The following is a 519002-nucleotide window of genomic DNA, read 5'->3' as shown; positions in this document are numbered from 1 at the left end:
CATTAAATTCAATACTTTATGTGATGATTAACCATTGAAGAGATTTTAGTGGTGGACTGATGTCCCCAAGATTTTCAGCGAATAGATGAGTCAGGCTAGAACATGTAGTCTCCTTTGTTGCTTACATGAGATTTTGCCTGAGAATCCTCCCACATACTCACTGCAGTACTTGATGCTTGAGAGGGCCCCTGCTGTGGGCACGGGGATTAGGCCTTTTGTTTCAAGAAGTGAGCTGATCACTTGAGGGGATGTTAGGATGTTTTGATTTATCTTTTTTATTTTGGTTTCCTCACACAATAATTTGTTTCAGTAAATATTGTTTGGTTTAAAGGCCCAATTGTTGTGAAAGACTTCGCTTTAAAAAGTTCTTTTCGTTTTGATAGGTGGCCATTTGTTTTGAAATGTCTTGGTTGTTTATTTAGTTTCAGTAATGTTTTTGTTTAAGCGTTATTATTTGGATTACTTTGTTCATATTACCAGACAAGGTTTTGGTTTTATAGGAATTGTTTATGTAAGCGCCATCTTACTTAAAATCAACCCAGATCCAACTACCTATATGATGTGTGAATTGCAACATAGCAAGAGAGAGAATTGACACAGGTGGACATGACCAGCTGACATCTTATGAGGGCTGCAGTGAGCTTGGGGAGAGAGATAGCTGCTGCGTGCAGATGGCACATTCTATGCTCTCTCTCTATATATATATATTTATATATATGTATATATATATCAATCCAACGCTGAACACTTTACCCAAACAGCATATTGTGGACTCAAAAATCTTTGCAGAAAGTGATTTATTCACACTGGTGTCTCTGACAAACTCTACGCGTTTCGGGGACAATCCCCTTGATCATTGCTTATAACTTTGGCGTCGTTTGATGAATCTTCGTGAAATTTTCCAAACAAATTCTTTGTTCATATCAGCTTCTATGTGGGAAGTTTGGGGGTGATTCTTCAAGGGGGGCAGAGAAAAGAGGGGGGTCCCAAAACATGTTTTCTCCATGTTAATTTCCATAGGAAACTTTAGACAAGGCTACAAGTCGAACGGGTGAAGAGAATTGCCCCAAATTTGGCAGGGAGAAGGGTCTTGGTCTAGAAAGCACGCTTTTGTTTATTTGGTGTAAATCCGTTCAGTAGTTTTGGAGAAATATCGAAATTTACAGATATCGATATTTGGAAATTCTGCCATCTGATTGGCTGAGGCGTTACAGGCACGAGCTTGCTGCTTATTGGCTGTGAGCGGTTGCAACTAGGAAGTGTTGGCCGCCATTTTGTGACTCCGTTGAAACGAGTAAGGAGGAAAAAGGGCGAAAAAAGTAGGGGAGGGTAGGAGCGCTGTAACGTCAGTGGGGTGTTTAGGGTGTGCTATACAGGGAGTGTGAAGCGAAGTATTTAGTCCTACCGGTGTGAAAGTGCTGTTTTGACGAGGGTGGTGAGGTGAGGTGCCGGTACACTCGGCGATGAAAGCGTGTGCCTTAACCATGAGCTGAGTGCTGTAAACTGATGTGCTGAAGTATTTATCTCTACCGGTGTGAAAGTGCTTTCTTGCGCAGAGTGAGATGGTGCTGAGGTGAGGTGCCGGTACACTCGGGGAAGAAGGCGTGTGCCTAAACCGTGAGCTGAGTGGTGTAAACTGATGTGGTCTGGGTGCTGTATCATACTGGCTGCTGTAGGATAGCTGTGCAGGTGGTGTTGGTATGCGTTTAGAGTATAGCGGGAGTGGGAAGCAAACTACTCACTGGTACTGGTCTGAAGACTGGGATGAAACCGTGAGCGTAAGCCATGAGCTGATTGGTGTAAAGTGATGTGTGTGGGCGCCGTAAAATACTGGCCACTTTAGCATATCTGTGTAAGTAGTGTTATTATGCGTTTATACTATACAGGGATTGGGAAGCGAACTACTCACCTCTACTTTCTGAAGATTCGAATGCAGTGTTTTAGGAAGCAGGAGTAAAGAAATAATCCTAAAGAATATAATGCAGAATGTTGCAGTGCCACAGAAGAGCAATAGTGAAATCAGGTGTGTCTAAGAAAGTGGCTGTGTGTAATAAAGCGATGGAGTCTGAAAGTTATATAAAGAGTGTCTTTATTTAAGTGCCATAAATGGATCCACTGGTGCAAGAGGTAAGGCATTCAGTTGAGGCAAATTCCAACCGCTTCTGCTGTATTCAAACCTAAGCTCCTGCATCAGTGAATTCCACATTACATGTTACAGTTCCATGTGACATAAACAATACCTATTACACTTGAATGACTCGAAATTCTATAATGAAAATAAAGGTAGGATACGATTAGCACATGTATCCTTTAAGAAAAGAAACAACAACAAAGAATTGCATAGTGTAATCATCAAACTTCTTCGGTACCCTGGTACTCCTTTGTTGTAACACAAAATTATCAACAGTAGAACAGTCAGCAATCTCTTGTACGGTAGATTCAATCTGGTGCGTGTCAGAATTGGTGATAGTTGTAGTCACATCAGAACTTTGAGGAGGAACACAAAATTGTGCTTCTGAGAAGCACATTAGGTACCCTTCTCGTCAAACCATACATTATTGTCTTCAGCTCTTTCAAAATAAAATTCTTGTGCAAAGAGCTAAGGCACCGTGCTGAAGCAAAGTCCAACCGATTCTGTTATATTCAAATCTGAAACTGCTGCATTAGTGAATTCCACATTACATGTAACAGTTCCATGTGACATAAACAATAGCTATTAGACATGAATGACATAATTCTATAATGAAAATAAAGGTAGGATACGATAAGCACACTGTGCCAACCAGTTCCTAAACAATTTTTTTGATGTTGATCGCCAGTTCATGAGTAGAGGCTGAGGATGAGTACATTTGTGTGAAAGGGCTTCGTGGATAACAGGCAGGCAGAGAGACGTGTGCACAAAGAATAGAGATGGTTTCAAAATGGATGTCGGGTTTAGGCTAATTTAGGAAGTAAATAGCGTATTTGGATAGGCCATACATCACCCATCCCTGGTTAGACTGGAGACGTAAGGGGCAATAATGTAAACAGAGTTCAAATGCCTGAGCATACTTAGAAAGTTATTATATGAAAATAGTTCAATTGAAGTGTATTAAAAAAAATTGGAAGGAAAAAGTCAAAAAAGTTGGTAAAAATCAATCCAAGAAGAAAGCGAATTTCTTGCAAGTCTTGAAGATTGCAGTCCGGAAGTTCTTCAGCAGCTTGAGATGCGTAATGTTCCAAGAGGTCATTGTTGACATCGTGTGAGAAAAGGGAAGCGATCCAATTCATATCTTCGAAGGGATAGTAATGTTCCTCGAATGTTGGAGCGGCAATTTGAATTGGCAGGCAATCCGCGATGTTGTCAAAGGTCGTACGTTGCAGTAGATCTTTCACGGCTGCCCAGAAATCCCATTCCGACACAATACCTTTTTGCGTTGCATCCGCTATTGCTCCACTGCCTGAACAATCGAGTTCATGGTTTTCAAAATACTCCATTACCTGCTGGATATTGGGAGCGATTGTTGGGATGTTGGCAAGGCATACATCCATTTGCCAGTCGAATGGGCAAGTTTTGCGATAGAAAGATGGTTGGACGCACATTGGATATGTGTAAATAAATGTCATGTTGTAGCTGGCTTCGATTAATAGATGGAGGCAGGTAGCTGAAAAGTAGTTCCATTTTTCACGGTATTGATGTAGCTTCGCGTAGAGGCGTATTCTGTCAGAGATTCTTGTTACCACAGGGAGCGCAGCCATTTTTAACAAGCAAAAATAGTAGTAGGATGGCCGCAAAGAGAGCGAGAATGTTGGGCACTGTTCCTGTTATTCCAGAGATGATCGGATGAATGAAGTGTGGTATTATACCAAAAACAGTTTGAAAGGCTGTGAGAAGGCCGGAGGAGACCGTATTAAAAAAGTGTGCCAGACCTTGAGTGTGAGATGTGTTGAAAATTGGGTAACAATTCACAAAGTGTAATGGGAGGTTCGAATTTAAAAGGGACTGTATTTTACTGGAAGTTTGTGCTATCTGCAGGCGATAAATTTATTTTGCAGAAGTGAGGGACACTTCTGAAGAAAAGCGCTTTAGTTTGGTTAGTTTAATGAAATCTGTTTGCAAAGTAGGGATTCAAGGCCAAGTTGAAGTTTGGGAGTTAGTTCGTGTGGGTGGAAATAGACATTGACACAGGAAGTTACTCGGTTTGAAATAATAAGGACATACGGTATGCCAGCTCACATTCTGTAGCAGTCCATGTTATTAAGAACCACCAGATAACTGCTGTTAGAAAGCTGTGTGAATGTTGGTGTGATTGCTGGAGTTGGTGTGCTTTCAAGAAAGCACGCAAGATTGGGGGCTGTAAGGTTAGAAGCGTCATGCAGTTGGACATTCTTGCATAGTAATGAATGACTGCCATTGTGGTCACAGTTTGCAAAACTTTTGTATGCTCTTTAAGACAACGATATGTAAATGGGAGAAACCACTGCTCGTGATTAAACATGCTACCTTATATAATCGCATACAACATGACAAACAACATGTACACCTAACAGACACAACGACACTACGTACTGTGGGAAACGTGGCTAGCCATGTACACAAAGCAAACATGGCATAGCACCTCTGTTACACAATGCAGAATGCGGGGAGGGATGGGAGAAAAGTATGTGCGAAGGTGGCAAGTGATTCTTGATTATAAAAGTATACAATGGAAAGTGTTGAGGGGATGTTGCGGACAGACTTGAGTATGCAGAGCACACACATGTACATGTGAACATACACTGATGGTCTATTGAGTGAAGTAGATAATGGACGGAACCATAATAGTACAGTCAGTAGGGAAGATTTCGAAAACATAGCGCGTACATGCCCTTTATCCAGTATTAGGGTATCTTTCATAGATTCACATGCCTGAATCATTCCCCGTCGTCGGGAATGGGAGTCGCCGGTAAATAACAAAGTAATGTCCAGAAGACATAAGACAGCCATAGGCCTCAGAGGCCTTAGCTTAGTAAGCTATCCACGTCCTTATGTAAAAAGGACCAAATTTTGGCCAGAGCCAATCAGCTAACACCACCCTCTAGAACCTTCCTGGTAGGAGCTCTAGTCCCTCAGATTTTCTACCGCACGTCGTGCTAAGGGAGTCTCCACTGAGCTCTGCTCATTTCTTTGGATTTGACAGTATTTCTTCTCAACTTTCTGGATTTTCAGCATGGCTGATACACCTAAGAAGGGTTTATTCAGGCCCTGCGCCTCTTGCGGAAAGAAGAGGCTACATATCGACGACCAACACAAGGACTGCTTGTATTGCCTCTATCCCAGTCATAGTTCTAAGGACTGCAAGGTATGTCGGACTTTCTCTTCTAAGACCTTGAAAGACCGAGAGGGGCGCCTTTTAATCTGGCTGCAAAGGCTAAAGGACAAGGATGTGGTGTCCTCTGAGGAGAGTGAGAGTTCCTCAGTTGCGTCTCACTCCTCATCTAAAAGACCAAGGGTGGCATCGCCGGGCCCTTCGTCGCAGCCACCTCAAAAGAAGACGCAGAAAAAGTCTTCAGAGGTCCAGGATTCGCCTGTTCCAGGGAGCTTGTCTCCTAAGGTGATGCCCCACACCTTCAAAAAGCCTATTGCCACCTCGTCGACGACAATGTCGACAGTAGCGTCGACGAGAAAGTCTCCTTCGACAGCGATTTCAGTTACATCGTCGACGACGACTCTATCGACGATGACATCCCATTCCATGTCCTCGACGACGACAACTCCATCGTCGACGGCAGGCAAGACAATTCCGTCGACGTTAGCCATAAAAAAGTCGTCGTCGAGTAAGCTGTCGACGGGAGGGTCGACGACGACACCGTCGACGAGAGCTTCATCAACATCATCATCGTCGACGACAACATCGTCGATGAAGACACCGACGACGAAGACACCGTCGACGACGAGGGTACCGTCGACGAGAATATCACCGTCGACGTCATCGTCGGCGTCATCGTCGACGAGGAGACCGTCTTCATCATCCTCGTCATTGACGACGACCCCGACGACGATCTCGTCGACTGCATTGATACCTGTAACGTCGGTTACAGCTATACCATCGAGCCCCTTGAGGGGTATGGACACGGACGACCAGGGTACATTTGTGCATGTACAAATAACCAAGCGTGCATTAACTCCGGCCCTCACTTCGCCCAGTAAGGTCTCAACCTTGCCTCCCACTCGCCTCTTTGAAGAGGAGGATTCGGATGACGCTAGTCTCTTTCCTGCGGCGACTAGTCCATCACAGCTCCATGTAAAGTACCAGGATGTCTCGGATTACGAAGACAATCCCCAGGACTATGAGGAGGTTCCTCATCAAGAATACATGCCGCCTCCACCTTCCATGGTGTGTCTACCGGCAGCCTTGGTCACAGACCTTCAGCTCTTAATAACGGACTATAAGCAGCGTTTTCCGACTCCGGCACCTCCACCGATGCCTGCGGGGCCTTCCACTCCACGGCCACGACCGCCTCCACTGCTTTTGGAGAGGACGGCACCTCCGCCTCGGCCCACCACGGACGACGAGGAGGAGGAGGAGGAACCTGAGGAAGGAGAACTCCAGGACGTCCAATCCCAACAAGATGAATGGGACGATTACATCCTTCCGGCTCCTGTTTCGCCTGTCCCTACCACAGCCGACTCACCGCCCGACGACATCGGCGGTTTCCACAACATCATTGAAAGAGCGGCCCAGCGCTTCCAGATCCCGATGCCTTCGCATCAACAAGACTGTTTCTTATATGACTTTAAGGAACCCTTCAAGAAGTCCGTCCGGGCAATTCCGATAATTGATTATATTTGGGACCAGGGCATAAAGATAATGCAGAACCCTTCATCAGTGCCACCGGTTCTACCACGCCTGGACAAGAAATATAAAGCTCCGGACACGGCTCCGGTTTGTCTTACAGGCCATCCAAAGCCGGACTCGGTTATCACTCAGGCTGCGCAGAGGAGGGCAAACAACCCAGCTGCGCTGTTGACAGCTCCGCCGGATAAAGAAGGGCGACGTATGGATAACATAGGGAAACGTTTCTCCTCTATGTCAGCCTTGACAGTGCGTGCCTCCAACGCTACTGCACTATTGGGACGGTACAACCGACAAATGTGGGCGGACATTGCCCCATATCTAGCGGATTTGCCTTCTGACTTAAAAGAAGAGGCAAGGAAGATTCTGTTGGAGGGTGAACGATCTGCCACGGAACTGATAGACTGTGCAATGGATATTGCTTCCACAGGTTTTAGACAGCTGGCTGGTGCGGCTGTTCTCCGGCGCCAGGGTTGGCTCAAGGCAACTTCTTTCAGGCCGGAGGTCCAGACAAAAGTCCTGGACATGCCTTATGATGGCCAGCTTCTATTCGGTCCTCTTATTGACGAGGCATTGCAAGGTATCAAAAAAGATACAGATACTGCCAGAGCCCTGGGGTCTCTGCAATCTCGGAACCCTTCCTTTCGTGGGTCCAGAGGAAGAGGTCAGACTTCCTCCAGAGGAGACTTTCAACATCGTTCCTCTTTCTCCTCTTCCCAGCAGTACCGTCCACAATCTCAGCAGCGACAACAGTCGTCTTACCACAAAACTTCCTTTCGTAACAGAGGAGGAAGACAAAAGGGTGCCGCGCGGCGGCAATGACTTCCAGATGCAGCCGGTCACAAACTTGTCTCCATCCTACAAAATTGGCGGAAAAATCTCCCATTTTCTCAAAAATTGGCAAACGATAACTACGGACCGATGGGTCCTCCAATTAATACAATTCGGCCATTCCCTGGAATTCATACAAATTCCTCCTCAAACTCCTCCCCGCCAAAGGGCTCACAAAAACCTGCGCCCATTACTCCAAGAAATAAAGATTATGCTTCTAAAGGGAGCTATAGAGAAAGTTCCCCTAAGCCAACGAGGGAGAGGGTTCTACTCCCATTTCTTTCTCATCCGAAAGAAAGAGAAAAAATGGAGACCCATATTGGACCTCAGAAATCTCAACAAATTTCTGAAAAAACAGTCGTTTCGAATGATTACCATACAGGAGGTTTTGCATTTACTCAACGCAAACGACTACATGGTGTCGGTGGACCTTCAGGACGCCTATTTTCATGTCCCAATACACCGCAACCACAAGAAGTTCCTGCGTTTCATGGTGGCGGGCAGGCATTACCAGTTTCGGGTTCTGCCTTTTGGGCTCAAATCGGCGCCACGCATTTTCACCAAATGCCTAGCACCAGTGGCGGCGTACCTACGCCGTTCCCACCACCAAGTCTTCCCGTATTTAGACGACTGGCTTATCAAGTCCCCATCACAAGAAGGCGTGATAAGATCTTCCAACGCTTGTCTGACACTCTTCGAGTCACTGGGGCTCACTCTCAACCACGACAAATCTGTCCTGCAACCATCCCAATGCATGCAATTTTTGGGAGCCACACTAGACACCATCCACAGGAAAGCATTCCCGTCACAGGAACGCCAGGACAAACTTCAATCTCTGGCACTCCAGGTAATGACAAGAAAGACACTCTCGGTGCGCCTCTTCAAATCCCTCCTCGGGATGATGTCCTCCTGCATTCTATTAATCCCACATTGCCGCTTACGGATGCGACCCCTACAAGAGGCTCTGTCGAACCAGTGGATCCAGTGTACAGGGTCTTTCGACGACGTCATCCAAGTAACCCCGGCGATCAAACAGGCTCTGCAATGGTGGGTTCGCCCCAAGAACCTTTCGCAAGGCTTTCCTTTCTTGCTTCCTGCTACTCCTCATATAATCACCACGGACGCCTCCTTGGAAGGCTGGGGAGCTTTCCTTCAGGAGCTACAGATAAGCGGAAAGTGGTCCCTTTCGGAGAAAATGCTTCATATCAACCTTTTAGAGCTCCGAGCAGTCTACCTAGCTCTAGTGGCTTTCCTCCCGAGGATAAAGAACTCAGTAGTGCTTGTCCGGACAGACAACACCACGACAATGCACTACCTGAACAAGCAGGGAGGGACTCGTTCACTGACACTTTCGCGCGAATCGCAGAAAATCTGGAACTGGCTGCTCCGCCACAACATCTCTCTCCGAGCAGATTATGTTCCAGGCACCCACAATGTGTTGGCAGATTATCTAAGCAGGAGGCAGGCAGCGTGCCACGAGTGGGAACTGGATCAGCAGGTCCTCAACAATATCTTCGCCCAATGGGGCACACCTCAGCTGGACCTATTCGCCACCCAACGCAACGCCAAATGCCAATACTTTGCAAGCTGGCATCCCCAACCAGGATCCCTGGGGAATGCCTTTTCGATAGCATGGTGCAACGTCTTTGCATACGCCTTTCCGCCATTTCCCCTGATCCCCAGGGTACTACGGAAGATGAAGGCGGAACCTTGCACTTTGATATTGATAGCCCCAGCTTGGCCACGCCAACACTGGTTCTCGGAACTTCACCTCCTCTCCCAGGAACCTCCGATCAGGCTGAAAACGTTTCCATCTCTTCTGACGCTCAGCGATCAGCAGATTCAACATCCGGATCTAGCCTCTCTCAGGTTATCAGCTTGGCTCCTGAGTTCAGAGAGTTTCGGGGCCTAGACATTCCTCCAGACTGCAGACGAATTCTAGCTCGGGCTCGAGCAGATAGTACCAACAAGACCTACTCACTCAAGTGGAAAAGATTCTGTATCTGGTGTAAGACGAATAAGTTGCATCCTTTCTCTTCCACCCCAGGACAAGTCTTACCCTACCTTTTACATCTGGCAGAATCTGGTCTTGCTCATGCCTCCATTAAAGTTCACCTAGCTGCAATCTCACGTTTCAGAAGATCTTCTTCCGGCCCCTCTTTATGGTCTCATAGACTCATAAAGCAATTCATGAAAGGACTGTTTCGCACATTCCCTCCAGTAAAGCCTGTTCCACCGGCCTGGCACCTTAACATAGTTCTAGCTCAATTAATGAAGCACCCGTTTGAGCCCATCCACAGAGCTGACCTTAAATTTGTTTCCTGGAAGGTGGCACTTCTACTAGCTCTCACCTCGGCAAGGCGAGTGGGAGAGCTCCAAGCATTCTCTATCCAGGACCCATTCCTGCAATTCAAAAAGGATAGAGTCCTTCTCCGCACAAATCCAGCTTTCATTCCCAAGGTTCCATCTCACTTCCACCTCAACGAACCTATTGTTTTACAATCATTCTTCCCAAATCCACAAACAGTGGCGGAACGAACTCTACATTCACTAGACATTCAGCGTTGCTTGAAATTTTACATTGAGAGAACGAAATCTTTTCGTAAATCAAATCAGCTATTCATAGCCTACAGCAGACCTCGAAGAGGGCTTCCGCTCACAAAACAGAGCATTTCCCGCTGGATTTCTTCGGCCATTTCTTTCTGTCACCAACAGGCAGGACGTCCGTTGAGAACAACGGTCCGTGCCCACTCCACAAGGGCCATGTCTACTTCCATGGCTCTTTTTGCTGGGGTGCCCATTGTGGACATTTGTAGAGCGGCCACATGGAAGACGCCGCATACCTTCACCAAGCATTACTGCCTGGATGCGGAGATCATGAAGGATGCGTCAGTGGGCCAAGCGGTACTACGTCATCTTTTTAAATAGAGGTGAGCCCTTTCTTTCATCCCACCATCCTGAGTTTATGCACATTTCGCACTATAATGTATGCATTACTTATTCATTGCTTTACAGTAGCACTGTTGTTTATCTCAGATAGATGTGGTTATCTAATACCTGTATGTTATCCATATCTTTCGAAATGTGCTTTTTTCACTGCTTGCTACTCTGATTCAGGCATGTGAATCTATGAAAGATACCCTAATACTGGATAAGGAACGCGTTACTTACCTGTAACTGCGGTTATCCAGTATTGGTATCTTTCATAGATTCACATGCAACCCTCCCGCCTCCCCTGGAAGGGCTCTCTCGGATCTCTCAGTATACAGCTGCTTAGCACTGTGCTCACGAAAATCTGAGGGACTAGAGCTCCTACCAGGAAGGTTCTAGAGGGTGGTGTTAGCTGATTGGCTCTGGCCAAAATTTGGTCCTTTTTACATAAGGACGTGGATAGCTTACTAAGCTAAGGCCTCTGAGGCCTATGGCTGTCTTATGTCTTCTGGACATTACTTTGTTATTTACTGGCGACTCCCATTCCCGACGACGGGGAATGATTCAGGCATGTGAATCTATGAAAGATACCAATACTGGATAACCGCAGTTACAGGTAAGTAACGCGTTCCTTCCCCCCCCCCCCCCCAAATCTTTAGCGTAGTGGGCTGGCTCGGCGTACGCAAGGCTAGCGTAGGGGTATGAATAAAACGCACATTTCTCTGGGTGTGGTTCTCTTCTGGAATGCCGAACGTGTCTGCCAGGTCTGCGCAGCTTACACTGCCACGAGGTTGACCTCGTAAGTGAAGGTGGCTGCGTGAATGATGCTCTCAGCCTGCTGGTACTCAGAAACCGTAGTGGCCGCTGCGACACACATATGCCCCACAGTTCACCTTTCGCTACCGCATTATGTGCAAGAGGGCCCACCACGTGCCGGTGGAAGCTCCTGGGGCGAGGTCTGCTAGGTAGGAAGGTTCCTCAGATCAACGCTGGCTACCGCGACACAGGCACACAGCGTTCAGTTTGAGGCCCAGCAGCGTGGAGTGCTCTGTATACTACTAACACAGTAGTCGAACAGGTACCAACAGTGGAACGGTGTCTTCATCCCACAATGGAGGGTGTTAAAACTGCATCTGAGAGTGAAGATGAAGGTACTCCCTTGGAGCAGGTCCAACCAACTCTAGGTCACAATAGTGGAACAGTGTATTGATTCCAGAATGGATGATGTCCGTTATTACTTGCAAGTGGGTTTTCACATTACTCCTTCTGTTCACGTGCATCAGACTCTGTGCTTCCGTAGGTAATTGCTGCACATGATTATTGAGCTGGGCTGACTGCAGTGGCTGGAGTACACCGCGCTATGGAAAGGTCCGAACAGTGGAACGGGGTCTTGATCCCAGAATGGACGATGTTAGAACTGCATCCGAGAGTGCAGATGAAGGTACTCCCTTCGACCAGGTGTAACCAACTCTAGGTCACACAGTGGAAAGGTGTTTTGATCCCAGAATGGACGATGCCCGATATTACCTGCTGCTGGGTTTTCAGAGAACTCCCTCCGTTGAGGTGCATCAGACTCTGTGCTTCCGTAGCTTTCTGCTGCACATGATTATTTGGCTTGGCTGACTGTAGTGGCTGGAGTACACCGCGGAACAGCAGGTCCGAACAGTGAAACAGGGTCCTGATCCAACAATGGAGGATGTAAGAACCGCATCTGAGAGTGGAGATAAAGGTACTCCCGTCGACCAGGTGCTACCAACTCCAGGTCCCAACAGTGGAACGGTGTCTTGATCCCACAATGGACTATGTTAGAACTGCATCTTAGAGTGGAGATGAAGGTACTCCCTCCCATCAGGTGCAACCAACTCTTGGTCCCAACAGTGGAACGGTGTCTTGATCCCACAGTGGACGATGTTAGAACTGCATCTGAGAGCGGAGATGAAGGTACTCCCTTCGAACAGGTGCAATCAACTCTAGGTCCTAAAAGTGGAATGGTGTCTAAAAGTGGAATGATCCCACAATGGACGATGTTAGAACTGCATCTGAGAGTGGAGATGAAGGTACTCCCTTCAACCAAATGCAACAAACTCTAGGTCCCAACAGTGGAACGGTGTCTTGATCCCACAATGGACAATGATAGAACTGCATCTGAGAGTGGAGATAAAGGTACTCCCTTTGACCAGGTGCTACCAACTCTAGGTCCCAACAGTGGAATGGTGTCTTGATCCCACAATGTACGATGTTAGAACTGCATCTGAGAGTGCAGATGAAGGTACTCCCTTCAACCAAATGCAACCAACTCTAGGTCCCAACAGTGGAACGGTGTCTTGATCCCACAATGGACGATGATAGAACTGCATCTGAGAGTGGAGATAAAGGTACTCCCTTTGACCAGGTGCTACCAACTCTAGGTCCCAACAGTGGAACGGTGTCTTGATCCCACAATGGACGGTGTCCGATATTAACTGCTGTTTGCTTTTCACAGAACTGTTTCCGTTGAGGTGCATCAGTGTCTGTGCTTCCGTAGTTAACTGCTGCACATGAATATTGGGCTTGGTTGACTGTAGTCGGAGGACGACACTGCGGTACAGAAGGTCCGAACAGTGAAACGGGGTCTTGATTATATGATTGAGGATGTCAGAAGTTAGTCTGTGATAATTTCTGTGTACCCCCTACGACCAGGTGCAACCAACTCCGTGCATCCGAATCCAAGGGCACGTGGCTGTGAGGTGTTAATGACTACTGCCTCTGGCTTGCACTGCTTTCAGAAGGGCTCACAATTCAGCTAGAGTGGTGATTGTGTAATTACAGAATTCAGTAGGCAACTAACTACAACGTCTTGAAATATACAGAATATTTGTTTAGTATATTTATGATTAGTTGATGTGCTGATATGCTCTGATATATATATATATATATATATATATATATATATATATACACACACACATCTGTTTTTGTATGATAGATATATATAATTAATTGATGATACTCACCCGGATTTTCCTCCATACTAAACAAATCGTTTTCAGGCAATTGGGTTGGTTCTTTGATTTTGTACTGTCCAGCTGCACCAGTACATGCTAGCCCTGCAGCCCGGGCGAGGACAGCCGCAGAGCCCCGATCACTTCAGACAGTTGCCTCTACTTCAATTACATCCAACCCTCATCCTAGGTCACTAGGTCTCCGATGCTATGTCCCACAGGGTAACTCCCCAGCCAGGTTCACAGGCATGCTTGGTCACAAACAAAGGGACCCCTGCATGGTGCTAGAGTCCCCTGGGCTAAGAGAAAGGATCAAACCACTCACTGCAGCTGCATGCTAACAGCCAGAGACCTGAATCTGGGCCGTGAAATCATGAGGTGCTCCGACTCATGACAGATCTTAGGGGGCTGTGGATACACACGTGGGTGCTGCTTGCCCATTTCTTTGATGACATAATGTGTAAATGTGCCTAAAAGTGGGCACACTGGTGCAGGGTCACCCTCTCGTCCACAGGTCCAGAGACCAACAAAATAGAGATCAGCACTGGAGTTGGAATAAATAACAAGTTTATTAATCACTCATGAGCGGGATCACGCCCATACAACACTTTCAAGTGTTGCAGGAGGTAGTACACTGAAGTCACAGAACACAGGTCTTTTATACAGGTTTTCTGCAATGTAAGCATGTGAACAGAAATGGGAAGAACACGTTTTAGGAATAGCTATCCGCAAACAAGGGCAGATGAATAATAATAGCCATGTGGTCAGAAAAGTGGGAGGGGGAGCAGGAATGCTTATGGCAGCAATAAATGGTCAACAGTTAACATCTGAGACCAGATGCACTGACAACCATAAACCCTCAGCACGCACATTGCTTTAGCTGAGTCAGGAAGTCAACAAAAATAGAAAATGCAAGCAGAGTGAAAAGACGAAATAATTACGAAGGAAAGTTAAATGGACACCGTAGCCAAAATGGCTGTTGCTTATGCTAAGTAAAATATTACACGTTTTCCACAATAACCTGTCATTTATGTTCTGTGACCAATAGTCAATGGATCATATACAAAGTACTTCCTATATGACCCACAACCTCTGGCCTTTAACAAACTGAGAAAATATAATGTATGTAAGGGCACTTGCATTACAATGGTGGTGTTTATTTATGATGTTTGCATATATTTACTGATGCATGAAAATGGAAGTCCTCATCCTCGGATCCACCCCTGCCGCATGGGACTACACTTGGTGGCCCACTGCCCTCGACAACCCCCCCACACACCAAAAGACCAAAACTGCAACCTCAGCTTCGTTCTTGACTCCTCCCTCACCATGAACCAACAGATCAATGCCGTATCTTCAATGTACTTCAATACCCTCCGTATCCTCCGCAAGACCTTCAAATGGATCCCCCCTGAATCCAGAAAAACCATGACCCACGCACTCCAGTAGACTGGACTACAGGAACGCCCTCTATGCCGGAATAAACAAATCTCTACTCCTCAAACTCCAGACTATCCAGAACGCCTCATCTACACTTGTCCTCGGCATCCCAGGACAACATCACATCACCCAACACCTATGAGAACTCCACTGGCTCCCTGTCAAAAAGAGAGTGACCTTCAATCTCCTAACCCATGCCTAAAAATCCCTCTACAACATCAGACACCAATACCTCAACGAAAGAATCTCCTTATATGCACCCAAGAGAAGCCTCCGATCTGCCGATCTGGCCCTGGCCAAAATCCCTTGCATTCGGAGAGCCAGGGGATGAGCCTTCTCCTACACCACAGCCAAGACGTGGAACGTACTCCCTCTCAGCTTTAGACGATCCACCACACTGCAAGCTTTCAGGAAGAGCCTCAAGACCTGGCTCTTCGGATGAGACAAAGCTGCACCAAACCCCCCACCCCCTTCCCAGCACCTTGAGACCCGCACGGGTGAATAGTGCGCTTCACAAATCCCTGATTAATTGATTGATTGATGCATACTTGGTACATACTACATATCGTATTGAACGAATCCTGCTCCTCCTTCATTTTTTGCATGGAAGTATTCTCCTATAGGTCAAGGGAACAAGAAATGTCAAATGCTTTTGCTTGTGTGAACTAATACAAAATGTCATGTTATCCTGCTCACAGCAGAGAGGAGGAGCTTCAGCCAGGAATTGATCAGAAGGCGATTTGCTTCAGAGAAGCAGGTGATTCATGGACGTCCCTGGGCTGCATTCAGCCTCATAAGAGCAGGCGGGCCTGATATTACACTTTTCTTAAACCGGTTCCATGTTAGGTCATATCTGAACGAACTATGTTTGGTGTGTTCACTTAGGTTACTTTTCTAAAGTCTGTCTTTGCTGAAGCTTTAATCTGTATAATCATGCTGCATATGTTTTGCATCAGAGTAGTGCATAAGAGTATCTATACATTCAAGATTGTGTCTGTACTGACATTGAGGATGATGGAGAGCTCGCCTACAGTTTCCCTGCCGGGTCTCTCACAGGGATGATTGTGCATCTCAGTACTGACTGTCTCTGCTAAGCTTGTGGGATACCTCGTGAGACCCCTGTCTGTTCTCTCATCTCTGCAGGGCCCATAAGGTTATTGCCTTGGGAGCCAAGTGAGATCTACCGGGTGCTACCAAAGTCCAGGCATACGTCAATGGCGCCCAATGTTTTGCTCCAGTATGAGCATAGGGCCTCAACACTTACATTATTAACATATGATACTAAAATAAAGATGTCTTTTACCTGCTTGTAAAATTGACTCCTTTCGATAGGAATGGTGGGGTCTATTTACTCAGATTTTATGCCATGTTTGTGACACAAATTGATGCAAAACCTTTTTTACCTATTTACTTTCCAGCTCTAAACTTGTTTAGTGCTGGAAAATCATTTGAAAGTAACATAAAGCCCCCTAGTGATATGAACCTAAGATGGGTGAGAGGTCACATTTGTAGTATCTGCGAGTCAATTATATTCTATCGAAATTTATTTTCTTATGTTCATGAGCAACTTTTGATGCTGCAGAAGGGAACACAGAACATTCTAAAGAATGCATGTCAAATAATAGTCCTGCTTTATATGCTCCCTGTCAATAGTTGAAGGTACCATATGCAGTTGTTTTACACGTATTGGGTCCTGGTCAAATAGGTTGGTTGATCTTCCAGGGACAAACCCTGCTGGTTCTGGAGGGGTTCACCGTTCACCAAGACTGGATGTAGGATATTCCCGTAAAAAATGCAGGAATGGATTGATATCTATAGGCAATACGGCTAACAGACTGTAGTTATAGGTACCCAAGCTGCCAATCCTCGGACACCACCCATTTCAGCTATTAATCCACAGACTATGAATGCGGATGGGGTAAAAATGCCCAATTCAACAGGATGAGATCTCTTTTTGGGTCTTTCATCGGATCTCCAAATCTACAACCTGTCTGTTATTTTGGCCATAGGTCTACCGAGTCAAAACAAGCATCCCCGATCTTCCCTGGCTCTGCTTTGGAGGCATGTGGCTCTCTGTGTACTTACAACACTGCAAGAACACTCATTTGAAAGTCTGTGGCATGGTCCACATTTGCAATTGTGTGTGGTGTGCTTGTTTGTTTGAACAAGACATGACTGACACTTAAGGTCCTGGTACGAAATCATCTACAAATACAGGGTCCCAGGACGAAGAACATTGAGGTGCCATAAACACTAGAGGCCCCATATTATGTTCAGAAAGGGATAGGTTGGTGACCTTGAATAGGCACTTTATCAATGATGCAGCTTTTTCAAGGGACTTTCTAGATCATTTGATATGTAGCTCATTGGTACTTGCAATAAAGTGTCACTCAAATTGTCACACATAAAGCAAAACGTTCTAGCCCAGCATCTCTGCGCGCCGGGGGGCGGTACCATGCGACTCCGCCCCGGCGTCTTCCGCGGGAGTGATGTCAACTAGGTCACATAAGTGCCCCACCGGGGCACGCTGACGTCCGTTTTCTTCTTTTCCGCGTGCAACGCGGATCCGGATCGTGTTCCTGGCCTGTTTTCAGGCCTTCTTTTTACACTTTGCATTTTCTTGAGAATAGTGTGCGAATGCCTTCGGGCTTCAAGACGTGCTCGTCTTGCGCACGCCAGATGTCGGTGACGGACCCTAACCCCATTTGTATGTGGTGTTTGGGGGAGCACCACAACTCCATGGACTGCGAGGCTTGTCAGCAGATGAAGCTGAAGTCCCGGAGGGAGCGCTGGATGAAACTCCTCTCGGCTCGCTTGTCCAGGTCGGCATTGTCGCCGCATCCGTCCCCGCGGAAGTGTTCAAGAACCGCCACTTCCGTCCCCGACATCGTCCCTCTCCGAGGCCGCAAGGGCATCGCTCACCTGTTGGTAAGTGTCGCAGTTTGTCCCCGAGGCCCGGTCCCCGCCCTGTGGGGTGCGCGGGTTCTCCACGGGTTGTGCGGCCCAGCGTGTCACCACCCTACCTGCCGTTCCGCGGCACGGGGGCGACCAGAGCCCAAATTGAGGCCAATGCGGTGGCCTTGCAGGGCTCTTTGGCTCTTCCTCCTCCTTATCTTCCTGGGACGTCTGCGGATCCCTTGCCATGTACATGGCCTTCTGCGGCGTCGCCGGCAGCTCCGGCCCCTGAGTCGACAGGTTCAGCTTCAGGTTCTGGGAATGTGGTGTCGTCGGGGTGTGGCCCTACAGGGTTCCCTCCTTCGGACCACGGCGCCTCTGCCTCGCCGCAAACCCCCGTGGGGGTCCCTGTGGTGTCACGGGCAGTTGCCAGGCCTCGGGGCTCGTCCTCGAGTCCCCCTTGGTCCTCTGGGCAGGCGGTGGCTTTGTCCGACCTGACGCCGCTCAGGCGCTGGCGGCTGCTGGTCCTGGCGGTGCCGCAGGGGCTGGCTGGGGCCGGGGCGTGTCCCGCAGACCCCCTCATATCTCCCCGCAGGCGGCTGCCTCGTCCGCCCCGGCTCTGCCCCCGCCCCGTTCTCCTGCTGAGAGAGTCGTGGCAGAGGTCGTCTCGGCGTCCCCTTCGGCGCAGGGCGACGTTGAGCTGACGCCAGTGGCAGACTCCACAGCGCCGTGCCGGTGCCGGGTCGTTGATTCGTCTTCGGACGCCCCAACTTCTCTGGAGGTTCGGCAACTGTCTGTTTCTTCTTCTCCGGAGACAGGATGCCGCGTCGTGGCCTTTCCCCCGGCGTCTTCCAAGGACGGCTCTTCGCTGTCCCCGCGCCTGCAGTCTTCCCCAGAGGCGCCTCAGGTTTCCCACTCATCGGTCAACCTTCCCCCATTCCGAGCTTGGCCTTTCCTTCCTCCGGTTGGGCTGGAGGACGGCCGGCTTAGCTTACAGCCATCGCCCACGAAGGAATTGCTCTCCCCACCGCGTTGCCCTACGGAGGCGAGTGCTGCCTTCGCCCAGGCTGTCTCCACGGCTGCGGGGATTTTGCGCATTGGCAACCCGGCTGCCCATTTCCCCGCGGATCATTTGCTGGAGGTTCCCCATCAGGGCTCTGGTGGACGGGAGCTGCTTCTCCCCTTCGAGGCTTCGCTCCATAATTCTCTCTTGGGGACCTGGGGGCATCCTGCCACGGGGGACCCGGTGCCCCATCCGCTTCTGCTCTGCCACTTTCCTGCTCCGCATGATCCTGTCTGCCTTTCCTTCCACCCTTCTACCAAGGACCCTCTTTTACAGACTGCCTTTCCCTCCTTGCCATCGGTGTTGTCTCTCCCATCACGGGAGGCCCGGTGGTTAGATTCCTGGGGGCGCAACATCTTCGCCTCCTCCAGTGCTGCCTTGCGGGCGCTTAATATGCTTTGTGTGTTGGCCAGAGCCACTTCTTGCTTGTGGGATTCGGCGGAGTCCCATCTGTCTTCCGCTTCTCAGGAGTGTGCCTGCGCTGATCTGCGGCACCATGTGTTGGATGGTCGGGAGCTGGCGGCGTTTATTCTTCGCTCGGCTCTGGACGTTTGAGGTGCTTGGTCGCACCATGGCTTCTTCAGTGGCCCTTTGTCGCCATGCTTGGCTGAGGGATAGTGTTTTCCCTGAGAACGTTAGGGAGCAGCTGGTTGACCTTCCCTTCAATGGCACTCTTTTGAGCCACACCCCTGCGGATTCTGCCATTCAGAGGTTCCTTGCGGGGCTTCGTCCTCCTCCTCCTCCTCCTCCTTCTTCTCCTCCTCCTACCCCTCCTCCACCTCCTCCTCCTCCTTCTCCCCCTTCTCCTCAGTGACCTGGATGTCGGTCTGTGTTCTGGGAGGTGTTCTCCTGTTGTTTTCTGGGGCCTTGTAAAGAGTAGCCCTGGTTGTGTGTTCTGTGTGGTTGGTGTGCCTTCAGGGTCCTTCCGTAGGCCCTTTGGTGCTGTTGGCTGCTGGTCCGGCCCTTTTTTGATTTGTGGTTTTGGCTGTTGGTAAGCCCGTGTAGGTCCTGAGATTAGGCCTTCTGTGTCTTCTTTATTGGCTGAAATATTTTCCTAAGAGGTGTTCCCATGTTTCTTGGGACGTAACATACCCTATGTGGGGTAATTGTAGCTATTACATAGCTCTGTCATGTGCTGGGGAGGTGTGGTCGCCCCTTTCGGGCTCCTTGCTCTCCGTGGCATCACGGTATGTCGCAGGTGTGATCTTCTTGCCGATTGTCTTGTACCAGCTTGTGTTGCGCCCGGGTCCGTCCTTCTCCTTGTTCGCTACATCGCTAGACCAGTCTGGCCTGATGTCTGCGGCATCGTGTTGTGGCGGTTTCGCACTTCTGTCCGGTGTTTCGGCTTGGTCTTCTGTCTGGTGTTCCGGGCGTCTGGCTTTCCTTGGCTGCTGTGTTCTGGTGGACGGCTTGGTCCGGTCTCTGTCTCTCTCTCTTTCTTTTCTGCCTGGTTCCCCTTCTTTCGTGGGTCAGTGTGTGTGTGTTTCTGGACCGGCCCCTCCTTTGGGGTGTGTCCTGGCCCTTCCTGGCCTCTGCCTTCGGCTGGCGTCTGGCTTGTCCTGGGTGCGCCGTTCCGTGGTGTTGCCTGCTGCTGGCTGCGTATGCCCGTGCAGGCCTGCTTGTTCTGATCCACCTTTGTGGCTTTGCGCAACTGTGCCTTTCTTCTTCCGTCTGCGCTTTTGGCGGTGGAGCCGTTCCTGCTTTGTCCGCTGCTTGCGGCTGCGGTGTGTTCAGCTATTTTCTGTCACTGTGTATGTGTTTCTTACTATTGGCCCTGCCTCCGGTTCTACCTCTTCTCCCTGAGGTTTGAGGTGGTCCTTGTGTTCCTTGGGGCTTTTCGGGTGGCTCTCTCACAGGCCCTCCTCCCTTCTGGGTACGGCTAGGGTATCTATTCTACGTTAAGGAATCTGCGGCTAGTAGTCTCTATAAGATGTACAAGTTACTTACCTTTGGTAACGATATATCTGGTAGAGACGATTCTAGCCGCAGATTCCTTCACGACCCGCCCTTCCTCCCCGTTCTGCGAGGACCCTCTGCTTGGGTTTCTGCAGTCGCCTCCCTCTAGGTGGCTTGTCTTTTGTGGGCGTCCTCTTCGTTTTTTTTACAGTCAGGCATCCCTCCAGCTAGTTTCTCTCCAGTGTAACGGCCTACTTTCCTTTGACCTCCCACTCCTTTCAGGGGTTATGGCCATCCTTGGAAGTGTAGTCTGGGGATGGATTGCTGTTGCTCCTCTGTTCCGGGCTTGTGGCCTTTCACTCTGTGGTTGTAGTTGCAGACCCTCTCTCTTTCTGTCACAGCGCTTTCACATGCTTGTGCCTCCGGGATGGCTCTCGCCTTGGCTTGCACGGTGGTTCCACGGTGTGGTGCTTTGCGCTTTTCTTGCTATGGCTTCTCTGCTCTGGCCTTATGGTGCTTTAGTGCCACCTGGTGCTATCGCCTTGGCTTGCACAGTTGTTCCTAAGAGTGGTGCTCTGCTCTTTTCCTCCTCTGGCCTTGCTGTTGTAGCCTTCTGGTGCCTTGGTGCCAACCGGTGCTGTTCCCCACCCTTTGTTTCTCTCTATTTTGTTTCTCTGGTTTTTTCGCACACTGTTTCCATGTTCTCCTCAGTTTTGTTGTGATGGCTCCGCGTTGTGGCGCGGAAAAGTTCTCCGAAGCAAACTGACGTCAGCGCACCGGGGTGGGGCTTATGTGACCTCGCTGACGTCACGCCTGCGGAAGACATTGGGGCGGAGTCGCGTGGTACCACCCCCCAGCGCGCAGAGATGCTGGGCAAGAAAGTTTTCCAGGTCCAGTCTGACACCTGGGGATAATTCTACGTTAAGGGATCTGCGGCTAGAATCGTTTCTACCAGATACATCGTTACCGAAGGTAAGTAACTTGTACGTCACACACAAGTAGCTTACTGTGTCTGTTTTAGGAGGTTATTTCTGGCACGGGATCTGATGCACCCTTTATCACAGACTGGCACAGGCAAAGCTAATATTTTACCCAGAGAAACCAGTGTGTTGCACCTGGTGCAAATACTTTCCCAGCAATGGGTATGCAGACATATACTACTGTGTCTGTGCCAGGGAGTTCTAGCATACTAGACATCAGCTTTCTCACAGCCAGGAGTATGCAGGGGGTACCTTTCACCACCTGGCAGGTGCATAGCCTACATGTACCACTGCCTCCTGGGGATGTAATGTGTGTGCTGTGGGCCCCTTCTTTTGCGTGGACATCATAGAGCATTTGTCGTCGTGCCCCTAACCAGTGCATGCTAAGTGCTGCTCTTCTTTCAGTCCTGAATGGATCCTATGTTCAGACATTCTAAGCTGCTTGTAACTTGTGTGCCCTATGTGTTACTCCAGGTCACGCCCGATATGAATTCATCCACATTGACTGCAACAAGTGTACACCGTAAGGGGCTCCTCTGTTGCTTCGGAAGAATATATTGGGCATTTAACCCTGGTTACAGTAACTGGTTTATGCCACATGTGACTTCGGTTGCTACTTAGCGGCAGCTCCTCCGCTAAGGCGGAGGAACGTAGCCCCACTGCTTTTCAGCAGTGAAAAATAAAAAATACAATTATAATAACAAAGGTTATTATCAGTTTATTTTTCCTCACTCACTTCCCGCAGCCGAGTGCAGGATGGGCTAGGCCGTCCATTCTGACATGACACCGTTGGAGGAAAGAGGAGGACTGGTGGCTAAGGCCGGCCAAACCGTCATGCACACTTTGATCTCTCCATCCGAGCTGTGAGAGCAAGCACGGGGTTGAAGTCCTTTAGTGAGCGCCAAACTAGGGTGCTCCCATCAACCACAGTATAGCTTTCATGCTTGGTAATACTAGCATGAGACTAGTGTCTAGATTGGCATAGAGGAGCCTATGGCATGCCGGGAGTCGAGGCACGGAGGCCAGACGAGCACCGACACTGCAGATTAACATTTTTTAAAATTCTTTACCCCGTGCCGCCTGCCCTGTGCTGCCTCACAATTCTAATGCCCCAGCAGCAGCCACTGTGCTCCAAGGAGAACCCCAATTTAATTTATTCTGGCTGCCTGCAACCATGCTCCTGTGTGGACCCTGCAGATAAACACCTCCAGTTGACAAAGGGGCCACTGTGAGTTACAAGGTGGATATTAGACCTTTGGCAGAATTTCAGACTTCCCACACTGGTTTGTCTGGTTTTGTTTCTTTCTTTGGTAATGCCGCTCACATGTTTGGGAGCATTATTATAATAGCTGCCTGTGGTTAGTGCATGCCTCTGCATTTCTCTCCATCACTTTTGAGTAGATTCTAAAGATTTACCATAGCAGCATTTCACCTGTCTATGTCTGTTGGTAAACTTTGGCACTCTGCATCCAGTGCAAGTCATGGGTTGGTCATCTGTCTCTCCAGGATGGACCCAATATGGGATTTATCAGGGCTTCTTCTTACCAGTGCTTACCCACACTTTTCTCTTCACTCCTTCCTAGGTGTACTCTAGAGTTTTTCTTCTGCCCCCTGTAACTAGTGCACTCCTTCAGGTCACTTTGCTTTCACCTGTGTAGTGATTAAAGAGCATTTCTATGGCTACGTCTCTCTCCGGTGGAGCCCTGCGAGTTACTCATCACCGCCTCAGCATGATCTCTAATACTAAGAACACCTACCATTGCTGGGTGTATACAGTGTATGCTTAGGGGTTGCTTGAGTGGTGCTCTAAGGCGACTAGATAGAGAATCCGCACAACTGCCTGCCTTATCCAGGACATGCCATGGGCTGCTCCTTTACAGCACCTGGATGGGTCCCACAGAGACCCCTAAAACAGAGGGAATAGAAAATGGAGTTAAAGGACATGCATTCAGTTTTTCTTCCTGCTATTGCAGCATCCTAAGACAAGACATGAGAACCACTGTTGTCACTCACGCATGACACTTCCCGCAAAGACCATTCTGCAATTAAGCAATCTTCCAATCAAGCACTCTCCCATTAAATAGCATGATTCCTAACTGCTGATGGGCCCAAGATCTCATCAGGAATAAAATGCTATTAAAAGCAATGCCATTCTCGATGCATCAACTACAAATTGAATAGCTTCAAAGGGTTGTACTTCTAACCTCTTCAGTAATATCAGCTTGTTAAAGAGCACTAAAACTACGCAACTGCTTGTAACAACAATACATTTATCTAAGTGAAAATTTGCAATGTCTGCACATAACAAATTGAACAACTAATGGACTGATAATTTGTTTGACAAAGAACATGAAAATTATGTGACAACTCTGGCTTTCTTTATCCTTGATTATATCACTCATGTTGTTATGCATCACATATAACTCAGACAACATGACAAATTGCAACATCCAAAAGTGCCGAAAACTGCATGAAATAATGTCATGGTGACCTTAAGCACGACAAAGGGCCTGATTATGAGTTTGGCAGATGGGATACTCCGTCACAAATGTGACCGATATCCCGTCCGCCATATTACGAGTTCCAGTGGCTATAATGGAATAGTAATTTGGAGCATCTGTCTCGTCTGTAACGGAGTAACCCTGTCTGCCAAACTCATAATCTGGCCCAAAAGCCACTAATGTGGGCTCCTACAGAGGAGCATGCTAATCATTTATTAATTTTACAAAGTGCTTCACCGCCTCTTCCAGGAATATAAGTACTATATACATATCACTATCATACCATTTAATTCCACTCCAAGCACTATATAATCTGTAGTGGTGCCTTAAAGGTGTAGGTTGTGCAGTTTCAATGTAGTGACAATGCAGATCTTTGTAGGCACGTCACATAAAGGAGAAGCAAAGACTGTATACAGAGCACACCTCACCTTTTAAGTATTTGAGTATCCTTGGAGCGTACTATACAGTAGCTATCAAATGTAAGCCGAAGGAGATATAGAAGAGTTTGAAGGGTGAGGAAGGTTTAAAGATGGTCAATCCCATTGATGTCCATGTGAGACATCTCACTTATCTGAAGGTGAGAATGAGTCCAGAGAGGGTGACTATCCAAATGAGAATGAGGTGAGTGGGCTGCTCTTCACCAAGTCATGTTATGGCTTCTTGTCTGAATCTCACACCTGCTGAATCTTGATAGAATATAGTTTGCTACCAGCAATAATATTTATTGTATGCTACACCAGTTAACTCTGTTAATGCCTCTACATTTGTCAGCAGAAATCCTACAATCCAGAAGATGATTTTAATAAGACAATGGAGGCTGCAATACTGGCTGCAACTTTATCAAAAATCAAAATTATCTAGCATCTTGAAAGGAAAGTAGGATTGAGGCTTCATCTTCTTTAAAAGGTTAGGCTAACACAAAGTCAACTATTTTGTCAAAAATTATGAGATGTCAAAAAATATTTCAGGACAAAATTTGTTTTAGGGTATGTTTTTGATTTGGTAATATAGTTTAAGGTTTTTTAATTTTAGTTGAACTTTTTTACTGGGGTCTTTGGTTTATAGGAAATGGGGAGTTTTGTTTTTAAATATATATTTTTTTATTTAAAAGTTTTAATTTCTTAGTTTGATTATGTAAAGTATGTGTTTTTAATAATCTAATTATTTAGAAAATATGGGTGTTATTTATTGTAATTGGTTGATTAGATAATTGATTTTGGCAATTATTTAATCAAATAATTGTACAGTATTATTTTTTTAAATTGTGTATTTTTATTTTTTATTTCCGTTACTAATTTAATTTTAGGGTAATACAGTGGGGTGCTACATTTATTTGTATACTTTTTTAATTCATATAATTTTTTAATATAATGTTTTGTTTACTTTTATGCTAATTTAATTTGTTTCATTTTTAATTACCTATATTAATTATACAATGTTAAAACCAATATTTAGTATACATTTGTGGAAATATATATTCTAGGTTTCCTAATTTTATGTATAAGCATTTCCTTTTCCATTAATTTAGGATTGGGAGAAATGAATCTTAGTTTTTTAAAGTTTACCGTGTTCCCAAAGAATAGTCAATCTGACTTCTCCAAAGTCCAACACTTTCCCTACTATTGTTCAGGTTAAGTGGGACTAGCAAAGCTGACCCCTTATAAGTCCAATACTTTCCCTACAGTGCGAAAAGTAAATCTAACCCCACCAAAGTGGTACTCATCAAAAGCAAAACATATCACACACACCAGCACAACAAAATCTCACCATCTCAAGCTACAGACACCCACCTTTCAAATTACACAAATGAACAAACTCCAATACCAAGCTTTCTCTCTTTAACCACACCACACCCAACACATATATAGCATCACAGCAACTCTCTTTTAATCGCCTCTTATCCATTGGACAATTTAGAACCTTGCTACATAACCCACATGCCGCACCGTCACCCCTAACTCGTACACCTTCCGCCCTAAACAGACGCAAACAAAATAAGCAATGTGCCACACCTCACAACTTCGCTTCTCCATGTCTACTGCACAACAAGGTTACACTACAAATACAACACAGCACACCAACTCACTCTCAAACACCGTCTCCACCACCTACTTACGCAGACCCATCAAAATGCCTTCTTAGCCTGCTGAACGAAGAACAAGATACAGAAAAGCTACACAATTGCTATCCTCATATACCTAATACCAACACTAAGGACACACCAGCTGCAAGCCCCAAAAAACTGCTCACTCCTCTACAAAACAAAGTCACACTATCTCCAAAGCACATTCTTTAAACTGTCTACTAATAAATGCTCGATCGCTATCTAAAAACAAATATCACACCCACAACCTTCTCACTGACGCTGAACCAGACATACTAATTAGAACTGAATCATGGTTGGAGATAATATGGCCCCAGTCCTGCATGAAGCCGTTCCTCTAGGCTATCAAACAATCACCCACACTCATATAGGCAAAAAAGGAGGGGCCTAGCTGTTGTGTTCAGACAAACATTACATATTACTAAAGTTGATGATGTCTCTATAAAGAATTGTGAGGCCCTTTACACCAGATGCAATCCTACAACATCTTCCTCCTGTAACTTCCTGCTCAGTTACAGACCTCAACCTGGCAAGGCAACATTCTCAGACGCACTTCTAGGTTTCAAACCTGATAATACTACACTCCAACCTATGCATTCTGGGGGACCTCAACATTTGATTTGACAAACCAAATATGCCCCATCCAAAAACGATCATCACTGGCTTAGAAGCACTGAACATGCATCAGATCGTCCACGGACCCACACACATCGCTGGGCACATCCTAGATTTAATCTTTGCTAATACAGAACTCGTTACCTTTCAAACGATGAATCCGGTCACATGGTCAGACAACCATTTGCTTACCTTCCAATATAATACAGCACTCAGCGACGTACCTAAAACCACCTTAGGTGCATCCACCCATCGACCATGGAACAAACTCAATTTGCAACACTTAGAAAGAAACACAACTAACATCCAGCAGAGATCCAGAAACAAAAAATTCTGTTAAAAAACTAAATGAGTGGCTACAGGAAGCTTTTGATATCCTAATACCACTAAAAAACCCACAAGAGAACAAAAGAAAAAAGCTCCTTGGAGAAATACAGAGATATAAGAATTTAACAAGAAATTAAAAAGCTGCAATGTGCCTGGCTTAAAACAAACGGCAACCAAGACAAACATCGCCTACAGAAAATTAACAGATTATACAAGTCAGCTATCAAAAAAGCAAAGAAAAAATACTATTGAGACAGAATTCAAAATGCTAAATGTGCAAATAAAGAATTCTATACAATTCTCAATGAATTCCGTAAACCAAATTGCTTAGAAGCAGCTCATCCTGTTACTCAAGTTTTCACAGACAAACTGGCAAATCATTACACGGACAAAGCAGACACTTTGGACTCATACTTAAAACGGAGACAAAGCATCAGCACTAACCCTTTTACAAAGCTACAATACAAGAATACTCTAACCCAGCCTCTCCGTTCCTTCCAACACATTTCACACGATGAATTTATGAATCTGGTCAAAGCAAGCAGGCCTGCGGTAGCCCTTCTGACCTGTGTCCACCGCAAACCTTCAAGACAATTCTTCTGACAAACTCTGATGCCACTCCAGTAAGGAAAATCATCAACAACTCCTTAACTACCGGAACATTTCCAGAAGAACTTAAAAAGTCATACATACCCCCATTAGTCAAGAAAACAAATTTGGACCCGCTGCACCCTGACAACTAGAGACTGATTTCAAATGGACCTTTTCTGGGCAAACTGATAGAAAGAGCAGCTTTCGCCCAGATGTCACAATTCATTGAAGAGAATGCCATACTTTCAGACTTCCAAACGGGATTCCGTCCAGGAAGAGGCACATAATCTGCCCTCCTTGCCACCTGGGATGACCTGAAGAACACCGGTGACTGCAACGGGGTTGCTGTACTACTTTTCTTGGACCTCTCGGCTGCCTTTACTAGGTTGACCATGACACTCTGATACAAAGTCTCTACAAAACCGGCATAGAGGGGACTGCTATAGATTGGGTCGCGGCCTACCTTCGCAACAGAACTAATGCCATCCATATCCCACCTTTCTCGTCTAAACCATACTTCACAAAAGCAGGGGTCCTTCAAGGCTCTATTATCTCGCCAATGCTTTTCAACATCTACATGAAGTCATTACCTGCACTGATGTATCAATTTCACCTCACGTGCTATACCTATGCAGATGACACGTAAATGCACCTTCAACTGCAATGCCCCAAAGACATTGTAAACTCGCCAATTTTCAGTTGTATCAGACCCGTGGATCAATCTCAAATTGAATGCTTCCAAAACAGAAATACTCACGTGTGGTGATTGGAAACATTGTGACCCTCTCACCGCGTGGCCTGATGACCTGGGAACACTGCCTAAAATATCTAAGGAAGTAAAAAACCTCGGAATGACCATGGACTCCAAGCTATCGATGAATGCACAAGTGGACAAACTAGCAAGATCAAGCTTTGCTACTATAAAAACTGCGACAAATCTATCCCCCATTTGGGAGTTCCACACAAGGTCCAGACTATCATCTCACTTTTTTTGTCCAAACTTGATTACGCCAATATACTCTACCACAAATCACCTTTAACGACCATGAAAAGACTTCAACAGATTCAGAACTCGGCTACCTGACTACTCTTACTTATAAAACCGCAAGACCACATCTCTCCTGCCTTGAAAGCCCTGCATTGGTTACTGGTTGCCAGAAGATGTACCCTTAAGCTGCTTTGTATCACCCACAAAGCGATACATGGAACGGGACCGCTCTTCACCAGGAATAAAATCGTCAAATACATTCATCAAAGGAACCTCCACTCTATAGTGGCTCCTCACCTCAAAATCAGAAGATACAAGACAAAAACAATGGGTGGCACATCGTTCTTTGTTCAAGCAGCCAAACTATGGAACTCTTTACCCCCCAACATAAGATTCACAGATAACTACCTTATCTTCAAGAATTGTCTCTTACCGACATTACTACTATACGCAAACAGATAGAAATATATAGCATATCTCTCTATATATAAGCATTTATTTGTGCCATATATATATTTCCTATATATGTGTATTGCTTTGTATAAACATGTAGAATAATTATGTTTAAAAACATATATTATATATATAGATATTTATTAGCTCTGCTTAAGACATGTGCATATTACGGATAGTTACATTATTCTGTGTTTTTAGATGTATATAATTGACTGCATAAATAAAAAATCCTTTTATCATTACTATCTACAATTGCTTCACTATTGAGCTACAAATATATATATATATATACATATATAAATAAATGAAAGTAATTTAACGTACAACAACACTTAAAAGCCAAAGTTTATTTAATGCATCTTTTTGAAAACATATTTTATTCAGTTTGTATAGTACCACTTGGGCATTTGCCCGACATAAACCATTTTGAGGCATGTTAATGACAAAGAACCAAGCATAGAAACATCATTGGGTACAGTTTGCATATATAACAACAATGAAAACCAAAACTTTGCGCTATTTAATGCATCTTTAATCTACATATACTACTTTCCTTTACGCATCTATATACCTTCCATGTACGCATGGATCTATATCTTTATTACTTTTGGATCTATATATTTATTACTGCTACTTATTTATTACTTTTCTTCTAATTCAGCATATCCAATGCACTACCCTATTTTTCACCCTATACCGCTATTAATATATCCTCTACCTAAACTCTCCGATTCATTTCAAACCTCTTTCTACTACTCTTTCCAATGCACTCCACTATTTCTCACCCTATACCTGTATTAATATAATATATCCATTACCTCCAATATCTCATTCATCCCAAACCCCATACTGCTACTATGATCCCCAAAATAACCTTTTCGAGGCTCTTTCCTCCTCCACCCTTACTTGCATCATCTCATACCTCTTTTTACTATTCCGTTCCCCCAAAACAAGCCTTTCTAAACCATCGCTCTGACTCTTCCCCCTTCCATCTCCCTTTTACTCATCCCCCTCCACCTCCCTTTTACGCATCCTAAGCCTCCTACTGCATTGAGCTCCAAAACAAGCAAACAAAAACAAAATCTAAATCCTTCCCTTCTATCCATCCACTATCCTTTTCAATCCAAATAACAGACTATGATATCCCCCACAGAAATTAATTTCATATTTCACTATACTAATTCACCACTAATCCATTATGGGTTCCGAAGTAGCGTGCTACTCACCGACAAAATGCTTCAACAACCCATCAAGGGTAGCAAGCGCTATTTAAATACAAACATTTTTCCTCTTCTATCCCTCCACTATCCTTCTCAATCCAAATAACTGACTAACCTATCCACCACTCAGATTACTTTCATACACTAATTCATCACTGATCCTTTATGAGTTCTTGAGAAGCGTGCCACTTGCCAAAAAAGCGCTTAGATGCCTCGTCAGGGGTAGTAAGCGCTGTATAAATGCAATTACAATATAATACAATACATTGGAGTGGAAAAGCAAGTCTGACACTTGTTTCTTAATTTTATGTATCCGTTTTTCACTTTGTATTATTTTAGGATTGACAAAAGTAAATCTGAGCTTTCCAAAGTCCAACTCTTTCCCACTGTTACTTATGTTGGAGTGGAAATTTTAAATCTAACCCCTCCTGAGTCCAACATGTTCCCTGCTATTGCTTATGTTGTAGTGAGAATAGTAAATACTGTGGTAAATAATTTAATTACCGGGACTTAATTTGATACAGAAACATAATAAAATAGCTCAGTAAATAAGAGGCAGAATCCGTGGTATTAGAGGTTCGGAATGGGCTTTATTCCAATGGTCGATTATAATCGGTTGCTCCAGGTTCCATCACCACGAAGGTTCAGGAAGTGAAGTACATACATTATTGACAATCAATTACTTTTATACAATAGGCATTACAGTGAAGCAAATACAAGAGGCGTAACAATTGATAGTGGTGATAATATATTCGTACGTAGCAAAAATAGGCGTAACTGGGAGTGATTTAAAGAACGTCATCAGATGTGATGTCATAAGAGGGTGGTTACATGAAAGAATTTCGCAATGTCAGCAGAAATACTTGGCAGATATGCGCGCGCAGCAGTATGACGTGTGATTGTCGTGCGACTAGGGGGTGAAGGGGACTTGACATTTAGCTCTACATGTGGCGACAGAAGTCTGGAGGGTCAAGTCAACCTAATCCCAAATCATATCTAACATCCTATGTTTAAAGAACTATGTTATCCAAAAGAGAGGTCTCTTAGAGTAGAATCTTATTCTATACTGACTATACTGACTGTTAGTGCGTGTACAAGCGTCTAAGTGTCTACACTAGATGCGTGGGTAGAAATCTTCCATAGTAATAGGGCTATGAATTACTTGTATAAAGACAGAGAAGCCGGGCCTTTGCTCGGTAACTGTAAGAATGTTTACTTAAACTACTAGACAGGAATGCATCGGGCAGGGAACGGAGCAGATAATTTCGAAGGTGAAATACAGTTTTTGGCAGACAGCAGGCTGATGTCAGGCTTCGTGAGCCGCGCAGAGAATGAAACAAAGTTCATGGTCACAGATGCAGGCTCAGACTGGAGCTTTCAGAGGCAGAAGGCAAGAAGAGTTCGATGACAGAATCAGGGCCTACTTGCCTGGACTGTAAAATGGCATAAGTGAACCATATAAAGCCGGTGGCCTTTCATACTTAGGAATGGAATATCCGGCCTATTCATGGCGGATCTGAAAGAGGACAGGTTGACGGTGGACGCACATGGGTTTGCGTCTTCATAACTGGAACTGGAGGGAGCATACATGTACTTGTGATTCATACATGAAACCGTTGGGGTCCAAGATAGGGGACATAACTGATCAGAAAAATCCATATTTCCACATTCCCTCCTTGTCCCCTACTTGCCCGTCAAGAGATATCAATCTTCATCAATCCGTTGATCTGTTCATATAGCATCATTTGTTCTTCTTTTTTCTTCTGGGACGAATGAAATCTTGGTGATGGGACACACGATGTGGCACACAGACCACAAATCGCTGGTCCACATTGTAGACATAGACAGCAACTGAATAGTATGAGAAGGCCAATACCTAGGAAAGATAGGACCTTCCATCCAAAGGTAGATAATACACTCCAAAACCAACCGGACCAAGTCCAGGTGCCTGGGTTCTGGTGTATCTGGCTTACAATCTTATGAAGGCGAGTTATGGCTTTATATACAGATGGCGAATTTTCTGGTATGAAAATGCAACAACTTGATCCGATGACCCTACAAGCTCCGCCCCTATCGGCCAGGATGACGTCAAGGACAAGACGATTTTGAAGCACAACAATCCGCATAGCAGACTGTTCTTCTGTTAAATTGCCTAAGGCGGAAATAGTTTCGTTCACTACTGCTTCAAGGGTTCTGGTTAATCTACGTATCAGCTTACTATTAGTAACTGTACTTATATAGGGAAAGAGACCTTTATTGAAATCTGTGTATTTTTCCCATGCTGTTTCAGTGTAATCGACTATCGGGAGATCTTTCCTTACTCTAGTATATACTAAATGAGTATTTCTGTGATAATCAGGAGGAGCTAGAAAAACAGGCGGCAAAAGAAATCCAATGTAGCAGGTACCATCCCAATCTAGAGGCAAACGTACATATGCCGTCTGACCACATATGAAATAGGAATGGCGGGAAGCTCTAAATGTAGACTTGCCTTGATCACTAAATTCTACTACAGTGGTGCATCTACTATGGCCCATATGTATGGAACCATTCTTTCTTACACATAATTCACCTTTTACTGGAAATATTGCCATAGCGGGCAAAATTGGAGTAGCTTCGGATTCGACATTTAGGATCATAAGATTAAGCGTAAAATTACCTAATCCATACACTTCATTTTCGAGATCAGTTCCTGTTCTCTGGGGAAATCCCTCCTTGTTAGGATAGCAGACCTTAAGTAAAACTAAATTCAAATTTCCCCATACCCAGTTATCTTGATAAACTGCAGAATTCGAATCTAGGGAATTGATTAAGCTAAACCATGCTCCACAGGAGCCGTTGTGTGTGAACGGGTATGGAAAGAGAGGTAGAATTCCTTTATAATTCTGATAGGGAGGGAGTCGGCCACATATCCAACAATTTGTAGCATTGCTAACCTGATGGGAATGATGTAACATATTAATAAACGTGTTATTGCGCAGCGCAAATCTATAAGACAACTCAAGCGGAGGTAATTCACTAAAAGAATGTTCGGCAGTAACATTGTAAACATGTCTAGAAATAGGATAATATATGTGCAACAATATACTTGCAGTAATTATTAAAAGACTTAAGAAAAACAAAATTATTAATGTCACTATGCAATGACTACGCAGTGATTTACAGTACGCCTGTCGTTTCAAAATTTTTCGGGTGTTTTTTCTATTCAGGTCCAAGGGATACATGTCAGAGACAATTCAACCGCTTCACCTTGGAGAGGACTTAAACAATCAAATTGCTCGACTGATTGGACCTGAGTTTCAGTTTATAATGTTCAGAATTACTCCTTTCAACAAGAGGGAGTTTTGAGTCAATGGGTGAAGACACACGAGGTGTGGTATTCACATCTGCTGGTAGTCCATGAAATTTCTTGATATGACTTGAATGAATCCAGCCTTTTCTGCCCTCGATCTTCACGGCTGTCCTTGTGGTGAGCAACACCAGCTGAGGCAACTTCCACCTAGGTTCCAGCTGAGTCTTTCGATCAAAGTTCCTCACGAGGACCAAGTCTCCCGGAACTACGTCATGGGGTTTCACCTCAGTGTTGTCAGGAAAAACTGCAGCTACCTGTGAACGACAAGATTGTAGTGCAGACATCAAGGAAGCCAAGTAATCTGTCAGCATATTACAGTCAATATCAGTTATTTTGCGTGGTATGGGCGTCCCCCACATATTTGGTGGTCTACCGAAGATCACTTCATACGGGGATAGCCCTGTTCGAGAGTGTGCTACCATTCTCATGTAAAAGAGTGCAACTGGTAATGCTACTACCCAGTCGACACCTTTCTCTCTGCATATTTTGGACAATCTTATTTTCAGGATCTGATTATGTCTTTCTACGAGACCTGCTGCCTCGGGGTGTCGGACACAGTGGAATTTCCACTGATAGCCTAACAAGAGCGAAACGTGTTTCATTAATTCGGACGAGAACGGCTGGCCGTTATCTGAGTGAACAACACGTGGTAAACCGTATCGTGGGAAGAATTCTCGAACCAACTGTTTGGCAGTAGTCGGGGCAGTGTAATCTGAAACCGGGTATGCCTCCGTCCAACGGGAAAGAGCGCAAACAACTACGAGAACATATTTGAATCCTCTACATCGTTCCATCTGGATATAATCCATCTGGAGGACTTCAAAAGGATGATCAGGAGGATGAAATCCACCCTGTTCTACGGGAACGCTTTTTCCTGGGTTGAACTGACAACAGATCATACAGGTACGAACTTTTTGTTTGGCTGCAGCTCGTAAATGTTTATTGAACCAAATGTGTTGAATGCTGTCTAGCATAGCTTTTTCTCCTAGATGTGCTGGACTATGTACAGTGTTAATTATAACCTGGACCATTGAATCAGGAAGGAACCACACAGACTTTTCCTTCATCAACCATCCTTGATCCGTTTGGATCCCTCCTAATTCAGTCCATTTCTTTATTTCTTCTGGTGTAGCATGTGTCTGTATATCAATTACGTCAAGAGTAGGATCTTTAACCGTCATACAATGTGTTGGCGTCGGGACTATTGTCTTTGTCATGTCGGATGTTTGAGTTTGAGCAGTCTGTTTAGCTGTTCTGTCAGCTAAATCATTGCCTTGAGAAATGATATCAGTAACTTTCGTATGAGCTTTACATTTCATAATTGATATTGCAGTGGGTAGATGTATTGCATCTAATAAAGCATGAATGAGGGGTCCGTGCTGAATGTGGGCACCGTGAGAAGTTAAATAACCTCTCTCTCGCCACAGCACGCCGAAGTCATGTACAACTCCGAATGCATAACGTGAATCAGTGTATATGTTGACTTTTTTATTTGTGGCTTGAATACAGGCTTGTGTCAGAGCGACGAGCTCTGCTGCTTGAGCGGACAAGGTATTTATGCAATTTGTTTCAATGACTTCAGTGTCTGTTGTGACTGCGTAAGCGGCCACTAGTTCTCCTGTACCTTTTCTCATACATGAACCATCTACATACAACGTCAGGTCTGGGTCTGACAATGGGACATCTGTCAAGTCTTGTCTGGGTTTCGTCGTGATTGTAATAACATCAATACAGTCATGAGCTAGTGGGTCTGTTCCATTTACAGGTAAAAGTGTGGCAGGATTCAATGTGTTACAACGTCTGATTTCTATATGTGGCTGAAACAGTGTTAGTTCGTACCCTGTAAGTCTTGCTATAGTCAAATGTTGTGTTTGCGTTCGATTCACAAGAACCTCCACTGCATGTGGTACTTGTACTGTCAATGGATGTCCTAACACTATGGCATCGCTTTGTCTGATTGCTAAAGCTGTCGCTGCCACTGATTTCAGGCACGCAGGCAGAGCCTGAGCTACGGGATCTAATGTACTAGAAAAATAAGCACACGGTTTGTGTGATCCTGCTTGTTCCTGTGTGAGTACTGACAAAGCAGTGCCTTCTCGTTCTGTAACAAAGAGTGTAAAATGTTTTCTGTAACATGGTGTTGCTAAAACAGGTGCTTGGCATAGAGCTTTCTTTAAGCTTTCAAAAGCTTGTGTATGTTCCTGAGTCCAAGGGAGAACAGTCGATGTGGCTGCCTCCTGTGTTGTCAACTGAATGAGTGGTTTTGCTAGAAATGCATACTGAGGGATCCACTGCCTACAATATGAAGTGAGGCCTATAAAAGCCCGCACCTCCTTTTGTGTCTTGGGTATTGGCATGTTAGCTATTAACTGAATGCGGTCGGGTGTAAGCTGCCTTCCCTCCTTGGACAGCGAGTGTCCAAGATAAACAACTCGCTGGACACAGAATTGCAGCTTAGAAGGGGACACCTTGTGCCCCTTTTCGGCTAGAAATCGTAAAACTGTCAGTGATGCTTTCTCACATTCGGGTTCGCTTCTAGCGGTGATCAGCAGATCATCGACATACTGAAGCAAGGCAGTGTTAACTGGCATGTGGATACTGTCGAGTTCTCGTTTCAGTGCTTGGCTATAGATGCTGGGGCTTTCTGTAAATCCTTGAGGTGCGCGTGAGAATTTGAAGCTACGTCCATTTAAACTAAATCCGAACAAATATTGGCTTTCCGGATCTATTGGGACGCTGAAAAAGGCATTTTTGAGATCAATTACAGTAAAGAATGTTGCTTCGGAATCAATAGCTGTCAGTAATGACGAGATATCTGGGACCACAGGGAATTGTGGCACAATGCATTTGTTCAATTCGCGCAAATCAATAACCAATCGATATACTGGCGAGGCCTTCGGATCTGTTCGTTTAAGAATCGGAATTATCGGTGAATTACATACATTGGAGTCTGTTTCTACAACCACTCCTTGGGCAATGAGCTCGTCAATGATTTGTAGTAAAGCCACTACAGCATCTGGTGGTAACTTGTATTGTCGCATTCGTGGTAGTACCACTCCTGCCTTTAGTGTAACTCGATATGGTGTAATATTCATGCAACCAACATCAGTAGGGCCTTGTGCCCATAGATGTGTAGGTAAAGTCTGCAGTCGGGGATCCATGTCTCTAGACACATAGTGACCTTTGAAATCACGTAAAAACAATCTTACTCCTTCCGGAGAACAACATATTATAGCTCCTAGAGCTTTCAGTGTTTTTATACCTAACAAGTTTTCTGGACAGGATTTAGTGAGCAATAAATCTGTAGTTCGGGTCAAAGGTCCTATCGTAAGTGGAAGAGGCTGTGATACTTCATTAACAATAGGTTTTCCTGAAAAACCAAGGGAAATATTCTGTGAGCCTGAGAGGGGTGCCCCTGGAACTTCACTACGTTTTATGGTTGTTCGACTTGCCCCTGTATCAAGTAAAAATTTTCTATCTTGACCTAATAATTCACTATGTACATAAGGTCCTTCTTGGTCTACAGGGACCTCGATAAGGGGTAAGTCAACTTCCTTCTCTAGGCTGTTTCATGCATATCGTTGGTAATCAGGATAGTCATACTGTGCGGTCTGGTACAGCTGTCGTGTCGTGGTTTGCGTGGCAGCAACAGGCAGCGCAGGTGCAGCTGGCACAAACTGTATAGACTGTTGTGGAGCTGGCATGGACTGTGCATGCTGCAAGGCTCCTTGTTCATTCTGATCCTGTCTAAGTGGCCGTGGTCTTTCTTTTGTAATACCTGTGGCGATATTACGCTTCAGGACTGGACAATCGTGTACATAATGACCTGGTTGTTTACAATAGTTGCATGTCCCTTTTACAGGTCCTGCTGAATCACCGGAATGTGTCGTACCCTTTTTATGTCCTTCAGCTGGAACTGTCTGGGAGACTAGCATTTTCATTTTCGTGTCTTTCATGTGTCTTTGTTCATGATCTTGTTCCTCTCTAATTCTATTGTGATGATACTGTAACATTTGTAACATTTGTGATGGGGTGTTACCTTGCCAGGTACTCTCGAATTTTAATACTCTATTCTTCACTTGGGGCAAGGAATTTTCAACTAATTTTGTCACAAACAGATGTGGGTATGATTCGCTACTTGCTTTTATGCCACTATTTATACCAAAACATTTTTCAAATCGTGCATAGAAATCACTAGTGTCTTCATCTTGCTTTTGTTTACAGGCTGAAATTGCACCCCAGTCTTCCTTTTTCGTGGTTAATAAACGTGGCAGTACCTGTACTAGTAAACCTGGTAGTGCTTTAGTTTTGTCCCCAAGCCCCGAACCTGGACCTCGGGCCTTTTCTTCATTTTCTAATGCTGTCCAGTCTATCTTTTGGTCTCCCACCTCCCACTCTTTTTCCTTGCGTTTTTCATAAATGCCAGCAGGCATCAATACCTTTAATATGGTCATAATGTCGGGATAGGTATACTCTCCCATGAGTAACATGTCTTTAATTTCTCGGTGGAAACCCGCTGGGTCTTTGTCATGACTGGGTACTACTTTCTTCATTTCTAACAATTCTATTTTCGATATGGGCGTATATACAAATACACGTTTAAACTCATTGTCCTCGCCTTTTATTGGGTGTACTTCTCGTAAGGGATTCTGTCTGTCCATGTAATACGTGGTTCTTTCCTTGATGGGCAGCGAGACATGTTCTGGGCATACAAAAAGAATGTACTGCTTTCTTGATTCTAGTATTTCTTTAATTAACTTAGTACCTGAACCTCTCCATCTATTCGTGAGTAATTCAGTCAATATATCAGGTAAGGGACCAGGATCTGAATGTTGGCTTTTATATAGTATAAGAAGTTGTTGAATCATATAAATCCCAGCTAAACGCTGTTCATCTGGGGTGAGATTCAAAAATGTGTGTGCTACTGTATCATCATCATACTTTCCGGGACTGTCAACCCAACGAACGGCTGACCTGGCTAATTCTTGTTCATCCATAGAATCGAGAAAATGATAACCCCTTCGTTCTCGCAGTAATTTGTCAGCGGCTTGGAACGAATGCTCGGGGGACCTTATATTTATTATAGGTGTTTGAAAATTCCTGTTATTTTCTAGACATATCGGACGTATCGGATCAGTAAGACATCTAGTACTATTACAAGATCTTCCTCTACCTACATAGGCTATAGTTTCTGACTGTCCTGTGGGCAGTCCTGATCCTTCCTCCTCCTCATTTTGTTCAAACTGGTCTACCGCTAATCTTTCTTCGTGTAGGCGTTCTATTTCTTTACGGATCTTTCGGCACATGGCTATTATACAGTTTTGCTTATCATGTCTCCCTTCTGATATATTCTGGCTCCATCTGGTAAGAATTTGCATTGCTTCCGGGTCTACCCCCGGTCGGTCTTGATTTCTGATCACACAATTTATGAGGAAACGTAACAGTTCCCCCTGTATTTCCACTTTCTGGTATTCCATAGCTCTGTTAATACATTCAGAATCTCGCCCTGTTTGGACAAAATGGTATATATTATCTAGATGCATAGTCATTCCTGGTAACTTCCCTAAATACACCGCGGCTCGTCTGATACGTAATGATGCCAGGGTCATTTCGTCCTCTTTTCCGGGCACAGGGTCATATCTACAATCTATAAGAAGTTCCTTAAGCGTACGGGCATTTATGAGTTTGGGGGTACGTGAATGTGCAGATTCTTGAAAAGTACGTTTATTTATTCTGGGTGGCGTAGAAAAAATGTTGGTAGCACCTCCCGTAGCCCCATCTGGGGTATCGGGCGTGAAAGGATTCGTTGAACGCGATACAGCAACTATAGGTGTGGACACAGCTATGGAAGTAGCTGTAGGAACAGATGTGGAAACAGATGTGCTTGCCGGAACTTGTGTCAGGATTTGGTGCTGTAGAGATACAGATACAGGATCTTGGCGTTGAACCTCCCCGGCCAACGGTCTATGTGGGGCGGGGTTAGCATACTCGGGAGCTGCGTCATCTAAATATGAGGAAAGAAAAACATCTTCTGCGGTTCTAGGATGTCCCTTGGGATGTATCTTTATTGGAAATAATGGGGGTGGCAAGTCTTTTGGTATCCCTGGAGTAGCCTTAGGTAATCCTTCGGCCAGAAGGGGATACATACCCTTCATAAGGGCATGTCTTTGTCTGTCTACTTGTTCTGATTTCACTCGTGCACCTTCTTCAATTAATAGATTTTCTCGGACTTCATTTGAATTCTCTTTACTCTTCTCTTCCTGTCTACGTGCTTTTTCTGTACGTCTATACGATTCTTTACGCCATAATTCAATGGCGTCTTTCTGTGATTGTCTAGCTTTCTTTTTCCATAATTCTTCCTCTACTTTCACGATGCACTCTGCATCCCAGGTCCCAGCCGCGGGCCACCTCTGACTTTCTGGTAATTCCTTAGTGTAGTCTACCCATAAATCAAGAAATAATATAGCGTCTAAGCCGTGTTTATGATACATGAAGTACCCTGGAGTGTCCCTAGGAGGAATAGGAACAGCTTCTTCGAGTACCCCTTTTCTAGTTGTGATCTGTCTTAATTTCGAAAAGAGCGGCATATTGAGAACTGATCTGATACTTGATCTTGAACAAACTTAATACAGTAATCACAATAATGAACAGTCATTCATACCACAATATGCAGAACGTACTAAAAACATTTAACATTTAACATTTAACTGAGCAACAATGATGATGACGATCTAAGGAAAACTTAATCACTAAACATAATACTCGACTTGAACTGAATTATTCTGAATTTATATACTTGATATACTAGATATACTGCTAAACAGTACAGATACACTGCTGAAACAGTGCAGACCGGATTTGTGTACCCAAACCCGTCTGGACCGGCACAACTTATGTGCACGCCAGAACGCCTCCCCAGTAATGGTACTCACCGGGTAGCTCGGAACGGAAGGCCTCGGAAACTGAACTGAACTTGAACCGGACTGGACTCGACTCGAACACTTCGGAAACTGGACTCGACTCAGGACTTCGGAAACTGGTGGGCCTCTGTATACCTCGGATCTTGCTCTCTCTGCTAGGCTCTGGTCGGGATACTTCGCACTTCTCACCGCCTCGTCTGGGTGTTGATCGCAGCCTCAGTCGCCCCCGCTTGACCGGAGGGAGATACAGGAAATCCTGCTGGTACGCGTTGTTGTCCGTCCAGCTGTGGCAGGAGACCGGGCCTGCAACGCACCGCCGGCGCGTGAGATGAGAAAGTGTCCCTGTTCGGGCGCCATTCATGTGGTAAATAATTTAATTACCGGGACTTAATTTGATACAGAAACATAATAAAATAGCTCAGTAAATAAGAGGCAGAATCCGTGGTATTAGAGGTTCGGAATGGGCTTTATTCCAATGGTCGATTATAATCGGTTGCTCCAGGTTCCATCACCACGAAGGTTCAGGAAGTGAAGTACATACATTATTGACAATCAATTACTTTTATACAATAGGCATTACAGTGAAGCAAATACAAGAGGCGTAACAATTGATAGTGGTGATAATATATTCGTACGTAGCAAAAATAGGCGTAACTGGGAGTGATTTAAAGAACGTCATCAGATGTGATGTCATAAGAGGGTGGTTACATGAAAGAATTTCGCAATGTCAGCAGAAATACTTGGCAGATATGCGCGCGCAGCAGTATGACGTGTGATTGTCGTGCGACTAGGGGGTGAAGGGGACTTGACATTTAGCTCTACATGTGGCGACAGAAGTCTGGAGGGTCAAGTCAACCTAATCCCAAATCATATCTAACATCCTATGTTTAAAGAACTATGTTATCCAAAAGAGAGGTCTCTTAGAGTAGAATCTTATTCTATACTGACTATACTGACTGTTAGTGCGTGTACAAGCGTCTAAGTGTCTACACTAGATGCGTGGGTAGAAATCTTCCATAGTAATAGGGCTATGAATTACTTGTATAAAGACAGAGAAGCCGGGCCTTTGCTCGGTAACTGTAAGAATGTTTACTTAAACTACTAGACAGGAATGCATCGGGCAGGGAACGGAGCAGATAATTTCGAAGGTGAAATACAGTTTTTGGCAGACAGCAGGCTGATGTCAGGCTTCGTGAGCCGCGCAGAGAATGAAACAAAGTTCATGGTCACAGATGCAGGCTCAGACTGGAGCTTTCAGAGGCAGAAGGCAAGAAGAGTTCGATGACAGAATCAGGGCCTACTTGCCTGGACTGTAAAATGGCATAAGTGAACCATATAAAGCCGGTGGCCTTTCATACTTAGGAATGGAATATCCGGCCTATTCATGGCGGATCTGAAAGAGGACAGGTTGACGGTGGACGCACATGGGTTTGCGTCTTCATAACTGGAACTGGAGGGAGCATACATGTACTTGTGATTCATACATGAAACCGTTGGGGTCCAAGATAGGGGACATAACTGATCAGAAAAATCCATATTTCCACAATACGACCACACCAAAGTCAAACACTTTCCCTATTGTTGGTCAGGGAGAGTAATGAGCTTGACCTCTCAAAGTCTAATATTTGTATTCAGATTTTTTTTAAACTGTTTTAGTATATATTTTTGATTTAGTTTTAAAGGTTAGTTGAATGTTAATTATTTTTCATTACATTTTATAGTAACTGTATTTTTAGTAATTCATTTTTTTATATTATTATTGTAATTGTATACATTTTGATACTTAGGACCTCTTTACAATGTGGGAAAGCAAACTGACCGACTCCTTGTTGGAATCGGTTCCGACCGACTCGTGTTCGGCGAGTCCGACCGATTACGATGCTTCCGAACGCTGTTCGGAAGGTCTCCCATTGACTGCAAAGGGATCCTGTGTTCCGATCAATAACACAGGCTCCCATTGCAAAAAGGGGTGGTTGAGGAACACCCTGCAACCTGTGGCGGGCACCCAATGGTGCCTGCCACACTCTGTATGGTTGTAAAGAGGGGTCCGTTGGGTACCCCTACGGCCCCCAACCGGAGGAAGGGGGGCCTACTACGGGCCCCCAAAGTCATTTTCTGACAGCCTTTCCATGTTAAACAGACCGATTTGGAAAGGCTGTCCAAATCCGACATCGCAATATGTCGGTCAAAAATGCAGTTCGTAGAGGTGTACAATTCAGCTTTGACCAACAGAGTTTCCGAATGCCGGTAGGAACCAATTTGGACCTTCGGAACGGTTTGCTTTCGGAGCGAGAACATCGTAATTGGTCGGAAATGATTCCGACCGAGTCGGAAACATGGGTTCCTATACGGTTTCAACTAATCCGACTGCCATTCGGATCCTTTCTGACCAACATCGTAATGAGGCCCTAAGTGTTTATAATTATAACTGTTTCAGTATTATTCTCTCACTTTTGTTGAAAAATTAATTTTGATGTTAAAAATAATTGCAATAAAAATAAACAATATTATGAGTATATATTTGTTTCAAATTATAATTTTTTTGATATGTTTAATACAATTATATTCTTTTAATGTAATATATATTTTTTTAATGTTGCTGTTTCTTATGATATCAGATGTGCCAGGGGAAAATATGTTGCAAATGTCTACATGTCCCCAAAAAAGGTTTTATGTAGACACTGCTGTGTTTTATTTTATTGTTTCTACAGGAAAGAGCAATTCTTGATACATTTCTCTGTCCCATCTCTTAATGCTGAATCTAGACATCAGGATTTGATTTCCTTAACAGCTCAGAGTTTTCTGATAGACAACTGACAAATTGGCAGAACCATGGCATTGTTTAAGATAACCGATTTTGCCATGGACACGGTATGGAAGCATTGCTCTGCGATGGAGGAGACGTTCCTAAATATGATAAGAAGGCTTTGGTGGTCATTTACTAAAATAATATCATATCTCCCACTTATTGAACATAAGTCCATCCGTGCAGCAGGAGAGCTGCTATACTACTTAATAGAAACTGCTTAAGAGCTGAGCGTGGGAAAATAGTACAAACTCTTATCAGGAAATACGCTTCTAAACACATTTCTTAAAATCGCTCTAAGATGGGCAAAAGAAGTAAAAATCACTTTACCCCCTGAATCATGGAGCAGGATCAGCCAATAGAATGTTGTCGATATTTATGGGTGAATTTTTGACATTCAATTTTACACCAAATAGCTTATTTACAGAACGCCTTATTTATGCCCAATATCGACAAAAGAATTGTCAGATTGTTTCAGATTTTCTAAACCGGCTGTTTGTATTTGTGTAACTATGTTAAAAGTTTGGGAAGAAACTTTGGATACATACAATCTAAATTGCAGGTTTCTAGCCATTGTGATAGAAGTTAACACTTTTCTTCTACTCATATCTCATGGAAAGTATTCCCACAGCTTCAAGCAGTTAGTCTTTGTTTCTGTGACAATGGCAAGATCTTTAATTACATTTAATTGGAATTCAAAGTGCATGCCTCAGTGTTCAGAATGCTTTAGCAAAATTATAAAGGCTTACAATGGAGAAAAGATGTATGTGGCTAAAAGAGGTGCAAGTAAGAGTTTCGGATTATTATGAGATGAATTTCTAGATTAATTTAAGTGATGTCTTTTTTCTATTTAAAAAAACAAAAACATTTGGCAGAAGTGACTTTGTTAAATGATGTTTGGGTACTAGAAATCAGAATGCAGGCCCCATATAAGCGTAAGGAATCAACTATGGACCAAATTCACTTTTGTGACACAAACCTAACGCAAAGTGTTGATTTTTGGATTTACTTTTAAATGCAAAACATGTTTTGCACAAGACAGTAGTCCCAAAGTATTCCCAAGTGATGCTTTGAGGTATTTTGCATCCAGATGGTGTACCAAGAGTGGTACAGGCTATTCCCATGCAAACATCCAAGGTTTTTAACTCAAATCTCTATGTACTAAAAAAAAATGTAGACCAGAATAGGGATCAAAAATTGTGCCTTCTCGAAGCAAAGTGCCAGAAAGGTTTTTCTAAAAAAAAAAAAGTAAGTTTGCATGTGTGCTGTATTCTACAGCACACATACACGGGTAGCAATTTTTGTAACCAATTCTAAGCACAGTATTTTGTTTGATAGTATCATCCCCTTACAGTACAAAATGTATGCTTGACATCACCCACACACCCTTACACCATGCCTCAGGGGGTTTGTTTGGTGGCACAAGGCTGTCTAAATTTCAGAAGCAGAACTGGGAGAAAGAAAAACAGCACCGTAGCTTAGTAGATGTAGCGCTATTCAGTGAACTGCAAAGAGTGAAATCTATGTAGATTTACCCTTACAAGTTTACAAATCTTGCAGGAATTTACACAACTGACATAGAATGGAGCATTGTGTCTAATAAAGTATGAAAACCATTTTATGAATAAAGCATGAAATTGGGTTCAGGTTGCACGAGTGCCAGGCCCTTGCACAAAACAGGATTATCCATCGCTCACAAAGAAAAATAGTGTAAAATTATACAGGCCCTATTGCCAAGAGCAGCTTCATACCTTCTGTAAGCTGATGCCGAAAGCTTCTAGGCCACGTGACATCTGAGGTCCTTACACAAGAACCGGCAAATTCGTGACCACCTGTGCCTCTTTGGTAAATATTTATAATACAAGATAATCTTGATGACATATTTGTAGCCCAGTGGGGCAGTCAAATGCTATAGGAGGGTCATATGCGTCAAATCCTCAACTATGTGACAGATCCTTTTCCCTCTTTGTTTATGTAGTTGCTTATGTCATATCTGTATTAGTGCTTGATGCTCGATATTCTATGTGATTTTAACTTGCTGCATTGTTCTCCCCTATGTTGTTGCTATTTTCTTCTTCTTTTTTTCCTCTTTCTTTTTGTTTTTCTTTTTTGGTATTAATGAATATGTATACTGCTATCACTGATAATGTGATACTTGAAACTATATGTTGTTTATATTTTTGTACAGATTATACTTAAATGCAAATAAATAAAATGTATTAAAAAAACATTATACAGGCCCAGTCAACTGTGCTTTTGATTTACAGGAAAGCTGACACTTGATATTGACTTGGTCAGTGTCAGTAGCATTGCATGTGACGCTACATGTGGTATCTTTGCTCTTATTCTCTTGTGCTTTTTTTATGCTTTTAACTAAATGTGCAGTGTTATGGGCATTTTTTAAATTTACTCACTTTAAGTCGTTCTCCTCCCCGGTCCACCGCAACTTGTGTTGATTGTGTGGCGGGAGTTTGTGGTGATTCCTTTCCCCGTTTCCCTCGCTTCCGGTGGCACAAACAGTGGGGGCCATTTTGGAAGGGGTGGACTAGTCTTTCTCTGGGCAGTGCTCTCTCACAGCATAAAAATAGACCCAAGGCACCGCCGCGCCGGCAGCGCACCGAATGCGCGCCAAAGGCAAGTCGTCTGCGCCCGTCCGCGCCAGTCCGACGCCAGACATGCTGCCGGTTTTGAGAGGGACAAGGTAACCTATACATGGGAGGATCTGTGGAAATGTGGGAATTTGGGGAGTGATTGTGAGCAGGTTGGGGGGCTCGCTATTGAGGGCCCTTTTAGTTGTCGACAATGTGGTTTTCAAGCTACACTTACTCCTCCCTCCTGCCACCACCTTCTCAGATCCAGTAAGCTCACTAGCATATTGAGCCTCAACTGTCGATCTTCAGCTAAACATCATGCTGATGTCTTTGACCTGCTAGAGAAGGCTTCCCCAGATGTTCTCTTTCTTACTGAGACGTAGCTTTCTGATACCATGACTGCTGAACCTTGCCTTGCACTCCTGGCGGGCTATAGCATTCTTTCGCTCAATAGAGCAACTAGAGGTGGGGGTATAGTAATTATTTTTAAATCATGCTACCTATGCTCTTTTGCTAAACAGACGGTTACCGGTTGTGAGAGCGCCCACTTTAAGGTCACTTTGAGCCCGAATTACACTATGTCTGTGCTCCTAGTATATCGGCCCCCAGGGCCTTCCCTAGGTTTCAGGGAAGCCCTTGTAGACGTGGTCAGTATATTAGCAGTTAATACCACCAACTTCACAATTCTGGGGGATTTGAACCTCCATTTAGGCAATTTGGAGGACACTGATATGGCAAATTTCATGGCCGACCTTGCATCCTGCCAACTGGTGCAGCTGGTCTCAGGCCCCACCCATATTGCAGGGCAGTTTTTACTAACATACCTCAAATCACAATGCATGCAACGACTAGTATGGGATGGACGGATCATTTTTGGGTCTCAATGTCCCTACACTGTGTCATTTCTGCTTTGACTAAGGGTCAGTCGACCTCTCTGAAACAGCCGTGGTATAAATTGAACTGGTATCACCTGGATGCTTGCCTCTTGGCTACTCGCCCTAATTTGCCAAAGGACTCTGACGAGGCACACAGGGTATTCTCTGAGTGGATAGAGCATCCACTGGACAGCTTAATCCCTATGAAACGGTCAGTCAATCGTAAAACCAAAACACGTCCATGGTTTAAGAATGAACTAGAGCGGACATGGAGAAGAGACTTCAGTCTGACTGCTAAAGTTATCTATCGGGCAGCTATTAAAAGGTATCATAAGGCCTTATATCAGGCATGTGCAGTTTTTATTTCCAACCAAATCCGCAAGAGCACTAATCCCTCTAAGAGCACATTTTCTATACTTGCCAGTTTGCAATCTCAGCAAATCATGGCCGGGCCGACCATTAAGTCTAATAAACAGTGCGAGGACCTGGCCATCTTTTTTGTGAAAAAGGTGGATGACATCTACAGGTCCTTCCTGATCGCACAGAGTAACGTGCCAGTGGCACGCTGCTGTCCACAGGCTAATGGTCTTCATACCTTTCTGCCGATCCCGGTTGATCAACTGATAGCTCTTTGCAGCAGGATCAAGTCGGGATCCCCCGTTGACCCACTTAAACCTGACCAATTCAAGAAAGTGCTGTCGACAATTTTACCTTCCTTGAATCAGGTGATAAATGTGTCCCTCAGTACTGCTACTGTGCCCAGGGCCTGGAAACAGGCTAAAGTAATTCCATTACTTAAGAAACCTGCGCTCGACCCAGCCAAACCAGAAAACTATTGCCCTATTTCTTTGCTTCCCTGGGCGGCAAAGATCACAAAGGCTTCTGTGAACTCCCTTCTGTTGGATTTCCTGGCCGCGAATAACATACTGGACCCCTCCCAGAATGGCTTCAGGCCGGGACACAGCATGGAGTCAGCTCTCCTAGCTGTTACAGAACATCTCTGGTCAGCAATGGATGAGGGTCAAACGTCGGCGCTAATCTTGTTAGATCTAAGCGCAGTGTTTGATACTGTGTCTCATGATATACTGCTGAGGCACCTCGCGGAGATGGGAATTATGGGCCTGGCTCTGGAGTGGCTTGCTTGATTTCTCCATGAGAGGTCATTTACGGTAACTGCCCCCCCCGTTTGTGTCTGGCGAATATCCAGTGAAACAAGGGGTGCCACAGGGCTCCTCCCTCAGTCCCCTGTTATTTAATATCTATGTTCAACCTTTAGCGGCAGTAGCCAGCAGCAGGGGTCTGACCATGGTCTCCTACGTTGACGATACTCAGTTGGTGGTGGCACTCTCTAATAACACAGAGCGGGACGCCCTTAAGTTTCAGGGCGACCTTGCGGCAGTGGCCGAGTGGATGAACAACAACTGACTCCAACTGAATTCCAACAAGTCAGAGGTACTGTTAGTAGGTAAGGACCATGGTCGGTGGAGTGAGCTCTGGTGGCCAGCCAGCCTAGGTACACCCCCTTCCCCAAACAGGCAGTAAAAAACTTAGGGGTTTGGTTGGACTCTTCTTTAAACTATCGAGTCCCCCCCAAAAAATGGCAGGGACCTGTTTTGGCCTCTTACGGGGGCTTAGACCCTTTCTGGGTTTTGTTTGAAGCATCTACGCGTCAGGTCATCATTCATGCGACGGTTACGTCGAGACTCAAATATGCCTGTTCCCTCTATCTAGGGTCCAACAAAGCGGAGATCTCGAGGTTGCAAAGGGCATAGAATGTAGCAGCAACAACACTCTTTGGTCTGCGCAAATCTTGCTCTGTGTCAAACGCCATCCGCCGTCTTCACTGGCTACCTGTGGCCAGACGCATTGAATTCAAAACTCTATGCATCTCTTTCAAGATTTTGAAACTGGCCACTCCTCCCATCCTGGACGATCTTCTGCTGCCATACGCCCCTACACGGCTTCTCCGCTCACAGGGTCAGCACCTGGTGGTGGTTCCCCGGACACGTAGAGTTAGGGCCGGTGGCCGCTCTTTTCGTTACAGAGCCGCCACTCTCTGGAACTCACTCCCTGGGCAGATCTGTGGCCTTGATAATTATTTAGCATTCAGAAAGGCCATTGAGACTTATCTTTTCTCTGCATCTTAGTCCTTACCTGCTTCTTTTGCTCTGTCAGTCTTTCCTGCAATAGCGCCGGGACGCCCCTTCGCTGGGGCAGCCGTCGCGCTTCATAAGACACCATAACATAACATAACATCGGTGCAGCCCTAATTAGTACTGCATTTGCACATTTGGGGGCGATTAAGATACGGCCCGGGCTGCAGGGATAAACAGCACCTCCTTTTTAGGTTGAGGACCGTCCGGTCTGCCGAAGGCAGAACCGGAAGTCCGGAGATCTTATGTTTCTGAGAGTGGCTCTTTAGCCCGCCTCTCTTTTTGCCTCTCCTCCATTGGCTGGCTTCCTAAACGGAGGCCAGCCATTGGAGGAGAGAGCCGTCCCTCCAAATAGGTTCCGTCTTTTTCAGATTCGGGGGCGTGTTCCGTGCTGTTCTGTCCACTTTTTAGCCACGCCCTTTTTAGAACAGCAGGAACACGCCCTCGAAGTCGAAAAAGTTTTGCAGGCAGCTTCCATCCGCCATTTTTTAGCTATCGTCTGGCCAACATCACATATCCAAGTCTCTATGCGCTCGTCTTTCTCCGGTACAGCCACGTGCAGTCGTCTGAGGCTGATCAGCCTAGCGAGCTCTACAAACACCTGCAGAAACCCTACTCTGTTTCCACTATTGAATGCTGCAGTGACCGGCAGTCCTTCCCTTCCCTGGCGCTTTATGTGTCGGCAACTCTTCGCTGAGGTTCGTGAAGGACGGTTGGTATGCCCCTGCCAGTCGGCGCATGTTCCCGGATGCCCTCGTGGGTAGTGGGATAAGGTGCGTATTTAATATATACAAAGCAACCACCACCCCTACCCGTCCCGCCTCTTCTACGCACACATCAAGCTCAACATCCCTGTTACCTCCTGGGGCCAGGTCCAGCCTGTCTGACCGGTCTGCGCACCACAAGGCGGGCATGAAGGCAGGCCTCCGTGTCAGGATGCGGTTCGTCATACGCCAGTCGCCCGGACCTTCTCTCTCTGAAACGTAAACACGCAGACGGGGACGGAAGGGCCTTCTTTGAGCGCGCGCTGCGACTGTTCGTGTCTGGGATACGGGCAGGAAATGAAAGGGAAAAAAACATGCGTGTTAAAACTTATGAAAATATTTTTATTGGCTTAATAGGACACTTTAAAGGTATTGTGCCAACAGTCCATAAGGATACCCTTATCAGCTAGATTCTTTGCGTGTGCACATGACACACTGCAACTGAATAGCCTGGATATTATTTTCCTTGTTTCAGGAGCTTTAAGTACACGTGGGGGATTTAACTCTATATATTGAAGGGCCCTTCACCATCACTAGCTGCCTGGACAAGGCTATAAGAAAATAGAGAGCTATACTGGAAGCGTGAGCTTATTAGACAGGCCGATGGAATAATTAATTTACCCCCAAAAAATATGAGCGTGGTTCGGACTGGCCTGCAGGGCAATCAGGCAGCGCTCGACATGGTTGGGCTGACAGGTCAGTGTGTGGGTCGGTTCTTGGCTGTTTGTGGGGCTGGTTTTATGGTCTGCAGGGCCGGTTTCTACTGTCAATTTTCTGTTCCAGCCCATCCCTGGCTTGCGTGCATGATGTTTTCAATAGGAGTCGATGCCAGAACCCTCGAAAGGCTGGTTAACTGAATACCACCTGGTTTTGATTACACTGCATGCCTCTTTCTCCCACCACCCTTCACCCCCTTCTTCTTAACTTCTGCAGGTTCTTCTTTACACCTGCCTTCTCTCTTTGTCACTGCTGTCCTGCATGTAAATGATGCAACAAACTTCGTATAAAAATGTCATAAACTATAGTACATCAGATTATATTAATAAATTGATGGGCATTTATTAAAAGTTGTAGTTTTGAAACATGTACTTAGACATATTCATGTTCCCCACCCTGACGACAATGCCACTGGTTCACTATGAGGCAAATCACTTGTCATTTGCACTCTACGTGAGTCCCAGATTCTTATTATCATGCAGCATCACTATAGTGTAATAAATCAAGCACAAGAGGTTTTCATAGGCTGCACATCCCAAGGTGCTCTCATAAGCAACATCATCACTGCACACTACATCACTCTCTCACTACCTCACAACTTCACTCTCTTTCTAACTCACTAATTCACTCTCTCTATCTCACTACCTCACTCTCTCTCTCAAATACACTGTCACTTACACTCACTCTTTCACTACCTCACTCTATCTCACTACTTCACTACATCACTCTCTGTTTCTATCTTAATACCTCACAACATCCCTCACTACCTCACTCTCTCTTTCACTACCTCAATCTTTCTCTATCTCACTACCTCACAACATCACTAACTGTTTCTATCTCACTACGTCAGAAAATACCTCTCACTCACTAACTCACTCTTTCACTACCTCACTCTCTCTCACTACATAACTCTATACATCACTACTCCCCTCTATATCACTACCTCACTATCTCACTACTTCTCTCTCTAAAAAGATCACTACCTCTCTCTCACTACCTCACTCTCTATATCACAACTTCACTCTCTCTAACTCACTACATCACTCACTCTCTATCTCTCTACCTCACTCTTTCTATCTCACTAACTCACTTTCACTGTCTCTTTCACTACCTCTCTCTATCTCACTACATCACAACACCACTCTGCTTACATCTCACTACCTCACAACATCCCTCTCCCTGACTACATCACTGTTTCACTACCTCACTCTCTCACTACATAACTCTCTATACATCACTACTCCCCTCGATATCACTACCTCACTATCTCACTACTTCTCTCTCTAAAAAGATCACTACCTCACTCTCTCACTACCTCACTCTCTATATAACCCCACTTCACTCTCTCTCTAACTCACTACATCACTCACTCTCTATCTCTCTACCTCACTCTTTCTATCTCACTAACTCACTTTCACTGTCTTTCACTGCCTCTCTCTAGCTCACTACATCACAACACCACTCTGCTTACATCTCACTACCACACAACATCCCTCTCCCTCACTACATCACTGTTTCACTACCTCACTCTCTCTCACTACATAACTCTCTCTACCTCACTACTCCACTCTATCTCACTACCTCACTATCTCACAACTTCTCTCTCTCAAAACATCACTACCTCACTCTCTAGCTCACAATCTCACAACTTCACTCTCTCTCACTCACTACCTCAATCACTCTCTATCTCACTACCTCACTTTCTATCTCACTAACTCACTTTCACTCTCTCTTTCACTACCTCTCTCTATCTCACTACATCACAACAACACTCTATGCTTATATATCACTACCTCACAACATCCCTCTCCCCCACTACCTCACTCTTTCACTCCCTCACTCTCTCTATCTCACTACCTCACTCTCTATCTACCTCACTCTCTATCTCACTACCTCACTCTCTCTCTGCTAATGCAATAGGTATCACATATGCAAAAAAAAAAAGCTAATGCTAATAGAAATGACAATGCCATTTATTTAGGGATACAAAAATGATAAAAAAAATAATGAGCAATACCAATAGCTCTACCTATAATATTGCCGAGACCATTGCATTGTAAATGCTTGTTCTCAATGGGACCTTGTGTTACGGCCGGTTTATGCCAAGTTCCCATTGAGAAAAGTTGAAAGCGACCGAACTGTGTCCGGTCACAGTATAATAGGGCGGACGAGACCGCAGACCGGGTGTCAGTCGGTCCCATGACCGTGTTGGTGTGGGGCGGAAGAAATTCCACCCAACATCAAAATAACCCCCTTGGTATCTTCTGTGTCTTGGTTTTCAATTCTACATCACTGTGAAATGCAATAATACAGTTTCTGTCAAGCACTCACCACACTGCTACTGCAGGTTTTATTTGGCCCTATCCATTTTTTTCAGTCAGGTTTGTGCATCATTTAAAAGAGGATTTCCTGATCAATATTGTCTACCGTGGACCTCACACACACATTGGGCACCAATTCACAAAACTACTTCTACAAAGAAGTTCACTTATACATTTGAAAGGTCTTTTTTACCAGTGTAAATTTACATTTGTGGTTTTCAAAAAGTAGTTTTAGACTTTTAAGAAGACTTTGGGCCAGATGTAGGAGTTCACAGACAGTCCGATTCGCTAAATTGGGTCTTTTGCAAATTCAAAAAGGCATTTTGCTATATACTAAAGGCATTTGCTTCACAGTTGTTGCATATCAAACATTTACCAAATCTGTAAAATTATGACTTCAAATTGGGAATCGCATTCACAAATTGTGACAAGTTATAAAATGCTCATTTTGCATGTGCAATTTACCACCAACTCAAAACAGGTGGTAACCAAGGGCAACCTATATAAACAGCCCCAGAATGCATCTGTGTTTTCCACAATCGCAGCCCTGAACATGATGGTGAGGAGGATACTGGCTGGTTTGCAGTGAAGAAGGTGACAGGAGCGCATAATTAGAGTAACTCTTTTGACCAGACAGAGGATGAGATATTTGACAAGTACAGGCTGAGTAGTGTGCTGCACTTATATTAGATTGAATAGATGAAATTACATAGCCGCTTGAGCAAAACGCTCACAGGAGCAATTTAGTCTCCACCCTGTTCAGGTATTATGCTCACTGCACCTCATAGCTTGTGACCGCTGCAGCAGGTGAGGTTTCGCAAAGTGCACTCACATTTTTCTGAGAATTTCTGTATGCAACTCTAAAATAAATGATTGCATTACATTTCCTAGCACAGCACAGGAATTGCATTTAACCAAATTAAATTTTAAGCAGATAGCTCAATTTCCTCTAATCATTTGCTGCATTGATGGGCCTCATGTTCAAATATGCCCTCCATCTGGGAATGAGTTCATTTTTAGAAATTGTAAAAATACTCATTCATTAAACATTCTAGTTGCAATGCTACGAAAATGATTACAGATTCCCAGAGGTACACAATCCTTTTATTTTTCAGCATTGTCGGATTTATGAATGCCTTCTTGGTGGAGAAATTGGTGAAGGAAATTTACTTGGTAAATATTGACATATTTGCATAATTATATACTGAAGATGTGCATTTACTCTGTTCCTTCCTAGAATATTTTGTTAATAATGCTTTGTAGGAGACAGTGCTTTTGCTTTGTGCTCCTGGATGTTAAGCCCATATCGCAACCCAACTTCAATAAATTAGTGCCTTTATAATTCCCATAAGTCTAACAGAGGTGTCAGTTTTGATGTCTTCTTAAGAGCTGTGGGGCTCTCCAATACAGACCAAACAAAAATATACAAGAAACCGTATAGCAACATGTGCTCTAGTGCACATCACCACATGAAGGGAAACACCGATCCAGACTCCGATGACGATGAACTGCCAATGCTACAGCATCACTCTCAGATTGGCTCAAGGGCAGGAGAAGGCATAGATCGTGTTGATATCACAAGAAATTATTTTTAATGTAAGCATCACATTAAAAGTTAAGCAGGCACCACACACATCAATACTTACTTAACAATACTATTTTGTTACCTTTGTTTCTGCATTTAAAAAAAGTTTTAATTCAAACAAAATCAAATACACTTTGGAGTGCAGCAATCCTGGGACTGCAGTACTCGCAGTTGCGATCCGACCACCACCGCCACAGCAGGTCCGCCCTCCGTATTACAATGGTGGCAGTGGGACCGCCTCAAGATCGCCGCCTCTGCCGGAATCCAGGATCGCACGGCGGTGACGTTGTGGAAAAGGGCAGTAAATGTTGGCAGTGCCAATGCTGGCACCGCTGAGCATAGTATGACCTGCTTTTCCACCGCCCTTTTTATGGCAGGAGCCAACCATGAAAATGGTGGGGTAAATGCAGGTAAGGGGGCCCTAACAGGGCCCCTGGGTGCTTCTGGCCATGGGTGTGTGTGCGGGGGCACATGTCGTGCCCCCCCTGTAATTGCTCCTTCGTTCGTGCACGGTGTGGCATGCACAGCATGGTGCATGCCACACCGTGCAAACGTGCTGCAGGCGCTCTCATGGCGGCGGTTTGCTGTTTTGGCTCTCCTATGAGCCTAACATACCCGCCACTCTGAGACTGCTGCCGCACCACCTGCCCTGGAATAAACTCATAATCTGGCGGTCGGGTTCTCCATGGGCACCAAAATGTACAAAATCAAGTATGTCAATCTCAACATTAGAAATTGTTTTAAATAATTCAATCAGTAATTGCTGTCACATGTTGCGACTACTTCTTTCTACCTTTCACTGCACTTGCCTTTTCTGCGTACTCAACATTGTGAGTTTGGAGACTTCTGTGGCTGCACTTTGCCTGTGACGTAGACTCATCGTTTCTCTGGCTGAAATGGTAAATCGTGCCAGCGCTTTTTTTCATTTCTTCGATGGTCTGCTGTGCCTCTTCCACAGCACTTATTTTGCCCAGACTTTCCATTTTTGGCTATCTGGTACTTAAAAAGAGTTTTTACCAAATAGTTCATGGTGATGTGTCACACATTCTTCAGTGAGCACCTCCAGCTCCTTCTCATGGAACTTGTTTTCTTTTGCATCCTCCTGAATCCTTCTCATTATCTTCTATTCACCACAAAACTATCCAGTTAGCTCCAAACACACAGAGTCACCTTACACTGCCTGCCCTCCTCGCAATCTCTGTTCTTTATAGAGGATTGTGGAACCACTTCCTCATTGCGAGTCATCAAGCTGTTCCCAAATGCAACGTTCACAATTTGCTATTTCCAGATAGCGATTCTCTATTTACCGAATCACCACTAGCGAATCTCAAAAAAGCAATGTTATAATTGAGATTCGGATAAAATTGCAATTTCGAAATCACTATTCGAAAGCTTCGTACATCTGGTCATTACTCCGTTTGTTGCGAGTAAATTCTCAGGTTAGGGCATAGGTGATCAAGCCAGGGCCCAAGTCGAGGGTTCATGTGGGTAGACGAAGTCCACCCTTTATTTTCACAGAGTGGACCCCATCGTCTCTTTCCAGTGAAACATTTAGGGGCATATAATCAAGAACTGCGTTAAAACTATCGCTGCTTTAACGGCAGGACACTGCCGCTAAAGCGGCGATAATGGGCTTGGTAATATGCCCTTGTGAATTCCCATAGAAGCCCATGTTCTGGTTTCAACCTGGGCTTCTATTGGAATTCTCTGCGGCATATTATCAAGCCCATTATCGCCGCTATAGCAGCAGTTTTATGCCACTAAAGCGGCGATCATTTTAACGCCGTTCTTGATAATAGGCCCCTAAATCCTTTGGTGATCTCAGTGCCCAGAGCCTCATGATATGGGGCCCATCCATGTGTGAACCTGCATCAGGCTCTGAAACTGAGCCCACTAAATATCTTGAGCAAACATCTTTTCATTATTCCCTCCTGCCCACTCCAGACTGATGGAAAAAGTGACGTTGTGGTGGCGATCGGGGCGTGTACATATTCCACTGTGTTAAGAAACATGGGGCATATTATCAAGCACGGCGTTAAAATTATCGCCGCTTTAGCGGCAGAAAACTGCCGCTAATGCGGCGATTATGGGCTTGATAATATGCCGCAGAGAATTCCAATAGAAGCCCATGTTGACACCAGAACATGGGCTTCTATTGGAATTCCCAAAGGCATATTATCAAGCCCATTATCGCCGATTTAGCGGCAGTTTCCTGCCGTTAAAGCAACAATAGTTTTAACGCCGTGCTTGATAATATGCCCCTTAATTTTCCGACCCTGACACACATTCAGCAGTGCCTGCACGTTACCTGCTTTCTGTTCTGACAGCAACAGGCGTGCGAGCTTTATTAGCCTAATCTTCAGCTGAGCCAAAGACAATGCCTAGCTTAAAGGGCCATCAGCACTCATTTATTTCCAGTGCAATCTTGTCTGGGAGCTATTTGAAGACTCACACCTAGATACCAAAGCAATTGGGTGGAACAAAGGCATACAACTTATCACTTTACCAGTACTTAAGAAAAAGTACAATTTGGAGGCAGGTATTAAACTTTGTTCAATCCCTGTAAATAACAGATATGCATGCACTGTAAGAATGTCAGATTATATTGTCCATACAAGTATTTACATAAATACCACACCTTTTTTCATTTCTTTTATAGAGCTACTTACCCAAGGTAGAGTGTCAGCACGCTTTACAACACTTGCACACAATATACATGAACAATAAATCATACAGGTGTTTAAATCAACGTGTAGGATTGTTACATAAGAAAATGAGGGTTACAAGGTGTAGACATCACATATTGTCCCGCATAGCTCGCTGCTTTATATTAGAAGGATTGCAATTTATGAACTCCAAGGAACAAAATGATCTATGTGATAACAGTAGCAATCCATTTACCAATCTACATTAAATAAAAATCTGGCATCTGCATGTTACACAAGGTACTTTGCAGCAGACACATTAGCCCTGTGTGCAAAACTATGACTAGGCAAAACAAAGATCTCTCCAGCAAACGCAGTAGCCACAAGAGCTATCTTCCATTATTGTTATTCCCTGAGATTTACTGGCACCCACAGCTCTCTGGGGCAGGTGCCTCAACCCCATATTATATTTTAAAATGCAACCAATTAAGCTTTAACAGATTTACGGTCACATTTCTCCTTGTTGCCAGTTTCTGAGTACTAGTTGTGAAAACATAAATGTATACGTTGAGGCGCAGATTTTCTTTCATTTTGCGTTTTGCCATTTTTTTGTTGCTGCCCTAAGCAAACCTGTATAGGGATTTGCAAAACAACGCATATTGGGATTTTCATGGCTTTGTGAAAAATGTAACGCAACGCAGCAAATAGCGCTGTCTTGCATGTCCATGTGGCAGGTAGGCATTGCATGAATGGTGCATGGGCATTCCCCCGCATACATCCATGTATTTTGAAGCAAACGCATACTTATAAAGACTTGAAAACATTGGTTCGTTCCACAATGGTGTACCTACCTCAGGCAGGCATAACAAAGGGAAATATCTTTATTTGAACTCTGAGTCGTAATGCCACTTCATATGATACCACGTGTGATGTCACACGCCGCAGTGTCTTTCGCTCGATGTGACTTGCATTCTGTCTAACGTGGTTAGTCCCACCCCCCCTCCCCCACTTTTTTTTTTATTAGGACCTGTGCTCTGGTTCTAGCGCAAGAATACCCAGGAAAAGAATGTACTTCATTGGGTGCATTCACTAACATTTCAACAGACTGCTCCTTTTCTTCAAACATTTGGATATTTTCAACTCTCAACCGCTGCAGTAAATCTGTTTCGAAAGTGAGAATGAAAGAAACACCCCAGAAGATGGTGGGGATTTAAGATAATGGATATCGCCAAGCATTTCAATATTTTCATAGCAGAGGAAAGAGAAGGTAAGCGTGCCAGTGCATTCATGCAAAATATTTTTGCATGGATAAATGAACACTGCAAATGTTTTTCCAGAAGTAATCTTCGGTGCCTACGACTATCAAAGCTGAACAGGTGTACTCCCCAAAAATCAAAGATGTAGTAGGGACCCAACAAGATTATATTCTGAAATATTATTTCTGCGTGCAGGCCCTATGCATCAGACAACCTCAAACGAGGCCTTCATACTGGAGTCTGTTGAGATATTCTTCAGAATTTAAGAAAGCATATTGTTATAACCTGTCCCTGTTCCTCTCCCATTTTTCCCCCCCCCCGCCCTTTTCCCCCTTTTGGGTTCGCCCATGCATGGAATGTTGGCGTGAAGCTCAGATTAGAATGTTGGGTCAGTGGCTAGCGAAGGCCGGAGGATTCACCTGTAATAAACTTGTTCTCCACCTCACTTTGCTTGGAGACTTTTATTTACAACAGAAATTTGGCGACGATCTACTCACTGTGCTGGGGACAGTCTGGATCCTTCCCCCAGTTCTGTTCTGCCTTCAGTGAAACCTGACCACCGATCTTTTCTCCTGAAGTACATCGTTTCACTTATGCCACAGCGTCATGTCAGCGACTTAAGCGACGATTGTTCCTGTCCTTGTAAATGTTCCATGGTGCAGCTCAGGAGTTCCAGTAAGCCTTGCGGTCCGCGCTCTTCAAGGAGCGTTCCTTCTGACACCGTCGACGCACCAGCGAATTAAGGGACTTGTGTTCCTGTCCTCGCAGCTGTTCCAGGGTGCAGCTCCGGAGTTCCAGTCAGCCTGGTGGTCCGCGCACTTCAAGGAGCGTTCTTTCTGTCACCGTCGACGCTCTTCACCTTCAGTGTTCCTGTTGAGCTGGACCGCTGGGGTGAGCTTGTCTGCGTTTTAACCCTGCTTCTAGCGCGCTTCGAGTGTCTGCCTGCTGTTCCGTGTGAGCGCTTCGTATGATTACTCTGCCTGCAATCCAGTTCGTCAGACGGTGACTAACTTTCCTCACAGAAGACGCTCACGTGACTCCTTTCCTCACCAACTTTTACCTCATCAGTTCCACCTGCTGGCCATTCGTGATTTGGCAGTTATTTTTCTTCAGTGCCTTTTTTCTCCAGCTCCATTATCTATTGTGAATAATTTGTAGTATTTTGGGCTGTGCTTCTGGTTAATGCGGCACATTGTCTTTTGGCTTACATTTCACTCATATTTCCACCTTTGCCTTTTCTTGTCCACTACTTTAATTTACTAACTCTCACACTATTTTTCTCTTCGTTCTCCCCTCTGGTTTCTCTCCTTCACTCTTTTCTGGTTTTCACCTTCCTTCTTCCTTTGCTTTTAATTATGTCGGCATTCGCAATGTCGCAACCTCCACCATTTCTTGAGGAAGGGGATGATCCACCGGTTCCATGGAAGAAATGGGTAAAATTATTCGAATCAAACCTTATTGCTATTGGTGGGGACAGGTTTTCAGCAGTACGCAAACAACATGTCTTACTACATAATTTGGGCAAACAAGGGAGAGATACTTTTGAAGACTTACCTGATGACATTGTTGAAAATGTAAATGTAGACATTGGGGGTGAGGGTGATGTACAGCATGATGTGTATCAGCTGACGTTATTGAAATTGGAGGCACAATTTGGGGACAAAATCAATATTGTTTTAGAACGTCACAAATTTTTCTTGCGCATTCAAGGGAAAAGTGAAAAAGTAATAAATTACGTAGCTGCATTGAGAGGGTTAGCCTCTACATGTGATTTTGGATTGTTAACTGAGTCTTTAGTCAGAGATCAGTTAGTGAGATGCACTAGTAATAAGAAAATTCAGGAAAGACTTCTAGCAGAAGCCCCAGATTTGAAACGTGCCATTGATATCGCTAAAAGCATTGAACATACTGCGTATTGCATGAATGAAATGAAGGAAGCTGTTGATGCTAAACAAAGTACAGAGGGAAGTGTTCATAGAATAGTTAGCAAAGATGTCAAGCATAAACTCCCACCTCCTAGTCCAGAAGTACATGCTGCAACGGGAAATAAACCCAAATGTTACAGGTGTGGGAATCCCAATCATATGGCCAACAGCATGAATTGTCCTGCAAGGGGTGTTGTATGTAGCAAGTGCAAGAAGAGGGGTCACTTTTCCAAAGTCTGCCACAGTGAAAAAACTAGTGTCACCCATATGATTGGTAGTGATTTAGAACCACCGTTAGAACCACAACAATTTAGTGAAGAGATAATTTTTCAAATAGCCAACTCCTCAGAAGGTAATAGCACTGAATACCCTAAATGTGTAATTTTGTTAGACAGTATAAAGTACGAAGTTTACGCTGATTCTTGTTCCCCGTACACTCTTGTAAATGAAGCTACTTTCCAAGCTAATTCAGGTACACGTGCATACAAACTCCTACCCCCTGACATCAAACCCGGGGGGTACAATCAAGATCCTATACCATTGGTGGGGATGCTACTTATGAACATTGATTTCAAGGACAGATCCACTGTGGGAAAAGTCTACATTACAAAAACCGGTTCAAACCTACTAGGATGGAAACACCAAAAAGATTTGGGGATCAAGTTAGACCCCAATGCACCTGAACCTGTGTATTTGATCGACAGATCTAAGGTGGGGAGAGAAATATGCAACAAGTTTCCTGAGGTGTTTACGGACGGAGTAGGACTTCTAAAGGGTTTCCTTCACAAAATAAAACTAAAGCCTAATGCGAAACCTATAGTTCACAAACCAAGATCCATCCCACTTCTAACAAGAGAGCCACTAAAGAAAGAACTGGATAGATTGGAAAAGTGCAAGATTATAGAGAGAATTGAAAGTTCGGAATGGTTGGCGCCCATCGTAGTAGCAGCTAAAGGGGGAAACAAAGGGATTCGTCTATGTGTGGACCTTAGGGATCTAAACTCTAATATTTGGGTGGACAGACACCCTCTTCCCAACATAAATGAAATGTTATCTGCAATCCACGAGGCAAAAGTTTTTTCGGTGTTAGACCTATCTTCAGCATACCACCAGGTCGCCCTCCATCCGGAGTCCAAACCTCTCACCTCATTCATAACCCCACTGGGAGCGTATCAATTCGCCAGGTTACCCTTTGGATTGGCGTCGGCGGCAGCTGTATTCCAACGTATCATGCAACATATCCTGCAAGGCTTGGAAAAAGTTCTTTGCTTCCAAGATGATATCTTGATCCATGGTTCATCCGTTGAAGAGCATAATAAAAATTTGGAAGCAGTACTGACCCGACTCAGCCAAGCAGGTTTTACCACCCAAAGGGACAAGTGCAAAATAGGAGTGGATTCGGTGGTCTATTTGGGTCACAACATATCTAGCGAAGGAATCAAACCCAAATCAAGTTTGGTTGATGCCGTCAAACAAGCTCCAGAGCCCACCAACAAAGAAGAGCTCAAGTCATTTCTGGGTCTTGCAGAGTATATGGCCAAGTTCGTGAAAAACTTTGCAGACCAGGTGCAGCCTCTCAGAGAGTTGCTTAAGAAGTGTTCCAAATTTGAATGGAATCAACAGCATCAATCAGCTTTCAGTCTCATCAAGAAGGCTATTGCGGATGCTCCTATTCTAGGGGCGTTTGATCCCAATGCCAAGACCACACTCACCACGGACGCTAGCACAAAGGGGCTAGGAGCAGCACTAACTCAAAAAAAAAACGGACAGGAAGTTGTGGTAGCGTTCGCATCCAGAACGTTGAGAGACGCTGAATTCAACTACTCAACGGTGGAAAAAGAGGCTTTAGCCTGTTACTGGGCCATCATCCACTTTAAGTATTTTCTGTGGGGTATCCCATTTGTGTTAAGGACGGATCATAAACCGTTATTACCGTTATTCTCCACCAAAAGGTTGGAAGGTACTACTCCTAGAATAGCAAAGTGGGTGCTGTGTCTTCAAGGGTTCAACTATTCCATGGTATACGTCCCTGGAAGTGATAACAGGATAGCAGACTGTCTTTCACGGCTTCCTGTGAACGGGGGTGATCCCATGCAAAACCCACCGGAAGAGACGGTCTTATGGGTGGAGATTCCTGCCATCAACCGCAAAGAGTGGGAAGAATCCTTAAAGGAGGATAGCATGATGATCATACTGAAGAACATGATTCGCACAGGATGGCCGGATAACAAGTCCGAGGTACCGGAGACTATCCATCAATTCTGGCCGGTACGTGATGAACTATCCATTGTGAGTGAACACGTCTGCAGAGGAAGTAAAATTGTTCCTCCTAAGAACATGTACGAAAGGATAATCCAGATTGCACATGAAGGTCACCCTGGTAGAAGTATGACCAAAAGTAAAATCAGACAACACTACTGGTTCCCAGGGATGGATTCCAGTGTGGAGGAGAAGGTGAAGAATTGCATGGCATGTGGTACCAGCGACAAAACCAAAGTGATTCGCAAGTTTCCCCTTGTTCCAGTTGAAGTCCCCACTACACCATGGGCTAAATTGGGGTTGGACATAATCGGTCCTCTCAACCTACTTAACCAATCTCAGAAGTTCATGTTCGTTTTAATTGACTATCACTCTCATTGGATTGAGACAAGACTGGTCTCCTCTATCACAACGGCAGTGTTGTTGAGTTTCCTTAGAGATACCTTCGCCAAAGAGGGCATACCAGAAGTCTTAATAACGGACAACGGAGTTCAATTCGTTTCGGAGGAAATGAAGCTGTTTTTGACCACACTGGCTATCACACACATCAAGGCACCACTCTACTGTCCCAAGGCCAATGGGCTAGTAGAAAGAACAAACAGGATGATTAAGAACACCATTCAGCTTGCACTGGGTTCTCGAGTATCAGTGGAGGAGGCCATCAGGAAGATGCTGTGGTCATACCATACAACTCCCAATGCGGTCTCAGGTGTGTCACCGTTTGTTTCACTTAAAGGGAGGAACCCAGGCTCTAAACTCACGCCCAACTGGCTAAATGGAGGAACCCCCGTATGGGTGGACAGAGATCATGTGGCTGAGAAGACGCGGAAACATCAAGAAGAGTACAAACTATGGTACGATAACCGATGGGGTGCGTCTACAAAAAAGTGGAAAGAAGGCCAATGGGTGGTGGTTAAGAAGCCCTCCCTATCCAAATCCAAGGTTTCTTCATTTTCTAAACCACTGAGGATAACGAAGGTCTACAACAATGCTGTAGTACTAGAAGATGGGGGCACATGGAGCATGGACAACATTGCGGGGTGCCCCAGCACAGTTGGTACCCAACCTACATGTGAGAGTAATCATAACACGGGTAGGCTGGGCAGAGAGGAACACAAAATTACCAGAGCACGTAGACCCCCAAGTTGGCAAGCAGACTACAAAATGGGACCGTGACTGGACTTAGGTTTCTTTTAGTTCAAGAGTAACCTTAGTCATTTTCCTTGCACAGTTTTCAAATTGTATTGGTCTATGTAACCTGCAATAGATGTGTCTGTTCATTGCTGTGTTCCGCAGGGAGATGTGTTATAACCTGTCCCTGTTCCTCTCCCATTTTCCCCCCCCCGCCCTTTTCCCCCTTTTGGGTTCGCCCATGCATGGAATGTTGGCGTGAAGCTCAGATTAGAATGTTGGGTCAGTGGCTAGCGAAGGCTGGAGGATTCACCTGTAATAAACTTGTTCTCCACCTCACTTTGCTTGGAGACTTTTATTTACAACACATATCCTGCCTGACTACAGCTTGTTCGGATAGAGGTCTGTCCCCTGGGCAGATTGGGAGGGTGGTGAAATCCATCCACTTGTATGTGAGGCAGGAACGCCTTTCCCTTAGATGTGTGCACGTTCAAATTGAAACCTCTTGTTGATAAGCAAATAACTTCAATGCGAGTCCTCATACATTTTGTTAATCTTCACCATTTATTTTATACTTCAATTTCCTTCTTAAATAAAGAACTTTTCTTTTTCAGCATCTTATATTCTCAGATGCAAAAACATTCAATTGCAATTCCATTTCCACCCAATGCATTTCGGGTCATGTACGACCCATCTTCAGGGGTCTGAAAACAAATACATGAATAGCACAGATCAAACATTGTATATAAATCAAAATCAAAACAGACCTGATTATAAACTTCACTCTTATCATCAAGAAATACAGTCTACTGAGTTTAACCAGAATATTAAGGTAGGAAACAGTTCTCATTAGCTTGGACAGGTGAGCGAATAAGAATCTTGCTGCGTTTCAAAAATGATTCGTGGTTTATTGTGGTTTACTAGTCTGTGCAATAAACTAAACAAGCGCGAAAGGCCGTACGGTTGTATTTAATTTAGCATGCGATGTTTAGGAAAGCTGTGGGAAATAGCTTAATGCTTTCACGATTTTAAAAAACAGGAATGTAAAACATCTCGGTTACATTGTTTCACCGTTTCGCTAATCCACTTACTTTAAGGAATGCTGCTACTTTTGCGGGGGAGCGCGAGAAAGTCTTCCGATCGCGGCTGCTCTCGCGATGTCCTGACGTGTTACGTGGATTCCCTCTCTCAAGTGTGACGATATTTAAAGTGTCCACACCCACGATAACTAATAATACTCTCTTAACCATAAGCCTCTGTTTTAATCCAGTGATAGTATGTCATAGCAACTCTCTGCATCATTAAGAGTTTGCAGTAGAAAAAAACCTCTGCACCCAGGCGGTTATTTATCGCGCGTCACATATATATTTATATGATGCCTCGTAGAGGTGCCGATCCTAAAGACTCTGTTACCCATAAATCTCTGTTCTTATACTAAAGTTAATGCACTCTATCTTACCTGTACAGCTTGAATCATTGGCATCTAATATATCAATACAATACCTCGTGGAGGTGCTGATCTTAAGGACTCCGTTAACCATAAGTCTCTATTCTAGTGCTAAAGTGAGTGCGCTCTATTTTATCTGTACAGCTTGAATCATTGGCGTACTTAACATAACAATTCCCTCATTTCACGCGCTATATTACTTAAAACATTCAACTGACCGCTTTTCGTGCTTAGTGATCTGTGTATACACGATTAACCCCTTCGCTGCTAGGCCTTTTCCCCTCCTGTGCTAAGCCTTTTTTGGGCTATTTGGGGTAGTGCGCGCTTAGGCCCCTGTAACTTTTTGACCACATTAGGTATCCACGCCAAATTTGCGTCCTTTTCTTCCAACATCATGCGGATTCTAAAGGTACCCAGGGTTTGTGGATTCTCCTAGAGGGTTCACAGAAATTAGTCAAAATACAGCAAAATTTTGTTTTTTTTGTGAAAAATGGGGAAAAGTGGCTGCAAATGAAAGCGTCTGGGTTCTTCTCTGCAAATGATATCAAAAAAGGGTTTATGGGGCAGAAATCACCATTTCTCCAGCTTTTAGGAAATGACAGATTTTTGTCAGAAATCCAACTTTTTTTACACAGTTTTGACATTTTTCTGGGACATCCCCTATTTTTGCAATTTTTTGTGCTTTCAACTTCCAGATAATGGTAGAAATGGGTAAAAAAGCAATAATGGATCTTGGAAAGCTATACATTTTTGAAAAGTAGACAACATTCTGAATTCAGCAAGGGGTCATTTGTGTAGATCCATCAAGGTTTCTTTATAGAAACTAACAGTTAAATATAGGAAAAATTAAAAAATTAGTTGAAAAAAGCAGCCTTTTGTGTCAACGTTTTCACCTGTAACTTTTCTAATTATGACCTCTCTTAGAAAGCAATGTACCGTTACATCCGCTGGACCTTCCTGGTTGTGGGGATATATAGGACTTGTAGGTTCACCAAGAGCCCAACGAACCCAGAGTAAAAAACTGAGCAGCATTTTGTAATTTTTTTTTTTTTTAGTTCCGGGTATATAGCAATTATAGTGTGAAAATGTATACATGGAAAAATTGGTATGAAAGACACCTATGTATTTCTGAAATGGGAACAAATTAGAGTTTAGAAACAGTGCATATTTGCACATTTTCGAAATTGGGAATACTCATACTTGCATGACAATTATTGGTCATTTTTCAAAATGACTTTTTTTTTACACAATGTCTTTCATTTGGAAGGGAGAAATGCATCAAAAATCAATAGGTAATAACAGTTGCTTTACAAATCTGAACTACCCTAAGTCTCCCGATAAAAATGGTACCTCACTTGTGTGGGTAGGCATAGTGCCCACGACAGAAAGTGGCTCAAAACCTAAGGTGAACACACCACATTTTCGCACTGAAAATGTACACATTTTTTGCGAAGAGTCTAGCTGTAGTTTTTGAACCCTAGCTCTGCCGGCACCTAGGGTAACCTAGCAAACCTATACATTTTTGAAAACTAGACACCCAGGGGAATCCAGGATGGGGTGACTTGAGTGCCTCCCACCATGGTCTGTTACCCAGAATCCCTTGCAAACGTAAAAAATTGACAAAAAAAAACACATTTTCCCCACATTTCTGTGATGGAAGGTTCTGGAATCTGCGTGGATCCACAAATTTCCACCCACCCCGCGTTCCCCAAAGTCCTACGAGAAAAATGGTACCTCACTTTTGCGGGTCGGCCTAGTGCCCGCGACAGGAAACGGCGCAAAACGCAACGTGGTCACACCTCAATTTTGCAGTGAAAAATGACCCTTTTTTGGCAAAGTGACTAGCTGTAGTTTTTTAACCCTAGCCCTGCCGGCACCTAGGGAAACCTAGCAAACCTATACATTTTTGAAAACTAGACACCCAGGGGAATGCAGGATGGGGTGACTTGAGTGCCTCCCTCCATGGTCTGTTACCCAGAATCCCTTGCAAACGTAAAAAATTGACAAAAAAAACACATTTTCCCCACATTTCTGTGATGGAAAGTTCTGGAATCTGCATGGATCCACAAATTTCCACCCACCCCGCGTTCCCCAAAGTCCTACGAGAAAAATGGTACCTCACTTGTGCGGGTCGGCCTAGTGCCCGCGACAGGAAACGGCGCAAAACGCAACGTGGTCACACCTCAATTTTGCAGTGAAAAATTACCCTTTTTTGGCAAAGTGACTAGCTGTAGTTTTTGAACCCTCGCCCTGCCTGCACCTAGGGAAACCTAGCAAACCTATACGTTTTTGAAAACTAGACACCCAGGGGAATCCAGGAAGGGGTGACTTGAGTGCCTCCCACCATGGTCTGTTACCCAGAATCCCTTGCAAACGTAAACAATTGACAAAAAAACACATTTTCCCCACATTTCTGTGATGGAAAGTTCCGGAATGTGCGTGGATCCACAAATTTCCACCCACCCCGCGTTCCCCAAAGTCCTACGAGAAAAATGGTACCTCACTTGTGCGGGTCGGCCTAGTGCCCGCGACAGGAAACAGCGCAAAACGCAACGTGGTCACACCTCAATTTTGCAGTGAAAAATGACCCTTTTTTGGCAAAGTGACTAGCTGTAGTTTTTGAACCCTAGATCTGCCGGCACATAGGGAAACCTACCAAACCCACACATTTCTGAAAACTAGACACCCGGCGGCTTCCAGGGAGGTATGGCTTGCGTGGATCCCCCAACGTTTCCTTACCCAGAATTCCCATGCAAACCTCAATTTTAGCTGAAAAAATCACTTTTTTCACACATTTTGGTGTGGGAAAGTTGTGGCATCACCGGGCTCACACAAATTTACCACCACCCAGCGTTCCCCCAGGTCTCCCGGTAAAAATGGTGCCTCACTTGTGTGTTTAAAAGCAAATGTGATTCTCTCATCATACAAGTTTTGTAGTTCAGGGTCATTTCGTATTAGAATCCAATGTTTATTCATGATGCTTTTTACCTTATTTTTTTGTGTCGAATATTTTAATGTGCAAATTGTTGTTTTCTTTTTATTATTGCTCGATCCGATGAGTAAGGTTTCTCTATTCATAGAGTTTGCTGACTTCATTGATTCTTCTATGATGTCTTTAGGGTAACCTCTTTGGGTATATTTTTCACCAAATATTTTTTTGGTTTCTGTTGCATCTTCTGGATTGGATATGATGTGTTTTAATCTGATAAATTGTGAAAGTGGTAAGTGATTTTTCAGGGATTTTTGATGAAAACTCCGATAGTGGAGACAATTGTTTCTGTCCGTGGTTTTAGTGAACACGTTTGTTTTTATGGTGTTGTTTTCAATTGTGATTAAAACATCCAAAAATGCTATCTGTTTTTTAGCTATGTTTTGAGTAAATTTGATGTGCTCATTGCAGGAATTTAATTGCGTTATGTTTGCTTCTGGTAAATGGTATTCTCCTTTCCAAATGATGAATATGTCATCAATGTCACTCTTAAATTTTATGGGCCTCATTTATGAGAAGTGACGCATCCCTGCGTGAAAGCAGCGATGCGTCACTTCTCAGTGTGCCCTCCTTGCGACATCAATGATGCGTCATATTTACAATATGACGCATCATGTCGCAAGGAAGGACAGATACGTCAGTATAACTGATGTATCTGTGCAAAAAGTGGCGCATTGCTGGAGTTATGTCGGAAGCCTGACGCAACTCCAGCAATGTTCCTTTCACATGGGGCAAGCCCCATGTGAAAGGGCCTGCGTCACTCTTACGCCTGCCATGAGGCAGGCGCAAGGTTGTGACGCATTGGCGTCCTAGTAGTGGCGCAGCGAAATCTCATAGATTTCGCTGCGCCACTCATACGACCCTTTCTTGCGGGGATGCGCCCACCCTGCATACATTATACCTGGCGCAGGTATGATGTAGCACAGGGATTTACGAAGTGACGCATCCACCTAGATGCGTCACTTCGTAAATATGGCGCGACATGGCGCATGTTTTACGCCACTGGTGCGTCACAAAAAGTGACGCACCAGTGGCGCAAAAGTGACGCAGGGGCTCATAAATGAGCCCCTATGAGTCTTTCACTCCAACTCAGATTCTGTAGGATGTTATCATATTCAAATTTCGCCATATAGGTATTTGCGTAGGACGGCGTCCCCGCAAAACCCATAGAAGTACCGTTACATTGAGCATAAAAGGTGTTTTTCAATTGAAAGTAGCTGTGATATAGAGCGTAGTTCATCAATTCTAATAGAAAAACTTTATTGGAACCTTCACAGTCATTTCTTAATAAACTCCATTCCAAAGCTTCTAATCCTTCATTGTTGGGAATTGATGTGTACAGGGCGGTCACGTCTACTGTACATAGCCACCAGACATCCAGTTTTCTGCCGCTAAAGCTGCGATAATTTTAACGCCGTTTCTTGATAATATTCCCCTTACTTCTTCCAGTTTGTAGTCTATAGTATTTCAGCGATACTTTCTGATATTTTTCTCATGTGTTTCTTTAGCATATTTCTCAAGTTTTGTATTAATGTCATCAAGAATATCTTTTAAATCTTCATGTTGCTGTAGTTCTCTTTTTATCACTGATAATTCTTCTTCTAAGGTTTTCAAGATGTTTGCTAGCTCTTCTACTATTAATAAAATGAGGTCCAATGAGCACTTATTTAATATTTGGTACCATTTGCCAAAAATGTTTTGTTATTCCTGCATAGTATAGGTTTTAATGCAATCCTTAAACCTTTTGGGATGCGTAGTGTTTTATGATAATGAATGAGAGTAGTCGCATGCAACCGTTGATTTATTTCATGTTTACTGACATATTCGAATTGTTTGAAAAGTTGAGCTACTGTGTTTACTTGTGGACTGTATGATCTGGCCAATGTTTCAGCTTTTTTAGTGGTAATTTGTGCGATTTCTTCAAAACATGTTTTCCGGTTGGTGCACTTTGAAAATAGTAGACAATTCTGTATAATTATAACAAAGTTTCTCAGTGCACTCGAGTATTCCTGAATATTCTACTTTAAGATAATTTGTGTTGTGCTACAACATCTGTCGCACTGTGTCTGGCAGTGCCCTTGAACATCCAATTGTATGTGGGGCAGGAACGCCTTTCCCTTAGATGTGTGCACGTTTAAATTGAAACAAAATGTTTCTCCTCTTGTTGATAATCAAATAACTTCAATGTGAGACCTCATACATTTTGTTAATCTTCATCATTTATTTTATACTTCAATTTCCTTCTTAAATAAAGAGCTTTTCTTTTTTAGCATCTTATATTCTCAGATGCAAAAACATTCAATTGCAATTCCATTTCCACCCAATGCATTTCGGGTCATGTACGACCCTTCTTCAGGGGTCTGAAAACAAATATATGAACAGCTCAGATCAAACATTGTATATAAATCAAAATCAAAACAGACCTGATTATAAACTTCACTCTTATCATCAAGAAACACAGTCTACTGAGTTTAACCAGAATATTAAGGTAGAAAATCCATCCATCCACTGCCATTTTGTTTTGGGCTACATATGTACCCCAATATTATTTAAGGGGAAAATAGGGGCTCCCTGCCACTATTTTAGGGTCAGGTGACTGGTGGCTGGAAGTGCCTGGTTACTTTTGTTTATTAGTGCTTTAAGTGCAGCATACACTTTAGTAAGGAATACTGCATACTGTGGCCACAGCAATGAGTGCCTGGTTACTTTTGTTTATTAGTGCTTTAAGTGCAGCATACACTTTAGTAAGGAATACTGCATACTGTGGCCACAGCAATACTGGAAGTCATGGCATTAGGCCATTGGGACGCTTATGGCTATGGAGCAAGAAACAGCAGCCTTCCCATGCACTCTGCACGTGTATGAGGCCGCTGGGAGCAAGGCTTTTATGAAGCGGGTGGTGTCAGATGAGCTGCCCGCTTCCTCTGATGGAGGGGGTGGCACACGCCAAGGCGAGCGGCCTCAGCTGAGCAGCTCGTGTTGGAAATGAAGGCTGCAAGCATGAGACTGTGGGAGGAGGGAGGGGGCTAAGCCATGATGGCTTTGTGCTGGCGAGGAAAGGCCAGTAATTAAACAGCAGGCGGTGAGGTCTGCCTGCTGAGTCACAGCATGTACAAAATGAGAGTGACAGGAGGAAGGTATTATTAGCCCTGTCACAGACAGGGATGTAGCAGACGGGGGAGCCTCAACATCTTTAGCCACTGGAAGGTGAGGGTAAGGGGGAGGGACAGGATTGCTCAGCTGGAGGCTTATTTGGGAAAGGGTGGGTCCCTGCAGTGAAATGATCAAGGGCCCAAGCCAGAGGTGCTGCAGGGGACCTTGGGAGAGGGGGAGCTGGTTCCCAGAGCAGTGGGGGAGATACCTTAGGGGCAGGGACGGGCCCGTATCTGCAATTGTAGAGGCCATGTTAGAATGGATCGGGAAAGAGGATGTCTGAGACTGTGAGCTCCTGGAAGGGGACGTCCTTTTAGATACGGACAGGCAGCAGTCACGGGGGGATTGAGGGTACCATGGACAGCCTGGCATGGGAGATAAGTCAAGCGGGCTGGGTGGGGGCCATAAGGGATTCAGGAGACCTGTTAGGGCAGGCACAAGGTGCCAGCACACAGGCCTGTCATCTTTTTTACAGGTATAAGACCTACGCAGGTATCTGGATTTGGCAGAGCTGGGGGCGGCACAACAACATAGAGGGGAAGAGAGGGCTGGGCACTGCATGGTTCACCTGAAACTGGTGGGGGATCCCCACGTGGCTGACATAAGTAGGTCCAGCACAACTGGGTTGGCCCCAGCTGCTGGTAGGTCTAGGCCATCCTCTGGTGCGTGCATGGCAGACGGCAGGAGAGTAGCATCTGCGGAGCGGCAGGGACTGGTTGGCTCAGCACCTCTGGATGCCGCATGTCCCACTACGGCTGCTATTTATAAGGCAGTTCCTAAGTTGTGATGTGTGTGCAGGCCCCAGTTGGGGCGAGTTGGAGGACCCGCTATGGGTCACAGCTTTGGATTATGAAGAGGAAGGCAAAGTGAGGGACGAAGAGCCTAGGAGTCTGAGGGGGGGTAAACAAATCAGATGTCCATTGTTTTAGAGGATCGCACGGGAGTGGCTGATTAGGGTGTCAGAAACAGAGAGGCCACTAGCAAGGCGTACTGCATGGGCACGACCTTGGGGCCAAGGAACTAACAGGAGTGCCAAAGATGGTATCCACAGGTGTGGATGCTGGAGTCATAGCAGGATGGGGGAGGGAACATTTGCACAAAGGCCGTGCTAGATATGGGTGTGGGCACGGATGAAAAAGATGGTACCCAGGGTAAGCAAAGCAGAAAAAACAAAACAGGAAGAGGGGGCACAGGGACGGGTAATGGGTAGGGGAGAAGAAGGATGGTTCAGAAAGTAAGGAGATAAAGGTAAAGAGGTTGCCACACATGGGTGTCACTAAGCCATTGGGGGCTCATCTCATGCTAGCTACGAAAGAGCGTATTTATAAGAAGGGATATGTGGAGATTCTTAAACTCCTACATAGAGAGGTGCGCTCCAAGGGAGGTTCGAGGGAAGAAGAATATGAGATGGCAAAGCAGCCCAAGGTACCTCTCACAATAGAGAATTGAACCGCAGCATTTTGAACTTTTACAAGCGTATATTGCGAAAAATATCCAGAGTTCTACCTAGCCATGTTTAGGTACTTAGGTGTAATTCGAAAGGTGAAAATCACAGGGGCCAATATGCATGGGCCCAATATGATGGAGAATTCAGGGTGCTCTTGGCCTGGGATCCCGAGGCAAAGTGGGGGGGAACTGGATTCTGATCTCTGGCAGCACAAGATGGGGGCTGCGAAACTGGGCAAGACAACATTTACAGCCAGCAGTCTGCCAATTATATATCGCCCCTTTTAGGGCTGTTCCACCTGGGAAGGGGTGGGGATGGGAGCAGAAACTCAGCCAGGATCAGAGGGCACCTGTGGGGATGTCAGTAAGGGATTGTGCACTCTGGACTATTGTAAATTCTGCCGTGAGTGCTCACAATGCATGGGCCGCCACCCCTCGGGAGTTGCTTTGGAATGGGTAGTGACTACCAGCAGGGCAGTGGCAACAGCATGGGGTAGGGCAAGCAGCACAACGGCAATTCTCGGGTGCCCGGGGCTGGAGGGGAGCTCCTGGGTCTGGGACAAAAGGATTGTACTCTGGTTAACCTGGACAGGTTGGAGTATTGGCTGGGCTTTTACGGGCATCCAGAAGAGGCATCAATGTTATGGAAGGGGTTTGTTGGGGGTTTTGTTTGAGGTGCGAGGTTCCTTGGGTTTGGAGATGGATAGATAATTTGCCTCATTACCATGTTAGGCTTTCATCCGGGATCAATGATGACCTTAGAATGTGGTGTTTCTTCTAGCGGTTATTCAACTGCATTCCTCTGGCTCGGCAGGATGCCTTGGACTGGGATGTTCAGACAGGTTTTGGTCTATACTGGTAGGGTAGATGGTGCGCAGAGCTGAGGAAGCAGCACACAGGAGGATGCTTTTTCGAGTTGACAATATGTCAGTGGTGAAGGAAGTGAATCGACAATCTGCCAGGGACGCTCAGGTACTGAAGCTAATGCAGGTTTTTGTGTTGCAATGCCTGCAATATAATATCTCTTTCAAGGCGCATTATGTTCCAGGTGTGGACAATGATATTGCAGACGCTTTGTCTCGTTCACAGTGGCAGAGATTCTGTGGGTTGGCCAAGTATGCAGACAGAGACCCGACACCCATGCCAACAAAGTTGTGGTCCGCAGGCAATACCAGATAGTGCAACTGGTGGTAGGGTCTCTCGCTGCATTAACACGGTTAGCATGGAAGGAGTTTCTAGGTTCAGGGGCCCACCACCGGGAAGAAGCATGGTTCAGGGCCCAACACATGATTCAGTACATTCTGGACTTAATAGAACATGGTCTGTCCCGGGTCACCATTACAGGAAAATGGTCAGGAATCGCTTCTATGGGTAAATTGTTATGGGGCTATTTGCCATCATCTGGCGAAGTGGGCCACATGATATTGGAGCGTTGGGTGCAGGGGCAGTGGGGCGGGTTAAGAAACAGATATCATGGAGTTTACTCTGCAGGATGCTGCTTCAGTTACAGAGGGTGTGCAGAAACACGTAGGAGACTTGCTGGTTCTCCACCCATATGACCTGGATGTTTTTTGGGGCCTTTCAAGTGTCTGAATTGCTGGGAAGGAGGGGTCAGGGGGAATCCAGTGGGAGGATGTATCCAGAACGGAAGGTAGATTGGAGATATGGCTTACCCTCTCCAAAACTGATCAAAGAGCACATGGAAGAGTTTCACATTGCATGCGATAGGCTTGGCAGGCCCATGCCTGGTTTCAATAGCTAAACACTGGGCAATGTGCTGTGGGATGGCTACGGGGTTCGTTTTTCATGACAGGCCTGGGGAGAAAGCAATGGCATATCAGCTGCTGGTATTGTTGTGCAAGGCTTTGGTTCAATTGCAAGTGCACGCAGCAGAGTATGGCACACACTCCTTTTGCATTGGTGCTGCGTTGGAAGCAGAAAATAGAGGCTAGGTGCGCCAGTATATTATGCAGCTGGGCTGCTGGTCATCTGGGGTTTCAGGTAATATGTGTGGGGTTTGGGAGGTGAGGGGCACATGGTGGGTCCTGCCATGTGAAAACCAGACTGCTTGTTTATTTCCAGGTTCGGTAGCAGATTCAGCGGCAGAGGAGGTGGCCATCTGTGTGGTGGGCCACTTTTCATCAAGTGGGCAGCCATTCAGGTGGGTCAAAGGGATTTGGGTCCAATTTGGGATTTAACAACCATCTTTTTCCTTTTATATGATAAGGAAAGGGAGGCATGTGTTGGAGAGAACTGTTGCAGGCCTTCAATGGTATGATGGTGGGAGATAAGTGTCCAAATGTGTTGATCCTACATCTTGGGAAGAATGACCTGGTTAGGGAGAAAGGGGGAAGTGTTGATGAGGAACATGAAAAGAGATTTGTCGATCATTAAGGAAAATTAGGCGGGATGCTTTGTATTGTGGATTGAGTTTGTGCCGTGGAGAAGTTGGAAAGGAGCAGCTAGGCCTGCTGCTATTTATAGAGAAAGGCAGAAACTGAATAGAGAGATGTCCCATTTTTGTAGGGATCCTGGTTTTGGACAGATTTGCCACTCGGATATTAAGTTTGAGGCCAGAGAGTTTTTTCGCGGAGACATGGTACATTCGTCCAGGATTAGGATAGACCTCTATCTGTTAGACTGAGAGAAGTGTTGGCCAGAACTTTATATATCATGTGTTAGGAATTGAACTACCAAGGACATTAAGGGAGTGGGGGTGCAGAAAAAGGCAGTGGTCCTTCCCCCTCTTCTAGGTGGCAGGGGCATGAAACGTTTGCCTGGAGTTAGCAGACATTTGGTTGGCATTGCCAGTTGGTGAGCCATGGGTAGGGTAGGCAGGGAGTTCAAGATTCAGTTTAGGACATTTGTTTACTTACAGGTTTATACAGGCAGTCTTGGGATGTAGGGTCAAAAGAAAGTTGTTAATGTTGAAATGGAACATATTTAAAGGAGTTAGCTGCAGGGTGGGTATGTGGGGGGAACCAAAGGGGTGGGGACATTATTTAGTTCACTTCATGTGTAGCAATGTTTTAGTTTTGTAAGGCAGTTTGCCAGGAACTTTTGTGATGTGCACCTGTTTCAATAAAGCTGACTTTTTCACACCATTCAAGTGGTCAGTTGTTATGTGCTGTGCCCCTCCATCCCAATCTGGAGCCCCATGAAGTGCAGTCCCAAGAGGCCCATGCACACATCACCAACCTTTCATGAAAGCGAGTGTGCGTAACTGGTCAAAACTTAGCACCTCATGGCTGATGGAGATGGGTGAAGGGGCTGGAGTTTATGTATTACCCACCATTTCAGGTCTAGTGGAGTGGTCCCGCGATCACGTGGGTACTGGCTAATAAAGCTGTGCATGACCAGGTGGGGGTCAGTGACGACACCTAAGCCGAGGCCCGAGTACAAGCAATCATGGTGTCCTGAGTTTTATTGTAGCCCTCTAACTCACTCTGCCAATCACCTGTCGACGAGCCGCTGCCTCCTGTTGCGGCTCCAAAACATCCAGCACGGTCTCTGCAATAACACCTACACCACCGGATATACATCAGATCCTCTCAGTCTTAAGCTTTCATACAGGGACGACGATCGGGCATTTCTGCCGGCCGTGGTGAAACGCATTGGCTGTCAGATACTGGTCGGACACTTCTTACTTTTAAAAACACAATTAATTCAATAAAAAACTAAATGTTTCCAAATCTTATTCCACGCTCAATGGGGTTTTATTGATTGCAGCATTCAGTTCAATAACCAGAGTAGAATTTTGACTAAAGTTCAGAAGTGAATTTCATAAGTATTCCTTCAACTTGCACAATTATAACATTTTCCACTCAAATAAAGCACACACATGTATGAAACAAGGACCACATACCGCAGGACTTTCCCTGAAACTGAGAGGTAGCCACAAAACCTAAAAAAAATGGGGTTGTCAGTTAGTCCCAGCAAGCACCTTCCGCCTGTAACCTGAACTCCATCATGTTGCCCTGTATCCCACAATTTTTGCACAGTGCTCTGCTACTTAGTAGCTATGTTCATACTATGTGTATATATACATACATACATAAATACAGACCTACACGTAGGAGACAAAAGGCTAATGTGGTAAGGCCAATAAGGTACTGGTTTAAAGAGGATAGGGACTCAAAATTTGAACATTTGTTTCTAAATTACAAGGCTTGCCTCTTAACACCAACCCATCCCACAGGTTGGAAATGTGAAGACGACAATGGGTAATTCAAAGACTGTGCCTTACCTTGCATATGAGAGATACGCCAATCCTTCTGGGTGCACACTTAGAACACAGCCATATAAAGTCATACCCTTAAAATAGGTGTTTATTTTGTGTGTCACTATTCTATCTGCCTTTATCATACTGAAGATAGAGTTAAAAATGTTTGTGAACACGTACCCTTCTGGCCAACCAGCAGCACAGATGCTTCAGTTTAAAGCTATGGCTTTAAAACAAATATTATAATGCCCACTGTATATTCAGTTAAGCTTCTTAGAGGATTATGCTTCAATTTTCAGAAATAAGTGACATTGACTTACACCTCTATAGGAACTAAGTGCAGCAGATGTGATGACATTTTTAGGTTTCAGTGAGAACATTTATCGGGGTTCGACCTCTTTACTGAAAGGGATTTTTTATGTGAAACACAACAGGGTCTAATTACACCGTAAAGTACCATAAGGTTTGGCTATCATGTTCTACTTCTCAAAGTCTAATCAGAGGTAGGTCCAGTAAAGTCATTCAAACAATTGCAAGTCTCAGATCAGTGCAAATGGACTTTGGACCATTGAATAAAACTAAAGTGCTTCTAAACATGTCCGAGCACAAGCCAGATCGGCATCTCATTCTATACTTCAAAATGGACCATCTTCAAACAATAATCGGTCAGCAATTGATGATAAAGTAAAAAGGAGAGTAGACCAATTTCACATCTTGATAATCTTTCAGGGGTTTCTGGAAAACATCCTCCAAGTAAAAGCTTGAATACAATGGTTCCATGTTCATTTGTTCGCCTGCGACAAAACAAAACACAACATTATAAGGGTTATTATTGCAGGATAATTTATGAAAAGGAGATCTTGGTGTCAAAAGTTCACTAGGATATTGATTATAGTAATGAAGGTTTCAGGGTTTTGGTTGCAGTCTTTCCATCTAACAGCATGAGCAAATAACCACCAAGTTACTGGTGGAAAAACTACCTTGTTAAACTAAGAGAAGGGGGAGGTTGATGTCATCCTTCACATGTCCATCCAAAACTTTAATACTGTAACAAATAGAGTGAACTTCCGGATAGTTTCCACACCTACATTAAAAGTTGAGAACTTAATCATGCAGTTTTGTATCTTATTCCAATGGTACTGGGAATATCTTATTTAGGATGCAGTGGCCCTCACCCATCCTGGTAGAAGGCGTCATCATTGGGGCCTACTGCACGCTCGGCAGGAGGTGCAATGTCCAGCACACACCTCATGCATGAGCACTTTGTTGGACATCTTTTTCATTCCCTTTTTGAGAGTAAGTGAGGTGGACGTGATAGTGGGTGTGCTAAGAGGTAATATTACCTGTAGAAAATGAGGTGACTATGCCATGATTAAAAACGAAGGGACCAATTGAAATGTAGCTGGTCCACATATTGCATGCCTATCTGCCTGTCCAAGTCAAGTGACATTTCTTCAGGACTAAAATTAGAGTAATCTCAACCTGAGTTGTCATCAATCTAATGATAAAAACATGGGTACAATCACCCCACTGAGTGTCCCACACATAAGGGAACTCACGTGGTCTGGTATTTGTATACCTGTGGGAGTAAGAGACAAAACGGCATAGATATGTAACCAATGGCAAAAAACGTGTATATTGTCGTGGCAAATTGCCATTTGTTGAACCACTCTGGTCAACTATGCAACATCACCACTTTGTGATTAAGTGTGAGCAAACTCATTCAATACAGCATGCAACTCTTCAGTGGAAACTGCGTAACGTGATTATCATCCTGTATGCTGTAAAATAATGTTGATGATAATGCGAGGCTATAGCATTATGCATTGAAGTAAACATAACAATAATGATCCATTGGAATAAGAAACAAAACAATGTGATTACGTTTTTAACTCTCAATGTAGGTGTAGGAACTATCAGGAAGATCACACTATTTGGATATAAGAAAATCTACCATATGTAGTGTTAGGCCAGAGTAGATGAAAGGACCCAGTCTGGGGAGGAAGCGATGGCAGAAAACCCACAAATTCCCGTCACTGCTGGTGGAATGCTCACCACCAGATGTGGGTAATGGAAATGCACCATAAACGTTTTTTTTTTTTTTTTTTTTTTTATCATTTTATTTTTCAAAAGAAAATTTACAACCAATAAAAACAGAGCATAGACACAATCCAACCATACACCGCCTTCTGCAGCAAATCCTATATAAACATACCAAGCATATGCCGTAGGATAAATCAAGCAATATTCAGAAAGAGGATGTAGAAGGAAAACAGAAAAGCAATCATCAACTAAACATGCCATAGCACCCTATCCTGCGCATCGTTGTGTGAAATAGGAAGAGGAAGAGGGGGGGTAGGGGGACAAGGGAAAACCATACCTAGCAGAGATAGTACAGTTCCACTAGATCCCAAGAAGTGGGGGTGGCCCCCTACGGGGACGTGGCCTCTCCCTGCCAGCGCATGAGGCGATTTCTGGGCTAAATATAGGGCTCAAAAATTTTTAGGCCTGTTGCGGGGCGGCAATAATTCGCTGTAAATTTCGGTTTGTGTACAACAGTAAAGCATGTCTCTAGTCCACTGAGTCAGAGTCGGCGTTGGGCCGCGAAGCCAACAGACCGCTACACATCTCCTCGCAAGCAGCAGCGCCATATCAACAAGGCGCCTATGTGTCTTGGGCAGTGGTAGTGAATAGCCTAGTAGAGCGAGGAGCGGGTCAGGGGACAGGGACAAGTCTGTAATGCGGTTAATCTTCAAGAATACATCACACCAGAAGTGGGCGATCCCCGGGCAGGTCCAAGCCACATGGAAAAAATCAGCTGTAGGCTCTCCGCATCTGTCACATTGGGGGCTGTCACGTAGGCCAAAACGGTGTAGCCTCTCCGGTGTGTGGTAGACCCGGTTGAGGAATTTAAAGTGAACCAGTCTATGGCGCCCATTGAGTGAGATTTGTTTAGTACTCAGGCAACAGTAACTCCACTTATCATCGGTCAAATCTATCTGCAGGTCTCGTTGCCATGCCAGCCGTGGCTTAACGTATGCGCTGTCTCTGGCATTTAGCGTGGAGTGGTAAATTCTTGAGACCAGCTTAGCCGGTGACTGAGCTTTAATAATGGTGGTCAATATCGGGATCTCTGGGGGTTCCGCCATATCGTCTCCCAATAGGTCCTGAAGAGCGTGTCTAACTCTATGAAATTGAAAAAGTGTGAGGGGAGTGCCGACTGTATCCCCCTCAGTGACATCCTTCAGGGAACGGGCAGTACCGTTCTCAAATAGGTCCCCCATGGTATATAGATGAAGGGACTGCAGTGCGAGGAGGACACCTCTGTCCCTACAGGGCGCCAGCCAGCTGCACCAGTCCAAGCGGGCTAATGGGGCATACAGAATGTTACCGGCGTGGGCGGCCAGTATAGAGTGCCAGGCGTGTACAACCGAGTTAAGGGAGTCCATTATGCCCGTGCGCCTGTCGCAAGCCGAGAACAGCAAGGCCGGCAGAGGCCTGGGATCGGCAACGATAGTCTCAATTAACAAGTGAGGTATATCCGAGGGACCATGTATCCAATAATGTGCGTGTGAGGATTGGGCAGCTCTGTAGTACAGTTCCAATTCGGGGGCACTAAGGCCTCCCATCGCATATGGTAGCGTCAGTATCCTCCAGGCAACGCGTGGCTGCCCGCCCCTCCATGCCAGACGCACCAAAAGAGAGCGAAGGCGGCTGAAGAATGCCATGGACAGGACCATGGGAATGTTCAAGAATAGGAAAAGGAAACGCGGTAGAACTATAATTTTCATAAGTGCCACTCTGCCCATCAAAGAGAGCGGGAGGGCAATCCATCTGTCCACATCATCCTCCAGCTTGGATTTGGCAACGCCATAATTTTCCCGCAGAACAACCTCCGAGTCAGTATGGAGCCGGATACCCAGGTATCGTACTGCCTCCGTGGACCATAAAAGGGGGTATTCCGGCTCAAAGCGAGCCGTGGCTGGCGTTAGAGGAAACATTGTGGACTTGTTCCAATTAACCCCTATTCCCGAAAGGGATCCGAAGAGGACCACCTCCCTTAATACCGGAGAAAGGTGGGTCTCAGGCTCCCGTACGTAGAGTAGCGTGTCGTCCGCATACGTCGATACAATTAGATGATAGTTTGGCAAGCGAATGCCTCTGTGGCCATGATACTCCCGGAGCGCACAAGCCAGGGGTTCCGCTGTCAGGGCATACAGTATGGGTGAAAGAGGGCATCCCTGCCGCGTGCCTCTATAAATCTGTATGGGATCAGTGACTAAGGATCCGATCCGAACGCGTGCCGTAGGCGAGTAGTAGAGTGCTGCAAGTAGTTGCAGAAAAACCGGCCCCACCCCCATACGACTCAGGACATGCCGCATGAAAGGCCACTCAACAGAGTCGAAGGCCTTCTCCATGTCCAAGAATACCGCTACCGCCGGGACCTCCGAGCGGGTATGTTGCAGAGCAGCGAAGACAGTACGCAGGTTATAGGTTAGATTACGGCTGGGAACAAAGCCAGCCTGCTCAGGCGCCACCAGGGTGGTGACCAGCGGGCTAAGGCGGTTGGCCAGTATCTTTGCGAAGATCTTCGCGTCAACATTCATGAGGGACAACGGACGGTACGAAGCACACTCCTCAGGTCGCTTCCCAGGTTTAAGTATGGCCACCAGAATTGCCTCTTGCATAGTTGGTGGCATACTGCCTGAAGTACATATATCCCCAAACAGTGTGAGCAAGTAAGGAAGTAGGAGATCCTGGAACGCCTTATAGAAGGCCACCGTAAGACCGTCACTTCCCGGGGCACTACCAGCCCTCATCTCCTAGAGGGCCAGCGTCACCTCTTCACGTTCAATTGGCCTCATCAGAAACTCACGGTGCCAGTCAGACAACCAGGGGAGTTTGATATGCGACAGATAGTCCTCTATGAGCTCATCCGAGCAGTGACCGCGTGAAGAGTATAGACCAGGATAGTATTCCCGAAATTGCTCCGCCACCTGTTCCTCCGCAAGCGGGGGATCACCTTGCTGTAGCCTAATATCGGGAATAGTGGTTCTGGCCCTCCGCTGCTGCAGAATCCTTGCCAGAACCCTACCGGGCCTCTCCCCTTCGCCATAGCTACGGTCAGTGGCATATTTCCCGAGATGTTTAATCTCAGCATCAGCTTCCTTATGATAGTCCCGTAGAGTTTGCGCCAGGCCCCGGTCAAGGTCCTCACTATGAAGCTGTCCTCGAGAGGATTCAAGGTCCTTCAATTTTCGCTCTAAGGCAGTCAGCCTAGTGCGTATCGCCTTAAGAACCCCCGTTTGTTTGGATATGGTCACCCCCCTAATATACGCCTTGAAGGATTCCCAAACAGTCAGGAAGGAGTCCACCGAACCTATGTTCGTCGCGAAAAAGGCTTCGATGGACGTTGCGATCTCCTCCTTAAAAACAGGATCAAGAAGGGAGAATAGGGGAAACCGCCACGCAAATAGTGGGATACGTTTCTTTGGGGACGCCATCGTGAGGAGAAATGGAGAATGATCGAGGTAGGATCGTGCACGCCCGGATCTGATAGGACAATTGTTTCGAGGCAAACCAGTATTCTATTCTAGTATGTATGTTGTGGGGTGCAGAATAATGCGTGTAGCCACCCTGTTGGGCGTGTCTATGGCGCCATACATCGTGCATGTCCAGCTGTGTCAGGGACGTCTCTACTAGTCTGGCAGATGCCGACGGGCATCTATCCGGGCCATCGGACCTATCCAGAGCAGGGTGTATGACAAAATTAAAATCCCCGCCCCACAGGAGATTGTCTAGAGCATATGGTGAGGACATTGCCGTTAAGTTAGCGTAAAAGTCGGGATTATCATAGTTAGGGCCGGAGACGTTGAAAATGAAAAATTCGAGCCCCTTACCACAGCATTTAGACAAAACAAACCTACCCTCACTGTCCGTGTCCAGGGGCGTCAATGAGATTGCAGCCCTCTGATTCACCCACGTCATGACCCCCCCTGGCGTGTGATGTGAAACCCGCAGCATGGATGTTACCCATCAATCCTCTGGTACGTAGTATGGGGCACCCAAAGCCAACCATCCAATAACATCCCAGGTGTACTACACGCGGGGGGGGATGTAGCCCGCTCAAAGGGAAAAAAGGGTGTGTGATCAATTGGACCACCGCTCCGTACCCCGCCATAAAGGAAACTTGCAGCCGTGATTAAGTGCGAAAGGGCGCATTTCCCCCAGGGTCCAAAGAGGAGCAAGATAAGCAAAACGCACATCCACTACCATCCTAGCAACAAACACATAGCAATGAATACAAAGGAGAAAAGTCATGGCCCCCAACAAAAAGGAAGGAGCAGCGGACTAAAACAAAGTAATGAAGGAAAGCAGCAGCCCTACCTCCCCAAGCCGCGGAGGCAAGGGCCGCCCCCCCCACAGCCACAAGTGTGTAATGTCCCAGCAGTATGCAAACCGGCAGACACACCGGCCCAGGCGAGCCCCAGCACAGGCCCACCAACATGGGGGAGGGGGGCGGGCAACACCAATCAACAGATGGCAACAGTTCCAGGCGCCAGGAGCAGGTCAGCCCTGCTCATCCAGGGGACCCCCAGTCGCTTCATCCAAGAGCTGGCGATCCGGCGGCGCCCGCCCCTCCCTCGCCCAATCCCTCAGAGCTTTTTGCAGAACCTTCGGATCAGTAAATATATGAGAGTGGCCCTGTCGATTCACTCTCAGCTTAGCAGGATATAACATGACATAGTCAGCACCTAGCTCCCGGAGCTGTCTCTTCATGGGAGCAAACAGGCGCCTCGCTTCCTGAACTTTAGCGGTAAAGTCGGGAAAGAGTGAAATCGTTGACCCCTCGAATTGAAGCGGTTGTTTCTCGCGGGCAAGCTTAAGAGTGACATCACGGTCCCTATAGTTCAGGAGTTTAGCTATGATTGGCCTGGGAGGGGCGCCCCTGCACAGGTCTGGGGCCAAGAGAGCGATGCGCCCTCTCAACCACGAACATGTTAGAAAAGGAGGAATCACCCAATAGTGTTTTCAGAAGCTTTTCTATGAAGAGTTCCATATTCCCAGTGGGTGCCGACTCCGGCAGGCCCGTGATGCGGAGATTGCAGCGCCGAGAGCGGGCCTCCAAATCCTCCGTCTTGTCCTGGAGGAGCTGCATCACCCTGCCCAGTTGTTTGTGCCCCGCATCCAGGGCGGTCTGCGCCTCCTCAGTCTCCATCAGTCTGCGTTCCGAGCTGTCCAATCGCTCCGCATGTTTGTCCTATCGTTCAGCCATGCGGTCCATTCTGTAAGTGAGCGCGTCCATTTTGGCGCCTAAAGAGGTTATCCCACCCTGGAGATTCTTTTCCATGGATAGCAAGAGGTCGCGAATATCCTGGTGCTGGTCGTCTGAATGCTGGACTCGATCAGCGACATCTCCCTCCGCCGCGGATCCGCCAGGCTTGGGTCGCCGAGGGTCAAACGACAGTTTGGATTGCGATTTGTCCATGCGACCCATCGTATTGTCGTGCAGGGTCCAGCGCCCGGAGGAGTACCAACCAAAGCAAGGCGTCAGGAGCAGCGATCTGGACACAACCGCCAAGCCCCTCACCGCCCCCCGCTGGCCCTCAGTATCTACCTAGGCAAGGGCACGCCACAGCTGCAATCCAGTCATTGCCCCAGGATACCAGCATCGCACCGGGTCCGCAGCATGCGTGTCACACGAGAGCCGGCGCCAACCACCTCCACCAGTAGAGCCAGCTGTCAGAGCCAAACAGGGGGGCGAAGGGCAGCCTACAGCAGAACCGCTCCACGCAGCAGAGGTCCGGGCGCAAAGGAATGTCGCAGCCCAGTCAGCATCTCGCAGTCAGCCATCGTCAAGAGCCCCTGGGGCACCGCGGGGGAGAACTACGCACTCCAGTGCAGCGACCAGATGGCAAGAACAGGCCTCTCCCCCAGGAGCCAGCCGCTCGTCCACAGCAGGGGGCCCAGGCAAGATGATCCCCGAGCGTACGAGAACAGGCCAGTCGCAGGTGCCGGCCGAACTGCCAGAACGCCGATCAGCTGAGGTCGCCAGGGCACCACAAGCAACAGAGGCACGTTCATGCGGCCAGGTCCAGAGTCAAGTCATCAGGGTCCCCCCGGGCGCTCCACAGCACCAGCAGGCGATTGTATTGAGCTCCACAGCCCCACGAAAGCTCAGCAAGTAGACAAAACCCAGAAGGGGGCAGAGCGCAGGCCAGATCAGTCAGCCCCCAACGACAAGGGGGAATGGGGAGCAGGCAGCAGTCCCTCTTCCGTGCAAACAGCGGCCTCCTCTCAATCAGACCGTCGGGCAGCCCTCAACCACTAGCAGGGCAGGCAAGCGCCAGACGGAAATAAGGCGCAGGGTAGGCGAGTGTCCATGCATCTGAATCCCAGCACCTCCAGGGCAGCGCGCGTGTGTCCGCGCAACCAGGGGGGAAGCACCAAGCACTCCGGGCCTCCATGCTCCAGGCGTCCCCACACTCACCGGGCGCTGAGACGGATCCACCGCACCAAGTGCACAAGGCGCGTCAGCTCCCCGCACGCCGTGGGAGGCCAGGGTCCACGAGTCCAGGAGCCTCTGCCTCCAGGAGGCCGCGCAGGCCAAGGGCTACAGCAGCGCCGGGACCCAGCCGACGGAATCCCCAAGAGCCGGGCCTCAGGTCCGGTCGAGCAGATCCCCCGTCAGCTAGCCTCACGAAGTCGAGGGATCCAGGCGCCGCCTCCGCAGTAGCTGCCGCATCACCGCGGGATCTCCCAGTGCTCGCCTCAGTGCGGCCCCGGCACCCAGGCCCAGCACCGCCCAGCGCCGATGGAGGTCCGCTCTCCGCACAGGGGGCAGCTCGAAAGTCAGCGAACCCCGCCGCCTTCACCGCGCGGCTCCGGGAGTCAGAGGAACCAAGTATAGCGCTGTATAGAGTTCACAGTTGCAGGATAAATGACGGATAGGAAGACGGTTTATCGGAGCTCTCGGCTCAAGCGGCCATCTTGGTCGCGAGCTAGCTCCTTCCCCCATGCACCATAAACGTTTGGATGAATTTTCAGTGGGCTGCTTTTTTACCCCTCATGTTATGCACACCAAGCCTACCTTTTCATGAAGATGTCCCATAATTTCCATGGCAATCTTTGAAGAAGTTAATGCTGGAAGAAATGATGGTAGACCAATCTCCCTATAATGTAGCAGAGATACAGGTGAAACTTATAGAAGTCCATTGATGATGAGGCTGGAGGAGTCTTCTTCCAAAGGCTTGTCCATCACATGGGGTGCATTGCTTAGTGTAGTTACTCTGCCATTGGTGCAGACAGAGAATCTGCCCTTTTGATACAGTCTAGGTTAGCATCTTTCTGTAATGTATGTCCTTATTCTTTTAGCCTGTATCCCTTAAGAAATGAACCTTTGCATCTGTGATCCTACTGATTGAGAGGAACAAAAACTGACTGAAGTGATGAAAAACACATTAGCATTCAAAATATCCTTTTTGAAAGTGGAGTTTTCAATGAGATACATAAATCTCCCAGATTTGTCTTAGTTGTTATTGGTCTCTTAAAAGTAGAATATCTCATGAGCTGGGGGTTCTGAGAGAATCTGGGTAAGCCACTCTTCACTCAGATGGGACCAACCTAATTACTGAAAGGAGTGAACAGCAGTCCCGTCCACTGGGTCACAAGTGCTTGATCTCTACAGAAGGGGTGGTGTCAAAGCGCAAACAATTTAAAAAGGTGGTTCAGAGTGGGTGTCTGTTCACCAGGAAGATCCTACTTGACCCTAAATGTGTTGTGTGAGCCCACAGGTCTGGTACTTAATGTATATTAATTGAACATACTAAAAAGTGTGGAAAGGAATACACCCACAGTGTAAAATTACAAAAAGATGTTGTTTTTACTGAGCAGGCAAAATTATGAATAAACCCAATTTTTATAAATGTTGATCCACACTCCAGCAGTTCCACCCAACTGTTGATCCTGCATTTATCATGTGGCAGAAGGTCAAAACACTTACAATATTTAGGGCGCGGAGGAGATGGAGGGCCAAGAAACCGCTCCAGGACTGTCGACTGGATGGCCTTACCCGGAGGCACCCCCACAGCACCAACTCAAGTCATTGACCCCGGTTCACCCCAGAGGTGGAGCTCTGCCAGTGTCCACAAAGACTGCAAAGCCTCCAGTCCATTAAAACCAATGCAACCTCCTCCTTTAATACACAGCCCCTGCTAGAAGGAACTTTCTTGGAGCAGAAGCTTCAGGTGCATTGTTCAGGGCAGAAGAGGTGGACTCAAAGAATTGAATAGCTGGTTAAAAATCCATTCCCTGCTCGACGAGTTTCAAAAAAAGATCAAACTTTAGTTTTTACTTCAATGATATTCCAATTTATACTACTACGAATGTAACGGAAAATTCAACTTCACAGTCACTTAGGTATAAAAGCTCACTGGGACATTAACTGATGAACATTTATTTGCCTGCTTCCGGAGGGCTGGGCATCCTTTTCAACCATAAGCATTCTCATTGTTACACTTGGGCTGGGATACTATGCACACATTGGCCCAGTGCTTGGAAAATTGAATGGGTAACGTGGGTACGGTAATACGCCATCCTTACCCTACTTTGTATTTCACATACCACAGGTAAGGCAGCATGAGTATTACCATTCAATAAACACTTAAAAGTGAAGTAAAACTTTACCTGCATCTGTAAGTAAATCCAGTCCACAAACAGGGTTATGTTCCCATACACACCAGGCTTATTGCGAGCAGCACAGCCAGTTCCCCAGCTTGTGTCACCAACCAACCACCACAGTGAGTTCATGTATGTGACCAAAGGACCTCCACTGTCACCCTGTGCACCAAAAAACACAGAACAGTAATATAGTGAACATTTTGGATGAAATAAACAAGATACATCTCTATCATCATGTAGGGAACACCAAACCACATGGATAAATGGATTTTAAATGTACTATTCATTAAATCTATTGACGAGCACTTATTATCAGTACACAATGCTCCAATGCATCCTTAGGGTAATGTACAATAATACAATGCACAACTTACGGAACCACAAGGAGGCAGATAAATTGATCGAGGACATTAGGAAGGGTAACCTGCTGTCAAGGTAAATGTTTTCTCACACATTTCTTTCACTTATATACTCTGGCCCATAGTTATCCTAGTGTTGTGTTGCCCTTGTGCCATACAAGGGGGTGCAAGAGCGATGCACCACCAAAGTCAGATTTATCAAGCCACACAAGGCGATCTAGAGTGGCCCTGCATGGCTTGATAAATCTGTAGTAAAGCAAGACAGCACAGATCGCTACCTTGCGTTACCCCTGGAACCCCTGCCCCAGGGAGGGGTTCCATGGATGGAGCGCTGGTGTTCCCACCCATCCATTCATGCATTTTGGCACATTCCCAGATTTACCATGAATATCACACCTGGGAATGTGTCAAAATGCTACACCTCTCCAGGGAAGGCGTACCAGGATAAATATCTTTATTTCTCCTTGTTGTTTGCTCTTTCTATGTGTGCTGCATTCTACAGCACACATAGAAAGAGGAAAATGCCTCTAAGGATTGCCTTTGTGGAGTAAGGTGTCTCTTCCTGCACAAAAACAATCCTGCCTACCACGTAGGCACCCTTGGAACTCGATGCAAGGGTGCCTGCCTTGGCACAAGGCAGCACAAGCGACAGCGCAAGTTAAGGACCGGAATGCGTCATATAATGTTAAATGCGGTGCATTCCTGCCCTTTCACGCAGCACAGCAAGATGGCTTGCTGCGTGAAAGTATGAGAAATGTTGGCCTCTGTGCCTATATAAGCGATTTAGCCAGATAAAGAGTCCAACTGTATGCAAATGTTTAGTTTTATTAGTTTGGTTGCATCCCAATGAGCACTCAAAGGGAGGGTTCTCCAAAAGGACGGGAGGGAAAGGCGGGGAGAGGAATAAGTGGGGAGCTCATGGGAAAAAATTGGAGAAAAAAATCCTTGGGAGCCTCGGGCAACACCAATAGTTTACCAGACCACTGTTTTGTCTAATAGCATAATAGGATGCACATGGGTTCTAGAGTTAGGGGCAAGGTAGTGCCAGTGCAAATTACTCCTGGAATGTTAATGAGCTTCCTACAAAAATGCGACGAGCAAGAATAATATTACACCAAGGGAGTGGCTATCCTAATGAAAAGACAGGTGGAGGCTACTATGAAAGTGTGTGTGACAGATAAGTCAGGTAAGTGGGTAATTGCCACCTGACAGAAGGTATACCTAAGAGGGGAATAATGGCCCTAATGTGGAGGACATTGAACCCCCTAAAGAAGATCTTTGTAAATGTATTTGATTTCTTCTCTCCAATTATTATGACTGGTGATTTTAATACTACTATTATGGATAACAACCTGGATAGATCCATTAATAGTAGGCCTGGTACGTCCCCAAAAATGCAATCATATATTAACAGCAGGATAAGACAGCTGGGATTGTGTGACATATGGGGGATAAGGGCCAGGAAGGATTGGGGTTACACAATCAATAGTAAAAAGTATGGGCATTCATCAAGGATCGACTGACTTTTAGTTGACTAGTCTATAATTGACGATATCAATGAGATTAAGCATGCAACAGTTCACCCCATGCGGCTGTAATTATAGAAATGAAACTTATTGCTATGTTTGAATCAAGAGGTGGACCCTGGGCTGTACTCTTCTGTCAGATCAGGAGCTTGTTGATAGTTTGAGGTTAGAGACAGAGGAATTTATTAAATTAAATATAGCGCCAGCTCTTTAAATATCGTCTAGGACGCTTTTAAGACCTTTCAGAGATGGAAGATAATTAGTTTATCATCCCAGAAGCGCAGGACATATAGAAGGGAGATTGAGTGACCATAGTCTGAAATGGAATGCCTGTTACCCAATAAGAAAGTAACATCTGAAAGAGAATTATAAGAGCAGAGGAAGCAGCTTATTTTGTTAATGGAGGAGCAAGGTGTGAGGCGAGTTAGATGGACCACTTCGAATATGGGGCGAATGCTGTGAAACTGCTGGCCTGGAAAATTCAAACAGACCAAGTTTACAAATAGCTAGGATATTGAAAAAGCTTTTCCTAAATTCTTTGGAGACCCGTATACACAGAATTTGGTAACCATTGAGGATAAGGTCAACACATGGCTAGGAGATGATTTACTAGATAAGCTTGAAAATGTTAAAAATACATGTTTGGATCAGGATATTGTGCATGGTGAAGTTTGGCAGGCAGTCAAATTTAGTAAGAGAGGGAAAGCAGTAGGCCTGTCCAGTGCTTAATTTGAGCTGGTGGTTTCCGGTGCTCAGCACCGGCACTTAATTGCTTTCTGGTGCTCGGCACCTGCATTTAATTGTCAACACTGCCCTTAGGACAGTCTGCCACTTGGTGGCGCTGCTCATCTAAATTAGAGATTGAGCAGAACAACGATTGTTTATATATACAATATACATTTAAAAATACTAATACCTGCCTCCCCAGTCACTTCTTTAGGTTTGGGGACATGGAATAATCTGAACTGGCACACTTGCAGGCAAGAGAGATGGTTAGTAGTTGTTTTAGCAGTGATGACAGCGGCGAAGGGTGGTGCAAGCTGCAGTGGCCTCCTGGTCAGGCCCTGGCACTTATTATTTTACACATTTAGCACTGTGTGTGGCCTTCTAAATGAACTGTATAAGGTGTTAGAAGGATCAATTATATTGTTCATCAAGGCTGTTTGGGGAAATTTCAGGGAAAGGGGCCCCTTGGCCACATTCTTGGAGGAAGAAGCTATAGTCACCATAATCTTGAAACCAGATAAAACTCCCAGCTCCTGCGAGTCACATAGACCTATATCACTGTTGAATATTGACTACAAAATCTATGCTAACATTTTAGCTAAGAGGCTGAGTAAGGTGGCGAGGGTTCTAATACATGAGGATCAAAAGGTTACATGAGGGGAAGATATTTACATGAGTTGACTCATGGGTTAATTGGTTCAATATATCTTGCCACTACTTTGAAGGTTCAACTTGCTGTCCTGACTTTTGATCCTTCTAAAGCATTCAACTGGGTTAACTGGTTCCATTTGAATACAGTCTTAAAACACACATTCTTCAGGGTAGTTAACATCAGAGTTTAAAATAACAAGGGGAATGAGGCAAGGTTGCCCACAATCCCTACTTTCATGTAAATTATATATTGAACCATAGGCACGTAATCTAAAAAGGGGAGTGCAGTAAGTCGTTTTAGATATGACATTTGGGGAAAAAAGTCTGTATATGCTGACGACTTGATGATCTATACTACAGATTTACAAAAAGCCCTCCCAGCAATTGAGCAGATGATAGCAGATTTTGGTGTTTGGATGTATGTAGCAAATCCTTAAAAAACTGAAATAATATTTCAGAATTTAGAGGGAAAAATCTGCAAATAAAAATAGACATGAAGTACTCTAGGAATTAAAGGCACACAAGATCTAGATAGGATGACAGAATCCAATTTTAAAAAGGTGTTTGCAGAGACAAATACATTGTTAATCAGTTGGTCACACCTACCACTAACAATCTTTGGTATTGCCAATTTGATAAAGATGACCATCTTGCCGATCTGTTGTTGACCATTGTCCCCCGTTTTAAAAAGTCCAGGCTAGGTGGTAAGTCTCTCTCTTTCCTGGGGCCCTTCCACTGGAACAAAATGCCTCTTCATCTGAGAAGCATCGAATCCACTCCCTTGTTTTGGAAAAAAAACTTAAAACATGGCTTTTCTCCTTCCCCTAAGTTTCCTTCTTCCATTCTGCTTCCGTTCAGCTTAGCGCCAGGACACTCTTTGGAGTAACAGTGCGCTCTATAAATATCCCCACATAGACATCTTTCCAAAATGTACTTTCCTGTTCAACACAATACTACTGCATTATAAGAAAGAGTGGTTAAAAAAACTGCAAGGGAAAGTCAATACTTTAATTTGGCTGTCGAAGGGATCTCCTGGAAGAAGCTCCGTAGGAGATGGAATAAGAGAGGGATCTCAATGTCGGACTTTCAGCTTTATCCATGGGCTATCCAGCTAAACAAACTGTAGGAGCTTACTCAAAAACCCAGATGGTCCAGGAATTGGCTGCCTGTTTAGGGCAATGTTGAAAGATGTAAGAGGGGGTGAAACGCACTTCTTGAATGAGTTTGATGACGTAAAAGAAGTGAGATTAAAAGTCTTGCAGGCGATGGCCTTCTTCTGGTCTCAGATAAAACAGGCCGCAAAGGTCCCGTATTACAGAAGATTTGCGCCGGTCTTGGAATCTCTGGGTACTGCAGAGTGTTTGGGGGATAAGTTAGCAACTCCAATCAAGGCAACAGGCATATAATGTTGTAGCCAGTTGTTACAGGACTGCAAGCTTCTCCCCTAGAGTGTCTTACAGTGGGTGGCCAGGGTAACTTATCCAGCTTAAAGTTTCTCCAACTAAAAAGCTGGTAACGATTCTTGACTGTTAAGGATGGAACTACTAACAAGCTAGAAGAGCAATTGCTAAAAGTGAACTAAAGGAAGAAAGAGGTCTCGCTGCGGGATCGGCTGATACTGGATTTCATGGATTGGGACTTTGAACTGTCTGAGGATTTATAGGGAAGGAACTTGCCGAACCTTCAGATCAAAGAACCATGGCAAGTATCAATGTATACACTTTACAGCATGGGAAAACCTGCATATTTAAGAAGAAACCATCTTTTCTCCCTTCACAGAGTGTTTTTAGCACCTAAAAAGATTTCAAAGCTGATGAAAAAAAGACTCTTGTGGTATCCTGCTCCTATTGCTATATATTTTTTCCTCTGTATTCTGTGCTTTCCGTGGTCAGCCATAGTATATGTGATGTCATTGAATGTTCATGTGTGCTTTGTGGAGTGCATGTCAGTTGGAGCGTGTGGGCTGAGCAGCTGGAGTGCTGCCCCCGGTGGGGCTGGTACCTTACTATTTACAATACCTGTAACCCATTACTCCTACTTGAAACTGAAAAATAAAGTTTCATCTTGTTTCATCATCTACGCTGGGTACCCTCTTCTTACCATGCTACACTGGTGACGAGCGGAAAATGGACCTAATGAGGAGAAAAGGCCATTGCTGAAACAGGGAAGGAGAGATGATTGAACATGGAGTGTAACTATATCCAAGATTCTAAGAAGAAATCAAGAGGTTTACTAATAAAATCTTATTTAACTTGTCAAATAAATGCGCCTAGCAGCCCCACCGATGTCTTTCTCACCAGACAGCCTAAAGGCCAGGGAAGTTGAACAGGTATACAGTGGATTGAAGGTACTGCTTTTTCATTTTAAATCTTACTGAGCTCTGAACCGATGACATGTTAGTGTCAGATCTGTTTGGGTTGAAACCTACGTTATTCTACTGACTGGACTTGTCAACCGTGCCTGGTGTGTCAAAGATCTATGGTGGATTCAGATTTATTTGGAGTTTCATTTTGCGGTCTACAATGTGCCTACGTATAGACCTGATGAACTTGCTGTGTATTCAGTTTGAACTCTGAAGCGTGTGATGTTGCCACTGTTTGACAGTGCTTTACCTTTGTGAACAGTGTTTCGCCTGTTTGACTAGCCTGCTCCTGGCATCTTCAAACAAAGAAGCAGATGGACTGCCCACAAACTAAAGAAGTGCAGGGCATTTCATCTCTTTAACTCAGTGTACGGGCAGTGCTGATGAGAAGAGATAAGAGCAAGACCCCTGACCGCCTGGTCAGGAAACTGCTCTCCCCTCGTGCAGCTCCGGCGTAGAGTCTCTGCCCCCTGCGCTGCTTCAGGTTGGTGTTCGAGGCCCTCCTGAGCTGCTCTTCTTGCTTTGCAGTCCTTCTCTGGTTCGTGTTTCAGGCTCTGCTTTTCCTCCTGCCTGGCTCCTGCATCCTTGCCCTTGCCACTCTTGCCTTATTTCTTGCCTTTCTTGCCCTTTTGTCACTCTTGCCTTATTTGCCCTATTTTTGCCTTTTTCCTTTGCTTTTCTTGCTCCCTTTCTGCAGTTTCCTTTTCCCTACTTTCTGCCACCCGCCGCTGCTGCTCCCACAACCTCTCCTCTACCGCAAGTTCCCGCTCTCGCCTCCTAGCTGCTCTCCCTCTCCCGACCCCTACTTAATGGCGGCCGCTGCATGACAGGGTGAGCAAGACCCCTGACCACTTGGTCGGGAAACTGCTCTCTCCTCATACAGCTCTGTTGTGGAGTCAGTGCCCCCTGCGCTGCTTCAGGTTGGTGTTCAATGCCCTCCTGGAGATGCTCTTCTTGCTGTGCGGTCCTGCTCTGCTTCGTGTTTCAGGCTCTGCTTTTCCTTCTGTCTGGCTCCTGCATTCTTGCCCGTGCCACTCTTGCCTTAGTTGCCTTATTTCTTGCCTTTCTTGCCCTTTTGTCAATATTGCCTTATTTGCCTTATTTTTGCCTTTTGCCTTTTCCCTTAGCTTTCCTTGCTCCCCTTTCTGCCGTTTCCTTTTCCCTCTGCTGCTGCTCCCACGGCCCCTCCCCATCCCGCGTGTTCCCACCCCGGCCTCTCAGCTGCTCTCCCTCCCCCAACCCCTAATTAATGGCAGCCCAGCCAAAGGCAAGCCCGTCTGCACCGTCTGCGACCCGACAGCAACCAGCACCAGAGACCCTGGTCCTCCAAGCACCCACCGCTACGACTCACCACCCTCCACGCACTCAACTCCGGAAGAAACGACAACTGCCAGCAGTGGACGCCGAACACCACCAAAGGCTAGTTCTCCTGCCAACACTGCCGCTGCACCATCACCCACCTCATGTTGCGTGCGTGGTCCGTGGGGGTGGGCAGGCTTCCGAGGGCGGGGGGCCACCAGGTGTCGTTCCAGGCATTGGGGTTTGGGCCCATGATGAGTACTTCTGTTTTGTTGTTTAGTTGTAGGCAGCTGTTTTTTATCCATTTGTTGACGGCTTCCATGCCTTCTCGAAAGTTGTGTCTGGCAGTGTTGTGTTCGTTGGATAGGGAGAGGATGAGTTGGGTGTCGTCTGCGTATGACACAATGTTGAGTCCGTAGGTTCTGATGATGAGGGCGAGCGGAGCCATGTAGACGTTGAAGAGCTTAGGGCTGAGGGAGGACCCCTGGGGGACTCCGCAGGTGGTTGGTGTATGGTCCGAGAGGAAAGGGGGGAGTCTGACCGCTGCGTTCTGCCAGAGAGGAAGGAGCGGATCCAGTCGAGGGCCTTGTCCTGGATCTCTGCATCGTGGAGTCTGCGTATTAGGGTGCGGTGAGAGACTGTGTTGAACACCGCTGAGAGGTCGAGGATGATTAGGGCTACTGTTTCTCCTTTGTCCAGTAGGGTGCGGATGTCGTTTGTTGCAGCGAGGAGGGCGGTTTCCGTACTGTGTTTTTTTCTGAAGCCGGATTGCGAGGAGTCGAGGATGTTGTGCTCTTCGATGAATGTGGCGAGTTGGCTGTTGATGGCTTTCTCAATGTCTTTCGCTGGGAACGGGAGCAGGGAGATGGGCCTGTAGTTTTTGAGGTCGGTGGAGTCCACCGAGGGTTTCTTCAGGAGGGGGTTGACCTTGGCGTGTTTCCAGTCGTCGGGGAACGAGGCGGTCCCCAGGGAGCGGTTGATGGTGTGGCAGAGCATGAATGCGATGGTGTTGGCGGCTCTGTTGAAGATGTGGTGGGGCAGGGGCCCGTGGGGGCCCTGGAGTGGATTGACTTTATCGTCGTCAGTGTGTCTTCGGTGGTGAGGGCTGTCCAGTTGTCAAACGCTGGCTGGTGGTTGTGGGGTTTCAGTGTGTTGGTTGTCTTCGGCGAAGTTGTTGTAGATGCTCTTGATTTTGTGGTGAAAGAAGGTGCTGAGTTTGTCGTAGAGGTCTTGTGAGGGAGGCATGTCAGTCGACTCGCTGGTGGGTTGGGCGAACTCCTTGATGATGTTGAAAAGTTCTTTGCTGCTGTGTGCGTGTGTGGAGATTCTGTCTTCAATCGCTTTTTTCTTTGTTTTTCTGATGAGTTGGTGGTGGGTGTTGGTCGCGGCTCTGAAGTTGTTGTGTGCTTCTGTGTATTTGGTGTTCCTCCAGGCCTTTTTGAGGTGGCGGCAAGTGTGTCTGGACTCTGAAATTCAGTGGTAAACCATCTGGCTTTCTTGGTGTGGGTGTTGTTGTTTTTCTTGAGGGGGGTCTATCTCTGCTTGTTCGGAACCCCAATTGCACGTATTCCACACATATGGAAAATGAGATCCGGCAGTCAGGCCTTCTCCTACATTGCTCCTAAAGTGTGGAACAACGTGCCCCTAGACATAAAGCCTCCTCCTCAATGCTTGAATTCTGCAAGAAGCTGAAGAACTGGCTTTTATAGTAGTCCCATTAAGTCCCAGGTTTGGCTAGACTCTCACTTGCTCAGCGCTAGGATACTGTGGGTGATAGTGTGCTCTACAGATCTGCATAACAACATAACAGGTTAAAGGAGCAGGAAAGAGGCTGGTGTGGGTGTATGATGTTCCCAGCCTGGGTTGGGGAGCACAGGTCTGATGCATGGGATTTCAGGCTAGATTTCACCATGTTCTTTTAAAGAATTCTACACAATTAATCAGCAGGGCCTTCACACAGTTGCCTGAGTCCTCCTGCTAATCAGTTATTCCAAGGAAAACACAATAAAGCATTATAAGTCTGCTGACCCCAAAGCTATCTAGCTTTTCGACGTACTCAGAGAAGCAGACCTTTGCAGTATTTGTAAAGAACTATGTCAGACTGTCCTGGAAAGGTGTGCAAGGGTTTAGCTTTAGATGGTATGTGGGTGTGCTTTATACCCTAATTAAGACCTTCTTGGATTGCTAGTTGGGTTCAACAGCAATCAGAAGCAAGCACTCACAGCACAAATGTGTATCCTTCTGAACTATTAATGTGTCTAGAGCGCCCCTCTCACACATCATGGCAGGGCAAACAAAGAGGGTACTTACCGTGCATGGAGAGCGAATGTCTTGGTATCCACCTGATGCACATAAGCCTTTAATATTTTATAATGTAGACTCTCGTAGTTTCTATATGGTGAGAATTTGTTTACGCCTGTATATTTTTTATCTATTATTTGGAGGGAGGCTAACAGACAAAATGCCAAAGTACCTTTTTCTCTCATGGGAAAAGGGGAGAGAAGAATAAAATTCATTGTTTCCCTGTCTGACAGCTCTTTTGTTTATTGTGAAGGGTGGGAAGGGGAAAAGGAGAGCAACACGAAAGTACACCACTTATAAATATATGTGAAAGTGATATTGGACTGCCTATTAATGTTAGAAGATCATCACATAAACGGTGGCCGCACCCCATCAAACCCACCGTAATAATGTACAGGTGTAATTTGTGGCTTTAATAGCTCTGCTTAAAATGTGCTTATTTACTTAGCAGTTAACCATCTATTTCATAGTCACACCCTCTTCTTTGCTTAGTGGCCCATATACTCAGACCCAAAGCATTATGGTCACTGTACTTGGTCATGTGGTAACCTATTTCCTCAAACTGATCCAGGAAAGGTGTGGGTCTGTTAAGACACTCACAACAAAAAAAACAGAAAAGCCATATGCCATTTGGTGTAGACTATCGGGGCTGACTTCACGCCAAATAGAAAGGCTTTTAACTGGTAATGCTGCCTGACCAAGGAAAATCTTAGTCATTGCATGTGGTTCTGATAGATGAGGGGTTGTGACATCCTTTAAGTGGGAGAAATCTCACTAGTTGACGCGGACCCTGTGCAGTCAGGGACTGCACACAGTCTGGGACTGTTCTCTGTCTAATATAAATGCTTCAAAATCCTCCTTTTTTCTGAGTCTACAAATAGGTAATTAGGTTGTCTGGCACTTTAATTGTAGAGCATTGAATGAAGCTTAGTAGCATGTTCACAGACAATGGGATGGAAAAATATAAACAATCCACAATTCCTGTTATGAGCAGTACCATAGGCGGTACCAGAACCAGCTGTCCCGTTAACTAGATTTTTGGTTACATTTTCAAAAAATCAAGCATTGACATTTTTTAATTCAAGACATCCTAGCAATTTTTAAGAACTGTGACAATCCAAATTTGTCAAAAACTCTACTTAATTTTAAGAATGGCATTACAATTCAATAAAAATAAAAGACCCAATATCGAAAAGCTATTTTTTGAGTAATAACATTTATGAACTCAATCTGTCTTTTGAAACTTAAACTGAGCAGTGTAAGGGCAAAACCTGTGGGACCACTGCCTGCTCTTAAAAAACATTTTCATCAGCATTCCCAAAGGAGAAAGGGTCCCTGGAGGACCCCTAACTCATTTGTGAATGGGTTACCACCTACTTGAAGTAGGTGGTAAAATGTGAATGCTTTGTGACCGCATTTCAGTCGCAAAACATTCAGACAGACTGCTGCAATTTGGTATTAGGAAGGGACGCCCTAAATATGTCCCTTCCTAATACCGAATCGGTATGTATTCGTAATTCCAAATTGCGATTCAGTAACATGTTACCGAATCGCAAATTGAAATTTATAAATACTAAAATGCGATTTACCAGTCGCAAATGCCCGATTCTGTGAATCGGACCATTTGCGACCAGTAAAATGCACGATACATGTGGCCCTAGATGTGTGGACGAAATTTCAGAGTTATTGTGGCCACTAGGAGTAAGAGTACATTCACATCTTTGGTAAAGTTTGGGTGCTGATTTAATTATGGGAATCTATGAAAGATCAAACCCTGGAGAAATATGTTGCTGTTTACAATGCTCAGCTATTTGGGTAACAATAGAAATCTCTTATTCAGCGACAAGATATCCTCCTTGAGTGAACGTACAGTTTACTAATACACGTTATATTGTATTATACTAAACTGCGTTATGTCATGCTACGTCAAGTACATAAATAAATATATAAATATACAACAGTGCCAATTACATGATTATTTTAGTCGTATAATTATGTAATGTAACCTATTGTTTTTTCTGCATTTATTATTGAGTAAAAAATGGTTGACATTGTACATGCGATAAAAGGGAAATTAATACATATATTTTGAGACCTTGGACAAAATTGTCTTAAAGAAGTTGTCTAATAACGACTAAACTAAATAGAAACAATATAAAAACCTATTTCCTCTTTTTGTTTCTACATGTGAAGTAAACCGTTTAAAAAAAAATTATAAATAAAAACATATAGATCAGTGGTTCCCAAACTCTTGACTCCTGAGGACCCCCACTGAATCACTACTGGAGTCCGGGGACCCCCAAGCAATTTTTACAATTTAAATGTCAAAAAATTAAAACAGGCCGGCTTTAGTGCTGGTGGCGCCCTGTGCGACAATGTTTGTTGGCGCCCCCCCAATGACCACCTCCACCAGGGAGTCTCTCACTAGCACCCTTTAACAGTGACGAAGTCTCCATAACCACACTCTCTCAGATGCATTGAATTAGTTATATAGCGCCACTCATACCAGTGCAGGGTGTTCGAGCACTTTGCATCACACACACATTACACAGAGACAATCAATCATACGTGTGTAAATCAGTGTATAGGAAATGTTACATAAGCCAAAAGACTAAAAGTGTAGGAGTCACATGTCATCCATACTGGTAGGCAGTATAGTTTAAGAGTACTTGGTGTGGAGAAGCCCAAACTCAGAGTCGAAAAATAAACTGCATAGTTGGGAGTTCTCTTTAATAATAAGAATCGATTTCTGCCAAATTAATCCTTTTTGCAACATTAATCAATTTTCTAATAATGTATTCTTTGCAGTGTGTATGCAGTTCTGGGATGAAAGTCAATAGCTCACTATTCTATATTAGGAATTTAAGTTATAAATTGCAAGTAACAAAAGGAGGTTTCTTTTGAAAGCAGTAACCTGCTGATCTGTACATACGTAATCACTTGGTACACGTTCTTTGCAGAAGGCATATTAACCCTCTGCACTAACTTCACATAAGTCAAAACCTCAACTATGCAAAATGCTGATCTGTCTCGGACGATAATTAATCACAGGAGTTATTGTGACATTTATGTGAGCCTGGTAATTGCCGGGGGAAAGAAACGCTGCAGCAGGTGCTTCAAAAGCGTAATAAACGTTCAAGCACGGCGCCCCCAGAAAGGTGGCACCGGTGGCACCGCCCTAAAGCCGGCCCTGGCGCTCCATGCTTCTTAAAGTTATAAATTGCAAGTAATAAAAGGAGGTTTCTTTTGAAAGCAGTAACCTGCTGATCTGTACATACGCACTCTGTAATCACTTGGCACACGTTCTTTGCAGCAGGCATATTAACCCTCTGCACTAACTTCACAGAAGTCAAAACCTCAACTACACAAAATGCTGATCTCTCTCCAGGAAGATAATTAATCACAGGAGCTATCTTGACATTTATGTGAGGCCTGGTAATTGCCGGCGGAAAGAAACGCTGCAGCAGGTGCTTCTAATCTAAAAAGCATAATAAACTTTCAAACACGGACCCAGGAAGCCAGCGGCCGGTGCGGTGGCACCGGTCGCACCGCCCTAAAGCCCACCGGCCGCTGGCTTCCTGGGTCCGTATTTGAAAGTTTTTTTATGCTTTTTAGATTAGAAGCACCTGCTGCAGCGTTTCTTTCCGCCGGCAATTACCAGGCCTCACATAAATGTCGCGCAACACCCATTGTACTCCCGTTGTGTGTGTCGGCCCTCAGCCCGGAATGAGACTTCACCCGAGCACTTCAGAGGTATTTAAAAGCCCATTTGCACGTTATTGATGCCTTACTGTTTCACCCCTTCTAAGAGCCCTGCGCAGCTGCTGGGCACTTAGAAGGGGTGAAACAGTAAGGCCACAATAACGTGCAAATGGGCTTTTAAATACCTCTGAAGTGCTCGGGTGAAGTCTCATTCCGGGCTGAGAGCCGACACACACAACGGGAGTACAATGGGTGTTGCGCGACTGGTACACCCGGCCTACACACGACGACCTAATTCCCCTGGCCTTGCCCAACAGGTGTAAATGTAACATTTTTAAAATTAATGATAAAGAAATAAACACTCACGTGCTCTAGTAGTGGTCCGAGGTGCCGGAATGCAGGTATTTAGCGAGGCGAAGCGGAGACAGGGCATTGGGCGGCAAAATGCTCCTGGGCTGGCTGCAGACGCGAGGGAAGACGCACTGCCGTGGGAGCGTGCGCGTCTATGAAAAAATAAGCCAATCACCCTTCAGCTTCCCCGGCCTAAGCTGAAATGGTGATTGGCCCGATTTTTTTTGGTCCCGCCGCCCCTGCGCTGTCATTCACAGTGCTTGTATGCTTAAATGCTTCGTAATATTTAAAAATAGCTGACTCGAAGGCACTCCAGTTCGCGGACCCCCTGGGAATGTGTCACGGACCCCTGGGGGTCCGCGGACCACAGTTTGGGAAACGCTGATATAGATTGCTTAAATTGAAATAGGAACATTCACAATGCACTTCAACAGTAATTACAATAGTCATACCACACACAAAGTGAATTCGTTTTGACTGACAAGTAAAACTAATTACCTGGCATGAATCAATTTGGCCAGCCAGGTACCCAGCACAAATCATGGAAGGTGTGATTGCGCCATTGTATACGCTTCCCTGATTGCACGTATAGGAGTCAATCAAGTTTACTGTGGCAGCTCGCAAACTGCTGGTTGCCTGACCTGGGGGAAAAGAGCACAATCGCCAATAAACTGGATGCTCAGAGACGTCAAAGACTGAAACAAACCAAAGCACTTTTCTAAGGGATATCACATAAAATAGGATAGGGAGTTAGAAGGAAAACCGAGTAATACTTGTTCCTTTTATTGATAGCAGACTATATGGTGCTTCCCATCATACCTTCCAAGGGCATATGCAGAGCACCTTCAATTCTAAAGTTCTGATGAAATTGGAAAGGTATATTAGAAGGATAAAGATTTAATTTAAGGCTTTTTTCCAACCAGTCACAGCATTTAACCATTTATTTGAAGTAGAGTGCGTGAAATATAACTTCAAAACAAGGAATACAATAGGAAATTGAATTATACAAATCCCATAACTATCCAGAAAGTTACTTGATCAATGTTTTATGTGCATACTTTTAAGACATTCAATAAATAAAGAATAGAGTAAAACTCGCGCAACAAACAGAAATAAAACAAACAGTATTATGACTATGGGCACCTATCTGCAGCTCTCAGATCCCCTTAAAAAATGAAATTACTCTACAATAAAGATGAACCATTCAGGAAAAGCAGACCTGCATCTTTTCATGAACTCTAAACCTGGATAATGGCTAAGAAGAGATTTTAAGGCAAGACATAGAGTAAACAAATGGTCAAGTGGCCACTAACGCATCTTCCATAGCTGCCAAGCAGTCCTGTGTCTGATATTTCCATAAGTCCTAGCTTTAGAGTCAAGGTCATTTTGCATGCTGGGATTTGAAGACACTATCTGCAAGTCCCATAATGCAACATGTTGTAAATTAAAGGTGAGTAAAGGCTAAAGGTGCCATATATATGATACTGGGGTATTTGCAACAGTAGTTTCCAAGGAAATAAATGGTATTGCAGAGAGAATAATGCTGATTAATACCTCAAAATAAAGTAATTGAACGGATTTACTAAGCATTTTTTCATTTACCGCTCTAAAACTAAAAAAACGAAGCATTTTTTAAGGAAGCTGCCAGCAACAGCTATAATGTTGAATTTTTTTCAGAACGTTTATCATTGGTTTGGGTTGAAATGTGCTGTAGCATTCTGCTCCTTCCGCATTTCATGTGCCGCAGCTTCATTTGTTCTTCTGCTCAAGTGGAGGAAGAGAGCTCACACCTTCCTACAGAGTTTGCAAGAGAAGATAGTAAACAGACACCCTATAACAGTCTCTGTGCTTAGGAAGAGATCCTAGATTGTTTTTTAGGTCGAGCCTAGCAGCTCATGCGCTGCAGCAAGACCTGCTGTAATCAGTGGCGTAACGAAACTTGAGGGGGCCCCCTGCAAAGAATATGGAGGGGGCCCCCCACGCTCACGGATTCAGTCAGGAGCTCTCAGGTCAGGGGCCAGCCGCCCATGCACCAGTGGCGGCTGGTGGATCCTAAAAGTGGTGTAACGAAAAGCTGAGAACCAAGTTGAAGGAGCAAGTGAGTACAGCAAGCACACCAAAGTGAAAGAGGTGTGTTCGGGGTTGGCCTTCCCAAGTGGGCCCTTTAACCACTCAAATTTCAGCTTTAAATAAATTCAGTCATTTGTCTCCAAAATATCAGCTTGTCAGTTTATGAAAGCAGACACGTTTTGCTATTAAATACCAGCTTTGCCTTCTTGAAAAATAATTAAAATTCCCTAAATAAAGAAGTTATCTTTTTTGTGAAAACGTTCAATTATTGTATGAACCACTAAAACACATGATAGATTCCGCCTTGAATATCTATGTGTCATAGTTGCATGTCATATGCGCCAATCTTATGCCAAGAATTACCGCCATTATGCCGAAGCAAGCATGAGGGCTGTGCACCACGCAATCAGACAGTAATTACCACTATTATGCCAGTGCCCGCATTTTAAGCAGTTTGGGCTCCATTATACCATGGGTGAGCACATTGGGCCGATATGTGCCACCATTATAGCAGGGCCAACATTATGTCAGGTTATTTTATTTATTAAGTACACAATCATGGAACATTGCTGGTGTTGAAATGGGGTAGCTCTGTAGAATCTCACTAGTGGCCGTGACAAGCTCCCCTCTTTACCTAGTGATTGTTTTTTCTACACAAAGGCAACTATGGAAAAGAGAGAACAAGATATTAACGGCTTCCTTGTTTGTCTCTTTAACAGTCCACCCACTCTCGTCACAGCCTTTCCCACAGTACACAAGGACACCCATCTGTCCCGTGTACCCTTCCACAGGTCAAATGCATATCAACCATCCTGGAATGGTTACTTATTTAGGAAAGTATGGGGAGAAATTTTAGAGACTAAAAATAGCTTGACCTTTATGGGTGATGCGGGGTCTGTAATTGGCTATGGGGAACTGGCGTACAGTTCTCTGCAGGACAGCTGCGGGTCACAACTTCAGAGCCCACTGTGTTTACTCCCTGCTCTGTCTTCATTCATGGTCTATGTCGTGCAACCTTATTTACACCCTGTAGTATTTCATTGTCTTATTCACCACTGTCCACCTACTGTATTTACACCCTGTAGTATTTCATTGTCTCTCATTCACCACTGTCCACCTACTGTATTTACACCCTGTAGTATTTCATTGTCTCTCATACACAACTGTCCACCCGCTGAATTTACACCCTGTAGTATTTCATTGTCTCTCATTCACCACTGTCCACCTACTGTATTTACGCCCTGTAGTATTTCATTGTCCTATTCACCACTGTCCACCTTCTGTATTTACACCCAGAATTTCATTGTCTCTTATTCACCGCTGTCCAGCTACTGTATTTACACCCTGTAGTATTTCATTGTCTCTCATTCACCACTGTCCACCTACTGTACTTACACCCTTTAGTATTTAATGGTCTCTCATTCACCACTGTCCACCTACTGTATTTACACCCTGTAGTATTTCATTGTCTTATTCACCACTGTCCACCTACTGTATTTACAGCCTGTAGTATTTCATTGTCTCTCATTCACCACTGTCCACCTACTGTATTTACACCCTGTAGTATTTCATTGTCTCTCATACACAACTGTCCACCCGCTGTATTTACACCCTGTAGTATTTCATTGTCTCTCATACACAACTGTCCACCCGCTGTATTTACACCCTGTAGTATTTCATTGTCTCTCATTCACCACTGTTCACCTACTGTATTTACACCCTGTAATTCATTGTCTCTCATACACCGCTGTCGCACCCACTGTATTTACACCCTGTATTTCATTGTCATTCATACACTGCTGTCCACCCACTGTATTTACACCCTTTAGTATTTAATTTGTTCTCATTCACCACTGTCCACCCACTGTATTTACACCCTGTATTTCATTGTCTCTCATACACCGCTGTCCACCCATTTTATTTACACCCTGTAATATTTCATTGTCTCTCATACACCACTGTCCACCCACTGTATTTACACCCTGTATTTCATTGTCTCTCATACACCGCTGTCCACCCACTGAATTTACACCCTGTATTTCATTGTCTCTTATTCACCACTGTCCACTTACAGTATTTACACCCTTTCGTATTTCAATGATTTCTTCATGTCTTTCTTCTCTCAGCATCCATTAGCCATCTTGGAACAATAAAGTCATAATAAACTACATCAAAAGAAACATACATTGGTACAGCCAATAGTCCTGCAACCAACGTCAGACCTATTAGCTTTGCCAATACTTATTAGATATGACATTTTACATGGATTCTCCCCTTCCACCCATAATGTCCTTCCCTTCTTATGTGTGTCCTACTCTCTCCCATATGACTGGCAATTGTTTGCTACACTCCAGTCCCATTTATTTACCTGAATATATCTCTATTAGTTTTAGCATTTCGTTGCTGTTCTGGGCTCGTTCTATGTTTCATTAGACTTTAAGTATCAATTTATAACCTGCTCTTTATTGGATTGTTCAATAAAAAAATATTACCAATGTGAATAGCAAGAAATAGAAATCATAGGAAAACAAACATACAATAAAAAGTGCACAGCATGGGCGGAAACTGAATACCTAAAATGTATTTAAAAAAAGAAAATGAAGGTTCTGTGCTGTGGAACCTGGGAATGACTTTCCCCAACTCTATAGTACTCCAGAGGCCCCTAAAATGTGAGTTTTTCAGTTAAGCTGGAGTCAGTTGCGTAGCACGAGCCTCACGCGCCCTCCTTTAAGGAGGTGAAAGTGCCCCCTGGCTGGGTACTGAAAGACAGCTGTAGTCAGTGTGCCCCTCCCATTCCTAGGCCCGATGCCACTGCACATGCGGCACCATTGGTACGTACGCCCATGGCCAGAGTCTAAAAGTACATAAAAGGGCTGATGATAAAGCGAGTCAATAATACTAGGCAGGTGCCGAGGGTGCCAGCACCAGACAGTGCCAAATTGACACCAAAAGCATCAAATATTACCAAATAATTCCAAGGAGGGAGCAAAAAACAGAAAAAATAGAATTTTGCTGAAGGCTCCAGATAGTTTTGCACTTGGTCTCAAATGTCGCTCAAAAATGTGCAACAACCACAGACATGTTCTCCCTTCCTTTGCAACTGGGAAGACCACTGACACAAATGGAATGTGGCATAACAGCCAGAGATGCTGGCTTTGTAACTGGGGGATCATGCTCGAGTCTCAGCGTTGGTTCAACATCCTGTGATTCTGGGCAAATCACTTAAAATCCCCGTGCTTAAAAATAAGTGTGGCCTTGTGTAATGTAACTGGTGCTCGTGTAAAGCGCTCCAATACCTTGGGGACGAGCTTGCGCTATATTGAACTATTAAAAAAAGTACTCTCTGTCATTTTGTACACGTACATCCATTTTCAAACATTCTTGAGCCATTGTTTTTTTTAATCTCTTCTGTGGAAATCTGGGAACGTTTCCATGTTCACTATCCGCATCGGGGACACTGCAGGCCACCGAGGAAACACTCCGTGCCATCCAGGGAGACTGCGAAGCCAATTGCATTTCCAGTGCTTGCTTACCTACCAATGCTCCCAGCAGAGTCCTGTTCCTGGAGCTGCAGTCCTTCTCCTGGCCCTGTCAGCTCTGTGCTGCCTCCTCCCTTCTCAGAGGCTGTGCCTTGTGGGGAATGCTCTCTCTGGGGCCCCCATCCCTTTTCCGGGCTGGCTCATTGCTCTGGCTGAAGAGAAACAATGTAACTTGTTACTTTGTTTCTCTTCAGTTCAGTCCTGCCCTGGGTCAGCGCGAGGAGCTCAGAGCCGGCTGCAGACTGCACCTGCTTTCTACAGCAAGCCTTTCTCTCCCAGCTCTTTACCGAAGAGCTGAGGGGGCCCCCTTCACCTGGGGGCCCCCCCGCACTGCGGGGGCTGCGGGGGTGTTTGTTACGCCCCTGGCTGTAATCAGTAAAACCACTCTATTCCCACCCCCTGCTTACCATTGGATCGCTCCAGTGTCGCTCTTCATTGCAGCCTCCTGTCTCATCCTGCAGCCGATATCTCACTTCCTTTCAAGGCTCAGGAGCACCAGTAAAGTACAATCTACTTACACATAACTTTATCTCCCTGTTTGTGAGAACTTCTTTTTTATTGATGCCTTCATCCCATTTGTTTTTCCCCACACTTTAATGTAGGTTTGTTTTGATGTCGTTATACATTTTTTTTTTGGGCCCACCTCGGGTTTCTCTTTTATTTATCGTCTTAATTAATGTTTTATCATCTTAATTAATGGCGGCCGCGCTTTTCCAGTTGTTTTGCCGTATGCTTTAATGTAGGTTCCCCTTTTTTTTTGTTGCAGATTTATATAGCGTGAACTGGACCCGAAGGTATTGGAGCGCTTTACATGAGCAACAGTTACGTTACACAAGGACACATTCACTATTTGGTAGAAGTGGGGAGATTGTGTGATTTGCCCAGAATCACAGGATGCTGAGCTGATGCCGAGGCTCTAACCCGGTTCCCCAGTTCCAAAGTCGGCAGCTCTAGCCATAAGGCTACATCCTCTCCCCTTGAGATAGTTTAAATTTTTTTTCCGCCCACCACGGGTTTCTCTTTTATTTACTGTCTTAATTAATGTTTTACCGTCTTAATTAATGGCGGTGTGCTTTCTTGTTTAAACGGGTGACCGGTCCCGCCAATCGTTAGGACTGCTATTTTTGTTGTTGTTGTTTTTTTTATTGAAATCCAGTGCCCATGCTGCTGCTGCCTACCTCCTGTTGCCCCATGGTGCCTGCGCTTGTCTTTTCATGCTTTCTCATCTGCAGGCACACTAATGCAAACAGGCAGGCACACTAATGCACACAGGCAGGCTCACTCGTAAGTAACACTTGCCACTCCTGCCTCACAGCGTCCCACCTTCCCCTTGCCCGGCTAAACTCATTAATTTCACATACTGCTTATTTTCTGCTGCATTTTGGTATACTTCTAAATATATTTAATCCGAGTGGAAAAACATTGAAATTTCAGGCCATTTGATTTTACTACCTGGGAGAGGATGCATAATTTAATCACATACAAGGACGATGACAGACAATGCTGCCAGAACATGTGATCGTGTTGACAGACTACAGCCACAACTGAAACCAAAATTAACATGCAATCACTGGCTTCCTCTCAGCCGACCATTCATTAGGATAACTATGTGACTTTTTTCACATCTCACTTGGGTATTGTATCATATTTACTAGTTTTCAACTTGCTGGGTTTGGCAGTGAGCAGTGTCTGATGAGCCGAAGTGCCATCTCGAGCACTCTCGTCCGTTTACTGAAAGCGGCCAAGCATGCTTGGTTACTGAAATGTTGTCTTATGTAATGCTGTTTTGGTATAGCACATCTATGACGGTTGCATTCTCACTTGGTGCTGTTAAATGGCGTGGTGTGTGGACTTGTGCATGTTTTCCATGGTGTAGGATCTGAAGACGTCCTGCAAACTCCTCCCTCCCAAACAACTTACCAGATGACATTGGCTGGGTTGCTAATTGTTGTGTTCGAGGAGGGTGTGTTCAGTCAATTAGGTTTGCAGCTTTGGTAAGCAAGCTCTTTGCTAGATTGTTTACTGCCCGATACCAGCACCTAAAAAACTTGTGTATAGCGTCTTGTTACCTACAGGAGGCGGGATAGGAAGGCTCAAGGTGGCCACACTTTTTTTAAATTTAAGGGTAACAGTTACCCTACTTTCTGTAAAAACATAATTGTCCTGGTATGGTTACGCTTACTTGCCCCTCCCCCATTGTGCACAGCATTATAGCTCCCTTACTTTTTAGGTCTCGCTGAGCCAAAGGCTCGAAGAGACATTTTGTATGTGGGCTTTTCAAAGTGCTGCTGGCTGGCCTAACGCTTGCGTTCACGCGATCGTGCACGCGCGCAGACGGCCGCCAGCAGCACTTTGAAAACTCGTGCGTCATCGCGATCTCGATCACTTTAGCTTTCAGAGCGATCACGATGACGCACGCGCACACACAACTCCCGCTTCTCCCCCCACCACATATTGCGTCTCCAGCCCAGTGCTAATAAAACGGTGTTTCTGTACTTCGATTAACGACAAAATTATTCTGTGTGGACGAAGGGAAACCATTTTGTACCGTACTACCGATGTGTGTTAAAATACCAAAATCGCTAGATATTATTTATGCTACAATGTGCCTATAAGCTGTTTTTATGTGCATAACACATCACATATTTTGGCTGGTTTACCGCGTGATTTTTTGTTTCCTTGCTGCATAATTTTCTGCATCTATGCATGCTAGCTATGCATGCTAGACAGCGCTTTGTCTTACCACGGTTTCGTTTAAACTACTATCGAACTCTCAAAAGATCTAATTGTTAATCACTCCAACAAATATCCCCTTTTCAATAAATAGCGAGAGATAATAACCGAAAAAATATTAGACCGGATACATAAATATACCAATGCAGCCTGTGGCCAGCTGGCGCCCTTTGCACAGTAATCCCGCGCCTGCCGCCCTGGCTCTGCTGCTCCGGGCCTCCTGTACCCCCTGGCAGCCTTGTTCTGTGCAGGGCCCCTGTTACTCGGTGCACTCAGTTGCCTTGAGAGGTCGCGTTATAGGGTGAACAGAAATCCTGCGCCCGCCGCCCTGACTCTGCTGCTCCGGGCCTCCTGTACCCCCTGGCAGCCTTGTTCTGTGCATGGCCCCTGTTACTCGGTGCACTCCGCTGCCTTGAGAGGTCGCGTTATAGGGTGAACAGATTTTCGAAACCAAAAACCGAGACATTCCATCGAGACAGACGTAGATTCTTATAGCCCTCTTCGGCATAGGCCCTGCGCATGAATTAGGCGGAGTGACATCACCTCACGCTTTTATTTGGCTCCACCATATTATACATTGTTTGGTTTTTCCCAGCCACTTTTACTCGGTGTGGGAGAGCTAAATATGAGGTTTTTGGTCAGTAAATGATGCACAACACTTTGGTGGCAGCAGCAAAGCTTCACTACACTTTTTTGCTGCTAGAAAAAAAGCTTCCTTTCTTCAAGACTCCCCTCAACTTCTCCCTCAAAGGCCCGCACAGGCCTTCACCTTCACTCCTCGCTCCAGGATACTCGTCATTGACGATATGGTGCAAAATGGCCGCTTGGTAACAGTAAAACCACATGTGATGTAATCCTTATCCCAGTACTATGTATGCAACTTGTATATTCAGGCCGTTTTCTACAATAACACAGAAGCAGAGACGATTGAACATACCTATGACGATTCTACTAATAGTGATACACATTACACAGGTACTCACAGAGGTCACTAAATGCAAATGTTGTGACCTATGGTAAATGCCCATTTACGGCATAAAGACATGGTCTTGACTACGTCATGACAAGTTTAGCCCTGTAAAGGTTCTTGTTCTTTTATTTTTTTAGTCACACCAGATTTGCAGGTCACTACAAACCGCTTTTCAAATGGCACATGACGTAAAACTCAGGCATGCTGTGTGGCATGTGACATACATGTGGCAGCAAACCCTTCTCTCAGAATGAAGTTGGCAGAAGGGTGCGCTTGTTTCGGGGAAAAGCGATGCTCATCTTTCGAAGGCGCTATAAGACCAATCACAAAAGAAGGTCTGATTTATTTGCTTTTCAAGTGCAAAACCGGGACATGTGTTTACTTTGGAGAAAGCTATCGAGACACCGGAATATGTGTCCAAACACTGGGCCTGTCAGGTAAAATACTGGCCCGCCTATTGCATTATAAATAAGGCTCCCTAATTTACGTTTTTATTGATTTTTACAGATAAATACAGACAGAAAAACATTTATTTTTCTGTCTGTATTTAATTATAAATGTAAAAGGGAAATTGGGTTGTTTCTGTGTGATTCTAAATGCCGTCAATCACAACTACCAGGCCAATAGCAGCGCGGATTGAAATGTAAGGTGATTAGGAAAAAAGCAACTTTAGCAAAGAGTCTTTGACAACAGCGCATGTGCACAAGCTTCATACTAAAATTTGCATGTCTTCCTACAAGTGCATATTTTATCATCTGAGTGTGTTTATCACTGAAACGTGCAAGGCCAGGCATGAGTGCATATTTATTGGTTAAATAAAGGTAGATGTATACTCATTTGAGCTTCATTTGTTCACAAAATCGAAAATAAATATTGCTAAATACAGCTAAAATGATCAAAAAATAAATACAGCTGAATACAGACGGAAATGTCAAAAAAATAAATACCATAGAACCGGGAGCTCTAATTATAAAGAGAACAGATGTAAGACTACAGATTATCGCCTGACAAATACCGTGTCCTAAGTATAATTTGTAAAAACATTGCCCCATAGTAGTTAAGAACAGAGAATCGATCGTCCAGTGGGTCATATTTTTCTACAAGATATTTAGGACACACTATTTAGGCCATGTCGGAATACCACGTCCTGACACACATGTGAAGCCACGACTTTATTTGTATTCGTTTTTGCAGACCGGGAACGTCATTACATAATTGTGTCTCACAAGAGGCTCACACAGACATTGATGTGTTGTGCACACAGGTACATGCTTAGGGGGCGGGGCATTCAGAGTGACATCCTTAGGGGCGCGGCATTCAGAGTGACATGCTTAGGGGCGGGGCATTCAGAGTGACATGCTTAGGGGCGGGGCATTCAGAGTGACATGCTGTGCTGACCTGCATTGGAAGAAGGTCGAGGTGCTTCGGCAGAGCCGTCAGTGAAGACAGGAGACGAGTCATGGTTGAGCAGTCTAGGGCCAGCCCCCCCCCCCCACACCCGCCACCCGTGAATGCCCCAAGTGTCCGCTAATTAAAAGAGGAGAAGCCCACCACTTGCTGTCCAGCCGACATGTCCTTTGAACCCTGGGCTGAGACGAATGAAAGACCCCAACAGGAAACACCCATTCACAGAATCAACATTTACCAAGTGAGCTGGAAAAGCCCCCTCGTCCCCCTGGGGGGCTAAACTGCACTCCCACCCCCAAATCCTTCATGGCCTGCACTAAGCGTGTCAACAGACAGCCCCTCGCATAAGCCGAGGCAGGGCAGGCGCAGCGTTATAAACCTGCATGCTCAGCCATGGGCGTCATTTCACCCGTGGCCCACCGGAACGATGCCTCCCTGGTCGGTAACAGTGGCAGATTAGCAATGAGGAACAACCGGGGAATCTGATGCCCTGTGTTATTCCTCATTCCTACCCAAGGATCTCTAACAGACAGTGTCCCTGGGTGAACCCGTGCGGTGTCCACTGTTCTCGTATCGCGTCACTACCCCGAGTTAAGAGTCTTTCTCTGGTAGACCCTGGAAGGATGAAATAATGTGTTGGCATGGCAGGGGGTGTTAGTATGAGGTGCTCACACTCCTAAACTGTCGCCCTCTCTTACCATTTAAACGATTAATTTATCCATCGGGTGTAATTTCTTTCCTCCTGTGTTTTTAGGGTGTCTGCTGTCAGGAAAGCATTTGTCGACAAGCGGGTTCTGAGCTCGGGGGGCCGGGGGAGGGGGGGAGGTATGCCTGGCATGAACAGCTCTCCGTCCCTTTCCCAACATGCGGTGTTTATGACACGAAGTTTTGTTATCAGTCCGGGAACTGTTCATTTTGTTTCATATTTTTTTCTTGACAGAGCCTTTTCCTTATAAGGACCTTTTTAGAGATACACACTTAGGGCTTTATCTCCCAGGAAAATCTTTCTGTTTTATGGCAAACAGGCATAGCCAATAGGTCTCGCCTTTGGGACCTTATAAGTGTTTAGCCATGCAACACTTGATGTTGTTGCACCAAGGATATTGTGCTGGATAACTAAACACTTACAAAGACCAAAAGGCGAGACCTATTGGCTATGCCAATGCTTGTTTAATGTGCTGCTAGCTGCTTCTCTGGTCCCAGTGGTAATTCCTCATTCTTAGTCCTCTAGATAGTGCTGCAGCGGTTTCTCTGGTCCCAGTGGTAATTCCTCATTCTAAGTCCTTTAGGCAGTGCTGTAGCTGTGTCTCTGTTCCCAGTGGTAATTCCTCATTCTAAGTCCTCCAAACAGTGCTGCTTCTCTGGTCTCATCGGTAATTCCCACATTGTCTAATGTCTATGTACATCTACTTTGATTGACCCACAGATGAATCTCTGTCTATTCTGATCACAATTGAAGCATACTGTTTTGATGTTCCCAACACCTTTATATTTTAATTTTCTCTATTTCTTACTCATCCTGAATGGAACTCTTATAATAATGCTCATCTTGTTTGAGTCTGTTTTAGCCTAGATCTTGTGGAGTTGATATTTCTGTGAATAAAAACTCATACCCAGGATGGTTTTGAAAGCCCTTTGCACCATTTCAAGCCAAGCCAATGATTTTTATCCAGACCTATGTAAGCTGCTGAAATACTAAAGGATAGCTGCTTCGACTCTTTATGGTATGGCTGGAATCCCAAGTTCCAGGTACGTTGTGGATTGGAGATTCACTGATTAACATTAAATATTTTTGTTAATAGATTATATTTTATACGATCTATCAGTTGCACACTTATCAACACAAAATTAGGGGGGTCAATATTGCAGCATAATTGCGATTTTTGCCTTTCAAACCTTCAATAGGTGGCCCCATGAACCTTCCTTTACCTGTGTATATCAAACAAGATGGCGGAAGAGTAGGAGTAGTGCCACGGAGCTCCTTGGCATTTACCTTATCTTAAGTTGTCCGTTACTATCTCAGTTCCCACTGCCCACTACCTTTTGGCACTGGCTTTTACCCCTGCTGGGAGTTGGAGTGTTGGAGTGGTCAGGGCATAGTTGACATTGTGCTCATGGCCACTCCTTTTTGCTAGAGTTACCTCTTACCTAGCTCTCCTGTCTGGAGAACTTGATATGGATGGTGATGGAGTGGGTGTGCTTGATGTCTCACTGCGTGGCACCATGCAGATCCCGTCTAGGTTGGCAAGCTTCTAGGGCGGCAACTTGTCTTTGAGTATGGAGCTGCGGGGGTCTTAGAACAAAGAAGAATCCCTGTGCTTGGCCCTACCGGGTAGTGTGCTGTTGTGACAATGGGTGAGGGGCCTCTTGATGTACTTTCTCAGGCATGACAGGCTGCTGCTATGGGGCCCATTCCTCCATGCTGAGAACCATGGGCACTTTTGAGTATGTGGCTATATTGTGTCTTCCCTTCAACATAACACCAGAGGCTGCAATGCTGTGGCATAATACAAGGACAACAACTAGACTGCATCCCACATTTTTCACTTGACGGTAAACTCCAGGGATTTTTGTAATGAATGAATGAAAGGATTTGTACAGCACACAGATGCACAATAGCATCCCGGCGCTAGGCCATAGCCAGTAGAAAGGGTCAGTAGGCATCTTATCCCTTAGTCAGGTGGGTTTTCAATTGTTTGCGGAATAATGCGAGAAGGGTTTGAGTTTAATTTATATCTACCAGGAAATTAAACAAAATGTGTAAGAGCACTGTTTTTTTGGGCGATCAATACCATACTACCTGCATAGGCCATGATAGAAATAGGAATTCTTCCTAGCTTATCCGATAGGGGTTGGCATTTAAAAGGTGCAAAGTCACCTCAGCTCTATAGAGATTAAAAAGAGTAAGCACTAATATACAGCCGTGTTCTAGACAATTTGTTGTATGGCTAATTGGTGTTAGCTTAGCATGCCCCTAGCATTAAGTTGGACCTTCTCCCTGTTTCCACAGGTAATGTTCAAATTAAATGAAACAGGTTCGTATCCATGCCTATTCCCTCTCCCACCATATCTGTCTCTGAGTGCAGGGTCAAGATTGATTTGCATATGGCTGGGTTTAAACTGGAATGGCATGGGGAGCAAAAACAATGGATTTAGGCCCAGATCTCTGTACTGGTCAGAATGTTTGACATTGTTCAGTATTCTGTGCATCACTTTTTTTTTGCATTTGTCACCCAGAGTGGGACAGGTTTGCCGAGATGTGGGTCCACTGGGCCACTGGATTCAAGCTAGCATGGCTGATGAGGGGTGATAGCCCGATAACAGTTCTAGGGTGTTTGTCTCCAGTCCAGGAAGGACCTGGCCTTGCAGTTCGGGCTGGACTGTTCCCATGGAGAACGTTTGACATTGTTCAGCATTCTGTCCATCAATTGTTCTTTTTGCACTGATCATAGTCTGCATCATGTTAAAGATCCCCACGTGTGCACATTGCATTGAACTAGCCACAGTAGCTTCCCTTCCACTACTAGACATTCAAGTGACATCAGATAGTTGATATAGAGAGGATCTTGCAAAAACATCAAATGAACCTGATTGTCAAAATAATAGGCAGACAAGTGTGGTTCTCTGATCAGTTGCCCTGACTGAGGATGCCATTCTGCATTTGTGATGAGTAAGCCTCATCACACAGTGGTGTGGGCCGTCGTTCATCAATTAGATTTAATTCTTCATGCTCTACCCTGTGTCTTCTTGATCCGGCCTAATGGTGCCTGGAGTCATGTGAGCAGCCAATAAAGTGCCGGCAAGGTACCAAAGCTCCATTACCCTCACTAATCTATATTGTGTTTTGCTAAAAACAGCCTTTTCAAGTAGGCAGGGTAAAAATATTGGTTTTCTTGAAGACAACATTGGCAGTAGCTATCCCTTTTCCTCTTCCAGTCTGTGAGATTCAAGCACTATCAGTATTGACACAATACTCCATGCCATATTTCAAAAGAATAGTTCAGCATTTAGGATTCATTTCTTTATTCATTCCAAAATGGGTCCAAGACTTTCAGTGAAACCAGATGATCTATCTAGCAAACCATTGTGCAGGCCCTAGACAATTTAGAACTTTATGGGCAGAAGAATCCATAGGTTTCAAGCTCTTTATCACCTATGGAGAAAGTGTATATGGAAAACAGGATTTCAAATCATCCATCATCTAAATCAACTAGTCTCCAGAAACCTGAAATGGTATCCCCATACTGGGGTTCGTCTTTCAGACGGCATGAACTTAAAAAGCTTCAGAATCACATGACCATGGCTCTATGGAAGTCTTACCACATTGATTCTGTGTTGCCACCTGCCCAGCCATGTGATTTTGGAATCCCTACTCCAAGGTCTGCAGTTCCAGGGTTAGTGCTAGTAATCCTGGACATGTCTGAGTGATCTAATTTAGTAACCTCTGCAGCAGTTCCCCTGTTATGCCTGCAGAAGGAGAAGGAAGAGCCACCTCTCAGTTGTTGCTGGAAACGGGGGGTTACAATGAGACCTGCTGAGCTAGAATGCAGCAGTCTCCCAGGGCAGTATGCTTTGACACGGTCATTGAGAGTTTTAGATTCCCGTTTGGGTCAGTGCTTTATGCATAATCTGTTGATGGACTTGCAACCAATGGTGCTTAATTCGGAAACTTGATACCGAGGTAAATTACGGGATTTTATATATTGAGCAGACTGCCATGTTCTGCATGACCTGCAACCTCTGAATCAAATATTCCGGGAGGCCCAGGTACAGAACATTCACGTAGTCCAATCTGGAGAAGATCAATGCTCGAACCACTGTGATTTTTGCCGTGTGAGGAAGTAGATGAAGAAACTTCCTTAGCATGCGAAAAATCCAGAAACAAGACTTCACCACTACTGACACCTGCGCTCTGAATGAGAGCTGGGAGTCGATCAGTACCCCCAGGTTTCTGGCCACCTGATATTGTGGGATTCCACCACATGTGCCAGTGGAGACATATTGAAGAGTGTAGGACTAAGCGACGAGCCCTGAGGCACACTCCACTTCAGTTCTTTACTTCCCGAGGCGTATGGCTTCATCCAGACTACCTGTTCGCTATCTTCAAGGAAGGAGCCCAACCCGTTCAGTGCTGAACCTGTTATACCAAGGTGTCTTATCCTGTGCAGCAGGATGTTATGATCCACTGTATAAAATGCTGCTGACAGGTCCAACAGTACCAATGCCACATTGAGGCCTGCGTCCATTCTCTATTCTAATGACACTTCGCTGTATCCTGAGAGTTAGACACTGCAAAGATGTTATATGGCTGGTAAGCAATTGTTTGGGAGCTGACAAGTGAGGCATGTTGGGTAAATGCACACGGAGAAACAGGAGCACTGCTTTATATGGATCTCAGTCACATCCCAAGTGTAGCTAGCATGCACTACACGTCTCAAACAGTCAATTCATTAATATCTATTTAAATGCCAGCCTTAAGGAACACAGAGCAGCTCCTAAAAATGGCTTATAGAAACTTATAAGAGAGAAAAGAAAGCAAGATATTACTGAAGAGATGTCGCTGTTCCCTTCTCAAGGATGCTGTTTGGCTTTCCATAGCATTTCTCATCCCAGGAAGGCCATCTGGTTTCTTGGCACCTAGACCAACTCAAGGAACCTGATCATAAAGGCACAGCCTCTAGTGATCGACTCTCTTCTCACAACTGCTGAAAAGAAACCCTAAAATGAAAAACTATCACTGGGTTTTGCTATTTGGGTGGTTTGTTTGGAAGTGGGCATGGCTAATCTGTGTGTGCCAGTTGTAACCACAGAAGACTTGAACTCCTAGCCTGAATATACACTGGCACAGTGGCTTATGGTCATATCAACTGGTGTCTAACCCTTTTTAGCCTAATTGCATGCAGATACCTAAAGTCTGTGTGAGGCTTTAAGGACATGGTATACCTAACAACCAAGCATATTTTACCAAACCTCTCACAATTACATTCTTGCGATGAACTCACTAACTTAACATAATTTAAACAGCTACAGAGAAGGTACAAGATTGTTGGTTTCTATTGCTGTAGGTGATTGTATATGGGCAGAAATAGGTTTTGATACACATAGGAGGTTCTTAACTTGAAAGAGATAACTTACTTTTTTGATCACGGTATACTACCAATCAATCAATCACCATTTGCATAGTGCACAGCTGCTTCCTAGGAGGCGTTCTCGTGCTCAAGGGGACAATTGACAACCAGTACATCCAGTGCCAAAAAGGAAAGATTTAACTTTTGTTAAAGAGAAAGTTTTCAGTTCATTCTTATAAATTGAGATAAAAGCAGCTTTACACAGATTTATTATGAGAGTGTTCCACAGCTTGGCTGTCAAGACTGTGAAAGATCTTCCTCCTTGACTTATCTTAACGAATTTTGGGACAAAAAGCAGTAAAAGGTGGTTTGATATGAGCGCTTTAAATTGCTGGAATGAGAGCAGTCTTTTTTGCAGTTATGCAGGGTCCTGTCCATAAACAAATCTAAAAGCTAGCGTTAGAGCTTTAAACTTTATCCAATTTTTCACAGGTAGCCAATGCAGTTGCGTCAAATGAGGGGATATGGCCTGCCTATACGGGACTCTTCGGATCAGCCTTGCTGCCGCATTCTGCACTATCTGAAGTCTGCAAAACAGGAAAGCAGGGAGTCCTATAGACAGACTGTTTGCATAGTCCAACCACTAAGTGACCAAGGTATGAACCACAGTCTTACTAGCCTTTTCTGATATCAGGTGCAAAATCTTCCTTAATGATCTGAGTTTGGCAAAGCAAGAAGAAAACACCTGCTTGATTGTTTAGAGAAAGAGAGAATTGAGTCAAACAGGACTCCCAGATTTCTCACGTGGTCTGCAGGGGCCGATGTGCAGCCAAGTTCCCCTGGCCAACATAGGCTAGGAGGTGAAGGTGAGCATGTACCAAAGAAGAGAACTTCGGTTTTATCCGAGTTCAGTTTTAGAGAAAGGTCGTTCATCCATCCTGCAACTCCCTTGAGGTATTCTTTAAACTTATTCAAGGCTGAGCATGAGTTTTCCTGGAAGGATAGAAGAAGTTGAGTGCCGTCTGCATATGAAATCACTTGTACACCCCAAGCTTGAATCATTTGAGCCAAGTGGGCTATTTAGAGATTAAAGAGTATAGGGCTTAGGGCAGAGCCCTGCGGAACTCCATTTAGTATGGGCTTACGGGAGGACGAGAATGGCTCTAGGTGGACTCTCTGTGATCTATCCTGTAGATATGACCTCAATCACCAGAAGGCTTTCCCTTGAATACCTGCCCCTTTGAGTCTCTCTAAGTGGGTGGCATGAGAGACTGTGTCAAATGCGGCAGATGGGAGCAAAATGAACAACATCGCTGTGCGTCCACAATCAAAATGTTCTTTGATGAATTTCGTGACTTCCATTAAGGCGGTCTCGGTGCTCACCCCTTGCCGGAAGCCTGATTACATATCATACAACAAGTTGTTTGATTCTAAGTAGACGGAAAACTGTTGATTAATTTTTCCAATTTCTTTGCTGCTACCGGCAGAAAAGAGAGGGGTCTAAAATTGTTCAGCATGGCTGGATGGGCTGTGTGTTTCTTGAACAGAGGACGCAGAAAAGCTGGTTTCCGTTTTGATGGAAAGAGACCTACCTCTAGCAATTGATTCAGAATTCTGTTGAATAATGGATTAATAGTAGGGTCAATCATTTTTAAGATTCTCAGTGGGCACGGGTCAGGTGGTGAACCTTAATCACACTTTTTGATTTCTTTCAAAGAAATTTCCTCAGGGATTTCCAGGACGTTTGCTAGTTTATATTTGTGAGTTGTCACAACATCTATCAAATGCTCTGTTCCATAGCTTGCTGGAAATATAACATAGATCTTTTGAATTTTGTTGTAAAAAAATAATGATAGCTCATCACACAGTTCCCTAGAAGAGCTAAAATTGCAGTTGACAGCCTCCGGGAAGAGAAAGGAATGAACAATTTTTTATGCTTCCCAAGAACTGTTCACCATCAAAATTTGTGAGGCGAAATATTCTCTCTGTACTTCACAGATAGCTTTGCAGAAGTTTTTCAATTCTTTCTAGCTTTTCACAGTGGCTTTTTTTCTCCCTCAGTTCTGGTGTCAACCAGTAGGATGAAGGTTTGGTCCTCTATATTTTTTGAGGTTTTAAAGGTACTACAGAGTCCAGCGCATTGGTAATCCATTTATTAAACTTGGCCACATCCGTATCCAGACTCCCGGTTAGAAGGGGCATCATAGCTTGTAGCTTTTGGGAAAGAGATGGCTCTGTGATTTTAGACCATGCTCCGGGAAAGGATAGAGTGGGGGTTACTTTCTTTTTGATTTTGTACTATACATCTTTGGTGTAAATAAAGTCTGGATCTCTTCTTAAATAATATAGCATGGGCCCTTCATTCCACCTATTGAATGCCAGTGTTAACTGTATGTAAGTTTCTAAACCTACATCACCATTAGTTGACTACGCTGTGACAGCTCAACCTTCCTACCTGCTGAGAGTCAAAGAGCAAAAAGGAGATCTAGCCATTACATTGAACTGTGCAGTGGTACTCAGTCCTGATGGATAGAAAATGCATTCACTGATCTTCAAAAAGATGTCTCTTAAACTCAGGGTCACCCTGGATTGACGTCACAATTGGCTACAGAGGGACACCATATTGCTTAAGGTGTGCACAAGATTCCAAGAGTGGCCTTGTTATGTCAGGGCCACAATAGTACATCGAATGCCTATAGTATATCAAGAAGGGCCACCTTATAGTGCATACTATATCCCAAGAAGATCCAACTTATATCAGTTTTTCATAATGCATGATGTTCAACATTTGAAACAGAGAGCACCTTCCACCATAGCCAAAAGATTGCAAAAGATGAACACAATATTCCACAGAGTGCCAATGCCTTCTTCATGCCTTCTTCATCACCCAAAATATGAAAGAGACTGGGCTTATAATGTCTAGGCTGGCCACAAAATGATAAGGAGTGGCCTAATCCATGACCACAATAATACCAAAAGCAGCAATTTTATACTGCTATGTCTTGGATAAAATGAACACAGTGATAGATGGAAGGCTTTCATTAATCTCAAAATTGGTGATTGCTTGGGGCTGCATATTAGTCCATCTTTTTTTTGTCCACCATTCAACCTCAGATTAGACCCAGCCAGTGCATATTTTGTAAAAGTGCAAGTACTGGGGCTCAAAGTTTTGTTGAAAAAGCCCCGGCTAGTGTTATAAAGTGTTGGGATGCTGAATATCATGGCTGCATAGTCTTGATTCCACCTCATGACTCACTAATCCACCTCCACATACTCCCTGCCTGATTACCTTTCTTTTGCAGATTCTTTTTCATCCCTGCTTACTCCCTTTGTCCCTTTTTTTCGACCTTCTCTTCTTCCTTCTTTCAACCTACTGGGTTTTTCTCTGTCTTGCATTCAATCAAGGTCTGTTGAGGAAACATAGGTGTAAGTCTCCATAAATGAGTGTCAGTGTGCTCCACCTGCAACCACAGGTTCAAATTAAGCACTAGCCCAAAACATACACAAATCAGCTGTGATATTGCTCCAATAGGAGCAGTCCAGACCGAATTGCCAAGCTAGGTTCTCTCTGAACACAAGCAACCCATTACTGGTTTTGGCCTATTTGTGCCTCTTTAGTCGGTTGCACCTTGTTACCGGTGGCATAGTGCAAACGAAAAAAGAAATTGTGAGCATGGGACCTAGGATTGGGCATACTCACTCACTTAAGACTTCAATTGAGGGAAAAACAAATGAAATCAAGCTGCACAACAGAGGTACAACAGTAACAGTGAATTTACCTCCTTCCTTTGTCGCCCCCCAGCCTGATATCCAGCATGGTCTTGGAGCCTCCCACATCATCCCATAGTTCGGTAGACAAACTGGCTTTACAAGATCTGTGGGTTGAAATCAGACACAAAACTATGGAACACAGTCATACTACTAAGCAGGTCAATATCAAGCACAGTATTTCAAATATGCATGCTTTATTTTCATATGTTTTGCCATGTAAATGATAATTAATAAAGAGGGAGGCTGATTCCCTGTCATGTTTCCAGTATAACCATCAAGTATATAAATGAGTTGCACTTCTAGCCACTGTATGTTAAAGTATCTTATGTGCATATACTGAAAGTCTGGCATCTGTTCTCTCTACCTGGACCTATTTTGGAAACAGATGTGTTATGCCCACTGAATGAAATACTATGATTTAGTATTCCAATTTACATTTGATTCAAAATATCAGAGGATTTGCTTAATGTAAACTTTAAGGTAAAGGAGTCAAGTCTACCCTCTAGTAAAAAAAAAATGCTATTTTTTAGTTATGATACATCTGAGAGCCCATAAATTGGGGGTCATCGTGGGGCACAGGAAAGGGGGTGGCGTCACGAAGGGCGCAGTCATGAAAAACAGCCTTACAGTTAACTTACACATTTATTTTTTTCAAATCTGATGCAAAGAAATTGGCAACAATGGCAAAAGTGACAGTAAATCTGTTTTAGCTTACTTAATGGGTCACAGAGAAGCTGCACTTAAAAACTCTTTCAGAGTTAAGACACCTGCTGCAAAGAGCTTGAAATAGAAATATAGAAGTTCAGAAACTATCTTGGGATGAAAATATCGTTGAGTTCTCATGACCACCTTGTACTTGTGGAACACTGTATAGAGGTCATAGGACCATAGAGTAAAGTGCACAGAACGAAGTAGCAAATAAATGCTTATTGTCCATATGAATTGAATTGATGGCCTTTAGTCTGTTAAATTGGTTTAGCAGCATTTGAATGTGACGGCTAGGAACTCCGCCCCCCCCCCATTTTTCTTAGTTTACTACGGCCCTGTCCAGACGCCTAGGGCCAAACACCTTGTTGCTATTACGCGTAAGTGCCTGTAAAGCACCTTTTCTTAAAGGTCACAGTTGGCCACGGTTGTTATTTTATTTCATTACTCATGTACGATTCTTAGAGTTTTATCACCATCTGTATTGATACACAAAATTTACAGAGCAATAGAGCGATATATTTTAAAGTGCTAATGCTTTTGTTCATAAAGTGTGTTTGGCATATATATATATATATATATATATATATATATAAAGTTCAAAGAACAAGAAGAACGCACACTCGGAGGTTTTGCTCGTATTTTACTAAGCTATCGTTACGCGTTTCGACACAGCAGTGTCTTGGTCACACGATATCAACAATGTTATCAAACAACCATATATGCACCCAAACATAGAAGAAGTACTACCATTTCCTGCAACTACAATATTGCAACTGGTCGCCATTTTGGAATGGGTTACAAACTAGATCTCCTACTAAGATTCATGCGTGTTCTCTAGTTGATAAAGCAGAAATCTTTTTACAAAACAAAATGAATCATAGTATTTGTACAGTTCATACATGTTGGCATACTTCATAAACATTGGTTTACCCCATGGTCCAAGTTTCTCGAATTACGAGATAATTGAATTTGCAAATCTTTATCGATTGTAACACTCACAATAACAAACCAGGGCTACAACAGCCATATGCCACGGTACAAAACAAATCTACATGCCAGTCGGACTAGTGCCGTGAACCAGATCTGCATACTGGTAAGTGCAAGTAGGTGTCTTATGAGCATGCTACGAGCCTCTGGAATTATCCAGGCTCCGTGCCTAATGATGGTTAATGAGGACTAGTGCCTCTATTTTAAAATATGCTCAAACAGACTCACGAAATGACTCTATACCAGGATATGACAACAGCCTGATAGCAAAGTCGTAGTTGGAGACAGTACTACTACTAACTGAGAGCCATTCGGTGCTGCGGGTGAGGGAAATGGCAATGCAGGCAGTCCATAAAGCTTAAAATAGATGTGTAAAGATTTGTGCAATCTAAAGATAAAGAACAGTGAATAACATAAGTGCGGTCCTTATCTTATTGGGCGTGTTGTGGCATCCTCATGAAGAAAAGGGTAGGGAACCGGTGCCGTATCCGTGAGACGTGAGTGGTCCCTTCCTTTCCTCCTGGATAATGGAAAAAACATGATCAAATTACAAATAGCCCAAAATTACATATATACATTTTTTCAAAATTTACATTACACTCTAAACAATCTGAAAAATGGTATGGTCGCCATGTAATAACATGAAGAGTCACAGTAAATGGCAACAAAGAAAAGGCAAAAGAGGGCATGAAAAGATAGGTACACAAATTCAGTCAACATGTAAATGCGTTGCCAGTTCCTCATCAAGATTATGCCCTCCCGGAAACTTGGTTTCCAATTCCATAATCCATTTCGATTCTCTCTTCCTGAGGGCTAGCTCGCTGTTTCCCCCTCTTTTTGATGTATTGACCTGTTCTATGGCAAAATACTTCAGAAGAGACTGGTTGGATTGGTGTCTGTCTTGGAAATGTCGTGCAATCGGATAGTTATGATCCAAGTTAGAAATGGCTCTTAGATGTTCTAGTATCCGCTTCTTAACCATGCATGTTGTACTCCCGACATACCGGAGTTTGCACGGACATTCCAGAATATATACAACAAAGTTGGTGCTACAAGTGAGGAACTGTGTTATGGTTTTCTTTTGACCTGATCGTGTAGTCTCAAATTCTTTCATCATGTGGCTGAATTTGCATGCCTTGCAATGGCCACATGGATAGAAACCCTTGAGATTGAATGGGTTTCTATTGGGGTTTTCCGTAATGTCTCCTCTGACCAACGTATCCTTCAAGTTTCTCCCTCTCCTGTAGGTAATAAGGGGTCTGTCACTGATGTTACTGCCAATTATGGAATCTGATTTCAAGATTCTCCAATTGTTAGTCAGGATTTTTTGGACATATTTGGATTCCTGATTAAATGTGGTTATAATCCTAACAGGTGTTTCTTCTTGGTCATCTATGGCAGAGTACTCAAGGGCTTGAGATCTACTGATGTGCCTGATCTTGTCCTTGGCCTTGGTAAGCACCCATTCAGGGTATCCCCGTTCTCTGAATCTACATAGCATGATGTTTTGTTCTTGCTGAAAATCATCATCAGTGCTACAATTTCTCCGTGCTCTGAGTAGCTCACCAAATGGAATACTCCATTTTAGTGACTCCGGATGAGCACTGTGGGCATGTAGTAGGCTATTGCCGGAAGTTTCCTTCCGGTGTAGGCTTGATACCATACTGCCATTCTGGATTGTGATGAGAGTATCTAGGAATTCAATTCTGTTATCGCTTATACTTGAAGTAAGCTGTATATTATAGTTATTGTTATTCAACCTATCTATGAATTCCCTAGCTTCTTCTTCACTGCCTTTCCAAATGACGAAGAGGTCGTCAATATACCTCAACCATACTGCCACCTTCCTGAAATCAGAGTCCATATTGCTATCCTTGCGGAGCTCCTCCTCCCATTTGCCCAGGAAGAGGTTCGCAAAACTAGGTGCGAAGCACGTTCCCATAGCCGTGCCTCGCACCTGTTTGTACAATTCACCATTGAACAGAAAGATGTTATTTACAAGGCATAGCTTCATCATGTCGACAAGCATGTTGGTATGCCATAGATGACCAAGAAGAAACACCTGTTAGGATTATAACCACATTTAATCAGGAATCCAAATATGTCCAAAACATCCTGACTAACAATTGGAGAATCTTGAAATCAGATTCCATAATTGGCAGTAACATCAGTGACAGACCCCTTATTACCTACAGGAGAGGGAGAAGCTTGAAGGATACGTTGGTCAGAGGAGACATTACGGAAAACCCCAATAGAAACCCATTCAATCTCAAGGGTTTCTATCCATGTGGCCATTGCAAGGCATGCAAATTCAGCCACATGATGAAAGAATTTGAGACTACACGATCAGGTCAAAAGAAAACCATAACACAGTTCCTCACTTGTAGCACCAACTTTGTTGTATATATTCTGGAATGTCCGTGCAAACTCCGGTATGTCGGGAGTACAACATGCATGGTTAAGAAGCGGATACTAGAACATCTAAGAGCCATTTCTAACTTGGATCATAACTATCCGATTGCACGACATTTCCAAGACAGACACCAATCCAACCAGTCTCTTCTGAAGTATTTTGCCATAGAACAGGTCAATACATCAAAAAGAGGGGGAAACAGGGAGCTAGCCCTCAGGAAGAGAGAATCGAAATGGATTATGGAATTGGAAACCAAGTTTCCGGGAGGGCATAATCTTGATGAGGAACTGGCAACGCATTTACATGTTGACTGAATTCGTGTACCTATCTTTTCATGCCCTCTTTTGCCTTTTCTTTGTTGCCATTTACTGTGACTCTTCATGTTATTACATGGCGACCATACCATTTTTCAGATTGTTTAGAGTGTAATGTAAATTTTGAAAAAATGTATATATGTAATTTTGGGCTATTTGTAATTTGATCATGTTTTTTCCATTATCCAGGAGGAAAGGAAGGGACCACTCACGTCTCACGGATACGGCACCGGTTCCCTACCCTTTTCTTCATGAGGATGCCACAACACGCCCAATAAGATAAGGACCGCACTTATGTTATTCACTGTTCTTTATCTTTAGATTGCACAAATCTTTACACATCTATTTTAAGCTTTATGGACTGCCTGCATTGCCATTTCCCTCACCCGCAGCACCGAATGGCTCTCAGTTAGTAGTACTACTGTCTCCAACTACGACTTTGCTATCAGGCTGTTGTTATATCCTGGTATAGAGTCATTTCGTGAGTCTGTTTGAGCATATTTTAAAATAGAGGCACTAGTCCTCATTAACCATCATTAGGCACGGAGCCTGGATAATTCCAGAGGCTCGTAGCATGCTCATAAGACACCTACTTGCACTTACCAGTATGCAGATCTGGTTCACGGCACTAGTCCGACTGGCATGTAGATTTGATTTGTACCGTGGCATATGGCTGTTGTAGCCCTGGTTTGTTATTGTGAGTGTTACAATCGATAAAGATTTGCAAATTCAATTATCTCGTAATTCGAGAAACTTGGACCATGGGGTAAACCAATGTTTATGAAGTATGCCAACATGTATGAACTGTACAAATACTATGATACATTTTGTTTTGTAAAAAGATTTCTGCTTTATCAACTAGAGAACACGCATAAATCTTAGTAGGAGATCTAGTTTGTAACCCATTCCAAAATGGCGACCAGTTGCAATATTGTAGTTGCAGGAAATGGTAGTACTTCTTCTATGTTTGGGTGCATATATGGTTGTTTGAAAACATTGTTGATATCGTGTGACCAAGACACTGCTGTGTCGAAACGCGTAACGATAGCTTAGTAAAATACGAGCAAAACCTCCGAGTGTGCGTATTTCTTGTTCTTTGAACTTTGTTGGATTATCCGGCCGTGGGTTCGCCGGACAACGCACCACCTGACAAGGGTTTTCATCCCGGAAGGATCTGACGGTATTTGTGTGTATATATATATATATATATATATATATATATATATATATATATATATATATATATATTATCTACTGGCGGTCGCCAGTAGATAGTTATAGTTAGGACCGTGTTTCCATAGGAAATCTGAAAATTCTATTTTGAATAACTTTGGCGCCGGTTGACGAATCCTCGCGAATATTTCAAAACTAATGGGGCGCTCCGCTCAGCTCCTACCCTGAAAGTCTCGGCGTGATTCGTCAAGCGGGGGCCGAGAAAAAAGGGGGGTCCCAAAACGCGTTTTCCCCATGCATTTTTCCATAGGACCTTTAGTCGAAGGTACAGCCCGAACGGCTGAACAGAATTACTTGAAATTTGGCAGAGAGGTAGTCCTCAGGTCAGGCATGTGCCTTTTGCATGTATGGAGTAAATCTGTTCAGTATTTCCTGAGAAAATTGCAGTTAAACCACATAAATATCTATAGCCGCGCACCGTGCGCGCACCGTGCGCGCACCCTAACGTGCGCAAGCGTAATTCTGATTGGTGGTTACATGTCAGTCAACGTTCGAATTGGTCGAAATCAGGAAGTGTCGGCCGCCATTTTGTTTGTTGTGGGTGCGAGAGTAAAAAAGAGAGGTGGCGAACGTGAAAAGGGGGCTGGGTAGAGAGTTCCTGACCCCCTAGCCTTTGTCAGGGGGTGCCTAAAGGACCCCGAAGGGTGAAAAAACATTTTAGTTTTCTTTTTAAAAATCGCGGGGTGCGCGCACCGCACCGTGCGCGCACGGTGAAAATCCTTAAAAAATATATATATATATATATACATAACTTAGCATTTAAAAAACCGTACAAATTCACTTAAAAAACCATAGGTTTCACACATGTTATAGTTAGGAATTAGCATTTAAAAAACCTTGCAAATTCACTTAAAAAACCATAGGTTTCACACAGGTTATAGTTAGGTGGACATTTCACTCGGAATTAAATTCCCCCGTTATAGTTAGGTCAGATAACTATAACTCGCGCGACCGCCACTCTTTCACAAGGATGATGTCATCAGTGATGTCTTGAGTGATGCCACTGACCATGTCATGAGCACTGGATTGCGGGCGCGCGAGTTATAGTTATCTGACCTAACTATAACGGGGGAATTTCATTGGTTTTTTACGAGTGAAATGTCCACCTATATAACCTGTGTGAAACCTATGGTTTTTTAAGTGAATTTGCAAGGTTTTTAAAATGCTGATTCCTAACTATAACGTGTGTGAAACCTATGGTTTTTTTAAGTGAATATATATATATATATATATATATATATCCAGAGCACTCCTACGCCACCGCTTTGGAAAGCGCCCGCAGGTTCACAGAAAGGAGCACGGACCACAGTTTGATGCTCGTGATGATTGTTTATTTCATTCGAGGTAAGCCAGCCATGACGCGTTTCGACTCCGTGGAGCCTTGATCACATATATATATATTATCTACTGGCGATCGCCAGTAGATAGTTATAGTTAGGACCGTGTTTCCATAGGAAATCCGCAACATTCTATTTGGAATAACTTTGGCGCCGGTCGACGAATCCTCGCGAAATTTTCAAAACTAATGGGGCGCTACGCTCCGCTCCTACCCTGAAAGTCTAGGGGGGGATTCGTCAAGCGGGGGCTGAGAAAAAAGGGGGGTCCCAAAACGCGTTTTCCCCATGCATTTTCCCATAGGACCTTTAGTCCGAGCTACAGCCCGAACGGCTGAACAGAATTACTTGAAATTTGGCAGAGAGGTAGTCCTCAGGTCAAGGATGTGCCTTTTGTAGGTCTGGTGTAAATCTGTTCAGTAGGTCCTGAGAAAATAGCATTTAAATCAATATATATTTCTGTAAGCGCGCTCCGTGCGCTTACCGTAAGCTTACCGTACGCGTACGGTGCCGTGCGCGAGCTCAATTCTGATTGGTGGTTACATGACTGTAAACATTCGAATCGGTCGAAATCAGGAAGTGTCGGCCGCCATTTTCTGTCTCTCGCACTGAGAAACAAAGGTGGGGAACGTGAAACGGGGGCAACGAAGAGAGTTGCAGACCCCCTAGTGTTTGTCAGGGGGTCCAAGAAGGACCCAAAAGTACGAAAAATAAATTTAATAATTCTAAAAAAAAATCGCGGGGTACGCGTACGGTAAGCTTACCGTACGCGCACGGCAAAAAAATAAAAAAAATAAATAAAGAAGTAACAATCACATTTATTAAATAAATGAAAGGACCCACAAGGGAGAAAAAAACAAATGTTACTGCGTAAAAAAAGGCGAGGCGCGCACGGCATGGACTGCGCAACGTGGGTGCTCGGTGCGCGAAGCGCACCGTGAGCCCACAGCACGCGCACGGTGCGCGAAACGCACTGTGCGCGCAGGGTGTGCGCATAGTGAAAAACCAGAAAAAATAAATAAAAAATAAATCCATAACTTAGCATTTAAAAAAACGTACAAATTCACTGAAAAAACCATAGGTTTCACACACGTTATAGTTAGGAATTATCATTTACAAAACCTTGCAAATTCACTTAAAAAACCATAGGTTTCACACATGTTATAGTTAGCTGTACATTTCACTCGTAAAAAACCAATGAAATTCCACGTTATAGTTAGATCAGGTAACTATAACTTGCGCGACCGCAATCCACAATGTGTAATTTCAGATGTCATCATTGATGTCATGAGTGATGTCACTGACCATGTCATGAGTGATGTACTATGTGACGTCATCAGCAGTTTATTGTGGGCGCGCAAGTTATAGTTACCTGATCTAACTATAACGTGGAATTTCATTGGTTTTTTACGAGTGAAATGTACAGCTAACTATAACATGTGTGAAACCTATGGTTTTTTAAGTGAATTTGCAAGGTTTTGTAAATGATAATTCCTAACTATAACGTGTGTGAAACCTATGGTTTTTTCAGTGAATATATATATATATTCACTGAAAAAACCATAGGTTTCACACATGTTATAGTTAGCGGAAGTTTTACTGATAAAAAACCAGTGAAATTGCCCCGTTATAGTTAGTGCTGGCAACTATAACTCACGCGACCGCAATCCTCTGCTGATGCTAATACTGTATTTAGACACTTATTTGCCCATGTCTTCTTCCATACATTTTTAGCTATACATATATTACAAATATTTTTTTTTCATAAAGACACATATGTCATCAGCAGAAGATTGCGGTCGCGTGAGTTATAGTTGCCAGCACTAACTATAACGGGGCAATTTCACTGGTTTTTTATCAGTAAAATTTCCGCTAACTATAACATGTGTGAAACCTATGGTTTTTTCAGTGAATTTGCAAGGTTTTTTAAATGCTAATTCCTAACTATAACGTGTGTGAAAGCTATGGTTTTTTCAGTGAATTTGTACGGTTTTTTAAATGCTAAGTTACTTTACGCCATTCGAGGTGTGCGCGCCCACTTAACGCAGTTCGTTCCGTGCACGGTTTTTATCAACTTTAATAAGCCCTGTACTTTTGGTGGCCTACGGCCACCAAAAGCACAGGGGGTGGGGTAAGTGTGGATAGTGTTTTTTTTTTTTTTTTTTTTTACCGTACGCTTACGGTAAGCGTACGGTAAGCGTACTCGGCGAAATTGCCGAAAAAAAAATAAAACCGTTTTTGCTCTTGGGGGATGTTTGGGGACTCCCTCAACATGACTATGTGGGAGGGAGTTGTCAAAACAGCCCCTTAACATGTTTTTGGCCATCTTGTTTGATAAACAACACTCAGTGCGAGAGACAAAATGGCAGCCGCCGCTTCCTGGTTTCGGCCGATTCGAATGTTTACTAAGATCTAAGAGCCAATCAGAATCGCGCTCGCGCACGCCACCGTACGCTTATGGTAAGCGTACGGTAAGCGTACCGTAAGCGGGCTCAGATATATATATTGATTTAAAGGCTATTTTCTCAGAATCTACTGAACAGATTTACACCAAACCTACAAAAGGCACTTCCTTGACCTAGGGACTACCTCTCTGCCAAATTTCTAGTAATTCTGTTCAGCCGTTCGGGCTGTAGCTCGTTCTAAAGGTCCTATGGAAAAATGCATGGGAAAAACGCGTTTTGGGACCCCCCTTTTATCTCAGCCCCCGCTTGACGAATCCCCCCGAGACTTTCAGGGTAGGAGCGGAGCGTAGCGCCCCACCTATTTTGAGAAATTCGCGAGGATTCATCGACCGGCGCCAAAGTTATTCAAAATAGAATGTTGAGGTTTTCCTATGGAAAAGGGGTCCTAACTATAACTAACTACTGGCAACCGCCAGTAGGTAATATATATATATATATATATATATATGCCTTCGCATGAGGTACCTTATAAAAAGTATAACTCAAATATATATTGCACAAAATCCAATATCTAACAACTAGCACCATATATGATACTCATGTTATGGTGCTAGTACATTGTCTTATTGACTGTATAGTACGTTTCATTCCTATGCATATGTGCTTATAACGTGCTATCATTACAGTTACATATTGTATTTCAAGAATCCTGAGTTTTACCTTTTTTGTTGCGCTCCCCCCATAGCTCTTATTGCAGGTGCATTGTAATACATTAATCACATAATCCGTTTCACTTCTAATATGTTCCCTGATCTTCTGTTGTTTATTGTGTAGTTCATATGTCGTTTTATACATCCCATATTCACATGCCCTGCATTTCACACATTTCCAAAATCTAGGTTGACTGAACCAATTTCGGTTTGATAATTTCACAGAAGGCATATGACTTTGCATTAAAATGTCCCACTTGGATGTTCCATGAGGATCTCCTTCAGATTTTCATCCAATTGTAACATTTTCCAGGATTTTTAAACTATTTTCTTCAGTTCTAGATGTTTAATATTGTGTGTGTGCACATATATATTCCAACAATCTCCACACCTCCACGCGGCGACGATATTCACGGCACCATAAAGAGTGGATTGTACAAGTAAGCTCCCTTTTAAAAAGTGTTTATTTGACACACCATAGTGCAGAGTATGGACATTCTACGCGTTTCAGTTTGCGCCTTCAACTAGACCATAGAGTCCCATTGTCTAGATCGTCCATTTAAAGTGAAAAAGTGCATTTAGATCCCTTGTCAGTTTCTATTATCATACAAATGCTAGACTACTGACTCTCATATTTAAGTGATGGTGACATTCTTCAGCCATTTTTCACACATTACTATCTGTGAAGTACATTTAGTAATCATTCTATGGCAGAGAAGTTCAAATGCATAATTTCATTTTTGTATGGAGGAACAATTTATAAATTATACAATTTATAAAAGACAAAAGATACTCAATTAAAAAGATATCAATATATGCCATTAATAAATAAATGAATATTATACTCAATTTGGATGCAAAAAGTAGATTGTAGTAAAGTACTAAATGAATTGATAAAACTAGTTGCTCGCTTAAAATTAGCATCAAGTTTTTCACAGAAGAATATTCAATTATTTCTAAAAAATGACATGGGAGCAAAATGCTAATGGACAAATTCATGAGGGTTAGTCAAATCCAACCATTACATTTTTTTTCCCTTTTATCTAAAGATACTTCTGATTAAGAGTGAGAGAGAACGGTGTGATCTATATGTCACAGAAAGTGCATTGTGCTTTTCTCTTATTCTGTTATATGAAAATTTACAAAGTATATTTTTCATAAAAGACAATCTCACTGATAACTTAGACATCTTAATTCAGCAAATTAGGAAACTCATTACCCCGTAAAAAGATTTAAGTAAAAGAGTTCATCAGATTTTAAAATAAGTCCCATTTACATTTTATGCGGCATATAGTTTACAATTGTTCAAAATGTGAGTATTTTTATTCTTTTCTCTACATTCCCTTTTTCCCCTTTTGACAATTTTTAAACAATTCATTTATAGTGAATCTTTTTCCAATTAGGTGTCATTTCTCGGTCTGTCCCTGTATAACAGGTTTTGTGGCCATTAATACGGAAAGTGTTCGAAGCAAATCTAGGTGCAGCTAATATAATTTTCAAAAAGTTCTTATATTATTGTAATTGTATATGCAGTTTTGCATCCAGATTATGGCCAAATGGATTTTCAGTCCCAATGGCTAGGATGTATCGAGATTCCGTTTTCCTTAAATCCATAATTCTGTCACCTCCTCGTTCTTTCTGTCTCACGATTTTTAGGCCAAAATATTTTAATTGGTGGCTATCACTAGAGTGGTGTTCAGAAAAGTGTTTTGCAATTGGATAAGAAAAATCTTTATTTTTAATGTCTCCCAAGTGTTGGAGTATTCTCAGTTTCGATTTGGTGATCGTACTCCCCATGTATTGCTTCTTACAGGGACATTCCAATACATACACTACTTATTTGGATTCTCAGATGATATGGTCAAGGATATATTCCTTTTTCCCATTTTGAAGTTCAAATGATAGAGTATTTTGACCTTGTTCACAGGCCTTGCATTTTGAACATTTCCAAAATCCAGGAGTATTTAGCCAAGTGGGCTTCTTAGGTTCCTTGATCTCAAGATGGCTGTGTGTTAGAAAATATCCTAAGGAAGCTGTTCTTCTTTATGTAATGCTTGGATTAGATGGTAATTTTCCTTTCAATGTCTCATCTAGCATTAAGATGTCCCAGTATTTCTTTATGATGTTTTTCAATTCTCTTTTTTCATTATTGAAGTCTACAATTAGCTGTATTGTCTCATCTTCTTCTTTTTGTCCTTCTAGACTTTCTCTATGTGATGTTAGCAAATCTATTCTTGAATTAAGTTTAACTTTTGTTCTAGCTGTTTTTATGACTTCCAATGGGTAACCTGTCTCCAAGAAGCGAGTGCTCATCTCATCAAGTTGTTGTTCAATGTCACTTATTTCTGAGCAATTTCTCTTAGCATGGAGCATTTCTCCGTATGGTATGCTCCACTTTAGATGTTTTGGATGCCCACTGTTGGTGTGGAGTATACTATTGCAGGCAGTCGGTTTTCGATGTATTTTTGTACAGATCTTCTGGTTCTTGATGAACACTTCCACATCCAAAAATATCACACTATGTTTGCTGATTGTAGATGTGAATGATAAATTATAGTTATTAATATTTAATGACTGGACAAAGTTTTCAAGATCTGGTTGTTCTCCTTACCAGACCACAAAAAGATCATCAATAAATCTTGTCCAGATTTTGATGTTGGACTTGTGTTCGGTGTTTAATATATCAGCTTCCCATACTGCCATGAGTAAATGGGCAAATGATGTACCCATTGCTGTTCCCTGATTTTCAAGAAAGAGTCGCCCATTGAAGAGAAAGATGTTATGAGTTAGGCAATACAGCAACATTTTTAGGAGCATCTCTGAGTGTTCTAAGTAGCTCAATGATCTTTTTTTATGAAATGTTTGACGGCCCTTACTCCATCTAAGTGGAGAATTGATGTGTACAGAGCGGTCACATCTATTGTTGCCTTGACGCATCCATCGTTCCATTGGATATCCCGGATTTCACTGTGGAAATCGGTCGTATCCCTTAAGTATCAGGGTAAAGATGTTACGTAGTCCATTAGGAAGATGTCAATGAAGCATGATGTTTTTTCGAGGAGGGATCCAATCAAACTCACAACAGGTCTTCCTGGTGGATTGATGATTGACTTATGTACTTTTGGTAGAATGTATATGGTTGCTATGATGGGATGTTCAACCTTCAAGTACATATACTTCTCAAAGTCAATCAATCCTCTATCTTTCCATGTCTGTAGCTTTAGATGGTATTCCCGAGTCGACACCACCATCGGATTATCGTTCAGTTTTTTATAGTGATCTTCATTTTGTATTTGTCTGTTAGCTTGATTTATATATTTCTCAAGATCTTGTGTGACAATATTTCCGCCTTTATCTGAAGCTTTAACAATGATTTGGGGGTCATCTCTTAGTTCTTTTAGGGCCTTGTGTTCCCCTGGTGTCAGATTCCATGATTTCCTTTTGTTCTTCTTTGACTTTGATTTTATAGTCAATAATTTGTTAATATCTTCAACCATAATTTCATGGAATAGGTTTATTTTATTCCCCGGTGGAAGCTGTGGACAGAAGGTTGATTGAACCTTTAGTCCACTATCTCCACCTTTCTACGTTGAGATGCCCATATTCTGGCAGAATTGCATGTCATCTTCTGCCTGTAGATTTATTGCCTGATTTACTTTATAAGGATTTTCTCCTAAAGTTCTTAAAGTTCTCAATGTTGGTATGTCTCTTTGATTAAATAATGAGATATGAGTTTTGGACAAGGAAGTTTGGGTTAGATTTTGTGGTTTGTCCTCATAGTATTTTTTAAGCTTTAATTTGAGACAAAATTTGTTCAGGTATATATATATTCTTTGAAAAAAACGAAGGTTACCGATGAGTGAGGTCATAAGCAGTGCATTGCGGGGGTGTGAGTTATAGTTGGTTCACTAACTATAACGGCTGAATTTCACTGGTTTGGTACGAGTGAAACCTGAGCCTAACTATAATGTTCCTGTAGCCTTTGTTTTTTTCAGTGAATTTTTAAGGTTTTTAAATGTTAATTCCTAACTATATTGTCCCTGTAAACTTTGGGTTTTTGACAGAATTTCTATGGGTTTTTGAGTAGTAGTCGTGTTTGAGGCGTGTCAGTCACTCCCTACTCACTACTTTGCACTTCTGTCATGTGAGAGAGAGGCCTCAAAGGAGAGGGCACTCCATCCACACACTGTACTATGCACACTCTTCATCTGAGAAGGCTGTCTCAAAGCAGAGGATATATTCTTCAGTCATTCTACCATACATTACCAAATAATAATTAATTTACTTAGAAATCCACTGAAAAAACCAAAGGTTTAAGCAATGTTGTAGTTAGGTGAATTTCTTAGTGACAACTTTAATATTTTGAACTAAATAACAGAAATTCAGCAGTTAAAGTTAGTAACATTAACTATATCTTGCGCCCCTGCCATTCACTGCTTATGACCTCACATACAACATGACTCATGACATGTTCTATGACATCACTGATGACATCTCAAATCACATCACTGATGACATCATCCAATGTATGTGTTCGTTTGTTTTATAGTTTACATAGTTGCAGGTAACTACCATAATATTTTCAACCTAATTTTGCACAGTGTGGGTCCAACTAACGGGCATAAGTGTTTACAAAACGCATGTGCTCCTAATGTACCATAGCTGTGTAGAGGTTTTGAACATGTTATAAATATGTGTATTCAAGAGTAACTCTGTTTGCAGGTGACAGCTGACTTGTGTTAATTATTTTCCACACTAGTTGATGGGGTCACCTGTAAGCACACTTGGACATTTCACAAGGTGATGAATCTGGGGTTAGAACTAAACATCAGAAGAACAAGCTACACATCTTTTCATCACAAAACACTTTATGTTGACCTTTTGCTCGTCACTCCTTTCTTTGTACATACACTATGAAGTATTTATAAGCACTACCTTACTACTTACCAGAGTGGTACTTCTAAATGCGCCACACTCCATAATCTGTATTGCATGGGCTGTTCATCACCCTTCTGGTTTTCTCACATGACACAAGATTACTCAGGCTTTTAATTGTTCATATTTAAATTAGAGAGGTAGCCCTGAAGCAGACAGAAACCCTATATCTCTGCCAGGATGGACTAACCCTGCCAACTTCTTCGTCAGTCCTCTGTGAACCTTGAGTCTGCATAGAGTCCCGCAGCAGAGATGGACCTATCTCAAACTAGCTCTTCTAGACCAACACCACCTTTAAATTGTGTCATTTTTGGAGAAGCTAAATCAGGTGGAGAGATAAAATAAGGACTGCCTAATTTGTTCTTACATACTTAAACACAGAGCTATCTACGCATGCTTTCTATACTTACCTGATAATGTGAGAGGTGTCTTAAGCTTCATCAAAGCAAGATCGTTGTTTTTGGTTTTGGATACGTAGTCAGGGCGAGAAATTATTTTTTCGACAAAATATCCAGAGGGCATTTGATTCTGAGACACGTACCCGGCATAAACTGTCCACTGGGATGGACTGGATAAACTTCTATAAATGAAATCAGAGGGCGCATGTTAATTTTGTCTGTAGAATCCTTAGCTCATTAATATCCGTCACTAATTTACATGTGAATAGGATCTTGAACACAGATTTGTTTTACATTAAAATAAAGTGTCATATAATTAGACAGATCCAAAGATCAGAATATGTTATTGTAGATCATCTTGTTGGTGTACCTGGGGCTTCCAAAAATTTTACCCCTCCAGTGTACATTAAAAAAATCAGTAGAGTACAAAATCCATAAGTAGTGACCTCTATGAACAAAAACCACAATCCTTATTGCTTCTATTAGTTATTCATCACATTTAGTAAATTGTGATTGGTCAATAAAGCAATTAAAATATACACAGTTCACTAAGTTATTTCTGAACATTAAATAAGTTAAGCCTTTTTCAGAATGATTAAACTTCTCTTTTCATGTCCAGACTGACGCACATAGTGCTTGTCATTGACAGTAGTATGCATCACCGCTCAACTATCCACATAGCTTGCGTTCTGCAAAACAAAGATTTACTCTCACAAAGATGGCGTCCAGAGTCAGACATGCAAATAGCAGTCATGCTATAAGCAGACATGCTTACCTTCATAAAAATCATAAAAAATCGAAAATCCGGTCTTTGTAAAACGCAAACTATTCACCCTTACGGGTCTCAAGGCACTGGGGGCCGTTGTGGAAATTAAGTGAGCTATTGCCCAGAGTCACATGGTGCTGGTCTAATCTGCCACCAGAGCCGGGGATCGAACCATGAGCCCTGTGCTCCGAAGTCAGCTGCCCTGGCCGCTGCACCACACCTCTCTCATAAGAATAACCTAGTACATGTCAAGCCCCGAGAACTGAGGCAGGCAAAGAGCTGCATCCACCATTTAATAGAAATGAAAAGAAAGCTGTGGCATCCTGGTACTCTGGTTCCACAGTTGAAATCACCAGTCACAGAATGCTGGGGGGGGGAGGTGCTAAGTGGATGAACCCTGAGCAGGCACACTTCCATTGACATCACTCCCAGTGAGATATTTCAACCATAATTTGGAGGGGCCACACCTGTAGCAGCATCGAGACTAATCAGTGCAAATGAGCTGGTGAGAAGAGCCTGATGTATGCTTTAGAATATTTTAATTGACATTTATGACCGCAATAGAGATGTGTGTGTTACATGAGTAGTGTGCATGTGGCAATAGTTTTGTAAGGATTGTTTAGTCTAGTTGTGCAGGAATGGCTGGTTTGTGTGATTTATGTTCTGGATGTATGGACAGGTAGAATGGTAAACAATTTGTATGGAGTGAGAGAGCCCAGGTTGTTCAGTAGGAGGTTATGTTATGTTATGTGTTATCTTGTACAGAGCGCGACTCACCCATGAGGGTAACCTGGTGCTGAAAAGAAGGAGTGTCATGGGCCGAGCCAGGGTGAAGAGACAATTGAGATGCTGTATTGGAGTTTCCTCTGATTGTGAGATATGGTAAGTGCTGAGTTGTGCTTATAGAGTAAGGGAGGAGCTTGGCTGCTGGGATGGCTAGCAGTAACATTGTTTACAGGAAGAAAACCCCAGGCATGACAAGAGTTGGAACAGAGTCCATATGGGTCACACATTTCTTTGGCAAGGTAAGGCCTACATTTCTTATCTTTAACAACTACATTTGCACTTTGCCTTTATTCTTATGGATTGTAGTAAGTATGGAAGTAACATCTGAAATGCATGTGCCACTTGTACCAAGCTCATATGTAAAGTAGGAGAAGATGTGTGAGTCACTATACTTTCGTGTTTATGATATAAACCATTGAGGTGCACCACATCAGTAACCCAAAAGAGATAAGGGGAATAAACGCCCCAATCGAACAAGAAAACTTTATGCAGTTCTTGTCTTTCTTTTCTTTTCTTAAAAAGCATCACGCATATACAACAAAGACATCCAATCTGTTTCGTCCATAACCATGGACTTCTTCAGGGCAATAATGATACTAAATGATAACTCAACCGAATAAATGAGTCAAAATGTAGTAATAAATAGGCCAAGATGATTTCCTTCATCAAGATCCACAATCCGTATGAATCATAAACTACATTTCCTTGTAACCCCAGTTTCCGCTATTTGGTCAACAAGTCAAGCCAGCATCAAGAATTCCCAGGTGGGGTATTAGTTACAAGGAAAGGTAGGGCCACTAGGCCTGGTATGCACTGCAACTGATGCGAAAAGCCTCCAAGCCACCAAAAAGTAAACCGGTAATCAACATCAATTTAATTTTACTGAAATATATATATTTAGTTTACAATAGCATATTAAGATTTATTGTATCTTTTTTGACCAGTAGGTAGCAATGTTAGACTGTGACTGGATGTTTCTGTAACATTCAGCATGGTAAATGTATGCATGGTAGTGGTATGCGTGGTAACGGTATTTCACATGTGAATGACTATAAATGCATGGTCTTGGTATGCATTTTAAAATCTTAAAAACATGTGTGGTAAAGGAACGCGTGGTAATGTCGTACAACCTTGCCATTGATTGGGATTGATTGTTAAATTTAGAAGCCATCTTGGAATGAAGGATTTGCCATCTAAAAACAAAGTGTTCTTTATTATAAGAAAACGATAGCTAAAAAATAGTCTATATGTATGTATCATGTTACTTTTATGGTGTGAAAGAAAAATCTAGATTAAAAAAAAATCTTTAAAAATTAGATTGGTCAAATATTATCCAGTGTTTGCATACTTTTATTGCTGATTTGTTTCATTATTTTTCTCCAACTCCTGCATTATTGCTGAGGTCAGATTAGCTGGTTTCTTTTTAATTTTTGACTCATTTTTCTTCTGCCTCTTGTATGTGTCAATATTGTGATTCTTCTATGTGTGCTCTGGTAGCCCTTCTCCAATGCTGGGATTGTGTGTCCAGCTGGAGTGCTTTTCCTATACTTCAGCACTCTTTTCTTCCATGATGAATCACGAAGACGTGCAGTGGACACGAACAAGCAAAAGTAAGACCCAATAAGTATAAGTGCGTATCATGAGGACATGCAGTGGACAGGAACAAGCAAAAGTAAGACCCATCCAGTATTAGTGAGTATTACGGGGACATGCAGTGGACACTAACAAGCAAAAGTAAGACTCAGCCAGTATTAGTGAGTATTATGGGGACATGCAGTTGACACTAACAAGCAAAAGTAAGACTCATCCAGTATTAGTGCGTATCATGAGGACATGCACTAGACACTAACAAGCCAAAGTAAGACCCATCAAGTTTAGAGCGTGTTTATGCATTGCGGTTTTCTATAAAAACTCTGGCCCAGTGCCTAATTCTGCAAGGAATGTATTTTTCTCATGAAAATGAAAAAAAAGGTGCTTGACATTCTGCTATGTATTTGGGGTATGCAGAGTATAGTGGGAATGCAGATGTTATGCCAAGGCCTTGCATACAGGGTTACCCCTTACAGATGCATCGCCTCCCCTAGTCAAGGGACCTGCTCTCTTCCTATCTTTCATTAATAGCTTTCATGGCTGTTTCCTTTTTCTCCCCTTCAAGAACTGAGGATTCTGAAACAGGACTATTTTTTACTTTTATGAAACATGCCTAATCATATTAGCAAGTAACGTAAGACTTCCCCAGCATTAGAGTGTCTATGTACCTTTCTCTTTCACAAACACATTAAGACAGCAAAAATGTAAAAGTCTGTCAGTTTTTAATGATATTAAGGAATGCATCTGTCCTTTCTGAATGAAACATATATGCAAAGGATTCTAGGTATGTCGGTATTGTGTAGAGGGTTCTGGGCCTCTGCATGTTTTGCCAAGCCTTGCCTGTACAGAGTCCATATCTGAGTACTATCTAGATTTAAAAGCTTACAAACACGTTTCTTTTAGTTTATTAAGAACTACATAAACCGCAAATAATACATTTAATTAGCAAAATATATTGTCTTTTCAGCTTTATGCAGTTTAAGCAAATAAGTTAATAGTCAAAAAGGGTATCGAGTAGCCCACCTGCAGCACTGAACCTTGGACTGCTGACTTAATTGGATATCACATTAAAGCCACACTTATTGACTTTACCAGAGCTTGGTCAATGTGACTTTAAAATCTGGCACTTCTATGTTGTGTTTTTTTAATTTGCGTTCTTTAGATTCTATCCCAGTTTTCCCCTCCTGACTCCAGTTCCTTCCACATCATTCCAGTTTAGGGCTCCTTGCGGATGCTGTTAATCCCATCATTTTACCAAATTAACCCACTGAGTTTTTATTAGCAGGTAAGCAAAACTGAATGCCTAGGATAAAAGTTAATTATAGTATATTTGAACTCTGCAAACGTGGTTGATAGTATCAAAATCCATGAAAGATTGATGATCATTTATGAAAATTGGTTGGCCAGTAGCTGAAACACAGTAGTGGTTACTAGTAAAAAACACTAGGGGAAAATATGGTGCTTACCCTTCCACACAGTGAGCTGCTGTCACTATCCAGTATGGGGTGATAATGGAGCCTCCACATAGATGTGACCCTTGAGCCTGAAGACTGACCTGCCATGGCCAGTCCCCAGGTGAGGCAACGGACCCACCAACAATCCGACTGCTGATCGGCATCGCAGACGCGCCACAATCTGCACTCAAAACAAGAACATCAAGCCTTAGTATATGGTATCAAGCATAAAAAAGTCAATTAACAGCTTTGTATAGGGAAAGTCAGGCAGCAGCATCCTGAGAAGTAAGTGAATCCATAATATTGCACAGGATTAACAAAAAGCAAACAAGTGTGGCAATTCAAATTAGAATCAGGAAAATCAATGGGACTAAACATTGGGCATTTATCATATAAGGGGCTGGGGAGTAACAGTGGCTCCCTTCAAGAATAAACTCCCTTGGTTTTGCTCCGGCCTATTATTTCAGGAGTCTGTCCTCTTTCTTCTCCAGGTCATATCTATTCAAATGCTTGATTGCTGGCACCTCGGGAAGTACCGTGTCAAAATTTGAGAAGAAATACTCGAACTGTCTCCTGTCATAAAATAAACTGAGCCATATGCTACAAGAAATCCCATAAGTCAATGGGAGATGATGATACTTGATACCCTCATCCACTGAAGCAGGCAACTGCATGCACACATAACAATCCTTCACATCCATCGCATCAACATACTCATACAGCAACCTTGCATACGCGTTAAGCTTAAAATCACCCTTTGACAAATCCATGTGAAGTCTGCGAACATCTCTCAACTCCGATGATTCCTGTTCGCTAATACTAACACCACTCTGCCCTGGGGTAATAGGTGTGGGTGCTCCCTGAACCTTCCCCTCTTGCCTGTGAGCCACCATGTAGGAACTGATCACTACCGCAAATATGGTGACTACTACAACTCCGATCAATGTGCCTATTATCAGTTTAGCCCTACGATGTGGGTTTACAGGATCTGCCATCTTCGGAATATGCTCAATGTCCAATGCAGTCTCTGAAAGGATAAGTCTCTTTCTCATTAATGTCTCTTTCGTGAACTTAGGCAAACCTCCCTAACCTTTCTTCGTTCTATAACGGAAAAATCCCTAAATTTGTTCTTCTTCCGCTCGGATCTAGGTTATCTTCTTCTCTGCTTGCAACCTTCTCAAATCAATCTAACATAAGCGCTGGTCCCAACAGCTCCAAGACTCCCTGCAATATTTCGAGCTTAAGAATGATCAGTTCTTGTGGGTCTGGCACAGTCGTGAACGTCGGGAACTCCAAATTGTCCAAGATCATACCTCGAATGACACTTAGGAATGGCGGACTCGGAATATGAATCGTCAAAATTCCTTCGATCTCCAATCCCGGAACCTTCAGCAACACTTCCACCCTCTGGAGCGGGACACTGTTGACCAATGTCATCGACCTCAACCTTCCCGTGCTCGGTAACCCTGGCATCAGTCACTTGATATGCCCACTCGGGTGAAGCGTACTTCCGACTTGGCACTCTTGTTCTCTTTGATCTTCTCACACCTTGAGGATTCTCCTCATCCCCTGATTCTTCTTCTGGTTCTTCCGAAACTGGTGCAAGGTCTGTGTCCGGAGCCGACCTCAGGTTTACCCGGTTCTGTCTTGCGGGCCAAACCCTTTCTGCTTCGGTGGCACCTCTGGTCTTCTCCCCGATACCCTGTGCACTGACTTCCTCTTCTTCGCCCGAACTCGATTCTGTACTACCCACTGCACCTCTTGCTCTTTCGCCGGTTTCTGGGTCAGTACTTCTTTCACGTTCTTCCTCAACTCGATTCAGTGCAGCATCAGCCGCTTCAGCAACCCTTACAGCTTGACTGGCCCTCTCTGGCGATTCTGTCGGCTCACTGAGATCTTGGTTCTCGAGAGGGGCTGTATCTTCCAAGGGTGCTGGAACTCTGCGGGTATGAGAAGCATGCACCCAGTTCGGTAACCCTCCGCACTTGACAGCAGTGTTCGTAACAAGGATTACTTGGAAAGGGCCACGCCACCTAGCATCCAAACAACTCTTCCTCACGTGCTTTCGGACCAGGACCCAATCGCCTGGGTCCAAGTCGTGGCACCTGTCACTCGCAGCTGGAACCGTTGCTGTCTGCACCTGCTGAGACACAGAACGGACCACGTCAGCAAGGCCTTTACAATAGTCCAGGATCATATCATCAGTGATATTTATCAGAGCAGTAGCAGGTATTGCAGGCAAACGCATCGCTCTTCCCATGAGGATTTCATGGGGTGACAACCCAGTTCTTCTATCAGGCACACTTCGAAGGCTCATAAGGACCAAAGGCAATGCGTCAGGCCATTTCAGAGACGTAGACGAACACACTTTCGCCATCCGAGCCTTCAGAGTTCCATTCACCTGCTCCACTATCCCTGAAGCCTCTGGTCTATAGCTACAATGTAACTTCTGATCTATATTCAAAGCAGCACACAGCAACTTCATAACTTCGCTGTGGAAATGAGTTCCTCTGTCCGATTCAAAGGACGTCGGGAACCCGTACCTTGGAATGAGTTCTCTCAATAGTAGTTTTGCTACCGTGAGCGTGTCACATCTACGTGTAGGGTATGCCTCCACCCACCTGGAAAAGACACATACTATCACTAATATGTACCTCAACCCATTACACTTCGGCATTTCAACAAAATCCAACTGCATCCTATTGAAAGGTCCCCCTGACCTCCCTATGTGGCTCAACGTCACAGCGGTTCTTTTCCCCACATTCATCTGTTGACAAGTGACACACCTCTGACACACAGTTTCAGCCACTGCACGAAACTTCGGATTGTACCAAGTCTGACGAAACACTCTCATCATGGCATCCCTACCCAGATGTACAGCACCATGTATCAACCTCGCCATGGGATTCAACAAACTTTCCGGCAACACTGCTCGTCCATCATTCGAAACCCATATATCCACATCTCCCTTCTCACATCCAGCTCGTATCCAGCTGTCCCGTTCCTGATCTGAGACCCCTTCCTGAAGCTGCTTCAGTTCCTCCCATGTGTCAGCCACTGCTAACATCTGACCATACACCACCTCTTCCCCAGTTTCCTCAATGTGGATCTCAGTAAAGTTGCATCCCTGCTCTGCACAAAATCGAGCTACTTCGTCTGCATAGTTATTTCCCAACGAGACAAAGTCGCTTCCCTTCGTGTGGGCTGCACATTTAACAACAGCAATTTCATCAGGACCTTGCAATGCTTTTAACAATTTCCGCACATAATCACCATTTCTTATAGGAGAACCTGAAGACGTCATAAACCCTCTCTGGGACCATAGCTGTCCGAAGTCATGAACCACACCAAACCCGTACTGGCTGTCCGTGTAAATAGTTACGCGGATCTTGTCGGCTGCCAAACAGGCACGAGTCAGAGCAATGAGCTCAGCCACCTGCGCGGAGTGTACTCCTTCTAAACAAGCGGCCTCAACCACACCCGTGATGGTGCATACAGCAAACGCTGCTCTCAATCGACCGACACTGTCTCTTAAACATGAACCGTCCACAAAGAAAATCTCATCTGACTCTGGGAGCGGTTCATCGACAATGTCAGGTCTCGGTTTGGTGCATAGTTCAGTCACATCGAGACAATCATGGTCCTCACAATCTTCATTATCATCTATTTTTAGAACAGGTAACAGTGTAGCAGGATTTAAAACAGCACACCTCTTCAATGTCACATTATCGGCTGCAAGAATAACTTGCTCATAACGAGTCAGCCTATTATTCGTGAGGTGCTGCGTTTTAGTCCTAGTCATCAACAATTCAACAGAATGTGGCACATGTACAGTAAGTGGATGACCCATCACAATGCTCTCACATCTCTCGATGCTGACACCTGTTGCCGCAACGGATCTGAGACATCCGGGCAACGCAGAAGCTACTGGATCTAGAGTAGCTGAGAAATAAGCAACTGGTCTACGGACACCTCCATGATTCTGGGTTAACACTGCTAATGCGCAACCTTCTCTTTCGCAGCAGAACAATGCAAATGCCTTGTTATAATCCGGCATTCCCAACGCAGGAGCGCTACATAAGGCTTCTCTCAGCCTCAGAAATGATTTCAAGCAGTCGTCGTCCCATGGTACCGGATCACTCACATCCTTTCGCGTCAGCCGCTGTAAAGGCTTCGCTTCAAAGGAAAAGTTTGGGATCCACTGGCGGCAATAGCCCACCATTCCCAAAAACATTCTAACTTCCCTCTGCGTCGAGGGAACTGGCATTCTCAGAATCGCATCAATGCGATCTGGAGACACCTTCCTTTTACCCTTCTCAATTCTGTGCCCCAAATACTGTACCTCAGGTAAACAGTATTGCAGCTTGTTTGGAGACACCTTGTGACCGTTCTCTCCCAGGAAATTCAACAACGCAATGGTATCGACCCTGCAAGCGTCTTCTGTCTCTGACGCAACAAGCAGGTCGTCAATGTATTGCACCAAAACAGAGTTTTTCGGCAACACAAGACCTTCAAGATTCTTCTTTAAGAGCTGATTAAAAATTGACGGGCTCTCCGTATACCCCTGTGGGATACGACACCACGTTAATATACGATTCTCTAGCCTAAATGCAAAAAGAAATCTACTCTCTTCATGTAGGGGAATCGAAAAGAATGCCTGACACAAGTCAATCACTGTGAACCATCCAGCTTCGCATGGGATCTGGAACAGTATCACAGATGGATTCGGTACCACTGGACAACATGGAACAACTATGTCGTTTATTTTCCGCAGGTCTTGCACTATCCTGAACTTCCCACTCGGTTTCTGCAGTCCCATAATGGGTGAATTACATGGACTACCCATGATCTCCACCAGTATTCCCTGCCTAATCATAGACTCAATCACAGGTTTGATCCCAGCAATCGTCTCAGGCGACAGTTTATACTGAGGGGTTCTCGGGAATTCCGCGTTTGGCTTAACCTGTATCTTCACTGGTTCCACTCCCCTGACTAAGCCGATCTCCTCTCCGCTTAGATCCCACACATCGGTCGCAACTGACTCCCTCAAGTCCTGTGGAAGCTCCTCCACTGTCAGAGCCGGGTACACTTCCACGCACCCCTGCTGATTTGCAACCTTAAAGGTCGCGTCGTCATCTCTGGTCTGTACCTCTACTCCCCTCGGGGTACAGTAAATTGTGCAATTGAGCTTACACAATAAATCTCTTCCCAACAGACAAACAGGACTAGAATCGCACACCACGAACTGATGTCGATCCCTAAAGTTTCCTATCCTGACGGGAATCGGTTCCGTCAAGGGGCTAACTAGTCTCTTGTTCGCCACTCCAACCACTTGTATACTTTCTCCCGAGAGGGCTACCCCCGGAACTACTGCTGATCTTATGGTTGACCTGGTAGCCCCCGTATCTACCAAGAAGGTAATAGGGCGTCCATCGAGTTCGGCTTCCACAAAGGGTCCCTTCTGATCTACCTCTAGTATGGCCCTGAGCAGGCAATCATCGTCCTGACCCAAACTTAACTGCGCCAGCAAATCTGCATCCCTCTCCTCTTCCACTTCGAACATGGGCATCTGCAAATAAGTCCGAGCTCCCTGCTGTATGTTCTGCATCCTGGGTGGCTGGGGAACCTGCACCTGCGAGACGCCTGTCCCCCCTTGCATCGTTCTCGGTACAGTCACCGTCTGTACCTGTTCCGCCCCAGGGACCTGACCCATTCCTCCCTCCATCTGCGGCTGATTATAGGGGTTCAAGGGACACTCGCGCCTCCAGTGTCCCACCTGGTGACACTGGTGACAAGCAGTCGTCTTCTTCAAGATCGCTACATCTATTCCTGTCCTAGGGTCTACGGGTCTCGGCCTTCCCTGACCCTGCATATTCTGATTCCCTGTCTGATAATTTCCCTGTCTTCGCCCCACTGGACCCCCATTCGGCGGTCCCTGAGCCGCTTGCATCTGAATGAGCAATAAGTTATCCTTCATCTTCTTGTGCTTTGACTCAATCTCATCCGTGCAGTACCTGGCGTACCGCAAGATCTCGTCTACGGGCTTATTCTGCCAACAGATCAAATGCTGCTGTATCATAAGACTGACCTCGGGCTTCAAACCCAGCACGAACTTAGACACAAACTGTCCCATGTCCTTTGTTTCCAGCTCATCTAACCCACTGTACTGCTTAAAAGCTTTCAAAAGTCTCTCATAAAATTCATGTACTGTCTCCTTGGGCTCCTGCACTGTCCTGTCTATCTTCACCCAATCGATATCTTGGGGTGAAACCTTCGACTTCAACCAGGTAATTACCTTATCGTACAGCCTCATTACCACGGGCGACGGACCATTAGTAACTATGTTCCTATCAGGCTCATAGTCCGGCCAATCAACAGCAATTTTACATGCGTTCCACAGATCTCCCGGAACTACGATATCGAATAAGGTGTTCAGATCTATCCACAACACCTTCGAAATCTTAACGAAACGCTCAACTTGCTTGTACCACTCTGCAGGCTTCTCCCTGAGCCTGGGAAAATCATTCGTAAATGATGCCAAATCCCCCCTACTCCATGGTACATGCACATATCCTCCATTCGCCACCTCTCTCAAAGGAAGGATCTTTACCTCCTGCAAATCTCCTTCAGAGCTCCCTCCTTTCGCTCCCCTAGAATTCCTTTTCCTAGCCCATTTCTCTTGCCATTTGTCGAGCATCAGCCATATTCTCATAGCTACAATCAATTCCTTGGTATGTGACCTTAGACCAACAACCCTTTTCTCTTCCAATTCCCGCTCGGTACAATGCATCCTATGGCTCCCTTGCAATGCTCTAGTCTTGGATAGATCCACCCCATATTCTCTAGCCAAACCCGCCAGTTTCTCATGTGCCACTCGTGCTTTACGAGTCACATCCTTTGCCACAAAAAGCAATTCATCGGGAGTATAGGTCAATACTCTCTCCAGAGGTAGATTCCCATATATTATTTCATCCGCCTCTGCTTTAAGTCTTACTACATCTATCATTCCTGCCTTCAAGGCTCCTTTCAACACCTGACAACTTGCTCCACGTCCCTCATCATACTCGCATTCCGATTCCTGCTCTCTCCTTTCCTCTGGTAGTTCTATGGGAGCAGAGTGGCTCGTAAAGGCAACTGGGGTTGTCCCCGCTCGGCCCATATTCCAGCTCATTTGCTTCTTTGGCGGTACCCATGATCCTAAATCTGGTCTCGACTCCATCAGAGTCCTCGGCCTCACCGGTCTCTCGTCCTCTTCGCCCCTAGATGTGTCCGACACCGCTGCTAATGGTGTACTCCACTGCACAGGGCTTGGAGGTCGGGCCGTTGCCCCTTCCAACTCACTTTCCCCACTTTCTCGCCTAGTTCTCTCTGCCTCTCGTTCAGACCTCTCTCTCGCCTCTGATTCCGGGCTGTATATAGACACAATCGGTCCAATGGTGACCGGTACCCTCAATGCATCCGGTAACCTCATCTCTCCTTCAATCCTTCGGCTGGTCCCCGACTGACCCTGTGAACTCGCCGTTTCAAACGAGACCAACCCTTCCACTCGGGTCTCGGGCTGGATCGTTACCCTTCTAGTTTCCTCTCTCTCGCTCCACCTATCATCTGCCTCATCCGGGTTATAAGGGGGTGGTCTCTCGTCTAGCAATCTTTGCAATATATCATCATCAGAATCACTATCCTCTTTCTGTGCTTTCCCATTCCTTATCCCTGTCTCCTCCATTATCGCGGGATACAGTTTCGCTTCCTCAATTGTCTGCACTCTCCATCTTTTCTCCGCTGCGTCCCATCTGGCATCCTGAAACGCCCTAATCGACTTCCTCATCCTCTCCTGACTTCTTCCCTTTTCCTTATCATGCGCTGCTCGGATCCACGCATGTAATGCTTCAAACTGTGCTGGTCTTGGCAAGGGTTTTAAGGACCCCATCACCGTCTTCAGTTGGTACAGCACCGCTAATCTAAATGAGCCGTACCTCGGGAAAGCTAATTCCCCTTCACCTTGTGTAACCTTGTGCCAATTCTCGATCCAAACGATAGTATGTAACCCCACATTCTGTGCCATGTAATGTGCCGGTGTATCCTCGGGAGGAGCTTCTTCTCCCCCGCGGACAACCACATGCCTATCACCTCTACACAACTCTCGCAAAGCCCTAAGACACTTCATGATGAGCAAATTCGATCTCGCGCTCTATTTACTTCTTGTTCTCGAATCCTCCAATAACAGCGCGACTCACACCAACCGGCCTATCACAGCGCGACACTCTCTGACGTCACCTTCCTTCGTTCGCAGCAGTTCCCTTCCCCAAACTCGTTTCACGCTTACTCACGTCCCATTCGTACACTGAAATAACCAATTAAGTTATCTCTCTGGCTGTCCGTCCACAGCCTCTGACTGTCCGTCCACAGTCTCTCGACCTTGTTGACCTCGATTGGCGCCCGTCTGCCCCCGTCCGGCCAGACAAAAACGCCTCTGATAGGTTACTAACACTCCGATCTGCTCACCACAACCCACGACCAGCGTTAAGTTGCCATACACACACGCATTCGCTCCCCCTATCTCGGTCCAGGTGATCGATGGTACCTCACGATCTCCTTTGGGTGGTCAACAAAATCTATCTCAGGTGTCTTCTACACCACAATTCCCGGGCTGCGCGCGCTCACAGCCTGATCTCACAATCACACGACATACACAACAACTCCGCAAGACATCATACAACAAATCAACACCGCAATCTACAACCACTCATTATGTTCATACTCACTCCTGGAACTGCTGCTTTCTGTCGCGCTGCTACTCGCCGTCGATGCTCATCTGCCGCCGTCTGCTGCTCGCCATCTGATGATTCAGCATCACTTATCGTCTCTTGGGCCTCAAGGGTCACTTATCCTTATCTAATCTTCCCTCGCTATCAGTAAGGAACCATCCTCGTTTGCTACCAACTGCTCCGGCCTATTTTAGTATCTCGCAATTATCTACTGGAACCCACTCTGGTCAGATGGAACTTTTTACTTGCCTAATAGCATGGAGGGAAAATCACTGTTATCACAATTACTGTCCGCAATTTGCCATAATCAAGGACTCGAGACTTAATCTCTTGGCTCTCGGGTTTTTATTATCAGCATGAAGATTTGCAGATACAAAGTCCTCAATACGAGGCACAACAAGTACATAGGCACTAACACAAATGCTACTCTACGAAGAATCCGCATACGGCTAAAAATAACTAAGAGTACAATCTCTAAAAGCATGAGGTAGAACACCACCAAGCAAATGTCGATACTAGGGACACTGAACCATACCATCTCTGTCCCTACTCTGCACTAGATGACATCCCTACTTAGCAATCCCTTGAGACCCTCATTGAATAAAAGGTGTCAGAGTGAAACTTCCTAAGAAGTCTTCACTTCGAGAGCTTGGTCTAAGTTGCCCCCTCTACCCTTCGCCTAGCCGTCCTCTGCTTTGGGCTGCCCCGCTCTGCTCTGCCTCCACCCTCGGGGCGCTGTCCCTAATACAGTACCCCAAGTCTCCGAACACGCCCTTTGCGCCTCCTCTCCTTCCGGGGTCGTCTTTCAGTACTTTTCCACAGAGCGCTGTCCAGTTCCATCGTCCATCGCTTGGCCTTGAGTCCCAGACGCCATCCGCACTAGGAGTTACGATTGGCACATTCCAATACACTCCCATGTCTGGCTTTCTCTACATAATTCAAATTACGAACAAAGAGCTTCTCTACTAACGAGCAACTGTCCTTGCACCTGGGGTGAGATCATGCAAAGCAGACATTCTTCACATCTTTTAAGTTGCAATTTACTACAGCCTAAAACCTCTACTGGAATAAATCCCTTTTGGCCTATTGCCCTTGGCTAACATAAGAAAATACCAGGCCTTTCGCCTCAACGATATATGCGAATTCTGGCCACTACTTCGGTTACACAAGCAGGTTTCAATCACAGTATTGACATTTACGTCTTTCTTTCATGTGTGGTCAAGCTAAACAAACTACAGACACGAAGTCTGGGGTACACATTTCTAACACCACATTGCATTTCCCGTAGCTAAACACTATACATTTCTCTAATACGTTTACCATGTGCTTGTACATAGCTAGCACTTCTACTTAAAATCGATATAGGTTATACAGTTGTAATACATTGCACACGAAATCCCTGAGTACACATTTGGTTATATACGGGTGCCGACTAACAGTGAATATGACGCACCCCTACAATTCTCAAACTTTTAAACGCTACATCAGTTTGTTGGAGGGAAACATTTTAGTTTGGTTGCTTATCAATGAGTATTTGGTCTTTGAAATGTTTCTATTTTAGATATGAGGCTTTGCCACGTATAAATAGGTGGTGGTTATATATAATAGAGTTGTATATTTATTGGATGGTAACCTTGTATGTGTCACTTACATATTTTTGAAGGCAGAAGGTGGTGTGCTAGTTTGATGAATAAAGTCACCTTTGAATGCAATACATTTCATGTCACAAGAAAGTTAATTGTGATATTAGAGGCCATAAGTCAGTTAATTATTGTCTTTAAACTCCTCCTGCAGCAGCTTCAAGGGATTGTTTCCCTATACAGGAGAATGTTGACAGTAATGCACTTTACTACAGTCTAAAGTAGTTTATGCACTTTTATTGAAGCAGTAGTGACGGGAGTAAATGGACTGGAATTAAGTACCTTCAACCTAGAAAACTGATTATAACTTGATTTGGAGAATCTGTTCCTCTGATATGAATTAGATTTTTTTTTCAAATGTCTACTATGAGACCTTTTTATGGAAAACTGTTTAAATTTGATGTTTTTGGGTATTGCAACAGTTTTAATTACCTATGCAAATAAAAATTACTTATTTACACATCAATAAATAGCAGCAATATTAGTCCTATACAGGAGTGCGTTCTGTTTTTAGTGTGACATTTTTAATTCTGTCTGGGTCTTATTTTTAAGAGTGGCACATTGTATTCTACATTTGGTGTCAAGTATGGTACCAGAGGTTGGACAGGACTCTGAGGGGTGGGCCACAGTGTTGCAACACAGAACCCCTGTGCTTCAGAATAAAACGTCATCCATATGGCCTGTGCTACTATAACAATTAGAGTCGCTCCTTGGTATGAAAAGGTCCTAGCACAATTTATTTTTAAAAATATATTATTTCTTAACCTAACTAGATAAATAGAAAAAGGTAGAAGTAAAGATGGTGAAATAAACTTAACACAAAAGGGGACAAGGGGCTAATTGTAGATACACCAAAGTGAAGTGCAAAAAGGGTGATGGAGAATATTATCTGACTCAGAAAAACAACTGCACTGCAAAGAAAGGTAGCAAGTGAACCAGGCAAGATTAAAGCCACTAAATCCAATGAGAACAGTGACAAACTACAGTAGAAAAACAAAGCAAGAAGGATTAGCAAAGTTAGAAGAGTTGCATTTCTGTTTTTTTGTACCATGGTTTATTACTGAGGGAAAAGCAGTTTTGCGACAATTAGAAGACGGAAGACTAGACTGAAGGGATAAACGTGTGCCCCAAAAAATAGGTGGGGAATTTAGAATGAACAAGATGGTTGAGAGACATAAGTAGAAATTGGTGTATGGTCACAGGTGTGTGAGGGCATCACGATCTGAAATTCAGATCTCCCTGCGAGTTAGTATCCAGCCAGGTAACACTCACCAGTGCATCGGCTTGATAGAGGAACACTTCCTGTGATATACTTTAAACTAGTATCTGGACGAGCATAGAAGTAGGACCTCTTTAAATAACATGCTTATCCGTACCCTTTTTGATTTAAGGTCAAAGGTAATGATTCACTATTGAGAGCGTTTTAGGAGTAGTGAAAGAGGTACCTTTTCTGGCAGCCCTTCTCTGCTGCTTTGAGATCTTCTTACTTGCCACTCAAACTAAATACTTCCTTGTACTTGAGGGCTCTTTTGATCAACGTGCTGCAAAATTCACAATCCTTTGAGGAATGTGAGGGGGAGAGACAGCCCACTAACAAGTTGTGGGAATTGTTTTCCTCCCACAGGAGGGACACTTCACAAATAGTGGAGGTATTTTGGAAACATTACTGAAACATTTCTTTAAGCTTGGAAAAAAATAGAGGAATTAGTGGCCAAAGACAAAACATTAAACAATGTCAAATATAATTGAAATATTTGGAAAATTCCACTCAGAAAATGGTAACAACCCAGCCCAGATTATGTTCTGAGATCTTTCTCCACAAGCCATAAAATATACTTGAGCTTCTGTGGGAACTTCCGGTACAGGGCAGGCTGGGATCTTCGAGGCCGCCGGCTCCTCAAAGTGACAGAGCATCATTTTCATAGTTGACGTTACATGCTGCCTGTCAGGCTTTTCTTCCTGACTTTTCCCTAGTTTTGACTGGTTCTACCACTTTTCCAGTATTAGGGTCCTATGATGCAAAGTTTCTTTATGTACAAAGAGTGTTCATCTGCAATGCAAATGACAGAACATGCCTCTTGAATATCTACAAACTTAAAAAACAAAAGTGTCAGTACTTAAGTTCCAATCTTCGTTACAGAACGGGTCCACAAATAGTGTGAATCTGGGCAAATCAATTAATCTCACAGTGCTATAAAACGTGAAAACCAGAAACATAATAGGCTTCAACTATCTAAATATCAGTACCTATATAGAAAACATGACTTCTTTACTTTGTTTCATATTTTATGTCTTTTGTCGCAATCAGCGGCCAATACATTAAGTAACAGTGAAATTGGTGCTTAATGGACAGGTTTCCCTTTTTAAAATGACCAGCATTGTTCATTCATTCACTGCGTCTGTCAATAAAATACTTACTTATGCAGCGCAGGGAAACCACATTATTGGAGGGGCACGAGTTACTGTAAAACAAATTTTAAAGAAATTAAAGTTCAATAAGTCTCAAAAAGAATATTTAAATTAATATATCTAAAAATGTATTTTCTTTAGTTATTATTCTGATAGATATTTCCCCCAAGGGTCAGGTGGCTCATTATCTGTCTGTCCGTCTGTCCATCAAACCACCCAAGCCCTATATCTTTTATTTCATAGATCTTGTAATATGGGTTAAAACAGTTGGGCCAGTTTACTCATATTCAGGGAACTTTGGAACCATAAGGAACATAAGTAATCCATTAGGGATACAAACCTGTGATCCCTTTGGTTACGCTCACATGTCTTCAGCAGAGGGAATATACTAACATAGCTCTAATTTAGCTACCAGCTACTAGTCTAATTGATACACAAATTATACTATCTGTGGCAAGGAACCCTTCCAATACGGCTACACGGTTCCACAACTGTCTACTTCAAGTCGGGCATTGGATGGCTTCTAATTGTTTAAAGCTTAATTCCAATAAAACTGAGGTCATTCTTTTTGGGAACACTCTGTCTTTCTAGTCGCCTTCCTACTGGCCCCAGGAGTTCGGTTCTCTCCCTACTCAGTAAGTAAGGTTAAGAATTTGGGAGTAACCTTCGAATCCAAGCTCACTTTCAGGGTTCATGCAACACTATTACCTCACCCTCGTTTTACACTTTAAAACTTCTCAGAAAAGTTCTTCCATTCATCCCTCACAATCTTCAAAAACTGGTCCCCACAGCCCTGGTGGTGTCCATGGCTGACTATTGTGCTGGTCTTTTTGTTAATATCAGGAAAAAATGTCTCACTAAATTTTAGATCATGCAAAATGCTGCAGCTCGCTTCTTGTTGGGTATGCCCAAGCACAGTCTGCCCCTTTTGCTCTCAGACAACTTCACTGGCTTCCAGTGAAGAAACTCATTGACTTTAAGGCTCTTTGCAATGCTTTCAAGGCTGTACACAGTGCAGGTCCGATCATTTTTAAACGTAATTTTCAATAGTACTTTCCTACTCGGACGCGGAGGTCTACCTCAGCTCACAACCTTGTCCCCAAATTTAAAAAAGCTGGATGAGGTGGCAGAGGTTTTCTGATGGGAACCACCAGACTCTGAAACTTTCTCCAGCTAGAACTAAAAAAGGAAACCCAATTGCTGGCTTTTAGAAAAGTATTACAAACTTGGCTTTTTAATCTCTGATCTCTTGGGTTAGCTTCTGCGGTTCTCTCCTTGAATCAGTGCCTGGACACCCTTGGGTATTAGTTGCGCTATATAAATATATTTTTCATTATATTTCTTGAGGAGATCCCATCTTCATGGGGAAGGAAATAATCTTGCCAATATTAAAAAAGGCCACAGGGATTTTGTGGGAAATTATCGACCCGTTTCACAGCTCAATGGGATGGGGAAAACTTTTGGGAATCTGTTACTATCTCACTTGGACCATTGTCTGGAAGAAAAAGACTTAATCTCTCCATTTCAAGCAGGCTTCAGGAGAAGCCAGAGTACAGTGGATCAAGTTATCAGATTGAACCTTATCTGCTCTAAATACATATCCCTCAAAAAGTCACCACTATATTTGATATTCATCGATTTCCAAACCGCCTTCAATATCATTGATCGTCCACACTATGGTAAATCTTAGAGGAGCTGGGAATCCTGGAAAAGCTATTAAAGCTATTAATCTCACTACATTCTGGTAACACTACTCAGGTGAATTATAGCACCAAAGGTGAGTATATAGCAGAAATTTCAATACAGCGAGGCATCAAGCAAGGCTGCGTACTAGCGCCAACTCTCTTCAACTGCTACATAAACGGCATTATGAAATCAGCCTTGATATGCCCAAAATGAGCAAGGAATCTATTCCAATACTACTCTTAACAGATGACGCAGTGCTAATGGCCAGAATAGGGCTATCAGTGCACCGCTTACTGGCAGGTTTCGAGTCATTCTGTGCTGCAAGAAGCATAACTATCAATACTGGGAAAACTAAGAACATGACTCCAAACCAAAAAAACATTTGCGAGCGAGCTTCAGAGTCTATAACAAGCCTTTGGATCATGTATGCACCTTTGACTTTGTGGGAATCCGCCTGGATGGCAATTTCTTGTGGGGCCTGCAGTTATCCAAGAGTAACATCACTCTGGCCCATCAAGCTTGAGCGGTGCAGAGATTCACCAAATCATGTGGAAAACATTCAGTGGAATCAGCTATACTGGTGTACAAATGAAAGCGATGGCGGGAAGCACTTATGGCTCTGAGATCTGGGGGTATAGAAAAATGCCATCTACTTAAAGCTCTGACAGCAACTTTCTAAGACAGCAATTGCACTTGGGCCATGAAACGCGGATAGACATTCTGAGAGCAGAGCTTAGGCTACAATAAAGTATTGGATACACATTTGGTTCAATGGGGAGCTTGCTTCTTACAGATCCAAAACTATCACACAATACTATGGTTTGCCCATATATCAAATGTCCTTCTTGATATTGGCTTAAAAGACCTCTAGCTCTATCAGGTTCTGTTCTGTGCCCAAGGCCCCGATATCCTAGCCAATCTCCTGATGCCCTACATACCCAACCGCCAGTTGCGCTGCTCTGGCCAACACTTGGCGTGCGTTCCTCGTGTCAGGAAAGCCCAGGCTGTAGAGCGCTCCTTTCGTGCCCTTGCTCCCAGATTCTGGAACGCCCTCCCTGCCAACATCAGCAATATCCAAGATCATGTGTCCTTCCGGAAGGCTATAAAAACCTTTCCGAATTAACTTCCTCACCTCGTTCTGCAGTCCCCTGTTTCCCTGTCTGCCTTGGGATTAGCGCTGGGACGCCCCATTGCTGGGGCAGCCATGCCAATAACATAACATCACATTACAAACGCCAGCCTTGATCTAGGTAAGTAGGCATACTGGGAACATATTAATCTAGTGAAGATACATCGAGCAGGTCCCCTGCTAAAACACTACATGTCATTCACACAAGACTGCGGCTTCCAAACTTTCCTAGATAAAATCTTCCCAGCAGAAAAGAGATCTCTGTATCTACGATTCTGGCTGGCCACATTGCTAGTGGCATTTGTAACTAAGAAATGGTAAAAATACCCTGACGAGGGAACAGACCTGTGCCTGTATTACTTGGGAGGTCTCCTGATGTGCTACCATACACTAAATATGCAAAAACATTACCTACATCCACTCTTTATCAACTACATTAGTAAGTGAAACGAAGCAGAGATTGGACGATAAAAATGTATTTTTGACTGCTTCATCGTATATCTACACAGCCTGGAAATCAAGATTCTGGGCCCATGAAAACAGCGTTCACTGAAAGATAACATGTGTACATAAAGGCACTGATGTACTTGCTATCTGAATGATTCCTAAGATATCTAATAGTCCGAAACCAGCATTTTCTAATATACTGACAAAACGCAACAGACACTGGGGAAACATTGGGTAAGCACAAACACATTTGCACTTTTACTGTGACTTTTAAAGGTGCCATCTCTGTGAATGCACATTCTCCTGTTGTCTTTAAATGCTAAGATAGGTGGAGCATTTGTGTGGCAGTCACTAGGGGGCCTAATTCTTGAGGGCAGGGTGAATGCATATGTGCAATATCCACTCTATCATTATGGCTTCTGAAACTGCTCTCAAGTACTAAATAGCTTCGAACTAAGCACATTTTCTTCTACACTGATATCGTAATAACCCATCAGCAAATTCAACAGCTTATAAAAACCATTCTTCACCCGTACTACGCACTTAGTGCACCAAAGGCCAGTATATAGGTTTGCTTATGTTCAGTTGAAGATTCTTGATAGGAACATTTATGAAATCACAATCTCGTCATATGGTCATTCACAATCATTACTTCTAAAATTATTGAACTCAATAGAATGTTTGTATTTTTATTTTATGTGATCTTAAGAGCTATTTGTATATTTAATTTAGAATTATTGTTGGTACAAATGGCGTTTCTGGTTGGCAGAGGTATGCACCCTGTCTCAGCAGGAACCACTTGTTTAGTCAGGGTAAGCTAGATACACACTAAAAGATAACCTGTGCTCACCCTCTGGTAGCTTGGCACAGAGTAGGCAGGCTTATCTAAAGAGGCAATGTGTAAAGTATTTGTGTAAAACACACACACAGTAACACAATGACAACCCCACAAAGAGACTCCACACAATTTTAGAAAATATAGAGAATATTTATCTGAGTGCAACAAGACCAAAATGCCAAAAGTCCAATAGGTAGAACAGGAGTTATGAATTTTTAAAGAATAAATGAAAAGTAGAGCTTAGAAGTGAATAGCGCTAAAAGGTTACCTGAGGTCATGCTAGACCGGGGTAGATCCAAAGTTCAGACTGACCGCGCTGGAGGGAAGGCTAGCTACAGGACCCAGACAAGTCCTCAAGTCCTGCTAACAAAGTACCTTGGATGGAGAAGAGCGTTGACGCTAAAGACTCGATGAGTCATGGACGTGCGGCCTCGTCATTGATCCATGAATGCAGGCAAGCATCGGTGCTGATCAACGCCATGGATGGAAGCTTCGGTGTCGCTCCCCTTTGCAATGCATGCACTGCATCGATGTCAAGTCATGCTGTCTGTATCGAGCCACACCGGCTGTAGAATCGATATTGTTGAGTGCCTGCTTCTTCGGCGATAAAGGTGATGCGTCGATTTTGATCGACACCAAGTCACCGCTGTGTCAATGTCTATGTAGGAAATGGTGCAAGAACCCACTCCTGAGGGAAAGGACTGGAGGGGGCACCTGAGGCAAAGGTATGACTCACAGATGGCAGATTCCAGAAACACCAGCAGAATTGTAGCAAGTCTTTAATGACACTGAGGCTTCAGAAAACAGTCAGCAAGTCCTTGGAGTCACTCTGGGTTCAAGTGAAATGGGTGCAGTCCTTGTCCTCAGAAGGACAGAGATCAGCCAAGGCAGGTTAGCACAGCAGTGAAGTAGTTCCCTATAACTGTCAGTCAAGCAGAGTGGCAATCCTTGTAGCATAGCAGTCCTTACTCCTGGCAGAGTTCTTCAGGTCCAGTAGTTTACTGATTTGGTAGGGTCAGAGCCCCAATACTTATACCCATATGTGCCTCTGAAGTGGGGGTGGGGGTGTTACTTCAAAGCAGCTCCTTGAAGTGCACAGGTCCCCATTCATCCCAGCACTGTCTGCCATGCTATATGTGGGGGTAATCCGTCCTTTATGTGGGGACAGGATACAGCCTATTCAGATGTTAGTGTGAACTCCCTCTCCCCTTCCTCCCCAAGAAGGCTATCAGAATGTAGATTAATGCAGATGAGTCCTCTGTCACACCCCCCTTCCTGTGTCTGTGGTACACAGCCCAGATGTGTATTGGAGACAGGCTGCAGGCACATAGATCAACGTTAAGAGCAGAGAAATGTCTACTTTCTAAAAGTGCCATTTCTAAAATAGTAATGTTAAATCGAATTTACCACTAAACAGAATTTATCATTACCATTCCTATGAAATATGATGCATCTACTCCTTTCTTATCATGAATTACAGCTTAGAAGGGTTTTAAGGAATTCCCAATGCTAGCCTATTAAATAAGTAGGCCTCACAGTAGTGAAAAACTACTAGTAGCATTTAGATTACAGGCCCTGGGTATATGGTATACCACTTTACAAGGGACGTATAAGTGAACTAAATATGCCAATCATATATACACCAATGTTACCATGCTTTAGGGGAGAGAGCACATGCAACATTTACCACTGGTTAGCAGTGGTAAAGTGCTCAGAGTCCTAAGGCAAACTGAAAGAATTCTTCAAAAGAGGAGGAGGAGGAAGCCAAAAAATTTGGTGACCCTTCGGAGAAGGCCATTTTCCACAATTGCGTTTTTAATTGTATTGGTAATCCTTATGGCCTGTTATGGATGATAATAATAAAGATGTTATTTTAATTGACACATTAGAAGGCCCAGCAATTTCTGTCTAATTTAGCAGTTCTACCTATTGATGTCCTAGAAGCAGGCAAATGGATCTTACAGTGACTGTGGTTTGTAGGGTTTTCCTCTTTCTTCCATCTTTCTCATGTCCTTCTGTTCTCTTTTTAGAAGTACCTCTATTAGTTGTGTGGCATTTGTTTTAAATAATTGATTGAATTGTACCCCTGAAAATTGCAAAAACAAACCTTTAAATGGGCAAATAAAAAAGGAAAGAGTGAAATACTGTACCTGTTGTACAAATTTCTGTACAACTCTGTATTGCCGCTGCTCTTGTTCAACCTCATGAACTCAGAGGAACCTCCAGAAGCAAGTTGCCCACTAGTATAATAGGTACTTCTGTAACACAAAAACAAAAAAAGTAATTGTGGTGGATGTCAATATAGTATTTTTTTGTTATTCTTTTTTGGAGTCTGTTGAGGCCCTAGTCTTTTGCTATTCCATAATTATTAGACACTCCTAAATCTACCTATTGTAACACATTGAGAGGGGTCAATCTCTGACTGCTACATACTCATGGTAAAAGCTCATTCCACACATATCTGCTCAATTAGGATCTGTGCCTGTTTCCAAGTTCTTGCCAACTCCTCTATCCACTATCGGGTTTAAGTTCAATAACAAAATCCAGGCATGATGTTGTGCTTGTGTACATAACGGAATAAACAATTTTAAAATTATAATGGATCTCATGAGCAAGGTCTGAAGAAGTCTAAAATCATATATTTATGACTTTGGGCTAGTATTCAGTGATCTGATAATGCAATCCAGAATAGTGGTTTAGACAACTAGCTAAAGTTGTAGCAAAGAAACAGACTGAACAGCCTTACTACATGTGTCTGGTGATGCTTGCATTCAATGATTGAAACTCTAAATAACTCTGTGTTTGGACTCTCTGTGGGATATTAGGCCCTATTCCTGTTCTTCAGATGACTTTTCAGCCATACACTATTATAAGAGCTTCTCCTTCCTAGAAGCTGCTTATGAGGTGCAATTCCCCTCCCTTTGCATTTATCAACCCGAGTGGGACGGGTATGATGAGACGTTGGTCCCGTGCTCCCCATGCCACTGGAATCAAGCTATCCTGGCTGAAGAGGGGTGAAACCCCGAAACCGGTCCTAGGATGCTTGTTTCCGGTCCAGGAAGGACCTGGCTTGGCAGTTTAGGCTGGACTATTCCCATGAGGCACAGGGTCAAGACTGATTTGCTTATGGCCAGGTCTAAACTGGGGTGGCATGGTGAGCAAATTAATGATGGATTTTATCCAGATCTCTTGACTGGAGGAGAATGTTTTGATTTGTTCTTCATTCCGTCCATCAATTGTGTGTCTTTTGCTTTCTCTCCCTAAGTGCGCCGGGTATGCATAGACGTAGGTCCCGGGCTCACTGTGCCACTGGAATCAAGCTATCCTGGCTGAAGAGGGGTGAAACCCCGAAGCCGGTCCTAGGATGCTTGTTTCCGGTCCAGGGAGGACCTGCCTTGGCAGTTCAGGCTGGACTGTTCCCATGAGGCACAGGGTCATGACTGATTTGCATATGGCCAGGTCTAAACTGGGGTGGCATGGTGAGCAAAAGAATGATGGATATAACCCAGATCTCTTGACTGGGGGAGAATGTTTGGATTTATTCTGCATTCCGTCCATCAATTGTGTGTCTTTTGCAGTTTGATTACAGCAAGGACAGATATCTGACTCCAGGGACCTCTAGTAACAGCCCATGGTACTGCAACCTGCTTAAGCAAAATTACGTTTCTAACAGCAGTGACATACAGTAAACACTTATGGTATAGCAGTCTGCTACAGAAAATATATTGTGTCTGACTCCAGGGACCTCTAGTAACTACCCCTCCCTCTTGCTATTTACAGCATTCATCTGACCACTAAGATCAGGATCAAATTTGAAAAATACCTAAAATATAATACAAAATACATTTACACCTGAGCAGACTGTGGCTTTCTGGTCCAGGTGATCAGATCGGATTGTGTCTGAAATGAGGTGGCAGTAATGTCAAGGTTGATGAGGAGGCAAAAGTAGCAAACAATTGTGCCTGGTTCAGATGTGGGCATATGTTATCTGGCCATTGTGTCTGCCAGAAGCATCATTTTCCAATATGAAGGGGGTTGGCAGTACCTCTATAGAGGTGGTGGGAAAATGGAGGTTTGTTTCTGCAGTTGCTGTGGGATCAAAGGTGGTGTGCACTGTGTTTTCAAAGGTCCTGCTCTTATCAAGACTCAAATAGACCTCAGTATGTGCTTTATTTTAGGATACAAATCTCACTGCATTTGATGCTACATAGAATGCTGCTGAATACCCATGAATTAGTTCAACCTGCACAGGGATAAATCTCTGCAGAGAGATAAAATATTATAGGCATTACACATGACCTTTATAAAGAAAATTAAATACCGAAGCGACCATTTTCATAAGCAATAAAAGAAAGATCTATGAGATAATAACTATCTTCTAATGATGAATATATCTTATTACAAATATTTTTTCACAAATTGCTACTTATACATGTATCCCTCGACGGTGAGACAATTTGCAATGCATTTGTAAAACACGATGGGTGGAAGGGCATGGTTTGTGGGTTGTATGAGATATGGATGCCATTAAATTGGTATTGATTCATCAATACACCACAGTCCTCAGATAAGTAAAAATGTTCAGTGAAGGTTTTCATCAAGAACATGCAGGGCCCCTGCAGAATTATTTTAAATGTTGTATGTGTAAATGGATCACACATACGGAAAACTATGTATTGGCTGTTCATTGGTGCATGTCCTTTAAATTGATGGATGATGTTCAAGGTGTTACCCCAAGAAGGTGGTCAATGACCATTATGTGAGAATAAAGAATGTATGAGCATATTTAATTTCTTTGAAAACATCATTGTTTTAGACACATTGGGTGTTAAGTAGAAGACATAAGATCCCAGCACGTTTGGAATTATAAAATGGCTGTTTGGAATCCAGTGAGTGAATGGCTATGTGTCCAATTAACATAAATTAGGTTGCACTGCCACTGGTGGCATTGGTGTAAGATATGAAACTATTAAATGAAGGTACATTAAATATAGCTCATTTGGTGGTTACTGCAAGAAACCTTGATTACATACTATCCCCTGCCCCTTTGTTTACATTACACTGGATTCCTGGTCAATACAGAATTCTGTTAAAGATGACCTGTATCACCTTTAACGTCCTTGTTGATCCCATATTGGCAAATACAGCGACAGAAACTTCAGGTTGTCGTCAGCCTTACGCTGATCAGGAGCAGGCTATACTTAGCCGAGAGTCCTCCAGGTTTTGTTGAACCAAAATTTCCAATGCGGCTTCACACCTGAAACCCTATATTGTTGAGATCCATATTCTTCTTTCTCTGTATCTGTTCAGAACACTCTAAAGTCTCCCTTCTTTGTGTTTGCCCCCCAATGTATGAGAATAAACATATAGATCGATTCTTCAGACGTGTCATTGTTTAAATTTCAGGTTTACATTTTACTTAGATTAGGGAAAGACCACCTCTTCTCTGTCAAACTATTGTTCTTACAATATGCATAAATTTAATCTCTTATCACAGTTGTTAAATGTCTTGTGCTTAACATCATTATACTTACATGCTATATCCAATATCCCCGCATGCAGTTTTCCCATAGTTGTCATTCCAGTCATCCACACACACGGACCTCCATCCTGCAGACTTGGATGAGTAGGCTTGAAGTAAAAAGAAGGGTCCATGCAATCTAACTGCAATGCAAACGAAACAATTAATCAGTGAGTGTTGCCCTACCCATATGTTTCCCCCAAACTATGGTTAAAGTTGAATGGTACTTCTGATAAAATGAAAGAATAAACTCAAACATTAGGGTGGAAACTGTAGTCAAAAGGTAAATATATAAAGGGGATAACATCATGGGATAGCACTTGTGTTCCTTTGAAGGCATGTAAATGTACCAGCAGGCCTTTTCCCCACAGTAGCTTTTAGAATGAAGCATTTCTTTGTTTTGTTTTATCAATCATAGGATAGATTAGTTAGAGACATGCCATTACTTTTAGGTCAGACCAACAGAAAGTCTTAGCTATCCCACCAGCCTTATTTTTTCCCAAAAATGTCATAAACAAAATACACACACAAACATATGTACAAAGTATATTATGATACATATTACCATTATTGAGTGTGGAGATAGGCCTCACTCAGCAATGGTAATAACTAGCATTCAACATTTTGCATATCTTCATATATGGTTCATGTCATGGCATTTTCTCATGTTTATTTATTTTAACAAAAGATATTCAACCAAAACCATGCTGCATGGGGTTACTTTGCAGTAAGGAAAAACCGGGTCGAAGAGACCTCTGAATATTAGCTGCAAATTGTTTCCCTGTCTAAAATAATTATTTCATGAAGTCTGTGAGGCAGTAAAGAGTGTTTTTCTCAGTCAGGTTTGTTGCATTGTACTAATATACTCAAATCTGATCTTTGCACATTAGTAATAAAGGTGTGAATGTACATTTATTGGGACAGTTGCATGAAATAACGCGTTGAGACAGTAAAACGCTTAGCCTCTTTTCAATGGGATAAGATTTTACTTGAGATTTCATTTGCTTTTTAAATTAAATTGATTCTTGTGTGTCTTTTTAGGTTTTGCCCTCACAGCGGTGAAATTTATTGCATTTAATATAAATCTTCAAAGGGGCTTACATCCTACTTTTTATTGGTTCCTGTGCTTGCCACTTACTTTTCTTCTGTTTCTATTGGCTGTAGCATACTATTTCCTATTGTTCCTATGTGTGTTTCTGTTATCAGTGTCTCATGGCCCAAGTACTCGTGTTCATCCACTTTGATCTAACGTCTTTCTTATGAGCAAGCGGTCAGCACCCCTGTTTGTTCGCACTGCTGCTTGTTTCACTTTGCATCCACCTCGGAATCATGTGAGTGCCGTCAGTTGTTTGGTACAGCGCTACTCTAAACAACAGACTCCGTTTCTCCCTTTTAATTAAAACGCAGCTTTGTAGAGTCTGTGCTTGAAGGTTATGCCTTTGAACAAGATCCATACTGGTTGCGCTGCTGCATATATGCCCCTATGCCGCCTTTGTGTATTCACTGGGAACAATGTTTTGCCCAAACTAAAATGGCGCTCTACAATGGGTCTTCCACTTTTGCTGTAGCAACACGAAACAAAATACATAGCTTTAATGTGACGCGTCACACCAATGTGCATGTCATCTTATAAGCACAGTCAGCTTCCTTAGCACAGTTCTGAGAGTGCACCTGCCTTGAAAATTAAAAGATGCTGCTTGCTGGTACGTTGATTTGTTGCCCCATGTTCCTGTATGCTCTCCTATTCAGCTGCCCACAGTGAAGGAAAATGTCCATGCACCTCCTCTGATGCGTCTCAATATACACGCTGTCAGGACTCGAGCACTGTCGCCTCTGTGAATCCGTTTGCTTCTCACACACACTGGGAGCCAAGATCAGGCATTTAGAATCAACGAGGCCGTGAGAGATAATGGGGAATTTATTTCTTGAATGGATTTCAAAAGGGGTTCTTCCAACAGAGCACACTGCAGCAGTGTGTGTCTAATCTGCGGCAGCAGGTCACCTGGCTCAACAGGCCCTTGGTGTGCTCCGAGCACAGCTCTCAAGTGTCATCCCGAGCACACTGGGCAAAATGCACTCAAACGGCAGTGAATTAAAGATGCTGGACATGTCCCAAGAGGAGTGGATGCCTGCAGTGTTAGCCCTCAGACGTATAGATATGTTACAGCAGCTTGACATAAAATGTAATATCCAGGACCCTATCCCTGTATCACTTGTTCAAGACAAGCAACAGATATTTGTGTTCGTCAGTTTCTCTACAGCATCCTATATCCTAACTGTATGTAAAACACAAAGCTGTACATTGCATCCTCATCACGACTCACTGTAGTTACCAGTGTGTGGCAAGGCTCAATAATATGATCTAGCTCAGCGCTGTTACCAATATACTGAAGACTGCATGGCTGAGTGGCGGCAGGAAGTTAAACCTGTAGCCTTTACATTTCAGGCAGATCTCCTAAGCAGGTGCATGAGCCACTGTGCTATCGAATTGACTAAGGCCACAGACGTTCTGACCCTGAAATAGCTGACTCTGATATAAGTTTTTCGTACAATGTGAAGCCAGTCTGTTTAAAGATGGGACTCAGTGTGCACATGTCTTTTTGCATTCTAGGCAGCTGGTCTGGAGCAATGTTTGACATAGCAAGTGGTAGCTGGGCCCAGATGCATGAGCAGCTCACAGTTATCCAATGATGGCTCTTTATACTACTGTTCCTTGGTACAGTCGGGTCATTTTAATTTCTTACTTAAGGGCCGGTGGCATCTCTTGCTGCACCACTGCCCGCCGTTCATGGTTTACTCGCTTGAAAGTCTCACAAGAGTCCTGCACAATTTTATCCTTATGGAAACTGCAACAATATTTTTTACATTGGCAAATGGGCAGAGTTCAAAAGCATTAAATCTGCAGTCATCATACATTTTGTGTTTGAGACCTTTTTAGGAAGGAGTTTGAAGCATTTAGAACTTGCTAAAATCGACCATCATACTGCGCTGAAGGTTGAGGATTGAATTATCATTAATTTAGCAATGTTTCTTACTCCACAATGTAGACCATGTTGGTAAATCAATATGGGTACGTTTTGGGGGAATAATTATGACCTGGAAAAAAGAATCAAGTGTTCCTCAATATACTGCTTCTGGGAATCCATGTGTGAAAATCAACCCATGTTCGAGAAGAATGGATTTTATTCTGCAGATTTCTTTTTTTCCAGTTCTTTGGATGGACTCAGCAGATGATAATTCTTTAAATGCATGGGAATTGTGCAGTTTGTGGAAATGTGAGAATCTTTCAAATTACACACCAAAACTATCCTGTGGAATAATCTATGGTCTTTAAATTTGTTTTCAGAAATTCCACAGACTATTCCTGAGAAACATTTATTTTAATTTCACTTAGCCATTTCGATAAGTATGGTTTATTCTCAGATCCTAAAGTCTGTACATTGTCTTCACTGTTTAAAAATGGTGACTTTTGATGCCGGTAAACTTCTGCTAGCGATTCTCTTTTCTAGATTCACAGACTAAGGTGTTGAAAGTGCTATGATACCTTTTAGCTCACCCTCTCGGAGCTTCTCCAACACCCCTTTCCACCCCCTAAATCACAACCGTACTAATACATGTTGCTCACATTTTTATTGGCAGAACATTGTGGGCTGTATTTTATTTTAGGCAAATCCTCCGCCCTTCACCTTATCTCCTCGTGTTACTGAATGCATATATTTACTGTATATTGTACATTAAAGTCATGGCCTTCGTAAAAGTTTATTTGTGGCTATATATAATTCTTCTATTCATCCGCTGTTTGAACGCCTTCACTCTATATTAGTTAACACCTTCACAGATGGGGTAGATATTTCATTAGGACCGCATATAATTTGCGTGCTTTTCAGCTGCATTTTTTTTGTCCAATGAATTTAATTTAATCTCCTTGTGTCAGCACGCATTTTAAGCATGCTCGTGCCTGCTACTTTTTTTCTTTGTCCTTTGCCTTTTACCTAATCTACCCGCTTGACATTACCACCAGTTACTGCACAATATATTGTCTTTCTCAATAAACAAGTCATAACACTTTTACAGAGTTTCAGTAACTTAAATGGCACAACTGCTCACCAAGATTAAACTTACAACAACAATATTATTATTTCGCATAGGCGAAACCTATTGTAGTTACTAATGCTTGTTGCTGTGTGCAGTCCCTTTGTTGCTTTTCTCCCCAGTCCACAATTTGTTCCAGAGGGAGTTCCATGTAGAGCAGCCATTCTGGCTGTGTCTTTTCTGAGGGATATTTTGGATTCGTTCGCAGTCTAAGTGGCCATCACATGACCTCATTATCAAGCCCCACATCCCTTAAAAAGAGGACTGAAGCATGGAAGACGCATACCTGAGATGGGACAGTAAGATGCTTTGCCTGTTTTTATTGGGATAAGACTCGAGTGCTGTCACTTTTTGGCTCTTCTCTCTAATCCACGGTTGTTAGACCTGTCACCTTTATGGTGGTCTTCCCCCAAACCTTTTACCTATGCACCTCGAATTTTTGCTGAAAATCATTCTGTTGGCCTTAGGACTCTGTGCACTTTACCACTCCTAACCAGTGCTTAAGTGCTTGTGCTCCCTCCCGTAAACATGGTATATTTGGCATATACCTAATTGACATACTTAATATACTTATAGGTCTCTTGCAAAGTGGTATGCCATAAACCCAGGGCCTGTAAATGAAATGCTACCAGTGGGCCTGCAGCACCTATCGTGCCACCCACTGGAGTAGCACCCTAAAATATGTCCCAGACCTGCCACTGCAGCCTGAATGCAGTTTTAAACTGCCATGTTGACTTGGCATTTAAACCTCCTTGCCAAGCCGTAAACTCCCTTTTTATCACAAATACGTCACCCCTAAGGTAGGCCCAAGGTAGCCCAGCTGGGTGGGTGCAGTGTATTTAAAATATAGGATATGCTCTTTCGGTGTTTTACAAGTCCTGATAGTGAAAAACTCCTACATTTGTTTTTCACTACTGTTAGGCGCACCCCTCCCATAGGATAACATTGGGGATTCCTTATTGCATTTAATAAACTGTAATTCCTCATAGATATATCATGTTTGGTATCTATGAAATTGTAATGATAAATCCTCTTTAATGGTAAAGTCAGATTTTTACAATTTTGAAAATGCCACTTTTAGAGAGTTGGTATTTTACTGCCCATTTCCCTTTGTGCTTGCAGCCTGTCTTGGGTCACATGACGCAGTGTAGTTGTCAGTTATACTTTGCAAATTCCTCCCAGTCACACAATAGAGGGATTAGTTGTGCCTCAATGGGCCATCAGCTCACAGTATTGGGGACGAAGTAGAGCACAACCCCACTTACACCTGAATAGCCACACAAAGGGCCGAACAGCCCTGTATTTTCACTGCAGCCAGCCTGGAGCCAGGGAAGGGAAGTCAGGAAATTCCACACACTTTAAAGTAATTTCTAGAATCTTCTCTCACCTTCCAGAAGTAGGGCACCAGGGTATAAAATAAGACCTTCAGATCCACACTTCAGTTCACTACTGGACCTGTGGAAAGACTCTGAAGAGGACTTCTGCTGTGACCTGCTGTGCACTCTTCCAGACTGCTGACTGCTTTACTTTACTGCCTGGAGCCTGTCTTGAACCCTCAGAGGCCAGTCCTGCTGTTGAGCCCTGCATCTTCACCTGCACCCAGGGTTGCATGAAGTGACTCCAAGGGCTAGTTTGCTGGTCTCCGGTTCAGAGCCACAGGGACATAAAAGACTCCCACCATCTTGAACCCGCACCTGGACCCAGCCTGAGCAAGTCCTGAACCTCCAGGAGGTCCCACCAGTCCTAGACCTTTGGTTGCGATGCTAAAGTTGCCCAGATGGCCAATTTCCAAAACTGAGGACTTAGAAAATATTTGGTCAAAAAGTGCTCTGAGAACCAGGAGGAACCGGGAGCAACCTGCTCATCTTTCTGCCTGAGGTGCATCTCCGGTCCGTTTGACTTTGTGGCTTCTCTCGCTACGTTCTTCTCCGCAGCAGCAAATCCATTTCAGTTGTCTTTCGCCAAAGAGGTATCTGATCTTGTGGAATTCTCTCTGCTACTGCCGTCTGCTTTGTCCCACTGGAGCTTTAACTTCCATTTCGAAGACTTAATTCCGAACGTGGATATCTTCATGGTGGCTTCTACCTAAGGCCATCTGGCGCTGCCGCTCCCTCTTTGGACACCTCCTATAGCCTTGCCCTGCTGAACTTTACTCTCTCAGAACACTTTTCTTCAAGAATGTTGCTAAATCCGAAGATAATCGCTGACTGGCCCAATCTACTACTTGTATCCGAACCGTACACTATTGTAGTCAGCTTTAACTTCCGACTTTGACATGCTCTTGCATGACTAGATGTCCGCGTTTGGCGCTATGAACTTTTAAGCGTTCATTTTTACTAAAAACTTTTAGAATTCATAACTCTGATTCTACTAATTGGATTTTTGTCATTTTGGTGACAAATAATTTATTAAAATGTACTCTATTTTTCTAAATTCATTTGGGGATATTCCTTGTCTTGTGTTTTCACTTAATTACTTTTTGTGTGATGCATAAATACTTTACGCGTTGCTTCTAAGTTAAGCCTGACTGCTCTTTGTGCCAAGCTACCCAGGGTTAAGCACAGGTTTATATGGTGACTTTTTGTGGCTCACCATGCAGGAAGTTGGATCTAAACTCTGCTTTTGACACTGTATCGCAAAAGGTTTTGGTAAATAGATTGAGTGATTGTGGGGTTTGTGGCACGGCCCTTTGTTGGTTAACTTTTTGGGGGGGAGGAACACTGTTTCCAATTGGTATCTCCACAACTTTCCTCAGGGAAACATCAACTTGAATTCGCAGTCCCTCAGTGCCCTGCCCTTAGCCACACCCTATGCCCTCTTGCAGACATAGTAGAAACTTTTAGCCTGTCACCGGTGTCATATGCAGATGACACACAGCTGATCTTATCACAGTATTCCAATGAAGAGGGGTGGACCCTTCAGGGATTGTAGCCTCAATGGAGCAATGGATGACCTGGAACTGTCTACAATTAAATGGGAATTAAACTAAGGTCCTAACAAATGGTAAACCAAATTTGGGCCCCCAGATACTAGGTCAGCCGCCCAGTCTTAAACCCGGTGTAAATCTGGATCGATAATTGACTGTCATTTGAACCACAAATCAAGACAGCAGCCGCAGCCCATGCAGGTAAGAGCGGTGGGCCGAGTGGGAGGGGGGTTTCGACAGACGATGGCGAGGGAAAAATAAATAATTAATTTGTCATCATCTGTTGAAATGCCCCCACCAACCCCAACCGGCCTGCCGCTCTTACCTGCACAGGCCATGGCAAGACAATGATTTCTTGCTGCTTCGGATTGATCAGAAGTCTAAAAATAAATCCTTTGGGAGTTTCCTTTTTTGATTCAGAGGACGATACTTCAGGCTCTGATAATCTTGTGTTTAGATTACTGTAACATCCTATACCTTGGTATTGCCAAGTATGCTAGGAATAGGTTTCAAATCATCCAAAATGCTGCAGTGAGCCTGCTTTTCCATGTGCCTATCCAATCAGTGTTTCCAATCAGCTTTGCACTTTGGATGGGCCTCCTGGGGAGAAACGCATTAAAGGGCAGATTTATCATTATTTCATGCAGCGCAGCAAGAAATCTCGTTGCACTGCATGAAAGGGAAAGTGCAGGATCGCGCCATATTTAACATTATATGGCACATTGTTGTCTTTTTCTTGTGCTGGTGCACAATGTGTTGCTTAGCGCCAATGCGGGCACACTTTCACCATGGTGCAAGGGGGCCTGCGTTGTAAGCAGGATTGTTTTTGAGCAGGAAAGAGCACCTTCCTACACAAAAAACAATCCTCTGAGGCATTTTCCTCTTTCTATGTGTGCTTCGGACTGCAGCTCACATGAGAGAGAGGAAAACATGAGGAGAAATAAAGATATTTCTCCTTGTTACACCTCACCTGGGGAGGTGTAGTATTATGACGCATTCCCAGGTCTACCAGTAATGGTAAATCTAGGAATGCACCAAAATCTATGGCTGGATGCGTTGAAACATCCATGCTTCACCCATGGAACGCCTCCCTGGGTCAGAGTAACACAGGGAGTGATTTGTGCACCGTTACTTTAGATTTATCAAGCCACTCAGGACCGCGAACGGTGGCATTGCATGGCTTGAGATAATCTGGGCCATAACTTGGCAACTATATTGTGGTTTAAGCTAGTCAGGCAGGGAGGTAGATCCTTCAATTTTCTAGGGCCTAGTTTGTGGAATAAAGTGCTACTTAGCATTCAGAACAAGACAAATTACAACCCCTTCTTGAAACAGCTTAAGACCTAGCTGTTTTAGTGCTTAAAGCCCACATTTGTTTTTGCTATCTTCTGTCTGGCATGCTGGGAAGCCCTGTTCTAGGGCGTCCATGCACAGTACAAATCCTTATACCATAGCATACCATATAATACCATAGCATACCATACCATAACACAACATATTTCATTTTTGGGCCAAATTTTTTTTTCACTGCCTTCGCATACTAATAAATGTTATACATATACCACGCGGCTGTTTTGCCAGTGACTGCATTTTGCACTTAACCATCTAAAAAGTACTCCAGGTCAGTGCCTGGGCTGATAGGTCAAACTCTGCTTTCATTTCGTATTTTTTTAAGTTCTTCTTAAAATTATAAATTTTTCGACTTATTGTTTTTTCATACATGCATGCCACATTTCTGTGGTATTTTTACTTATTCCTACTTTTACACTCTTAATATCTATTGCATGTGTTTGTAAAATAAATAAATTAAAATAGCTTTAGGCTTGCCTTTGGTTCATAGCAACTGCACGTACTGTTAGTTTAACACAATCTATGTGTACATCTCTGTTATTGTGTGCAGTGAGTACCTGAAAGAGAAAAGAACAACACCCAAGCGAAAGTTTCAATCAATATTTTAAGAAGTAACAAATAAATTGGGCTACAATGGTACAATTGAAAGAATTGTGAAAGAGGGGTGACATGTAGAAGTAAATACAGACAATACACTTAGTACACTTAGTATAACAAATAAAGGAATAGTTGGGAAAGTGCGGTTTTTGGTAAAGTCCATATGATTGATCGCATACGCCTCCTGTTCATATGTGAATAGGCTTTTGAACTGAGACGTTGCGTAGACTCTTAGTATGCGTCGACGTTTCGACCCTATGTAAGGCGCAACATTTTTTAAGCGTTACGGCGGGTCTTCTTCGGGACGGAGCCCTGCGCAACAGTCATTAATCACTGCGCGTGTATTATGCTTCTTTTTCCCAAAAACGGGGTCGATTTATCTTTGACACTGAGAGCTGGAGAGATGTCATTTTCAGCAGATCGTGTAAATCACCCGACTGACTGAAAGAATTAACTACTTGGACTTTTGCCAAACCTCTTTGACTCGTGTCTCTTGTGAGGTCAAACATAAATCGACCCCGTTTTTGGAAAAAAGAAGCATAATACACGCGCAATCATATGGACTTTACCAAAAATCGCACTTTCCCAACTATTCCTTTATTTGTTATACTAAGTGTACTAAGTGTATTGTCTGTATTTACTTCTACATGTCACCCCTCTTTCACAATTCTTTCAATTGTACCATTGTAGCCCAATTTATTTGTTACTTCTTAAAATATTGATTGAAACTTTCGCTTGGGTGTTGTTCTTTTCTCTTCCTAAATCATGGATACATGTTACATGTAATGTATTTATATTGTGAACATCCCAAAGCAATTGTATTTCCCCGACAGAACCATTGTAGCCATATAATACAAATACCCAGGTTCTGAGGGACACAGGGTCATCCCATTATTTTTCATAATTGCAGTGAGTATCTGGCACACCAAAGCCCATGCTTATTGCTCAGCGAGTAGTCTCTTAGTCAGCACTTGGGATGCACCATAGACCATCAAGAGACGCGTGCTGCGCATGGGCCCAGCCTTAGCAAGGATACACTCTGCTGCTGGGTAAAAGCCAATAGTCACTATACAGTCAATGACAGATGGATCAGATGTCACAGAAGGGTTGAGGAGTAGGGTGACCAGACGTCCCGGATTTCCATGGACAGTCCCGGTTTTCTAAAGACTGTCCCGGTGACCCGACGCTTTCCTTAATTTTAGGCTTATGTCTGGTTTTTGGGACAAAGGTCGTCATCCTGAAAGGTGTACTCTCCTTAAGTACATTGTTTGTTTCTTTGAGGCAGTGCAGCAGGTCTGCTGCAGCAGATGGGGGACAGAGTGGGGATGGAGGGCAGGGGGGCTCAGGGTATAGGTTGTGGCATAGCTAATGTTATGTGTGTGTGTGAATATGCATGGATGTGTGTGTATGTATATATATATTTTGTTTCTATATGTATATACATATATGTATATGTATGTGTGTATATATGTGTGTATGTACATACATATCAAAATATATATCGATGTGTGTGTGTATGTATATATATTAGGGAGAGGATGTAGCCTTACGGCTAGAGCAGTCTACTTTGAAGCTGGGGGAACCGGTTTTGAGTCTCGGCATCGACGCTGGGCATCCTGTTATTCTGGGCAAATCACTTAATCTCCCCGTGTCCAACAAAAAATGAATGTGTCCATCTGTAACAAAACTGGTGCTCATGTACAGTGCTCTGATACCCGATTTCTCTGGTCTACTTTGACCTATATAAAACTCCCAAAAAAAAAAGTATATATATATATAATGTGTGTGTGTAGACACACATTTATAAGGTTATGCAAAATTGGGACAGGCCAGACATAAAACTAAGGCTAATAGCCATAGTTGGCATCCCGGGCAGTCGAGCCACATCCACACACATTTATTGGGCTTCGACTGCCCCACCCAAAGGGTAGCGTGACCACATTTTGAGAAGGGAAAACCGGGAATGCCAGACTTAAAAGAAAGTAGGACTTACTTTTCTTGTTCCAGTTTTCCCTTCTCAGAATCTGGCCAGCCTACTGGGAAGTGTCTTTGCTAAATCTGTTTTATGAACAAGAAAAACAGAAATCTTGCATTCATGACATAATTCAAGTCTAGGGCAGTCATATTTTAGCTCACATTATATTTGAAATTTGCAAGTAAAATAGAGAACACACACACACACACACTCAGACACATGCATCACACCTTCTGGGTGTCAGAGACCGAATGACGTTTGAAAGGAAACAGAGAAGGAAAGGAGCACATTCTCGACCTCTCCTGAGATTGTACAGTTTGGGAGGCAGAAATGACAAGACAACGCACTTACTGTTTTATGAAGTTTATGTTGGGATTGTCAAGTTTGTGCACTAAGTTGCCAACATCAACACCAAAATTGCAAGGGTGAAGACTTGTTTACAAATTGGCGGCGCAGGCATTAAGACCCGCCAAGAGGTATTTCCATCGACAACAAACATAGATATTGCGAAACAATCTCATTTTTAATAATTCTCAACTTATTTCCTTGTATCTCATGCCCATATGCAGTTGTTTTCTTCCCTCGGATTTCGTTTTTCCTACACGACCCATCCCTCGCCTCTGTTTTATGCGGTCAGCATTTAAAACGCTGCCTTGTGTTTTTCAAGACAGAGCTCACTTCACTTCTTTAAGTTGTGGAAAAAACAATCTAACAGAAAACCCATCAATGTAATGCAGATTTTTTTTTTTTTTTGTTAGGCGGAAAGTTGTTCTCTCTTTATTTTTACTGTTAACCGGCCAGTGATGTAGTAGCAGAAATCATGACGTCAGAAAGAGCAAGTACCCAGTGGTAGTCGAATGCGAGGAACACGTGATCTTTTATAAACCGAGGGTTAAGAAAGAGATATGGGTGTGAATATATAGGTTTTTTTCTGCACAAATAAGATACACCTAGGTGTAAATAAACATCCATTTCCTAGTGTAAATCCCAGATCCTGCTTCATAAGGTTACATTCTGCGAAATTCTGATACACAGAATGAAATTGGAAATGTTTCCACGAAGGTCTTGTTTCCACAGTACAGCACACAGGGCGGATGGACATTAGGAAGACATGGAAAGGCCACAGCCTGGGACTTTGGGGGGGATTTACACACCTAACCGATAGTTTTCACCCAGGACACAGAGTTGGAAAGATGCATAAGTAAGCTACAAAGATTCCAAATCAGCTCAGTTTTTCACAGGTTCAGACTGGGGATAGAGATGTCATCAAATGAATAAAAATCACACACTGTAGAACAAACAGTGTGTTAATGCCCTTACTCCAGAGGACTGAGGGAGAGGGGCAACTAGAAATGTGCCTAGATTTCTTTTCAAAGTTGAGGAATTTATGTGAGTTTCCAGAAAGTCTAGAAACTTTGCAAATAATATGTGGCACCTGGAGATGTTTAGATTTACGACTTTGTTTAAAATGCACGAGAACACCCTACAGGTGGCAAAGAAAGCTCGTGCTGTCTGGGAGAAGCAGCGGCATTCATTATATGTCCATAAGCACAGCATGGGTGGGCTGCATCTCATGCTGCTTGGGGTGGATGGCATCAAATGCAGAAATACAGAAGTCAACCTAGAAGCTTTCCACAGAATCATGGGGCGTGTGTATGCAGCACTGTACATTCCATTTCTGAAACTGACGTGACAACTGGATTTTCTGTGACGTAGCTATCGAACAGAACCCTACTAATTTATTTCATACATTATATTCATTTATGTAGTTTTATATAGCACATTTTTGTAGTTTTATGTAGCATATTTTTGGCCACTGTGGTAATATGAGTGCTTATAAGTATAAAATATGATTACGTCAACAAAACCTACATTTACATTATTGTTACCAAACACATGCATTAAATAACCAAATAGGGACCGCCAATTGGTATATATCCTCTTACGACATAAATGAACCAGCGGGGTTGGCCTAAATATACACCGCTTGCAAGGGTCACCTTCGAGTCAGGCACAGAGAGAAGCTGGAGCGGATGCATGGGGGATGAAATGTGAGTCAGATGGTGAATGTCTAACATTATCACAGGCGGAGATAAGAAATTGACACCCAGGTAGAAATGCACCAGTAATGTTCACGCAACCATGAAGAAGTGAAAACGAAGATTTAAAATGTGGGTTTTTCCCAGATAATTAGGCTGATTCATCGGGGATTCCTAGAAAAAAATGTATAGTTAATTGCACGTATTATTCTCACATGGTTTGTTCTGATAATTGACTGGAACAGCAAATAGGTCTAAGTAAACTTTGAGATAATGACGACCTGCATAGATGGAGGTGACGTATAAAGTGCATTCCTATCACCAGGGCCCCTTACACAATTGTGATTTTCTTTAGATAGTGCAGAAGAAGGCATAGAAAGGAGTAGGGTCTGGCATCAAAGGCTGGGGGGTAAGAGGAGAAAAGGATGCTGGTGCGAGGCTTACAGGGATGGCTGGAACAGCCAGGGAGAGCCAGAGCGATGGGTGGCAGGGGGGCTTGGAAGAGGTGGAAGTGGGAACGCTGTGGAGGTGGACAGCAAAACAAATGTTTGCCTATATGAATATGCTTTATTGGCATTTCATGCAGTGTGTGGTTGAGGAATCCACTTGAAGCAATTTTCGACTAACTAATGTTTTTCTAGGGATACAGGCCAGGCCAACCCATGACAGGTGCGGCGGTAGAAACTTCATAGCCACACATCACTATCCTGTGAGTAAATCTGCTTATTATATTTGGGCTACAGAGTGTGCACACTAGCATTGATGTAAACAATCACACATAAGATGGTAGCACACCTCAATTTCATCCACCTGCCAATGGAAGCCAATATACAATGATATACAATGTCACCTAGGGAGATCTTTTTTTAAACATGTATTCTTCCTTTGATGTATACATTTTCTTTACTGAACACGACAACAGCCCTTCTTTCGCACTGCAGAACAGCCGGAACGGGCTTTGTCCTTTACTAAGACTTTTTCACCGAAATAAGTAGGGGAATACTAAGCTTTAATTGTACTAAATATGGTGTTTTTCCTCGATGCATTGCATTTTGTTCAATATTTTGTGTTTCTTGTGAATGTGACAGTGCGTGCGCTGCTTCAGGACGGGCACCGAGGTTATCTGCCTGGAGCAATCCTTCATGTGACTGCTGCCTCAGGCCCCTCTTTCATAGCATGCGTTTGTTCTCTTCAGGCGTTTGCTGGAGCAGGCAGACATGTGTGTGCATGTGTGTGCTCATTCATAACTTTCTTTAATTTCTTACATTTTTGCAGTCTTACTGCTGGGGTACTGGTTGAGGTAGGGACATTTTGGAGCCCACAGATATTCTAGTTTTTCCTGATTTTTCTGTCTTCCTGTTTGTGCTGAGGGCACCCTGGGGATGGGCCTAGATTTTTTTTCATACTTTTCGGATTTGATATTCGGTCTATGATGGGAAACAGTGAACCCTATGACGTATGTAGGGAAGACATTTGCCAAGTTAATATATTGGGCCTATTTAAGTGCATGCACACAGATGCATACTATAAATACGTGCACATGCACACAGACCGCACACGGCTTTTTGGAGGATACAATGCTTTGGCGAAACTCCATTTCTAATGCATAAGGTTGGCAGCTCAAACAAGTGCAAAGCTGTCGATTCTACTTCTCGCGTTACAGAGGAAATGACTTCCTTCCGGTTTGGCATTTGAATGCCACATGAAACATTCACAAAAGGCAAAGCTTCAAAGGGACACACACAGTGACACCTTAAGGATTTTGGGGGCCCTGGGCCAAAGGTATTTGGGGGCCCCTGTTCGGAGAATCTTTGAATTTATGATCCAATTTCCACTCTTTCATGCCCTTGTCGGCTAGGTCACTCACAGTGCAGAGGCACACTAATCCAGAGTCTAAATGTGTTTACATCTAATATTCAGGGATAGTGATGTGTGTTTTCAATATTATAACACAGCAGCAGCTCACTAATATTACTGCACCTCGAGACACCCTCCCATTTCTTATATGTCAGGTCTGGTTCTGATCTAAAAAAACGTTTTTTAGGGATGTGTCATGAAACATAAACACAACATTTCTCTGCAAAATTTCTGTAATTCATTGCCACACAACATCCACATTAAAAATAAATTAAAGGAAAACTGTATTTAAGACAATCTGTTTAAGAATCATTCAAGGTTATTAGGACAAGCCTCCCCTGCAGAACAGAGGTGGCTCTATCATGGGGCCCCTGAAAGGCTGGGGCCCTGGGCCAGGGCCCACTTTGCCCATGCCTTAAAATGTCTCTGGACACACACAGCTAAAAGTAGCCGGCACTCGTTTGTTTTGTACCAACCATGTCAACAAAGAAAAGCAAACATTGTTCAATGGCATCCTGGGAGGAATACCACCGCAGAAGCAGAAACAGGAGTAAAAAAAATAATCCTGCAATTAATACGTAGGAGAAGATAATGCATAGGTCTTATACATGTTCAAAGATCAGATGTGACAAAGTAGCAGGGACTGGGGCGTGTATGACACGGTGGAACAGGCCCATTTATGGTGGTAGGAAGGCTGGCTTGCCTTTCTTGGCAAGAACAGAGGCCTGTTTGAGGTGAGATGAATGAATGACTGCTTGGGAGGGCGGGAGCAGAGGACTGGGCCAGTGGCCCCATGTTCTGCACCCCAAGGGCAGTTTTTTCAGAGGAAAGGCAGTTATAGGTCTGTTCTCATAACACAACATAAACATAAAATAATTACAAGAAACCAGTGCAAGCTGATCCTAGCCTTGCATGTGTGTCACTGGCGTGCACTCAGAGTGTGTGAGCATGTCTCACATCATGGATAGGACCTCAGTTTTCAAAATAGGGCTTCTAGCGTGTGCTTACATTTTCGCATGTCCACGTAAGATGCAGAGGTGCCATTCAGTATAAATAAGTATGGCCTTCACACTTTGGACTAAAAGGTCTTGGTGGTCCTTGGGTGATTGATCCGACTCCGTGAGGATAATTATGCGCAGATGAGATGGGGGTCCGAAGGCCAGCTGACAGGAACGCCAGGACTGTGTGATGGCACCCAGCCTGTTCTCTTTATACGTGAACGGGGCGGTTAGTTTTTTGCAAGAAATTCCAGCTGATGCTCCGGCCCTGGCGGGCAACAAGCTACCTACTCTCCTGTTTGTGGATGACACACTGCTGACACACTTCTGATCTCAAAGACCCCTGTTGGGCTACAAAAATTACCGAACATATTCCAATCCTTTTGTAACTCATGGGGGCTGGTCATAAACACATATAAGACCAAATTCATGACATTCAACTCCCACAAATCGTTCACAAATAATTTTGCCCTAGATGGGACACATTTGGAGAGAGTCAGTACTTTTGACTATCTTGGTATTCGACTCTCGGAAAAAATGCAATGGGGGTCCCACCTTGACAAAATGCTTTTGAATCATAAACGAGCGGTCAGGGTACTGAGCAAAGAACATCGCTCATCGCAGAGCAGGCCAGTTGCCCCGGCACTCACGGTTTATGACGCAAAGGCAGTTAGCTCGGCACTATATGGAGCCGAGCTATGGGGATTTGAGAACGTTGACGAGATCTGCAGGTCTGAACACAAGTTTTTGAGGGATCTGGTTATGCTACCCTGGAATGTCCCGCTAATTCCCTTGATGTATGACGTGGGCAGGCAGTCTTTTGGCGATATTGCTAAACTCCGCCCGCTGCTGTTTTGGTCTCGCCTTAGGCGGACTCCTGATCACAAGAATTATGCTAAAGCGCTTACAGAAGTAAGGAGCTAAGATGTCAACCATGAGGTTAAATGGATTACTAGCGTTAAGAAATTAAAGACCACTCTCGGCCTTAAGAATTCCTGGGATAACCAAAATCCCCCGAACAAGGCAGAGCTCAAACTTAATTATTGGGACTGGATTGACGCCCGGGAGCTCAGTAATCCAACTATGGGAAGGCTAGCAGAAGAATTTTTCCAGCACAAACAATCAAGAAGCCATGAACCATATTTGGATACAGTCCAGAAACCAAGAGATAGGGCACTCTACAGCCAATTTAGATTTGGATCGCTCCCGGTTTATGTATTTACTGCTAAATGGCGCCCCCTAAAACAGACCACAGAAGACTGTCCTTGCTGTAGGGCACCGAAAGATAGTGTCGGCCACCTCATGTTTGCATGTCCAGTGTATGAAAAGGTGAGGTCTAGATGTCTCAAGTCGATCTGCAGACAACTAGGTACTCTTGATCATCGCGTCGTTTTATGTATTTTAAAATCTGATGCAAGAACCCTTTTTGTTTGCGGAGTTGCTATGTTTTTAAGTTGTGCATGGATAAACAGGCATAGAGCCTTATGAAGGGTGACTTAATTTTACATCACAAGCCCCATGATGAACACAATAGAGCCTAAGATAAATGATCAAATATCACCCGAATTAACCTCTATGCACTGCCACTTATACAAGGTATATTGAGTACTATTTCTTTTAATTATAATTTTAAACCGTTGTTTTTATCCAAAACACGAAAAACAATTCTAACTACGATGAAATAACTGCTACCATGTCTCGACCAATCTGATCACATGAATCTGTCATGTTTTATTATGAAAGTTTTTATCTGTATAGATTGTATTTTTTTATAAATGATTGTCTGATGCTTTTATGATACTTGTTATTGAAATAAAGCTATTTGACTTGACTTGACCTTGGGTGATTTACCTTCTTAAGATGACCTCCACGCAGGCTCCAGTGAGTTCAGCCATGCCCCGTGTCCTCTTGGTCTGTGGACAGTATCACTCCATTCCCTGGAGGAACAGCTATGGCTTTGTCTTCTTCTAGAGCAAGGCATAGCCCAGAGCCATGGGCTTGCTTCAAGTCAGGAGTCACACTCCTAATCAGAGGTCCCTCTGTGCTGGTGGACAGGTCCTAATACAAGGCAGAGAGTCTGGACGCATCTATGCTATCTCCAGCCAAATCCGGAAGTAGAGCTCCCTCCAGAGGCTGTCAAGGTGGCCTACCCCAGTCTTTCATGCTTACCCAAGTCACTAGCTGAACGCATTTTGCATCTAGATTTCTGAGCTGCAGCCCCATAAGCTTCTTCAAGCTGATAAGCTGGCTGGCTGTACGCTTTACAGGGATTCACCATCTTGTGCAGCTTACAATAAGAGTAGGATTTCGTATTTTCAGTGTTTTAGGGAAACCAGTCTTTGTAAAACCCTCCCTGCAAATAATAAACATTAAAAGGTTTTTCTCAATGTTTACAAATTATTAGCTTCCCTGGAGTGCATGTGCAACATGCATATTTCACATAAAGGAGTAATAATGCAGCGTATGCATTGTTCCTCTTACTGACCGTGTGTGCCATGGACCTCTGGCAGACTGTCCGTTAAACTTTAAAGGTCTTTTGAAAGGTCTGTCTCAGTCAAGTTTTTCTCTGTTCCCATGCCCATTGCCTCTCTCTCTCTCTCTCACTATCCCATTCTCAGACTATGGACTTTATCAGGGTTCTGTTTGCATTATATCTTTTACTGGTTAAATACCTTTCTAATTTGTAATATTATTTAGGAAACCAACACCTCAGCACAGTTGGAGATAACTCATCTAACCCATTCTAATTATTGCAACATTATAGCAATGGTGCACCAACAAAGTATTTTATGGAGCATCTAAACTAACAGTTTTCCCTCAAATTATGTGTATTCCGAAGCATTTGACAACTGATTCTTTCAGGATGCTTCAGATGATTTTTTTGTTCTCTTATTGTATGTGTTGGACCTATGTCCTAGGGGTAGCTTGGCTCAAGTTATCAGGCATTCCTCTCAACATGGCGTCTTGTGCTTGCATCCTCCTCAGTCCGCAATCCAGCGCAGCACCACTCAAAAAGGACACTACACTGATTACATTTTGGAGTTTACTAGAATTCTTTCACCTTTCTTTGCGACTTGGATTTTCAATTTACACTTTCAGAATGAAACATTTCATCACATCATATTTCAAGATAAACCATGTCATTACATTTCACAGTAACTGTCCCTGCGGGTTAGCACAGCAGATCTGTAGACCCTCTAGGTAACCCCACCCGGGGCGCCTGGACTCTGGGGGGGGGGGGGGTGGGGTTGTCAACCTCCTCACAGGCGGTGCTCAGAAGAGCACTCGCAATTCAGATTATCCCCTGGTCTTAAACGAGGTTCTCCTCACAGCTGGACTCACTAAACTGCTAGCAGCCAACTTCGTTACCGTCAGGCCAGCTCCTCTTAGGGTACCCTAGTACCACGCTTAACCATCCCCGTGGGGCAGTACCCCTAGGCTCTCTCGCTGGCACAAGGCTCGCCCTGTTATCCTATACCCTCACTTGGTTGGGACGAAGTGCTGATAGTTACAACGGGCCCCGGGCTTTCCTACGAGACACCAACCCATTCAAATGGGCCCCCTCCAGTCTCCGAACCCACTTTTCAGTAACGAGACTTCGCCCCTTTTCCCTTCGGTATGGGCCCCGCTTACTGTTACTCTTGTGGTCCTCCTCGTGGATGGTTCACCGCTGTTGGGAGGTACGCTCCCTCCCTTTGTGGCACGAAGCTGGCAGGCTAAACAAGAAGAAGGAATCCCCTCTCAAAAAGGGGGGAATGGGGTCTGCACACACCCTCCAGCCTCCTCCCACAAGGGATCCCTAAGTTGCTCTCTCCCCTCACGGCGACAGCCTCACTTCTCCGCTACTGCTAGGAGGCGCTCCAACGATGACAGGATCAGTGCGTCTTGCGGGGGCGCGGCCTCTGCTCCCGTCTGGCAACTGCAGGGCGGCGCTAGGCCCCTCGCACGTGATGAGGACCGCGGCCTCACAGCCTTCCTGAAGGTTGGTCTCCTTAAGCCGCCAGACGCGCCGCTCACTCGCTCCACACACCCGGGCCAATCCCTCACTCCCGGCCCTCCGGTGGCAGCGACTCCTGACGGAAGACCCCCAGGTAATCTCTCGAACTCGGGGGAGGAGTGTTGGCCCGTATTTCAAGACGGGGCTCGTGCAGGGGGGGGGGGGGAATTGACGGGTGCCGGTTCTCTCACAGGAACGGTGGCGGAGGTCAGCTAGACTTTAGGGACTCAAGCTCATCCACCTCTCCTCGCTTGTCAGATGGAGTGGCTACCCCCAGGCCAGGGCAGGAATCCCGGTCAATAACAGGGCTGTAAAACGACAGCCTACAGCAATGGCCCACTCCGCGAATCAAGAGGTCAGGGGTTCACTCTCCCTAGAGGCCTCCCTGGAACGAGTGTTTCAAGTCACTGGCGGCACACAGGGACCGGTCAAGAGGTTGGGGGTGATGTCGCTGGCAAGAATAACTGTGCAGACCCTGAGACCTGTCAATCCCTGCCCAGTGCAACCACCTCCCCACTCAGGTGCCTTACTCCTGGCTAACCGGCCACTCAGCTCTCCTCTAAAATGGCCGCCCTCCTGTCACCTCTATTTATCACCTTGGGCCTGACCTGCCAGAAGGGCCCAGAAGGTTCCGGAACCCCCCATGGCAGTCATGGTCCAGGTGCTGAGGTGACAGTTGGTGCCACCATTTTAGAATCTCACCTCCCTTCCCTAGTTTTCCTCAGTGGAGCACCTTGCGCCTCCCCCTCAGGTAGTGAGGGTGAAGCCCCCAGAACCTCTACATTAGCACCTAAAAAGTTTGGTAGACAGAAAAAATGAGAAGGGGGAAAGGGACAGAAAATAATAAAGATGAGGAGGGAACTGCCAAAGGGCTGACAGGTCTAACACGCGTCCCCCCCAGCTGAAAGTGGGGAGAGCTACCCAACCCCTTGGGAGTCCTCTTCACTAAGGCGGAAATACCTGGAGAGACCGTCAGCATTGGCGTGGTCCACTCCTGGGCGATGTTCCACCCTAAAGTCCATCCCCTGTAGGGAAATGGACCACCTCAGCAGCTTGGGATTCTCGCCCCTCATCTGCATCAGCCACCTGAGGGGCCGGTGGTCGGTCTGAACCAGGAAGTGCGAGCCAAACAGGTATGGCCGCAGCTTCTTCAGAGCCCACACCACCGCAAAAGCCTCCCTCTCAATTGCACTCCACCTCTGTTCCCGGGGGAGTAGTCTCCTAGACAGGAAAACCACCGGTTGGTCTAGACCCTCGTCATTGAGTTGCGACAGCACTGCCCCAATACCGTGCTCCGGCGCGTCTGTCTGGACAATGAACTCCTTGGCAAAGTCAGGGGCCCTGAGAACAGGTGCCGCACACATGGCCTTTTTCAAGGTGTCAAAAGCGTGTTGACATCCCTCGGTCCAGATTACCCGACGAGGGTGCTTCTTGGAAGTGAGCTCAGTCAAAGGGGCCACGATGGTGCCGTATCCCTTGACAAAGCGTCGATAGTAACCAGTGAGGCCCAAGAAGGCCCGGACCTCTGTCTGTGTCTTGGGGGGTTCCCAGGCCATGATGGTTTCGATCTTGGCCTGGAGGGGTTGAACCTTGCCCCGACCCACCAAGTGACCGAGGTACACTACCGACCCCTGCCCGATCTGGCACTTACTGGCTTTGATCGTCAGACCTGCCTACTGCAAAGCCTGAAGAACAGCCTGTAGGTGACACAAATGGTCCTCCCAGCTACGGCTGAAGACAGCAATGTCATCCAGGTACGCAACTGAAAAGGCTTCCATACCAGAGAGGACCTGGTTCACCAATCGCTGGAACGTAGCAGGGGCGTTCTTGAGCCCAAAGGGCATCACACAAAACTGGTAGTGACCCTCAGGTGTGGAGAAGGCTGACCTTTCCTTGGCTCCATCCGTCAGGGAAATCTGCCAGTACCCGGAGGTAAGGTCAAAGGTACTGAGATATTGGGCAGCTCCCAACCGGTCAATGAGCTCATCCGCCCTCGGGATAGGATGAGCATCTGTTTTAGTTACCGAATTCAGTCCCCTGTAATCCACACAGAACCGGAGTTCTGGGGTAGTGCCCGGTGGGGCAGCCTTGGGTACCAGTACCACCGGACTGGACCAGGGACTACTTGAAGGCTCAATCACTCCTAGCTCTAGCATCTTGGTCACTTCCCCATGGATGCTAGCCTTCACCTTATCCGACAGTCGGTAGGACTTGGACTTCACAGGTGGGCTGTCCCCTGTGTCCATGTCATGGGTACACAGATGAGTCCTTCCCGGGATTAGGGAGAACAAGTAAGCAAACTGCTCCAGTACCTGGCGACAGTCCTTCCGTTGTTCAGGAGTTAATGACGGTGAAAGGATCACTCCCTCCACCGATCCATCCTTCTCTTGGGACGCAAACAGATCGGGAAGAGGTTCACTTTACTCTTCCTCTGACCCATCAGTCACCATCATTAACGTGACCTCGGGTCTCTCTTGGTGAGGCTTGAGGCGGTTGACATGGAGCACCCGATGGGGCTGCCTGGGGGTCTTTAGATCTACCACGTAGGTAACCTTGCCCTTTTTCTCAACCACCTCAAAGGGACCTGACCAGCGATCCTGGAGGGCACTAAGCTCTCCAGGTTCCATCACCCACACCTTCTGGCCAGGCTCCAGCTCCACCGGGTGAGCATTTTGGTCATACCATTCCTTCATGACCGTCTGGCTGGCTTCCAGGTTTTCAGAAGCTTGCTTCCACAACCTAGCCTTTTGGCTACGAAAGGCCAGCATGTAGCTCACCACATCCGGGGGAAGTTTTCTGGGAGTCTTTTCCCATCCATCCTTCACCAGGCTGAGGGGTCCACGCACGGGGTGCCCGTACAACAGCTCGAAGGGGCTGAAGCCCACTCCCTTCTGTGGTACCTCCCTGTACGAAAACAGCAAACAAGGTAGGAGGACGTCCCATTTCCTCCGCAGGCTCTCGGGCAGACTCCGGATCATGCCCTTTAAGGTTTTGTTAAACCTTTCCACCAGACCATTAGTCTGGGGGTGATAAGGAGTGGAGAACCGGTAAGTAACTCCACACTCTTTCCACATGGCCCGCATGTAGGCCGACATGAAGTTGGTACCTCTGTCCGACACCACTTCCTTGGGGAATCCCATCCGGGTAAAAATTCCCATAAGGGCCCGTGCCACCGCAGGTGCAGTAATGGTCCCCAGAGGGATAGCCTCTGGGTACCGTGTGGCATGATCCACCAGAACCAGGATAAACCTGTGACCGGCCGACGTTGGTGGATCCAATGGCCCGACAATGTCGATGCCCACCCTTTCAAAGGGGGTACCAACGACAGGCAGTGGTTCCAGGGGAGCCTTCAGCTTCACCCCTGTCTTCCCACTAGCTTGGCAGGTTACACACGTCCTACAAAAAGTATCAGACGCAATCCTCATCTGAGGCCAGTAAAAATGAGGGACAAGTCGAGCAAAGGTCTTGTCTTGTCCAAAGTGTCCTGCCAAGGGTATTTCGTGAGCCAGTCCCAATAGGAAGGCTCGGTAACGCTGGGGAACTACCAAGGCCCGGGATGAACCATGCACCGGAGCCTTGGGTTCGCTATAAAGGAGTCCATCTTCCCAGTATATGTGGAAGTTCCCCGAATCGTTACCCGCTGCCTGGGCTTCGGCTTGCCGCCGTAAACCCTCAAGGGTAGGGCACTCCTTCTGGGCCCGACAAAACTCTTCCCTAGTAGGTCCTCCCTCCACCTGCCAATCGGCAGGAGTCGGTAAGCCCTCCAGGGAGGTTACATCCCCCTCCGTAGACTCCGGGATCACCTCAGTTGCCCCATCCACTTTTGGAGGGTCAGATGCCGGGGCAGGCTTCCCCCGTCCCCGTTTACCCTTTCCAGCAGCCGGTTGGGCCTTTGTCCCAGACTCCAACCTCGGTGTACTCCCTCTTCGGGCCGTCCCGGGTGTTGGTACACGTCCATTCAGGGGTCCCCAACATTTCCGTGTGAGCCCTGAACTCAACCTCCTTTCACGCCGAGTGTTCAAGGTCGTTTCCCAACAGGCAGTCGACCGGCATGGCAGGGCTGATCGCAACTCGTAGAGGACCCGCAACCCCTCCCCACTCAAAGGGAACCTGGGCCACCGGATAGTGACCCTCTCGGTTGTCAGCCATCACAACCGGGTGGACTACATTGGGAACCACCTGCTCTGGGGACACCAGCTGACTCCTTACCATAGTCATGCTGGCTCCTGTGTCCCTCAGAGCCTCCACCCTCTGGGCATTGATGGTGACCCATTGCCTGTACTTAGTAGTATTCGAGGGCATCTGGGTCTTAGGAACCATCTCACAATCCCCTAAGGACACTAGGGTTAGCCCTGCCCACTCACCTCCCTTATCTAGGGGCAACTCCTCCCCAAGCACTACACTCGCCACCCCAGAGGTCTTTCCTCCAATGGGAGGGTGTGGTCTCTTGGGACACTTGGCATCCCCCTTATAGTGCCCAACCTCACCACACTCATAACATCGGACAACCCTAGGCTGCTGACCACGGTCAGGATAAGGGGGTTTGTGGGGGCCAACCTTAGGGGGAATCCTACTCCCCTCCCTTGTGAACTCTTTTGGGGGCCTTTAGAGAACTCCCTCTTTTTATCTCCCCCCTCTTTCTTCTGGGGGGGCGCCCTGTCCAGCCCCTTGGAAATTCCCTCCAGTCCCTTTTGAGGATACCCGGGTACTCGCCCAGATATCCACCTCCTCTGCAAGCTTCCTGGGATTAGTTAGCTTGCTGTCTACCAGGTGCTGACGCAGCTCTGGAAAACTTTTCTCGAGGAGGTGCTCCTTTAAAATTAAATTGTACAGTCCCTCATAGTCCTTGACATCACTGCCCTGCACCCAGCCCTCTAAGGCCTTCCTAGCATAGTCCAAGAAGTCCACCCAATTCTGGGTGGACAACTTCTGACTGCCCCGAAACCTCTGCCTGAATTTTTCAGGGGTCAGCCCTAATTTCCTCACTAGGGCTACCTTCATGACGGGGTACCTGGTCTGGTCTGGCTGTTCTAGCGCTAACAAGGCATCCCTCCCCACCGGAGGCATATACCTATACAGGCCACCCCCCCACTGAGCTTCGGGGACCCCATGGGCTCTTAGAGAAACCTCATAGACAGCCAGCCATTTTACAATGTCATCTCCTATACCATAGCTAGCAACTACATCTTTGGGCAGGTAGGGCCTGGACTCTCTCGGGATTTCCCTTGGTATGCTGCCACCATTAGGACTGCTGGGGGTTCCAAGTTGAAGGGCTTTGAGCTCTAACTCCTTTAAGTGGAGCTCATGGAGGAACCTCCTCTCCTCCCTCTCCTTTTCCAACCGGGCCAGATCCATTCTAAGCTGCCTCTCTTCCCTTCGGTCAACTAGATCAGCAGAGGACAAGCTCCCCCCTGAGGCGCTACTTCCCACCCTTGATGGGGCCCTGGACCCAACGTCCATATTACCGCTCCCAGGGGGAAGAAGGACTTCCGGTTCTTCTAGGAGGTCTAGTCCTGGTTCTTCCTCCCGTTTCCCGCTAGGGTGGGCCATAACCCAGGCTATTAAGCTTGCTTGGAGCTCTGTTTTCTTCGCCCCCTGCTTAAAGAATACCTCCCGTCCCTGGCAGAATTCCTTCAATTGGGCCACTGTATACTCCTCCAGCCTACCCAATTCGAATTCCATCCTACCAGATGGGACCCCAACACAGTCAACAAGAACTTTACTCTGGAAGACTTCCCCAAAAAAAAAGGAAATACACACAGGACAATTTTAAAAACCTCCAATTAGGAAAACAATCTGGAGAAAACTCCAGTCAAAACAATCCAGTGTAAGTGGTGATGCACGCTAAGCTGCTACGAAGCGGATGCAAGCACTGAATAAGGATCCCACTGCTGAGCACCAATCTGTTGGACCTATGTCCTAGGGGTAGCTTGGCTCAAGTTATCAGGCATTCCTCTCAACATGGCGTCTTGTGCTTGCACCCTCCTCAGTCCGCAATCCAGCGCAGCACCACTCAAAAAGGACACTACACTGATTACATTTTGGAGTTTACTAGAATTCTTTCACTTTTCTTTGCGACTTGGATTTTCAATTTACACTTTCAGAATGAAACATTTCATCACATCATATTTCAAGATAAACCATGTCATTACATTTCACAGTAACTGTCCCTGCGGGTTAGTTCTAGCACAGCAGATCTGTAGACCCTCTAGGTAACCCCACCCGGGGCGCCTGGACTCTGGGGGGGGGGGGGTTGTCAACCTCCTCACAGGCGGTGCTCAGAAGAGCACTCGCAATTCAGATTATCCCCTGGTCTCTAACGAGGTTCTCCTCACAGCTGGACTCACTAAACTGCTAGCAGCCAACTTCGTTACCGTCAGGCCAGCTCCTCTTAAGGTACCCTAGTACCACGCTTAACCATCCCCGTGGGGCAGTACCCCTAGGCTCTCTCGCTGGCACAAGGCTCGCCCTGTTATCCTATACCCTCACTTGGTTGGGACGAAGTGCTGATAGTTACAACGAGCCCCGGGCTTTCCTACGAGACACCAATCCGTTCAAATGGGCCCCCTCCAGTCTCCGAACCCACTTTTCAGTAACGAGACTTCGCCCCTTTTCCCTTCGGTATGGGCCCCGCTTACTGTCACTCTTGTGGTCCTCCTTGTGGATGGTTCACCGCTGTTGGGAGGTACGCTCCCTCCCTTTGTGGCACGAAGCTGGCAGGCTAAACAAGAAGAAGGAATCCCCTCTCAAAAAGGGGGGAATGGGGGTCTGCACACACCCTCCAGCCTCCTCCCACAAGGGATCCCTAAGTTGCTCTCTCCCCTCACGGCGACAGCCTCACTTCTCCGCTACTGCTAGGAGGCGCTCCAACGATGACAGGATCAGTGCGTCTTGCGGGGGCGCGGCCTCTGCTCCCGTCTGGCAACTGCGGGGCGGCGCTAGGCCCCTCGCACGTGATGAGGACCGCGGCCTCACAGCCTTCCCTCCCGAACTTCCTGAAGGTTGGTCTCCTTAAGCCGCCAGACGCGCCGCTCACTCGCTCCACACACCCGGGCCAATCCCTCACTCCCGGCCCTCCGGTGGCAGCGACTCCTGACTGAAGACCCCCAGGTAATCTCTCGAACTCGGGGGAGGAGTGTTGGCCCGTATTTCAAGACGGGGCTCGTGCAGGGGTGGGGGGGGGAATTGACGGGTGCCGGTTCTCTCACAGGAACGGTGGCGGAGGTCAGCTAGACTTTAGGGACTCAAGCTCATCCACCTCTCCTCGCTTGTCAGATGGAGTGGCTACCCCCAGGCCAGGGCAGGAATCCCGGTCAATAACAGGGCTGTAAAACGACAGCCTACAGCAATGGCCCACTCCGCGAATCAAGAGGTCAGGGGTTCACTCTCCCTAGAGGCCTCCCTGGAACGAGTGTTTCAAGTCACTGGCGGCACACAGGGACCGGTCAAGAGGTTGGGGGTGATGTCGCTGGCAAGGGTAACTGTGCAGACCCTGAGACCTGTCAATCCCTGCCCAGTGCAACCACCTCCCCACTCAGGTACCTTACTCCTGGCTAACCGGCCACTCAGCTCTCCTCTAAAATGGCCACCCTCCTGTCACCTCTATTTATCACCTTGGGCCTGACCTGCCAGAAGGGCCCAGAAGGTTCCGGAACCCCCCATGGCAGTCATGGTCCAGGTGCTGAGGTGACAGTTGGTGCCACCATTTTAGAATCTCACCTCCCTTCCCTAGTTTTCCTCAGTGGAGCACCTTGCGCCTCCCCCTCAGGTAGTGAGGGTGAAGCGCCCAGAACCTCTACATTAGCACCTAAAAAGTTTGGTAGCCAGAAAAAATGAGAAGTGGGAAAGGGACAAAAAATAATAAAGATGAGGAGGGAACTGCCAAAGGGCTGACAGGTCTAACAGTATGTATATTGATGGCTGCCAAGTAGCCCATTGTCAAGTGGTACTTTCAGCCGTTTCTCACCTTTTACGCAACACCAAGCTGTGCTCTGGGACTTGTAGCCCAGCATTGTTCGCAGGGGCTCATCTACCACAGCATGCAAAGAGCTCTTTGCTAAAAAGACTGGTGATGGCTTCTCCTTTGATATTCGGCTACCTGGTAGCCACGAATATTGGTATAATGCTACGACTTGTCAGTTAAATCACCAGCATCTATCTTTTACAACTGAAACAAAAACATGCATTAGCAATGCCAGTAGGTCTGGCTTTAAAGGAATGTTGTATGGGAAGTTGAAGCATTACAAGTAGATTTCATGTGAATGGACATGTATTTGTGTGGATGCAAAGAACTGTAGATCAATACTGGAGTAGGTTAAAAGGTCAGTGATTGTCACACTGTCAAACCAGACCTAAAAATCCATGTAGGTTAAAAACTGCCCTCCTTCTATCTGTGCTGTTGCCACAGAAAAACACCATAAATGATCTAGCAATCTCAGACATTTTAATAGCATTGCAATGTCAGGTGCCTTCCCCTGAAAGTTAAAGCTCAGGCATCTGGATAAATAAACAAACTGATCCAAGCTGGTGGAGGGCAAGCTCTGTTTTGTGGAAGAACACAACTTCTGCCCAACCAAAACATGTACTCCTGTCGCCCAACATGTGGGTGGAGCCAAAGCCTCTTTCCTGGTGATTTTCACATAACTGGCTAGTGACAGCTGCACTGTCAAGCCAGACATAAAAATGACTGATGTCTTCTTGCAAAACAAATGTATTTTCTTTATTTCATGTCAAAATGTATCTTTATGAAAGTTTGTTGCTGTTACTTAGGGGCCCATTAGGATGGCAGTCGGAAAATCACTCTGACCGCCATGGTAGCGGGAAAAGACCACCCGCTAAGACCACGGCATAACCGCCGGTCCAATTAGGATGCTCCGCAGTCGAAATCTGATCGCGGCGGTCGGATTCCGGCAGTTAACACTGCGGCGGTTGCTGCTGCCAGCAGCACTGCCGCGATATGAAGAGGAGCATGCCCTGCAATCCTGTGCACAGCATGGCAGGCACTAGAAAGTGCCTGCCATCTGGTACAGGGAAATGTAGGGGGGTACCATGGGTAGCCCCCCAGTGCATCCACACCCCCCCAAACACATTGGGGTCCCGCACTGGGCCCCCGGAACCAGTTTCCGCCAGTCTTTTAATGGTGGTCCCACCGCAGCGGAAAGGCTGGCTACCGCCGGCATCCTAATCGCGCCGGTGGTGCTTGGCCCTGATCCACAACAATTATAGTCGTCCAGATCCGCCCGCAAGGCAAGCAGGCGGACTGCAACAGGCAGAAATGTGGCAGGCGGAAAATCACACCGCCGCGGTCACGACCGCAATGCTAATCGAACTGGTGGTTTCCTGGCCTTCGATGGCGGGCAGATGGCCGCTGCCGGACTGGCGGTTGCCACCACCTACCCGGCGGCGGTCATCCGCCCGCCATCCTAATCGACCCCTAAGTCCCAATTACTTTGAAAACTACCAGACTCCCTATCAAGATGACACAATTCAAGTTGACAAGCATTCCTTCATCAGGAATTCACAAGTCAAATGTCAAACAGATACCACCTTATTTCCTGCATATTTAAGCACACTACTTAAAGACAAATGTTTACTTGGATTATTAGTTTGGATGCTGTCAAACAGGAAAGCTGCCCTTGCCTTTGTTTGCATGTGTTAGCATATTAATGCTATATCTATTGTTTTTATCAATGCTTGTTAACAGTGCTAGTAACAAAGCCACACCTCACAACAGTCACTTAATATAAACAATTGACCAAAAACAAAGAATGTAATGTGAAGAAAACACAGATGTTTTGCAGTCAGAAAAAATGAAATAGTTAACGAAATACCACAATAGGCAACTGTTTCTAAGTAACATAAAATATAGTGCATATGATTCACCACCTCTGCTACCACAGTGGCCTGAGGGAGAAAACTGAGCAATCCCTGGACCTTGTGCTAGATTTAGAACTAGAGGATGTGGTGGCCTAATGGCTAGAGTGGTTAACTTTGAACTGGGGACCAGGTTCAATGCTTAGCAGAGACGCTCAACATTCTGTGATTCTGGGCAAATCACTTAATCTTTCTGTGCCTACCAAAAATGTATGTGTATGTCTGTACTGTAACTGGTGCTCATGTAAAGCACTCTTAAAAAAAACCAAAAAACTTCACGACCAACAAATGATCCGGAAGGCAAATCAATATCTCCCCTAAATTAAAAAATGGCTAGCCTACACCCAGGAGTGCAGCACTAGCAACCAGAAGAATACATAAAAGGGAAGCAATCAAACCCTTGCAGAAGTTCATTACCACAACATTTTAATAATACGGTTGCATTAATACCTTTCTAACAACTAGGCCAAAGTGACAAAGGTAGCAGAAATCTTACCCACAACCACATTCTCTCACCAAATATCAGCAAATAGCAATAGCTGCTGTCTATCCCAACAGCAAGATCAGCATGGCCAGTCACTAGCAGAACATAACCAAAAAGACCTAGCAATTCGAAAGGGTCAAAATATCAATGCTAGATTCCCCAGCAAAAAATAGGAACCACATCTACAACCTTAAACCAGACCTCTTTTTCATTATGGAAACCAGGCTAGGTGAAGATGTGCCACCCACTTCACATAAGGCAATGCCTGCCAGGAAACTAGCCTTTTTATAAGAATTAAACAAACAAAAAACTGGTGAGAGGCTTGTGGTAGTCAATAAAAGTACGCTGCCCACAACTCACATTAAAGGCTTCACAATTTTGGATTGCAAAGTTGTGCATAGTTGCTCATCTCTACACACAACTTTGTAAGACTCTGTCTTCCTCATATATGATCATATACCACATAACTGCTTTGGCACATGCTTTCATGGACTTCATAGAGGACACATTTGATTTGATTTGAATGTGATCTGCTTATTTTAAACACAGCTAAAACCACGAAGGCGTCTTGGTGCTGAGAAGAACCATTATTCAAAGGCAGAAAGCAGAGTGATTAACAGAAATAAAATGTCTTAAAGCCCTGTCTAAAAGAAAGAAATTGGATTATCTGTCTTAAATTTAGGGAAATACGGTCCATAACCTAAGGCCTAATTAAGATTATAGCAAACTCAAGGAGGGTCCCTTGCTCACTTAGCCACTGTATTCAAGCTCGCCTGGCTGAAGAGGGCTGTGAGCCCGAAATCGGTCCCAGGATGCTTGTTTCCGGTCCAGGGAACACATGGCTTGGCAGTTCGGGCTGGACTGTTCCCATGAGGCACAGGGTCAAGACTGATTTGCATATAGCTGTCTGAACTGGGGTGCCAAAGTGAGCTAAAGAATGATGATGGATACAACCCAGATCTGTGACTGGGGGTAAGTGTTTGAAAAGTTTCAGCACTCCGTCCATTATCTTCTTGTGTTTGCTTTGTTCGCCCTAAGTTGGCAGGGTATGCCCAGACGTGGGTCCCTTGCTCAATTTGCCACTGGATTCAAGCAAGCCTGGCTGAAGACGGCTGAAATGCCAGAAACCGGTCCTAGGAAGCTTGTTTCCGGTCCAGGGAAGACATGGCTTGGCAGTTCGGGCTGGACTGTTCCCATGAGGCACAGGGTCAGACTGATTTGCATATAGCCATGTCTGAACTGGGGTGGCAGAGTGGGCTAAAGAACGGTGGTGGATTAAACCCAGATCAGTTGACTCCATCCATCATTTCCTTTGGTTTTTGCTAATATAATAATATATCACATCATTTACAAAGAGTGGCCCCGTGTGCATTTGAACTTATGGCGAACAAAGCAAAAACCAAAGGAAATGATGGACGGAGTGTTGAACATTGCAAGCACTCACCCCCAGTCAACTGATCTGGGTTTTAATCCACCACCATTCTTTAGCCCACTCTGCCACCCCAGTTCAGACATGGCTATATGAGTGATTAACATAGAGAGATTTCACATCAGTTGCCTATCTACAAAGTTCAATTCACGTTTGTGCATCTTACTTGTAAAAAATGTATCAATTACAACCTTAAGATTGTCAGTGAATCCGGGGTTCTCATCAGGACAAGCTGCCTTTCTAATTGCGTCTCTGTTGAATCTCATAATTTGTCCATACACTGGAGTGATGCCATCTGTCATCTCAATGCATACTTCTGTGTTATATGACTGTCACAACGAGTCTGTTCGCTTTTGATGCCAAACTCAGAGCTGGCAGTCACTGTTTATTACAGTGTATGCGTACATGAGCCTTACAAGCAAAAAAAGTTGGAAAACTTACAAAGTCATCATGACCAGCACCTCCTAATCTTGCAGACGAGCTCACCTTCTGTGATGATTCTCTGCACACCTTCAGCTAGGGCACCATCAGACTTCAGACTAAGGGGCTGATTACGATCTCGCTAGGAAAGCCCTCTGTACGACTCAGATCCGGAGGGCTTTCCAAGCGAATTGCGTTTCGCGAGTCCAAGTCACCGATTCCTATGCACCCTTTTGGTGACGTACTCGGTTCGCTCGGACTCCCATCAGACTCTATGGAAGTCTGTATACCGAACGAGTACACAGGCTCCCATAGCAAAAAGGGGTGGGTGGGGAAAAGCGTACACCCTGTGGCAGGCACCCCATGGTGCCCGGAACACTTTACATGCATGGAAAGGGGGGACCCATTGGTACTCCCCGGACCGGTTCAGAGGGTCCTGGGTGAAGGGGGGCCTGCTATGGCCCCCAAAGTCCGATTCCCACAGCCGTTTAGTCTTGCTGAGATTGAGTTGATACAGCTGTTCGAATCGTGCATCTTACTCACTCATTCGGAAGCCGGCTCCATTGCACGCCATGATTCTGCTGTGAACGAGTCAACTGACAGGATCGGGTTTGGAAACGATTCGGTCGACGCGGACGAGATTTTTGCATTGTACTTGGTCGTTTGGATAGGGGGATGATTCAGTCGGAAACAGAGGCTCCGAATCAGATTTGCTTTGAGCGATTCCGGTTCGGAGCCCTTCTGAAAAAGTTTGTAATCGGCCCCTAAGAAGTGTAAAAAAGAAAAAAACAAGGCAGACCTTTTGCATGTTATGCACCTAATGTCTGGAACAACAGTCCTGTATCCGTCCTGACCGCCCCAATGCTGCTCGAATTTAGAAAGGAGCAAAGATGCACCCCTTTAAACAACACTACATTGCAATGCAGTAACAGTATCCCTTTGCTCACAGAACCTAACTACCTTTTCTATAACATCTGTTATAAGGGGATCACATCTTCACTAGATAATCGCACTTTACAACCAGAAATAAGTGGTCTTCACAAAAACAAGACTGGCCTCCATTAACCACATGGATGGTGCCAAAGGAGTAATTAGGAACTGAGGGCATTGATACTTCAACACACAAGAAGGCCAAATTGTGGGAATTTGTAACTGTTGATTTTATTGATATGACAATGTTTTAATGTCTTCCTCTTCTATCATAAATGAATGTACAAGCCTTTAGGAAATTGTTTTCTTTGTGCAGCTGTATGCAATGGTTTTTATTAACTATGCAAATAAAACAATTAAACAAATCTACCACACATTGATGGTATGCTTGCCTTTCACTCTGTACAGCGCTCAGCTGACTTTTGGCTGGTGTTTGCTATACCAATGCCACATACATGCATACAAATCAGCAATGGCTAATTTGGGGAATGCAATAAAACTTTTCTTCTGAAAACAACACAACTATGGTCTCACTAAAGGAAGGCTGGATGGTCCAATAAATGCTAAAACTTTGAAAGACATACGCCAGATCCGGCAAAAGAATATGAAGGAAAATACGAATGGTAAAAAGCAGCTATAAAGGACGTACAAAATCAACAGCACCCCAATCAGGAAGGTGAAAAGATTGCACTGTACTCAATGATCACCGATGCAGCATGCACAACCGTCGTGAAATCCTTCTGACCCACAGGAACAAACTATACTCAGGTCACCTTAAAGATGGAGCAGCCTTGCAAAGTCAAGACATTGGGACTTGGCGAATGCCTGATCATTGTTGAACTATGGATGTTAGAGAATCACCTCCAACTGAACTCCTCAAAAACAGAACTTTTTTATGTGGTTCCTGGCATTCCTTTAACCATTGTCGTCATGTAGGGGTCGCCCTGGTTGGCAGATGTGACACCTGGCTTTCCCCTTGCGACCCTGGCACTGCCCTTGGAACCCCTGACCTCCGCATGTCCTTGTTTTCTGTCAATTTCACTACACTAATTGTACATAATACTAGATTATTCACTATTAGTGTAATATTGAGTGGATTGCAATTAGCTGGAGAATGGTCCTCCCTGGCAGATAAGGTAAGTAAAAAATGATTTTAAATGGATGTTGCGTGCGTGCTTGCGTGAGTGTGTGCTTATGTCAGAGCGAGCATGTGTGTCAATCTGTGTGTATGTGTAAGCATGTGTGAGTCAGTGAAAGTAAAGGTAAATGGCATATGATGTCACTTCCGCGCACCCTGACACTTTGATGAATTGACGTTCACGCTCATATCCTTACAACTCTCGGATTTTTTACATGGGATAGAGACAACTAATGACTGGTAGCATGACAATGAGAGAGAAATGCTGCTTTAGGCTGATGCAGATGGGATAGATCCTGTCTCAAAGCATTGCGGGATGGACTGACAAGTGACAAGGTAAGGGGGCTGACGGAGTTGTATCTGCGTATTGCACACGATAGTGGAGACTCTTACAATTGTATTTTACTATATGTCCACAAGATGGTGCTGTGATTTAAAATTTGTTTATGTTGACGTAGAGCTAAAGCTGTGATTGACCTCTTTGACAAGTGATCCTGCGATGTAACAATGATGGAATAATAAAGGTTTTAATGAGCTGCTAGTTGTTGAATGGAACAAAAGATCCTGATTATCTGGGAGGTTCTTCTGGCTCTGGTATATCGCAGATGTAAGCCGCTTTTCCTAGGCACCTTGTGCTAACACACTTTCCACAGATGCTGAACACTCAATAATAGACGGAATGATTAAGGTAAAGTATATTCGGAAAGTAGTGTGCAATTGACTCCTAATCAAAGACTCTTCTGACCAACTAAGAGAATAGAAAAATACCGAGAAGAGATGAAATATAATTTTCAATCTTCCAAACTGTCTACATAAATGAGTAATTGTAAATTGTAATTGCATTTGCATTTATTTAGCGCTTATTACCACTGACGAAGCGTTGAAGCGCTTTTTTGGTGAGTAGCACGCTACTCCGGAACCATAAAGGATTAGTGGTGAATTAGTATAGTGAAATATGAAAGTAATTTGAGTGGAGTATATTGTTAGTCAGTTATTTGGATTGAGAAGGATAGTGGAGGGATGGAAGAGGGAAGGATTTAGAATTTTGTTTTGTTTTGGAGCTCATAGAAGTAGGAGGAGACTTAGGATGAGTAAAAGGAAGGTGAAGGGGGAAGAGTCAGAGGCAAGGGTTTAGAAAGGCTTGTTTTGGGGGATCAGAATAGTAAAAGAGGTATTAGATGATGCAAGAAGGGGTAGAGTAGGGAACAGTATAAAAAGGGTTATTTTGGGGATCATAGTAGCGGTATGGGGTTTGTGATGAATGAGAGAGTGGAGGTAGAGGATATATTGATAGAGGTATAGGGTGAGAAATAGGGTAGTGCATTGGATATGCTGAGTTAGAAGAAACGTAATAAATATATAGATCCATAAGTACATGGAAGGTATATAGATGCATAAAGGAATGTAGTATATGTAGATTAAAGATGCATTAAATACATTTTTGTACTTCAATAGTGAAGCAATTGTAGATGCATAGGTACAATAAAAGATGTACTTAATTATGCAGTCACTTACATACATGTTAAAAACAGAATAATGTAACTATCAGTGATATGTACATTTGTTCAGCAGAACTAAATTCTATATTTTTTCAAAACAATTATTCTACACATTTATACAAAGCAATACACATATATAGGTACACATCTGTAGTACAAATAAATGCTGATATACAGAGGGATATGCTCTATATTTCTGTTTGTGTATGGTGGTTATGTGGAGAAGAGCCAATTTTTGAGTAGTTTTCTGAAGATAAAGTGGTTATCCGTGGATCTTATGTTGGGGGTAAAGAGTTCCATAGTTTGGCTGCTTTAACAGAGAAGGATGTGCCACCTATGCTTTTTTTCTTGTACGTTGGGATTTTGAGGCGAGGTGCCACTCTAGAGCGGAGGTTCCTTTGTTGAATGTGTTTCGTGATTTTATTCCTGGCGAAGAGAGGTCCCGTCCATGTATTGCTTTGTGGGTGATATAAAGCAGCTTTAACGTGGATCTTCTGGCAAAGGGTAACCAATGCAAGACTTTTAAGGCAGGGGACATGTAGACTTGCGGTTTTATATGTAAGAGTAGTCTGGCAGCTGAGATCTGAATCTGTTGTTGTCTTTTGATGGTCATTAAAGGTGATATGTGGTAGAGGCTATTGGCGTAATCGAGTTTGGACAGAACAAGGAGATGGTAGCTTGGACCTTGTGTGGAAATCCCAAATGGGGGAAAATTAGTTGCAGAGTTTTTATAGTAACAACGCTTGATCTTGCTAGTTTGCCCACTTGGGCATTCTGTTGTATTTGGTATGTTTGTTCACTTTGCTTTAGCCAATGCTGCCAGAGTTCTATTCTAGTCTAGGAATGTTCTATAGCTCCTTGCAACTGTGATGTTTATTCAGTTGAGCTGGAGTTTCTGTGGGAGTTGGTTGGCACCTTCTCTCTTCGATGTGTAGCCTTAATGACCCTGTTAATCACAACCCTGGCCAGCGTGATTATACAAAATATTTGGCAACGATCTAAGGCTGCACAGCGCTACCTTCGCGTGTCTCCTGAATAATCTACCACAGACATCTCTACTTCTATCTAGCCACAAGCAAGTCACAATTCTTGAAGGACCTGTTTCTACCGTTCATCACACACTGATCTCTCTCCAGTTTTGTGTTTGGATTCTCTCTCATCAAGACAACGGTAGAACGAACCTTCTCTAATTGGACTGTTTCGATTTTCTCTGCAACGTTTAACTACCTGCTTTGCTTGCGCAACTGTGGATTGTTAGTTAACTTGAGCTGCGCTTCAGCACTTAACTGTTTACAATTTTCTAACTGCGCAGACCTACAACAATTTCTAACTACTTGCTGTGTCTGAGCAACTCCCTGATTTTCAGTTTGACTTGACTTGTATTCAATATGATCTAAGATACTACGGATAAACGCACCATTTTTTTTTTACAGTGTGTGTTTTGCCTCTTTATTACCAATAATTTAAGTGATACACACATCTTATACCATAGTAGTATTCCTGTTTGCTTCTAGGTGTTAGTACACATACTTTCTGACCTTCTTTTTTTGCTTGTGTCTGCTAACATTTATTTCTCATATTTTTCTTACTTTTGTCTCTTCACGTTCCTTCCACATACTTTTCATCTATCCTTTCTTCATCAGAAATGTGCACCTTACAATCTGTCAATCCTCCTTCTGCATTTCTAGAACCTCCTGCAGATCCCTCAATTAGTTGGGAAATTTGGCACAACGCCTTCGAAACATACCTAGGTGCAATAGATGCTTCTCGTTTTGTTGCAGAGAGGAAGAAATGTTTACTACTGCATTCATTAGGGTTTGAAGGAAGGTCAATCTTTAAACACCTACCACCCTTAACACAAGAAGAATCCCAAGATTTAGATGAATATCAGCAAACAGTGTTGAAACTCAAACACAGATTCGACAAACAACCGAGTCTCATGGTTTTGAGACACAAATTCTTCCCCCCCCAAAAAACGGAATTTGAAGATGTGGATTCTTACATCTCAACTCTATGCAAGCTTGCTGCAGATTGTAAGTTCGACAATTTCACTGAGCAATTGATTAGAGATCAGTTTGTCTGCCATTGTGAAGACAAGAATAGCAGGCAAAAACCTTTAAGTATGGCAGGTCCCTCTTTGGAAGAAACTATAAAAATTGCCAAAAGTATTGAAATTTCCATGGTTTCTCTCAAAGGGCTTGATGAGAAGCTTAATGATGTTGTTAATGTTGTCGGTGTTAACAGTTCCTCCAAACAACGTGTTAAATCCAATACTAATTCATCCAACATTTCGGCTAGTTCAGCCAACACTTCCTCCAAGCCTAAACCTCAAAGTTCTAATTTTGTTAAATGAAAAAGTAATATGTGTTTGAGGTGTGGGAATTCGTTCCATCAAAGGGGGGCTACATTTCCTACTATAGACATAATGTGTAACTATTGTAAAAAGATGGGGCACTTTGCGAAAGTATGTCTCAAGAAAAGGAATGTCAAGAAACCAGCTGTTTGTTCAGTTGAATCCGACAGTAATTCTGACTCTGAGATTGTATCTGTAGTCACGTGTGAGGAAGGCGATACTGTTGGTTATTCTCAAGATGTGGTTGAGGGTGATCAATCCTCGTGTGTTGATCCTGTTGTTGACATTAGCGTGGGTCCTCACACTATTAAACTGTTCGTTAACTCAGGAGCTAAGATAACCATGATAACACAAAAGCTGTTTGATGAAGTATGGAAAGGATCACTAACTCTTTCTCCTCCTGACAGGTCACCTGTGTCCTATGAAGGATGAAAATTTGATATTCTAGTTTTTTTTTGAAGATGAGTTGATGTTTAAAGGCAAACAAATCAAAGGAAAGATATATGTTGCTGTCAAGGGTCTCAACATTTTAGGGTGGTTTCACCAGGGACTTTGTGGCATGATACTTAAGCCAGGTGCCTTAGAACAAGTTTTAGTGGTCGGAAAAGAGAGTAAAACGTGGAAAGATAAGTTTCCTGAAGTTTTTGGAAAAACTTTAGGGAAAATAAAGGGGTTCAAACATAAAATTGTTGTAAAAGATGGAGCCATACCAGTTAAACACAAGCTGAGAGGGGTTATGTTTAGTGTCAGAGACGATTAAGAGAAACAGCTTAAAAGTCTTTGCTCCAGAGGGATCATTGAGCTCACAGAGTCTTCGTTGTGGTTGTCGCCTTTGGTTGTGGCCAGGAAAAGGGGGGAGATCTCCGCATATGTGTGGATTTAAGATCTTTAAATAAGGAAATCTGGGTAGACTTCCATCCTTTACCAAGAATTAGTGATCTCCTTGCTTCCACTAAGGGTGCTCTTTACTTTACAAAGTTAGACTTGGCTAGTGCATACCACCAGGTAGAATTAGACCCTGGATCTCGTAATGTGACTGCATGTGTCTCCCCTTTGGGCACCTTCCGATATTGTCGCATGCCTTTTGGGCTTGCGTCTGCAGCCTCAGTTTTTCAAAGAATCATGGTCAACATTCTAAAAGGGGTTGAGGGGGTCTTCATCTTTCAAGATGATGTGCTTATATTCGGGAGGGATTTGGCTTCTCATAACTCAATACTTGACAATGTTCTGACTCTTTTCAAGGAGAATGGCGTGGTATTTAAGGAAGAAAAGTGTGAGTTTTTGCATTCCAAAGTGGAATACTTAGGCCATGTCATTCCTAATGAGGGTGTCAGCCCTAAATCTGGGTTGTTAACAGCTATCTTAGATGCTCCCGCTCTGGTAGACAAGACAGGAGGCAAATCTCTGTTGGGTCTGTGCGAGTATTACTCGAGATTTGTCCCAAACTTTGCTTCGATTGTGAGACCCATCAGCAGTTTATTTAAGAAAGGAGTGACGTTTGAATGGTGTAATGATTGTGAGGTTGCTTTTAATACCATCAAATCTTCTTTGAAAAGTGATTCTACACTCAAACCGTTTGACCCCAACCTGTTATGCTGTGTCACTGTGGATGCCAGCTAAGTAGGTTTGGGTGCCATGTTGACTCAGACTGACAGAGGTGTTGAGAACACTATATGCTTTGCTTCTAGGGTCCTGAGACCTGCTGAACTTCAGTACTTGTCATAGAGAGGAAGTTGTTGACCTGTACATGGGCCATTGAGAAGTTTCGTTCTTATAATTGGGGCAAGCGCTTTTTGCTGCAGACTGATCACAAACCACTAGTCAATATCCTTGGAGGGGTATGAGCAAATGTTCCACTCCTAGGATTCTACGCATGGTTTCTAAACTTCTTCAGTACCAGTTTGATGTCCAACATATCTCTGGGGGAAAGAATGGATGAGCTGATTTTTTGTCTAGATTTCCGGTCAAGTCTGAAGATCTTGACAATGTTGATTTACATGATTTCTCTAATGAGGACTGTGATGACTGTTTAGTGGCAGCATTGGAAATACAAGTGTATGAATCTTTGTTTGGAGAGTGAATGGATGCGAGCTGTTGAGAGTGATTGTGTTCTTCAGGAAGTATGTTCTCAAGTGGTTGGTGGTTGGCCTAGGGAGAAAACAGTCAACCCCTGTGTTCAGCCTTTCTGGAAAGTACATGATGAACTTTCTTTGGAGGATGGATTACTCCTTAGAGGTGATAAGTTAATACCACCCCATGCATTTCGCAAAGAGATAATACATAGGGATCATGAAGGTCATCTTGGCTGCACTCTTACTAAGCGTCGGATAAGAGATACTTACTGGTGGCCAAGCATGGACACTGAAATTGAAGATGTTGTTCTAAATTGTGGTGTTTGTGGTGTGGCTGATAAAAGTTTCAAGGTATCAGTCCCACCATTGATGCAGATTGAGTGCCCACGAGGACCATGGTTGAAGGTTGGAATAGACATCATGGGACTTTATGACTGTCTTCAAGGGGGTTCTCGCTTCGTATTGGTTCTCATGGACCACGCATCCAAATGGCCTGAGGTCAAAATGGTCAAAGAAGACAACACCAAGGCCATTATCCTATTTTTGAAAGAGATTTGGTTGAGGGAAGGTTGTTCTGAGATCGTTGTCTCTGACAATGGCACACAATTTGTGAGTCACGAGTTTCAAAGTTTTCTGTCAGAATCAGGAGTTAAGCATTGCAAGACTTCTTTATATCACCCCCAGTCAAACGGGCTTGTATAAAGAATGAATAGAGTGATTGGGGAGTGCATCAGGTGGGCGAGAGCAGGTAAACATGATGCTCAGAAAGCTTTAGATAGTTTAATTTGGTTCTATAGGACAACACCCCATTCCTCCACCAAAGTGTGTCCTTTTGAGTTGGTCAGAGGAAGAAAGGCCAATACCAATTTCAGGCCTGGTTGGATGGCTAAGTGGGAGAAGTCGGAATCAGATGTTTCCAGATTGATGTCTACTGTTGTAGAAAACGTGTCTGATTCAGAGGTCAAACAAAAGGAATGGTTTGATATCAAGAAAGCTGCTAAAGTTGTTCCCTTGTGGTGGGGGATATGGTCAAAATCAAATCCCCTGTGCATACTAGGAAAGATGATTGTAAATTCAGTGAGCCGATTGAAGTTATTAAGATTGTTGGGAATGCTGTTAAAGTCTCAGGAGGACATTGGTGAAACCTCAATAGGGTTGTAAAGGTTCGTACCAAGGTCTCAGCCTCCTTTTGTTAAACTTCTGAACCTTCTTGCTCGGACCAAACAATCGTCAGACGAAGTTCCAGACACATTGTTAAACCTGCTAGATATAGATCTTGATTTTGTTTTCTTTATGTTTGTTTTGTTGTTTTTGTTTTTGCTTTGGAAAAAAGGAAGATATGTTGTATTTGGTGTGTTTGTTAACTTTGCTTTAGCCATGCTTCAGTGTTCTATTCTAGTCTAGGAATGTTCTATAGCTCCTAGCATCTGTGATGTTTATTCAGTTGAGCTAGAGTTGCTGTGGAAGTTGGTTGGCACCTTCTCTCTTCTATGTGTAGCCTTAATAAACCTGTTAATCACAACCCTGGCCAGCGTGATTACTACACATTCATTGATAGCTTGGAGTCCATGGCCTTGGCGAAGTTTCTTACTTCCTTCGATACTTTGGGTGGTTTTCCCAGATCATCAGGCCACGCAGCGAGCGGGGCATAATGTTTCCCATCGGCCGATGTGAGTATTTCTGTTTTGGAAGCATTCAGTTTGAGATGGCTCCACGTCATCCATTGATCCACGGCTCTGAGACAACTCAAAATTGGCGAGTTTTCAACGTCTTTGGCGCATTCCATTTGAAGGAGTATTTGCGTGTTTTCTGCATAGTTATAGCACATGAGGTGAAAATGATTGATCAGTGCCGGTAATAACTTCATGTAGATGTTGAAAAGCATGGGCAAGATGATGGATCCTTAAGGTACCCCTGCTTTAATGAAGCAAGGTTTGGATGAGAAAGGGGGGGTATGGATGACATTAGTTCTGTTGCTAAGGTAGGATGTGATTGAGTCTAGAGCTGTCCCCTCTATGCCAGCTTCGTAGAGTCTTTGTATCAGAGTGTCATGGTCAACTGCGTCAAAGACAGCCGAGAGGTCCAGAAGAAGTAGCGCAGCAACCCTGTTGCGGTCAACTGTGTTCTCCAGGTCATCCCAAATGGCAAGGAGGGCAGATTCTGCGCCTCTTCCTGGGTGGAATCCCGTTTGCAAGTCTGAAAGTATGGCATTGTCTTCAATGAATTGTGACATCTGGGCAAATGCTGCTCTTTCTACCAGTGTGCCCAAGAAAGGTCCATTTGCAATCGGTCTGTAGTTTTCAGGGTTCAGCGGGGCCAACTTTGGTTTCTTCAGTAATGGGCATATGTATGACTTTTTGAGTTCTTCTGGAAATATTCCGGTAGTTAAGGAATTGTTGAGGATCTTTCTTCCTGCAGTGGCAGCAGAGGTTGTTAGAAAAATTGTCTTGAAGGTTTGCGGTAGACATGGGTCAGAAGGGCTGCTGGCAGGTCTGCTTGCGTTGATCAGGTCTATAAATTCATTGTGTGAAATGTGTTGGAAGGAACGGAGAGGCTGGGTTAGAGTATTCTATGACTGTTGTTTTGGAAAAGGGTCAGTGCTGGTGCTTTATCTTTGTAATAAATAATAATTTTGTCTTTGTTTTATGTACGAGTCCAATGTGTCTGCTTTAGCTGTGTACGATTTGCCAATTTGCCTGTGAAATCTTGAGTAATGGGATGAGCTCCTTCTAGGCAATTTGGTTTACGAAATGCATTGAGCATTTTATAGAATTCTTTATTTGCACATTTAGCATTTTGAATTCTGTCTGACTAGTATCTTTTCTTAGCTTTTTTTAAAGCGGACTTGTATAATATGTTTGTGTGAACTTTGTCTTGAGTGGTGTTTGTTTTGAGGCAGGGGTGTTGCAGCTTTCTAATTTGATGTGTTATATCTTTTATCTCTCCAAGGGGCTTGTTTTCTTTTGTTCTGTTGTGTGGTTTTTAGTGGTATCGGGATATCAAAAGTTTCATGTAGCCACTCAAATAGTATTTATTGCATCTGGATGTGTGCTGGATGTTAGTTGTGTTTCTAAGTGTTCCAAACGGAGTTTGTTCCACGGTCGATAGGTGGATGTACTAAAGGTGGTCTGACCATGTGACCAGAGTCACTATTTGAAAGCTAGCTAATTCTGTATTTGCAAAATGACATCTTGGATGTGTCCAGCGATGTGTGTGCGTTTGTGGACGATCTGAAGCAGCTTCGGTGCATCTAGGCCAGCAATGATTGTTTTTGGATGGGGTAAACTGGGTTTGTCAAAACAAATGTTGAGGTCACCCAGAACACATAGGTTGGAGTGTATTGTTATTAGGTTTGAAACCATGTCTAGAAGTGTGCCTGGGAATGTTCCATTGCTAGGTGGAGGTCTGTAAAGGAGCAGGAAGTTACAGGAGGAAGACAGTGTAGGATTACATCTGGTGAAAAGGGCCTCACAATCTTTTATGGAGAAGTCGTCAGCTTCAGTGCTGTGTAATGTTTGTATGAACACAGCAGCTAGGCCACCTCCTTTTTAGCCTATTTGATTTTGGGTGAGAGTTTGATAGCCTAGAGGTAGGGCTTCATGCAGGACTGGAGCCATATTATCTCCCAACCATGATTCAGTTATGAATAGTATGTCAGGTTTTAGATCAGTCAGAAGGTCGTAGATGTTTGCTTTTAGAGAGCGATCAAGCATTTATTAGTAGACAGTTTAAAGAATGTGCTTTGGCGATTGTGTGATTTTGTTTTGTAGAAGAGTGAGCAATATTTTGTGGGCTTGCAGCAGCTGTGTCCTTAGTGTTGGCATAAGCTGTATGAGGAAGGCAAGTCCAGGAGGCTAAGAAGGCATTTTGATGGGTCTGCATTTTTAGGTGTTGGAGACGGTGATTGAGAGTGAGTTGGTGTGATGTGTTGTTTTTGTAGTATAACCTTGTTGTACAGCAAAAATGGACAAGTGAAGTTGTGAGGTGTGGCACGTTGCTCATTTTGTTTGCATCTGTTTAGGGGAGAAGGTGTTTGAGTTAGGGGTGGTGGTGCAGCATATGGGTCATATAGTAAGGTTCTAAATTGTCCAATGGATGAGAGGCGGTTAAAAGAGAGCTGCTGTGTTGCTCTATATGTGTGTTAGGTGGGGTGGAAAAGAGAAAGCTTAGCACTAGAGTTTGTTCATTTGTGTAGTCTGACAGGAGGGTGTATGTTTGTAGTTTGTGACAAAGTATTATGTTGCGCTTGAGAGATTTTGTTGTGCTGGTGTGCGTGTTATGTTTTGATTTTGAGGAGTAGTGAAACAAGGTGCTGATGTATTTGTTTTTAGAGATGGATTTGTTTGTATCATATTTTCGTGAGTGGAAGTTGTAAGGTAAAGGGGAAGATGTGTTTGTGAGTAGAGTGTATGTTGTGTGTAAGAGGGGATGAAGTAGAGTTAACCTAAATGCCCAGGTGAGACGCCCTAAACCCTAAGCCTAAATAGCCCTAGTAATCAGGTGACCCCTTCAGCCAATGGAACCCTAGCCCTAACCAATCAACACTAACCCTAAGCCCTGGGACCAATAGGAGACATGCCTCTTACAGCCAATCACAGCCCTTGTCCCAGCAGCCAATCAGGCATGAAACCCTAAGCTTTACATCCAATAGAAAGCCTAACCTCAGCCCTAGTCCCAACCCTAGTCCCAGCAACCAATTATACAGGAATTCCTAAACCCTACGTCCAAGAGAAAGCCCAGCCCCAGGAACCAATCCAAAACCCTAAACCTAACCACCAAATCATGTCAATAGCCCTTAGCCCTACATCAAATAAAATCACTTTCCCAGGAACCAATCAATACCCTAAAATAACCACCCACTGAGAACACTAACCCTAATCCAATAGAAACAACAGATGCAACCACCAATTAGTGCATACATGTAGCATTCAATAGCAGCCTATACAAGGTCCTTGCTACCTCAGGCAATGTTTGCTGCCTGGGGGGCTGAAAGCTGCTCCTCAATTCAGAATCTTCTAGGAGACAGACAGGCTCAATCCACAGTTTGGAGTTCTGTAGGTAAGGGCCCAACAAACGTTGCCCTAAACAATACTGTTTGTACAAAACGTTACTCATTCTCCTAGCCAAAAAACGAGTGTACAATCCCTAAAACAATACTGCTTAAACAACTAACAGCAGATTACTGCTGTCTCAGCGCACCCTCTGTCCAGTCTCTGGTGTATAATATCTCTGTTGCTAAGAAGGGATGTGGGGGGTAATCTGGTTTCACTCACATGCTAAAACAAAATGGGAGCCAGGGTGGATTGCTTAACACACAGATCTAAGCACAGATCAAGGGAGTGTGAAATGTGAAAAAACTGATTTTGGACTGCAAAATCCACAATTCAACAGGTAAAATGAAACAGTCACAGGCAAGTAAACACCTCACATTTCTAAACAAAACAGGTGAAAAATGATGCAATCACGGGCAGGTAAAAACTTATATTTTTAAACTTTGACAACCACAAGCAAAAAGGGTGATAATGATGCAATCACAGGAAAAGGAAACTCGCTTTTTAAATTTCAGAAAAAAGACAGCACAAGTCTGCCTTCTTACCACCTCCTGGTCCTTGGTTTACTGCAATCTTGGGCACAGGGAAACTGCAGCTTCCAAAATGAGGTGAATGTTTTCGGGTTCACCCAACAAACCCGAAAGGGGCCTGGAAAGGTGTGAGAGGAGGGCTCGGGGTTTCTTGGGAGCTAGGGAGCCAATCGGCAAGCTTAGGCTGCTGCCCAGGGGACTGGAAGCTGCTCCTCATTTCAGAATCTCCCATAGTGAAATGAGAGAGAGAAATGTAGAGAGAGAGAGAGACAGACAAGAGGAAGACAATAGTGTGGTTGAGTGAAAAATGACAGGTTTGAGGGGTATGCAAGTACAGGAAGGGTGAAAGAAAGAAGAAAGAGTATCGCTGGAATCAAAGAGGAACAGGAGGACTGACAGAAAGAACGAGAGAGAATGAAGGTGAAATAGGGAAAACCAGTGAGAGGGAGAGAGAGAATGAGAGAAATGTGGAATGACAGTGGGGATTATAAATTTATGGGAGAAGGACACTGAGAGGCAATGGAAGAATGCCAGAGAGAGATGGGTTATAATTATAAAGGAAGGCGAAATAATGATTTTTGTACAATGATACAAAATAAAGCAGAGTGGGATAGAGTGCCTTCTGTAGCTAAAAAGAGTTTTCTCCGTCCATGAACTAGGTGTTCATCCTGTTAGATTCAAGAATGCACTAAGAACTTAGGGCCAGATGTAGGTGGCTAAATACCGGTCGGTAACACCAAGATTCGGTAAATTTCAGCGTTACAGACCGGTATTTAGCCATTCCTAATGTAGGTAAGGAATCGGTAACATAAGGAATCGGTAAATGCCGATTCCTTATTGCTCTTGCATTTAAGGAATCGGTAATACCGATTCCTTAAATGCAATGAAGGAAGCACATTCAAAAGTGCTTTTGAGCCTTAAGAAATCGGTAATTACCACCAACTTCAAGTTGGTGGTAATTACCGATTTCCTTTAAAAAAAATCACTATTCTGTTTTTTGTTAAATGCCATGTGGCACACATTCATGCCCTTAGGGCATATATGTGCGCCACATGTGCACACATGCACATTTCAGGGGTGCAACAGGGTGTCCTTTTGACACCCTGACACCCTTGAAAGTGCTCCCGCTATTAGCGATTCGGTAATACCGAATCGCTAATAGTGGATGTCTTCACATTCAATCCAATGGGCCTCCAAGCCCATAGAAATGAATGGGTAGGTATTCCTTATTACCGAATCTCAATTACCGATTCGGTAATAAGGAATATTAAGGATTCAGTATTTTTTACAGAATCTTTACCTACATAGGAAATACTGATTTCTTAATAGCGAATCGATAAAATTTTCTATTAAGAAAAAGGTATTTCAGATTTACCTACATCTGGCCCTAAATTTGTGTAACAGCCAATCTTAGTAGTTCTAATTCATAGGGCCACATCCGCAATAATGCTTATCACAAATACAATAGCAGAAGATATAATACCATCGAGCATTCCTTTATAGTGTAAAATATCTTTAGTAATGTTCTGCCAGAATACATAATGCCATCATAAATAGTGAGTTCCTAGTACAAATAATAACCCAAAGGTGTCCTATGCAATTGGCAATGCAGCAAAGCAAACAGTGTCATGGAAAAAATGTCCCAAGATTTTGGCTCAATATCATGACCACAGATTGCTAGTATGTATAAATTTGCCTCAGTGTATTTTGTGGTACATACAAATGCTTGTTATAATAATTTTAATCAACTAAAGAAAGGAGCGAGTAATATAGGGACATGCATGAGTTTGTCTCTTTTGCTTTAGTGGAATTTAAAAATACCCCAAGCTTACAAAATAGCAAAGAGCCTAGAGCTAATGAAGGTTGGTTATTTCCTGTAAAATCCTGAGATATGGGTCAATGTACTCATTATACCAATTAATAACTTTGTGGGATAAAGTTCATTATATTGGTCCGCTACCATTAATATTCCCTTTCATAAGAAAGGTATGAAGAGAGATCTGACAAATTATAGGCTGATGTCCCTTCTGGAATCAAGAGAAAGGTATTTGGTAGACTGAGTTGAACAAAATTTAGAAAGAGATGCACAAGTTGTCCTGTGTGACTGCTAAGTTGGTTATCATAGCGGAGCTAGCACTATTATAATTATTTATTGGTATGTTTGATCTTGTGCTAATAAGGCAGCACAAACATTCAAAAGGACATTACAAATATTAACATTATCACTATACAATTAATTTATATGACACAATACCAAAATAAGACCTATTCTTCACCATTGTTCCTGAACCAAAGGATCCCTAGTAGAGCAAATAACTCCTTAAGAAACCATAAAAGTCTTTACCTTACAGTTTGAATTATTTTAACGTTCCTAGTGTAGAAGAGAATAAACACCTAAACATTCAACATCATATCAAACCAGTTGAAAACAGATAAATCATCACACTCCCTATCATATCCTCTCCTAAATCCCTTAATCATCATCCGATTAAAACTGGTTTTCCCTTAAAAAATCCATTAAAACGATAAATAACAATCTTATATAGTCTCACTTAAACTTCGCACATGATACGCACCACTATGCGAATATTATGCTGCACAAAAAAATACTTATAGCCAAAAGAAATACTAAAAGTGCTTAGTAAAGAGGGGAGAACAAGATTCAATCAACCTCAGCTATCTACACCATCTATCGATTATAACTACTGTACTGCCTACCTAAGCAGTTCCGTTCGTTTTATAGCAATGTACATAAATTTACCCAGGCTAGGATATAAATTCTTGTTTTCACATTTCATCATAAATATAATTAATTCTTGTAATCGGCGGATCTGTAGTCTCTATAAACAGGGAGTAACATTTTTGTTTTTTTTGTCTAAAATATGTGCAAAATACATTCAAGTGAGAAAGTGTCAGCATGCTACGCCTGCAAAAAGGACAAATAGCCGTCTCAGAACCCTTCCATTCCTAAGTTATTATTATCCTTCCTCCAGTTTATAAAAGCGGGAACTTGGCCTAGTCTTTGCTTTAGCATCCATCTTCTACAATTTTGGGATTTAATATCCTTTAAGTACAGTGGTAGATCGTGCCTTTACTTTGTAAATATCAAAGGAGCTAGTAACTTTTTTTTCTGGTGTGCCGGGCTTCCTACAATTTTAAATATTATTGCATTCTTCAGATCCTCTATAACTTTGTTCATGTTCTTCACCAATGGGTAAGAGTATGTAGAAAGATGAGTAAATTCATAACTTCTGACCAGTCCAACAAAGCAAAAAAACAGTTTCAAAGCATGCAGAGAGAGAGAGAGGATAGGTCTGTTTCACCTCTCCTCCTATCTGCAACTCCCCCATCAGCTTTTCATTTACATATGCGTGAAAACGAATATTACGAAAACATGTTTATAAATTCTTCTTTTCTAAATGCCATTGTTCTCATAGGACTGTGACTTTTAGGAGATGCAGTGTTCTTGGAGGAAGGTAATTAAAAGGCACAGCAGATAAGAGGAGATGATGTTCCTCTCCATCCCCCTCTCCCTCTCAGAATGGGGAGAGGCTTCTTTGAGTAGCGAACACCATAGGCAGCATGTTGGCCTTAATTTACAGACAACTCATGGCTTTCCAGCCAGAATTCCCAGAATACGCCGGGCCAGAACGAGAGACAGATCCTTCTCTTACCTTGGCTCCATAGCCTGGAACAATCAACCCTCGTAACTTTGTTCCATTTCTGAGCTATCTGTCTTCAAGTAAAAATTAAAAACCTGGCTCTTTCAACGTAACTGATAGGATGGTCAGCGCCATTCAGCAGGCAATCCTTCAACTCAGCACCGAGACCCCCTGTGGAGTATGCGTGCACTTTACAAATGCATTTAATTTATTTTCATGTATAATGTGCATACGTCCAAATTCCTGTTGAGTAGTACTGTGTCTTGGTATGAAGTCCCATTGGTCTTGATGCACTAATGACACCAGTATTATTACTAGTTTAAGAGCCCAGGCTCTGCTCAGCACCTTCGTGTCAGTATAAATCGTGCATAGGGGTCTGTACGATGCGGTCTCCTTCTCATCCCTATCTGGTGTCTGACCCATAATGATCACAACCTCTCTCACAGTTTCTGGCAGTGTGCCCCTGTTCGAAGCTTCGATGAGCGCTTCCATCAATTTCTGAGAAAGCAATCCTGGGAATGATACAAGTGTGCAAGAAATCCGTCACTGCCCTCTGTCGTTCCGCCTTACTTGTGTTTGACAGTGGCAAAATCAAAGTAATGGTCAAGCACTACATGCAGGTAATGCTGATGCCGGCATAAAAAGACTTCTGTAGAATAAGCTTCTAATCCAATGTGGATCCCTGATTTCCATTTTGCCGTGGAAGATTGACAAGCTCAGATTGAGTCTGGTTGGGAAGTAAGGAGAAGAACATATAACATACATTAACTCACAGACAAGAAATACTTTATTTCCTTGCCAACTTCTAAGACTCCATCCACAATGTCATGGAAGAACAGAATGGATTGAGGAGTCTTAAAGACACTGTGTGAAGCACTCAACACCAGTGGACTGCCATCCAGGGCTCACTGACTCTAAACCTTTTCTTACATTTCCATTACGCTCATCACAGGGAGGAAGGACACCGAGGCCAGATCACACACCAATGGCGTTAATGCATGTCCTTGGTGATAAATTAAGCCAGTGTTTGGTGCGATCACCTATTAGCATTATATGATGAAAGCATGACTCAGGACAGGGCATGGTGTAACACAAAGGCTTGTGCACTTTATTGTGGCGAGAATGTTTTGTGTAATATGTTTTTTACACTTTTTGCTGCATTATTTCAATGCAAAGTTGTGCTTCTTTTTGTGTTGCATTCATGTTCTGACTGTTTTGTTGTGCTGGTCATGTTTTAATTGTGTTGACATGTTGCTTCATGTATGTTACAGTGTTTTGTTCTATTATTTATTTATTATCAACAAAAAATACTCCTACATTTCCAATAAAATATACAGTGTGTTTTTAAAGTTCCTATGGCAAGCAACCATTTACCACTGTCTACGGTGGTAAAATACCGCTGCTCCAATTCTTCAACTATGTAAAACAAGAGTCAACCCAAAACAGTGGTAGAGACTGTGTAAAATTAACACTTCCAGTGCACACATTATGTGCTACGCCTAGTGCCTGTAACAGATTATCAGCAGTTTGAGAGCCTTCCCTAGTTCACAAAACTTGCTGCAGAGGATTCTAAATGAACTGAATGTTCCTCCTGGATACTGGTCACACATTAACACATTTAATTGCAAAAATAGCACAAAAGAAAAACCAGAACACTCCAGTACGTGCAGTTAACCTCATAAATACTTTTGAAGTAAAAGTGATTTATGCTCTTCTAATCTGCCTCGCTCTTGACAATTTGTATCTCATGGTATTTATTGTTTCATGCAGTGAAGAGGTTTCAGCACACCCATCTCAGCCTATTCCATCTAATATTTCTAACTATTGCGTCCTCCTGTGAGTAAAATGGCACACATACTCCTAATCCACTCCACATTTTCAGGCTAATCACATATTAAACATTTATATTAAATGAATCCATATAGGACTCCTTAACAGAGTGTGAGTGATTAGCAGGAGCATCTAGCATGCATCGGGCTCTCTTGGACATATGCTGGACACCCCAGGTTCAGCTCTTCCTTACCACAATTGTATGCGGTATTACTTGCTGTATCACACCTTGAAATGTTTTACTGTGCCCAGGTTATGTGATTATACATTTAAACCTATAAATCATCTTCTGTATCTTTCCTTAACAGCATATCTGCATTTACTTTCTACTTTACGTCATTAAGTTAGGTTTTCTTACATCAGTTCATTAAATGTTATATAAAATTCAAAGTTACACCATAGGCTAGAACGAGGGGATGATGCTGTAACAGTTTCCTGTGCATATATCATACATCATTTGGCAACAAGATTAAAATCCAAGGGGCATATTATCAAGCACGGCATTAAAATTATCGCCGCTTTAGCGGCAGAAAACCGCCGCTAAAGTGGCGATAATGGGCTTGATAATATGCCGCCGAGAATTCCCATAGAAGCCCATGTTGACACCAGAACATGGGCTTCTATGGGAATTCTTAAGGGCATATTATCAAGCCCATTATTGCCGCTTTAGCGGCAGTTTTCTGGCGCCACAGTGGCGATAATTTTAACGCCGTTTCTTGATAATATGCCCCAAAGTTGTAAATAAAAGTATTATCTCTGCGTAAATTAGTCAAATTTAATATTACATATCTTGCAATAAGGGAGATGTTGTAAATCGGTTTCTAAAGTATGGTGTTCGCCCCTTTTAACTGAGTCATTCAGGCTTTGTCTTACTTGTTGTCAAGAAAGATATTTTCTCATATTTACTGAAATTCACAGTTTCTTAAGGCTGTTTAATAATTGTTTTATTTCATTGAGCTGGATTGTATATGTTGGTGGAATCAATATGGGTAATTAGGAATCTGTTTAGAGGAAATTGATGGTTAAGCGCTTGACCGACTGCTTCTATGCCCAAAACGCATCAGAACAACGAGGCACGGAGGCAGCGACTTCTCATTCCGGGCTCCCTACCAGTGGAATAGGCTACCTTTATCTATTCGAGCATGTATGGATTTTACTACATTAACAAATATCTTGAAAACCTGACTTTTCTCTTAGTATTCGAATCTCTCTACTCCCACATTGCAACTGCGCCCAGAGATCCCGGTAGGGATGATACGCGCGCCTAACAAATGTAACTAATAAATAGAAAAATAATATTAATCCAAATATACTTATGTGTGGAGGGATAATGGAAAGTGTGAACTCAGCAGTTCTAAGCACCCTTCTCCTCACAGTGCTGTTCCTACACATGTTAAGTCCAAACTGTATAGGTTTTTGATTGCTTTTATGACTCTGCTCACTTTACCGCTTGCTCTAAGAGAACGCTTCTATGACTAACTGCCCATGTGATTTTTAAGGCGCTCGGATTGTCCGAGATAATATTTTTAAAACTCCGTGTTTACTATTTTATTTGCTTTTTCTTTTTATATTTCCCCTGGTTTTAGGGCTGCTCGCACACCCGCACTCATCCCAGCTTACCTGCACCATAATCTGTTCGACCACCGCGTTTTGCGGGTCCTCTGCCCCGACTCGTGTTTGGCGGCCATTTTGGAACGGGGAACTACGCTTAGTGCTCGTTGTGGGGTAGGTGTGGCTCAGGGTCACAAGGGCCTAGACCACTATAAAAAAGCAGGCAAATTGTGTATTCTCCCTTGCTCTAAGAGAACGCTTCTATGACTAACTGCCCATGTGATTTTTAAGGCGCTCGGATTGTCCGAGATAATATTTTTAAAACTCCGTGTTTACTATTTTATTTGCTTTTTCTTTTTATATTTCCCCTGGTTTTAGGGCTGCTCGCACACCCGCACTCATCCCAGCTTACCTGCACCATAATCTGTTCGACCACCGCGTTTTGCGGGTCCTCTGCCCCGACTCGTGTTTGGCGGCCATTTTGGAACGGGGAACTACGCTTAGTGCTCGTTGTGGGGTAGGTGTGGCTCAGGGTCACAAGGGCCTGGACCACTATAAAATAACAGCCACGCTGCGCGCAGCGGGTACGCGCTGCGGGGCGCCGGATTTCCGCCGGAGTTTACGCCAGAGTTAGCCCGTCTGCGCCCGTCCGCGTCCCGGAGGCGCCTGAGGCGACGGACGAGTCGCGGCTTTCCGGCTCGAGTTAGCTGGCCCATGCAACACCATGCTACACTACTCGGGGTCGGAACTTTGGTCCTGGCGGTACACAAATGGTTTCTGCCGGTCGGTGTTCCCTGCTCGCCACAAGGGTAAGCATTGCTGCCCTGAGTGTGGCTGGCGCCCGCAGAAATTTTTGGGCGATGCGCCACTGAAGGCGGCGTTTTGTACTAAACATCTGGGCCTACTGCTCAACACTCGATCGTTGGGCCGGCACGCTTTGGATGTTTTTGATCTGCTAGAGTCAGAAAAACCCCTGTTTCTAATGCTCACCGAGACGTGGCTCGGCGCGGCGTCTAACCCTGATATTGCCACTGCTATCCCGCCCGAGTATAACATCTTCAGGCAGGATAGGCCGAAGGGGCGGGGAGGTGGCGTGGCTTTAATAGTCAACAAAATGGTCACTTGCACCATTATTCCATCGGAGGTGATCAAGGATTGCGAATCCCTTGCCTTTGCCCTTGTCCTTTCACCTCACCAATCGATTAAGGGTCTCCTAGTCTATCGGCCGCCGGGGCCCTTGGGCTCTTTTTTTGAAGAGTTCCAGTCGGTGACCTCTTCTTTGCTCTTTACATCAGAACATTGCATCGTCGCCGGGGACTTCAACGTCCATATGGACGTGGAAACGGATCCCGATGCTATGAAAATGTTGGAGGTCACAGCCCCTATGGGCCTTGTTCCTTATTATGTTGGGCCGACCCATGAGAAGGGACATACCCTGGATTTGACATTCTCTACGATACCTATAGAGATGTTGGCTCCCACCCAGGTGCTTTGGTCTGACCACAGGCTGGTGAGATTTTATCTCTCAGAGGCTGGGAAGCCTGCCGGTGTCCCCCGGCAGTCTTTAGTGGGATTCAGGCCACTCCACCGGATTACTCCTGAACTGTTGGCACAGTCTTGTGCCGATCACCCCTGTGCCTTAACTGGGAACTTAGAGGAGGATGTGGAGCGTTTGCAGGTCTGGCTCTCAGAGAGGCTCAATGAGCTTGCTCCTCTGAGACCCCCCCGCAAACCCGGAAAAGGTGCTTCTGCCCCTTGGTTCACGGAAGCATTGGCAACCTCGCGTCGACAATGCAAGGTAGCGGAAAGAGCCTGGCGCGTGAAATACGACGCGACGGCGAAACTCACCTACAGGTCTCTGGCGAAAGCGTACCATCGGAACATCCTCGCGGAGAAGAAGGCTTATTTTGCTAGAAGAATTGAAGCCGCTTCCAACTCCTGTAAGGAGCTTTTCGCCATTGTGCGGGAGTTTACAGCCTCTCGCACAGCGCCTGCCCAGACCCCCCCTCCTGCGCCTTGGGTCAGGGCGATTGCGGACTTTTTCACCTCTAAGATCCAGCGGATTCAGGATTCCTTCCGTGTGTTGGATCCTGAGGTACCAGGTCGGGTGGAGAATGCCGCTGCTACCCGACTGAGTGCCGGTGTGGCTTTGGCAGCTTTTCCGCCTCTTTCGCTGTCAGCTTCTCTTGACCTGATGGGAGGACTAAAGTCAGGTTCCCCTCGGGATGCCTGCCCCGCAAAATTCCTGGCTAAAATGGCAGCTGTCATTAATCCACTTGTGAACCCCCTGTTGAACTGTTCTCTTGCACAGGGTGTGGTTCCCCAGTCCTGGAAGCAGGCTATGATTATCCCCCTGCTTAAAAAGCCTGGTCTGGATGTAGAGGTGTTAGCGAATTATAGACCTATTTCGCTCCTGCCGGCTCTGGCGAAGGTCATTGAAAAGCACGTGCATAGGGTGCTTGCCGATTACTTGGAGGCCCACGATCTACTGCACCCTACCCAGTCGGGTTTTCGCGCCAATCTTAGCACCGAAACAGCCCTCTTGGAAGTCTCGGAGGCGGTAAAGGAGGTGTTGGATTCGGGTGGGAGAGCGATGCTGGTGTTGTTAGATTTGTCGGCGGCCTTTGACACCGTCCCCCATGAGGGTCTGCTTGCTAGACTCTCAGAGATTGGTCTTTGTGGGACGGTGCTCCGGTGGTTTCAATCTTTTCTGGCAGGTCGTCGACAATCGGTCTGGGCTTCTGCTTGCTCCGCCGATATGTCGCCATTGGGTGTCGGAGTTCCTCAGGGCTCTGTCCTGAGCCCGACTCTTTTTAATATCTTTATGACCCCTCTGGCGGCCCTGGCGGAGTCCTTCGGGGCCCAGATCGTCTCTTACGCTGATGACACCCAGCTCCTCTTCACCTGTGAGAGGGGTGCGGACTTCGATGGAGGTAGGATCCAGGGTTGCCTTGAGGCTGTGTTTCAGTGGTTCCATCATAACAGCCTCAAGTGCAACTCGGATAAATCTGAGGTCCTCTTCTTTGGGTGCAGCTCGGACCCGGACTGGAAAGTGTGGTGGCCTGAGAACATGTTTCCACCAGCTAGTTCCTCCCAGGTAGCAAAAAACCTTGGGATTAAGATCGACAATGGCCTCACACTACGTTCGCAGGTAATCGGTCTCACAGGGACCTGCTTCGGCGTACTCCGGATGCTTCGCAAGTTCCTTCCTTTGCTATCGGATGAACATAGGAAGATCACGGTGCAGGCGATGATAGGCTCGAGAATAGATTATTCCAACGTTCTCTATCTCGGCCTGCCTGAATACCTGCTTCAACGACTACAGGTCGTTCAGAATTCGGCAGCACGTGCTATTTTTGGACTACCTCGTTGCGCCAGAGCTTCGGGCCTCTTGGAATCTCTCCATTGGCTTCCTGTCCGGAAGCGGATAGTCTTTAAATCTCTCACCCTGGCACACAAAGCCTTGTACAGATCGGGAGCAAAATATCTCCAGGATAGGTTGTCTTTTTACCGTCCGGCCAGATCGCTCAGGTCGGAAGCCTTGTTTTTTGCTGTAGTGCCCCGCGCGAAGAGAGCTCGCATCGGCGGCCGCTCCTTCAAATGCTTAGCGCCTCAGCTGTGGAATAAATTGCCTGTGGCCCTGCGTAGCACTCCAAACTTGTTGGCTTTTAGGAAGGGGCTTAAAACCTGGCTTTTCACTTCTTAGTTTCAGGTTCTATTAGGTTTCCTCTTCTGTATCTTTCTGTTTATTTTCGTTGTTGTGTTCTATGATTAGTGTGCATTCTAAAGCGTCGGGACACTCTTTGGAGTAGCTGTACGCTATACAAAAACCTGCATAACATAACATAACATAACATAACATAACATAACCATTGTTAACCAGTGCTAAAGTGCTTGTGCTCTCTTCGATAACCTTAGAGTATGGTGAAATTGGCTTACATCCAACTGGCACATTTAAGTTATTTGTAAATCCTGACAGTGACACTACATGTACCTGGGCCTGTAAGTCAATTGCTATTAGTGACCAGCAGGACTCATTGCGCTAACCACTTAAACAAGTCTTAGGCATGCCATTGCAGCCAGTGTGTGCAGTTTTCAAACTGCTATTTCAACCAGGCCAAATAAACCTCTTGCCAGGGCTAAACCTTCCTTTTTAATACATATACGTTAGCCCAAGGGTAGGCCCTAAACAGCTCATAGGGCAGGGTGCAGTGTATTTAAAAAGTTGGACATGTACTTTTAACTTTTATATGTCTGGGTAGTGAAAAACTCTTAAATTCGTTTTTCACTACTGCATGGCCTACCCCTCTCATAGAAAAACATTGGGTTACCTTATTACATTTAATAAGTGATAACTTTCATTTGAGAGCAGGTAGGAATGTTGAGTTTGGTGTCTTGAAAATTTTAATTTAAAACCTTCTTTAATGGCAAAGTCACATTTTAAGTCACAATTCTGAAAATGCCACTTTTAGAAAGTTGGCATTTTCTCATCCTATTCATTTGGTGCCTGCCGCCTGTATCCTGGGTCACATGACTAGGTGTAGCTGGCAGTTGGTCTTTATGTATTACTCTCAGACATTGAGCCAGAGGGGGAATAGGTGTTGGCAGGATGGGCCATCTCTTACTTGACAGTGGGGCGGAGCTGTCACCCACCACACTGGCACATCACAAAGCCTCTGCCTCAGCACACTCACAAAGGGCTTCACACTAGCTTTTTGTGCCCCCAGATAAGCTAGGATGAGGGCAGGGAGGCAGGGAGGCAGGAAATTTAAAACACCTTTGGGAGGGTGGAACCTCCAGAATCCTCTCCTATTACAAAGCTGGCACCAGGTATAAATATTGAGCTTTCAGAGCGAACCCTTCAGTACACCTACGGACCTGTGAAAGACTCAGATGGACTGCTGTGCTGCTCTGCTAGTGGCAGATGGACTGATACTCAGATGCCCTGCTACTCTGCTGCCTTGATGTCCTAAAATCTGGACCACCAGAGTGATTCCAAGAGCTAGTTGGCTGACCTCCTGATCAAAGCCTGAGGGACAGAAAAGGCTCCAACCACCTTGAACCCTGCAACTGGACTCTGCCTGCTGTGAGACCTGGCCCAAAGTGGTGCCATCCCAGCCCTGGACCCTTAGAACTGTACTGAAGGTGCTCTGTTAGCTCAGCTGTGGTCCTAGCAGAACTGACACAGTGCAACAAATTACCTTACAGCTCCACTTTGGAACCACTACTGCAACCTCAATGCAGGACTTGGCATTGCAGCCCAACAACTCCTCGGAACCACTGCTGTGTGATACATCCTCGATGCTGGACCTCACATCACAGCCCTGCAGCTCATTAGAACCGCCGCTGTGCGATGCAGCTTTGAAGCGTGAATTCGCCATGCAGAGATACCAGTATTTAGGGTCTTTTGTTCAGTGGGCATAATTGGTCCTTGCATACGGCCCACACTTTATCGCGGTTGGACTGAACGAGTGACTTCGTCCTGCTCCGGTGCCTCCAGATAATCACAGTTGGCGCTTTGTGCTTTTAAGTACTATTTTGAGCTAAATGTTTTGTTGAAAAATGGCCCTTTATGCTTGATCACCCCCAAATGCTTTGCCTTTCTCTTCCTACTTTTGCTGAATTTGTTTAGTTGGCCTTACAACTCTGTGCACTTTACCACTGCAAACAAGTGCTAAAGTGCTTGTGCTCTCTCCCTAAAACAGGGGATGATTGACTTATCCACAATTGGAATATTTAATTCACTTATAGGTCCCTAGTACAGTGCACTACAGGTGCCCAGGGCCTATAAATTAAATACTACTAGTGGGCTTGCTGCATGGATTGTGCCACCCACTTACGTAGCCCTTTAAACATGTCTCAGGCCTGCCACTACCCTTGTATTGCACATAAGTCACCCCTAAGGTAGGCTCTATGTAGCCCAAAGGGCAGAGTGCTTTGTGATTGATAGGTAGGACATGTACTTTTAAGTTCTACATGTCCTGGTAGTGAAAAACTCCCAAATTTGTTTTTCACTACCGTGAAGCCTACCCCTCCCGTAGGTTAACTTTGGAGATTCCTTGTTACATCTAACAGGTGTAATTCCCAAATTGGAAGGAAGTAAAACTGTCATATATAGTTCTTATGGAATTGTAATGACAAATCCTCTTTAATGGTAAAGTCGAATTTATCATTGCCATTTTAAAAATGCCACTTTTAGAAAGATGGCATTTTTCTGTTCTTAGCCCTGTGTGTCTGCAGCTTGTCTCTGATACACGTCTAAGGTAGGTGACATGCTGGGCCTTCTGCATTCCCTCTAGACATCTACACACAAATGGAGCTTAGGTGTGACATGATGGACCATGCACACCCTGATGGACTATCCTGGGCAGGATGGGAGGGAGGAGCTGGGCACAGTCTCATATTTACACCTGATTAGGCTATGTCCTGTCGCCCCTGTAGTGAGTCTGGAGCCAGGGCAGGAAGGGTGGACCTCTGTGTACTTCAAAGCCCCTCTTTGAAGTCTCTCCCTCTTGAAAGGCCCCACAGGGTATAAGAAACGGACTTCTGGCCCCACCACTTCAGTACACTTTTGGACCTGCACATACTCTGCCAGGAAGAAGGACTGGTATGCTGCTGAAGAACTGCCACTTTCTTGCTGTGCTGACCTGCTACCTGCTTCCCTCCTAGCCTGTGTGAGAAGGACTGGACCCACATCACTTGGACACAGAACCAGAGTGACTCAAGGGGCTAGCTGGCTTGCCTCCTGTTCTGAAGTCTCAGGGACATCAAACACTTCCAATTCACCTGCCTCAGCACTGGGACTCTGCCATCTGTGGGTCTGCCCTGCCAGGTAGTGCCAATCCAGTCCAGGGCCCCTGAGAAGTGGGTTAAAGTGCTGCTTTAGCAGAATCCATGCATCGCCATCGATGCAGCAGCTCAGAACCGGCACATCTCTACAACTACAGATGCATTGCATCTGTTGCAAGGATTGGTTCTGATGCATCACCAACTGAGCGTAACTGCGGCACCATTTCCGACACATCTTTGAATTTGCACAGCTCGGAGCAGATGCATCCCCTTCTTTCGTTGGATCAACGATGATGCATCGCCTGAATCTGTAGATCGTCAAAGACGCATACCCTCCTCTGCTCTTTGCATCTCATCCTCTATGCAAAGAAGGCACTTTACAGTGGGCCAAGGCTGGTCACTGTATCTGACTCACACTCAATCCTGGTCTATCTGAACTTTCAGATTTGACCTGTTCTGACGCGACCAGATCACCCTAGTTGGCCCTTTATGCTTTTAAGCACTAGATTTCAGTTTCTTTTCTAAAAATTCATACCTCCAGTTCGACTTATTGGATTTTTGTCATTCTAGTCGTTTTTTGCTCATTAAATGAAGCTCTATTTGTCTAACTAAGTGTGGTATCTTTTTGTGTGGCATTTACACAGTTTTACTGTTTGAAGTGCAGCACAAATACTTTACACATTGCCTCTTAAATTAAGCCTGCTTGCTCTGTGCAAAGCTATCAGAGGGTAACTTTAAAATAAAGTTTTTTGACACATCAATTCATGTTGTAATTTATGTTTGATGTTAACACCTCTGACAGCCACTTAAACAATTGGTGAGATGCTAAACACAAAGCAGGATAATTATTCCAACCACCTCATCGAAAATATTGATATAAAAATTATAATTTGCTGAATTCAGAAGTACCACATGGAAACCTCTATAAAATAGTAATTCCCCTGCATCCTGTGCCAAAGGTGAGGAGCCATCATTCAGGTACCAAATACCTCATAAAAGAGAAAAATGTCAGGGAGTGGTACGGTCATTGATTGAATTCCAGCAAGAACATACAACATGCTAGCAGAAGTAATATAGTCTTCTTTCCAGGGAAGTTTTTTCTTGTTGAGGGTATATTCACTAATCTATTTAGGTGTCTTTGCAGTTAATGCTGTTCTTCAAAGATGCTCATAGTTTTGACTGGAGAGCAACATTTCTGAGGTTTTCAGGAAAATGTAAAATAGAAAAATTATTCCTCATAAATGTAGCAATTAGATTTGTGTATTTATCTAGAAACAATAGATCCTATTAGTTGGCCATATTATTTTAGCACATGGATAGTTTTGATAACGCCTTTGTGTACATCAGAGGAATATCAAACTCTTTCCACTCCATGAGTCTGTGCCTCGAGTAATGGTTGATATCCCCTTGTAGATAGACACGCAAAGCTCAAGTGTTACGACTGATAACTGATGGACAACACTTACCACATTGCTTTTCGTCTTCCCCATTGGGACACTGCGGCGTTCCATCACACCATTGAGTCTTACTAACACATGAGCCTGATAAGCCGCAGGAAATGCCATTGAATAGGCAGTACTTTGTCACTTGGGAAGTAGAAGGAAAGAAGCACATGAACAGTGTTAGTACATTAAAACATATCTTTACAAATATATGAAGTAACATATATTTTTAAAAACAGAACTGGTGTGAGTGCATGTAGTTGGATGTGGCCTTAAAACATTACAATAAATTAAAATACTGGAGTTGGAAATAAAAACAAAAGGCCATTGACAGGCCACGGCATAGAGAGGTCAGATCATGATCGCTCAGACACCGACGCCAGTCTAGCCCCTGGAAGAGGGCACAATAATATGGCCTCTCTTCTCATCTGCAGAAGATCATGTTTACCACTTCTGTAGTGGAGGTGAGGAAGAAACTATTCTGGATCATTTAAGCTACACTTTACTTGGAAATACTCTACTAGAATTGAATCATGGAAGCAGCATAAAGTGCAGGAAATTCTGATGGGGAAGTATACAGGGTTCTTAGTGTGATAAGATGGAGAACAAAGTCACAGAAATGGGGAAAAGACCAGGTTTAATAGCATATCCTTACCAAAGTACCAAATAAGCACAGCTACCACAACAGCTGCAGCGACGAGAAGTCCAGTGGCTGCAGTGATGCAGAGAACTTTTCGAGTTTCTGTAATTCAAATACAAATATATGTTTTAAGTGTGAATAGTGATAGTAGATACCTTATATTCCTATTAGTTTAGTTAGTACATTGTTAAGGATAGTTTATTTTCATCCAGCACTGATAACTGAAAAATGCAGTATTTCCAGTTAGAGCTGGAATTGCCCATATTTCTTTATGGGTTTTGAAGCACTTTGCTACTTTGAACAATTCCCCTGACTGACAAAGTAATTTAGCAGTCTACTAATATAATTTTCTGTAGACAGGCTTAGTCCGATTGTCAGCACAGGCCACTTTAGGAATTTTCCCTGATTCAAAGAGACAGTGCAAAGGTATTGTGCAGTGAATTGTTTTGTGTGTTGAGTCGTTTCATAAATATTCACACCTTTACTAGATTCTTCTAACTTATGAACGATGTATTTGTTCCTCTGCCAGCTTATCAACATATTATGGCTTTCTTTATCCTTCTTGTTTTGGGGATTTCATTACTATCCTCCAACACCATGTGCAAGGAGGACATCCCAATATTTAAAATAACAAAGTAAACAGTAAAATACTCAATGTGATCTCCCTGAGTTAGAATCATGAAACAACATGTTCTCTATTACCAAGGGATTATCACTCTGGGAGTTCCACTCCATAACTTCGTTTTTTTGCCAATTTATCCGATAACCTGAAATCTCCCCAAAGTTATCCAAGATGTCTGATATTGTTGGAAGTGAGAGTGACAGATTTGTTGTGAATGCCATCAAATCATCAGCATACAAGGCCACCCTCTTCTCCCAACCCTGGAATACAAACGGCAAGATCTGACGACTAGCTCTGAGTTTGCTAGCAAGAGGCTCGATGTAAAGGTCAAAAAGAAGGGGGGAGAGAGGACAGCCCTGCCTTGTACCTCCTGATATGGCTATCTTCTGGCTAAGGTTCCCATTTGCCAGTATCCTGGCAGATGGATTCTTATAGATCATTGTTAGAACCCTACGAAATGCCTCCCCCAATTCATAGTTCTCTGTGACTTTATGCAGAAAGGACCAGCTCATCCTATCAAAAGCCTTTGCTGCATCAAAGGTGATTTTCACCAAAGGTGCTATATCTATTGCCCCCAGCAACTCATGAGTTAACTCATGAATCTGCCTGCCCTTAATGAAACCTTTCTGATCCGGGTGTATTAGTTTGTCTGCAACCCCTCCTAGTCTACCGGCCAGAATCTGTGTGAAAATCTTATAATCACACAACTTTGGGTCGTTCCCTGCTTTTAGCAGAAGGCAGATGGTTGCTTCCTCACAGGATTTCGGTATAACAGACCCCCAAAGAAAGATCAAATTAAATAATCATGTCAGGAAAGGGGCAACCTCATCTTTAAGGGACAAATAGATCTCATTTGGGAGGGAAGCCAGATCAGCCGCCTTCCGCCTATTCAATCTTTCTATTGCATCCACTACCTCTTCAGTTGTTATTTTTTAATTTAACAGCCCCTTTTGCTCCTCTGATAGTGTCAGAGTTGGCAAGTCCTCAAAGTACTTCTCAACTTGCTCCTCTGTAACTCCAACATCATCTGTATATAGGGTTTGAAAAAACTCTGCGGAGGCCCCCTCTATCTCCCTGTCCCTGCCCTTCTACCCTAATAGCTGTTGTTTTTGCTCTGTTTTTAATTTCCAAGCTAGGAGTTTGCCGCACCCCTCCCCACATTCATAGTGCTCAAACTTGCTCGCCTCCCATTTCCTCCTAACTATTCCCTCCAGAATACAAGACAACTCTTCCTTCCTTTCTCTTATTTCCTCCTCAGACAAGCTTACACCCTGAGTCCCTTGTCCTTGGTCTCCCTTCCGAACCAATTCTTCCAGTTGTTCCAATCTATCATCTATGGAGCTTATCTTACCCTTGACCGCCTTGTTATTAAAAGCGGCAATACCAATCACACTCCCCCTTATAACTGTCTTATATGCATCCCAGGTTACTTAGGCTGAAGTGCTCGTGCCATAATATAAAAGTACGCCCTGCTTATCTCCTTCAACTTTATCCTTACTTGTTTGTCTAACAATAAAATTCTATCCAACGTCCACCTTGTGGGAGGGGGGCAGTTTCCCCAACTTTCAGTTTCAAACAAACTGCTGAATGATCTGACAGGTGAGCTGGCAGATGTTCCACCTTTTTTACCATCCTACTTTCCCCCTCTTCAACTAGGAAATAATCAGTCCTTGAAGCGTGAGCATGTCTCCTGTTCCTAAATGTAATTTTTTGATCTCCCACCTTTTCTCTCTCCATACATCCAACAACCAAGTCATCCGTATTTGGACTGTAATAACCAGCGATGACATAAGGTTTGCCCTGAATCTTAACTTTAACTGCCACCCATCCCTCCTTGGGATCCAAATGGGCCTCCATTATTGCTGCTTTAGCTGCTTTCTTAAATATAATGGCGACCCCCTTAACAAAACAACTCTGGTTTGTGCAAATTGAGACATCCACCCATTTTAACTTCCTTATTGCCTCCTCCCATTCCGACCTTAACAAATGGGTATCTTGCAGGATAATGATCTCGCTCTCTGCCATTCACAGATATTCCTACATCTTTTGCCTCCTACTCCTTACTCTCAATCCATTTACATTCCAAAATAGTATGCTAACCAACATTGAAACTGTTTTTCATTTTTTCTCAATATGCTCCCATCACCCATGTGAAAATGTGTGAATCTATAAAGTTGTGAAACCCCCATGCCCCACCAACCCCCCCAGGAGAACCCTCCCTTTTGTTCAAAAGCAAAAAGCAGTTTTGCATCATCTCGTATTCATGGGAGGTTCTTGAGATCAAAAATCTAATGTAAAAGTAATAAGTAATTGTTTGTAAATTGGAAACCAAACATGAGAGTTTAAAGGACAAGAAATAAGTGATCCTAGATATAGGAAGTACCTGAGGGGCTAACAACGCCTATTTTGAAAATAACAAACTGGGGTATGGTAACCACATCCAGGAAAAAACTTCTATCTGGTGCACCTTCCTCTTTGTTTTTTGATTCTTCAACTGAACCGCAGTGGAGTGGTTCTACGGCGTACTCTGGAAGATTTGTGCACAGGAATGTAATAACAGTTTGCAGACTTTGGGATTTCAAGTGCTAAACCGGTAGTCAGTCGTAGTTGTTTGTGATAATATTTTCTATTTTGACTGTTTATGCACTTATCCCGTGTGTGATATAATATAAATGATAAGATGTCTAAATTTGATGATGGTCGAGAAGAGATGGCACACAATCTCTTCGGTACAGGGGCTTCCAAAGAAAAAACGACCTCAGAATTAACACAACAAAAAACAGTTTAAAAACATTATTCTTGAGACTAGAACGTTTGAAAAAACAGGAACTCAGTAGATGGTGGGACGGTATTACCCTAAAACAATACATGGAGAATGGCATGGTTCCAAGGGGTTTACGCATTTTAATCTTCCCGACCTTTGAGGACCTTAGTGATACCCTACTGAAAGAATGGGAATGCAATTTAGAGGGAGCATCACAAACTATGATGAGAATTTTGGTAAAACATGCAATGGAAAAAGGGGAACAACTCCAGGAAGAGATTATCATAATTGAAAAAACTAATTAGTGAAATGGAAGAAAAGGATCTGATTGAAAAAAATTATGCTATCTTAAAACAGATCATAGATAATCACCAGATATACCTTAAAGACAAGAAGCTTAGAAAAATTAAAAGGGACGACAGAGACTATCGTGATGGAAGAATTTATACCTTCCATAAAAAATTTGATAATGTACAAGGGTTGGAGGATAAGAAGAGAAATAGAGAGGATAAGGATGAGGGTGAAGATACTGGTTCCATTAGCAATACATCTGTCTCGTCACAGGGAAGTACTGCCTCAACCTCCATGGTAAATAATGTCCCTTTAGGGGAAGGGGCCTCGTCTTTTCAGAAAGAACTAGCAAAATTGCGTATCTCGAGCCGACTCGAACAAAAGAAAGAACAACAAAAATCAGACGGGGAGGGAGGAGGGCAAAAAGCAAACCCCAAAAATACAATCGGAAGAATGGATACTCAAACCAGAACCAAGAAGGGCAATATCAATTAATCACAAGCAATGAAGCTGTTACCACAGATGTTGATGATGATTGTCATTTGAAGATTGTTAATCTTTCTAATAAAATGCTGGATAAAGATGAGATGAATGTCCTTAGTAAGGATTTAAACTTTTGTCCAACACAAGGTGGGGATCTGGTCAATGCTCATGTAGATCTATTTAAGTTTGTCAGGATGTTAAAACTTCGTGACTTCTTTGCTAATAGACCACAAGAATCTATCAAGGGTATACCCCCACGAGAAGCAGACTCTCACACAATCGCTGATGTCAGAAAAATACAATGTCTCCTGTTTATTTGTGATGATGACACTAATGATATGTCCACATTATTACATGATTTTGAAATTAGACAGGACGGAGACGCGGCTAGTGGTTTACGTCCCAAATCCAAATTCATACCAACTTTTGGTTATGACTTGAACATCGACGTTTTCCATAAGAAGATGTCAGAGGAATTATCTGCATTAGAAGCACCAAAAAAAATACAAGCCTAAACTAATACAGAACATCTTCCTTAGTGAAAGATTGGCCCTTCAACGCCTAAGGGAGGATACCACCATTGTGATACGAGAGGCAGACAAAGGGGGTAATGTGGTCATCATGAATCGCCTTGACTACCTCAATGAAATTAATCGACAATTGTGGGATACCTCGTGTTATAGACGCATTACACATAACCCTATCCCTAATCTCATCACCACTATAAATGGCAGACTTATTGAATGGAAAGACGTTTGTTTGATCTCGGAGGATGAATATAGATACCTCAAGGTTGATTGTCCATCATACCCTTGTATTTACGTTTTACCTAAAATACATAAAGGAGGTCCCTTCCCCCCCAGAAGACCAATTATTTCAGGGGTGGGATCATCCACTGAGAATTTATCCAAATTTGTTGATGTTAAACTGCACAAATTTGTACTTGATCTTCCATTATATGTAAAAGACAGCAAAGATATATTGGTCAAGTTTAGAAACTTCCAATGGTTGGACGAACTCTTGTTTGTGACTCTTGATGTCGTAAGCCTATATACCTGCATTGATAAGCAATATGGGATTATGGCTATGCGCTCTTTCCTGGATAGAGATGGGGCGGAACTTTATGAATACAATGAAATGATTGTTGAGATGGTTGACATTATCTTAATGAATAATTTCTTTCTACACGACTCTAGCTGGTACCAACAGAGCAAGGGCGTTGTGATGGGTTCCGGGTTTGCTCCCTCGTACGCCTGCCTCTTTATGGGGTGGTACGAGAAGGAGCATGCCTGGGCCCGAAGTGCCTTCCCCTGGACGGATTTTATTGTGTTTTGGGGGAGGTACATAGACAATATTATTTGCCTTTGGTCTGAGTCGGTTGAAATGTTACAACAATATTTTGAGTACCTAAATGACAATATTTTTAATGTTAAATTTACGATGTCCTATCACAAGGACATCATCAATTTATTAGACATAAACTTCTTTATTGAGGATGGGATGATACAAAGTCAGCTATACAGAAAAGAGACAGCGTGTAATGCGATGTTACATGCATCCAGTGCCCACGCTAGTTCGGTCATCAATAATATTCCCTTTGGGGAAATGACCCGCATTAGGAGAAACTGCAGCACGGAAAAAACGTTTCTTTCTAACATCAAGGCGACTAGGGGAAGATTTGAAAAAAGGGGTTACAGTAACAAACTACTAGATAAAGCTGAACAGAGAATCCTTGGTACAAACAGGGATTCCACTTTGCTTGACAGACACACTGTACGGGATTCCCCAAAAAATGACAACAAAATGAGGTTTATTACTCAGTATACGACTTACAGTAATAAGATCTTTAATGCCTTACACAAAAATTGGCATCTACTTTCCTCGGTCTCCGGATTAAAGAACCGGATTAAAGGAGTGTATCACGGAGAGGCCGAGCATTACATGCCGAAGAGGGACCTCTTTGAGAAAACAACTCTGCCCAAGCTATGTTGTGACTCCCCCCGGAAATGGCAATTGGATACCTAAGAAACCTAACGTTTTTTTCACTTGCAGTCTCTGCAACATTTGCAGCAGTGGAAAAAATAAAACAACGTCTTTTTCCTTTAACAGTCCACGAATCTATAATATTACCCATTTTATCAACTGTATTACCACTCACGTGGTATATATCGTGGGATGTGAATGTAACATCATATATGTGGGGAGTACTACACGTTGTTTAAAAATCTGAATCCAGGAACACAGGAGAGCACTAATCAAAAGGGACACCAGATACCCCATTACTGAACACTATAATAATAAACATAATGGTAGTAATACCTTCTGGTTTCATGGCATCGACCACGTACCTCCAAGTAAGAGGGGGTCGAACCGTGAATTGGTGCTCAGGCAATTGGAGTCGAAGTGGATTTGTCGCTTGCGGGCAATTGCACAGGGTCATAATTCCGACTCCGAAATGCATTTCTTTCTTTAAGCTGTACCTTGCTAGCACTATTTGCTTTTTCATGATGGGACATCTCCCCAATAGGCACTCAGGCAATTGGATTTGTAGTGGATTTGTCGCTTGCGGGCCACTAAGCAGAGTCCATATTCTGACCCTGAATCTCATGCTTTCCCTTAGCCGTATCCTGTTAGTACTATTTTCTTCTTGATTCATGATGAGACATCCACTTAAAAACAATTAGATTCAATTATCTCTTTGTGTTATGAAACATTTGATTTTTTGGATATCATATATTTTTCTTTTTCTCCTTAGAAAAAGCTTTCCCCGATTTGGGTGCCTGATTTCGATATGACATTATACTTAGAGGCAACGTTATAACCGACCGCACTATAGCTATGTCCCTATTCTTAGGACTTATAGTCTTTCGGTTGGTTCCCGTGTCAGGCGGCAGCCTTTTAGACTTTGGTTCTCTTTTTTTGGTCTTTTTCTTTTTCTTATTATTATGTAAGTTTTGAAATCCCCTTCTCATTCTTGTTAAGAATGACATACTTTCTAATGCTGGGGAGAATATAAGAATATATAACAAATTGGTTACTTCTAAATAGCTTGTGGAATGGCAATTATTTCTCCTGACGCCTATATGCCGCCTTATTTCTTGTAAATAGGACTCTTAGGGCCCGATTCACAGAACTAACTTAAGACAAAATCCTAAACTTACTACCATTTTGGTATTCACAGAAGGCACTTACTCATTTTGGTATTCACAGAAGGCACTTACTCATTTCGGTATTCACAGAAGTTAGGATTCCTAACTTTAGGACTCCTAAATGCCTTCTGTGAATACCGAAAGTCTTAAAATTAGGATTTTTCTCAGTTTAGTAGTAGTATAGTTAGGACTCCTAACTTTAGGACTCCTAAATGCCTTCTGTGAATACCGAAATTCTTAAAATTAGGATTTTTCTCAATTTAGTAGTCCTAAATTTAGGACTCCTAACTTTAGGACTCCTAAATGCCTTCCGTGACTACCGAAAGCCTTAAAATTAGGATTTTTCTCAGTTTAGTAGTAGTATAGTTAGGACTCCTAACTTTAGGACTCCTAAATGCCTTCTGTGAATACCGAAAGTCTTAAAATGAGGATTTTTCTCAATTTAGTAGTCCTAAATCTAAACTTACGACTAATAAATTGAGAAAAATCCTAATTTTAAGTCTTTCGGTATTCACAGAAGGCATTTAGGAGTCCTAAAGTTAGGAGTCCTAACTATACTACTACTAAACTGAGAAAAATCCTAATTTTAAGTCTTTCGGTATTCACAGAAGGCATTTAGGAGTCCTAAAGTTAGGACTCCTAACTTCTGTGAATACCGAAATGAGTAAGTGCCTTCTGTGAATACCAAAATGAGTAAGTGCCTTCTGTGAATACCAAAATGGTAGTAAGTTTAGGATTTTGTCTTAAGTTAGTTCTGTGAATCGGGCCCTTATAGTTCCAATATGGCGTGCTCTCGTTTTATATTTTATAATATTATTTACTTTCGTAGCTTTGGGATTTGATATTTATCCATGCCACTATTTAATACTGAATATCTTTCATCATATTAGTTATTACCTTGCCTGTGTGCTATGCTGGTTGAAGTACAACTCGATCTATAATACCTGCCCAATGGATTCTTTATCGTTTCATCATGGCGTCCCCCGTCCCCTCTTTTTCCTTTAATTTTTCCTCGTTCCTCTAACGATCGCAAGGCACGTAATGCGCCGGACGATCACCTGACTGACACTTTCTGTGTTTACGTTTTTAAATCTCTTTATGGCGCGATATTGCCTTCTCTTGCCACGGGAATGTACTAATTTTCAAGCGGTCCGATTGTACGGGACTTCCCAGGTAAGAATGCTTCTCTTTCGTGTAATATATCTGCTAACTTGTGAAACTGCTGATCGGGTCATACTACACCCGCTACTTCAATGTAGCAGGCTTAATTTTTAGGTTTCTTTCCCTGTGTCGTGCATTTGTACCTTACGGCGTCCGTCAGTCCATTTTTTCACCCGTTTTTCGTTATTGGGGCAGTAATTAGAAGATGGGGGTTGCAACATGGGCACTTTTCCACCATACTGGACCATAAAATAGTTGGTTTCAAAAACATTATATTATATATATGTGTAACACAGTGCGTGTATCTTTGGTAAATTGGAGACGGCACCAGTGGATTATTAAGTAAATTATTTTATTATTTCCTACAGAACTGTGGAACCCTTCTATTTTTGCTCGTATCATGGAGCGCAAAAACGAATTTTAGTAAATAGACAAACTCGTCTTTTCCGAAATCTTGTGCCATATTTATCGCTGTCCAAACCTAATTCTATTAGATTGGGTAAGTTCATTTCAGATCATTATTCTAAGGATTTGCAGCATTATTTGTGGTTAAACCTACACCTACAATCCTGTTAGCTTACGATTGGATCTCGTTGTCTTTTTAATTATTACACCATGAATTGATTAGACTTAGAAATTGTTGGTCGTTTTTCAGTTTTTATTAAGATTTTATATGTACTAATAAGCCCTCAGAATTTGGAGTTTTTTCCTGGATGTGGTTACCATACCCCAGTTTGGTATTTTCGAAATAGGCGTTGTTAGCCCCTCAGGTGCTTCCTATATCTAGGATCACTTATTTCTTGTCCTTTAAACTCTCATGTTTGGTTTCCAATTTACAAACAATTACTTATTACTTTTACATTAGATTTTTGATCTCAAGAACCTCCCATGAATACGAGATGGTGCAAAACTGCTTTTTGCTTTTGAACTAAACAAAACACGCATTCTGTGGTGAGTGCTCAGATATTCTCAACTATATCCCCGTGGCAATGATCCTTTGAGTAATTCTTCTTCTTTCTTTTTTTCTGATCTTCTGAGTAACCTTGTATTTTTATTTCTTTTCCTCCAAATTCACATTCTCTGCCACTTCCTCTGTCTCTCTTTCTTCATTTTCTACTTTGCTGCCTTTGTCGTGTGGGACACGTAAAAAGGATTTTTGTAAAAAGTATTATTATAGATTTATCCCCACCTTTCTTCTTTTCTTTTCTTTCTGTTTTTCTTTCTGTTTTTCCTGCTTTTTCGGGTCTTTTTCATTCATTTATTTAATAATTAAAATCTGTTCAAGATACAATCCAAAAGAAATACAGCGGGTTGGCTTTAAAATATGTCTCTATTTTTTTAAACTAACGAAGATAGGTTTTTCTAGAAAATATTTACAGTATTGGCGTTTGTTACACTTCCAGACAAATAAAGATACATGTTTGTTTTTAATGTTTTATATATGTGCTACTTGTTCATGAAGCTTTGTACGTTCTTAGATCCCTGTACTGATAGTTGTCTTATGTAATATACTTGTTGTAACGTGTGTTGCTTTATATGTTGTATATGTCATTTATTTGTTATGTTACTTGTCTACAGCCTTGAAGAAGTTCCAGTGTGGAACGAAACGCGTTGGCTGAGTTTTAATCTCTTCACATTAGAAGAAAATAAAAGGAAACATTAAGGACTTTTGTTTGACTTGGACTCTCTCTATCTGGTGCACCTTCCTCTTTGTTTTTTGAAAAACGGGTAAGTGTTTTCCCTTTTTCGCTTCCTTTTTTTCTTTTGCCCAGCTCGACACCTCCTCAACTGTCGCGCCCTCCCCTGAAGTGGTGAAATTACTAAAAGTAGCATCCTGGCATCTTGCACACCGCTATACGGTCAAAGCAGGCAGAGAGCTCCCGACCGGACCTGGAAGCCGGCCGCCATGTTCTCCACAACAAGACACGCCCAGGGTGATAATTCCCTGGTAAAAGACTCAATAAGATATCTAGGTATTATAATTTCCAAGAATTTAGAGGATGTGGCACGGATGAATGTTGAGAAAGTAGCAAGTGAGACTAAGAAATTACTAAGATCTTGGGCAGGGCTTCCACTCTCTTTTTTGGGTAGGTCAAATATTCTAAAGATAGCAATACTACCTAAATTAATTTTTTTGTTTGCTTAATACCCTTAGAATTTAAGAAAGCTACCAGAATTGCCTGGAGGAAACCCAGCAGGGGGAAACAACAGGGTGGGAATTGCCAGCCCAGATATGTTCCATTATTGTAAAGCGTTTCAGTTCAAAGCAATGAGAATCTTATTGCAAGAAACATCAAAAGTACCCTCCGTATATGCAAGTTATGACCCAGTTAGAGGGGGACTGGTTTTTGTATAAATTCAGGAATCCGAAATTCTTTTTTTAAAGTGAAATTGAAGATACTTTCAGCAGCCTGTAAACTCTAGGCTCACATTGGGGGAGTAGTAGGAATTCCGTACTACAGCAGCCACGCCCCAATATGGGCTTCTCCGGGGACTCCAGAATGTTTGAAGGATAAGCTCTCAGGCTCTTTATCAGAAGCAGGGATAATGAGATAGAGCCAATTACTCGGTGGAAAGATCTTAGTAGACTGGGAGTAATTGTCATCAATACTGAATGGGGGCATTTCCAGATTCAAGTACTACCAACTGGCCTGCTGGGCAAGATCATTGGAGAAGGAAGTGTTGGGAAATAGCGAACTGGAAGAATTTTTTTTTAAAAGCCCTTCACAGGAAAAAAAGAGGTATCGGACTGGTACTGGCTGTTCGTGCTTGCCGGAGAAGAGGAGTTTACTCTTCCTACAGAGATCTGGAGGAATGATTTGCCGTCAGGGGACGTACCAAGTCTCTGGCAAGTATCTATGTTTACTATATATTATGTTGTCAGTGCTGCCTCACTGAGGAAAAGCCATTTATTCACGACACATAGGGCATATTGATCACCGAAAAAGCTGACAAGGATGAACAATTAAGTGTGGGGAGGAAGAAGCCGATGATCTGCATATGTTTTTCCGCTGCCCCAGCCTCCAGGTGTATTGGCATGATGTAAGTGTGGTTCTCGCAACAGTACTGGGTATGAACCTGGAGGTAAGCATAAGCTTAATTTGGTTCGGGTTTGTGAATGAGGAGGAGTTCAGGGTAACGCTGGGTAGTAAGAGGAGGACTCTGATGTTTGTGTTGATAGTGTTAGCCAGACACGAGATCTGCATTAAGTGGATAGCTCAGCACCCCCTTTTGAGGAGGGAGTGGTTGGATTCAATACGAAGGGTGCGAACGCTGGATCGGAATAGGGAGGGTATTAGAAGCTTGATTTTTGGGATCAGAATGTTTTGTTTAATTTATCTTCATGGGTGTGTTAAGCTTTTAAGTTGTAATACTGATGCAAATGTCCGAATATTAAGCAATTTTCAATAAGTCCCGGGTAGAAGGGATTAGGACTGGTACTCCCAGGCCCTTTTCCGTTTGGACCCTATGGGACAGGAAGATTGAGGGCTTGCGTTTTGTCATCTCACCGATTGGAGGGAAGAGCAAGACCTTGCTTGCTTCTAGTTGGATAATTGCACAAATGAGGAAAATAAATAAACAGCATGTTCTCAAGCCCATACAATAATCCTTCAAGTGATACTTTGATAAATTCTCATGGATCTTTTCTGAAGAATGTGAAAAAGCATCAGAACCCCCCACCCCTCTTTATTCCTTTGCAGACAATCTTGTGCAGAGAAGTCTTTGATCCATTGTTTAATTATCAAGCATCCAGGGACACAATGACATATGTTTCAAATGCAAGGCCATTTATCTGACTAGATCTCCTCCCTTCCCCCCCCACACCATTTGAGGTGTGGAATTGGGACTGCATAGTGAAAAGAAAATAACATAGGAGGCTCGAAATATCCATCATGTTATGTCCACCTAATGGTCTCCATACTACATGCAACAAAGTCAGAGTTATTTTCTTGAGGGGTCAGTATAGCCTCAGTGCCCTGATGTAGCCGGCTCTACCAGCCATTAAAAGACTGAGAAGACCTTTAATGGCCAGTAGAGACCGCTACCGAGGGTTCTAAGGCTATTAGAACATTTCACCACCCGGAGGCAGAATGTTCTAATTTGTAAAACAAAGGCGGTCTCCGTGAGGATTTTGTTCACAGGAACAGCTGTGAACAAACATTGGAATGTTGGAGCTCTGGGTTTATACCAGCCATTATAAGCCCGGAGCACTCCATTATTTTCAGTGGTGCTCCCAACATTCCAATGTCCTAATACTGCTATATTACGATTTAATACTGCTTTCCGTGCTGGAAGCCAGATTGTATACACATACTATAATGAAGGTGGGAGATAAAATAGAGGATGGTTAAATCCATGGGAGGAGTCACATTTGGTTGCCTTTCTCCCGCCTCATTATTGATGGCCTTCAGTGTTTTCTTGTACAGGGTCTTCTCCGTATTAGATACAGCATTGGATGTGTTCTTCACACTAATACACCAATGACCTAAATGACAGCCCATAGTACAAACCTAGTCTATGAACTTCCATTGAGGAACCCAACAAGCCCACGAAAGTGACAGTACTAACTGTAGCTTGGATCTGCTGGAGTCCCAGGTGAGTTACTTTCTGTACCACAAACTTAAAACGAGAAGTTCAAGAGACTGGATTAGAAGAAGTTGGTGTGCCTTGATATGGATGACCATATAAATTCTCATAAAGCTATGTGTTCACAGTTATGAAATCTCCAGTGCTGCATACGGTGTCTCTAGGGCATCCACAAGAAATGGAAGTGTTCAAAGGAGCTTCAGATTCAGAAATATTATCATGTGGGCTGTACTATGCCAATGATGATTTGGAATTCCAAACTCAAAAAGCACTTTGCTTAAGCGGTCAATTCTTCACTCTTTAAGATTAAGTATATCAACTCTGCCTCACATTGCCCCCATTTTAAGACAAACAGTTGATAGGCAAATTATTTTTCTATTCAACATCTTCATTAAAGATCCTACTAATAGTATCACCTATTTAAGACAAAAAACAAATATATTTATCATCCAAACAGTCCTACAAAGACCAAATGGCACTAGTTTCAGAAATGTTTTAATTACTTAAAAACCTCTGTTGATGGCTTCATTGTTCGTGTTAGCATAGTATTTTGCTTTAGATGATGTGATGAGCTGTCTGTATGTTGCATGGAGGAATTTTAAGGTCATGCAGTCCTCTGGAGCTCTGTTTATTTTCTATTTTCTTTCTTGTCTGTGAATGGATCATTTATTGACAGCAGGGTCTTTAGTGTACCCGGGTGCTGAAGTCTTTAGCTTGCATTTGCCTGTTTCATTTGGGGTAGATATCGACTGGCTATAAGGCAATCATAATTTCTGCATTTTGTGGGTACAGCTGTCAGATTTACAATGTGCAGAATTACAAAATGAAACGGGTGAAATCTAAGAAAAATTGTAAATAGTCACCATGACTACTGTATATTCCTTAGACAATGGTACGTTGAAAATAATGCCAGTGGAAATTGTAACTTAGGGTTTAAGAGCTAAGTGAAAGGGCTGTGCAAAGCCCACTGGGCTCTGATGAGAAACTATAGCTTACACACATAGTGGACGTCTTAATATAATGAATATTTTATGTGGTCAACGATTGAAGGATCCTAGCACCATGACAAAACTACTTCCTAAAGTCTAGGTGGGCTTTAGATCTTAAAAAGTAAATGCCACTTTCTTAAAAGGTCAAATGGCAACAAAGACAAGAAGATATTGACTCTTTAAATTGTTTCAAGAAGGAATATACCAATCCTAGTACCGGGATAGTAGTAAACAAAATTTGTTCAGTTACTGAATGTGATTTTTCTGGCTGTTTCAGATATAAAGTATCTGCTACGCCTTTAAAAGGAACCTGTATAAATTGGCTACTGGACATTTATATTGCGAGAAACGATTGTGACCCAATGAAATTAACAACTATTTATCTGTACATATCAGTGATAAGCCTAACTTCCAAATTTAATCTAAGTTCTTAACAATACTGCTGCTGATTCCAAACTAGGAGCTAGATGTACAAACAATGTTTTGGGTGGTAAACACTCCAAATAGTAGTTTGCAAATACAATAATATTTGTTTGCAATGTGACACATCCCAATTTGACTGACTCCTAAAATGGGATTGTGAATGGATACTGATTCGCTATTTGAAAGAGGAATTTTGTTGGCATCAATTCTAAATACCTAATCGGTATTCAAAGTATCAAAGATTTGCAACCATAATTCCAGTTGCAATCCATTGAGAAACTACAGATCCCCAAGTTGGTGTGGCAACCCATTCGCAAAGAGGGAGGGGTACCCTCTGGACTCCTTCCCATTTGTAAATGAAGAAAAATGTGTCAAGGAGAGTAGACACTAGTACGGTGGGCCACTTCCTACTCTCACAGATGCTTTAAAAAAAATATATATATTTATTCACAGCCCTGTTTCGTTTAAGGAAAATAGGCTGTTTTGTTTGGCTTTTTAAAATTGAAACACAATCACATACATGGTGTTCTGCTAGCCCTTGCAGACCATCATCCCTGTGATTGTGGTTAATCAGAGTGAGTCATAATTTGCGACCTATTTCGTGCATGTATTAATGAGATAAGCCAAACTGCACCCAACTTAGATTTGGAATTTTGAGAAACAACCCATTGGTAACATAGTTCAGTTCTCGAAATTCTACACTAGTGTCAAACATTCTGGCCGCTAACTGCTAGATTTTAGAACATCTGGCCACAACAGCCTTCCGCGCAAGACGTTTTTTCTTATTTACTAAATAGTTCTCACAATCAGAAAAAATCTGAGCAATACAAGTGCTGTCCACTTCATTATCATCAGCCTGCCCTTGCATCAACACCGCATCAATAGCTCCCTCCGCCTCAGTCGCTGCATGAATGGTTTGAAAGGGCTACGATGCAGGTGAATAGGAGCAGAACCATAGGGTGTTTTTAAATTTGAAAAGGTTTTCTCCACTTCACTCCAACAACAGATATCTTCAAATTGAACAACAAGACCAGCTTCCAACTCTCTAACACGTCTGAATTTACGATAAATGTGAACTGCGTTGCATCTGTTCAATGAATCATCAACGGAACCAGTGGCATAATGAAACTTGAGGACCCTCAACCCGCTGCAAAGTAGATGGACGGGGCATCCCAAGCTGCGAACCCAGTCCGGCAAGAACCCGATGCGCATGCACAGTGATGGAGCAAGCCCCCTGGATCTTTGGACCACCCCGCACTGCGGGGGCTATTGTTATACCACTGGATGGAACGGACGATGGCTTAGCATTGACAGGTCATTAAAGCCACAGGAGCAGCTAGCTTCACACTTTCAGCTCTCAAACTGCCTCTTCCTTCACTAGAAAAGATGCCAAATCAGATGGCAAAACACACATTTATTTCAAGGCACAGAACCACAAAGTATGAATGTTATGTGTAATCTACTCAGCCAGTCACGTCCTTTAAGCAAAAATCCCAAATGACGGCATTATAAATATATTAATATGAATGAAGTGGTTCCTCTTAAAGCCCCTTCCTTCTTTCAGGCTGCTCAGCTAGTAGAAAAGTACATCTCCTGAGCTCTCATTTTTCCCCATCTTCAATAATTATTTGCTATTCAAATTTTAATACATTATTTCCTTAAATGTTCTACTTGTTACTGTCATTCACGTCATTTTGGGTTTCACTGCATGCACCTTCTTTCTTGCATTTGAGGGACCTTTACGTTAACCTCTGCACTTTGCACTCCTCCAACCTCCATTACTAGTCAAGTGGACTTCCTCTGTCTTCAATCATAAATATTAGCATTTGTTACATGTCTTTTCAGCCTTGTCACCTACCAAAGGGCATTCAAACTCCCAGGGCCCTCCGTCCTTTCTAATTTGGCGTCACTCTCATTCCATTTGAAAAAAAATATCATTTATCCCATCATGGATTCAATCCCTCTTCTAAATTATTGAATCGTCCAGTTCTCACCCCCATCACTCACACATAGAAAGTGCCATAGAAAGCACGCTGGAGAGTGGCTTTGCGACCTTCAAGCTAGATGACTTCTTCACGTTTCGCCCCACAATGACAGTAGAAGGGCTACGATGTCCATGCAAGCAAGGTGTGCAGGTAGCCACTGAATCACAGCTACAAATATTACTCTCTTTAGACAAGGTAATTGGTTATCTGCAGCGGTGTCACTAGGATATATCAAATTCAACCGGTGTATTCAGAGTTTCACACGTCTCTCCAAAATCTTAGATCTTTGTTGGGTCTAGATTCTAGACGTCTTTCTTCTACAGTGGAGAAGTCAAACACAATGAACCATATTCAGGTCCCTTTTCCTTCATCCAGTTGATCGCTTTCCTAAACCCTACAAGGATAAGACTCAAGGCAACCCATAACTCATGGCATGGTACATTGTTGGCTATCCAAAGACGCCAAGTTGCCAACTGCACTTTAAAGTTGGCGGACAAGATTTTCCCAAATCATTCAAGCGACTCTACATGCCCATAACATGTCCCCCGCCCCATGTGTTCTTTTGAAATCCTGAGCATCTTACGGGGGTGGGGACTATTTGGAGGAAGAATATAAAATGGGCTAGCTGAAATCAAGAATTTCAGTTTGCTGCCTAAGTATGTGTGCTGCAGGTGGCCCTTTCTGTAGGGTCATTCCAAATTTCCTGCCTACATCCTCCCAATCTCTGAACCTGTTTTTGCTGGATTTTAGGACTCTGCACTCTTTACCACTGCTAACCAGCACAAAAGGTGCTTGTGCTCTTTCCTTCAACCATTGCAAAATTGTATTACACCCAATTGGCACATTTACTTACTTGCGAGTCCCTAGTAAAGTGGTACTACACATACCCAGAGCTAGTAAATAAAATTCTAGTCGGCCTGAAACACTGATTGTGCTTCCCACTTACGTAGCGTATTTTAACAGGTCTCAGACATGCCATTGCAGCCTGTGTGTGCAGTTTTAAACTGGCATTCTGACCTGGCAAAATGTAACTTTTTGTTATAACTTACTTGTTGCCGTGCCTCTTCCCTAGCTATGTCTTCCCTACTTCTCAGCCAGGATGAGTGCTGGAATGTGGGATGATGTCATGGAATTCTTGGGTGCTTGGTTATGTGTGGAAGTGTCAGTTGGTGGATGCAGGCTGAGCAGCAGGAAGGCTGCTCCTCTTGTGGCAATTCTACTATCTACTTATCTTCTACCAAACTTACCCTGGAACTAAGCCTGAATAAATATATCCTGTTTTGTATACCTGGCTCCTGGACATTCTATTTACAACACTTTTGCCAGGCCCAAACCTACCTTTTTAATGGGATAGGCCCTAAATAGTCAAGAGGGCAGTGAGCAGTGCATTTAAAAACTTGGGCACATACTTTTAAGGTTTATATGTTCTGGTAGTAAAAACTCTTGAATTCATTTTTCATTCGCTCAAGGCCTGCCTGTCCCATAGGAAAACATTGGGTACCTTATTACATACATACTATAGGGCAGGATGCAGTGTATTTTCAAAGTAAGGCATGCAGGTTTAAATTTTACATGTCCTGGTAGTGACAACTCCTATTTATTTTTCACAATTGTAAGGCCTATCGGTCCTATTGAATAACATTGGGTTACCTGATTACATGTAATAAGTGATAAGGTTTGGTTGGGAGCAGGGAGAAATGTAATGTTTGGACTAAAATTAATTTAAAATCCTCTTTAGTGGTAAAGTTGGATTTTTAGTCACAATTCTGAAAATGCCAGTTTTAGAAAGTTCAGCGACAACAAATGATGGACGGAATACTGAATGAATACAGGAACATAACAAGCTCCAAACACCTTGAGCCCTGCAGTTGGTCTCTTCTGGAGTGAGCCCATACCCCCAAAGTGGTGCCTCCACAGCCTTGGCCTTTGGTTGTGGTGTTGGTGGTACCACTCCTGACTAACCCTAGAACTTGGACAGAGAAAACATTCACCCCAAAAAATCTTGGTTAGATCCATTGTTCTTTTGCTCACTACGCCACCCCCGTTTGGACCTAGTCATATGCAAATCAGTCTTGACCTGGCCTCTCATAGGAACAGTCCAGCCCAAACTGCCAAGCACAGTCCTCCATGGATTTGAGACGATCATCCTGGGACCAATTTTGGGGTAACACCCCTCATCAGCCAGGCTAGTTTGAATCAAGTGGCACAGCAAGCAAGAGACCCATGTCTGAGCATACTCATCCCACTTAGGGTGAAAAGTGCTGCGGCAAAAAATGTTGGATGGAATGCTGAATGAATCAAACATTCACTCCCAGTCTAAAGATCAGGGATAAGTCCATTGCTCTTTTGCTCACGCCGCCACCCCAGTTTGGACCCAGCCATATACAAAGGAGGCTTGACCCTGCGCCTAGTGGGAACAGTCAAGCCTGAATTGCCAAGCCAAGTCTTCCCTGGACCGGAAACAAGCATCCTGGGACTGGTTTCAGGGTAACACCCCTCATCAGCCATGCTAGTTTGAATCAAGTGGCACAGCGAGCAAGGTGCCCATGTCTGAGCATACTCATCCCACTTAGGCTTGAAAGTGCTGCGGCAAAAAATGATGAATGGAATGCTGAGTGAATCAAACATTCACTGCCAGTCAAAAGATCTGGGTTAAATCCATCCCGGGATGCTTGTTTTTGTCCAGGGAGGACCTGGCCTGGCAGCTCAGGCTGGACTGAGCGGGTAAAGACTGATTTGCATATGGCTGGGATTAAACTGGAATGGCAGGGTGGGCAAAAACAAACAATGAATTTAGGCCCTGATCTCTTTACTGGGGTGAATGTTTGACATTTTTCAGCATTCTGTCCATCAATTGTTCTTTTTTGGTTTGTCACCCGAGTGGGACAGGTATGCCCAGAAGTGGCTCCTGTGCTCTCCATGCCACTGGTTTCCAGCTAGCCTGGCTGATGAGGGGTAATACCCCGAAACTGGCTACTGGGGTGAATGTTTGAGATTGTTCAGCATTTTCTCCATCAACTGTTTTTACAAATTTTAGGTAGTTGGCATTTTCCTGCTCTAAACACCTAATGCCTGCTGCCTCTGTCCTGGGTCACCTGACTGTGAATGGGTCTGCTGTTGGGCTTTGTGTATTCCTCCCAGACAGTGAGACAAAGGGGATCAGGGGTTGATAGTGTGGGCCATCCTGCCAGGATGGCTGGGGGCAGAGCTCTTCCCTTCCCCACTTTACACTTCAAGGGGTTGACTCCAGCACATGTACGTACAAAAGAACCTGAAACTATAATTTTGTCACCCCAGAATTCTTGTAGCCTTGGCAGGGGAAAGGAATAACTTTTCATACCAGATGCGGAGGTAGCGTAGGTCTGGCACCAGGTATAAATATTGGACACTCAGTACACCTCCTCAGTACACTCCTCGACCTGTGGAAGACTTCAGAAGGACAGCCTTGGCCCCCAGAATACTGCCCTGCTGCTACCAGAGGATTCTCGGCTTCTATAGGCCTACCTTTCTGAAGGACAACTAGATCATCTCCTTGAACTGAGGACTACCAAAAGCGACTCCAAGGTATAGTTGACTGGCCTCCTGTGAGAGCTACAGGAGCACTGCACTTAGCCTCTGCTAGAGTGAGCCCTTATCCCCAAAGTGGGACTGGACCTTATGTTGTGTTGGTGGTACTGCTCCTGCCTAACACTAATTCTTGGAACATAGAAAACGTTCCAAAAAGTGGGCTGAGAACTGACAGACGACTGGGACTTTCTTTTCAGTGAATCTGCCTAAGGTGCATCGCAGGTAGGCCCGACTACACAGTGGCTTCCCGTAAAGTCTTCTCCACAGCAGCAAATCCTGTTCAGCTGGACCTCTCAGCATAGGTATTTGGCCTTGTGGAGCCCATGTCTGCTACCACCTGCAGCTTCATCCCACTGGAAATTTTCAACTTCCAAAAAAGGGGCAAAGCACAAAGGTAGAATTCTTCCTGACTATGCCATCGCCTCCTCAGACACCTAAGGCTGCCTTGCCCTGTGGAATTTGACCTTCCTAGGCGCTTTACTTCACATCTGAAGGTAAGCCGAGATAGCCCAATCCATCTCGTGTATCCAGCCCATGCTCCATGGTGGTCAGCCTTAACTTTTGACTTTGACCTGGTCGCGCACAACCAGGTCCCCGCGGTTGGAGTTTTGATTTTTTAGGCACTATTTTACACGAAAATGTTTAAAACTCATAACTCCTGTTCTAATGATTGGATTTAATTTGTTTAGTGTCATTTTGTTTATTATAATTTCTCTATTATTCAAAACTGATGTAGAATTTTTCTTGTGCTGTGTTTTCATCTCATTTGTGTGCTGCATAAATACTTTACACTTAGCCTCTAAGTTAAGCCTGACTTACTTTTGTGTGAACCTACCAAAGTGTTAAGCACAGGTTACATTTTTCACTTTTTCACTTGTATGGTTCACTCAAACAAGGACTGTGGCTGTTTCTTGACTTGGGTTTCAAACTCCCTCAACCAATACACCCATTTCTGACAGCTGTGTTGCCCTGGTCAGTACAAAACTGCACAAAACAAAATACGAATTTGAACCAGGAATGCATCCATATCTTTACCATTAGAGGCTCAAAACTGAGGTTTGGATCGCAAAACCTGCTAGAATTGTCTGAAGAGCAGAATATGCATCCTGTAAGTTATCTATATTGCTGAGTAATTGAAAACAACCCTTGGAGGTGATCCTTGAGGTCAGGGGCACAGTAAACCCTTGGGCAGAGACTAAATCTCTCTGTCCTCTTAGCAACACGAGTTACAGGACAGTACCTCGAGAGTCCTAAGGTTGGTAAAACTCCAACTTTGTTGCCGAGCTGGAGCTTGCACAGCTACAATATTCAGGTTGGTATTTTTATTGATTCCCACCTTAAAGCAAGATGTGGACTGAAACAATAATGGTAAACTGTAGCAATAGGACCTGGAGCCGCCAGTGATGATTTTGGAGCTAAGAATGTAATTGCTCTAGGAAGCAGGCCTGAAGAAATGTAAGGTTGAGGTACAATTCAAGCACAAAAATACAATTGACAAAAAGAGACAAGCCATGATAGAGAGTCCAAATTTCAAACATGAACTGGGCTTACCTCCTTGGTCAAATAAAGGGAATACAAAGGAAAGTAATGTCCAGGCGGTTTGAGGACTTAGCCCTTCAGGCAATCATCATCTCAGATATCATAAGCACCAATATCTGTACTTGTGATGTGCCAAGTACCCAAACACTGAGCTACAACATGAATATTCACAAAGCTAGAACAGGGACTGGGGAGACGTTTGGGGAATCAAGGAGGTGCAACGGAGGAGCACGGTATAGGGGATATTTTAAAAAAACAAGCAGGATGGGGAGGGAGAGGGATGCAAGAGTTGAGTTGACAGAAGAGGCAACACTAAAAATGTTATGAGAACGTACAAAGTGAAGGTGGAGGCAGTACATAGGGTAAAGAACTCTGCCCCATTTATAGGTGAGTGGAGTCTTGAGACAACCAACCATTTGGTCCTTCTGATAATAAACCACTTATAGTAGGTCATCAACCTGCAGGTTCACTCTAACATTGCTGTTTTATCCACCACAACACACTGCTCCTTGACAGATTTCAATTTCTCTTATTGCCAAAAGAGAACAGGCACATCAACCCTAACAATGTTCTATGTTGATGCTCACAGTTGTTTGTTAAATATATTTTCATTAGAGACATGTCACAATTTGTGTGTAAAGGAAATTGTGTGTATTATTATTTATATATCTAGGTTTGTGATACGCTCAGTGCCGTGTTGGCCAAAGATTAAAATCTTAGAAGAAGCCAACATATCAATTAGACAGATAGGTATATAGGCTTTTTGAGCTTAACAAGACCATAACATTTATGAATTGAATTTAGAAAAAAAAGCAATTGAGCTTTTGCATACTTTAATTGCTGATTCAGAAAAAACTTTAAAGATTAAACAAGACAATAAGGACTGGGCAAAGTTCAGGTCCTTTTTTCCGACAGCTATTGTTTTTTTTTTTGACTATCTCATGACAAACACCAAAATCTTTCGTCTTTTCTCTCTTAGGAGGCGCAACCGAAGTCCTATTGGCACATATCCATATCTGTCTTCGCTTCTTCCCTGAAGTGTGCATTCGTAAAATAGCTTTTAATGACTAAGAAAATCATCAATTCTACAATGTCAGTTGCATCCTAAAGACAAGAGCCGAGTCTGATAGCTCAAGCCACTTTTGGTGGGTGTTTGACACTGGTCATGCATAAACACCCATGTATCCCAGAATGATGCCGAAAAACAGCAACGTAAGGGACATACTTGGTGAACAGCATTTGCCTGGCTTTGGGTCCTCCGCTACTGGAACGCAGTCATTCGCAGAAACCCTTGGTATGTAGTGAGGCAACGAGGAAGGGTACGCCGTTGGAGGTGGGTACGCCACATACAGGTTTCGGTCCACTGGATATGTGTACGGGCTGATGTGCTCTGGTTGATAGCCACGATTGTCATAGTATGGTCTGTCCTGTGAACCCTAAATAGAACCAATAAATAAATGGGAGAAATACAGTAAAATATTGTTATAACAATAGGCAGTGATGGAACAAAATTCTGCATTTTAAGGATTAACAGACTGATTGCATCATGTAGACCATCAGTGTGAGGTCTTGAGTTTACCTTGCTGCTGGGGACCATGTAATGCTGCAGTTACTGCATACTTGTTTGGGGTAAGTAGAGTTGTAAAGAGGATCATGGAGGAGATTCCTGGCAGATGTAGCCACTCATCTGCACTGTGTTTAGGTCTCAATCATTTTTTATTGCGTTTTTCGAAGGTACAAACCTACAGACAGACATTCTCGTCTGGAACCTGTAAACTTCAACTCCACTTTCATCCTAAATTCTCCCTTCTACTTTGACCACCAGTTTAAAATGATGTCCGGTTGAATGATGCCCGCCCCCCTCATTTCTGCTGCGTGCATGCCTACAACCTTGTTAGCATATATTTAGCATTATCCAATAGGCCCAGGGCACATAGTCTGATCAGGCAGCACAGGCCTCTCTCATCTCTCATTATTTCAGGAGGGGATCCCATATTTTGTTACATTTGAGTAACTACCCCATTAGCTCATATGCTACCTTTTCTTGCTTAAGTAAATGCCAAAGGTGGTTCTATATTTCTGAGGTGGTGCCAACATGTGATCTAATAAGCCCAGTATGTTTGTTTGCTTAACTGCCAGCATTTGAGGAGATATGCGCCTTCTTTTGACAAAGTGTAATGGGTATGTGTTGTATCCTACTGTTTGGTATAATGCATCGTCCTCATTGAGGTTCTCTTCCCTGCCGCTCAGCCAGAGTGTGAGGTCATTCGAATGTTTAGAGCGTTGGTGTCCGGATGAGGGTCAGTTGATGTGAATAGGCTGAGCAGCAAGGATGCTGCTCCTGGTGGGGCATTATATAGGAGTCTACCACCTTACTTAAAACCTACAAATGAAGACATAACTTAAGGAATACATTTACAATCATATCTACCTGACCTGACGATGTGGCTTCCTTTGTTACACCAGTATGCATGTTACCATTACTAGCATCACTAGGAGTATAGATGCCGGGTCACTAGTCGCCGACTCTCCTTCAATCTGCGATATAGTCCAAAGCTTTGCAACCCGGAAGACTTTGAGCTTTGGGCATGACCACAGCATATGCTCGATTGTGCTCTACTCTCCACTCTGTTTCCAGCAGGTCTTTGACTTTGTCTTATCTACGGCATGAATACGTTCTCGGAGTGCAGTGCCATCTGTACGTAGTAAGGGCCGGATTTACTGCTGTTGGCACTCAGTGTGACAAACTTTTTTGGCGCATCCCCAATGTGCCCCTTTCCCACGGATTCCCACACTACCACCCTCCAACAGTGCCCTTCATCTCTCCATAGCCCCTCTTGCTCATGGATTTCATTTGTTTTATAGCGCTACTTATACTAGTGTAGGGTGTCAGAACGCTTTACATCACACACACATTATATGGAGACAGTGAATCATGAGCGTATAAATTAGTCTATAGTAAATGTTACATAAGACATTGAGGGTTACAAGGTGTAGGAATCACGTTATCCATACTAGCAGGTAGTATATTTTAAGAGTGTTTGGTCTGGAGAAGAACAAACTCTGAATTTAAAACTGATTACATTGGTTAAGAATGTATTTCTACCCAAACAACCCTTTTTTGCAACATTAGTAGAACGAAAATCTCTTTCTGAACACAAGATTCCAATTTTATTTTTTGCAGTTTAAGTGCAGCTCTTTGATGATGGTTCATAGATCATTGTGCTGTATTACCATTGTAACTTATGAACTGCAAACAACAACAGCTGGAACCCAGTGAGCTGTCCACATAATATACAGTTCTATGTCCTGCCAATCCAACCGCAAGCACTGGAATATATAGAGCAGTTTGGATAGAATTGACATTTTAAGATACAGTATTCTCCAGAGCCACGGCAATGCATGAATCAGTCAGTGTAGGAAATTGGGTTACTGATTGAGGGGGAGGAAACCCTACTCAAGCAGCAACCACAATTCTCTATATGATGAGCACAGAGCAGGATCTTCACTGGGTTTAGGTAAGAGGGAGATTGTTGTTTCAGCCAATCCATGTGATGAATGCTGTTGCTAAAACTTAAAAAGCTTCCCCTAAGCCAGCATCCAGGCAACCCTTGCTGTTTCACAACAGTGAGGAAATAAAGAACACCTCCACAGGGCAGGGAGCTTTTTAAACACTCTACCAATTTGCCCAATTAAATCCAACTCACCTGCGGCACCCTCAGGTGAGTTAGGTTTAACCTAATTGGCCACATTGGAGCTCGGAGACGTTATGACCTACCTGGGACGGTAGGCTGTTGCCCACGTTGGACATACATCTTCTCACCATTGCATCTTTTTGTCACTGGATGTAACACAGGATCAGGTAATGGCTCTCATGGGCATACTTTTTATATATTCTGATTTGCCACTTCCCTATCTATGTACTGTTCCTGTTGCTGTGCTAGTCAGACTAGTTGTAGCTTACCATTCCAGACCAGCTGCCAAGAATGTATGGTCCAAATACTCAAGGTATAGTACTTGTTTATCAACACACAAGGAAACAAGTTCTTGTCAAAGATTCAATCTTTGGCTATTGGAATGACTAGGTAAGTAATCATATTCTAATCTTGTTCTATTTGTAACTCACGCCTAAGTGCTTTGGGCTATTCTCCGGTGATATGTAGTGCTTCAGAAAAACACAGAAATTAATACAAAAGAGGATTGAGTGTGTTCATAATGAGTGGCACTCTAGAAGACCTTTAAGAATCTATTTCCAACTATTGAGAAAATACACAGGAAGAGAATTTCAGTACTGTTGGGGGTTAGAAAGTCGGGGAAACTTTCTGCTATTGGTGTTACTCATTTCCCCAATATAGTTTATCTAATTTATTTTACCACCATTAAAGCACTGCCCCACGGGGGGGGGCGTGGCTAGCGAGCCAGCATGGCATACGTGAGCTGTTAACGCTCCGTTTGTGTACCCTTCATAATCCTGCCCATTATCCTTCATCTATGCCATCCACGCCTGGTAAGCACAGGATTAGGCGTGCACTGAGCTGCGGTTGCGGAGAAGGCATCGCAGCGGGCTGGAATCTCAGCACAGCCTGTGATATAGCCAGAAGAAACTCACGGTCTGCAAGTCCGGCTGCCGTGAGGAGGAGGAACGCGGCTGAGGGGGACGGCGGCCGCTTGGGCCCGCATCGGCGCCGGCTGCCGGGAAGAGACCTGCATGAGGCGGAGAGTGCTAATGACAATGCCCTGCCACCTGTAAATTGCGGGGCCCTGGAGGACAGAAGTGGCGACCTGGCGAACATCCGGAGACTACAGAGGACCCTGGGAGGCTGGTGAGGGGCGGGCCTGACCGGATCTGGTGGGTTCCATCAACGATAGTGGTGGAGGGCGGTGAAGAGGTGGGTAATAGCCGCATTCAATGTGGGCTACCTGTGGAGAAGTACAGGCCGGCTCGCACACGGTGGCACTGTCTTGCGTTGCCGCCTGAGCAGCGAATCAAGCAAATCCAGTCACAGCCAGTGAGGAGACCGAGGCCTACGCACGAGTCACCGACTACCGTCCTCGCAGGGAGAGACTGCGGTGATACGTGACTGCTTACAGGAGAAAACGCGTCACGTAAAGGTAGGACGCTACAGGGGAACTCACTGGGAGGAGGACCACTAGGGCCCAGCCCTGCAACAACTGAACCCATACGCCGCGGCCAGTAAAGACTCAAGGGTCGTACAGCTGCTGCAGCGGGCGGCTGAAAGAATTCCCCCAATCCCAATCATGCAGGAGGCATCCTGGGCCAGTGAGGAGCTGGGCTCAGCAGGGACACCTGCACGCTGACGGGAAGTCACGCGGCCCTAGGGGGGAGTTGTAAATTGGCTGCGAGGTGAAATTGGGAGCTGGGCGCCCAGGGGTGAAGGTGGAGGCACTATACAACCATCCCGCCCAATAAGGAGCCGCTATAGCGCCGCCGGGGACGTCACGAGAGGCCCTCTCAAAGACACAGCTCAAGGCCATCACACGCATTATCCTGGACTCACAGGGAGACGGAATGCAGTGAGACAGCCGCCCGCCACTGAGCTGAGCCGAGATCCAGTGGGAGAGGTACCAGTCGGATATGCTGCGACGTTCGGGGCCAAGCATATAGCGGTGGTTGTAACGCCCTCCCTGGCCACTACGCATCCACCCCACTGAGTGAGGGGGCCCTTGCACCACTACCAGGATTGGCGCAGAAGCTGCTGTAAGGGACCTTGAACTGTGGGGCACCCCTGGCCACGATCCTACCCCCAGCACGAGATTCAGAGTGACACAAGACGGGGTTGTGCGTGGCAGGACGCGCCCGCAACCAAAGCACAAGTGGCCACTGAGCGCACCAAAGCAAGTGTGCGCCTCGAATGCTGCACTGTAGTGGGGGCCACTGATTAATCCCGACCGCAGGCTTGCTGCCAGCCACTCTTTAACCACGACTGCGGACCCCTGTCAAGAGCCCGCTAAAGACTCGCAGGCAGGCCCAGATAACTGAATCAATTGCCAGGAGCGCGCCAAGATGAACAGCGCTCCTCGCCGTGCTACGTTGCTAAGCGAAGCAGAGGTGACGCAGGTATCATTTGGGCGTGAATGCCTACCGTGCAACAACTAGTGATGGGCTGGCTACGCAGTAGCACACAACAGGGTGCAATACGCACGGGCCACTTGGAGTCGCCTCATGCAGGAGGAGAAATTTCCGAAGGTCTGTCGAACACAGCATTGGCAGCCAAACTAGACTCAGTGCTAGCGGCAGTGGAAAGGATTGGCAATGCGCTCGATCAAACCAGAACTTCCCTAGAATCTAGGATTGACAAGGTCACCTCAGACTTCACTCTCCTACATGCTGATCATCGTAAATTGGCCGAGAAAGTCAGTCAACACAGCCAGTCACTTATGGAGATGAAGCCAATCGCCCAAAGCCATACCGCTGCTCTGCAAGATATTCTTGACAGCATGCACATGCTGGAAGACAGGATTGAAGATGCGGAAGGGAGCTCCCGCCGCAACAATGTTCGTGTGGTTGGCCTCCCAGAGGGAGAAGAGGGACGCAATCCGGAACTCTATGTTGAGTGTTGGCTCCAGGACATACTACCCCGGTGACGCTTTCGCCGCATTTTGTAGTTGAGAGAGCGCACAGAGTACCAACACAGCGACCACCTCTAGGAGCTAGGCCTCGCCCGTTCCCCTTTAAACTCCTTAACTACAGGGATAGGGACGCGGTATTGCGCGAAACTCAGAAACTCGAAGACCTCAAGGTGGGAGGAAACCAGGTTATGGTGTTCCCAGTCTACACGGCACTGGTACAGAGGCGCAGAAGCACCTACACAGCAGTGAAACGCCAACTCTGTGAATTGGTACTGCCCTACTCCTTGCTGTTCCCCGCCAGACTGAGGGTGATGACAAAAGGCGGAGTACGCTTCTTCAACTTGGCTACAGAGGCATGGGACTGGTTAGAAGAGTCAGGCCTGTGGTCGGGAACTCGCCCTGTAGACACTGATCACGGGAGGGCTCCTGGCAGAAGAACCCGTCGAAGGGAGAGACGCGAGAAGCAGAGACGTAAGGCGACTGCGGCACCGAGCCCGGAGCGGAGCAGAATGGAACGTCGAGATGCCATAGAAATTGTTGCAGCACTTGGAGCCACACAGTACCGGGAGCACCAAGATGTGTGCTCCTCTGACTCAGCAGCGGCCAGTGGCTCATCATCCCCGGGGCCAGAAGATCCAGATGGAGTGAGGCTCCCCGAGGTGACCCCACAGACTGCCGATGACATCAAATGAAAACAAAAAAATGCTGCTGAAATGAACTATGCCAGAGATGGTTCACGCATGTAGAGACTTGAGGAAAAGTAGGTCGCACACCGCTCGTCACACCAGCAAGTTGCCCCAAAGGACTGTGGGAAATGTAGTGGCGACGGCGGGTACGCCTATGCCACAAAATGTAAATAGAACAGTATGTGTATGCGTTAGCCATCCCTGGACACGTGTTTCGAGGTAGTTGCCTCTCGTCAGCAGGGAGCAGGTCAATGTAAAGGGGTGCCGCGTGGACTGCCAAATGTGATTAAAAGCAGGTTAAGTACCTCTCCTGGCGCGCAGGTGCAGACTCAAGGCTCGTCAGCCCGTTAGCTTAAGGAAGCCGTTTAAATTGAGGAAAAGTAGGTCGCACACCGCTCGTCACACCAGCAAGTTGCCCCAAAGGACTGTGGGAAATGTAGTGGCGACGGCGGGTACGCCTATGCCACAAAATGTAAATAGAACAGTATGTGTATGCGTTAGCCATCCCTGGACACGTGTTTCGAGGTAGTTGCCTCTCGTCAGCAGGGAGCAGGTCAATGTAAAAGGGTGCCGCGTGGACTGCCAAATGTAATTAAAAGCAGGTTAAGTACCTCTCCTGGCGCGCAGGTGCAGACTCAAGGCTCGTCAGCCCGTTAGCTTAAGGAAGCCGTTTAAATTGAGGAAAAGTAGGTCGCACACCGCTCGTCACACCAGCAAGTTGCCCCAAAGGACTGTGGGAAATGTAGTGGCGACGGCGGGTACGCCTATGCCACAAAATGTAAATAGAACAGTATGTGTATGCGTTAGCCATCCCTGGACACGTGTTTCGAGGTAGTTGCCTCTCGTCAGCAGGGAGCAGGTCAATGTAAAGGGGTGCTGCGTGGACTGCCAAATGTAATTAAAAGCAGGTTAAGTACCTCTCCTGGCGCGCAGGTGCAGACTCAAGGCTCGTCAGCCCGTTAGCTTAAGGAAGCCGTTTAAATTGAGGAAAAGTAGGTCGCACACCGCTCGTCACACCAGCAAGTTGCCCCAAAGGACTGTGGGAAATGTAGTGGCGACGGCGGGTACGCCTATGCCACAAAATGTAAATAGAACAGTATGTGTATGCGTTAGCCATCCCTGGACACGTGTTTCGAGGTAGTTGCCTCTCGTCAGCAGGGAGCAGGTCAATGTAAAGGGGTGCCGCGTGGACTGCCAAATGTAATTAAAAGCAGGTTAAGTACCTCTCCTGGCGCGCAGGTGCAGACTCAAGGCTCGTCAGCCCGTTAGCTTAAGGAAGCCGTTTAAATTGAGGAAAAGTAGGTCGCACACCGCTCGTCACACCAGCAAGTTGCCCCAAAGGACTGTGGGAAATGTAGTGGCGACGGCGGGTACGCCTATGCCACAAAATGTAAATAGAACAGTATGTGTATGCGTTAGCCATCCCTGGACACGTGTTTCGAGGTAGTTGCCTCTCGTCAGCAGGGAGCAGGTCAATGTAAAGGGGTGCCGCGTGGACTGCCAAATGTAATTTAAAGCAGGTTAAGTACCTCTCCTGGCGCGCAGGTGCAGACTCAAGGCTCGTCAGCCCGTTAGCTTAAGGAAGCCGTTTAAATTGAGGAAAAGTAGGTCGCACACCGCTCGTCACACCAGCAAGTTGCCCCAAAGGACTGTGGGAAATGTAGTGGCGACGGCGGGTACGCCTATGCCACAAAATGTAAATAGAACAGTATGTGTATGCGTTAGCCATCCCTGGACACGTGTTTCGAGGTAGTTGCCTCTCGTCAGCAGGGAGCAGGTCAATGTAAAGGGGTGCCGCGTGGACTGCCAAATGTAATTAAAAGCAGGTTAAGTACCTCTCCTGGCGCGCAGGTGCAGACTCAAGGCTCGTCAGCCCGTTAGCTTAAGGAAGCCGTTTAAATTGAGGAAAAGTAGGTCGCACACCGCTCGTCACACCAGCAAGTTGCCCCAAAGGACTGTGGGAAATGTAGTGGCGACGGCGGGTACGCCTATGCCACAAAATGTAAATAGAACAGTATGTGTATGCGTTAGCCATCACTGGACACGTGTTTCGAGGTAGTTGCCTCTCGTCAGCAGGGAGCAGGTCAATGTAAAGGGGTGCCGCGTGGACTGCCAAATGTAATTAAAAGCAGGTTAAGTACCTCTCCTGGCGCGCAGGTGCAGACTCAAGGCTCGTCAGCCCGTTAGCTTAAGGAAGCCGTTTAAATTGAGGAAAAGTAGGTCGCACACCGCTCGTCACACCAGCAAGTTGCCCCAAAGGACTGTGGGAAATGTAGTGGCGATGGCGGGTACGCCTATGCCACAAAATGTAAATAGAACAGTATGCGTTAGCCATCCCTGGACACGTGTTTCGAGGTAGTTGCCTCTCGTCAGCAGGGAGCAGGTCAATGTAAAGGGGTGCCGCGTGGACTGCCAAATGTAATTAAAAGCAGGTTAAGTACCTCTCCTGGCGCGCAGGTGCAGACTCAAGGCTCGTCAGCCCGTTAGCTTAAGGAAGCCGTTTAAATTGAGGAAAAGTAGGTCGCACACCGCTCGTCACACCAGCAAGTTGCCCCAAAGGACTGTGGGAAATGTAGTGGCGACGGCGGGTACGCCTATGCCACAAAATGTAAATAGAACAGTATGTGTATGCGTTAGCCATCCGTGGACACGTGTTTCGAGGTAGTTGCCTCTCGTCAGCAGGGAGCAGGTCAATGTAAAGGGGTGCCGCGTGGACTGCCAAATGTAATTAAAAGCAGGTTAAGTACCTCTCCTGGCGCGCAGGTGCAGACTCAAGGCTCGTCAGCCCGTTAGCTTAAGGAAGCCGTTTAAATTGAGGAAAAGTAGGTCGCACACCGCTCGTCACACCAGCAAGTTGCCCCAAAGGACTGTGGGAAATGTAGTGGTGACGGCGGGTACGCCTATGCCACAAAATGTAAATAGAACAGTATGTGTATGCGTTAGCCATCCCTGGACACGTGTTTCGAGGTAGTTGCCTCTCGTCAGCAGGGAGCAGGTCAATGTAAAGGGGTGCCGCGTGGACTGCCAAATGTAATTAAAAGCAGGTTAAGTACCTCTCCTGGCGCGCAGGTGCAGACTCAAGGCTCGTCAGCCCGTTAGCTTAAGGAAGCCGTTTAAATTGAGGAAAAGTAGGTCGCACACCGCTCGTCACACCAGCAAGTTGCCCCAAAGGACTGTGGGAAATGTAGTGGCGACGGCGGGTACGCCTATGCCACAAAATGTAAATAGAACAGTATGTGTATGCGTTAGCCATCCCTGGACACGTGTTTCGAGGTAGTTGCCTCTCGTCAGCAGGGAGCAGGTCAATGTAAAGGGGTGCCGCGTGGACTGCCAAATGTAATTAAAAGCAGGTTAAGTACCTCTCCTGGCGCGCAGGTGCAGACTCAAGGCTCGTCAGCCCGTTAGCTTAAGGAAGCCGTTTAAATTGAGGAAAAGTAGGTCGCACACCGCTCGTCACACCAGCAAGTTGCCCCAAAGGACTGTGGGAAATGTAGTGGCGACGGCGGGTACGCCTATGCCACAAAATGTAAATAGAACAGTATGTGTATGCGTTAGCGTGTAGAGACTTAATTACAACGTTTATTTGTGGGCATAAATGCATGCTGCTGGTTTATGTAACACTAATGTGTCCACAGCCATGATGTGTACATCACGCGTGAGATGTGCCCTCACTAGACATAACACATATGCTATCACACTGACCAAGCGTGAGGGCAGTGACGCCCTGTTATTATGCAGCGTGTCATGTCATAACCACTGCCGAAAATGACTATCCACATGAGAAACGCGTGATACCTGCAATACTACAGCGGAGGGCAGCCACAATGCAGTTAGTTAGCTGACACGCCGAGCTGGAACACCCCACACTAGGCTTTAGGCAGCGCAACAATGACAACTAATGGTACCGGAGGTGCGGTCGTGGCATTCGTATAGGTACATGCGCCACGTTGTTAGATCGCCGCGCACTGGTATACAAACTGATTATGGGTACACCACATATACGAGTCTGCGGCACATGGGGCGTAATCCCTCAGATTATTTATAACTGCGCAACGGCCTGGTTGGCTAATGGATGGTAACACGTTTTGATAAAGAAGGGAATGGAGCCGTTGTAGTCAAGCGCACGCTTTACATACCCCACCAGGCACCGTACTGGAATAGTTTCTTTATTGTCATTGTTAGACAAAATGTTTGGACGGACATCTTCGCAGAGTTCGCCCCCAGTCGTTATGATGTTAAAGGTTGTTTCGATATTTTGGTTATGGCTGACCAGCCCGAAGTCCCACATAGGTAGCACATGCTTGATAGCACACTGTTCGCTCATGATCCCAATAGCGTTTGCACACAATTATTATGACACGGGTTATCATACTAACATGGAATATACATGGAATGCATACACTCACAAGACGATACTCAATATTCGCCTACCTACAGTGACATTCGACCGGCATTGCCTTGCTGCAAGAAACGCACATGTCTCAGACAGAATTAGAAAGGCTGCACAGGCAGTGGAGAGGGCAGGTATTCAATACCACATACTCAGCACATGCAAGAGGCACACTTATTTGGGTGAGGGCAGGGATTCCATTCATACATGAGGAATCTGTAGTTGATGGCGAGGGTAGGTACACCTTCGTACGAGGGCGATTAAATGGTCAAACAGTATTGCTAGGATCTATATAGGCCCCAAAAGTAGATCAACCCTCCTTTCTTGTGTGACTGTCGCAGAAATTGACCCCCTGGGCTGGAATTCCTTGGGTGATGGGTGGGGACTTCAACTCAGTGCTCAATACCGACTTGGATAGGTCATTTCCCCCCCTTAGTAAAACCTCACCTGTATCCAATGCACAAGCACTTGCGGACTGGCTCGCACATTGGACGATTATAGATATATGGCGCACTCTCAATCCTACAGAGCGTATCTAGTCCTACTACTCAGCGGTACATGACCTACATGTACGCCTCGATAGGCTGGTGGGCTCCCAGTCGCTACTCCCCTTAATTAAGAAGATAGAATACCTCGGTCGGACAGACTCAGATCATAACCCCCTATGGATGCAGATTGGCTGCGAGACAAACTGTCCTCCCATACCAACTTGGTGTCTCCAGATGAATGCACTGGAAGACCCAGAGTTCCGCTCGTCACTAGAGATGGCCATACTCACATATTTTGAACTAAATGAGGGAACGGCGAGCAATGAACTCATAGAATGGGACGCTTTTAAATCGACGATCAGAGGGCATTGTTTGGGGGCCACATGGAGTATACACAAGCAGCTGACTGCCTCACTCATGAAAATAGAGACCCAGCACCTGTGGCATGAATGGGAGGGGGAAGGGAAGTATAAAGAACCGCGGCGCCTGGAACAACTGCGCGTAGACCATGCAGAATTTCTGGAACATTTAAGATGCCACAATTACACGGCGCATGCAGCCCGCACTCATGCATCAGCTGACCGAGCGGGCCGACTACTTGCCTGGCTGATACGACAGGAACATACCGGTGCTCCAATAGGGGCCATACGTACGCCGGCAGGGACTCTATTATATACGCAACATGAAATACACAAGGCTATGACGGAACATTACACCCAGTTATATCAGTCTAGAGGGCGCTGTCCTGATCATGAAATGGAGGGGTTTCTGGACTCCATTCAATTGCCTACAGCCTGAAGGGAACATCAAGACATACTTAATGGTCAGCATACGCTAGAAGAGATTGGGGATGCCATTGGGTCCATGGCCTCCGGGTAAAACACCTGGGCCGGATGGCCTACCAGCGGAATACTGCAAAGCATACCGCGAGTCTCTCATGCAAAGACTCCACACCTTGTATACTGTTGCCTTAGAGAAACGAGAGCTATCTCCCTCAATGCGTGAGGCATCTCTAGTATCCCTGCTGAAGCCAGATAAGGATCCCACGGTACTTGGTTCCTACAGGTCCTTGGCCCTACTTAATAAAGACTATAAAATACTTGCCAAGGTGTTAGGTGATAGACTAGCGCCGGTAGTCCCTACGCTGGTCTATGCTGACCAGACATACTTTGTGCCCGCACGGAGCACCTCCCTTAACATGAGATGCTTTTTTAGAGTGGCAACAGAGGCTGTGCAGGAGTGGCCTAGAGCGGGATGTTTAATTCTAGACTTGGAGAAACCCTTTGATTCTTTAGAATGGGACTACCTGGCTGCGACACTATCAAAATATGATCTAGGCCTAGGGTTCCTTCAGCTGGTTAACCTACTGTACACAGGCCCTATGGTTCGTGTGCGAATGGGACCATACTTATCAGACGCTAGTCCGGTGCGCAGAGGCACCAGACAGGGGTGCCCTTTGTCCCCCCTCCTCTTTGCGCTTGCAATAGAGGCGATGCGCAACACACTGGGAGATGGTATACCTCTGGGAGACACAGTACATCAGGTATCGCTGTATGCGGATGATCTCCCAGTCTACGTTAAAGAGATAGAGAGGGCTCCAGACCAACTGGCGCACCTAATGAAGAATTTTGCCACAATCTTAGGGCTGAGGGTGAATGTTGAAAAATCCTGTATCTATGCATTCAGAGAGGAGGGCCGAGACCCGGGCTTTACCATTAACGATAAAAAAGTGCAATGGAGAGAAGACACCTTCCGCTACCTGGGTATGCGGATTTGTCGGCAGCCGAGAGACCTGTTTGATGGGAACCTGGGGAGAGCCCTGACGGCAAACCGATCACAAATGAGATTTTTGGGCACACTTCCATTAGCAGTGACAGGCAGAGTGGCACTGGCCAAGATGGTAATCCTCCCCCAACTTTTGTATTACTTTGCTAATTTACCTTTATATATCCCTGCGTCCTTCTTTGCCACGCTAACTACGCTCGTCAGAGATTTCATGTGGGGAAATGCAAGACACAGAATGGCACTAGCGAAACTGTACTTGCCTACAGATCAAGGGGGCCTTGCGGCACCCTGCTTTCAACATTACTATCTAGCTGCTCAACTGCAATGGATAGCCCGCTGGCTGGCAGATAGGTATCGCACAAACATGGCTACTACACACCCACCTTACTCGCTGGAGCATAATTGTCAGACTTTTCCACCCTGCCACTAAGTCGAGGACGCCAACCCTGTTACTACTCGTGGTGGCATACAAATACTTTTGCAGATGCATGTACATTACCAGAGGCGTCACCCCCTATGCGCTGGCAATACCACTGCAGGGGTCTCCTAGCGGGCTTACAGTGCTCACAGCGCAATTGATCACGGAGTGGCTAGAGGGGGGTATCCAGACACTAGGGAACCTGTACCGCGATGGAACACTCATACCGAATACATCTCTGGTGATTGACGAGGGGTTTCCACCGGGACAATTCCGAACACATCATTCACGAATAACCACATCAACAGCCAGATGGAGAGACATGACTACTGATCCACGCCCGCACCTTACCATACAATACTTGCAGGTCATGGGACGTGGTAGACATCTTATACGTTGGTTTGCCGCCTCCCTTAGGACCCATCAGCGCTCAGCCTTGATTCGCTCCGCCACAAGTGGGAGTGAGACTTGGGACGGCAGCTGGTAGACAAGAAATGGGTGTGGATATTGGAGAGCCCGATACGCATACCCAGAAATGTGCGTTTTTGACAAATTCAATTATATTTTTTTTTGTTGAAACATTTTTATTAGTTTCCAAATCAACAACTGTTCATTACGTCACGGGTTCCCTCGTGCCGTAAGAGCAGCCCCCCTCCCAATCCCAACTCGTCCCCCCCTCCCACCCCTATGTCAGTGCACCCCTGTCCCCATTTCACCCTTGATGTGCCCCCCCGACCTTGGAGTTCAATTGCAGTTGCTCACCTCCTCTCTACGTAAGCAAATCGTCCCTCGTGGCCAGGCCTCTGGCATTTGTCTGGGGGCCGCCCTCATCCCCTACCTAATTCAATCCCCAGGTCCCCTCGCCTCATGCCGATCCGAAGCGCTCCCTTCTTCCTCCACCTCAGACATCAGCCCCTGGAGCTCCACTACCAATGCTTCCCATGCCCTTGCCGTCGCTAACGCTTTCTCATCGCCACCCCTCAGAGCCATCTGCACCCGGAGCGTACCCTCCGCCCCCGCCCATCTCACTAGCGCTGCCCTCCACCGCACATAGCTAGGCCCCCCCCTGGATTTCCAGTGCAGGGTCAATTCTCTCTTAGCTAATATCAGCCCCAGATCATAGAACCTACGAGTGACCTTCGTGCGGCGGGTGTGGGGAAACCATAGCAACAAGCATGTCCCCATCTCTGGAGTGAGAGAGCGGTCTGTCACCTGGTTCAGGCAATCCACTACCTCAGCCCAATAATCGCCTAACTGTGGACAGGCCCAAAACATGTGGCGAAAATCTACCCCCTCTGCCCCCACATCGAGGGCATGGAGACTGCGCTCCACCAAAGTATTGCAGGATCTTGGCCGGCGTCATATACGCCCTATGTAATGTGAAAAACTGAACGAGCTGGAATCGTGCGTTCCGAGTCCCCTTCCAGGCCCTCCGCACTAGTGTAGACCATGTGGTTTCCGGTATCGTTTTCCCGAGGTCCCTTTCCCACTTTTCCCGCAGGGCGGCCAGTGGTTGCAAACCCTCCGTCGATAATCTGCGGTATAAGCATGTTATGGCTTTGGCCGTCCCTGCTGCCATTACGACATACTGGCAACCCGCCACTGTCGGGGGTTCCGACAGCCCCATGTTCCAATGCTTCTGAATGCTCGCCACCAAAGCCGCATGGAGCAGAAAGTCCCCCTGCGGGAGCCCATAAGCGTCCAGCAATTCCTGGAAAGACAATAACGCACCGTCCCGGTAAAGATCCCCTACCATCTGTACCCCCAGCTCCTCTCAAATCGCTAGCCCCGACCAATCTCCCCCATGCGGGAGCGCTGTACACATCCCAAGGGGGATTTCCGGAGCGTACGGGCGGACTATAGCTGCCCGCCTCTGGCACCTATTCCAGCACTGCCGGAGGGTGCGTTCCTCCAGGGTCAGCTGAGTCAGATCCAGTCGCTGCTGGAGAACAATGAAGGCCAGCACATGCCGTGGGATCAACCTGTCCCGTGGGCCCTCAGGGCCTCGATACTCCCGGGCCACCGCCTGTGTGAGCCACTGGAGCTGCGCCGCCAGATAGTACCATTCAAAGTCGGGGGCTGCCAGGCCCCCCTCCGCTCGTGGCCTCCGCAACGTGGCCAGCGCCACCCGTCGTCGTCCCGACCCCCAAAATGAACCCCGTCGAAAGAGCCCGTAAGCGCGCAAAATATGACGCCGGGATCCATATAGGAAGTGTGCGGAAAAAATAAAGAAGACGTGGCAGCGCCACCATTTTCAGCAACGCCACCCTCCCGGCACATGATAGCGGGAGTGTACTCCAAAATCCCATACTACCCCGTAGTCCGCGAAGCGCCCTGCCGACATTCCCCTCCAACAAATCTGCCTGGGTATGATAAATGTTAACCCCCAGGTAGCGCAAGCAGCTGCTCTCCCATCGGATATGTCCCGCCGTCCGCGGTGGCCCGCCGCCCCGCGACAATGGGAACAGACACGTCTTATCCCAATTGACCTTCAGGCCGGACATGCGGCCGAACTCCTTCAACATCGCGGTCGCGCCCCGTAACACATCAGTCGCGTCCCTCAAAAACAACAGCAGGTCATCTGCATAGAGGGAGATGTAGTGGGCGTCCCCCCTCAGGGAGACTCCGGAATAAGCACCCCCCTGTCGGGCGTGAGCGGCCAGCGGTTCCACAGCCAGCCCAAACAACAAGGGGGAGAAGGAACAGCCCTGCCTCGTCCCCCTCCGCACTTGGTAGGAAGCCGAGATATCAGTCCCCGTCTTCACCCGGGCCGTGGCCCCGCTATACAACAAGGCGGTCCAACGGACAAAGTCCTCCCCTAAGCCGAATTCCCGCAACACTCGGTACAAATACGGCCACTCCACACTATCGAAGGCCTTTTCTAGGTCGACCGACAGTGTGCAGGCCTCCGGGTATTCGTCCCGGTCCAGCTCCATCACTCGCAGCAACCGTCGAATGGAGGTGGCTGTGCTGCGCCTAGGAATGAAGCCCGCCTGATCCGGGTGGATCAAGGCGGTCATGTGGGTCAAAAGGCGTGACGCCAAGATTCTACTCAGGATCTTGTAGTCCACCGTCAGCATAGAAAGCGGGCGGTATGCTGTGCGTGCACCCGCCTCGCCACCGGGTTTCAGCAAGGGTATCACGATCGCCTCCCGAGCAGAGGCAGGCAACTGTCCCAACTCCCAGGCCTCACTATACAGGGCCTGCAGCTGCTGCGCCAACGGCTCCGGGTAGGCCGCATAAAACTCGACAGGCAAGCCATCCGCCCCCGGGGTCTTGCGACGAGCCATGTGCTTAATTGCCACTCGGATTTCGCTCAGCGAAATCGTGCCCCCAAGGTCCTTCCCAGCGTCCGAGTCCAGCCGAGGCAGACGGGCTGCCAACAGAAAATCAACAAGGCCCTCGGGTTCCTGCGCCATTGTACTATCATATAACCCAGCATAATAGCTGGCGAACCGCATATTAATCCCCACCTGGGAATAAACCGGGACCCCCCCTCTCCTCTACCAGTAGGAGTATAGGGTCGCCGCGCGCCGCCGGGTTCACCAACCATGCCAAAAGGGAGCCCACCTTATCCCTTTCCGCATGTGCTCGGACCAGATAAGCTCTATGATCGTGACAACGAAGCTGTTCCATAGAGACCGCCACGCGTTCTCGCGCTTCCACAACCCCGGCCACCTCGCCGTCCCCGTCTTGGAACGCCCGCTCCGCTTCCCGCAGCCGTGCCTCCGCTCCGTCCACCTCGCATTTCCTCCACCCGGTGGTGGAGGAAATGCAAGCCCCCCGGACGACCGCCTTAAACGCATCCCATTCCGTCGCTCGGGTCGTCGCCGTCCCTGTATTCTGCCCGAAATACTGTGTTATACAATCGCTAATCTCCGCCTGGAACACCGGGTCCTCAAGCAGCAAGGGGTTAAGGCGCCACGTAGGGATCGCCTGCCGCTGCCTAGACCATCGCAGCATCCCCACGCATGGGTTATGGTCCGATATGGTCCTGGCTAAATATTCACTATGCCGCATCAAAGGTTGAACATCCGGCGAGCACAATATGCTATCTAATCTGACGTGCAGCTCATGTGGAGCCGAGTAAAAGGAGTAGTCCCTGTCATGCGGGTGATGGGTACGCCACGTGTCCACCAAGCCCCAAGTATCTTGCCAGACCCGCCTGCTTTTGGCCACCCGGCAAACCGCCGACTGTGCAAGGGGCGGATGAGACCTGTCCAACTCTACATCCAACACTGAGTTGTAATCCCCCCCCCCAATACTACCGCCCCCGTCAAATACTCTGCCAGTTGCCCCGACAGTCTGGAAAAGAAAGCGGCCTGGTCAACATTGGGGGCATACACACTACACAAAGCTATATCCCTTCCATCCAGCCGCCCCTGCACCGCCACAAACCTGCCCTCCGGATCCACTAACGTCCTGAGATTCTGAAAAGGGACTCCCGCCCTCACCCAGATCAGGGCACCCCGAGCAAACTTCGAGAATGTCGTGTAATACAGTTGGCCCCTCCAGCGTCTACGCAGCGCCTGCCCCTCTTCTTTGTCCAAGTGGGTTTCCTGGAGGAATGCTACCTGTACCCCTCTCCGCACTAAGTACGCATGGACTTTATGCCGCTTCACCATTGAGGTGAGCCCTCTCACATTCCAAGTCATAAATCGCAGTTCAGGGGGGTTCCCCATCCCATCGTTGAACCAACCACCCATGACGGGACCCCCGAGGCACACTGACAAGCCCCAAAAACCATGTAACTACCCAACTCCCCGAGCTCCCTCCCCTCCCCAGAACAGGCTCTAAACAGTAGGTACCCATCCAAATACTACCCCCAACAACAAACAAACCCTCTGGTAGCCACCAGAGTCTCACTTCGTCCGTGAGGTTGAGGTGGTGGCTCACCGCCAGACGGGCTTGACGACAGTCCTTATCCAAGCATCCTTGCCCAGTCACAGCCAGTCGTTCCCCGGCGCTCCACTCCGTTCAGGCCCCCCCACCCCCCCTCGTCACGCTCCTCACGACCAGCCATAAAGCACCTTCCCAGAGCAGTCTGCCCCTCAACCCCGCAGGACCCCGCCAGGCCTCTCTCTCAATGTCCCGCAGCTCCCCACCATCTGTGCCCTCCCAGCCGAGGTCCGGCAGCTCTCCAAACCTTCAAGCGTCCAGCAACTCATCAGCAGTCCCAGGGGTGACATCAGGTAACTCCTCCGCCTCCTCTTCAGCACCATCAGAATGGGAGTCCTCTTTGCCCCTCCGGGAGCCCGATGCTTCGCTGAGCTGGGAGACCACCGCCCCGGAGATCTCCGAGACCGCCTGCAGAGCAGCCCGCCGTTCCAGCACCGTCTGGGAGGCACCAGGCGACCGGACCCCCGCTTGTCGTGCCTTGTTGCGTCTGCTACGGCGGGGCTTGGCCAGTACCCCCATCGGCCTCCCTCCATCCGAGTGCGCCGCCGCCCGGGTTCTGGTCGCCTCCAGCCAGCTCCAGGCCGCCGCAGGGTCAGTGAAGAACGACGTCGCTCCATCCAGCATCACTCGGAGCCGTGCCGGGAACAGCAAGGAGTACTGCAGCCCCTTGTCCCGCAGTGCCTTCTTCACAGCCTGAAAGGAGGATCGTCTGCGCTGGACCTCCATGGGGTAATCCGGGTAAATGGAAACCGGGACATTCTGCACCTGGAATGGGCCCTGCGTCCGAGCCCTCTGTAAAATGATGTCTCGGTCTCTGTAGTGCAGCAGGCGTGCCACCACCGGCCGGGGCGGACGGCCCGGGTCCGGGGGCTGAGCAGGCACCCTATGCGCCCTCTCCAAGGTGTAGAACCGCGTGAGCCCCTCCGGCACAACCACCTCCTGCAGCCAGGTCTCCAGGAAGGCCAACATGTCACCCCCTTCAATTTTCTCTGGCAGACCCACCACTCGGATGTTGTTTCGGCGGTTACGCCCTTCAGCGTCCTCGGCCCTCTTTTCCAGGACCACTACCCTCCGCAGGAGGTCCGCCGTCTGGGTCTCCGTCACCTTCTGGGCCGGGGCCAGCGAGTCCAGCTTGTCCTCCGCAGTTTTGACCCTATCCACGACCTTCCGGTGATCCGCCCGTAGCAGCCCCAGATCCGTGGACACCTGGGCAATGTCCGCCTGCAACGCCGACTTCGTGTCCGCTATGGCCAGGAGGATTTGGTCCAGCTGCCGCTGCTGGAGGCCCACTGCCGCGTCTGCATTCTGTCCGACCTCTCGGCCCGCAACAGTGTCCCCCGCAGGGTCCGCCGGGGCACCTCCCAACCTGGGGCGCGGCTTGCCCATGATCCCGCACCCGGTACCTGCAGGTCGGCACGAGGCCCCGTTCACGAGACAGCTGGAAGCTCCCAGGCCCCGCGTGCCCAGCGTCCGCCGCGGGGACCCTCTCTGCTCCGCCGCCAGTCAAGCCCCTCACCGGGGCGTCTCCGCCGTCCTCCTCGGGGCACCACAATACTTCAAGCCCCCACCGCACACCAGCGGCCGTGTACTCCGCCGGGTCCGAGGTCCACAACCCCGGGTCAGAGAGCTCTGCGCCTCAACGTCGCTCTCAGGGCCAGTCGCTACTCCCGTGGCCCCGTCCGCCTTTCAGCTGCACAGGGTCCGCCGTCCTCTGTCTCTGCCTCTGCTCCCGCTCTAGGCCGCCTCACCGGCACCGCAGGTCCGGCTCCTCTCTCTAGCCCGCCGTTTCACTGCAGGAGCAACCCCCAGCTGCAGTGCTCGTGTGCGACCCGCAGCTGCGAGCCTCCCGCCGCGGGCGTCCACCGCTTCGCTCCGTCTTCCACTCGCCTGCGATCGGCACTTCCTGCCGCGCCTGCCGGGGCTCCCGCACTTCCGGCCGGCCACCAACGTACTGTGGGCCGCGGCCGCCCGTCGCCGCACAGGCCGCCCAAGATGGCCGGCAGCCACCCGCCTCCGTCTCAGTCGCGGCTCCCGCCTCTGGCGCCGCTAACCCGGCCAGCGGTCCGCTCCCAAAGCACAGGGCAGGTGGGGGGAGCCCTCCAGAAGCTCCGGAACGCCGGGGGCACCACTTCTTGCAGGATTTTTGCCGGGCGGGATGCGGAGCTCTTCACTCACGCATCCATGCCCGTCGGCTGCTAAGCCACGCCCCCGACAAATTCAATTATATACCATTCACAGGGCCTACCTCACACCTGCCATAATCAATCGATATTTTAACCGTGCAGACGCAACGTGCCCGAGATGTGCTGAACTAGGGGCTGACCTGATACACATGCTATAAAGGTGTCCCTGGATAGGTGTATACTGGAGCGCAGTAGCTAGAGTGTTACACACATGCACTGGCCGCGAGCTGCCTTTTGAATGGTCAGTATACCTACTACAAGAATTTAGGAGGATGTCCGCCACTAAGGTAACATCTACGTTCCTGGATTTGGGGAAAGTGGTTGCTAAATGGCTCCTAACTAAATGATGGAAAGCAGCGGCTCCACCACATGCACGGGCATGGCATCATTCGTTACTCGCCTGGGCCAAGACAGAGAGCATCGACATAAGGCGTGAGGAAACGCTTGGACTGCGTAAAGACCCCATAGCAACATATTGGGGCGCCTGCTTCCATGAGTTGCAACGGGCTGAGGAGGGAGGGCCTGAGCGACCGCCCGACTGATAGAATACACCACATACGCCACCAGAGGGTGCGCTGCGATATTCCATGTACGCATACACACCGAATAAATGGGAGTATAGGCGTAGACGTCGCAAACGGGAGACATTGAGTAATGTACCAACAGGACAGTGCAACGTGAACATGTGCGGGGACAGGAGAATGTAGCAAAATGGGCAGGTCACTGTTGTTGTTATTGTTTTTGTTTTATTAGTTGTTTCATCTGTTCATAGGCCCAATATGACGGAGCTGGAAGACCTCCTGCAGAGCATCATAACTGTTTCATATGCACGCAAATGTGTCTATCTGTACCTCTGCATAATGTGCAATGACGACTGAAGGGTAAATGATGTAATAGCTCTCTCAATGGGAAACTGTTAATGTAATAGATATACATGCTACGAACGGAATAACTGATACTAAGCTCTGAACGGCAGTAGTGGACAGCAGGTATGCATGCACCATCAATATGCATTTATTGTTGGATAGAGCATTACATACAATTGTCACCTTTCATGAAACTGTATAAAATCAATAAAACAGATTTAAATAAAAAAAAAATAAAGCACTGCCCCTCCAGACCGAAAACAAATGACAGGTTAGAGGCATGCAGTCCAACCACTGCTTTCCGATCCATCCAATAATTTAAAATGTTTGAAAATAGTCACAGCAATTAGGATATACATGTGATTTCTTTTGAATGGAAAGTCAAATGCTGGACGGATAACCGGCCTTTCTAGTCTGATTCTTTTCCTGATCACTGTTGACACACATTAGCTAATCTAGGTGATCATCATTGGCGCCTGATGGCCAGATCTATACCAGATGTTCAAGCCATATAGAATCCATTGGCATAAAATAAATATAAATAGGAAAAAATTATAAATCCCATGTTATACTGAAAATCTGACATAGACCTGGCCCTAGTGGACCAATGAGGGCCACCTCTGATCATAATGTTCTGTAAACCAATGTTGGACATCTCTGACCTTAATGGTCTGTGTGATGGATTGTTTAAATTCGGTGCATAGTTGAACAGCCGAACCTCACATATTTCTCTTGATTTCCCAGAGATAATGAGAGAGTCCCCTCAGGCTGTCAAGGAGTGCTCCTTTCCATCAAAAGAATAAAGCGTTAATAGTCATTTCCTTGGAAGGAAGCTGAAGCATCCCTCGGCCCTCGCACAGCAAGGTGCCACTTTGGTGCAAAATTACAATGCAGCAGCAGAGGAGGGCAAGGCAGCAATCAGCTAGGAGATCCTCCTCTGTGAAGGCCAGCAGAGTGCCAAGCCCCTAGCATTTAAGAATGGATATGCTTCATTAATATCTATACAACAAACAAATGATGGACGGAATGCTGACAATGCAGACATTCTCCCCCAGTCAAGAGATCTGGGTTAAATCCATCATTCTTTTGCCCACTACGCCACCCCAGTTTAGACATGGCCATATGCAAATCAGTCTTGACCCTGTGCCTCATGGGAACAGTCCAGCCTGAACTGCCAAGCCATGTCTTCCTTGGACCGGAATCAAGCATCCTAGGACCGGTTTCTGGCTATCAGCCGTCATCAGCCAGGATAGCTTGACTCCAGTGCTCTCCATGCCACTGGAATCAAGCTATCCTGGCTGAAGAGGGGTGAAACCCCGAAACCGGTCCTAGGATGCTTGTTTCCAGTCCAGGGAGGACCTGGCTTGGCAGTTCGGGCTGGACTGTTCCCATGAGGCACAGGGTCAAGACTGATTTGCATATGGCTGGGTTCAAACTGGAAAGGCATGGTGAGCAAAAAAAACATGGATTTAGGCCCAGATCTCTGTACTGGGGTGAATGTGTGACATTGTTCTGCATTCTATCCATCAATTGTTGTTTTTGCATCGTTAATATCTATGGCACTGTAGATCTCTATACATTTAAAAAACATTTATCAAACCTTTAACAATATTCAATTTACCATCTTTCTGATGTTTATATGAAATGTTCCAAATTTTTACCTACGTTTAATAGGAATTCATGGAGGTGCCTTGGACATGTCATGTTTTAACAGAGCGTTTTTTTGGCCAACATGCTCATGTGTTTCTCTCATTGGCTGAAAGCATTAACCACAAACTAACTTTGATTAACTCGCAACAGCTTTTTAATTCTTCTTGAGAGCTCAATGAACATGTCTGAATGAGTTCAGAATCCACAGAATGTGCTGTGCATACAAGGATTACGTCAACAAATAGGAAGCGCTTATGTGGTGTACTCAACAACGCCACTAAGAAATGTCAACAGATATTCAGACGGCCACAGGAAAGACGTGGATCAAGCAAATTTAGCAGAACTTATCAACACTAGCGAGGATCTCAATTCTACCTTTCCCTTGTTCTCAGCTTCTGTCCCCGCCACTCGTTTCTTGGTCTTCCTTGACATACTCATGTAAACTGGTTCTATGTAAACCTCCTGGAGGCCTACCGGGTGACAAAGCACTATATAAAAACTTCAAATAAATAAATAAACACCTCACAGTTTCTTAGGCTTGTTTGCAATGCTCTGCTTCCATAAAAACAATATTAAAGAGGTATGAGTCTTGCACAAGCTGGTGCAATTAAAACGAATAGAATTGTATCAATCCAGCAAATGTGGACAAGAGTTACCCTTCAATAGACCCAAACATCTGGCACCATGAACTGCAATTTACTGCTCAGCTCTGCCGACAGATATGCCACTTTTCTACACAACACCCTACCCAACCACTTCAGCCGCAACAATGTACCAGCATTGTCAACCTTTACTTACGACAAAAAGGTGTCCAAACTCTCTTTCTTCCCATTATTTACCAAACTTATTTAAAGACTGATTTTAAATAAAAATATACCAGATGGTGTCTCTCAGAGGTCTTGCCGTTGGGTAGGTAATCTCAAAGTCTTATCTCACACCACTGAACCATATCTATCTAGGTGCATCAAAAGGATAGGGGACTATTTTACATAAATAACATTGACTTAGTTAGCAAACTTTTTGTCCCATCCAATTTAACCCATGCACGCATTACATAAAGGATCGAAAAATAATGTTTCGCCATTCAGCCATAAATGACTATTTCTATATGACACAAATGCTCAGACACACTATTAGAGTCAGTTGCATTCATCAACATTTCACCAGGTTCTCTGGGTCATAACTGCTATTGTCAATGTTTAAAGAAGTTTAACACAGTTTTTGCCCAACATCCATGTGCCAGCTTATTGTTACTGTGCCCAACACTTTAATAAAAACAATATATTAAAAATAATTAATGTTTGTATTGGAAAAGGATCACTTAGTGATGGATTATTCACTTTTCCCATTACTCTATGAAAGTCTTAGTCCCTGTTGTGGGTGCTTATGGTCTGTTAAAATACAGATTGATCTTTTAAATAGGGGTGATGCAAGTCATTCATAAGTCTGTTGGTCACGTTGCAAGAATATTTTGATGCCTGCATTTCGCCCTTGTGAGAAGTTGGCCTGGCATATGCTGGTCACTAGTTATAGTGGCCACCTTGCACCACTCCAATTCGACTCTTATGGTAGATAGGTTTAAGACAACCTTTTAAAGAAAGCTATCCTAGTGGTAGCTGTGGAGAGCAGCCTTCAGGCTAAGTCTCTGATTAATGTAAAGCAGCTTGTTTTACCTTATAATCTCTTGAATTACCAAATGAAAAGGACACCACACAGATATGTGTATCAAATATATATGGATTTATTTCTAGATACACTCTACTAATCTCTTTATGAGATTAGACCCAGGTAAACATTCAAAATGCCAACAGTTCTCAATAAATTAAGCACAAATATGGCTGTAGCCCTAGGGGCGTACCAGACCATATACTAAGAAAATGGTTTAACAAAGTCGACTTGCAAAATGACAAAGCCTAGGGCCTTGGGAATCGCTGGGGCTTCACTACTGCAGTGCTAGCAGGTAAGTAACAAGCCCACGGGAGACACGTGCAGTGTCTAAACACAGCCGCGTGTTTCCGATTGGTTTCTATGGAGCAAGTCGCGGTTTGTATTTTAAAGTTTTAGGGCACTTCAAAGAAGTCAACAAGCAAGCCACTTACAGGGTAAGTATTTCGAGGGCCAACACACACTTTGGCACCGGAGTGCACGAGTTACCTCACCCAGGGAAGCCGGGTGTCTTTTGGTGTCGGGTCGAGATGCTATTTTCAATGGAGATCACTGAAGACTTGCTGCTTGAGACGACTGAAGAGGTGTCCGCTGGAATCCGAAGGTGGATTGAAGATGGAGAGGACCTGAAAATTTAGGGGACAGTGTTTAAAGTCACTTGCCAGTGACCGGTGGCCAGCAGGATGGATGACCACTGATGTTGCGTCATTTCAGGTCGCTGATGGTGATTTGTCTCTTTGCTCACGAGGTCCAGGAGGGATCAAAGATGACCAGCAGCTGGATTCGGAGTGTCCCACAATGTCTGCAGATGATGGCGGTGTCGGCAACCGGATTGGGGCCAACAAGCCTTGGCAACTGCAAGTCTTGTGTGTACTAAAGATTGACGATGGTGCAGCCCAGCAAAGTCTGATGGACTCACCCAGCGAGGGTGAGTGAGGGCAGGCCCAGAGCAACCAGGTAAGCTCTTGAAGTTGGTTGGAAAGTCTTCGGGTGAGTCACTAGCCAATGGACAAGTAACCGCAAAGACACCTTTGCAGGGAAAGTTTCACAGGAGCCCACGGTCACTCAGGATGGGGTAGGCCGCTGATTTTTGGAACAAAGCCTGCTAGGGACTTGGGCCACAAGTGGTCCAAAGCACAAATTCGTGGAACGTTGTTTAGGGTTAGCACTCGAAATCAGTGCACGGTTCCCTGGTATTGCTGTTCCTCGTCACTCGTGGGGTTCAGATGCCACAGCTTCGCTGGGGACTCAAAATGGCCAACAAGAGGTCAGGAAATCTGCTTCAGGGGACGCAGGGACTTCGGACTCTGGCGGGAGCGGTGAAGTTTGCAACTGTCGATGAAGAGTTTTGGTGCCTGCCAAGCAGGGGAGTCACTCCTTGAATCCAAGGGAGATTCATCAGTCTTCCAGAGATAGTGGAACGTCGAAGGGCCAGGATTCTTCTTTGTAGAGCGTCGTCCAGGGGTAATCTGAATTGCATTGGCAATGCTTGTTATCTTATAGTGAAGATATGGGAGGGACTAGCTCTATGACCACTCCTCTATGAGGGTCAGGGTAGTGGGTGGTTACACCCACTTACCTTTGTCCAGTTTCGCGCCAGAGCAGGGGCAGGTAGCCCCTGAACCGGTTTGAGCTGGCATATGCACAGAGGAGCCTACTGCTCCCCCAGTGCAGGTCTTCAAAGCACTCTGAGAGTGCACCCACCCAGCTCCAATACACTAAATCCTGTCTGGGAGGTGGTGACACCTCCCTGTGAAAGGATACCTTTTGTTGGGCTTCCTCCACTGCGAGTTTCGGTCAGCAGTAGGAGGGCAGCCCAGTGTCTGTGCTGGTGGCATCAATTTTGTGATGCCAGGGCTCTAGGAGATTTCTACCATTTAGTACAGTGGGTATATGTCATCCCCTCTAGAAGGGTGGGATCATACTCCCACACCAGTTACTGGTGTGGGGGTATGATTCCAAGTTGTTTGCCACCAAACACGACATGTTTTGATGCAGTCATTCCAAAGTTAGCATTTACCGCGAGGTTATAATGCACTTAAGAGTATATGGTTTAACCGCATCCACAAACAGCAGCAGAGAATAGACTCTGCCAGCTGCAGAGGGGACCTGCTCATGCAGAAGCACCCCCTCACATAGTAAACCAAGCACCCTGCCCACAGGATTGATAGGGCCTGCAAGAGGAATGACTGATAGGTTTATATGTGTGTGTATGGTGAGATATAGGAACCTATACCTCAGTGACGAGTGCTAACACTACCTCACACAGGCTGCAGTAGCAGGCCTGTGGTGTCAGATTGTGAATGCTTCCCAGGGGTGGCATAATACATGCTGCAGCCCTTGGTAGGCCTGTGAAGTACCAACGCCCTAGGTACCTAAGGCACCATATACTAGGGGCTCATAAGGTACCACAGTATCCAATCACTAGTGCATCTAATATGCACACCAAGTTGTTTAGAGAGATCAGTTAGACTGGGGCCCTGATTAGCAGGGACCCAGCCAGACTATAGCCAGAAACCAGTGTATACATCAGAAAAAAAGTGGGGGCAACATAAGTGCAGATCCTACTCTCCTACAGCCCTCACGGATGGAACATCTTAATTTCTGAAGCCTTCATCAGGAAAAAAAGATTCTATTTATCAATCTTGTGAATTGGAATGTGAAGCACATTAGTTAGTTTGTACACCATCACTCTAAATCTACTCAACCCCCATGTTATGAAGAATACATACCAGATAGAGCTACTTGTTTGTTAATTAAAGGAAAGGGTATTTTGAACCTCTGTGACAAATACTGCAAAAATCACCATTTATTATTTAGTGGAAACAGTGATCACAAGAGAATAACTAGCCCAGTCACTGTGTACTTGTGATCCTTCTTTACCCTCAATATGGCTTTCCATTGCTTTTGTCCTTAGGTGGGCACAGTGAGAAAGCTTTTTGTTCTGTTTGTTTTAACTTTTAATTTCTAATACGTTTGGACCCCTTTTGTTACGTGATCTCATACCTCGGTTCTTCTTGTTGACTTTGGTACCACTCACCTTCATGTGCATTGCCTTCTCTTTTACACCAGGTTCCTTTATTTGACAAGGCCTGTGTTGTTCCCAGTGAGTAGCTGGCGAAGCGGTGTCAAATTTAGTGTGACTTATATTACATTCTGTAATTCTGAGATTTCATGTCGTCCATTTTCACCTGTATGGAGACGTTGGATCCTTCTTGCTTCTCAATAAAACTCTCTCCAATGAACAGCCTTTACAATGTTGAATGATGTCCAGTGTGCGACATCTAAAATAATTTTCAGTATGTTCTTTCTTTTGAAGGTGTTGAATCCAGGGAGCTAGAATTAATTTTGGATATTTGCTGTTGAATCCTGTTCATGATCTGTTAGTTATTATTTCCTATATCTGCCAAATTGTATGGACAAAGTATTATATACGCTATATTCTTTGTGTTGCATGTTCGAATGTTTTGTTAGTTACCTTTATTGTTATATGTGAATTTTGCGCCTGTAATTGTTTGTTGGCAGACCACACAGGTGCCACATCTATGGAGGCCAATAAATGGTGGTAGTCCTAAATCTCCCCTAATATATGTTGGTTATCCCTGAATCTGGATGCTACAATTTCCTCTTTCAAAATCCAATTCCGTTTAATTGTGAAAAATGTTTTGCTTTTAGGCCAGGTAAGGCTTCAATATTCATCCAATGTGTATTAAGAATCTTTTTTAACTCAGCTGTTGCCCTGCTGATAGTGGGTATTATATATACCTACACAGAATTGTCACCTTCTATCTCTTTGTGTTAGTGTCTCGAGGGGTGTGTACCATGCATTGTTTTGCACATTTTTTGATTAACCTGTTAGAATAGCCTCTTTCAGATAATTTGAGTATTTTTGGTAAATTTTTCAGCATGCTTGTGGAAATCTTCTGACCATGTGTGAGTTCTGCATTTTTACACAAATTACTGATAGGGTACATCATCCTTCACTCTCCAGGGATGGACGCTTTTGTACTGAAGAATGTTTTTCAGGTCTGCGATTTTTGTCAAGTCACGTAAACAGTATTTAATCCCTTTGGTTCTTAAATAAAGGAAGTTGATTTCTTCTTGATCAATACTGAACAACATATGTATATCTTGGGAACACCAATTCAGCCATTATTGGGCATTTTTTCAGTTCCACTTTCATTCAGTCCCAAATTAAGATAATATCATTCATGAACCTGGTACAGAATATTATCTGTTAAACAATATTGCTGGTATAGATCCATTTCTCCTTATATTCTGCCATGAAGAGAATCACCATTTCTGGAGTAAAGGCACATCGCATTGCTTTTCTTTTGTTTGAATTTAAAAACATCATTATAATAATGCTTTGAAAAGTCTCCAAGTAAGCAACATTTTGGCTAATTTTAAATTGAAATATCTAGATATGGTGTGGGTTTTTCCTATAGTCCAAGCTGAATTCACATATCTCAAGAGCTATTTCTTAAGGAAGATTTATGAATAGTGCCTACACATTCATAGCAGCCAGCAAGTTTAAAAAAAACCAAATTTGCATCCTTCTATTTGCATAATGATGTCCATATCATCGTGAACCTAAAAAGTTACTTTTTGGATGACTACTTTTATAAATAAGCCAACATATTAGGCCAGTAATTTGAAAACTGCTTTATTCCAAGAGACAGTAGGTCTTCCTGGAGGATGACTCAGGTTCTTGTGAATTTTGGATACAGCATATAGTACTGAAATACATGCCTCCTTATTATCCAAATATTTTAAAATTTCCTTTTTGATAGCCAGCGACGTTGTATGCCTTCTTGTAAAATAGCTTTACTTTTACTCTGGATTTCTGTTGTTGAATTAAAGTTCAACTTATTGTGATATAGATTGTTTTCCATTTGCCCATAAATTTGATGATCTTCTAATTATTCTTTGCTTCAAATCTGGCTCTGGATAAAGTGTGTATTGCAAACATCTTCTTTCTTTCCACTGTGTCAATTTCCATCAATACGTTGCATGCAAACACTACTATTTCTGCTGGAGAGTACTTGGGGAAAACCAATAGGTAAAGGGTGCTTTAAAAGGAGTATTGGCAGTTTTTTTCATCCATTTCTTCATCGATAAAAAAAATTCTTAATCCGATGTTTCAAAACAATTGGGTAGTTCAGTTTTTAATTGCACATTATCAGTATAAAGGACAAGCATTTGGTTAGTAAATGTTTTTTCTCATGCGACAAGTGATTGGAAAATCATCAGCTACTATTTGAAAGGTCTGTTCCAGGTTTGAATTTATCAATTAACATGAGCTTGCCACTTTTTGCCCATGCCGATCTCTCTCTCATCTGGCCCCTCCCAAAAATGGCAGAATTGAGGGAACTTCCAAAGTTCTTTTCAAAACCTCCAAGTGCGGTATTTTTCCAGTGTTTGAAAGACCTGTATTCAATACTGGTATTCTGGATAATAATACCTTGTTGATCTGCTTGTCTGTGTTGCTTTGATTCCCAAGATCAGACACAGTCCCTACCAGAAAATGTGGTATGGTGTTGCCTCAGATGTGAAAGGGTTTTAAGCTTGTGTTAACCTTAGAAAAGTGATTTAGCAAACAAGTGCTTGCAAAGTATTGTTTATTAGACCTGTTCATCAACTATCGCCTTGGGAGCCCCTGACCACTCTAACCATGAAATGAATATAGTGGATCTGCCTATGAAATACTGGAAGGAATGGGCAGTGTAATATAAAATATGTTCCCCTACTTAGCCATGAATCAATATTCCTTTGAATGTATGACACTAACACTCGTATATGCTTCTTGCACCAGTTGCTTTAACAATATTAATTTCAGCTGGTATTTAAAAACACATCCTATAAACACTTTCACCAGGTTCTCATGTCTTAACTCCTAATAGGGAATTGTCAATGTTTCAACAAGTTTAACACACTTTTTTCACATTAGTGTTAATATGGGAGCAGTTTCATAAAACCAACTCATTAAAATTCATCTATCTTTGAATTCGCAGAGGATCACTCAGTGATGGATTATTCATGTTTCGAGACAATGTTTTCCATCACTCTGTCTCTTAGACCAGTTGGGGTGATTATAACCTTTTACATTAAAGATTCAGATGTTAAATTAGGGTCATACGAGTCATTTGTGTCTTTTGAATTTGGGCATGGTCAACTACATCTTAGATCAGCCCTGAGCAGTATTTCTCCCTCAACATTATGCTATTGGCTGTTTGTTTTTTCATTCCACCTCCTATGGAGCGGTTCCATTCCAATTGATGAGGGACTATTTTAATATTTGCAATGTAGGCTCAGTCATTACACTTTTTGTCACATTGAATTACTTATCTCATATATTCATTGTATACACAAGCCTGTTTTTTTTGCTAAGCAAGATTGTTTGTGAATACTTTTGTCATGAATCCTGTGCCAGCCTGATCCAAACGTTGTCCTAATTCCTTTTGGGTTTATCACAACATCAATACCACAACAAACAATACACACTATTACCACTAAGACAAGACCAACACAAAACAACCACTAATATCAAACATCACAGAAACCACCAACTCTAATTCCACCAATACTTTAATCAATCCTTCCTCATACACTTCTGCTAGAATGCTTACGTTCCTGACACCAGGACTTCTGCCACTGATGACATTGACACACTCTGCAATTATATATTTTGTCTTTTGCCATGTCTTTGCTTGACCAATATTTTGGACCTCTCTCCTTATCACCAGCAACGTGTTAACACCTCTCACTGAGCACATATAGGTTTATTTGACAAATATGTCTCCATGTTGTTTCGCATATTAATATTACTATCTTTAACCCCTTCAATGCGCATGACGGAGCTGTTCCGTCATGCGTGTCGGTTGCGCTGTGCGCATGACGGAACCGCTCCGTCACGGCTCCGCCCACTCAATAGAACCTTCAGCACGGCACGGTAATCCGCGCCGCGCTGAAGGGGTTAACTCTTTCTTGCTTACATGGTCTGATCAACAGACAGCAGAAGCTGTCTTTAGCTTGGACTTTAAAAAGGAAATCTTCAGGAACCCTTTGAATCAACAGGAAACATTGCCACTTATACATGTGGGGGGAGTGGGGAGTAGAGGAGAGCTGACTTCACTTGGCACCAACATCCATCAAACTCTACTTCTGAATATGGGGTTTCTCCTTTTACATCATACACATTTTTTGAAAAATGTTCTTGCTTTATAATGGCACTCCATTCAAAAGCCCTGTTGGTCATTGCATTTTCTACATGGTCACCCACAACGTTTTTCCTTCCTCCTCTCGTTTTTGCTGAATTTGTTTTTGTTGGCTTTAGGACTCTGGGGACTTTACTACTTCTAACCAGTACTAAAGTGCTTGTACTCACAACCCTAAACCTGGTTTAATTAATGTATCCACAAGTGACATTTTAATGTAGCTATAAGTCCCCAGTAGAGTGCACAGTGTGTTCCCTGGGCCTGTAAATTAAATGCTATTAGTGGGCCTGAAGCACTGATTGTGCCACCCACTTAAGTAACCCTTTAAGCATGGCTCAGGATTGCTACAGAAGAGCCTGTGAATACAATTTACACTTCTATAATGACTTGGTATTTAAAACACCTTGTTAAGCCTCAACCTTTCATTTTCTACACATAAGGCACCACTAAGGTAGGCCCTAGGTAGCCCATAGGGCAGGGTGCTGTGTAATCAAAATGTAGGATATGCACTTATAAGTTTTGCATGTCTTGACATTGCTTTCTTGCAGGAAACACACCTTCCCCCCACGCCAGTGCCCACGTTTGCGGCCACATGGGGATGCACCAATACTTCGCTGGCTACAGCACGTATGCCAGGGGGACTGCCATTTTAAAACAGAAATGAATCCCCTTCCAACCCACGATGATTCATGTAGACACCGAGAGACGCTATCTCCTGGTGGGTAGCCGGCTCATGGGATACAAAATGGCCCTCATCAACATTTATGTGCCTAACATGGACAGCCCAGAATTTTGTTTCAACCTACAGGGCCAGATAGACCAGGTTGACATGGACTATATTTGCATGGGGGCGGATGATTTTAATCTATTATTGAAACACAAATGTGATAGTACTGCCAACATCCCTGACTCCAAACCACGGGCTCGTCGAGTGATGATAGACCTTTGTGACACACATAGCCTGGTAGACATCTGGCGCAACCGGCAACCCTCCGAGGCTCCCTATACACATTATTCGGCACAGCACAACACATGGACACGCATTGACTATTGGATACTTTCAGCCAACATGACCTCATGGCACGACACTATACACCACCTCCCCGGAACACTATCCGACCACACCCTGGTCCTTCTTAAACTGCTTATACCCAGAGATGGGGGAATTGAGAGACAATGGAGATTCCTGTGGTTAGCACTCAGGGATTAGGTATTTCGGTCTGAACTTCGCATGGCTATCATAGAATACTTTGATCTAAACAGAGGATCAGTGACAGCCTGGGCCACGCTATGGGAGGCCTTCAATGCCTACATGAGAGGGATCTGCATTTCCAAACACTCCAGAATTTTAAAAGACTTGAGGCGCATGCACTTCCAGCTCGACTAGCAGTTGGATACGATGTATTGAGGGCAGGCCATGGGCGGTATACGGGCTAATCTACATCAACTAGTGGGCTCCTGGCCGAGTTCCGCTAAGCAGCAGAGCCAGAAACACACTTCTTAAGCAAATACGCCATTGCCGGGAGATATGGCAAAGGGAGAGACCGGGGCGCACATTTGCGCAACTACTACAACCCCTTAGGTGCCATTCAGACTGAAATCCTTACGTACTATAAGGACTTATACACAAACCGGGTCACAGAGGATGTTGTGGAGAGAACGCAATACCTGGAAGAAATTGCAATGGTATGATTGAGCTCTGCACATCAGCAATTCCTGGCGGAACCCTTCACAATGAAGGATATAATTCAAGCCATCGAAAAAATGGATGGCGGGAAGGCGCCCGGTCGGGACGGCTACACCGGCAATTTGTATAAAGCATACAAACACATACTCACACCGTATCTCCTTCAAGTATATCGAGAAGCCCTTCAAAACTAAGTCCTGCCACCTACACTGCGAGCAGCGGTTATTGTACTGCTTCCCAAACCTGAAAGAGAACTCCAGATGTGTGGATCACACAGGCCCCTTTCATTATTGAATTTTGATAATTAAATCCTGGCTAAAATGATTGCGACTCGAATTTCCCTCCTACTTGATCAAATAATTTCATCAGCCCAATTGGGCTTCATACCACACAGATCCACAGCCCTGAATCTGCGTACACTTTTTTCAGTACTGCATAGGATCTGGCAAGAAATCCCCGCAGTGGCTGCACTGTTAGATGCCAAACAGGCGTTTTACACTTTGGAATGGCCTTTTCTATTAGCCACACTGCACAAGCAAGGCTTATACCAGCCTACAGCACGAATCCGATTAAATGGGACCTTGACCCCCTCCTTTTGTCCTGTCGCGTGGCATGAGACAGAGGTGCCTGCTATCGCCCCTGCTGTTCATCATCGCGCATGACCCGCTAATAAGACACCTGCAGGAACATTATCTTCACAGAGGGTTACAGTTCACGACTGGCCCGCTTTTGATCTCACTCTACGCGGATAATATTATCCTTTATATCCGGCACCCCAACAATAATCTAGCGTCCGTAATCAGAGAAGTAATTTGGTATGGTACATTATCTGCACTCCACATAAACTGGAGCAACTCTGAGGCATTACCTCTAATGGTGGAGGCGGTAAGCGGGGATTGCGAGTAGCCCTTGGCATGGTGTGACACATCAGTTAAATATCTAGAAACACATATACACAAAGAGGCAGAACAGATAAAACGACTGAATTATGGTCCAGCGCTAATCAAACTAAACACTCAGATAGAGCGCTGGTGTTAGACCTGGCATCATTGGTGTGGGTTTCCCTTGTATTTTTACCTTTGCCTCCTTTGTTTTTGCTGTGTGTTGGACTTCATTTTGCAGGCCCCTCAGATGGTTGATGCAGATGAGAGTGAGAATCCAAAGTTATTGAGATGGTCCATTTCCCTACAGGGGATGGACCTCACGTTGGAACACCGCCCTGGTACAGAACACGCCAATGCTGATGGTCTGTCCAGATTCTTCCACTTTAATGAAGAGAACTCCCGAGAGGGTGGGCAGTTCTCCCCGCATTTCAGCTGAAGGGGACACGTGTTAGAACTGGCATCATTAGTGTGGGTTTCCACCGTATTTTTGCCATTGCCTCCTGCGTTTTTACGGTGTGCTGGACTTCGTTTTTGCTGGTCTAGGTGCTTTGGGCACTTTGCCACTGCTGTTCAGTGCCAAAGTGCAAGTGCTCCCCTTGTAAATTTTTGTTATGGATTGATGATGCCATGATAGGCATATTTGATTTACTAGTCAGTCCCTAGTACACTGCATTGTGTGTGCCCAGGGCCTGTAAATCAAATGCTGCTAGTGGCCCTGCAGCACTGATTGTGCCACCCACATAAGCAGCCTGTAAATGTAGCTCAGGCCTGCCATTGCAGAACCTGTGTGCAGTCTAGTACTGCCATGTCGACCTGACAAGTGCAACCACTTGCCACGCAGTGACCTTCCCTTTTCTTACATGTTAGTCACCCCTAAGGTAGGCCCAAGGTACCCCTGTGGGCAGGGTGCAGTGTATGTGAAAGGTAGGACATGCCCCGATGTGTGTGGCATGTCCTGATAGTGAAATACTGCCAATTTCTAGTTTCACTACTGTAAGGCTATCTGTTCCAATAGGATTGCATGGGGAGTTTGCTTATAACATCTCAGAAGCATAACTGCCCATGGGAACCAGATGGGAAAATAAAGTTTAGTATGCCTGAACTCAGAATGATAAAATGCATCTTTTAGTGAGGGTGATTTTTACATTCTGTGTTTAAAAATATCACTTTTAGAAAGTAGGTATTTTCTTGCTTAGCTATCTAGTGTGCCTCTGCTAGGATGTGTATTTTGACTGGTTCTGGAGTGACAGAGTCTGGATGAGTCAGAACTAGGCTGAATAGGCCTGATCTGCATTTGGAGTGGTGGGAGGAGTAGCAACTGCACTTGAATAGGGCTGTGTCTGCCTTCCACAATGATGGCTCCGCCCCCTTGTGATGTGTTTGGAGCCAGGGCTCACACTGACAATGGAGGTTGTTGCGGACTTGCAAAGTGCTCCCAGAACTGGGCTGAGAGCCCTGAGCCAGGAGAGAACAAAGAGATTAACTATATAAAAGAGGGGCCCAGACTTTTAGATCACTTCTAGGAAATCAAGAGGAACCTTTGCCATGGAGAAGAGCTGGAGAAGCTGAGGAGGAATACTGCCCCTGTGCTGTTTGCTGTCTGGGGTTGGCCTGCGGTGGCTACTTTCTGCCAAAGAAACGGAAAAAGGACAATGCTGTTTGCGGTGTCCCCTGCTTGAGGAAGAGCTACAAGGTCTTGAAGAAGAGTTTAACAATTTCTGAAGCACACGCAAATAGAATACATGTAATATTATAATCATATAAATGAACACAAATAGATTTCCATATTCTTGAACTTCTCCAATTCTTTAATCGTTCAGAGTCCTTCCACTCCCTTACACCAACGCGTTTCATCGCATGTGGGTAATACACCCTACGACTTCCTCAGGGCTGGAAGTAATACAAATAATTGTATTGAAAAAAAAGAGAAAATACAATCCATCAAATAATGCCACCAAAGTCCCCTCCGTGTCTCAAAGGACTAAACAGAAGAATCCAAGTATTGTGCTTGCTTTGCATGTGAGCATCGGATACCATCCAAGTATTATTGATGCTTCTAACAGAACAACACTAAAATAAATATTCATTATTAATATGTGATAGTGAAGTGAAAATGAATCTGTAAAATGTCCGTGATGGCCAAGGTGCAATCTAATAATTAAAGCACCCTCTGTGAGCATACTGTGTGCGTTTAACATTTAAGAGGGTTTGAGAATCACAATACCTTCAAAATAGTATCCCACAGTTTATCTATTAAAAATTTGAGAAACAAAGAAAAAAGAAGAAAAAAGAAAATGGATACCCTTAGAATTAAGATAACAGTGGCTTGAGGCAACAGCTTTTTAGCAATCCGCCATTAGGAACACCACAATCTTTATTTATATGTTGACGCTTACCTCCAATTTTATTCTTAAATTCTGAGAAAGTATGCCTTTTAAAATAATTATCCGCAATCAATATCCGCAAATCTCATTAGTATTTAGCATCGGAATTCATTCCAAACAATCACTCCAAATTATAAATATTTGACAGCCGACACATCAGCCTGTACCATAACGCAATAATATTTATACTACCAGTCAGCACTAATGTCACTAAATAGTAATAACAGCCAAAAGTAAAAAGAGCCACGATTCCGCTCACCCAAATAGTCCACAGATTTAATCTTGTCTGATGTCATAATCAGTGTAAATCAATCGCCGATATTCAACAAAAAATATACTACTTCTAATTCAACAGGATCCCTGCAGTACGGGGTATCTGTATATGGAAACAAGAAAAGTATAAAATAACCGACTTCACCTAACGGCAGTAGATCATTCGGTCTTATCGCATTTCTCCCACAAAGCACGCTTACCTTAGTGAGTGTATCTCCTCACTCATTTCTACCGGATACGGTGGAACCCTTTTCCGTGTCTAAGTGGGTTTAAATCATTCGAAGTAAAAAGCGCGAAGGTGACTAAAAGCACCTAAAAAACGATCCCGCCATATTGGAACAGTACTTTCAGCGCAATACTATAACATGACGATCATATGAATCAACCATACTCCAACTAGTTTCACCTCATTTAATTAATAGTCAGCGCAGAATAAGAAAAAGGGAAACAGATATAACAAAAGTAACTGAATCAGACTAAAGAAATATCATGCCATATTTGCATGGCAGATTCTACACGGTCCCGTAACAATAAGCTCTGGAAACAAGGACCAGATTTTGATATTTTAAGGTATGCCACTGTGAATAATCAGTTGTAAATATCATCTAAACGCCAATTAAAATTTACCACACTTTGTCGTCTCTACCCTTAATGAACGTTGTCTATTGAAACCACATAAATATTAGGAATTGATCTTTTCTATCAGAATATGCATATTAACAAATGCCCAGATGAATTATTTTTGTGTTATGAATATCTGATAGCATAATGTATTATGCTTAAATCGCATATATATATATATATATATATATATATTGTGAATGTATTAGGTGTGAGATAGGAGCAAAAAAGATTACATACAACGAGGACTACAGCCAAAGATCATTGAAACCATCAGAAGAGTAACACTAGGATAAGGGATACCAGTAGAAATAAGAGTGAAAGCAAGGGACTAGAAACCTTCAATCTCCAAGGAAATATTGCAATTCCTGGTCATAATTAAGTGCCTCCTCCACCACACGTAAGCGCATAATCCACCGTGCCTCATGCCGCCGCAGTCTCAATTCCCTATTACCCTCACGCGGGTCTAGCCCAATATGCTCTATACCATAGAATCTGAAAGTTTTGACAGAGTTCTGTGCACTACATCTTTGGACATGCTCTGCAATGGGATATCTATGATCATTGTTTTTTTATCGCTCGCATGTGCTCTGCTACTCGTTCCTTTAAAGCCCTAATAGTACTTCCCACATATATTTTTGTACATTTGCATTCAATAATGTATATAACATATTTCGTACTACAATTGATATTTAACATAATGTTATACATCCTACCTGTACAGTCTTTAAATTGTTTGATCTTATGTTCAGCAAACCTACACATCCCACAATGACCACATTTAAAAAAACCTATAGACGCTTGTGTTAACCATGTTTTTTGTTCTGTTGCAATCGGATAGCTAGGGCTCAATAAGGTACCTAGTGTTCTCCCCTTCCTAAACGTAATCTGTGGTTTATCTGTCACGAATTCTTGTAAGGTTTTATCTGCTTTTAGAATGTGCCAATGCCTATTAAGGCTTTTACACAATGTAACATTCACATAAGTAAAATCCGTGATTAATCTGATATGTGTCGAAGGTTTGTGATCAATAATTCTTGGTTTCAAAGCAGTAGTTCTCTTGACCTTAATAGCCCTTTCTTTTGCTCTCTTAACATCAAGAGGCGAATATCCTCTCTGGATAAAGCGTTTTTCCATATCTATTAAACAAGTCAAGAAGTGTGTGTCATCACTGCAATTCTGTCTAGCTCTTAACATCTCCCCATAGGGGATTGCCTTGATCTGACTTTGAGGGTGTGCACTTTTAGCATGTAGTAATGAATTGCAGGCAGTAGGTTTACGATACATTCTACTCTGGATTGACCCATCTCTAATAAATAATTCCACATCAAGAAATGTTACACTGTTTATACTAGAATGGGTAGTGAACCTAATATTCATATCATTAGCATTAAGATACTCAATGAAGTCTCTCAATAATTGTTCTGTCCCAGTCCAAATCATGAGGCAGTCATCAATGAACCTCCCCCAATGTTTGGGAATCTTGGGAGAGTTTGGGTGATTACCCCCATTCTTGAACGCACAGCAGGACATTGTCATTCTATATATCATTGTGTAATCTCTTATGAGCGCCCCAAAAACTCTTTTTTCACCCAACTTTTGTAAACTGTCTTGAAGAAGAGCTTGCCTCCTGTTCTGAAGTCTCAGGGACACAAAGACATCACCCCCAGCTCCCCTGAACTTCCTTGCTGGGAGTTCTGACCTGCCAAGAGGTGCCTGCAGCTGTTCTGGGCCTCTGGAGGTTGTTCTGGCTGTTGGGAGCTTGAAAAGTGACGTACGCCCTGCTGTGCGGCTGCAAGAACTCACAAATCCTCCCGGATCATCGCATCGAGGCACCAGGTCTGTTGCATTGTTGGGGGATGCAGTAAGAAACTGAAGCATCACCTCTCCACACAGTAAGAAACCGATGCATCACCTCCTCTCCAGTAAGGAACCAATGCATCACTTTCCCCGAGGCAGGGAACAAACGCATCACCTTCCTTGAGTGTAAGGAACAGACGCGTCACCTTCCCTGTGGCCCTTTTTGTTTGTGTGCGCGACGCATCCAAGGTACTTTGTGTGAAAAGTGTTGCATCTGCAATTTGCTTTGAACCGAGCTCTACCATTTGAAAGTCATATTTTTATTACTGTAGTGTGGATTTTTTTTGTTTTGGTCTTTTTTGGTTTAGATAAAGATTACTTATTTTTCTAAACTGGTGTGGTGTCCATTTGTAGTGATTTCACTGTATTACTGTATGTGTTCGCAAAGGCTTTACACGCTGCCTCTGAGATAAGCCTGTCTGCTCGTGCCAAGCTACCAAGGGGGTGAGCAGGGGTTATCTTAAAAGTGTATACCCTTACCCTGACTGGAAGCAAGGATCCCTATTTGGACAAAGGTACCTACCTCTGCAACTAGAGACCCCCATTTCTAACAGTTGGCTAAAACTTCCACTATCGCTGGCTGGTCGAGCCGCCATTATTAAAATAGTAGTATTGCCTACATTTTTATATATGTTTCACAACATCCCCATCCAGCTTATCAATTCGTTTTTCAATACACTACGTACCGCCCTTGCATGCCTGGTGGGGGGGGGGGCAAACAACCCAGGATTAGCTGGGACACGATGACCCTGCCATATGAATGGGGCGGGGTCGGTATCCTTAATTTTCAGCTATTTTATCTGGTGGCACAGTGCTGTTTTGCACACCACTGGTATAATCTGAATGTCCAAATCCCATACGCTAAATCAGAAGCAGACCTCACTGATGATCCCGCAGGCTGCAATACTGCCACTGGGCCTGCCTAGGGATCCCAACGATATCCAAACTGTATCAACGACTAGCTAGGCCTGGAAAAGACTGGCTTTTAACCCTGTTTGCATGCAGCCTGTCTCCAATACACATCTGGGGAGGGTGACAGCTGGGCTTTGTGCATTCCCTCAAGACGGTCACATACAATGGGAGCTTAGATGTGACTTAATGGGCCATCCTGGGAGGATAGGAGGGAGGAACTGGACACAGCCTCACACCTACACCTGAACAGGTGGTGCCCTGTCCCCACACAAAGGACTGCTTTACCCCCTGTAGTGAGTCTGGAGCCAGAGCAGGAATGGAGGACCTTTGTGCACTTCAAAGCTCTTCTTTAAAGTCTATCCCATCTCAAAGGCACTACTGGTTATACGAACTGGACTTCAGACCCTACCAATTCAGTACACCTCTGGACCAGAGGATGCCCTGCTAAGAAGAAGGACTGCTGTGCTTAATGACTGTCACCCTGCTGGACTGCTGCTCTGGAAGAAATACTTTGATGTTGTGCTGACCTGCTGTCCTCTTTGCCTGGGTGAGAAGGACTGGACCTGCCTCTCTTGTCCCGCGAATCCAGAGTGACTCCAAGGGCTAGCTGAGTGGCCCCCTTATCTGAAGTCTCAGGGTCATAAAATACCACCAACCTCTCTGCTCCTACACGTTGGAAGTGGGCATCAGGTGGTTGCTTCATCTGAACGGACTCATCCTTTGCTGCGTGAGTAGACTCTACGCTTCACTGCTGTGTGGAGCAGAACTGTTGTATCGCCTTGTGAACCAGCACATTGCCCTCTTGAGCAGAGCCAACGCATCTCCCTCGAATCTAGTGCATCGCCCTTAGAACTGATGCATCACTGCTGTTGCGTGGAGAAAATCGATGCATCACCTCCACAGTGTGGTCCGTTCATGATGCACCACCTCATCTGCATCCCACAACTCGTTCGGGATGCATAAAGGCACTTTTGCAGCTGGTCAAACCTGTTCCCAGCCTTGCTCCTTGGCGGTCGGCCAGAACTTTTGACTTTGGCCCAGTCCAGCGGAACCAGATATCCTTAATAGGTGCTGACTGCTTCTAAGTGCTAGTTTTTATTTATTCTTTATAATGTCATATCTCAAGTTTTAATTATTAGATTTTTGTCGTTTTGGTCTTGTTTTATTTATAAAGTTACGGTCTATTTTCAAACTAATTTCTTTAGTGGTTTCACTGTTTTACTTCCACAAATACTTTACAGATTGCCTCTTAAGTTACACCTGGCTGCTCTGTGCCAAGCTACGAAATGGTGAGCGCAGGTTTTACTCACCCTGACTAGGACTGTGGTTCCTGCTTAGACACGATGCAGACCTCTGCCAACTAGGAACCCAATTCCTAACAAACCTACATTCATATTTACCCAAAAAATTAAAACTACATCACATAGCTCACAAACACAAATGTTTATTTATGAATCTGTGATTTACAAACATGGATTGCAACCAGGTATGTGTTTTGACAAAATTAGCAAATATCTCAGAGAGTTCACTCATAATCACCTGTGCATTTGCGAACTATTGCATCACAGAATGTGTGCCCATGCTTGTACATTTACAGAATTAAAAAACCTCATGTGATTAATAAATCTGCATTTGTGATCCGCGAGTTCATGACATCACTACGTCAGTAGGCATGTGCATTTCCTAACAGAATGAAGCATGCATTATACGGTTTACGGCAACAAATGGTTTTGTTTACAAAAACAATACGTGTTTTCAAATATAGAGGGAGTAACAAAACTTTGCATGGCCAAAGGCTGTGCACAGTGGTTTCTGTGGATGAGGTATAAGTTAGTTAGGCACCTGGTTGATACAGTGTTGGAAACAGCCCACCTCCACTCCGCAGGGTGGTGGTGGACTCCCCGAACACACTGTGGTAGCTTGGCTCGAGTGGTCAGGAAACAGGCGCAGTGCTAAGCATACAGTATACCCATACAATAACCATGCGTGCATCCGTTCCAAAAACGACTCTACACCGTAAAAATTATGAAAATATTCTTCTTTATCTTTTTCTCTTAGTTGCTGATTGGGAAAATAAATAGGTCAATCACAATATACAAATTTCAATTAGTGCAGGTCAAATAAATATTGGCTGTTTGATGAAATAAATAGGGGTGATCATAAATAACAGGGCATAAATACAAGTGCAATATATACAGACAATTAAATACTTTGAGGCAATAAATACTGTACCAATAAATATTGTACACCATCAAGTCCTGTGGACCTATAAATATAGTGCAGCAATAAATAGGTAAAAACTCAATAAATACAGTACCCCCAATAAATAATTAAAAGTATACAGCAACCCTCATGTAATCAGTTGACTTCTCAATTCTTAAGGGCTGATTTGGCCCAGGCACAGCTTGTAGGGTTGTGGAAGGCTTGAGGGGGGAGGCTACTCCCTGGCTGGGACAAGGCTGAGGCCTAAACTGAGGTAGATCAAAGGGGGGAATACCAGTGCCCTGGCTTTCTCTCTCCACACAACCTCTCTAGGTTAGTCCCAGTTCACCCCAGGCACAGTCAGGTTGGTTTCAGCACCTCCCTAGCCCCTTAGAGCAGTCTCTCAGGTCTCCACAGGGCCTTAGGCGCCCTCTACTCCACTTACTGCCCTTTTTCTGATGTTCCGACGCCGCTGGAGTCGTGTCGACGCCGTGAGGCGGTTCCGGTTCGGTCTCGGCGGCCTCGGCACAATGTCAGTTCTTTGACGACGCCGGTAGGCGGTTCCGGTCCGATGTCGGCGGCCTCGGTTCGATCTCTTCACGATGTCGACTTCGGGCGGCTCCGGTCCGATGGCGCTCTCGGCTCCGATGATGTCGGCCGGCCTGGCCTCGATGTCGACTTCCGGCGACTCCGGGGTGCGATCCTCACCCCCGACCTCCGGTGCTCCTCCTCTCAGGTTCCGGGCGACTCCGGAGTGCGATCCTCACTCCCGACCTCCGGTTCACCTCTACCTCGGTCTCCGACGACTCCGGAGGGCGGACTTCACTCCTCCGATGACGCCGCTCGCTCGACCTCGGTTCACTTCCTCCTCGACCTCTGGTATTCCTCACGACCTCCGTCGGCGCCCTCTCACGACCTCAGGCGGCTCCGGGTACGACGTCTGCTACTTCAGTCAGCGCCGCTTCTCCACCTCGGGCTCCAGGTCTCAGGCTACTCGACGCCGGACTCCAGGGAAACCAGTTTCCAGGTCAGGATCTTGCTGCTTTCTGCTTCTAAGGCCTGTTCCTGCTGTCCAGGTCCTTAGGATGAGTTTTTCTGTCTTCTTCCCACACAGGCTATAGGCTGGGATCCATCAGTAGGGACAAGTATCAAGGGTGGGTTTATGGACCCCACTCCAGGCACAAGTTTCCACCCCTGCTGCTTCACTCCTTCCTCCTTCACTGTTGTGCTCCTCTCTCTTCACCAGTCAGGTGCCAACTGCCAGCTCCAACTGCCAACTCTCTCTCTTAACTCCCCAACATTCCAAACCGCCTCCAACTGTCACAGAGTTCTGGAATGTTCTGGAAGGTGCTGGTAGGTTCCAGTGGATGCTGGTGATGTCACAGGTGGCCACCATTTTGTGCTCCAGGCCCTCAGACAGAAGTTTCAGGGGTAGGTAAAATGGCTCCCTGAATCTGTAGCAACACTAAAAAGTCTGGTGGTTCCCAAAAAGGAAAAATTCAAACAGGGTTTGAGGCAAAAGTGGGACAAAATAAATAATGATGAGGAGGGACCACCCAAAGGGCTGACAGGTCTAACACGCGTCCCCCCCAGCTGAAAGTGGGGAGAGCTACCCAACCCCTTGGGAGTTCTCATCACTAAGGCGGAAATACCTTGAGAGACCGTCTGCATTGGCGTGGTCCACTCCAGGCCGATGTTCCACCTGAAAGTCCATTCCCTGTAGGGAAATAGACCACCTCAACAACTTGGGATTCTCCCCCTTCATTTGCATCAGCCAACGAAGGGGTCTGTGGTCGGTCTGAACCAGGAAGTGCGAGCCAAACAGGTATGGCCGCAACTTCTTCAGAGCCCATACCACTGCAAAGGCTTCACGCTCTATTGCACTCCACTTCTGTTCCCTGGGAAGTAGTCTCCGGGATAGGAAGACCACGGGTTGATCCAGACCCTCTTCGTTGAGTTGCGATAACACTGCCCCAATGCCATGTTCTGATGCATCTGTCTGGACAATGAACTCCTTGGAAAAGTCTGGGGCCCTTAAGACCGGGGCCTCGCACATGGCTTTCTTCAATCTCTCAAAGGCTTGCTGACAAGCCTCCGTCCAGACTACCCGTCGAGGTTGTTTCTTGGACGTGAGCTCCGTGAGGGGGGCTACGATGGTACCGTACCCCTTCACGAAGCGGCGGTAGTATCCCGTGAGGCCCAAAAATGCTCGGACCTCAGTCTGTGTCTTGGGGGGTTCCCAGGCCATGATGGCCTCGATCTTCGCCTGGAGGGGTTGCACCGCTCCCCTACCCACCAAGTGTCCAAGGTACACTACCGACCCCTGCCCGATCTGGCACTTGCTGGCCTTGATCGTCAATCCAGCTTGTCTCAGGGCCTGGAGAACAGCTTGCAGGTGACGCAAGTGATCCTCCCAGCTGTTACTGAAGACGGCTATGTCATCCAGATAAGCAGCAGAGAAACTCTCCATTCCGGTGAGGATCTGGTTTACCAGGCGCTGAAACGTGGCAGGTGCGTTCTTGAGCCCAAAGGGCATCACACAGAACTGGTAGTGGCCATTGGGCGTGGAGAAGGCTGACCTTTCCCTTGCTCCATCAGTCAAAGAGATCTGCCAATACCCTGAAGTAAGGTCAAAGGTACTTAGATATTGGGCAGCTCCCAGCCGGTCAATCAATTCATCCGCCCTAGGGATCGGATGAGCATCAGTTTTGGTCACTGAATTCAGTCCCCGGTAGTCCACACAGAACCTCAGTTCTGGTTGGGCACCCGGTGGTGCAGCTTTTGGTACTAACACCACCGGACTGGACCAGGGGCTGCTAGAAGGTTCGATCACTCCTAGCTCCAGCATCTTAGTGACTTCACTATGAATGCTGGCCTTCACCTTGTCTGACATCCGGTAGATCTTGGACTTCACAGGTGGGCTGTCTCCTGTGTCCACGTCATGGACGCACAGGTGAGTCCTACCCGGGACAAGGGAGAACAATGAAGAGTACTGCCCCAGGACCTGGCGACAGTCCTCCTGCTGTTCAGGAGTTAGAGATGGGGAGAGAATCACTCCCTCCACCGACCCATCCTTTTCTTGAGACGCAAACAGATCAGGGAGAGGCTCGCTTTCCACGTCCTCTCCTCCGTCAGTCACCATCATCAAGATGACTTCGGGCCTCTCGTGGTGGGGTTTGAGGCGGTTGGCATGCAGCACCCGCAGGGGCTGACGAGGGGTCTTCAGGTCCACCAAGTAGGTAGCCTTACCCTTCTTCTCCAACACCTCAAAGGGTCCTGACCAGCGATCCTGGAGGGCACTAAGCTCTCCCGGTTCGATCACCCACACCTTCTGGCCAGGCTCCAAATCCACCGGGTGAGCATTGTGGTCATACCACGCCTTCATCACTGCTTGGCTGGCTTCCAAGTTGTCAGAAGCTTGCTTCCACAACTTAGCCATTTGGCTCCGGAAGGCCAGCATGTAGCTCACCACATCCTGGGGGAGCTTTCTGGGAGTTCTTTCCCATCCGTCTCTCACCAGGTTAAGAGGTCCACGTACAGGGTGCCCATACAGAAGCTCGAAGGGGCTGAAGCCCACTCCCTTCTGTGGCACTTCCCTGTAAGAAAAAAGTAAACAGGGTAGGAGGACGTCCCATTTCCTCCGCAGGCTTTCAGGCAGACTTCTGATCATGCCCTTCAAGGTTTTGTTAAACCTCTCCACCAGACCATTTGTCTGGGGGTGGTAAGGAGTGGTGAACCGGTATGTCACTCCACACTCCTTCCACATTGCCCGCATATACGCTGACATGAAGTTGGTCCCCCTGTCGGACACAACTTCCTTGGGAAAACCCACTCGGGTAAAGATTCCCATCAGGGCCCTAGCCACAACAGGTGCTGTTATGGTCCTCAGAGGTATTGCCTCTGGGTACCGTGTGGCATGATCCACCAGGACCAGGATAAACCTGTGACCAGCTGATGTTGGCGGATCTAACGGACCCACAATGTCGATGCCCACCCTTTCAAAGGGGGTGCTAACGACAGGAAGTGGTTCCAGGGGAGCTTTCAGCTTCACCCCTGTTTTCCCACTGGCTTGGCAAGACACACATGTCCGGCAGTAGGTATCGGACGACACTTTCATCTGAGGCCAATAAAAGTGTGGGACAAGACGGGCGAAGGTCTTGTCTTGTCCCAGGTGTCCTGCCAATGGTATCTCGTGAGCCAACTCCAGAAGGAAGGCTCGATAACGTTGAGGAACTACCAAGGCTCGTGACGATCCGTGTAGGGGTGCCTTGGGTTCACTGTAGAGAAGGCCATCCTCCCAGTAAACACTGTAGTTCCCTTCAACGTTCCCTGCTGCCTGGGCTTCGGCCTGTCGCCTCAGCCCCTCAAGGGTAGGGCACTCCCTCTGGCCCTGGCAGAATTCCTCCCTGGACGGGCCTCCCTCCACGTGCCACTCGGCCGGGATGGGTAGGTCCTCCAGGTTGGTAACGTCCCCCACCGCAGACTCCTGGTCCACCACCTCCGGTGGCCTATCCGTCCTACGGGGTGGGGACGCCGAGGCAGGCTCCTCCTGTCCTCGGTTCTTCCCTTGACTGGCAGCTGGCTGGGCCTTTGTTCCAGGCTCCAGCCGAAATGAACTCCCTCTTCGGGTAGTCGCGGACCTTGTGCTAACACAGGCCCAGTCAGGTGTACCCAGCATCTCGGTGTGAGTCCGGTATTCCACCTCCTTCCAAGCGTTGTGCTCCATGTCATTGCCCAGCAGACAATCGACTGGCACGGCAGGGCTTACGGCAACTCGAAGTGAACCTGCAACCCCCCCCCATTCAAAGGGAACCTCGGCCACGGGATAGTGGCCTGTTCTGCCGTCAGCCATCGCGGCTGGGTGGAGTACATCGGGAATTACCTGCTCTGGAGACACCAGTTGGCTACGCACCATAGTCATACTGGCTCCTGTGTCTCTCAGAGCCTCCCCTCTTTGGCCGTTGATGGTGACCCACTGCCCATACTTTGCGGTATTTGCGGGCACCTGGATCTTAGGAACCATCTCCCGTTCTCCCAGGGACACTAAAGTGACACCCGCCCACTCCCTTCCCTTAGTTAAGGGCATCTCCTCCCCGAGCACTGCACTAGCTACTCCGGGGGTCTTTCCTCCAGTGGGAGGGGGTGGTCGTTTCTGACACTTCGGATCTCCTTTATAGTGTCCAACGCCACCGCACTCGTAGCAATGGACAACCCTTGGCTGCTGACTCTGGCCAGGATTAGGGTTTCTGGGTGGGTTAGCCTTAGGGGTGAATCCTGTTCCCTTCCCTTGGAAGTTATTTTGGGGGCCTTTGGAGAACTCCTTTTTCTTTTCCCCTCCCTCTTTCTTCTGGGGGGCGCCCTGTCCGGCCTTTTGAGTATCCCCTCCAGTCCCCCTTGTGGACACCCGGGTACTAGCCCAAATGTCCGCCTCCTCAGCAAGCTTCCGGGGACTGGTCAGCTTGCTATCCACCAGGTGTTGCCGCAGTTCAGGGAAACATTTCTCGAGCAGGTGTTCCTTCAGTACTAGGTCAAACAACCCCTCGTAGTTCCTCACTTCACTGCCCTGAATCCAACCTTCCATTGCCTTCTTCGCATAGTCCAGGAAGTCCACCCAATTCTGCGTGCCCAGCTTGTGACTACCCCTGAACTTCTGTCTGTACTTTTCAGGTGTTAGTCCAAACTTTCTGATGAGCGCCAGTTTCATGGTGGGGTAGTGGGTTTGCTCATCCTCTTCGAGGGCCAATAAAGCATCCCTACCAGCTGGAGGCATGTACTTATACAATCCCCCTCCCCAGTACTTCTCTGGAACCCCATGGGCCCTCAATGAGACCTCATAGGCCGCTAGCCACTTGGCGATATCGTCGCCCACTCCATAGCTAGCTACTATGTCCTTTGGCAGGTATGGTTTAGATTCCCTGGTGATCTCTTGGGTCTGGCTGCCACCATTAGGAACAGGTTGTGCCCCGATTCTCAAGATCTGAAGATCTATTTCTTTCAGTCGCAATTCATGGGCCATCCTCTGCTCCTCCTTCTCCTTTTCCAGCCTTGCTAAGTCCCATGTGAGCTGTCTTTTCTCCCTCCGGTCCGTTAGCTCCACTTCAGACAAGCCACCGCTAGAGGCACGGCTGCCCCCCCTAGAAAGTGTCCTGGGCCCTGCTGACAGGTTCCCCACCTCAGGTTGGTACATCTCAGCCCCCTCGGGGTCAGGCTCTCCATCCCTGTCTTCCTCCTCAGCCTTGCTTTCTCGGCGTGCCTCCCCCCAAGCCCTTAAGCTGGTTTGGAGTGCACCCTTCTTTGCTCCTGGGGGACAGTACACCCCCTCCCGCTGGCAAAACTCCCTGAGTTGGGCCACAGTGTACGTTTCTAGATTTTCTAGTACAAACTCCATCTTGCCCACTCAGGTTAGAGGACAGGTTTTTGTGCAGTAACTATGCAGGGGGGTACCTTTAATAATACCTCCTCCCACCACCAGAGTAAATTTGGAAAAAACAAAAACCCACAATTAGGAAGGCCGCAATTGAGAAAACTCCCGGTGTAGGCCTATGGACTACCCACAGTTATTGTTGAGTATGCGTAGGCACAGCTCTATCCCACCACTGAACACCAATTTATGTTGGAAACAGCCCACCTCCACTCCGCAGGGTGGTGGTGGACTCCCCGAACACACTGTGGTAGCTTGGCTCGAGTGGTCAGGAAACAGGCGCAGTGCTAAGCATACAGTATACCCATACAATAACCATGCGTGCATCCGTTCCAAAAACGACTCTACACCGTAAAAATTATGAAAATATTCTTCTTTATCTTTTTCTCTTAGTTGCTGATTGGGAAAATAAATAGGTCAATCACAATATACAAATTTCAATTAGTGCAGGTCAAATAAATATTGGCTGTTTGATGAAATAAATAGGGGTGATCATAAATAACAGGGCATAAATACAAGTGCAATATATACAGACAATTAAATACTTTGAGGCAATAAATACTGTACCAATAAATATTGTACACCATCAAGTCCTGTGGACCTATAAATATAGTGCAGCAATAAATAGGTAAAAACTCAATAAATACAGTACCCCCAATAAATAATTAAAAGTATACAGCAACCCTCATGTAATCAGTTGACTTCTCAATTCTTAAGGGCTGATTTGGCCCAGGCACAGCTTGTAGGGTTGTGGAAGGCTTGAGGGGGGAGGCTACTCCCTGGCTGGGACAAGGCTGAGGCCTAAACTGAGGTAGATCAAAGGGGGGAATACCAGTGCCCTGGCTTTCTCTCTCCACACAACCTCTCTAGGTTAGTCCCAGTTCACCCCAGGCACAGTCAGGTTGGTTTCAGCACCTCCCTAGCCCCTTAGAGCAGTCTCTCAGGTCTCCACAGGGCCTTAGGCGCCCTCTACTCCACTTACTGCCCTTTTTCTGATGTTCCGACGCCGCTGGAGTCGTGTCGACGCCGTGAGGCGGTTCCGGTTCGGTCTCGGCGGCCTCGGCACAATGTCAGTTCTTTGACGACGCCGGTAGGCGGTTCCGGTCCGATGTCGGCGGCCTCGGTTCGATCTCTTCACGATGTCGACTTCGGGCGGCTCCGGTCCGATGGCGCTCTCGGCTCCGATGACGTCGGCCGGCCTGGCCTCGATGTCGACTTCCGGCGACTCCGGGGTGCGATCCTCACCCCCGACCTCCGGTGCTCCTCCTCTCAGGTTCCGGGCGACTCCGGAGTGCGATCCTCACTCCCGACCTCCGGTTCACCTCTACCTCGGTCTCCGACGACTCCGGAGGGCGGACTTCACTCCTCCGATGACGCCGCTCGCTCGACCTCGGTTCACTTCCTCCTCGACCTCTGGTATTCCTCACGACCTCCGTCGGCGCCCTCTCACGACCTCAGGCGGCTCTGGGTACGACGTCTGCTACTTCAGTCAGCGCCGCTTCTCCACCTCGGGCTCCAGGTCTCAGGCTACTCGACGCCGGACTCCAGGGAAACCAGTTTCCAGGTCAGGATCTTGCTGCTTTCTGCTTCTAAGGCCTGTTCCTGCTGTCCAGGTCCTTAGGATGAGTTTTTCTGTCTTCTTCCCACACAGGCTATAGGCTGGGATCCATCAGTAGGGACAAGTATCAAGGGTGGGTTTATGGACCCCACTCCAGGCACAAGTTTCCACCCCTGCTGCTTCACTCCTTCCTCCTTCACTGTTGTGCTCCTCTCTCTTCACCAGTCAGGTGCCAACTGCCAGCTCCAACTGCCAACTCTCTCTCTTAACTCCCCAACATTCCAAACCGCCTCCAACTGTCACAGAGTTCTGGAATGTTCTGGAAGGTGCTGGTAGGTTCCAGTGGATGCTGGTGATGTCACAGGTGGCCACCATTTTGTGCTCCAGGCCCTCAGACAGAAGTTTCAGGGGTAGGTAAAATGGCTCCCTGAATCTGTAGCAACACTAAAAAGTCTGGTGGTTCCCAAAAAGGAAAAATTCAAACAGGGTTTGAGGCAAAAGTGGGACAAAATAAATAATGATGAGGAGGGACCACCCAAAGGGCTGACAGGTCTAACACGCGTCCCCCCCAGCTGAAAGTGGGGAGAGCTACCCAACCCCTTGGGAGTTCTCATCACTAAGGCGGAAATACCTTGAGAGACCGTCTGCATTGGCGTGGTCCACTCCAGGCCGATGTTCCACCTGAAAGTCCATTCCCTGTAGGGAAATAGACCACCTCAACAACTTGGGATTCTCCCCCTTCATTTGCATCAGCCAACGAAGGGGTCTGTGGTCGGTCTGAACCAGGAAGTGCGAGCCAAACAGGTATGGCCGCAACTTCTTCAGAGCCCATACCACTGCAAAGGCTTCACGCTCTATTGCACTCCACTTCTGTTCCCTGGGAAGTAGTCTCCGGGATAGGAAGACCACGGGTTGATCCAGACCCTCTTCGTTGAGTTGCGATAACACTGCCCCAATGCCATGTTCTGATGCATCTGTCTGGACAATGAACTCCTTGGAAAAGTCTGGGGCCCTTAAGACCGGGGCCTCGCACATGGCTTTCTTCAATCTCTCAAAGGCTTGCTGACAAGCCTCCGTCCAGACTACCCGTCGAGGTTGTTTCTTGGACGTGAGCTCCGTGAGGGGGGCTACGATGGTACCGTACCCCTTCACGAAGCGGCGGTAGTATCCCGTGAGGCCCAAAAATGCTCGGACCTCAGTCTGTGTCTTGGGGGGTTCCCAGGCCATGATGGCCTCGATCTTCGCCTGGAGGGGTTGCACCGCTCCCCTACCCACCAAGTGTCCAAGGTACACTACCGACCCCTGCCCGATCTGGCACTTGCTGGCCTTGATCGTCAATCCAGCTTGTCTCAGGGCCTGGAGAACAGCTTGCAGGTGACGCAAGTGATCCTCCCAGCTGTTACTGAAGACGGCTATGTCATCCAGATAAGCAGCAGAGAAACTCTCCATTCCGGTGAGGATCTGGTTTACCAGGCGCTGAAACGTGGCAGGTGCGTTCTTGAGCCCAAAGGGCATCACACAGAACTGGTAGTGGCCATTGGGCGTGGAGAAGGCTGACCTTTCCCTTGCTCCATCAGTCAAAGAGATCTGCCAATACCCTGAAGTAAGGTCAAAGGTACTTAGATATTGGGCAGCTCCCAGCCGGTCAATCAATTCATCCGCCCTAGGGATCGGATGAGCATCAGTTTTGGTCACTGAATTCAGTCCCCGGTAGTCCACACAGAACCTCAGTTCTGGTTGGGCACCCGGTGGTGCAGCTTTTGGTACTAACACCACCGGACTGGACCAGGGGCTGCTAGAAGGTTCGATCACTCCTAGCTCCAGCATCTTAGTGACTTCACTATGAATGCTGGCCTTCACCTTGTCTGACATCCGGTAGATCTTGGACTTCACAGGTGGGCTGTCTCCTGTGTCCACGTCATGGACGCACAGGTGAGTCCTACCCGGGACAAGGGAGAACAATGAAGAGTACTGCCCCAGGACCTGGCGACAGTCCTCCTGCTGTTCAGGAGTTAGAGATGGGGAGAGAATCACTCCCTCCACCGACCCATCCTTTTCTTGAGACGCAAACAGATCAGGGAGAGGCTCGCTTTCCACGTCCTCTCCTCCGTCAGTCACCATCATCAAGATGACTTCGGGCCTCTCGTGGTGGGGTTTGAGGCGGTTGGCATGCAGCACCCGCAGGGGCTGACGAGGGGTCTTCAGGTCCACCAAGTAGGTAGCCTTACCCTTCTTCTCCAACACCTCAAAGGGTCCTGACCAGCGATCCTGGAGGGCACTAAGCTCTCCCGGTTCGATCACCCACACCTTCTGGCCAGGCTCCAAATCCACCGGGTGAGCATTGTGGTCATACCACGCCTTCATCACTGCTTGGCTGGCTTCCAAGTTGTCAGAAGCTTGCTTCCACAACTTAGCCATTTGGCTCCGGAAGGCCAGCATGTAGCTCACCACATCCTGGGGGAGCTTTCTGGGAGTTCTTTCCCATCCGTCTCTCACCAGGTTAAGAGGTCCACGTACAGGGTGCCCATACAGAAGCTCGAAGGGGCTGAAGCCCACTCCCTTCTGTGGCACTTCCCTGTAAGAAAAAAGTAAACAGGGTAGGAGGACGTCCCATTTCCTCCGCAGGCTTTCAGGCAGACTTCTGATCATGCCCTTCAAGGTTTTGTTAAACCTCTCCACCAGACCATTTGTCTGGGGGTGGTAAGGAGTGGTGAACCGGTATGTCACTCCACACTCCTTCCACATTGCCCGCATATACGCTGACATGAAGTTGGTCCCCCTGTCGGACACAACTTCCTTGGGAAAACCCACTCGGGTAAAGATTCCCATCAGGGCCCTAGCCACAACAGGTGCTGTTATGGTCCTCAGAGGTATTGCCTCTGGGTACCGTGTGGCATGATCCACCAGGACCAGGATAAACCTGTGACCAGCTGATGTTGGCGGATCTAACGGACCCACAATGTCGATGCCCACCCTTTCAAAGGGGGTGCTAACGACAGGAAGTGGTTCCAGGGGAGCTTTCAGCTTCACCCCTGTTTTCCCACTGGCTTGGCAAGACACACATGTCCGGCAGTAGGTATCGGACGACACTTTCATCTGAGGCCAATAAAAGTGTGGGACAAGACGGGCGAAGGTCTTGTCTTGTCCCAGGTGTCCTGCCAATGGTATCTCGTGAGCCAACTCCAGAAGGAAGGCTCGATAACGTTGAGGAACTACCAAGGCTCGTGACGATCCGTGTAGGGGTGCCTTGGGTTCACTGTAGAGAAGGCCATCCTCCCAGTAAACACTGTAGTTCCCTTCAACGTTCCCTGCTGCCTGGGCTTCGGCCTGTCGCCTCAGCCCCTCAAGGGTAGGGCACTCCCTCTGGCCCTGGCAGAATTCCTCCCTGGACGGGCCTCCCTCCACGTGCCACTCGGCCGGGATGGGTAGGTCCTCCAGGTTGGTAACGTCCCCCACCGCAGACTCCTGGTCCACCACCTCCGGTGGCCTATCCGTCCTACGGGGTGGGGACGCCGAGGCAGGCTCCTCCTGTCCTCGGTTCTTCCCTTGACTGGCAGCTGGCTGGGCCTTTGTTCCAGGCTCCAGCCGAAATGAACTCCCTCTTCGGGTAGTCGCGGACCTTGTGCTAACACAGGCCCAGTCAGGTGTACCCAGCATCTCGGTGTGAGTCCGGTATTCCACCTCCTTCCAAGCGTTGTGCTCCATGTCATTGCCCAGCAGACAATCGACTGGCACGGCAGGGCTTACGGCAACTCGAAGTGAACCTGCAACCCCCCCCCATTCAAAGGGAACCTCGGCCACGGGATAGTGGCCTGTTCTGCCGTCAGCCATCGCGGCTGGGTGGAGTACATCGGGAATTACCTGCTCTGGAGACACCAGTTGGCTACGCACCATAGTCATACTGGCTCCTGTGTCTCTCAGAGCCTCCCCTCTTTGGCCGTTGATGGTGACCCACTGCCCATACTTTGCGGTATTTGCGGGCACCTGGATCTTAGGAACCATCTCCCGTTCTCCCAGGGACACTAAAGTGACACCCGCCCACTCCCTTCCCTTAGTTAAGGGCATCTCCTCCCCGAGCACTGCACTAGCTACTCCGGGGGTCTTTCCTCCAGTGGGAGGGGGTGGTCGTTTCTGACACTTCGGATCTCCTTTATAGTGTCCAACGCCACCGCACTCGTAGCAATGGACAACCCTTGGCTGCTGACTCTGGCCAGGATTAGGGTTTCTGGGTGGGTTAGCCTTAGGGGTGAATCCTGTTCCCTTCCCTTGGAAGTTATTTTGGGGGCCTTTGGAGAACTCCTTTTTCTTTTCCCCTCCCTCTTTCTTCTGGGGGGCGCCCTGTCCGGCCTTTTGAGTATCCCCTCCAGTCCCCCTTGTGGACACCCGGGTACTAGCCCAAATGTCCGCCTCCTCAGCAAGCTTCCGGGGACTGGTCAGCTTGCTATCCACCAGGTGTTGCCGCAGTTCAGGGAAACATTTCTCGAGCAGGTGTTCCTTCAGTACTAGGTCAAACAACCCCTCGTAGTTCCTCACTTCACTGCCCTGAATCCAACCTTCCATTGCCTTCTTCGCATAGTCCAGGAAGTCCACCCAATTCTGCGTGCCCAGCTTGTGACTACCCCTGAACTTCTGTCTGTACTTTTCAGGTGTTAGTCCAAACTTTCTGATGAGCGCCAGTTTCATGGTGGGGTAGTGGGTTTGCTCATCCTCTTCGAGGGCCAATAAAGCATCCCTACCAGCTGGAGGCATGTACTTATACAATCCCCCTCCCCAGTACTTCTCTGGAACCCCATGGGCCCTCAATGAGACCTCATAGGCCGCTAGCCACTTGGCGATATCGTCGCCCACTCCATAGCTAGCTACTATGTCCTTTGGCAGGTATGGTTTAGATTCCCTGGTGATCTCTTGGGTCTGGCTGCCACCATTAGGAACAGGTTGTGCCCCGATTCTCAAGATCTGAAGATCTATTTCTTTCAGTCGCAATTCATGGGCCATCCTCTGCTCCTCCTTCTCCTTTTCCAGCCTTGCTAAGTCCCATGTGAGCTGTCTTTTCTCCCTCCGGTCCGTTAGCTCCACTTCAGACAAGCCACCGCTAGAGGCACGGCTGCCCCCCCTAGAAAGTGTCCTGGGCCCTGCTGACAGGTTCCCCACCTCAGGTTGGTACATCTCAGCCCCCTCGGGGTCAGGCTCTCCATCCCTGTCTTCCTCCTCAGCCTTGCTTTCTCGGCGTGCCTCCCCCCAAGCCCTTAAGCTGGTTTGGAGTGCACCCTTCTTTGCTCCTGGGGGACAGTACACCCCCTCCCGCTGGCAAAACTCCCTGAGTTGGGCCACAGTGTACGTTTCTAGATTTTCTAGTACAAACTCCATCTTGCCCACTCAGGTTAGAGGACAGGTTTTTGTGCAGTAACTATGCAGGGGGTACCTTTAATAATACCTCCTCCCACCACCAGAGTAAATTTGGAAAAAACAAAAACCCACAATTAGGAAGGCCGCAATTGAGAAAACTCCCGGTGTAGGCCTATGGACTACCCACAGTTATTGTTGAGTATGCGTAGGCACAGCTCTATCCCACCACTGAACACCAATTTATGTTGGAAACAGCCCACCTCCACTCCGCAGGGTGGTGGTGGACTCCCCGAACACACTGTGGTAGCTTGGCTCGAGTGGTCAGGAAACAGGCGCAGTGCTAAGCATACAGTATACCCATACAATAACCATGCGTGCATCCGTTCCAAAAACGACTCTACACCGTAAAAATTATGAAAATATTCTTCTTTATCTTTTTCTCTTAGTTGCTGATTGGGAAAATAAATAGGTCAATCACAATATACAAATTTCAATTAGTGCAGGTCAAATAAATATTGGCTGTTTGATGAAATAAATAGGGGTGATCATAAATAACAGGGCATAAATACAAGTGCAATATATACAGACAATTAAATACTTTGAGGCAATAAATACTGTACCAATAAATATTGTACACCATCAAGTCCTGTGGACCTATAAATATAGTGCAGCAATAAATAGGTAAAAACTCAATAAATACAGTACCCCCAATAAATAATTAAAAGTATACAGCAACCCTCATGTAATCAGTTGACTTCTCAATTCTTAAGGGCTGATTTGGCCCAGGCACAGCTTGTAGGGTTGTGGAAGGCTTGAGGGGGGAGGCTACTCCCTGGCTGGGACAAGGCTGAGGCCTAAACTGAGGTAGATCAAAGGGGGGAATACCAGTGCCCTGGCTTTCTCTCTCCACACAACCTCTCTAGGTTAGTCCCAGTTCACCCCAGGCACAGTCAGGTTGGTTTCAGCACCTCCCTAGCCCCTTAGAGCAGTCTCTCAGGTCTCCACAGGGCCTTAGGCGCCCTCTACTCCACTTACTGCCCTTTTTCTGATGTTCCGACGCCGCTGGAGTCGTGTCGACGCCGTGAGGCGGTTCCGGTTCGGTCTCGGCGGCCTCGGCACAATGTCAGTTCTTTGACGACGCCGGTAGGCGGTTCCGGTCCGATGTCGGCGGCCTCGGTTCGATCTCTTCACGATGTCGACTTCGGGCGGCTCCGGTCCGATGGCGCTCTCGGCTCCGATGACGTCGGCCGGCCTGGCCTCGATGTCGACTTCCGGCGACTCCGGGGTGCGATCCTCACCCCCGACCTCCGGTGCTCCTCCTCTCAGGTTCCGGGCGACTCCGGAGTGCGATCCTCACTCCCGACCTCCGGTTCACCTCTACCTCGGTCTCCGACGACTCCGGAGGGCGGACTTCACTCCTCCGATGACGCCGCTCGCTCGACCTCGGTTCACTTCCTCCTCGACCTCTGGTATTCCTCACGACCTCCGTCGGCGCCCTCTCACGACCTCAGGCGGCTCCGGGTACGACGTCTGCTACTTCAGTCAGCGCCGCTTCTCCACCTCGGGCTCCAGGTCTCAGGCTACTCGACGCCGGACTCCAGGGAAACCAGTTTCCAGGTCAGGATCTTGCTGCTTTCTGCTTCTAAGGCCTGTTCCTGCTGTCCAGGTCCTTAGGATGAGTTTTTCTGTCTTCTTCCCACACAGGCTATAGGCTGGGATCCATCAGTAGGGACAAGTATCAAGGGTGGGTTTATGGACCCCACTCCAGGCACAAGTTTCCACCCCTGCTGCTTCACTCCTTCCTCCTTCACTGTTGTGCTCCTCTCTCTTCACCAGTCAGGTGCCAACTGCCAGCTCCAACTGCCAACTCTCTCTCTTAACTCCCCAACATTCCAAACCGCCTCCAACTGTCACAGAGTTCTGGAATGTTCTGGAAGGTGCTGGTAGGTTCCAGTGGATGCTGGTGATGTCACAGGTGGCCACCATTTTGTGCTCCAGGCCCTCAGACAGAAGTTTCAGGGGTAGGTAAAATGGCTCCCTGAATCTGTAGCAACACTAAAAAGTCTGGTGGTTCCCAAAAAGGAAAAATTCAAACAGGGTTTGAGGCAAAAGTGGGACAAAATAAATAATGATGAGGAGGGACCACCCAAAGGGCTGACAGGTCTAACATACAGATTCTGTGGGTATAATGTCTAGGTTGAAGAAACTTTATTCTCCAAAATTAAAATAGCAATGAAATACACCAGTTGAGTGACTTAACCAACCATACCTTCTCCTCAGTGCCCCGTTTATAACTTCACACATGAGGTCGCAAATGACATCACTGAATCTGCCCAAGTGGCGCTACTTAGGAAAATAAAACAAATCTAAGCAATTTGATCTGTACACTGTCAGATAAAGTATATTACTTTATAAAATATCACAGCCTAATTACCTAAAACATTAAAGCAGTATTACAAATGTTCTGCTTAAAAAGGAGACAACCATGCTTGTTGCAGAAATATACAGTTGGGAAGAAAAGAGTGGACCCCGAAGCTCTTTTTAATAATCAACAATCTCTGTTTAATACTCAACCCTCTTGAAGACCGTACTCACATTTATGGAATTTGAGGGCATTCTTCACTCTTGTGATGATGTTGCCGTTCAGAATCTCTCGAGTTGCAATTAAATCTGGTAAAATAAATAAATATAAATTAGAAAACAACCACCCTGATTTGCAAACTAACAATATTTGAATGTTGCTTGCACATTAACTCGTTTAATAACAGTTTGTTCCAATTCTCATAAGTATCTTATTATTGAAGAATTCCCTGCAGATGATCAACACAATTGTAACAGAGCAATGTTTTCTGTGTGGTTTCCCATTTATTATGGCCCGTATAATTGGTATATGGATGCCTGGGCGGTGAGAAAATCACCACATGTGCCTTACCCTAATAGAAAAGTTGCTTTTAAAGTCATATTAGATATTTTTGTAAGTTATCTAAAATGTTCGTACAAATGGAGTAGGTTGCTTAAATGACAAATTCCTAATATGCATATATTCAGTAGCTTTTCTTTCATGCCTTTGAATCAACAACCTAACAACAAAGGGTTCTGGCTCTTATCACTAAGGCTAAGCCCAATAATCAAAAAACAACAACCAAAATGCCAGCGATCGTAGGACTTGAAGTAACGGACGACGACGCGGTTTGAGGTACATCTACTGAGATTTGCACGTCAAACACACACGGCAGCGTCCATCTGGCCAACAAAGAAATTACAAGTTACCAGTCCAAGAACCAAAATCATAAGAGAATGACTGAAGCAATGGACATCCCATAGGATCTAGATAATTAAAGATGGTATCTGATTCGCAGTAGAACAGATGAGAGTGGCTGCTCTCGAATAATAGCTTTTGGTCCTGAAGAGAACCCCAAGATTGGAAAGCGGGGTTCGAAACGCGTCGACCGTGGTTTTTCCAAACAGTGTCAGAGAAAGTGTGGATCCCTTACTGTTTTCAAATGCAGCAATATTGATGTGAATTGAGTTGAATCGATTTTCAAACAGTTTAAGGAGGTTTTGTCAATAGTACACTGTTTGAGTCCTGCCCGATATACAAGGTTGAAGCAAATGCAAATAATGTTATACCTGTCTGGGCTTGTTTGTTTTGTGAATTGTATGTTTTGAGTGCATTGTCGTTGTCTTCGATTATGTGTCATTTAATGTTTTATGTTTCAAACGTTTTGGGCATTTTTGGGATTTCTATTGTAAATTGGTGATGTAGTATAAGTGTCTCATTAAGTTGTGGTTGTGGTGTTTGTAATGATTTATATTTAAAATTGTACAGTTGAAGAAAAGAAAAAAGACAAAAATGTTTTTCTAAAATATTATAAAGCACATTGAAACAGAGGTTTCTGGGTCACATTGAGTCATTCACTTATGCCCCAACAAATAATAGAGGAAAGATTGATCAGTATTGGCATTTTGGTTGTTGTTTTTTTTTTATTTTAGAAAACAAACATTTGCAATGCAATAGCTCCCGCATTTGCGAGAGTTTAAGATATTGGCATTGTAAATGACAATGCCTTTTATCAATCTGTTTGGATAATTAACAGATAAATGAAAGGCATTGTCATTGTCTACTGCCGCATCACATTCTTTTGTACTGTTTGACTTTTTGCCTTGTTACTGTTTTAACAAATTAATGTTTGTGATCATTATACACAAATTCCATGGTGTATTAATTCAACAATAATAACAAAAATAAGCACAAACAAAATTGATTTATTTTTAAATATTGGAAAAATGTATCCCTCTTTTTAATCTGTGATTGTATATGGCCAAACAAAATATTTTTATATAACAAATCATCATTTCTTTATAATAAAGAAAAAAGTTTATTTATAATCATCTATTGTGGTACACTGTGCTTCTTTAGACAAATTTTGGTTTTGTCTCCTGAAATAGACATTTATTGTGACAATTACCTCATTACAATTGCCTTGGAAGTTATTACCTACTATGCTTGTTGCCCTGTCCTAGGAATTGATATATATACTCTACAGGGGGTCCTTGATATTTTCAAAGAATTGTCATATACAATGCCAATAGCGCTAGCGACGTTTTAGGCATGGCTAGAGTGATCTCAGGCCCAGGGCCCCAGCCTTTCAGGGGGCTCCTTGAGAGAGTCTTGCCCTGTTGACCTTGAATAATTCTTAAACAGATTGTTGTCAATAGTGTTTTCCTTTTATTTATTTTTAATGTGGGCAATGTGTGAGAGTCTATAACAGACATTTTTCAGACAAACGGTGTGTTTATGCTTCATGCAACATCCCTAAAAAAGTTTTTTAGATCAAAACAGTACCTAACATATGAGACATGGCAGGGGGGTAACAGAGATTATTTGCAGTAATATTAATGCGCTGCTGCTGTGTTACAATATTGAAAACACACATCACTATCCCTGAACATTAGAAGTTGGAGTGGTGTGCCCTGTGCACTGGCAATGAACTGGCCAAAGAGGGCATGAAAGAGCTGAAAATGCATCATAAACTCAAAGCTGTTCAGAACAAAGGCCCCTAAAATATTCTTGGCCCAGGGCCCCCACAATCCTTAAGACATCCCTGTTTAGCGCAAAGTCTTGTTAATGGGAGACCTATTGCTTGGAAAGTGAAAGCGCCCATGGGGCCCTGAATGTTGCAGTAAAGCATATGGTGCCTGCAGTAGCAGAAACTCATTAAAGAAAATAGTGCTTACAGACTAAATAGGACGTAAACTGTGTAACAACACAGTAAAAGGACCAGTCATCATGGGAGGTTTCAAACGAAGACAAGGCGGTACTAATGAGGGACTAACAAGCCTGTTACCGAATCAGAAGCCAGCATTTACGTAGGACAATGACACATGCCAATGACAAATATGGGCGGAGAGTTGACGGGATTCATATCTATACTCTAATACAGCATGGCTCAAGGAGCAGTGCATGCGCTGACCAGGCTTGACCTAAACATGTAGCACTCAACGGTAGGCCTGTGTGTTGGAAGTTAAAGCTGCACTGGTATGTACATTTAAAATACCAGGTATAACACTGTGTAGGTCAACTGTAACTGCACCTTGCAAAAGTTAGACAGATACTTGATTCTTACTTCAAAAATGTAAAGTATGCACTCAGTTATAATAAAGAAGGTAATATAAGTGGTAGCATCTCTCAAGTGTTTTGCGCAAAATAAGATCAAAAGTAACAAGCACTGGCAAGGCTTTTTTGTCAGATGCATGCCGTATACAAATCATTATCAGGTTTGCCATTCAACTAGTACAATATAGACTGTCAAGAGAAAAAAGAAGGCTGGGAAAATAGTGTTCAGTTGACATGGAGTGAGATGTCAACCCTATTACAGGTTTTGTGGGAGAAATTGGACCGGTGCTATCTCCTGCCTTTGGTGATGGGCAGGAACCATCTTGAAATGGATTAATAGTTATTTATAAATGACTGGCCATCTGAAACAATGGCAGTGGTGAAGAAAGCATCTTGGAATGGGGGGTCAGCAGCTACTGTGGGGGGGGGCGACTACTGGAGGGCTGAATGAAGCATGAAGGGAGTGGCAGAGAGATCAGAGGGAGATGACATAGTCCCTCACGCACTTCATCAAACAGTTAAGACATCAGCAATGAAAGGTAAAACGCATCAAACAAAACACTGTGAGAACGAAATAGTATTGGGTGTGCAAATACAAGAATAAGGAGGCAAGGCGTCAAATCAAGGAAGACTCCTGAATAGACAACAGATAAAGCTGTCCACTCATGAGCAAGGAATCCCCAACGAGTGCTCTATGTATACTGGAAGCAACAGGTCTGGACAACAGACAGCTTAAGTTGTTTATAGCTGGGTAGCAGCGCCTGCTGGAGTACCGAGGTACCTCACGGGAGGGCTGAACTGGGTCCAGTAAGAGTACCAAAGTACGTCCCGGCAGCACGCACCTCAACTTAAGGACACAGGTGTGGTGATTGGGCCCTCAGGCCCTCATGCATACAAATGAAGGACGCAGGACACTGGATTACTGGTGCAGTAAACTGGCCAGGAGCACGTGCGCTCGGCCCCTTTTATTGTCAGGGTCACCTGACTGGTGACGCCTGTGGTGGGTGGGTGTTCAGTGTGGGTTACATGTCAACTGGAACACTAGAACGTATCCAGCCGGATACTACATCCCTCCCAAACTTTAATGAAAGTTGAACCAAAATGAAGTCCGAAACTGTGGGAGAAAACGCACAAGTTACAAACAAAACATTGACTGGCAAGTAGGACTTCCACATAGTCTCTTTGCTGATGGTCGACTGCCGGCGAGGGTGTTCTGACAGCCGGGACCACTCTGTCTCTTTGGCACAATGTCCACGTGCTCTATGGATGCGTGATTTGGGACTTACAACGTGGAAGTGCGCTTCACAGTCTCTTTCTTGTACCGCCGTCGGTGGAAGTGTGGGTGGAATGACGGTGGACCCTCGTTATTTGACCTTCCGCTGTATGCCCTGGTAGAGGTGTTTCCTCCAACTAGTAGTTGTCTTCTTACAGGACTCCCCGTTGCAGGATATCCCTCTCACGGATACCCCTCTCTCGTGGGTGTCCCCTCTCACGGGACGACCCGGAGGCCCTTTTGTTGCCAGGCTTCCACTGGAACGGTTGACCGCGCCTTGTCGCTCCAATCGCGTTGGAGGAGTCGCTACGGGTCCTCTTTCCGTGTCCGAAGTTCCACCTAAAAGGGTGCTGTTGGCACTTGGTCCTTCGCGCTCTGCCTCTGTTCTCCTAGGATCTCCAGAGCCAGCTTCAACAGTCCATCTCTCGTCTTGGGGATCCGCTGCCACCGGTGCCCCTGAGGCCTCTGCCCCTTGGATGTCCACGGTCCTGTTTCCGTGACGTCCCAGAGGTGGTTGGTACCAACGGACCGGCCTGCTCGTCTCTGTCATCCCCGGGTGACCTTCGGGTTAGCGCATCGACGTATACTCCCAGTGGGGCTGATGTTTGGGTCTGGGTGTCCATGCACCTTCTCACACCCCTCTTCGGGTACTCCTTCTGGTGTGTGTGTTGATCTGTCACGCACACCTCTGTGCTCTTCTCCTTTCCTCTTCGGGTGTTCTCCTTCTGGTGTGTGCGTGTTGATCTGTTACGCACACCTCTGTGCTCTTCTCCTTTCCTCTTCGGGTGTTCTCCTTCTCCTTCCACTGCGACGTGATCCAGTCTTCCTGCCTTTTTGCTCGTCCTTACCAGGCTTCCTCGTGTAGCGTGCACTCTACGCGTTTCCCTCTGGTCTTGTCCCGCCACTAGGACACTGTCTTCCTTTCGCTCTGTGACTGGACCAATCATCGCGACCTTCTGTCTCGTAGTTGCTTCTGATGTTGAGTGATGTTACTGGACCTCTTTTCCTACTCCTCCTGGTCCTCTTTGTGAACCTCTCATGGGGTCCTCTTCACTGACGTCCCTTCGGACTTCCTCTTCTCTCCAGCTCTGACCTCTTGGCAGGTCAGTGCACTCTCCGACCTCGTGTAGGTCTATATCCTCCTTACGACCAACTGGTGGTCAGCGTCGTCCTCCTTGCGACCATCTTGCTGGTCAGCTTCTTCCTCCTTGCGACCATCTTGGGTGGTCGGCAACCTTCGCGCGACCATCTTGGGTGGTCGGCAACCTTCGCGCGACCATCTTGGGTGGCCGGCAACCTTTGCGCGACTATCTTGGGTGGCCGGCTTCACGAGGTGCGTCACGTCGTGTGACTACCTGTGTTTGCTGAATTGTTGAGTGCTGGTGCAAGCTTCTCTTCGTACCGTCGCGGTACATCTTCAGAGTCGCGTTGCTCCTTGCGCTGTGTGATTTCTTGATGTGGTGGCTTCTTGGCGCCACTGGGTGTACTTCTTCATCCTTCGCCCGCCAGTGTCGGATTCTTGCTGCGCGCATCCTCGTCAGTGGGTTCCTTTTCCTAGGCGCTGCTGGGTACCTTCCGCGTCCGGGGTACATCTGCGCTGAGTCCTTTAGTTCGCTCGCGGGTTCCGCTCCACCTGATGCAGCGACAGCACAGTCCTTGCTGGGGTGGATGTGGCTTGACACCATTATTCTTTCACCTTGTCTTGCTGTGGGATGGCGCGGCATCCCGGTGACACACTGTCTCTTCTTCCTGCGCTTCTGGCGCATTCCTGCGCGCCTCCGTCGCGTTCCCGTGCACTCACCATTGTGCATCCGCCTGACCTTGCGACACATGCCTTGCTGCCTCTTCTCCATGCCTCTCTATTCCATTCCTGCAGCTGGTGCAATGCTGCTCTCCGGCCACTAGATGGCAGTGCAGGGTTTTCTCTTTACTTCCCTCAGCAGCAACCTTCTCTGCTGCAAACCTGTTCTTGCTTGTTCTTTCAGTTTCCAGGCTCCGGTAGAGTGCAGAGGGCAGGAGCCACAGCAGAGCAGTGGAGTGCAGGACACGGCTGGGCAGCAGGTAAGTCTTTTTTTCCTATATTTACTTGTTGAGGCAGAGGGGCCACAGGCGTTGACAGCGCTGCACAGGGGACGATGATGCATCACGAGCTGGGGGGGGGGAAAATGCTCCGTGTGTGGATGGCGGCTGGCTCAGTGCCTTCACATGTATTTGCTCGCATTGGTGTGTGCTGGGACAACACAGCTGGCCTCCTGATTGTCTGTCCTTGCTACCCGCCTGTAGCGGTCTCCCGTTGGGGCACCTCGCGCTCTTAGCGCATATTTGAAATTCGCGCTTCGAAGCGCCTTTGAACTGGCATCTGTTGATTCCCCTCGACTCTCTTGTCCTCCGGCTACATGTAGGGAGTGTAAACGGCCACGGGACGCGCGCTAAATCTTCGCTCGTTCTCCCGCCCCCCCGCAGCCTCACTCGTCTCGCATGCTGCGCTGGGAGCGGGCGGGGGCGTCTGCGGGTGGGCTCCGCTCCTACACCGATGTGCCGCTTCTCTCGCTCCTGATGTTGCTTTCTTCCCCCTCTCCCCGCTCCCGAGGCCGCTTCTTATGGCACCCGCCGGCCGGGGCAGGGGAGTGTTAGCGCCATTGCCGCGCAGGGGGGCGGAAAGGGTGTTGGTGCCACTTTCTTTGGCCGCATGCCGTATCTTCCTCGCTCTCTGCACGGGCTGTGCGGGGCTGGCCTCCGGAGACTGTGGGCTCAGCCTATCTTTCTTTCCCTTTTCTCACTCCCGCTGCAGCAGCCTCCTACTGTCCATACGCTGCGCGGGGTGGGGGGGGGGTTTTGCAGGAGCTGCCTCCGGACACTGTGCGTGGCGTGGTTATGGGACACTGTCCCCATTTAATTCTTTGCTTCACTGGGGGTCTCGGCGGGTCAGTGGCAGATGCCCGACGGGACTCCTTGGCTTTCAATCACGCCCCGCCGTCGCTCACCTTCAACCCACCCCATGCGGGGTAGGCTCCAGCGGTCCTTTGGACGAAAGTCTCTTTTCGCGCTACAGCCCCCCGATCACTCACGGGGTCGTCGCGGCCGATGCGGGTGGGCTCCGATCGGTCCGCTCCTTGTTCAGGGCACTCCCCCTCCACCGGGGTCACGATGGCCAGCGCGACGGGGCGGGCTCCCGACTTACTCTTGCAGGGGTCACAGCGTCGCGGCCGATGCGGGTGGGCTCCGCTCGGCTTGCTCTTCGTTCGGGCAATACCCCACCAGGGACACGGCGGCCGGCTGAAGAGGTGCGGGGTGGACTCCCGGTCACCTCGGTCTCTTACGACAGGCCCGGGGCTCGCCACATGCTCCGCAGGCCTTCCGGCGGTTGGCACCGTCCTCGCAGGGGGGGGGGGGGCCGATTCCACACGGCAGCTCACTTCCTCTCCCCCGTTTTCCTCGGCCTCAAACTTCCCCCACCAGGACCGGGGGACGCGAGGCCACCGCACACGTGGGACAGGACCCACTCGTCGCCATTGTGGTGATTGGGCCCTCAGGCCCTCATGCATACAAATGAAGGACGCAGGACACTGGATTACTGGTGCAGTAAACTGGCCAGGAGCACGTGCGCTCGGCCCCTTTTATTGTCAGGGTCACCTGACTGGTGACGCCTGTGGTGGGTGGGTGTTCAGTGTGGGTTACATGTCAACTGGAACACTAGAACGTATCCAGCCGGATACTACAACAGGGACCAAGGGGCATATTATCAAGCACCGCGTTAAACTTATCGCCGCTTTAGCGGCAGAAAACTGCCGCTCAAGCGGCGATAATGGACTTGATAATATGCCGCAGAGAATTCCAATAGAAGCCCATGTTCACACCAGAACTTGGGCTTCTAATGGATTCTCTGCGGCATATTATCAAGCCCATTATTGCCGCTTTAGCAGCAGTTTTCTGCCGCTAAAGCGGCGATAAGTTTTACGCCGTTTCTTGATAATATGCCCCCAAGTCCCCTTGTACTGTAATGGCAGCCGTGGTATTTGTGTTCAATTGGCGGCCATCCAATCAGTCGCTCGTGGCCTGTGAGGCTCTCGCCGTCCCCGCAGGACTTAGATGACGGAAAAGTAAAAAATCAGCTCACTTTTTTAATGTTTTATTTATGGTGCCACGTGGGATTTCCGCCGGTCAAACAGTCAAGATAAACTAATATGTTAACCAGAGGCGCAACTAGAGCCAAATTTCGGGGGCGGGGAGGGGGGGGGGAGGGGGTAAGAAAATATTTGGAGGGGGGGCTGAATCTTTAAGCAATAGGCAGAGTGGTGCTGCAGGGGCTCTTAGAAGGGGTGAAACAACAGCGAGGCCTCATTAAGCCTACTGAGTACCGCTTTAAATGCAAGTAACTTAAAAACAGCTGAACCGATTTATATCAAATCATAAAAAGCGTGCTTTCTGAGTAAATCAAATATCTAGGAAGTACAGGGGCGAAAGCAGGGAGCACAAACGGGCATATTATCAAGAACGGCATTAAAAATTATCGCCGGTTTAGCAAAACTGTCGCTAAAGTGGCGATAATGGGCTTGATAATATGCCGCAGAGAAATTCCAATAGAAGCCCATGTTGACACCAGAACATGGGCTTCTATTGGAATTCTCAATGGCATATCATCAAGCCAATTATCGCCGCTTTAGCGGCAGTTTCCTGCCGCTAAACCGGCGATAATTTTAACGCTGTCCTTGATAATATGGACCAAACTGCGCTAGGCCTGGTGTTTAATGGGTATTTAGTCATTCAGAGACAAGGAGGGAGGCTTAAGTAGAGACAGAATTAAATTGTCAAAAAGGCACAACATTAAAAAGGTGAACTGCCATTAAACTAATAAACAGGGTCTGGTGACTCATGGGACTAATGCGTCCACTCCAGGGCTATGAGTTTATCCTCGCGGACACAGGTTCGAATTCCGGCAGAGCCACTCACTCTTTCATCTTTCCGAGGTCGATAAAACGGGCCCCATTGAGTTGGATAACAATACGCATCGGGGTGAACATGCGCTTTACAGTATACACGTTACGGTATGTGAAATTCTGTAGAAGTATTAAGATAATCAGCACCAGCAAAAGAGACAGGGCCATGCACAGATACATCGTCAAGTATGGGATATACTGCACAAAAGATGGAAGCATCCCCCAAATTCAAACGCTCTCAACCACCAACACAGGAATAATCCACAATGGGGCCATGTCAGTCTAGGGGGCCCAATGGCACAATCTCTTGCACCACTGGCCAGATGGGAATGTTTTCAGTCAAAGGGCTGGAGCCTGAAGTAAAGAGAGATGTCACATCTGGTAACCTAGGGAGCAGGATACACGAGGAAGGCCTGGCCTGGCTGCAACACAGCATCCCTAGGGGCGCCTGGAAGGGCCAGGCAAGTGGAAAGAACGGTCTGCTGAAGCACGGGTGAGTGGACTGACATGGGTAGGAAGCTCAGAAGAAGCTTTTAATCTAGCGACGGTCGAGAGCAGAGAAAGTGAACAGTGCTGGAGGTGTGTGACGCGCTGCTGCCCTTCCTGGATAGCTAGGCCGCTCACATAATTCAGGGGGGACTTCCCTGTTCACCCAGAGTGCTTCGTGTATCTGTGAGGGGCTCCATAATGTTACGTTTCAAGGACATATGTATGTTACATAATAGAATGAATCATTTCCGATACTTTTTAATTTTATTTGTTGAAACTGTTTTTTTTTTTACAATTCCTTTTATTGGATTTTCACAACAAAAGAAAAACAAGAGAGACATCGTGGGATTGCGTACTTTGGTGTTGCATTCACTTTATAGTCCCTTAACAGCATCACACAACATTACGAATAACATTTGCCACAGCAGTACCTGTTGTACTTCGGATTACAGCGTAAATACTTGTATATTGCCAAGTGCTTCCGAAAGGGGCAACGACGGAGGGGGAGGGGAGCACAGACTTTGTCCATGAGCTCTTCTGCTGTGGTACAGTAATCCATGTCTCTGATCGGCCCACTGAGGGAGGGTGCAGCGTCGAATCTCCAAGACTTCACAATCCCCCTCTTTGCCACAGTCATCCCCATGGCGACTATGGCAGTGTGCTTCTTGCACCCCCATTCCTCCCAGTGGTGTCACTTTAGGAGCAAAAACAATGGGCCTGCAAATCCCTCGGATTAATGTTTTGTATGCCGGTCCAGTAAAGCTGGAATTTAGGACATGATCAAACCAGTGCTTAATTTGTAAAAAAATAAAAAAACACATAAGTGCCAGGGTCCGAGTCAGGGGGCGGCTGCAGCTTGCACAAACCACTGCCCCTTCCAGTGTAGCCATTGCCAATATCAACACAGCTATTCGCCATCACACTCCTACAAGTGTGACAAACCCTACTATTCCAGGCCCCCGCAGCTATAAGGGCTTGGTGGCATGTATTAGTATTTTTTAATGTATATTGATTGAACTAATAAACAACTTTTGATGGGTACATCTTCAAATTACACAAATGGCACCACCAGGTGGCAGTCTCTTATAAGTGCAGGTGTTGACAATAAATTGCCGGCGCTGAGCACCGGAAACCACGGCTCAAATTAAAGCACTGGACCAAATTGTGTGAAAGGATGTGCCTGTCCCTCTTGTACACCGGAGACAGTTGGGGCTTGTACTCCACTTCATCTCCCATAGTCTGTGAGGCTGTAATAAAAAAAGTATGTAGAAATATTTTAGCTCCATCAGCCTAAATGGCATTGAAGCTGCGAGACTGCAGGCAGACATGTTTGCCTCTGTCCTGCAGGCTTCTTCAGAGGTCCCAGGTCCTGCTCCTGCCTGGCATGCAGTTGTGTATGAGTGAGACTGGAGGCTGGATACCAGGGTTTGATAAATGACAGAGATCCCCTTCCGCCCTCCAGTGTGTCCATGGTCACCTCAGCCTCAACAGGACTGGACTGAAGGTCCCAAACGAGCTTCTCTCTGTAGCCGCAGAGTGCCTCACGCAGCTGTAGAAATCCGTAGAATTGTGTCTTAGAGAATTCAGTAGTGACTTGTTCAAATGTTTAACTTTGATTCCCGTCTCATAAGTTCCCCAATTTAGACATGCCAATCAGGTCCCAGCCTTGGAAGTCCCTCAATCCTGTCACTTGTTCCAAGCAGGCCCTATGTGAGAGCGAGGTTTCCCATGTGGACTTCCACCTCCTGGATCTATCGGTCTCAGATCCTGGTTGAGCACAGCAGTGTGCTTCGGTGGCTATAGAGAACTCTCCACGCCCGCTGATCCTTATAGAAGGTCAAGCAGTCCGCATCGATCACGCTGAGCCACCTCAAGCCCAATACTGGGGTCAACCTGATCTAAGAATATCTAAGCATTCACTGGGGCGGTTTGAGATGCCCATGAATCCAGTCCAATGTCTGCTAGGCCTAGTGCACCTTTCTATGGTGACAGCACACATTTGGTAAAGGAGATATGTGATGCATCTTTATCCCTTACAGCATGGCTAGGTTTTTAGGCCTGGCATTAGTCAAAACCTTTGATTTTACTAAAATTATATACGATATTTTAGGGACTTCCAGCCAGCCCCATACTACAACCAGTCTGTTGTGTCATTCACATATTTCTTCCACCCAGTATAGCATACAGCCTAGGGTCGTTGGTCAGCCCAGTTCAGCCGTTGTCTAACTTCACTGTGAGTCTCCGCGCTAACCTCTTTCACAAGAGGTACATCCGCACATAAAGTAGTTCCATTCAGTACAGGGACTACTATAGTAATACAAGCTTTTGAAGACCAAATATATTTTTGCTTTTAGCCAATAATTTTCTTTATTTTGTCACAGTCCCTGCAGCTTATCAAACAATAAAGCATCACAAAAACCATGATAAAACAGAACAAGAATTAACAAAGCCAAGAGTTGGCAGCCAACGCCTGACGATTGCCTTTGCTAATGCTTGTTTCTCTTGCTGCAGTCGTGTACTAATTAAGCAGGGTTAGGACTCTGTGGTGCAGACTCGGATGAGCCCATTATTGCCCGATCTGCAGCTGAGCCACATCTATAGCTCAACCTACTTCCGCGAGGAGTGTGTACAGCGTCGCCAGGCAACAGACTTATCCAGGGCCAGAAACTGCAAACACGATGCAAGAACAGAGTTTAATGTCCAATTAGGCATTACTTATTCATTATGGATATTCATAGAGGAAGCTGAGGGATTACTTTGATTAGTCCTATCTGGAAAGCTGTAAGGGTGATTAGACTGGCCTCTGGTTATTAAAAATCAATAGATAGAGCGGCCTCTGTGAATGCAGATACCTGGAGATCACGTGTATGGCCTCACTTCAAAGGTGGCAGTATTAGTGTACAAAACAGCCTTAGGAAGAATTACTACATTTATCTCAGCACTTCTCGCACGGACAATACAGTGAAACTAGGCACAAATACCGCACGCTCTTGTGAGTATACACCATGTGGTCTGCACTGCTGAAAAAATAAAGTACTGTCATTCACAAGACAAATGAACCATTTGACTTTAAGATACTACTGCAGACAGATGCTGTATTTAATTATACACACACATTAGGGACCAATTTATCTCCTGTCATGTGGGGAATATTTATTAAACAGAAGTATTTCAGCAAGACATGTTGAGCATAAGAACATCCAGTGCATGACGTTAGAGTAAGAATGGAAGAAGCACACACACTGGAATTTGTTGCCAAGTTGGTTTAACAAAGAAGCTAATGTGTGTGACAGAGACAAGAAATATATAACAAGACACACGGTAACTTTACTGCTATAAAAACTGATGGAGTGGGGTTCACCAGCTAAAGATACACACAATCCACATACTCACCTGGGCCCATAAACATTCATACATACGCTAGTAAGCACCGCTCGGATCAATTTATTGTGATAATATCTGCGAGACGGATTTACCTCACCAATTCTTACCAACCCTTCCGTCCGTATATGTGAAATATCATTAAAGAGAAAATACTTTAAATGACCACAGACTCGGGAGAGTTTAAAATGTTTATCTAGTAAGTTTCATGTGAACCAAAGAATGCAAGTACAACTCGAACACCGTTTTCTTCAAGGAGGAAAATCAAATTAAGTCAGAAACTTTAGACTAAGTTATAATGATGACAGTACCTGAAAAGGGAGAAACAGAGAGGGCAGTACAATGACATACTACACAAAATTATAGTTACCTAGGATGGTGTGGAAACCAACCCCTTGGCCTAGGAGCTGGAATGGGTCCCCTGGGACAGGTTAGGAGACAAAGGTTCAGGACAGGATTCAGGACAGGATAGGTGACCTCTTCTAGATCCGACGCATGCGTCGCACCCCTCCTCCTCAATTCTTCTGTGATCTTCTTCTAGCTCTTTACCTAATTCCCTCCTTGATTCTTCCGCAATGTTTTTCTAATTTAGCTTTGGCTCTAAGTTCTGAAGTTCGGTTCTGTTTTAGGAACTGCTCAATTCTTGGACAGCATCTGGGTCTTTCAGCATCACGAGCGAGCAATCTAACTAACTAAACTACCTCAATTATACTCTCCTAAAGGTAAACACCACCCCTAAATGTTTCAGGTTACTGAAACTCCTAATTCTGATTGGACAAGCAAGGGGGGTGGATGATCATCACACCATGCTAAGTTTTAATATTTTTCTAAAGCCTCTTGTTCAATGTCCCGCCCATCAATTCATTTTTTACCAAGCTTTATTTCCCACCCGCATTCACATTTTTATCAATACCAATGTATGCAATATAGGGTTCCGCTTCCTTCAGTTCCGTAGAAGACAGTGAGGTTCCCAGGACATGTAACATCCATGGCCTTGGCAGTGGTTCAAGAGCTTCCTCATAGTTCCTAGCGGGTTACAACTGCGCGTGTGCAGTAGTCACATGGGGTTTGGATTTCAGTCACCCTCAGAGGCCCAAATACTAACTAACAGTAATATCAAAAAGAGACATGTTAGAAATCAAAATAAAATGGTTTCACTGTATACCACCTATCTCTACTCTATTTCCATTTACTTATATAAATCTTTCACATTAGCATTTTAGTAAACTTTCATGGTTTAGTTTCAGCAAAGCATGCGCATTATCATGTGGGTTTCAAGCGGCCATTTTGTAAGCAACTGCGCTGCTCCAAAGATTTCCCTCCAAGTGATAGTACGTCATGCTATGTAGATGCAGTAGAAGCATGCGCAATGCAGAATCCCGCGTTTAGCAACCATCTTTAGTGACACTCGGGTTACTTGTTAGTAAAACACATAGGCAAGCTTCCCCTAGATTTAAATGTACGAATTATGGTGCAGATTAGTATTTACAAACACAATTATTACGGGGTTATGAGTTATTTGAGAGGATTGCTTCCGAGCAAGTCTTTTTATACGAGTCCCTGCTCCATCAATCCCTTCTCTGATTGGCTTTTATTGCCATCACTAATTTCCCACCACTAAATCAGATGCCAAATTTAACACATCTTAATTCCTTCTTCAATCTTTTCAATTATTTATTTTTTGTTATTGAACTGTAAATTCGTCATCTTTTTATATAGATCTCCTTTCATTTCCTCTATCTGTATCTCATTGTATTTTCTCTTCCTTCCTTTTTCGTTTACTGTATATCTCTTTCTTTTCTTGCAACATTTGAACCATGTCATTATTGCTAAAACTAATAGTATTATTCCTAATATTGGTAGTATTAGTTGACCTATTATACTATTACCTATGTTAGAAAACCAGCCCCCTATGGTAGTAATACTATTTGTTAACTTCTTCCATACACTGTCAAATTCCAGTGGTTTCAAATCTTCCTCCAATTTCATAATATTTTTAATATATCCTCCACCTTCAACACTTTTATCAGGAATGTAAGTGCAACAATGTTGGGCTTTCAGTATTTTACAGACTCTGCCCTCTTTTGCCAATAATATATCAAGAGCAAGTCGATTTTGCAAAAACATAGATCTAATCGCAACCATTTCTGTATTAATCATTAAGAACCCTCCAGCAGTATCAGTCGATAGACGGTCAACCACTGAAGGTAACTGACAAATTCTACGTGAGTTTAGAATTACTCCCACTGAAGGTATCAATGCACTGAATATATCACCTACTATTTCTGAAAAACTAGCTCTCTTCATACGTGTTAGTTCCTTTCATGCTTCCAGTGATTCTTTTCACATGATACACCTTTGGGAATACTATTCCAAAATAGCAACTCCCGTACCAATTATCAGGCAGCCTAAAATATGCTGTGTCACCACATACGTAATAAATTCCAGGAAATACTGGATCTATTCCACCTTTAATCCCATCCCCCAATTACTAAAAAAGTATGTTCACATTCACTGGAACCAATAACTGCATTGTTATAGTCAGTCTTTATTATATGGAGGGAGATCTTTCCTTTCTTTTCAAAGTCCAGGGACATAGCAGCAGTCTTGCCAGTTGTATACATATTTTCTTTCTCAGCCCACTGAGGTATCTGAGGTTTTGGTTCAGAAGCCCTTCTTTGGAAGTCCAGTCTCTTTTGCTTGAATAAATTCCAAAATATATTTTCTTCTTCGCGTAATTTACATGTTTAATTGTGCTTCAGCTATAACTATTGTTTTCATAGTTAGAAAATATTCTCCCATCAAGTGTGCATCCTTAGTACTAAGAACTGGGTTCATGTTCTTTCGCATAGGAACCTCAGAAAAATCACATCTATATGAGTATAATAATATTGTAACTTTCCTGTTCTATAAAACAAACTTGCTAAAATGCTACAAGAAATACCATATGTTAAGGGAATATGGTGATATGTTACAACTTCTGCTACTGATGCTGGTAATTTCATACACACAGAACAATCACTAACTTTCATGGTGTCTACATATTGCATTAATAAATTTGTGAATACATTTAAAGCAGTGTCATTATTTGTCACAGTGTGGTGTACAACTAACACATCTGGTGCTCCTAAATCTACTCCATCTTCTTCAGTCTTAGACTCATTTGGTGCTTTTAATACTACTCTATCTCCTAACCAAATTATAAGCACAAAAAATATACTACATATGCATATTCTACAACATCTTTGTATACAATTTCGTTTCTGTTTTCCAGCAGCCCTATCATCTGCCATTTTGGGCTAAGAAGATTTCTCTTCTTAATTTCAGATTAATTTTGAAACATAAATTTCTTGGATAATTTTCAGGTTGGTCTCACTTCTTCGGCAATCTGTTCTGCATTTATTTCCTCATCACTTTCTTCATTTAAATCTAAATTCACGAAATCTTCAAGAATTACATAGGTCCATTCAGGACCTTTGAACTTATTGTTCAATACTTTTAATCTTTGACTTCGTCGTTTGGGTTTCCAGCAGATGTCTCAGATTGACTAGAAATTTCGTTTACTTGGTCAGGTTCCTCATTCATTGTTTTGAAATGATACTTTAACCTTTTCACAATACTTGGCCAGTTATCACCTCTTCTGATCCTTTTTGCTTGTACTGCACTGTCACTGTCTTCGAGTGTTCTTTTATTTTCATTAAGTTGTGGCACAATTTGATTGTTTTTGTTTTCAGAAACACTTTCTGTCTGACCCTGTCCAGGGATTATTTTTGCAATGTCCTTTTCTCCCTGGATGCGTTCTTCTTCCCTGGCTTGACCCTGTTCAGGTTTTATTTCGTTTTACTCTTCTTCTTCTACCTGAACTTGTTCTTCTTTTCCTGTCTGGTCCTGCTCAGGTCTTACTGCACTTTGGTTTTCTGCAGCCTGAACGTGTTCTTCTAGACCTATCTATCCCTCCTCAGACTCATGAATGGTTTCATCCACCTCTGTTTGAGTATATTGTTCTTTCCTTGTCTGTTCCTGCTCAGGATCTCCAACAATTGTATTTTCACCTTCCTGAGCTTGTTCTTCTATACCTATCTGGTCCTCAGTATTCTCCTGTCTTTCTAACCTGGTTTGGTTTCTTGATCTCACAATTACTTCAGGTATGTCAACCGCTGGTATCCAGTCATCCTGACTTGTGCTCGGTTGTTCTCGGTCAGCTACTTCAGGATCGGATATTCTAGATCCTTCAGTGGTACAACCTTCTTCAGCCTCAACTGTTTGAGTCAGTTGGGGTCCTGTAGTGTAGTTCCTATTTCCCTTATAGGCTCTGCGCATTGGAATAATACACACTATAGTTTTTGCATAGGACTACGGTCAGTATGCTTCGAACGAGTATATTAAACTTAATTAGAACATTGGAATGTGGAGCACTCCATTGTAGACAATGGAGTGCTCCGTGCTTCTACGGGCCGGTAAAGGCCCGCAGAGCAACATTCCAATGTTTTACAAATGCCTCTCGAAGCTCGAGGGGATTTAAATCTCTTCGAGCTTCGAGAAGCCTTTGTTTAATTTGTTAGAACATTCTGCCCTCTAGTGGCAGAATGTTCTAATAGCCTTATAGCCCTTCGTAGCAGGGCTATACCGCTATTAAAGTCCCGCTGCTTTTGTTAAAGTCCCTCGCCTTCGGCTCGGGCCTTTAACGCTGCAGCGGGCCTTTAATAGCCGGTATAGCCCGCTACGGAGGGCTATAAGGCTATATTACTTTGTGTGCCAGCTAACTCAGAGGTCACTAGAAACTTCTTGAATAAACAAGAAGGGAGTAGTTTCTGACAACAGCATAAACATGACAACTTTGTTTCCCTTAGAATCGGAACGTGTCTCCGAATCGTGGAAACAATAGATAACAGTTTCACTCAGTCAGTCGTGCATGCTTAGTTTCTCCAGAGTTACACAGAAATAGATAGACGGGCGTTTCAATAAAAGGATTTATTGAACAGTCTTGTTTCTCATGTAAGAGATATGAGCTGTTACAATCATTAGACAGTAAGCAAGATATAATACGCACAGCGTAAGCAGTAAGAAGAAATAATACTGCAATAGCATTGTCTTTTTAGCTATGACATATATTCATATATACGCACATAAATAACACAGGCTAAAAAAGTATATACTCGTCTGATGCTTCTAAATAGTTCTACCCCAGTGTACCTAACCTAAGTGCAGTACAAGGTAAGAAGTAGGTGCTGTTTTCTATAATATGGTAAGCTATAGTTTGGTATGCCAAGAGTCCCTCTAGGTTCTAGCCAGCTCCATACCTTATAATGAGAGAATCTCAAACTCTAACATCCCACGAAGGGAGTCACAACACTGGAAGCTGGAAGCTGGATTCTCTGTGAGCAGGGATGACAGCGTCTGGTCAGTGCATCAGGCGGGGATTCGAATTCCTTCCGAACTTGCCGTGGCGAGCCGTGCAGGCGAGCCAAGCTGAGTCAAGCCGTGCCATGATTTGCCATGGTAAGTGGAGGTATATTTATACCTGGAAGGTGTCTAGGAATGTTAGCATTGATGTAAAGTCGGGCAAAGGAAGACGTCATGAAAGAACCCCTAGGGAATAGTAGTTCATGCATAATAGATGAGTTCTTGGAGAAATCAATAATCCAAGCAGGGAAAGTCCCAACGGCTTAAGGTTCTGGTTTCTAAGAACTCGTTGTGATGTGGTATGAACGGATGTCGGTGACCATGCCTGTATTTGGATAGCATGGCAAATGCCTAAATAAGGACTGGGATTCTATGCCTAAATAAGGGCAATGTGAATTGTGCCTATATAAGGACATGATTCAGGAAACCTATGTACGGGCATCTAAATCGAAACACAACAGTCCTTCCTTGTCAGGTGCTGGTACTCTCTTGGTATGGCTTGCATGAATCCAATTAGGCAAGCCAGCACATTTCACTGCTGTTGTTGTAACTAATATAACCTGATGTGGTTTTCCCCACCTGGGTGCTAGGCACGACTCTCAAGTGTGATCCTTCACCATTACCCAGTCACCAGGATTCAGATCATGCGCTTGATTCGGCTGCCTGGCAACTGCGTCTTCTCGAACCGGGTGAGAGATAGAATGCACTAGGTCAGCCAGTTCTTTGCAATAGTTCAATACCAAGTCACCAGATATATTCAACAGTTTGTGTTCTGGTATACATGCCTGCCTCATTGGTCTTCCCATGAGTATTTCATGGGGACTCATCCCTGTATTCCTGTCAGGAATGCTTCTGAGCCCCATCAGAAAAAGAGGTAAAGCATCAGGCCACTCCAGTGGGGTGGATGCACATACCTTTGCCAGTCTCATTTTTTTGTTCTCCCACTCCAGAAGCCTCTGGGCGATATGCACAGTGCAGCTTTTGTTCAATTTTAAATGCTTCACAGATTAGTCGAATTATTTCATTATTAAAATGAGACACTCTATCTGATTCCAAAGTTACTGGAAAACCGAACCGTGGAATCAGTTCTCTCAACAATATTTTGGCAACTGTTATACTGTCATTTCTTCTAGTAGGGAATGCTTCCACCCACCAGGAATATAAACAAACTATGACAAGTATGTACTTCAAACCTCTGCAAGGTGGTAGCTGGATGAAATCTAATTGTAGCCTTATAAATGGACCTTCTGTTTTCCAATTTTTCCTAAGCTGAGTACTGTTTTTCGACCTGGATTCATTTGTTGACAAATTAAGCATCTCTGGCATAGACTCTCTGCTACACTCCTAAACCTTGGGTTAAGCCGATCCTGTCTAAAGAGTCTGATCATGGCATCCCTGCCTATGTGGGTGTCTTCGTGATACATCCTTGCAAATTGTGAAAGCATACAATTTGGCATTACTGGCCTGCCATCTAGGTAAACCCACACATCATCTAGTGACCTTTTTCTAATCCTTCTTTCAACCATTCTTCCTTTTTTTTCAATTCTACCTCCACTTGTAGTTGTCTTACTTCTTCTCATGTTTCCAATCCTGAGATAGCATAAGTTGGCAGCTGATTCCACTTGTTTCAATTTTCTTGTTCACTGCCATTTTATATTAGGCATAGTGTTGGGCAACCTGGTCAGCATACCTATTACCAGCTGTCACATAGTCATCTCTTAACTGATGTGTGGCACACTTAACCACTGCCACTTCCTTAGGCAATTTTATTGCTTCAAGCAGTTCTTTTACACATTTTCCATTTTTAATTGGGGATCCTGAAGAAGTCAAGAAATCCCTCTGCATCCAGAGCTGGCCAAACTCATGCACAACCCCATAACCATACTGGCTATCAGTAAATATGGTTACTTTCCAATTTGTCCCAATTTTACATGCTTTAATAAAAGCCACTAATTTGGCTACTTGTGCAGATTTGACTCCTGGTAAATAGGATGCTTCGACTATTCCAGCCAATGTACACACAGCGTAAGCAGCACTTAGTCCTCCCTCCTCATGGCGCATACACGAGCCGACTACAAATAGCTCACGTTCAGCATTCTTCAAGGGTTCTTCCTGTATGTCTGGACGGGTCTGGTGCAAAGTTCAGTCACATCCAAACAGTCGTGCTCGACTTCATCTCTCACCTCTTCTCCATATACATCTGGCAAAAAGGTAGCTGGGTTTAGAACGGTACACCTGACTATTGTCACATTTTCAGCACCTAATACGATTCTTTCATACTTAGTCATCCGACTAGGGGTAAGATACAGAGTTCGAGTTCTTGTCAACAGAATCTCAACTGAATGTGGAACATGCACCTTTACCGGATGTCCCATCACAATTGACTCGCTTTGTTCTAGACTTGTGCAGGTTGCAGCTACTGCTTTTAAACAACCAGGTAAAGCTGAGGCTACAGGGTCCAAAGTAGCAGAAAAATATGCCACTGGACGTTGCATCAAACCATGTCTCTGGGTTAAAACTGAAAGTGCAAAACTATTCCTTTCACAACAAATAGTGCAAATTCTTTCGAATAATCTGGCATACCTAAAGCAGGAGCTTCACACAGACACTTCTGTAATTTTACAAATGCTTCCATACTTTCATCATCCCCTTCTATTGGATCTTTTGCTTGTTTCTTGGTCATTTGTATTAGAGGTTTGACTAGCAAGGAAAACCCTACAATCCACTGTCAACAGTATCCCACAACTCCAAGGAACATTCTTATTTCTCTCTCGGTTTCTGGTAATTTAATTTGTCTTATTATTTCTGTTCTTTCGGGGGTCACTTTCCTCACTCCACGTTCTATTTGGTGTCTAAGATATTTGACTCTGGGTCTGCAAAACTGCAGTTTTTCAGGGGACACTTTATGTCCACCATCAGCCAAATGATTTAACAAGGCAATTGAATCAATAACACAGTCATCTCTTGTTTTTGACGCGACCAATATGTCATCGATATACTGCACTAGAACTGACTTCCTAGGCAGCACTAAAGTTTCAAGAATTTTTTTTCAAACATTTGGTTAAAAATTGAAGGACGTTCAGTATACCCTTGAGGAACACGATTCCAAACGAAAATAGGATCCTTAAATTTGAAAGAAAACAAATACTGGCTATCAGGATGCAACGGAATGGAGAAGAAAGCGTGGCATAAATCATTACAGTAAACCATCCTGCCTTCCATGGTATCTGGTACAGAATTACTACTGGGTTAGGCACTACAGGGCAACATGGTACAACAATCTTGTTGATTCTTCATGAATCTTGAACCACCCTATATTTCCCATTGGGCTTCTTAATGCCAATTATAGGTGAATTGCATGGACTGCTCATTATTTCTTTTAGAATGCCTTCTTCAATCATTCGATCAATTTCTGCTGCAACACCAGCTTTAACTTCGGGACTCATTTTATATTGTTGATTGTTTGGATAGACTGCACCTTCCTTCACAGTTACTTTTACTGGATCTACATTTGTCATTAATCCTACTTCTTTTCCTGTAAAATCCCACACATCTGGATTTACTGTCAATTTGACCTCATCTGGTAAATCGTCTTTTGTCCTCAAAGAATACATTTCGTCTACCTCTGTGCCTTGTTTAGCTAACATGATTTTATAGACTCCGTCTTCTTCTTGGGTTTGAATTGCAAAACCGTCCGGACTGCAAAATATTGTGCAGTTCATTTTGCACAGTAGATCTCTGCCGAATAAATTCACGGGACTGGAGTCACACACCACAAATTTGTGCATTTCCCTGAAATTGCCAATGCATACCTCCATTGGTTCTGTAATAGGAGTTCTAATCTGTTTGTTTGTAACTCCGACCACTTGGATTGAATCTCCTGAGAGGGGAAGGTTTGGAATGTCTACTGGTCTCACAGTAGAACGGGAAGCACCAGTGTCCAACAAAAAGGTAATATATTTTCCTTTTCCTCCCCTCTCAGACACCGTCATTGGTCACTGTCACTGAAATAAGTTTCCTGTAAAAGAAATGGTGATATTACAGAATTTTTCTTATCACTTTCTCCTTGAAATCCGGTGTCCGCACTGTACTTGGCCTGGTACACAAAAGTTGGCATAGGGGCAGGTGGCAACTTACTCTGTAGATTTACAACCTGCTGCGGTTGGCTCATTATCACTTCATTCTGCGTCTGTGGATTTAGATTTTGATTTGGGCCATTATTATTCTGAATATTTTTACACTTGTTTTTCCAATGCCCCAATTTTCCGCACCCATGGCAGGGAAACTTTTTCTTCGCCTCTTCTCTACTCATTCTCGCCTTTAGTTTTACCCCATTAATTTCACTTTGGCCTTGCCCTTTACCTTGATTTCCTGTCTGACTATTTAGTTGGAGTTCCTGCTGTTCTGCTAGTTTTACTTGGGCCCACATCACCTTCTCTTCTAACTTTTTCCGTCTATTGTCAATTTTGTCTCTGCAGTACTTTGCATATTTAAGTATATCATCTATCGGCCTTGTTTGCACACAACATGTTTTGACGAATCGTATCTCCAATTTCTGGGTTCAGTCCTGTCACAAATCGATGCACAAAATGGCCCATATCTTTATCTCCGATATTCTCAAAGCCGCTATACTGCTTGAAAACTTGCAGTAGTAGTTCATAATAAGTATGTACTGACTCATTTCTATCCTGTGTCGTTCTGTCTATCTTTACCCAATCTGTTTCATTCAGAGAAATTTTCCCTTTCAAGAAAGTGATCACCTGGTGGTATTTCTTCATTACCTCTTCTGAAGGGGCTCCTGTTTTCGCATCTCTCGGGTATTCCTCACTAGGCCAATCAACAGTAATTTTACATTCTGTCCACAAATCAGCAGGTAACACTATGTCAAATAAGCCGTCCAAATCTTTTAACAATACTTTAGAAACCTTCACAAATCTTTCCCCTTGCCTATACCATTCAACTGGCTTTTCTCTTAGCTTCGGGAAATCATTAGTGAATGATGAAATATCCTGTCTGGTCAATGGAACATGTAGATTTCCTCCTCCTGGTACCTCCCTCATTGTTGTTCGATTGGCATATGCTTCTTCCTTTTTTCTCATCCATCTAGCTTTCCATTTATCTAGATCACCCCATTTTTGTAAAATAGTCAATAATTCTTTAATTTGTAATTTTCTTTTCTTTTCTTTCGGACACATTCATATTTTCTAAGTCCTTATCACTGAATTCTGCTCTGTATGGTTTCTGTAATACCTTGGATTTCCCTATTTCGATTCCCATTCTGAAGGCTAGATCTGTCAATTTCTCATGGAATACTTTTGTATTTCTAGTGATACTTCTACAAATAACCAGTAACTCTTCTTCACTGTAAGTATTTAGCCTGTCTAGTCCCACATTTCCAGCTATCATTTCTTCCAATTCCACTTTTAATTTGTAAATATCTTTCAGTGACTGTTTTGGCTTGTCTATTCCCTGTGCCCACCTTTCTATTTCTTCTGGTGATACTATTGTGGCACTCTTGACTCCTGTTGAAGTCTCTATTTGTACTTCCTTGAACTACTAGGTGTAACTCTTCTTGGGGTTTCATTTATCTGTCCTCTTATTGGTAAATCCATTAATGATATCACTGACTCACATTCACTGCCCTTGTCATCAATTATTATATTCTCTTTTCTGGGTTCAATTACAGTTGTGTACATAACTGGAGGTTTAGGGCAGATCACCTTATCCCCATACAATGGAACAACTGGACCTATAGTCACTGGTATGGTTAATGCTTTGGGATGGGTATTCAATTGGGTTATTATCTGTATTAATTCTTCTCTATTTTTATTTATGGCCTCTCTTTCTTTTTCCTGAAGTGCCCTTCCATTCGTTGGGTCATATATAACTTGTGGAACCAATGGCGTTCCTATAACCGGGGCACTAGGAGTAGTTCTACTAGCTTCATCGTGGTATGGTGGAGGGTTTTTCATTAAAATATCGCCCATAAAATCATCTTTTGATTCTCCACTACCTGTCATCGTTAAATATGTTGTTTTCTCTGTGCACTTGCCTCCTGACTGTTCATCAGTACAGGATATAAACCTTCAGCCACCATCACTTGTCAAAATCTTTTCATCTGACTATCTCGTGTTTCGTGCGGCAGTCTGGGATAAAATCCGCTAAGGTTTCTGCTACTTCTGGATCTATCGCGCTCAAATGCTTCAGTTTCCCATTCTTGTAGTTCCTCATACTGAGTTAATCTAGGTCTGGGCTCTAATTCATTCATTCTTAATCTCAGATTATGTAGAATTCTTCTACCATGTTCTGGGAAAGCTAGCACCCCATCACTTTTCGTATATTCTATCCAATTTTCTATCCATACAAAAGTATGATAGCCTCTTTCCATCATCATGTATGATGCAGGCGTTTTCGGGGGAGTGATAAGAATTCTCTCTCTAGTCTTAATGGGTTTATCCTTCTTAAAATATTTTTTCATCTTCCTCTTTTCTCCGTACATTTTTGCTGTCGATCCTTTTATATACTGGTCTCTGGAAAATCCTAAATACCTTATGACTGGGCGATTCTCTATTAAAGTCGGATCGTGTCTCCACATGCAAAACCCACTATCAATTATTATTATGGCTTCTATTTTCCTAACTAATTAAATGTTTGCTTTTACTTTAATAATTGACCAATACCAGCGCAGCTCCTATTCTGACAACCAATCAAATTCTGTTTTACAGTATGCATTTAGCCAATACTAGCGCGGCTTTCTGTGATGTCAGTATCACTCTTTACTACTGACCCCTCCTTTACAACTTTTGCGTCAGTCACACGCCCGCTGTTCCAACCAATCCCAGCACGGCTCTCTGTGAAATCAGTGCAGCACTCACAACTGACCCCTGCTTTACAAGGTAACACAAATGACTTCTTTTCTTACAACTTTACATGTAAAATTCATTAAATGACAACATAGAAACATTTGCTACTCTGTTTGCTTCTGCTAAAAATCAGAAAATCGATTTACATTTGCTGCGAGTAAAACTTTTCTGCTTACTCTTCACACACTACGAATAAAACTTTTCCGCTTACTCTTCACTCAAGCACCGATGAATCTGCTACTCCTTCGGAATTACCCTTTCTAGGTGATATAAGACCAAAGGTTCACCAGCGAACTCTTTGCTATCAATCGCTCTCACTTTTATACAAATTCATCCCAAACTCAGCACTGTCAGCCCTGCATAGCTTTTCAGCGCTACCTTTAGCAAACTAGTAACCTCACTGCAGTGTGCTTTCCATTTACCACCCGCTATTCAATATTCCCGGGAATTTCCAGACAACATAGAAAAAGATACAAAACGGGTTTGTTAATACATTAATAAATAAAATCTCAATATTTACACCTAACTAACTAAAACTAACCATCCTCTGCTACCAGAAAAACTGATGGAGCGAGGTTCGCCAGCTAAAGATACACACAACCCACATACTCACCTGGGCCCATAAATATTCATACATAAGCTAGTAAGCACAGCTCGGATCAATTTATTGTGATAATACCTGCGAGACGGATTTACCTCACCATTTCTTACCAACCCTTCCGACCGTATATAATTTCCTCTGGTCAATGGACCTAGTTGTTAGCAGTACAGGTGAAATATCATTAAAGAGAAAATACTTTAAATGACCACAGACTCGGGAGAGTTTAAAATGTTTACCTAGTAAATTTCATGTGAATCAAAGAATGCAAAGTACAACTCAAACACCGTTTTCTTCAAGGAGGAAAATCAAATTAAGTCAGAAACTTTAGACTAAGTTATAATAATGACAGTACCTGAAAAGGGAGAAACAGAGAGGGCAGTACAATGACATACTACACAAAATTATAGTTACCTAGGATGGTGTGGAAACCAACCCCTTGGCCTAGGAGCTGGAATTGGTCCCCTGGGACAGGTCAGGAGACAAAGGTTCAGGACAGGATTCAGTACAGGATAGGTGACCTCTTCTAGATCTGACGCCTGCGTCGCACCCCTCTCTGATATTCTCTTCCTCCTCGATTCTTCCGTGATCTTCTTCTAGCTCTTTACCTAATTCCCTCCTCTATACTTCCACTTTGTTCTTCTAATTTAGCTTCGGCTCTAAGTTCTGAAGTTCGGTTCTGTTTTAGGATCTGCTCAATTCTCGGACAGCATCTGGGTCACTCAGCATCTCTGCAGCATGAGCGAGCAATCTGACTAACTAAACTACCTCAATTATACTCTCCTAATGGTAAACACCACCCCTAAATGTTTCAAGTTTATGAAACGTCTAATTCTGATTGGACAAGCAAGGGGGGATGATGCTAAGTTTTAATATTTTTCTAAAGCGTATTGTTCAATGTCCCGCCGATCAATTTATTTTTTCCCAAGCTTTATTTCTCACCCGCATTCACATTTTTATCAATAACAATGTATTTAATTTAGGGTTCAGCTTCCTTCAGTTCCGTGGAAGACAGTTAGGTTCCCAGGACATGTAACATCCGTGGCCTTGGCTGTGGTTCAAGAGCTTCATCATGGTTCCTAGCGGGTTAAAACTGCACATGTGCAGTCGTCACGTGGGGTTTGGATTTCAGTCACCCTCAGAGGCCCAAATACGAACTAATAGTAAAGTCAGAAAGAGACATGTTAGAAATCAAAATAAAATGGTTTCACTGTATACCACCTATCTCTACTCTATTCCCATTTACTTATATAAATCTTTTCGATTAGCATTTTAGTAAACTTTCATGGTTTAGTTTCAGCAAAGCATGCGCATTATCATGTGGGTTTCAAGCGGCCATTTAGTAAGCAACTGCACAGCTGCAGTAGATGCAGTAGACGCATTCTCAATGCAGAATCTCACGTTTAGCAGCCATCTTTAGTGACACTCGGGTTACTTATTTGTAAAACACAAAGGCAAGCTTCCCCTAGATTTAAATGTACAAATTATGGTGCAGATTAGTATTTACAAACACAATTATTGCGGGGTTACGAGTTATTTGAGAGGATTACTTCCGAGCCAGTGTCTTTTTATATGAGTCCTTGCTCCATCAAAACTATGTATATTTAGTGCTACAGAGATATTTTGAATTTGTGAACTCTTCAGGGCAGTGTTGTAGCAAAATGACTGGGCCCCTTCTTCAGATTGTGATGCGGGCCCCTGAGATGCGCATATCTATCAGGTATTCATAGGCCTTAGGCAGAATGGACCCCACCCCCACCGAAAGTTGGGGAACCCCCTGCGCCGCCAGGCCTGCAGGGGCCTATGATATGCCCTGTGGCAGAGAGTTCACATGGAGGGGACCCAGGAGGTGAAGACATCGGAATCTATTTTTTTTTTTAAATGCAGGGAGGTTTAGGTGTGACTCGAGTGTTCAGCCTGGCTGGTATAAACATTGATTTTGAATTGTGTGCATCAAGTTGGAATGTCAGCAAGGTAATCAGGGTGATTCCATCACTGCTGGAAACCATGTGAGAGTAATGTGGAATGGAAGCGATGCACGTGTGCTTCACGTGTTCAGAGCTTGACACCAGGCAGCAGAATCTGTGGCAGTGATAAAGGACATGGAGGTTTCTAGAAGAGGTTTGATTGTATGGTTTCAAGACCTGGATCTCCATCACTTGTCCCGTATTGTGCAACGTATACAATCATTCAATAGTTGAAGTGAATTTGGGACTTATGAAGGATGCAGACTCAGTGTGTTGGTATATTAAATCCCACACACATGAAAGGGCCTCCAGAAAAGGAAAGCAGTATTGCGCCCTACTAGTGGTTTAAAAACGATACAAAAGCCATTAGCTTGACACAACTCAACTCGATATAACACTGCCAGCTGTTCTAGATGCTCATTGGCCCACCAATGCCAGCTCCTTGAGAGGGCAAAAGCCACACACATGATGGATGGAAGGCAGAGCAAATCAACCATTTACCCCCAGTCAATAGATCTGAGTTCAAGTCAAGTCAAGTCAAGTCAAGTCAAAGATAGCTTTATTCGATTTTAAAATTAAAATCATAAAAGCACAATTAATAAAACATGATTAAAAGCACAATCAAATTACATACAGGTTATATTCATCATAAGAAAAAAGGAATGGCAGAGATAAAAAAAAAGAAAACATTAAAAGTTAATCCAGGGTTGATCTGCATCTAATTACAAATTTTAGAAACTTAGAAACAGCACTAATTGTTAGTTCGTCATCTAACAGGAGTAGCTTTAAGTACGCAGGTCTACAGCGTCTTAGGCCCCAGTACTTAAGAAGGGGAATCAGGTATTTCTTTCTTCCCCAGGCATAATACTTGCAAAAGAAAATACAATGTATCGAAGATTGCAGAGCAATGTCGTCGCAGGGGCAATTGATTAATTTTAAAGACCAATCATTTCTGGCTGGAAATGTTATCAACCTATGATAAGTACCAGTTCTCAATCGCGATAGCAGCATTCTGTCATATGCTGGGTAATCAGGGGACAGGTAAAGCTGTAAGCCGGGGCTCTGAGCAAGTGCATTATATTGAGTTACTGATGTCTTAGTCCTCTCCTCGAGGCATCTTTTGTTCTCGAGGAAAGCAAGGCAACTTATCTTAAAAGCCTTTCTAGAGATCAGAGATAGCGAAGAGGGATTATCAAAAAAAGGTTCATGCCCCATGTTAGTCATGAACTCCTTTACGTAAGAGATCCAATAAATATCTTTCCATCTCTCTAATTTAAGGCAGTCACTCAGAATGGTTCTATTAAAAACGGTTGCTTCTGAGGTCCATATCTTATGCCATAGGAGTAATGGATTGATTTTAATGAGGTCCGAAATATAGACCAAATCCAATTCCCTGTGGCATATATATGTAGAGGTCGATTTAGGGACCGCTAGCAGATAGCGTAGGAAAGTGTTTTCTTTTACTTGGATTTCCTGTGGATCTGCGATGCCCCATATGCCAGATCCATATAAAGCAATTGATGTGCATTTGGCCTTATAGATGTCTAATAAAATACGTACAGGTCTGCCTCCTAATTTATTGGCAAACTGTCTGATTGCTCCTAACGAACGGGCAAATGCAAGACTCCTGGCCCTAATTGCTGCTTTCCAAGTACCTTTTTGATTAAAAACAATCCCCAGGTATGAAAAAAAGCTAGTAAGTTCTATCTTAGACTTGTCAATAAAAGTCTTACAAGAGAGTTTATTCTTTGACGAGCAGCACATGGTAAAGGTTTTCCCTATGTTTATTTTTAAACCCCTAGAACTCATAAAAAAAGAAAAGCTGGTCAAAGCCTTTTGAAGACCCAGCTGAGTTCTGGCCATGATGACTGCATCGTCAGCATATAATAAAATGGGAACTGGGGTGCCGTCAATTTGAGGATAATCTAGCTCTTGTTTAATTAAAAATTCTGCCACTTCATTAATATACAGGTTAAAAAGAAAAGGTGCCAAAATGCAACCCTGTCTGACACCTTTCCTAATAGGAAACTTAGCAGAACACTCCCCTTTGTTGCCAAAACGCACCTTGGCCCCTGCGTCTCTATACAATGCTTTGATAAAATTGATAATATTTAAATCTATGCCCAAGCCTAATAAAGAATCCCAAAGTACATCGTGGTCCAGGCAATCAAATGCTGAGCTAAGGTCAACAAAGGTCATGAAAAGGTTACCCTTTTTTGCCAGTGTATATTTGCCAGTTATTAAGGCCAGGTTGAGCCCTTGTTCAATAGTACCTAGGCCAGCCTTGAAGCCATACTGGAACTTAGATATAACGTCGTATTCCTCTGCCCAGATATGTAATCTGTTTAAAATAATTCTGCCTGCCACTTTCATCAATGAGTCGAGTAGGGAGATAGGCCTATAACATTTGGGATCGGTTCGGTCTCCCTTTTTAAAAATGGGCACCACAATGGCTTCCTGCCAGGTTAATGGGAACCCCTTAATATTAAAACTGTTTAACACATTAGTCAACAAAGGGGCCCATAAAGGGAGAGTATCTTTATATATATCTGTAGGAACCCCGTCAGGCCCAGGGGCTTTGTTTCTAGCACTTTCCTGTAGGGCCAATTCTACTTCTGAGACAGAAAAGACAATCCCCAGGGGAAATGAAACAGGTACAATGGGTTCAATATCAGTCTGCTGAATTAATGGTTTAGAGGCTGTAGCGAGCGAAATATCTTTTTTATAAAGCTCGGTAAAGTGATCCACCCAGATTGATTCTTCTATCGCAGGTTCCAGCTTATCAGAATTTCTTTCTGCGAAGAAGGGGGCGTTTACTGCTTTCCAGAATGCAGTGTTATCTCTCAAGGAGCTTGCCTTTACCAGTGCGTTCCACGCATTCTCCTTGAGCTCTTGCTTCCGTTTTTTTAGCGATAATTTATAAACTGCCCTGGCAGCTCCAACTTCCAGCCCGTTCCTAGGTTTTTTCTTTAAGATCTGCTTTAAGTTGGAGTGTGCCTTGGAACAATCCGAGTTGAACCACCCAATAGTTTTTTGATTAGCCTTATCTCGTAGAGTTCCTGTTAACTTTTTGGCAATAAATGAAGAAATCTGGTCAAAAGCACTAATAATCAAACTCGGGTCTGGATTGATCTCTAGACAGATCCTTATGTTTTCGTGTTGATCCAGAATCAAGTTCTGAAGAAAGTTTGATGGGTCAACCTTCTTCCATTTTATGGCATAGCCATTTTGTTTTGCCAAAGAAATAGCATAGTGGGAGAGGTTTTCCACTACGCTCTGGGCAGATCTAGCACCCCTATCAATATCAAAGATTGAGCTGATTGGGAAATGGTCACTCATTGCGGTGTCTAATGTTTTAAACAACAGGACTTTGCGATTATGAATGGTGCTAACCATAGTGTAATCAATGACAGATTCAAGACCGCGACCATTAAAGGTAGACTGGAAATAAACCTGAGGCGTGCACAGTTCATTTGCAAATCCCAAGTCCCAGTCAGAAATTAAGTTATTAAACATATTTCCCAGTGGAGTGTGCTCGAAATGTGTACATGGATCGCCAGTTAGGTTGACCATTCCACATATACCAGAGCTATTATAGGGGCACAAATGGCAATTAAAATCCCCTGTCAGAATGATACACACGTCATTTGGCTCCAAGCCAAATGTGCGGGCTATTAAATTATTTAGATTCTCAAATTCTTTAATCAAATCTTCCTTCGGGATATTATTGTATAGATTTATTAAAATAAATCGGTTTTCGCCTACGGTTAAGCAAAAGACCTGATAACAGTTATGTCCCTCTGTATTCTGTTGCGTTATTGCCAGCTTGACCATGTTGGAAATATAAGTACAAAGCCCCCCTGAGTTTCTCCCTCTCCTGGACTGGATTGCGGGGGTAAAGAACGTGCGATACCCTGCAAGATGAATTTCGGCCTGTTCCCAGGTTTCCTGCAAGCATACAATGTCATTCTTCTCGATTAAATCACAGAAGATAGGATCGGTTACCTTATTTGCTAAGCCTGCTATATTCCAGGATAAAAGAGCCAGCTCTCCCCTTTCGGAATCTCGGTGACGCTCCTTGTTAGGGGAGCAGTCTACATGCAGATTTTGTTCCTTCACAGGAGTATTATATTCCGTTTCTGTTTCCTCGTTAAATGGGCTAGTCACAGTGAAATGTGTTTCTGCCAGAGGGGGAATGTATTCCACGTCAGGCTGCACCCTCAGATGGTCAACTTTTGGAGGTAAAGGAGTTTTTGTACCGAAGCCGGGATATGTGATTGTTCCAGTCCCTTGTTTATCTAGTTCATCAAGTAAGACTTTGGATGTTATTAGGGGGTCTGGCAGATTTTTTATCTTCCCTTCATTTGCAACTCTTTGTGGGTCAATTAGCAGGAGGTTTAAATTTTTGACCGTGATGGTCGGGCTAAAACAATGCTGAGAGAGACTAGGTACGGCCCGATGGCGTCAATCCACCATCTCTAAACTACTATAGCGATTGGAGGTTGGTAAACCCCTCCAGTTATCACTATCTATTAGATTTCTGTTAATTTGCCTTCCCCAATCCCTTGTACCGATTGTTCTATCGCGCGATTTTACAGTAATCCATTCACGCTCATTGAATAGATAGGAATGCGATTTAGGCGGGTAAAAAAAAGATAATCTTTTAGTTTCAATACTCTCATTTGCAAAGTGATTTCCCCCGGAGCAGATATGCTCAACTATTTCCGGGTCCTCAAAGTTAACCAGGACACAATCACCCTGAGTTGTTTTTCTTTCTGCCCCCACCCAGGAAACTCTACGGACCATTAGAATCTTACTCGTCCTATTCGAAGGGAGTGGTCGATTTACATTGAGCCAGTGTTGGACCTTATTTTTCAAAGAACCAAAGGGTTCTTCTTTTCCCTCTTCCAATTCGGGAACCCCTGTTAGAATCACCAGATAAGGAGATACTTCTGGGGGCAAATCTATAACTGGATTACCCGGTTTAAGTCCCTTAGTTAAATCTTTCTGTATGTTTGGCCCTTGATCTTTATTTCCAGGTGGATGATTAATTTTTCCTTTTGCAGAGTTCTCTATATTAGCAGTGGCCAGTTTGTTTGTTTTTAAAGCGTGGGTTGGTGATTTAGCTGTTGAACAACCCCCTGTTAAATTTTTTGTGTGTCTTTGTCCCTCATCCAGAACCTTTGGTAATTCAGTATTAGTCGAGATCTTTAATAAAGCAGCCACATCTGTTAATTGCCTCTCAATCTTCTTCAATCTAGTTTCCAATGGAGTAAGATATATTTTAAAAAGCTCCCTTATGGTTTCAGTTTGCTTATGGTCAGCCTTCAGAGGCTCCAAAATTATAGGCGTCGTAGAGGGAATAACAACGCTCGACAATTCCAATGGCAGGCTATCCTCATTAAGTCTGCTTGGAGACGAGGCGTCTTTTGACCGTTGTTCACTTCGTTCTATCCCTCTGGAAATAAGTTTGCCCGGACCTTTTTTTCCAATAGGGGTGGTTTTTTTTGACTTAGTGGGCTTATTTATTTTAAGTTCATTTTTCTTATGCTTTCTCTTGGAAGGTTTTGTCGTCTTTGGTATTGCCCCCTCATGCTCTCTCGCCGTCTGACTGTTAATTGAATTTTGCAATCGTGATTCTAGTACCAAAGGCTCCGCTGTAAGAATCGGAGACCTCTCTAGTTGCGAAGATGATATACATTCAGTCATTGAGAAGGACAAGTCCACTACATTAGGAATGCTATGTATATCCACATGTACTGAGGGAAGGGGTGCTTTGTTACTTATATTATCGGGGGTTTTGGCTGTTGCATAAAGGCCCATAGAGGAGCGTCTGGCCAGTATTAGGTCCTGTGATACTCTTCGTTCCATAAGAGCTATTCCTTGGTCTATAACAGAGTTTGCTCTCACAATAAAGTTATCTAAAGGTCCAGTAATATTACTAACATCCTTCATCACCTTGTTCTTACTTCCTCGTGTGGTCGCCATGGGTAATAATATGTAATTTCCACAGCTAATAGTCAACCAAAAATTACGAAACGACGTCCAATCACCTGGGGAATACAATGTTAGAGGGGGGGCCCGGTCCGGTCCTAATCGGTCTGTAACGGGCTAGAACGGGCCCGCCCTTGGCCCGGGCTTCGCCCGGCGCACGTCCTGCGCCGCGTCCCGCGCCGCGTCACTGAACTGAGATTATATGGGTGGGGTTCCACTAAGAGGGGAGTGTCCGGGAAGAGGCCGCAGCTGTAGCTGGTTTCCCAGCCGCGGAGCCTCGCAGTCCCTCACGCCCAGGTAGAGCACAAAATCCACAACAGAGTTCCACAGGCTCGAACGGCACCCGCGAAGCGGGGGCCGTGAGTCGTCCTCTTAAGGGCTGGCAGGGGGAGTGTCCGGGAAGAGGCCGCAGCTGTAGCTGGTTTCCCAGCCGCGGAGCCTCGCAGTCCCTCACGCCCAGGTAGAGCACAAAATCCACAACAGAGTTCCACAGGCTCGAACGGCACCCGCGAAGCGGGGGCCGTGAGTCGTCCTCTTAAGGGCTGGCAGGGGGAGTGTCCGGGAAGAGGCCGCAGCTGTAGCTGGTTTCCCAGCCGCGGAGCCTCGCAGTCCCTCACGCCCAGGTAGAGCACAAAAGCCACAACAGAGTTCCACAGGCTCGAACGGCACCCGCGAAGCGGGGGCCGTGAGTCGTCCTCTTAAGGGCTGGCAGGGGGAGTGTCCGGGAAAGAGGCCGCAGCTGTAGCTGGTTTCCCAGCCGCGGAGCCTCGCAGTCCCTCACGCCCAGGTAGAGCACAAAATCCACAACTGCACCGCTTCCTGTGGAGCCGAGAGGGATGGAGTTACTTCCTGTCCGTTGCGTGCCCGTTTCTTTAACTGATGTATTATTTTCTAAATGTGATGATCAAATTTAGTTCTCGGGATCCAAACAGCTCCTTCCAGCGTGAGAGCTGGTCTGGTGTTCTAAGTATCGTGCTGTAGCCGACCGCTGGAAGTAAAGCGTGCTCCCTACTCAGCGGCAGCCGCGCGTCTGCACCCCGGTTCCCTGCAGCCGAGCACGCGACGCGCAGTGCGCCCCTCCACGGCCGGGACCCGCGCTGCTCCTCACCCCGCGCCTGCCGTGCAGCAGCAGCATGACTGCATGCTCTGAGTCACCGGCTGAGCTCACACACACCAGCGAGCGCGGGTGGAGGCCCTTGCTGCGTGCAGATAAGGATTACACAATCCGGACCCAAGAGGCCGTCGCTGCCCGTGCAGCCTCGGTGTCAGACTGAAACCAGCTCTTCCACTCCTGAGTTAAATTCGTCATTCTTTTGCTCACCATGCCACCCCAGTTTAGACCCAGCCATATGCAAATCAGTTTTGACCCTGTGCCTCATGGGAACAGTCCAGGCCGAACTGCCAAGCCAGGTCCTCCCTGGACCGGAAACAAGCATCCTGGGATCGGTTTCGGGGCATCACCCATCATCAGCCAGGCTAGTTTGAATCCAGTGGCGCAGTTACCCCATTACACACTTCTGGGCATACCCGGCACAATAAGAGCGAGAAAGCAAAAGACACACAGATAATGGACAGAGTGCAGAGCAAATCAAACATTCACCCCCAGTCAATAGATCTGGGTTAAATCCATCGTTCTTTTGATAATCATGCCAGCCCAGTTTAGACCCAGCCATGTTGAAATCAGTCTTGACCCTATGCCTCATGGGAACAGTCCAGGCAGAACTGCCAATCCAGGTCCTCCCTGGACTGGAAACAAGCATCCTGGGACCGGTTTCGGGGCATCACCCCATATCAGCTAGGCTAGTTTGAATCCAATGATTCAGGGACCCATGTCTGGGCATACCCAGCGCACTTAGGGCAAGAAAGCAAAAAACACACAGATGATGGACGGAATTCAGATCAAAACAAACATTCACCCCCAGTCAATAGACCTGGGTTAAATCCATTGTTCTTTTGCTCACCATGCCACTCTAGTTTAGACCCAGGTATATGCAAATCAGTCTTGACCCTGTGTCTCATGGGACCAGACCAGCCTAAACTGTCAAGCCAGGTCTTCTCTGAACTGGAAACAAGCATCCTGGGACCGCTTTCGGGGTAACACCCCTCATCAGCCAGGCCAGCTTGAATCCAGTGGCAAAGTGAGCAAGGGACCCATGTCTCTGCATACCCTGCCAACTTAGGGCAAACAAAGCAAACAGCTTGGGTCTGAACTGGGGTGGCAAAGTAAGCTAAAGAATGATGATGGATTCAACACAGATCTGTGACTGGGAATGAGTGTATGAAAAGTTTCAGCACGCTGTCCATCATCCCCGTGTGTTTGCTTAGCTCCTTGAGAGGGGCAGCATCTCATATCGCTCAAAATTGCCAGCATCTTATTCCGTACGCCCGTGCCAACACTTGAAACTGCCAACGGGTACTAACTTCAATGAGGAGCCCGGAGAGATGCTATAATGTAAGGCGTGCGGTTGAGAGCCATAGGGTAGGGAGATGACCTGGAATGAGAGCTCCAATAGAAAGGAGGCTAACCAGGTCAGAGTGGCCCCTCCTATGCCGATGTCTTATAGACGCTGGAGAAGGATTTTATGAGACTTCATATCAAATGCAGCGCTCAAATCAAGCAGGATCAGGGCTGACGATCTGCCCAATGATGATAGAAAAGAGTAGCAACATCCATGGATTTTCCTGTTAATGAAAGCCTACACATCAAAGAGCACTTACCAACACTGGCTTAAGAATTCGGATCTGCTGGTCGCGTACTCTCACATCTGGGGACTGATAACACCCTCCCAGACTTCACCTTGTCTGGCCTTAAGGGATTCCTACACACGCTAGCATGTCTCAACCCAGGCCTGAGGCAATTTGATCACCCCTATCCTGCTGGAACGGCACATGCTCCTCTTGGCGACCAACACAATCTTCTAAACCATCTGTATAATTTACAAAGCCAAATATGACCAACACCCAGGCTTATCTTGCAGACAAACTCACTATAGGAAAACTGCCTTTCTCAGTGGTCACCTCAAATTCTTTGCCTTTTGCTGGAACCTATCTTATTGGTGTGTTTTCTAGACTCTGCACATTAGGGACCTGCTGTCCAGTGCCTACTGTATGTGTTCTGTCCTCTACAACATCGAGAAATCCCTGGTTGATCATGCTTGACCTTTTATAAGGTCATAGAATATGGTGTGAAAATACAACCATGGCATGATAAGTTACCAGTCACCTGTGGACTGCAGCACCTACTGTGCCATCCTCTAGTGTGCTTCAGGTTAGCATTGTAGCCTGACTGCAGCACTGTAAAACCAGCAGTGTTGACCTGTAAAATCTTCCCATTTAGATATTAGTAAGTCAACCTTATGTAGGTGTTGTATGATAAATAATCATAAAATAATAAAAAAGAGTTCTTAGCTGCATCCATTTGCTTTCTGTTATGCTTCTTTTGACACCTGATTCTGTTTTCTAATACATTAGTACATTTGACGTTCTAGTATGCCCATTCTTTTAGTGCATGTATAAGAACTTAGTGCACGCCCATTATGAGTGTGTGGACGTAGGTGGCTCATCTGCTATTGATCAAAGTAAATTTACATATCTGAGTTGAAAGTATGATGATGGCTTGCTTGAGTACGGTGCTTGCATTCAGCTAGCATAATTTTACCAGACTACTCAGGAGCCCACTGTATAATGAACATTAGCCCGCGGCTTGACTTGTTGAAGATTTGGTTATCTTTTCTGACTACTGTTTGCTATGTACACACTCTTTTACTGCAGCTGAGTTTTTTATGTGCTATATCAAAACATATTTAATTCTCCACTGTCCCGAACAATAGAGAGAGTAGTTCTAGAACTTTCAATCTTTTTAATTGGATGGCCAAGTGGTTTTCCATTGTCTCTCCGAATTCCCAGACCTCCAGTCTACTACAAAAATCTACTTTTACAGCCTTCTGTTTTTATTTAAAAAATAAACTTTATTTTTTTGCAATTAAAATCTACATCAAGTCTCCTTTCCTTCTGCTTGATTTTCAATTTCCTCTAAATCCTTTCTTCGTAAACAATATGACTGATTATGATGTCGGGCAGACGTTGTGGTCTCGGGACTGACCGACCTCCGATCGTCAGTCCCCACACCACTATTACAATGCGACCGCACATAGTGCGATCACATGCTCCCATTTCTCAATGGGAGCTTGTGATGTGGCTGTAAACCAGCCGTAGCACAAGCTCCTTTAGAGAAATGGGAGTTTCTGTTAATCCCGGCACAGTGTGACAGAAACCTCACAGTGCCTGCCACACGTTGCAGGGATTAACAGGGGGCACCATGGGTGCCTCCAACCAGAGGCCGCAGAGAGAAGAGGGCCCTGCTAGGGGCTCCCAAAGTGGCTTTCCGACAGGATTTCCATGTCAGAAAGCCCAACATGGAAAGCCTGTCGGAACCCGTTATTGTAATCCCGATGGCTCAAGCGTTGTCCTTAGGGATTACGGGGAGGCCTCCAACTGCCCGACGGGCTCCTTGAGCCCATCGGAATCCAGCCGGAATGACTAGATGCTTTAACTTTCGACCGCCTGCATTGTAATGCAGCGGTCGGAAGTGAAATCTACGATGTGACTCGGAAAGCCTCTGACCATTTCCGAGTCACATCGTAATCAGGCCTTTAATGTTATATCATGACTCTGTATATCATGATTTCGTTTTGGTCTTTTTTTACCTACTAATTCATGCTGTATATTTCCACTCCTCTGTTTACAGCCAGTTTGTATTGTTTGACTATCCAATAAACAAAGTGTTACAAAAACATACTTATCAACCTCTCACTTATGGTGCTTCAGTAGTAATCTATGGACTTCCTTGTTGCCCGCAAGTCTGGGCTTACAGCGGATCTGTCAGCCTAATAGCAACACTGAGCACTGCCTGTCTCTCTGCCAATGATTGCAGGCTACCAGTGGGCACAAACTTCTGCAGAACTTGCAAAGAGATTTTTTTTGTTCACATGGAACCCACTCAAGTAGATGTTCTTAGTACTGTCTGAAAAGAAGAAGGGGTAAATGGTAATAATCATATAAGTGTTGAGCTTTTGTAGACTAATAGAGCCAGATGCAGTAAATGCTGTTTGCAAAATACTTGTAGCAGTATTTTTGCAACCAGCGTGGAATTGTGCAAAATACCTAATCGTAGTGGGTCGTATTTCGATTTGCCTAATGAAAATTGAAGAGGTAGATCAGAAACTACAATATGCTTCCATTACAGAGACATTGGCCTAGCACACCACCATTTCTGTGATTACAATCTTGAAAAAAAAAAAAGATGCTGCCCATTTTCCCTGAAGTAAAACAGGATGATTTAAAAAAAAACCCTGAAAAGCTTCATTAAAATGTTTTTAAGACTAGGCAGTGGACCACTGCCTACTCTTAAACAAGTATTGGCATAGCCAATAGGTCTCGTCACACACATGTATCCACTTCATGTGCAATTCCCTCAGGGGCCTGGTAAATATTTTGGGATAGAGAAGGCCAGGGAAATGCCCCCTTTAAATGGACCCCCACCCCCTGCCCCCGGGCCAGGTACTCACCACCAGAGAAGGACTGTGCCAGGACCTTGGCAGTGAAGGCAGTCTTGAGGCTGGTGTGGGCCGTCTTCTCCTCGAACAGCTGCTGTCCCGGGACATTCCTCCACCTGCCATAGAGGAAGCTGTGCAGGATGTCCGAGGTTATCATCTCTGCCGGGGAGAGACCCTGTCCCAGTTTCAACACCCCATTCAGCACCAGGGTCTCCGCGGCCAAACCGGAGCCCATCATGAAGCCCTCTGCTCTGGGCACAGTGCATTGACGTGGGCAGTGTCTTGAGCTGGCAGCAAACCCCCGGGCCTTAGGGTGTGCACAGCACCTTGAGGGGGGCACCGAGCCTTAAGGTGGGCACAGCCCCTTGAAATGGACGCAGGGCCTTTGTGGTCTGGCACAGAGTGCTCAGAGCATTCTAATGTGTGCAGTGCCTCGAGGTGGACTTAGAGGTTCGAGGTGGGACACAGCAGCCGTAGGTAGATGCAGGACCTTGAGACATCAAAGTTAGCTTTGAGGTGGTCGTTGAGCACTGGGGTGAGTAGAAGAGCCCCGAGGAGGGCAAACTCTATGAGGTGTGGCAAAGGGAGGGCAATGAGCTGCTTCCTCAAAGTTGTCTTTTGTGGGGGTGTGGCTGGATGGGGACAGGATGGCTGGAGAGGGTCTACCCGGTAAAGAGGGGCTTCAGGCGCAGAGGTGCTCTGGCACCCACCGCTCCTGCCTCGTGCTGTCAAGGTGTCTGGAAGAGTTCCCCTTGTCAGCTCCTCGGCCTGTTTTATATGAGCCACTCTGACCACCCTAATTGGCTGGTAATCACTCCTTACATTGGCAGATAAGACTTGCTCTGCAAGTAAGAGCCAAACCTTCGGAACTGCCCCCTCCCTCTGGGAGGAGGAGAGAGGGCGGGTTCGAGAGGGGGATCTCTGCAGCAGCCCCTCATGTGGTGAGAGGGGAGGGTGCTCCCTTGGACACCTGCTGACTGCACAAACGGCCCCCCCACCAGGTTCGACTGACCAGTGCGGAGAGGCTTAAACTCCAGCACGTGACATCTGATGAGTGAGTGCCTGACAAAGAGAGGGTCTGAGGTGGAAAGGTGGCCATATTCCCACGCATTTCAAGTAAAAAATGTACTGTTCACTAAATAGCGAGTAACAGGTGTCAGGGGGAGGGTGTGTGTACTAAGCGAGACATAAAGGTAAAATGTGCCCTTTTCACCCAAGGACTGGCTTCCTGCAATCACTGCCCCCTCCTGCCCCAGCCAATGCCCGTCAGTCGAACAGGGTCTGTGGTGCACGAGAAGTGCGGACCGCTCACAGCCTCGAGCCCCCCAGACTGGGCGCAGACCTTGCAGATTTTGTTCGTTTTCCGGAAAATAAACCGAAAGGAACATCAGCCTGTCCCAGAACTTTAAAGCGCCTTGATGCGCTGCACAAAGCACCCAGGGTTCCAACTGGCTGGGCAGAGGGTAGAGTTCACTGTCTTTAATGTGCTGGTAGAGGTGGTCCTGACACTGTATTAAAGAGCTGTGTTTGTGTTTGATGGTGTGTGATTTGTGTTACACGTTGGTACAGAAGGACAGGCGTGGACCACAGTGAGAACACACAAAATAAAGTAAATAACAGACTGATGCCGGCGGTGGTCCCTGAATGGAAGTCCTGGCATCGAATTAAAGTGCTTTAGTGGCTGCATAGAGCACTTTAATAAGGGTGACAGAGTGACAGACGAGGCCGAAGGAGGGAGCTGAGAAGCAGTTCTAATGGGCTTTAAGATGCTTGCCAATATCTTTAACGCGCTCTATCATTGCAATAAAGCATTGTATAAAACACTTTAACATATGTTATTATCTGTCTACATATGCATATAATGTACCTTAAATAGGGTGCCTAGAGTGCCAGTGGAAGCGGTGGGGATACGTGCCGGGTGGGGCACAGAGTGAAAGGATGTTAGTCCGCGCATACAGTCTCCGGATGAGGCTGGTCAAACAGTTAACAAGTAACCTGAGACTGGAATGCAGCCTGCCCTCCATCTGGCACATTGCGAGCCGCCAATGATAATTAAAAACAGATGGCACACAGCCCTGCTGCTGCTCGCTCCCGAGCACCCTAGGCCAGGGGAGAGAGAAGGCGGGACATGCACCCGCCTTGGGCCAATTGTGTGCTGTCTTTCTTTGAAAGACGCATGCAAAGGCCAATAGCGGGAGATAAAAATAAAGCACAAGCGTGTGTTTTGAGTTTAAAGCCCTTACTAAAAGGCTTGCAGAGCAGCCCATTCGCGCTGGCTCAGGCGAGACCTAAAAATGGCTTTGTCAATATTCACAAGGAGGAACGGGTTTGTTTGGGCACCCTTTCCCACTTGAGAATGTGTTGCCACTACTTTTGTATAGTCAGTGAAATCTTGTTTAGCAATTGGATTTCGATTCCAAAACATTAATACATCCTAGTCCGAATCCCTATTTAGAAGAGATGAGCTAAATATGGCCCTTCAAAACACAGATTCAGTATGTAGTCCCAAACCCAAATCTCGATTTGGAAACATGTTACCGAATGGCAAAGTTTATTTATTACATATCAGAAGGCCATTTTGTAGTCTCAAAAGGTCCAATTTTGTTAATCGGACCCTTTGAGACAGCTAAAAGCCATAGTACATCTGGCCTGTATTTTTGTTACTCCGGTTGTTATATGTTGACCAACTAATTGGACTGTTGTTTACATTTTGTCATTGCCCGGAATACTGTTTGATGCTGCTGAATGATAGTTCCAAGTCGAAGGCTGATTGGCGGTAGTAAGAAAGTACTCTATTCAGTAATGCTGCACGATTAAGTTTCAAACCACCCTTTCAATCAGCCCCCAATTTAGGTTAGATGTGAAATAAGCTGGAAGCATCCTTTGACGCTGAAACTGTGCATTTTGAGTTTAGGGAGGACCAGTGATCTTGTTTAAAGACCACACCTTGGTGGTCATTCTGAACTCTAGATGGGATCACAGTCAGCTTGATAGACATTATGATGTTAAAGTTTAAATCTAGCATATGGGCTGGTCTCCCAGTTAGATGACCAATAAGCTGAGTAAAGTGCAGGTGTGTCCTTTCCAACTAGGAGTTCTCGCACTTCTGTCTATTTCAGAATATACCCATAAGTAAGGCCATCCAGCATGAGGACATTTTGGTGAAAGGTGATAGATATACCCATCCGATTCACTAGCCCTGTTTTGATATCGCGGTCAAAATGTCAGAAAGCGGCAAAATAGTTTTAGCTGGTTGCGTTAATCAGTGTGTTCCCTTTGCCTCTTCTTCTTTGTGTGACCTTGTGCAAAAATCATTAGTTATATCATAGTCTGTCAAAGATGACTAGGAATTTAATTCAGAACCGTACAACTTCATCATTCATAATGTAAGCTAACTTTCAATATTGTGAATGATATACTAGTGACATGTATGTATTGTCTATAAACTTCTATGTTTAGAATGTGTTAATCAGTTCTGTTTCGCACCGGTCAGTTTAAGCACTGTCGAATGTATTGCTTGGACCACATCCGTATCAATGCATTCATTGTTTTGTCATCTATGTAAATTTGTTGCTCTGCTATTATCAATGTTTGTTTTAAGGACAAAAAATTGTTACAGTCAATCCACACATGATATAAGTAAAATTTGGTACAATAAAAATTTGATACAATCTTTATTTGGTGTACACTTTAATTCAGAAATGGAAAAACAATAGTATGATGTTATATGAACTGCAGAAGTAATTCCAGTTCATTCATTGAACAGATTAGTAGGTACTAGTAGGAGACCTCTGATTACAAAAACCTAACAATCCATGGTCTGAGAGGCATCTGCTAGATGTATTGTATATTTGATTCTAGTCTCTCGAGCCCAAAATAGAATCACTTCCCTTCTTGAAACCCGCAATCCCACTTGTAGCATATAATTTACTTGCCCTGGGTACATGGAGCACTACATTACTAGGCACTTTAGCACTGGTTAGCGGTGGTAGAGTGTGCAGAGTCCTAACAGCCAATGAAAATGGGTTCAGAAAACAGGAGGGTGAAGGCAAGGCAGGGGTTTTGGGATGACCCTGCAGAAAAGGCCAAGCCCAACATTTATCCATTTCCATGTATTTACTCGTAAAACTTCACATTACCATACAAAATTCCTTTAAAGTCATACATAATGACATTGTTAAGGCTTTTCGTTTCTTCTCTTACATTCACTAGACTACCTTAGTTTGCAATCATTCTACTAAATGAATTTTTCAAAAGTTATTCTTGAAACAGATTTCTTGCACAAAAGCCAACTGTAATCAAATATTAGGTTGCATAGCAACTTGACTCTTTGTGAGCAACAGAAAAAGTAGAAGGAAACCAGTTTCAAATTCAGAATTAATGCTTTTTTAACACTGGTATTACAGTATCTAATCTCCAGATGTCTAAATGTAAAACAAAAAACACAAAAGAAAATGTTTCAAAAGAAAATCCAATCAAATACGCCAACAGATATAAAAGACGTAGAAGGTGTGATCTAGCTATCTGTGAGAAGGCAATACCGTGAGTCATTTCCTCTATCGTACACTATCCTCCCACAGATGTTAAATCTGAACTTTACAGTTAAAGTACTGTGTATTTTCAGATTTTTTAGAGGAGGCTGCCAGAATCCCTGCAATATCTTCAATGCTCTGAAAAGACCTCTCTTTGACTATGAGTGCCATAGCTTGTCATTGCCCCAAATCACACTTAGCTTCCATTGGCTACAATCGCATTGTGAAGTCTGCTCTGAGTAGGGAAGCCATTATTTAGTATAGCACATCTTTCCAGTCTCTAGGAGTCTCCAACCCTTTCTGTAGTGAGAGCTACTTCCAATCAGTGAAAACCATTGTGAGCTACTGAAAGATAAGCAGCTCACGCATTGTTATCAGACATCCCCACACCCAGCTTAATTGACTTTTAGCCTAATGTCCATTGAACCAGATGCTTTGGTTTCAACAAATTACTTGGACTATGGGCACTATGACAGGGATGCCATGTCAGTGAGAGCCTGGTCTTTGGGGGATGTATGAATAAGTGTGCATATGAATGTGATATATGTGTACGGGTGACTGAGAGACTGTGGTATGTACTTCTGGCACAGAACATACCTTCCACCATCTATGGCACCCTTACATGGCACTGTAACGGAAGAGTCAACTTTGTTTATATGGATTCCATAAAATTCATCATTTACATTTTCTCTCTTTTCCAAGTGTCACATTTAAAACACCAAGCATCCTGCTCTTAGTGGCCTGTAGACATGGTGCATATTTATAACAGAAAAATCCATTGGTTTAAATGGGAGAAATTTCAAGTGAATTAAAGATGCTTCATAAAATATTGACATATTTGGCTTTATTGAAAGTGGAGAAAGACATTAATATTTAATGTTTCATAGGAAACGTTTTCTTCACTTTAAATTTCTCCCATTTGAAAAAATGACTACTTTTCCAGTTAATCATTAAGGTGACTTTTAATTTTAACTTTTTCCCAGTTTAAAGCATTTACAAACATTATTTTATTCTCACACTCCACTATTGAGTTTACAAGAACTTTTATTTAAGAGTTAAATACTTCAATGCTTCAGTTGTTCTCTTCTGTGACCCAGCCTAGCCAATAAATCTGACTGAGCACTGCTCATTATCAGGCTTAGCTATCTGCACCCTGATGATAAAAATGTTAAGTAAACACAGCCTTCCCTTAACTTTAAAAGAAAAATGTGACCCTGTGCTTACTTTAAAATGAACTCAAGGGTGCAAGCTACTTGAAGGTGTCTGGGAGCTAATGGTAGCTTGGCGACTGGTTGGGAGACAGTTGCCGGAGTCTAGACCACACCACGCATGCTTCTAGGCACAGTGCATCACGCAATCACAATCAGCATCCATGCTTATATTTAAGACAAGTTCACCATCTTTGGTGGATCCCAGCACCTCCACACCAGTGCTTAGTTTTAGCCATTTTTATGACTTTGTGGGCTTAGGATAGTCTGAATCATCACACTTGTAGGAGTGTGTTGATTAGTAATTGTGTTGGTACTATCTTTGGCAGCGCTGCCACGAGCTATGGGTGGTGCAAGCTGCAGTGGCCTCTTTAAAGAACATTAGACCACAATAAGTTAATGATCGGACCCTCAACGGTCTTGCTCCAAGAATATGGAACGCTCTCCCTCCTGAGATCAGATCAAATCCTTCCACCGCATCTTTCAAGAAACAGGTCAAACGGCTATTCTTGAGTGAATACTGACATCATCATCCTGTTCTCATGGTCTGTCTTCAAATGTGACCCTTATTTTCACCTTTGTTTCGATTTACTGTATGCTTGTCTGTTAAATGAGTATCTTGCACTAGGGCAATTCTGATAATGTTCGGAGCGGGCCATCTCTCCAACCCCTGACCTTGATTGTTTACCCCTTTGCTTGTAGCTATGTGGACGCAACTACACCTTTTGTAACATTGTGCTTGGTTCGCGCTTCATAAAACTTTTCAAATAAAAAGATAAATAACCATCCTAAACCCAGCTGAACCCCTATTATTAGTTGAGCTTACACTAGTCTTTGACCCTGAACAGTGCTCCTCTGCTGGTTTGCTAGGTTCACACTATAGAAATATAACATACATACAAGCTTCAGGTCAGCATAGTGTTATGACAGTTTTGACAAAAAGACACCACCCCTTACTCCACATGTTTGGGTGCTTTGGTCTCCGCTAGACTTAGATAATGGCCCTTAGAACTGCAAAGCTTAGGGAGAATACCAGTGAAAGGCAGCTCCAGATGCCACCACACTACAACACTGACTACAGGAGCTGCACTGGAAAATCGGAAAACAAACACAATGTTGTAATGCCGCCTTGTCAGAGGGTAGTTACAAAGAGTATGGAAGTTAACATTAGCTGAAACATACAAGAATATGAACTCTCACCTAAGTGGAGTAAGATGATGGTACATACCCACTTCTACATTGTGGGTGGGGACACAGAAGAATGAAAAGGACAGCAGCTCAGCTTTGGGTGCCTCATTGGTTTTTTGAAGGTCACAAGGTAATGTCACGGAGAAGATTTTCAAATGAGATGACCATTCTGCAAGAATTATTACAGTTCTATCCAGGATACCACAGCCTCAAATTATATATGACACTTTATGAATTATGTTTAGAACTAAAGGATTAGCTCTGGCAATACAGTGCTCTAACCTGTGAGGAAAGGCAACAAAATTCAGTTCTAAAGTCCTGTCAGGGTTGTGTTGTTTTCTAACACAAGGGTGACCCAGTAATCCATAGAGACCTGGGTAAATTTGCAAGGTTTTAAAGGAACAGCGGGCCCTACTATGATAGTTGGACATCAACTCATAAGCAGAAATAGTATTCGTAAGTCTTAGAAGAAGCCAACAGAAGTGCTTTTAATTGTAGTTACAAGAGAGATAGTGAATGGGAGAGATAGTAAGTTGGTAATTACTACTTACTAAATATCTCTTTTACATAGCGTGTAAAAAACTGCATACTAAGCAGGAGTTATGATTAATCCATGTAATGGTAATCGATTTAGGTTGAGTTGGTTCTGCCACGATTTAAAATCATGACCTGTAGGTCACACACCGAAGTAAACAGCGAAGACTAAACTCCCTGAGCCATCTTTTAAGCAAAACTTTTCAAAAGACCTGAATAAAATCAATGTCTTCAATTCACATTCTTTTTGATAGATAGGACTTTAACTTGTCAACAATGAGTAGTGAAAGGCGTGAGAGGATCACTGGACCTGACATCATGCAGCCTCTTCATTGAACTGTTCCATAGCATCCAACCACAGTTACTCCTCTCACACATCTGTGTGCATCTCAGATGAGTGACGTGTAACTTCTACTGCAACCTCATTGGTGAATCACCTTGGGCAGTGAATTTACAGTCTGCAGTCAGGAAGTCACCGATTTGATAAACACCTTTTAAAGGTATTATCTGATGTCATGAACACGCACATACATGCACGCCTGCACACATTCATTGTGCACAGTATCTGCAGACATCACCATACACGGACACTATATATTTTTGGGGTTGCGTTATCACTCCACATGCCAACAAACAGGTGTACAAGATTTGTGGTTTCATGATGAATATGGAAAACATGCATAACAGGCTACCAAGTGCTATGTGCCAAATCCTCCCACTCACGTTTAAAGTGTGTGACATGAATACCCTGTCAGCATTACTCACACAAACTGTGATACGAATATTCTGCCAGCTTTACTCACACTTAAGCTGTGTAATACAAACAAACCTGAGCACAAGAAAGGTGTGATGACTTGCAGTCATTGACAGTCCTAGGATTTTGGGGCCCGGGCGAAAGGGAATGTGCAAGGCCCCCTCTAATTTACAAAAGTGACGCCTTCAGGGTTCCGGAAGCTGTTTGTGCAGACTCCTCCTGGGTCACAGCTCCTCCTCTCAGCCTTCTACAAGCACCTCTTTTACAGCTGATATCAGGCTGAAGGTGTGAGAATTGCTTGGGAGAGTTAAAACCATGGGGGCGCTAAAGTGCTGACAATGGGCACCCTGCGGTGTCACTGAATGGGCAGCCGGTGTCTCTGAATGGGCAGCCGGACAGGAGGCCGGATTGCAGGACAAACCAGCAAAATGTGTCTCATTGCAAGTTGGACAAGAGGAAGTATCTCCCTCCCCTAGGCCTTTCCACACCATCCCTGAGAGGCCCCCTCCCATGGGCTCAATTGTAAAGAGACCTTTCTTTCAATTGGATTGGCAGGGGTACATGAGGACCAGGGGGTTCTTGCAATTGTGCGGGCCCCATGCTGGTGGGCTGAGGGCGAGGCCCTGGGCAGCTGCCCACACTGCCCATTCCTAGCACCAGACCTGCTTGCAGTGTGCTGGAAGTAAAGGCACCAGTGATTCCTCAGCACAGAACATCAACCAAAGTGAGACGTTCTGACATTCACAGTGGTCTCACCATCTCGGATGGTGCTGTTACTTCGATGTACTGTGGTGGACGTCACACACCATTCCATAAGTGCACAAATGAAACCTTGCTCTCTGCCATCCATGTTGAACAGTTTCTCGCAGCCACTCCTTTACTCGAGTGCATAAAACATCAAGTGAATGCCCCCCCGATCAACCACATCTTTACCAAACCATGGTTTCCTTCTAAATTATGCCAACAAACTGTGTGTCACATTCTATATTCACATTTATACACATATTAATTCACATATTTCGTGCCCAACTCAGTAATTAATAGTTGTAAATGTCAAAAAAGTTCACTAATTATGGGTAATGTGTCATAAACATGGTTTGTAGCGAATGAATGTGTACAACAATTCCAACCTGTTTTTGGGTGTTTGCCTAATGCACTCTTTGTTCAATGCTGGCTAAATGTCACTGTGATCTGGGAAAGTCCCATTGTGCTCATTTCGTATCCGAGTAACTGAGGAATGCGTGAAACAGATGTAACATGCATTAGGAAGTTTGCACATTCCGTTATAAAGTTTTCCTCAAAGAACATTTAAATTTCTGTGTCAACTTTGGATACATTAGAACAATGGTGTGTCGCAAGTTGATGAGGCCCGCCTGCAGGATGTGGGGAGGGGCCCCTGAGACTCCCACGCCCCACATATATTCATAGGCCTTAGGCTGGATGGGTCCCTTCAAGGGTGGGTGCCTTCTTGTGCCAAGCCCCTGCATTACAATAAGGTGAAACATCAACATCCCTTCTGTGATCACTGCAAAGTTTGCCATATTTTCTCTACAATCAATAAATCAGGGAATTGTAAGCGCGCTACTCACCCGTGAGGGTCTCAAGGCGCTGAGGGGGGTGGGGGGGTCCGCAGATCTGTTTAGCCGAAGAGCCAGGTCTTGAGGGTCTTCCTGAAGGTGTTCAGGGAGGGGGCGCGTCTTATATCTGCCGGTAGCTTGTTCCAGGTCTTGGCTGCAATGTGAGGGAAGGATCTTCTGCCTGCTCTGGCTCTGTGGATGCGCGAGGTTTCGGCCAGTGCGTGGTTGGAAGATCGGAGGTTTCTTTTGGGTACGTGGAAGTTGATTCTGATGTTGAGGTATTTGGGTCCGTTGTTGTGTAGGCATTTGTCACATACATTATCAATTACCTGGGCGTTTAGCAGTCATAAAATAAGTTCATGTCACAAATAATGCTGACATGAATATTTTTTCATTTTGCTTGCCTTTCCTTTATGATGTTTCAGTGTGTTATTTCTAAGTTCAGCATCTGCATTCAGTGCTGGGCCATTACTTGGCTGGACCTGCAGCTGAGCCTAGGAGGCTGAGAAAGAGTCACATATCTCACCACTAGTTTTAGAAGCCCCCCCCCCCACAGGGGGGGGGCGTATCAGCCCGGGCATTGAGGCAAAGGGTAAGACAAGGGTGATTGCCTGTTTGTACCTGTTTGGACCAGTAAGGGCCAAAGAACAGAGGTGGTGCCCATTTCACAATCTACGCACACTCTCCAGGAATCATCCACAAACACAGCCATGCACATAAGCGCACAACAAATGCACTCCTTTCTCTTCCAACAAACAAGATCAATCCACTCATGCATCACACACTACCCACTGGTTTCTCACACTCCTATATACCCGTATATGGGATTGAAACGTCGGCGACACACACATCTTCAACTCTATACTAATTTTAATTTGTGGAGTATGAGATGTAATTCATAGTGTGACTTTTTCGTTTACTTACATTCTCGCATATTGTAAAGTCACCTTTTAAGTCACTTGCCTGAGGTAAGGAAATCGGCTGATTTCCCTGTACCTTGTCACGTTTTGCTCACTCACCCTTGTGTTTTTAATTGTGCATTCTACCTTATTGTTTATAAAAAAAACACCCTTTCATTATTACATTTGTATGTCCAATTTTTATTTTTTAAATTTTGATATTGGTTCACTTTATATTGTATGGGACCATTGTTTTTCTTAGCACCAATATTGCATCAAGCTGATCCCCCGGGCTATCCCCCTGTGATACAAAATTCCTAAGCCTAAAGAGGAGTTGGGTTAGCCTTCATATTTAAAGAAACAACAAATCTCACCAAAGTTAAGGATGCTCCTTTGCAAGATTCTGAGGCACTCTTGTCAGATGCAACCTTACACTAACCTTTTCCTGTAACTTTCCCCTTGTCTATAGACCACCACCAACAATGCAACTTTCCCAGACAAATTTTTAGACAAACTTTGTGAACACAAATTCCAACCATTTTATAATATACTCAAACCCATATATGCATCCTTAGTGACATGAACATATGGTTTGAAAAACCTAATATGACACACCCCCAGACCCATCCTCAGTTGTCTATACACACACAACCTACAGCAGCTCATTCCCAATCTCACACACATTACAGGACACACCTTAGATGTCATTTTGGCAACCCACACCTAGTCAATTTGCAAAGGATTACTCCAGTCACGTGGGCAGACCATTACCCATTTGCCTTCAAACACACAACAACACAACTTACCCCAGCTAAACTCATCCTACTCACAAATACATATCGACCATGGAAAACCTGCTTACCTCCAACACAAATCTAGTCACAATGAATTCTGTAGAAACACTATGGGTGGTTTCCAAAAACCTTTGATCTCTAAATTCCACAAACACAACTGGCTCAAAACAAAGAACCCACAAGACAAAATATGTGTACACAGACATTACAGAATATACAAATCAACAATAAAAAAATCTAAAGAAATAACTAATATTCCTGCCAAATCTACAATACATAATATACCAATACAAAGTTTGATAAAATGCTAAAAGAATACAGTAAGCGAAAATGCACAGAGGTATCAATCCTATTTCTCAAAATGTTTGTAACTAACTGACAAACCATTACACAACTAAGGCAAACATTCTAGATTCTTACAAAAACTCAACAGCCACAACCACCTCCAACTTAAGGGTAACACAGCCTCTACACTCCTTCAAAGAACTTTCACCAACTGAATTTTAGGATTTTGTAAAAGCAAGCAAACCAGCCAGCTGCCCTTCTGACCCACGTTCACTTCAAATAACCTGGACACTCAAGACTCGGACAACTACAGATCTAATGCAAATGGACCATTCCTGGACAAACTTATAGAAAGAGCAGCCTTGGGCGAAATGTCACAATTCATTGAGACAATTACCTACTTTCTGACTTTTGAACTGGAGTTGGGCTGGGAAGAGGCACTAAATCAGCACTAATCTTAATCTGGGGTGATTCCGAAAACATAGTAGACCAGGATGGGATTGCTGCTCATCTTCTCTTGGACCATTTGATGGCCTTTGTCACAGTTGATCATGACATTCTAATTCAATGACTCGAAGAAGCCGGAACAGAGGGCCCAGCTCTTGCTTGGATCACATCCTACCTACACAATGTAAGAAATATCATCCATACTCCTCCATTCTCTTTAACACCGTATAGAATTAAAGAAGGAGTCCCTCAAAGATTAATCATCTCACCCATGCTTTTCAACATCTACATGAAACATCTACATGAAATCGTTATCAGATCTGATCATTGGTTTTGACTTAACCAGTTATAACTATGCAGGCTACATAGAGATACTTTTGACATTGGAAAGCCCAAAGGATATTGGATCTTCTAAAATCTTCAGTTGCTTTGAGGCCGTTGACCAATGGACATGGAGCTACTTGAGATTGACTGCGACCAAAGCTGAAATACTAACCTGTGACAACTGGAAAACTTATGACCCACTCTGCGCCTGCCCTCATGATCTAGGACCACTGCCAAAAATATGTAAGGAGGTAAGACATCTTGGTATTACCATGGACACCAAGCGGTCAATGAAGGCCAAGTGGATAATGTATCCAAATTAAGCTTTATTTGAATACAAATGCTGCAATGCATCTTCCCGCACCCAAGACTCCCTCACAAGGTCCCAGCGAAAATATCATGTCTCACCTTTATTTCATTTTTTGAGTTTTTTTATTAGCTATGAGAAGATTACAGAGAATTCAGAACTCTGCTGATAGACTATGCCTACATGTAAAGCCACAAGCCCACAGATACTCTGCTTTCTGGGCCCTACACTGGTTACCAGTAGGCACAAGATCCACCTTCAAGCTGCTTTGTATAACCCACAAAGCAATACATGGCTTTTCATCAGTAAAATAAAAATAAAAAAATCACCAAATACATACAACAACGGAACCTATCCTCTAGAATCGGTAGAGTATGTACATTTGATTAGAGGGAAAATAATTCTAAGTGTATTAAAATAGATTTTCACATGCAAATAATTTAAAAACATTATTTACAAACTATATAAATAATCTGGACTATACAGTCTATGTATATGCATAACATACATGGATATGTCTCAACATGTAATTATTATCACAAGTATATACATATGTATTGCATTCAGATATATATTGAAGTATTTCTTGTACATCAACTTTAATATGTATATTGCGTATATATCTGTATTTGATATATATTTCTATACACATAGCTAGATCTAAATGTATAGGTATGCATGTTTAAAAGTATATGTATTTATTTTAGTCATAGCAAAAAGAAAGAAATCTATATATCAAAATAAATGTATGTATTTTGCATTACATATATATGCATGTAATAATGCATTATAAATACATCTTTTTTACGTATAATATAAGTGGAGAAGTCTGTGTACATGGCTATATGCCTCTTATCTATGAAAACACATCACAGTATGCAAATATGCTTATAAGAAAGCATTACAGTATATTTAGATATAAAAAAAATAATACTTATTTCTTTCTCTCTCTCTACATATATATATATATACATAGAGAGAAATAAGTATTGTTTGTAGCTAAATATTATGTAATGATTATATATATATATATATATATATATATAGAGAGAGAGAGAGAGAGAGAGTGTATGTACACTTAGACATGACAAACTATATTTCTCAGGGTATGGAGATGAGGTTGTTATACATGTGGCCTTGTAAACTGAACTATGCTTCCCGTAAATATATTAATAGAAGGGTAAAAATGAAAAACTTTGCGTATTACAACACAAGATAGATGTGCCTATCAGACTATGTAAATAATGCGGTTTCTACGTACATATTGAGTGTGTGTGTATATATTATGTACTGGCGGTCGCCAGTAGATAGTTATAGTTAGGACCTATTTTCCATAGGATATCCGCAACATTCTATTCCCAATAAGTCTGGTGCCGGTTGATGAATCTTTGCGAAATTTTCCAAACTTTTGGCCAGCTCCGCTCTGCTCCTACCCTGAAAGTTTTGTAGTGATTCGTCAAGCGGGGGCTGAGAAAAAAGGGGGGTCCCAAAAATCGTTTTCCCCATGCAATTTCCCATAGGATCTGTTGTCGCAGCTACAGCCCGAACCACTGAACGGAATTACACCAAATTTGGCAAAGAGGTAGTCCTCAGTTCAGACTCGTGCCTTTTGCATGAATGGTGTGAATCCGTTCAGTAGTTCCTGAGAAAATTAGAGTTAAAAGTACATATATATCTATGGCCGGGGAGGATCCGCGCACCCTACCCGCACCGTAAGCGCACCCTCCCCGAACCGAGCGTGCACCCTCCCGATCGCGCGCTGAATGCTAATTGGCTGTCGAGTGTCTGTCTACATTCGAAACCAGGAACTGTTGGCGGCCTTTTTCTGCCTCGGTAGAAGCGAGGCTGAAGAAGCAAGGGGAATAAGTGTGTGAAACATATAAAGGGGGTAGAGTGGAAATACTCTGACCCTCTAGAGGTGCTCCCTGGGGCCCCCTTTTAAAAAAAAAAAAAAACGCGATATGCACGCAGGGTGCGCGCATCCTATCGCGTTTGGTGCACGGATCCTTTCGCGTTGGGTGCGTAGATCCAAAAACATGGAAAAAATATATATAAAATAAAGTATTGAACATAATATTTTGAAAAATATGTTTGAAAAACCCATTAAATTCAAATAATATTTTTTAATTTTTAAAAGAATTAATTGAAAAAATAGTTTAAAAAATGGTGATAAAAAAAGTCTTTTAAAAAAAACATAATCATTGAAATTGCCACACTGAATTGGAAAAATATAGAAATCCAATCAAAATTATTAAACATAATATTTTTAGAGATAAGTTATAGATAGGAATTAGCATTTAAAAAACCTTTGAAATTCACTGAAAAAACCATAGGTTTCATGCACGTTATAGTTAGCAAATGGCATTTAAAAAACCTTTGAAATTCACTGAAAAAACCAAAGGTTTCAGGGGCGTTCTAGTTAGGAATTGGCATTTAAAAAACCTTAGAAATTCACTGAAAAAACCATAGGTTTCAGGGGCGTTATAGTTAGCTGGACATTTCCCTCGTACAAAACCCTAGAAATTCCCCTGTTATAGTTAGTTCAGCTAACTATAACTCGCGCCCCCGCAATGCACTGCTGATGACGTCACATATTACATCACTCATGACATGGTCAGTGACATCACTGATGACATCACTGATGACATCTCAAATGACATCACTGATGACATCACTGATGACGTCATCCATGTGATAAATTAGTACATCTTCTCACACCCTAATATAACCTTTGATACACCGACTCAAAATTTCAGACGGCCATTTTGAAAACCATAGATACTCCAATACCAATAACTACATACCCACTCATTAACTCTTAGGTCTACATACACCTCCACTCACTCACCTGTACAGTCACTCATACTTACAGTCACTCCGTACAAGACTATCATATGCATTTATACACCTATTTAGACACTCACACACTGCCAATCATCCATTGAGGTACTGACACACCTAGTCAGTCGTGCAAATAATTAAACACAGTCCAATTTACTCACCTATACAGTTAAACACACTCAAGTTCACTTACTCATAAAAATTCTTACGCTCTTATACAATCATTGATACAAGCACACACTCATCCATACAGCCACTCTCACAATCACACACTCTCACATATACCCACTTATATACTCTTACACACATATATACTGCCTTTCACATATGTAGTTAGTCACACATGTACCACTGAGATATACAGTCAATCCCTAACACACCCATACATACACTCGCCCAACCATACAGTCCATCACGGATGCATTCTTAAAACCATGCACCCATAGAATCACCCACTCACAGATCTATGCATGGAGTCACACACACCCTACCCACACAAACACTCAGGCACCCATACAGATACTCAGACAACCAATCAATAACCCATATAGACACTCATATAGCTATTCACAAAACCATGCAGCCACTTATACACCAACACACAGACACATACAGACATTCACACAGTTTAGTCACTAGTCTGCAGTGAGATACATTTAATGACTCACTTATAGAGTCACTTACGCACCTAGAAAATCATCCATTCACACACCTGTACACCCACTCATTCTTCAACAGATCTTTCCCTATATATATTAAACATATTAAAACTGTACAGAAACACATACTCACTGGATGATGTCATCAGTGATGTTACCGACCATGTCATGAGTGATGTAATATGTGACGTCATCAGCAGTGCATTGCGGGGGCGCGAGTTATAGTTAGCTGAACTAACTATAACAGGGGAATTTCTAGGGTTTTGTACGAGGGAAATGTCCAGCTAACTATAACGCCCCTGAAACCTATGGTTTTTTCAGTGAATATATATATATATATATATATATATATATATATATATATATCAAACAAGAAATGCGCCACACCCGGTTCCTGGACAAGTTGCTTTATTTAAATTTGCACAGGCAGGGGGCGTGTGATCAAGCACTACTGGGTCATTGCACTAAAGAGGACACACCTTTGAAGAAGGCTATTCGCCGAAACGCGTCAAGTGCCTCTGACACGTGACTGCCTGTGCAAATTTAAATAAAGCAACTTGTCCAGGAACCGGGTGTGGCACATTTCTTGTTTGATGTTAAATTGCGGGAATCGCTGTCTCCCGTATTTGCCATGACCGCCCTGCAGGGTTGGGGGTCCCCGTCGACAGTAAATTTTGGAGGATATATATATATATATATATATATATATATATATATATATATATATATATATTTATATATATATATATATGTATGGGTTAATGTCTGCTACTAAAACTTTACTAAGGGCCTCATTACGAGTCTGGCGGTCTGAGGCCCGCTAGACTCCTGGTGGCGAGCCTAGTGGTCATGCCGGTCTGGAACCGCCGACTACACCAGGTAACCGCCGTTCCCTGGCGGTTGCGCGGCGGACAGGAGGCATCTATATGCTTGGCGGGACCGTGGTATATATGTATGTATCAGTTAATGTCCATTCCTTGTGAAAACAAAATGTATATACTCCCTGCAACTATTGTCACATACCTCCTCTCTCTGACTCACCCAAACCGCTCTGACTACTATGAAATCCCAAACATTCATTTCAACTTCCCCCTCCTTTTTAGCCAATTCCCACAATGAACAGGCGCACATGTCCACTACTCCCAGTGTACAAATGCAAAACTGCACCTGCAGGGCCTTGGGTATCCAATGTCCTCACTGATCGATCAACACTATAGAAACCAGACACAACATTTTCAGACTCACCAAAAGGCAAAGTAATTCTGGTTCCCATACAACCTGCACCCCTCCTTCCTCGTGCTTTCTTAGGGTACATTGCTGCTTGAAAAGTGAGATCAAAATTCCCTACAGAAATCATGAGCCCCACAAAGATCGTGATGTGGTGGGATGATTACAAAAAACCCACATTGATTAAAAATAAATCGATCAGTGGTGTTTAAATGTTGTTTGAGGCGTTACTATGCAATTTTATGCAATAATGCCTCTAGCCATCCACTATAATGATAAGAAGGCACAGAGACATTTTATGGCGCGGGCAAAGGGGGCTCTAGCCCAGGTCCCCTGCTTTTCAGGGGGCCCTTATAGAGCCAGCTATGTTCTGAAGAGTCTTATTCTGATGACCTTGAGCAATTCTTAAACAAATTGTTTTAAATACCGTTTTCCTTAAATTATTTTGAATGTGGGTGATGGGTGAGAGTCCATTACAGGCATTTTGCAGAGAAATGCTGTGTTTATGTTTCATGCAACATCCCAAAAAATGTTTCTTTTAAATCAAAACAGGACCTCCCATATCAAAAATGGGAGGGCATCACAGAGATTATTTGCAGTAATATTGGTGAGCTGCTGCTATATTACAATATTGAAAACGCAAGTCACTACCCCTGAATATTACATGGAAACACATTTAAAATTTGGACATGTGCGCTGTCAGTGACCGGCACCAAGAAGTCACGAAAAAGCTGAAATTGGATCTTCAATTCAAAGGTGTTCTGAACAGGGGCCCCCAATATCCGTTTGGCCCAGGATCCCCAAAATCCTTAAGATGTCCCTGAGAAGGTACACTTTAGGCCATAAAGCTGAAAGAAATGTGATGCACCAAGTTTTTTCTTTCAAGCACCCATTCACCTCAAATTTTCTTTGCATCTTTTGCACATCATCTGTGTATGTAAATGTCTCTAATGTTTGCATTTTTCAAGTTTCCGCACTACATACATTTACGAGGGAGTCCACTGGACACCACAAATGAATCTCCTCAGTTTGCTTCCTCAAGAAGGTACTTTTGGCATTGCTTACTCTTTGCTTGCTAGACAGAAGTGCAGCAATTGTTTTGTGGCCATGAAAGGCAATTCCCCTGTCACAGAGAATAGGGGACAGATGTACAACGTAAAATTGCACGTGCAAATGGGTTTGCGTCCCGTTTACGCATGCAAAAATCCTGAGGGCCATGTACTAACACTATTTTGCGACTCGCAAAATAGTGTTTTGCGACACGCTATTAGGAAGGGGCATTCCCTTCCTAATAGCGACCCCACAAGCCATGTAAGAATGTTTTGCAAAACACTCGCAGTTTACCACCCTCTTCAAGAGGGTGGTAAAGCACTCGCAAACGAGAAGGGGTCCCCAGGGGACCTCTTCCCCTATGGAAATGCATGTGCAAACTTTTTTTAAGAGCGGGCAGTGGTCCCTGGGACCACTGCCTGCCCTTACAAAATGAAACAAAAACGTTTCATTTTTCTTTTTTTTAAATGCATACCGTTTTCCGTTAAGGAAAACGGGCTGCATTAAAAAACAGAAGACTGCATTATTTAAAAGCACAGTCACAGACATGTAGGTCTGCTAAGCCCAGCAAGCTATCATCCCTGGGCGGGACAGCCATTCCCAATGGGGTCACAAATTGCGAGTGCCTCATGAATAATCATGAGCCATGCAATTTGCGACCCCATTGGGAATTGCAAACAGTGTCTCTGACACTGTTGTACATGGCATTTAGCGACTCGTAAATTGCAACTCGCAATTGAGCGCAATTTGCGAGTCGCTAAATGACCCAGTTGTACATCTGGCCTTTGGATTCTAGCCTTCACCCTTATGAAAGACATGAAATGTGGTCACCACTGCCTCAATGACCTTCTACAGCTGAGTTCAGATCGGAGTTGTCATTGTGTGCTTTTGAAATGGATAGCGGGGGTTGGAGGGGCGCGCAAAAGCTCCCATCTTAAAGTGGGGTAAGAACTCATCACTAGCTAGTGACTACTATAAACAAGAATTTGTAATGCAATAGGTCTCGCATTTATGCGAGTTTAAGCTATTGGCATTGTAAATGACAATGCGTTTCATTTAAACAGAAATAAAAGGCATTTTCATTTACAATGCCAATAGCTCAAACTCGCGTAAATGCGAGACCTGTTGCATTGCAAATGCTATACAGTACAATAAGTCAAGCATGTGACGTAGTGCCACATTTACAAAGTGGCACAATGCAATTTCACATTCCCATGACATACACCACAAGATAAGCCACGAGGCATGGCACTAGGTAATTTCAGTATAATATTGTGTGCTTGGCATTGGTCACCGAATTGTGCATTTCTTTCAACGGGGTCTTTAAAGCGGGTCCTAGTTTAAAGAAATGCTCACTGCAAGGCCGCAAACCACACAGGTGAGCAGGGCTTTCTATGATCCAGATGCGTTACTGATGAAAACGCACCAGGTGTTAATTGCACTTTTATGTCTGGTACCCTCACCCCTATCTCCACCACCTGCATTAGAGGAACTATGTAGTGAGTTGGGCATTCAGTTCCATTTGACAGTCACCACAGATGATTTTCAGGAAGGGCAGTGGACTCTTCTCTGGCCTCGAGTCAATCTGTTTCTGGGCAGTGCACATCTAAGGTCCCCATCTGATGGTAAGCCAGTAAAGGGCCACAGTGCAACAGAGGATGACAGTGGTGGATGGTGGATGATGGTGTCTACTCCAGTCCAGTTACTTGACACTAATCTAGGGCAGGGAGGACAAGTCGAGATTCACTAGCACTAGTCCTGGTCTAAGAACGGTAGACCAAGCTGAGGGTGGGCTGGAAGAGCAGGCTTCGTAGCAGCCAAAGCACAGCAGAGGCCCAAGTCTGCTGAGGGGCGCTGAAGGAGATCAGGCCCAGCAACAGTAGCAGGCTAAGCTGGGGGGTTCAGGAACAGCTTTCAGAAGCTAAATAAGGAAACTGATGAAAAATGAGAGACAACAGGAAAAGCTGCTTAAGTCCTATCTGGATATAAAAACATAAAACATGCAAAATTTCGTGCATAATATATGAAAGTGCAACACTGCTACAATCAGGTAAAAAAAGGCTATATGTTCTTAAAGGGCACTTGTACATTTTTCCATTGCTTTCCAGGCCAGGAAATCATGGCCTCCCAAGATGTGTTGCAGATTCACTTGTTGGGAGAGTTGACCCTATCAACATATGAAGTCTTGAGGCTGACTGTAACATTTAACAACATAAAAGATGACTCCTTGTGTTGCTGCATCCAGATGTGGGTTTATTCTTAGTAATCAGGAGTTAATGTACAGGATACAAGCAAGAATGTAATTCAGTAAAGGCCCCAGTTAAGGCCCCACCGGGAGCAGCTGCCCTGCTGCTCAGCCTCAAATATAACTGACCATAGAATCAAACATACACAAAGGAACTCTAAATGAAATCATAGATACAGGCTGAGCAGCTTAGAGCAAACACTAAAGAAGGACAGAGAAGGAGGAAAAGCAGGATGTAACACTGACCCCAACCATTGCTGTGTGTAATGGATTTGGCTAGGTCACTGGGCTCAACGTGATAGTGACCTGTTTCTGATCAGGAGTGCCCCAACTTGACTATTTCACAATGTCTTGTTCCGCAATCAGGGGAAAGTTAGAAATGGGTGCCAGTGCAAAGCACTAGTAAACACCAGCACAAATTAAACATTGAATAACTGCATTTATAATAACCATGCAGTAGCATTACCACCTTTCACGGTGTAACCTGAATAGTCCATGTTTGTGCTCATTTCTTCTGTTGCAAAAAACACCTGCATAAAGCAGACCTATGTTGTGTTTGAGACTTGATAAAGCTTTGTTTTTGTTATGTTTCAGGCCACTGTGTGTTTGGATATAGTGAGTGATTTATAGAACATTAATTGGAACTAACCAGAGCTGGACTATCCATTTTGACATTCTGGTATTTCCCTGGTAGGTTACAGGCAAGGGAGGCTACTTTCAGAACCGGATGGGCTCCCCCAGGGCTCCATTCGAGTCACATCCTCTTCCCGTGTGGGCTACTCTGATCATTATTACCAGGGCTACAGGGGGAGCCCATCCGGTTCTAAAAGTAGCCTCCCTTGCCTGTAATCTACCAGGGAAATACCAGAATGTCAAAATGGATAGTTCAGCTCTGGTTAGTTCCAATTAATGTTCTATAAACCACTCACCATATCCAAACAGAGGGTGGCCTAAAACTTAACCAAAACAAAGCTTTATCAAGTCCCAAACACAACATAGGTCTGCTTTATGCAGGTGTTTTTTGCAACAGAAGAAATGAGCACAAACATGGACTATTCAGGTTACACCGTGAAAGGTGGTAATGCTACTGCATGGTTATTATGAATGCAATTAATCAATGTTTAATTTGTGCTGGTGTTTACTAGTGCTTTGCACTGGCACCCATTTCTAACTACTGGAATATATGAAAGAGAATCCACAAAATGGTGGTGATGTGTGTATATTTTTATCAGATCACTTCAGTGTCGTGTTTAACTATTTTATATACATTTTCAATGATAAAACTAGCACTTCCAGGCCATTATTGCAGTTTGAGTTGAACTGGAATAGTCCAAGAAGTCACACTTGAGCGAATGTGATTGTTAGTAGGCCCCTCTGGCTCTTGCATTCAGCAGTAAAGGCGGCTGCAGTGGAAAATACGTAGCACTTAACTTTTTACAAATTAAGCACTGCTATTAACCAATCATGAACTGTCACTGAGACAACATTACCATGAGCAACAGAGATGGCATTCATCTAGAAGCCCTCTGCATTCAAATCAACTCGTGATTAAATGTCACACAGCCCAATGTCATTTAAATGACACTGAACATTTATATGAACAGGCAGAGACACACTGGACATCCTAGGGTATCCCTAGCAAATATGATCAAACCAGCCCCAAGCTGCAGGAGGCCACGACTAGAATGGGGTTTTGGGGGCTTTTTCAGCACACCCAGCAGCTGCTAACCTGGGCCTGCCAGGAAAATACCAGAGAGGCTAGTCCGACCCAGTACTCAAATGTCCAAGCCCAGCACAATAGAAGGTTCAAACCAGCGCATGAAATGCAGAAATAGAAGTGCAAGTACCCTGTACCAGAGTACCTGCTTGTTTCTGAGAAGTGCTGGTACTCTCCCATTAAAAGTATTACGTCACTCTTGAGAACCTCTTCATGGAACCCCTCACCCTTATCCTTAAGCAAGCGGGAATCAATTACCACCTATACGCCGATGACACCCAACTTTACTATAGGATTCAATCCCGCTCTGACGTTCTACACCTCAATAATGCCTTGATTAAGATTCAATTTGGGTTCCACTACAACCACCTCAAACACAATCCAAAAAAGACTGAAATCATTCTTTTCTCCTCTAAGAACAACTCGCTCCCCATTCTATCCTGGATCTCTGACCTAACCGCACTCCTCTGCTCTCTCACTATATCAAACTCAGTTAAATCCCTCGGATTTAACATTGACCAGAACCTTACTCTTATCCCACACATAAAAAATGTGTCCAAAAGCGCTCTCTTCACTCTACTTCACCTCAAGAAAATAAAGCCCTTTATTCCTGCAGAGGACTTTAAATTAGTCGTCCAATCGCTGGTCTTATCGATAATCGACTATGGTAACGCCATATTCTCTGGAACCCCTAAAGTCTACCTAGCCCCAATCAAATCTGTTCTGAACCTGGCTGCTAGGCTCATTACCAACCTCAAACGGTTCGATCACATCTCCCCTGCCCTCAAAGCCCTCAATTGGTTTCCCGTTGAAGGAAGAACTTCATTCAAGACAGCTTGCATTACGCACAAAGCCCTGCATCAACGCACCCCGCAGTACCTCTCAGATAAACTTCACAAAGCTGGCTGCTCTAGAGGATTGAGGAGCTCCAACACTCTCGTTCTTGTCCCTCCTCTGTTAAACAAGAAATCCACACAATCACGCTCCTTTTCAGGAAACGCGCCTAACATCTGGAACTCCCCCCTAAAGAACTTCGTTGTAACCCCTCTTACGTCAGCTTCAAAAAAGACCTCAAACTTCTCCTTCTCAGTGCTCTGATTGAAGTGAAAAGTCTTAATAGTGTGCAACAGCACAATTCCAGCGTTACAACGGTGAGAGAACGCGTTTGGTGAATACACGGAAGCAACGGCTGTGCACCGCGCCTCTGTATAGCTAGATCATTACATACGGCACAAAGTGGTGGGTAGAAATGTAGGGATATTCACTCATTTCGATAGCTACAAAGGCCCGGTCCCACAGACTGTTAGATGATGCACAGTGTGTAAGTAGTGGCTGCAAGGTTAGGTTAGGTGAAACACAGGTAGTATAGTTAGTCTCGGGAAGGGTGCATTACCAGGGGGCGTTTGTTAAGGGAACTACTGGTAACAAGGAGGTGCTCTCTTCAGCCTTCCATCCACCCACTCCGCATGTACCAGGCTTGTTCTCCACGATGCAGGTGCTGGCTCAGTTCAGAGAGGCTGCAGACGGATCCAGAATGCTCCCCGGTTTCTCCCTGAGCAGCAGCAGGAAGTGCTGTTTCAAACTACGAGGAGCCGGGGGTGTGGCTACAAGCAGTGTCGGCTCTTCACAACGGAAGAAGGTGCGGCCGCCATTAGTAACAAAAACAAGGCGTGCCACGCTTAGCAATATAAAAAAAAATATTTGCAATGCTATAGGTCATGCATTTAAATGCGAGACCTATAGCATTGCAAACAAACGGCAGAGGAGAGGACGCGGTACAGCACTGCCATTCCGCGCTCCGCCCGCCCCTGCTGCAGAAGGGCACAGGCTCCGCTGAATGGTAGAGAACCACAGCCACACGTCAATAAAGCAAATGGCCGCCATTATCCCAGCTGTCTAAATGTACGCGAACCAACCAAGTAAAGGTGCCAGTAGCCATGGGAGGATACAAATGACGACATGGCCGTACTAAAGCGGGACTAACAAGCCTCATAATGAATCAGCGTTACAACAAACAAATGATGGACGGAATGCTGACAATGCAGACATTCTCCCCCAGTAAAGAGATCTGGGTTAAATCCATCGTTCTTTTGCCCACTACGCCACCCCAGTTTAGACATGGCCATATGCAAATCAGTCTTGACCCTGTGCCTCATGGGAACAGTCCAGCCCGAACTGCCAAGCCATGTCTTCCCTGGACCGGAATCAAGCATCCTAGGACCGGTTTCTGGCTATCAGCCGTCATCAGCCAGGATAGCTTGACTCCAGTGGCGTAGTGAGCACGGGTCCCACGTCTGGGAATACCCATCCCACTTAGGGCGAAAAGCGTTACAACAAACAAATGATGGATGGAATGCTGACAATGCAGACATTCTCCCCCAGTCAAGAGATCTGGGTTAAATCCATCGTTCTTTTGCCCACTACGCCACCCCAGTTTAGACATAGCCATATGCAAATCAGTCTTGACCCTGTGCCTCATGGGAACAGTCCAGCCCGAACTGCCAAGCCATGTCTTCCCTGCACCGGAATCAAGCATCCTAGGACCGGTTTCTGGCTATCAGCCGTCATCAGCCAGGATAGCTTGACTCCAGTGGCGTAGTGAGCACGGGTCCCACGTCTGGGAATACCTTTCCCACTTAGGGCGAAAAGCGTTACAACAAACAAATGATGGACGGAATGCTGACAATGCAGACATTCTCCCCCAGTCAAGAGATCTGGGTTAAATCCATCGTTCTTTTGCCCACTACGCCACCCCAGTTTAGACATGGCCATATGCAAATCAGTCTTGACCCTGTGCCTCATGGGAACAGTCCAGCCCGAACTGCCAAGCCATGTCTTCCCTGGACCGGAATCAAGCATCCTAGGACCGGTTTCTGGCTATCAGCCGTCATCAGCCAGGATAGCTTGACTCCAGTGGCGTAGTGAGCACGGGTCCCACGTCTGGGAATACCCATCCCACTTAGGGCGAAAAGCGTTACAACAAACAAATGATGGACGGAATGCTGACAATGCAGACATTCTCCCCCAGTCAAGAGATCTGGGTTAAATCCATCGTTCTTTTGCCCACTACGCCAGCCCAGTTTAGACATGGCCATATGCAAATCAGTCTTGACCCTGTGCCTCATGGGAACAGTCCAGCCCGAACTGCCAAGCCATGTCTTCCCTGGACCGGAATCAAGCATCCTAGGACTGGTTTCTGGCTATCAGCCGTCATCAGCCAGGATAGCTTGACTCCAGTGGCGTAGTGAGCACGGGTCCCACGTCTGGGAATACCCATCCCACTTAGGGCGAAAAGCGTTACAACAAACAAATGATGGACGGAATGCTGACAATGCAGACATTCTCCCCCAGTCAAGAGATCTGGGTTAAATCCATCGTTCTTTTGCCCACTACGCCACCCCAGTTTAGACATGGCCATATGCAAATCAGTCTTGACCCTGTGCCTCATGGGAACAGTCCAGCCCAAACTGCCAAGCCATGTCTTCCCTGGACCGGAATCAAGCATCCTAGGACCGGTTTCTGGCTATCAGCCGTCATCAGCCAGGATAGCTTGACTCCAGTGGCGTAGTGAGCACGGGTCCCACGTCTGGGAATACCCATCCCACTTAGGGCGAAAAGCTTTACAACAAACAAATGATGGTCGGAATGCTGACAATGCAGACATTCTCCCCCAGTCAAGAGATCTGGGTTAAATCCATCGTTCTTTTGCCCACTACGCCACCCCAGTTTAGACATGGCCATATGCAAATCAGTCTTGACCCTGTGCCTCATGGGAACAGTCCAGCCCGAACTGCCAAGCCATGTCTTCCCTGGACCGGAATCAAGCATCCTAGGACCGGTTTCTGGCTATCAGCCGTCATCAGCCAGGATAGCTTGACTCCAGTGGCGTAGTGAGCACGGGTCCCACGTCTGGGAATACCCATCCCACTTAGGGCGAAAAGCGTTACAACAAACAAATGATGGACGGAATGCTGACAATGCAGACATTCTACCCCAGTCAAGAGATCTGGGTTAAATCCATCGTTCTTTTGCCCACTACGCCACCCCAGTTTAGACATGGCCATATGCAAATCAGTCTTGACCCTGTGCCTCATGGGAACAGTCCAGCCCGAACTGCCAAGCCATGTCTTCCCTGGACCGGAACCAAGCATCCTAGGACCGGTTTCTGGCTATCAGCCGTCATCAGCCAGGATAGCTTGACTCCAGTGGCGTAGTGAGCACGGGTCCCACGTCTGGGAATACCCATCCCACTTAGGGCGAAAAGCGTTACAACAAACAAATGATGGACGGAATGCTGACAATGCAGACATTCTCCTCCCCCAGTCAAGAGATCTGGGTTAAATCCATCGTTCTTTTGCCCACTACGCCACCCCAGTTTAGACATGGACATATGCAAATCAGTCTTGACCCTGTGCCTCATGGGAACAGTCCAGCCCGAACTGCCAAGCCATGTCTTCCCTGGACCGGAATCAAGCATCCTAGGACCGGTTTCTGGCTATCAGCCGTCATCAGCCAGGATAGCTAGACTCCAGTGGCGTAGTGAGCATGGGTTCCACGTCTGGGAATACCCATCCCACTTAGGGCGAAAAGCGTTACAACAAACAAATGATGGACGGAATGCTGACAATGCAGACATTCTCCCCCAGTCAAGAGATCTGGGTTAAATCCATCTTTCTTTTGCCCACTACGCCACCCCAGTTTAGACATGGCCATATGCAAATCAGTCTTGACCCTGTGCCTCATGGGAACAGTACAGCCCGAACTGCCAAGCCATGTCTTCCCTGGCCCGGAATCAAGCATCCTAGGACCGGTTTCTGGCTATCAGCCGTCATCAGCCAGGATAGCTTGACTCCAGTGGCGTAGTGAGCACGGGTCCCACGTCTGGGAATACCCATCCCACTTAGAGCGAAAAGCGTTACAACAAACAAATGATGGACGGAATGCTGACAATGCAGACATTCTCCCCCAGTCAAGAGATCTGGGTTAAATCCATCATTCTTTTGCCCACTACGCCACCCCAGTTTAGACATGGCCATATGCAAATCAGTCTTGACCCTGTGCCTCATGGGAACAATCCAGCCCGAACTGCCAAGCCATGTCTTCCCTGGACCGGAATCAAGCATCCTAGGACCGGTTTCTGGCTATCAGCCGTCATCAGCCAGGATAGCTTGACTCCAGTGGCGTAGTGAGCACGGGTCCCACGTCTGGGAATACCCATCCCACTTAGGGCGAAAAGCGTTACAACAAACAAATGATGGACGGAATGCTGACAATGCAGACATTCTCCCCCAGTCAAGAGATCTGGGTTAAATCCATCCTTCTTTTGCCCACTACGCCACCCCAGTTTAGACATGGCCATATGCAAATCAGTCTTGACCCTGTGCCTCATGGGAACAGTCCAGCCCTAACTGCCAAGCCATGTCTTTCCTGTACCGGAATCAAGCATCCTAGGACCGGTTTCTGGCTATCAGCCGTCATCAGCCAGGATAGCTTGACTCCAGTGGCGTAGTGAGCACGGGTCCCACGTCTGGGAATACCCATCCCACTTAGGGCGAAAAGCGTTACAACAAACAAATGATGGACGGAATGCTGACAATGCAGACATTCTCCCCCAGTCAAGAGATCTGGGTTAAATCCATCGTTCTTTTGCCCACTACGCCACCCCAGTTTAGACATGGCCATATGCAAATCAGTCTTGACCCTGTGCCTCATGGGAACAGTCCAGCCCGAACTGCCAAGCCATGTCTTCCCTGGACCGGAATCAAGCATCCTAGGACCGGTTTCTGGCTATCAGCCGTCATCAGCCAGGATAGCTTGACTCCAGTGGCGTAGTGAGCACGGGTCCCACGTCTGGGAATACCCATCCCACTTAGGGCGAAAAGCGTTACAACAAACAAATGATGGACGGAATGCTGACAATGCAGACAATCTCCCCCAGTCAAGAGATCTGGGTTAAATCCATCGTTCTTTTGCCCACTACGCCACCCCAGTTTAGACATGGCCATATGCAAAACAGTCTTGACCCTGTGCCTCATGGGAACAGTCCAGCCCGAACTGCCAAGCCATGTCTTCCCTGGACCGGAATCAAGCATCCTAGGACCGGTTTCTGGCTATCAGCCGTCATCAGCCAGGATAGCTTGACTCCAGTGGCATGGTGAGCACGGGTCCCACGTCTGGGAATACCCATCCCACTTAGGGCGAAAAGCGTTACAACAAACAAATGATGGACGGAATGCTGACAATGCAGACATTCTCCCCCAGTCAAGAGATCTGGGTTAAATCCATCGTTCTTTTGCCCACTACGCCACCCCAGTTTAGACATGGCCATATGCAAATCAGTCTTGACCCTGTGCCTCATGGGAACAGTACAGCCCGAACTGCCAAGCCATGTCTTCCCTGGACCGGAATCAAGCATCCTAGGACCGGTTTCTGGCTATCAGCCGTCATCAGCCAGGATAGCTTGACTCCAGTGGCGTAGTGAGCACGGGTCCCACGTCTGGGAATACCGATCCCACTTAGGGCGAAAAGCGTTACAACAAACAAATGATGGACGGAATGCTGACAATGCAGACATTCTCCCCCAGTCAAGAGATCTGGGTTAAATCCATCGTTCTTTTGCCCACTACGCCACCCCAGTTTAGACATGGCAATATGCAAATCAGTCTTGACCCTGTGCCTCATGGGAACAGTCCAGCCCGAACTGCCAAGCCATGTCTTCCATGGACCGGAATCAAGCATCCTAGGACCGGTTTCTGGCTATCAGCCGTCATCAGCCAGGATAGCTTGACTCCAGTGGCGTAGTGACCATGGGTCCCACGTCTGGGAATACCCATCCCACTTAGGGCGAAAAGCGTTACAACAAACAAATGATGGACGGAATGCTGACAATGCAGACATTCTCCCCCAGTCAAGAGATCTGGGTTAAATCCATCATTCTTTTGCCCACTACGCCACCCCAGTTTAGACATGGCCATATGCAAATCAGTCTTGACCCTGTGCCTCATGGGAACAGTCCAGCCCGAACTGCCAAGCCATGTCTTCCCTGGACCGGAATCAAGCATCCTAGGACCGGTTTCTGGCTATCAGCCGTCATCAGCCAGGATAGCTTGACTCCAGTGGCGTAGTGAGCACGGGTCCCACGTCTGGGAATACCCATCCCACTTAGGGCGAAAAGCGTTACAACAAACAAATGATGGACGGAATGCTGACAATGCAGACATTCTCCCCCAGTCAAGAGATCTGGGTTAAATCCATCGTTCTTTTGCCCACTACGCCACCCCAGTTTAGACATGGCCATATGCAAATCAGTCTTGACCCTGTGCCTCATGGGAACAGTACAGCCCGAACTGCCAAGCCATGTCTTCCCTGGACCGGAATCAAGCATCCTAGGACCGGTTTCTGGCTATCAGCCGTCATCAGCTAGGATAGCTTGACTCCAGTGGCATAGTGAGCACGGGTCCCACGTCTGGGAATACCCATCCCACTAAGGGCGAAAAGCGTTACAACAAACAAATGATGGACGGAATGCTGACAATGCAGACTTTCTCCCCCAGTCAAGAGATCTGGGTTAAATCCATCGTTCTTTTGCCCACTACGCCACCCCAGTTCAGACATGGCCATATGCAAATCAGTCTTGACCCTGTGCCTCATGGGAACAGTCCAGCCCTAACTGCCAAGCCATGTCTTCCCTGGACCGGAATCAAGCATCCTAGGACCGGTTTCTGGCTATCAGCCGTCATCAGCCAGGATAGCTTGACTCCAGTGGCGTAGTGAGCACGGGTCCCACGTCTGGGAATACCCATCCCACTTAGGGCGAAAAGCGTTACAACAAACAAATGATGGACGGAATGCTGACAATGCAGACATTCTCCCCCAGTCAAGAGATCTGGGTTAAATCCATCGTTCTTTTGCCCACTACGCCACCCCAGTTTAGACATGGCCATATGCAAATCAGTCTTGACCCTGTGCCTCATGGGAACAGTACAGCCCGAACTGCCAAGCCATGTCTTCCCTGGACCGGAATCAAGCATCCTAGGACCGGTTTCTGGCTATCAGCCGTCATCAGCCAGGATAGCTTGACTCCAGTGGCGTAGTGAGCACGGGTCCCACGTCTGGGAATACCCATCCCACTTAGGGCGAAAAGCGTTACAACAAACAAATGATGGACGGAATGCTGACAATGCAGACATTCTCCCCCAGTCAAGAGATCTGGGTTAAATCCATCGTTCTTTTGCCCACTACGCCACCCCACTTTAGACATGGCCATATGCAAATCAGTCTTGACCCTGTGCCTCATGGGAAAAGTCCAGCCCGAACTGCCAAGCCATGTCTTCCCTGGACCGGAATCAAGCATCCTAGGACCCGTTTCTGGCTATCAGCCGTCATCAGCCAGGATAGCTTGACTCCAGTGGCGTAGTGAGCACGGGTCCCACGTCTGGGAATACCCATCCCACTTAGGGCGAAAAGCGTTACAACAAACAAATGATGGACGGAATGCTGACAATGCAGACATTCTCCCCCAGTCAAGAGATCTGGGTTAAATCCATCGTTCTTTTGCCCACTACGCCACCCCAGTTCAGACATGGCCATATGCAAATCAGTCTTGACCCTGTGCCTCATGGGAACAGTCCAGCCCGAACTGCCAAGCCATGTCTTCCCTGGACCGGAATCAAGCATCCTAGGACCGGTTTCTGGCTATCAGCCGTCATCAGCCAGGATAGCTTGACTCCAGTGGCGTAGTGAGCACGGGTCCCACGTCTGGGAATACCCATCCCACTTAGGGCGAAAAGCGTTACAACAAACAAATGATGGACGGAATGCTGACAATGCAGACATTCTCCCCCAGTCAAGAGATCTGGGTTAAATCCATCGTTCTTTTGCCCACTACGCCACCCCAGTTTAGACATGGCCATATGCAAAACAGTCTTGACCCTGTGCCTCATGGGAACAGTCCAGCCCGAACTGCCAAGCCATGTCTTCCCTGGACCGGAATCAAGCATCCTAGGACCGGTTTCTGGCTATCAGCCGTCATCAGCCAGGATAGCTTGACTCCAGTGGCATGGTGAGCACGGGTCCCACGTCTGGGAATACCCATCCCACTTAGGGCGAAAAGCGTTACAACAAACAAATGATGGACGGAATGCTGACAATGCAGACATTCTCCCCCAGTCATGAGATCTGGGTTAAATCCATCGTTCTTTTGCCCACTACGCCACCCCAGTTTAGACATGGCCATATGCAAATCAGTCTTGACCCTGTGCCTCATGGGAACAGTACAGCCCGAACTGCCAAGCCATGTCTTCCCTGGACCGGAATCAAGCATCCTAGGACCGGTTTCTGGCTATCAGCCGTCATCAGCCAGGATAGCTTGACTCCAGTGGCGTAGTGAGCACGGGTCCCACGTCTGGGAATACCGATCCCACTTAGGGCGAAAAGCGTTACAACAAACAAATGATGGACGGAATGCTGACAATGCAGACATTCTCCCCCAGTCAAGAGATCTGGGTTAAATCCATCGTTCTTTTGCCCACTACGCCACCCCAGTTTAGATATGGCAACATGCAAATCAGTCTTGACCCTGTGCCTCATGGGAACAGTCCAGCCCGAACTGCCAAGCCATGTCTTCCCTGGACCGGAATCAAGCATCCTAGGACCGGTTTCTGGCTATCAGCCGTCATCAGCCAGGATAGCTTGACTCCAGTGGCGTAGTGACCACGGGTCCCACGTCTGGGAATACCCATCCCACTTAGGGCAAAAAGCGTTACAACAAACAAATGATGGACGGAATGCTGACAATACAGACATTCTCCCCCAGTCAAGAGATCTGGGTTAAATCCATCGTTCTTTTGCCCACTACGCCACCCCAGTTTAGACATGGCCATATGCAAATCAGTCTTGACCCTGTGGCTCATGGGAACAGTCCAGCCCGAACTGCCAAGCCATGTCTTCCCTGGACCGGAATCAAGCATCCTAGGACCGGTTTCTGGCTATCAGCCGTTATCAGCCAGGATAGCTTGACTCCAGTGGCGTAGTGAGCACGGGTCCCACGTCTGGGAATACCCATCCCACTTAGGGCGAAAAGCGTTACAACAAACAAATGATGGACGGAATGCTGACAATGCAGACATTCTCCCCCAGTCAAGAGATCTGGGTTAAATCCATCGTTCTTTTGCCCACTACGCCACCCAGTTTAGACATGGCCATATGCAAATCAGTCTTGACCCTGTGCCTCATGGGAACAGTCCAGCCCGAACTGCCAAGCCATGTCTTCCCTGGACCGGATTCAAGCATCCTAGGACCGGTTTCTGGCTATCAGCCGTCATCAGCCAGGATAGCTTGACTCCAGTGGCGTAGTGACCATGGGTCCCACGTCTGGGAATACCCATCCCACTTAGGGCAAAAAGCGTTACAACAAACAAATGATGGACGGAATGCTGACAATGCAGACATTCTCCCCCAGTCAAGAGATCTGGGTTAAATCCATCGTTCTTTTGCCCACTACGCCACCCCAGTTTAGACATGGCCATATGCAAATCAGTCTTGACCCTGTGGCTCATGGGAACAGTCCAGCCCGAACTGCCAAGCCATGTCTTCCCTGGACCGGAATCAAGCATCCTAGGACCGGTTTCTGGCTATCAGCCGTCATCAGCCAGGATAGCTTGACTCCAGTGGCGTAGTGAGCACGGGTCCCACGTCTGGGAATACCCATCCCACTTAGGGCGAAAAGCGTTACAACAAACAAATGATGGACGGAATGCTGACAATGCAGACATTCTCCCCCAGTCAAGAGATCTGGGTTAAATCCATCGTTCTTTTGCCCACTACGCCACCCCAGTTTAGACATGGCCATATGCAAATCAGTCTTGACCCTGTGCCTCATGGGAACAGTCCAGCCCGAACTGCCAAGCCATGTCTTCCCTGGACCGGAATCAAGCATCCTAGGACCGGTTTCTGGCTATCAGCCGTTATCAGCCAGGATAGCTTGACTCCAGTGGCGTAGTGAGCACGGGTCCCACGTCTGGGAATACCCATCCCACTTAGGGCGAAAAGCGTTACAACAAACAAATGATGGACGGAATGCTGACAATGCAGACATTCTCCCCCAGTCAAGAGATCTGGGTTAAATCCATCGTTCTTTTGCCCACTACGCCACCCAGTTTAGACATGGCCATATGCAAATCAGTCTTGACCCTGTGCCTCATGGGAACAGTCCAGCCCGAACTGCCAAGCCATGTCTTCCCTGGACCGGATTCAAGCATCCTAGGACCGGTTTCTGGCTATCAGCCGTCATCAGCCAGGATAGCTTGACTCCAGTGGCGTAGTGAGCACGGGTCCCACGTCTGGGAATACCCATCCCACTTAGGGCGAAAAGCGTTACAACAAACAAATGATGGACGGAATGCTGACAATGCAGACATTCTCCCCCAGTCAAGAGATCTGGGTTAAATCCATCGTTCTTTTGCCCACTACGCCACCCCAGTTTAGACATGGCCATATGCAAATCAGTCTTGACCCTGTGCCTCATGGGAACAGTACAGCCCGAACTGCCAAGCCATGTCTTCCCTGGACCGGAATCAAGCATCCTAGGACCGGTTTCTGGCTATCAGCCGTCATCAGCTAGGATAGCTTGACTCCAGTGGCATAGTGAGCACGGGTCCCACGTCTGGCAATACCCATCCCACTAAGGGCGAAAAGCGTTACAACAAACAAATGATGGACGGAATGCTGACAATGCAGACATTCTCCCCCAGTCAAGAGATCTGGGTTAAATCCATCGTTCTTTTGCCCACTACGCCACCCCAGTTCAGACATGGCCATATGCAAATCAGTCTTGACCCTGTGCCTCATGGGAACAGTCCAGCCCTAACCTAACTGCCAAGCCATGTCTTCCCTGGACCGGAATCAAGCATCCTAGGACCGGTTTCTGGCTATCAGCCGTCATCAGCCAGGATAGCTTGACTCCAGTGGCGTAGTGAGCACGGGTCCCACGTCTGGGAATACCCATCCCACTTAGGGCGAAAAGCGTTACAACAAACAAATGATGGACGGAATGCTGACAATGCAGACATTCTCCCCCAGTCAAGAGATCTGGGTTAAATCCATCGTTCTTTTGCCCACTACGCCACCCCAGTTTAGACATGGCCATATGCAAATCAGTCTTGACCCTGTGCCTCATGGGAAAAGTCCAGCCCGAACTGCCAAGCCATGTCTTCCCTGGACCGGAATCAAGCATCCTAGGACCCGTTTCTGGCTATCAGCCGTCATCAGCCAGGATAGCTTGACTCCAGTGGCGTAGTGGGCACGGGTCCCACGTCTGGGAATACCCATCCCACTTAGGGCGAAAAGCGTTACAACAAACAAATGATGGACGGAATGCTGACAATGCAGACATTCTTCCCCAGTCAAGAGATCTGGGTTAAATCCATCGTTCTTTTGCCCACTACGCCACCCCAGTTTAGACATGGCCATATGCAAATCAGTCTTGACCCTGTGCCTCATGGGAACAGTCCAGCCCAAACTGCCAAGCCATGCCTTCCCTGGACCGGAATCAAGCATCCTAGGACCGGTTTCTGGCTATCAGCCGTCATCAGCCAGGATAGCTTTACTCCAGTGGCGTAGTGGGCACGGGTCCCACGTCTGGGAATACCCATCCCACTTAGGGCGAAAAGCGTTACAACAAACAAATGATGGACGGAATGCTGACAATGCAGACATTCTCCCCCAGTCAAGAGATCTGGGTTAAATCCATCGTTCTTTTGCCCACTACGCCACCCCAGTTCAGACGTGGCCATATGCAAATCAGTCTTGACCCTGTGCCTCATGGGAACAGTCCAGCCCGAACTGCCAAGCCATGTCTTCCCTGGACCGGAATCAAGCATCCTAGGACCGGTTTCTGGCTATCAGCCGTCATCAGCCAGGATAGCTTGACTCCAGTGGCGTAGTGAGCACGGGTCCCACGTCTGGGAATACCCATCCCACTTAGGGCGAAAAGCGTTACAACAAACAAATGATGGACGGAATGCTGACAATGCAGACATTCTCCCCCAGTCAAGAGATCTGGGTTAAATCCATCTTTCTTTTGCCCACTACGCCACCCCAGTTTAGACATGGCCATATGCAAAACAGTCTTGACCCTGTGCCTCATGGGAACAGTCCAGCCCGAACTGCCAAGCCATGTCTTCCCTGGACCGGAATCAAGCATCCTAGGACCGGTTTCTGGCTATCAGCCGTCATCAGCCAGGATAGCTTGACTCCAGTGGCATGGTGAGCACGGGTCCCACGTCTGGGAATACCCATCCCACTTAGGGCGAAAAGCGTTACAACAAACAAATGATGGACGGAATGCTGACAATGCAGACATTCTCCCCCAGTCATGAGATCTGGGTTAAATCCATCGTTCTTTTGCCCACTACGCCACCCCAGTTTAGACATGGCCATATGCAAATCAGTCTTGACCCTGTGCCTCATGGGAACAGTACAGCCCGAACTGCCAAGCCATGTCTTCCCTGGACCGGAATCAAGCATCCTAGGACCGGTTTCTGGCTATCAGCCGTCATCAGCCAGGATAGCTTGACTCCAGTGGCGTAGTGAGCACGGGTCCCACGTCTGGGAATACCGATCCCACTTAGGGCGAAAAGCGTTACAACAAACAAATGATGGACGGAATGCTGACAATGCAGACATTCTCCCCCAGTCAAGAGATCTGGGTTAAATCCATCGTTCTTTTGCCCACTACGCCACCCCAGTTTAGACATGGCAATATGCAAATCAGTCTTGACCCTGTGCCTCATGGGAACAGTCCAGCCCGAACTGCCAAGCCATGTCTTCCCTGGACCGGAATCAAGCATCCTAGGACCGGTTTCTGGCTATCAGCCGTCATCAGCCAGGATAGCTTGACTCCAGTGGCGTAGTGACCACGGGTCCCACGTCTGGGAATGCCCATCCCACTTAGGGCAAAAAGCGTTACAACAAACAAATGATGGACGGAATGCTGACAATGCAGACATTCTCCCCCAGTCAAGAGATCTGGGTTAAATCCATCGTTCTTTTGCCCACTACGCCACCCCAGTTTAGACATGGCCATATGCAAATCAGTCTTGACCCTGTGGCTCATGGGAACAGTCCAGCCCGAACTGCCAAGCCATGTCTTCCCTGGACAGGAATCAAGCATCCTAGGACCGGTTTCTGGCTATCAGCCGTCATCAGCCAGGATAGCTTGACTCCAGTGGCGTAGTGAGCACGGGTCCCACGTCTGGGAATACCCATCCCACTTAGGGCGAAAAGCGTTACAACAAACAAATGATGGACGGAATGCTGACAATGCAGACATTCTCCCCCAGTCAAGAGATCTGGGTTAAATCCATCGTTCTTTTGCCCACTACGCCACCCCAGTTTAGACATGGACATATGCAAAACAGTCTTGACCCTTTGCCTCATGGGAACAGTCCAGCCCGAACTGCCAAGCCATGTCTTCCCTGGACCGGAATCAAGCATCCTAGGACCGGTTTCTGGCTATCAGCCGTCATCAGCCAGGATAGCTTGACTCCAGTGGCATGGTGAGCACGGGTCCCACGTCTGGGAATACCCATCCCACTTAGGGCGAAAAGCGTTACAACAAACAAATGATGGACGGAATGCTGACAATGCAGACATTCTCCCCCAGTCATGAGATCTGGGTTAAATCCATCGTTCTTTTGCCCACTACGCCACCCCAGTTTAGACATGGCCATATGCAAATCAGTCTTGACCCTGTGCCTCATGGGAACAGTACAGCCCGAACTGCCAAGCCATGTCTTCCCTGGACCGGAATCAAGCATCCTAGGACCGGTTTCTGGCTATCAGCCGTCATCAGCCAGGATAGCTTGACTCCAGTGGCGTAGTGAGCACGGGTCCCACGTCTGGGAATACCGATCCCACTTAGGGCGAAAAGCGTTACAACAAACAAATGATGGACGGAATGCTGACAATGCAGACATTCTCCCCCAGTCAAGAGATCTGGGTTAAATCCATCGTTCTTTTGCCCACTACGCCACCCCAGTTTAGACATGGCAATATGCAAATCAGTCTTGACCCTGTGCCTCATGGGAACAGTCCAGCCCGAACTGCCAAGCCATGTCTTCCCTGGACCGGAATCAAGCATCCTAGGACCGGTTTCTGGCTATCAGCCGTCATCAGCCAGGATAGCTTGACTCCAGTGGCGTAGTGACCACGGGTCCCACGTCTGGGAATACCCATCCCACTTAGGGCAAAAAGCGTTACAACAAACAAATGATGGACGGAATGCTGACAATGCAGACATTCTCCCCCAGTCAAGAGATCTGGGTTAAATCCATCGTTCTTTTGCCCACTACGCCACCCCAGTTTAGACATGGCCATATGCAAATCAGTCTTGACCCTGTGGCTCATGGGAACAGTCCAGCCCGAACTGCCAAGCCATGTCTTCCCTGGACCGGAATCAAGCATCCTAGGACCGGTTTCTGGCTATCAGCCGTCATCAGCCAGGATAGCTTGACTCCAGTGGCGTAGTGAGCACGGGTCCCACGTCTGGGAATACCCATCCCACTTAGGGCGAAAAGCGTTACAACAAACAAATGATCGACGGAATGCTGACAATGCAGACATTCTCCCCCAGTCAAGAGATCTGGGTTAAATCCATCGTTCTTTTGCCCACTACGCCACCCCAGTTTAGACATGGCCATATGCAAATCAGTCTTGACCCTGTGCCTCATGGGAACAGTCCAGCCCGAACTGCCAAGCCATGTCTTCCCTGGACCGGAATCAAGCATCCTAGGACCGGTTTCTGGCTATCAGCCGTTATCAGCCAGGATAGCTTGACTCCAGTGGCGTAGTGAGCACGGGTCCCACGTCTGGGAATACCCATCCCACTTAGGGCGAAAAGCGTTACAACAAACAAATGATGGACGGAATGCTGACAATGCAGACATTCTCCCCCAGTCAAGAGATCTGGGTTAAATCCATCGTTCTTTTGCCCACTACGCCACCCAGTTTAGACATGGCCATATGCAAATCAGTCTTGACCCTGTGCCTCATGGGAACAGTCCAGCCCGAACTGCCAAGCCATGTCTTCCCTGGACCGGATTCAAGCATCCTAGGACCGGTTTCTGGCTATCAGCCGTCATCAGCCAGGATAGCTTGACTCCAGTGGCGTAGTGAGCACGGGTCCCACGTCTGGGAATACCCATCCCACTTAGGGCGAAAAGCGTTACAACAAACAAATGATGGACGGAATGCTGACAATGCAGACATTCTCCCCCAGTCAAGAGATCTGGGTTAAATCCATCGTTCTTTTTCCCACTACGCCACCCCAGTTTAGACATGGCCATATGCAAATCAGTCTTGACCCTGTGCCTCATGGGAACAGTCCAGCCCGAACTGCCAAGCCATGTCTTCCCTGGACCGGAATCAAGCATCCTAGGACCGGTTTCTGGCTATCAGCCGTCATCAGCCAGGATAGCTTGACTCCAGTGGCGTAGTGAGCACGGGTCCCACGTCTGGGAATACCCATCCCACTTAGGGCGAAAATCGTTACAACAAACAAATGATGGACGGAATGCTGACAATGCAGACATTCTCCCACAGTCAAGAGATCTGGGTTAAATTTATCGTTCTTTTGCCCACTACGCCACCCAGTTTAGACATGGCCATATGCAAATCAGTCTTGACCCTGTGCCTCATGGGAACAGTCCAGCCCGAACTGCCAAGCCATGTCTTCCCTGGAGCGGAATCAAGCATCCTAGGACCGGTTTCTGGCTATCAGCCGTCATCAGCCAGGATAGCTTGACTCCAGTGGCGTAGTGAGCACGGGTCCCACGTCTGGGAATACCCATCCCACTGAGGGTGAAAAGCGTTACAACAAACAAATGATGGACGGAATGCTGACAATGCATACATTCTCCCCCAGTCAAGAGATCTGGGTTAAATCCATCGTTCTTTTGCCCACTACGCCACCCCAGTTCAGACATGGACATATGCAAATCATTTGTTTGTTGTAACGCTTTTCGCCCTAAGTGGGATGGGTATTCCCAGACGTGGGACCCGTGCTCACTACGCCACTGGAGTCAAGCTATCCTGGCTGATGACGGCTGATAGCCAGAAACCGGTCCTAGGATGCTTGATTCCGGATCAGGGAAGACATGGCTTGGCAGTTCGGGCTGGACTGTTCCCATGAGGCACAGGGTCAAGACTGATTTGCATATGGCCATGTCTGAACTGGGGTGGCGTAGTGGGCAAAAGAACGATGGATTTAACCCAGATCTCTTGACTGGGGGAGAATGTCTGCATTGTCAGCATTCCGTCCATCATTTGTTTGTTGTAACGCTTTTCGCTCTAAGTGGGATGGGTATTCCCAGACGTGGGACCCGTGCTCACTACGCCACTGGAGTCAAGCTATCCTGGCTGATGACGGCTGATAGCCAGAAACCGGTCCTAGGATGCTTGATTCTGGTCCAGGGAAGACATGGCTTGGCAGATCGGGCTGGACTGTTCCCATGAGGCACAGGGTCAAGATTGATTTGCATATGGCCATGTCTGAACTGGGGTGGCGTAGTGGGCAAAAGAACGATGGATTTAACCCAGATCTCTTGACTGGGGGAGAATGTCTGCATTGTCAGCATTCCGTCCATCATTTGTTTGTTGTAACGCTTTTCGCCCTAAGTGGGATGGGTTTTCCCAGACGTGGGACCCGTGCTCACTACGCCACTGGAGTCAAGCTATCCTGGCTGATGACGGCTGATAGCCAGAAACCGGTCCTAGGATGCTTGATTCCGGTCCAGGGAAGACATGGCTTGGCAGTTCGGGCTGGACTGTTCCCATGAAGCACAGGGTCAAGACTGATTTGCATATGGCCATGTCTGAACTGGGGTGGCGTAGTGGGCAAAAGAACGATGGATTTAACCCAGATCTCTTGACTGGGGGAGAATGTCTGCATTGTCAGCATTCCGTCCATCATTTGTTTGTTGTAACGCTTTTCGCCCTAAGTGGGATGGGTATTCCCAGACGTGGGACCCGTGCTCACTACGCCACTGGAGTCAAGCTATCCTGGCTGATGACGGCTGATAGCCAGAAACCGGTCCTAGGATGCTTGATTCCGGTCCAGGGAAGACCTGGCTTGGCAGTTCGGGCTGGACTGTTCCCATGAGGCACAGGGTCAAGATTGATTTGCAGATGGCCATGTCTGAACTGGGGTGGCGTAGTGGGCAAAAGAATGATGGATTTAACCCAGATCTCTTGACTGGGGGAGAATGTCTGCATTGTCAGCATTCCGTCTATCATTTGTTTGTTGTATCATAATGAATCAGAACACAGTATTTACAAAGGACAAGCACACAAGCCAATGAAAAATAAGGGCGGGGGAGTGGGCGAAGCTTCTCTCCGTACAGAACTACCACAGCTCTTCGCAGAGCAGCACTTGCGCACTGGCTCACGCTCAACCTAAAAAGGCTTCCATCCCATAGGGAACACAACTGGACTTGGAAAAAGGTAAGAAGAAGGTGAACTCTGCTTCTGTTTTCTGGGAAGGGATTAGAGCACTGGACACTTCTGTTCCTTATAACCAACTTTGCAAGTTCTTCTGAAGTTATAGAGCAATAAAGGACAAATAAAGAATCCTTATGGATAAGCAGTGGGTTATTTGGGACCAGGCATTAGCTGGGCCCTAGCTGGAGCAAGTGGCTTAGTGTGCCTCTCACTGCCACCTGTGCCTTGATATTCTTGCTAGGACAAACGTACGAGGAGGAGGAGGGAATCCAGCATCCTGGGAAGTATGGGCTTAAGATGTTTGGACCCACCCCCACCCAGAGGACCAGGACATGGCGCAGAGGTTACCCGAGAAAGGTGTGACCTCCTCTGGCAAGAATTCCTGGTTTGTCCCTCTTATAGTTTTTTGCAACAGGACACATGGATTTTAATTGCCATCTGAATTGTTCTAAATTTGTTCACCATTCTAGGTTCTATTAGGAACAAATTTCCCATTTTGGAGCCTGAACAGCAAGCTAATGTTCCAGGCAGGCAGTGAAAGGAGGTGGTGACTGCAGGACCTGAGTTAATGGTTGCAATTACCATGAATGATAGTCTTTAAGTATTCTGGGTATACCTTTCTTTGTAAAGAATAAAATAATCTGTATTTTCAAGTGTATGTTCATCCCATAGGGTATTCTGGATTGAATAATAATGTTTACTTTAATCCAGAACAAAGATAATCATTTTATCATCCCCAGGAAGATGAAAGGCTTAATGGACCTAACTGCATTCTATCTGTGAACATCAGAATAAACACAGATACCTGCAGTGGATACATTAGTTCAATAAGCCACCACACGGGAGAGGATGTGGGCCAGTGATCAGAGCTGCCGACTCGGGAGCTGGGGATCCGGGTTCACGTTTCTGCAGAGTCTCAACATTTTGTGATTCTGGGCAATCACTTAATCTACCCCGTGACCATGGACCATGGACAGTGCCTGGATACCCTAACAGATGATAAACTGTGCTGTATAAATCTACAATTACACCTGCAAGATACAGTGAACTGTCAACTGCTTGACATAGTTGTTGCACCTTCTACTCTCATGTAGGCTGCCTGAAGGAAGGAACTCGACAGGGCCACTAAATGGATGATGAAGTGAGGTGCAATAAATAAAACCTTGAGGCAGACAGGAGAATCCAACTTAAAAAGTAGTAGAGGAACCTTGCATTCACGAACCACGGACCAGAGTAGATGAACACTGGATCCACTAGAGAAGGATTGCAAGAGATGTAGCAGAAGGTTTCCCTTAAAAGAAATGGGGCCACACTTACAAAGCATTTTTGTGGTCGGGAAACGGCTAATCAGTCGGTTTCTGACCGCAAATACGCTTTTACATATGTATGATACACAAATTGCGATTCAGTAACAAGCTGCCGAATTGCAATTTGTGTTTCGAATTCGGTATTTGAAAGGGGCGTGTTTAGGGCATCCCTTCCAAATACCGAATCTAAATGGTATGCATGAATGTTTTGCAACCGAATTACAGTCGCAAAACATTCATATTTTACCGGCTCCTTGAAGGAAGTCGTAACCAATTCGCAAACGAGAAGAGGTCCCCATGGGACCCGTTACCCTTAGAGAAATGAAAACAAATATTTTTTTTAAAGCAGGCAGTTCTTAAAAATAAAACTGCAAAGTTCAATTCTTTCATTTTAAACGCATCCCTACCTCATTAATATGCATGAGGTAGGTCGATTTGTGACCCACTAGGAATCGCTAATGAACTCAAAAGCGTTTCAAGAATTAGGAATACCGATTTCCTAATTGCAATTCGGAGAGAATCGCATTTAGGAAATCAGTATTCCTAATGTTAGTACATCTGGCACCTATTGTCCTAAATGCTGGAAAAACCAGAAAAAAGGAGCCAAAATAACCAGGAGTGTGAAACCTGCCACCCTAGATACCAGCGTATTTTCAACGTATGGTACGGATTGTTCCAGCTCCTTATGTAGGGAGGAATAGGAAATGAAGATGTAAAAGGTAACCTACGGGAAGATGATCTACATGATAGAATTGGAAAACACCTAGATGATGTATTAGCAGAGGAATCCATATTGTATTGGGAACAATATATTGTGTCACTTCCTGTTTTATGGACAGAGCAAAGAGAGAATAGAGCCAGGATGTGCACACTTTGGAATCAGAGTTCCCAAAAGACGTAGCCAAGGTAAGGATGTGAGTGAATCAAACACTTGGCCAAACCCAACTTTTTAACAGAATGCCATGAGCGAGAATGACCAATACCAATGACCATTCAGGACTCTTTCATGTACCAGCACACAGAAAGAAAAATGGGCAGCCATCTCTCCCGTGTCTGTGCAGCCAGTAAACGTGAAGGCAAGACCAGGTCTGTGAAAGTGCCCCAACTTATGAGCAAGGGAACACCTCAATGAGGAGGTGCCTGCGCCCAGGGTACCCATTTGCTATTCAACCGCCTATACAAACTTTCAGCCAAGGGTACCGATTACAACCAGTTGTTTTGAGTTGCCTTACAATAGCATTGCAAATGTTGTTCCAGCCATTGACTGGTCAGGGGATGATTCCCAGATGAAAGGACTCGTTTTGGAAGGCAAAGTTCCTTCCAAAACTGAGAAATGTATTGCGATCTTCTAACAAAAATTATGGTAGTGGGAAGAAAATGAAGATGAAAAGTTTCAATAATGAAGCTTCAAGCAATTGTTTGTCCAGTTGGAATGGCTTTAAAAGGGATAAAATAACATTTTTAGGAAAAAAGGTAAACTGTAACCTTAATAACTCAAAAACATTTAGAAACAGGAAGATCAGCAATGAAAATGGTGAAGATTTTATGACATGATTCTGGTAAAATTGGAAGAGGTTGCACATATCGAAAGGCCAAATGTGTGGCATATCCTCCTGAGCATAAACTAAGCATAAAGTAACATACTGTTGAACATCTAATGTCACAGATGGCCACTGGAGAGATCTAAAGACCAGATCAAGTGTTGACTTGACACCTTTGTGTTCTGCAACAGTGGAGCCATGGCACATCATGATGACTTTCCTTGGTAGCTGTTCTGCCGGGAACAGTAAGGCTTGCTTTCAGAAATAAAGGCCATCCCATTGATTCGAAGGAGAAGTAGAGGAAAATTCTTCTAATGTAGAATGATCAAGGGAGATGTGGGCTTCTTTCACTCTGTTTAGGAAAGTCTACACAGTTGCAACTTCGCAATGAGAAGGCATAACTTTTCGGTCAAAAACAGTAGAAAATTCAGGAAAATCGTTTCATTACATTTTCTTTCTAGAGGATCCTGGTAATGTTACTAGTACACCTTGCAAAATCAGAAATGAATTGACGATAAAAATGATTCTAAACCCAAAAAACATGGGGTTTTTTTCACAGCAGCTGGAGTTTGCAAATCAGGAGTAGCTGATATGTTTCTTTGTATCAAAGGAACTCCATTCACTTTGGGTCTGATTACAATGGCGGATGGACTGCTATAAGGCGGCGGTCCCACATAAAGCATTACAATGCGGCTGCCACCACGGCGGCTACATGTGCCATGTTTCCCACTGCGGCCGGTGCTGCTGGCTGCAGCACCCGCCGCAATAGAGAAAATGCAAGTTTTGCATTTCCCTGCACTACGTGGCAGACGGTGTCTGCACCCTAGGTGTCCCCTAAGTGAAAAACCAAACTGCCCCTGCTCAAGGGGGTCCTGCAATGGGCCCCCAAAGTCCATCCCCACCAGCCTTTCCATGGCGGTTGAACCTCATCTAAGATCTTTTTTGAGAAGTACTCCTTTTTTGCTCGCTTTAATTGAAGATGGGATTTTCTCCTACTTATTTTGAAGAGGTATAATTCATCTGGGGAGTAGGTTCTTCTCAACCTTCCTTCTAGTTGTTTGCAGTGGAGGTGGAGCTCTGCTAATGTGGGTGTGAACCAAGGTGCAGACATTTTGGGTTAATGTTTGTTGCTAGGTTGTTTTAAAGGTGGTAGTTCGCTACCAATGGATGTTATCAATGTGTGGAAAAGTTGGGTGTCCTGTCAGGTGTTTCCTGACAGAGTGGGGACTGATGCGCTTGCCCAGCGTGCCAAGTCAGTATTTGCAACCATCCTGGCCCAATTACGACTTGGTAAATGGGAGGATGTTTGGTTGGCGGTGGAGTTCGTGTCCGAAATATTAATATTAAATAGGATTAATGAATGGTCTGACCATACTTGAAGGACTGGGGTATTGACTACTAGAGAGGTAAAGTTAGCGCATACTCCATCAAGAGCGTGCCCCGCCTGATGTGTGGGTGCTGATACCAGCTGATGAATTCCAAGGGTTTCTAGAATTTCAAGAAAGTTTTCTACCCCTGGTTCATTTCAGCATTCTAGATGGAGGTTGAAGTCCTCTAAAAGTGTAATATTAGAGTATCTAAGTATGAGGTGGCCTAGCGTGTCTCCTAATGTTTCCAAAAGTCCCAGGCTAGTGCCGGGCGGGGAATAGATCAGAGCTCCCGTGAAGGAGGAGGAGCAGTTCAGTTTAAAACAAAAGCTCAGACTTTCCGTCCCTTTCAAGTTGCCGAGATCAAAATTTGTACATTGAAAGCTTTCTCGGAAGATAATAGCCAATCCGCCTCCTCTTGATATGTTTCTGTTTTGTCTACAGATAGTACAAGCACTCCCTCATCAATACACTATGTCAGAGTTACACCAATCCTTAAGCCATGTTTCAGTAATAAATAGGAAGTCCAGTTGTGACTCGAGAATCAATTCTTTGATATCTAGAGAGTGCATGGCATGCACAAAGAACGTGCGTTAATGAGCCACCCCTTTAGCTGTCAATTTGTGCCTAATATCTGTTAATTTGAGTTCATTTCTAAATTTGATAAAGGTTAATGGGCCTCTGATTTTGTCAGGTGGCAGGCCGCAGTCGCAGTTCTCTGCTATATTGAACGTCTTTAAGATATTTGATGCCATTAAAATACTTGGGAGAGATCAGGCAGCATGTCTGGCGCTGGGCGCGTTTCAGACAAGGACGGGCACAGACGGGCTCCCATTGGTGCGCCTTCAGCGCGTCAGCAGCGTGCCCGCTGCTCGCATCCGCTGCCCGTCTGTGTGGCAGGCTCATTAAGTACTAGAGCCTTCCAACCACTAGAACGCTGCTGCTCCTAAAATGGCAGCTCAAAACGGGCCTTTGTTCTCCTCCCGAAAGGGGAGGGGAAGTAAAGTGCAAGGTGCTAGCAGAACAAGACGAGGAAAACACATACGAAGCATCCGCAACACGAGGACTCCGTGTGTCACACAAGCAACTCAGATTCAAATTCAAGAGTCGAGTAGCAAACAAATTCAATGTAAGCGATATTTAATTTCCTATTCAATAAAATTCAAAACAATACCTTTCCAACTGCAACTGCCCATCCCGGTCCTATTGTCCACCCCAAATCGCCCAAAGTTCTATTAGTAACCTCTTGTCACACATTCTTTCTCCCCTACACATTCCCATGCTCCTTTTTGTTCCCATGGCATCCTGGAAATCTCTGGTAACCCAGACAAGGGGACTAACCCAGTGGTAATCATACATTCTCTGAGCAAGTACAACACAGTGTTATTGGAACCAGAAGTTCTATCAGTGAATGTGGCTCAGGGAGGCACTTTAGCCTACCCTAGCGCATCAAACAAATTGAAGGTTGTATCTTGGAATGTGGCAGGTCTTAAAAGCAAACTAGATTGCCCTGACTGGCGGGGGGGGCGGGGTGGTTGTGGATACCTGTGACATTTGTATGCTTCAGGAATCCTGGACAACTGAGGAACTAACTCGCCTGGGTTTTGCTTAATTTTATATACCTGCTGTAACCAGGGGACGGGGTAGACCCTCAGGTGGGCTTTGTACGTGGGCTGGGTGTCATTTAGGATGTACGATCCCTCCAGTGGTGCATCACTCCCCAGACTTACTGTGCCTCATACTTACCTTCACCCCAGAGTTTAAAATAGCCCTAATCATCATTTATTCAAGGCCGGTGAGGGCTGGTCAAGAATCACCAACCCTAGATCAACTTGACGGTCTGCTATCTGGTTTCTCAACCAACACTATAGTAGTGCTGGGTGACGACCTTAATTGCCAATTTGAACCAATGAAAGATCTAATTGGTACACCTGCTACAGAGGAAGATGAGCTGTGGGCTATTCCGGAGACCAATATCTCTCTGATTAGGGCCTGGACACCCCTGTGTCTGAAAATCAAAGCACTCACCCTAAAGCATTCCCTCCGAGCCTGCAATGGTCGTTTTAGCTCAGACTCCCCCGGGAGTTATACCTATAATAGAGTTGGCCACCCCTAAATCCTGGATTATATCCTAGTAGAAACCAGGTTGTGGGGCCAGGTTAAGGACTTCATTGTCCGGCCGCGCCATTATAGTGACCACAATGCTTTAATACTTTAACTCACTTTGCCAACGACTAGGGACCAACCAGCAGAAGCATCTGCTATAGATCATAGACTGACACTAACCAACAACAGGCGGAAAGTCAGGTGGGCATGGTTAGAAAAATCACACGAAAAAATGGCTCTCCTATTTGAAGCCATTACACCCAATCTTGAGGCCATGTCAGAGCTTGTAAAGTCAGGAGACATCGCTGCTTCCCTTGCAGAGGTCGCAAAGATCAATGAGTCCACTACCTCAAAGCTGGAGGAGGTGTTTTGGACAGCGAGTGCTAGGGGACGCGGAAGGAAGCCAAAGCAGTCTTGGTTCAATGGTAGTTGCCGGGTGGCAACAAATGCATTGATAGAGGCCATAAAATCAAAGTGTAATACTGCACTAAAATCAGCAAGGTCCCTCTATAAAACCACCATTGCATCTGCTAAAACCGCATAGGAAATGGATCAATGGGATAGTTTGAAACTGGCTCTGGAAACAAAAGATATGAAAACATTCTGGAGCATTATATCTACAGGTAGCAACAAAGGACAGGCTGCCTTCGAGCCAAACATTGCGGCCGATAGTTGGAAAGAGCATTTTTTGGCTCTTTATGACGCATATGCTCTTGAGGATAGTAGCCTGACTTCAGTGAATTTGACTCCCTTGGTGCCTGAAATAGCTATTCCTGAGATAGCTCTGGCAGAAGCTACAAAAACCCTAAGCAGAATAGTTCCTGGGAAGGCTGCAGGCCTGGACAAGATACCAGGGGATCTCTATCGGGCAGAACCCAAGATCTGGGGTTCTGATATTTGGGTGGTCTTTAATGCCATCTTACAGAGAATGGCCCTTCCTGCAACCTGGCCAGGTGCTGAGATCCTTCTGGTATAAAAAAAGGGATCACCTCTATTACCCACAAACTACAGACCGATCAGTTTGATCGATGTTTCACAAAAAGTATTTGCCAGGATTTTATTAGATTGCTTGCAATCCTGGGTTGAGGAACATAAGATCATGACCCCTTTGCAGGCTGGCTTTAGAGATAAAACATCAACAATAGACCAGATTTTCAGGTTCCAACTTCTTTATTGGAAAACAGTACATTTTGCAGGAGGTAGCCTGTATCTGGTTTTTGTGGATCTCAAGAGTGCATGTGATCTGGTACCCAGAGATGCTTTGTGGAGGGTTCTGAGTGAATTAAGACTAACCCTTTATCTTTTAGATATATTGAGAAGGTTACACAATGGTAACTATGCCCAAATTAGGTACGGGAAAAATGAGGAACTCACGCCGCCCATCCTTGTCAACAGGGGAGTTAGACAGAGATGTGTTCTTCCCATACCCTGCTCTGTTGATGTAGCAACGGACTGGTAAGTGCGCTGTGAGAACTTAAGGACACCCCCAAACTAGTGCACAAGCCAATTCTGGCCATGATGTTTGCAGACGATACCCTACTCCTCTCTAAGTCTCCCCTGTGTATCCAGAAAATTTTAGACGTGTTTTGTGAGTGCTGTAGGTCTAGGGGGTTGGAGATCAACATTCCAAAAATTTAATTTATGGTCTTCAACCCCAATAGATCAACCCGCCCTAACCCATGCATGAACGGTACTCCCCTGAGCCAGTATCTATATTTGACTACCTGTGCCTTACACTTACTGAAAACATGGCCTGGGGGCCCCAAATAGATAAGTCAAATCTTAAACTGGTCCAGACTGCAGGTGGCATGGCCAGGTTCTATAGAAAGTCGTTCCACAAGCCGGTAAGTCCAATCATGGAGATTTATAAAACCCAGCTTAGGAGTGCTGCCCTATATGGGGCTGAACTCTGGGGGCACTCTCACCATAGGCTTATTGTTAAAACAGAGAACAATTTACTTAGCTAATTATTTGGATTACCGGTGAGTTCCCCTCTGATTCCACTGCGTATGGATCTAGGGGTGAGACCCATCGCAGAGGAAATTGTCTGCAGACCTCTATTTTTTTTGGCGGCGCCTTTGGGTGACACCGGAACTGGCCGAGTATAGATCTAAGCTCTTAAGAATTTTGAGATGACCATTGGATAATCCAGATACAGCCCATTTGAGAATCTCGCGTAAACAATTAAGCACCAGTTATTGGGGTGGAAAACTCGATAAACTCCATGAAGATTCTACCACTGGTTTTCTTACATCAAACTCTCTGGATGTGAAGGTTACGTACAATATTGAGCCATGCCTAGATGAAATCCGACCGGCATTAGCCAGGAAACTGTATGTGCAGTTTCGGCATGGCTGCCTTCCCTTGCGTTCCTTCACCAACAAATGGTCCAGTGGCACTTCATTGGGGTGTCCAGCATATAGCTCGGGTGAGGAGTCAGAACTCCATGTTTTCTTTTTTTTGCCAGGGAAGCCAAACAATTAGACACATATGGTTGATCCAGTTGTGTAGGAACCTTGGCACAACACATTGCAAAGAAGCATTCAGGATCCTAAAATACAACACCAAACTCCACATTGTCTATTCAGTATCTCGTTTTCTAAGCTCAATGTGGTGGGCATGGATGGATTTTCTTAAAGTGTAGCCAAGGACTGGGCTATGTGATTGACCTTCTCATTGTTTTAATCTTAAGTACTATTTTAACCTATAATTGTTTTTATCATGATTGTTAGCCTTTTTAACTGTTTTAGAAATGTTTGTATCTATTTGTGTCTCTTCTTTTTACCCAAATAAAGAAATATATGATTATGATGATGAGGATGATGATGAATACCGTGCCCCCCAATCTTATTAAAACAGTGTTGTGAAAGAGAAGTTAGGAATTACAATATTACAAAATATTAAAATAGTGCCACCGTGTTTAAAACTTCGCAGTATCGCATGTAGCCTGGCCTCTAGTGTTTCTGGACTGTGTGTTCATGGGCTTGAGCATGTACTCTTGCTGCAAGTGAATCAATCTAAGAAAGATGATTTAAGAGAATAAAGAAGATCAAGTCAAACCGACTGCAATACATTTTGAAAGAGTAATTTATAGGGAAACGTAGTCCCAATCTCAGACAAAGTACCCTTTGTCTATAAACACAGATGGGTTTTAGAGTGTGCTCTGTAAATATCATTTAGTTTCTGAACAAATTGTCATGTTCAAATAATAAAAAAAAAACAATAGCAACACGTGGTACAAAGACTTCATGGAGAGATTATAGAAGCTGCCCCTGTGCAGAGGACGTGTTATATATAAAAGAGAATGACGTGCATAGTGTTTCAAGGCTATTCTGTTTTGGATTGCTTTTTACAAACTTTTTACGAAATTACTTGGCAAGACTACTGAGTTGGGTGCAAGGGGTGACAGGCGCTAATATAGAAATCACAACAACCAATATTAATCCTCCCTAAACAAATAGTATTGTTGCGGTGCGTTCAGAAAGGGGAGATACACCCTGCTTCCCCAACCATCAATCAAAGATTGAAAAATGACAATTCACATCGTTCGAAGCACGAGCATTTCCAAGTCAAATCATAGTATAGCACAATTGAGTAATGTCAAAGCAATGATATAGAGTCTGTTTCTTCTTTGGCATTTTAATTCCATCCACTCCTTTTAGCCAACGCGTTTTGTCGCTTGGGGGTAAGACCCCTACGACTTCCTCAGGGCTAAAAGTAATACAAATACCAATTGTGTAATACACAACACATTCACATAGTCATAGAACTCAAAGCATGCCAACAGTTTTGCCCTGTGCAAGAAAAACCAAAATCATTGAATAATGTGCCCATCGTGTGCACTATGTAGGAACATACACCAATATATTCATAGTATTCAAAATCAAGTATTCAGTGCGTATGCCGTTCTGTGGCTTAGTAAAAGCATGCCTAGTTGTGAAAAGAAACACACATGGTGACATATCATTTGAAATATAAATAAATGACGTCATCAGTTAGTTGCAATGCCCCTATGGTGTTGTGATATTTAATTCTAGCCATAGTTTGTGATAGTCTATAATTGCTAATCACACGTGAATCAAACACACTCCCAAGGAATATAAAGTAGACCCGGGAGGCGTGCTGTACCTTAGAGTATTGAATATGTTCAAGATCACGATCTGTGAGAGCCAAAAGAAATATATATAATAAAGCATGAGGCACAATGCATCATAAACGGTCTCTTAGATCTGAAATTGCAATATTCCAAGGATTAATGCCAATGATGGTTACTCTAAACAGGATATACAGAGAGCTAAGGAGAGGGCCCTGAAGACTAAACGTACTACTACTTTGAAACTAGCTACAACTGAGCCACAGTCCCCCACGCCAATTAGAATGGTAACGAACTATACACACATGTGCACTACCTTTCGCAAGAGTCTAAATAAACATTGGCATATTCTCAAGGCAGAAAGAACACTGGAAGACTACATAACAGCCAGACCACAGGTCACTTACCGTAGAGGTAAAAGACTTAGCTACATATTGAGGTACAACGAGAACAATGGCTGACAGAACTTTCCAAGGGGTTCTATAAGTTCGGCCACTGCGGGATGAGCAGATGGGCGCAGGGTAAAACCAAACAATTTTGCGGTAATATGGACAAAATGAATACCATTCTTACTAATATCAATTTCACCACCAAATTTGCTGTGTATGTAATTTCATGTAAATGTGGAAAAATCTATGTGGGGAGCACCATAAGGCCACTAAAAGATCGTGTGAGCGAGCACAAGCAAGCTATTAAACAGAATGATGTAAGATATCCTATTGCAGAACATGTAAACAACTGTGCAGACCGGGGACCCAACAAAACTTTTGTCTTTTATGGCATAAAGCGCGTATTGCGAGATCCATGTTGTGGCAATAGAGTGTTAAATCTCCGCAGACATGAAGCAAAGTGGATCATGCTTCTCAGGGCCGTGGAGGACGGCCTTAATTTTGATCATGAGTTGCAATATTTCTTGGGGAATTAACTGTCATATTATCTGTAACACGGACTTAGAATAGTCACTATATATAGCCATATTGTATGTAGTGGTTTTACCAAGAACGTATCAAGGTAATGAGTATTAGGACTTTGTTATAAATACTCTTTCTTTTTTCGTACTTGGATCAAAGACTTATGAAAAATTACGTTTGTTACGCCCTCCCACCGATTACAAATGTACTGGACTTTTGCCCGTGGTTATTACCTGGAATGAATCTCATGGGATACAACCACAGACACGTCCGTTATTTATTATTATGCCCGTCACTTATGACCTTTTCTATATATAGATTACATGTTGCATTATGCATTTATGGCAATCAACGACAGCAAGCTCTTTTTTTTGTTTTGTTTTTTCACAATTTGATACTTATTGACTCTACCCTTTATTCAATGGTAGGCATTGTTTTCATATTCTAAATTGTATATGCGCCTGTACTAATGATAAACTGTACGTTTGTTTATGCATTGGTTCCTAATACGTTCATTGCTTAGTGGACACTCTTCTAAGATGGTGCTCGCACTTAGTGACGACAGAGTGCACTGATGGTAATTGTTACTTGGGTTAGTTACATTGTGACCCAGAGGCATTGGCTTCTAACACGTGATATGCGAAATGAATAGTCTTCTAAGATGGCGCTCATGGTTAGTGACATTACCTGTATTTGGGTATGGTCCTCGGAAGGCAACAGGTACGTTCATACGCGCTTTTATCGATACATTAGGCAATCAGGAAAACATGACTGTCTTGTTACTGATCCCTATATGTAGGACTTGGTCTTTTGGGCTAAAGTACCCTAAATCATTTTGCTTTCCCCAAGACCGTTTTCCTGACATAGAGTTGCTAATTTAGATGCTTTTGGTACTTTGCCACTGCTGATCAGTGTCAAAGTACAAGTGTTCCCTCTGTAAAGTGTAATGGTAATTGGTTGGCCATGATTGGTCTGTTTGCCTTACTAGTAAAGTCCCTAGTGATGTGCACTGTGTGTGCCAGGGCTAGTAATGCAAAGGTGCGCAGAGAAGGGAACTCAGGCCTGCAGTGTAGGGCCTGCGTACAGTTTGCTAAGTTAGCATGTTGTCCTGATAAGTGCACCCACTTGTCAGGCCTTACTTTCCTTTTAGCGTACACAGTGGGCATCCCTGTGATACGTCACAGGTAACCCCTGGGCAGGGTACAGTGTAGGTAAAAGGCAGGACATGTACTGAGGTGTGTGCCATGTCCTGACAGTGAAAAGCACTCCATTTCGTTTTCACTGGTGAAAGGTCATCCTGCCCATGGGACAGAATGGGGGAGGCTGGGTATTGTGTTTGTTACCCATAGATTTAAAATGGAGAGGTCAAGTTTAGTATGTATGAACTCACAGTGTCATAACACATCTTTCTAAGAAAGTGGTTTTGTCACTGTGTGTTCAGAAACCACTCTTTTAGAAAGTGGCTGTGTTTTGTGCTTTAAGCATTTCTGTGTGTCTCTGCTGAACGTGGATTGACTGTCTGGATCTGAGAGGTGAAAGGAGCTGGGGGAGGTCTTGACCCAGGGAGGGGTTGAGATGGCACCAGGCTGCCGTGCATCTGGAGAGTAGGCGGAGAGAAGCCCCGGGAGGTGAAGAGGCCTGTGTTGCTGCTACAAACCAATTGACCCATCCCCTGCTGAGTGATTAAGGATCCAGACCCCCAGTATCAAAGGGATAAAGGGGACACTGGGAGGGAGACACTCACAACTGATTTAGGCAGGGGTCAGGGACCCCTGAGCACATACGAACTTCAAAGACATTTAGGGGTATAACTATGGGAGCTGGGACCACTGAACTTTGGAATGGAACAGAAATGGATTGAGACTGAAAAGGCTTGGACCCATTTTGTGGTCAAGAGGAACCTCTGCTAAGGAAGGAACAACTGAAGAGACTGCTGGGGGAGAACTGACCCTTGCTTCGTGATCTGGTGCTGTTCCGCAGTTTGCTGTTCTAACCAAGAAAGAGGTGTTTGGGACTGTGCTTTGGGCGCTGGTTCCCCCTGCTTGACAAAGACTGTGCTTTGTGCTGTGTCTTGTAACCCGAAGGACCCGAGGTGAGCTGGCTCCCTGTTTGGAAACACAGGAACATAAAAGTTTCCGGAAATGTTTCAAGCAACGCGGTGAGTGCGTGTTGTGGCAGCTTGAGACCCTCGGAAGGTGTGCCGTGGGATCTTGGACACACGGAGGAGGAATGAGACTCGTATGCGCTGGGTGCGTGTCGTGGTGCACCGCAGGCCTTGGTGAAGAGCGCCTGGTCGGCGTGTGCATCGGAGGTGAAGTGGGACTCAGACGCACTGGGTGCATGACATGGTGCACAGGAGGCGTTGGTGAGGAGTGCCTGGTCAAGGCGTGCATCAGAAGTGGAGTGAGTCTCGGACACGCTGGGTGCATGTCAGGGTACACCGGAGGCGCTGGTGAAGAGCGCCTGGTCATCGGGTGCACCGGAGAAGTGAGGCTCGGACACGGTGTGCGTGTCGTGGTGCAGCCGAAGGCATTGGTGAAGAGCACCTGGATATAAGGGCACCGGAGTTGGAGTAAGTCTCAGTGAAGCAGCGTGCGAGCTTTGGTGCACCCTGGGACTGTGGAAGTGATCGGCTGATCATCGTGTGCACCGGAAGGAAGTGCAACGCAGTGAGTGTGTCTTGGTGCCAACTGAGACCGCAGGAAGGAGTGCCTGGTGAACGTGCACTTGGAGTCGACGAGAAGTCCTATCAGCGTTGTGTGTGTGGCTTTGTGCCAGAAGAGACCCGAAGGGTGCTGTGGTAAACGTGCAATCTCAGAGGCGTAGGGTACGTGTGCCCTGCGGCTGCCTGAGACCTTCCTAACAGTCGCAGCCCGGACCGGCAGCCCCGGAGGAGCTGAGCTGCCAGGCCGAGAAGCTGAAGCCCATTGAGAAAGTTCTACACAGAAGGCCCAGTTCGCTGACGCAGGAGAGGAGAGTAGGGTCGCGCCCCCAGATAACGTGGATCACTACCTGGGCAGGGTGCGGGCTCGGAGGGACACTCTCTCGGCCTCTAATTCCAGCTGACGACGTGAGCCTTTGCTTCGGCTCAGATTGGGGCCCGTACTGCCCGTAGGAGTGGCAGTACTGGGGCCTAAGTGAGAAGCCGTACTTTCTGTAATTTTTGATACGTGTGAGGGGCAACTGTTATCGAAGAGGCTGATTGTCGTAATACATATTGCCAATATTGCTGCTAATGAACTGCCGGACTGTCTTATGACGCCAGACATTATTTTTGCATAAAGAAGTACGCGATCGTAGCGCTACGAATTGCATTTTTCCCTCATTGCAAAGTATAGTAATGAAGCGGCCAGCATTGCATTATTTCTCCATTGCAGAGTGCAGGATTGTAGCGGCCCCATTGCATTATTCCTTCATTGAAAAATACATGATTGCAGCTACGTATTGCATTATTCCTTCATTGCGCAGTACATGATTGTAGCGGTACGCATTGCATTATTTCTCCCATTGCAAGGTACCGGGGTGTACCGTTAAGCATTGTATTATTTCTCCTTTGGCCAGCACAGGAGTGTATTGTTACGCAGAGCACTATTTCTTTGTCCATTGCAACGTGTGTGATTCTAGCATTACAACCAGCATAGCGTTTGGAAAGCGGCGGTTGGGATTTGAACCTACCAGCCAGCCGGAAAGAAGATTACCTGTTATTATATGTTGACTTTTGTATCGTGTGGTCTGATCGTATATCTTTTTATATAAAGTTTATACTTGTTTTATCAAACTCGTGTGGAGTCCATTTGTGGTGTCACCAGTGGGTTGCTGTGAGCGTGGTTGCATATACTGTACACTCGTGCCTTGGAGATAGGCCTGGCTGCTCGTGCCAAGCTACTAAGGGGGTGAGCAGAGCTATCTCAAACGGTGTCCTTTCTTGGCCTAACGTTGAGGGAGGAGTCCCGGGTCTCGCATTTAGTGACAGTGTGCGGGACGGGGACTCCGGCTACCAACACTATACATTTCATTGTTCGTACAGGTTTTCTCCGTACTTCAGGGACCTTTCTTTTAACTTACGGGAGCTTAACAATCTTCCAAGGGCTCTTGATACTGACATAATAGCATTGTGGTAATCATCTTTCCTGGTCTATTAAACTAACTTATTTAGCAACGCTTGGGGTAAATAGTCTACTCATCAATTTGATGTTTATTCTTCCAGAATTTGGCACGCATTGGCAACCATTGAATTGAATATAAGCGTACCTTTGGATTTTAGTGACATAATTTGGACACAAGATCTCTTGAATAGATTTTACGCTTTAGGAGGTAAGCCCATCATTGTCATTAATCCTTGGAATATTGCAATTTCAGATCTAAGAGACCGTTTATGATGCATTGTGCCTCATACTTAATTATATATATTTCTTTTGGCTCTCGCCGATCATGATCTTGAACATATTCAATACTCTAAGGTACAGCACGCCTCCCGGGTCTACTTTACATTCCTTGGGAGTGTGCTTGATTCAAGTGTGATTAGCAATTATAGACTATCACAAACTATGGCTAGAATTAAATATCACAACACCATAGGGGTATTGCATCTACTGCTAATGTGATTTATTTATATTCAAATGTTATATCACCATGTGTGTTTCTTTTCAAAACTAGGCATGCTTTTACTAATCCACTGAACGGCATACGCACTGAATACTTGATTTCGAATACTATGAATATATTGGTGTATGTTCCTACATAGTGCACACGAGGGGCACATTATTCAATGATTTAGGTTTTTCGTGCACAGGGCAAAACTGTTGGAATGCTTTGATTCTATGAATATGTGAATGTTTTGTGTATTACAAAATTGGTATTTGGATTACTTTTAGCCCTGAGGAAGTCGTAGGGGTGTTACCCCCAAGCGACGAAACGCATTGGCTAAAAGGAGTGGATGGAATAAAAATACCAAAGAAGAAACAGAGTCTATATCATTGCTTTGACATTACTTAATTGTGCTATACTATGATTTGACTTGGAAATGCTCGTGCTTTGAACATTGTGAATTTACATGGCAAGACACAGACTGTAGATGGAGCTCTATCCAGCAATGGTTTGGCCCAAAAGCTGTAACAACTATTTCAGGCTAGTGGTGGCTGATAAAGAAGGGCAACCAGCATGAGGTGGCCATCTTGAAGTCAGGCCGAGACTGAACTCTGCAGAAAGTAGATATATCAGTAGAAGAAATAAGTTGAAGGAATAGCCTAAGGCATTGTTGGAGATTTCATGCCTAACGTCAACCTGAGAAAAAGGAGAGGAATGACAGGATTGCAGAAGATACATGGGAACCGCAAAGCGTAAAGGGAGAGAGAAAGGGGCATATACAGATTTATTTGCATCTCATGACTACACAGACAAATAAGAGAGCCGATGACCACCCTGGTGATCCAATGTCGCCAACCAGAGCCCCAGTGCTAGATATCTCGCGTAGAAGGCAAATTTGATAAACTGAGTGAGAGAGCAACTGTACTGGCAGTGGCGTAACAAAGGCCCCCGCAACCCCTGTGGTTCAGGGGGGCCCCTCAGCACAGTACCTTAGCCTGAGAGTTCCTGACTGAGGCCGGAGGGGGCCACCTCCATGTAGTTTGCAGGAGGGCCCCCTCAAGCTTTGTCACACTAGTGTGTACTGAAACATAAAACAATGCACTCTGGAAAAGGTTGCTAGACAGCAAGTAAAGGGTGTCTCAGAAACTGCTACCCTGCATTAAGACGTGGTTGGGTTGATAAAGAAAACTAGAACACTGACTAATTGAATGTAGAGCATTTAAAACCTCCAGCTGTCAAAATCACTTAAAATCTCAAGTATCCTACAGGGTTGGAAGGGGAGGGGCCTCTTCTCTTCATCTCAAACTGACTTATAGAGTCATTAAAATTAGACGAAGAGTATTAAAACGAAAAGTATTAAAACGATTATAGCTTCATTAAAGTAAGAAAAGTGAGCAGACCAAAACCGATACTCCGCTTTCTGACCTAAGTACTAATAGAGAATCCTTATGGTAGCCTATGCTAATATATTCCTAGCCAGGGACATGCAGATGGATTTATTACAGCCAGCAAAGCTCAGTGCCACCTAGAATAACAAGCACTGGCAAACAGTTTGGTTGCAGCTCTGAAAGGCTGAGTTATTGCCTTTGCCAAGTCAGGGATGGCACACGCCACGCATACTTGCATTCACACTCGAGCATAGGTGTATCCGCCGACGCTGACCTTCAGGGACCATTTTCATTGGGGGAACACGCCTGGTAGGTTAGCAGTGTGCGACCAATCTGGTTTAACTTTATATTCAGGCTCCCTTGAGCCGGTGGAGTCGACGGACTCATGGTTACGCACCTGCGCGCTACGAGAGGTACTAGACCTGATAACGATTTTAGCAGCTTACACAGCAACCCCACACATTTTCCTACTCCCTGCTGACGAGAGGCAACTACCTCGAAACACGTGTCCAGGGATGGCACACGCCACGCATACTTGCATTCACACTCGAGCATAGGTGTATCCGCCGACGCTGACCTTCAGGGACCATTTTCATTGGGGGAACACGCCTGGTAGGTTAGCAGTGTGCGACCAATCTGGTTTAACTTTATATTCAGGCTCCCTTGAGCCGGTGGAGTCGACGGACTCATGGTTACGCACCTGCGCGCTACGAGAGGTACTAGACCTGATAACGATTTTAGCAGCTTACACAGCAACCCCACACATTTTCCTACTCCCTGCTGACGAGAGGCAACTACCTCGAAACACGTGTCCAGGGATGGCACACGCCACGCATACTTGCATTCACACTCGAGCATAGGTGTATCCGCCGACGCTGACCTTCAGGGACCATTTTCATTGGGGGAACACGCCTGGTAGGTTAGCAGTGTGCGACCAATCTGGTTTAACTTTATATTCAGGCTCCCTTGAGCCGGTGGAGTCGACGGACTCATGGTTACGCACCTGCGCGCTACGAGAGGTACTAGACCTGATAACGATTTTAGCAGCTTACACAGCAACCCCACACATTTTCCTACTCCCTGCTGACGAGAGGCAACTACCTCGAAACACGTGTCCAGGGATGGCACACGCCACGCATACTTGCATTCACACTCGAGCATAGGTGTATCCGCCGACGCTGACCTTCAGGGACCATTTTCATTGGGGGAACACGCCTGGTAGGTTAGCAGTGTGCGACCAATCTGGTTTAACTTTATATTCAGGCTCCCTTGAGCCGGTGGAGTCGACGGACTCATGGTTACGCACCTGCGCGCTACGAGAGGTACTAGACCTGATAACGATTTTAGCAGCTTACACAGCAACCCCACACATTTTCCTACTCCCTGCTGACGAGAGGCAACTACCTCGAAACACGTGTCCAGGGATGGCACACGCCACGCATACTTGCATTCACACTCGAGCATAGGTGTATCCGCCGACGCTGACCTTCAGGGACCATTTTCATTGGGGGAACACGCCTGGTAGGTTAGCAGTGTGCGACCAATCTGGTTTAACTTTATATTCAGGCTCCCTTGAGCCGGTGGAGTCGACGGACTCATGGTTACGCACCTGCGCGCTACGAGAGGTACTAGACCTGATAACGATTTTAGCAGCTTACACAGCAACCCCACACATTTTCCTACTCCCTGCTGACGAGAGGCAACTACCTCGAAACACGTGTCCAGGGATGGCACACGCCACGCATACTTGCATTCACACTCGAGCATAGGTGTATCCGCCGACGCTGACCTTCAGGGACCATTTTCATTGGGGGAACACGCCTGGTAGGTTAGCAGTGTGCGACCAATCTGGTTTAACTTTATATTCAGGCTCCCTTGAGCCGGTGGAGTCGACGGACTCATGGTTACGCACCTGCGCGCTACGAGAGGTACTAGACCTGATAACGATTTTAGCAGCTTACACAGCAACCCCACACATTTTCCTACTCCCTGCTGACGAGAGGCAACTACCTCGAAACACGTGTCCAGGGATGGCACACGCCACGCATACTTGCATTCACACTCGAGCATAGGTGTATCCGCCGACGCTGACCTTCAGGGACCATTTTCATTGGGGGAACACGCCTGGTAGGTTAGCAGTGTGCGACCAATCTGGTTTAACTTTATATTCAGGCTCCCTTGAGCCGGTGGAGTCGACGGACTCATGGTTACGCACCTGCGCGCTACGAGAGGTACTAGACCTGATAACGATTTTAGCAGCTTACACAGCAACCCCACACATTTTCCTACTCCCTGCTGACGAGAGGCAACTACCTCGAAACACGTGTCCAGGGATGGCACACGCCACGCATACTTGCATTCACACTCGAGCATAGGTGTATCCGCCGACGCTGACCTTCAGGGACCATTTTCATTGGGGGAACACGCCTGGTAGGTTAGCAGTGTGCGACCAATCTGGTTTAACTTTATATTCAGGCTCCCTTGAGCCGGTGGAGTCGACGGACTCATGGTTACGCACCTGCGCGCTACGAGAGGTACTAGACCTGATAACGATTTTAGCAGCTTACACAGCAACCCCACACATTTTCCTACTCCCTGCTGACGAGAGGCAACTACCTCGAAACACGTGTCCAGGGATGGCACACGCCACGCATACTTGCATTCACACTCGAGCATAGGTGTATCCGCCGACGCTGACCTTCAGGGACCATTTTCATTGGGGGAACACGCCTGGTAGGTTAGCAGTGTGCGACCAATCTGGTTTAACTTTATATTCAGGCTCCCTTGAGCCGGTGGAGTCGACGGACTCATGGTTACGCACCTGCGCGCTACGAGAGGTACTAGACCTGATAACGATTTTAGCAGCTTACACAGCAACCCCACACATTTTCCTACTCCCTGCTGACGAGAGGCAACTACCTCGAAACACGTGTCCAGGGATGGCACACGCCACGCATACTTGCATTCACACTCGAGCATAGGTGTATCCGCCGACGCTGACCTTCAGGGACCATTTTCATTGGGGGAACACGCCTGGTAGGTTAGCAGTGTGCGACCAATCTGGTTTAACTTTATATTCAGGCTCCCTTGAGCCGGTGGAGTCGACGGACTCATGGTTACGCACCTGCGCGCTACGAGAGGTACTAGACCTGATAACGATTTTAGCAGCTTACACAGCAACCCCACACATTTTCCTACTCCCTGCTGACGAGAGGCAACTACCTCGAAACACGTGTCCAGGGATGGCACACGCCACGCATACTTGCATTCACACTCGAGCATAGGTGTATCCGCCGACGCTGACCTTCAGGGACCATTTTCATTGGGGGAACACGCCTGGTAGGTTAGCAGTGTGCGACCAATCTGGTTTAACTTTATATTCAGGCTCCCTTGAGCCGGTGGAGTCGACGGACTCATGGTTACGCACCTGCGCGCTACGAGAGGTACTAGACCTGATAACGATTTTAGCAGCTTACACAGCAACCCCACACATTTTCCTACTCCCTGCTGACGAGAGGCAACTACCTCGAAACACGTGTCCAGGGATGGCACACGCCACGCATACTTGCATTCACACTCGAGCATAGGTGTATCCGCCGACGCTGACCTTCAGGGACCATTTTCATTGGGGGAACACGCCTGGTAGGTTAGCAGTGTGCGACCAATCTGGTTTAACTTTATATTCAGGCTCCCTTGAGCCGGTGGAGTCGACGGACTCATGGTTACGCACCTGCGCGCTACGAGAGGTACTAGACCTGATAACGATTTTAGCAGCTTACACAGCAACCCCACACATTTTCCTACTCCCTGCTGACGAGAGGCAACTACCTCGAAACACGTGTCCAGGGATGGCACACGCCACGCATACTTGCATTCACACTCGAGCATAGGTGTATCCGCCGACGCTGACCTTCAGGGACCATTTTCATTGGGGGAACACGCCTGGTAGGTTAGCAGTGTGCGACCAATCTGGTTTAGCCAAGTCTTTTTTGTTGGGTGCATGCAGAGGTAATGTAACATGGCGCATGGAATTTTGCAACGGGTTTTCTATCAAAGAACACATGCGTAATGCGTGGCAGCCATATTTAAGTTACCGTTCTATCAAGGCGGACAGCTGTGTTAGAATGGTAAATTAAAAGGGGAAAACAGTGTGCAGAAGCAGGAAAAATCATTACTATTTTGTGTATAAATAAAACAACCAAATGATTCAAATAGAAGAAAAAAATAAACTTACTACAAGACTGACTTTTTCAGACTAAGAACAACTCTAGTTCTCGGAGGCCTGATTGACAACGAAAGAATGAAAATCCAGTTGCTGAGATTTTGCTTGAGGAAAATAGGTCTTGTTGTGGACATGATGTACAATTGCTCGAATATCCTTATGTATTTCCTGTTCCGTGTACAAACATAATAATGAGACGTCAGCCAATAGCAATATTAAATAGCACGTTTTATTGCTTGTTAATAAATTGCATAACTACTGTGATAAACAGGGTAATAACTTCAATGTACAAGGGTAAATATTAACTGTACATACACCCATTGTGTAAATGAATACTGAGAAGCGTCTTTTAGTGCTTCAGTGAGAACAAGGTGTCCCTGTTTCAAGATTCCATTCCGACAATGTCACATAAGCACGTGCAGAGTGCAAACCACGTGACGTCACCGGGTGAGGACAGGCGACAAGGCCCGAAACAAGTACAGTCACAGCTTTCCTAGTCAAGGCCTTTAAAAAGCTTCACTAAAATACACACCACAGGTAAAAAGCATGGGCGGCCACAGTGCAAGTGTCACAGTCACACCAGCAGTACAAACTTCACACACACACACACACACACACACACCCATACCAGCTACAGCAGAAGTGCAACAGTTCCTCTCACACACAGAACAAGTACACCACAGGCAGTAACATAACAACGGGCTTATTTTACCCACACAAACGCACACACACAGACAGACATTAGATGCAAGGACAGCAATAATAAACTCTTTATATTAGTCATCAAAGGAAGGAGCGCTGCCTTCCTTTGCAAACTTCACTCACCCACCGAGCGGCTGCATTGTGGAAGGCAGCAACCGTGCAAGCATCACTCAATCATGGAGCAAGTGCAGCATGGGAGGCAGCAGTCCAAGCATCACTCACCTACAGAGCAGCTGCATTGTGGAAGGCAGCAACCGTGCAAGCATCACTCAATCATGGAGCAAGTGCAGCATGGGAGGCAGCAGTCCAAGCATCACTCACCTACAGAGCAGCTGCATTGTGGAAGGCAGCAACCGTGCAAGCATCACTCAATCATGGAGCAAGTGCAGCATGGGAGGCTGCAGTCCAAGCATCACTCACCTACAGAGCGGCTGTATTGTGGAAGGCAGCAACCGTGCAAGCATCACTCAATCATGGAGCAAGTGCAGCATGGGAGGCAGCAGTCCAAGCATCACTCACCTACAGAGCGGCTGCATTGTAGAAGGCAGCAACCGTGCAAGCATCACTCAATCATGGAGCAAGTGCAGCATGGGAGGCAGCAGTCCAAGCATCACTCACCTACAGAGCAGCTGCATTGTGGAAGGCAGCAACCGTGCAAGCATCACTCAATCATGGAGCAAGTGCAGCATGGGAGGCTGCAGTCCAAGCATCACTCACCTACAGAGCGGCTGTATTGTGGAAGGCAGCAACCGTGCAAGCATCACTCAATCATGGAGCAAGTGCAGCATGGGAGGCAGCAGTCCAAGCATCACTCACCTACAGAGCGGCTGCATTGTAGAAGGCAGCAACCGTGCAAGCATCACTCAATCATGGAGCAAGTGCAGCATGGGAGGCTGCAGTCCAAGCATCACTCACCTACAGAGCGGCTGCATTGTGGAAGGCAGCAACAATGCAAGCATCACTCAATCATGGAGCAAGTGCAGCATGGGAGGCTGCAGTCTAAGCATCACTCACCTACAGAGCGGCTGCATTGTGGAAGGCAGCAACCGTGCAAGCATCACTCAATCATGGAGCAAGTGCAGCTTGAGAGGCTGCAGTCCAAGCATCACTCACCTACAGAGCGGCTGCATTGTAGAAGGCAGCAACCGTGCAAGCATCACTCAATCATGGAGCAAGTGCAGCATGGGAGGCAGCAGTCCAAGCATCACTCACCTACAGAGCGGCTGTATTGTGGAAGGCAGCAACCGTGCAAGCATCACTCAATCATGGAGCAAGTGCAGCATGGGAGGCAGCAGTCCAAGCATCACTCACCTACAGAGCGGCTGCATTGTAGAAGGCAGCAACCGTGCAAGCATCACTCAATCATGGAGCAAGTGCAGCATGGGAGGCTGCAGTCCAAGCATCACTCACCTACAGAGCGGCTGCATTGTGGAAGGCAGCAACAATGCAAGCATCACTCAATCATGGAGCAAGTGCAGCATGGGAGGCTGCAGTCCAAGCATCACTCACCCACCGAGCGGGTGCATTGTGGAAGGCAGCAACAGTGCAAGCATCCCTCAATCATGGAGCAAGTGCAGCATGGGAGGCAGCAGTCCAAGCATCACTCACCTACAGAGCAGCTGCATTGTGGAAGGCAGCAACCGTGCAAGCATCACTCAATCATGGAGCAAGTGCAGTATGGGAGGCAGCAGTCCAAGCATCACTCACCCACCGAGCGGGTGCATTGTGGAAGGCCGCAACCGTGCAAGCATCACTCAATCATGGAGCAAGTGCAGCATGGGAGGCAGCAGTCCAAGCATCACTCACCTACAGAGCGGCTGCATTGTGGAAGGCAGCAACCGTGCAAGCATCACCCAATCATGGAGCAAGTGCAGCATGGCAGGCTGCAGTCCAAGCATCACTCACCCACCGAGCGGGTTCATTGTTGAAGGCGCTAACCGTGCAAGCATCACTCAATCATGGAGCAAGTGCAGCATGGGAGGCAGCAGTCCAAGCATCACTCACCTACAGAGCAGCTGCATTGTGGAAGGTAGCAACAGTGCAAGCATCACTCAATCATGGAGCAAGTGCAGCATGGGAGGCTGCAGTCCAAGCATCACTCACCTACAGAGCGGCTGCATTGTGAAAGGCAGCAACCGTGCAAGCATCCCTCAATCATTGAGCAAGTGCAGCATGGGAGGTTGCAGTCCAAGCATCACTCACCTACAGAGCGGCTGCATTGTGGAAGGCAGCAACCGTGCAAGCATCACTCAATCATGGAGCAAGTGCAGTATGGGAGGCTGCAGTCCAAGCATCACTCACCCACCGAGCGGGTGCATTGTGGAAGGCAACAACCGTGCAAGCATCACTCAATCATGGAGCAAGTGCAGCTTGAGAGGCTGCAGTCCAAGCATCACTCACCCACCGAGCGGGTGCATTGTGAAAGGCAGCAACTGTGCAAGCATCACTCAATCATGGAGCAAGTGCAGCTTGAGAGGCTGCAGTCCAAGCATCACTCACCTACAGAGCAGCTGCATTGTGGAAGGCAGAAACCGTGCAAGCATCACTCAATCATGGCGCAAGTGCAGCATGGGAGGCTGCAGTCCAAGCATCACTCAGCTACAGAGCAGCTGCATTGTGGAAGGCAGCAACCGTGCAAGCATCACTCAATCATGGAGCAAGTGTAGCATGGGAGGCTGCAGTCCAAGCATCACTCACCTACAGAGCGGCTGCATTGTGGAAGGCAGCAACCGTGCAAGCATCACTCAATCATGGAGCAAGTGCAGCATGGGAGGCTGCAGTCCAAGCATCACTCACCCACCGAGCGGGTGCATTGTGGAAGGCAGCAACCGTGCAAGCATCACTCAATCATGGAGCAAGTGCAGCATGGGAGGCTGCAGTCCAAGCATCACTCACCTACAGAGCAGCTGCATTGTGGAAGGCAGCAACCGTGCAAGCATCACTCAATCATGGCGCCAGTGCAGCATGGGAGGCTGCAGTCCAAGCATCACTCAGCTACAGAGCAGCTGCATTGTGGAAGGCAGCAACCGTGCAAGCATCACTCAATCATGGAGCAAGTGCAGCATGGGAGGCTGCAGTCCAAGCATCACTCACCTACAGAGCGGCTGCATTGTGGAAGGCAGCAACAATGCAAGCATCACTCAATCATGGAGCAAGTGCAGCATGGGAGGCTGCAGTCCAAGCATCACTCACCTACAGAGCGGCTGCATTGTGGAAGACAGCAACCGTGCAAGCATCACTCAATCATGGAGCAAGTGCAGCATGAGAAGCTGCAGCCCAAGCATCACTCACCTACAGAGCGGCTGCATTGTGGAAGGCAGAAACCGTGCAAGCATCACTCAATCATGCAGCAAGTGCAGCATGGGAGGCTGCAGTCCAAGCATCACTCACCTACAGAGCGGCTGCATTGTGGAAGGCAGCAACCGTGCAAGCATCACTCAATCATGGAGCAAGTGCAGCATGGGAGGCTGCAGTCCAAGCATCACTCACCCACCGAGCGGGTGCATTGTGGAAGGCAGCAACCGTGCAAGCTTCACTCAATCATGGAGCAAGTGCAGCATGGGAGGCTGCAGTCCAAGCATCACTCACCTACAGAGCAGCTGCATTGTGGAAGGCAGCAAACGTGCAAGCATCACTCAATCATGGAGCAAGTGCAGCATGGGAGGCTGCAGTCCAAGCATCACTCACCTACAGAGCGGCTGCATTGTGGAAGGCAGCAACCGTGCAAGCATCACTCAATCGTGGAGCAAGTGCAGCATGGGAGGCTGCAGTCCAAGCATCACTCACCTACAGAGCGGCTGTATTGTGGAAGGCAGCAACCGTGCAAGCATCACTCAATCGTGGAGCAAGTGCAGCATGGGAGGCTGTAGTCCAAGCATCACTCTCCCATGGAGCAGGTACATTGTGTGAGGCAGCAACAGTGCAAGCATCACTCAATCATGGAGCAAGTGCAGCATGGGAGGCTGCACTTCAAGCATCACTCACCTACAGAGCGGCTGCATTGTGGAAGGCAGCAACCGTGCAAGCATCACTCAATCATGGAGCAAGTGCAGCATGGGAGGCTGCACTTCAAGCATCACTCACCTACAGAGCGGCTGCATTGTGGAAGGCAGCAACCGTGCAAGCATCACTCAATCATGGAGCAAGTGCAGCATGGGAGGCTGCAGTCCAAGCATCACTCACCTACAGAGCGGCTGTATTGTGGAAGGCAGCAACCGTGCAAGCATCACTCAATCATTGAGCAAGTGCAGCATGGGAGGCAGCAGTCCAAGCATCACTCACCTACAGAGCGGCTGCATTGTAGAAGGCAGCAACCGTGCAAGCATCACTCAATCATGGAGCAAGTGCAGCATGGGAGGCAGCAGTCCAAGCATCACTCACCTACAGAGCAGCTGCATTGTGGAAGGCAGCAACCGTGCAAGCATCACTCAATCATGGAGCAAGTGCAGCATGGGAGGCTGCAGTCCAAGCATCACTCACCTACAGAGCGGCTGTATTGTGGAAGGCAGCAACCGTGCAAGCATCACTCAATCATGGAGCAAGTGCAGCATGGGAGGCAGCAGTCCAAGCATCACTCACCTACAGAGCGGCTGCATTGTAGAAGGCAGCAACCGTGCAAGCATCACTCAATCATGGAGCAAGTGCAGCATGAGAGGCTGCAGCCCAAGCATCACTCACCTACAGAGCGGCTGCATTGTGGAAGGCAGCAACAATGCAACCATCACTCACCCACCCACGGAGCAGGTGCAGAATGGGTGTCAGCAGTAGTCAGGCTAAGTCAGATACACACCCTAAACTAACCTGTGCTCACCCTTGATATCTTGGCACAGAGCAGTCAGGCTTAACTTAAGAAGTAATGTTAAAAGTATTTGTGTAACACTTAAAACAGTAAAACAGTAAAAATACCACAAGTAAGATACCACACAAGGTTAGAAAAATAGAGCTTAATATAATGAACAAAATAAGGCTATCTGGTCACTGTAGAACGGGTCAAATTAAAACTTCGGGTTGAGATGTGTGGGCGGGTATGAACAGGAAAGGTGGTGAGAGGAGTGGATCTGTTCAATACATCCCAAACCCCTAGGGTGGTCACCTTGGGCGTGCTGATGTAGGTATTGCGCGGTCGATGGTGTTTGTGTTTCCACAAGAGGTCCCAGATCATTCATCCTGTTAGTTGTCTATCCATATGGAGCCAGAGTTTTCCGATTCTCGAAGTGACCAGTCTGTAATCACCCTCAATTGGGCTGCCCTATTTTATCCCAAGAAGTCTAATAAGGCCAACCCTCCCTCCTCCCTCTGCCACACCAACACGCAGTTGGAGAGCCGTGCTCCTACCAAATGAACTTGGTGATCATTGTTTTCAATTCGGAGAAAAGCGCCCGGTCTACGGAGATCGGAAGGCCCAGGAAGAGCTATAGTAAATGTGGGAGAACGTTCATTTTTATAGCATATACCCACCCTATCCAGGAGAGGTGGGCCTTCCGCCATCTAGCACAATTCGCTTTAAGCTGGCGCAACAGAGGAGGGTAGTTAGCTCCGTAGAGGTGCTTGGGGGTGAGTTTTATGCCCAGGTAAGTAATGCCTTTGTGAGCACTCCGGTAGGGGGTCGCACATTCAATGGCCCGCATGGACTCCTTAGTCACCGTAAGGTTAAGGAGGAAGGATTTTGAGAGGTTCACCTTGAAGCCCGTGACCTGTTCATAGGAGGTGAGTTCAGACTGGATCGCTGGGAGAGAAGATTGGGGACTTGTGACTAGAAGAAGTACATCATCCGCAAAAAGGGATATCTTGTGTTCATCCGTGCCAAATGGGACTCCCCCTATGTCCGGGTTAGATCGAAAGCGCTCCGTGAAGGGTTCTATGCTGAGCGCAAATAGGAGGGGGGATAGAGGGCACCCCTGACGGGTGCCCTGCGAGAGGTCAAAAGGTTCCGAGGCGACCCCATTGACCACGACCTTAAATCGCGGCTCGCAATATTTTGCTCTGACCATGCCGATAAAGGTCTCAGTGGAGCCAAACCAAAATAGAGTACGGATCATAAAGGACCAGTCAACTCGTTCAAAGGCCTTCTACACATCCAGCGAGAGAAGGACCGTGGGTATTGCCTTCCTTTGTGCTTTTTCAATAAAGTGAACTACTATTCGGAGGTTATCATGGGTTTGCCTCCTCTTGATAAAGCCCGCTTGTTCGGGCTGCACGAGGAACGGCATGATATTTTCCAGGCGGGCTGTGGAAATGTGGATTTTCCTGGTCAGTTATGTCCCCTATCTTGGACCCCAACGGTTCTATCTGCGTGTTACAAGTACATGTATGTTCCCTCCAGTTCCAGTTTCTAAGACGCAAACATATGTGTGTCTACCGTCGACATGTTCTCTGTCAGATCCGCCATCGATGGGCTGGATATTCGATTCCTAGGTATAAAAGGTCACCGACTTTATATGGCTAAGTTACTCCATTTTTACAGTTCAGGCAAGTAGGCCCGATTCTGTCCTCAAAGCCTTTCCCTGCTCTCAGCCTCTGACAGCTTCAGCTTGAGCTCACATCTGTATCCATGAACTTTGTCCTACTCCCTGTGCAGCTAACGGTGCCTGCCTTGGCCAGTTTTCGCCTGCCTGCCAAGAAGCTGTATTTCACCTTCGAATTATCTATTTTGCTCTTCAGCCGATGCATTCCTGTCTAGTGATTTAGGAAAACATTTCCTTTAGCTCACAAGCAAAGGACTCAGCCTTTCCGTCCTCCTGCAAGTGATTCATAGCCCTGCTGCCATGGAAAGTTTTCTGCCCCTCGCATCTCATATAGACACTTAGACGCTTGTACACGCACACACAGTTAGTATAGAATAGATTCTGTCCGAGAGTCCTTCCTTGTGGATAACATAGTTCTCCAAACATAGGATGGTAGATATGATTTGGGATTAGGTTGACTTGACCCCTCAGACTTCTCGTCTCCACATGTAGAGCTAAATGTCAAGTCCCCTTCACCCCCTAGTTGCACGTCAATTACACGTCATACTGCTGCGCGCGCATCTATGCCAAGTATTATCTTATAGATCCACCTATGTCTGATAATGCAAACCAATCATGTTTCTTTTATTCCTTATTACGCCTAGTTTCGATTACGTACCTGTTTTGTCACTTTTCTTATCAAATGTTACGCCTTCTACATTCGTTTCATTGTAATGTACTTATTATAAAAATACATGTCTGTCAATAAATTATTGTACTTCACTTCCTGAACCCTCGTGGTGACGGAACCTGAAGGCCGCGACTCGAGTCGGCCATTTTGAATGGAATAAAGCCCATTTAGAAAACCTCTTATACCACGGATTCTGCCTCTTGTTATTTTGAGCTATTTACTTTATTTTAAGATTCCGTATGAAATTCAGTCCGGTATTTTATTTACCACATAATGGCGCCCGAATAGGGACACTTTCTCATCTCACGCGCCGGCGGTGCGTTGCAGGCCCGGTCTCCTGCCACAGCTGGACGGACCATAAACGCGTACCAGCAGGATTTCCTGTAAGCTCCCTCCGGTCAAGCGGGGGCGACTGAGGCTGCGATCAACCCAGACGAGGCGGTGAGAAGTGCGAAGTATCCCGACCAGAGCCTAGCTGAGAGAGCAAGATCCGAGGTATACAGAGGCCCACCAGGTTTTCCGAAATCCCGATGTCCAGAGGGTCCGCTGTCCGCAGTCATCGAGTCCTGTCCATTCTCTGAGGCCTTCCGTTTCAAGGAGCTACTCGGTGAGTACCATCGCCGGGGAGGCGTGTTGACGCGCACATAGGTTGTGCCGGTCAAAACGGATTTGGGTACACAAATCCGGTCTGCACTGTTTAGCAGTGTATATGTACTGTTTAGCAGTATATCAAGTATTCCGAAGTATTTGGTTATTGTCAAGAATTCAGCGTGGTGATTAGTTAGGCAGACCGTCATCATTGTCGATCATTGTTAAAATGTTTAATGTTTAATGTTTAAAGTAGTCAGAAATGTCTTGCATATTGTGGTATGAATGATTGTTCATTGTTCACCGTTCATTATTGTGTTTTTTTCGTATTAAGAAAATTCAAGAGTAAGTATCAGATCCGTTGTCAATATGCCGCTCTTCTCGAAGTTAAGACAGATTACTACCCGAAAAGGGGTGCTTGAAGAAGCAGTTCCTATTCCTCCTAGGGACACTCCAGGGCATTTTATGTACCATAAACATGGCTTAGATGCCATATTGTTTCTTGATCTATGGGTAGATTATACCAAGGGATTACCGGAAAGTCAAAGGTGGCCCATAGCGGGAACCTGGGATGCAGAGTGCATCATGAAAGTGGAGGAAGAGTTATGGAAAAGAAAGGTCAGACAGTCACAGAAAGACGCTGTTGAGTTATGGCGTAAAGAATCTCATAGACGAACAGAAAAAGCACGTAGACAAGAAGAGAGGAGTAAAGAAAGTTCAAATAAAGTTCAAGAAAATCTATTAATTGAGGAAGGTATCCGAGTGAGATCAGAACAAGTAAATAGACAAAGAAATGCTCTTATGAATGGTATGTATCCCCTACTAGCCGAAGGATTACCTAAGGCTGCTCCAGAGATACCAAAAGACTTGCCACCCCCATTATTTCCAATTAAGGTACATCAAAAGGGGCTTCCCAGAACCGCAGAAGATGTTTTTCTTTCCTCATATCTAGATGACACAGCTCCCGAGTATGCTAACGCCGCACCACATAGACCGTCTGGCGGAGGGGTTCAACGTCAGGATCAGGTATCTGTCCCCGTGCAACAGCAAGTTCCGACACAAGCGTCGGCAAGCACATCTGTTTCCGCATCTGTCTCCGCAGTCGACTCTACAGAGGTATCGACACCCATAGTTGCTGTGTCACGTTCGACGAACCCATTCACACCCGACGCCCCAGATGGGGCCACGAGAGGTGCTAGCAGTACCTTTACACCACCCAGAATAAATAAACTTGTTTTTCAAGAGTCAGCACATTCACGTACACCAAAATTCGTAAATGAACGTACGCTTAAGGAACTCCTTGTTAATTGTAGATATGACCCCGTGGTCGGTAAAGAGGACGAAATGGTCCTGGCATCATTACGTATCAGACGAGCCGCAGAGTATTTAGCAAGGTTACCAGGAATGACTACGCATCTAGATAACATATATCATTTTGTTCAAACAGGACGAGATCCAGGCTGTATTAACAGAGCTATGGAATTCCAGAAAGTAGAGATACAGGGGGAACTGTTACGTTTCCTCATAAACTGTATGATCAGAAATCAAGATCGTCCGGGGGTAGACCCGAATGCAATGCTTATTCTTACAAGATGGAGTCAGAATATATCGGAAGGGAGACACGATAAGCAAAATTGTATAATAGCCATGTGCCGAAAAATCCGTAAAGAAATAGAGCGTATTCATGAAGAAAGATTGGGAACAGACGAGTTTGAGCAAGATGAAGTGTCCGAATCAGGGAACTCTGCAAGACAGTCAGAGACCATAGCCTATGTAGGCAGAGGAAGATCCTGTGATAATGCTAGATGTTTTTCTGATCCCATACACTCAGTATGCTCAAATAACAGCAGAACGTATCCAACGCCTGTAATAAATCTGAAGTCTCCTGAACATTCGTTTCAAGCCGCAGATAAAATACTACGAGAACGAAGGGGTTACCACCTCCTCGATTCCATGGATGAGCAAGAATTAGCCAGATCAGCCGTTCACTGGATTGTTAGTCCTGAAAAATACGGTGATGAGACCGTAGCACACACGTTTCTCAACCTCAGTACAGATGAACAACGTTTAGCTGGAATCTATATGATTCAGCAACTCCTCATATTATATAAGAGCCAACATGCTGACCCTGGTCCTTTACCTGATATATTAACGGAACTACTCACAAACAGATGGAGAGGTTCTAGTAACAAGCTAATTAAAGAGATATTAGTGTCACGTAAGCAGTATGTCCTTTTTGTAAATCCAGATTCTCTCTCCCTGCCCCGCAGAGAAAGAGCACCGTACTATATGGATAGACAAAATCCTTTACGGGAAGTGCACCCAATAAAAGGCGAAGACAATGAGTTTCACCGTGTATTTGTTTACACACCCATATCAAAAATAGAATTATTAGAAATGAAGAAAGTAGTACCTAGTCATGACAAAGACCCAGCGGGTTTCCACCGAGAAATTAAAGACATGTTACTGATGGGAGAGTACACCTTTCCTGATATTATGACGATATTAAAGGTGCTTTTGCCTGCTGGCATTTATGAAAAACTGAAAGAAAAAGAGTGGGAAGTAGGAGACCAAAAGATAGACTGGACAGCATTAGCAGAGGAAGAAAGGAGCCGAACTGCAGGTTCGGGGCTCGGGGATAAAGTTAAACTGTTACCAGGTTTACTAGTACAGGTACTGCCACGTTTATTAACTACAAAAAAGGAAGATTGGGGTGCAATCACAGCCTGTAAACAAAAGCAAGATGAAGACACAAGCGATTATTATGCTCGATTTGAAAAATGTTTTGGTATAAATAGTGGTATAAAAGCAAGTAGTGACTCATATCCACATCTATTTGTGACAAAATTAGTGGAAAATGCATTGCCCCCAGTGAAGAATAGAATATTGAAATTCGAGAGTACCTGGCAAAGTAACACTCCGTCGCAAATGCTACAAATGTTACAGTATCATCACAATAGAATTAGGGATGAACAAGAACACGAGCATAGACGCATGAAGGATACAAAAATGAAAATGCTAGTTTCTCAGACAGTACCAGCAGATGGTCACAAAAAGGGTGTGACACATTCTGGTGATTCTGCAGTTCCTGTAAAAGGAACCTGCAATTACTGTAAACAACTAGGCCATTATGTACATGATTGTCAAGTCCTGAAACGTAATATAGCTACAGGTATTGCAAAAGAGAGACCACGATTAGTTAGACAAGATCAGAATGAACAAGGAGCTATGCAGCATGGACAGTCCATGCCAGTTCAGCAACAGTCCATGCCAGCCTCACAGCAACCCATACAGTTTGTGCCAGCTGCACCACCGTTGCCTGCTTCTGCCACACAAACAACAACACGACAAATGTATCAGACTGCACAGTATGAATACCCTGAATATCAGCATTACGCATGAACCAGCCTAGAGAGGGAAGTTGACTTACCGCTCATCGAGATTCCTGTAGATCAAGAAGGACCTTATGTACATAGTGAATTATTAGGTCAAAATAGAAAATTCTTACTCGATACAGGGGCAAGTCGAACAACCATAAAACGTAGTGAAGTTCCAGGGGCACCCCTCTCAGGCTCTCAAAATGTTTCCCTTGGTTTTTCGGGAAAACCTATTGTTAATGAAGTATCACAGCCTCTACCACTTACGATAGGACCTTTGACACGAACTACAGATTTATTGCTTACTAAATCATGCCCAGAAAATCTGTTAGGAATTAAAACTCTGAAAGCACTAGGAGCCATAATATGTTGTTCTCCGGAAGGAGTAAGGTTGTTTTTGCGTGATTTTAAAGGTCACTATGTGTCTAGAGACATGGATCCCCGACTACAGACTTTACCAGTACATCTATGGGCACAAGGCCCTACGGATGTTGGCTGCATGAACATTACACCCTATCGAGTTACATTGAAAGCAGGAGTGGTACTACCACGAATGCGACAATACAAGTTACCGCATGATGCTGTAGTGGCTTTGCTGAAAATCATTGATGAGCTAATTGCCCAGGGAGTAGTTGTAGAAACAGACTCCAATGTATGTAATTCACCGATAATTCCGATTCTTAAACGAACTGATCCTACTGCCCCACCAGTGTACCGATTGGTTATTGATTTGCGTGAACTAAACAAGTGCATTGTACCACAATTCCCTGTGGTCCCTGATATATCATCATTGTTGACAGCAATTGATTCCGAAGCAACATTTTTTACTGTAATTGATCTCAAGAATGCCTTTTTCAGCGTCCCAATAGATCCGGAAAGCCAATACTTGTTCGGATTCAGTTTAAATGGGCGCAGCTTTAAATTCTCACGCGCTCCCCAAGGATTCACAGAAAGCCCCAGCATCTACAGCCAAGCACTGAAACGAGAACTTGACAGTATCCACATGCCAGTCAATACAGCACTGCTTCAATATGTCGATGATCTGCTGATCACCGCGAGAAGCGAGCCAGAATGTGAAAAAGCTTCTCTGACAGTTTTACATTTTCTAGCCGACAAGGGGCACAAGGTGTCTCCTTCTAAGCTGCAATTCTGTGTCCAGCGAGTTATTTATCTTGGTCACTCGCTGTCCAAGGAGGGAAGGCAGCTTACACCAGATCGCATCCAGTTAATTGCTAACATGTCAATACCCCAGACACAGAAGGAGGTGCGGGCTTTCATAGGCCTCACTTCATATTGTAGGCAGTGGATCCCTCAGTACGCATTTCTAGCAAAACCACTCATTCAGTTAACCACACAGGAGGCAGCCACATCGACTGTTCTCCCTTGGACTCAGGAACATACACAAGCTTTTGAAAGCCTAAAGAAAGCTTTATGTCAAGCACCTGTTTTAGCAACACCATGTTATAGCAAACATTTTACACTCTTTGTTACAGAACGCGAAGGTACTGCCTTGTCAGTACTCACTCAGGATCAAGCAGGATCACGCAAGCCATGTGCTTATTTTTCCAGTACATTAGATCCCGTAGCTCAGGCTTTGCCTGCATGCCTGAAATCAGTGGCAGCGACAGCTTTAGCAATCAGACAAAGCGATGCCATAGTATTAGGACACCCATTGACAGTACAAGTACCACATGCAGTAGAGATTCTTGTGAACCGAACACAAACACAACACTTGACCATAGCAAGACTTACCGGTTATGAACTGACATTGTTTCAACCACACATAGAGATCCGACGGTGTAATACATTGAATCCTGCTACACTATTACCTGTAATTGGAACAGACCCACTAGCTCATGATTGTGTTGAAATCATTGAAATAAAGACGAAACCTAGACAAGACTTGACAGACGTTCCATTGTTAGATCCGGACCTGACGTTGTATGTAGACGGATCGTGCATGAGAACAAGTACAGGAGATTTAGTGGCCGCGTATGCAGTCACGACAGACACTGAAGTTATTGAGACACATTGTATAGATACTCTGTCAGCCCAAGCAGCAGAACTTATTGCTCTAACGCAAGCCTGTATTCAAGCCACAAATAAGAAAGTTAATGTATACACTGACTCACGTTATGCATTCGGAGTTGTACACGACTTCGGCGTGCTGTGGCGAGAGAGAGGTTATTTAACGTCCCATGGTGCCCACATTCAGCACGGACCCCTCATTCATGCTTTGTTAGACGCAATACATCTACCCACTGCTATATCGATTATGAAATGTAAAGCACACACGAAGGTTACTGATACCATTTCTCAAGGAAATGATTTAGCTGACAGAACAGCTAAACAGACTGCTCAGAATCGCACATTAGACATGACAAAGCCAATAGTTCAGACACCAACACAGTGTATGACAATTAAGGATCCCGCACTTGACGTAATTGACATACAGACACATGCCACAGCAGAAGAAATAAAGAAGTGGACTGAACTAGGAGGGATCCAGACAGATCAAGGATGGATGACGAAGGAGAAATCTGTATGGTTTCTCCCTGATTCCATGGTTCAAGCCATTATAGCTACAGTTCACAGTCCAGCACATTTAGGAGAGAAGGCTATGCTAGACAGCATTCAGCACATTTGGTTCAACAAACATTTACGAGCAGCAGCTAAACAAAAAGTTCGTACCTGTATGATATGTTGTCAGTTTAATCCAGGAAAGAGTGTTCCCGTAGAGCAGGGTGGATTTCAGCCTCCTGACCATCCTTTTGAAGTTCTCCAGATGGATTATATTCAGATGGAACGTTGTCGAGGATTCAAATATGTTCTTGTAGTTGTTTGCGCTCTCTCCCGTTGGACAGAGGCGTATCCCGTATCAGATTACACGGCCCCGACTACTGCCAAGCAGCTAGTTCGAGAATTCTTCCCACGGTACGGTTTACCACGTGTTGTATATTCAGATAACGGCCAGCCTTTCTCATCCGAATTAATGAAACATGTCTCACTTTTGTTGGGATATCAGTGGAAATTCCACTGTGTCCGACACCCCGAGGCAGCAGGTCTCGTGGAACGACATAATCAACTTTTAAAAATCAGATTGTCTAAAATATGTCAGGAAAAAGGTGTGGACTGGATAGTAGCCTTACCAGTTGCGCTATTCTACATGAGAATGGTAGCACACTCTCGAACAGGGCTATCCCCTTATGAAGTGATCTTTGGTAGACCACCGAATATGTGGGGGACGCCTATACCCCGTAAAATAACTGATGTTGACTGTAATATGCTGACAGATTACCTGGCTTCCTTGATGTCTGCACTACAATCTTGTCGTTCACAGGTAGTCGCAGCTTTTCCCGACAACACCGAGGTGAAACCTCATGACGTAATTCCCGGTGATTATGTTCTCATCAGAAATTTTGATCGGAAAACCCAACTGGAGCCAAGGTGGAGGCTTCCTAAGTTGGTCCTGCTGACGACCAGAACAGCTGTGAAGATCGAAGGAAGAAAAGGATGGGTGCATTCCGGCCATATAAAGAAATTTTATGGACTTCCTCCTGACACAAACAGTACTTCCCGTGTGTCTTCCCCTATTGACTCAAAGCTACCTTTGGCTGAGGCCAGTAGCACCGAACTCTATAAGCAGAAACTCAGGTCCAGATCTAAACTGTCGGACGATTTGATTGTTTAAGTCCTCTCCAAGGTGAAGCGGTTGAATCTGTCCCGACATGTATCCCTTAGGTCTAAATGATATAGAGTCCAGAATCATAGTGAAACGACATGCTTATTGTAAATTACTGCGTAACCACTGTATTGTGACTTTATTAATTTTGTTTTCCTTGAGTTTTTTAATAGTTACTGCAAGTATATTGTTGCATATGTATTACCCTGTTTCTAACCGTGCTTTCAATATAACTGATGAACATTCTTTTAGTGACTTACCCCCACATGAGTTGTCCTATAGACTTGCGCTGCGTAATAACACATTCATTAGTATGTTACATCATTCCCATCAGACTAGTAATGCCACCAATTGCTGGGTGTGTGGCCGACTTCCTCCCTATCAGAATAACAAAGGAGTTCTGCCTTTCTTTCCACATCCATTCACACACAATGGCTCCTGTGGAGCATGGTTTAGTTTATTAAATTCCATAGACCCAGACACAGCAGTTTATCAACAACATTGGATATGGGGAAATCTGAATCTAGTTTTATTCAAAGTCTGTCACCCTAATAAGGAGGGTCACCCCAGTAGAACAGGAACTGATTTAGAAAATGAAGTGTATAAATTAGGTAATTTTACGCCTAATCTTATGATTTTGAATGTTAAATCCGAAGTTGAACTAATTCTGCCAACTATGTCAGTATTTCCAGTTAAGGGTGAATTATGTGTGAGAAAAGTTGGTTCCATACATATGGGCCATAGCCAATGTGTTACTACAGTAGAATATAGTGATCAAGGTAAATCTTCATTTAGAGCTTCTCGCCATTCTTACTTTATATGTGGTCAGACGGCATATATGCGTCTGCCTCTAGATTGGGATGGTACCTGTTACATCGCATTCCTTCTGCCACCTGTTTTCCTAGCTCCTCCTGATTATTATCGACATGTTCATTTAGTACACAAAAGAGAGCGGAGAGATCTCCCAGTTGTCGATTATATTGAGACGGCATGGGACAAGTATGTAGATTTCAATAAAGGTATCTTTCCCTATATAGGTACTATATCAAATAGTAAGCTGATACGCAGACTCACCAAGACTCTTGAAGCTGTAGTAAACGAGACTATAACCGCCCTAGGCAATCTGACAGAGGAACAATCAGTGATGAGAATTGTTGTTCTCCAGAATCGTCTTGTCCTTGACGTCATCCTGGCCGATAGGGGCGGAGCTTGCAGGGTCATCGGATCCAGCTGCTGCATATTCATACCAGAAAATTCGCCATCTGTATATAAAGCTATAACACGCCTTCATAAGATTGTAAGCCAGATACACGAAAATCCAGGCACTTGGACGTGGTCCGGGTGGTTTTGGAGTGTGATATCGGCCTGGGGATGGAGAGTTCTATCCTTCCTAGGTATTGGCCTTCTTATGCTCTTCAGTTGTTGTTTATGCCTGCAATGTGGACCAGCGATTTGTGGTCTGTGTGCCACATCATGCATTCCATATCACAGTTCTCGTTCAAAATGCCGGAAGAAGAAGGAAGAAGAAATGATGCTCCATGAGCAAATCGATGGAATGATGAAGATTGATATCTCTTGAAGGGCAAGTAGGGGACAAGGAGGGAATGTGGAAATGTGGATTTTCCTGGTCAGTTATGTCCCCTATCTTGGACCCCAACGGTTCTATCTGCGTGTTACAAGTACATGTATGTTCCCTCCAGTTCCAGTTTCTAAGACGCAAACATATGTGTGTCTACCGTCGACATGTTCTCTGTCAGATCCGCCATCGATGGGCTGGATATTCGATTCCTAGGTATAAAAGGTCACCGACTTTATATGGCTAAGTTACTCCATTTTTACAGTTCAGGCAAGTAGGCCCGATTCTGTCCTCAAAGCCTTTCCCTGCTCTCAGCCTCTGACAGCTTCAGCTTGAGCTCACATCTGTATCCATGAACTTTGTCCTACTCCCTGTGCAGCTAACGGTGCCTGCCTTGGCCAGTTTTCGCCTGCCTGCCAAGAAGCTGTATTTCACCTTCGAATTATCTATTTTGCTCTTCAGCCGATGCATTCCTGTCTAGTGATTTAGGAAAACATTTCCTTTAGCTCACAAGCAAAGGACTCAGCCTTTCCGTCCTCCTGCAAGTGATTCATAGCCCTGCTGCCATGGAAAGTTTTCTGCCCCTCGCATCTCATATAGACACTTAGACGCTTGTACACGCACACACAGTTAGTATAGAATAGATTCTGTCCGAGAGTCCTTCCTTGTGGATAACATAGTTCTCCAAACATAGGATGGTAGATATGATTTGGGATTAGGTTGACTTGACCCCTCAGACTTCTCGTCTCCACATGTAGAGCTAAATGTCAAGTCCCCTTCACCCCCTAGTTGCACGTCAATTACACGTCATACTGCTGCGCGCGCATCTATGCCAAGTATTATCTTATAGATCCACCTATGTCTGATAATGCAAACCAATCATGTTTCTTTTATTCCTTATTACGCCTAGTTTCGATTACGTACCTGTTTTGTCACTTTTCTTATCAAATGTTACGCCTTCTACATTCGTTTCATTGTAATGTACTTATTATAAAAATACATGTCTGTCAATAAATTATTGTACTTCACTTCCTGAACCCTCGTGGTGACGGAACCTGAAGGCCGCGACTCGAGTCGGCCATTTTGAATGGAATAAAGCCCATTTAGAAAACCTCTTATACCACGGATTCTGCCTCTTGTTATTTTGAGCTATTTACTTTATTTTAAGATTCCGTATGAAATTCAGTCCGGTATTTTATTTACCACAGGGCGGCCAAGATTTTGGAGTAAAGCTTGGCGTCGAGATTTAGGAGCGCTATCGGTCTGTAAGAAGCACAGTAAGAGGGGTCTTTCCCCTGTTTGGGAATGACAGAGGTCAATGCCTCACCCATCGAGGGACTTACCTTATGTGTAACAGCGATGTCGTTGAAGAGCGTCACTAGGCGGGGGACGATTTCCGGAGCAAATGTACAATAGAAGTGGGCATTAAGACTGTCAGGGCCGGGCGCTTACTGGAGCTTAAGTGAATCGATTGTCTTTTGGACCTCCTCAGCGGTAAAGGGGCTACTCAGCTCCTCATTGGTGGAGGCGGGAGCCTGGGGTAAGGCGAGGTCCTCCAAGTATTGGTCTTGGGCACGCGTGTCTAATTGGTCTGCCATGTACAAGGAGTGATAAAAGTCCTCAAAAGCCTTGGCCTTCCCTGACACACTCTGGTGGGGGACCCCCTTCCCATCAACTATGCACTTGATGTAGTTCTTCTCCTGCTGCGCTCATAGCTAACATGCCAAAAACGAGCCCACCTTGTTCCCTCCCTCATAATTATGGGCTTGGAGGCGTAAGAGGGTCTTTTCGGCCCCATTAGTGTAGATAGCTTGGAGTTTCCCTTTAACCCGAGTCGCCCTATGGAGGGATTGTACCAAAGAAGAAGACTTATGGTCATTCCCGGCAGTGCGAAGTTCACCCTTGAGTTGAAGGCGTTCTCCCTTGCGTTGATCTTAAGCGTGGCCTCTAGATCAATATACTTCCCTCTAATGACCGTATTGAAGGCATCCCATTTATTGGCAAGGGAGGTTTGCTCCGGGTCATTAAAGTCAAATAATTCTGTAATTGCTTCACTTAGTTCGTCCCTGAGGAATCTATCTCTACACAAGAAGTTGGGAAAGTACCACCTGGTGAATTTGGAGCGGGGACAGGCCAGTCTAAGGTCAACTCTAAGGGTGCGTGATCCGAGAGGCAGATCGGGTGAAATTGGGTTCCCATCACTGTATAGAGAAGGGACTGGCTTATGAATGTGTGGTCAATCCTGGAGTATGTCCTATGTGAGTGCGAGAAAAAGGAATAATCCCGGGTTATGGGATGGACCGACCTCCAGACATCTACTAAGCCCAACCCCATAAGTGCTTCTTTCAGTGTTTTGCTGAATAGCCCCCTTGGTGCCCTCTGGGAGTGGGAGGTGTCCATCGCCAAGTACCATATCAAATTGAAGTCTCCAACCAGTAGAATGTCATCTCATGCGAACCCCTCTAATGCGCTAAGAAAAGAGAGCAAAAAATCGTGCTACCCTGGGTTAGGTGCATAAACCGTGGCTATGGTGCAGGCTCTCCCCTGCAGCTCTCCCCTAACCATCAAGTACCTCCCCTCCTTGTCTGTTTTCATGGCATGATGATGAAATGGGATTGAGGTATGAAAAAGGAGTGCCACCCCGTTGTGTTTTTTGTGTGGGGAGGAGCGGAAACTCTGTGGATCGGCCCTATGCTTCAAGCGCTGTTCCTGCTTGCGTGGGACATGTGTCTCCTGCTGAGCAGCTATTTTAATCTGGTGATCGTGTAAAAATTTCCAAACCCGGTTCCGTTTGTTAGGGGAATTGAGGCCCTTCACATTCCATGTTAAGCAGTTAACCCCCATCATTTAGTTTTTGAACCTTCAGCTTGTTGCACCCCTTGACCTCCAGGAAGCACTACCCTCCCAACCCCCCTCAACCCCCTCATCATACCACAGCAATCTAAAATAAAAGCATAAAGGACCGTGACATCCAAACAATACTAACAAGAACAAAAACAACCCATAACTGTAAGCTCGTAGGCTCTCTATCACAAAGGAGAACTGTAATTCGAGCATTGACTTGGTCGAACCAAATTCTGCCTACAAGACCCGTTGCGTTGTTACATAGGCACCAAATTGAGGATAGCTAGGAATACCCCTAAGTGCCGATGATGGCCAGGGCACATCCTCGGCCCTCACCTCCCCCTTCTCCCTCCCCCCTCCTCAGCCCCAATCGACAAAGTGGACGAAGTCCGAAGGACAGGAGTCTAAGATCCCCGCTAGGACCCTCCAGATGCAAGCCCAATGAGGACCCCTAAGTGCAGTACGGCAAGAGTACAGCGGGTAGCAGATACTTCATCAATCCGTAGTGTTACTGCCAGCTCTCCACAGCTGTAGTCAAGGGCCCCCCCTTGCTTACTTGGACTCCTTGGTTATTCTACCGCTCTCGAGGCTGACGCTTGGGTCGGAGCTGGCGACTCGATGCCCAGAATGGAGGATGCCTCTTCCAGATGAGTGCAGTGATAGTTCTTGTTGTCTAGAGAGAAGGCTAATCCAAAGGGGTAGGTCCATCTATATTTCACCTTGTGGTCTCTGAGTGCAGTCGTGACTGGGCGGAATAGCTGCTGTCTGGCAAGTGTGGCTTGGGCTACATCCTGTTAAAGGGAGCACGTTGCGCCCTGGAAGGATAACTTATCAGTTGCTTGCTCTTTCTGTAGGACCCGCTCCTTGATTTTGAAGGAGCTGAATCTTGCCAGAACGTCCCTGGGCTTTTTGGATTCACCTGCTACGTGGGGCCCCACTCTATGGACCCGCTCGAGATGTACCTCCAGCTCAGAGTCTCCTAGCACCGTCGAGAAGAGACCCACTGTTAGAAAACGAGGCAGTATCTGTAAGGCCTGCACAAATAACATGACTACATTTGTCCTTCACTGGGAACCAAACATTTATTGTAGCGCCTGAATCTCAGAGGGTAGCGTTGCAGAGCAGTCTGAGACAGGTGCGCAGAAATAACACTCAATAATTGATTGTCCAGGCTGTACTTTGCGTTATAAAAGTATATTTATTAAACACACACACTACTCAATACTATGCACCAATTTACAAATATACATAAGCTGTTGGAATTACTTTGTGACATTGCATCACATCTCCACCCCTCCCGCAGGGGGGTGGGGTCTAGTACCACCACTCCCATGTATGCACATCATCTTGCTCCCTAATGCAGGTAGTTGAACATAACCTGGAGCGAGGGCCCTGCACACTGGCACCATCCCAGTGGCGACCCACCCCATTACCTCAACTAGCATTTAAAATAGGCAACCTTGCCCTGGTGACACATAATCCTGACTGAGTTCCCACTGACCAAACAGGATACACCTCTACATCTTAGGAGCTAACAGTCTGGATTGTTCTTCACCTTAGCGCAGCAGCAAGAATACATGTTTAAGCATCACTTTAGAATGATAGTACTCATCACATTTGATGGTCATTAGAATGCATTGCAAACACAGCCCCTAAAGGCATCACAGATGAATCACAGGATTACGCATATACAGCCAGACATCCTAGCAGGCATGTCTGGCAACATAACCCCACTTTGCTTATGACATCACCTTACACAGGTACCTTCAGTCCCTCTGAAAGAAATAACATTAGTAAATGCACTACAGGTGCAATTACACTTCTTCACCTCCACCCTGTCACACATGCCTGCAAGGCATTATGGGCACTTTTGTCATATTAGAGCAGCGGCTCTCCCGCTGCTCCGGGGAGAGCCGCGATGCCCTTCCTGACACTTAACAACATCTTTGGGGGTCAGGTCCAACCCGGACCCCGTGCCTCTGGTGAGGACTCCCGTGGCTCGGGGAGCCCACCCCCGGCTGCTCCAGGACATCGTTGGAGGTTCGGTCATACCCGGACCCCGTGCTGCCGTTGAGTGTATCTCGCAGCCCAGGGAGCCCACCCCCGGCCGCTCCTCTCTTCATTGTGGGGGCCCGGTCCCACCCAGGCACCCCGTGCTGGCAGACTGATGAGGGGCAGCCTGGGGAGCCCACCCCCGACTGCCCCTGCCAGCACCCGCCCAGCCCGCACCCTTGTGTGCAGCCGCGTGTGCATTCTGGTCTGCCTGCAGACACGGAGGCTCGCGCTCGTCCCCCTGGCCTCGGGGGAGTGCGATGGCACTCCCCCTTCCTTCGCGCTGCACACTGGGGCCCGCGGTTGGGGTCCCGGACCTCTCCTGGAGACATCTTCACGGGGAGCACGACGGCACTCCCCGACTTGTCTTCCTCCTCATCGGGGCCCGGAGATGGGGTCCTAGGCCCGGTGCCTCCTCTACGGGGAGCGTGCCGGCACTCTCCGACTTGCTCTTCTCGGCAGTGTGGTGCGAACATCTTTGAGAGGGGCGTGACGGAGCTCCCCTCCATCCACAGTCCGCGGGGGCCAGGGTGGGCTCCTGGCACTCCACTTGGGTCATTTTTCAAGGGGAGCGCTACGGCGCACCCTGGCTGTGTCTTCTCCCGCGAGGGTACACGCAACGGCGCTCCCCCTTGTCCCATGGCTTCGGGGGGCCAGGGTGGCCCCCTGGTATCCCCACTTTGGAAATCAGTTCACGGGGAGCATGACGGCGCTCCCCGGCTTTCTCTTCTTGTTGGGGGCAGCCCCAGGGACCTGAACCACCCCGTGGCACATTCAAGACCGGCGGCGGAGCCCCATGCGCTTCGTCGTTGGTCTTCTTGGAGGTCAAACGTCGCCTACCTTCTGGGGGGCATTTCTCAGCCCCCAGGGGTCTGATCTTAGTTATCTTGGCCTCTTCTTGCTCCTGGTGGTGCTCCCTAGCCACTGGGAGCACTCTCTTTTGCCCTCTGGGTCTCACAGAGGGTGGATTCAGCAGGGAGCTGTCTTCACTGGCTCCCTGCACCAGCCTTTCACCTGGCTCTCCTCCTGGGCCTCTCTTCTCCCTGCGCATAGGCCCCTGCTTCTGTGCACTGGTCCTGGTCTCTTCTCCTGGCGCTGTTCAGGGTCCTGGGACAGTCAGGGGGTTCCTCCTTCCAACTGCCCATTGTGCCAGGCTCTAGCACCCTCTGCCTCAGCAGACCACACCCCAGAGAGAGCTTCTCTTCCTGTGCAAGATATGGGGAGGGGTCTGGCAGGAAGTCTCTGTTTGCCCTATCACACAGAGACACATCACTTCTCTGCCCCTGCTCCCTCCTTCCTGCCCGGGCATCTGGGTTGGTTCAAGATGGCGTCATCCAGCACCTGCCACATGGTTTCTGAAAGCCCCTTCCCCCCAGAGCTGCCTTCTCCCTTGTCCAAATTGGTGTGTGGCACCCAGAGACAGCTGCTGATGGATTAGCCTGTGGCTCCACCCATCTTTTCTCCTTGGAGGGCAGGTCATCAATCCAGGCTGCTGGGTTCAGCCGTCAGTCAGGCCTTGGTTATGAGCTAACTCAGAGAAATATAAAATTTCTGGATGACCCAAAAGCAGAACAAATATGACTTTGGACTCTGCAGAATACTTCTTCTCACATAGGTTTCAGTGGACTTTGGTGCGTGTCTGGAATTTGTAGGCCCTAGGAAAGTAAAACTAGCCCATGTGCTCCCTATCCCCATAAGAGAATAATGGAATAAACACTGTAAAGCACACTGTCTTTCCCTGGCATGTTTCTTCCCACTGTATAAAGCCTATTCCATGTCACCACCCAATCCTGCATGAGTCCTGCCACACCATTCACTTTGTACCTGCTCCTGGACTGCATACGCCAGGAATCTCCCCTACGCAGCCCACACACGTGTGCACACGCATGTACACATGTGTCTGCATGTAACCAGCCTGGTGCCCCTTACTCCAGCCGCTGCACAGCGGTCTAGTCAAGCGAGGGGGACACCAGTAAAATCCACACGCAGTCTCTTTCATCATGAGTTCACTGTGGGTGAGTCCCAACTTATAAGGCTCTCCCACAGTAAAAGCTCAACAAATAGGTGCTCAAAAAGCGAAAAATCCAGGGCGGCTCAGAGTGTCAGAACCACCTTCTAACACGCACCATGAAGGCTTCCAGATCGGGACCTTTGCAGCCTTCTTCCAGGCCTCTCACCAGAATGTTGTCTCGTCGGAATGATTCTCAAGGTCATCACATCGTAGCACCGTAGCTGTCAACTGAGATCTCAAGTCCTGAGAGTGGGCCTCCAAGGGACGTACGTGGTCCTCCAACTCCTGATATTTTGCTTCCAGGTCAAGAGCTCGGGCCCCTATCGAGTCAACATCTGCTTGCAACGACACCAGTCGGCCCCCTATTTCAGCTTTCAACGCGTTGAAAGAGGCCCCCATGTCATCCTTGATGTCGTCTTTGAGTTCCTGTTTAAATTCGCACAGTAAGGCCATCAAATCCTCGTGTGTGAGGGTCATTGCTCCATCTGCTTGTGTTACCCCTTCACTTGCCGGACCTTCAGTGGTGTGGGTGAAGAAGCTGAAGACCTTTGTGGGTTGTGCTTTTTTGGGTGGCATAGGGACCTATGCCCTGTGCATGGTCGGGGCCGCTTCGCCGAAGGCAGGAGAAAAATCCCCACTCCGGGGAGGAATTGGGATTCGTCCCTTCACCACTTTAATGCGCCCCTGCGTAGGTTGGGTGGTCTTCTTGGGCGGGAAGATGCGTGAACGGCGCCGGTGGAGCGGGACTCCGCTGGATCAAGCTACCACCCTGGGGTAGGACTGCCCGGGGTCGCTAGCTGCCTCCCAAGTTGCTCTGCTCCAGGGACCTGCCTCCTGGGCCTCAGGGACCCCCTCTGAGCAATATGGTTTCACCTGGAAGCAATCCCTCTCTGTCCACTCCTGCTCTTGACCCCACCAGCAAAGAATCCCTGGGGGGGGTGTCTTCGTCCTCACCTCAACGCCTCTCAAGGCCCCAGAGACTCTCCCCAATCCGCTGTCCTCACTCCCTCCAGTCCATTGCCACCGAGCTTCCTGCCTCTGGAGCCTTGCCGTATGAAAGCTTGCTTGCTGGAGGGTGGTGGGCCCAGGAATCCCCCGGTCACAGTAATAGGGCGCCTGAGGCAGAAGCAGTATGCAAGCCACGGGGCATGGGTCGGGGCACCCCCACGAGGCTGTAAAACGGCGCCTGACCACCGCCAACTTAGGGTCAGGCACCAGGTTGCTAATGAATAATCCCAGGGACCTCGCTCATGTCAGGGGTGCCCCGCCCACCTCGCTCCGCACCTGGTGGTCCTTTCGTCATCGGGCGCCACGATCTGCCGCACCCCGAGGGTTTCCTCCATCCGACAGGGGTCCCAACTGAGAGCGCCACCCTCTCGACGCAGGCGCCACCGCTGGGCTCTTATCGCCTTAGCCTCTGCAGGGGAGGCGGGGGGGGGGGGTCAGCAGGCATCACCCCCGGTTTCCGCTATCTTGATAAGTGTTGCTGGGGCTCCCCATAGGGTTCGGAGCCCCCGCGCTAGTAGCGGCGGGTAGACTAGGTAGTGGCCGCCATTGTGGGAGGCACCGCGGGCTCCGACCTCAGAGACGATCCTGTCTCACAGCGCAATACCCGGGTGTTGTGTTAGGTTATCTTGCCTGTTTCCTATTCTCCTCCTCTCCTCTGCCTCGCGCGCTACCCTCCCTTGCGCGAGCCTGCTGACGTCAGCTGGAATGTTGACAGCTGGACGTTCTGTATGACAGTTGGGCAGTTGGATGTGACAGTTGTTAACTGTGTGTCGTGCACAGCGGTTCTCCTGTGAGTGTCGTCCTATTGAGCAATAAATTACTTATCATCTCAATTCCTATGAGGTGTCATCTTTACAATTTTGGCGACGAGGATGAGAAGGACGGCACAGTGAAGATCCCACGGCGTGGCGAAAAGTAGTGAGAAGAGATTAACAACGGAAATTTCTTCGCATTATCCTGCATGAAAGTAAACTTCAAAAAAAAAAAGGGAATGCTACTGAGGATACAAAGGGAGAACACTAAGAATTTACAGACACGGAACCGATGGTGAATACATGAGGAAGTCGGGAAGTGTCAGATGTATGAAAGGAAATTCAAGACGGAACGGAGAAAAAGCGTAAGAAGCTGCCGGATGAGGAAGCGGTTGCAGAGTAAGGAAATGTTGTCTGACTAATAGAGCGTGGGAAGTGTAACAGCCATCGTAACCCTGTACGTACATTGTGTTGAGCCTTACAACAGGAACTGACACAAGTTTTCGGTGAGAGGAAACGGCGAATTTGAAGGAATCACCTGGTGTGTTAAAGCAATCACTACACCATGGATTCTCCTCAGGTGTGTGGTGTCTGGTGCGAATGAGCGCCGTGTGACGCACTCAGGAAGCGACGCCATCTTGGCTTAAGAAATCAACGCTCTAGCCTACTCAACGTAATTCACGCAACAGGAAGCGTGCGTGCAGCCATTTTTTTTTTTAGTAATGTAAACAGAGACTCGATTTGAAAGCGTTTTCAACGGAGCTCGGTCCTGAGCCTATCTCCACTTGCAAATTGAGGATTATGATTTTAGGAGGAAAGGAAGCCTTATTTTAATGCTCAGGTGAGAGGGAAGTGATTCATTTTGAGTATTCTAAGACTTAAAATTCTAATTAACTGTGTAATAATTGAACTACAGCCAGTGGCTTCACTGAGTATATCTAATTAACAGCTGTGTAATAGGATTCAATGGCGTCAGGGAATGTATATAACCTACAGCCACCGGAAGCATTTTTGAAAGGTAAAGGGGCACCTCCTGTGCAATGGAAAGAGTGGAAGGAATATTTTGGCAATTACATATCAACTTTTGATAAGGATGATGAACCACTTAAACAGGAGGAAAGGAAAAAAATCTTGTTGCACTGTTTGGGTGCTGGAGGACTAACAGTGTATAACAGTATAAGTAAAAAAGTGAGAGAAGGAAATGAAAGGAATGTGTATGATGAGGCAATGGAGGATCTAGATAATTATTATAAGCCAACTGTCTGTGTGGCGGTACACAGATACAAGTTCTATAGAAGGAAACAGGGTAAAGAGGAAAGCATAGATGACTATGTATCTGCTTTAAAAGATTTGGCACTTTCATGTAAATTTGAAAACATGCACGATGATTTGATCAGAGACCAAATAGTGATGTGCGCCGCAAATCCTAATATTCAGGACGCATTATGGGCCAAAGGAGAGAAACCTCTTCTACAGGTAATTGAAATTGTCAAAAAGGCTGAATTGACGGGACGTTGTGCGAAGGAAGTAATAAATGAGAAAAGTAAAGCGGAAGAAACTAGTGTGGTGGCTAAAATAAGTGGGAGCAAGCATGTGAATAGATACAAAGGAAAAGAAGGACACATTTTAAAAGGAAATGAAAGAAAGTATGAACAGTTGAAGTGTTACAGATGTGGCAGCAGTAAACATTTGGCTAATGATTGGAAGTGTCCAGCAAGGAATAACAAATGTACACAATGTGGACTCGTAGGTCACTTTCAGAAGGCTTGCAAAAGGAAGATTAAAGAAAAAGTAAAATTTGTTGAGGATGAGGAGGATGGAGAACGTGACTCATCGGATGACTCAGAATACAACTTATGCGTATTAAATGTGACAGAAGCAACAGGTAGTGAGGAAAACGGAAATTGCAAAAAGAAAAAACCAGTTTGCTTAGTCGAAATTGGTGGAATAAATATTGAGATTGTGGCTGATTCTGGTTCACCATGCACGATAATTAACAGAGATGTATGGAGAGAAAAATTTAAAACAAAGTTAGGAAATCACTTAGAAAAACCTGACATCACACTTAAAACGTTCACAGGGGAACCTATTGAACTCATGGGTTACAAGGAGCTTCCTTTTACATTCAAGGAGAGAAAAACTTCGAGCAAGTTGTATGTAGCTGTTGCAGGGCCTTCAGTGCTTGGTTGGAGGGACCAGGGTAAGCTTGGTATTACTCTGAACCCCAACAGTGCTGAACCTGTGCTAGTCATGCAACAGGAAGATATAAAAGGTAGTAACTTAGTCAACAAGTTCCCCAAAGTCTTCAATGGAAAGATTGGTAAACTTAAAGGATTCCAGCATAGGATAAAGCTCAAAGAGGATGCCGTGCCTTGTGTGCACAAGGTTAGGCACATCCCGATGACACTAAGGGAGGAGGTGAAGAGTGAAATTAATAAGCTGATGGAAGCGGACATAATTGAACCTACTGAGTCTTCGGAATGGGTCGCACCTTTAGTAGTCGCAAGGAGGTCCAACGGAAAATTGCGTTTGTGTATTGATTTGCGCGACTTAAATAAGAACATTCTCATAGACCAATACCCCCTTCCAAAGATCAATGAGATGTTGTCTCTCACAAAGAACATGACAGTATTTTCCACTATAGACTTGGCCGCTGCTTACCACCAAGTACCTTTGCATCCGGAAAGTAGGCACCTCACCACTTTTGTTTCGCCTTTCGGTTGCTTCAGGTTCAAAAGAGTACCATTTGGATTAGCGTCGGCAGCGGCGTTATTCCAAAGACTAATGCATGAAATGTTCAAAGGGATCAAAAAGTTGCTTATTTTTCAAGACGACATTCTCATTATGGGGAAAGATCAGTCAGACCATGACAACAGATTACTTATGGTACTCAAAATCTTGGAAAAAAATGGCATGACGGCAGAACATAAAAAATGCAGATTCAGCAACAAAAGTGTCACCTACTTAGGTCATGAAATCACTCAAGAGGGAATAAAACCGAAGAAGGAATTAATAAAGGCTATCAAGGACGCTCCAGTTCCACAGAATAAGGATGAATTGAGAGCATTTTTGGGACTAGTGGAGTACTACTCCAAATTCGTAAGGAATTTCTCTACAAAAACGTATAGTATAAGGACGCTTTTGAAAAACAAAAATAAATTCGAATGGTCTAAAGACTGTGAAGAAAGTTTTAAATTGCTAAAAAAGGAAATTTGTGACGCACCACCCCTCAAGGGATTTGACACAAAACTTGACTGTGTAGTCACTACGGATGCTAGTGGCAAAGGTATTGGTGCTGTCCTCACACAAATTGAAAGCGATGGCAAGGAAGCCACCATCGCATTCGCTTCCCGCTCTTTAACTTCTACTGAGGAGAGGTACTCAGTTATCGAGCGGGAGGCCTTGGCGTGTGTGTGGGGGATGGAACATTTCCGACAGTACATTTGGGGCAGATTGATTGTTTTGCGGTGTGACCACAAACCGCTTGTAAAAGTGCTGACAGTGAAAGGGCTGTATAATGCCTCACCAAGGTTGGCACGATTATCCATAAGGCTGTTGGATTATAATTATGAGGTACAGTATTTGCCTGGAGCTAAGAACGTCGTCGCGGATTTTCTAAGCAGGTTGCCTTTGCACAATGAGGAAAAAGGGGTGGAAGAAGAGGAGCTCTGCGTGGCAAGCATAAATGAAGAGTTCCCTAGTATACTAGAAGAAGACTGGAACAAAGAAGGTAAAAAGGATGAGACACTAAAAGAAGTTTGTAAACTTATTGTGAATGGTTGGCCCAAGAAAAAGTACCTAAAAAATGAGTTAAGACCTTTCTGGGAGTTGAGAAGTGAACTGTCAGTGGAGAACAACCTTGTTTTAAGACAGGGTAAAGTGGTACCTCCTATCGCATTAAGGGAAAGAATTGTGAACATTTGCCATGAAGGTCACTTAGGCATTAACAAGACCAAGCAGAGAATCAAAAATTGGTATTGGTGGCCTGGGTGCGATATACAAATTGAGAGGGCAGTAAGAGACTGCACACAATGTGTGAACTCGGATAAGACACAAATGACTCTCAGACCACCTTTGCAACCTCTTAAATGCCCCAACATGCCTTGGGAACGCGTAGGGATCGATATAATGGGACCGATCCAATGGCAGGAAGAAAAAGTGAGTATTCTAGTCTTAGTGGATCATTTCTCGAAGTGGCCAGAGATAAAAGTTTGCAGGAAGGTGGAGGCTGTAGACATTGTGACGTTCATGGACGGTATTTTCACAAGAGAAGGTATACCTAAAACCATCGTAAGTGATAATGGGAGTCAGTTCTTGTCAGAAATTTTCAAGAATTTTGTGATCCGGAATGGCATTACCCACAAGACCACTTCCGTGTACCACCCCGCAGGCAATGGTGCTGTGGAAAGATTTAATAGAGTAATAAAGGGCATTATCCAACTAGCAAACAACAACGGAAAATGTTGGAGAAAGGAAGTTAACAAAATGGTTTGGGGGTACAGGATCACACCTAGCGAGAAAACATTGATAAGCCCATTTGAGATTATGAGGGGAAGAACACCAATCTCAAAAGACAATATTGGATGGCTCAAAGAAGCTAGGAAATCAGAGTGGTCAGTGGAAACTGTCAGGAAGAGAATCCAAGAGGCGAAGGATTTGAGTAAAGTGAAGTATGACAGCAAGCACAACTGCAAGCAAATAAAACTCGAGGAAGGTGATAGCGTGAGAGTAAGAAGAAGTGGACACATTATTAAGGGGCAGAACAGATTTTCGGAACCATTGAAGGTGGAGAAAGTGTTCTGTAACTCTGCCCTCCTCAGTGATGGGAAGGTTTGGCATGCCTCTGCGTTGTCCGTTTGTCACAGAAAAGAGAGTGTACAAACAGGAAAGGATGCATGGAAAATCAAGGATGCGGAGGACAATTTGGATACTTTACACGAGTATAGTTGGTTGCACCTAGCATCGTCAGATTCAGATGATGAAGTGGATAGCACAGGGTCACATTCCGTTGAACATACCACTGGGGATGATCAGGAACATGATCCCATCGAATCCATTGGAGAACTCCGAGACCTCAGCACCAGTGCCTCAGAGGCATCCCCTGAGGGCAGTAACATCACCACCGCGGATGACCAGGATGCCCTGGAACCGGATGTCGAGGTGTCCGATATCCACACCAAAGATATGGGTAACTCTCGCGAGTCAAGAGAAAACTCTGCGGTTGAACAAGAACCAGAGTTGGAAAAAGAAACTACAGGCGAAATGGCCAGCACAAGTAGATATGGCCGCATAGTTATCAAGCCAAGCAAATACAAAGACTTCGTATGCGAATAGATATACATCCCTTGTTTTAATCCACCTTCCCGTTAATTTTTCCCTTCCCGGTTCCTTCCATTTTCGTAAAGGGAAGAGATGTGTTGTGTTAGGTTATCTTGCCTGTTTCCTATTCTCCTCCTCTCCCCTGCCTCGCGCGCTACCCTCCCTTGCGCGAGCCTGCTGACGTCAGCTGGAATGTTGACAGCTGGACGTTCTGTATGACAGTTGGGCAGTTGGATGTGACAGTTGTTAACTGTGTGTCGTGCACAGCGGTTCTCCTGTGAGTGTCGTCCTATTGAGCAATAAATTACTTATCATCTCAATTCCTATGAGGTGTCATCTTTACACCGGGGCTGCCAGCTCATCCCCAGAGACTCTCCTCACCATCAGACGCCTTCACATTGCAGGCGAGTCGGTTTTGGGTGCTGCAGATGCCGTGTGTCAGGCAGATTTGTCAGGACCTGGAGAGGAGCCGATCGGAGTTACGTCCGATCGGCCATGATGGTTGGCCATGCCCCCCATATGTGATGTTTTTGATATCTGGGAAATAAAAATGTAGTTTTGGAAGAACCGATGAGTTTAGAGGTGCTCGTAATTACAAAGTACTGTAAACTGATGAGCTGTACCCTGGCTTCTACATGAAGCCATTGAAGGCTCTCCAAACTCTTGGCTTCTCTTCCCGAACTCATAAACGAGATATACTCGGCTATTTTCTGACATTTGCAACTCAGACAAATTACTTTTGGAAACACCCAAGTGTATTACCTTACAAGAGACGGAGTTTACTATTCCCAAACCAGAAGGGTCATCAAGGGTTAATATGCGCATTAAAAACACAAGGAGAGAGAGAGGAGAGCCCGGATGCGAATCCTGGTTACAGCCAAAACAGTTCAATTGTCTTTTTTACTCCTCTGAGAACACACTCTCACAAGAGCACAAATAACATTTTGAGAGTTCAGTTTGAAGTGCTGCTCATTGTAGTCATAACATGCAGCGATAAAACATTGATTTTTGTCAGTTAACCACAATATTGAGAGATGCGCTACGTGCACGCTAACATTTCATGGGTGGACATCTATGCACTGACATTGCCTGGTGAGATTTAAAATCCATCACACTGTCAACAGCTACTGCACTGGTTACTTTCCCACTTGGGATGTCCCTCCTATGCGTATCAAAGCCACGCCCAATCTTTTGCCTTTTAGGAAACCCCTGCAGACATGGCTCTTCTCCTGCTAATTGTCATTTACGGGATCTCCTTGCTTTCCTGCTATCTCAGCTAGCGCCAAGACGCCTTTTTTGGTATTCGAGCGCTTTAGAAGAACACCTAACAACTTTCTGTATCAGATGGGAGTAACCGAGAGCCAGCCAGCCCCCGAGTGCCTGAGATGTAATGCAAACTATTCCACACAAGGAGGAGCTGTGTTTCTTTTTCCTTCCTTTCGCACCCATTTATCTGATTTCCGGTCATGTTTGGTTAAACTTTAAATGACTCCATTGTTTTATTTCTGCAATCGATGCACCACTCTGAGGACAAGAACTTACGAAACAGCGAGGACAAGAGGTGGGTCAAGATAAGGGCACAAGCATGATGACAACAGATGTGAAGATATGAAAAGCTTCTTTGATGCTATACATAAAATGTCACAGGAATGTTCCTTCATACCAGCCCAGGGACACAAGGCCATCTGAAGTGCATAAACCTAATCTAAACCTGGATTTGATTTTTTTCAATTCTACTTTTCTTCATTGTTCACATTAATGTTTAGCACAGATTTTGCTAAATGGAGAATCATAATACCACTTTTCAAGTATCACTCCATGTAATTTCCTTAAAAATACTTAAAGTACAAATCTCATGTCCCTGCTCTTTTTAAGAACAATGCGTATTTTTGGGTCTTGCTTATGTTGGGCAACATTTTGTCTGCATTTTCCAGTTGTCTATCTCATGTGCTTCTCTGCACCCTGCGTCTCTGTGTTGCTCTGTCTCACCGTGTGCTTCTCTACTCCTCCCAGATCTCCATCTTGCATTCTCTCTGTGTGAGCTTCTTTGCGCCCTGTTTTTCCCTGCTGTCCCATCCCGGCCTCGCTCTTTGTGTTGCTGTATCTCACCATGTGCTTCTCTGCAACTCATGGGCCATCCCCGTGTTGCTTCCACGCCCCTTACCATTGTTTTTATTTAATTACAGATCCAGCTCAATTTGTAGGCACATGCATGTGTGGTGCATACTCCTCCAAAAGTATGTGGCCATCTGCATCAAAAGTTTTTTTTCCTAGTTCTTCTGTGATGCTGAACTGCATTAAGGATGTGTTGCAGCATGCGAAAACCCATTGGCAAAGCCAATACGTCCAAAAGGCGAGACCTATTAGCTTTTGCCAATGTTTGTTTATTAATATGTTCCAAGTCAACCAATGTTCATTTCACATCTGTTACTACATTTTCCAGATCTTCTCACTTGCACTACAACCACTTTTCATGCGGTCATTGTGTACACAGCTTTCTCTTTTTCATATTCACCCTTAACACCAAAGGTAGCTTGGGGATATGATTTCCTCACCCAAAAGCTTCCATGTTTGAGAGAAAACTGTTTATTCTCATGATTTCCTCCTACGGGTTATGGAAGGTACTTCAGAAGCTAAAATGAGAGCACAGTTTTTAAAAGTTCAAATTATCTTCCCCAGGCATATGAGAATAAATACTGATATTCTGAGTAAACCATGTACTTCGAACGGAAGCAGAAGCCAGTCAGGTGATTCCTTAGAGTTCTACTGCAGCTTCCCACAGCGTTCTAATGAACAACTAGAGCCCTAACATTCTGTATTTATGACAAAAGTACGGCACATCTCAACTCCATCTTGATCGATTCAAAGCTGTAAAACTGAATGCATTGGAATGAATCAACAAAATGAAGAGATTATTTTTTGTCATATAAAGTATAATTATTTCTCTAAAAATCTAAATTGAGGACGCATTGTTTATGAACTCTCAAATACAATTCTCATCAAAGTCAGTAAAACATTCTGGCGTGCAAAGATAAGCATGTACTTCCAAAAGCAGGAGCAGTCTGTCCGTTAACTCCCTAGTAATGAACTGCAGCGTCACCACAGCCACCCTGCTGTGTCCACCTAAAATATTAAAGGTACAAAGGGTGGCAAGGACTTTCTGACACCATAGCAATAGCTTGGAATGTGCGACCTTTTAATTGTAAATAACCATGCTTTTATGATTTTAGTTAAGCACTTTACGAGAGTGCCCGCATTTTAAAGCTATCTTGTGTGTTTCTCTGCCCCATGCTTCTTCGTGTTGCTCCGTCTCACCTTGTGCTTCTCTACTCCCCCCAGGTATCCGTGTTTCAATGTCTCTCTGTGTGCTTCTTTGCTCCCTAGCCTTCCCTCTCATCCCACCCCGCCCCCGCTGTCTGTGTTGCAATATCTCACCAGGTGCTTATCCGCCACTCCTGTGTTGTCTCCATCCCTGTATTACTTCTCCCCCCCCCCCATTTCTGCGGTGCCCTGTTATGTTAGTAATACTTATATAGCGTCTAATTACCATAGGTCTCTTTGTGCTTCTCTAAGGATTAGCCACTTATCACCTCCTAATACTTGACAGAGACATTCGATAAGACTCTAAAATGTCCTAAGGCCTATTCATACAAAAAAGTTTTCAATCTCTTCCAAAATAGAAGGAGAGCGTTTTCACTTCACAGAGTTTCCGGAAGTACATTCCATAACTGCGGTATCAGGACTGGTCGATTTGTTGAAAAGTGGACATGTCAGCAAAGTTGCCTCAGGAGCGAAGGCAGCGTCCCGGTACATATTGCCCTAGACTGGTACCGTCCCATACAGGGTCTTATGTGCAATGCATAAGCCCTTGACCATAGCCCTCTGCTTTACTGGAAGCCAGTGTACTAGCTGCAGCAATGGCGAGACATGCGCTCGTCTTGGTGGATTATATATTAATCTTGCAGCGTCGCCCATAACTACTTGGAGCTTACCCAGCTACTTGTCCGGGAGTCCCTGTGCATCCGTGCTCCCCCATGTTGCTTTGAAAGCTTCCAAAAAACTATTTGTTTCCTCACTGAACATTTTCTTTCTCACTTTGCGTTCCTAGCATCATTATACCTGGTGACCAAAACAGCTGTCATGATTTAAAAATTGCTTATTCATCCATTCTAGACAGACCTTACAGTACTGTATCAATATTTCTACAAAAGTAAAAGCACTGTAGCCCCCCCTTCGGCCCCCAAAGAGGCAGGTATTCAGCAAGATGACCAAAGATTCATCCAGACCTAAACACAACAGGTGCTCAGGAGTGTCACCTTTGAGGCGAGTGCCGCACCCTAAAGATGGAGGGGCTGCTTCAAAAAGACCATTGCATTCCTAAAGGAAACTTACACCCAGAGAATGCAATAAAGGAACAGGTGTGAAGAGTGTGTGTCATACATGGGCACATGTATAGTGTATGCCACGAAGGCCACAGATGAGGTGCACATGGTCCTGAAGTTAAAGGGGAATGTTTGTAAAAAGCATCCCACAATGTTCCAATCCATCAGTATGTCTGCACGTGTGGGGTATTAGCCAACATTGCAGGATATTATAAGGTACAGGAATAAAACACGTTATTGGTAATAGAGGATAAATAAATACTGATTAAAAGAATGACATTATAACATAGGGGAATACCATAAAGTATTTACATGCACATCACTTGTCAAGCATTGAATGGAGATGCAGGAGAGTACTGAAACCTCAGGAGCTCTGACCTCATTCCCAATCCCCGCTGTGCAGCGCCCTATAGCCAGACCCATCTCATCCAAGATGGAACTCACCGAGATCACCCCGGCCACCCCCACAGGCTGGCATGAAATGCAAAGTCTGTTGATTATACGACTCTTCGTTTGGGAAATCTGCCTTGAAAGGTTCGGCTGCTCACTGCCTCTGATGGACGAAGGGGACACAGGAGCAAAGACTCGTTGCCTCTGGAACCCTGAATCACAAAATGCATCTTCCTCGTGAAGCAATCACTCACTGCTGCGTCAGCAAACCTCTGCCCCCCCCCCCCCCCTTCCGCACCTCTAAGGGCCCAACCAGACCTTTCCTTCAAGCCACTGCTACAGGCGCATCTGTTCCTTCTTCGCCAACGTTGGACAGCGAAGCCCTCGGTCTACTTTCTGTTTCTTCCACCCCTCCCTGTTCTTTCCTTGACTGCTAAATGTTCAGGATACTTTTTCCTGCAAAGCTCGAAGCGTGGAAATACCTCTAAATAACACCCGTGCTACAGAAGAAAGTGAAATGCATGCGTCTGCAGTTACCCTGGAAGTCCCGGTTCACACACGCGTCTCCACCTCTGTCTGAGTCGATTCGAGATTGGCCGGACCCAGCATCTGACTCACCACGCCCAACTCCCTCCGCTGCGACTGGCTCTGGGGAGCACCGGGGCTAAGCAACAGCGCTACATAAACAACACTCAGCGCTACATAAACAACACTCACTGGAGGGGCAGGAGGATGGGACCCAGGCCAAGAGCGGGGCTCCGGGAGCTAATGTGTCCTTCTTTTACCACTGGCAATCTGAACGAATGTCACCTCCACCACTGCTTACATAGAGGCCTTCTCTGCCTTAATAATGTAAATGATGGACGAGCAAGGGGTGGTGTGTACAGAGGAGTGTGTGCTGGTCCAGGCGTCAGGGTAAACAATGCCGCATTGTCCACACCTGCTCACAGACGCTTCGCTGATGTGTGCACAGGTGGAGAGCAGCTTTACCACACCTCTCAGCAAACCCTGGAGAGTACAGCACAGAAAGCGCACAGCAAAGAAAGCGCACAGCACAGAAAATGCACAGCAAAGAAAGCACACAGCAAAGAAAGCGCACAGCAAAGAAAGCATGCATCTACTCTTAAGGGACATTGGGTCCGAATCACGAAGGTATTAAGGAGCATGTTAAAAAGTACTAGGCGAGTACTCTTATGTACCCTGACATAATTGTTTTAATCGGCCCCAACAATTCTAAACGCCTATTAGCGAAGGTGCACAGAGGGCACAGTCCTTTCCATTAGTACACATTGTATATGAGTATTGCCTGAATATTTTAATTTCATTTCCTTTTTTAGATGCTATGCAGCCGACTCACAAAGGCAAAAGTACTCGTTTACATACTCTTGCATGCCTTTGTGAGCAGCCCAAAGATATTAATTTTCAGATACAGAATAGCATATACTCTTTAGGGAATCACAAGCAAAACATCACATAGAAATTAAAAGATACCTACAACAAAGTAAATGCAATTAAGCACAAATAAATTCCCAAGTATACAGTAATCCGCCCCACTTTAACACTTTATTACTTTAGTTCTCAACGGCTGGTGCGAGAGTGTATTTATGCCCCTGTTGTCCCTTACCAAAGCACTCAACAGCTGGTGTGGAGTGTACTCATGCACATGTTGTCCCTTACCAAAGTACTCAACAGCTGGTGTGGAGTGTATTCATGCACATGTTGTCCCTTACCAAAGCACTCAACAGCTGGTGTGGAGTGTACTCATGCACATGTTGTCCCTTACCAAAGTACTCAACAGCTGGTGTGGAGTGTATTCATGCACATGTTGTCCCTTACCAAAGCACTCAACAGCTGGTGTGGAGTGTACTCATGCACATGTTGTCCCTTACCAAAGTACTCAACAGCTGGTGTGGAGTGTACTCATGCACATGTTGTCCCTTACCAAAGCACTCAACAGCTGGTGTGGAGTGTATTCATGCACATGTTGTCCCTTACCAAAGTACTCAACAGCTGGTGTGGAGTGTACTCATGCACATGTTGTCCCTTACCAAAGTACTCAACAGCTGGTGTGGAGTGTACTCATGCACATGTTGTCCCTTACCAAAGTACTCAACAGCTGGTGTGGAGTGTATTCATGCACATGTTGTCCCTTACCAAAGTACTCAACAGCTGGTGTGGAGTGTATTCATGCACATGTTGTCCCTTACCAAAGTACTCAACAGCTGGGGTGGAGTGTATTCATGCACATGTTGTCCCTTACCAAAGTACTCAACAGCTGGTGTGGGAGTTTATTCATGCTGTCCCTTACTGAAGTACTCAGCAGCTGGCGTGGGAGTGTATTCATGCACATGTTGTCCCTTACCGAAGTACTCAACAGCTGGTGCGAGGAGAGTGTATTTATGCCCATGTTGTCCCTTACCAAAGCCCTTACCAAAGCACTCAATAGCTGGTGTGGAGTGTATTCATGCACATGTTGTCCCTTACCAAAGTACTCAACAGTTGGTGTGGAGTGTATTCATTCACATGTTGTCCCTTACCAAAGTACTCAACAGCTGGTGTGGAGTGTATTCATGCACATGTTGTCCCTTACCAAAGTACTCAACAGTTGGTGTGGAGTGTATTCATGCACATGTTGTCCCTTACCAAAGTACTCAACAGCTGGTGTGGAAGTGTATTTATGCCCATGTTGTGTCTTACCAGAGAACTCTACAGCTTGTGCGGGAGTTTATTCATGCTGTCCCTTACCGAAGTACTCAGCAGCTGGTGTGGGAGTTTATTCATGCTGTCCCTTACTGAACTACTCAACAGCTGGTGTGGGAGTGTACTCATGCACATGTTGTCCCTTACCGAAATAGTCAACAGCTGGTATTCAGAGTATTCATGCCCCTGTTGTGTCTTCAGTGGCAGCTCCTCCGATAAGGCGGAGGAGCGGTGTCCCACTGCGCAACAAGGAATTGTTATTGTCATTTTATTTTTCCCATTGCATGCAGTCAGTGGACTGTGTGCAGTGTGGGGCAGGGTGGGGCTGGCCAGAGCATGGGAGGAGTGGTTAGCACTCCCAAAGTGTGCTTGGGCCGACCAAACAGTTTATGCGCACTCTGCATGTTCCTACCAGGCTGCATTACACAGCCTGGTGAGCAACATGCACAGGCTCCGTGTTTAAGTCTGAGCGCTGATCCATGGTGCTCAGACCAATCACACTGCTGCATTGCAGAGTTGTGATTGGCTCAGGGGAGCCTGTGTGCCGGATGCTTCCCGCAGCTGGCCGGACTGCAGAGGAAGAAGGAAGAGGATGCAGGGGAGGCAGCGTCCGGCTGGCAGTTCTAATTTAAGTGTTTTTAAAAAATATACTTAACCCCCCACCACCCTATCTGGTAGCAACTGCCAGCTATCGCGTGTCCAACCAAAGTACTCAACAGCTGCTGTAAGAGTGTATTCATGCCCATATTGTGCCTTACCAATAGATGATTTGATATTTCGCCTGATCTTTGCACGCATCAGGATCAACCGGCGAGCAGGAGCAGTGTCATGATATTGGATCCCGATCCTAATGTTTCAGAAGCATTGGGTCCGAAGTGTAGTGATACCTAGAATCAACACAAAAACAGGGAGTGGGTCAAATCTCACGAACCTTCCCAAATTCAAGCAGCAGATGTGTAAAGTCACATTAAGTGGGGTCCGAAGTCCAATAAAGAACTCTCGTCATCTTCCTGTGACCATTATGTGCTTCCTTTACCACCAGGATGGAATTATTAAGCAAATGATTTATGTTCTCTATAAATATATATTATTTCATACTAAAGTTTATTTTATTCCACACAGTCAAGTAAGGTTTAGGAGATTACTCTACTGTTCTCTAGGAAACCCCATCACAACACGTTAAGCTCCTTTCCCCTTGCGCCCTCATGGCCTGTAGTCTAAGGTTGTTTAGATGGCATTTCATTCCTCTCCCTTTGTAGATGGCAATTCCTCAAGATCTATCGTATTGTAACTCAAGATTCCATTCCAAGCTTATTGAACGGTCACTGAAGGTTGATGGAGATGCAGTTTATGTTGAAGCGGGATACAACTTCTGTTTGAGGCTATCAGTGGCGCCAGCCTATTGTCCAAATGGTTTTTTTTGTGCTTCGACACTGCGGTTTTCTGGTTTCTTCTACCTATACCGTCTTGCCCCTTTACCGTTCAGGGTGTTCCTCAAAAGGTTTTTTTTTGGGCGATGGTCTTCTGCATCTATATCACTCTCTTGCAGGCATCAACTCTTCCTTTGGACTCTACTGTTATTTCTAATTTCTACTTTGATCATACACAGTTGTTTCTTTCCCCTCTTGCAACAATTTCTAACTACCTTTTGCCTTTCAATCCTGAATGATCTTCCAAGACTTGTACACAGATTCTACCAATGCAGAAATACTATAATTTATTATATCTCACTCAAATATTCTTGACTCGCCCTCCCTACCAATCACTTTTCACTTATTTCTCTTTTTTCACATTCCAGGTCTCTCATTAGACCCCAATTGCTTTTCTCTCACCCTTCAATTCCTTGGGTCTTTAGGATTAGTATATGGTTTCCACATAACATTTCGAAAATATTTTCCATTCGTCCTTTCTAGTCTACCAAAACCCTCATATTTATTCTTTGCTAAACTGCCTAGAATAGAATTCCTCCATCCTTTTCACATCCTTGTCCCTCTCTGATAGATCGGTCTATTCCCTTTAACTTCATTTATCTGCTCATCCCTCCTCACCTTTTAATAAACCTGACTACTTGCTCTGTTTCCAGTACTGAGTACAATTCCATCTGCCTGGTATAGACCTTCAGAATGGAGGACTCCCCTCCCCGACTATCGGATTAGAAATATTAAGATCCCCAAATCACATCTGCAGCATTAAACAGCTCGGGGGGCCTTGATCTGCAGCAACATCGCGTGGACCTCTGCTTCTAGCATCAGTCTGCAGAAAGCACACTGGAGGAAATGTGCCAGTGCAAGGATCAGCAATGATAGACATGGGAGGTTGCACAAACTGTGGTTATCCTGGAATCAGAACTGCACCATATCACCATTTGGTGTAAGAGAGAGTAGGCAGCTGACCCAGGAAAATCTGTCCTGTTCCCCCTGGAATCCTAGTCTGGTGACAGAAAAACAAAAACTTCCACCATAAAAGCCCTTCAATAAAACCCTCAAGGTGAGAGAAGTGGTTTTGGTGTCACAGCTAATGAAAGAGACCAGGCTTGTAGTTCCCTTCTATGAAAACAGAAACCCAGAAAGAAGGAAGTCTAAGACCCCCCCCCCCCCCGCCCCCCCACACACTGCAGTAACTTGACAGAAAGCAGACTTTCACAACAGTCAATGCTGTGACCACCAGTTTTGGGCCAGGGTACAGCACCAAACTACACTGTATTGTCTATAAAGAATTCTATAGAATATTGTCCAAGCCATCTAGTACTTCAAAATATTTAGACACCATTGACTACAAGTTACGAATCAACAGTTTACGTTTGCAATTCACCGAAAAATTACAAATCTCAGCAAGCAAAGAATGATAGAGAAGAAGTACTAATTTGTATTTGATTCACAATAGCATGTAAGGGATCATACATTCATGAACCCCAAATAATGCCTAAATGAATCACAGGCATGTGATGGGCATTATAAACTAGAATAAACGCTGACTCTCCATACCCCAAAGAGTGAATAATGTGCATGAGCAAGAGGACAGTGCATGAGGTTTGAGCCTTCACCTATTCCAAGAATGCACTATAAATTCTGTGACGACCAGGAGAGAAGCTTCCCTCAGCATGGCAGCCAAGATGCACTGCATGTCTTCCAATGTACCCATTATGCTTGGATCATTATCTTGTAGGTCTCCTGGCATAACCTCATTCTCCCTAAACCTGAGTGTGCAATGTACGCCCACAGCAGAGAGCTTCATGTATACGCTTAGGGAAAACTTACTTTGTTTATTTTCCATTTTCATGTGGCGTCTTCCCTTCCACATGACTCACTGTAAACAGAGGGTTTCCAATGAGCTTTGCACCCCTCAGGAGGTTCATTGAAGTCTAAATTAAAAAAACCAGCAAGAAGTTTTTGAAAAAAGCATTTAAGATGTAGCTGAATGTCCATAAACCTGCGACTATGGGAGTTTATGTGATTTGCATAGACTACTCCTCTCACGAGAACACAACCTAGGTGTGACTTACAAGAACGGATACATCGGCATACATGGGAGAAGCTTTACCATGCAACATTAGTTCATGGAAATATGTAATGACCCTGTGTTTGTGAATCAGGATAGGATTTTGCAAACAAAGCGATCCATTTTTCTTGCTTGTAGGTTTACCTGCTGCAGGCAAAAGCTTTTGGGAATGTGCCAAAGTATGATGCCTACATATTAACCCCTTCGATGCTGCGCAGATTCCGCCGCTGTGCTGGCGGAATCTTGCGCGGGCGGGTTCATGACGGAATGGTTCCGTCATGAGCACAGCTCAACCGTGGGTCATGACGGAACCATTCCGTCATGAGCATGGAAGGGGTTAAGGTACATTGCTGAAGAATTAGCATGATATTGCGATTCTCCATTTCTACACATAGGACGGCCTTTTAAATTATCCAAACTGAGGTGTCATGAGGGCGAAAGAATAATAGGCTGGAATGCTACCTGAAGTGATTTCCAGTGGTTAGACCATTGCAAGCCTTCCTCCATAACCTTTTGTGCCTTTCGGATGCCAAACTTGACCACAAGACGAAGGCAAAAACTTGAATTTCTCAGGACCATGAGATATATATTTTATAAGTACTGTTGAGATTCTTGGATCGAAAATAAGAGTTTGTGGAGCAGATTTAATTTATTTTCGGCAAATATACATTATTTAACACAGTCATGTTAAGCTCAACTACTAGATAGTAGAAACACCTAGACATATTCCCCCATGTTTGTGGTTTCAATTAATTTTAAACACAGTGCTTGGTCATAAGTAGCTCACAGCTTGTTTCTCATGCAGCCATCTTTAAATGCCCCCCAGGTTGGCGGCAATGAATATGCACATTGTGCCTTTTGAAAGATCTTAAAACTAACACTGGTGTCTCAACGCACACAAACATATTTCAGTGCGCCTGGAATCTAACATAGCACACAGAAATGCCAATTTCTGGGGCGTGGCTTCGACGCCGCAGCGACATGGCGGCTTTTCAGTGAGCTCCGTGTGAACGCGGAGCTTTCGTGTCAATTCTTCACCCTCGGACACCACCTCTTCCTGCTCGGAAGACTTCTCCAGGCGCATGATGGGTCGGTGAGTCGGCTGACTACAAACGGCATCTCCTAATCTATTCTTCGCCCCAGGAGCCGCGGCGGTGAATTTTCCTTCACATAACGCGAGCGTCTGCCATTTTGAATCGCGGCGCTCGCGTTCCGATTTTTCCAGCGTTTTTCCCTTCAATTGTTTGCTGCCCGGTGCCTGGTGTCTTTGAACTCCATATTTATACATTTCTATGATGGGGTCGGTGCAGTGAGCTGTTTTTGCCACCATTCCATTTGTTCTTCAAAGTTGATGCTGTCATTTACCTCTGGGCTATGAGTGACCGCCATTTTGTCTGCCTCTTTTGCGGTGCTAGTTTTCTTTTTTCTTTTTTCATCTTCTAACTACGCCCTCACCCAAAAATTGAATATGGAAGTGTGACTCTTTGCTTACAATGTTCCCACAAGAGGTTTGAAGCTCCTCAAAGCTGCGGTATCCTTACCTAATTTCTTGCTGATTATGTGAGGCATTTTTCTTTTTGACATCGCTGTCCCAGTTCCAGTCATGGTGAGATCTTGCTGATCTGTGCTCCAGTATCCATTCGGTCTGGCTGCTCCAGGATTATTATTTATTGCATAACAGTCCTTTAGGGCATATTCCGGCTTCTGCTGAACTCCCTACTTCCTGCGTTTCAGTGGCGCTAGCTTTTGTTGCTCGTGGATTACTGTATCACGGTCTCCTTACTGCTCCAGGATGTCAAACGAGCCCAATGTCCCTAGAGCTTCGAGCTCAGGTACCAAACCGAAGAGGCACAAAAATGACCCTCCTTCACCAATTTTATCTTCGCAGAATCCTGTCCTCGACTCCATCTTAGATGAGGTTCGTGGCCTCCAGCCATTCATGTCCGCTACCAATGACAGACTTAAACAAATTGAGGAAAGATGGATCGTTATGGAGAGTAAGGTACTGGATATCGAGCAGAGGGTTAGTGACTTGCAGGATATATCTACAAAGATCCCTTTTCTTGAACAGGAAGTCCTTAAACTAAAGCTCCACACGGAGGATCTTGAAAATCGTAACCGCAGAAACAACCTTCGCCTTTTTGGCTTGCCGGACAATGTTGAAGGGGCTGACCTAGTATCATTCCTAAAGAAATTCCTTCCAGAGCTTCTTGATCTTCCATCCCCATCAAATCCTCTCAACATACAAAGAGCACACCGTTTGGGTCGACTTATACCTTCTGCTAATAGACCGCGTGGAATCATAATGCTCTTCCTGGAGTTCACCGATCTTATGCAAGTCTTGAAAGCTGTCAGGCTCAAGCGCCGCCTCACCTGGTCAGGCCATAATATTTTTATATCTCAACACATTTCCAACGCTACTAATGCCAGACGTAAAGAATTTCTTGCTCTTCGACCTCAGTTGCGTCAGCTCAACATTCAATACGGAATTCTTCATCCCTGCCTGTGCAAGATTACACATGAAGGTCGCACACGCTCCTTCGAGGATCCAGGAAAACTCAAACTTTTTCTTCAAAATTTTTCTGCACATGGCATGGACACTGACACTTGATTTCCTTCTTCCCTATTGTCGGAATGTTTTTCTTCATTGTTATATTGATACGCTCATCTGTTTTGCTTCTTTGTTATATTGATATGCATGTCTTCCTTTCTTGCTTTTTTGTTCTTTTTCTACTTGTGAGGTTCGGCTTCATTTCATTGTCTTTTTCAACTGTTTTCCTGGTGGTCCGTGTCCTCCGGTTTCACTTTGCTCCCCGTTCTTAGATCTTCACTCTTTTTACAGATCTGGATGTTTTTCCTTGATCTGTCTACTTTCCTCCACCTACTTCTCCCATTGTATTCTTTTCTCTCTCTAATCTATTTCTACTCTCCTCTTCCTCTTCGTTTCCCCTCATTTCTAGTCTTAGTACCTAGGTCTGGCTTATTTCATATGACTTGTATTCATGTTTTACTGAATGTAACATGTCTTTCCTTTCTTCTTCTTGTCAATCCTGCAGTTTTATGGTCCTATGTTTGTACGTTCCCTTGGTCCTGGAAATATGGTTAACGTCGTGTCGTGGAATGATCGTGGTCTGGGTCATCCCGTCAAGCGTCAAAAGGTATTGTCTCATCTTGCTAAACTTAACGCCCAGATTGCTTTTTTACAGGAAACCCACTGCAATGATAAAGAATCACTTAAACTTAAACGTCAATGGGTCAACCAGATTGTTTTCTCTCCGACTAATGACAGACATGGAGGTGTTGCTATTTTATTTCATAAATCCATTAATGCTCAAATCCTGTCATCTGAGTGTGATCCGAATGGTCGCTGGATATTGGCTGAGGTTATCATTAATAAAAGACAACTGTTTTTTTTCAATATTTATGGACCTGTTAAACCAGATATTGACTTTTGGAATTCTGTCAAATTGAAATTATTATCAATTCCTAATGATAGTATTGTGATTGGTGGTGATTTTAATAATTGGTTGGACCCGTTCACTGACAGGCAATCCAAATGCAAATTCAAACCTGACAAGTCCCACAAATCCTTTCAAACAGCCATTTCTTCTCGCCCGCTATTTGATTCTTGGAAAACTTGTAACCCTGATACCTCAGAATTTACTTTTTTTTCTCCTGTACATCATACTAGATCTCGTATTGATTATATTCTTGTTTCCAAATCACTGCTACCTTGTCTCCAGTCATCTGAGATTGGATCTATTTTTATTTCCGACCACGCTCCTGTCTCCACCCATATTGATTTATCTCTCACCACTTGCAAACCAGGTCGATGGCGTTTCAATAACTTCCTTTTATCAGATCGTACTTTTATTGCAGAAGCGACCTCTTTTATTAAGGAATTTTTTCTTTTAATAATTCTTTAGATACCTCCCTTCACAACAATTGGGATGCTTTTAAAGCATCTTTCAGAGCTTTTACTATTGCCTATTCCTCGAAAAAGAAAAAGTTGCTGCATGCTAAATATAAAGAAACTTTAGTCCATATAAAAGCGTTAGAACACAAGTACTACTCTTCCACATCTTCATCATCTCTACAAGAGTTAATCAAAGCTAAATCCACCCTGAATAAGATTGCCACAACGGAGGCCTGTAATATCCTCCTCAAGGTTAAGTCTAAATATCATGGAGGCCAAAATAGGGCCGGGAAAATGCTAGCAAACTATTTAAGAATTAAATCAGAACGAAAAGCTATTGGCCCAATCCATTCAGAATTTGATGACTCTCTCCTCTCTTCTGACTCAGATATTATTGATACATTTCAATCATATTATAAACTCCTATACACAGAATCCACCAATCCCTCTGAAGATGATTTTGCTACGTTTTTCAGGGATATCCCTAAGCCTCAAATTCCCCACGATAAATTTCAACCCCTTGAAGATGAAGTGTCTTTGCAAGAATTAACTGAGGCACTTAAATCTATGAAGAAAGCAAAAGCTCCCGGACCGGATGGTTTTTCTATTGAACTACTTTCTGCTTTCTCCTCAATTTTTGCACCCAAATTATTAGAACTTTTTAATTCATTTATTTCTAATTCCCAAGCCTGTGGTTCTTTTTTGGAAGCTCTTATCATTGTGATCCCCAAACCAGATAAAGATCCCTCCTACTGTAAAAATTTTCGTCCTATTTCATTAATTAATTATGATTGTAAAATCTTTGCAAAAATTTTGGCTTCCCGCTTAGAGAAAATTATTCCTCATCTCATTAATCCTAACCAAGTTGGTTTTGTTAAAGGTCGTTTGGCGTCTGACAATGCCAGAATGTTTTCCAATATCCTTGCTCTCAGTACAAAATATCCCTCCCCGTTAGCGGCTCTATCCCTGGACGCTGAAAAAGCCTTCGATCGTGTTAACTGGGATTTTCTGCTTCACACCTTAAGATGGTTTGGCTTCGGCCCAAAGTTTATTTCTTATGTTAAGTTGTTATACACCAATCCCAAAGCCTGTGTTTTTGTCAATGGTCTCTTTTCCCCTTATTTTTCCCTTCAAAGAGGTACACGCCAGGGCTGGCCCCTCTCCCCATTACTTTTCCTATTATGTCTAGAACCATTCCTAGAAAGTATCAGAAATAATGTGCTTATTACTGGCTTTCATCTTAAATCTCAACATATTAAACTGTCCGCATATGCTGATGATGTACTTATTTATATGTCTAACCCTGTATCCTCCCTGCCCCCTTTTTTGAATGAAATTGCATCGTTTGCTGGGGTTTCGGGTTACAAGTTGAACTTTTCTAAAACTGAGGTTTTACCTTTAAACCCTTCATGCTATAGATATATGTTTGCATCGTCTAATTTCACTTGGTGTCCCCAAAAAATAAAATACCTTGGTACATGGTTTACCCCCACCATTCGTGATACACTCGCTCAAAATTTCTCTGCTTTAAAACTTAAAATTACTAATTTGCTGAATCTCTGGTCTCCATTATTCCTCTCTTGGTGGGGTAGACTTGATACAATTAAAATGATGATTGTTCCTCAAATTTTGTTCCTATTGTCAATGGTACCCTTCAAAATTCCTAAATATTATTTTTCCCAGATTAACTCGCTATGCTCAAAGTTTTTATGGAATAACAAACATGCACGTATTGCTCTGGCTAAATTGATTCGTCCTAAAAATGAAGGTGGTGTAAGGTTTCCTGATTTTAATTTGTATCACAATGCCTTCTTGATTCGTCAATTTTTTGCATTGTCTAGGGACTATCAAGATTTACCTAAACCCTCTTGGGTTACTGTTGAACGGACCTTACTGAATGATTTTTCAATGCGAGATGTTGTTTGCATGTCTAACTGTACTTTTATTTCCAAATATCCCATTTTGAAACATTCCCATATGTTGTTGCACACTCTTTTCTTTAAGAACATGAATAACTATGAATCCTTTCTAGCTTCATCTCTGTGGTTTAACAAGTACATTACATTTCGCCATAAGTCATTCTATTACAAACAATGGAAAGAGAAGGGCCTTCTTTTTGTACATCAACTAATTGTCAACAATGTAATTCTCTCCTTCCATCAGTTACAAATTACTTTCAATCTCCCTGATTCCTGTATTCTGCAATATAATACACTAGCCCCAATTCTGCAGGAGTGTTTACAGAAATTCTCCTCTTCTCCAACTCCCTCTTCCTCTCCTTCTGATTCTTTATTTTGCCACACTTTTGCTGATGCTACCCCTAGTGCCTCCTATATCTATAAATTTCTGTCTACTCCTATCTGCACACGGGCTAAATCTAAGGTGGAACTAGAGTGGGAGCTTGACCTTTCCTTGACTTTATCTGTGTCACATTGGGATAAGTTTTGGCAGAAATTATTCAAAACTTCCAAAGCTGCAAACCTCACACAATCCCTCTTCTTTATTTTTAATAGAGTCATCATCACTCCGCTTTTGTTACATAAAATCAATCACTCTACCTCATCATCTTGCTGGTCTTGCTCTACAGCTGAGGGCTCTTTATTACATTTATTATTTTACTGTCCTAAAGTTTGTGCCTTTTGGAAGGAGATATGGTCAAAATGTACTCAGATCTTTTCTTATAATGTACAATTTAATATTCAAAATGTATTTTTAGGCACTGTTTCACCAGATTTTGTTTTAGATACTCCTGCTTCTCCATTATTAGATTGGTTTCTTGCTGTGGCTTTTAAGGTTATTCTCACCTGCTGGAAAGACAATTCTAAATTATCCTTTCTGCATTGGTGGAATTATATTTGTGACCAACATACAATTGCATCTATACCTCAATTCTCCATTCACCTACAGATTAAGTCTGACCTACTATGGTTACCCTTCACATCATTCTTATCATCACCGCCGTAGTCCTTATCCTTTCTCATTATCTTATTCTTTTCTCTTTTCTCTCTGTCCTCTCTCTTTTCTGTACCTCTTTTCTCTCTCCTCCCATCCTCTCCTTCTCTCTCTCCCCTCTTTCTCCTTTTTTCTTTTTTCTTTTATAAAAAATCTCCACTCTGCTATTTAAATAATATATTTGCACTGTTACATTTATTTTTTTAGGAGTTTTATACTTCTTATGGTATACTATGCCTTGACCTTTATTGCTTGTTCTTAACAAATTGTTAATTTGTACTGCTTTATACTGATTTAATCTTGTTTCCTCTGTCGGTTGTATTAACTTGTTGTTTAGACAACTTATATACTCGCTTACATGTTTTTCACATTACTTACTCCTACTAGCTTACTTTGTATCGCTTATCTTGTGCGCTTTTGTCTTTAATAAAAATTATTTAACTGAAAAAAAAAAAGAAATGCCAATTTCTAAAAGTGGCATTTCTACAATAGTGATAATAAATCTGCGCACACCATTGCGCAGCATTTATTATTATTATTCCAACTATACCAAACTTGCCCCCGCTGCTCCTGTCATATCAGGAATTACCTCTGAAACACTGATCAAGGAATCCCAATGCATTCCAATGGTAGGGCAGCCTAACAGCAGTGAAAAACCAAAATGGCAGTTTGTCACTGCCAGGACATGCCTCACACTTAAGGTGCATGTCCTACCTTTTACCTACAATACACACTGCCCAAAGGGCTAGCTATGGCCTACCTTAGGGGTGACTGACATGTAGTAAAAGGGGGGTCACAGGCATGGCACACACTTTAGGTGCCATGTCACAGTGGCAGTAGCACTGCGCGCACAGGCCCTGCAATGGCAGAGGCCTGGGATAGGTTTGAAAGGCTACTTTGGTGGGTGGCGCAATCAGCACTGCAAGCCCACCAGTAGCATTTAATTTACCAGCCCCAGGTATATGAGATACCACTTTACAAGGGACTGACAAGTAAATTAAATATGCCAAACAGGTGTAGACCAATCTTTCCATATGTACCACAGAGAGCACACGCACTTTACACTGGACAGCAGTGCTAAAGTGCCCAGAGTCCTAGAACCACCAGCACCATGTCAGAAAAAATGCTAGGAGAAAAGCAAAAAGTTCAAGGATGACCCTGCAAAAAGGGCCAAGTCCAAAACTCCCCCCAATTGTTTTTTCTGTGCACAATACAGACTAATCCTAAAAAAAGTTTTTTCAAACCATGGAGTTTACGGATTCTAATGTAGAAAGAAAGGTTCTGCTTTGATTCTATCGTGCAATTTGCACAGGCATTTACACTGGGAAAAAAAAGGTTTGAAGCCAATAGAGGATTGAGAATTTACGCCTTATCGCATCCCTAAGTGTGTCTTGTTAGTAACATCCTTTGGGCATTGAATGATTGATTCTAGATCCTTTCCGAGTAATGCTGCAGTCGTCGGTAAAGTTAGTTACCGATACACGCTGCTTTGATCACTTCACCTGAGTGCTAAATTCCTTCCACTGGCTGACCTTGGATGGTCATGTCGGCGTAAAACATTTTGCATGTGAGAGAAAGGCTATCCAATGCGTTTACCTATGCATCAGGGAAGGCTCCTCTGGAACGACCATCCCTAGATCAAAATAAACCAGGGGAAGATAAGCAGTGAGTCGGAAAGCATGGTAGAGTGTCCCCTAACATGGATGCTCCCCACATGCAGCATATGAGAAAGCAAGAGGGCAGAGCTTTCTCTGAAAGAAGCCAAAAACGATGAGCTCAGTCCTGTAGGACTTTCAAGGAGAGAACAGGTTGATATGGAACATCTAATCAGAGACCATAATAATAAGTCAGATGTGATTAGGACAGGTTACACTCGCACCAAAGAAGATGGAAATATCTGCCTTACTTTCATGAGATGGATTTAACCCAGATCTTTTGACTGGGGGAGAATGTTTGCATTGTCAGCATTCCGTCCATCATTTGTTTGCTGTAACACTTTTTGCCCTAAGTGGGATGGGTATGCCCAGACGTGGGCCCCTTGCTCACTGTGCCACTGGATTTAAGCTAGCCTGGCTGAAGAAGGGTGACAAACCATGAAACTGGTCCCAGGATGCTTGTTTCCGGTCCAGGGAGGACCTGTCCTGAAAGTTTGGTCTGGACTGTTGCCATGGGGCACAGGGTCAAGACTGATTTGCATATGGCTGGGTCCAAACTGGGGTGGCGTAGTGAGAAAAAGAACAATGGATTTAACCCAGATCTTTTGACTGGGGGAGAATGTTTGCACTGTCAGCATTCCGTCCATCATTTGTTTGCTGTATTACTTTCATGAGAGGAAGGCAGAAGACAGATGCCACTGAGGGCACAGTCAAAGTTCTGGAGGCTACAACTAAAGAAATTACAAAAGTTCAAGTTAGGTTTCGGCACTTTCAATAGTGCACAGCAACAAAAAAGGCTAAAGATTGGCACTAGATATATACTGTTCTCCACTAGAGGGGAATTAACATAGCCTGCGGAAGATGGCCAAAGTATTCCCTGAGATAACAGTCCACTCTTCCTAGCAGGCCCGCATCACCGATAGGACTCAAAAGGCTTCAGCCCCTCCCCCACGGTGTGTGTGTCAGCCCGTGCTGAGACAGTCAGCGGGACACACACAGTTTGTGAGCTGCTGTGGGCTGGCTGGTCTGGTGTCCGTCTTCTTGCAGCCGCACCGAGTACTTCACAGGTCTTTAAAAGACCATTTACTTGTTAACGAGGCTTTGTTGTTTTTTACCCCGTCTTAGAGCCCCTGCATCTCCACTCTGCCTATTGCTGGAAGAATAAGCCCCCCTGAAATTTTTATTAGCACCCTCCCTCCCCCCCGAAAGTTGGCTCTAGTTGCGCCTCTGCTTCCTAGTGTAACTTTACAACGTGCTCAGGCTCCCGCCAAACGACTTCCAGAAACACTGGAAAAAGGGGGATCAATTCTTGCAACTGTCCAGGACCCAGAGTGAAGATGCTCCTTGTCTATGGTTCTACACTCCTGTTAGCCAGCACAGCAGGACTGATGTGCCTTAGTAGTCACTGGGATTCAGGCCACTGTCCAAAGTCTGGTGACTGAGTTCTGTTATGTAGGTGGCGAGCTTTGCCCATTCCCAGGGTGGAAGAGGGATAAATGTTTACACATTGTAAACAGGACAAGGACTGAACTCGCAATAGTTCACGGGGTAGCAAAGGTTTTAACTGTAAAATACATGCCTTCATGACGCTTGTTGCAACAGTACAACATTCCGAAGCGAGATATTCCTGAAAGTGTCAGACTGAAAACTTCACCGGTGTACATTGAGTCAACTATATTTACTGGGTTCCAGAGCACTTTGTGAAGGTCTAAAGAATACAGAAAATATTATACAGTCATATAGAAGATAAATATTATATATTTATACATACACACACACACACACATGCTGTATGGAATTCATAAAGACTTCCAATAATGGTGAATAGTATTCAAAATGTAATGAAAGAGAAACTGGTCAGAATTTGAAGTGGGACGGAATGAAAGTGGGAATGAACTTTCTTTTGAGGTCTGGCATTAGCCAATGCCTTTTGCTTCTCAAATATATCTTTACCAAATACATATACATGTAGACAGGGACTTTCAGTCAACCACGAGTATCCATTAGTCTCTTGTTGTGTCAGTCACAGTTTTCTTCTGCCCACCACAGCATACGTCACATGGCAACGGGTCAGCCCACTTCAGACATTGGTTCCCTTTTCTGTGACAAGTGGCATTCTTCCCAAGCACAATATCACCATCTGTACACAAATAGTCCTCTTCTTTGCCAGGAACTGGTGGGACAATCTATTCATTGTGTAAAAATAGTTCTTTACTTTTTCTTATTTTTGTTTTGCTAGTGCCTGGCAGCTTCCCAGACATCATTACCAGGCGCTTGCTGCTGTTTACAGTACAACATATCCTTTGGGGGCAATGCAAGCTCACCTTTAAATGGGAATTCAAAGATAACCACCTGAGAATGCGTTCACACGTACAAAGCGATACCAAAGGGGATGATGGACGGAACGTTTGAGCAAATCTAACACTCACCCCCAGTCAACTGATCTGGGTTTAATCCATCATCATTCTTTAGCTCACTCCACCACCCCAGTTCAGACATGGCCATATGCAAATCAGTCTGACCTTGTGCCTCATGGGAACAGTCCAGCCCGAACTGCCAAGCCATGTCTTCCCTGGACCGGAAACAAGCATCCTGGGACCGGTTTCGGGTTCATAAGTGGTGGAGTGAGCTAAAGAATGATGATGGATTAAACCCAGATCAGTTGACTGGGGGTGAGTGTTTGATTTGCTCAAATGCTCCGTCCATCATCCCCTTTGGTATCGCTTTGTTCACCCTAAATTGGCAGGGTATGCCCAGACGTGGGTCCCTTGCTCACTTTGCCACTGGATTCAAGATAGCCTGGCGGATGAGGGTTATGAACCTGAACCCGAAACCGGTCCCAGGATGCTTGTTTCCGGTCCAGGGAAAACATGGCTTGGCAGTTCAGGCTGGACTGTTCCCATGAGGCATACGGCCAGACTGATTTGCATATGGCCATGTCTGAAATGGGGTGATGGAGTGAGCTAAAAAATGATGATGGATTAAACCCAGACCAGTTGACTGGGGGTGAGTGTTTGATTCGCTCAAATGCTCCGTCCATCATCCCCTTTGGTATCGCTTCACACGTACAAACAGCTATCTCTGATTTCTATTTTTGTTAGCGAAGCCTTTATATAATTCAAAGAAGGCCTTCATTGAGCATCCTTACAATTCCACAAGGCCAGGTGTCCATATTTTAATGTTTTTAATTAAAAACAATAGCATCCAGTGTGACTGCATGTGTGTGGAGGCACATATGGCCAACTTACTCCTTTTTCTTTTTAGTCCTTTAATAAAAACATCCAAACATAGCCAACTGCAAATGTATTTGCCATGCATGCATGGGTGGTCATCTTACAAATCTTACAATGGTTTTTAACAAAGTATAACAACATCTGTTAAAATATGGTCAATACTGCAAATTCACGGGTGGCCAGCTCGGATCTTTTTTAAATTATTTACCAAAAGCCATGGAAGTCCAACAATGCAACACCTTTATCCACCATTTCAAAGTCAGCAGAAAGGCTTGACGAGATGGTCCTGAACTAAGATCCTAAGTCAAGAATTGCCAACACACTATCCTGGTTGTGATATATCCATTTTATTAACGCAATGAATCACCCCAGAAGGTGTATCTCGGTGCTCGGCCTCCTCATCTGTTGCATCTGCTCATTAAAGTAGCCAGGTTTTTATCAATCTCTTAAATTGAGTGAAGTCTACACAGCTACCAACAGGAAGTTGGTTCCATGCCCTCAGAGCAGTATAAGAAAAAGCTCTGCCCCAGATCTTGAGGGAGGTACCCGCTCGCGGATCTTTACTTTACTTTGCATTATTTCAATGCATAAAAGTACAGTCCTGAACTAAAATATGTTATTCCAATAAAATCCCTCTAAAAACATACATCATTTTAAAAGAAGTACATTTTACATTCATATGTTTAAAATGACAACCAAAGTAACACCGTGTTTCTGTCTTCATACTCTGATTTCTGTATTGACAACGTGGTGCCTACTGTGTATGTGTGAACAAATAAACAAATGCTCAAGGGTCAATAAAGAATATTCAGCGTGCCCGCGTGCGACGTGTGATGTTAAAAGCGCAAAGTACAAAACTATAAAACCGCGAACATTTCAACACTTACCGATCTGCTGCCATCAGTCTCGCTGCTGTGCCAGCAGTGTTAGTCGCGTAACGTGGACACGGTGGTGCCGCATGGGTAATCCTTGGTTCCTTATTTCGATTCACCGTTGTTGACTAGATGCATCTTACGTTAATTGGTTAAGTCAGCATGATGCTTATTAACTGAGCACGTTTTTTGGAAACCACTGGCTTTTATTTGGCACGAGTTCGATTATTTTAAAGACCTCACCATCATGTTAAATTCATAGCTGGGACTGTGTGACATATGGAGAGAGAGAGGATGGGGGTCAGGAAGGGCTTTACATATAATAATAAAAAATACAGAAACCAATCGAGAATTGATTTTTTTCTTAGTCGATCAAGGGCTTAGTTATTATTTGGAAAAAAGTCACACACGTGGGGGCCCATTTTTCACCCCATTCGGCAATTTCTTTGGTTCTATCAGTAAAATAGAGTCGGAGGAATGTTTGGACTTAAATATGGATAGTGCCCCAGCGGGCGTAGTATAGGATGCATACAGGGCTTTTTTGATGGGAAGAATAGTCTACAAATACTGAGAAGGAAAGAGTTTATCGCGGAAGTAAGGGGCATATTTACAAGGGCTTTATCTCTGCTTTTTGGCTTTTAAAGCCAAAAAAGTAGAGATAAAACGAATCGCCCTATTACCAAGAGGGTGCTAACATGCATTAGCGCATGTTAGCACCCTTTTATCCAACACCTCCCTTTGCAACCTTGTAAAGATCGCTGATGTTCACATCACGATATTTACAAGGCTGCCCCAGCATTTAAGCACACGTTAGTTTTTGGAGAAAACCGCTGTTTTCTCCAAAAGCTAACGTCTGCTAAAAAGCAGACTTAACTATCCCTAACATTGGGGTGGATTATGTTTTTATCCGCTCCAGGGAGGACCTGGTTTGGCAGTTTGGGCTGGGCTGTGCCCACAAGTAACAGGGTCTAGACTGATTTGCATATGGATGGGTCCAAACTGGGGTGGTGTGGTGAGCATAAGAATGATGGATTAAACCCAGATCCTTGTGACTGGGGGTGAAAGTTTGCATTGTCCAGCATTCCGTCCATCAATTGTTTCTTTTGCATATGTCGACGTAAGTGAGAAGGGTATGCCCAGACGTGGGTCCCATGCTCACTATACCACTGGCTTCAAGCTAGCCTGGCTGAGGAAGGGTGATGCCCTGAAACCGGTCCCAGGATGCTTGTTTCCAGTCCAGGGAGGACCTGGCTTGGCAGTTCGGGCTGGACTGTTCCCACAAGGGACAGGATCAAGACTGATTTGCATATGGCTGGGTCCAAACTGGGGTGGTGTGTTGATTAAAAGAATGATGGATTCAACCAGGGTCCTTGTGACTGGGGGTGAATGTTTGCACTGTCCAGCATTCCGTCCATCAATTGTTTTTTTTTGCATATGTCACCCTAAGTGGGAAGGGTATGCCCAGACGTGGGTCCCGTGCTCACTACACCACTGGATTCAAGCTAGCCTAACTGATGAAGGGTGAGGCCCTGAAACCGGTCCCAGGACGCTTGTTTCCGGTCCAGGGAGGACCTGGCTTGGCAGTTCGGGCTGGACTGTTCCCACAAGGAACAGGGTCAAGACTGATTTGCATATGGCTGGGTCCAAACTGGGGTGGTGTGGTGAGCAAAATAATGATGGATTAAACCCAGATCCTCGTGACTGGGGGTGAATGTTTGCATTGTCCAGCATTCCGTCCATCAATTGTTTCTTTTGCAGACAATGGTAGGGACGGTTGTGGGGTTATTTGACGGCACGGACAACGGGAGGGGGGAGAAGGCACGAACAATGGGAGGGAGGGGGGAAAGTAAAGAAGGCACCAAAGCATGTTGTGCCTGCAATAGGACAGCCGCCATTGTCAATAAAGTAAGTAGTGCTCACCCACTAGATAAAGCATGCCATGTTAGGAGCGAAGTAAAAGGACCAGTCCTTAAGGAAGGCAACAAATGGAGACAGGGCGGTACCGAGGCGGGACTAACAAGCCTCATAATGAATCGGAAACCAGCGTTTACCAAGGACATTGACACCAGCCAATTACAAATGTGGGCAGAGAATGGGCGAGTCTTCCACAGGACTTCCACACATACCCTACTACAGCATGCCCAGCAGAGCGAGCAGCGCATGCGCTGCAACGTTAGGCTCAACCTAAAAATACAATAAGGACAGGGAAGTCAGGTAAGGCAGCAGGACTGGATGGGCTGTCTTTAGAATTATATAAAATATTGGAGGAAGTCCTTTGGCACATTAGACAAAGTTGTTTGCTGAATTCTTTTAGAAGGCAGCAGAATGGCCAGCATCTTGGGATGAGCCAGGGTCACGATAATTCCAAAACGAGGGAAGGCTTTGAATTTATGTGACTCTTTTAGACCCATCTCTTTATTAAATTGCTATTATAAGCTCTTTGCAAAAATCCTGAGACTCACCGAGGTGGTAGGGGGTCTACTACATACAGACCTGAAGGGGTTTGTAAGAGACAGAGGGATCCAGGAACTGACTTTTAACCTAATAGGGGCAGCCGACATAGCTGCAACCTATAAACTCCCCTTAGCAGTTATTACACGGGACGCTACTAAAGCCTTTGATCGGGTAAATTGGGCTGACCTGCAGGTGATTCTAAAAATTTACAATATTGGAGGAAACTTTTGCAGGACCATGGCCATGATATATAGAAAACCTCAGGCCAGAGATTTGATAAATGGTAATCTTTCCATGCCCTTTAGTATTTCAAGAGGGACAATACAGGGATGCCCTTTATCCCCTCTCCTTTTTAATAAATACATTGAAACTTTGGCAGTTAAGATTAGGAAACAGAGTCGTACACTCCCTTTTAGATATAAGGAGTGGGAGAAATGGGTGGCTTTATGTGCAGATGATTTGTTGGTATTTACATCAGATTTAGAGACAACGGTCCCTCTATTAAATGACTTAACTTTTAAATTTGGCAGAATTCCTAGGTATTCAATAGATAGGGCAAAAACAGAGGTTATGGCTTGGAACTTGGAGTCAAACTCAAACATCTGCAAAAAGGAGATGAGATACCTAGGTATAAAGTTCACTCAGCACATCAAGGACCCATCAAGGACCTCCTTGAAATCAATTTCCTCAATGTAATGAAAGAAGCCAGAAATGTGATGCTAAGCAGGTCCCATCTTCCATTGACAATTATAGGAAAAGTTAATTTGGTGAAAATTAGAATTCTTCCATAGTTTACTTTCCTTTTCCAGACGATTCCATATTTATTTAAGGTGGAGTGGTTGAAGAAATTATAGGCTAAATTAATAGTTTTATATGGAACTCAAAAGGACCCCGAATTGCCTGGAAAAAACCACGCAGAAGGAAATAAAAGGGGGGCTTATGTCTGCCAGATTTAACCTACTATGCCTGGGCCTTTCTTCTAAGGAACAGGAAGATATTACTAACTCAAACAGACAATTCAGACAGTGGTAAAATGTTTAGGTGCATGTTGTTAGATATTAAAGGAGGAAAGCAATGATTTATGTACAAGTTTAAATAACCCCAAATACTTTTTAAAAAGGGCGCCTTAAAACTTTACAGAGTATGGTGGAACTTTGGTCTAAGATTAGAAAGAAGGTAAGACCTACGTATTACAGCAGGTGAGCACCAATATGGAGCACCCCAGGATCGCCTGAATGAACGAAGAATACTCTGGATAGCTCGCTAAGGGAGGCAGGAATGCAGAGATGGGGGATGTGGCGGAAGAAGGAGATTTGGTATCCTGGGATAAAATGGTTGAGGTGTCTAATAATAAAATCTCTAGGTTTAAATACTTCCAAATGCAAGGTTGATTTCAGTCATCTGAGGAGGAGATAGGCTCGTCAATTTAGTTTAATAGATTTTCATAAATTTTCCAACTCCACACTTAGAAACTTTTCACAGAAAAACAGTCAGTGTTACCCTATGGAGAAAAATAGTGTTATTGGTTCCAAGGTAAGTATTAAGTTTGTGGGAGTTGGTATTCTGGGGGTAGGCTCAGGGGTCCCCCAGGGTCAAGGACGCACTCTTGTTATACCCTCAGCTGCACTAGTGCAGCCGGGTGCAGGGTGCTGAGGCCCAATGTTGTCCAATAGGGGATAGGGGGCCTACGGTTGGTGGCTGCTTGCGAGCAGGCCACAAGGTTGTGGGAGCAAAGCTCCTAGACGTAAGTTCAGGGCAAATGGGGGTTCAAGACAGCAACAAAGGTGCACCCTGAGCGGCACTAGGGTGGCCGGGTGCAGAGTGCTGTTTTGGCGTCAGGTGCCCTGCTACTTTCGAAGGGGTTTCTACGGTTTGCAAACACACTGAGGGCACGGGGACGAAGGTCTTCTGGGTGTGACCACCACTTGAAGACGTAAGTTGGGATGTCGGGGGTTGGCTAGACACCGTCGGTTTGGCCACCCAAGGCCGTAGGGCGTCGGGTGCAAGGGTGTCTTTTAGGGTCGGATCTTCTTACCAGCTCCTGGTGGCGGTTGGCAGGACCTTCCGGATTTAGGCTCAAGGCGTCAGCTAGAGGCTTGAGGCAGGTCAGGGATCCAGGGATCACTGGATCTCGGGTCTGGATCACTGGGGAGACCTCCTGGTGGTGTTGGGCACCTCGAACTCGGGCCGTGGGCGTCGGGTGCAGAGTGGTGCAGACTCGTGGATTTTGCCGGAGCTGGAGTCCAATGGCTCCCTTCCTTGGGGTGGGTACACCCCCTATTCTGCCACCCTCCAGAGGGAGGGGGGCAAAAGCCCCACTCTGGTTGGTTAGGGTCACCCATCTGCAAGATGGCGGGGACTGAGAGTTGTGCTTGTGCTTGTGGGGTTGGCAAAGGTGGGCACACCTCTCTTCCTCACTTGGGTTTCCTGCCGATTCTCCCGCCCAAAGTGGGGGTGAGAACCGGTGGGGGCCAGTTCCTGAAAGAAGCAACAGGCCTGGGGAAGCTCACAAAGGCGGCAGGCCTTTGAAGATTCCCCTCCGCGGACCATTCCCATCCTGGGGGAGGAGGTTTAGCACCTCGTCCCAGGATGTGCATTGTTTCAGGCCTCCGAGAGCAGCAGGCTCTTTACCCAGGGGTCCAGAAACATGACTGGTGGTGGCAGCTGAAAGCAGCCACTCAGCCTGGACACTAGTGGTAGGTCGTTTTTAGGGGGCATCTCTAAGATGCCCTCTGTGTGCATTTTTCATCAGTGTGGGTTTAATGTGCTGAGAAGTTTGATACCAAACGTCTTCGTTTTCAGTACAGCCATTATGGAACTGTGGCGTTTGTAATGACAAACTCCCAGCACCATATACTCTTCATGGCAGCACTGCACTTACAATGTCTAAGAATGGCCTTAGACACTGTAGGGGTACAGGGGTCATGCACCTGTACCCTCAACACTGGTATAATGCACCCAGCTAGATGGGTGACTGATCTATGCCAGGGCAGTGGGTTGTAGGCGTGGCCATGTCAAATCTTCACTTTGTTCTACACCAAAACACGCAGCCTGCAAAGGCAGTGTGTGAGTGTTAAGGTACATAACCTCTAATGGTTGCACAATAGGTGTTGCAGCCCTTAGAGGCCTTCCCTGGTCACGGTGCCCTGGGCACCTAGGGTACCATTTACTAGGGGCTGATCTGTGGCCAGAGAGTGACAATTGGGTTTTGTCTTCCATGCAGTTTTAGGGAAAGAACATAGGCCCTGGGTACCTGATCGGCAGGAGCCCAGGGGACACTCAGTCAAAGCACATCAGCAGTTCAGCAAAAAGTGAGAGCAACCATGCAGAAAGAGGGCACTTTCTCACCGGGGGATGCCCCCACATAGAGAACATCATTCGATATCTGGGCCAATGTTGCCTCCAACCCATTAATATACAGGGAGAACAAGAAATGGGCACCCCTCTCCCAATAGTAAAAGCTCTTGTGCATTCCCTTGCCTTCCCTAGCAGACACTTGCTGGAACTCGTGTATATAGCTGCTGAATAAACCCAATAATTAGGGGATCCACTCCCATTTTCTCCAAAATTACCCATAACTTGTTATGTACCACGCAGTCAAAGGCAGCTGTCAAATACCTGACAGCCATACAAAGTTGCCGCTCTTTGGCTATGGTATATTTTGATCATTGTTAGATTTAGGCACTGGTCAATTGTGCCCTTCCTTTTTCTAAAACTATACTGGCGCTCTGCCAAGATTCTTTTTTCCCTTGCCCACTCCTATAACATGTTAAAAAGCACTCTGCCCATTAATTTAGCTGGGCTGTCAATTAAGGTGATGGGTCTATAGTTTTTTGGTTCTGCCCTATCTCCCTTTTTAGGTCTTGCCTAGGCAGCGCACATGCGCTGTCTCTCCGAGACATCTAGTAATCTATATGGGTGGTGAAACTCCACCTATTGCAGGGTAATTTCTCGCTGCTTGCCATTTGTGGACTTTGGCATTTTTTTTGTTAGAGGGCTTCTTATTGGATCTCGATCCCACAAGTAACTTCCGTTTCTACCGGAAGCAGCACCGCCTAACTACAGTCTTGTTACGCTTACACAGAGTAATTGTTATTTTATAAAATAGTGTGCATTAACATGCGCGCGCTACCTAACATTATACGCATGCGCCGCTGTGGCTCTTGACAACACTTCACTCCAGCTCAGATGTTCGCTTTTAAAATGACGTCCTTCAGGCAGTTCTTTACATCACATGCTCAGTATAATCGCTATTGTACGGACCTACATTACGCAGAAGGAACCCTTTGCTATTCATTAAAGCTATAGATATGTTTAAAGTGTCTCAGCGGCTTTATATTAGTACCGCACGCCTCCTTTCCGACAATCTCTGCTGTTCACCAGCTACCATGAGAAGGGCGCTATTCAGATTAGACTACGAACGCCAAATATTGACATGAAGAGCAGCACTTACTGTGATGGCCTGCAGCCGCTCCCGCAGCAGGTTGGCCTCCTCCATCACGGGGCTCGGCAGCAGGGCCAGTATGCACAGGCGCCTCGTCTTAATAATTAGTATTACCAGGAGCCGGCAAGCGCATAATTTTTACATGTACGCTGCACTTACATGTTAGCACGGCGCCCTTTCATATTTGTAACATGGGCGCCATCGCATTCCGCAAGTATTTTTTATATGTAGAGCCGAGGGTGCATTTACAAAGGCGGCCGTCTTTTATGCTGCTGCGGAGATCTGTATTTACCATGGAGCCTTGGGGGAGGGGCTGGGAGGGCATTGGGCAGCATACCCAGCAGTCGCCTATCCGATTGTCACTTCGCTTGAACTCGTATTGTTACATTATTTAATAAAAACCCTGTTATCTAAGCACTAAGCGCCAATTCGATTTGAGGCGTTTCCCGCATGTATGAATATTATTTCAAACACTAGGATTTCATTTCAGAAAAGGAGCGCAGACAAGTGAAAGCCGCGCCTGGCCGTCCTTCCAAAATAGACTTTAAGAAGTGCCCCTGAGAGGAGATCAACCGGGCTCCGACACTCCCTGGCTCCCCTCACACTACATTGACTGAATAACAGCCTTCGTCCATCACAGCCACTGGGCCGGAGCTCCCTCCAGCCCACTCAGGGGTGGCAGGCACGGTCTCCCGTCAGACTAGGAAGAAGGCTGCACAGCACAATCACAAAAAGACATTTGCCTTTTTAGGTCGAGCAATGCAATAGGTCTTGCATTTACTTGAGTTTGAGCTATTGGCATTGTAAATGACAATGCCTTTTATTCATGTTTTGGTTTTTAAAACCGATAAATAAAAGGCATTGTCATTTACAATGCCAATAGCTTAAACTCGCGTAATTGCGAGACCTATTGCATTGCAAATGCTTGTTATAGATTTGCATAGTTACAGTGTGTTTCCAAGAACTTGGCGGGCCTTGTTTAAATACAGCATTAAAAACGTTAGTCAAGGTGGGACCCCACAGTGCCTTCGTTTCTAAAATACAACTGCCGGGACCCCGTCCGGGCCGACCGCTTTCAGGGGATTAGTCTGGGCCAGTGCACACTCTATTTCTTCCAGATCAAAAATTGAATGTGCAGAAAGTGGACCTTCTATACTTGCAGTATTACCCATACTTAGGGGGGGGACTTTTAAATATGCTCTGGAAGTGTGGGACCCATCCATTCTCCTCTATATGTGTATCTAAAGAGGGAGCTACCTCTTCCTGCAAAAATGGGGCCTTCACCACCTTCTAGAATTCCCGGCTATCCTTTCCCAGTAATGTCAGTATCAAATCTTCCCAAGCTTTAGTCTATAGATCCCCAAGTCTACACCATCTTGCCTTTTTATAACTTGCTCGTAGAGCTCTTATCAGGCCTTGGTCCCTCAGTACTGCTCGTAAGGCAGTGTGTAGGCTATTAGCGCACTTACAGCAGTTGTGGGCAAGCCATAGATGCTTAGCTTTATTACTGCTCTTAAATGACCGCATGAATTGTGATCTGACCCGATTCAGTACTACTTCAAGCGCAATTATCGCCATCTCTGGAGGAGCACTATCGTCTAAGCAGGTTTGTCTGTAGTTGTTAGCAGTCAGAGTAGGAAGAAGGGATTGTCCCTCTATCTTGTCCCATTTCAATATATAACCATTATTTCTGGTTTTGGTACCAAGACTGTCTGCATGTCATGCGTAAGCTCCCATCTCAAGCCATAAGCCAAGAAGGCATGTTCACTAAAGACCATTAAACCGACCCATTTGCTGCTAATTCTTTCTCCTAGAGGTTCAGAAGCAATAAAAAATTCAATTGGAGATCCAGCATCCGGGGATCCGTATGTCTTGTCCATAACTCCTGCTACCAGATCAACATTATTTTCAATCCCCATGTCCCATATGACTAACATCCTGTTTAAGACATCGCCATAGGTACTATGTTTAAAATGTATGATCGGGTCCCCAAGACAGACTGTTACTCCACACACAGCATTGTCCATTAAATGACAAAGACTAATATTAAAATCGTCCATCCAAATAATTCTTACTGTTTTTGGGTGTTGGGAGGAAATTTCAACCATCTCCGTTTCCAGTTCCATTGCAGCGCCGGCCCGAAGAGGAGCGACCGCCCTATGATAAAGCATGACATCCCTTGGGATGTGTGAGGGCAACAAGAAACAGTTTTGATGATTGTCCAGTACAAACCTATGATAACCTAGATCTCTCTTTCTCACTCCCTCAGGAACAGTGACCTCCTTCACTTGTAGAACTTCCTGCATTGCTAGGAACTAAAGCAGCCCTGGCAGAAATGTTCAAACCAGCTCCTTCCAGAGAGTGAGTGAGTGAGTGAGTGAGTGAGTGAGTGAGTGAGTCAGTGAGTCAGTGAGTCAGTGGGTGAGTCAGTGAGTCAGTCTCTCTCTCTCTCCCTCTCACTCTCCGCCTCTGCTGTGCCTGCTGCAATAAACACCATGGAGTGAAAGAAACTGAAAGCAATGTCAGGACAGCTGTGAGACTTCAAAAACTGTCCTCAAATGTCTTCAGCCCCTCGCAGAAATGCCCAAAGAGACAAATGCCCAGTCTCGCACTGAGTAGCCAACATGCCACACACCTTCCACCTCCCTGACTGTTTTAACATATTTAGCAGGAGGACATTAGCTTCATTTTCGCCAAAGATAAGAAAAGTTTAGAATATAAAACAGCATGCCCCTCCAAAGGACAAATATTCCAGACCAGTGGAAACAGGGGTTGTGTTTAACGTTTAATGAGTGCGGTATTTCAAACGCAGGGTGATTTTAGTTTATCCTTTCGGTGAGATCTTACTCCCTGAACTTTAGATATGGAAACATCATAGTACAGGCTAGAAGTTCAAAAGCGATCAGGGAAAGACATATGCAGAGAAAAGGCGATTGCATCGCCCTCAAGGCACCGTGAAGCTGAAAGTGTGGTGATGTGCACCCTATGCATTTTCCTAGCCAATCACATTAGAGGCCATCCTCCCTGCCATAAATTGACTTAAACCCACTCCCCAGGCCCAGCACGAGCCACCGCATTGCACCAGAAAGCAGTGTGAGGCTGAAGGGGATGTGACCTGCAGCGGGCGCGGCTCCCAACCAATTAGATCCCAGGCCCTTCTTGCCACCATAAAGCCCATTTAAAAAGGTAAATCACCAATGATCGGACCCAAAACAAGCGGCACCTTCCTCACAAAGCAGAGTGAAACTGGAGGGGATGCAAACTGCAGCACGCTTCCAACCAATCAGATTCAAGGCCAATCTTCCTACCAGCAGCCTACTTAGGTTGGCCTATTACAGTTTCCCAGGCACAGTGAAGGTATCACACCACCCCCGAAAGAAGCAGACCTACCTCGACACGACCAAATATCCTCTGTCTGACTGTGCCTAACATGCAGCATTCTCAGTGTGTGTTGCCTATGTTGTTTGAGGTGTCTGCTACGTATATATGCACTTGCCTGTCACAAACCTCAGCAATGCACATTCTATTAGATGTATTTCTCATGTTACCATGAGAAAGCACAAGTTGTGAAAGTTAAATATTCACTGGTTAGACAATTATCACGGGAAGTAATGTATTAAATTGTCAGCTAAATGCCTGAAGCCTTTTAAATCAAAATAAACTTGTGCAAAGAGTGCTTTTCTGCTTTATCCTCCCTTGAAAACATGAATCCAATTTAAGTTTTACTGTTGCTGATTGAGGCAAAGTCACAAGGGTTTTACAAACAGACCTTGTGATTTTCTGATTAGCACGTGCTCAGCACTTCTAAAAGGCAAATACAAGGAAAGCTAATATTTACCTAGGCATCTGCAGCCCAGCTTTTAAAGATCACCTACAAACAAGTGAGATGTTGTGCAAAGGAGCAAATTGAGACTGTACTGCTTGGTAGCAAAATTGGGAAATTAATGAACCGGTTTGCTGTTCAAACTTCAAAATAACAGAGTGTTTTTCCTCAAGTTTGAAATGGTCACACATTATTTAAAAGATGTCCAGTAGAGGTCAGCAGGTTAGTCCAAATACCCAGTTATGTGGTGGAACTGGTCATCGCAGAGCTGTGTCTCAGGCCAAGGTTTAACAGAGGTTTGTATGTGGCATGGCCCCTCATGCAAATAATATAATCCTCAGTGGCGGCTGGCATGTACCGAGGGTGGTAGGAACAAAAATATGAATAATAATAAAATAGACTTTCCTTCCTGGCTTGCTGCACGACGTCCTCCTTGCTCGGGTCTTCTCTCCTCGAGGCAGGCTCCAATGCGGGATCCAGCCAGCCCCCCTAAACAATCCTGACACTGCTCTCACCAGCATGAGAGAAGCACCAGGATTAGAGGGAGCGGCCTCACTCAGCGCCCTCAAGAACCCTGGAGGCCTGCGCTTTCTCTAACCCAGCTGAAAAAAGACAGCAGGATTAGAGAGGTTAAAAATGCGCATGTCTTGCTGACCGGCCGGGCTGCTAGCCAGCCAAAGTGACATGTGCATTTCAAACTTTAGCGCACAGCTCCCTGCGGCCACTAGGCAGCAATGGCCCTACGCCGTCCTCACACTCCGTTCGGGATGGGTTGCTGAAAAATATAATGGCAATAAATAAACTTTATTACCATTTTATTTTTCAGCTCTGGGGCTTGTGGGACGATGCTCCTCTGCTCAAATGGAGGAGCCGGCCCTTAGAATCCCCGCTGTGAGTATTTATGGTCCTGCTAATGAAGCTTGCACAACTGGACAAGTCCACAGTAAATGTGCTGTCTGACTGGCACTCATGGTCATTGAGAGAGCTCTTGTATAATTTCCGAATATTTCACTGCGTGGCAAACACCGACTCCCTCTCGATGCCGAAGTTTGCCCCATGGTGATTGCCCATTTCTTTGTTGTTTTTTTTAAATGGGGGGGTGGGTCACCTTCTCCATACCTCTGCTTCTCTGCCAAACCAGTTGATAGGCCTTTTCCCACCTACAACTGCAGTGCTATTTAATTATGCACTGCCGTGCAGCCGGCAAACTGTCTGTTGGCAGGAACAACGCAGCCCAAAGCCTGCATTCAAAGTCTTCCCCAATGAGGGTGTTGTGTGTACACCGTTATTTTCTATGTAGCCACCTGCGTGACCTTTGCAATGTCGGTATACCCTTTGCTATTTTGCAAAATATCATATATGACAGGATTATGGTTAAGTTGTATTATTACCATTTACTTTTACAACAATGTTCCTCGGTCCTATGTGCGTAAAACCAATGTACACCAATATAATATAACAACGATATCCAGTATTGCAATGGGTTGAGTATCCAGGGGGCAAAATCTCCAAGGACATTTGCTTTCTTCCAAGACATAGGGGCTTATTTAGATCTCGGTGGAGGGGTTACTCCATCACCACAGTGACATATATCTCATGTGTCGACATAAAAATCCCATTATATCTTATGGGATTTACAGTTTGGTGGACGGGATAGCCGTCACTGTTGTGATAGAGCAACCCGTCTGCCAAGATCCAAATCAGGCCCTTAGTCTGGTATGATTAGCAGCCTATGTCAGCTCAGGCTGTATGCAGCCTTGGTTCAGGCATGTGGCTTCTGTATCTCATATCTCCTAATGGCAGACTCCTAGCTACTAGCAATAATGGCTACTTAATGTTTGGAATATAAACAGCCAAACCAATGCACAGATCTCTTTTGATTTTGTATACTTTTATTATGTCCCCAGTTGCCAATATAATTGTTATTTTGCTAACATTTGCCCACAAGTACTTTTACTAGACTGGCATTTAATAAAAGCCTTTAATGTATGAGTCCATATACATTACATGTGTGTGGAACTGTCGGCAGGCTGGGGCGTTCCCGGCACTAACCAGTTCAGTGTTTGGCAGGATGGAATGTACATCCTAATTCGGTCTGGGCGATTTCTGAAATTACGCCATTTCACATAATTTTACAACGCGTGTTCTAAACATTTACTGTAAATGGTACATTTTGAGATAATTCACATGAAAAACAGGACAGGAGTGTCTGTTGTTAAAGGTACCCTTGTTTGAATGCATCCTCATGCCAAAATCGACACGAGGATGCATTTTTGTGCTAAAATATAGAGAAAAATATAGAACTTATATTTTGCATAAATTAGCCATAATTTAGCGTAACAGTCAACATATGCAAATTTCATACATCCCTAATTCTAATATGTTCATCTAGTGTGCCTCTCCACAAGAAAGATAACTTTTTTTCTCCGTTCCTTATTGGTATTAGGTATATCTTCAAAGTCCACACTTGTGAAGGACTTTGGCCCCTGTCTCAAAGATTTAAGGGGAATGCAGCAAATCATTACACAGTAGATAAGTTTATACGCTCGGATAGGGCAAGCACAATAAAGGGCATAGGTGCAGGTTTCACTAAATACTGTATGTGAACATGCAAATGGGAAAACCATTTACATCAATCAATCAGGAATTTATAAAGTGCAGTAAGTCACCCATGAGGGGCTCAAGGAACTTGGGTAGCTGGCTACTTTGTGGCTATTTGCTCAATTGAACGGCCAGGTATAAGTCATTTGTCTCAATTCCTGGGATGATGGAGTGGATCTGAGGTCGCTACAAGCCCTGGCATCCAGGTGTGGGAAAAAGCGTCCTTCGTGCGCTGTGCTCACTCTCTCTCTCACTGACTGACTGACTCACTGACTGACTGACTCTCTCACTAACTGACTGACTCTCTAACTAACTGACTCTCACTGACTGACTGACTCACTAACTCTCACATTGACTGACTGACTGACTCTCACTCTCTCTCTCACTGACTCTCACTGACTGACTGACTGACTCTCTCTCTCTCACTAAATCTGACGCTCTCTAACTGACTCTCTCTCTCTCACTGACTGACTTTCTCACTCTGTCTCACTGACTGACTCTCACTCTCTCTCTCACTGACTAACTCTCTCACTGACTAACTAACTCTCTCACTGACTGACTGACTAACTCTCTCACTGACTGACTCTCTCACTGACTCTCTGACTGACTGACTCTCTCTCTCTCACTCTCTCTCTCACTGACTATCTAACTGACTTTCTCACTGACTGACTGACTCTCTCACTGACTGTTATACAGGTACTATTTCACAACATTCACCCTCCTGTTATTTATGCCCCCCCATAACAAAAAAACCCCATAACAAGCAACCATTGGGACAGGCAGATAGCTATTGCCAGCATTGAAAGGACAAAAAACACTCAAGACAATATTTATTGTTAATACCTTTTTAATATGGTCGTTCAGTTGTATATAATGCTTTCTTGGTCATATACAAGGTAACAAAAATGCTTCTAACACTTCTTTATTATAACTTTTCAACTTTTCTGTACAGCACAGCTTAAAGACATAGGCAAAGTCAATATCTCTGGCTAAACACTTATAAGGTCCCAAAGGCGAGACCTATTGGCTATGCCAATGCTTGTTTTAGGAGGCATTTCTGCATGGAGTGTGTTCCCATATTCCAGCCTTCTGGTGATGAGGGCCTGCGTGATGGTCATTCTGGTGTTGACTGGGAGCTACCAAACGATCTTGCAGAGCATGCGTAGGGCGTGGAAGCAGGTGGATAAGGCTGCATTTATCTTTTTCTTTATAGATAGCCTGTTGTCCAGGAAGAATCTGAGGTTGAAGGTGTGGTATGTCAGGACAGGGGAAGGACCTCTTCAGGCCACCATGCATTGTTATATGGTGAGGTGTTGCTCCCAAAGATGACGATGTTCGTGTTGAGCTTGAGACAGTCACTCTTCATCAAGGCGACAACGTTATCATGCATGTGTGGAGGATGGCTCTGGTGGTGGAGGCATCTTCCACAGTGAGAGGATGAGCTGGGTGTCATCTGCGTAGGAGATGATATTGAGTCTTCACGATCTGACAGTGTTGGCCAGTGGGGTTATGTATCTGTTGAAGAGTGTGGAGGTGGGGACAATCTTTGGGGGACACCGCAGATGATCGTTTTGGGTTCTGAGCTGAACGGTGGGAGACACATCCTCTAGGTTCTTCCGGTGAGGTATGAGGTGATCCATCTGAGGGCGTCTTCCTGGATTATGATGTGGTGGAATATGTTTATGAAGATGTGAAGGGAGATGGTGTTGAACGTGGCTGACAGGTCCAAGAGGATGAGGGCTGCCATTTTGCTCTGGTCCAGTAAGGCATTAATGTCATCTGTGGCTGTGATCAGGGCTGTCTCAGTACTGTTTTTGGCTTGGAATCCGGATTGAGAGGGGTCCAGGTGGTTGTTGTCTTCCAGGCGTTCAGTGAGTTGCTGGTTGATTGCCTTCTTGAGAACCTTTGCTGGAGATGGAAACAGGGAGATGGATCGCTTGTTCTTTGGTTCTACTGGGTCAGAGGATGGTTTCTTCTGGAGGGGGTGGACTTCAGCGTGTTTCCTGTTCTCAGGGAAGGGGGCCGAGGTGATGGAGGTGTTCAGGACTTTCTCAAGCTTGACGCGATTGTCTTGCTTCCAAGGTTGGAGATGTGGAGCGGACAGGGGTCCTTGGGTGCTCCCGGGTGTACGGAGTTCATGAGGGGGATTGTGGCTTGAGTTGTGAGAGGGACCCACTGGGTGAGCAGGTGTTTGGGTTTTGCAATTGTGGGTGTGAACAAGCTGATGCTGTCGGTGGCGGGGGGTTTGAAGCTTTCGTTAGATGACTGTTACTGTCGTTTACCGCTGCCACCAAATGCTGGAGGCGTGCGCCCTCGACCCCTTGCTTCAACGTTAGGCTAAGTAAGGACAACGTCTGAGATAGCCCTGCTCACCCCCTTAATAGCTTGGTACAAGCAGCCAGGCTGATCTCCAAGGCACGAGTGTTCAGTATGTGCAACCATGCTCACAGTAACCCCATGATGTAATCAAAAACAGACTCCACACGAGTATTGATAAAATGAGTATAATCTTTATATAAGAAAATATACAATATGACCACACGATACAAAATCAACATATAAGAATGGGTAGTATTCTTTCCGGTGGGTTGGTAGGTTCTAATCCCAACCACCGCATCTAACCAACAGTTAAGCTCTTTTCTAACCGTTTCCCAAAAGGTTAGACAAGTCGTATTGCTGGAAACACACACGTTGCAAAAGGAAACAATACTGCAATACGTAACGATGTTCTCTTATACTGTGCAATAGAGAAACAATGCCATACGTAGCGCCACAGTCATGTACTTTGCAATTGAAGGAATAATGCAATGCATATCACCACCAGCATGCCCTGTACCAGGAAGAAACAAAGCAATGCGTCACGCTATAATCCTGTGCGGTGCAATGAAGAAATAATACATTGCGCCACGTTATACTCAGATACTGTGCACTGACGAAATCATACAATGCGCCACACTACAATCAAATAATATGCAAGGGAGAAATAACGCAGTGTGTAGCACACCAAGCATAAAGTTCGTTAGGCACAAATGAGGTCAGGAGTCATACGACAGTTCGATAGTTCGTTAGCAGCAATAATGCAAAGTGTAATACGAAAGTTTTACAAGCTCCAGTAACAGTGCCCCCGTTATGGATAAAATGATTACACACTAAGTATTGCTTCCCACTCCCCCCAGTACTGCCCCGTCCTCGGTCAGCACAGGCCGGGATCTGCACCCCACCCCAGGTGTTGATCCATGTTACCTGGGGGGCCGCGATCCCACTCTCCTCCCCGAAGTTAGCGACTTGGGCCTCAATCCAGAACTCTGTCACGGGCTGCGGCGGACCGGCAGCTCAGCTCTTCTGTGGCTGCCGGTCTGGGCCGCTCCTGATGGACTCCGAGGGCCCCAATGACTTGGCCCTCACTTCCGTCGGTCTCAATCCACACCGAGACCCGCCCTCAGCACTGCGGAGACTTTACTTCAGTTCGGTGCACACCCTAACCCGGCACTCCTCACCAGCACCTCAGGTTGCACTTAAACACGCACACCTCTGGTGCTCACGACGATCCGGAGCCTTCACCAACACTCCGCTTCCACCTCAACACACACCCTGCACGTTCGAGCCTCAACTCTTCTTCCGGTGCACACGGTGTCCAGGCGCTCTTCACTAATGCCCTAGCTGCACCACGACATGCACTCTTGCATGTCTGAGTCTCACCTCTTCTCCCGGTGTCCACGATGTCCAGGTGCTCTTCCCTAACACCCTGGCTGCACCACGACACGCACTCTTGCACGTCGGAGACTCATTTCTTCTTTTGGTGCCTACGAGGCCCAGACGCTCCTCACCAACACCCGGGCTGCACCACGACACGCACCCAACGCGTCTGAGACTCACTTCTTCCGGTGGTGCACACGATGTCCAGGAGCTCCTCACCAACGCCCTGGTTGCACCACGACGTGCACACTGCCCGTCCGAGTCTCCCTTCTTCCTTTGGTGCACACGAGGCCCAGGCTCTCTTCACTAACACCCGGGCTGCACCATGACACGCACACTTGCGTGTCCGAGCCTCGCTTCAACTCCCCGTGCACACCACGACCAGACGCTCCTCACCAACACCTTGGCCTGCACCACGACACGCACTCTGTGCGTCTGAGACTTAGCTTAGTCCTGCGTGCCCACGATCACAAGGCACAACTTCTGAGGGTATCAAGCGGCACAAAGCACGTGCACACTACGTTGCTTGGGACTTCTCCGGAAACTTTTATGATCCTGTATTTCCAAACAGGGAGCCAGCTCATCTCGGGCTCTCTGGGTTACAAGACACGACACAAAGTACAATCTTCTTCAAGCAGGGGGACCCAGCGCCTCCAAGCACAGTCCCAAGAGCCTCTTCCTTAGTTAGAACAGCAAACTGCAGACCAGCCCCAGATCACAAAGCAAGGATTGATCTATCCACCACAGTCTCTTCAGTTGTTTCTTCTGTAGCAGCGGTTCCTCTTGACCACAGAATGGGTCCAAGCCTTTTCAGTCTCAATCCATATCTGTTTCATTCCAACGTTCAAGGGTTGCAGCTCTCATAGTTATACCCCTAAATGTCTTTGAAGTTTGTATGTGCTCAGGGGTCCCTGACTCCTCCCTAAATCAGTTCCGGGTGTCTCCCTCCCAGTGTCACCTCTCTCCCTTTGATACTGGGGGTCTGGATCCTTAATCACTCAGCAGGAGGTGGGTCAATTGGTATCATCAGCCCAGGCCTTTTCAACTCCCGGGCTTCTCCTCCCCCTACTCTCCAGATGCAGGGCAGCCTGGTGCCATCTCAACCCCTCCCTGGGTCCAGACCTATCCCAGCTCCTCTCACCTTTCAGTTCCAGACAGACAATCCACATTTCAGAAACACACAGAAATGCTCAGAGCACAAATTTTAGCCACTTTCTAAAAGAGTCGTTTATAAACACACAGTGACAAAACCATCTTTACAGAAAGAAGCATTATGACACTGTGAGTTCACCTCACCATTATAAACTGACAGGAAACTAGGCTACCAAATACAACACCCAGCCTCCCCCATTCTGTCCTCTGGGCAGAATGGCCTTTCAGCAGTGAAAAACGAAATGGAGAGTTTTTCACTGCCAGAACATAATATACACCTCAGTTTATGTTCTGCCTTTTACCTACACTGAGCCCTGCCCAGGGGTTACCTGGGACCTACCACAGGGGTGCCCCATGTGTATGTAAAAGGGAAAGTCAGGCCTGACGAGTGGTTGCAGTTGTCAGGACAACATGCTAACTTAGCATTCTGCGCGCAGGCCCTACACTGAAGTTACCTTCTCTGCGCGCCCTTGCATTACTAGCCCTTGCACACACAGTGCGCATCACTAGGGATCACTAGGGACTTTTACTAGTAAGGCAAACATACCAATCATGGCCAACCAATCACCATACATTTTACATAGGGAACTCCTGTACTTTGACACTGATCAGCAGTGGCAAAGTACCCAAAGCATCTAAATTGGCATCTCTAGGTCGGGAAAACGGTCTAGGGAGAAAGCTAAATGTTTAGAGAACTTTAACCAAAAAGACCAAGTCCTACAACTGTGATCTTGTCATGGAAGAAGTGCATCAAGAACAAGTTCCTCACTACGGAAATACGTCGATTTCCAAAATTGAGGACAATCCTTTTCCCTAAGAATTGTAGGCAATGAAAAGATACCCACCAAAGAGTGGTACAAGAAGTTGGCACAGAAGAAATTAAAGCAGGGGGTGAAGCGGTACTATGGTATATGTAGGAATAGAGGTAGGTAATAAAAACAGGGATGGGTAGAGGTACTAGAACATATGTAGAGGAATCAGTTATATCATATTATATAGGTGCGGGTACAAAGGTGCATAGATGTACCAGGGTATAGGCAGGGACATGTGCTAGAATAAATTCAGTGGAACAACACTGAGGTAAAGGAAGAAAATATAGTTGAGAAAGAATGTGAAGAAGCTGACTTATTTATAGCAACCGGGATGAAGAGTGGAGGAGATGAAAGAGATGAGTAGAAAACAATGGTGAGGCAATGGGGTTTCTCCCCACACACAAGGCAAACGAAAAGTGGGTGAGGAAGAAAAGGGAGAAGGTACGGTAGTTCCCCCAATTCACAAAAGGAAAGCAAGGAATCTGTGTGATCCTGAAAAGAAAGAGAACAGGAGAGAAATGTGTTGCTATAGCAACCAGTCAACAGGTTGAGTTCAACATCTTGGAAGCTTCCTTCATTTGGAAAAATCCAACTACATTTCTCCTATGTTACTTTTTCACACCACTATTGTAATACAAATCATCTCTGCACCTTTGTCTTCCCTTGGGCTTTCTCTTCTCCTGTGCTGTGGGATGCAGCAACTCTGCCACCTCCCTTTGGATTGAAATTGTAGGTTATCTTCAACTGGCATGTGATACTATTTATTATGTGCGATGGAATGTGGACAGACCAGCGTTCTCGCTCTTTGGGGTAGGTTACTTCTACAAAAGGAAACAAAGGTGCCCAGCCTAGTATTAATGATTTGTCACGGTTACTTTGATCCATATATAGATAATCCAGAACCCCCCCTATAGCTGTATTTAATTTTATATTTTAAGCATGCTGAAACAAAAAGATTAGCTTGATTTTTAAAACATAAGTCTTTCAGATCATAAAATTTCTAGCAATACTTGGGAGTCACTGGATTACATAAAGAGGAACACACAAAAGAAAACTGAGCAGTGTACAACCAAGAACGGCTATCAACAAAAGATCAGAGTGTAACTTGACTAACAGACAGACAATGGACCCAGGGGTGGCTCCTCCGCTAAGGCTACAACGGCATGCCTTAGGGAAGGCGTTGGACTTTAGATAGGTATGATTTACTATTGCAACTCCAGCATGCGCAACAGTAGGGAAAGCGTTCGGCTTCGAAGTCATTGCAACGATGTGCATGGTAAAGGAATGTGGGGTAAAGACGCATTTGTTGCAACGCTTGCGATATAATGGCATGCACGGTTTGAGCAGCGTTGTAAAGGCTGTACTGAACTATTATTTTCTGAAATGGAGCATGGACAGTAACTTGGGATTTCGACTGGGATGCTCCACACCTACAAAATGAGATGGCTTGGCATTTTCTCTTTTTTATCCTGTGTATCATGGATTGCAGGCTAGCAGTGCTGCTGTGGAGGGTCTTCTTACACCCACCAGAGGCCTTGATCTAGTTGGCCAGTTGATCCTTTATTTTTTATTTTATTATTTATAAAGTTTTGTATAGTACGGAAATTACCCTAACGGTTATCAGAGCGCTTTACATTAGACGAAGACAGGATATAGTTGATTGGTGTATTTCACCCACAGTGAGCTTTTTTATGTTAGGTACCTTGTTCTTGGAAAAATGCGTTTTTAACTGGTCCTGAATACCATTTACTTTATTTTGGGCTATTCCTAGGTTATGTTCCTTCTCTTGGGTGTAGTGAAGTGATACAAACTGGTGTGCTTACGCCTGTATTAATATAATATAATCATTTTTGTTGTAACTTTTATGAATATTTAGCAATTTGTGAGTCTCTGTTGGGCTATGTTGTTACTCTCTTCGTTTCAGTGAGACACTTCCTGCCTACTTTTGGATTTCCAAAAATAGTTTTCACAATCAAATGTAATATATATCAACAATTCTTGAGGATAATCTGGCCGAAGTAGTTCAATTTTAAGAAGGCAAGGTCTTAAGGCCATTTAACAAAAGAGAACAGCAACGTGCTATTTTGCAAAGTATCATAGCCTGCCACTTCCGCTGTAACCTTCTTTTTTGGCGTGTTATCCTTTTCAGTTCTTTCTAATATTTGTCCTTCCTTTCTTCTTTATTTATTCATAGGAGTAATAGATTGCAAGCCAGTCATGCGCACTTTTGCTTTTCACACCTAATCTATCAGGGGCGGCCATTTTGAAAATCTCTTTGTGGCTTTAATCGGAATTATTTACTCTTTCACTGTCTGTAGGTTATTGTCTTCTGTTGATTTTAGGCTTCCTTCTTGGCAGGAGACGGATATCCTTTTAGTTAAGAAGAACTAAATTCAAAAATGTAAAACAAACTTGACTGAGCAGCCCAATCACTCGCCATCACCATTGTGCCTGATCGGAGCCTAAACGGACGTGAACCCCTGGCTTCTTATAAAAAGTTTTTGGGCAAACTCTTGCCACAGCAAACAATTTATTTAAATTTGAATGGTTTCGTAGACCAATCATACCTCAGATTCTAAGAAGGAACACCTTCATAAAAGTACAGAATAAATATGGGGTTAAATTAGGATTACAACAATGATATGAGTGCCTTGAGGTGCTTTCTCCAACAGAAAGCAAAAGAAGGGGAAACATTTTACTCTTCATTGATGTGTGCAGTGAGGTACTTTCCAAGTAGAAACGTGAACGGAAGGGGACACATTTCGTTCTTCATTGAGGAGGAAATGTGTGCAGTGAGGTACTTTCCCCAATAGAAAGGTGAAAGGATGAGGAAAACTTTCACTCTTTATTGAGAAGGAAATGTGTCCACTGGCATACTCCAGCCTGTCTGTAGAAGCCCTCTGGTGCTCCTACTCTATGATCCTGGGTAATAGTCTGCACGCTTTACCGCCATCTTTGCAAGGCCTTGAAACGTTGTTTTTTGTTACTCTGCTACACATGTGAGCAAATCATGTCTGTTATGCCTCACCAGGGACTGCTATGTGGTGTGGCCCCTCCATGAGGTCTCTCCTACCTCAATTCAAGGTGCAAAATCCTAGTCATGAAGGTAAATAGCATCGTATTACGCTACATAGAACATTATACACAGGTTGGACTATTTTCATTTGCTATCAAAAAAGCACCTTACCAAACAGAAAAATGAAAGTGCCAATAAGTGTCCAATATGGAGTAGAACAATTTTATGTATGCCACTATCCATTTCACCAGGCCTTGGTGCCACACGGTGAAATTAGGTGAAAATAGGTGCACAGTGCTCCAGCTTTCAAACTCAAATTGATTTGGGATTTAGCAAGAAGCATCTGCAATACAAACGTTATAACTATAGTTTTCCCTTTTTAACCAATCACTTTAACTTAGCAATTATTAGCAACAGATTCCTGGATAGAAATCCCCAAACAATGTGGACTTAGCACTTTTATTTATTTATCAATGTTAAGCGCACCGTGCAGTTATGAGCCACATGAGAGTAATAGGGTGGTACAGAAGAGCGGGCTAGTGCTAGAGGGGAGACATTGCAGCAGTCGGTCTCCAGGTCGACAAATGAGCCATGTCTTCAGCTGATTGGCTGGGTGGAGGGAAGAGTCTTGGACATCTGTCCTATCTGTGGGAGAAGAAGTTCCCGTGGAGACACACTAAAGAGACAGGGACGCCACTGTCCATGGAAATGGATGAGAGTTTAGACTTCACGATGCACCAATTCTCGATGCAGATGGAAACAGCAGTCGTCCACAAAAAGGATCTCAGATATTTTAGAAACTGAGGCATAGCTTCCGCTGCTTCCTTTGTCTGCGCTATTGTCCAAGCAAAGGGGAGAGTTGCAGTGTGATCACGCCAGGTCCACCCTTCAAAATTGAATCCTCCGAGGAGCCAAACAATCCGGACCTTCCTCATTCGCACACAGGGACCAGACTTGATGCAAGAAGGACCACTCAATAAGGCTTCCCACTTTGGCCTGTGCTCAACTTCTGCCTCCTTTTCAGATCTTTTAGAGTTTCCAGATAAAACATGTATGCATTTTTATCTGGGAGTGGATGGCAATCTCTTCAGAAATCCAATTCAAATTTTTTAACTTCAACTTCCCATCGTCACCTGAAGAAAGAAACTTTTGGCAGGGGAAGAGGAGTGAGTCTTCTGGCGGCAGTGTCCCAATCAGGAAAAATGAAAGGCACAGTAGTTTGAAAAGCCATCCTTGCTTGATGTCAGCTATCCTTAAATCCAGCCCTGTCCTTCATCAGTGGCAAGGCAGCAAAGGCCTTACGTATTGGCAATAAGTGAATGGTACAATCGTTTCTCTTGCTACCCTACCTGTACATTAGTACAGAGATTATTTTTGTTTTTACTTTTACATAGCGCAAACTAGACCCGAAGATATTGGATTTCAGAGCGCTTTACATAGCACCAGTTTCGTTACACAAGGACACATTCATTTCTGTTAGGGACGGGGAGATTAAGTGATTTGCCCAGAATCACAGGATGTTGAGCGTCTTTGCCAAGACTCGAACCCGGTTCCCCAGCTTCGACCTCGACCGCAGTATCCCTACCTTATAAGAAATACAGCTGCTGGATTCTTCTTTGCGTTTATCATTCCCTCCACAAATCAGAGGGGTTTCTAATTAAACTCTAACTAGGGCCCCGAGTCCTGATAATGCAACCCCTATGGCTCCTTATACCCTTCCTTTCTGTCACCCCTTTTCAAGCCAGTCCCCCAGCTCCCACCCTTCTATATCTACTTGATATTATTAACAGGGTGCAGGTTGATTTTTGTTTTAAATATTTTTTATTCCTCCCCAAATTTTGGCCCCTCAGAGCATGTTCTTAGGCTCATCGAGATTTTGAAATCCCAGTGGGTGCGGTTCTGTCCACTTGCTGTGCCTTTCCATCAGACCTCTTTTAATGCTGTGTTCCATGGCTGCATGGATCATACGCTGCACAACACATACCCATTTCCAAAAAACTTTTGAAACCTCACCTTTGCTAAAACAATTACCCCTACATGAAAGGTGACAATTTCTTTTAGTCCGTTTTGACGGGCCAGCTGCTTACACACCTTTTGTGACCAATTATTATAGCCTTATAGCGCACTTTCGAAGGCTATACCTGTCATGCGGGACGGGGGGCCGCTCCAACACTAAGTGCTGAACTGTTCCCTATGGTAAGTAGTGGAGTTTTGCTCGCATTGAGTGTTAGGAATTGTGATCCATCCTTCCACCACTTGGTGCCATTTTGGGGGGATTCAGCACTCTAGTCTTCGCTGCTCACATCATTTACAGGCCTCTCTTACTCTATATAGGGCAGGTTGCACAACCGATACATGCAGTGGGTACGCCACTGACGCGCCAAAAGCAAGCCCTCTGTGTCCGCCCAAGCTTTGACAAGGCCTGTGTGCAATTTTTATTTGAGACAAGGTGTAAACCATCATTAGAACAAGCTATGCCTGTAAACCATCATTAGAACAAGCTATGCCTGTAAACCATCATTAGAACAAGCTATGCCTCTCGGAGTTTTATCTGCCTCCATGCCTAGATCATTCCCCTTTCTTAGACTCCACTCATGCATGAGGAAATACGCCAACGTAACTTCAATGCATCAGTTCCGAACGCCTCACCAACCGAAGCAAGTCTCACTAAATAGTCGATCCTGTGTATTGATTAACATGTGTTGACAGGTCAAGCCAGCTGTGGAGTTTTGTCAACTGCTTGTTGATCATAAACCAGATTTCATTGCAATAACAGAAACGCAGTATAAGGAACACACTTTACCAGATATGGCCACTGCACTTCCCTCTGATTGCGCGACTCGTGATGCAAGCGTCGAAACCGGAGAGGTGGTATGGCACTTGTGTCTACAGAAGCATCACAAGTGGCTTCTTGGGCGGTCGGCCCTTTACAGGAATGCACATTTTCAGTGCTTAGGCTTACCATCAGCTAGCAATTCACCATTCTTATAATGCTGGTTAATCGACCTCACAGAAACAACATTACCAATCTTCTCAAGTCTTTTCAGGATCTCATTTCTGTTCATAATGCGTATTCTTCAGGCAGTATCACAATAATGGGTGACTTTAACCAACATTTGGACAATGGCACCAACAAACAAGTTTCAGAATTTGTTAAGTTATGGAATTCCATTCAACTCAGCCCAGTGGTTACATGTGCCGCACACAATAGTGAACACACCTTGGATTATGTGTTTCCCCAGGAAACCTTGGCCTCCTCAGACTCCTTTCTGACACTCACATGGACTGATCATAAAGGCTCATTTTTCAACAGCATTGCAAGCATCAGTTACTCTCCACATACCCACCCAGAAACTATTGGAGCACCGCGTCGCTGGTCGAAAGATAATACCCCACCGTTCACACAATGCTTAGAATTGAGTTTGCCATTTTTCTCTGTTACAGATGGAAATATGATAGAGCAATTGAACTCCTGGCCTAAATAAACACTTCTGGATCTCTTCATTCCCACAAAACCGCTTATAGAACTCAGCCCTTGGCCCGCATGGTATAACAACGAACTCCACACGGCAAAGAAATGTTGTAAAAAAAATATGAGCCACTCTGACATCATTTATACTGCCCATTAGCCAGACAGAGGAACCACGCATATAATAAACTGGTTGGACAAATTAGATCTCATTATCACCACATGCGGATCACTAATTCAGCCACTTCCTCCAAGGAGATCTTTGCAATTTATCAATCCTTGTGCCCCCAAAATCACTTGCAACCACTCATCTCCATCTCCCAACTTCGGCAATACCTTGTCAGATCTCTTTCAAAATAAAATAATGAAACTTGTTGATCCAGGGCTACATTATCCTCCTATAGGTAATTGATGTTCTTTTATCCTCGAACTGGACAGTCATCCCAAGATTATATACCTAATCCTTTGCATGCAATCTTTTCCGGTTCATGCCTCAATGTCAGTCTTGTAAAGATCATCAAAACAAAGTCATCCAATTGTATTGCTGCCATTCCCTTCATCAGTTCACACTCCCTTCTGTCTGGTCCATTTCCTGACTCCTGTAATCAGGCAGTGACCATTCCCCTTATTTGCGGAGAGATAAGCCAGCCAACAGCATCATTAGTACCTGGAAGCACTTAATCTCCTCAACTCCCAACAATCTGGTTCTCCTTCAGGTCTGACCCCCGAGACTGTGCTGAGAGTGGCTATAAAAGACATCAGGCGCACTTTGGACGAGGGTGACAGGTACATCCTGGTCTACTTGACCTTTCTACTGCATTTGACATGGTCTTGCATAACATCTTGCTTACCACGCTGCAGGGTACAGCTTTAAGTGGAAGTGCAGAGTTTATAATGCTCCTTTTTAAGAGGGTGCATGCAAGCTGTCTTGCTAAACAATTCCTATTTTACTTGTAATCTGTTTCTTGTGGTGTTCTTCATGGATCATCCCTCAGTCCTACCCTTTTTCATTTCTATGTCGCACCACTTCCCTATCGGGTTGCTTCTTTTGGCCTGTCATTTTCTGAATATGACACTGAAATTCTTTACAAGGTTCAAGGCCTTCTTTCGGAAGTTCAGACCTTTGCTCAATCTTGCCGTGTTGCACTAGGCACCTGGATGAAGCTAAATTATTTATGCCCGAATAACACAACAATAGAGATTCAAACCTTTGGAAAACCAGATGTGTGATCTTTAAATGGTTGCCTAGTTTCTATGATAATTCAGACACCAGTGGAATCAGCCCCTGATCTGGAAATCTGGGGGGCGTGTCCAAGATGCCGCCCGTGTAAGACCTACTTCTCAGAGCTACGCTGCCTGAGTAAAGAATAGAGGCAGATGGTCCCCCCTGATCCCATAACGACCATCAGCCTGTCTGGAGAGGCCACCAAAGCTCAGGGTGAAGCCTGATCCAGTCTGACCAAGAGCGTGCCTGAGCCTGCAGAGAGGTGACCTCCTCCATGAAGTGCTGTGTGGCCAAGATGGCAGCCGTCACAGAATCCTGACACAGGACCTGTGGTGAGCTGCGCGGCACAAGAACCCGGACCGAGTCTGCTGCCCTGGGTTTGTGTGGTGAGCCGCTTGAGAGGTGAGCAGATTGCTCACCCCAGTTGACAGGGCCCTGCATCTCCCATTGGTCCACATGGGGAATTGGCAGCTGCCGTGGCCTGGGCTGTTCGGGGAGTCCTGTGGAAGAGTCACGCTCCCGCCCAGGCCCAGCCTCGGCCACTACCCAGCGCAGCTTGGATTTGGCCAACAACTGGACCGCTGATGCCTCCCTCTGCCCATCCGGCCGAGTGAGGTTCATCCCCCGAGACTGCAGGCTTCATAGTGCAATGGGCCGGGAGGCCAGAGGCACATAGCACCAACGACACACTTAGAGGTGACTCCCTGAAGGTGCCAACTGCCTCATCTGGATGAGCCTATGCAGGGGGTGCTGCTGAAGTTGTGTGCGCCCTCCCCATTCAGTGAAGCATGCATGTTTCCCTCTGCCACATGGTGAGCACCAACGGCAGCCCTGTCAAGCAGGCTCCTTCAAGGCACTTGAGTAATTGTTGGGACCGGGCGGGGGTGCCTTGACACACGTAAATGCCTTTCATTTGCTGCAGGAGCGCCCAACTGCTGTTTAACCAGCCTTAATTCCACTGGCCCTATGCGCAACTATTCCCTGGCCGGGATGCCGCCTGCCCCGCACCGCTGTGGATGCTTGGGCCACCCTTAGGGACTCTGACAGACCCTCCCAGCACCACAGGGCAGTTGTGGGTGCGGTGTCGACGAGGGAACCTCTGGGTGCTGGTGCATTCGCTGCGGACTCTTTGGCTTCTTTTCACTGCGCCACTTCTATGTGGCTTTTTGCGTGGGAACGCCTACACTGCATACATTATACCTGGCGCAGGTGTAATGTGACGCAGGGCTCTACAATCTGACGCATTAAACCCAATGCTTCAGTTTGTGCGTTAAAGAAAAGTGACACAGCGGCGGCGCTAGTGGCTTGTAAATAAGTCCCACAGTTTCAAGTTGTGGGCTTTTATGTACTATCCTAATGCATTCTGGGTGCTGTAGTCTTATTTTTCTCCCACTGAGCTATTAGACTGACATACCACAAAACAATAATGGTTAGGTGAAAAATTAAGGACTCGAGACATTGTCTGTAATGACCTGGAGTGAGGTGGCATCCTACCTCAAGAAGCAGCTTGTCTTCAGTACGCAGCAAATACCTCACATGCATCAGGGCTAAAATGCTGGCACGTTTCGCTCTACAAAATATACATTATAACAAGCCCATTCCCTAGGAGGTTCTCGATCCAATAATGCAGTTATGTGAGGAGCGACTGTGCAACAACTATCTCATTTAAATTACAGTGCAGAATCATCGGTTGGTATTGCACATGTGCAGTAAGAATGTTATCACATGGTATCAACCGTATATTTAGATTTCTGTTGAGTAAATATAGTACTGCATGTTTTGCCACATTTATTTTCAGCCTTTTACTCCTTCACGAGTAAAGGATATGGCCTCTACAGCTCGTATCCCGTCACAGAACGTCTGTGCAGTGATACAGTAGTAGAGCGGTGATACCACATCACTCAAATTCTGCCTTAGTTGCAAAACTGTGAGGTTATCGGGTTACTGCCCTTTTTGCTCCCTAATTAAAGGCAATGTTACAGAGCTCTCAATCGCAGGAAGTTGATATGGGTGAAATGTAGAGCTAGAGCGCTACTGTCCGCCTTTGCTTATTCGCATCACTTCTAATTTACACAATGTACATAAACAAATAAATATTTAGAATATTACTAAAAATATAACAGCCCCTTTAAGTGCAGCTACTGATGCCATCAGCCTATACACTATGCCTGAAATGGAAACATAAAAGTGCAGGTACTCCTTGTCCCAGAGTACCTGTTTGCTGCAGAAAAGTGCTGGTACACTCCCATTAAAAGCATCTGAGCAGTGCTGAAAAGTGCAGGTACTCCTTGTCCCAGAGTACCTGTTTGCTGCAGAAAAGTGCTGGTACACTCCCATTAAAAGCATCTGAGCAGTGCTGAAAAGTGCAGGTACACTTCCTTTCACATTAAAGAAGTGTAGATGCTGAAGTATAGGTACTGAGTACCTGATAGTACCTGCAACTGACCCAGAATACGGCTACTAAGTTGATTCTCGAACTGCCCAAACACGCTTCAGCACAAAGTGCATCAGCCACAGTGCATTGGCTCCCAGTATAAGAGAGAATCACCTTCGAGACACTTTGCCTGACCCATAGAGGAACACATTGGAAGAGCCCTTCTTTGATCATGGACCGTCTGGTGCCTTATACCCCTTCAAGGACTCTAAGATCTAAGGCGCAACTGTTAAAGGTGCCTCGAATTCAAAGCATCAGATGAGGTGGCAGGTTCTTTTCATACTTGACCCCGAACCTTTGGAATTCTTATGCCAGCGGACCTGAGAAACTAAACAAATAGATCCGTTTCAGGGAAATGCCTGGCTATAGCCCCACCATCCATTCTGCTTAGTATTGATTCACCATCACAGGCTATGCCTCACTCAGCTCTGGGAAGCCTTCGGGTAGCTACGCGCTTTACAAATCAGCATAGCATAGCATAGCATTTAAAGCACTGGTTATACACAGCAACCTGCAAAGAGAAATCAAAGCTTTGAGGTTCACTGCCCATCAAGGTGCTGCGGCACTAAGATGTATGTGAGACACCTTCGGGCAGCTCTGGCTCAGCGCTCTCAAGTTTGCCAACTCTGTGGGTGAGAAGCACGCCCAGTCCAAGTTTTTTGTTAGCATTATGCGAATTTTAGTCCTGATTTTGTAATGAGATTTAAAAAAGGACTGCGAGTCCCAGAATGCAATTCCAGAACCTGGATTGGATGTCTTTGCCATGCATTAACCTTAGAAACTTGAGAGGTCTGCTTCTTAGTGCACAGCACGTGCCACACTTTGAAACCAGAGCTCTAAACATATTAAAAACACAATAATGCAAAACAATAACCAATGTTGATTACAAAGTCAGGTTTCACTTGAAATAGAAAATGTCTGTGGCTCTTCAATGGCTACATCACCTCTAAAGTTTCCCAGTTCCATGGGTGATCAGGACGTCCTGTCCAGCCTTTTTCTTTGCACTGGGTGACTTATAGTTCTGTTTTTATAATAAGTTAAAGAGGACTACAAATCCCAGAATGCAAAGAGAAAGCCTGGACTGGGTAAGCAACTCACTCATGGCAGTGGTGTAAAATAGGTCCCCTGCAGAGTGGTGTAAAATAGGTCCCCTGCAGTGTGGGAGCCCCCAGGCTCCAGGGGCCCCCTCAGCACAGTACCCTGACCTGAGTGCTCCTGATTAAGTCCAGAGGGGTGTCCCTCTATGGCCCTTGCAGGGGGGCCCTCAAGTTTCATTATACCACCTACTCATGGACCTGGCATACTTGAGAGAACTGTGCTTACATACCTGCTGAGAACAGCGAAACATTTGGTTGGCATTTCCATTATAAATATAGGCTTAAAAATCCCAGCATGTAAAGTAATCTTGGCTGAAAAGTCAGTACAAACTGAAGGTGTCACACATGACATGGGGGGCAAACCGGTCTTCAACGTTTTTAATTCCATGCCTCCCCATACCAACAAAAAAAATCATCAACCCCCCCCCCCCACACACACTTACCCCACAAAACTTTTCATAATTATTCTATGAAACTGGCTGTTTAAGTATGCCTAGACTTATTTAAACATTGTAAGTAAGTTCTGCTATTGTTTTAAAAAGGCAAACAGATGATCACCAAATATACTATTCTGGTCAGGCAGGCCTTAATGAGGCGTAAATGTATCCACAGTGGAAATGAGGGTGGGGGTTTTGGAGGATATTTGGAGTCCCTTCCCTTGTGACTCCTTCTCCCAGCCAGGATATCAATTACAAAAGATGTTAGGGAGGGCCCATCACACTACTGTCACTCTTTTTTCCAATGAAAACAAAACACTGTTATCAGCATAATGCTTAGTTTAACTAAAGCCTGGCGCCTCCCTCCCCCGCCCCCGATCACTTGAGCCCCCTCCCAAGTGTGAAGACCCCCTGCTTTAAGGGCTGTGGGGGTCACCAGAGCAGAGGGGTGACCTGCTCCCAGGCAGAGCTTAATGTGGTCGGAATAAAGGGGTCCTGCTCACCTGCAGAGTTCCCCGTGGATCCAGCCGCTGTGGGAGAGCCGAGAAGGAATCTTTCCCTCCCTCCTGCAGGTGAATGAGTGAGGCAGGACAGCAATCAGTCACCTATTACCTGCTGTCCACGCAAGTGGGCGGGGGCGAGCTGCCAAGTCTCATCTGTGCCCATTGTGCCAAAAGCACACCTCTTCCAAACACCCGCGCGACCCTTCCTTGCATAAACAATGGTATAACCGAAGGAGGAACCGGCCAGACACAAACAACGGAGCGCAGGGCGGGGCTCCTTGTAGGTAAACGTCTCGGCTCTTGGTCTCTTGGGGCTGTTGGCACACACCTCACTCCCTCACCTACGTGCAAGAAACGGGCCCGGAAAGATTCTTGCTGGGCTCCGTGAGTTTGCTAATACGTGATTTTTATATTTCAAGCGTCGAAGTCCTTTCCAGATTTAAGTGAGATGAGGAGATGGCTGGTTAAGCCGGTTTGATTACAGACTAGCAAGGGAAAAAAATGAAAACGTTTTCCTGGAGTCGCCAAAAGTATATCCTGTGTATAGGGTTACCTATCTGAAGGAAAATACTAGACGCGCGGAGAACAAATAGAGAAAGGCATTCTTTACCTATGAGTGACGTGGGAATGTGTGCGCGGTGCTGCGTTTGTTTCGACTCGGGTTTCCTCACACCTGCCTTTTAGTTTCTGGTTTCTTACTCTTGTACAAAAATACAAACGTTTTTCTGCTTTCCCTCATATTTACTGTTGCCTGCTGTGTAAAAATGCTAGCTGTAAGCAACTGGGTTAGCCTGGTGTTATTGTGACTCGGCTCAATGGGCATTATTTTCTCAACAATTGCAGGATGAAAGGCTGAGTTTGCCTTCAGGTGACTTGAAAGTGTTGCCTGCAGGATGAACACAGAATTCTGCAACAAAAGCATTAGCCCACTGAGCCTACCAGCTTTCTAGAAGACTTCTCACAGACTCTTTGATATGCTGGTTGTAAGAATGTGGGTTATTTGTTGAAAGGAGTGAGAACCTGCTCCAAAGAATAACCGCAATCCTTGTCAGGGTGACCCTCAAAATTCACCAAATAGGCAGTGAGTCTTAACTTGGAGTCAATGTGTAAAGTATATATGCAGCACTAAAACAGTAGTAAAGTGAAAATACAAGAACAATCTCAACCCAACTTAGAAAGATAGAGTAAATGTTAAAAAATATAATGACGTCAAAACAACAAAAATATAATCAGTAGAACTAGAATTTATTTTTAAAGTGTAAAGTTCAAACTAATGCCACTTGGGGTATCTGGTTGAGCCGGACCGGGGCAAAGTCATAAATTCAGGCTAACCGTGATGGAGGGTGGGCCGGTTACAGGGCCAGACTCGTCCCTCTAGAAGTTTTACCATCCCACTTTGAAGTGAGGACTGTGCGGTGCAGCTGTGTGGGGTTTTAAATCGCTCTACGTTGTATCTGATAAGGCTCCGCGTCTCTCAGCGTCGGGTCCGGTTTAGCCTTCAGTGAAGGACTGTGCAGCGTTACTCTGTGTCACTCGCCTTTAGATCTGGTGAAGCCTTCTGTGAGCAGCTGCACAACTCTGTGGGTCTCGGCGACAAATCCAGTGAAACCTTCAGTTAGGCAGGGAGAAGGGCACTTTGACTCTAGTCAAGGGTCCAGGACCTTGAGGGGAACATTTGGGGGCCGGGACTCACTCTTGCAGAGGCCACTAGAGGGGACCTGGTCAAGCCCAGTTCATTCTAGTCAGCTGGACAGTGTCGTGGAAAGTGCATCTAGAAGCTTGTGTCCTGTATCTCAAACAAGATGTCAGCCAAGTGACCAGTAGAGTCGCTTCTGGATCTCTAGTTTCAAGGCAAGCATGTCCAGTCTTCCTTCAGGTTTCAGACAGCAGGGCAGTCCTTCTTCCCTAAACACAGATCGCAGTGCCAGCCTGTGGGTGAGTGAACATCCTGGCACCTCCCTAACAAATATTGGAAGAGTTTTGAGTTTTCAGCACTCTACCCACTTTTGCAGCACTCTCTGTGTGTTTTAATGTCATCTTTTCCACATTGCCCCTTCTCTACTTAAATCATACACGGCAAAACCCTTCTTCCCTTGGTCATAGCTGCCTGTGCCCACCCAGAGATGTGGCTATGATAATGTACAAACCCTTCCTTGTGATAACACTGAACCAGTTAGGGGCCGCCTTCCACCCTCTGGATTTGGAGTCAAGCTGACTAGGAAGACAAAGGGGGGAAAGCCTAGGTGTGAGCTGCATCTGCTTGTGACAGGGTAGGCATCTTTTGAAGTGTAATTGAGTTCCAGGGCACAGCCCAGATGGTGATCTTGACAGGGGGGAAACACATCTTTGCACATCCCCAAGCCCTTTGTCCACTGCAAAGTTGACTTAGGCACGAAAATACCAACTTTCTAAATGTGGCCATTAGGTTGGATCTTTAAATTCCCATTCCAATGAGTCCTCATATCATTTTTCTAGCTAGTCCCAAACTGAAGCTATGCAGGGTTGTGAGAGGGGATGAAGTCCTCAGTGTGATTTGCAGGCCTGGGTGTAGTTTGCAGAGTTTTGCTATGCGGAACTCCGTGAAGTTACAAAACAACTCAGCGAAGTTCCGTGAGTGACGGAAAGCAGTGCAAACTGCAGTTTGTGCTGGTATTCCTGCCGCTTGGGTAGAAATTCCACCCGAGCAGCAGCTCGCACTCACAAACTTACCGTTCACGATTGTGAACTTACCGTTCGCGATCACGAGCAGGGGAAAAACTCCTCTGCACATCGCGAAGCGGAGTTTTCTGCACTCCGTGAGCTCCACGGAGTGCATAGTGCAGAAAACTCCCCAAACGGAGCGAAGTTCACCGCCCAGGCCTAGTGATTTTGGTACACACTGCCCTTGTGGCCGATGAGCATAATGGCCATTGCTAAGATGGTTCTCCTTCCTAGATGTTTATACATTCTGCAGAACTCACTATACCTGGTCCTGGCATGTGCATGGTAGGCAGTAATCTCCCTTCATTGGGCAGGTAAGTGCAGCAGAGTGGCCTTATCAACCGTGACCAGAGACAGTACACAGATGGAGGTCTTGAGGTACGGCGCCTTGACCTCAAATATGTTGATGCTCAATTGCAATGTGCGGCCTGTTGGCTGGGCCCTTCAGACAACTATGAAAAATGGTTGTTGTCCGACAGGGTGCAAATGGGACACCTGCCGTAACTACTGATGGAGGGTTGGGGGCCCCTTTGACACCTCTTCACCACAAAGCCATATTGTGGCATAGGTTCATACAGACCGTATTGAAGTGCGCCCCGTTCCAAAGAGAAATTCCAATTTGGATATTGAAGCCCATCTAACAAATAATGGACCATATGTCCTTACAGGCATGGCAAAACGGCAGCTGTGAATTACTTGGGGATTTGTACCCAGGTGAGCACTTCATTTTCTTTGACGAGGCTTGAAATATTTTGATGCTCGACCCTGGCCATTTCCTGCAATACGCTGGGCTGGCAGACCTCACTAAAGCGACATGGCCCTCCTGTACAGCTGCCCCTATGCCTATACACATTCTAAGAGTCCTTCTAACATATTGTGCAGGTCAACACTTAATTACACTCTTGTATAAAGCCATGCGTATGGATGCAGTGGGGTCTACTCCGAAGGTGTGCCTGGCCTGGGACACTGATTTAGACATGCCTTTCACTGACAGGGATTAGGAGCGGGTAAACTAACACACACACACACACTGACACTCACACTGACACTCACACACACACTCACACTCACTCGTCATGTTTTAAATTAACACACCACAACTTTGTACAGAGGAACTACTTTACTCCCAAGGGACTCCAAAGCTTGAATCCTACTTGCCTAGCAGCATTCCCTAGGTGCGGCATAGATGGGGTGGATTTTTTACACTTCGCTTCGCCGTCCCAGGGAGGTTCAGAGGGCTTGGGTGGTGCCAGAGGTTCACAGAACTGTGCACGTTAACTTTGACCTTACACCAGCCTGCGACCAACTGAGCAATATTATAATACCAAAGGGTAATTAAAAGTCCTATACATTTCTACAACTGGCACTAGTCCTAGCCAGGTGACTAGTCACCATCACTGGGATGGGACAGAGGGTGCCTGACTTTGACCACTGGCACAGGGATGTTATGGAATGGCTGGTAGCCATGTAATCCCACATGCAACTTAGCCGGCGGGGCGAGAGGGCTGAGAAGGATATTACTGTGTAAGGTACCTGTGCTCTGAGTTCCTAGACCCAGAAGCTGACACTGACGTGGAGGACAATGACAGCTCCAACGTATCTGAGAGTGGGTGAACGTCAGCAGAAGGGGGGGTGTATTATTGATTATTGATTTGGCATGTTATTGTGGATCACCTATGCTGAAATGTATTATCCTCCGTCGTTGATCGTTTTGGAAACATAAATACAAGTGAAAAAAAAAATTATACATATATATATATATGTGTGTATATATACATATATATATATATATTATCTACTGGCGGTCGCCAGTAGATGGTTATAGTTAGGACCGTGTTTCCATAGGAAATCTCAAAATTCTATTTTGAATAACTTTGGCACCGGTTGACGACTCCTCGCGAAATTTTCAAAACGAATGGGGCGCTCCGCTCAGCTCCTACCCTGAAAGTCTCGGGGGGGTTCGTCAAGTGGGGGCCGAGAAAAAAGGGGGGTCCCAAAACACGTTTTCCCCATGCATTTTCCCATATGACCTTTAGTCGAAGGTACAGCCCGAACGGCTGAACAGAATTACTTTAAATTTGGCAAAGAGGTAGTCCTCAGGTCAGGGTGTGCCTTTTGCATATATGGAGTCAATCTGTTCAGTAGTTCCTGAGAAAATTGCCGTTAAAGTACATAAATATCTATAGCCGCGCACCGTGCGCACACGGTGCGCGCACCCTAACGTGCGCGAGCGTAATTCTGATTAGTGGTCACATGTCAGTCAACGTTTGAATCGGTCGAAATCAGGAAGTGTCGGCCGCCATTTTGTTTGTTTTGAGTGCGAGAGTGAAAAAGGAAGGTGGCGAACGTGAAAAGGGGGCAGGGTAGAGAGTTCCTGACCCCCTAGCCTTTGTCAGGGGGTCCCTGAAGGACCCCGAAGGCAGAAAAAACATTAGATTTTTTTTAAAAAAAATCGCGGGGTGCGCGCACCGTGCGCGCACGGTGAAAAACCATTAAAAAAAATAATAATTATTCACTTGAAAAAAAACTAATACGTAATTTATTGTAAAATAAATATATAAAACATATAATAATAAATACATAACTTAGCATTTAAAAAAACGTACAAACTGACTGAAAAAAACCATAGGTTTCACACACGTTATAGTTAGGAATTGGCATTTAAAAAACCTTGCAAATTCACTTAAAAAACCAATGAAATTGCCCCGTTATAGTTAGTTGAGATAACTATAACGCGCGCGACCGCCACTCTATCACAAGGATGATGTCATCAGTGATGTCATGAGTGATGCCACTAACCATGTTATGAGTGATGTAATATGTGACGTCATGAGCAGAGGATTGCGGGCGCGCGAGTTATAGTTATCTCAACTAACTATAACGGGGGAATTTAATTGTTTTTTTACGAGTGAAATGTCCACCTAACTATAACATGTGTGAAACCTATGGTTTTTTAAGTGAAAAAAAAAAAATATATATATATATATATATATATATTGTCTACTGGCGGTCGCCAGTAGATTGTTATAGTTAGGACCGTGTTTCCATAGGAAATCTGAAAATTCTATTTTGAATAACTTTGGCGCCGGTTGACGAATCCTCGCGAAATTTTTAAAACTAATGGGGCGCTCCGCTCAGCTCCTACCCTGAAAGTCTCGGGGTGATTCGTCAAGGGGGGGCCGAGAAAAAAGGGGGGTCCCAAAATGCATTTTCCCCATGCATTTTTCCATAGGACCTTTTGTCGAAGGTACAGCCCGAACGGCTGAACAGAATTACTTGAAGTGTGGCAGAGAGGTAGTCCTCAGGTCAGGGAAGTGCCTTTTGCAGGTCTGGTGTCAATCTGTTCAGTATTTCCTGAGAAAATAGCATTTAAAAGCATATAAATATCTATACGCGCGCACCGTGCGCGCACTGTGCGCGCACGGTGCCGTGCGCGAGCGAAATTCTGATTGGTTGATAGATGTCAGTAAACATTCGAATCGGTCGAAATCAGGAAGTGTCGGCCGCCATTTTGTCTGTCACACTGAAAAGGAAAGGTGGAAAAAAGGTGGAAAACGTGAAAAGAGGGCAGGGAAGAGAGTTCCTGACCCCCTAGCGTTTGTCAGGTGGTCACAGAAGGACCCCCAAGGATGAAAAAATCCTTTTATTATTTTTGAAAAAAATCGCGGGGTGCGCGCTCGGTGCGCGCACGGTGAAAAACCTTGAAAAAAATAAATTTAATAAATACATAACTTAGCATTTTAAAAAACTTACAAATTCACTTAAAAAACCATAGGTTTCACACACGTTATAGTTAGGAATTAGCATTTAAAAAACCTTGCAAATTCACTTAAAAAACCATAGGTTTCACACAGGTTATAGTTAGGTGGACATTTCACTCGTAAAAAACCAATGAAATTCCCCCGTTATAGTTAGTTCAGATAACTATAACTCGCGCGACCGCCACTCTATCACAAGGATGATGTCCTCAGTGATGTCATGAGTGATGCCACTGACCATGTCATGAGTGATGTAATATGTGACGTTATGAGCAGTGGATTGCGGGCGCGCAAGTTATAGTTATCTGAACTAACTATAACGGGGGAATTTCATTGGTTTTTTACGAGTGAAATGTCCACCTAACTATAACCTGTGTGAAACCTATGGTTTTTTAAATGAATATATATATATAAACAGAGCATATGCGCTCGGTTAAAACTGCCGCAACTCCAAAACAAAGGGCGCGTCGTCTGCGTGGACTAACCGAGCAGGGTCCGTATTGTATTCTCAAAAGTTCCTTTTCCTGTGGCAAAGGATGAGGACGCCGTGTCTTGTGCAAATAATGAAATTATTTGTCAGCTGCTGGACGCGTTTCGCCTGACCTGCATATATATATATATATATATCATTTTCACTAAGTACCAAAGTACTCTTGCACTCTCGTCAGGACACAATAACCGCTATGAGTCCATTCGTCACTGAAAGATCGTGTTTATTTCACAGCATAGAGCATCCGCCAGAAATTTACCCAACGCATTTCGGCGAAACTCGCCTTGGTCACGGGTAAGTGAAAGTCTTCAAAAACACAAATTTAAGACTTCATGTTACACACGTCAGATACATAAACATAGACAACAGACTTACACATCAATCTGTGACATAAACGTGGCGGCCATTTTGGAACAGTCTTATTTTCATCGTAACTCAAAATTCAATAGATAAAGTTGTAATTGAAAAAAATATAATCACAATGACATTTTAGTGCACACCGGGTTTCCCCACCCACTCAAGTGTCCCACATGTGGTCTTCACCAATTGTACAACCCATTTGCATGTGAAATTCATTATCTCCACTCCCCAGTGGTTTTGTATGCCGTAATTAATAAATAATTGTATTTTAACACATACCTAATGTATCTATCACCGGCATGAAAAATACTTCCACTTCCTTCAAAGGCTGATAACAAGCTCATGCTCATCTCGTAGATGCTATGGCCAACGTTGCTCTAACTTATCAGCATCGCTTCAAGAAAACATACCCCCAGTGGGGTTAATTCGTGCAATTTGAATAGTGAAAATGTAAATCATTATCCTAGTCATGGTCAAATAAGACATAACATACAGATTCTCTATCAGCAAATCAATAGTACTGCACTGTTCATAGCAAACTCATTCAGTCCCAGTGGACCAAAAGTATTTTCCAATACCAGACGTAATAGCCCGGGCTTCTTCACTGCTCATGAAGATCTACAGATACTGAAATAAAAGGAAGAAGAGATCCAGGTGAAGAAATCACAAATGAGAAACAAGAGAGAAAGTAAGAAAAAAGACTGGACTTCATAACTTGCCACTCTGCCTTCCACAGAATATTTAACAGACATCATATAACATTCAACAAAATTAAACCAGATGGATTCAAAGATACCTAAAATCACACAGAAGCATATAATTGCTCCAATAGCAAAGTTCATCATTACTAAAAAAAATTTCACAGATAGTTCACTGGAAAGTAAACAATAGCAATAAAACCAGACAATGAATTAGACATTCCCCATTGCACATACGGAAATATCAAGGGTGAGATAGATATCCCAAATAGGATATCTTCACAGTGATGATGACAGAAGTGTAATGGCCACTCCCTGTCTGATATCATCATTCCCCCAAATGCCAAGACATCTCCTCCTCAGAATTTAATCCTTCAGGAATTTTGGTATTCAGATCTAAGATATACCTTGACTCCAACTGCCTGAGTTTGCGTATCCTGAATTTCAATAAGTTTCGATTACTCTTATGGAGTCCCTCAAAGTGTCTGGCAACCGTAGACAGTTTGTCCCTATTGTGGATTGCCCTTTGATGTTCCAATACCCTTTTCTTTGCAGTGAACATCGTACTACCTACATATTTCTTTCCACAAGGGCAAACCAGAACATAGACACAGAAGTCCGACATACATGTAAGATGTTTACTTATGGTTCTCTCTGTGTTGCTGATAGGATAATACACTTTCTTAACCCCTTCTGTGCCCATGACGAGATGGTCTCGTCATGGAGCACAGTCGCGCTGTGCCCATGACGAGACCATCTCGTCATGGGACCCACCCTTGGGGAAAGCGCTGGCGCTCCCCCCGTGATTCCTCGATCTTTTTTTTTTTTGCTGGGAGGCAGGGGAAGACCTTCCCCTGCCTCCCCCCGCCCCCCCCGCCCGCGTCATCAATGACGTCAGCGCGCCTTGCGCGCTGACGTCATCGGAGGCTTCCCCTTTGCTCTCCTAGGCGCAGGAAGCCATTTGCTTCCTGCGCGTCGGAGAGTAAAGGTCAGTTTCGGGGCTGGGGAGGGGGGCTATTTTGTGATCGGTGGGTGCTGGTCGCGTAGGGGGGTGGGGGGAATCTAAATAAGTGCGAGGGGTTGCAAAGTGCCCTGATTTTTTTTGTTTTACTATAAAAATACACAGAGTTTGCCAGTGAAATTTACTCGTGTAACATTGAAGAGCATTGTTGTTCCCAGGGGGGGCCAAATAAAGTGAGACAGAGGGGTTGCAAAGTGGCCAGATTGATTTTATTTGCTTCCAAGTACACCAGCATCAGAGTTTGCCAGTGCAGTGCGACTTTCGTTGTCTCGTCTAACTTTGAACAGCATTGTTGTACCAAGGGGGGGCGAAAGAAAGTAAGACAGAGGGGTTGCAAAGTGGCCAGATTGATTTTATTTGCTTCTAAGTACACCAGCATCAGAGTTTGCCAGTGATGTGCTTCTTTCGTTTTTTTGTCTTCCTTTGAACAGTATTGTTGTTCCCAGGGGGGGGGCGAAATAAAGTAAGACAGAGGGGTTGCAAAGTGACCAGATTGATTTTATTTGCATCCAAGTACACCAGCATCAGAGTTTGCCAGTGCAGTGCGACTTTCGTTTTCTCGTCTAACTTTGAACAGCATTGTTGTACCAAGGGGGGGCGAAAGAAAGTAAGACAGAGGGGTTGCAAAGTGGCCAGATTGATTTTATTTGCTTCCAAGTACACCAGCATCAGAGTTTGCCAGTGATGTGCTTCTTTCGTTTTTTTGTCTTCCTTTGAACAGTATTGTTGTTCCCAGGGGGGGCGAAATAAAGTAAGACAGAGGGGTTGCAAAGTGGCCAGATTGATTTTATTTGCATCCAAGTACACCAGCATCAGAGTTTGCCAGTGCAGTGCGACTTTCGTTTTCTCGTCTAACTTTGAGCAGCATTGTTGTTCCCAGGGGGGGCGAAATAAAGTAAGACAGAGGGGTTGCAAAGTGCCAGATTGATTTTATTAGCATCCAAGTACACCAGCATCAGAGTTTGCCAGTGAAGTGGTACTTTCGTTTTCTCGTCTAACTTTGAACAGCATTGTTGTTCCCAGGGGGGGGCGAAATAAAGTAAGACAGAGGGGTTGCAAAGTGGCCAGATTGATTTTATTTGCATCCAAGTACACCAGCATCAGAGTTTGCCAGTGCAGTGCGACTTTCGTTTTCTCGTCTAACTTTGAACAGCATTGTTGTACCAAGGGGGGGGCGAAAGAAAGTGAGACAGAGGGGTTGCAAAGTGGCCAGATTGATTTTATTTGCATCCAAGTACACCAGCATCAGAGTTTGCCAGTGATGTGCTTCTTTCGTTTTTTTGTCTTCCTTTGAACAGTATTGTTGTTCCCAGGGGGGACGAAATAAAGTAAGACAGAGGGGTTGCAAAGTGGCCAGATTGATTTTATTTGCTTCCAAGTACACCAGCATCAGAGTTTGCCAGTGCAGTGCGACTTTCGTTGTCTCGTCTAACTTTGAACAGCATTGTTGTACCAAGGGGGGGCGAAAGAAAGTAAGACAGAGGGGTTGCAAAGTGGCCAGATTGATTTTATTTGCATCCAAGTACACCAGCATCAGAGTTTGCCAGTGCAGTGCGACTTTCGTTTTCTCGTCTAACTTTGAGCAGCATTGTTGTTCCCAGGGGGGGCGAAATAAAGTAAGACAGAGGGGTTGCAAAGTGCCAGATTGATTTTATTAGCATCCAAGTACACCAGCATCAGAGTTTGCCAGTGAAGTGGTACTTTCGTTTTCTCGTCTAACTTTGAACAGCATTGTTGTTCCCAGGGGGGGGCGAAATAAAGTAAGACAGAGGGGTTGCAAAGTGGCCAGATTGATTTTATTTGCATCCAAGTACACCAGCATCAGAGTTTGCCAGTGCAGTGCGACTTTCGTTTTCTCGTCTAACTTTGAACAGCATTGTTGTACCAAGGGGGGGGCGAAAGAAAGTGAGACAGAGGGGTTGCAAAGTGGCCAGATTGATTTTATTTGCATCCAAGTACACCAGCATCAGAGTTTGCCAGTGATGTGCTTCTTTCGTTTTTTTGTCTTCCTTTGAACAGTATTGTTGTTCCCAGGGGGGACGAAATAAAGTAAGACAGAGGGGTTGCAAAGTGGCCAGATTGATTTTATTAGCATCCAAGTACACCAGCATCAGAGTTTGCCAGTGAAGTGGTACTTTCGTTTTCTCGTCTAACTTTGAACAACATTGTTGTTCCCAGGGGGGGGCGAAATAAAGTAAGACAGAGGGGTTGCAAAGTGGCCAGATTGATTTTATTTGCATCCAAGTACACCAGCATCAGAGTTTGCCAGTGCAGTGCGACTTTCGTTTTCTCGTCTAACTTTGAGCAGCATTGTTGTTCCCAGGGGGGGCGAAATAAAGTAAGACAGAGGGGTTGCAAAGTGGCCAGATTGATTTTATTAGCATCCAAGTACACCAGCATCAGAGTTTGCCAGTGAAGTGGTACTTTCGTTTTCTCGTCTAACTTTGAACAGCATTGTTGTTCCCAGGGGGGGGCGAAATAAAGTAAGACAGAGGGGTTGCAAAGTGGCCAGATTGATTTTATTTGCATCCAAGTACACCAGCATCAGAGTTTGCCAGTGAAGTGTTACTTTTGTTTTCTCGTCTTCCTTTGAACAGTATTGTTGTTCCCAGGGGGGGCGAAATAAAGTAAGACAGAGGGGTTGCAAAGTGGCCCGATTGATTTTATTTGCATCCAAGTACACCAGCATCAGAGTTTGCCAGTGCAGTGCGACTTTCGTTTTCTCGTCTTCCTTTGAACAGCATTGTTGTTTCCAGGGTGGGAGAGTGTACCATTTCTGGAGGTACTGCAATACCTGGTTGATGGGTGAATTGGAAAACACAATGTGCACCATGGTTCTGTGTTTATGGATGTGGTCTACCATACTGCTTATGTTTTGTAAGGATGTAAGCAATGGACAGTGAAACGGTTCCCTTCAGGGCCCTCTAGTCATGTCCATAACTTTTCAGGTGAAACCACTCGCTGATTTCTGAATAGTTGGTGAGAGATCGTTTAGGTAACCATGTTGTTTCTGCTTACATTTCACATGCTTTGCATTCCCTAGGAGTGCTTTTTTTTTTTTTTAGGCAGCTTATTACTCTTATCAAGTGCATAATTTGAATTGAGCCACATCCAAGTGTTTATAGCGGGCACAATTAGGTTATAGCTGAAGGCAGTGCGAGTTTCTCTCAGTGGGCAAGTATGGCGTTCAGTGGGGATGTGGCACTATGGCCGGAGCTGTTGAATTTGGAAATGGGGAACCGGGTTCAGCATTCATGACCAGTCCACCACACCACTGTACTTTCCCATGCTAGACCGTAGAAGGCCCCACTAGACCTTAGAAGGCTTGATGTCTTAGCACAAGCAGGTGTACTGTAGTGGTGTCAACTTACAAAAGAGTACAAAGTACAAGTAGAGGTATAAAAGTGCAATAAATGGCAGACACGCAAAACACAGGAACACACTGGGTAGGCACTTCTACGGGCATGGAGAACAGAATTTCCTATAATGTAAAGACTTCCTTCACACAATAGAGGGTGTGAATTAAGTTTGGAAGTGTCTTTGCAGGAGGAGAACTTTGAGGTTAGTTTTGAAGGACTGGGAAGAGGGAGGGGGTGGTCCGGAGCTGAGGCTCAGTTCCAGATTCTCGCCGCTTTGCTTGTAAAGGATTGGGCCATCGATCTTTTCTTTTTGAAAGTGGGAGGTTCAAGCAATATATTTTGCGCAGTACGTGATGGTATAGAGCATTATATGCATATGTTACAATAAAGTTTTTTTTCTTCTTTTTATTCTAGTCTAAAGCTTTTCGACGGTGGCTGTTCTGCAGTTTTGTGTAGTTGCATTGTGTTGGTAAGAAATTTTTTGTTGTTGTATTTACACCAAATGAGTAATAATATAATGTCTGAATGAATTTTTTTGTAAGTGATGTCATAATGGCAGCATATTTAGTTAGTGGTTTGAGCATGAAATTCTTTGCGATGTGTTTAGCATAGTCTTATGTGTAATTGCTTTTCTCTTTCTTTTTTAGTGGGATATTGTTGATCCATACTGTGTGTGTACAGAGTTGGTGGTGGTGAGTAATTTAGCTGCCTCTGGCAAGTGAGTGGTATTGTTTTGGAGTATATTTGAGTTTTTGATAAAGGTGCTTTTTGTTTATTACTTATTTCACAAAGAGTTTGTTGTTGTTGACTTGTTTGACAAGTTACCTTTATTAGTAAGCAATATGGCTAGCCGTAGAATGACTGCTCAACAGGTGGTCGGTATGCTTCTTGAATCTTCCTCTGAGCATGATTATGAGACTGACAGTGCGTCTGAGGGAGAGGAGGGAGGGGAAGATTCTGGCAGTGAGTTTTCACTCAACATGGAATCATCGGATGATGAAGGTACTCTCAGTGCAGATGAAGGTACTCTTGCTGTGGATGAAGCAACTCTCAGTGCGGATGAAGTGCCTGTCTTAGAGGAGGAAACTGCTGTGCCGATGGTGCAAGATGCATCTGGATTGCAGTCTGAGGCTGCTAGGCTTCCTACTGGAAGTGCTGTACTTTGGGTTGATCCAAAAATGGTGCAGCCGGTGTTGCCTGCCTTTAGCGGTGATGCAGGGTGTACAGTGAATTGTGAAAACTTTTTGCCTATACAGTTTTTTCAGTTGTTTATGGATGATGTATTTTTGGGTGAGATTGTTGAGCAGACAAATTTGTATGCTGAACAGTTTTTGAGGAACAACAGCGACAAACTTAGGCCCCAGTCTAGAGCTACCCGGTGGACTCCCACATATCTGGAAGAGATTAAGAAGTTTTTGGGTTTGACTTTATTGATGGGTGTGGTAAGGAAGCCAACCTTGGCTTCATATTGGTCTACTAGCCCCTTGTTGGCAACTGCCATATTTCCTGCAGTTATGACTCGTAATCGGTATTTACTTTTGCTACGTATGCTGCATTTTGTTGATAATTCTATGGCGTTGCCACGAGATCACCCTGACTGTGACCGTCTTTTTAAGATTCGGCCCGTTCTTGATCACTTTGTGGATCGATTTTCTGAGATCTATACTCCAGGGAAAGAAATATCTATTGATGAGTCTTTGGTCTTTTTCAAGGGCCGTTTGGTTTTTAGGCAGTACATCCCTAGCAAGAGGGCACACTATGGAATTAAGCTGTATATGTTGTCTGAGAGTAGGACAGGATATGTTTTTAATTTTCGTGTGTACACTGGTAAAGATTCTACTATTGACCCCCCAGGTTGTCCGTCCACTTTTGGAGTTGCAGAGAAAATTGTGTGGGATCTTGCTAGGAGACTGTTTAACAGAGGCCACCATTTGTACCTTGATAACTTCTATACTGCTGTGCAATTATTTAAGGAATTGTATAAAGTGGACACTTTTGCATGTGGCACAATCCGCTCTAACCGTAAAGCTTATCCGAAAGAGCTTGTTTGCAAAAAACTTCAGAGGGGGCAGTGCAGTTCCTTGCGTAGTGATGAACTACTAGCTGTAAAATTTGTGGACAGGAGGGATGTGTACATGCTGACTACCATCCATGATGAGAGTACTTCACCTGTGGCTGTTTGGGGTCAGGTTGCTGAAGTGCGCAAACCTGTGTGCATTCTAGACTACAATAAGCACATGGGTGGTGTTGACAGAGTAGATCAGAGGTTGGAACCTTACTCTGCTATTCGGAAGGCTTATGTTTGGTATAAGAAGTTGTCCATCCATTTCTTCGAATTAGCAATGTTCAATGCTTTTATTGTGTTCAAGGAGTGTTCTCCTGCGTCAAAGTTGACATTTCTTCAGTTTCAGCACTCTGTGATAGCTAGCCTTGTTGTTGTGGAACAGGCAAGTGTTCCTAGATTTGGAGTGGTGGAGGATGTGGTTCGATTGAAAGATCGCCACTTTCCTGATTTCATCCCTCCCACACCGGCAAAAGATTTTCCCACTAGGAGATGCAGAGTCTGTTGGCGAAGAGGTACGCGGAAGGAGATTCGTATGTACTGCCCCGACTGTCCATCTAAACCTGGGCTGTGTGTCCCTGCTTGTTTTAGAGCATACCATATGCAAAAGAATTTTTGGGAGCATTCATGAGTGGTAAAGTTAACTGATTGGTTTGTATTCTTTGAAAAATTTGATTCTTTTTCAAGGTTGGCGTTAGTGCAATGTGTTTAGTTTCTGATTTTGTGTTTGTAGATTTGTATCTATTTGTGATTTGTTTGTGTTTTTATGTTTGTCTAAAAAAATCCTAAATGTGTTGGCAGTCTGTGTGGACTGGCACTTCTTTGGCGGTGTACGTGGAATGGTGCTTGGCTGGCGGTGTGCATGGACTGGTGCTTGGCTGGTGGTGTGCTGGTGCTTGGATGGCGGTGTGCGTGGACTGGTGCTTGGCTGGCGGTGTGCATGGACTGGTGCTTGGCTGGTGGTGTGCGTGGACTGGTGCTTGGCTGGTGGTGTGCGTGGACTGGTGCTTGGCTGGTGGTGTGCGTGGACTGGTGCTTGGCTGGCGGTGTGCGTGGACTGGTGCTTGGCTGGCGGTGTGTGTGGACTGGTGCTTGGCTGACGGTGTGCGTGGACTGGTGCTTGGCTGGCGGTGTGCGTGGACTGGCGATTGGCTGGTGGTGTGCCTGCACTGGCGCTTGGCTAGCGGTGTGCGTGGACTGGTGTTTAGCTAGCGGTGTGCGTGGACTGGTGCTCGGCTAGCGGTGTGCGTGGACTGGCGCTCGGCTGGCTGTGTGTGAGTAGTGACTTGCTGCTGGTCACTACACACACTGCTGCTAGCTGAGTGCCACTCCACGCAATCCATCTGCTTGTGTAGTTGCTGTGTCAGGAATGTGGGCGTGTGAAAGTGATGGGCCCTTGAATGGCGCTGTGTGCTGGTGTGAGTTTTGTTATGTGATGGGCCCGCGGCTGGCGGTATGAATGGTTTTGTATGTCTCACGCGTATGAAAGGTGTATGAATGGCCTGTAAAGAGGTTGGTGCCTTGTCGTGGCTTTACAGCTCACGAGCTGTGAGTCAATGGTTCAGTTTCTCGCCCTTTCAATTATTAACAGTGCATTTCATTTTTGTGAAATCACTTGCTAATACAATTGTATATTCTGAACCATCACTCACTCTCGTGCCAAATCCAACCAGTATGTGTGTGTGCTTGAGGATTAGATGGCTCTGCAGTAATATTTGCCTTTTTAGTTTCTCTGCCAAGGTGTATGTTCCATGTAAAAATAACCCACCAACTGTAGATATTGTCGTAAACCCATGGGAGTTCATGGTGACGTCTCTCTTGTGAATTCCAAAAAGGTTTTTTATCCTCAATGTCCTGCAAACCTCTAAAATATCTGTCACATTGTCCATGCAATATTGTGCCGAAATTCTCACATTGTAGAAACAATGTCAAAACGTTCTGGTTTTGCAAGGGGGTCAACTGTCTTTTTGGCCCGTGCTCGGCGGCCATCTAGGGAAACCTACCAAACCCATACATTTCTGAAAACTAGACACCCGGGGGCTTCCTGGGAGGTATGGCTTGTGTGGATCCCCCAAAGTTTCCTTACCCAGAATCCCCTGCAAACCTCAATTTTTGCTTAAAAAATCACTTTTTTCAAACATTTTGGGGTGGGAAAGTAGTGGCATCACCGGGCTCACACAAATTTACCACCACCCAGCGTTCCCCCAGGTCTCCCGGTAAAAATGGTGCCTCACTTGTGTGGGAGGCCCAAGTACCCGCGGCAGGCAAGGGCCCAAAACGTAGTGAGGCGACATCAAAATGGCCTATCGCAAAACCACCTGGTTTTGCAAGGGGGTCACTTAGGTTTTTGGCCCAGTGCTCGGCGGCCATCTAGGGAAACCTACCAAACCCACGCATTTCTGAAAACTAGACACCCGGGGCTTCCTGGGAGGTATGGCTTGCGTGGATCCCCCAAAGTTTCCTTACCCAGAATCCCCTGCAAACCTCAAGTTTTGCTTAAAAAATCACTTTTTTCACACATTTTGGGGTGGGAAAGTAGTGGCATCACCGGGCTCACACAAATTTACCACCACCCAGCGTTCCCCCAGGTCTCCCGGTAAAAATGGTGCCTCACTTGTGTGGGAGGCCCAAGTACCCGCGGCAGGCAAGGGCCCAAAACGTAGTGAGGCGACATCAAAATGGCCTATCGCAAAACCACCTGGTTTTGCAAGGGGGTCACTTAGGTTTTTGGCCCAGTGCTCGGCGGCCATCTAGGGAAACCTACCAAACCCACGCATTTCTGAAAACTAGACACCCGGCGGCTTCCAGGGAGGTATGGCTTGCATGGATCCCCCAACGTTTCCTTACCCAGAATCCCCTGCAAACCTCAATTTTTTCACACATTTTGGGGTGGGTTGGAGGATCCACGCAAGCCATACCTCCCTGGAAGCCGCCGGGTGTCTAGTTTTCAGAAATGCGTGGGTTTGGTAGGTTTCCCTAGATGGCCGCCGAGCACAGGGCCAAAAACCTAAGTGACCCCCCTTGCAAAACCAGGTGGTTTTGCGATAGGCCATTTTGATGTCGCCTCACTACGTTTTGGGCCCTTGCCTGCCGCGGGTACCTGGGCCTCCCACACAAGTGAGGCACCATTTTTACCGGGAGACCTGGGGGAACGCTGGGTGGTGGTAAATTTGTGTGAGCCCGGTGATGCCACTACTTTCCCACCCCAAATGTGTGAAAAAAGTGATTTTTTCAGCAAAAATCGAGGTTTGCAGGGGATTCTGGGTAAGGAAACGTTGGGGGATCCACGCAAGCCATACCTCCCTGGAAGCAGACCATGGTGGGAGGCAGTCAAGTCACCCCATCCTGGATTCCCCTGGGTGTCTAGTTTTCAAAAATGTATAGGTTTGCTAGGTTTCCCAAGGTGCCGGCAGGGCTAGGGTTCAAAAACTACAGCTAGTCACTTTGCCATAAAGGGGTCATTTTTCACTGCAAAATTGAGGTGTGACCACGTTGCGTTTTGCGCCGTTTCCTGTCGCGGGCACTAGGCCGACCCGCACAAGTGAGGTACCATTTTTCTCGTAGGACTTTGGGGAACGCGGGGTGGGTGGAAATTTGTGGATCCACGCAGATTCCAGAACTTTCCATCCCAGAAATGTGGGGAAAATGTGTTTTTTTGTCATTTTTTTACGTTTGCAAGGGATTCTGGGTAACAGACCATGGTGGGAGGCAGTCAAGTCACCCCATCCTAGATTCCCCTGGGTGTCTAGTTTTCAAAAATGTATAGGTTTGCTAGGTTTCCCTAGGTGCCGGCAGGGCTAGGGTTCAAAAACTACAGCTAGTCACTTTGCCAAAAAGGGGTCATTTTTCACTGCAAAATTGAGGTGTAACCACGTTGCGTTTTGCGCCGTTTCCTGTCGCGGGCACTAGGCCGACCCGCACAAGTGAGGTACCATTTTTCTCGTAGGACTTTGGGGAACGCGGGGTGGGTGGAAATTTGTGGATCCACGCAGATTCCAGAACTTTCCATCCCAGAAATGTGGGGAAAATGTGTTTTTTTTGGTCATTTTTTTATGTTTGCAAGGGATTCTGGGTAACAGACCATGGTGGGAGGCAGTCAAGTCACCCCATCCTGGATTCCCCTGGGTGTCTAGGTTTCAAAAATGTATAGGTTTGCTAGGTTTCCCTAGGTGCCGGCAGGGCTAGGGTTAAAAAACTACAGCTAGTCACTTTGCCAAAAAAGGGTCATTTTTCACTGCAAAGTTGAGGTGTGACCACGTTGCGTTTTGCGCCGTTTCCTGTCGCGGGCACTAGGCCGACCCGCACAAGTGAGGTACCATTTTTCTCGTAGGACTTTGGGGAACGTGGGGTGGGTGGAAATTTGTGGATCCACGCAGATTCCAGAACTTTCCATCCCAGAAATGTGGGGAAAATGTTTTTTTTTTTTCATTTTTTAAGTTTGCAAGGGATTCTGGGTAACTGACCATGGTGGGAGGCAGTCAAGTCACCCCATCCTGGATTCCCCTGTGTGTCTAGTTTTTAAAAATGTATAGGTTTGCTAGGTTTCCCTAGGTGCCGGCAGGGCTAGGGTTCAAAAACTACAGCTAGTCACTTTGCCAAAAAAGGGTCATTTTTCACTGCAAAATTGAGGTGTGACCACGTTGCGTTTTGCACCGTTTCCTGTCGCGGGCACTAGGCCGACCCACACAAGTGAGGTACCATTTTTCTCGTAGGACATTGGGGAACGCGGGGTGGGTGGAAATTTGTGGATCCACGCAGATTCCAGAACTTTCCATCCCAGAAATGTGGGGAAAATGTGTTTTTTTTGTCATTCTTTTACGTTTGCAAGGGATTCTGGGTAACAGACCATGGTGGGAGGCAGTCAAGTCACCCCATCCTGGATTCCCCTGGGTGTCTAGTTTTCAAAAATGTATAGGTTTGCTAGGTTTCCCTAGGTGCCGGCAAGGCTAGGGTTAAAAAACTACAGCTAGTCACTTTGCCAAAAAGGGGTCATTTTTCACTGCAAAATTGAGGTGTGACCACGTTGCGTTTTGCGCCGTTTCCTGTCGCGGGCACTAGGCCGACCCGCACAAGTGAGGTACCATTTTTCTCGTAGGACTTTGGGGAACGCGGGGTATGTGGAAATTTGTGGATCCATGCAGATTCCAGAACTTTCCATCACAGAAATGTCGGGAAAATGTGTTTTTTTTGTCATTTTTTTACGTTTGCAAGGGATTCTGGGTAACAGACCATGGTGGGAGGCAGTCAAGTCACCCCATCCTGGATTCCCCTGGGTGTCTAGTTTTCAAAAATGTATAGGTTTGCTAGGTTTCCCTAGGTGCCGGCAGGGCTAGGGTTCAAAAACTACAGCTAGTCACTTTGCCAAAAAAGGGTCATTTTTCACTGCAAAATTGAGGTGTGACCACGTTGCGTTTTGCGCCGTTTCCTGTCACGGGCACTCGGCCGACCCGCACAAGTGAGGTACCATTTTTCTCGTAGGACTTTGGGGAACGCGGGGTGGGTGGAAATTTGTGGATCCACGCAGATTCCAGAACTTTCCATCCCAGAAATGTGGGGAAAATGTGTTTTTTTTGTCATTTTTTTACGTTTGCAAGGGATTCTGGGTAACAGACCATGGTGGGAGGCAGTCAAGTCACCCCATCCTGGAATCCCCTGGGTGTCTAGTTTTCAAAAATGTATAGGTTTGCTAGGTTTCCCTAGGTGCCGGCAGGCCTAGGGTTCAAAAACTACAGCTAGTCACTTTGCCAAAAAGGGGTCATTTTTCACTGCAAAATTGAGGTGTGACCACGTTGCGTTTTACGCCGTTTCCTGTCGCGGGCACTAGGCCGACCCGCACAAGTGAGGTACCATTTTTCTCGTAGGACTTTGGGGAAGGCGGGGTGGGTGGAAATTTGTGGATCCACGCAGATTCCAGAACTTTCCATCCCAGAAATGTGGGGAAAATGTGTTTTTTTTGGTCATTTTTTTATGTTTGCAAGGGATTCTGGGTAACAGACCATGGTGGGAGGCAGTCAAGTCACCCCATCCTGGATTCCCCTGGGTGTCTAGGTTTCAAAAATGTATAGGTTTGCTAGGTTTCCCTAGGTGCCGGCAGGGCTAGGGTTAAAAAACTACAGCTAGTCACTTTGCCAAAAAAGGGTCATTTTTCACTGCAAAGTTGAGGTGTGACCACGTTGCGTTTTGCGCCGTTTCCTGTCGCGGGCACTAGGCCGACCCGCACAAGTGAGGTACCATTTTTCTCGTAGGACTTTGGGGAACGTGGGGTGGGTGGAAATTTGTGGATCCACGCAGATTCCAGAACTTTCCATCCCAGAAATGTGGGGAAAATGTTTTTTTTTTTTCATTTTTTAAGTTTGCAAGGGATTCTGGGTAACTGACCATGGTGGGAGGCAGTCAAGTCACCCCATCCTGGATTCCCCTGTGTGTCTAGTTTTTAAAAATGTATAGGTTTGCTAGGTTTCCCTAGGTGCCGGCAGGGCTAGGGTTCAAAAACTACAGCTAGTCACTTTGCCAAAAAAGGGTCATTTTTCACTGCAAAATTGAGGTGTGACCACGTTGCGTTTTGCACCGTTTCCTGTCGCGGGCACTAGGCCGACCCGCACAAGTGAGGTACCATTTTTCTCGTAGGACATTGGGGAACGCGGGGTGGGTGGAAATTTGTGGATCCACGCAGATTCCAGAACTTTCCATCCCAGAAATGTGGGGAAAATGTGTTTTTTTTGTCATTCTTTTACGTTTGCAAGGGATTCTGGGTAACAGACCATGGTGGGAGGCAGTCAAGTCACCCCATCCTGGATTCCCCTGGGTGTCTAGTTTTCAAAAATGTATAGGTTTGCTAGGTTTCCCTAGGTGCCGGCAGGGCTAGGGTTAAAAAACTACAGCTAGTCACTTTGCCAAAAAGGGGTCATTTTTCACTGCAAAATTGAGGTGTGACCACGTTGCGTTTTGCGCCGTTTCCTGTCGCGGGCACTAGGCCGACCCGCACAAGTGAGGTACCATTTTTCTCGTAGGACTTTGGGGAACGCGGGGTATGTGGAAATTTGTGGATCCATGCAGATTCCAGAACTTTCCATCACAGAAATGTGGGGAAAATGTGTTTTTTTTGTCATTTTTTTACGTTTGCAAGGGATTCTGGGTAACAGACCATGGTGGGAGGCAGTCAAGTCACCCCATCCTGGATTCCCCTGGGTGTCTAGTTTTAAAAAATGTATAGGTTTGCTAGGTTTCCCTAGGTGCCGGCAGGGCTAGGGTTCAAAAACTACAGCTAGACTCTTCGCAAAAAAAGTGTAAATTTTCAGTGTGAAAATGTGGTGTGTTCAGCTTAGGTTTTGAGCCACTTCCTGTCGTGGGCACTATGCCTACCCACACAATTGAGGTACCATTTTTATCGGGAGACTTAGGGTAGTTCAGATTTGTAAAGCAACTGTTATTACCTATTGATTTTGGATGCATTTCTCCCTTCCAAATGAAAGACATTGTGTAAAAAAAAAGTCATTTTGAAAAATGACCAATAATTGTCATGCAAGTATGAGCATTCCCAATTTCGATAATGTGCAAATATGCACTGTTTCTAAACTCTGCAATTTGTTCCCATTTCAGAAATACATAGGTGTCTTTCATGCCAATTTTTCCATGTATACATTTTCCAACAATAATTGCTATTTACCCGGAACAAAAAAAAAAAAACATTACAAAATGCTGCTCAGTTTTTTAGTCTGGGTTCGTTGGGCTCTTGGTGAACCTACAAGTCCTATATATCCTCACAACCAGTAATGTCCAGCGGATGCAACGGTATATTGCTTTTAAAGAGCTGTCATAATTATAAGAAGTTACAGGTGAAAACGTTGACACAAAAGGCTGTTTTTTTCAACTAAATTTCAATTTATCCTACATTTAACTGTTTGTTTCTATAAAAAAATCTTGATGGATCTACACAAATGACCCCTTGCTGAATTCAAAATGTTGTCTTCTTTTCGAAAATGTATTGCTTTTCAGGATCCACTATTGCTTTTGTACCCATTTCTGCCACTAACTGGAAGGAGGTCAAAAGCACAAAAAATAGCAAAAATAGGCTATGTCCCAGAAAAATGCCAAAACTGTGTAAAAAATGTTGGGTTTCTGACAAAAGTCAAGTATCCCCGGAAAGCTGAGAAAATGGTGATTTCAACCCCACAAACCCTTTTTTGATAACATTTGCAGGGAAAAACCCAGATGCTTTCATTTGCAGCCCGTTTTTCCAATTTTTCCAAAAAAAACCAAAAGTTTGCTGTATTTTGGCTCTTTTCTGTGACCCCTCCAGGGGAATCCACAAACCCTGAGTACCTTTAGAATCCCCATGATGTTGGAAGAAAAGGATGCAAATTTGGCGTGGCTACCTAATGCGGTCAAAAAGTTACAGGGGCCTAAGCGCGCACTACCCCAAATAGCCAAAAAAAGGCCTGGCACAGGAGGGGGAAAAGGCCTGGCAGCGAAGGGGTTAACATTGGTACTGAACTTGCACGCTTAGCAGGACATACAGGTAAAAAATCCCTGTATGTCACTGTTAGCATTGTGGTGACTCAATACCTCACTCTTACAGAATTTGTCTTTGAGGGAATCAGATTTCCTATAAGTGATATTTGGCAAAGAACCTATTTTGTCTTTTAGTGTAGGTTCAGTTGTTAAATTCTTCCAATGTTGGTTCAAACACTTTCGTATTTCCCAGGAATTAGAATGATATGTGGTTACAAATCTAATAACCCCATCACTCCAACCATCACCCTCGTTGTCTCTAGGTACCAGCAAATCATTCTGCGTGAATCTCTTCGCCTTTGTCAATGCTTCCTCAATGACCTTAGGAGTATACCCACGCTCTAAGAATCTTTGAGTCATACATTCACTTTCTGCAATAAATCCATCTCCAGACTACAGTTTCTCCGTGCTCGGAGGAACTCCCCATAAGGGATGTTGCGGATCAATGTTTTAGGGTGTCCACTTTCACGCAGAATGATTTGGAAGATTTTAACAACTGAACCTACACTAAAAGACAAAATAGGTTCTTTGCCAAATATCACTTATAGGAAATCTGATTCCCTCAAAGATAAACTCTGTAAGAGTGAGGTATTGAGTCAGCACAATGCTAACAGTGACATACAGGGATTTTTTACCTGTATGTCCTGCAAAGCGTGCAAGTTCAGTACCAATGTTAAGAAAGTGTATTATCCTATCAGCAACACAGAGAGAACCATAAGTAAACATCTTACATGTATGTCGGACTTCTGTGTCTATGTTCTGGTTTGCCCTTGTGGAAAGAAATATGTAGGTAGTACGATGTTCACTGCAAAGAAAAGGGTATTGGAACATCAAAGGGCAATCCACAATAGGGACAAACTGTCTCCGGTTGCCAGACACTTTGAGGGACTCCATAAGAGTAATCGAAACTTATTGAAATTCTTTGTTATCGATAGAGTGGTGGCAACACAAAGAGGGGCAATAAAAGGAGTAAACTATCGCTGTGTGGGTATCTTCATTTGCGGAGCGCAGTCGATTGGAGTATTATGTGGCCGGCTCGGGTCACGAAGATCCCCCCACTGCTGTGAGGCGGGTCCGTGTGTTTCAACAGAGACACAATTAACGGAACAACGTGCCCTGCGGGATCAGCACAAGAAAAGCAGCGGGCCTGGGCTCACCCGGAGAGCAACCCGATGGGGAATACGATATGAGGGGACTTGAAAGTGGCACCCACTATGGATTTTACACCATCTGGAACTACATTAACCAGAATGCCTTGCAGCCGACACGCCCAGTGGGGCGGAACTTACACTTACTTTAAAACACCTGTGA

General features: G+C 45.2%; 1 protein-coding gene across 2 annotated transcripts; it reads right to left on the bottom strand.

Annotated features, from left to right (window-relative positions):
* Positions 1–76653: 76653 nt before the first annotated feature.
* On the bottom strand, positions 76654–494983 carry TMPRSS2 (transmembrane serine protease 2). 2 transcript variants are annotated; one of them, XM_085621226.1, is made up of 15 exons: positions 494733–494983; positions 448202–448330; positions 306840–306914; positions 248484–248694; positions 225714–225800; positions 225083–225202; positions 164188–164317; positions 160804–160911; positions 154563–154606; positions 141752–141920; positions 137156–137325; positions 121715–121810; positions 101647–101789; positions 87878–88030; positions 76654–77985 (listed from the first exon to the last, which is right to left on the bottom strand). In XM_085621226.1, the coding sequence occupies exons 3-15, from the start codon at positions 306858–306860 to the stop codon at positions 77974–77976; spliced, it is 1464 nt and encodes a 487-aa protein (XP_085477352.1). In that variant the 5' UTR covers positions 306861–306914; positions 448202–448330; positions 494733–494983; the 3' UTR covers positions 76654–77973. The 2 variants fall into 2 exon arrangements, with proteins under 2 accessions (XP_085477352.1, XP_085477353.1); XM_085621227.1 differs by lacking the exons at positions 448202–448330; positions 494733–494983 and adding an exon at positions 408939–408971.
* Positions 494984–519002: the final 24019 nt, after the last annotated feature.

Source organism: Triturus cristatus, chromosome 8, assembly GCF_964204655.1.
Source record: "Triturus cristatus chromosome 8, aTriCri1.1, whole genome shotgun sequence".
Taxonomy (NCBI): Eukaryota; Metazoa; Chordata; class Amphibia; order Caudata; family Salamandridae; genus Triturus; species Triturus cristatus.
Note: the sequence above shows the minus strand (reverse complement) of the source record. Positions and strands in the feature narration are given on the sequence as shown.

Coding starts and splice junctions, on each gene's coding strand:
- TMPRSS2 (XM_085621226.1), bottom strand. CDS start 306,860: ATGCCCTCAAATTCCATAAAT. Junction 164,318..225,082: donor GGAAGACGAAAAGCAATGTG/GTAAGTGTTGTC, acceptor TTTGCATTGCAG/TTAGATTGCATGGACCCTTC. Junction 137,326..141,751: donor GCAGCTCACTGTGTGGAAGG/GTAAGCACCATA, acceptor TTTCATTTATAG/AAGTTTATCCAGTCCATCCC.